The following is a 547,972-nucleotide window of genomic DNA, read 5'->3' on the forward strand; positions in this document are numbered from 1 at the left end:
ATGGGATGGGATGGGATGGGATGGGATGGGATGGGATGGGATGGGATGGGATGGGATGGGATGGGGTAGTTTAGGGTAGGGTAGGGTAGGGTAGGGTAGGGTAGGGTAGGGTAGGGTAGGGTAGGGTAGGGTAGAATGGAATAGAGTAGTTTATGTGTTTTGTGGCTAGATAATATTGGGCTGAGATTTTCAGGAAAGCCAAAGTTCAACTCATTGGGTTTTGCAGAATGTCAGGTATAGGTGCTAAATCCCACTGGGGTTGTTCCCTGGCCAGGCAGGTTCCTCTTAATGGTGACAAAAACATTCCCACAAATGTCCTGCTGCAACTTCTTGCTCACAGGGCTCAGACTCCAGCTGGCTCCTTCCTGCTATAAGTCACATCGCCAATATCATTGGAGAGAAGAGAAAAGACAGGATCAAGGAGTACGTCAAGGAACTGACTCAGGATTACCCGGACATCAGGTAGGAGAAATGGCAGAAGCTGCAGTAATGCACAACAGCTGAGAGCTGGGCTCCATCCCAACAGCACCTTCTCACCCCATACTTCAGCCAAGTTTTTCAGCACCTTTCTCCTCAGATGCCAAGCTGCCAGCATTCAAGAGGAATCCCAGGTCAATTTTCTTTCTGGTGGCTGCATACTTTCCTTTTGCCCTGTCTGATGGATGTCATGATACACACAAGTAACCTCAAACGCCTTTTCATTGTATCGCTCCAAGTCAATTTTGTTGCACTTTAAAGCTCCAGGTTGCTTTCGGCAGCATTTGCACAGCTCATCCATTTGCCGGTGAGGGTTTGTCTCCTGTTCCTTCCCAAGACCAGGCCTCCAGTTGCCAAAGACACTGACACAGTTCATCTGCAGTTTCTGAAAGGGGCTCAACACAACCACTAAGTCTTGGAACAAATTGCAGATTCTTTCTTTTGTACTTTCCATTTGCTGTTCCAAAGCAGCATCTGCAAAATTTAATACTACTGGTAAAGTAAACAAATTAATTTACTAGCTCCGTCCATGGATGGGCAACTGCATAACAGAAGCTATTTATCTCTTCTTCTACAGTTTTTCCAACAATAGTTGACAAGAATCTAGAATCATTAGTAGAAATGCTTGCAGGAAAATCCACTTCAACAATCATTTCTGAAGACCCAAAGTGCTGGTACTGGGTTATGCTGTTCCTGCTGGATAACATTTGTGCAGTCAATTTAAACTATAAGTTTAACAAATTGCTCAAAATACTGAAGTGGATCCTCAAATATTCAGGGGAGAAGGAAAAAAAAGAAAAAAAAAAAAAAAAAAAAAAAAAAAAAAAAACAAAAAAAAACACATATCTTGATCTTACCTGGGTTGGAAAATCCAGGACAGGGATTTGAAAAAGGACATCTGTCCCTAAGTAATTTCCTTGGTGAACACATCTGTTCCACAAAGAAATGCCTTAATGCCAGTATGCTGAAAAGGAGGCAGTGCTCATTCTGGGAAGGATAGGAATGTAAATGAGAGCTGATCAGAATTATCTATTTAAAAACAATTTTCCATGCAGAAAAAACATTTACAAGGCTGAGATTTGTGGCATTTTTTCATCATTATCCTTAGACTCAAGCCAAGTTTAAAGCTTTGTCCTCTTGGTTGACCTATTTCCTGGCATTCCGTTATTGAGTAATATTTTGAACAGTTCACTTTGGAAAACTAGGCGGAACCAGCTAGTCCTGCATGGCTTCCTGCTTCTGCCTTCGTTAATTCTTCCCCTGAGCTCTCAGAGAGGTACAAACTGAGATTACTAGAACAGGGTAGGTTTCCAAGTTCACTTTCCTAGATGTAATCTAATTAATGCCTGCCAGCTTCCTAAATATTAGCACTTCCATTACTTAACTCAAAATAATCATTAAATAAAAGGTCTGCAGCCTCTTGGGAAAACTTGCAAAAGACGTCATGTGTGGGAGGAGACAGAAGGAATTCCCTTAAGCATGAACCCCTAAGCCAATGCTCACTGGTACCTCTGGAGGATGCAGACCCCATCTTGGTCACCCTGTCACACCACATTCAGTTCTCTGACACGGCAAGGGCACACCTCCCTGGCACCTTGACATGACACGTTGGTCACTGACATCTGGGCTATTTGCCCATCTTTGGTATTGCTTGCTTTCTGCAGGAAGGAGCACATCATGGCCATCCTCACAGTCCGGGGCCTGGGCTTCACCAGCAGAAGGATGATTTTTCAGCAAGGCTTTCATCGTGAACTGCAGAGTTCTGACAATGAGGATGGCAACACGCTCTTTGCTGAAATCGATGTGCCGGCAATCGTCAACTGCTTCTAAAACACAACCAGCACAGGAGGCAGCAGCCTTCCTCCTCCTGTGCTGCCTCTACAGCATAATCAAAAAGCTGCTACCTCTCCTCAACAAACACAACATTTAACTGCTGTGGGAAAAGGGACCTGGGGATGCAGAAACTGAAGGCAACAGACACACCAAGCACCTTACCTGCTGTAAGTGCCCCTGGGCACCAGCATCCACCCCATGATCAACATATGGGTTTCACTACTGGGAGGCATATTTGATCCAAGGCTGAGTCTCTTTTCAGTAAAGAGAACCAAAAGGAGTATATGCAGGGCTATATTAAGGCTTGGACTGTGTGGTGTATAATTACACAGCAGAAGAGTAACAACCTCCTTCACAATTAGTGTCCCTGAGCAACCCCAGAGCAGACCTTGGGCAGTGATGTGGAACTGCCCAGACCTTATTTTCTCCCTAGTGAACCAGCTGAGCTGACATGGTGTAAGGTCAGTGACATTGTGCTCTGATACACCTGACTGAGGGAGGTAGCCTGGGAGGGTAACCAAACCCTCTCTTCAGACACACAGTGCACAGACTACTGCCCACCAGGACAAGCCCCACAGCCTTCATCCCTCTGGTGTTTCAGCAGAGTCTGCAAGTCCTCATGACCCAGGGGAGAAGGACCACACTTTTTCATGCTTGGATGTATTTTAACCTAGTATAGTCTGATTGCTATATGAAACTTTATGTGAGGTAGACAGGAATGGGATGAGACCCTCCTCCAGCATCTAGCATCAGCATCACCCCATTGACTGCTTTATCTGTGAAGGACCTGAAGTGTTATGTGCAGCGTCTGTAGGGCAGGCTGAAAGAAACATTCAGTAACCCACAACTGTACTAATCTGATTTTACTTAATCCAATTTATCCTGTAGGTTGTCTCCTGTGGGAATTAATCCAAGACTGTGCAGAGACATGTTTATGGTCTACCAATTAATGTGATAAACGTGGACAAGGCATAGCCCTGTACACCAGTTTGTCTGCAGCTTAGATCAGTGCTGAGCCTCTTCCTTTTCCTGTGCTTCTGTTTTCACCTGAATAATTCAGCCTATGTGACTAGCTGGTGATAAACCAAGGGGGTGCTCTGATGGATAGGAGATTCAGTGTACCCTTAATCTGCAATCAACACATGAAAAAATTCTAAGGCAGATTTACTAACTCAAGGGAGTGTCTGGGCAGAAGGATGCTAGGATGCTATGCTTTCTGAAATAAGCTGCTTCTATTCAGCCCTGCTCTGTGAACCATCCCCTTTTCATTAGGAGCATATTTTGCATTCTAATAAAACAGAAGTCTCCTACAGCTTTTATTGTGAAACACATTTCTCTTGTAGAAAGTGCCAACAAACTCAGTTTAACCCCATTAACTTCCTCTGCCTGTTGCAACCTGTGCTTTCCACCATGAGTCTTCGTCCTACCTCAGAGCACAGCTCTGTATTCAATGCCATGGCAAACACAGTTCACTCCTGCCCTGGCTATGCCCAGTGTGCGTAAGGCTTCCTTGAAAGTATCAAAGTAGACAGAATAGACAAGTTCTGGCCAGGTTTAGCTTTGGGGGGAGATCTGGCACATTTCACAGTGCCGCATGAATGATGAGAGATTTTTGTTTAGGAGCTCTTCACTATTTTGCCATTCTGTTTGCTTCTGGTTTGGGGTAGAAAGCAATGCTTTTAGTCTTCTTGTTTCAGACACCAGAACTGGCAGCCAGAGTGACCCATGGGCTGCAGTTTGTCATCCAAGACAGGCTTTGGGGTGCTCAAGTTGTCCTCCCTGGACAAGGCCCTACACTCAACCAGCCTCAGCCAGGCTCCCAGCAAGTAAGAAGGGGATAAAACAAGACAACACAGCAAAAGCACAGGAGGCTGCCCCAAGCTGGGGGTCTGAACCAATTCCCTGACATATTCCAGATGCCCTTTAGCGCAGCAGCATTCCAGTACTGAACTCCCTACAGAGTGGTGCTTTTCAGCAGAGCTCTCCCTTGGGTTAATGTAACAAGGATATGGATTGAGAGGAGGATTCCAGAATCACATCCATACTATGCGCTGGGAAATGTGACCTAACGCCACCCAGCAAACACAAATGGGAAGAAAACATTATTATCTCAAGGGTGGGTAAAAAGTAAAGCTGTATTTGTTTGTGGTTTAACATTAGAAATCGTTGCACAGTTCTCCACAGTGCTCAGTAAACATGTATTTTGCAAATTTCTCCAGGAAATCTTGTCACAGTGGGATTCACAGCCACAAAGCCGGCCACTTGGGTTCCCTGTGTGCTGGTGTGGTCACACAGCAAGCATGGGCAGGTACAGCTGTGCTCTGCTTGACCCTGCTCTGAGCTTTCATCACTTTGAAACATTTTTATGTAATGCTGCTAAATATGACATAAAAAAAAAAAAAAAAAACAACCCACAGCATATCTAAACTATTTACTTCAGTAATTATAAGACAATATTAGGAAAACATCAATGCTGACGTAAACACCAACTTGTGGCAAAACTGGATTAAGTTTTAAGGGAGAACAGTGAGAAGTTTTGAAGAACTGCCTGTAGTCCTATGACCACAGAAAATGTGACTATTTGCTTGAGGACACCAAACAAAAGTGAATTTTGACTCCTTGCATTAACCTTTGTCAGTCCAGAGCAATTACCCCTGACATGCTTCCAGTGTAGAACTGGATGTTTGTAACTGTAAACTCATGTAAAGCCATTCATAGAATCATGAAGATTGGAAAAGAGCCCTAAGATTACCCAGTCCAACGATTAACCCATCCCCACCATGCCCACTGACCACATCCTTCAGTGCCACATCTCTTGAACACCTCCAGGGACAGTGACTCTTTCACCTCCCTGGGCAGTCTATGCTTTACTTTCAGATGCCTACTTACAACAAATAATGAGATGGGGGAGTTACTCTTACATGCACATATTCAGCAGCTGCTTTCTGATGGCGTTCATTATGGGTAATCCCACAGCTAAAGTTAAGGAAATCAAAGTAGTAATAATGGTCTGGCATTGTGAGCAAGGGACAAAATGCTGGGAAGGTTCTGAAGTAAGAAAGCTCACGACTTGCACAACACTTTTTCCAAACGTGGGAAAACACTTCCTGAAGGAGCTATGCCATGAATAGAATCTGACTGAGTAGATAAGAGGCAGTAACAGAATTAATCATCACTAGGAGAGAAGCAAGGCTAAAAAAAGCCAGTGGTTTATGTCTCCGAAAGCACATCACTTGCACACATGCACCATCATCTTCCCAGGTTACAAGGCACAAGTGCCTTACACGCTTTCAGGTGGAGAGCCCTTCAGGCCAATGGGCCAAGAGCCCTCCAAAGCCCTCAGTGCTGCCTGCCATAGGTGATCTCAAGGCTGAAGCCTTGCAGTGCTCTCTCTTGCTAAGCAGCCATCAGTCACTGCCCAAAACAAAGACTGTCCTTAGGAAGATGTGTCTTCAGTGGGATGCATGGGAATAAAGAACAACCTACTCTTCTGGTCTTACTTCCCCTCCTACTCCAACACTGCTCCTGAGTCCTACAACTAAATATAAAGCTTTGTGGCATTACTTGACAAAAATCATCCCTTCTGGCCTATTTTATCTGGAGAAAAAAAAAATCTCATTTTAACCAAATTACTTTTGCTCACTGATTCAACACCATGGCAAGATTCACCATTCAGTAGCCCATATCACACAGTCCTACCACGTTTCGGGAGGAGGATGCTACTGCTTACCTTCCCCTTTGAACATGAACACACTATGCCCTCAGCTCCTGGCCCTGGACTTTTGTTTGAGTGTTTCTATTTCCATCCAAATGCCTTTTACAAGTGATTACATACAGAAACAGCTTAAGAGTCTGTATGTCCTGAGCAGATTAATGAAGAAAAGATTTGTTTTGCTCACACTAGAGCCAGAATACTTGAATGAGCTCCTAATTTTGCTCTATTAGACTTCTAGAGCAGGAAAAAAATAACAGTTTAACAAAACTGCCTACAGGCAGGCAGCAACACTCACAGAAATATCATTAAACCTCCCAGACTTACTCAGAGTAACTCTGGGAGAAAACAACTGCTGTTTCTCTAGAATCAGCTAACCTTGGGCTGCAGAATACAGCTTCAGCTTCCATTGTCTTAACCACGACATGAAAAAGGAATGGACTTGTTGCTCTTACAGCTTTGTTCCTGGGGAAATGCTTGCTTAGGATGGACTGAGCAGAATCCTCAGGGGAAATGTTCTTTCCCATAGGGAAAATAAATAAATAAATAAAAACAATAATAATAATTTAAAAAAGTGTATTTAATACTATATATAACAGCCCTTTCCACCTCTCATAATTGAAACTGTTTCTTCCTAGCTCAGGCAGACAGCCTGAAGGAGCAAGAAGTGCATACACACACACACACATATTACACTTCAGTACTGCACCCAAAGCATTTGCATGGGCATTGGAATATTATTTTCCAGTTTACCATCACTAAGCCTTCCTGCTTTACTGCACTAAGGAGTATTACAAATGCTAGGATAACCGCAGACGATGCCAAGGCAGTGAGGAAGGTTCCATGTCTGCACTGGGACAACTCCCACAAAAGCAATTATGCTCATAGGCACCCTGCCCTGCCTACAGCTCTGCTGGACAGATGGGAGCAAAGACAAACATTACCGTCCTGAAGAGCTAGCACAGCTTTTCAGATGTTTGCTGAGGAAACAGGAATATTTTTTTAAAGGTCAGTGGGAATTTCAGTCCTCAGGAGATGCTCAGATCTCACTCAGGAATATGCCTGTATTTATGAAGAAATAAAGAGCCTTTCTGCCAGTAAATGCGATAGCAAGAACTGCTGGTTTACACAGTACAGGATGAATTCCTTACTGACTCAGAGGCATTGAAACACAGGCCGATCACAGATACTTGGATTTCCCCTGGAAACTTTCACCAGTGGCCCTTGCCAAACCTGAATTGGCTTGGACATACGAGGAGATCCCAGCAGGAGAGCAACTCAGAGGAGAAATAAGCGAGCCCTGGGGACACAACAGGAACTCAGAACAGAAGAAGCAAGGGGTTCTTCTGTATCCTCAGAAAGAGGTACTGCTGCTGCAGTTTCCCCACTTACTTTCCCTGCATGATTTCCCCTTTGCAGCGATGGGAACTTTCTGCAAAGAGGCCATAGAGGGTCTGGAGGGGAAGACATATGAGAATCTGAGGTCCCTGGTTTGCTCAGCCCAGAGCAAAGGAGCTGAAGGGAAACCTCATGGCAGCTGCAGCTCCTCACAGGGAGTGGAGGTGCTGAGCTCTCCTCTCTGTGACAGTGACAGGGCTCAAGAGAATGGCATGGAACTGTGTCAGGGGAGGGGCTGCTGGGGGTTAGGGACAGGCTCTGCATCAGAGGGCTGTGAGCATGGAACAGCCTGCGCAGAGCACAGCCCCGAGCTGCTGGAATTCAAGGAGTGTTGGGGCAATGCTCTCAGGTATAGAATTTGGATGGTCCTATGTGGAGCCAGGGGTTGGACTCAGGGATCGTTATAGGTTCCTTGTGGGACACTCTGCAGTGACAAAGCACCATGACCAGTCCTACCAAGTCCCAGCACAACACTGACAATATAACAGAGGCCAGGCAGGATCCAGTGCCACACAATGACCTTTGGGATCAGTGTTTCATTCCCTGATCTAAAATTAAGCACAGCCCATACCCTTTGCGGGGGAGTGAGAGGCTGAGCAATAGTGAGCACAGCCATACCCCAGCCTGGCTTTTCAACACATACCAGAACATTTCTCCCACAGTCATGGGCAGCAGGTAGACAAGCAGCTCTGCTGGCACAGCTGAAGCTCTTACTGCTGCTGAGGAGTTTCTGGCACTGCTGGTGAGAAAACAACATGCACCTTGCAAGCACACACTTGTCCATGTCTGCATACAACTGATCGTTGTGTTCATCCCACTCCCAGCGCATGCGTTTAGAAGGTGTCATAAGAGAAGAAGAGTCATGTAAAGGAGCATGCTGGAAAGAAATAATGAACTAGAGTAGAAAGTATTGGGATACATTACAAATGGGGCAATAAAAAACATGGCACTGATCTCTCAGAGGATCTGAAGATTCTCAGCAGCAGCATCTCTCACCCCATCTGTAGCACCAGCAATTGTGACCCTGGGCTTCCCACCCCAGAGCTGCTGCAGAGATGTTACAAGCAGTTGGCTGCAACCCATCCCACACCTGAATCTGCCTACATGACCCCACAACATGCCCACTCATCCACTGACTGATGCCAGGCAGCAGGAAGCACACACTCCCATCCATGCAGAGGTAACTGTGCTGCCACACTGGGGAAAGGCACTTTTAGCTGCTTTCAGAAAGACCACAAGATTGAAGAAACTACACCCTCTCTTATTGTCTGCTGCTCCTCACTAATTCACCATGCCATGCATTAAGGATGCCAACCTATCTTCAAGCAGCTGCAAAGAGGTGCCATTTCACATGGACTTGGGCAATTTGTCCCAGGCTATGGGGCTGCTCTACCAAATGAACAGAGATAGCAGACAAGGAATATCCAGCTGGCAGGGATGTCACAGCAAGCAGACCATACTTCCAGCAAATCTCCTCTGGACTGTGAGCATGTCAGAGACAGCTGGGCCCAGAAACGTCAAGCATGGAACCCTCCTCCAGCCCGTATTGTGGGAGGGTGGCAAGGCAGCCTCATAAATGCATGCCTCCCTCCCACAGATACCAGGCTAGCTTCAGCTATGGATGTCTCCCCCCACCAGAAATATCACAGCAAAGGTGTCATCAACCTCAGCTATGGACCACTCCTTGAGCAGAAATAGAGTGGGGAGACAGACCCACACTTGCATACAAGCCCCTCCTTCAGCAAAGATTTAGGGTATTCCAGGCAGATTTGAATTCCTGGTTCATTACTCTGACATGTAGGATCTTTGATAACAGTAGAAATCAAAATCAGGAAAGCTCTGTATGGTTGATTCAATTCAAATGTAGCTGAAGACAGCAGAACCTTGTGAAGCTCTTGCCACTGGTAATCAAGTTCTCAAAAAGGGCTAACGCTTCTGCAGCTGACAAATCATAACTCTGCCACAGGTCAAACCTCAAGCACCAGCCAGCCTCAAACAGAGCTGGGTGAAAGCATCCTGTACTCTCCATTTAGGGGTGAAGGTACCCTGCAGCAGTGGTTGCTGCTGCACGTATTGGTGGAAGTTACCCTGCCTGGCTCTCATGTCTACATTCAGCTGATTGATCTACCTAGCACATGGGGAAGGTTTTTGCTTATAAGGCATTATCTCTGTAATTAGCCAACCTGATGGTCCCCTTTAATCTCAGGCTGAGCAAAAAATAACCTGCCCAGGGAGTTCTTCAGTGAAGGCCATAAGTAGGTTTCAAAAGATAGCAGAACTCCATCCAATGGTGCATGGAATCCAGGGGTGCCATGCTTAAAACCATATCTGTTAACGATAATCTGCAGCTGCAATGATTGCAGGACACAAATGAAAAAAAAGTTGGGCCAGGGAAGTAGTTAATGAAATAATAGGAACAACAGGGTTACATCTTGCCATCTGAAGGATGATACAAAACCTAGATTTTTCTCTAAACAGTGAGAGAAATTTACCTCTGATTTCTTCTTGTGGTTCAAACCCTATTCCTCTAGCTGCCCTTGTTAATGCACTTCACAGTCTTTTCAACCCACAAGGATTCAGGTGTTCCAGCAGGACTGTCCTCCCCAGGAGGCATCTCCACTCACTCACTGAAGATGGGCCCTAGTTCATCTTTAAGTTATCTGTATAGCTGCAGCCAAGATGCAGTTCAATACAACACAGAGGAAACCCGAGAGGAAGTATAACTTCACCCTAGTGATTTTGGGGAATCTATCTGAGAAAGGAAGTCCTGGATCCACCATCTGTTTTGTTTGCTTATAGGAAACAGTCTCTGAGTACAGCAGGAACTTTTCCCTTAGTGGTTAGCACTGCGTGACACAACCTGCATAGAATCATAGAATCACCAAGGTTGGAAAAGACCTAAAAGATCATCCAGTCCAATCGTTCACCTATTCCCAATAGCTCCCACTAAACCATGTCCCTCAACACAGAACACTGTGCACCTAAACCTCCCTGTCCCCCATCACTTCTCTTCCTGCCCTCAAAACCTCCTTATTGCTGTGCTCTGTGTTCAGTAATTGAGCATATTACTACAGATCTGGGTTTGGTTGCTGATGGAGAAAAAGAATTCTTGCTTCCATTACTTGCAGCCACAAATGCTGGAGAGAAAGATGCTAAGGCACTCCAGTCACTCAGCTCATAATCCAAGCAATCTTTTTATGATCTGGGTGGTTTGAGTTAAAATGTACAGTAGTCTTGAGGGCTAGAGCCATTTTTCCCATCAGTTACCAGCTGCTCTGCCTCAGCTGCTGAGCAAAGGCCATGCCTACTGAGCCAGCAAGCTTCTTCAAAGCATGCTGTTCCTCCACGTCCTTCCACTCAGAGCTGGGCTCCAGACCTGATCAAGGCTTCAGAACCCTCAGCTCTTGTGCTTACCCTAAGCCATATGAACTCCTGGACAGAACTAGATAGATACTACCACTCTGACCTCTCAAACTTTCACTCCACAGTTAAATAAGCATCCAAATCTCTGTTACCTCTGTCTGCACATTCCTTTCTGCTATCAAAATAGCCCAGACTGAGCAGAATAGCAAAGGCATTTCTGGCTCTCCAAAGTGCCTGCCACCTGGGGTAGCTCTATCCAAGCCAACCTCACTGGGTGCCCCAACCAGCCCCATAGACAGTTCCAACATTCCCCGTGGAGGGTGACAAGATGACACCTGCTCTCCTTCAGAGTTACTGCCAGCCACCTGCACTCAGACCTGTTAATGCCCTAATATTGACATGTGCACAGCTGGATTTACTTAGGATGAATTAGCTTAGCTGGCGGAAAATCCCACAGGGCAATTAATAGTTCCCCTTACTGCTAATAAAGGTAATTAAACCAAGCTAAAACAAAATCTTAAATTACATTCAATGGATAATCAAGTTGAATTAGTAGGTTCTAGGAAGGAAACATTGATCATCGCAATGATCTGTATCTCGACACACCTCTAACTGGTGGAGAAGGGTAGCAGCTTCCTCAGGATGCTGAAAGAGGAAATTCAAACTTCCCTTCAAAATAATGTCCTTATCAACACTTTTTGTTTGATTCTTTTCTTTTTCGTGGACAAAACTAATCATTCAATCTCTAGGGCAAGGAGTTAATTTTTTATTATTATTATTTCTTGGCAGAGATGCATCCCTTTTGTAGGCTCTTGCCTATCTAAATTTGGGTTTTAAAACTGCTAGTGAAAAGGGCTTCAATGCTCAACACAGAAAAGCTGAACAGTCCCATGTGAGTTCACTGTTCAAATGTGTGGAGTCATCTTCAAAACTAAGTTATAAGCAGCTGAAGCAGCTCTTGTTTTTAAAAGAAAGGTGCAGCTGAGCAATATATAATTCATATTAGGAAAAGCACAAACTGAAGATAACATCATATACTATAAACCCAGAATATCAAGAATTTCAAGGCCAGGCTGGATGTGGCTCTGGGCAGCCTGGCCTACTGGTTGGCAACCCTGCACACAGCAGGGGCATTGAAACTAGATGATCATTGTGGTCCTTTTCAACCCAGGCCATTCTATGATTCTGTGAACATCAGTGTAGCCCTACGCATTGCATTCTGAGTAGTTATAGAACATGGAAAAATTCCCATGCTGTACTAAAATATTTGTAGCTTGGTTAGCCTCTAAATATCACATAAGTCACCGCAAGATGCCTGTCTGAGAAATCAGACACACAGACAAGCAGTGCAACGATTCTGTGGACCAGTGCAGAGATGGATCTGTTCCGTGTAAATATGGCAGCTGAAGGATGACATTCAGAAGAGCATCCTCTGCCTGCAGACAGCAAATCTTGCTCCGTTTCATCTTCCCAATGATTTTTAGGCTAACATGACACCCTGCATTTTGATCCCATGGCAATGACACTGCCAAGCAGGGGACCCAGCTTGAAGGAGTCCCAGGGGGGAACCCTCTGCCCAGTGCAGCCCTCAGCCTGACCTGAGATGAATCAGTGTTTCCCAGTGACGGGAGATCATGGATTTGTCAACTGGGACAGCCCTTCTATTTCCTCTTTGGCAGACATTGTGGAGGTGGATTATTTTTTTTTTTTTTTTTTCTTTTTCCATTTTCCTATGGTCCTTTTGTGCAGACACTCCCAGAGATGAAAGCAACAGGCACAGGGAGCAAGATACCTAAGTGGCACCGACCAGAAGGAGTTGCTCTCCAACACCATTCCCCACTCAGCCCAGAGCTTCCTTCCAGCACAGAGTTCAGCCCCAGACTACATCTGCCACCAGAGGAACCCCCATGATGGGCTTCCATTGCCCACCACAGCCAGGCCACCACGTAGTGCTATGTATGCATGGCAGCAGCCAGGCACACCAAGGGGAAAACACCAGCAGCACTATACAAGCTCTTGGTTTACAATAAGCTTTAAGTGTCTGTTTCATTTTTGGCATTTTAATTAGACCACAGCTATCAGATAGAAAGCAGAAATCATCTCAGGTACAACAACCAGGTGCTGGTCCTGCTGCCTGCTTCTCAGGAGGAGAGAGAAATTTCTTCAGTAATCCAGCAGTGAGGTCAGGCATTGCAAGACCACCACATTTTGATTTTCCACTCACAGAGCAGCTGCTTCATCCCAGCTCTCCAGGATCATTAAGGCTGGAAAAGACCACTAAGATCACCCAGTCCAACTCCCAGCCTGTCGCCATGCCCACTGACCACGTCCCTCAGTGCCACATCTCCACAGTTCTTGAACACCTCCGGGGATGGTGACTCCACCACCTCCCTGGACAGCCTGTACCAACGCCTCACCACTCTTTCAGAGAAAAGATTTGTCTTAGTATTCCACCTGAACCTTCCTGGCACTACTTAAGCATATTGCCAAGCAGTTATCACGGACACAACCCCTGTGCCCCATTCAGCGCTCCGTCAGGATGCTGGGGCACACGCTACCAACACTTTCCCGAATTAACTGCGTCCTCCCACTGGAACTTCTTCCCCATTCAGGGGATTTCTCGTTTCCCTCTAGGCTGAACCCTCGCGGGCGGAGTTTCCCAAGCAGCGGGCTCCCTGGGAGGTCGGGTCTCCGCCTCCGTGCCCTCCCCTTATAGTAGGGCTGCTCCGGTGCCCCGCAGCCAGTGCCGCTGCCGAGAGCTGCTGCAGGGTAAGTCCGTCTGTCCGACTGTCTGTCTTATTGTCTGTCCGTCCTTTCGCCGCAGCTCGGGGCTCTCACTGCCCGCCCCCCCCCCCCCCTCTCCCACGGGACCCGCACCTCTCCTGCCTGATTGCCGGACTAGCGGGCACACGGCTCTTGGTTGCACTCGAGACAGAGGAGTTAGGTAGAAAGTGCTCGGGGGGCTCCCCGGCCAAGTGGCCCTACTTTGTTAGGGCCAGGATAGAGAAAACAGCTATTCCAGCAGCAGCCAGAAGGGCGATGGCTCCAGATGCATCCTAGGGGACCACAGGGCTGCATGTCTGGCAACAGCATCGTGACAGTTGTGTCTGACTGCTGTTGCTCATTGCGGAGGTGTCAGAGCATAGGTACAGGCAGTAAGCACTGGCTCTTGTTAACACACCCAGACATAGATCTTGGGCACCAAAGTATCCTCAAACTCCACTGTGCACCAGGATCCAGATTCAGTGTGGCACTTCCCACCCCCTCCTGCATTTGTTTCCTTCAAAAGGAAGTGGTTTCCTCACAGATTCCAGGAATATAAGGGATTTATGATTCAGTCAAAACAACTGTGCTGAAATGCCTGATTTCAGTGTCAGGACAGTTTTGTCCCAGGCAGCTGTCATGCCCAGGGTCGTGGTGTTGAGCTGACAAACTTCTGCATTGCCATGCTCACGGCTTTGTAACTGTGCAGGAGACATCACTGTGACCTTCCAGTACTTAAAGAGAGCATATAAACAGGGGAGAGACCAACTTTTTATATGGGCATATACTGATAGGACAAAGCAGAAGGATTTCAAAGTAAAACACAGGAGATTTAGGTTAGATCTCTGGAGGAGATTCTCTATTCAGAAGGTAGTGAGGACCTGGCAGTCCTGCCCAGAAAAGCTATGTGTTCCCCATCCCTGGAGGTGCTCAAGGACAGGTTGGATGGGGCCCTGGGCAAACTGGGCTGATGGATGATGGCCTACCCATGCCAGGGCATTGGGAGTGGATGGTCTTTAACAGCCTATCCAACACAAGCCGTTCAATGATTCTGTGAAGTGTGAGCCAGAAAAGTGCCACTGCTCTTAGCACCCACCTTTCCCCAGCGCACTGAGAAATCTGCCTGAAATTCCCTGGGCAACCACCCTACATGCACTGCATCAGCTTCTCAGCCCCAGGTAAGGGCTGGTTCAGGGTTAGGGTCCTCATGTGTCTCAGTGTAGGACCTCTTCCTGAGACTGCTACAATTTAAAGATATGGCTTTCTGTGGCTGGATCTGATGTAGAAGCCATGGTTACTTGCCATCATGTCCACATTCAGAGCTGAAAATATTCATATTTTGAAGAGCAAATATTTATTCTTCAAAATTTTTCTTCAAAATATTTGTTCTTCAAAATATCCAACTGCCTGCTCCCACTATGGGACGTTGTGGCTTGCCAGTTCTGATGGAGATGATGAAATGGGAAGAGAGAGCTTTGGAGAAATCGTTTGAATTTGCTGAAGCTTCAGTGCCCTTTCTATAAAAAGAAGCCTGGAAAGCCAAAGAGTCTTAAAACAATGGTAAGAGAGATTGCTCCAGGACCTCTGGAATGGCCACTGGAATTCATGTGTCCTATTGGTCTGTTTATCCCTACCAGCAAACCTGGCAAGCTCTAAGCCTGAGAGCAGGAATAGCAATAGAAAAACAAAATCCTGGAAAGCAACATCTAGTTTGCCTTTCAGCAGCAGTTTAAAATGATACTACCTGCATCCAAAGCAAGAAGTGAAAAGAGCTGATTACACTGCATTTTACCTTTTCTATTTACCCAGTGCCAATATATCTGTGTAAATTTTATCTTTTGCTGCTTGAAATTTTTTCACTCCCAACACAGGGTTGCAGGACTGTTTCCAATTGTGCTAGTGTACTTTAGGGAACCCAAACCCTCATTTAAGAATGACAGAGGCATTGTGTGGCTCTCTGTGTGTTGTTCCCTGGACAGGAGGTAGTTTGGAGGCAATTTAAAGCACCTCATGCCAGATGAGATGCCTGGGCCATTTTCCTGCTTCCTAGGGTCCCTCATCACCATTACCCCTGGTGGTACTGTTCTGGTTCATCAATGGATTGCATCTCTCAGGCAGAACCAAGTGCCAGCTCCCAGCTTCACAGTGTATTTATTCAGTACCAATTCAGACAACAAAAATTGGTAGGAAAAAGAGAAACACTTCTTAGGATGGCTTCTCAATTTGCAAAGGTTGGAACTGGTGACTCAGTAGGCTCTTTGCATTGGTTTCTTGGCAGCTTATTTAGGTATTGCTGCATGGTCTGAGTAATGGTCTGATCCACTGCAATATTCTCATGTAGGCTGTCCTCTCTTCCACTTCCACAGGGAAAAGGGACAGAAAGAATGGCTGATGGAAATACAGGAAACAAACTTTGCTGAATAATTTCTGTAGGAGAGGGGGGCTTTCCAGTAAAACCAGACAAGAATGTGATCAGGAGGCTGAAAAGGGCAGCAAGTCCAAACAAATGCCTGTTACACTGGCAGCAGCTCAGGAAAAAGCAGTCAAACAAAAAATTCAGAACAGAGAAATCAGTAGATCTTTGCCACCACTCATCAACGAGCTCATCCTAAACACATGGCTTCTGTAAAGGCTCTGAGCACCTGATGGAGCTGTAGATGTCCCCATTCATTGCGGAGGAGTTGGACTAGATACCTTTCAGGGGCCCTTCCAACCCAAGCAATTCTATGAATCTATGGAGATGGTGGCTCAGCACCCAGCTGGTCCCAGTCCAGCCACGTTGGCAGTCAGCACCATCATCATCCCAGTGGCACGAGCCCTCAGTGTGGGATAGCAGAGGATGCTGTGTGGGTTGTGCAGCTCTTCTGGTTAGAAACTGTAACACTGAATGTGTTGTGCTGGAGACTCATGCCACGTAACAATAATGAGGATGATGATGATAGTAAAAGTTATTAGTAAATAGAAAATTAACAGTAATAATGACTTGGGATCAATGTAGAGACATGATCTTAAATCATTAAATTTCTCAGAACTCAATTATGGATTCTTTTCCTGCTTTGGGAAATGACAGATCACTTGGGAAGTGACTGCTGAAGTGATTAGGAGCCAGCTGCAGTTCTGAGCAGGACGGTGAGCAGAGAGGAGTATGCACAGATAGCCCTTGGCTGAGCCTGCAGTGTGTCTGCTCTGCCATGTCAGCCAAGAGTGGATCATAGAATCACAGAATCATTAAGGTTGGAAAAGATCTCTAAGATGATCCAGTCCAACTGTCCATCTACCATCAGTACTGCCCACTGCCCACGTCCCTCAGTGCCACATCTCTCCACTTCTTGAACACCTCCAGGGACAGTGACTCCACCACCCCCCTGGGCAGCCTGTGCCAGTGCCTTGCCACTCATTCTGAGAAGAAATATTTCCTACTATTCAACCTGAACTTCCCCTGATGCAACTTGAGGCCACTCCCTCTCATCTTATTGCAGTACTGCTGGAGAGGCACAGAGAAATGCAAAACAGAAGTGCCAGACTGATAAAGTCTGGGTGAGTGCTCGATCTGGTCAAGTGTAAGAGCTATTGCATTTACAGCCTTCCTCAGATACTTAGCTACCTTGGTTTTTATTAGTTCAAGCTGAAAAAACACACCCAGACTCCTTCATGCACATTCTTATTTCGGCATTTCTCAAGATAAATTATGTTTATTCCTCTTCCTATTGAAGAAGCAGCAAAACCATTCTGAAATCCTTTTTTTTTCCATTGTTGTTCCTTGAAACAAAAGGCAGAAGTGACTGCTACCTGAAAGTCACCTTTGGCCACATAGAGGGGAGAAGTGGCTTATTTTTTTAGAAACAAACAAACAAACAAAAAATGCTTTGTTTGGGATGATAAGGATCAGTTGACTTCTGTGCTTGCAAAAACAGGAAGGATGGAATTTGGCAGAATTGACTTAAATCATGGAATCATACAGTTGTTTGAGTTGGAAGGGACCTTTAAATCATCTAGTCCAACTCCAACACAGTATTGAGAAATGCGGGCTAGCAACAATGATTAGAAATGTCCCTACTTGTTACCATTAGATTTTTTCCTACTAGAATTTAAAAAAAAAAAAAAGCCATTTTCTGCTTTTTTTTTTCCTTTTTCTAATGGAACACCATGAGCGGAGTAGCCCCAGTGCAGCACAGCAGTTCTTTCTCCCTTCCTCCCACAGGGAAGGAATAGGGACCTGGTGTCCCTAGCTGTAGCAGCAGCTCAGGGTTGCATTGTGCTGCACCCAAGGTCACTGGGCACGCGCTCAGTGCAAAGCCAGCCAGCTGCATGCCTGCATTCCATCCTCTGCCTCCCAAAGGAGCTCTCAGCTTTGTACTGCCTTTGCTTTAGAAGCTTTATGGACTCTGAAGGTGACCAAGCAGCAGAGCAGGGAGAAGAAAAGCATTGCAGCAATGCACGCTTGTTTGCTTCCTCTGATGTGGTGCTTCAAAGTGCTCCAACCTGTGGGGAGACTAAGGAGGAATTGCAATTAAAACAAAAAAAGCCACGTACTTCCAACCGGTTTGCCCAGAAATGAGTACCATTGTTTATATCAGCATGATACATAACAGCAGCATAAACTTGCAAGGGTATTTGAAGATTGCCTTGTTAATGATTTGTAGTGCAGGAGCATTCATGATCTTGGTGGTGGAGTGGGACTGTGACAGGAGAATGTCAGCCACCCCAATCCTGCTGCCATGTTCCTGTGTCCCCTGAGCCAGGAGAGGACCGTGCAGCCACCCTGTTGGCTGCCAGCAGCTTTGTTAAGCCCAGGTTCAATTAGTCCCTAATGATGTGGCGAGAAATCCACTCCACCCATGATTTCTTTCTGCTTTAACCACGGCTCATGCTGCAACTCTGTGTTTCAAGATGTGCAAGTTGCTTTGTGGGTGTTTTCACAAGCTGATAGGCAGCTGGATGAGCAGGGACTGGCAAAAAACAGTTCCCAGGAAAGGCTGGAATCAGTCCAGACTCTATATGAAAGTAAGGGGGATGTAAGTTGCTTTGAACAGCTGCAGGACACTTGTCCCACCCTACCTCATGGCCCAACGCTTTACAAGGACAGGACAAGGGGAAATGGTTTTAAGTTGAAGGAGGGAAGATTTAGGTTGGATATCAGGGAGAAGTTCGTCACAAAGAGAGTGGTGAGGTGCTGGAACAGCTGCCCAGAGAGGCTGTGGATGCTCCGTCCCTGGAGGTGTTCAAGGCCAGGTTGGATGGGGCCCTGGGCAGCCTGCTATAGTGTTAGATATGGAGGCTGGTGGCCCTGCCTGTGGCAGGGGTTTAGAGTTTCATGATCCTTGAGGTCCCTTCCAACCAAAGCCATTCTATGATTCTGTGTAGAGAGGGCTTATTACAGACATGCTTTTCTTTTGATGGTAGTATATCACATTGTGCTGTGGCAGTTTTTACGCAAACTGTTACAACCTGACTATTTGGTTTTTGGTTTTTTTGTTTTTGTTTTTTTCTGAATTTACAGGTTAGAAGGAAAATGATGAAAATGTTACCTTTTTTCCAAAGTGATCCCATTGGAATACGCAATGGAACAGCAGGTTGCAGTGATGTAAATGGGCAGCTGGAAAATCCTTTGGCCTCAGTAGCTGAGCACATCCCTAGCTGTACTTCTGGAGACGAGGTTTGGTCCAAGGACCAGGAAAAAATGAGTGAAAGGCCAGAGGCAGCGTGCAGAACCTCGCGGGCATCTTCCATCACCAGCAACGGGAGCTGTGCCTCTGCTGGGGAGAGCCCAGAGAAGGGAAAGAAAGGAATAAAGGGGATACTTACGACTGCACTTAAGAAAATGAGGAAACCCAGGCCGCCCAGCGGTAAGTGCTCACCTCGCCTCTGCATTGCCCCATTTCCAATGCCCTCTTTTGAAATAAATCAATTATATCTGCAGAAATTACTCCAGCTGAGTTACCACTAATACCTGGAACAATACATTACCATTTTCCTGTTTTACAGGAAATCCCACACCAGATACATCCTGAGATCAAGCCTGGCATTTTTACCGTCATCCCACAGCAGCAATTTATTAATTCTCCAGACATCTCTCTTCCTCCTTTATTTCAGGATGATGCACATCCAGCTTGCAGCAGAAAATCCTATTTGTTGCTAAGCAACTTATGTTCTATTAGATTTGTGCCTTATTCTTCATGCTATTGAGTTTCTGCCCATCAACTGTAGAAGTAATCCCGTTGTTCCTGTATCATGCACCCAGCCCTCAGTTTCGATAATGCCTTTGTGTAATCAGCAGATGTCGATTGGGCACTCCCAGCTTTTGTGTAAAGTCACTAAGCAGAACATTAAGTGAGATGAGATTCATGAATAACATAAGCCTTCTCCACCCAGAGTTTTCAGTAAAATCCTTGTGTGTCTAAGAGAACTTATTTTGGGATATAACTTTTCCAGTTTCATCATTTCCCAGATTACACCATATCGAGCAACTGGTGGCAGTTCAGACAGGATAGCTTAACTGTATTTATCTCACCTGCTAAATGTGTCATCCAGCCTATTTCTGGAAAACCCACATGGTATTTCCTCTAGCACTTCCTATTTAACTACATCTTTCCATCTATACTTTTTCTAAAGCCTCGCTTCCTGCTTGAGGTCACATTAATGGGGATGAATTGGATGGACTTCTCCCTCAGCTCATTCTTTCTGAAGGTTACTTCCTGCTTAAGCAAAATATCCTCTTCACTTTGACAGCTCCGGACTTGAAATAAAAGTGCGATTTCTTTCGTCATTTTGGGAGAACTGTATGTTATCAGACTCCTTCTCTAGCAGTTTCAGATTTTATCAGGTTGTTTTGATAGATTTATTCCTTTCATATCCCTTTAGACTGTTGTGTGCTATTGGGGTAAAGTATTTACTCAGATTTGGGGGCTGCTTTTTATTTAATCCCCAACATTGCTGCCACCCTCAGAAACCTTTGCATCTTTTCTTGTTCTCTGTGCAGTTATGCCATCTTGCTCTTTGCTTTATTACGTTTAGCAAATTTTAAAGTTTTAGGTTTGTTAATTCACATTTTGTTCCAATCCAGTTGTCTTCAAGATGATGCTGAATATTTGCGTTTTTTGCCCTAATTTTTTGCCCTAATATCACAGATATAATACCTAAAAAAAGATAAGGCTGATTTTTAAATTGTGCTCACAACTTCAGCATTGTGCTGCACAGTTTATCAGCCCTAATCAGCTATTTCTTTAATTAGAATATATAACCCCATAAAACGGACTTCTGTGCCAAAATTACTCTTAAAAAACCCATAGGAATTTGACTTTACTTTCAAGATTGGGCATCCACATGGCAGACATTTTAGCTGCTTTGCTCTGACTTCCTTGCTTTGAACCCCAACCCCCAATAGTCCATTGGTCTGCATGGCCAATCCTGGAGCCAAATAACCACATGGTGCAGGAAAACATACCATCTTGAATGGGCCCTTTGACTGAGATGCAGATGGCAGCTCTAGTGCCAGGGCATGTTGCTTTGTGCCTATTCCTCTGCTTCGGCTCCTTTCAGAGGAACAGTTACATACTTATATATACAGTTTTTGCTCCCTGATTCTTTTTGTTTCTTGGGAAACTCACAGCATATCCTCAGGGCTATTAAAAAATTTTAGAGACTCTCAGACCCTTGCTTAGCAACCCAAGCAAACAAGAAACAACAACAAAATCACAATTCTAAATTCAGGAAAAAAATCACAGGTAGCACATGAACATCTGCTGATATGTAACAGAGCAGGGATGAGCATTCAGATTAGCATTATGCCCACTCACCAGGAGACTAGGAATAACCTAATCTTTAAATCAAGAAAGAATTTATGTGTGGTAAAGGAGCCCAAGACTTAGCATTATACAAATGGGAACATTTTAAAAATGGTATTTGAAAGCCACGGTTTTTATACAAAACAGGAATGAAGATTTTTGCTGTTGGGTAAAGAAAGGCTGTTCTTTTCTCCTCAGTCAAACAAGTCATGGATCTCGTGGAAAAGCAGAAGCTCTGTGATGCTGTCCAGCATCTGATTGCCCTGGAGAAGAATGTGTCTGGCAAAAGTGTGGAAGGACTGACCATCACCCAGCAAGACATCGAGTCCATCTGCGATGTCCTGAAACACAGAGTCTTCAGTGTCTTGAAAGACTCTGTGCTTCTAGCAAGAACAAACCCAGAACTGCTGCAGCAGGCTGTAGATGCACTGAAAGAACAGGAGAAAGAAGACCAGAACTGCATGTCAGAAAATCTGCCTGAACAAAACATGCAATTTAGGCCTAGAAAATGGAAAGATCTTTGGATAGCCACAGTAAAGGAGTCAGTAGATACTCGAATGAAAGACACGAGTCATACTCCTAGAACTGAGAACCTCTCTGCAGTTGGCCAAAACCTCCTGCACATGGGGAAGACAATGAAAGAAGATTTGATGGTAGTGGCACAGTACATTAAACAGCTTTATCCCCCTGAGTTTGATGTGTTCCGCACATATGCAGAGCTCTATCACCACCATTTTACCTCTCTGGCAAAGAAAGCTGCTGAGTCTCAGCTGGATGACAAGGATGTTTACCTTCTCCTCTCTTGGGTGCACAACATTTACCCAAAGTAAGTGACTCTTTCACCAACAGGTTCTCTGGCTGCCAAAAAACAGACATTTGCTTGATTCATGGATTGGTGTTGCTTTGATGCAGTCCAACCCATGGTTAGGTTTTGGAGTCAATGACATTGTGCTAGCCTGAATAACCTGAAGGCACATCCTCAGGGCTGCTAGGGTGTAACCAATTGTCAGTAGACCACACAGGCAGTGGATGTCCACACAGATATATAGAGCTTTGCTTGTGGCCCTCATCTCATTCTTGGAAAATCTGGGAACTCTAGCCAGAGTCTAGCCTGGAGCAGAAGGTAGCCAGTAAATAGGAAAACCTGAGCATTCTGGGCATGAAGGATGTTGCCCAGGGATTACCCAACGTAATTCTTTCATTAGATAGCTTGCTGTATGCATGGAGAGAGGCTGTATCCCCAAACTCATTTGTACTGTTGCTCAGGAGACCCTATCCTCAAGACAGTGCAGTGGCCCGTGCTAAGGACAGGATGCATTTACATCTGGTTTCTCACTGGTATCCTCAAGAAGTGTTAGCAATTTGCATCAGCAGCTGTCTTGAATTATGCTGGTCTTGGAAAATGTGATCGTTTGGCTTTTTCATTCCAGAGATATGAGAAAAGATCATGTTTTAGCAGAGGAGCTGGAAAAACTTGAGCTTGGAAGCCTTTTGCCTTTAAGTCTGAGCAAAGAGCTCGAAAAGAAATACCTTGAGAGTGAAGAGGTGAGAATCTGCTCATTTCCTTCTCATTACATGCTGCGTATAGGGAGGAGCTCTGACTTATCCTAAGTACCCACTTCCCACCTCTTCCCATAAACCACACACCCTCCAAAAGAGAAGAAGAAGCAGGAAAGTTTTTTGGTTTTTTTTTCTCCTTGTAGGTGGGCTGCTTCTGGATGGGACTTTAAGAGTAAACTTTCCACTACCTCCTGGCTTGCCCGTCTCTTTGCCCTGGGAGCTGGCCAAAAATTACTGCTCTGTTCTTGTAAAACTGGTGCTAGGGAGGTGGGAAGAAGTTCAATAGCAGGGCTTTGCTGGTAACTTTCCAGTTGTCTGCTAAATCATCCTAAGGAGGAGCTTACAGTCTTGCATGCAGGTGATCCTCCCAGCCCTATTTCTGGCTTCTGCAGCCGTGCCAGAACTTGGGTGAGCACAAAGCACACAGGTCCGGTCTGGGAAAATCTGCCTCCTTGATGGAGAATCACACGGTCTGCAGGAAACAACAGTTGCTCCGATATTTGGATCGCTTGCTCCTTAATGGACATAAAGAGCAACTTTCACATCCCTCGCATAGCTTAATGCTTTTGGCACTTTGGGCTGGAGTTCCTGGAAAATGAGAAGTTACACACTTTTGGCCGGTTTTGCTGCAGTTCACAATGGATTGCAGATGGGCTGTGACATGCACAAATGGGGCAGTGAGCAGAGGTGGGTGCCAGCTATTGCACAGCAGCTGTGCTGCACAGCAAGCACGCAGAAGGGTCCGTTCAGGGGAAGCGTGGGACATCTTGATTCACTCCAGGTTTGGTAAGACATGAGGAGTGCTTATGATAAAGGATTGCAAAATGAGCTCAGTAGGTAGCACTGAGTGTTACAGGTTACATGTAACACATCTCTGGGGAAACTGAAATTTTGGCATGTATACTTGCCTGTGCCCTTCCTACCTAGTGCTGACATATTGGGGTGGTGGGTCATGACCTTCATAGAATCATAGAACAGCTTAGGTTGGAAGGGACCTTAAAGCCCATCCAGCTCCAACCCCCTGCCATGGGCTGCTTGCCCCCCACCAGATCTGGCTGCCCAGGGCCCCATCCAACCTGGCTTTGAGCACCTCTGGGAACGGGGAATCCACAGCTCTCTGGGCAGCAGTGCCAGGGCCTCTCATTCTTCCCCTGAAATATTTCAGTCTTTACTGAGCGGGGGAATGTTGCGAGAGGGTGTCCTTGCTGCTGGGAAGCTGTGGGTAGGGTGTCTCATAACAAAGAGCCTTTATTTCTCAGCCATGGTAGACGAAAACTGCTAAACCAATGGGTAGCTGGGTAAAGAAAACTACCCTTGCAGAGGGCAGCAACTGTGGTATCTATTTTGTGGTAAATGCTGTTGTTCTTTGTTCTCTGAAGGCTACCATCAAAAATGTGCTGAGCAAATGCTTAGAAAAGGAAATCCAAAGATGGAAAGAAGACAAAGAACCAGAGAAACTCAATGGACATTTTCAGAGTGAACTACTAGCAATAATTGTTATCCAGGTTTGTACTTAAGATCTGAGACTAACTGTAGTCAGTGCAGGAAGACAAAAGGCCAAGTTGCATGTATAGGGCCATAGCACAAGTGGGTGGCATGAGAGAGTCCAAACCCATACTACTGGTGTGACAGGTGCTGGGACAGTCCACACCAGAAAAAGGCAAAAAGGAGAGAAAAAAAAACTCCTTCCCCACTTTCTCAGGTGTTTTATGGATTTTCTTTGCCTACAATTCTTCTTTTTTTGCTTTGTTTGCTAGAGTGTCTACAACAGCCAGATGAGAGCCAGGGACATCAATGCTGTACTGGGTGAGGAGCTGTCATGCCGACTGTCGACAGAGTTGGCTGCCTTCCTGAGAAGGTGTGGTAAGGCCCCAGAGGGCAGCAGTGCTTCCCGAGTGTCCTGGTGCCATCACTCATCTGCCTGTCTTCCCATCTCCCCTCTAGCTACAAGGATGCTTTTGAAGACTTCAAGGAGAAGGGCAAGAAGCACAGACACTACAGACCTGTTCTGATTGCAAATATTAACAACTGCTGCAATTTTAGGTAAGAGTTCCTTTCACTGCCAACAGTGGGAAATAGTGAGATAAAGGGAAGATGCCCCAGAGTAGACAGAGGAAAGCTTGGGAACCTCTCTTTGGGGACAGGTTATTCTGACCTTGGCAATATTTCCTTTCAGAGACTACACAGAGAAGAACATAGCAGAAAAGGATGACAACAAAGAGAGGATACTTAGCACCCTTAGGGACATTGAGATCAGCAGTGAGGATGTCCTGCTTCAGCAGCTCTTTGCCCAGCTGAAGGTATGCACGCAGCCCACACTCACTGTTCCATGCACTAGTTCCACCAGGTGGGACAGCAGCGGTGACACGAGGGCACTGCACTATCGGCCACCCAAATCCATGACTCAAACATGGTGACATTCATAGAAATTATCACAGAACCATTAAGGTTGGAAAAGACCTCTGAGATCATCAAGTCCAACCCATCCCCACCATGCCCACTAAGCCATGTCCCTCAGCACCGCATCATCAGTGAGTACCATTAGTTAATTTGGGACTAGAATGAGCATTGAAAAGAATTTGACCTAAAAAATTGGACCACCTTCAATAAAGTCCGGTAGCACTGATACTCCCTGCTAAAAACACCCCTCTTCAGAAGGGATCTTAGCCAGGTTGTTTCTCAGCATCAGCTCTGCCAGAAAACCTGAGCTGATGTCTTCAAACTCCAGGCAAAGTGTGTAGGCACAGCTATGCATGGGAAGTGCAAAGTGCTGATCGCATCCAAGAGAAGTGCTGTAGGGGGAGAGTCTGAACATGCATAGAAACTAAGTAGTTTTTCCTTTATTTTTCAGCCAATTTATAAGAAATTTACAGAAAATAAGTGGGAATGCAGCAATGAAATTATGAATGAGATCATTAAAACGACCAGCAATCATATTTCAGAGTTACGGACGCTGAAGGACCCTTTTTACCATGTAAGTCAAAGAGAAACAGGCACAACCACATGCTCATGCTTCAGTATATGTGAAACTTACCATATAAAAAATCTTTGATTTCCTGCCTTTGTCTTTTTAGTAGTTAAAACAAAATTATGAAGTTTTGTGTATTAGAGAGAGGAACAGGAGGAGGGGGGCGAGTTCCTGTTTCTCTGGAGTACCGCTACCTCTTATCTAACACTTGGAGATGTTTTCTAAGCATTGAAGTCTTCCCAGAAGGAAGCAACTTTCAGAAGTTCCCACACCTCATTAATTAAAGTACAAAGAAATTCTCGGTATCTAGGATGTCATTTTGCAGGTTGCAGGGAGGTTGGCAGTCAGTGTGGCCCCTCATGTTTGAACAGCAGTGGACGCTTGGGGGGACAGGCTTCGTAGCACTTGAGGCGTCTTTGTCCTTCATCCACATACATCATCGAATCATTAAAGTTGTAAAAGACCACTGAGACCTTCCAGTCCAATTATCAGCCCGTTCCCACCTCACCCGCTAACCAGGTCCCTCAATGCCAAGCAAATGACAGATGGATGATCCCGCTCTCCTTCCCAACAGTCTGTCATTGAGAAGATCCATGTCCGTTTGGTGAAAGATTACATCGTGAGGCTGTTGAAGAAGAAGGTCAGCATGAAAAGCCCAACGCAGCAGCAAAACCTGGCCCAAAGCATCTCCAAGAATGCTGCTGACCTGGAAGCCTTCTGCACCAGCAATGTACGTGAACATTCACCTCATCCATGTCAGTGTAGAGCACACTGAGAAACAGGAGAATGCTCTTTTTGTGGTCCCTCATTGACCTTTCCAGCACAGCTTAACTTTCTGGAAAAGCCTTGGGCAGAGAGAGCTTTGCAAGTGCCACCCTGCCCTTCCCAGACAGAGCAATGATTTCAGCCTCCTTTGTCTTGTAATCAGTTGTTTCCTTTGCAGATTTGTATCAGTAGGGGCAGGAGGCTAAGCTAAGCACGGCATTGCTCTCGTTGCAGTACAACTTGCATGGAGCCTGATTTCCCTTTGCTTCTGTGCCTTTGGGGCTAGCAAGGGCAGTCAGGGGGCTTCTGCCAAGGGCTTCTCCCAGGATGCTCTGGCTTTCACTGCTGTGTTTCTGCATGGCCACAACTTCCCTCTCTGTCTTCTGAGATCACCTCCATCCTTCCATATCTCTAGAAAAAAGAAAAGGAAATACAAATCAAGCCCCATCTCTATCACCCCACCCATGTTTGAGAGGAGATAGAGCAAGTCTCAACAGCACTCAGCATGGGCAGGAGACCAAGCACCCTTGGGGTATGCCTTGGGGAACTGAGCAGCTAGAAACCAGAGCACAAGTTCATCTGAGGTGCCAGGAGAAGGGTTTGGTGGCGACTGGAGAAGTGGGAGGAAGGGCTGTGCCAGGGTCTGAACACTTCCTTTTCCACAGGGGTCTAAAGCCACCTGGCTGAATTCAGTACTCCCCAAACTGGCTGAAATAATCCGGCTTCAAGATACAGGCGCTATTAAAATTGAAGTTGCGACACTCGCCACGGCATACCCAGATATCCGGTAAGAGAAGCTGAAAGAGATTTGCAGATACACATGTGGAATTTTAACTGAGCCATGAAGTAGCCACATATTAGCATGGGTGAGGCTCATACACCTTGGGCAGTGCTGACTTCTGTCAGATAAAAAAATCAAGAGGGTAAATGGTGCCCAGTTAGCTGGATATCTCTTTGCACACAGCCTGAGCTGTGTTTTCCCTAGATATTCCATAACCAGAACTTAGAAAAATCTGAACTTGTCCAGGACAGAGCAGGTGAAGGCTGCAGTCAGTTCATGGCCACTCAGTGCCGTTGGACAAAAAAGGAATCTATTAAGAAAGGCAGTAACTCGGAATATATAAATATGCCAGATCTTCTCCTTTGCCTTGGGGACTCCTCACACCTCCCCTGAGGTGCTGTGTCCTGTGTAGAATTGCTCGATGCTGGTACCACCTGGGGACTGCCCAGCTCTACAGGCTGGTGCAGATGAGCTGACATCTGACATTTCTCTTTTGCAGCAAAAGACACTTGGAAGCATTCCTGCACATCAAAGCTAATTTGTCACGTGGAGAACTCAAAAGCATCCTGGGCTACCTGGCAGATGGCACAGCATCCGCACTGCCCAGCACTCCACTCTTCTCCAGCGTTAACGTGTCCTAGGCCAGTGCACCCTGTGTGGTTGAAGCCAAGACTGTCCCCCGCAGCAGTGCACAGCACTGCCACCTTTTCCTACGGAAAATACTCTGTCCCAGTCTGGTACTCAGTGTCCCTGTGGGAATCACCATTCACCATGCGTGGCCATGAGAAAGGGATGCCCATGGAAGGACTGTGCCTGCAAAAGGACCAGAGATGCTCCTTGCACCAGACATGGCTCCCTCCATGGTCTTCTTGATGTCATCACATCACTGCCCTGGTGCTCTGAGCTTTGTCTACCTCACCGGGTGCTGTGAAGTCATGTCACTGATTCCCCAGACCAAGCAGATACCTCTTATGAAGCTTTTTGTCTGCTAAGGAAAAAGAAGAAAAGAAAAATTGAAGCCAGAAAGCAGAGATTTTTGAGAAAGTCTCGTGAGAGTGCTTGCTCTCTATCTGTAGATCTCTGAGCCACTCAGAGACAGCTGTGTTAGACTGGTGGGAGATTTGGGGTCAGGATAAGACATGCTCATGCATTCTGGAACTCCTGCTGTGGAGTCTCCCTTCTGGAGACAGTCAAAAGCCATCTGGATTGTCCTGGACCACTTGCTGTAGGTGTTCCTGCTTGAGCAGAAGATTGGATCAGATGAAGCCATAGGTCCCTTCCAACCTCAACCATCTTGCAACTGATTCCTGCCTCCCACCATGCTGCAGCACCCCCAGTGGTTTGGGGTGGCCCCAACTGCATGCTCTGGCCCTTTGAACAATGTTATCCAGGGGCTTTGGGGTTTCCATATCAGCCCCCAGAGCCATGACTACCCTCACAGTGGTGGTCTAGGCAGTGCTTCCTTCACCTCTGTGAGGTGGGAGCACCTGGCAGTCTTCTTCCCCGCTACAGTTACTCCTTTCAGCACATCCCCACCCCACTAACAGGGCTTAGGTTGAAACAGTGCACTGCAATAAATCTGGTAGTTAAAGCACATTAGTTATTTCTTAAGCCCTCCCTCTGGAGGAAAGGATTCCTGACCCTGTTAACAGCATGGGCTTTGAATGGGTGGTGGAGCTGGTCTCAAATGCCATTAAAATATCTTGAGCTCCCTCTTTGCATCACCATTTCCTCCCTTGCTCTTTCCCCTCGCATTGTAGGGTAGATTAGATGTGAAAACACAAATGGGTCTATTTTGAAACTATGCATTGTTTTTACAACTCATTTTTCTGGGAAATGAATCCCTTGCCAAAACAACACCGCGTTTGCTTGAAAACCTTTCCCTTCAATTTTCTTTTATTTCAACTTCTGTGTCAGCCTGTAGAAAGTCAGTCCGGAAGGAAGACATAATGACTCTGCAGACCATACAATGTATTTATATGCATATGCAACATACTATTGGTGTATTTTTGCATCCAATTTTATTTTTTTCTCAGTTAGAGATATTCATTTTCAGTGTTTATATTTAAACAGTATTCAAACATGCTAGGAAACTGACTCATTTATTCTGTCTCTGGCTGTTGTTTGCTGTGCTGCCACATATAGTCCCACCTACTCCTCCAAAGGACAACACAGCTACTGCTCCCAGCCTTCTCCAGTGGTCATGGCCACTGCTGCCAGGCATGGAGAGTGCTTATTGGTCCCATAGCCCTGCTCTCCATGCTCCCCAGAGCCAGAACTGCCATATGATGTGACAGTTACGAGCACAGTTTGGTGGATGTGGTGGTGATGGTCAACAGTTGGAGTAGATGATCATAGTAGTCTCTCCCAGCCTTAATGATTCTGCATACTGAGTCTGTGGCATCTAATAAAACAATGTCCAAAAGATCAGCTTTGATGTGCTACCAGCCTCAATGTCAAATAATAAAAAGATTTGTATTTGAGATGCATCTTCTCCTGTCTGCTCCTGTTCCTCCATCTCAGTTTTCTGCTCCTGTTAGCAACAGATATGTAGGGAAGGCAGAGTTCGGCCCCAGCTGGCACTGCTGGCCCAGGTCTGCTCTTTTAGCACTTGCTATTTATATTTCGTATGAAAGAGCACTTATGTTTCTATCTGCAGCCAGGGGTAGTGCACGGCTCTCCTTCCATAACTTCACTCACTGACAAACTCTTGTACATGTAAACTCAACACTTGCTTCACATGAGTTGAACTCTTACCCCAAATACAATTTATAGTCAAATGTTAAAATTACTTCTACCAGCACTGAGCACTCGTGACAAATGTCACCTATTGTGCAATGTTTTCTTTCTCAGTTGAGTGAAAGGTCATGTTATTGCTATAAATAATTACATTTTGATTTGGAGATCTGTTAAGGGCCTAGAGAAAAGCATCATATAAGTGATTACATTGGCCTATAAAAAAGAAAAAAAAAAAGATTCCAACTAACTCAATGCTCTAAGAGTGAGTCTATTTATACATCATAATTAGGATGGGTAGGACAAAATGGCTTTCATACACATTTTATAAGCTGTATGGAACCATGTCGTGCAATTCTCTTCATCCTGCTATAAAAGCTTTGGCTTTCAGAGCCCAGGAAGCCAATTTATTTACCTTCCCAAATGACTCAACATTTACAGTGGCATTTATTCATGTGTGGCATATTACACATGGCCAGGTACTTGCAGAAGTTCACACAAATGTCTTCTGATGACAATGGTAGATTAATACTAACAAATAGCACTCCTACAAACTAATTAAATAAAATTGTCCATGGCCAGGGTGTCTGGATTTTATCATGCAGCTTCTGTTGATACTGCTTTTGACCCCACTTTAAAGGGGGAAAAAAAGGCAAGGTGATACAAATAAAACCAGCTTGCATTTAGTTTAGCAAGTATTAACTAGGAATGAGCATGGCTGAGAAAGGACATCAGTCAAGAGTTGGACTCAGTGATCCTATGGGTCCCTTCCAGCTCGGGATATTCCATGAAGCTATGTTTGATTCTATGGTCTGGGGAGCAGGTTGGATGCTGGCAGCCTGGGTGTGACACCAGCAAAACCCCACTTGCACAAAGCACTGTCACACTTTGGGTTGAAATCCACAGGAGTAATTGCTGCCTTCCTGCACAACTTAAAAGAGGATGTGGCTGCATCACCCACACTGGTATCTTAAAAATACAAACTAGATCCTCTGTAGCCACATGAATACAGGGCAGCTTACATCAAGGGATTTAGGAATTACTCAGCACTGCAGCAACCACAGATTTCCTCTTTAGCAAAGCTGCAAATCCACACAGCTAGGAAAGCAGCACACCTCACCTGCAGGAAAATCAGAGTGCATGCACTACAACAGCTGCATATCAGGATGCCCGGGTGCACTTAGTGGAGGAGGGCTGATTGCATTTTCTTAGGCAATACGCTATTGTGACGTGAGTGTTCTTGCTGATGGACACCATTTGTGTTTGCTACACAGGGCTTGCTCCTCTAGAAATCGAATTTAAAAAACCCATTTGAACTGACCAGCTTAAAGCTTTTCCTATAAACCCATTTTTTATCTCTCTTCTGCTCTTGTCCTCTTAGAGATTTCCATTTACTTCTTTCACCTCTTCATGACTCTCTGAAGTTCATGCCAGCTCCCCTCCAAATACCACTCAGTTGTGGCCTTGGGCTGTGATCCCATTACACTTCAACTCCTTGTTCAGCAGATGGGACACAACAGGGCACACTGAGCACCCAGAAAGGCCATCATTGAGGAAGATAAATAGCAGTGCATTCCTCAAAGTCATTTTCACCCAAACAGAACAGAGCTCTTGAATTGCAATAACTCTCCTAGTGGACTAATAGAAGAAAACTTATCATTTAGCAGAAAAGCTGAGCTCTCAAAAGTATTCATTAACATCAGAACAGCTGTGACGGGGAGAGATGAACTCTGAAAGGGAGGAAGCAATAACAACTTCTTGGGTAGAACAATATTGGTCCTGGAGCCTTCAAGAGCTCTCAAGCCCTGCCCCAAAGGCTGGAGGCCAACCCTTAAGCCCAACTGGCAAGAGCAGCACAGCCTCAGTGCTCAACCAAGAGTACAGATTAGATAAACTATTGGGACAAAGGTAATAGTGCTACATCCTACTTAATGAAGTTTCTGGTCTTTGGCTTTACTACCATCCCCTCTATCCTACACCACAGCCACAAGAAGCATGGTAGGTTATATCATCTTCACCTATCTGCACAGCAGATTCCTTGTCCTTGGCACGGTCCAAACCCCAATCATACATGCTGCCCCTTGGTACCCTGCATGAGGCTATCCAGACCCACAAACATTGGTTGTAGTTTACCACTTGCTATGTTGAGCATTTGGGCAGTGACACGAGTGTTTCACTGCATTCAATGCAGAAGGTTCCTGCTTTTCCCCTGCTTGAGACGAGGTCCTGCAGGCACTACTGTACCACACACTGGCCTTGACATCCCTTGGAGAGGAGGCAGATGTGAAGGGAATGTCATCTGGAGATGATGAAAGTGCATGGCTGCCCTACCCAATACAGGCAGTTTTCTGGAAGCATTGCAGGATGCTCTGTAAGGGGCACCCGCTCCACTTCCAAAGGACCACAGGGTTCAGGGTAATTCAAGAGAGGCAGGATCCACAGACTGGCACTGTGATTTCACTCACTGGAGCAAAGAGAGCCATAAGAGTCACAGAAAAAGGGATGGGGGAAGGGGGAAGAGAGGGAAGGAAATCAAACAAGTGTAACTCCTGAATGCTCTGGGTAGGTTAGACCTGCTCCTAGAGGGACCTTAGCAGCTTTTGAAGATCACACAGAATCACAGAACCGTAAAGGTTGGAAATGACCTTGGGATCCTTTAGTACCAACACATCTCAATACATCTACTGATCACATCCCTCAGTGCCACATCTCCATGGTTCTCAAACACCTCCAAAAATGGTGAATCCACCTCCCCAGGCAGCCTGTGCCAAAGCATTGCCACTCTTCTAGAGAAAAGACAACCAAAGTTACTCTTTTGGGTAACTCTGTTAATCCTGCCTGGCACAAACAGTAATCCAGATAACCTTTGCTGTACCGCAGTAAGGAAAACATTGGAGGTGCCCTAGAGAAACAAGGCTGCAGAAATACAGTGAGGATGAGAGAGCAGACTCCAAGTACCTGCAGTGCACATAGCTGCACTCAAAAGTCTTTTGTTGGTCTTTGTTTAACTTTCCAGCTCAGGATCTCCTTCTGATCCATTATAATACCATAAAGACAGAGGTATTACAGGGGAATGCAGGGACTGCCCAAGTTCCAATTTTGTTTGATTTGATTTCTCTCAGAAGCCTCTCTTGAGGAGCTCAGATTGCATTTACTTGGGGAACATTTTGTCAGATCAGCATGTACAGCACAAAATCAATAGGAGCTTTTAAAGACAGACAAGATTCATCTGTCATCCAGAACAATGTCTGAAGCCAACTTTTTTTGGGTAGAAACCACAATTTACAGAAAAAAAAAAAATAGTCTCCACCTTCCACCTCCCTCTGAACTTCAGTCTCCATGTCCCTGTGGGCAAGGGACACAGCCCATCTCCCCATGTAACCCAATCAATTAATTCTGCATGAAATTGCACTGTTTCTGACTGAGTACTTCTTTCCAGTGTAAGTTTCTACTATCTCACATGAGCAACTCACTACCACAAACTTCAGTTCATTATCTAAAATGACATTAATCTCCTATTTTCATACATTTCTATATAGGCTGACTTGAAAAACAAATTTCTGCTTTCAGTAGTATGCAAGCAATGCTTCCATGCTAATAGGCAAATTAGCATTAGGAAAATCAACACATAGCAGATTTCTGCAATCTGTTTACATCCCTTTGCATACAGGGAAAAAAAATCCTTAATGGGGATGCTTTCAAGACAGAAATGGAGGCAATAAAACCTATAGGTTTTAAGTAAGAGAAGTAATACTTGATATTTATGTAATTTCTTAGTCTACCATCCTTGAATTACACTTGTACACAGTACCCCCTCTTACACTCCATATCTAGTCTTTTGTCCAGTTTCAGACCTTCAAAGAACACTTCTCTAGACATTGAACATTTTTTCCTCCATGGAAAGATGCTACAGTGTATTTTGTTTGTCCAAGTCACAGCATCTGGGATTCGATATAGTCAAGTTGAAGTGAGACCTCCTTCCTCTTCCCATGCTCTGCCATGGTGCATGCACTGGCTCCCACTGTGGGTCCTGGTCATTATTTCTCCTGTTTACTTTGCCTTTGATTAATACATCAGGGACTGTGCATGTTCACAGTGCTACAGGAGCTTTGTCACATCATGGAAGAAACAGTGCAGACTCCTTTTTACTCCAGGCTTGTGAGCCTTCAGAAACCTCAGTGTTCCAGTTATATAATTCTCACTTAATGTACAAGTGAATTTAATAACCAGAAAATATGATACAATTTTACAGTCTTACCTCTACTTCCTGTATTCAGGACTGGAATTTAGGACATCCAAAGTCCTGAATTCCTTGACTTCTGAAGCTTTTTGTAAGACAAGAACAAATATATCAGAGTATGCCTGAAAGGCCAAGGCTGAACATCAGCCCCCAGAGGTCAGTGTGGCTGGTCTTGGAGCTAAGCAACGAGCTGCACAGAGCTGTTGGAGTTTGGGGTTTCATTTTTCCAGACAGCTCCACCAGCAAGCCCGTATGTGGGCACAGCCTGAGCAAGGACACCAGGGGTTCCATGGTTGACAACAGGAGCCAGGAGCACACACTTGGGTGCAGAAGGGATGTCACAGCTGTGATAGAAAGCCCAAGAGATGACCCACATGGTCAGACCACAACTGGCTCACTACCACCACCTCTCTATTGGGTAGTGATGCGATGAAATCAAGGCAAATGCTTGTTTTCCATTGATCTGGAGGCAGAGCAGCCATTGCTAAAAGCTCTAGCACCATTGCTGACAAATGATACCTTGCAGAGGTTCAGCTGGCTGAGTGCCACGTTTCCACGTGGTCAGCAGTTCTTAATGCAGTTTCACTTCTCACTCAGAAAAAATTGAGCAGAACGGATCATTCCTCTTCCCCTGGGGAACAGGGAATACAGCACCAACCATGCCAAGGAGCGTTTTAGTATTTCCACAACCTGAGGCAGAGATCACAGGGAGGGGAAAAAAAAGAAAAAAAAGAAAAAAAAAACCCCACATACTTAGCAGCCAGGATTTCTTAATCTGTGAAACTTCTGTGCCATCTGAGGTCAAAATGCCTTCAGAGGTAAAGCAGCATGTGTCAAGCTAAAGCTTAGCTCAGCAGACACACAGCCTGGTTAGGAATACTCTGGCCCCACAAAAGGGACCCAGCTCTGCACAGATGCACCTTGGCTGGTCTGCAAGAGCAGTCCTACACACAAGCATCCTGTCCTAAACTCATCCCTGCAATTACACAGCATCACAGAATGGCCAGGGCTGGAAGGGACCTCAAGGATCATGAATCTCCAACCCCCTGCCACATGCAGGGCCACCAACCTCCCCATTTAATACCAGACCAGGCAGCCCAGGGCCCCATCCAATCTGGCCTAGAACACCTCTAGAGATGGGGCACCCACAACCTCACTGGGCAGCCTGTTCCAGCACTTTTCCACTCTCATAGTAAAAAAAAAATAAAAGTAAAGAATTAGCCACAACTTCCCAAAAAGAGGCCCTTTCCAAGCTGCATGGCCAGACTTCTTGATGTGAGCAGCTGAATTCAGGGTGAGGCATTCTTGCTTTGCAGAGGCTTTGCTGCTCAGTCTGTGTCTGCTCCTCCTTCGTGGTCATTCCTTCATCCATCTGAGTGCAAGAAGTGCTGTGAATGAATGCCATCAAACACAACTTTTTATTTCCTGCAGACAAATACATGCCCATACACAACGTGTGTAAATCAGATCAGTAAAGGGAAGAGCAGGAAGGAGGGGGAGATGACTACAAAACAGCAAATCACTAACAGGCATTGCACAAAGCCAGTGCCATGGGAAAGTAGCGCTGCTGACTTGCACCAGGCAGGATGGCACTGAGCTGTGAGGCCATCAAGCAAGAGGACACTTCCAGAATCATTAAGGTTAGAAGAGATCACTAAGATTATCTGGACCAACCTCAACCCACCCCCACTATACCCACTAACCTCGTCCCTCCATGCCTTGTCTTCACAGTTCTCAAACACCTCCAGGGACAGTGATTCCATCACCTCTCTGGGTAGCCTGTGCCAATATTTGCATCGAACAAGACAGTGACATTTGCACCAAACTGTACTGAAGACAGATACCGGGGAAACATGATGTTGGTCTGAGGGAACGTGGTGCAGCAGCATCCAACCACTGCATGGAGCACTGCTCCATTCTTTCTGACAGAGTGCGGGGTATTTAATGGGAAATCAAGTACCAAAACCAGCTCTTTGTCCCTGAGAGCTGAGGACTGATTGCAGCCACCTCTGCCACGAACTGTATGAAAAGTGCCAGAGCACAGATGCAAGGCAGATGGCAATTTCATCAGCCCAGGAACGCACATAGCCTGCGAGTCCTCCATCTCATATTTCCTCTGTCCTCTTTCTCCCTTGTTGCTCAACACAGGTCTGCAACTTTTTGTGGAAGAGGTGGCCGTGCACAAGGCTGGCTCAGTGCCTGGAGAACCCCACTTTTTAAGTGGATTGAAGCTGACAATTGTGCATCAGCACAGAGTGGCACACAGATTTCCCATGCCACCATCCTGCTGGCATGCAGTGTGCATCCATGGGGTCAGCCGGCAGCTAGCAAAAAATTAGGACATCAGAGCTTATTTTTATTGGCCTGCCTCCACACAGCTGAATTGTGTTTGAATTGCTTTGTGTTTGTTTGCTTTAATTTTTCCCTCATTACAGTAAAGTACTGGCAAGAGAACTTTCAGCCATCTCATGTCCCATTCAGCTATCACCAGCTAAGAAAAAAGAAATCAGCCCTGAACAGTCAAAAACTTACTGAGTTGACACAACGCAGCCCATATTGCTACAGCTATACTTATCTGTAATCACAGCAGTGATTTCAAGTCATGTTCTGCACAGATTTAAGCACGTAGATAAGCTGTGTTTCTACAAAAACTGTCCACTTTACATGTCCAGCACAAGGCACATTAAGATACGCCTCAGTTCATAACGCAAATGGAACTGAGCCAAGCCAAAAAAATTCTTGAAGTGATTTGCAATTTTTATTTTTTTTTTCCCCCCAGGCCAAGCCAGATGCTTAACAATACCACTGCAGACATTGCATTATGCTTCACTGAGGGAAGAGGCATTTAGCCTTGTTCCCTTGGAACAGCTATCTGTTTGGGTGGCCCCTTGCCCCCAGGACCACAGCACAGCAGATCTTCCTCTCTGAGCACCAGGGAAAAAATCTGTGCTGTCCTTTACAGAGCAGGAGGTGAAGCACAGATGTGACCTGTCCTCCCAGCTCCCACCTCCTTCCCACACCACTTCTGCCATGACAGTGAGCAGATGCATACTAGGATCTCTGAGCAAAGTGAAGCGAGCCTGGAAGCACAGCTCCACGCTCCCATGCTGTGGTCAACTATGAAGAAGAATCTAGGTGTGATTCCCTTCTGCACTTGTTGCCCTGCCTGCAGCCCCCCCAGTGAGACATTCTTCACCCTCAGAAGCAGGAATAAGGAATAACAGAAGTGATAGATGCAGACATCAGAGGCCATGTAAAAGCTTTGTAGAATCTTGTTCCTCTAGCAAGGCCACGTCTCTCCCACAATGCCTTACTTCTCTTTTACTCTCCTTGTGTCACTGTCACTGACCACTCAGCAGTTAATTCTGAGTTTCCCTATTTGCTGCACAAACCCATTTCACTTTTTTCTCCCACAGTTATCTATCTGCTGACCTTGAACAAAACCAGTGAGCTGACATCACAGGACCTAGCAGCAAGGTTCCTCTTTCCCTTGACCGCATCTTTTCTCCTCTCTGCTCTTTGCATTGATCTGGGCTGTCTGTGGCACACACGTGCTCCTTGACATTTCAACCCCCTCCCCCTCCCTCCCCCCCCCGTCCCCTGGCCCGGCCCCCCCGATTTCCCTCACATGCTCCAGCTCTCCAGTATCACTGATTTTGCAGTAATTTAGGTTCTTGAGGGCCAGGCTTGCAGATTTTTTTCAGTGCCCCTATGCACCAAAGCGTACCAAATAGTATTTGCGCACTGGTTCTTCTTTGAGAATGAAACCCAGAGGACCATGAAAGACTCCAGTTCTCCCAGTGCTTAAACACCAGCAAAACAATCTGGGCCAGAGTGCTAAATAACTTCATGGAATCACTAAGGTTGGAAAGACCACTCAAGTCATCCAGTCCAACCACCAACCCATGCCTATGACTGCTCTAGTCTGTGTCACTCCATGCAACATCTGGAAGGGAAGACTGACACTCCAGTCCTATGGATTGAGCAGCCTCCAGCCAGCAACATCAAGTAGGAAAGGCCTCAGTCCATGCTCTATGGGTTTCTACCCAGGCTTATCCAGGAAATGCTTCCTTTCTAAGTATGTCTTTATAGACACCACAAGCTTAAACTGCAACACAACTAATGCATTAATTGCCACATGGGCCAGCCATCAGACTATCCTGGAAAAGGACAAGGACGTAGAAGGCCACTAGGTCTTGAAACACTTTTCTTTCTCACAATTCTACCAGAGTTCTCCTCATGGAGTATATTAAGGCATTTCAGTATGGGGTCATTTTGGCTGAGGGTTGGTTAGCATAGAAGGAACAGAGAAGAGTTGCTGTCCCTTTGTCTAAGCAGAGTGCATCAACCAAGCCAGACTGGGTAGCCTGGTGGGAATAGTACAGCCCAAACTGCACCACATACCCCAGAGCAGATGCTAATCTCCACACATACCCCATGAACCTACCCAAAGAAACTCTACCATTTGGTGGCAGTTTTGCTTTGGGAGGCTTCCAGCAATCTGATATTTTAGTGATATTTTAAGTAATTTTCCTAGACTGTAGCAGAGCATATCCTGCTCAATATCCTAACCCTAGCTCTCCCTCCCCTCCCCCTCAAGACCACAAGTTCCATCAGATCTCCAAGATCATCTGCACATGGGGCAGAGGATGACTGCCACATGAGTGATGTCCCCAGCCATGTGCACCACCTCCTACTCACAACTGTATCATTTCCCCATAGCAACCAGAGAAACTGTTTATGCCATTAAGTGACCCCCAAAGAGCAACCTATAGGCCAAGGAGTAATAGCATCAAACTAAAGGAAAGTAGATTTAGATTATGTATAAGGAAGAAACTGAGGTCCTGACACCACTGCCCAGCCCAAGGCCAGGCTGAATGGGGCCCTGGGCAGCCTGGTCTCACAGGAGGCACCCAGCCCACAGCATTGCTCCCCTTCCATAGAAACACTAGAATTTACTAACAGAGGAACAAGAAATTATGAAGATGGAAGTCTGCAAAACAGCTGAGGAAAGAGAAAAACTGTCTTTTCTACCATGGAGGTATCAGATGAAGACAGGAGGCACAAGACCCAGTACCAAACAAACAGCATGCTTTCCCACAGAGCATATCATAAGCTGCAGCAGCCCTCTGGTGTAGGGTACTGCATCTGCCAAAAGGTGAGCTGTGCTCAGAAGGAAAGAGACAAGGATGGAGAAAGAGAAACAGGAACAGAACATCATGAGTTCCTTCATAGCAAAAGCAATAGCAAATAAGTTCTGAATTACCCCCTACAAAAGTGATGGTCAAAAGCCAGTGGAGAAGAGGGGGGGAAAGAGAGAAAGGGGAGAGGAGAAGAAGAAGGAAAAAAAAAAAAAAAAAAAAAAGGAATCTACAGGTAGAGACCCTTCCCTTGTGGCAGGCAACCCTTAAATGAGGCATAGGGAGGGGTGGAACCTGTTCACACAGGTGAATTGCTTTCTCCTGTGCTCCCAGGGCTGGCTGTGTCCCTTCACCAGGTGCTCAATGATTGCTTCAGACCATAACTTAGCAATTCCCATCCACTTTCAAATGCAGACACTGCCCTGGCTCAAGAAACATGTAAGCCATCAACCATAGATGTCTGTGAGAGTATTTGGGGGGTATATCAAGTTTCTTCCCATCGTTTCTCTTTTCCCTGGGCATCTATTTTTGTCACTGGTGTAGAGAGAGCTTTGGGCTGGAGAGATCTTCATCCTAAGCAATGCAGCTGTCTTGTGCCACATCCTGGGCTGCCCAGCTGCTTGGGATCATGGATTGAAGCATCTTGCTCCATGTGGTCTGCATTCTGTGGTTAGTTTAATAGAGCCTATGTAGTGCCAGAGGTTCAGGAGGAGCAATGAATGTCTCTGTGAAGGTCACCCTCGAGCCCTGCTGAACCTCTGCTGCACTCAGCTTCATGCTCCAAGGCAGTCTGGGAAGGTAGGTTGGCAAATCAGTCTCCTCATAGTTCTTTTCAAGAACTATCTTCTGCTCTTCTTACTTTGTCACACAGTGGAAGAAAAAAACTGACATTGTGTTAAATACAGAAAATACAAAGAAATCAACTGCATTTACAAATTCAAGTCAACTATAGCTCACTAAAAACTCCCAAATCTTTTTGCACGGTGCTCCAGTTTACTGTGAGTCTGGAGCCCTGCCTTGTGTCCCTGTTTGCAGCTGGGATGTGTTTATGCTCCAGTATTAACAAGAACAAACATCCTGAGTGAGCATCGCTTCTTGGTGAAACACTACAAGAAAGCGAGGCCTTGCAGGAAATCCCACCCTTACACGGGCTCACTTCCCAAGGAGCAAGACCATGGTGGGTGGTGAACAAAACAAAAGCATGATTCTGAGGAGATACAAGCCATTCTAGCTACCCTTAATTATTTTTTTCCCTCTCTTTGCCCTTTTCCTTAGTACAATAGGTCAGTGTTTAAAGACTACAGAAGAACAGGAGCAGTTTCGATTCCTTGCTCTCGGCAAGGGATGCTGGCACCACTGGAAGGAGGCTCTGCAGCCTCCAGTCCGTTTTCCCATGCAAAGCAGGATCATCTGCAATGCTAGCTCAGGTCAACCTGTGCTTTTGCCTAATGAAGCCTTGAAAACCTCTGAGTGGAGAGTTCACCACATCTCTGGGGCTGCACAACATCCTTGGTCATGGAACTCAGGGAGACATAACCTGTGCCCGTTTCCCTGTGGTGTACCATTGGCTACTACTGAGAAGCACTCAGTTCTGTTATCATTGCAACCACTCTTCACGCAGGTTGCTTTATTCTGTTCTACCAGGCTCAGCAAGCCCAGCTTCTGCAAACTCTGTTCATTAGCCAGGAGCCCTAGGCCCCTCCACTGAACCATCTCACTGGCAGCACATTCATCACAGGGGCAAATCTCTCCTGCACATGTTGTCAGCAAATAAATCATGAAGGATTGGATTCAGGTTGGATATTAGAAAAAAAACTTCTCTGAAGGAGCCTTCTGTCACTGGAACATGTCACTCAGGGAGGTGGTGGAATCACCATCCCTGGTGGTGTTCTAGAAACATGGAGATGTGGCACTGAGAGACATGGCTTAGTGGGCAATGTTGGTGGTAGACTGATGGTTGGACTAGATGATCTTAGGGGTCTTTTCCAATGTCAATGAATCTGTGACTTCAGTGAAGATCCCTATGACCAACAGCTGTGGTTTTCTAAGAAGACAGGCTGCTGCTACTGTCTGCAAGTCCCTTACATCAGCTGAGCATATTGAGGGGAGCCGGAGGCACATGGGGGAGGACAGCCTTTGATGTGGATGTCTTTAGGGAGTTCTGTGCCTTTCCAGAAGCAAAGGGGAGACACACTGTGGTACAGCAGGAGATGTTGTAACACTTGAAGCAGAAAGCTGCTGCCATTGACCTACAGTAATTTTTCACTAATGGGAAAAATTATAAACAGAACTCACAGCTTCAGCTCATTTTCTTCAAGCAACAGCTGCTTTAAAGCAGGCCAAATGTGACCTAAAGTACTTGTACCCCTCAGTTACACCCCAGGGTGGCCAGGAGCTGCTCTGTTAGTCATGCAGATATGCAGCCTTGACCAAGGCAAGAGTCCTGCTGTGAGCTTGCTCCCTGGTTGCCTCCCCTGAAGATGGGTAGATCCTGAATGGTGACCATACCCACATTGATGTCTTGCCCTAGAAAAATAAGAGCCTTCTGGAAGACCTCCAGGGACTGCCAGTGTCACACATGAGGATCCTGATGCCAGTGGTGACTGATGGATGGTTATGGTTTATAGGCTGGCCATCAACTACACATCCACCTCCTGCCCAATGTACTGTAGCTCAGTTATTGCTACCGTCCGCTGCCTTGCAGAAGGGGTAAAGTGTCTTTTGCAATACAGAGAGTTGGGCTACCCCAAAACAGGCAATAGAAAGGGACTGCTCACTGCATGTATTTCAGACCTTCTTTGGTGGAAAATTCCCTTTGCACAGCACGAAGATGTCACTAGATGCAGCAATGCCTGGCAGCCCTGGGGAACCTAGGCCATTGGAGGAGCTTGTCCCCAGCCTCACTTATAGCCAGGAGGGAGGGATCCAGCTGCAGCATTTCTGAGGCAAAAGGAGAATTTCAGCAATGCTGAATCCTCGGGAGTCCAGCCTTGCAAAACATCTGAAGCTAACATGAACGTCTCTGTATTCACAAAAATGAAAATCAGACAGCGTCTGAGTAAGACCAGAGCACTGTTCCCTCATGGCAGCTGCCTGTCATTTCCCCATGGATGGAGGAGCTCCTTTGGGGAAGGGTGTGGCTTGTCCAAACGAATGACTCAGGCCATACTCTGCCTTCTGCAGTAGCTACAGCCTTGCCTTGACGCAGTGCCCTAAAGCATACACAACTGTGAGCTTGTATCATGGCTGGCAGCCTCAAATGTTTCCAAATGCTGGGAGTGCCACGTGATTTCCCAGAATCGCTGCTTTTCCCGCACACATCCAGCCTCACAAGCCCTACAATCCTACCCATTGCTCTGCGTCAGGGTTGAAGAGGGAAATTCCTAAACACAGAGTTTGGCAGCTCAGCCCGCACTGAAGGTCAGAATGCATATGAGCGAAACAACAGTGTGGGGTAAACTGCACATGGGGAAAGGCAGAAACAAAATGTTGATTCCTAATACTTGGATAAACACAGGATGTGGCACTGCATGAGCAGCAGGGCCACGGAGCTCAGCACCCCCTTCCTGCCACTGTTCTGAAGGTGAGATGAATGATGAGAAACTAGGGATGGGGAAAGCAGAGAGATATTGGATCTCAACACAGGAGGAGCTGGGAAAAACACAGTCAGCAGGGGCAGATGAGATGCAGTAGGAGAGACCCGAGGCAGGTCAACCTAAGGAGAACACGGAGTCTGGAGGAGTTGTCAGCAACTCAGGAAAAAATATTGAATGCACAAAGAAGTCTCCCAGTGCGGAAGGGGGGATATGAAGTGTGGTGGGAATTTAGCTTACTCATGAATTCCTTAATCCACTGAATCCACTGAGGGGGAATTACAGACAGAAACAACACTTGCTCAAATTCCAGCGGATTGACGTCAAGCTGTGGCATAGGCATTGGGGAACAAGTAAAAGGCAAAGCCAGTGCCAGTACCAAGGGATGAAAAGCACCACGGGACGTAACTGTAGTGCTCAGAGATGCATCTGCTCCAGCAGTAGCCCTGGCTGTGCAGTCTGTGCCACCCCCATCCCTGCTGTCCCCCTGATTTACTCCCAGCCCTGAGCTCTGCCCCGGGAGAGGTGCCGTGGGGGATGTTTATGCAGCTACACTGCCAAACAAAATGAAATATGAGAATGATAACAAACTGTGCATCCAACTGCAGCCTAAATAAACCAGAGGCTTCTAGAGATGGATTACATCTGCTTGCTTTGTCCCAGACAGGAATTAAAAAGGCTCATTAAGATTTTAGATGCTGGAATGCAAAGGATGCTTGTGGGACCTTCAGGGGCTGCATGCAGGGAGGCAGAGGACAGGATTTGAACTTGCAGCTATCTAGGAAAAAAGATCAATAAGATGCAGAATGAGTATAACACGATGACACAGAAGTAAACAACTGCACAAATATGGGGAGGAAACTGCCCGTCCAGCAGTAACTGTAAAAAGCCAAACACTGCGGAGCAATGAAGGGTCACGAACGGGCTGCGTCAACACATCGCTGTGAAAAAGGAAATCTCTCGCTGAGATTTGCAAAAACGAGCTGACACCTGCCCAGCATGAAAAGCAACTCGGCAGTTCCAGCTGTCAGCATCGAGAGCGGGCTGCTGTCAGCTCTGAGCAACGCGAAGGCAAACGGAGTAGGTGACTGACCGCCAGCGGCGCCCGAGAAAGCGCTGCAAGAAGCAAAGCCCGGCGGGTAGCAGCAGCAGCAGGAGCGGCAGCCAGTCTTCTCGCACCCCGCCCCGCGCTGCCCGGAGCAGCAGAAGGGCCCCTGGCGGCCGTCAGCCCCGCGCTGGGCGCTCCCGAGCGGCGCGTTCCCGCGGCCGTATCCCCACCTGGCGGCGGCACCCGGGGCCGCAGGAGAAGGGACGGGAGGGCGCCCTGCTCTGGGGGACGCCGTTTGTGCGGGGAGCTTTGCTTTACTTTTGTTACGAAACCCTGCGAGGCTCTGTGATGGGTGCTAGAACAAAGCGATACACAGAGCCGCGGCCCCTTGCAAATACTTGCTTGTGAAGCCGAAGGGGATTCGAAAGCCACCAGGTGGCACCAACTGCGTGACCCTTGGCAGCACGGGCTGTCCCCGGGTGGAGGGGGACCCAGCCCAGCCCCTTTGAGCTGAGCAGAGGGCTCAGCAAAGGTTTCTCGTCCGTGTGCACCTTTACGATCACAGAATGGTTGGGTTGGAAGGGGTCTTAAAGCCTACCCAGTCCCAACTCCTGCCATGGGCTGTTTGCCCCCATCAGCTCAGGCTGCCCAGGGCCTGACCCAACCTGGCCTTGGGCACTTCCAGGGATGGGGCATCGCAGCTCTCCAGGCAGCAATGCCAGGGCCTCACTGCCCTCTGAATTCTTCATAACACGGGTGAGCAAGGCAATGGCACAACCAAGTGGTCCCTGTGTAGTAGGAGAAAGCCCTTGCAAAAGGATGCTGAGTTCTGAGCAGCTCTGTGCTTTGGTGGAGCTGCCAGATACCAGGGCAGTGCTCAGTGCAGTTCTGGGGTGGCAGCAGGCCCTGCAAATCAGACAGCAAGGGCAGTGCTCACCTCCGTAGGCTATGGAATAATCTTGCAGGAAGATCCTGAATGCAACCCTGCTTTCCTGCCCTCCATTGAGTGCAGCACAAATCCCACCCAAGCGCCTTAACCCCAGCCTGGGGTGAAGCCTAGAAAGGGCTCATACAGGAATGTCAGGGCTCACAATGAAGTGAGTTAAATCCTCCCAAAACAAGAGAAATCGCTCACCCCCCATGCTCACAGCTTCCCCTTCCCTGCCTGACCACCCCAGACAGCCTCCCCACTGCTCACACCACCTGTGTGACACAGGACCTCACCACCTCCTCTCCTGGGAGCCCCCAGCAGGCCCCCACATACCATCTGCTCCCCCCAGCAGGCTTGCGGGTGGCTGAGGATGTTCCTTCCATGCCATCTGCCTGTCCTCCCGTTCCCTTTCCAGAGAACACCCCAGGTCAAGAAAGCCTCCCACATGCCACCAGCACTCAACCTGGTGGACAAAGCTCCTCACCCAAGGTTGCCTCCTGAAGCCAAGCCTTTATTTGCCCTGTCCACAGTCTGATGCCATGCAGGCCATTAAGAGGCATTACTGAAAGCAGCGCTTATCCTATACAAGTATGCAGAGCAGAAGATGACTGCCAGCCATTCCACCACAGGTCAAATTCATCCCCGAAGGCTCCTCAGCTCTGCCCGTGAGTAGAACATACCCTTGTCTGCCTGTGAATGTCAAGTGGAAGAGATGGATGTGGCAATCAAAATGTCTGTGGCAGGAATCTCTCAAGTGCGGTGGAATTATTTTTAGACCAGACGCGATCAAAATGTCAAAGGGGCTTTTATTTATTTTCTCTGGAAGGTTCGTTGATTGAAATTCCAATAAACAGAGGCTGCCTCTAATCCCGTTGTCACAAAGTTGGGGCTGTAATCACTTCCTGCCCTTGAAAAAATGTGCAATTAGGCAGCACGGGAGGACAAATGACCCGGCGTGCTTGACAGGGCTGTCAGCACTCCCAGCACAGCACTGCACACTGTGACAGGAGTCCACCAACCTGCAGAGCCACCCCAAGATGTGGCTTCATTGCTGGCACATCCAAGGGGCTGTTGGCATGGCATGGTGCTGCAAAGCGTGGTGGCACCCATTCAGACCTGCACTATCCCACAGCCCAGGAGCTGGACGTGGCCCCAGCCTTGCAAGCTTGCAGGTTATGCACAGACTTCCCCTTTTCCTATTAGAGAAGAGCCTGTGTTGGTGCCAACAGCAACAGTAGATCTGAGGTAGCAGAGCTTTTTTCTTGTTTACATGGCCAGAGAGGAACAAGTCTATAATGTCCTAAATTAAAGGAGGGCCTTGAATCAAATTCAGCTTGAGGGTGTGAACAGTCCATAGATAACTAGAAAGTTAGTGCTTTCCTTAGCAGAACTGCTTATCTACATCTGAAAACAGCAGAGACCTTGCCCAGAGGCTGGGACAAACAGCTGCTTTCATTGACTACTTCCCTCAAGGCCTTCCACTCCCTCTCCAAAGGAGCTACTTCACACAGCAAGAAGAAATTTCCAGTAACTGAGGTACAAAAATGAATGCAAAAGTGCTCCAGCACCAGCTGAGAAACTTGTACATGAAGAGCCCCCCATCCCACAAAGAGACTGCCATGAGCCATCCCAGCAAGGGACACGAGGACAGATGCATCTTCTGCTCCCACTCTTGGGGCTTGTGACCTTAGTGTGACAAGGGAAAGGTCACATTTCTATCAGGTGAGGCTTACAAGGGCTGAATCCTGCACCATGCCCACAGCTGCCCCATGCTCCCATGGGCTAGGCTCTACAGAGAGCCCTGGGGCAGGTTATCATACTGTATCGTCTGCTAGGACACTGTATGGTGCAGCAGTCCCTTGTTAAGCATGAGACTGTATAAGAGAAATTTGGCAGAGGGGAACCTCCTCCTCCTCCATACCATGGTAGCGCATCCTGGGAATAACCACCAGGACTCAGCTAAGCAGCATTCTCTAAGCAAGTTTAAAGGAATGTCTTTCAGCCATACCCCAGTCAACTTCTGCCTGGTCATTGCATAGAACATTAGGATCTGGGCTGTGTGGTTTTCCTGCAGAAGTGCAGGAATTCTGGCTTCCATTGCTGCCACACGTCTTCATGCATCCAGCTGCACGAGTCCATGAAGCTTTCCAGGAGCTGTGACTGCAGATACTGCTATGTGGGAGAGAGAACTTCATGTTTCTCACAGTAGGTCTGACTGAAAGCAAGAAAAAAGATGTGTAATAAAATAGCACTTGTCAGAACACGTGCAAGAGGCAAACAGCAGAAACATTGCTTCTATTCACAGACTCCTGAATTAAATTTTATCAGTGTTCACGTGTTGACAGTCATAGAATCACAGAATTCTCTGAGTTGGAAGGGACCCTTAAAGGGTCCCCCCTGCACTGAACAGGGACACCCACAGCTCCATCAGGTGCACACAGCCCCGTCCAACTGACCTTGGCCGTCTCCAGACTTGGGGCATCCACCACCTCTCTGGGCAACCTGTGCCAGTGCCTCACTGCCCTTATTGTAAATCAAGGTCACCTTTACTTAAGCACATCCCACAATCAGTTTCACTGCTACGTATGAGCTGGAATGAGACTACCAATCTGTAGCACAGACGTTTCTGCCACACTGCAGCCCAGCCAGTTCTGGGATTTGGGAGCCTATTTACCCAGGGGATTTCAGCAAATAGGAGATTAAGTGATTTACAGTATCTTAAAAGCGTGTTCCTGAACATCTATTCTAAGGCAAAAGTGGTGCTATGTGTAAGTACTTTAAAGAGTGGTATACAAGTGGGTGACTGGAAGCCCATTCATTATATCTGAATCAATTTTCATTATAAGGGGAAAGTGTGCTTGCTTATTAGTCATTTCTCTCATTGCTTTCTATTCCTTATAACAGGGCAATCTGCTGTCTGCTTGTGCCTGGAGCCCCAGGTCAGAGCTCTGTGTCGCTCATCCTTGCTCTACTAACATGGGGAACTATAAATAAACAGTGACATGGGAGAGCAGAGAAGAAGGTGGTGCAAAGAGACTGTACTCTTCAACCTGAGACACTCGATCTATTCAGCTTAACCAACAGAAGGTGACTGGTGACAATCTGTAAATATTAACTGAGCTTTCTGATAGCAGCGGGCTCTGGCATGGCACAGATAAAACAAAATTCTGTCCAGCTGAAGCTGGACAAATTCAGACTAAAAAGAAGTTAGAGATTATTTCAAGTGAAACAAATAGCTCTATGCTCTCCACTGAAGACTATTTTTAAAGTGGGGATGCACCAGAGCTTGCCTGGTTACCTGTGCATGTATCATAACGGGCTAGGAGGGAGAGGAGCCTTGCTGCAGAGATGCACAGACAGGAGGGAGGAATGGGGAGGAAAAGCCCTGTCTTCTTTATTGCTGCTGAAAGCTGAATCACACTTCTCAGCATTCAGTTCCTTTCACCACTTCCAACGTGATGCTTCATGGTGTGGAAATTTGCAGAGAAGGAAAGCATACATGGAGTGTATAGCAACAAGGAGCTCAGAGAGGTGATGTTACAGCCACAGGCATTCCATGCTCCTGGAAGCAGGCATGCCTATGCATGTGCACATCACTCTCAAGCACACTCACACACACCTACCTTTCCTAACAACAAAAGCAGCAACAGCGTTCATACATTGCAGGTTTTACTTCTATATCTTCAAAAAGCAAGTTGCTTTCTGTTTCAGTTTTCCCACAGTTATCACAAAGTATCTTCAATAAAGCAACTCTATCTCCTTTGTGGAGTGACCCTTTGATGTCCAACAATGTGTTCAGATGTTCTTCCCTTTTCAAAAGGATAAGAGGACATGTCAATGAAAGAGCCAAGGGAAAGGGTTTGCTTTCACACTGGTGGGCCAGGCCAAGGGTTAGAACCTACTGAGCAGTTTTTTACACTCTTTGGCCACCCAGAACGGGGAAGGCCATAACACCACGGCTGTGCATGACATGACTGAACACCAAGGTCCCATGCTCTGTGCACATGAAACTGTGAAATCCTTCACCACAGTTTACGCCTGGAAAAAAAATTGACGTCTTCCATAATGGATTTGGGGTAACTCTACATTGGATCATTTGAAAGCATCTATCATTTCTTTCCTCTCCTCACATGGAATTACCTGGCAGTGCTTTGCTGATCATATATATTGTGCGTGTGTATACATATATATGTATGTAATAAGAGAATAAGAACCTTTATGCTGTACCAGATAAATATCTTTCTATCTCAGTACTGCTTCTTTAAAAGAAGCAAATGCTTTGGAAAAGAATATGGAAACCAGGCCAAGCATAACATGATCTCTTTGTCTTTCTTTTTTGCTTCTGGCAGTCTGCAGTTAAGGGACTTCCTTCGCTAGGGGTTGTATCATGACTGTCATGTTGAATAGGCACTAAGACAATTATCTACCACAAATTGTCTGCTCCTTGTTTGAAGCTATTCACGCTTTTGGCCTTAAGAGCATTCTGTGACAGAGTACTCTACACTGTAATAATGTTAACTTGAAAAAACACAGTCCCTAGCAAAAGACATCAGAACTCAAGATGGATATAATGAAAAACAGGATTTGAAACAAATACAGTTAGCTAAAATCTCACCTTCCTAATAAAAGTTGGGTTTCATTTCTTTTAACAACTTCCTATGAAAAATTGAAGTGTATATTCTCACTGGATTAGGTTGAAATAGTTACTCCTAGAAAACAGCTGGTGAAATGTGAAAGCCAAAAGCCGAGTGCTTGGGAGTTATGAAATTCCTGAGTTGAGGATGCTCCTGAAGCTTACATTTGGCCCACATGTGCTGGTATTGTAAAGTGCACCAGTGCAGCCTGTACATTGTTCATTCAGGCATTATTTTTCCACAGTGTTCCTGTTTTTTTGACAGACATTTCATTCCATCCTTCACTTTTATGGAGGAACACCTCAGCTCAACTGGTCAATGTCAGGCAAAACTAAGAACCAAATTAAGCTACATTTGCAAATAGGAAGAATGGAGTGCATTCAAAATAAGCACTGTGACTGGGCCAGCACACTGCAAAGAGAATATCTCACAGGGCTAATGTCGTTCTGGTGGCAAGTATCTGTGCAGAAACTACATAAACAAATTACCTTAGATCAGGAAATTGTCTGAGCACAGGCAGCAGGGCTATTTTCATCCCCTCAGCATCAGGAGCTTGAATAAGTCCTAAAATTGCTTTGATGGAATCCATGAGAGTACCAGCTACGGGACTCTGGGAAGAGAAGCAAAGGAGTATTCAGGGCAGAGGAAGCAATGTATGTTAGGAGGTGGCCTCATATCACATTCAGGTTCTCATTCCATGGGTTAGGAGCTTTGTGGGACTGTCTGTGCATGCACAAGAAGCATGTGGACCCTCCTGGTTAGGAGAAAGCACAGGCTTTCACGTTTGCAGGATGGCTCAGGGACTACCTGCAGCAGCACAGAATTCCCTTCTGCATTTCCTTTCCCAAAGCAGGCACTCCCTCAAAGGCTATCTCACCCTTTGGAAAAGTTCTGCAGGCCAGCATGTGACAGCAGCCACAGAACCAGCCCAGGGACAGAAGAGTGACCCTGATCAGCAGGTGAGGTAATGCAGATGCTGTAACAGACAAACAAAGAGTTTTGGAAAGGGAAGCAGAGCTGAGCACTGTGAAGGATCTGAGCATGGTGCTGTGCCTGGCCAGCTCCCTCTGAACTGGAGTACATAAAAGAAAAAAGCCTCAAAAATCTAGCAAGACACACACAGCATTTTTAGAAAAGTTGAGGGAAGCAGAATGTGGATGAGCTGCCGAGTGAGGGGTGTTGTTCACATTTTTTCATTGGTACTGTAGTGCAATTAAATTGCCTCTCTGAATTATTGATGCCATCGTGTCAACAGAGACTTTGTGACAAAGCAAACCTGGAGAGCAGGCTGCCAAACCAGGCCAGGAGAAGCCCAGATTCTCCATGGGGCATTAGAAACAGCAGGCCAGATCTTCTGTGCAGTACATCTCTGCACTGAACATAAATCAAAAACAATAGTAATACTTGCAGACAGCCTTCTCTCTCCTCCTCCGCACTGCAGACACACAACATATTCAGCTCAGCACAGTGCACACACTGTACTCAGCTCCTAATGCACCAATACTGTAAGACTTCGTATTTGGCAAGCTCACTATTACAAAATGCTAATTAATTAGAAGGTGTCAGATTTTGTTGAGTGCTATGTGGACAGGAATGGTCGGAAGTAAACAGCCTGCAATCTAAAAAGACAAAGAAGAGGCGGCTTGTCAGCAGTGTTTGAATGCTTGTATTGTTTAGGACATGTATTGCTCTGAGGAAAGAAGCAAGGTATTTTCTAATGTGTTCTGAGACAGAGTGGAAGGGAGAGCAAAGTGGGCAAGGAGCAGGTGCAGCCTGAGCAGAAACTGCACGATAAATTCAGTCTGCAATGGAGCACATAGTTCGCATGCATAACCATGTATCTCATTCAACCGAGTATCAGGCTGCCCCCTGCAAGCTGCTTATGCATTTCCTCCCCCAGGTTTTCAGTGCATCTACATCAAATGAGAAAGAGAATAGAGCAGGGACACGAGGGGAACTGTACTAACTAGATGCAGGCTTTTTTCACCCAAGCAGAGCATAGAGCTTTGGCAGATAATTAGATTTCTCATATCTCCTTTATACTATGAAACCAGCTGTCCTTGCACATTTCAGCCAATGCTGATGCTGAGCACAGCACTACTGGTAAATCTCTGATCACTCTAGGAAAGGCAGATCTTCAGTTAAAAAAGCACAGGCAGCTAGCAGCAGCCATGGAAAGGTCTGCAGGGGGGGAAGAGGCCAAACGGGAGAGCAAAAACAGCTGTATCCCATGGCCAGTGAGGAGCAGCCATATGGGGCAACCCATGGAGAAGGTGAAGATGTGGAGTAGCTGATTCAGTTCTTCATTCCAGAGGCTAGAGGGAAAGCACAAGGCAGGAGCACAGCTCTTCAGACACCCCTTCTTCATCTCATGCGTACACGTGCTATGGCACAAAGGCTTGCCTGGGGGAGCTCACAGCCTTAAGAGCTGTCTTTCCAATTTAGAGGAATGTATTTCATTCTTATTTCAGTGGCAGAAATGTGAATAGTCACATATTTCAAAACTACAAGCTAAAAGCTTCTGGCAGATAGGAAAAACTGTCTTCCAGCCCCTGATTTTCATTTCTATGAAGTAGATACCACTGTGGTTAAGACTTCCTAAGCCTGTCTCTTGCTTTCAGAGCCTCGCTCTCTTCCAGTACCGTTCTTCATGACAGAGCAAAACCATAACCATATCAAAGACTTACTAAGCTCTCCTTAAAGATGGTATGCAGCATCCTATGATCTTCTTCCATCTTGCTGACAATCTGCCTCCTCCTCTGCACAGACGATTTCCTGGAAGTGGTCAGGAGGGCTTGCACGTATTCGTTAGTAATTACGTTGTTCACAGACTTGACAAGGGCCTATTCCACAGCAATGAAGACCAAATTAGCTCCTCTATATTCAGCTGGATAATGAACAAGGAACAGACCGAACCTACAGGATTCTGACCAGTGTAGGCAGGTGATATAAGGCCCATGCAGAAGGATGTCCCATTTCTCTGCTTAAGCATCCCTGGTGTAATACAAGCTGTATGTGGATGACTCCAAGCTGCATGTGGATAACACTGATAAGAAGTGTGGAAACATCCAAGCAAAAGCAAAGGGACTAGCTGGCTGAGCTCCACTCACACTTTGGATCAGCAAGGTAACACTTGGCTTAGCACCAAGCTAGCAATCAGCATAGCTTTGGGAGAGCTTGGACTACAGACAAAGCAAGATCCAGTCTCCCTGGAACATCCCTGCTAGACAAGTCCCCTGGCCATACCCATGGGCACACCATTCTGGTTGGGCACAGAGCTCACATGAATACTTCTGAGCCACCCACAACCTGCTAAGAAACATCAGTGCTAAGACCAAGCAGTGCTTGAAGAGGGAGGGAGAGTGAACATTTCTAAGGGGTGATGGGCTGCTGCAGAGAAAACACATTTTCATTAGCAGTGGAAATCAGTCCAGCTTTAGGCTGCAGTCCAAAGGTACAGGACATCCCTAGCCCTGTCCAAAAGAGACAAAGCAAGAAACAGATGGCTCTGGCCCAGCACTCCACTGCTGAGCCACTGCTTACCCCAGCACTAATGTGACATAACACCCAGTGACAGGCTCTGAACAACAGCAGAATAACTGCTAATTTTTCCATCCCATTACTGTTTTCCACATTTCAAAACGTTAATTAAAATCAGCACCAACAAAAAGCCTGCAGAACTTGGAGGAAAGAGAAGAAAGGGAGTTCAACACTTATCATACCAACAAAGTGGTACTGGGGCAACTGCAGTATGAGAGACCACTCTCTGTTTGGAAGATACATTTGGTTTTCTCATTTCTACTCTTCTTGGTTTCTCTGAGAGATTACAGATAGGTTCTACTGTCATGGGGAAGTAGATGCCCAACTATGAGGGACTGGACTGAGACCACTAGATCTGTAACAGGCCTTCTATTAATAGAAGAAATGGGAGTTCAGTTTATTGTTGGAATACTGCGCATGTAGATATTCATGGACTAGTTTTAGTGACTTCTGAATATCTTGTTCTTACTTTCTTCCTTATTTCTTACCTGATATTTGTCTGCTTTTTTCTTCTTAAACATCAAAAAGCTTTGCTTTAAGAATTCAAGGATGCCTCTGAAACCACTGTCACTCTTTCTGAAATGATCCTTCAGTGTTCCCTGAGGAAAAGAGGCAGAGTCAGAGTGCACATGTGGAGACATCACACAGGCTACAGATGTGGATTGCTGTGCTTTTGCTCTTTCTGCCCTCAGAAAAAAAAAGAAGAAAAAAAAAAAGACACCCCCACAAGCTGCAGCATCCTGTACATTTATTTCAAATAAAAGCAAAACATGAAAGACAGAAACAATTCAAAATCAGGAAGAATATATTAAGTTCTTAAACTCAAACCTAGAAGATATAAAACTATGAAAAATGGGCCTTGAATGCCCTCAGGGATGGAGTATCCAAGCTTCTCTGGGTCTTATTCCTGACTACCCACCACCATCTTGGATTTTGTGAGTTACTGCTGCCAAATGAAGACACCCAACTGCTAAGAATGTATAGCATTCCGCTCAAGTGAAGCTCAATTCTTGGGGTCTAGGTCCCCAGAGGTGGTACAGGATACTTATTTCTAGCACAATACCAAGTATTATTATACCCACTGAAGTGGGTGCCTGCCTGACATCATGAAAATATTCAGTATTAACATGGGTCTCCAATACCTTGACTTCAGAAGTGACTGTCTGCAGAAAATGCTCCGTAATCTCATCTTCCATCCTGTCTATAAATCTTTGTATCTCAGCATCCTGATCAGTGCTGGCACTACAAAGGTACGTTAACTTATACCAGACAGTTCTGCATAAAAACAAAAAAGGACATTAAAAAATTGATCAGACCAAGTCAGGGTATTCTCTCACATCAAAGCTCTTCCCCCTGCAACCAGCATGACATGGACACTTGAATAGACACATGCTCAGGTGCAGGGTTACCACAGGGCCTCGGTCACCCACACTGACGCTCCCATCTTTAGGACAGCTCTTATTAAGATGTTGTCACAAGGACACGTAAGCTCAAACACACACAAATGCTACCTGTACCCAGTGAGCTTAGATGATTGAAGAAGATAGTATTTCCAAAAATGAGAAGGCATTAAGAGGCCTTGACAAATGGAGGCTTGGTGAGCATTCTGTGAGTCTCTGACACTCTACAAATACAAGGTGAACAATTGTATTCCATCAGAACAGTCTTCAAGAGAGCAAAACCCAGCTAAAATGATCACTGGTTTGAAACCAGACATTTTACTTTCTGGAAAAGCTCAATGTGTAACTTAATTTTTAGTATCACTGTAAAGAATTACATAAAACGGTCTCATAAGTATTCAGTTTAGGATCCAGCAGTAGCAATATACACATACAACAAACAAAACAACTACAGGCTCAGTGCAAGTTTCAAGTGTCAAATAAGTGCTGTGCATATGGTGGATTTGGGCATTTTGCTTACTCTGGAGATCCTCAGATACTTTTACACAGAAAGAACAGAAGCAAGCTCATTTTCTCTATTGCTGCAAACACTTCTGAAATTAGTCTGGAGGTGCAAAAAGCCTCCCCCACCCTTCTGTGCTTTATTGCTTCCTTCCTTCCAAACAGCCTCAGGAAAATCCTGGCATGTTCAACAGGGTTTCATTCAGCAAAGCACTTGAGTGTGGGCTTACCTCGAAGTACAGAAGCACATGCATCTCAGTGCAATTTATGGAATTTTCCTAATGAGGGATAATGAGGGATAGGAAGGGAGGGAGATGCCTAGGGTCAAAGGAGGGGTGGCCAGGACAAAGGCCATAGCCAGCTCCTTCCATGCTTAACATTCACCATGTGGTGTGCATGGAGCTCCACATCCAGCTGGAGGCAAAGCCAACTCCTCAACAGAGTTAGAAGAAAATCAGAAAGTAGAAAGTTCATTTCACTTCAGATGCCACCAGGGCCTGGTTCCTTACCTGAGAATGCTGAAGTTCTCAATGATTTGCAAGCTGCTGGAGATCCCATGGAAGCCGTTATGCTGGAGAATGCTTCTTACTTTGTTTTCATAGCTAAATCAAAACAGGGTGACATATTTTTAAGCTGGTGTGTTCTGTAACACATCTGACAGTGTGTCAGATAGCAGCAAAAGGAAGAAATACTCTGTGATTGCTTATATTTTGAGTGTGTATAATTTCACTCTCTGAAAGAGGACCTAGAGCAAGGCAAAGATGGTCTCTGTCCTGCCCAGCTGGTGAGGAGGGAGAGCACAGCAATGGATGGGGACAGCCCTTGAGCTGCCTGGGTGCCACTTCTACGGATTAAGAGGCAGGAGGTTCATTTTATCATTGCTGCTGCCACTGCAACACTTGCTTCTGGCTTTGCTGATGAAGTTGCAGAACACTGAAAGCCTTGGCATGCACAAACAACCCACAGAGTCTATTGATTGCTTCATCGTGGCTTCAGTCTCATAAGTGGCTCCTGAACAATTGTGTATTACAGGAACTTCCTTCCTTTCATAATGTGAGAAGGAAAGGATCTTAAATCATGAGAAGCAAAATGATCTTAAGTCGTGTCTCTTTCTGAATTACTTCATCTTCAACCAGCAGCACTGGCCTTTTCTGCTTTGCAGGATACGAAGGTAGGGAGATGCCTAGGGTCAAAGTGCAGATGAAGGGAGTACGAAGAAATGGTGAGAGGACAAAAGCTGAGGACAGAATAGTCATCATCCACCAAGAAGCACAGCAGAGCAGAGCTCTCACCATACCCTGCCAGGAGGCAGCACCGGGCACGGGAAGCACAGGCAGGGCAGGAAGAGCCAACCCTGACCATCAGCCATGAAGCTGCCCCTCTTTCTGGCTGTGGTTAGGATCTGAAAACAGGATTGCCAGTGGCTTCACCAGGATTTCATTCTGCTGAGCACTGAGGACATGTCAACAGGGAAAATAGCATCCCCCTTACCTGCCCAGGAAGCTCAGGTACTCCTCCAGGCATACAGCTTCCACCTTTTCCTTTAGGCTCTCACTGATGTGCTGGGCTGTTTTTGTCTTCTCTGTTAACATCTGTGGATTTCGAAGTCTTTTTTTTTTTCTTTATGCAATGAACAGAGATACAGCTCAGGTGCCTACAAGCAGGCGGGCTGTGCCAGGCAGCTAAAGCCCAGCCCACCTTGGGCAGACTTGAGCTGGTAGCAACTTAATGCTGCCCATTAGTTGTTCTATGGAAACAAAAGCTTGCAAGGGGGAGGGAGGCAGATGGAAAAAAGGAGACAGACAGACTCATGTGCTGTGCTCTCTCAATGCTCTGGGAAGAGTCAGCAAGACACAAAGGGTGACATCAGTGGGTTTTTCCACTGCTCAGAACAGATGTGTCCCTTCACCAGAAGAGAAAGGATAAAACACACCACACCAAAGTGCCGGGAATCCACAGCTGATGAGTTTCCAAAGCATGGTGCTCATTTTCTATTTCATCTTTAGGAAGTCAGCCTGAGAAAATTGAGGAAGTGACAATTTCATGAGGGTTGAGACCATTTTATCTGGTCCAAATGAGACCATTTTATCTGATCTCTTCATCATCTACCACAGAACACTCAAACCTACCAGCTGTGTACACAACACAGCCAAACCCTCAGGGCTGAGACATGGCCAGATGCTGGAGATAGGACCACCATATCTACAGCATCTTAGTTGATGTTAGAGCCCTATCAGCTGCCATCTATCTAGCTCCTGCCAGGTGTAATCCCCAGGATTTGTTTCAATGCTTTTGCAGATCTTGATCCAAACACTCAAGAGAAAAGCAGGTGTGAGAGCCAAGAGAAGCAGTTAAAATGTGGCAGCTGACTTGCAAGCTTCTAACGCACTGAGCTGAGCACAAAGCACATAAAACCAGATCTCTTCAATTACCTACACAGTTGCGTGCAACAATGCAACTGCCCCAAAAGATGTGAGCTTTTCAACTTCCTCCCCAGTTTACCTGAATGATTGCAGCATCTGTGCAAGGGGTTTCCCCAGTATTAAAGGCTTTGTTCAGGGCTTTCCCTACTTCCTTCTAAAAAAAAAACCATATATATTATTGTTATAATAAAGAAAGAACAGTCGAGATGTGATGGCATTTGTAATGACTTAGGTTTCCCAGCCTTTCATTATGCATTTGGACTAGATGAATTTCAGCTCTGTTTTTTGACCATCTCATTTAACCCAAAGCCTGGCAATTTTCCAGCTGACCCAATAACATTGTCCTGTTTTGTTCTACATTGTTTGCTTGAGTTTAAGAGATTTGCAGCATCCTTTCATCTCTGTGTCAGCTCAGGTTATCTACAGCCTTCCCTAGCTAGCTTAGCTTCAGTGAAGGTGCCCACACAGCAAATCAACACTTAGGCACAAAGCCTGCCAGCAACTGTAGCTGAGATTTTCCACCCTTCCTAGCTCCAACCAGCACCACATAAACCAGCCAGCTCTAATGAAAAGCATTCCCTCGCTCAAGCCAGGGACATGTGAGTACCAATAGAGTCGGGTTTGTGTTTAGAGCTACTGTCACAGCAAGATGAGCCCCATGAGGTGGTGTGATGGGAAATTTCCAAAGGCTTGGCTGGCTTGTGCTATTTTCAATTGACTATAAAAGCAAAACTAACACTGTAGAGAAAGGGCTCATTGCTTAAAACATGATCTGACCTTTATAGAAGCTTTACATTCAAAAGCCTGGCTTAGTTATTCATTCATTTCTGCATCTTTCACCAAAGAAATTGAAAAAATGTAAAGCCTGATCTTCCTCTTTTTTTTTTTTTGTTGTTGTTATTACTGTTGTTTTTCTCTTCTGGCTGATGAATTACAAAATTCATGGCTGTCACTTAAGAATTTCATCAAAAGTGTATCCAAAACTGCTCTGCCACATTCACTTCAAAGTGTTAAACAAAGGCAAACAAGTGCTTATAAACAGTCCAAGAAAAAATTCCTTTCAGAGTGCCATCACCTGACTGCAAGCAACTGTGTGAGCAGAATGTGCTGAGATAACAGATCCAAGCTGAGCTGCACCAACATCTCCGGCCCACCCCAGCTGCAAAGCAACTTTAACCAACACCATGGGACAAAGCACACAGTTACTTGCTGCAGGGCAATAACTTGTTGAGCAGAGCACCTGATTGCTCTGAACCAGGTGATGTGAGCCTGCCCTCTGTAGCCCTTGCAATGACACCAGCACCCCATGCACTGACAGAGCACCAGATTTTCTGATGTAACAAGCAGAGCCATAAATAACTTCCAGCTTCCTCCTGCTCCTCTCTCATCTGTCCAACTCCTGTTTTAAAACATGTGAGAATTTAACAACCTCGAGAACCTGCACCTACTTAATAAATACTCAAAATGGGCTGAGATGTTCAGTGCAGGCAGGAGTGCACAGCACAGGCAAACAAGCTGTTGGGAGCCTTGTTCACTTGGGCAGCAGCAGCAATTTAGCCCAGTTATACAAAACACATTCACCTCTCAGTTTTCCTTTTGTCTACTTGAGAAAATATGGGGAGGAAGAGAAGATACAGAGCCACTGTATAGTCACTTCAGATAGTTATAAACCCTCCTTTTGTCCAGGAATGTCTGTCAGGTCTTGCCTTCTCTAGTTTTGGACAAAGAGTCAGTTTTGAGCTGAGATCACAGAAGCAGGGGGCAGAAAGTTCATTTCCCACCTCTCAGTACCAGAACAAACCCTAATTTCTCACTGCAAGGTTTGCCCTGCACTCATGTCAAATGCCAGTGCAGCAAGGACAGGGATGATCCACCGACAATATCACTGACACCATAATTACCAGCTCACCAACTTCTCAACCTCAAAAGGCACAAAGAAAGGCCTCTTGCCCTGAACATGTCAATGCTGAGGTACCACTGCCCATACCCAGAGCTGACCATGTTCCCCGCAATGCTATTTGGAAGCTGCTTTGAACCCTGTGTGACATTTGAGTTCGCAGTCCCCTCTGATGTGGTCACAGCTCTCATTGTTCACTTCTTTTGAAAATGCTTTGAGTTTGCACAGGTGTGAAGCTGGCACTCCCCATGACAAACCTAGGTGATGGGTGAAGCAGGCTATTGCTCATTCCGTTCTGTTTCTTTAGCCACTCTTCAGCGGATAAAGTCATCCACTGAAGTGGCAAAACCAGAGCTGTGTGACTTACAGTCACAGTTACATATTATGATCACTGAGAGATAACTCACAGTAATAGAGGCATAAAATTGTTTGAATTGGGAGTGTTACAGGACATCTAATCCAAGCCTGCAATGAGCAGGAACACCCACAGCTCCATCAGGTGCTCAGAGCCCCATCCAGCCTGACCGTGGCTGTCTCCAGGGATGGGGCATCCACCACCTCTCTGGGCAGACATGTAAGATCCGCAAAAAATGCAGCCAGCTTGGAGCATCACACAAGTATTTATAGCCACCACCAGATCTAGGTGAGCCTGCTCAGTGGCTGGTTTGCCCAGAAGGCAGAATGCCCATGGTTACAGAGCTTCCCCCAGTCATAATATTAGGGGAAAAAAATAAAAAGTTCAATTCTCCTTTACTGTTAGTAGCTCTGCGAGTTTGTCAGTGTCTCAGTGTCATGCTCTGACATAACTTCACTAGCACTACCCTGACTGTAGTCATTTCCTTCATTGAAATAAGCACTAAAATAAGCCCTTAGGATCACACGGTCTTCCCCAGGGTGATGATTTAGGATGATGAGCCCATGAAGAGGCTCAGACTCAAGCACTGAAATCAGTAGGGTTTAAGGATTCTGTCACCAGCTGGTGCTTCTGCCCCCATGTTTATGACTACCTTAGGGCTTCGGGGGGAATGGCAATTAATGAAAACTGCAATTTAGAGTGCTTTCCCTAGAGTGATACAGCAATCTGCTCACAGGGAGGGGGAGAAGGTAGAGAGGGAAAGTGAGAGGTAAGAGGAGGGCGAGAACTTCTGCTCTTTCATTTAGGCATTAGCTGAATCAAAAAGGCCAGGCTGAGTTTTCTAAACATTGTGGTTTCCTCTGGGACTCCCCGCTGTTATAATACATCTTCCTTGCTTTACTGATATTCCACACGCCTAGCCAGCACTCCTCAAAGGGGGAGAGTTGGGAAGAGAAGAGGTGCTGTAGCCCTTGAGCAGAGGCCACCTGTGGGACTGCAAGGCAGACTGCCCTACTCACGCCTTACAGAAGGGCTTTGCACCAACTGCATGTTTCCTTGTGCTGGGGTCTGGAGGTAATCTTTGTTATAGCCTCAGCAGTGTCAATCCAGAAGGCTGGAGAGGGCTGTGAGGGGGTCCACATATCAAGCAAATCCAGCATCCTCAATAACTGAGTCCTTACCCGGGTGACTGCAAGTAACTTTTCTTCTGTTTTCAGGATAATCCACGTGAGACTCTGCACATCAGGATGCTGGGAGTTCTGCCTGGGTGCCAGCCACGTCCCGCTGCCCCTGCATGCAGAAGGCAAGAGCTCAGCCCTAGCAGCCATCTCCTATCTGGTACCCCCTCCCACCTGGCACCCCCTGCACTATGCTGGGGGTTCACAGGGCATACAGCAAACACTCAGCAGTGCTCACAATACTGGCACAGCCCCAATGTGTCCAATGATCCCTTTCATGTCCTTTTCCTGACTATTATTTTTTTATTTTCTTCCTTCCTGCACTTGCAGCCCAATTACACTTCTTGCTCTTCATTAGTGGGCAGGTGGGGATGGGCTGATGGTTGGACAAGAAAATCTTAGTGATCTTTTCCAACTTTAATGATTCCACGATTCTTTGATCTCTCTCTCTCCTTTTCTCTACTACTTCTGCATTCTTTCTTGGGCTTGGGCACAGTTACACAAACCCACTTCTGTATATGCACAATTGCACCACTGTCATATGCTCCATCTAAATGGAAAAGGGTCTATAAGAGAAAGCACCTGTATACCAGGACAAGTGCATCTCCACATGAGCATTTACTAAGGTTGCAGTTGTGTTCAGAGAGAATTCAAACAGTTATGATTTTTTTCCCCTGAAGTCAGTCTGGCATCTCTCCTATTCTCATTTTCACTTTCTTCATTATATTCTGATAATACAGTCACAGGCTGCTTTTTTTTTTTGAAAGAAGAGAAGCAGAATTTATAATTTCAGCAATCCATTGAGCTTACTGAAGAACAAGAAGCAGCAGGAGGGATACATCCTGACCTCACATCTCCCATATGTGTGAGGACAGCATGCACTGATGTGCATCACACCTCCTCCCTCCTTCAGAAGCCCAGCTGAGTAACTGATTAGCAGCCGATCATTATGAGTGCAATTATACAAAGAGCAGAGAAGCTCTAGACTTGCATGGAAGCAACCAAATAAGACAAAAGTTCTGAAAATGAGTAGGACATAAATAGAATCCGTGGGTGCCCCATCCCTGAAGATGACCAAAGCCAGGTTGGATGGGGCCCCGGGCAGCCTGAGCTGGTGGGGGGCAGCCAGCCCATGGCAGGTGTTTGGAACTGAGTGGGCTTTAAGGACCCTTCCAACCCGATTCATTCTGTGATTATGATTTTAGACTAATGCTATTTAGTATCAAAGTCAAACATGATTACAGAGAACCAAACATCTCATCTACCATCACCATACACAAAGAAATCATAAGAAAGCGAAGTAGGTTCAGGCTTCATTGACAGCCACAAAGCATTCTCAGGGCAAGGCTTTGAATTCTGGGTCCAGGGTATGCTGCTCTTCAGATCATGGGGCAAGCCATACCTGTTCCCCCAAACTTGGGTAGGAATTTAATTATCTGCTATATTTTTTCCCATGGCCCAAAACTAATGAAGGAAATACAGAAACAATTTGTCAATTTGCAAGCCAGATAAGCAGTGAGAGGGAGAAGCAGCAAACAGTAGTCCACAGAATGTCCTCTAGACATACCTTTTATATGCTTTTAGGCACCATTCATAAACTAAGAGCTGTTGGCTGAAGGTACAGTGCTCGCTGTCAGTAAGGGCAGAAAGGTGAGAGAACAAAGAGGCCTGGCAGCACCAGGTATAGGGGATGAGCAGTCCTGCCTCCTTGAAGGCACCACTTCTGTGCTCCAGGCTGGGGAGGAATGTTGTTTCCAGCTGACTCAGATGCTGTTTTAGTGTAGTATCATCTGTGTCACCAGTGGGAATAAAGTGGGGAATCTGGGCTGTCCAGTACTGTGTTAGTTCTTTCTCCAGATCTTTCTCCCAGAAGTTTGGATGCCATGTGGAAGCAGGCTCCATCCCTTGCTCACTGCTAAGCCACTCCTCTTTCTTCTGCTTCTGCCAGTTCAGTGACTCACCCACTGACTGCAATGGCTGCAGGAGCATCCCATCACTCCCATCGAGTGCTTTTCTCACAGCAGTCCACATTCGTTCAGTCAGGAGAGTGTAAAGCGACTCAGAGTTTCCCACACCATCGCTCCCAGGCTGCTCCAGATGAGAAATACAAAGGCAAGCTTGAGAAAACTTTCCTTGCTCAATGAAACCACAGATGATTTCCTCTGCAATAGAGAGAATAACAACTCAGCTTGATGCTTGTTCACGCCTCCATTGCTTTAATACCCCCATATTGAAGTATGGAGTTTATGGCTACCCCAAAAATCCTCAAAAGAACCTCATTTCAGGTTCAGCATAAGCAGCTCTCACTTTCAAGTTCTTTCCTTTTTCTCTCTTTCTTTCTCCTTCAGGCTCACTGAGCTGCTGACTGTCTGCAGCAACTTGTCATGATCATCCCAGCAGACCTGCTCTTGTGGGCAATACAGGTTTATTCATAATAACTCTTCACCTCGAGTACTGTGTCCAGTTTTGGGCCCCTCACTGCAAGAAAGATATTGAGGCCCTGGAACGTGTTCAAAGGAGGGCAACAAAGCTGGTGAGGGGTCTGGAACACAGGCCATATGAGGAGAGGCTGAAGGAGCTGGGAATGTTCAGCCTGGAGAAGAGGAGGCTCAGGGGAGACCTCATTGCTCTCTATAACTTCCTGAAGGGAGGTTGTAGTGAGCTGGGGGTCGGCCTCTTCTCTCGTGTCATTAGTGATAGGACCAGGGGGACTGGTTTCAAGCTACGGCAGGGGAGATTCAGGCTGGACATGAGGAAGTATTACTTTTCAGAAAGGGTGGTCAGGCACTGGAATGGACTGCCCAGGGAGGTGGTGGAGTCACCGAGCCTGGGGGTGTTCAAGGAAAGGCTGGATGTTGTGTTGAGGGACATGGTTTAGTGGGAGCTATTGGGAATAGGTGAACGGTTGGACTGGGTGATCTTTTAGGTCTTTTCCAACCTTGGTGATTCTATGATTCTATGATTCTGTAATTCACAAAGGAAAGTACCTTTTTTTTAGAGCAAAGGAATTACAGAAAGAACATCTGAAAGGGCATAGAGCTCAAAGTCGAGCCTAGTAGGAATCCTCTATCTTCTGCATAGAAAGCCTAACAGGACAAAGCACTGCAATCACTGGAATCAATTCAGGAAGCTGCTTTGGGTGTATGTTGAGTGAAAAATGAAAGACACTTGCTTTGTTTTTTTGCATGTATCCTAATTTTCCTCTATGAAATAACTCCTCTGTGGAGTTAGGATTAAATCAAACAGGACTGAAGGGAAGAACATGACACAGACTGGGGAAAGGTTAATGCAAGGATCTCCAGCAAAGCAATGGGCGAGCTGCACTCCTCCTGCCTCAACACACACAGCAAATAGGAAAGGTTTCCTTCATCCAGTTAATCCGTGCACAACTCTGTGGAAGAGCAGCACAGTCACACCCTACAGGGTATAAGTCAGACGTACATCATCCTTTTTTTACAAGATGTATCAGGAGTCTTTGTAAAGATAAAATAAGAGCAGCAAAAAGAAATGTGTATGAGGCTTAGGGAAAGTGAGTCACAGAACATTCACAGAACGTACAGTTCATAAAGGACAATCAGTTAGGTGAAGGATGGTGAGGAGGAAAACTTAAAGGCCCTGTTCCAGAAAGTAACAAAAACAAGTCTATAGGGCTGGAGGAGGCTGAGAAAATCTGGGACTGGGGAGAGAGAGAGTTTCAAGGTTACCTGCAGGCATTTCTCCCTTTTCTTTTTTCATATTTTTTTCCATCTCCAGCAAATTTTCTGTCTCATTTTTGCTTTTTTCCTCCTTTGCAGCTGCCTTTTTCCTGCCAGGAACAGTCTCCACCAAGTTGTTGACTGAGCTTTTCAGTTTTTCTGCCCACTTTTTTTCCTGCTTTTCTCTCTCCTTGGCCTTGGGAAGCATCTTTGTATTCTCCTCGGCCCCTCTCTCCTGCTTGTGGCCTCTTCCCATGAAGGCTCCACAGGAACTCTTTATCTTCTTCATGACCCAGATGATCTGGATACTGAAAATACTATCAGAAAAAGATGTTAAAACTCTTCTGTGCACGGTGATGCTTCAGGTACAAGTTTAGCGTTGATTCCCCAGGGAAGTCGTTCATCCACTAATGTTTTTCTGGGCGGTAACAACCTCCACTTGATTTCTAAGAAATGTAACCTGTTTCCTGCCTGAGCTGAAGAAATGTTTACAGGCTGCCAGCCCTGTTATGTAATCTCTCTGCTCTGGGTAAATGATGTTAAATACGCCATACGCAATTTAACCACAAACGATGGGGAAAAGCCAGTGGAATTTTCACCATTTTGTGAATGATTAAAATACCCCTGCATGCTGCAACGGTTCCAATGACAACCTTATCAGTTTCATAGAGTTAATTACTAGTAATTTCTTTGAGGCATGCATCACATTTCACACACACCACAGGCACCAGCTGTGCCTGAGTTGTTCTGCAGTGAGGAGATCCCTCCTCACACTGGAGCCAGGATCTTCCCCGCCTCTTAGAAAGCCCACTGTTAGCCAAGAAGGATGCAAACCCATAGAGGAGATGTGATGATATTCTTGTTTTAGCAACACTATTTGGAGGAGATGAGAGAGATCTGAAACTTCTGGATGTAACAATTGTCCAGCAACTATACACACAATTATTTACATTAATATATGCACATATATAACTTTCAGGGTGGATATTAGGAAAAACTTCTTCTCAGAAGGAGTGGCAATGCACTGGCATGGGCTGCCTAGGGAAGCATTCAAGAACTGTGGAGATGTGGTACTGAGGGATGTGGTCAGTGGGCATGGTGGGATGGGTTGGGGTTGGACCGGGTGACCTCAGAAGTCTTTTCCAACCTTAATGACTCTATGATTTAACTTGCATACCATTACAGCAATCTGCACTGAAGACAAAGCACATTTATGCCAACTCACTTCGAGGTTCATATTGCCAGGTCCTGAGCTGATGGAGGTTCTGATCCATAATCCTCAGAACAAATTCCTGCAAGGAAAAGGTCATTTAACTCCAGGAGTTCATGTTCAAAAGAGATTTTTAAAAGCCTCAGCACTGCTGCATGAAAGACAATACACTTAGCTATAAGCTGAAATGCTATCCTTACCACGCTCTGTTTGCTAGATCATTGCAAATTGGTTTTATTTTTCCATTCTCTTATTGTAAAAATGGAATTGAGAACTTGAGGATTTCCATTAACTAAGGACAGAGTCTTGTCTTAGCTGGTACAAGCAGTTTTTAATGAAAATCAAATACTACTCAAGAACGATTTTTGGAGGGTATGAATTTAAAGGCTGTGTTTTTCACAGAGCATCCAGATGAATCAGAACATATGCAACTGTCCTTCTGGGTTTAACATCTGCAGCTTCTTCCAATATATTTTCTACATTTTCATGACTGTAAAGTTCTACTAGTTTTCTACTTGGAAACCAAGTAAATATTATGGCTTTTACTCAGCACTTACTTCCACCACCATGTTATCACAGAGTCATTAGTAACATTAGGAAGGAGGAAGCAAATACATTTCACTTAGAAGAATAAACAGAAAATTCTGTAGCAGTCATATATCTGAAGTGTTGCCAGTAGGAAATACCAAGGTTGCAAAATGCTGTGTTTCCCTGATTGTGGAGCAGTCAAAAACTGGGAGCTTTATCTACATTCCAATTTGACATTTTCCATTTTGATCTCACTTTATTTGTTGATTTAATTTTATTTTTATAAAGTTAAAATGTTTTCTTTGGAATGTTAGGGATGCAATATATACTGATACAAGACAGAATCAGTGCTAGTACAGAAGAGAAGCATTCCAAGCATGCTGAAACCCTTCAGCAATATTTTCCCATGAAAATTCCAACACAATGTTTTTATTTTCAACTTCATTGGCATTTTCCAGCAGGACCAGCTCTAACAGAAACCATTGCCTTTGACTTCTTTATAGAAGGAAATTGAATGTCAAAGTGCCAGTCCTGCAGGCATGATTCTCTGCAGTACACAAGTGTTGAATACAGTACAATTGCAGATCGTGCCATAAACTGGGGCACTGTTTTCCCATTTCTTTCAAGGGGAAGAAAAATGAGCCTGTGGAAAATGGTGAGTTATTGAGCAGAGATGTCTGGACTTAGTGGGGCTGGGAAGACCTCTTACTCCAAGCTTCACAGCTGACAGCCCCAAGATGAGAGTGTTCTTAGGGTATCCTATTTGAGCAAGGGTTGAAGAATGGTGATGCTGAGCAGGAAAGCGCTGTATCAGCAAAGGAGAAGCTACCAAGGAGCTGCCAACAGGCAGCTTGCTTTTCTGGCTCTGTGTGCTTTAGCAGCTTATGCAGGGTGCAGAGATATCTCACCTCTGTCTCTAATGCTATTTTACTGCTCAGGATGAAGTTCTGCAGCCAAAAGATCGGGATGTGATACCCAAACTTTTAGTAATGTCCTCACTGCAGTGCTCCCATGGACTTATGCCTAGACAAGCAGAGCCTTGGGGAAGCTGTATGTCTACAGCAGAGGAGCTGAAACTTGTCAAGGTGACACTGGAATAAGAGGTCTTTCACTAATTCTTAACAAAATGCAAAGAAATTGCTTGCTGTTCAAAACAATCACTTTTGACAAGGGAATCCAGGCACTCTGCATTTCACTTACACCTTCATTCTCTATTTAATGGGCACCTAATCTGCCCAAACAAGGGAAGTCCTTCAAAGCAGAAAGGAGAGGATGAGTAAACCACAAGGACACAGCAGTGTAACTAGCACAGTACCTCCTTTGTCAGGTGCACCAAATGACCTTCTTATTCCTCCAAGTCCAACACTCCCACTCTTTGCAGGTGCTCAGTACCCCCATTTGTCCACAGCATGACATTCTCTAAAGGGATTGTCCTCCTGCCCTTCCCCTTGCATTACTCACTGTTAAAGAGGACACATTTGTCCTCTAGAAACATCCCCAGCATTCTGGATTTCCCCCCTTTACGTGGAGCTTCTGGAAAAGCCCACATTAGTGAGACTGTCTTTCTATCTTGGAAGATCTGTAACTCTTTTGTTTTCAGGAGCCTTCCCTGAACAAGTGAATATCTCAGATAAACTCTTACATAGTTTCTCTGTTGACTTAGCTCCTTATCTTGCTGCTTCCCATTGTTTTTTGCCTGTACAGATACAACTTCCTCATAATAAGTGGACTGTGTGCCTGACTTGAACAATTGGTGTTTGATCTAAATGCTGATCAGATGAAGTCAGGCTATTAGCACTTCAAGTGAAATTGCTTTGTAAGAGTCCAATTACATTCATATCCCACTCCAAGCAATGTAATGATGCTCCTGCTCACTTTGTAAGGATTCCACATGACCATAGTGAGGCATATACAATGGAAACTTTGTGCTCAATAGCATCTTTTATATAAAGTACACTTGAGGCAAGCTGGATCTGCAGATCTCAGAGAGAGAGGGAGAGAGAGAGAGAAAGAGATCCAATTGTTTTCATCCATCCTGAATCAAAGACATTAATGCTGGCAGAAAAGAATATTAATGGCGATGTTAAAACCACGGGACAGAAATGTGGTGGCTCCGTAGAGCATAAATTCATGCAAAAGCACTTTCTGAAGCTGCTGTAGCCTGACAGTGTGCTCCACCCCACCCACACTGCATCTTTGATTTCATCAGCAGCAAAAGAACAGCCAGCCAGATCTGTAAGCAAGGTAGGCTCTGGGGGGAGAGAGAAACAGAGAAAAAGCTCCCCTCTAGTTTGACACTGCAGCTGGCATTGCCATCATAGTCTGAGGCAAGAGCCGGCTTTGTTAATTTTGCAAAATCAGCTGTTGATTAGCCTTTGAAAAGCCTATATTTATTACTTCCTAAGGATAACCCTACTTCCCAAAGAAATGACATTATGCAGCCTTAAGTTGCACACATACCTGTGTTTATTTGATCCCTTACTCTGATGTGCTTCTGTGGGTACACTGAGTTTAACAAACCTGACGAGAGAATGGCTGGCACAGCTAGCACACCTTTACACCCTTCTTGACAATGCATGGCTGAGGAGGTATCCTTACTGCTCCTGCTAAGGAACAAAGCACAGCGTGAACTCGGCCTTTACAAGACATCAGAGACTCCACCCAGCAGCTCTGAAGGTACACAGCCATGGTTTCCTTGACTCAATTGCTCACTACATTCCCTGTTTACTCTCTGGCTAACTTGTATGTATGCTCAAGTAAACAAAGCAACAGAAATATTTAATACAAGCAACCTTCTCCATAGCAACAGATGGAACAAAGCCGCTTTCTGCAGTGCCTCCTTCCCACAGGCTGGACCCCCCCTCTTCCCTGATGTTTGGGGTACCCCAAGGAATCAGAAGAGCTTCCTCCTTTCTCTTACTGAGGGCATCCACCTGCATTTCTCTTCCCAGCTCAGCCAGTGATTTTCATCACGTTTTTCAGAAGTCAGTCTCAGATTCTCTCCAGCTTCAGACTGGACTGAAATTAGATGTATTCATTTTGTTGGGGGTGGGGGATAAGCAAATAGGAAAGCTAGATGGTCCCAGCAGTTTTGTGCTCTTAAGAAAAAACACTAAGGACCTGAAAATAAGTTCAACCCAGAGAACTGAAAACAGCTCTTTCCTCTGCCCATAACGCTGAAACAAAACACTTTTGAGGTACAGTTTGCACTGCCTGTATTTTACTCATCATGGTGAGGACTTGATTCCAAACTGACCTCAATTTTCACTTAATTAGTAACCTCATTTGCAGTGCTTTTGAAACATTTTTACCTAATTCCTGGGGATTTTGCCTCATTCTATTTTTTATTAGAATGAAACAAGCATTATTTTAAGGAAGATGTTTCCCCTTTTGACAAATAGTAATAAATAACATAATCCTCCAAATTTTAAAGATGAACTATAGAAAGCCTAGCAATAGGATAGGACCCAAAAAATCTCTGCATTAATAATACCCAATGCACTCAGCAAAAGAAGAATAAAGTAATACTTCCAGAAGTGCTAGTTTCTTTTTCAGTAAAGAAACTGGTACCAAGCTGGGAATTTTCATACCCTGATCTTTCCCTACAGACCTCCAGCAAAGAGTGAAAACACTGCAGTGATTGCAACTTCCTTCTGCTTCTCTTTAGTGAAAGAAGGAGAAGGATTTATGCATAGCATACAATAAGTGCTGGGTTAAAAACAATTTGTTCCTTCAGACCATGAAATGAGTGTCTAGGTTCAGACAAATGCTGGGATAACAGAACATTTCAAAGCAAACTTGCTGGTTTTCTTACTCTAAGACAGACCTTCGGGCTCTGTTTGCAGTTTGGTTATATTTGGCTGTGCAGAAATAGCAGATACAGGGAGGAGCATGATGCAGTTTCCATGTTCCTTCACACTTCTGTGCAGAGGCCAGTGGCTGGTTTTGCATTACTGGCGTGGAAAGACAGAAGGCTGTCGCCCTTAGAGTGGCACCAACACCTGCAGGGACACACGGAGAGGAGAGGGCCAGCAGATCTGGTCAGAAAAGGCCAGCGCTGGCACCAAGCTGAAGGGCACAAACACACTTCAGTCTGTGCTTGGCCAGCATGCATGGGACTCAGGCAATGAATTTCCTGTAAGTGTTTGAGGACTATTTCCCAGTTTCTCTGAGTTTCTCCGTAGATGACAAGTTAACACAGAACAAGTTATCACCTTGTTCCCAGCAGCCATACACTTGTTCCACCTAAGCTCGAGAAGATCCCTGTTCAGCCCAGCCAACCTTCTGCCTCACCTGTGTTGTTTCAGCATTTAGGAATTGCAGGCTCCTGTCTTCTCAGAAGATGGTACTCAGAAAGCGACCAGCACTAACAGAAATGCCTTCAAAAGCAATTTCCCAGGGGACCTTACTGTTTCCTGAACAGACTAAAATCTGTTCTCTTCATATCCACTGTTGAGGTTTTGGTGTCAGTTTTTCTCCTACCACCAAAGATATTAAATTTGACCACTTTATGGTCACTGTGGCTAAGACAGCCACCAATTGCAGCTTCACACACCAGGTGCTCACAAGCAACAGAGCTAGGAGGGCACCTTTCCTCGTTGGTTCCCTTAGTTCCTTTACCAGGAAGTTGTCATCAAAGTGTTTTAGGAATTTCCTGGACCCGTTTATGTCAGCTGTGTGATGTTCCCAATTAACATCTGGCACGTCCCCCTTAAGGGGTTGAAGTCCCCCATAAGGACAAGGGCAGTAGATCTCGATGTCTCTCTTAGTTCCTTAAAGAATAATTCATTGGTGTCATCATTCTGGCTGGGTGGTCTATAGCAGTCTCCCACCACAACACCTCCTTTATTTGCTACTCCCTCAGTCCTAACCCAGAGGATCTCAGCCATGCCATTGCCTACAGACAGCTCCATACATATGAACAGTAATGCAATATACACCGTGTGCCAAACTGCAGGCTGAGGAGAGGTTTGAAGGACTGGTAACTTGGCCTCTGCCTGAGAAAGCTTCAGGAAACGATGAAGGGGAAATACCCACAGGAGTCATTTCTTTCCTTATCTCCTATTACTCAGAGTCCACCCTTGTTACTCCAGCACTTGGAAAGCCCAAGTCCTGAAAGATCTTGTGATGACACTAAAAAAATACCTCTGCTACAGAAGCCTCTGCACTGCTATGAGCCCGATTATATTCCAGAAGACCAGCCACAGCCACCGAGCCTCAGAAAAGTGTCATCCTAAGAGCCAGCCGAAGAGTTTTCCTATCCAAAAAGGGTTCAGGTTTGGTACAGGAGAACTACCACTTAAATGCTACTTGGAAAGCGCTTTCTTAAAACATAAATTATGGATATTGTTTGCTAGTGTGATAAAGAATGCATCATTGCAGCCACCATGTCTCTTTTCAAGATGTTCCATGATTTTATCCAGAGGTGTTTCTCTTTTTAGAAGTTAGGAGTATGAATATTCCGCCTCCATTTGGACAGAGGCAAGCCTAAAATGATTTTATTTGAATCTTTTATTTGGCTTTGACTGACAGGCTTCCTCTGTGCATTTTTTCATAGATCCACAGATTCACACCAGCAGTGAATAATTTAGGTTCAATTTTGAAGAAAACATCCCGCTCACCCACAGTCCTGTGTGGAGTAGCATGTGCAGAGATTTGGGACTGAAAATTCACTTTCCACACTCCAAACTCATTCGCCTGTTTTTCCTGCTGCCACAAGAGGCCAGTGATTCTATTTCCAGTCTCCAGTGTTTCACCAGCACTACACTGACACAGCTCCACGGGCACATCTGTCAAACACCATCTGGAGGCTAAAAATCATAACTACAGACTGCTTTCCTGAACAAACCTGTCACACAGGAGCTGTGCACAACTTCATCTTAACATCAAATCTCAGCCATCTCTTCCACCATCCTTCACAAATGTATCATTCATCAGGCATCTCTGGTTACAGAGGCAGGAACACCCCACACACCTGCACTGACTGCAGAATATGGAAGCGTCTGTCTTGCCAAAGAAGTTGTTTGATTTTCACATTTTTAGAGATGCTCAGCATCTAGCATTTCTCATTTCCCCTTCTGGGCAGTCTGTATAAGAATTCCATTCCTATCCCACACTGGGCACAGAGCTAGTTTATCTACTAGCTCATCATATCAGACAAGATGACATGTCACATTGCAAAAAGGTCAGTTCTAAAAGATTTCTGCAACCTCTTCTTTCAGCTCTATGCTACTGAACTTAAGCAAGATATAGCAATAGGTTTGCAACAGCAGCAGGAGCCCATGAGGGTCCTAAGAGAGAGCTAATCATCCTCTGAAATCATTTCAGTAAAATACACCGTGGAGGAAGTCTGCATGAGCACAAAGAGAAGCATTAAATTTTCATCAGCATGAGTTCAAGCTGAATAAAGCAGGCCTCCCAAATGCACTGTGATAAAACATTTACACTGCACCACAGTGTTCCTTCCAAAAACAGAAAAGCATTTAGAGACACGGCATTAGAAAATTCAGCATTGCTATGTGAGGGGGGAGCTCTGTGAGTCTTCAACTTTTTCTGACCGCTTCTCCTCCCACAGGAAAGAAAGAAATATGGCCACAACAAGGGGTGGGCAAGACTTTGGGGGCAGGAGGAGGCAGGAGATACAAGCTCAGGAAAGGAAAGAGAAGGGCATTTGTGATGCTGCCAATGCCAGAACATATCCCATCCTTCTGTGCTTCTCAGCAAAGCAGAGAGAGTGCTATATAAAGATCCAGAAACACGAACCCACGTGAGCTGCACTCACTGCAAGAGCACCACCAGCACCCACTGCTTGCTGCAGGGATCCTCAAGGAAGCACAGTTAGATAAGCTGCAAGGATGTTTCTAAATTATCAAGAACATTTCGAAAAGAATCAGAGTTTTTAATCTATCCTGAAGAAACACACAGTCTGTAATGCTGTGACCTGAGATATCCAGCACATGTTATTGGACTTCTGAAATTCAGTGAATAAAACAGAATCGAGGCTGCATTCCAACAAAGGATTTTAAGGACACGACTCTTTCCTTTAGCTTCAAAGAAAAAATTCAGCCCATCTGTTTGGTGAGCAGGAAGTCAAGCTGGAGTGTTGTTTATGTGCTCCATGGCTACATAACAATTAACAATAAATATCTTAGAGCCTTGGACATCTGAAAGTTGCACAAATTGCAAGAAGAATTAATGTATCTGATCTTGATGCAGCACAAAATCATTGCATTTTAAGGCAGCTGTATGGAGCTTGTTTGCTTGAATGAACATTGTTTTAGGGGTATTTTCTGCATAAGTTTTTAATGTTGAGGTTTCAGGCCCAACAGTGGTTACATGCTCACTATGCTCGCTGTTACCACACTGTTCACAGTTAAATGTAACTACAGCGGACAAAACGCTAGCAAAATATAAACCTTCATGCTCAGAAGCTGTTTTACATTGGGAAAAAGAAGATGGCACTGATTTGCTGGTGGGGAGAAGAAGATGAACAGGGCTCTAGACCTGGTTCCTACTAACCTAACCCTCAGCATAACCATTTAGATCTATGCAAAGGGAGAACCAAAGAGCTGTAAGATATCTTCTGGATCAAAAAGCAATGGATCACACTTTGCGCAGAGGCAAGTGGGACATGAATCCTTCACAAATTCAGTTGCATCCCACCTTTGCAGGTATTAGCATGAGTGAGAAAAAGCATATTAACATCTTGTTTCTTCTTGCTTCACTGTTTCAGAGCAGACATAATACACGTGTATCAGAATTCCAACCTGGACTGTATTCATACACAAAATACATAGCATAATAGAGCAGTACAACTTCTTCTGGGAAACAGATGTACCTTGTGATATTTATTCTAACGTATTTGAAGGGAAGAGATGGGGAGGGATATTGGTATGTATAGCAGGCAATGACTGATATTTAAAACCTTTGGCATTCCCATATGAGCCTGGAAATAACCGTCAGATCTATCAGTTGCTGTCACTGACGACAGCATATAAATGACTATCTAATCTGCATATACAATTGAGTAATCAGATACCATATGTAAAAGCAGTTATTTATAGGTGCAGAATCAGATCAAATTTAAGCCCAGTCCTTGTAACGTATTATCTCACAAGTCAGATCCTCTTGGACACAGGTACAGACGTTTATTACTGAGCGCCTCATCTTAGATATTTTTTTGAACATCACAATTAATACTTCATACTATTGATTTTCCACTGTGCACTGAATCAGCCCTGCCTGCATCCAGCCTGCTGACAGGAAGCTAGAGCTGCTGTCCACAGAACGCCTGTCAATGTAAGGGGCTGCTTGTGCACAAAAGCAGCCAGGAAACCAAGCAGGTCCTGCTGAAGGCCCATCGCTCCACTCAGTGAGGGCTTGATCTGTTCTTATGAACAGCTGACCTAGATTCTCTGCCTGAATGAAAGCCTTTTCCGGCACTGAGTCTGTTCAGACTCAGAAACTCATGTATTGCTCATCATGAGAGAGTAGAAAAATAGTGGATATGTTAAGGGAAAGCAGCAGCATCAGGCGGACCATCCTGTCAGCAGCCATCCCCTCCCCCTCTTCCCTGAGACCCCCAGAGGAGCCATAGAGATGAGAATGTAACATCTAATTAAGCACCTCTCCAATCAGATCTGGTTCAACAATTGCAAATATCACAAGGCAGTTTGGTTTCCCTCATCATCTTATTTTTTGCACACAGCTAACATGCAAACTAGGTCAGTATTATTCCTACTGGAGCACTCACTATGGGTGTTATTTTTAGAAAACCATGTGATTGTCTGACTTTTATTTATGAAAGCACCAAAAGATCCACTGTATGTTTTCCCGTCTGTCATATTTGGGGTGGTTTGCTGTTTTAGTTCTTTGGGTTTTGTTGCTGAGATCTCTGGCCTCTTTTTAAAAGGGCAGAGTCAGACTAAATCAGGAGGCCTTGCAGTTCACATGCCTTAGCAGGCTCTGCAACAAAGCACATGCAGCATGAGCAAAGCAAACCAGACAAGTGCACTGAGAAGCTGTGAAAGGCAAGGCAGGGATGCAGGCAGCGAGAGACAAGGAGATGGAGCAGAAATTGGAGGTCTTTTGTGCCAACTTACTGATGGCTTTACCATCCAACCTTGCAATCCCATATTAATTGGCACTGCTTCTATCACATTCTCTCCAATTCTTTATTAAGCAAGTCTGTATCGGCTGTCTAGCTGTACTTGAGATCAATCATCAAATTACCCCAGTGTCCTGTTAATACTTTTAAAAATGATTCTCCAGCTCTGCACAATTTACGAGTGTCTCAAAGTATTTAAAATGCCTGGCTCAACAACTGAGAAATCTGGTTAGTCTTACTAAAATTGCTGATGTAATCTATTATCATTGCTAATTTAAGGCATCTGGCTTTAGCAGGCATTATTTGGCATATCCTGAACTGCTGTTAGATGGAGAGATTTTAGTGCACTGCTATATACCTCTGTTCCCTGGCTTTTTTTTAATGCAGTGGCACAGCTGTGCAGGGAGGTGGGGGCGTCACCGTCCCTGGAGGTGTTCAAGAACCATGGAGATGTGGCACTGAGGGACGCGGTTGGTTTGGTTTGCCTTACTGACCTTTTGCACTTTCGGCAATTGCTTTATATTCATTACTACCATCTTTCTTTTTTTTTTTTTTTTCTTTTTTCCCTATGCTTTATGCTTAAGAATATGCCTTTGTTTTATTTTTTTGTCACTGCTTTCACTCCATGTAGCTTGACTGAATTAAATCAGCACAACCCTCCCTGAGCTTTGTTACTTTTTGATTATAAACTAAAACATTCTGAGTCAGCTCTTGCTTTTGATGCCTATTTACACCTTAAGGTCTTCCTGTCACCTGAATCATCTCAAACATGTTTTCATCATCAGGAAAACAGCTAATTAAAATATCAAAACTATGCAGTCCTGTGCACTGGCCTTTGTTCACATGTAGCTTGTTTACATGCTGTAACCATAATTAGCACCTGCATCTATGTGACCACCATATTTCAGTGCCTCTTCATTAGCCTAAAGTAATACAATACAGAAAAGGTTATGACATGTTTGGAACTAGGAAATTCCTGTGTATACCTCTTTAAACTCTCCAGGTCATTTTAGCACGAGCAGCTGCTGAGATGGGAAGCTTCCACGGCAGGGACACCACAGACATGGCAGTCCAAGGGCTGGCATCTTGCTCTGCAGTGACTTGCAGAGGCAGGTACCAGTCATTCAGCCTTCTTGCGTTATACACTGGATCGTTCATCCACAAGCACTTAAAACTACTTTTTTCCTTGGAAACAGAAGTCATGCTAATTTTCATAGAATCAACAAGGTTGGAAAAGTTCTCAAAGATCATCTAGTCCAGCCATCCGTCCACCACCAATATTGCCCAGAAAATTATATCCCTAATTTTGAACTATCCTCATACCTCCCTATTACCTCCAGTGACATTTACACTGGCATTAAACAAAGTTTCCCACCACAATACAAGAGTGCTGTAATGAACAATTTGAGTTCTTCCTGATCCTTTCCTGTTTGTGAAGCCTGACTCCTCACAAAAGCTTACAGATAACGAAATTATGTTCTCCTCCAGGGTCCTCAGTTCATTTTGTCCTGTTCCCACTGGATTTTGCTCTAAACAAAAGACATCTTTCCACAGACATCTTTCCAATTTCTTTCTTAATTAATAAAAGAGAAGACTAGAGCTTCTGATATTTTTCACTATTAGATTCCAGAAATCAACATCAAAAGTTAATATTTGACCACTTCTTCCCCAAACAGCAGCATCAGCCCTCTCTCTTCACTGTCAAGACAGGAACTTAGAAGAACTACGTGGTGTTTGAAATGAAAGCAAGGGGAATCAAGTAGCTATTTCTATTACCAGGATGTCTCCAATGCCGACTTCAAATTAAAGCTCTGAATTTCCCTAGATTCTCTAAGTGAGGAGTCATCATGCAACAACCAGTCTGCACGTACGCCTACAAAGCAGAAACCACATGATGAACACAGCCAACAGAGTATTGCAAGCCCCACAGTTAGACACTTCCACCAACATGCTGCGTACACTCAAATTTGGAAAAACTGCTTTCATCTGTCCTTTCTAATTCATTCCAAGCTCTGGAGCTTGCATCATAGGCAGACTGCCTTCCTGAGCTAGCTGGCAGTACTGTCTTGGTGACTCCTCCAAAAAGAAACAACTTCAAAAGAAACGATGTAGGATGAAAGACGAATGGGCCAGATCCAATTCAAATTCTAAACTACAAATAACATTTCCTTCTCAAGTAAAGACCAAGCTGTCACGGAGCATTAGGCATTCACTGTAGATAAGGTTGCACAAGCTGTGCCCTCCATGCGATGAATGAGAAAATGCAGACATCTGGCTATGCCATCCTGAGCACAGCACAGCTGTGGTACTCAGATCTGTGTTTCAGGAGTGGTGAGTAAGAATCACGTGCAGGACACTCCGGGATGTTTTAAGAACACTGGACATATCCTGTGAACTTGCTGAAATGGCCTGGCCAGCACAAGCTGCCTGGTTGGCTGTCCATGCATCACACTGCGATGCCACATCATTCTAAAACTAACCACCAAAAAACCGATGGGTTTGGATAAAGCCATAAAGGTGACTTCTTTTACCTCAGGCTTTGCATTTCTTTTCCCTACACTGTCACATAAGACTCACACATGGGTCAGTTCGACTACCTATCACATGTAACATGTTGTATGTGATGCGGAGCCAGGAGTAGGCTGAATGGCTGAGCAGAAGAGGAGTGCCTGCTGGCTGCTGTCTTCTGAATCAGGCATTTCCTAACTCTGGGCAGTGGATTGTGTCTCTTTTCCAGGAGCAGATTTTGACAAAATGTTTCAGAACTTTCATATTTCATATTATTCCATCTGCCAAACCTGTCTGAAACTGGTCAATGCACTGGAGGAAACCAATAAGTTGAAGAGCTCAGATTTTACTTCTTAAAGTCATACGCTTATCTTCCTTAGCCAGAGCAATTGTGTGATTCAGGCAATAACTTTGCAGGATACAAACATAAGTTGCATTGAATTTTCTGTAACCGCACTCTTTTGGGATTAATACATACAAAAATAAAACACACTTTTTCAGCCACCAACACATTTGTTTTATATCTCAGTGTTAAAACCAGTGGACTAATCCTGCTTTGAAAAAGAACTGTAGGCTGCAATTATTCACTGCACTCATTAATAGCAAAACCTGCTTTCCAGTTATTTCAGGCACCCTCCTGAAATTATGCAGCTCGTTATTGGTGCCACATTCCCATTTCTCTCAAGAGCCTTTTGTACCAAGAACAAACAATAGCTTCTTCTTAATCAGGCTTGGCATTAAAAGAAGAACTCATGTTACAGAGGAAGGGCTGTATCATTGTGCCTTACTACCTCAAGTCACACAGGAATTTCACAAGTCCCTTCAAACTTTCAGTAATACACAATACCTGGGGAAGTTATGAGCATCACAAGGAAAACTGCTGATTGAAGTAACAGAAGTATTAATGAGTACAGGACAATAGGCACAGACAGGCAGGTGAACAAAAAGCAGAAGCAGAAGTGTAAGGTGAGCCATGTTACCAGCTGTTCCATAACAAGAGAGCTGGTCCACTTCTGCTCTGTTATCCACCAGCATCACACACTATGCCACTGAAGTTCAAGGAGGTACCTCAGAAGATGAAACTACTGCAGAGGTGAGAAATGCAACTCATTTTTTTCTGCTAATCAGAAAGCATGAGTCCTCTTCTAAGCCAAAGCAATGTTGCCCTTGCTACTACAGTTCCTCATGGGCAATATACGTGGGTCATTCCAGTGCAAAATTATTGTGACAGCAGATTGAGGGTCATGTCAGACTGGAACACACACAACACAGCCCTATATTCCCTTCTTCTCATTCTTTAAATATCCTATCTTTCCATTTTTTTTAAGCACAAAATGAAGACTTCATGTCTTTTTCAGGGAGAGTAATGTTTTATTTAAGATGCCCTGTGAGCACCATGAATTTTACATGACAGAAGCTCCACCCACAACAGCCTTAAACCTCTCCCTTTCAGTCAGCAGGGCTGTGATCCTGCAGCCAACAGATGTGCTATCTCCCACTGGGAGCTCTGCCACGAGGCTGAGTCATGTTGTGGACCAACATACCCCTTGGGTCTACTGTGGGACTCTGATAGTGTCTGTGGAGGTACAACCTGTTAATAAGTATTCAGAAAGGCAAGCTTTTACAGTAAGCCGACCCTATTCAATTCTCAGTTAGCCATGGAAGATTAATTGGGTTTGGGATTAACTGGAAACTTCCTCCCCATAGCAACCACAACTACAGCACAGTGACATATAACACAGGGTGCACAAGCCTCAAGGCCAAGTCCCACCTGGGAGTCCAACAGGCTAAAGCTGTCCTTGCTTTGCACAGAAAGCAACAGGTGAAGGACCTGAATATGCTCTTACCCCCAGTTAAGCTCCAAGCCAGGATCTGGTTTTATGTAGGTTGCCCGTCACACACTGTCTCTGATGGCTGAAAGCTGCCATTATCTAAGTGAACTAGAAGATACCACTACACTAATACAAGAACATGCTGTGTTGCCTGCAAAACTTTCCAAACTGTGAGGCAGCTGGTGTGCTGACACCATTGCCTATGTGCTGAGTAATGATGTCTCACTGTCTCTTTGTGCTCCCTTATCTGTCTCCTTCCATCTGTTGTTCTCTGTCTTCCATTTGGATTGTATGCCATTCAAAGCAGGGTTTTTTTCTAGCAGCCAGCACTAGGAGCTCATCTGTGACAGTGCACCACCAAATCAGTCTGATAACTCACCTAAATCAGTAACTGGTGAGCTGGAGTTGATGTTGTTCAGGAATGTGTATACGAATGGATTAAGAATAGTGTACTTGGGTGAGAAGCATGACTCAGAAGTGTTACTAGCATTATCCTTTTTCACGTTCATAAACCTAAGAAATGAGAGAAATGTGGGAGGGGGTAGAAAAAGACAAAAAGGCAAAGAGACAGCAGGCTGGCAGGCAGGCAGCTCTCAAACATAAACGCACTACACGACTGGTACACAGACCAGATGCCGAGAAGAACTGAGCATTTGTAACTCCTACTCACATTCTCATTTCTTCTTTTACAGTTATCAACTTCGCATGCTTCTCCATTTTGGTTTTGCTTCATCTTTCACATAGATAAACCACGACCTGGATCTTATCTTCATGTATCCAAGCGACTTTACCATCATATCATGTGCGCACACAGCTACACCCACAGGTCAAGGCATCTCCTTTGCTGCCTTCTGTACGTGATGATAGTGCAACTACTCTGGTCACCAGGACAACAGTTCCAGCCCGTCAAATTGATAAGAAGTTGGTTGGCTGGGTTCATGATCTGAAAGAAAACACTGAGGAAATAAATGTAGTGTGCAGCAGTAAGCTGCAAATGGTATTTGCTTTTCCTCTTAGGAAGCTGGAATGAAAAGAAAGAAGAGGATCTAAAGAGAAGAGACTTATTTAACTTTTAAAACTCCACAGTTAGAAGACCACTAAGACCAGGAACTGGAGGTAACACATGGGGCTTATCTCAGCCTTCCCATGCAAAGGGAGTAGTTTTAAGGCCACAGAACCTCAAATTTCCAGAAGTGACCAAAGTTACTGTCATGTCAGCAGGCCCAGAGGTTGTCTTTGATAGACAACAAAGTAAAGGAAATAAACATTACAGTCCAAACAGTCTCTGTTGCTAGAATTGCCTCTCACTATCAGCAGCCAGGACTGCTAAAAGAGTGCAATACCTTATGCCAACACTCAAGCTGTTTCCTGGCTGGACGTGTACTCGCTACAGGACCAGGAAGCAACTTTTTGCTCACAAAACAACCCCACCAAATACAGCTGAATCAATAATCAGGGCCAGTCACTCCAGAAAATTGCTTTGTGAAATGGACATTTGGTAGATACAGAAGTCAAGCTGTAAATTCAGTCTTTCCAATGCTGTCAAAAGAGAAATACAGAACACCAGTACCATCTGTAATGTTCAGTCCTACAGCTTCAAGGAGCACAGTCCAATCACTTTGCCAGTGCAGAAACAGATATGAAAAACAGTCTGAAAAGAAAATTACTTGTAACTGGAAGCTAAGACCATTTGAACAGTTCATTTGTAGCCCACAGAGTGCATTGAGGGGGTATGTGACAGACAGAATATATCAGAATATATCAAAGTGGTAAAACTTTATCAGAACAAGAAACGATTGTGCAAATCCAGCTGAAATTGAAAAATTCTGATAAGACCATTCCCTGTAAGACTGATAAGAAATGATGTCCTGTCCCTGTCAGGGCTACTCGTGGGCACAGCATTCTGCCTGAGCAAGGCTTGCATCAGTGATGTTCAAGGTAGCATCCAGAAATGCAGGTCACATGGCCAAACTCTAATCTAAATGAGAAGAGGCCAGCAAGAAGAAGAGTGTCAGACTGTATGATAAGGAATCAGGCAGCCATCAGCCAGTGCTAAAGGAGTATATGATGGTAAAAGGTCTCCCCTCCCACCTCTGCTTCCCAGTCCTTCCATGAAACAGATGATGAATTTCAGCCTCTTTGTTCTGTTTCCCAGCTGTAATTTGACAGTGAATTCTCTTTTTAGAAAGGTGCTACAGCATTCACTCTCCCTACCCTCTAGCCTACACACTGGGGAGAGGGGAACTGCATAGTCAGCTACACAAACATCTCTGGCTGGAGCAGAAATGTATACATAATCTAACATATTCAAGGCCTTTCTGAGCACAGCAAAGCAATGCCAAGAAACAGAAAAATGTCATCAAGGCCACATAGATGGATTTCTTGCATTTGTTCTGCATCTCAGCCACAACAGGCAGGCACAATACACAGAGACAAAGAAGCCTTTCTCAGTAAGCAGTGTGGCACACACTCCTGGGTCACATAAGGCGGCTGTGCGTCTGCCCAGTCCCCTTTCCCCTGTTTTGATTGTAGCTGCATCCTTTCTGTGTCAAGATGTGGATACTTAATACATTCTCACCTTTGCCCTCAGCTACACACTGTTTCTGCTTAGCTAATGCTTTTCTTGGCAGGCTCAGCTAGACAAGTCAGAGTTCAGCTTGCACCCTGGTCAGCTGAAACACAGATGGCTGGCTCTGGGGAATGCTGCAGAGATATGGCCGAAATGAACTGAAGTCACTTACACATAGCTGCAAATTGCTCTGTGTTGGGACTCAGCCAGTGAGGTTCTGGCCAATGACTGGACATCCAGGGACAGCCAAAAGGCAAATCAAAATAAACAAAGGGGTTTCTTCCAGGAATGTATTATAAAGAGGTTTGGTTTTCAAAGCAGGATTTAAGAACAGAACCCTGTTGTCTGTTCCTAATGCCTTAGCCTGGGCTGTAAGCAGTGACAGAACCACTAAAAAGCTTGAGACAATTAACAGAAGTGAGAAATAAGAAGGATGCAAGACACAGGAAAATAGTTAAGACATGCAGGGCTTTTCACAGTTCTGGCATAGCTCTCTCATACAACTGATGCATGCTAAGCTTTCCAAAGCGGAGAGAGTGAATGGATCATATTTATCTGAGTAAAGGTTCAAGAAATTGACTTCACTTCGTCCAATATTTTTCCTTCGTTCTTGAGAAGCATCCAGCAGTCAACAGTCCATTAAAGAGATTGCTGTGGGAAACCCATGACTAATAGCTCTCCTTTGATTCACTCATTCTTGTTAACAGCTTTCTTGGAAGAATATATTGCACAGCCTGTGGTGCAATAGTCCTGCCCAAAGTCCATGTATGCATGGAGACTGACCTCTCCAGTGCTATGTTTTCCAAAGACCTCTGAGCAGCTATGTGTAGGTTAGTCACTACAGCAAACACAACACTGTGGATCTGGATCACAGCAGGCAAATCTGGCACAACCCAAAGCTACAGAGCTGCCTCTTTACAACCTTTGGTAACGAAACAGAGAATGTCAGAGAGCAGTACACTCTGTAGCAGTGGGCAAGGAGGTTTGGGCTGATTTTCAAGCAATCTAGCTAGCAGATTGTGACTTGGCACCCACTGCTACTTTGCCTGTTTCCCTGCTGCTCCAGGAATTGAGCAAACTGTGAGCGATCTGTCTGCACGCGTCATAGCATATGCCGCACCATGCACCAGAATTAGCACACTGTCAGACCAGCTGCATGGGCCAAACTGCTCACCCCTCCTGTCCACCTGAACATGTCCCAGGGTGCAGAATGCAGCGGGACTCGTTGCTCAGAGCTCTGCAGAGAAAGCGACGGGGCTCTTGGATCCACGAAGGATGGCACTGAAAGCTTCATCTGGATGAATCAGATGCTCACTGCAGGATTCTGCGGGAACAGCACTGCTACTGAGATTCAACAGTAGCTATCTATAAAGGAAAAAGGAGTTTTATCAAGTGTATGCTACTAAACATTATCCAGAGTGCAAATTCTGACTGGAAATTGCCTTCACAGCTGATAGACTGAACTATCAAAACTTCTTGTCACAGCACTTCTTGTCTCAGCACACCAGGAAAACAGGTGGGGAAAATAAAAGCCTTCTTTAGCCACAGCAGGCACTAGTAGCCAAGAGAACTGGCTACTCATGAAGAAAAAATAAGCATTTACAAGTATATATCTTCAGATACAAAAGTTGTATCTTATTAGGATCAGTGAACAAAGAGACTGCCAATAAAGACTCAGTTAAACAGGGAAATCATCCCATGGTATAAACCAGTTCTTCTCTGTGGACCTGAATAAGCTCACATTTATATCTGACCTTACAGATCCCACCTGCATTCACACACCCTCCACAACTTAATCCCGAATGGAGAACCATTCTGAGCTGAGTATTCATCCATCACCGAGTCATCCATTAATCTGTCTGCTGAGCAAACAACCAGCAACGAGGGGAGCTGTGTATTTATTACACATTTCTGAATAAGTCATGCCCAATATCTAGGACAAACAATACAGTAAACCCTAAAGAACCCCTTGAAAGACTTTTGCCTGCTGGAAACAACAATGAAAAAGTAACATGATAGAAAGAGAACAGTAAATCATTCATGAGAATGATTAAAAACAAACTCTGGTTGCGGTGCAGCAAAACAACACTGGAAACAGCCACTGTATTCCACCTGAGCATCTCTGCATGTACAGGAGGTAGAGTGGGTGGCTTTCAGAAATGCCATATTTTATGGCTAGTGCAAGGCAGATGTACCAGTTACAGAAATCTGGGGAGAACAGCACAGCAGCAAATTAAAATTTATTCAGCTATTCCATGGCTACAGCCGGCACCAGTGCAGAAATATTACTGTGCTTAAAATTACTAATGCAAAAAATGCTTAGCTGGCATGCCAAGGGCACTAGGGCGAGAATAAGCCAGACTCCCTAAGGATGAATAATGCCTTAAGCTAGTGAGCTCTCTAACATGTGCACAATCATTTTGGAATCCTAAAATCAAGTCCTGAAAGAATTACAGCACCAAAATGTTCACAATCACCACCTACTCTAACTGAACTGTTGATGCTACAGTTTCCCAGATGTGAATGTGGACAGAGATATGAATCACAAACCATTTAATGAGCATTTATTTTATATCCCTTCAACTCTGTGAGAATGCCCATTTCAGGAAATGTTTTTGAAGATCATTTCCTCTATTTCAGGTAGAAAGCTCCCAAATGATCAACACGAACAAGATTATTTTTTTCCCCTATTTCTTCAGGGCAAAATTCTGCTTCTGTTGTGCATTTGAACATTCATTGACATAACTGTGTTCTAAGAGATTTCCAAACCTGACTGTGAAAAACAGTTGTAGGCAGTATCATTCCTGTAAGAAAGTTCTGCTTTCGGTGTGTCCCCTGGCTTGTTTTCAAAAAGAAAAGTCTACATTATATCAATAAAATCACACTGGGCTCTATAATCAACACCATGTTTGACGGGGGTTCACATTCCAAGGTATTTTCAGCCTGGTTTCTTAAACAAGCAAGATGTATGTCAGCAATTTTGGTTGCATCTATCTGTTCCTGAACCCACTGGGTACTTCCAAATCCAGTGACACTTGGCAATGTGAGACGTGGGTGTCTGCGCACGGTGAGACATGGTTGGTGCTTCAAGTCAGCTTTCATTAGCCACCACAGAATCCACACAGGCCAAAGCCAGGCTTAATTAAATTTCCACTCCTGGAAACAGTGTGTGTTATCAGCTCCTTCAGTACTGCTACTAGTTTATGTAATAGCCCAAGCTATACAAAATACTTGGCATGTGCAAATTGCAGAACAAAGTTTCTGCTTCTGGTTTCCTATTTTAAGTACTGTTCCTTTTTTTTTTTTTTCAGTTTGGCAAATAATGCACATTCATAATATAAATATCTGAGTTGTAAACCACTGGAGCATTGAAGATTTTGGCACCTTATGGCAGTCATGTATTATTTGCTTCCTAACAAAAGCTAATCCCTGTATTTTTATTAAGCAGCTGCACCAGCTGTACTCAAGCTCAAGGCAAAACACACCAAACAGCAAATTCTACATTGCAACCTACAAATTCAGCATTATCCAGCCTGCAGTGTCCTGCAAATACCTTTGATGTTACAATACATGTAAATCTGTAAGGGAAATACAATCAGACACTGGAGACAAAAAAATTTCTGTCATGTCTTTAGCTGTTTGTTCCCAAATATGACTGTCTTCCTTGGCAAACATCCCCTTTGATGGTTTAGTTATATAGAGTAAGATTCTCCCCTGCCTTTAAAGCAGAATTTTCTTTTGCCTTCAGCACAAACATCAGGGACACCTCCTCCTCTGCTAGATCTGCCAGCAAAAGCACAAACACAATCGCCAGCAGGGCCTGGGCACTGCCTCCAAACTCCAGCTCTCCCAGCGATGTCCTCTGTTGTTTTCAAAGACACTCCTCCATGCTTGAACGAGCAGAAGAGATTAGCAAAGCAAGATGCAAGCTGCAGTGCAGACCCCTGAAAAACAGCTCAGCAGCCACATGTTTTTGCACACAAGAGAAAGGAATTAAGAGCCTTAAAATCTCCAAGGAAAGACGTTCTGGAGATAGAACCTGAAAATCAGAAGCAACAACACACTCCTCCAGGGAAAAGAGGAAAACCAGTAGGAAACTCTAAGCACTCAATATTTTCTTTGCTACTTAAGAGTCGACATTTTGGGCCCCTCACTACAAGAAAGATATCAAAGCTCTGGAGCTCATCCAGAGAAGAGCTACAAAGCCGTGATGGGCCTGGAGCACAAATCTTATGGGGAGGGGCTGAGGAAGCTGGGATTGTTCAGTCTGGAGAAAAGGAGGGTTGGGGGAGACCTTATCGCTCTCTACAACTACCTGAAAGGAGGTTGTGATGAGGTGGGGGTCAGCCTCTTCCCCCATGAAATAGCAGTAGGCAGAGAGGTAATGGCCTTAAGTTGAGCCAGGGGAGATTCAGGTTGGATATTAGGAAGAACTTCTCAAAAAGAGGGCTAATGCATTGGCACAGCTGCCCAGGGAGGTGGGGGAGACCTGTCCCTGTGGATGTTCAAGAACCATGGAGATGTGGCACGTGGACGTGATCAGTGGGCATGGTAGGGATGGGTTGTGGTTGGAGTAGATGAATTTAGTGGTCTTTTCCATCCTTAATGATTTTACAATTCTATCTGCTGATCATCACAGTGCTGCTTGTCAGACCTGCACAAGCTAAAAAAACAAAAACAAACAAAACAACAAAACAACAACAACCACAAAAAAAAAAAAAAAAAAAAAAAAAAAAAGGATGAGCTATGATGTATAGGCGGAGATGCTGGCAAAACACACAACAGCTGGAAGCTGGAGAGAACCTGGTCAATTTTTTTATGAAATGGAAATGAAAACGTAAATCACTGAAATGCTACTGGAAGAGAGATTTAACTCACAAACACAGATTTTGATGTCTGCAGGCTGACTGTGACAAGTAGCACAGAAAGATAAACTCAGTGGTTGCTACTGGGCACTGTGAACAGGCAGGCAGCTCTGACAGCATGCTTTCAGTTGGCAGCTCTTTTCCTTGAGGACTCCTTATCTTCCACATCCAATTCTGCCAGCAACCAGATTTGCCAACCACAAGCATGCAACTGCTGGATAACGCTACTGCTTGCCAGTTATGCCTGTAGCACAGCTGCTACCTGGGCAAACCAAGATAACCTGGTTTCTCTGATTCCTACCAGCAACCCTTGTACCTGTTGCTGACACACAAAGAAAGCTCATCAAGTTGGGGGCACCTCTTTATCACAGACCTCCAAACTGTGCTGATTTCACCTCCTAATTGAACTTCCATCCCATGTGCACTTTTCATTCATGTGAGTTTGCCTTTGTTTATACGTCAATTTCAACACAGACTGGTTTTATTTGCTCAAAAGGAAACTTTATTTTGTCCTTCTGTCCAAATAACTACTGACTGTAAAATTCCCAACAGACTCCTCCCACAGACCAGACAAGTGCCATGCCAAAAGTAAAAGTACAGTATTGAGAAATCAAGAAGAGTGAAAATAACAAGCAAATCACACATACTCGAGTTAAGAAATACGGTGAAATTTTCACCATGGTGAAATATCATGTTAATCCAGACAACAAAGGGAGTGAGATCACTTTTCACATGCACTGCTTAAAACCCAGAGGTGTGTGCCTAATGACATGGGGGAGCTGCCAATACCAAAGAACTGTACAATTTCTCAGTGGTTTTGTTAGAATATTCATACTTAAAACAGATTGTCATTGAGGAACATACAGCAGCTAGGAATCTGACAGCACCACATGGTAGCCTTTAGCCCTTCTCTCAGTACACATGAATGAGTATTGCTCATCTGTTTCAGAAGCTTACTAGTTTTTCTGGATGAATCAGTTGGTCACAGAACACTGTAGTCCTGTTGTTTAGGAATGGGCATTGCAGCAAACAAATAACAAGATGGAGTCAGGACATTGCCCTCAGGAGCTGCCCCTACTCTTTAAAACAGCACAGTGAGCTGTTAGATAGTTTTGCATAGGTGGGTAGTGCTCCTCAGCAGGTAACCCAACACATGGCTCTTGTATTGAACAGCGTCCAGCTCCTAGCAATGCCTCCTAGCCTGCATTCTGCTTGTACTCAACCCCTCAGTGCATACTGATAGGAAACTCTGTGACAAATAAAAAACAACAATCTCCCTTAAAATTACAGCTATCAACCACTCGTTTATATTCTGCAGGGAAAGGTGGTTGCTTCTCTTTCCTGAGACACCTCTCTTACAGCCAGACACTGCAAAAGAAAGGAGGGCAGCAGGAGCTTTGTGGTGTCTTCTGAGATGACGGAAACAGATTTGAGGCAGAGCTTGTCTTATGCTGTCAGATGAAAAACATGGAGCCCTTTTAAAACCCAAACCTTTGCTGGGATATTTTAGCACTTCTGCATAGATACAGAAGTGACAAAAATAACTACTAGCAAATAATGGCTAGGTGTGTCTCCTGCTCTGTCTCTCTGTCTCTCTTTCTTTCTGTTTACTAATTCCTGAACTACCAATGAAAATAGCTAACCATAATGCTGCAGAGCGTGGAGAGGAAGGTATTTTACAAAATGAGCTTGTACAAGATGAGCTCCAGGGCAGTAATTAATGTGGAGCTCCTGAAGAGAAAGAACAGACCTATGCCCTTGCTACTGCTTAGTGTCTAAGGCAGCTTGAAAGAATGAGTGCTGAGTAGTAACGCCACAGCTATTCAAATGTATCCACCTTCCCAAATACCAGTCCTGGAACAATTTGGACTTGTGCTACTACAGATGTTGCATATTCAAACCTGACGTGTAAATAAGTAATCTCTTCCTACACGTTTCTGAAGCAGGAAGAAGAAAGGGTTTTACTATTCAGAGCTCAGGGTAACTGCAGAATTTTGGCCCTCCTTCTATCTTTGGAAATTGCTATAGACAGAACTCTAGCATGTCAGAGTTGCATGCACGTTGTAGTCCTTTCCACTGTCAGGAACGAACCCCATTTGAACACAGCTGCATTACTCTCCTCAACAGGCTGCACGTAGCAGTGTGGGGTGCCCAGCAGCACAGGGAAAGACCAGAACCGACAGCAGAGGCATCATGCAGCACAACAGGGTCCTGTGCCCAGCTGCTAAGGGATCCTGCTCAAGCTGAAGAAAACATCATCTCTGAAGCAATGACTGGAAGATAACATAGAGCTTACAGCAGAGAAAAGTTGTTCTTCTTGACAAGGTTACCAAGTTAGTATTGAAAAAAGGCTGCGCTTATAGCCAACCATGTAACAATGACAAAACTTGCAGAAGAATAAAATACAGGCAGAATATACAGTTGTTTATGTGCAAATATAAATACCTGCAATTAGAATGCCCATTTTTGAAGACTTACATTTCAAATAGAGACACATATTAATTCTTGGATACAGTCATGGTTCTGCTGCATTATCACAGGCATTGACTCTCTGCTATTGTTAATAAAACCTAAGGCAGCACAGAACAAACTTGCATAGCTCAAGGCTGAACTGAGCCATAACAAAGCACCCCTGTGATAAGGAAACACACACCCTAACACCCACTGCTGAAAACTTCCTACTCTCAGATATTAAACCACTTCCAAAACCTGACTCAGTCACGCCATCCTAAAGTACCTTAACTTCAGGAGAGGGGCATCCGTAGGAACTCCTTAGCTTAAATCAGTGAAATGCGAAGCAAACACGAGTTCTGTGTTTTGGAAGTCACAAAAGCAATATGAACTATGAACTTCAGGATTTATGAAACCTATGAAACCATGACATTTTAAAGTGGGAGAGAAAATTATTTTCTGTCTTGTCCAAGCCACTGGATGCTAAAGTGAAAAAAAAAAATCAACAACCAAATATTATGATTCAGTAGAAACATTTTGGATCCAGTACTGGATATTAATGAATTTCTCTGGTAAGGAAAAAATGAACAGCTTGGTACCAAGGAGACAATAATCCACAAATTTAGTCTGTTTTGTACAATACAAGAGAGTATATTCTAATTTACCCATATGGATTCTGCCTTTTGCAGAAAGAATACCATCTTAAAAGGGAACTCTTAACTTGATGTCAATTTATATATCATCAAATTTTAAAAATCCTTCTTTATGCTACTAATCACAACTCTTCAGTTATTCATATGTCAAGGAGCACCAAATCCAGAGGTTCGTTTCCCTTCTGCTGTTCCGTAAAGTGGTGTTGGCAGCAGTGTGCTTTAACACTTGCAATTTATTAACCTCAGAGGTGTTGTAGCATGTAAGTAAAGCCACAGAAAGGAGGCATTTAGTAAGTTATACATGCTGCATATTTTTACAGCTAAGGAGTTCCTGCTGTGCTTTTCTTGCCTCCCACATTTTTATGATTATTTTTTCCCCTCGTGATAACTGCCAAGCCTCGTATACTTGGGAGAGATATTTCCTTGTTTTGCACTAACCCTCTTTCTCATGTTTAAAAAAAGCGTTGCTGCGTATTTCTCAAAGAAGCATTTCAAATATCCTGTAAGCTTTTAACTTTTTAAAAGCTTAAAGTCCAAAACAGATTTACAAAATGTTTTACAGGACATCATCCTGGCTACAGAGATGTGCTATTGCATAGGCCGAAAGGAAATGTATAACTAGGGCAGCAGTGATGATGCAGATGATGTAGGAGGGTCTTGTTAGAAAATGTTGAGGAATATCCACATTTATTTCTGGCAGGTTCGTTACTCTGCTGCTGCAGCTGAGGGATCAGGTTTTTTATTGTTGCCTGTCTCTGAAAGTGTCCGTAAACACAGTGCCATATTTCTGTCATGATTCCTAGGGAAATCTAATGCATTGGTCACCTTTGTATTTTAATGCAGTATTTTTGCATATTGGAAGGAAACATTCAAAACAAACTTACAGGTTCTGTACAAGGGGTTCCTCCGATCATACGAACACATTACCAGAGTCAGCTGAGAAACCTGTGTTTCAGAACTGACTTGATGCAGGAAGAAATACAGTGTGTATGACATTATTTAATGTCAGCACTCATTCTTATCCTCATTACTTCTTTCCCCATACACCCACATAGCCATCGAGACACTTCACAGCACTACTCAGTAAGGTGCAGCGACAGGAACTGGAGCCTTCTTGTGCTGCCTGGCAGTACTTCAAGCAGTAAGAGTTGATGAAGAGTTGATTTTAAAGGACACCGTTAGTGCATGTGGGTGATGGGGCGGACGGTTGGTCCAGATGATCTTAGTGGTCTTTTCCAACCTTAATGATTCTATGATTAAGTTTTCAGAAGCTCTTTGCCTCTTGAACTTTATTCGTGTTGTAAACCATCCAAAATACATAATTCCTGTTACATTGGAAAGCAGAAGACTGGGAAATGATAGAGACGGGAAAGAAAAGGCCTCAAGTTCATAGTTTCAAGGCAGAGCTACGGTCCCAGCAGGGCTGAGGGCTGGCAGTGTTTGACACTGAGAACACGAACTGCACACAGGGACTTGGGTCGCCCTCAGCACCCCGAGGTACCAAAGCTGAGTCGTTATGGCAGTGACTACAAATCGGTGCTTTCCTGCTCCCTGAAAGCAGGCTGTACGGGAAGGACACACTGCGTTCAGCGTTTTAATTGTTTAAGTGTTTGTAATACAAATTAGTTGCTGCGATGTCAAGCGTTTGGCCACTGCCCACCTATAAGCTACAGCCCATCTCCATTACCATGCCTGCTGCGTCGGATTCCTGTCAGAAGTCCCGATCAGCACCGAGGCCTTTCCAGAAGTTGCCTCTGTGAGGAAGCCGAGGTGGGAACAGAACCCAAAGGGCAGGGCGGGGGGGGAGGGGGGGAAACCTCAGCAGGCAGCGGGAGGCAAAGAAGACACACAACCCCCAGCCCCTCTCCCCGACTCAGCCCCGCCCCCCCGCTCCCCCTAACGCCGTCCCGCGCTGTCTCGCGAGACTCGGCCGCTGTAGACGCGATGTCCTTTGGGACACTGGGGGGGAAGGACGAGGGAGGGAAGCGAGGCGAGGGGTGGATTGATCGATAGTAGCCTCCACCAGTAAGATTAGGGTACGCAGGGCCCCGAGCCAATAGCTTCGCCCCAGGGCGAGCGGCGAGCCAATGGAGGGGCTGAGGAGGCTGGGCGCGCCGCTGGCTGATTGATCCCAGCTTTGGCGTTGTTCAGTCAGAGCGAGAACATTCTAGAGGTGAGTACGGGGCAGCCATTGCCGGGGTCCCATCAACCGCCCCCTTCTGCCCGAGCTGCGCGCCGGCCGCCGCAGCTCCCTCCCCCCCCCCCCCCCTTCACCCCCCTCCTCCTCCTTCCTCTCCTCACAGGTGCCGGCGCTAACGATGCCCCTGATTGTGTCTCCTCCGCAGGTTGTCCGGCATTGCTGTCCCTGCTGATAACGCCCGTCACAGGACGCCCGGACCCGGAGGCTGCGGCGTCCGCCTCCGCCTCCTCCCCCGCCCGGATATAAGCGCCGCACGGCCTCGTTCTCCTCGCACACTCGGCTTCATCGCAGCCCAGGGCGAGCAGCGTTGGGTTTATGTCTTTATTGGACGAAAACGGTGAGCGTGGGTCTGGAGGTGGAGCGGGCGAGGGCGGCGGGACTGAAAAGGCGGTTGGGCCCTGGGAAGGTGCGAGCGGGCTGGGCTGGGGCTGCCGTTGGAGGGCGGGTGGCTGCGAGGATTTGTGCCTGGAGCCCTCCGGGTAGGGGAAGGTAACAAAGTAGGCATGTTAACGTCTCGCCTTCGTTGGTTTGATGTTTCTGGCGGCTGTTTTTCCTCCGCGTTATTTTCTTACACTCGATCTTTCTTTCCCCCCCCCCACCGCGCCATGCGACAAGACAAGATGGCGGCGGCCGGGCCGCGCCTCCCCGCGCTGTGGGCGGTTGGGGGGGGGGGGGGCGCGGGGGGGGGGGAGCTGTGGCGCAGTTACAGGCGGGGTGGGGGGAGGGGCCCCCCCCCCCGCCAGCGGGGGGCATAGGGGGGGAAGGGGGGGAGGCGCGCGTGAATGATCTCCCCCCTTTAGAGTTGGGGAGCGCATGCGCAGTTGGTGGTTCCCCTCCTCCCCCTGGTCTATTCCAGGGCTGAGTCAGTGCTTAATTGCTGCATTTATGACTCATCACGGGCCCGAGTGGGGCGGGGAGTGGTGTTGCTGAGTGCTCTGCTTTGCCTTCCCGCTTTTTTTTTTTTTTAATTCCCCCCCCCCCCCCTTCTGTGCGCAGTATATTTGGGGAAGGGGGGGGCCGGGGGGTTGCTTGCTTGGGAGGAGGTGTCCCGGGGACCAGGAGAGGGAGCTTCAGCCTGCAGCCCGCAGACAAAAGCTGTGAGCTACAAGGAGGGGAAGCCACACGTTAGCCTAACGCAGAGAGGTACTGCTTCCTCAGCGCTTCTCAGGCACATGGTTGGGTCACGTGGGGGCTCTTTTTTAGCCATTCTGGGGAAGGAAACCTCGTGCTTGAAACAAAATCCTTGGGGCAGCTTCTGCTGAAGAAGGGGCTGCATTGGGACAAATGTGGAATATGTGGTGTGTGCATATCTGTTTGCTTCTCGTGGAAGGATTTGTAAACCTGAGCGGAGGGACTCTACATGGAATTGTGCTCTTACACAGGAATATGAAGGAGTCTATTTTAATGTGTCAACACTTCTGTCATTAACGATAACATGGTGACGTGTCAAAGCAAGCATGCTGCAGGCACGGCTGCCAGTTTAGTCAACCAGTGTGGTTTACGTAACCTTAGATCTGATTACAGGGGCACATGTTAATTTAAATATGTAAATACTGCTTAAGGCAACTTTAATAATAGGATTCATCATCCTTCTCCCAAGAAAAAAATCAACTGGAAAAGCTGTTGCACTGCTCTGTACCTCTCTACACTGTTAGGCTTTCTACAGTGAAGCAACTTATGTCAGACTTTTATCAGGCTTATTGTTAAGTCAAACCTCCACAGAAGCTGCTGTGAGAGTCCGTAAGTGAGAGGGAGGACTACCTAATTTTCCACTCTGAGCCAGAAAACTGGTAAGCCACGTAGAAGTTCTGTTGGACTGCGGATTGCTGCTGCTTCACCTTATGGATATTTCTCAGCGTTCTGATAGAGCATGGTTTATGTAATAGGTTCATGCTATGATGCAGAATTTGAAACTGTATTCCAGATTTTTCTTCCACTTTAGCCTGGAACATACCATGTGGCCTTAGTGTAAGAGCCCTTGGTCTTCATTAATCAGGCAGTGTTCCTTTCCCTTCCTTAATGATCATGGCAGTCTTGGGAGTTAATTGTACAAAAAACACTGTTCAGTTGCCCGTTGTTTTTTGAGGAGTAAGGTAGAAGAGGATTTAAAGGTCTGTAGTGTAGGTGAGGGAAAGTTAGTCAGTTGTGCAGTTCAAGGCTATTATATCAAGCTTCTCAGGTAATGAACTTAGTTCCCTGCCTGTAAATATAGCTCCTCATATAGCAAGGTTTTGTTGGTGTATATTGAGGTAAACTTTACTTTTCTGTCTGTTAATGCTTGCAGAGCTGTTGCGCAGCCACTGGTACCTGTATTGGGGAAACATAGCATACAAGCAAGAACCTTACAGCCTCAGTGGCGAAAATTTTTTCATGTCAGAGACCGAGAACTCTTGCAGTCGTTTATGTCATCCCGTCTTCTCCAGACAGAAGATACCAAAAAACTGCAATCAAAGATCTCTTCATCTTATTGATAAAGCTACTAATAAGGCAAAATGTCTGTCAACGTCAACCGCAGTGTTTCAGATCAGTTCTATCGCTACAAAATGCCCCGTCTGATTGCCAAGGTAACTTAATAACTGTTAGTGGTCAGTAGGGAGGGTTTCACATTGGTTGCTTTCTATATAAAGGAATTGAGGTAATGATGAAATTCTAGCTAATCATAGGGATGGATGTCTGCATCTTTCAGTCTGGGCTAATTGTACATTAATGCCATTTGAGCAGACCCTTCAAGGCAGAACTTAGGTGTAGTAAGATGGGAAATAAACACTGGGTTGGGCTGTTTTGGTCGTTCTAACTTAAAACTTATTTTGTTTTGTTTTGTTTTTTTAAAGGTTGAGGGCAAAGGAAATGGAATAAAGACGGTTATAGTCAACATGGTTGACGTTGCAAAGGCGCTTAATCGGCCTCCAACGTGTAAGTACTCCGTGCAGTGATGCAGCATGGTTGGGAAGGTTTTTTTAATGCTTTCACTTTGATTTGAAGTTGTTAGTGCTAAGTAGTTTTTTCAAGATTTGTTAGGAAGATGGTGAAGGGGAAGTAGGAGAGAGCAGCAGTAGCATATTTGATTTTTCAGTCAGCAGTGAACACTTGAAGGCACTGGTGGTTATTTTACTTTATTTACAGATCCTACCAAATTTTTTGGTTGTGAGCTGGGAGCACAGACCCAGTTTGATGTTAAGAATGACCGTTACATTGTCAATGGATCTCATGAGGCGAATAAGCTGCAAGACATGTTGGATGGATTCATTAAAAAATTTGTTCTCTGTCCTGAGTGTGAGAATCCTGAAACTGATCTGGTGAGTGCTCTCTGTCTGTACGAATGGTAACAGTACAAAAACACTGTGTTTAGGGTTGGTGGAAATGGTGTAGATCTTAAAAGCTGACTGGAGTAACAAATTACAGAAATCTGATTTCTTGCTACTCAACCCAGGCTGTAGTTTTACAGTGGTTCAAAACTTCTTGGCTAAATTGTGTGTTCAAAGTAGAGCTCTGTTAGGGCTGATGAAAGCATGATTTAATCCTAGGAGATTACAAGGTAAATACTGGGTGTAGGCTATAATGTGTATCTGTTTTGTATTTTTACTGGAGTTTCTTCTTTCTTACAGCATGTCAATCCTAAGAAACAAACTATAGGTAACTCTTGCAAAGCCTGTGGCTATCGAGGCATGCTTGACACAAACCATAAACTCTGCACATTCATTCTCAAAAACCCACCTGGTAAGTGTGTTCCCTTATTTGTGAGCAGGTGACTAAAAAGGAGCTTTTTTCCAATGTGGGTGCTGTTAATCTAATTAAAAAGCAGATAGCCTACTTGTGAGTAAACTGTAAAAATGCTCTGGTATACTGCCAGTGTGTGTTTGTGGGTTGGAGTGAACAGCTTTGTTCATAGTTCAAATGTGAAAAGGATGCAAGAGAACTGGCTACTCTAGTACAAGTATCTGATGCATTTTATTTGCCTAGACAGGACAAAACTTTGTAGGATGTTAGTCAGCAGGTGCTCACTGCTGGTTGCTGGTTAAGTCAGCATGAAGCAGAAGGATAGGAAGCAAAAGCTATATAATAAATGTGAACTGCAGTGGTCAACTTAGTCTGTGCAAGCAACACTCTGTAGTAAGCATTTGGTTGCCTGCTGCAATTTAAGCTTGCTAAATTAGAAGAGTCTAACCTATTCCGGGGATCTCTGCTCTGTGAGGTCACTTGTTATATGGACTTGTACAGCCTTACTTTGTGATGAGACTTGGCTAGAGCCATGGGTTTTTCTGAACGGTGATACCCTGGATATGTCTCTGTATGTATTCGGAACAGTAAGCGTGCATAACCTGCTCTATAAAAACACTGTGTCTGTTTCCCTTCAGAGTTCAGCAGCAGTGCAGTAGCACAGGGACTTGATGAAATAGAGGAAGCTAATACACTGAAATTTGTTTTCAGAAAGTGGTGATACTGGTGGTACAGGGAAGAAAGAAAAGGAGAAGAAAAATAGAAAAGGCAAGGACAAAGAAAATGGTTCTGTGTCCAGCAATGAGACACCTCCACCTCCACCACCAGAGGAGATTACTCCTCCACAGGTTGTGGTAAGTAGAAATGGGGAGATGAGGATGTATGGTGTCTTGCTCTGATTTAAAACTGAAGATCACTTCCTTGCTAGTCAGCATTGCATCAAAGCTTTACTATACTTGAGAAATCTGCAACTGGAGTAGAAGTAGCCCTGCACCTCTCCTGTAGTAATTCCTCAGCATGCATGCTCCTTGCTAAGTACATGTTGCATACTCTGTTCCTCAAGAGATCTGGATTGTATCTAAATGGCTGTAATATGTGGTGGTGAGGCAGTTGCTTGAAAGTAACCCTGGAGCTGGCTGTAAATGCATGTTATTTAGCATAACTCCTGCATTGGCTCTCTCCATTTCTGTAACATGCAGTTACAGGATCAGTTGTGTTTCTGTAGGGAAGAGTCAGAAATACTTGACTACAAAATGCTCTCAGATCTGCATCTAAAGATGGCATTCAATATTTCAGTAAGCTTGTAATAGAACTGCATGAATTTCATGAACTTTTTCCTCTTTACTCTTTAAGGAGGAGGAGGATGATGATGACTGGGGTGAAGACACAACAGAAGAAGCCCAGAGGCGTAGAATGGATGAAATCAGTGACCATGCAAAGAACCTCACACTTAGTGAAGACTTGGAAAGAACAGTGGAAGAGAGAGTCAACATACTGTTTGATTTTGTGAAGGTGAGTGTATGTAAGAAATGCTCATAGGAAGATGAAGAGTAAGCTGCTTTTTATCTTTCTTTTCTTCCTAGAAGTTTTTTCAGCCCTAGAGCTGGAGCTGCTACAGATTACTGGTTCCTCTGTTAGTCAGGACTTTCTGGATATAGCATTAATGCTGTTTTCAGTAGCTTTAAATCATTCTGTTTCTGTCTTGTAGAAAAAGAAGGAAGAAGGTGTCATTGATTCTTCTGACAAGGACATTGTAGCAGAAGCAGAGAGACTGGATGTCAAGGCTATGGGCCCTCTAGTTCTGACTGAAGTCCTTTTTGATGAAAAGATTCGCGAACAGATCAGGAAATACAGGCGTCACTTCCTTCGTGTAAGCTGCTGCTTGTTCTGTACCCAGTGTAACAGCTGGTCTGTTCCTGTGATAACTGCTTGAGTTGGTTCTGCACTGCTTGGTACTGTGGGAAGATGACTTGTCATTTTTAGAGCAGTGCTTCCTAACTAGGGAAGACTTGGGAGGGATCATGAAGCTGTTGTAAACTGTCATCTCAGTGAGTTAAGATCAGAAGCAGCAGTTCATCCAGGAAAGAAAATAAGCTAATTTGTCTGCTCTTCTATCCCAACTCTAGTTCTGCCACAATAACAAGAAAGCTCAGAGGTACCTTCTCCACGGCTTTGAGTGTGTGGTGGCCATGCATCAGTCTCAGCTTATTTCTAAAATACCACATATTTTGAAGGAGATGTATGATGCAGATCTTCTAGAAGAAGAGGTCATCCTTGGCTGGGCAGAAAAGGTAAAAGGAAGAATATTTTGTGCTATACCTGCTTTGTACTTGATCTTACTGTTCTGGTAAAATGTTGTACGTGGGTGTCTTCAGTTGTTCTCAGGAGAAACAGATCTCCCACAAACAGCTTGTTTGAAGGTGGCAGGGTGAAGATTGGCTCGTGGTGTTCTTGCATGACCTGATGAACTCCTTCGGTGTTCCTTTAAGCAGAATGTCCTTCTGTTTTTCAGGCCTCAAAGAAATACGTTTCAAAGGAGCTTGCCAAAGAAATCCGTGTCAAAGCAGAACCATTTATTAAATGGCTGAAGGAAGCTGAAGAAGAATCCTCCGGAAATGAAGAAGAGGATGAAGATGAAAACATAGAGGTAAGGCTTGCTTCTTCTCACTGAACAACTTCAGAACCCTGTGTGCTCCAGTCCTGAGGCACTTGGTCTTGGAGCACTACAAAGTAGCTCACTTGATGTACTGCTGTTAATGTTGGAAACCATGAAGCCTTTCAGAAAAGCCTAGAGAAGTTAATGAAAGGAGAAATGGCTGTTTTTCTTCACAGCTTAGGCCTGAGTGAATCTGTTAGCTATATCCAGCTGATTGTGCCTGTGTAAGCGGAGGTTTCAACTTGTGTGTGTTTAGACTTCCATTGCAGTTAATGGTCTCCTGTGGGAAGCTGCTGGGCACTACTTTCAGAAGGTGCAGCAGCATGCTGAGCCTTATTGTTGACAGGCAAAGGGAACTGTAGAGCACGTAGATGCTGTCCATTGGTAGTAACAAAGCAGAATTGCTGCATGATGCCCGCTGCCACTCAGCACTAGTAAAGGTATGTTTTGTGTCTCCACAGGTGGTATACTCTACAACTGCCAGTGTACCTAAAGTTGAAACTGTGAAGCCTGCAAACAATAAAGATGATGATATTGATATTGATGCCATTTAAAGTGATGCAGCGTAGCTTCCAGCATAATCAAACTTCTCTGCGTTTTCTGCCAGAAGTGTGACTTGTATGTGCACAAACTGAAATGGCTTAACATCCTGCTACTCTTTGTACTCTATAATGTATCTTTTTACTGTGACTGGTCTTGTGTAACTAAGCCTAATACCAAGGAGTCAGCACATCAATGAACTGATCTAGTTTGCAAATGGCATGTTCTGTTTTGTTTTTCTAACTTGTGTTGGCCACATACTTGGAGCACATTTATACAGTTACGGAAATAAAGGATTTGGTTTTGGTCAATCTTCACTCGTGCCTCAGCTTTTTTTTTTTTTCCAAGTAAGTATTTACACAACTGGGTGCAACTTCCCAGGTGGAATGAACATGGCAATGTGGGTGGGTGTGATAATGGTCCAAATTACTTTGGACCAAAGACATGCTAAGGTTGAGAGAAAATGTTTTGTCTTAAATTTAGCACAAACTGTCTATGAGCTTTTCAGTAACTCCAATAAATCCGTAGGTGGGTGCTTTGAGCACTGCCCTGCTGGTGGCGTGGGGTTACAAGTCCTGAGAAATCAGTAGTGTGAGCAGGGAGCTGGCTTACAGCAAGGGCAAGATTTTGTTTGCTGTTTAAGAGCTGCAGGTTTGACTCCCCGCAGTAGTTGGGTGTAGAGGTGTGAAGTGAGTACTGCATTGCAGGTGATCTTGGATTCAAGTTGACAGCACTAGTGTGCTGGGCAGGCTGTTAGAGAGGTGGGGTGAAGTTGCCAGGGAGGTGTGTTAACTGCAGTAATACAGGAGCGTGACTCCTGAGTGGGAGGTTAGTGCTGGCATTTTTCCTGTGTTTCAGAAATAATTGTCAGTTGTTAGGCCTGTTGGGAATGTGGAAGGTGAGTTAATAATCCCTGTGTGACCTTTCCAGAAGATAGTTCTCTTTCCTGGTACAGGCACGCACCTCTGTTGTGTGGCAGTTGTGAGCACATCATTACCAGCATTTTTGCCTGCCACTCTGGAGTCGGGTGTGGAAAGCAAAGATCAAATACAGCTGTACATATTAGAGGGTAGCTATTGCAGAGCTAATGATTTTTGCCTGCTACTATGGCAGCAAATTATATGGGCATTTTTTGGTTTACGTAGATAGCAATTAGAAGACTGGAATCTATTACTTCTATAAAGCAAAAGGCTGGGCTGCAGGGGTGGTGACGGAAGCTTGTCTTTTAAGGAAAGAGTTAATAATGCTGTCTAGTTTCCAATGGAGTTTCAGTCTATATCTTCATCCTAGCTTGAATCAGCAGGCTTTGCCTTTCTAAGCAGTTTCAGTTTAGGGAGGGAAGGGGAAAGTCTTGCATGTTCCCAAGATTACATTTCATGTGCAATGCTGTGTTCCATGCAGGATGGGCAGTTCCAACAGAATGAATGGAGCTTGACTCCCAGTGAGCCTAGGTCAGGGGCATTTACCGAAGTAACGGCTTGATCTGTACTGACAGTTTGCAGATACGGCTTAGCAGAACCACATTGCTTCTGTCCTGAGTGTGACCACAAGAGTTTAAAGCAGGGGTTACACAGCGGTGGCTGCTGCCACCTGCCATATGGTGAAGTCCCTGTCAGGGTGCAGCTGTTCTTGCTTCAAAACCGATCTGATTGTAATTGTAGGCAGCCACTAAAAGAGATTTTTCTCTTTCCACTCCAGCCCCAGTGAGCGGCAAGGCAGACCTGTTCCTTCCAGAAGGGAATTTAGGAAATAAACTCTCTGAAAGCAGCTTTCCCTTGGATTAATGAACTGATGAAATCATAGCGAAGCTGTATGATGGTAGACTTGCTGTAAATGTATGGTGGGAGAAAACAGTGAGTGAAAGCGTTCCTTGAGTAGCACGTAGGTGGATCAGACTAAGTGTGTTATAAAGCTGCACCCTAATAGACATCCTAAGAACAGTGAGGCCAGAGTGTGAAATTCCTGGCACTGCGCTACACTTCCAGCCCTATCTTTGTTATGCACTGATGTTCTCATCTCAGATAATCAGGGATTCCACCAGTTAATGAGAATGGGTTTGTTTTGTTAGCATTTCTTTAGAGAAGAAATCTGTCTAAGGAGTTTCCCCAGTCTTTGAATGTATTGCTGCTATCTGGTTAAAAGGAACCAGTAGAAATTCAAAACGGCGGTTGGGTATTTAGATGCAATCTGCTTGGAGCTTCAAAGGAATCCCTGGCACCTGAAAAGGAAAAAATGAGTGTTGGGTGATTTCCCTGACTCTGTAGCATACAGCCTAAAAACCTCAGTGTGAATGCAGTGATTTGGCAGGTGGAAAGTCTAGCATCAGATCCATGACCTCAGCAGTATAAATCTTCATCTTCCTCCCAGAGCTGCGATCCAGAGCTCCTGCAGCTCAGCTCCCCGTCAGTGCCCAGCGCAGTGGGAGCAGCTCTGCTGATGGGCTGCTCGGGGCAGCAGCAAGCAGCACAGCAGTATTGCGGGTGGAAAAAGGTCAGAAGCTTGAACCAGGGTTTGAAATCCTGATGGTTGTTGTGTGTATGAGAAGTAAAATTGTCTGCCTTTATCACCTAGAGCCTAATGCTTTTCATTGGAGGTGAGTGCTTTACTCAGATAGATGTGATAGACATGTGTTATGTCAAAGGATGCTCTTTGCCCCCAAGAGCATATAGCTCAGGCTTGTAGAGAGGCAATGGCTAAAGATAAGGCAAATGGGATCAACTCTTCTTAATTCCCATTGCAGTGGCTGTTCTGGTCAGTACAACCCCAGCGCATGGCTTCCAGAGAGGGCATCTTTGCAAACGGTGGTTCACTCTGCAGGGCCACTTATAGGAGACATCACACAACCAGTCGTCTGCATGTGCTGCGTGGCAGTTCTGTCTCACACTGTTCTCCACACTCCAGTTCCCACCATTCATGGCACTCTCTACAGACAGGCCTGCAGGCAAGGGTATTTTTGTGCTGTCTTCATAGTGAAAACTGAAGTGTTCAAGTGTATGCATGTATGTCTTCATCTTATTTTTATGCACAAGGCTATCGTTCCTCCCTGCTGAGAACTTTCTTCTTATTTGGGCTGCAGTGCTCACTAGGAGATCCCAATCTTCACCCATGTCTCCAGCTCAGCTGATTTTTTGCTGTGCTGATATGCCATAAAGTTCAACAAGCTGATTTGTATCTGATGAAATTGTGCTTAGCACATGGGAGCGCTCCAGTCGTGCAAGTTCTGCACCTTGATGTCTGAAAGAAGAGGTAATGGAGAACTGTAGTAACAAAGCTGTCCTTTCACTCGATGGCTGCTGTGCAGCAATAAAGATCACAGCAATTCTGCATTCCCAGAGGACAGAAGTGTCAGGGACGGAGGGACCAAAAGCTGCTGACCCACCAACTGGTCTTGCAAACCATGGCACTGTTTTCTTCTCAAACTAATTACTCAGAAAGAGCCTCGGAGGGCTGCTGCTGGGAGTTGACTCCTTGGCATTCAGTAACACCATTGAACCATGAAGATGTGGAACAGAGAACCCAGAGGGAAAGACAATAAAAAACAGCTTAAAACATTGCTCTTTAAAGCCTTCTCTGTGAAACACTGTTTGCACGCTTAACTCTCAGCTTCAGTTTTATAAATGTGTTGGAGCCACTGGGATTGATTACTCACGTGCCTGGTGGGCTGATGATGTTGTCACCCTGCTGAAGACAATCATCTTGCTCCTCGGGCTGTACACGTCTGTAGCGGAGCAGCACGGGGTGAAGGCTGGCAGCCCGGGCAGCAGGCATGGCTGGGACCAGCCAGGTGCATGGCAGGGGCAGGCAGGGCCTCTCCCAGCTCTCGCCCTGCTCCTCCCGCACTGCTCAGCTCCAAGGTCACTCGGCTGCACCGTGTTGGAGCTGCCCTTGAACACCAGCAGCCCAGCACCTGTGAGGCGGGGGAAAGGCTGCAGAGCCTGGTCCTGCTCTCCAGGCCTGTTGTTTTCCAAGGTTGCAGGTGGAGAGTGGAGTTTACTGGATTTCTAATGTTATCGCTGTGTCGTTAGATGTATGTTATGCACAGCATTTTCTTGTTAAGAGAGGAACAAATGAAGCAAAGAGGAGGTCTGGTCTGAGTCTGGGGTCCTGGGGACATCAGTGGTGCATTGCAAATAAGGGAAGCAGCAGCACTGGGAGCTTTGTGTGGGTGTTTGCATCACTCCCTCCAAAGTTCTGCTTGATCCTGACTGATTTTTATATTGATCTGCTACTAATAAACCCAGCTAGCAACACTGACGTCAATGGAGTTAGCCTGGATTTGTATCTGTGTCATTAAGGAAGTCATCTGGCACCTTCAAAAGAAATGTGAGGAAACAAGTATATTATCCATTCCTGCACTGCTAATTTAAGAATCGCACTTACAGCCAAAGTTACAGGTATATAAGAGGTCAGCAGCGTAGTTCACATAGAAAAATATTAGATAAAAACACAGAGGCTTTTTCACTTGATCTCTGCTGCTGGGAAAGCTGGACTGAAGGCCTTCTGTCTTCTGCCCAGCCTGTGTCCATATGCGGCACTGTGAGCCAGGTGGGCATGGTGGGCATGGATGGAGGTGCCATGACAGGGTGGCTATGGATGGTGGGCAAGCACATGTAGGGGTGAAATGGATAGCCAGAGCACAGCTGTGATCACAGGAAAATGCCTCAGCCAGATCCCTCTGGGTTCAGACTGAGGCCAGGCATTCATCCACCTGAGCTGCTGACCAGAGTGCAACACTTCCAGAGGAGCCACGTCCCTCTTAGTGGCACAGACAACCAGAATTGAAACCTCCATACAGTGTAAGCAGGCTGCATCATGCTTAACAGAGGTCACAACATCTTCATATGGCAGAGAATGAAGTAGTTAAGGCTTTTATGGAGTAGCAGGGCTTATGACTTGCTGAAGAAATGAAAGAAAACCATCCTTTTTATGTAGTAACGTAAGCAGAACTAATCTCCTGTGCTTCCGTGTTGATTAAAAATAGAGGGAGTGAGGGGTGGTGAGCCCACCTGGCTGCTCTTCGTGCCAGAAAAGAGGAGCAGCCTCAGGAGGGAGACACGAGGGCAGCTCTATGGCCAAGGCCAGCTCCATCCCGGTGCTGCTCAGTGAGCAGGAAGGCAGGAGGGGGAAGTGGCTGTGGTTCACGGTGGGGTGAGGGGATGGTTTTATCTGAATCACCGGGGGGAACGGAGTGTTCCGCTGGGAGGAGAGGTGTGAGAGCTGCTACCTGGCTGTCATTACAGCCTTTTCTGGGGGGCGTCTGGTGATGTTCGCTGGGAAGCTGTGGGACTCCATAAGGGCAAGCTACTAACGACTGCTGGTTCTTTGTTTAACGCAGTCCTTCACGATACCGTCGCCTCCTTTGTTCCCTCATTTCAATGCTGGGAGGTGGGAGTGGAAGGCAGAGAGAAGCAGTGGTATCGTTAATGCCAGAAAACCCGTTCTGCAGGAAAAACCGCAGATGCGTGCCGAGCCGGATGGGGAAGGAGCGGCCGCGCTCATGACACAACCTGCAGCGCGCAGGCTGGCCGGGGGCAATGAGGGACGGCAACCGCCTTCCCCTCTCCTCCCCCTTCCTCAGCGGCGTACATCCGCCCTCACGCTCGGATCAAGGAGGCCAGCTGCTCCTTGGGGCCGTCGCCCAGCGGGGCTGGATCCTCGCGCTCCCGCCTCACGCCCAGACCCTCCCCACGGGAACCGACGCGCAGCCTTCTGGCCGTGGGTTGGGGCTCACGGCGCTGCGCGGCTCCGCGGTCCCGGCGCAGCCGCCAGGGGGCGCCTGTGAACCAGAGCCGCCCGTGTGGCTGCGGCAGGGAGTAAAATAAAATAAAATAAAATGAAGATAAAATAAAATAATGGTTCCCTCTCCAATATTCAGCTCCTTCTGCAGCACCCAGAGTCTATGAATCGGAAGGAATTACCCTCTGGGAGGTGTAAATGAGTTGCTCGCTGAGCAGCATCTTGTGCTGTGCCATGCAGGAATGGATGACCTTAAAGTCCTGCACCCTGTAACGCATGTGGGCATGGCACAGCCTGCCCGGTGTAGCGCACATGGCCCCGAGCTGCTGGAGTTCTGGGAGCGTTTGGACAGTGCTCTCAGACACTGATTTGAGTGGAGCTGTGTGGAGCCAGGGGTTGGACTCTATTTCCCCTTCTACTCTGCTCTTGTGAGGCCCCATCTGCAGTGCTGTGTCCAGGTCTGGAGCCCCCAGTACAAGACAGAGAGCTGTTGGAGAGGATCCAGAGGAGAGCCACAAAGATGATCAGGGGACTGGAGCACCTCCCCTATGAGGACAGGCTGAGGGAGCTGGGCTTGTTCATCCTGGAGAAAAGAAGGCTGTGGGGTGACTTCATTGCAGCCTTTCAATACCTGAAGGGAACCTACAGAGGGGAGGGGAATCAACTCTTTGAAAAGGTTGATAACTGCAGGACAAGGGGAAATGGTGTTAAGTTGAGGGAGGGGAGATTTAGGTTGGATATTAAGGGGAAATTCTTCACAGAGAGAGTTGTGAGGTGCTGGAACAGCTGCCCGGGGAGGTTGTGGATGCCCCGTCCATCCCTGGCAGTGTTCAAAGCCAAGTTGGATGGGGCCCTGGGCAGCCTGGTCTGGTGTTAAATAGGGAGGTTGGTGGCCCTGCCTGAGGCAGGGGGTTGGAGATTCATGATCCTTGAGGTCCCTTCCAACCCTGGCCATTCTGTGATTCTGTGATTCAGCTCCCTTAGGAGCAGAGGCTGATCCCTGCAGCCCACACCGGGCACTGTGAGGGCAGGCAGGCCCAGCAGGGAAGTGGCATCCTGCAAAACAGGCAAAGCCTTCAGGTGGCAGCGGGTGGAGTCTTTGTGAGGCTCTGGGAAATGGGAGGATAATCCTTCTTCATGATAGATGGAGACGGCAGGGTTGTTTGGGTTGTGTTTGGTTTGGTATCTTTATCTAAAAGCTTTTCTTTTTTTTTTAAATTCACATCCTTCTAAGCTCTCTGCAAACAAGCACGGCCTGCATTTCCAGGGAGGGCTCCTGGGTTGTCAGAGCACTGAATTTATGGCCCTGCCGGTGTCGGAGAAGCAAAACCTGATAGTCTAACTCCAATTCAGTGATTTCAACGTATTTCAGCATGGCATGATAGCGGTGGGGCTGCTGTGTGGGCACGGCTGACTCGCCCTCATCTCCCACCCTGGCATCTGCAGGAGCTGGGTGCTCCCTGCACGTGGCACTCCTCAGGGCTGCCATCGTGCAACTTGACAGAGCCCCTGCTCCTCTGCCTCTTGCTAGCCAAGAAACTCAAATATCAAGGAAAAAATCCCTCAAGTGGAGACCAGCTGGATGCCAGAATCGAGGGATGGGTCTCTAGATTCTTATTTTCCTATTTGCCTCTGAAATATTAGACCCACGTGGGGACATCAAACCCCTTTGTCTCAGCTCTCTCTGCTACGTGGGCTTTCTCCTCCCTCTCCCGCTGATGGAGACAGCGTGGTTCCCCCTGCCCACTCTGCCCCACCTCCCCGGCTTTGATCACAGCAGCTGTGGAAGCCAGACTTTGAAAACAGTGATTTCAGAGACGTGTTGATTAGGAAATGAAATTCTGAGAAACAAATGACAACCCAGCCGTACTGCCAGGGTCTGTGAGACTGGAGCTCCCACCAGGCAATGTATTTTCATGTTTTTTGACACATCCAGGGTGTTGTATTATTAATAAAAAATGCAGGCAGAACTTCTTAAGAGAAAATGACTTGCAAAGAAATAGCTTTTTTTTTTAACTCCCTGTGTATCTGCAGTCTTCCTCGAAGGCAGCTCAGACCTTCCTCTTTTCTGCAGAAAAAAATGAAGCATACAAACAGAAGTGAAGCATAAGCTAACCCTGGGGTGGGGAGCATCTCCTGGGCTAGGAGACGGAGAAGGACTGGTGACTTCTCTTCCCCAGCAGGTTGTCTCCAATGTCATAAGCAAATGGATTTAATGGAGGATGGAGGTTGGGCTCAGGACCTTCGTGGTTAACCCCAGAGAAAAATAACCCCAGCAATGGTATGAGGACAGGATCATGCCTAATGTATCCAGCCAAGGTGGGGAAAGGACTATCTAATGTGGCTACCTCTGTAGCAGCATAATGCCACACAGTGACTCCAGTCTGTCTTTCTTATTCAAAAAAAACCCTAATCTAGCCCTGAAAAACATTCTTTTGTTTCCCTTCCCATCAGTATTGATAGCATCTTGCATTTCTGAGGGCTTCTGGCACTGTTTGGAGTTTATCAACCCAAGGGAGGGATGTTCTGTGGCCGATTCTTCTGAGTTTTGTTCTTGTGAATGCAGGGATTGCCCTCAGCAGGGGGTGAGCTTGGGCAACTTTGCACTCCAAACCTTGGACAAGCAAGAGGGGGAACTCTCACTGCCTCACTGTCCACTGCCATAGCACCCTGGGACCAAGCATGGAGCAGGAACCTGTGAGCAGGAGGCTCGCATTTCTGGGAATTGTCACTCCTTGATCCCTTGGCATCTGCCTGAAGGCAGCCACAGAGTATCTCCAGTCCTCTGCCTGCAGCTACAGGTGCTCTGTTCCTTTGGCAGCAAGAGCCTGAATAGACAACAGCCTTCAATCCCCATCAGAAAAGAAAGAGTGAAGCCATTTCTCTCAATCACTTGCTTCCCTGCTCGTGGTACTGCTTAAAATCACTCCAAAACTTAAAGCCAGGAATCGGCCCTTACGTCTATAGCTCATTCTGCACAAGACACTCTGCTGGGAAGAGAGTTTTCATGGAAAGCAACAGAAATCCCCGTTTGCACTCCAAAGAGCCCACGCTCCTGCAGGTGCCTCTGCAATATGAGAAGTCAGCCTCATACTACAAAAAATCCAAAGTGGTAGCGGATGGCAGCAGTCAGGAGCTTCTGTAAGGACAAACTGCAAGCCGTGTTCCCAAGGAACAGCTTGGGAGCAGCAGCAAGGGAAGAGGCTGCATTCATCTATCACAGCATCCTGGGTTGACTGGAGGGCTCGAAGCTCAGTTTTCTATGGGGGGCTGAACTCCTGCCCATAGCAGATGCTCTTACCCATGCACAACTGGGGCTGCCCGAGGACTTCAACCTGCACCAGCCCAGGTATTATGGAGTTCTCCAGTTTTCCTTCCCTGTTCCCATTGCTGCCACCCAATTCACCATCCAGCAAAGAGGCAAAGGCATGTGCAGGTTTCAGTATGTGTGTCATTTTTAATGCATTTATTTTTAGCTTGTTTTTGTGGCCGGTAGAGGATTCCACAGGAAATCCTGCAGCCAGGGGATCATGAAAAGCTCAGGTTCCCGATTGCGTTACATACGTTAACAGAGATGTGAGCTATAGGTTTTTTTATAAAAGGCAGCTATAAATACTTCCTCCAGCTGCACCCATATCCCCTCGTCCTTCTTCTCTTCACAACACCTGTTGACACTCGTGTACCAAATAAAGATTCACTGCTCAGTGGGGAGGAGACACCGTGGCTCCAGCCCTGCAGTAAGGCAAGCTGCATGGCAGCAGCACCTGGACTATGAGAAGAGGGGCTTCTCTTGGTCTCCTATCAGTTCTGCAGGGAAGGTGCTGCTTAGGGTGCACGCCTGGAGGAAGCATCACTGGGAACCTGCCCTGTGGGTTTCAACCTCCATTCTAAAATCCTGCACCCGTGATACAGCTGAGCACGCTGTGAGGACAAGGTGAACATGCTCCAGTCTGGGCACGGTGGGAGCATGCACTGCTCTGGCCCTGGGTTTGTTCCAAAGGGCTGCTGGGTGGGAGCTGAGCTGAACTGGAGCCATTCAGCATTTTGCCTTTCACAAATCAGTATTCACTGGTGAAAATGCACCCAGTGACTGCATCGTGAGACAGAGAGCCTGGTGCAGGAGGGTTATTACAAAGATGTGTTCAGTCTGAAGTTAAAGCCACTGGCAGTTTAGCCCATTGCTTGGAATGACCCTCACCTGTGTTCTGTGGAGCTCTGGGGCAGAGACAGGTTGGAAGCAGAGACATTGGCTCGGAGGTTCATTTATTGTCAGTGAAGGTCTCAGGTTTGGACCTGGCATTGCAGTGAAGTCTCCGTCCCAGAGCAGCTGTGGTTACACACCACAGGGCCTCCAGCCATGTGTGCCTCCTGCACCAGAGGGGTCATACTTAAGGGGGCAAAGGAAAAGCACCCTTTGCTATCTTCCGTCTGCTTCTCCCCGTCCCTGTCAGGACTCCTGGCAGCCCTTTCAGCTGCAGCATGCTTCAAAAACGTATGCAGGGTTATGTAAGACACGCACCCTGGGTGACTCACACGCCGTGCTGCGGCACGCAGCTCCCACATCCCTGGTGCAGGCTCCTCGGAGAGGCACACAGCCATGGGACAGGCAGCCCGCGGGGCTGCACACAGCCACCTCAATGACCCACAGGGATCATCAAGTCCAACTCCTGGCTCCGCACAGGCCGACCCAAAATCCAAACCCTATGTTTGAAAGCATTGTTCCAATGCTCCTTGTGACTCCAGGGACAGATCATCAGTTGGGACAAGTTAGAATAGCTGCACCGAAGGCAGTGAAGATGAGCAGATATTTTCCTGGTGTCTTGCCAGCTCTTGGTTCCTCTCCAGGGCTCCACACCTACCCCAGCCTACCTCCTGGTGCAAAAATGCTCGGTTTGAGTCAGAGGATCCACAGCCTGGCTTATTAGCAGAAAGGAAACACAAAGTTAATGAAACTCTTCTTGTTTGTGCCTGCCAAGGATCCAGCTCCCAGCTTTCAGTTGCTCTGCAGTGGAGGGATTACATATTGGGGCTGACTCTCAGCTTTGGACTCCACTTTTAGACTGGTGTAAAGTCACAGTAACAGAGGCATCAGACTCATTATTTATGATACAGTTATAAATTACACACTTTTGCCCCCTCAGTCCGTAGCTAGAAATCACCACTTCCCACACGCAGCATATGCAGCATTTTATTTTTAAAAAATGATTTCCATCTTTCTAAGGAGAAAAGACAGAGCACCAAAAGATGAATTAATATGACCTGTTAATAAGTTACAAAATCTTACAAGCCCACAAGACCATTCAGTCTCCTAAGGAAAGCTGAATTGCAGGGCCAGAAAGCTGCCAGGTAGAAAGCAGCAGAAGTGCCCACTCCAACACACAGCTCCATCTGCCAGCTGGGAGCCCAGTGCAGCCAACACTGGGACGTGGTGAGGAGGATCCAGCCGGCTGCTTGCTGGGATGAACGAGGCAGAATGACCCACACATGGCGTTCTAGCAGCTATGCTGGCGCAGCCCTGATGAATGGATCCACATGAGCATACCCTGGCTGCCAGCTGCCTCATGGAGTGGGCTGGATCGAGAATGGGAAGGTGGCATAAGGAGCCACGAGAGGAGAGGAGGGACACAGAGGCATGGGACTGAAGGTGGATATCTTCTCCACAATCAGAAGTGTCCCCCACAGTAGTTGGGGTGAAAAAAAAAATACTCCCATCTGCACTTCTCCTCTGCCATCAGCTGAAGTCTGTTGGTCGCATATCTTGTGTTGGTTGAGACGCTGAGGATGCCAACCTTCTGCTGTGACAATCCCCATGCTGGCTCCCATCATGCTTCTGCGTGATGGCCTCAGTGCTTCAGCTGTGCCCCAGTCCCATCATAGAATCATAGAATCATAGAACAGCCTGGGTTGAAAAGGACCACAATGATCATCTAGCTTCAACCCCCTGCTATGCGCAGCTACCAGACCAGGCTGCCCAAAGCCACATCCAGCCTGGCCTTGAATGCCTCCAGGGATGGAGCATCCACAACCTCCTTGGGCAAATCCCTAATGCTGTTTGTTTCCCTGTAGCCCAGCAGTGCCCATGCATGCAAGTGGCCTCAAGAAGACTGAGGTTACCAAGCCAGCCACTCTGAAGTTAGGAAATGCAGGAGGAAGGCTATTTCTGCATGTTTCTCATTTCATTATTTCCCCAAGGCTCCCTATCCTCGCTCCTCACTGAGCACAAAATGGATGGCGCCCACCTGCAGAACAACTGCTAAGCAAAAATCTATCTTGAAGAGAGACCTGAAGTAGCCCTCTGTGAGCCCTAAAGCAGTTTAACTGCTGAGCTTAGGGTAAATTAGCCCACTCCATTGTGCTAATGCGTGCATATTGCTCCTGGTAGAGACACCGGCTTCAGCTCCGCACCACCAGTGCATCCCTGTGAACAGCGCTGGGATTTCCCGTTCTCCTTTCTCCAAGCTGCCCAACATGCCAGCTCTGCCCTGCAGTTACAGCTGGTCACACAAACTTCCCTCAGGCTTCAGTGTCACAGGGCTTCATGGCTGCTGTCGGATTGAGCCCAGCTATGATGGCATGAAGCAGCATAGCTGGAGAACAGAAATACGGCAAGATTTGGGTCCAAAAGAGTCCCTGTGCCCAGGAACAAGTCCCCTGCACCTTCACTCTTCTCAGCCTTGTCAGCTCCAGTAGCTAAACAAAGGGGATTTCTCTGCAAAGGCAATGGGATCTGTAATTAAAGCCTGGATCCTAGTGCACAAGCACAGAAGCCACATGCTGGCTGATTTACTTTGTAGCTTTGAGAGCTTTAATGTAGGAGGGTTGTTGGGTTTTTCTTTTTCTTCTTTCTTTTTCTTTTTTTGCATGCACGAGCAACATAAATAGAGCTTCATCTTTTATGCATTTTCTTGTGCCTTCCAGACTCAGAGCTCCTCTCTATCGTTTGACATCGCTCCTTGTTTTGATAGATGCACTTACTGGAAGAAGATGTAAGGGTATTTTCATTGCAGTACATCATATTCACATGTATAAAATATTAAAAGCAATGGAGCTGAGCCCAAAAACAGTGCAGTACTTTATAAAATAGTATTAGACTTTTCCTTAGGTATTAGAGAAGGTGATAAATCCCCCTCTGTTATACAGTACAGCCCACATGGGCTCCTAAGGGGTATGAGTGTGATACTTGCAGGTAGCAGGAGGGTCTGTAGCAAAGACAGCAAGAAGGTTTTGTATGCACGCAGAGGAATATAAATATATTTATGCGTGTTCTTACGTAGCATTTTTCAGCAGTGCTGCTCTCTGCAGAGTGTGCATTTCCAAAGCCCTGTATGGGGGTCTGTATTGCATCTTCACAGGGGACATGGAGCGTGGAGGACACAGAGCCACTGGCAATTACAGGATGTGGCAGCATATGGCACACATGCAGCCAGTGTATGGCAACAACATGTTTTCACTGCCTTGAAACAAATACTTTAGAAGTTGATTTTAATATCTCTGGCTCTCTTTTGAAAAGCTGGCAGCCCAGGCCCTTGAATGTCCTCCAAAGGTCTGCTCTCCACAGACTGCAGTCGGACTTAGGCCCAGGTGAGCTCAGGCTTGGTCTCAGGTGGTTGCAGCTGATGCCTTGGTCCTTCAGCATCATCCCCTGGGGACCAGAGCTCTGGCAGGTTAGATGAAGGATGCTGAAGGCAGCCAACATTAGAAAATAAGAACTCAGTTAAACCATCGAGGGTCACACCCTGCATAGGTGCTATCGGTTTGTTCCGTCTTATGAGAGGAATGAAGTTACTCAAAAGGAAAATTCTTCAGGGTCAGTGTTTGGGTGTTTTTCCATCAGCTACTTCCCCATTCCTCAGACCCGTGTGTTTTTCCTGTCTGTCAGATCTTCCCTTCTGTCCCGAATGTTTCTTCCTTCCCTGCTGTCCCCAGCCACCCCCGGCCCCACTGCAGCTGTCCCACAAGCACCACGCACTGCAGAGGCTCGCTATTCCTAGCGCTGCCTTGGAGAGGCTGAAACCACTCCAGCAGCCATTGTAGATGAACAAAAGTGCTTCCAACAGAATTGTTTGAAAATAGGAACAAACATCTGCTGAACTTCCAAAAATTTGCAATGTCCCTTTCATTCTGCTGACTTCCAGAGAGAGGAATCTCTCCTTCATTCAAAAACTCTTACAAAAGGTTGATATTCCAACTACTGGTTGCTCTTCTTCATGGGTATTTGATTCTTTCTTCTTTTTTTCCCCACATTGTTACTGAAAAAGAGCAAAATAAACAAACAAAAATATGGAAGGTTTCTAAAGCATTAAAGGTCATACCACCAAATTTCTCAAAGCAACATCACTTTGCTTTTCAAAACCACCTTGAAAAATCTGAAACGATTGTGAATGTTTTTAGAAGCAGTTAAAAGATCATCTCCTCAGAGATCAGGTGGCTCAAGCTGAAGCAGGCACGCAGTAAGACCAGAATGAACAGAAAATAGGAAAACTTGTTTATAGGCGCAAGATGTTAGTGGGAGAAACAGTAAGGGTGTTAATGGCCATATTAATGCCATGAGCAGCAGCTCCTATAAATGGGTAAGGGAATGTTATGGTTGGCAATCCTGGTCAATGAGAGGAAGTATTTATGGGCTCAGAGGGATCCTATGCTTGCAAGGGTAAGTCCTGCTAGCAAGACTTACTGCTGTGCTGCAGAGAGGGGAGGGTGGAAGTGGGTGGAGGTAGGTGGAAGATCTCTCCCGTGGGAGAGGTGTACTTATGGCTGCTGACAGGGGAGGGTGGTCAGCTGTGTCCCAGAAGTAGAAGGCTAAAACAAGGGAGGGTGAGAGTGGAGTGAAGAACAGCAACGAATGGTAATTAAGGTAATATGTTTGTAATCACACTTGCCCATAAATCATGTGAAGTCAAATAACGTGTAAAAAGAAAATTGATATATAAGATACACAGAAAACTCTTCAGTTCTATGCCAGAGGTAGATTTTCTCTACAGAGAATACCTGCAGCACGCACAGACCTCACTGCCAGAAGACATGATTCATGGATTAGGTTTATATAGCACCGAGCACTTCAAGCAAGGCATGCAGAGCCATGTGATTCATGCAGACCACAGAGCTCATCCTGAAATGCTCACTGCCACCAGTGAAGGAGTGCTGTGCTGTGACTGGCACTACATCCCAGGCATACACAGAGCTGCAGCCTGCACTGTTTGGGGCCGAGGATGTCCCACTGCTCCAAACCTGAGGCTGGGAGCACCAGCACCATGCCCTGCTCAGCTGTGCTCACTGCAGCACAGCAGGGGGGGATCCAGCCCTCCCCAGTGCCTTCTAACACCCTTACAGATTAATACACTTGTGAGAGGATACAAGGCTTGTTTGATGCTCGATGTTGTTTTTTGTGCTTGTTTGAGGGACAGTCCTAATTTTCAATTGCCTCTTTTTATTTCAATAACAGTAAAACACTCCTAATTCATTTTGCTCTTTTCTTCTATGCATCTGGAAAAAAGTGCCGTGCTTGGATGATAAAACATTCTCTCTCTCTCTAAAAGTGTTTTTATGTTCTTCTGTGATGTGAATTCTAATCAGTATTGTGGCAACAGCATTAATTTGATATTTTTCCAATTCAATTTGAAGCTGTTGACCTCCTATCAGACATCCTCCAATCAGCAGCTCATCTTTTCCTATGAAACAAGCCCAAGTACGTTATGTATTTGTCATCTCCTCGATGTTCTGAAACTAAAAAAAAAAAAAAGGTGATGATGTTACCACATATCTACTGTAACGGTGGGGATGTTTCTTCATTTCCTGGGTTGCTGTCAGCATTTGAGGAGAATGAGAAGCGAAAGGTGGTTTAGTACTGGAAGAACAAGAGTGCTGTGAAGCCCCATGCTGGGGACAGTGCACCAAACCTGTCTGTCCTGTGCAGCCTGTACCTGGTCTGCCATAAATCCTTTTCTTTACATCACGCACACATTTTTAAAAGACCCTTTGTAGTTATAGCTCTATACTGTAATATAGAAATTCACAGATGAACAGGAAAAGTAAATCTTCCCGTGCATTTGCAAAGGTTGTTTGTGGCTTTAACATCAATTCTTTGTTCAAAAACCCCTAGCTTCAGTAGAATCTAACCCATGCTTGGCTTTGTCAGGTAATTATCAAGGACGTGTTCCCTCACGCATCGAGGCAAGGCAGAAGATGTGTGCGGGCACTGGTGACTTTTTGGGTTCTGGGGAAGCTCCAAAGGAAAGCAAATGTGGAAGTTTATGGAAAAGGGGGAAAGAAAGATATGACTATTTACAGGCTTGTCTCTGACACGAGTCCCAGCAACATAATGAAATGACTCATATGGATCTCGATTAACAAAGAGTTAAGGGAGGGAAATGTAATTAATGCCAATCAACTGGATTTGATGGGAAGAGACCCTTTCCAGCAGACTTGTTATCATTTAGAGGAGCGTGCAAGATTGAGTGATAAAGATAACAAAGCTGATGAAAAACACCGTGCTCCTTTAAGGACCTCAACTTGTTGCAGCAGAGCATGTCAATTGAGAAACCACAGCTATGGAAACCACAGTGACATTCATCAAGCATCAAACTGCTCGCCCTTGCTTCACTGCAGTGTCCTGGAAGGGTCCTGGGACCCCTTGTCTGCTCAGCAGCCCCCAGCCCTGTTTCGACACCTCAGTCATTGCACCCCATGTTTTGCTCAACCCCCAGCTGTTTTTTTCTGAGTTGTTCTCCCTCCAGCCTTTCCCCACCCCAGGCCACATGTTGTGTGAACGCTCAAGGTAGCAACTCCTTTTTATCAGCAGAAAAACATAACGCAGGACCATAGCCCAGCACAACTGGTTCTTGGCTTGCACTGATGCATGTTTGTATCAAGGACCATAAGGGAACGAAAGATTGACCAATAAGCCTTGCAGCTGCCCCCAGGATGGAGAAAGGGTTGAAAATTAAAAGATGGCATTGAGGCAGAACAAAACTTTGCAAAATTTTGGGTAAGTGACACGAATTTTATTATGGCCAAAGTTAAAAATTCCGCTTGTAGGAAAAACAAAGCGTACTTACAAGATGGGGGACTCTGTGTGGAGGGGAAAGTCAGTGATATTGAAAGGGCATGTGAGTCACAGTAATGTGAGTTTTCAGAGTTCAGTTACTTAGCTGAAAGGGCTAAATGGGTTCTTCAACTGTGGCATCAGCAAAATGAGTTATTTCACACCTGTGTTTTGGTTTTGCATTATTACAGCTGGAATACCATGCTCACATCTGGTATCCATGGCAGAAACAGACTGATAAGGTGACAACGAATCATAGAAAAATGTGCATGCTAACAGAGAACTGAATAGGATTTGTTTTAGTGACAGCCTCCAGAATTTAAATCTCTCTGGCAAAACCCAGCCCTTGGGGCTGACTGTGGGCCCTGGGAACTTCAGCCGAGCTGCGTACTTTGCACTAGCCTGTCAACAATTTTAGATGTTCCTTTTTGAACAAGCGTGGGCTTGTTCATTTTTAGATAACCTGTGCCCAAAAAGCCTGGGATTTATCTCCCCGCTACCAAACAATTGCTTCCCACTGACACTCAGGCACACCAATTATTAATTTGCTCTTGAAAATATTACGTGTGCTGGAGTCATCTATTCTTTCCCCATCATTGTGAATGCAGTCTTTGATTCAGTATTAACCACACAGGAAACAGCGTAGGAGGAACAGTAACGTGCCTGACTCAGATGGCAAGGCATCCGAAAGGATTTGTGTTTAAGATGCAGCCCTGCTGGGGTTATGCACTAGCAGGAACAGAAGAGGTTGTTATAGAACACCTAGGCTAGCTTCAAACATAGGGTCAAGTTCAGAGCATGGCTGCCAACCGACTGCTTCTCCTTGTTTCTTCCATAGCCCGCAAGGCATCAGGTTTACGGAAAGCTAAGGAGGTATTTTCGTTTCACTTTTCACAACACTAACCCAGTTGCCACCAGAACGACACTCTCACCCAGCTCCTTGGAGCAGTGTGATTCTGCCTCAGATCCCATGAGCCATGCAGATGGAAACAGTGGTGGAAATAGTGCAGCTCATGCACTGGACAGCAATCCCATCGTGAAGGTTCACATCTCACACATTATGCTATATGGCTCTGCCATGAACTGCTTGTCTGGCCTGACAGGTAAGGAATTACATGAAGCTTGCAATCCAGAAGCCAATACTGATCACTCCTGTTTTCTCACATTCACAGCCCAGTGGCTGAGCTCTCTGATGCCTGAGAAACGACAAGCAGTTGCACTGCCACAGCCATCCTGCTGTCCCCAGAGACCCCAAAGGGAAAGGCAAGATTGGAAGTGAAAACTGCATGGATGAAAAGAGGAAGTTAACACATTAAAATCTCATCCCACCTTTTGGATCTCATTGCATGCTGCCACGACAGCATGGATGTAACATTGAGAAGGAAGATTTTTTCCCCTTCCATTGTTTTCTCTGCTGTCAAAACCACACGCCAGCCTGGCCTTGCAGTGGGTTGCACTTGGGCCTCATTATACGAGCAGGGACTATTGATTCAGCTCACAGACAGTAATCAGTACTTTTCTATCAATAGCTTTGTCATCACCGTTATCGAAGTCGCACATTCCTCCTTCCTACTATAAAACACTGTTAAAAGTTTTCATGTATTCTATGGAATTAAGAATTTGAAACACAAATACAAATAATGATATCAGTTTCAGAGGTAACCCTGATGATGAAATGGCCCTGAAAACCATTCACTGCATGGAATTATTTTAGAATTTCACATAATCATAGAATCAAAATGGCCTGGATTGAAAAGGACCATAATGATCACTTGACAACAACAAGATATTAGAATAAGAAGGAATAATACTAGGTACATTACTGTGGCTTTTAAAATGCATTTTGTAAAGACTTGAAGAAACACAAGTGACGTCAGGGTTAATAATTATCAGCCTAAACTGGTATTTTCGTGTAAATGAAAATGATTTCATATTTCAGCAGATTCCCAGGTGGTGTATTCTGCCATAGCTGCAGTGCAGGATGAGGCAGCTCTAACAATTACATTAGCTGATCCTCTACTTGCCTCTACCAGCTGATGTCTTCCAGTCCCCAGCCTCTAAAGTGAGGTGAGGGGAATATAATTACCTAAGTCAATTCTGCATATGTAATCCTTTTTGCAGAATTCAGACGGAAACCTCACGCATTTGAATAATTTAAAATTAATCCTTGCATTTTGTCCAGCATTTTTAATCAATTCCATCATTTTTGCTCTGATCACAATGTTAAAGTTAGGATTCACTATGTATGTGCAACATTCTGTTCAGAGATTTAATGACTTGACTTTTAGCATTCAGAAGAAAAAAAAAAATCAAAATGCTTCATCATAATGATGTTGTTTTGAATCACATTGCTTTCTTTTGTTTTCTGTGTGTGGCGATAGCCAAAAAAGTGACATAAAAACGGCACCTTAACTAAGCTGCTTCCTGTGTGTCTTTGAGTCATATTCTCCAGATCCGCTGACAAAAACAAGTTTTTACAACTGTTAGCACTGTAGCGGCTGTGCAGCTCGAAGCACAAGTTGCAGCTTATCCTGGATAACGTGCAAACATTGTCATTGGAGTTCCACTGAGGAAAGCACTGTCACTATCGCCTGCGATGGCACGAGAACCAGGAAAATACAGTTGGATTATCAGATTCCCGAGTTCTCAGAACCTATAGATAGGGAAAAAATCACCTTCTGCTTGTGAACGCAGCTTAAGTAAGTACTTATGTGCAACAAAGAAATAAGAAACCCACGCAATTTCTTTTAATTTTTTTAAATATGTCCAAAGTTCTAAGAAAATTTATGTGCTTCACCTGTCTGAACATGAGAAGCAGAATACAGCCAGAATTAAATGAAACAATAAAGCTGTGTCATTTGTTATCCCCTGTGCAGGTTTTGCTGCATGGAACTGCCAACACAAATCAATGGTTCCCATTACTGGTGATAAAACAACAAAATGAGCTGCTGTTATTTTTTGTGGTCTCAAGCCCTTTCTTCAAAAGTTCTTGTTTCAACATCACTTTGCTAGTCAGAAACATCACTCTGAAAGAAACAAGAATTCCTTTCCCCACAACCTCCCCTCCTTTGCCACCCGCTCTCAGCTCTGTTTAATTTGGGCAGTGTTAAATGTGGGCTTTACCCAAAGTAATAGCAGAACTTCTATCGGATAGACAGGCCTAGGACTTTCACCTGACCACACATAATGGGATAGATTGGATTTATCTGTGTATATATAGCAATATATAGCAATACAAGTTTTTATAGCCCCATACTTCAGTGTCACTTGGTGTATGTTTGTACACACTAACAGCACAGGGGATCTCAACACACACTCTGAAAACCACTCCCAGGCTTTGGTGCTGGCAGTTCAGCACTCCTGTGTCAGCTGCAGTCCCCACCAATGCAGGACGAAAGCATTTGGTTAACAACCAAAGTAAATCTCTACCTATTTTTACTTTTTCTGACTCTATCATAAGTCAGTTACCATTCTTTATAAAGAAATTGTAAAGAACACCTTCGTTTGGCAGCCAAAAATGAAGAAGCAGCTGCCCTGTGGCAAAAGCAGCAAGCCGGAGATCTGGATACTTCTCCTGGCTCTGCTGTGACTGACCTTGGCACATCAGATAGACACAACTCCCTCTCTGTTTCCATCACAAAGGGTCTTGCCTGCTATGGAAGGAGAGCAGCTCTTACACGTAAGTTGAGCATATATGCACATGGATATATATATAGATAGATAGATATGTATATATGTGCATACACATGATGGGTTGATGATTGGATTAGTGGTCTATTCCAAGCTTAACAATTCTATGAAACACCAACACAGAGGATAAATATTCTTCAAATTACCCAAAATTCCTGTCACTGACATAAAAGAAGGTGTCAGCTTGGCTTGAGACCAAGGAGGACATGAATCTACTGAGTTTCTCCTTCCACTGGTTATGTGTGTGGAGTTTGGTAGCCTCCATGATAAAGTAACAAGACAAGCAACTTTTTAGTTGGATAGTACTCAGAGGCTACCAATCCTTGCTAGCATCTCTGAAAGTGGGAAAACATCACCTACATTGTAGGATGGATTTCAAGGCTAAGCTGGTAAATATTTATAAGATATAAAGTCTGCCAGATAAATTAGGCTTTAGAAAGACAAAATGTTACTGCTATGCTGTCGGATCTCCAGAGATGACAAACTGCTACAAATCCCATCTAACCCCACATTTATTTCTGTAGAGATTTTCTTCTGCCTTTTCTCCAGAAAAAAAATAACAGAAATATGTCTGTTTCTAAGCTAGCTATATAATCAATAGGTGTACAAAGGTTAGTAAGATTACTGCAACAGAAAGTTAATCAAAACAAATGAAAATGCTCACTGATAGCATAGGCTCACAGTAAACTCCCCAAAGAGCAATCTCCAAAAAGAGAGCCTTCCTCAGTGACAGTCAGCACTTAAATGGGATCTAGGAGAGGTGGAGCCAGGCTCCATCCCTTCTGGTAGCAGAGGTGAATTGTCTTCAGCTGTGCTCCCGTGGTTGACTCATTCCTCGCCTCAGGTGGTCAATCAGAGGTTCAGGCCGTGATCAACAGTTCCCATACACTAGCTATATATTAAATACACAAAGGTTACTTCTTTTTCCCATTCTTATTAGATCCACTCATGACTATATCAAGATCTTAAGCTGTGATAGGACAGGGGAAATGGTTTCAAGCTAACAGAAGGGAGATTTAAACTCAAAACCCAACAAAAAGATGTTTTTTACAATAAGGGTGATGAGGCACTAGCACAAGTTGCCCAGAGAGGTGATGGATGCCCCATCCCTGCAGACAGCCAATGTCAGGCTGGGGGGGCTCTGAGCACCTGATGGAGCTGTGGGTGTCCCTGTTCATTGCAGGGGGGTTGAAGTAAACAGCCTTTAAAGATCCCTTCCAACTGCAATGGTGCTACAGTTCTATGAACTTCCTCGTATTCTTGACAGTGACTGCAGTGATTTCTGGGCAGAAAAAGCACATTCTGAGGGCACAGGCTTCCACTCTCCATCAAGTGAACCTTCAGAGCTGCAGCAACCCCAGGCTTCAAGCACACGTGAGCTGCCCTCATCACACGCGCACACTCCTCTTTGGACCCAGAGACACAGCAGGAAGGCAGCAAGACACTCAAGGCCCAAACCCGCTCTGCACACACAGCAGGGAAGCTCCCTGACCGTGAGCAGCCCTGCTCTGCCTACAAACGGGCAGTGGGCCTGACCCTACATCCCCACAGCCTCTCTGCGGACGAGGGCTCCTATTTAGCGACACGTTTCCACCGATGTTCCTTCACGCTCCCTCTGTTCACACCACTTCCATCCAGCCCCGCCCTCCCAGCCACCCCAACCCCCCTCCAGAGTCCCACTCGAGGCCGCGCCGAGGAGGAGCCCGCTCAGAGCCGCACAGGGAACGGCAGAGCCCGGCTCCTCCCCACCCCGCCCGGCCCGGCCCCTAGCAACACGCCGCCGGCCTCCTCGCCGCGGCCGGGCGCGGGGCGGGCCCTTCCGGTTCATGTCGGAGCTGGGCTCGGCGCGGAGGAAGCCGGGCGGCCATCTTGGCTCGTCAGGGAGCGGCGGAGGGGCGGGGGGCAGCTGGCGGCTGGTAGCGAGCGCGGGAGGGAGGACGGAAAGGAGAAGCGGACGGGCGGGCGGGCAGTTACCGTTCCCAGCCCGCCGGCGGCCCACGGGGTGTCGGCCTTAACCGGGCGCGGGGCGGGATGCGAGGAGCGGTGGCGGCCCGGTGAAGCGGGGGCAAAGAGCGGGGAGCCCACCCGGTGGGCGGCCTGCGCTCAGCCGCCGAGGGGCCGGCGAGACGGGCCGAGCCGCTCCGCTTCCCCGGCAGCCCCTCCGCCGTCCCCTTCCCCCGCCGTCACCGCCCGATGAGGCACCGCCGCTGAGCCCCCCGCCCGGCCCGGCTGAGCGTAGGATGAGCCCGCGGCAGGCGGAGGGCGAGAGGCCGCCCCGCTCCCTCGGGGGGATCTAACGCGGCCGCGGAGGCGGGGGGACACGGAGCGACGCCGCCCCCCGGCACCTCGTCCTTCATGGTGGCTTTCTGCGCCCGACGCCTCCCAGCAGAAGCGCGGCCCGACCCGGCCCGGGGGTGGTGTGCGAGTGCGAGTGCGCGCCGCGGGCAGCGCTGGTGCCCGAGCGAGGGAAAATGTCCACTCGGACTCCATTGCCCACGGTGAACGAGCGCGACACCGAGAACGTGAGTACCGCAGGCGGGGGGACGTCGCCCCGAGCGCCGCCTGCCTCCGTCCCCGGGCCGGCTTATCCTTACGTTTGTTCTCCTTTCTAGCCCGTTGAGCGCCGCGTGCCTCCCGGCAGACCCAGCGGCCTGCTCGGCTCTGCCGCCGCATCGCGGCGTCTCGCAGGAGCGGGGCTGCGCGGGTCCCTAACGCGGCAGGGAGGAGGAGGAATCCCGCCCCGGTGCTGCGCGCTCAGTGCCCGGAGCGGCCGCATCGCCTCGGAGCGAGCAGATGGCGAGCGCTGAGCGTCGGGAGGGGTGGGCGAGGTGACCTACATAATGGGCCTCTTCCCCGCTGGTGTGCGGGGTTCTGCACGGCGGTGACGCTGTCGGGCTCCGTCACCTGTGCCGATGGCACGGAAAGGTCCGTTTTATTGAAATCCGCTTCCGATCCAGAGAGCCTGTTCCTTTTTAATTATGTTTTTCTTAGGTTTTATTGACGAGATCGAGCCGAGCCGCTGTGTTAACAATCGCGCAGGTCATAGGCTAAAGGGGAAAAAATACAGAGGTGGTACCGCATGAGCAGGCAGCCAAAAATGAAGCTGGGTGGGAGCCTCCCTTTTTGCAAATAAGAGCTGTGCTTCTTCTGTATGAAAACTTACTTGATCCCGGGGTAATCCTGTCTGAGCGTTTTTCTCTTTCATTGCTGGGGGAAAATGCAGAGGCTGTGCAGAAGGGAGTTGTCAGTTGCTGTAGCCTGAAATGAGTCGATGGGTGAACTTGGTATTGAGCTTTCTGTAAAGGCTCTCAGGGGCTCTATAGAGATGAGATTCTTAACTTGACAGAGGAGGGTTTTTGTGAGGGCTTGCATATGTGTCTGACATAAAAGGTGGAAACTTTGGTTACAGATCAGGAAAAACTGTTGGATTGTTCAGCCCATAAATAGTCTAAGGAAGGTGATGGTTGCCCCATTGTTCAAAACAAGACCAGACAAAGCACTGGAAAACACGCTGCGTGGAACAATTACTGCATTACGAGGGATTTGGATTTTATTGACATAATAGGCACTTCTAACTTCTGTGATCTTTATTTGTTTTAGCACTAGATGCAACCTGCAGGCTAAGGGCTGCATTGAACAAAAAGCCAACTAAGCATGTTTGGTTGTAAAATCTCAGTGAGCTTCCTGCCTTGTGGAAGAAAATAATTAAAGTGCTATGTGACTCTTCCTATGCCGTGGGGAGAGGTGATGCAGCACACTCCAGAAAATACAGAGTTTATTCAGATAATTATTTTGTCTGTGGATAAACCTTACTGAGACTTTGGAGCTCCAGGTATACGCATGGAGGCCTTCCAGTAAATCCTTTTAGGTGCTGCTTAGATCAGGTTCTCCAGTGTGGTTAACTCCAACCCCGCTATGGATAGCTTAATGGTAGAAAGACTTAGCATGTGCTTGATGAAATGCATTATTCACAAGCAGAGTGTTTTAGCACTTGAAGTTAGGCTTTACATATCTTCCACTTAAGGCACCTTGTTCTCACTTCAAAACGTTGGTCTGACACTTCTCTTTAGTCATCTCCATAATTTAACATACAGGGATTGTCTGGCTTGCAGATGAGTCGCCTTAGGTTTTGATTAAGGCATATCTTTCAACTGCTGTGCTTTGGCTGGCGACCACAGAAATACCTGTAGGTAGTGATAGTGGCAGGAGGCAACCAACATGAGTCGCTTCCAGATCCGTTGCAGTGATCCCACAGTAAGGTGCTGCAGCCCTGGAGTAGCCCTCTCTCATGTTCTGACTGTTGGTGATCCAGGACTTCACCAAAATGGATACTTGCTTTGCCTTTTTAAAATTTCAGTCCAGGTTTAGTCTGGGTGAGTTACCCATAGGCTGGAAATGGATACAAAATTAACTGTTTTATTTTTAAATACAAAATGTAGCATTTTTGATGCATCAACTAATTGTTCTTCCAGCCTGAAGCCCAATGCTGTGTTTTCACAGGTGAACGGAACCCTTGATTTTCTTCCACTTAAGAGAAGTTAGTTAATATTCATAGGACTCTTTGAAGTTCAGATAGCTTAAGAAGTGCCAAGGTGTTCAGCCAGCCTTTGGGGCATGGCGGTGGACCCTCTCAATGCTGTTTGGAAGATTACCACTGCTAAGAAAGCCTTGGCTGGTGCTGAATGTGGTATAAGTGAGCTGATCGTATTTTATCCATGCCTGTACATGCAGTTTTGAATGTGGAGTTAGCCTCCAGAATGATGGTGCATGTAAATTATTGTCTATACTTGCAGTTAACCACGTTCAGCACTTGGCAGTTCCTGTTAAATAGACAAGGTCTAATTGTCAGCACTTGATTTTTTTTCTTTGAAGGTGGTGGATAGCACTGAGGTGCTTCATCATGCACATACTGCTGAAGTGGAAATGCTGTCACAGTGACTTTCCCCCAAAGCCACTGGCAGCCATCAAGCTGTAAGTGCCTCAGATTAAAGAATTTGGCGAGGAGTCACCTGGTGTTGAAAGGAAAGGCATCCCAGATGATCTGTGATCATAGGAACTTCACACTTGGGCAGTTGGGAGCTGGCTGTTTGCCTGCAAATGAGCTGGCTGCTCACCACAAAGGTGGAACAGCTCCTCACTGGTGATGTCTTTCACAGCAGTGACTGCCAGCTGCTCAGGGGACACAAGTGAAGGAGAGGTTCTCAGAATTGTCTCCCCTTCTCTTCTGCCATCTGCAGAATTGTGTCCTGCACATAAGAGAAATGGCATAGACCTTCATCCAAAACTGGAAGTGAAGGGTCAATGTAGAAGAAGGACTTCTAGGGAGAAAAGGATGAGCAATCCTATTTTAATAGTGATGAGGGGAGAGAAGATCCACGGAGGAAGAAAGAGTGTGGAAAGATGGTAGATGATGGAAAAGAGGAGCCACAGAGGGTTGTGCGTATGACAGGATGGAGGACAACCAGGAACAAAGAAATAGGAGCAGGAGGAGTGAGGTCCTGGAGAACAGGACAAATACCCATAAAAATTCCCAAGGAATGGCAAGATGTTAGTGTCGATAGAGAGAAGGAAATACAGGTGGTGTGGAAGGTTAGTTTAGTTTTTTTTTTAAGAGCATGAAATAGCAAAGTTTTAAACTGAAGTATTTAATTTGAACCTCTGTTAGTTGCACAGCTGTGTTTCTGAGGGGAAGAGAAGGTAATGTCAGTGCTGCAGACCATTCTGAATTCCAAATGTAAGTAATTTGAGTAAAAGCGAGACTAAAATATGCTCTTCTCTCCACAACTGTGTCTAATGTGAAAAATTTGCTATTGAACAACGCCAGTGTGATGGCAACTGTGCTTGTACAAGCCTGTACAAAAGGATTCTGTGCAGGAAAAGTGTCCCATTGAATTTTTTATTTAAAGAAGATTTTGTAAAGTTGAGAATAGATTCAAAAATTTACTTTTAAGGTACTGTAAAGCTTAGTGCTGCCTCTTGATTTATTATTACCAGTTAGATATGAAATGCATTAGAGCATTTGCAGACAATAGACAAGCTGGCATTATTCTATATATTATTTATCAGACTTCTCCTATTACGGGTAGATCCGTAATCAGAATGATTTCCTCCATGGTGTGGTTTTTTAAGAAGGGGATGATGAGGGCAGCATTGCCTGTGCTCTACAGTCGTGGATTTTCTTTTACAGGGACAGCTGTGACAGTTCTCTCATATTTTTCTCCAGTATAAAAGTGCTGAGTTAAATTGGGTAAAGGTGGAAGAATATCTAAAAGTAAATATTTTTAATCACTTCATCTGGGGTGTATTTTTATTTTTATTATATTATTTATATAATTTTCAAGAGCAGAAATGTTTTTTGTACATTTCTTAGTGCCTAGGATACCTGATAGCCCAGTACCATGGTGGTTGTACTCAACAACAACAACAAAAACCAATTAGGCTGTGTAGTATTGCCATCAAAAGGGGACAGTTGATGCTTCTGCCCTGCTGAACAACCTGTGCAGTATCATCTCATCACTGTCAGTTCCACCGTTGTAAGGCTGCTGCAGGAATCAGCCTTGGCTGCCCCTTCCCACCCGTGGTTTGTGTTGGCGCTGATAATCACGGAGCTGTACAACAAGTCTGGTCAGCTGTGTGATCTGACTGAAATGAATCCTTTAAAACAGTGGTTTTATTTCTGTTTTGTGTGGCTGTTAATACTGACACAAAGGAGAAAAGAGGACCATCCAGTTCAGATGGGAAAGGCTAGAAACATGTCTTAGAATTTTGGTTCTACTTGGTTTAAGCCAGCCTAAAGGCTAGGACAACTTAAAATAGGGTTGTTTTTTCTCTTTAACAAATGACTGCAGTGGTGCACCATTCAGATTGTGTTCTCGTGCTACTACCAGCTCACATTTTATTTATCTTTTACATTGTTTCAGTAGCTCAGAAAAACAGAATGTGGGAACCATATGCCAGAATTAGTTAGAAAATCAGACTTGGTGTTCCTGTTTTATTTATTAATACCTCTCAGTGTGGCTTATTAGAAGAAGCAGTCTGTAGAACAGAACGCAGCTATGGAAATTACTGAAAGAAAACGGAAAGAGCAGATCTGGTTTTTAATACCCAAAACTTAGTAGACTTCCTCCTAAGATTTCTTACCAATTCACTCACCTGCCAGATTCTCTGTTTTAATTCTAGTTGGGAACATTCCTGTTGATGTGAGCAGACAATCCCCAGTGACCACACATCACAGGTGACTTAAGCCTGAGGAATTCTAAGAGTGGAGGCATTTGTCTCCCTAATCTCCGTTTCATGTGATATTTAAATAGCATGCGTCTGCAACTTCCTCCTCCGCCAAGTAATGCTGCCTTGTTGGTGGCAGCCGGATCAGAAATGGAGGTTGCTTTGGTTTTGGCTTGTGTCGTGTCGAGGTTGGCTCTGCTTAATGTGGAGATCATCAGCCTCTAAAAATCACTGAGTGTGTATGAGGAATAGAGGCCTACTGCTGCTAAGGCATAGGCCTGAAAGGTGCTGAGCACACCTGTGATAACACTGCTGCCAGCCTCCCGGTGAAGCCCTCAGGTTAATAAGAATTCTTGGCCCGTAAAGCAGCAGCTCATTGAGCTCTGTGTGTTTGTGTACATATAAACAGAAATTAACTTTCAAATAAAATTTGTTCCTGCAGGGTTAAAGCCTAAACAAAATTCTCTATCTGCAAGCTCAGTGTGGTCTTTGAAAACTGACTGCGAGGTTTTTTTTTGTTTAGCATGTAATTACTGACAATGATGATTCTGGAAATGACTTAGTTGGCAGTATTGTTGATGAAGGTTAGAATATGGTTGGCTCTTCAGCTACTGTTCCCCAGGCTGATGTCAATAAATATCCGTTTTAATCAGCAGTAAAGAAACTTTGGCTTGAAAGATATGGTAAATGTCAGATCTTGATAATGTGAGGCAACAAAAGAGCTTTTAAAAAGCTTTTCTGACCGGCCCCAGACTTATCTTTTTGATTGTATAAGCAGGATTTCTTCACTGCTGTTGTTCAGCGCTAATCACGGAATTACAAATTCCCTCTTTCATACATTGTATGGAGTATGACCCAAACAGTATCAAATGCATCAGCACAGCCTGTAGTGGTGAGAGGTGAAGAACTCTAGGCTGAAACCTGCACGTCTGAAGGGCAGGCTCTGTCCCTTGCCAAAAGCTGTAGTGTGGGCTGCCAGCTCTATCCCACCCTCATCTCTAGGGTGGTGGTGTCCAGCTCTGTCACATACCTTTAGCACAGGCTGGCTATGGCCAAAATTTGCAAGTGTCTGAGAGCTGAGGGCGAGCCCCTCATTAGCAATGTTTCCTCTGTGCAGTAGGGAGGTCTATCACGCATCAGTCTGTGCCACCTGCCTGTGTGCTGCCCCATGCTGGGAGGAAGTTGCTGTGCTGTGCTGTTGCTGCCTTGGCCTCTCTCACTGCTGGTTTTTGCCCTCCTTTCTTCCTGTCCTCCACTCACACCTGTAGGCAGAACTGGGAATGTATGTCAAGAGGTATACAAAGATTGTATTTGCTCTTAAGGTTCTCTTTAAACCAGACAAATGTGACCTAATTAAACTGGCTATTCATTTTCCCAAAGTGTCATACCAGATAAATAAATGAGTACGACAGCAGGCCAAGAACTGTGCAGCAAGTCCTCCACCTTTTCACAGTGGAAGCATCCAAATTAGCATTTCCACTTCTTCGCCGACTACACTGTATTTACAGAAAGTCTCTTTATTTCTTGCTGAGTCCTGACCCTCTCAGTTGTTCCACTCGATCCCAGCAGCCACAATGGCCATTGCTCAGTGAATAAATCTGCTGTCGTGGGCTGGTAACTGAGTGCCACGTTGGATAGCATTTGCCTTTGTAAGTCAGCATTTAAAATTTCATGAGATGGAAGCCATGGCCGTTGTTCCTTAAGATTGATTATGTAGTGAGCTAATTTAAAAACCACCTTTTAAAGATATGTGATGAAGCACAAGAGTTATGCATACATAAGCACAGCACAGTGGGCCTGACAAGGTCCATCCCCCTCCGTGTCCTGCTTTGTGCACTGGTTAATGGTGCAAGGGAATTAAATACCTTACTGCTATCTTCTATTGTGTAATACAGGAAAATAATGTGATATTTTATAATAAACAATGATTTAAAGATTGAATACTGATTTTTAGATAGATAATTATGGCCAAGTGTTTGCCATGAAACCTCAGTCGTTAGTAGAAACTGAGGTCTTTGTTTTGACTTGCCGGCGGAATTCCTTTGTAAGCAGTCACAGGATACCTTACTCTGCTTTTTCATGGGTATATCTGCACAATAAGACACTCCCTCTGTGAATATTTTTAGGGCTAATCTCTATTCTCTTACCGTGAGTAGTACTCAGCAGTCTGTGCGTTCGAAAATGTATTAACGATAGATGTGAAGTAAAGTGCAACGGATTGTTAGGAAGAGTTGCAGGGAAGTTAGTCTTAAAATATATAACTTAAAATGTTTGGGTGCTTTGAAAGTCTGTGATGTGTGTCCTGATATGTTTTCCTTAAGTTACTGCTGTGAAAGATGTGGAGGGTGACAAATTCCCATGTGTTTATATGCCATGTACACAGGATGCAGTAATGAAGAGATCTACTTAGTGTCTCAAATGTTTATTGTGTCCTGGAATGTTTAGGTGATTAGTTATGTAAAGATGAGGCTGTAACTTTTTTAGCTATAATTAAAAATAGTGAATCTGCTGAGACTATCGCGGTTCTTGCTGGTCTGACAGCTCTCCCGGAAGCTCTGCAACATCTCTGCGTAGTGTTTCATGCAGACATGACAACAGCTAAGGTGGTAAATGTTCCTGGAGATTTTTGTAAGATTAATTTTTCTTTGTTCATTGGGTTGATTGGAAAGTAATTTTTGACACTGTGCGCCGTGACCACTTTAAACAAAAATGTTGATAGCATTTGTCCTCCCTGTTTCAGAAAAAACGCTTCCTATTGACCATCATACGGTATTTTTGCATGTCCTCGCCGTGCTGGATTTTTTCACGTTTTTTCAGCTCTTCCAGTGAATATCAGATTCTGTCTCTTCCTGGTGTTTCCTTAGCTGCTGGCACCTTTGTAATTATTACAACAACTTTGACAGTAGTCATCCCTTGCCATGTGGGTTTCAGTGCTCGGAATGTTAAGATCTCTCTAAGCATACAGATACTGGATAAAGCTTACACCTACCAGAGCAGTTTCAGTTAACCAGCACATTCATACTTTGTTTGCTTTTTACTTTTCTTTTTCTTTCTCTTCATGCTAATCATTGTCTGGCTATGAAAGGATGTCAGCTCATCATTGGGGGAAGGCTGTTGTGAAAAGGTGGGTTTTGTGTTGTGTTCCAGTTCCAGTTAGTGTTGGGCTCAGTCCCTCACAGTGAGGTCACACAAGTGGAGATGTTTTACTGCGTTTCCAAGTCATGGGTTGAGTATTAGCAGAGTGGTGTTGGGACAGGGGTCTAATTGGCTTGGAAACTTACAGGTTTTCTTAGAGGACCTCCCTACCATGTGCAAAACAAACAAAAGCAAGCCTTTGAAGTCTTCAAAAGATTTAGAAATTGAACCTGATGCTTGTTGAAATATAGAGGAAAACATTGTCTTCTCATAAGCGGCATTCAGGCAACCTTGATTTTAAAATAAGCAGGAGCACTGACTAGTCCACAAGCCCACTCATAGCATTTAGTCCCGTTCCTTCAGGTCTCCACTTTGAGGATGGCAGGCTTCCCTGCACCACTGTTTCTTCAGGAGGGGATAGGAGCTGATAGACTGCAATGATGCTTTTTTGCTGCATCAAAGTAGCTGCTGAGGAAGCTGCCTTTAGGAAGCTGAGTAGTCAAATGCTTTACAATCCAATGCCTGACATGAACTGTTCCTGGACCAGCTATATTCGTACTTTTTGCCTACGCCATTTAGCTTTTCTTCTGTGGATTCTTGAAAATGATTTGGGTAGAGTAGAAAAGCTATAACTAATGCAGGAAGAAGTTGAAGGGATAGATAACTGGATGGGGCCCTTTGGGGCTCAAAGAAATGGCTTTTTGACTTTGCACCTTTTAGTACTGTATGCTACCGACTTCTCTTCCTTCATTTCCATCAGTAAAAAAAAAAGAACCCACGTTGAAACTGTAAACCTGTTTCTGGAGTTTTTAGAAAGCTTGTCTTCTGTTCAGTATAATTCTGTATTTGACAGAAGAAGGACTTGCTGATAGATTTACTGATATGAGATGAAATAGAAGTCGAAATTAGGTATTGCTGTAAATGGACAGATTTCTATGGAGCTGAATGCAAGCTCTGAGCGAGTCAGTTGGAGAGAACTGAACTGCTTAGGAACACACAGCTTGATATTCCAAAAACACAACTGAAAAAGGTCATGTTTTTGAAAAGAAATAATCAGAGTTAGGGTGGAAATGCAAACCTCCATACAAGGAGATTATGTTAAATTTATCAACACTCATCCAGATAAGTTCACAGCTGTTAATTCCTGCCTTTAAGTGCGAAGCTAGAAAGCATGAAGAAAATGATAGGACACAAGAAGTCATTCCTCAACAGAGGACAATGAGGCTCTCAAAACATATTAACTGAAGTGTTTTACTACATTAAATAGAATATGTAAGTATCTGTTTTTTTATCTAATAATGCTTATACAGAGTAGGAGAATATGAGGAAGATGAGTTATGAATAGACTGTACGCAAGTTCTCTGCTTTGAGAGTACGGTGTACCTGATGCCCATGTCTGAACTGCACGTAAGGTAGGTCAGGCAGCTCAGGCAGTGTGTGTGCCTGTACCACGTGCCCAGATGTGGAAAGGTTGTCACCTAATTAGTTCTGCTTTACTTCCCTTTCTGAGGTAAATCATCAGCTCAGTGTAGTGCCGCATAAATAGGGCAGCTGTATTCCTGGAGTGCTGTATGTGAATTAAAAGTGAGCCTTCTTCTAACGCATCCAAGAAATATCCTCATAATCCTGTACAGGACATCCCAGCCCCTGGTTGCAAGGGATGGCAGTTTAGGAGGGTGTTAATATCTAGCATCAGCAGTTGCTGCTCTTTTTTTTCTAGCAGTCTGAATGACTGACATTTGAAGGTATTAGGAGCTGACAGAGAAATTCTCTGCATTACCTGTTACAAGGTGTGTTGGAAGTCAAAGTTTAGGGGAGTATAAAGGATTGGCATTGCTGTGCCACTGCATGTGGGGATGAAGAGGGCATCCTGGACATCCAGCATTGGCCTGGCACTAACGGCATGCAGAGCAATGAAATTGTTGGAACAGGATTTCACTGGCTTTAGTAGTTCCTTCAGCTGTTGGAAAGGATGCAGGTAGTCTTGTTGATCCTCTCCTTGAGAATGCTCTATTGGTAAGCACTTAGCAGTTGTTACAGGTCTTGAGATAGAATTGAAAATGTGGAGTTGTTATCAAGCTCTTGAATGTAGATCTTGTTATGGTTCTTATGCTTTTGGTTCTTGTGCCGTTAGTGGTTTGGAAGACATGTATACTGCCATTCCTAAAAACTAGGAGGAGATTGCTAAAATACTAAGTAGGTCAGGATGGGCCAATCATTAGGAGCATGTAATAAGGTACATGTGAGGAAACTGTATTGCACTGCAGCCAAAGGTAAGGTAATATTTGTGAAGAACCAGGAGTGAGAGTTATGCGTGTGAAGGGACTGGGAAGCAGTAATTCACAGAGTTGGGATTACTGTTGGGTGGTCAGATACAAATGCAGTCTCTGTGTTTTGTCCAACTGCAACAGCTGCTGCTATGGTGTGCGCAGCGCAAGCATGAACCCCACTAAAGGTGTTGGAGAAATTGGAATGCTCTGAAAAGAACTACAAGAAACTTTATCATTATCATACAAGAGTCTTTAATCATTCTTACAGCAGCTGCTTAGGGAGGCTATATGTATCTTATTAAAGTAAAGGGATTATGTGACCAGAGTAATTAAGTGCTGCACTGGAAGTAGAAATCTGGTAACAATGGCCAGGCCATAAAGAGAAGCCAAAGCCAGATTGACACTAAAACATTATATGTACTACCATTGATTTTTTTATTTTTAAATAGTAACTATTGCAACAGATTTCTGCGGGTTGATCTAGCCTTCCTATCACTAGTGTTTCATAAATGAAACAAATGGCTTTTTAAAAATAATTTGATCACAGCTGTTGCACTCAAATTAACAAACCGAGGAACGTAAGGTGCCAGAGTATGTGGTCACAGGGTTACATCAGGTTATTAAATAGTGCATGAACTTGCCAAGTGCCATGCAGGCATGTGTTTTGTTTGTTTTTTTTTTTTTTTTTTTTTCATTTCTGCTTGTACCACGGTTGTTAACTTTTCAGTTATCATCTCTCATTCCTTTGCTGTGGTGATTTCACACTGAAACCTGTCTGCCAGGTTTTTGGCTGTCCCTGCTGGGTTTCAGCAAGAGTAGAAAAGCTACAACTAATGCAGAAAGAAGTTGAAGGGATAGATAACTGCATGGGGCCCTTTGGGGCTCAAATAAACAGCATGGCAAGTGTTGGAAAGAGCAGAAGGGAATGCGGGATAAATGGAGATAACTTCTTGCTGCCCTATATGATACAGACTTCAAGGAGGGAGAAAGCAATTGCATTATTTGGAAAATAAACACCATTATATTACAGAAATTGTACTTCAGTCATACAGAAAATGTAATTTTCCCTTAAGAAACAGAACAGTATACTTAGACTACTTGAGAGGAAAACATACTTCTAAATCCTTTATTGAATGTTGTTTTCTTGGAGGCTTGTATATGTGCTGCTTTTTGTATTTATAATATGGTAAGCCTAATCCTTATTCTTGAATTCCCAAAGCAGTATAAAACATATGAAACAAAGCTTATTCCATTCTGCCAATGGATGACAAGATAGATGTCTCCACTAGAAACTGAGTAGATTTACCCATGGGATATACATTTGAAGATCCCTTTCTAAAGGTGGTGCTTTATGGAAAAGACGAAGCTACAAACAATATGTTAAACAGATACCTGAGCACACTGTTGCAAGTCCTTGTTGGCTGTTGGTGTAACAGATATCTAATGGTTATGTTTTTGTAAGTGAAAGGGTATTTGATACTGAGACGCTGAAACAGAGGGAATGATAGCTAAGCGTCTACGTACTTACATATTTGGAGCTAGATGATCTTGAAGGTCCTTTCCAACCCAAACCATTCTGTGGTTGTGCTTTTGAAGGAACCTTGAAATTCTATCCTCCTAAGCTGACCTGCATGCTTGAGTAGTGTTTGAACAGAAAAATGAGCTTCTCTGTGATTGGGTTATAGCAAAGATTTCATTGAGGCTAATGCTTTAACTTCTTGATGAATGCCACTGCTTCTGAAAACTATAATCAGCAAGAAGAATGAGCAAAGAGAGCAGAAAATCTTAACATTTCGAGAGGGGAGAATTAAGAATACCTTCTGCTTTTTGTCCTAAACCTCCTCTGGATGTCTTTAGACAGACAGCACAATGTAGGAATTCTGGGATGGCAGTAAATTTAGCCTGTTGTCTTATGTGGAGCCGAGCACTTGCTCCACATTTGCAGCCTACTGAGTGTATGTGACCAATGCTTTAATTGATGAGAATGGTGTATAGACTGCAGGCGTGAGCTGGGAGCTAAGGGATGTGAGGGGAACCTTCTCTTTCAGAAATAAGCTCTTTGCCAGGAGATGAAGAAGTATTATTAATTACTGTTAATTATACCTATTAATATTTGTGGTTTTTATATATGTTAAGATTTCTTCCATAGTTCTCCAGACTGTCTTGTGTATTTCCAGACATGAAGTTTTGTAGGAACAGGCATCTCAGCACAAGAAGAAAAAAACCCTCTTGGAGAAGAATTTTCATTTTATCAATAGTATTAAACTGTCTCAACATTGATATGATTTTTTTTCTTTATTTCTCAGCCTTATGTGTGTATGTTTTCATTGCAGCACACGTCCCATGGAGATGGACGACAGGAAGTTTCCTCTCGATCTGGGCGCTCTGGAGCTCGTTGCAGGAATTCTATAGCTTCCTGTGCAGATGAGCAACCACATATTGGAAATTACAGACTCCTCAAAACGATTGGAAAGGGGAATTTTGCAAAAGTAAAGCTGGCGAGGCACATCCTCACAGGCAGAGAGGTAAAGTGGTATGGGAATGAGTAACAGTGAATTGCTGTCATTGGGATTATCTCTTAAAATAATGCTGTCCGAGTCTGTGAACTTTTTACTAGAGATATTAACACTGTTTTAGGAAAAAAGCCTGAAAATAAAATCTGCATTTTTAGTTCTAATGATCCTCAAATAGCTTCTTTTGAAAAAGGTCTCTTAAATTTGCATTTTCTACAAATCTCTGTGCATGTGAATTACATTCAGGCTTGGTACCAGAATTCGTGTCTAAATTCTCCGTTCCTGGAAAACAGGCTGAATATACAGTAATCAAATAAGCTTGCTAGGAAGATTGCCTCTTGGTGTTGCTAACCAGCACAGCTCAGGACTATACTGGAAGTGGAGTCAGAAAAGGCAGTGAATCCATGCCCTTGATTATGGTGATCTGCTTGGTCTGGATAGCCCAGTACAGAGCATTTTCTGGTTAGAGTGATGCGTCTCCTAGGAGCTCTGCCAGTGTCTGCAGCTCTGGGAAGACATTCCAGTTTGTTCTGTGAGTCTGCTGCTCTGCTGTGTGGTGCAGACAGGCTTACTCTCCTATCTCTACATAGTGTTTAACTCAGCCCTGCAATTAGTTTCTGCATGCCACTGTAACATAATTAATAACTTCTACCTAATGATGGTTCTGATTTGGAAAGTTATGTTGCTGTTTGCTCATTACAGCAAGGTGTATCTTAGTGCTGATCTTATTAGTAGCAACACTACATACTGAAAGAGAGAGAAACTCCTTGTTGACCTATTCTTGACAAACCTGTGTAATTAGTGAAATGTTGATTAAAGCAAAAATTTTTGAAGAAAACTAAGTAGTTGATTATAGTACTTCAGGAGAATTTATTTTTATGAGTTAATATGGAATCCAATCCAATATCACTGGGAAAAGCTGAGGAGGCATCACTTTGCAAGAGTTGCTGAGAGGGATTATTTGTTTTGGTTTGGTTTTCAAAGCTGTCAGTTCTGGTGGTCAGCAGTTGCCTTCTGGTGTTAAAGTTAGTGCTCTTTCTTAGAAAAAGTTTTCAGTTAATTACTTTCCCATTAAATTTCCTTCCCTCTGTACTGGCTCTTAACACAGGAAATACACGTACTTAGTATTTCTTTGCTATTATTGTAGGTATGAGTGTTGGAGATAAGTATCATAGAGCCTATTTGCAGCCTTTGTGACACACTGCTTTGCAAAAATACAGCTATGGTTTCTTCTAGTTGAACACAGCTGTGTGCTGTTATTGTTTGAGATTTCAGCAAATCATGGGATGCCATCAAATCTTTGGCCAAACTTGGAAAGATTTAGGTACTAAGTTTTTGCAGCTCTCATGGGATAGATGCCATTCAGTCAATTCAAAGCATGAGTGCTTCCAAGGATCTGGCCATTGGTTCAGGGTACCTAAAGGAGTGCATTCCTTTGAAGGAAACAAGCTACTTTTGCAAGAATAACTTGAAGGTATTTTGAACTGTTTCTCCTTTTTTGTAGGAGAGATGTGCAAGACTTTCTTCCTGCTAGATGAACTATAGTGCATTGATAGTGGTTTCCTATGTTAGATGTATATGGCCAGCGTTGTTTGCAACATATTGGATGACGGTTTCCCCGCTGCCAGTAGTCTGCCCTTGCCCTTACAGAAGTTATTGGATCCGTCCTTAGATTACAGTTACCTTGTTCACAGCAGTTATGTTTGGTTTGGTCGTGATCATCATCAGCACTTTGTACTTTGAATCTTGTTTCCATTGCTAATTCTCATCTCCAAGCTTTTTTACACCTGTTTTCCACTGTCTTTGACACTGATTCTTAATTCCTTCAACAAACTTAACATAGGAGGTCAAACCATAGTGATGAAGGCCACTGATACAGGTATTGAACAGGATGGGTCATAGGTCTGATCCTTATAAAACTCTTATTTACTTCCAACCTAGTATCTCTTCACCCAGTTGTTTATCTAATTAATAGACCTGTGCACATTCCAGTTTGTTTAGTACAGTAATTTGTTTGTCCTCCTAAGTGAGGCTTAGCAGTAGCCAAGGTAGGCATGCATGGTGTGTTTCCATCAGGCACAATTAGCAGTGGGAAAGTGTGTTGTATTTAACCCTTCTTTCTGTTTCCCTGCTTTTTCCTTGCAAGTTTTGAGCTCAAGAATTTGGTGGTAAATGGCTCTGCCAGAAGGCTGATAAGGTGCTTTCTTCACTTTTCCCTTGTGGGGAAAAAAAAACCAAAAACAAACAGCTCTCAATTTCTAAATCTATGTTATCATTTTGTATTTGTGTTATAAGTCGCTGTTGCTACCAACAGAAAGGTGATTCTTCAAACCACGCTTAGTCCTGGAATAATTTTCTTGGTCTGGTCTCAGCAGACAGCTCTCATCTTCCTGAATTTGTGACTTCCTGCTTTACACACTCATTCCTGCTGTCTGTCCTGTCTTTGTTCCTGTTCCTTTTTCCACCCTATCTACTGAAACCTAAAATAAAATACTTAGTTTTGGGAGTTGCTCTTAAACGTGTTTTTGTCTCTCCCACATCCTTGCTGTATTTTAACCCTACTTTCATCATCGTTTTACCTGTGTGGCTATGCCAGCTCCATTTCACTTTACAGCTATTCCTTTTTTATGTCTCTGTACTGAGTAACTCCTAAGTCATGCAGCAAATCTGCACTTTTCTGATCGCTTCTTGTGAGGTGGGTGTATTTGCTCAAGCATTCTTCTAGGGTATTTATTCATCTTACATCTGGAGTCCTTCCCTGAAACTTTCTTTTTGGAGGTGAAAGCTTTCATATTTCTAACGGAAGCAAATCTAAGGACTTTTTCCATTTCCATCTTCAGAATGTATCTGTTGAGGTTCAGAATGAGAACCTACCCTCAAATCACAGGAAGGGAAAAATGAGCAGCCCTATGGGGGAGATCAGAACACCAATTCAACTTAGGGGGTTGAATTTGGCCAAGGAGTGAATATCCTGTTCCCTGTGGAGATAAGGAGGGGGGGAGTTGGTTTCCTTGTACTAGAGCTGGTGTTTAGATGTACTCCTTCCAGATCCACTGTCTAGGAGACTATTGTCTGTAGTCTGTCTGCCTATTTGAAATCAAGAATCTCCATTGTAAATCTGCTTTTGTTAATTCTTTGACTTTAAGCCATATATTTGCTGCTGTAAATTATCAGAGATTATTTCCTCTGACAAATTTGCCACATTGCCAAAATTAATTTAAAAGATAAAACTACCTTTTGCTGTTTCCAAGGTGGTTGGAATCACAGCCAAGAACATATGGACCCTTCTGTTCAGTAAAGGCAGTATTCAGCTGATAGCCAGGAAGTTAAAGTTTCCTACTAGGACAGAATTCTTTCAGGATCCAAGTCTGACTCCAAGGAATCCATTGTCTTTTTTGCTCATCATTTGGAAAAAAAGAGTGAAATTGAAGAGGGAGAAAATAACCAGAATGCAGTTTGGTTGCTTTGCTTAGTGTTTCAGCTTTTTTTGACCGCTTTAAGTGCCTCGTTCAAGCCACATAGGAAGGATGTTTTAACTCACGTTATCAGTGTGTATGGCGAAAGCAAAGGCAGTTGTAATCCTGCTAATACTCTCACAGAATATCATGGCTGCTACAACGACATAATGGTGTAGGTAAACTTTCATTCTTCCAGCCTTGGCCGCTGCACACAATGCTTGAAATTGTTCCAGACTTGCTTTGTGTAGAGAGCAAAGTCTCTGCTTTAGGAGGCAATTTGATGCTTCACTAACTGTGCTTAGTAAAACCGGATTTTCTTTTTCAAGCTCATGAAAAATGTTCTTGAGGGCAGCCTTCCTTTGTTTGTGGTTTGGGGACCTTATCAAAGAGCCTGAAATTGTCTTCTGTTCTCTGAGCAGTTCAAGCTCTCGTAGTCCATGTTGGCATACTGTACTGCTAGTGTTCATGTGGATAGTGCTCTCAGTCCTGCCTTGAAGGCTATAATTAGCGTGCTGAACAATCCTGTGAGTCTACCTTTCAGAACATTGGGGTGTGTATCATCCCTGTATCTCCAGGGCTGAATCTGTTTGCCAGTGTCAGACCTCTCAGTTTGGTTGGCAACACCACGCAGAGCGAGAGGTGAGCTGTGTTTTGCTGAAACCCAATGCCTCCAGACTTGAAACAAGTTGAAATCTTTAAGAGATTGATCAGAATAGCAGGGGTCAGAATGCAAATGCAGTTTCTCCTGACTGGAGTGTACTTAAGGAAACAGCTGTGTTCTGTGGCATAGGTGGTCTTGGGGCAGATGGCTTTCAGGTAATGCTTTCTGCTGTTGAAAAAGGTAGTGGTCACTCTACATCCAATCTGAAGTTAAGAGATTCCAGAAAGTAAATTATTGTTACCTGCATGAGAAGAGTTCAACAGGCATGAAGGTAGAGATAAACATCTTTCTTGGTTTTGTGTTCAGCTGCCAATATAAAAATGCCTATTGCTTCATGTGTGTGTCTTTTGTTTGTATTTTTGAAGTGATTTCTCAAGGTTTTGTAATGGAATTTTGCTTCAGGAAACAGTGATCTGTAATTTTGGTAACATACCTTTTGAAGATATTTCTCAAAGCAGAACTATTCTTAAATAGTTACTTGGTGACATCTCACTGTATCTTGCATCTAGAAGGGCTCAAAATAAATCTTGCATCTCAGTTTCAGAAAGCACCACATGGATCATCCAAGTCAGTGACACACCCAGGCATTGAACGCTGTGTTCACCTCTTCCTTCTCCTGCATAATAACTACCCATGTGTTTTTGCACTTGAATGCGGGGAAACAAATTTGCTTTGGTGTAAGATTTTCTATATCCCATATGCTGCCAAGCCCAGGTTGATGAGATTACAAAGATGGCGCAGAGTGATGCAGGGAAATGGGAGCTGTGGCATAGTGTCTACCATTTGAGCCAAAAATTCAAGGGGAACTGAGAGCCCTTTCTTTGTACCAGCAAAGTATTATAATCAGCTGACTTGCAGCATCTTGCCTCTGTGAGAGGCACCATCTCCTTGGCTTCTGCAGAGTTTCTTCTGGTGTGTTTAGCCTATAATTTAGAAGGGAAAAATACCAATTGGCACGTAATTCTAGCAAGATTCCTCCTTCTTGTTTTAACTCAGCCTGTATCCAAATTGCATTGCACTGAGGCTCATCTCTGCCTATTCATTGTCTCAAATCTTCAGGCTCTGACTAGTTACCATGGTACTGAATTTCTTTTGGCTATTTTGTGAAGTTTTCATTCTGTTCTTTTTAACATTTCTGTGTAGTATTTACCCAGAAGGTGAGAAAGGCAAAGGGATGAACTTTCCCAAATTGCTGCAGTACAGCCAATGGGTTTTTGATGACACACAAGTGGTTTTTCATTTTGTATCCATCAGGGAGCAAAGTGATACAAATATGCAGTGAATTTCCAAAGGTGAACCTAGTTTTTGCAGAATTTGTGGTGTTTTCAATTTGCTCTGAAAGCTTTGCTTTTAGAAGCATCTTCATAAATTGCCAATGCACAGTCAGTTCTGCATAATCCATAGTGTAATTATGCTGTGTAAATATCATCTGTAGGCACCATGCTCTCTATCAGGGTACAGTCTGGTATCAGAATTTCCACTGTAATATGTGTAATGATCTTAGTGTAAAGTCAAAGACTAAGTGACTTTCTCTTTCTTAATAGCATTAAAATATCAGATTTTTCCACTCTCCTGTTTATAGTTTGAAGTAGAAATAAATAATAAAGTCGTTAATTTCAAATGCTTTCAGTTTAAAATTATTACATAATTTTCTAACAAAACTCAAGTATTTTTGTGTAATTTTCAATTTGCTACTGGATTTGTCCATTTTGTTGTAACTTGACAGTTGGTCACATGGAAAATACTGATCCTGATCTCTTCCTTCAGGTTGCCATAAAGATAATTGACAAAACACAGCTGAATCCAACTAGTCTACAAAAGGTAGGTTTTTGCATTTGATCTTTCCATTTGTATTGTAATTTGTTTCCTTTTACCACCTCCTACCATAAATCCTGAATGCCTGTGCTGAAGAATGTGAAGCACTGTATACCTTGCACAAGCCTGACTACTGTATTTAATAACTGGTTTTGTAAGAGATGTGTTTTGAGCAGTTGTTCAGAATGCATGTACTGTTTTACACATGAGCTCGTATGGAGCTATGAACTGAGAAAATGGTGCTGTTAGCTGCTTCCTTTCCCACAAGTGAGAACGTCTGTGGTTTGGTGTCACGCCCCTGTGTCTCCTTCATGCTGGTCATTTTGTTGAGCCTACAAATAGAAAGTGTGTTCTGTCCTGTCCTCCTCAGCTGGCCTTGAAAACATTGCCTCTGAACTGAAGGCCAGGCAGTCTCTATGCCTTTCACACAATTTTCAGCTGAAAAGGTGCTACAGTTTTGTGGAATAACTCAGAGCATGACTATTCTGGTTTCTTCCTTTTAGCTTAAAGTGTTTAATGTGCTGTTACAGTTGTATCGCCTTATCTATTTTAGTAAGTAGTGATAAATCCTACTCTTTCATCAGGCGAGCCAATCTGCTTTGGAGTGCCTGCAGGAAGTACATTTAAATGTCACTTTACCTGGGACTTCTGTAACTCTGTCCTTTTGAGCACTGCGCTAAAAGGTTTTTTATTTGAGTAGTTTTTTTTTTTATTAAAAAAAAAAAAAAGAGCTCCTTGGAATATCTCTGTTTGAAGGAGAGAATACGCAGAACTTACCAGCAGATAAAATTCAATTATAGAATAATAGTAAACTGGAGAATATCCGTATTTGGGTTTTATGCCAATACTAAAAAGATTGCGCGATGAAATCGTTCTCATCAAAATTAATGTTGCAAAAGTAAATTGGAAAAATACACAAGTTCTTGCATTCTGTGGTTTGTTTGAGAGAGAAAGAACAGCCCGCAGGAGGAAGGCAGCATCATCTTAGCAAGTAATGATGTCACTGCTCCCCACTGCCCCTGCAGATGGGATGAAAGTAGGTAATGCGGTTACAGTTTTTTCAGAGTTTTTGCAGCATAATTGGTGATGTTATTATTAATTTCTGGCAAAGCAGGAAGGAAATGAAATGCAAATTAGATAATGTGACGATTTAGATGAAGAGGATTTGTGCTGTGGATCTGTGCAAATTGGAATACCTGAAAAAAATCTAACTACTTGGAAGAGAAACAGAAGCTGTAATAAGAACAGGAGGGGGTCAGCAAACACGGAAGAAATGGTCAGAGAAAAGAAGAGAGGCAGCTTTTCTGGAAGGAAAAAGTAAAACCTTACTCCTTCCAGTGGTGTTACCTGGAGATGCTTAGTGCTGGAGCTAAAAGCCAGGTGCAGAGCTTGCCCTTCCCTGCTGGCTGGAGCTCACTCAGCACATGGCTGGCTGGAGGTGTGCATGGCAGCCCTGCAGCTCTTAGCTGCTGCCTGCTCGGCCTGCACTTACTTCTCGGGCTCTGCTGTCATTTCATTTTGATGTAGGCTGTATAACATTAAGGTGTGGTTTGTAAGTCAGTATTTCCTACCAGTAGGTTCCCTAAATGGGAGTCTGGAGGAGCAGTACAAAATAGCAGGATAGAAATCTGATGGGATTTGGAGACTGAGATTGCCAGTGTGTTCGCTTCTCTAACCAAGCTCACTTTTACATGAGCAGAGAAGGTTTAGCAAGGTATGTCCATGCTCTCCATTTAGAAGTGGAAAGTCATTTCCTTAATGTTGAGTGCTTAGTGTTGAGCACAGTAAGCACACAGTGCATTACTTACCGATTTTGCTTTGTCAAAGCTTTTCTGAAAGCTTTTGCCCACTCCGGCATTGTCAGCACCGCTGTAGTCGCAGTGCATTGGAAGCAAACTGTGTGCATGACCCTGGGTTCAGGGTGAGTTGAGATGGAAGCCTCTGGGCTGGCACTTGTGGAGGGAGTGATGAATTACTGAGGTTCAGCGGGGAGGAAAGGGCTTTGCTGAGAAGAGATGGGGTGTGGAGCACGGGCCGCCGCCTGCTTGTCTGCTCATCCTCAGGTGGTGAAACAAGGGAATTAAGGCTGGTTTCCAGCTTTACACTGTCCACACCCATCCTTCAGCTGCAGGAGGGGCTGCCCTTGCTGGAGGTGCCTCACCCCCTCGAGCAGCAGTTCTCACTGCGGCTGCAGCTTTCACCGCTGAGTTTTCAGCAGTGCCGCTCTTCAGGGGAGCGACGGCCTGTGGGAGACACAACAGCTCCTCCAGCTCTTGTTTCAGGAGCTAATTACGGCTCTGCCACTTTTGCTTAGGGAAGAGGAAACTATAGTCAGTACTTCCCTGCTCTAAAAGAAAAGGGAATTCTTAGAGCTTTTTTCCCATGCTACTGCTGTTAGTCATAGTCATTATTCTCCAAAAATGTACTTCTGTACCCAGTCCCAGTGAATATCGGTCTGTCGGTCTCATTGGAAACAAGTGTTGATGCTACAGTAGCTCACTTCCTTCTAGACCAAAAAAGATTGTTTGTTTTGTTTTGAATTAGCAGTGCCATTATATGCAAGATTTTTATTTTTACCAAGCACACGTAATAGCACAAAATCACTTCTCATTTTCCTTTTTTAGAACTTGGCTCCTCAGCCAAATGCTTGTGTTCAGACCTTGGTCCTAAAATCTTTTTAGAGCTTTTAAACTAGAAGTTTTTATGTGCACTGTGTCCTTTCTGACCTTGGGTCTGTCTGTTTTGAAAAGCACAGGGAAAGTATGAGAGCTTAAAATGCACAGAAATTTTGTTTCTTAATGTGTATTGTGTCTGTTTTCATGTTGTTCTTTAGTTGACGCTGATGTGTGCTGCGTAAAGCCTTCCTGACTGAGGCTCCCAATTATATATCGGGTGTATTTCAGTGAGCAGTTACCAGGAGGAGCCTAACACATGGTTAAAGCTTGATGTGGCTCGGGAGAACATCTTGTGCAAAGCCTCCCTGCTTTGAGGGAAGGAGGTCAGGAAATGGGCTCTGCATCTGACTAGCGTACTGACTTGCTTTTTAGCAAACTTTTTTTCAGTGTTTTTGAAGTCCTTTGTTACTGAAACTCTAGCAATAGCTAATGCAGGAACACTTGTAATCTGTCTTTCAGCTTATTCAAAGAGTTGGCTGAAAAGTTGGCTCCCCATTTCCTCGATCTGTGTTGTTTTAGATGTATCAGCACAATAAAGTTCAAGTAAAATTGCTTCAAGATTGTTACTTGGTATGTGTCTGTGTTTTGTTGCTGATTTTCTTCGTGCTGTTTGTCCCCTGGCAGCATTAAATTCTTTCCCTGTATCTAACATAACTTACAGTCAAAGGACCAGACCACAACAAAGCTGAAAGCCATTTGTTTGGCAGACTTAGGATGTTTGTCTTTCCCTGGAAACATTTGTAGAGCTCCTGTTGACGGAAAATGAGCTATTCAATATGCTGGGAGTAGTTTTTAATCTCTGTATTAGAAATTAAACTGATAAGCACTGTTTGCAGCTGATAGTCAGCCTTTATGGTCACGTGGTGACAAGTTCCTGAAACTAAGAAAATGGTTTTTGGAGTGGAGAACCCTAATGTTACCCCTTCTAATGATATAACACCTTCTGTAACAGCCAATTATGGCTGTTAATGAATTGTGCTGTGGGCTTTAGAAAGTCTGGCAGTAATTAATACTGCACTTACCAGAGGTTGATGTACGTTGTATTGTGGGGGAATTAAATCCAGGAAGCCTTCTTTCAGCACAGTATTTGAAAGCCATATCATGTTTTATGTTCTGTTCCTTACAGAAATAGAGTATAATACAATGTCAGTCCCTGTAGAAGTTGCTGCATGTGTCAAAATGCCAAACATAACATTTAAACTGTTTATGGAACACAATCCAAAAGTGCATTTATATAACTAAAATTATAATAAAGCATTTGGTGGAGTTTGTATCCTACTCTTAAGCGTTTCTATTTTCAATTCTCCCTAAGGCAAGAATAACCATTTTTAAAAAGCTCATTTCCAGTCACCCACTTCTACGAATGGCTCATATGTAGAAATCACTTTTTGATAGGCTTCAGTAGTGTGAGTAAAGCAGAGAGTAGTAGTTTTGTAGACAAATGATATATTTAGAACAGCCCAAAATGTAGCCTGGCTTTATCGCATTAGACCATCAAACTGCAACGGAGGAAGTAGCCAGCTCCAGCCATGTCAGCATTCTTTATAAAAAGATTAGATTAATGAGTGCATTTGTTTACATGATGACGCTGTGAATGTTAGCCTCATGCCTTCACTGTATTTTTCTGTGTTGCCTATTGTGACCCAACAGATTTTGCGTTATCATCTAGTGAGGTGTCCGGCACAGACCTGGATAATGATTATATGATAACGAAAACCATTTGAAAGCGGTTTTGTTTTATTTTGGTGCTCAGTTAGCAAACCATTCACAGCTGTGGCTGTAGAATAGAGGGCAGACCTTTTGGGGCAGTTTGATGAAGATTGCTACCCAGATGGCAGCCTTGACAGAAACATCAGAAAGCAGAAAAAGGTTAAGACTGCTCTCCAATCTGTTGTATGAAAAGACACAAAGGTGGAAGGATTTTGGTTGTTTTTTTTTCTTTTTTTCTTTTTTTTTTTTCTTTTTTGTTGTTTTTGTTTCCTTTGTTTTGCCTTTATTTATTTGGTAACTATTGAGTAATTACACAGATTTTTTGAGTCCTTAGTAATAGATGTAGACATATGAAATATCTCCCTTTCACATGAAATGTAACCTGAAGGTGAATCTTAATAGCGGCACTTTTTGCTTTCTTACTGTTAGCAACAACGCTGTTACCTCTTGCTTTAGAAAGTGCTTTCTTTTTTTCCCTTGTCTGCACTCCTGTTGAGTCTGTCTTTTCTGCTTTGGTCTCTTTACATTAGGTTCAGTATGATCTGCTATGTTACTAGTGTTCCTGTAGATGTTGGTGTTAGATTTATAATAAAACCATTCAATTACTCCCTCGTTTTGAAGCATGCTGTTAGAAAATAATCAAGGCTTAAGAATGTCAGCCATCTGGAGTCCTGGGCTGGCAAGGGGGGAGCTATAGAGGAAGAGATGTTACACGCATGGCTACCGTGTAACATGCTGCCTAAAAAGGTCATTCTTTGTGGGTTTTATTTGTTGCTGTTTGTTTTAACAGTGGCTATAGAGAGTTGAAGGAATCTGAATACAACAGTATTTGCACTCGGGGTTTTTTTGTAATATTTTTTATCTTTAGTCTTCTCTGGGAGGAGAAATGGGACTTCTTTATTACTATTATTTCATCTACTATTAACAAGCATCCTAAAAACATTTTATATTGCAGTAACAACACCTGTGGCATTCTTAATATTACACTGTGTTTATTGTGCCTCTTTAAATTGATTTTTACAAAAGAGAATTTTCAAAGGTGAAAATAATTAACGGCTGATCAGGAGCAAGCTTGGCTTTCATTTGTTATGTGTTAAATGCAGTTGCATGTCCCACTGCAGGAGGACAGAGTGTACTCTGTTTGATTAGGCAGAGTTGAACTCTTTGGAAGTAACTATTCAAGCAAGACTCCCTTCCCATGACTGCTGTTGTCAGGGTTTAGGGAAGGAGGCCCTGCAGAGCCAGTAAGAGGTCTGCTCGAAAGAGGTGGTTGTACTCTGGCATCCGTTCTGCCCCCATCCCTTCAGCTAAAATAGATGAGCTGGGGTAGGTAAGGGAGCTGCAGAAGAAGGCTTATGTATTTTTGGAAGGAGTTTTGGTTTTGGCAAGATTTTCCTGTAAAATTCATGCTTTGACCTCGTGCATCAATTCAGATTAACCCCAGAGCTTGAGTGAAGGAAGGCAGCAGGCCCGTGCATGGTGGAGAGGGTGGCAGTAGGCTGATCCCTTTGAGGTTTTACCCTCAGATTGTGGTATCTTCTCTCAACCAGTGATTGTTTAGTCAGGAAAAATCCACTGGAGTTTTGCCCCATGAACTGGCTAGCACAGTCTGTGCGCTGGGTCAGCAGCCTTGAATTCTTGAAGCGATGCTACCAAGGCCTGAACTAGATGTTCTTGTGCCTTAGGCGTCTTGAAGGAGTGCTCTGAAGGCCCAAGGAGGAGACTCACACGTCCATTTATCCGTGCTTAAAACTTGCTCATTGAGCAGCGTAGTTTTTGTGAGATAAGCAGTTGATTTTTCACCTCCGAGCTCCTGTCATGCGCCACAGCATTTCTGTAGCATCCTGTGGAAGGCTGACCTCCAACAAAGTGGTGAAGAGTTCATACCAGTGACCTAATATGTTGGTCTTCAAATGGTGCTCTGCATGGGGTTTGTAGAACTTTGAAACCAAGCTTTTTCTATGAAGATGTGAAAGTGTATGAGATGTGTAGTGGCCTGCGAGGAGCTGTGTGGTCTTAAAGTGGTCTTTGGGGCCCCATGGTGTGAGAACCACAGAGCTAAGATCACTTGTTTCCTGAGCTACCTGCAGCACTTTGCGGGTGTTTTCAGGTTTTTAGGGCAGGCTTAAAACAAGGAGGCACTTAGCTCTTCCCTCCAGTAAGTGGTTAATTTAATGACCTTTGTTGAAATGCTAATAGTAATGTTTGCTCTCTGTGTTTAAAATTAGCCAAGTATATCACATCAGGCTTTAGGAAGAACAGATGTTGCCTATTACTTTCATTAACATTTCATATTTTATATTTATTTCAGCTCTTTAGAGAAGTAAGAATAATGAAGATCTTAAATCATCCAAATATAGGTACCTTGTTTATTTCATGTAATATATTAAGTTTAAAAGAAGGTTCTGCACTAGAGGGTTAATATACTGTTACATAGCAGTAAAAAAAAATACACTGTCATAATTGTTTAACAAGGCAAAAAATGTTGACCCTTTTACATGAAACTGCAATTTCCATAGCTTATTGATAACTCACATCTTTTGAGTAGAATAATGATTTTTACTGAATTTAATTTCTCATTAAAATAATTGTATACCAACACAAGAAATGGTCAAGAAATTGTTCAGGATTGCTTAGTTGAAGCACTGCTGTTACAGTACTGTCAGCAAACTGATTGATAACTTACTTGCCAACATGTGTTCCAGGACAGTGTGCAAAAATGGCTATTGGTGATGCTCAGTGCTGACACTCAAATTCATGGAAGTTCTGCATAAGTTACTTGCTTTTTCCTCGTAGCCAACAGTCTTATTTCATGACAAAATGTTGATCCTTATGAGATGAGCAAATATGTTGGAGTATTTTCCACTTAGAGATATTGGAGAAAAAAAGCTTCTCTAGAGTAATATTCTGATACTGTCAAGCAGCAAGCAAATTATTGTTCTCCAACAGAATTTCCTATGGAATTAAATGAATACTTCTGCAACTAGCTATTTGATTAATAAATTGCTTTCTTTTCCAGTGAAATTATTTGAAGTCATTGAAACTGAAAAAACTCTCTATTTAATAATGGAATATGCAAGTGGGGGTAAGTAAGTTTGTTATTAGAGCCAAGAGGTAAACAAATTGCCAAGTGGCAGAAAGCACTTTTTAGTTTAATGCTTTGGTTTTGTTTTTAGCAAATATTAATGTCGTGGTAGGATACAAATTTAAGCAGTCTTTAGTAGTCCCAAGAACTTGTTCAGTCTTCATATCTTGAAAACCTTCATTCTGAGCTTACTGGAATTTAGTAACTTTTGCTTTGTTTTACAACTTAAATTTTGTCTATAACAAATGTCAGCCTTTTATTGTGTTCAGCTCCCCAGGACTAGTGCCTTCTTTTGCATAAGATACTTGGTAAAAACATGGATGGGATGTGTCAAAAGTAAGAGTTTTGCAACTTCAGTTTTTTTAGATGTTGGTGGTGTTTGACATACCTTCATCACAGACATTCTGCTGTCAAATATTACTATACTACCTATGTCCCTTTCAGATGGGAGGTTTTGGAGGAACTTAATTATTCCTGATTGCAGAGGGGGGAAAAAGTCTGCACCGTGCAGTGTCAGATATTTTCAGCAGAGCTAGATAAAGTATTTGGGCTTAAGTTACTCTTGGCTGGCTAAAACCTGATAGTCCCTTCTTTGTCAATGTGACCCTTTAGCATCAGCATCTGGGAATCTCAAATAGTTGAGCCTTTTCTTCAGCTTTGGGAGGAAAATAGAGTTCCGTCTCAGATAAGTTTCAACATTGAATTCTGGTAGATTATGTGAAGGTTAGATAATTATTATAAAACGTGTAAAGAATCCCCAGATTGCCCATGTTGTTTTCTAGCAATTCCCTGAATGTTCAGCCAAGCTTTGTCTAAACAGAAACAAGCATTGTAAAACACTTTTGTGATATTGGACAGTACGCATTTGTGGAGGCATCTCTGCAGTTCGATGGTGCTACACTTAAAAGCGAAGTCCTGTTGCCATCTAGTGATTGGCTTCCACAAGGTAGAAGGGCCAACTGTTCTCTGAAGTAATGAGATCTTAGAGTAATGGAGAAACGCATATTGCACTGACAGGCTGTGAGCAGTGCCCTGTGCACATGTGCTGTTGTTCAAAGCAGGCATGGCCACTTTTCTGAGTGACAAAGATCAATTTTCTATTTTCAAGAGACCCTGGTTGGAGGATGAGGGGAACTGTATTCCAGTAACTGCAGTATTTTGCGTAAAATGACTATAATTCCTTATCTGGCATCATTTTACCTAAATTCTGAAAGCATTCAGCCTTGCTGCTTCAAATTTTCTGAAGAAATGGCTGTGAAATGTACCCGAGAGAATTTTCTGACTTGGGTGTTAAGTAGTAATGCTATGAGGGAAGCAAGGATTTCTGTAGAAAATCCTCACATTCCCTCAGAATGCTCAGCTGTTGCTTTTTCTGCTGTATGACTCTAGCTTTTTTTATTACTTCAGTTTGCTGAAGTTCCTTCTTTAACTCAGCAATTTCCTTGTGAGCTGGTTACCTGCAAAACAGTGGTATCTTGCTCAATAGAGAATATTTAAGTATTTGATTAAATTCTAAAATTAATATTAATCTTGCATATTGATGAAGAATCTTAAAAACTATGCTAACTTGTGCTGTTGGGTGTTCTTTTTTTTCTTTTTTTTTTTTTTTATATTTGTCAGTTTTTAGTTAAGATTTGTGCTTTCAGCAGCACACCAGTGTTCCATGGGCCTGTTGGCTGTGCCTTGAGCTCAAATGTAGACTGTACTGACATGTTTCAAAATGGCAGGATTGGCTTAAAACCAGTGAAAAACAAAGTTTTAAAAAAGCACAGATTTTTGTGCTACTTTGGTAGTCTCCTTTAGACATCCACTCCATTAGCCATACAACATTGGGCTTGTACATTCAGAGGTAATCCAGCTTGTACATTTCAGCTCGGAAAGCAAATGGTATCCTGAGCACTATCAGAAGAGGGGTGGCCAGCAGGGACAGAAAGGTGATTGTCTCTACTTTGTTCTTGTGAGGCCCCATTGCTGAGTACTGCATCCAGGTTGGAACCCCCAATACAAGAAAGACAGGGAGCTGTTGGAGAGGGTCCAGAGGAGAGCCACAGAGATGATCAGGGAACCGGAGCACCTCCCCTATGAGGACAGGCTGAGGGAGCTGGGCTTGTTCAGCCTGGAGAAAAGAAGGCTGCGAAGTGACCTCATTGCAGCCTTTCTGTACCTAAAGGGAGCCTACAGACAGGAGGGGAATCAACTCTTTGAGAGGGTATCCTGAGATACCTTATCCTGAGATAACTGCAGGACAAGGGGAAATGGATCTAAGTTGAGGGAGGGCAGATTTAGGTTAGATGTCAGGGGGAAATTCTTTACAGAGAGAGTGGTGAGGTGCTGGAACAGCTGCCCAGAGAGGTTGTGGATGCCCCGTCCATCCCTGGAGGTGTTCAGGGTCAGGTTGGATGGGGCCCTGGGCAGCCTGGTCTGGTGTTAAATGGGGAGGTTGGTGGCCCTGCATGTGGCAGGGGGTTGGAGCTTCATGATCCTTGAGGTCCCTTCCAACCCTGGCCATTCTGTGATTCTGTAACATTGCTGTCTTACCTCATGCTTGTGTGATGGGTCATCTCAGTATCCTGCTAGGTTCATTATTACAGCTATCATTGGGAATGTGTCCTTCAAGCCTAGGTTACGCCTAAGATTTCTGTTTTGGTTAAGATACTTCATTTGCCTGTGCAAAGAAGAATTACGATGCTGGTGTAACAGTATTTATAGGTATCATCAGATGCTTTCATATATGAGGCTTATTTTTGCAGTGCAAAAGGTACCCTTGTGACAAAGTCTGTGAAGTACAAGTCACCTCTGTTTACAAAATAGAAGTATTGCCATTGCTTTTCTGTCATGAACAGTTGGAAGGAAATGTTTTTGTCTATATCCAGTCTTTCATTAAGCCTTATTGTTCTCTTCTGTAAGAGACGATGTTGTTTGTGTTCTCTTCTGCCTTGTTCCCTTGGGCTAACCTACAACCTTAACCTCAAGTTCAACTTGTGATACAGTCATTCCAGGGAAGCTGCTGTGGGTAACTGCTAGAGAGGAATCTCTGCATTCTGAGTTGGCTTTAATGCATCTCATTATTAAATTGTAGGGGAGGTGTTTGACTATCTGGTTGCGCATGGAAGAATGAAGGAAAAGGAAGCAAGAGCTAAATTTAGACAGGTATGTATAACGTTCCTATACATCAGCTTTTTCCACCTTGTTTTTAATGCTGAAATGGATGAAACAGCTGTCCTTTGTGTTTGACTCCTAGCAATGTTCACTGGGATGTGTGGACTTGTAGCCCTCGTAACACTCAGTGAGAGGAAACTTGGGTTTCAGCAGTATTTTGGAGGGGTTAGCAGTCCATTCAGCAGTGCTGGCTTCCTTAGTGTTCGTGCCAGGGTGTCTGGGAGTGCCAGAACACAGTGACTGCTTTGGTGGAATCTGTTCCAAAATTCATTTCCTCTGGGTTGATTTCATATGTCCTTACTTCAGCTGGTCTGCAACCTTTTGGAGATTGTTCAAGTATAACACACTGCAAACCAGGTCAGGAGCAAACATGGGCAGTGCCTGGAGTAGGCACCCGTTCACACCCATGCACTTGTATGAAAAGATGCAATTTAACAGCTGCTCTAAAACATCACTGAAGAATAATTTCTAGGCTTGGTAGTTTATAGTTTTCTTTATGATGGATAAACTGAACTTGTGAAAATGCTGGAATTTCATTCATCTTTAGAAAGGCATTTGTGTTCTACAATAAAGCAATGTTGAACATAAATATTTTTGCATAATTAAAGATCCAGATCCTCTTGCAGTAGCTGGTGTTTCATTTGCAGATCTCACTGGCCTAATGTGCTCTCTTTTCTGCTCTTGTGCAGAAACTTGTAAGTGCTTATGTAATTACCATCACATTGGATAACTTAGATGAATTTGTGAGAATTAATAAAGAAGTCTTGTATTTAGTTTTGCAGCAGATTAAAAGAAACGAAGAACAAAAAAGGCAGCTGCAGACTTCAGGAGATGAGATTTGTGTTTACTGGACTGATACGGAGCTTTAGCATAAGGAAAATTTTTCTACCTCTGTAACAAAACCTTATGTCTTTAAATTCAGTATTCCTTCAGGTAGAGCACTTTCCTTTGTGATTAAGTACTTATGTACTTTGCTGTGCATTGGGATATGTGTGATCAACTGTGCTGTGTTGTGGAGCAGTCATTTCCACTTTAGCTGTCTTTAAATCCCAAACCACTTTAAATCCCATCCCTTTGTCTTTGTAATGTCACATGAAGTTCTTCAGAATATCTTCAAAGAATTTGCTGTTCTTTCTCACATGTGAATGCTGAGAACTGGTTCTCTGATCTTCGTGCCACCTTTCTTTTAGCAGGAGTTGTGAGGAAATGAATCTTGCAGTAATTCCATTGCACATTTACCTTTTTTTTTCTCTCAAGGATTCAACTCTCCTTTATGTGAGAACTTGTGAAAAACCATAATATATGTGTTATATTATATAGACATATAATGTGGGATATAGGCATCTTCCAAAAAAAAAAAAAAAAAAAAAAGCCCCACCTTCTTCAAAAACAAAGGAAAAGAATTGAAAAGATAAAACTGCTAAGCTGCATGTTTGACCCATTAAGTGTTTTACTTTGAATTCCCTGCTTTATTTCTGTAATTCAGTAGGATAGATGCTGTTCATAAAGATATATGGGTGGCTGCACTTCAGTCTACTGCAATATGTGTTAATTCTCTTTCTGTAAGTCTTGTTTCCTTTCAGAAACCTGGAATAGGCAGCTGCCTCTATCTTTCCTCAATAGCTGACTTTACTGGTTGCTGAATTCAGCCAATTGTAGAGGATCTCGATCTCAAAGATAGGTTGTTGAGAGCAACAAAAGCTTGAGTGTCTGGGGAAAAAAGAGAACCATAGTAATACCCTAAGGGTAGAAGCTATAGTGTGAGCTCATCACACTTTGCTGGAGAAAAGAGCATGCATGTGGGACAGAAGTCAGAAAACTTTGATCAAAGCTTGACATTTATCCAACACCAGGACTTTGACTGCAGGACAGTGAGAGGAAACTAGATCTTACTGGGTTTGTGGGTCATAAAACCATTCATTTTTACTTTACTGAAGTCTCACAATAGCTTCATATAGCTTTTAGCCATTGCTGGAGGGAGAATGCTCTGTGTAGGACTTTTATCTGATTCAGTGCAGCTGTCCTAATGTTAGATGGATTTAGGACATAATAGGGATTTTTTTTTTAATTCACTAACTAGTTTAACAGAAAGGGGCCTCTTTAAACTGCAGAAACAGTTGTGCCATGGTATTGAGCTTAGTACTTACAATATGTTATATTATATCTTATTTTCAGATCCTATTTCTTCTTTCAATAGACGTAATTTAGGCATAAAACATTTGTGTTTTATCAGAAGCAGCATTTCAGCTTCTCTCTCTACCAGACAGGGAGCAGGATTTGGTAGTTCTCCCATCTTTACTTGTTTAAAGATATATTTATGTACAAATATATCTTTTGTCCATTTTGTTATGCATACTTGGGCCTTTTAACAGGGGGAAAAAAAAACAACAAGACAGTAATCAAGTTATTCCAGTCATGCTTGAAAAGGAACACATGAGAAGGTACAAACACTGAAAATACAGCCATGCTCTGCAGTCCATTTCTCTGTTCAATGCTCTCCATATCGTTTTCCTTTTGTGCAACTGTGTATGAGAAATTCAAATCCAGAATGTTTTGCTTTCTTAATGTCACCTAGTTTTAATTTCGCTATTACAGATTTCCAGACAGTTCTGGTTCAGTCTCACCATCCTTACTCCATACAGAAATCTGCCTGTCTGGTTAGGAATTGATGCAAAAATGGGGAGTCAGGTAAAGAGGAAGGTGAATGAGTGTTCTCCTCCCACCAAAAAAATAGAAAATGAATATGTATTACTTCCCTCTCTTCCTCTACTGTACCAGAGTAGATCTGGCTTCCTTCAGTCTTCCCACTCTTTCCTGTAGAAGCAGTTCATTGAGTTTTGTTAGTGGTATATATTAGGACATCGTCTTAGAAAATAAAAAAAATCCACAAAATCCATATTACTGTTGTATATTCCAGTTAAGAAACAAAATGCTCATTTTAGCACTGTGGAAGAGACCTGGGGAGGTTATTTATCTGTCCTTTTGCTGTTCTATTCAATCAGCCAACCCTTACAAAGAATAGTTCCACATGTGCCATCTTGTTCTTAAAATCCTGTGATTATATGGATTTTAAAATTCCTCCAGAGAAATGCACTGAAGTGCTCCTGTTGTTACAACTAGAAGCCTTCTGTTTCTTGCCCTGTTATCTCCACCTACCAAGTATCAGCAAGTTTCTCACACTAATAGGTGGGAATGAGGGGGCTGCTAATGAACGAGTGACAGAATGTGGAAGGCAAGGAATTTGACTCAGTGAAGCCATACTTTGTGTTCCTTGTTCAGTTATGACTGTTGTTAATCTTTCTTACATGCGTTACATTATTTCCCTTCCTTTTGGATTTGGCTTGCTTCTGCAGTCTGTGCTATCCTGTTGCGGTGCAGAATAGTTCAGAGGTATCCCTGGAGAAAGCAGCTGATTGATAATCTGCTAGACTTCCTGCTCTTAGAGTAAAAGCAGCTCAGAAGCGAGCAGTATCGTGCTGCCTCTCTGCAGTGCTGAATAAAGCAAGAGGGGTTTGTGGTGCTGGCAGGCTGGGAGCATCTGGGGAAGGGGAGCTTGTGACTGGTGCAAGGGAATGGTAGTGGGGAGGAGAGGGAGAACCTCATGGGTGGTGCAGGTGGTGGCATGGGAGAGCTCACCTGCTTTAGTGGCTGGCAGAAGCTGAAGTGGGAGTCTTACCAGTTCACAAAGGGACAGAAGCAGAATGGAAGTGTAGGAAACAGAAGTATTTCAACTTTTCATCAAACACTTGGTTACTAAGGTGGCATTTTGTAGATATGCATGATTCTGTAATGCAGGGGCACAAAGATTAAGACAAGTTACTGAAGCTTGAAATGCAAAATGACTGGTAGGACACTTCTTTGACCTGCCAAGAGCCTTGCTTTCATCTATTCTAAATAGAGTGCACAACATTGCTTCCTACAGATGCAGGAGGATTGTTATGTTAAGCTGGGTTACCTTCTAATGAGTTACTTTTGGGAGCATTAATGTCATCTCATCTTTCTGTACTGGAAATGTTAATCTGCAATACAGAATGGAAATGCATGTATTTAAGTGTAGTTATTACAGTGTATTATTTTTACATGCAATTAACATATTTTAAGTTATAATATCTGCCTCAATTCTGAACACACGTGTGTTACATTAAAATGTATTTTGACAGCATTTGTGATCATGTAACAGTATGACCTTATCCAGCTTTTCTCTATGTGTAAAGTTCTGTGCCTGTAGCTCTAAAGCAGTATACTGGGACAGCTGTGTAAGTAGCTTATATAGTTAGTTACATAAAGCAGGAAAAACCAAGGATATTTGGAAATTATGATGGAAGAAATTACTCTGGATTATTCTGCATATAGTTTTTCCATTGTTTGCTACTCTCACACAGTGTATGAAACAGCATATGCAGCTCTTGTCAGATACATGGTTGTCTCTCAGTGCAGAATTGAAATTTAGCCAGGCAAGCTTTCCACCAGTAATTTCTCCAGTAGCCATGCCATTTCTTAGCCTTTCCTCTCCCTACTATGGCATGAAAAATCACCTTTGGACAGGGGCTGGAAAACTTCAGTCTAAAGGGAAAGTTTTTATAGCTGTATATGGTAGTGGAATGGAAATACTTCAGTAACCTTTCTGTAAGACATTGCTTCTACTGTTCTATAATTAGTCATACAGGAGAAAACAAAATTCTCTTTCAAATGTAGTAGAAACCAAATAGATTAAATAACAAACACCTAAATAACCTAAGTTATTTATCAGCTTTCCTGTAAATATGTTGGAGTAGTTGCATATATAGCTCTGAATTGATAAGTACCTGTCCACATTAGTAATTAATAAATGTTGAACTTTTTGATTAAAACTGTTTCTTTGAGATACCACTTATATAATTGGGCTTGTTTTCTATCCAGATAGTATCTGCAGTGCAGTACTGCCATCAAAAGCATATTGTTCATAGAGATCTCAAGGTGAGTGGGGAGAAGTGTGTGTGTGTCTGCAACAACTGGTTTCTGTATCTGTGGGTGTGATCTTTATGGTGCCTATAAAATGTAGGATATACTTTGGGGTGTAGGGTTTCTTTTTGCTTACATTATAGTAGATTTTGGTAATGTTTAGAGTATATAGAACTATTTCAAATAAAAGGATTTGTTATGCTTCTCAATACTGAAATCTCATGGCTTTTGAAAGATAGCCTTTTACTCTCTGATCAGATTTCAGTCTGTTAGAGGTCAGTGTTAGCTGCAAGGTCTTAAAAACAAAAACAAACAAACAAACAGAAAAGCACTCCACAAACCTAGTTTGGTAGAGCTGTGACAGGTGTTGATTTTGGACAGAATGAATAATCAATTGTGATGACAAAACTAGAAAATGATTTTTTTTTTTGTCACTTGACACAAAATTGTGATTGTAGAAGCACAGCATGACTTAGGTTGGATGGGACTTTGCAGACCGCTCTGCTCCAACCCCTGCAGTGTGCTGGTTGCCCCCCACCTGCTCAGGCTGCCCAGGGCCCCATCCAACTGGCGCAGTTTCTCTGGGCATCCTGTTCCTGTGCCTCACCACCCTCTGAGTAAAAAATCAGTTGTTGTGTCAGTTCTCCTGACATCAGATCTAAATCTCTCCTCTTTAATACCGTACTGCCTCGACCTGTCCCTTCTTGAAACTGTGCCTTTTGTATTAATATATTGCTACATAACATGTTAAATATATCATAGCTTTCTAAATTAAAAGCACAACAAAATGCACCAGTCCAACTTGAAAAATATTTAAGGGTTGTGCGTACTATCAAACTTCTGCAGGAATGCCATGTAAATAAGGAGTAGGGAGAGAATTCTTTTTTTAATCTTCATAGATTAAAAATGTTAGCTACGGTACTTCCATGGAGAAAACAGATGGCAATAGCACAGTTTTCAGTTATCACAACAGCTGCCATAGACCGAAGCCATTGTATAGACTATTTCAAAACAGAATATATGAACAGTCAGAAGTATATCAAAAGACCTTGCAGGAAAGGGGAATGTTAACAGATGTTCCAGCTATTTCCATTTTAAGAATGAGTTAAAACGGGCAGTAGCCTCTTAAATCTAGTATTTTAAGTTTATTTTATGAACCTTTCTTTCTCTTTCAGGCTGAAAATCTATTGCTAGATGCAGATATGAACATTAAAATAGCTGACTTTGGTTTTAGCAATGAGTTTACAGTTGGAAATAAACTGGACACCTTTTGTGGCAGCCCACCGTATGCTGCTCCAGAACTTTTTCAAGGGAAAAAATATGATGGACCTGAAGTAGATGTTTGGAGTTTAGGTGTTATTCTTTATACCCTCGTGAGCGGATCTCTTCCTTTTGATGGACAGAACTTAAAGGTGAGCTTTGTGCAGGAATGTTGGCCTTCAGGGGGCATGTTTCCTAATGTTTTGGTTACGCGCTGCTTATGTCTTACTGTCTCTGCTTCTGTTACCAAGGAACTTAGAGAAAGAGTACTAAGGGGAAAATACAGGATTCCTTTCTACATGTCCACAGACTGTGAAAACCTCCTCAAACGTTTCCTGGTGCTAAACCCAACAAAAAGAGGCACTCTAGAGGTAATGACAAAAACAACTGTTTTAGTAAGCTCGTCGTCATTTTTTGCGAGCTTTATTTTTGAGCTGGTCAGTAACTTGTTGTCATGCTGTTCATGAATAGTTTATTTGGAGTGGGTTCCAGGGGAATTCAGTAGAAGACACAGCTTTTTTTATTTACAGTTTCATTTGCAGGAATTACAAGACAACCAACTCTTCATTACTTCCAAAATGAATGAGACTTTACACTGCACACATCGGACAAATTTTTCCTGATAGCAAGCATTTTGATTCCTGTGCTAATGGATGATCAACCAGAACTTAACGAAAGGGATGTGGGAATATTCACTATTAGCTTATGGTCTGGTTGCCGCCTTCTTGCGTTTTGTGCCACTGTGGAGAAGAAAGACCAAAATAATGCTGGCTTCTGTAGACTTCTGTAGCCAACTATGACTTGTCAGAGGTGGCTGGTGCTCCTTGTCTGTGTACTGGACTTTCACTTTTCAGCTGTGTGCTAGAATAGTGCTGATTGGGCAGTAGTTCACCCTGATGTGCACAGTTGATTCCTGTAACAGGAGCACGGCAAAACTGAGTATGTGCTGGGGCTTGTTCTGAAAAAGAAAAATGTGAGCAAGCATTAGTATTTGTTAGATGGGGGAATCATTCTTTCCACAGCTCACTTTCTTCGCTACTAAGTATGTTGTAGTAACAAAAACCTTTCCTTATAGCAAATTATGAAGGACAGGTGGATCAATGCAGGGCATGAGGAGGATGAACTTAAACCTTTTGTTGAACCAGAACTAGACATCTCGGACCAGAAAAGAATAGGTAATTGAGTATTTTTCAGAATATGTTACTATTTCTCATGATGTATTTTTTCTGCACCACACTGTATTTCTTTCCCATTTGGACGAAGTAACTAATCTTTTAATTTGATGTCTTATTAGGCTTTTTTGTTCTCATAGTTAACAGTTTTGTTTCATTCTTTGAATATTTCTTTCTTTCTCTTCTTTCTCAAGTTGAACATACAAGAAGTGTAAGCATCAAAGTGTTTGTTGCTTACAGCATGTATTTGTTTTTAGATATTATGGTAGGAATGGGATATTCTCAAGAAGAAATTCAAGAATCCCTTAGTAAAATGAAGTATGATGAAATCACAGCTACATACTTATTGCTGGGAAGGAAATCATCAGAGGTGAGGATCACGCTTCCAAATGCAAAGAACCGAATGTATTGGTGTCAGTAGAAAAATCAGAAGCAAATAATAAATCAGTAACTATAGGCACTGCATTCCTGCATGCTAGTCTAGTACATTTTAGATCAATTTTTTCTAATCATCAGTGTCAGCTGAACTCTCTGAATGATGCTGTAAGTGATCTCAACATGGTCTGATTCAGTAAATTAGTTTCTGTAGGATACCAAGAACTATCCTGCTTGATCAGCGGTGACTCCTCGTAAGGGCTCTATGCCAGTTACTATCCTGCCTAGTCTAAGAGCTCAAGTGCAAATGTGCTTGCTGTAAATATTTTAAGAGAATTGAGGAATAGGGCCTGTTAGTCTAAAAATGTTCTCACATTGCAGAGTACTTTCTCATATGATACCAAGTGAGCAAGGCACCAGTGAACTGCTCTCAGTTCCTCTGCTGGAGGAGTTGGCTTCTGCTGAAAAAGTTCAAATCTTCTTGTTCAAATCTTATGGAACTGAGGGGAGGGAGAGGGTTGGAAATATAGAGATGGATTTTCATTTGTCCTTTCAGAGGCTTCAAATTCTGCTGAGATTCACCTAAGGCAGTTGCACAAGAACTTAATCGATGTTGGGCATAGTTAAGCATTGTTGCCTGTCCCTCTAAGCAGGTTCTTGCTGTCACAGAATTTCTTGCAAGCTGGAGGCATTTTGGTGGGCGTTTGTTTTGTCTGCACATGTTGTTTCACATCTTCATTTATGTTGCAGTTGGATGCAAGTGATTCAAGCTCCAGCAGCAATCTTTCCCTTGCTAAAGTTCGGCCAAGTAGTGATCTTAATAATAGCACTGGACAATCTCCCCACCACAAAGTTCAGAGAAGCATATCTTCTAGCCAGAAACAGCGGCGCTACAGCGATCATGGTGAGCAGTTCTCATTTGCAGTGCTGTGGCAAGTAATGACTACTAGCTGTTCAGTTCCTGAATTTGTCTCCATCCCCCAAAGATAAAGAGGACAGTGACCTGACAATGAAATGTAGTTAATTGTACAGTGATAAAATAGTTTATCACTTTAATAGTTTAATAGAGGTTAGTGGCAAACTGAAGCAGTTTCTTGGCTCTTCAGGCTGAACATAGCCTGCAGGCCATTAGTACTGCTGGCAGCGTGGGGTTATGTCTCCAGGTATGTGTCTCAGAAATCCGTTTTTATCAGACACTAGCTTGCACAGTGTACATTGGGTATATGCTAGTGAAGGGTCTCCTCTGATCCAAATGAGTCAGTTAATTGTTCAGTGGCCTTAGATGACTCTTCAGGGTGTGGGGCTTTTTTCTTTGCAAGCTAAACCAGTGTCAGTAGTTAAACCCCAAGACTCTATTAGGTTCTCAATTCTTACATTGAAATCAAGTAGTAACTTCATCTACTAAATTCAAATGATTGCTTGTTATGACCTTCCCTGTCTTTAGCGAGCTGAAATGAAGAGTGTTATGTATCTTTGAATTGTTATACAAGGGAAGACCTTACCAGAGGTGATTTGAGTGTCAAATTTGCCAGATTTATTAAAAAAAAAAAAAGGGGGGGGAGTGTGAAGCTTTCTTCATATTTTCCTCCAAAGAGAAAAAAGCAGATGTGAAGACACAAGTGTTTAAAAAGTAAGAGTTTATTGCTCTCTAAATATATTATTGTCTTCTAAAGTATGCATTAGTTTAATAATTCAAGAATGACCTTTTTGCATCTCTGATTCTCAGTGTTCATTATTTCAATTTTCATGAGTGTGAATGCATTTCTATTGTAGGGAAAAATAGCAACTGTACCTCTGAGAAGAAAAATCATTTTTCTGTTTCTTTTGTTTGCTTTTTAAGCTGGACCATCCATCCCCCCAGTAGTGGCATATCCCAAAAGAAGCCAAACTAGTACTACAGACAGTGACCTAAAAGAGGAAGGAATTCAATCAAGAAAATCTAGCAGTAGTGCTGTTGCAGGAAGAGGAATTGCACCAGCTAGTCCAATGCTTGGAAATGCCAGCAATCCAAATAAGGCTGATATTCCTGAACGTAAGAAAAGTTCGGCTGTCCCTAGTGTAAGTAGAAGCACTTATTTATCAAAACCACAAGATGTTTTTGAGAGAGAGTACTAATCTAGCAATTCATCAGTGATGTTGATTTTACTTTTCACATAGAGTAAATTTAGGTATGTCGTATAATGGCTTTTTCTTCCTTGCATCCATCAGCTGTTCAGTTATTTGTTCCTGAAGTAGTTAGTAGGTATTAGTAATTAGCACGAATAGCTTTAGAGAAAAGGGAAAAAAATAAATTGAAGGCCATCTCCTGAAATGAAATATATGAATATGAAATATATGAATATGAAATTCTTCACCTTTTGTACAGAAGAATGAAATCAGTTTGCACTTCTATACTTTGTATGCTGAAAGAGCCAGATTATCTTTGATCCCAAACAAGCTGTTCCAAGTCATAGTTACAGGTAGTGGGATTTCCAGATTGAGGCAGCTCTAAAAAAAAGTGTTCAGAGGTCAATTTCAATATTAAAAGCCTTAAATGCTTAAAAGCCTTTGTCAATGTGGGCTTTCCTCCAACAGCAAGAAAACAAAAGATGCATGAATTTATGGGGTCTCAAGTAATAGACAGTAAAAAGGAAAAAAAGTTTAGGAAAATTCTTGTTGATTTAAGTTTTGTTTTAGTTTGGTTTTAGTTTTTTAGTTTTGTATAGTCTGGTGCCTCCCTGTGAAGCAAAATTGGAAATCTCATTTCAAGTAGCATTTCCTGAGCTCTGTAACATTCAATGTATATATATTCTATTATTTATGTTTTTCACTTGGCATCTTCAGTATTTTATCTATTCTGCTGCACCACTCCCAAATTTCCACTGCTGCAACGGCAGCAAAATGAGCTCACAGCAATAGGATATTATCTCTTCTGATTTAGTGTGTAATTCCAACTCTGATCTTTTATGAGCAGTGCTACAAAATGAACATGTAACCCGACTTGTGATGTCAGTTTAAAATTGTCCCTGTACTTACAGTGCTTTATGTCAGACTGTGCAAAATCTTATTTTTATTTTCCAGCTAGAGCTCAGTCTTTTGCTTTCTGGCTACTGAGGATAGAGGGGAGCACTAAGTCCTTTTTCACAGTTCCAGGAACTGATTATTTCTTGTAGCATTGATAAGTGTCTAAAAGAAGGGGGGGAGATGAGTGGAAAGGATTTTAGAGCTTCCGTATTGTCTTGAAGTAGGAAAAAGAAAAGAAATTTGAGGCGGAAGGAGTTTATGTTCTTGCAGAGCGTTTAAGTCCTAAAATCAGTAATGTGGTGAGAAAATTACTGAACAGACAGAAAAATACTGTCTTTAAAAATAATTACTGCTTTCACAGATACAGCAGAAGTAGTAGAACTGGTCTTTGCTGGAGACTCATGTTCTGTTTTGAATTAAGATCTTTAGGCAGTTTGTACTTCTCATTTAATAACAAAATTTACAAGTATGCACTTAAGGAGAAGAGTTACTCTCTTATAGCAGGTAACCAAGTCTGGTGTTGAAGTTAGGACTCCAAGCTCTTCTTCTGAAGTTGAAAAAGCATGGAACTCTTGCAAACTAAATAGTTCTGCAAACTGAGGGAGTGTGCATCAGTAAGCTTCAGGCTCATTAGGGAAATACCAAATTAATAACAAAGACCTGCTACAGAGGATGCATAGTTAGCAGCAGCTAATAATTCCTTGATTACTACTCACAGCTTTGGGTTTTTCCTCATAAGGCTGCCCCAGAACCCTTGGTGTAGCTTTTAGAAAAGTGGAAGGAGAATGCATGGCATGTTTGGAAAATTATTTAGAACCAAAAAATAAAAATAAAAAAATAAAAAACAAAAACCCACTGCCAAAACAGATTGGTAAATAGGTTGGTTCATTGTTGATAGTCAGAAGCTGATTCTTGGAAAATTTTTCATCAGTCCTCGCCTTGCTGTCTCCTAATGTGAAAATTACCCATCTAAACAGTGGGCACAAAACTTGCTATGTGAAAAGAGGACGACTCTGTACCACAAATGCATCTTTTATGCTACGTATGGGACCTCGTGTATATGCTCAGAAGCCTCAAAATGCACTTTGCATCACCTGAAAAGAAGGCACCCAGTGCTGTCAGGATGAACTTAGCTCAATTCTGTCTCATCAGTCTATCAGTGTGATGCTGTTGACACTAATTTCAGATGTCCTGTGCCGTGCACCTGTGCTATTTAATTGTGTGCAGAGAACAGCAATATACAGCCTGACTGAACAAAAAAATCGTAGCTGAAGAACTCCCTAGATCAAATCATAAAAGGCTGTATGCCAGAAAGGGTAATGGCACCCATACCAGGACTGCATTCTTGCTGAAACGGAAATGTGGAAGCTCAGAATGTTCCGGTATTCTGTCAGGACCTTTGTAATCTGAGTGCTTTTTTAGATCTCTGTAATTTCAGTTATGAAAACCGAAACTTAAAATGCCCACTCTGAAACTTCAAAATGCATTTCTTTAAGGTTTGATCCAGTACAGATGACTTCTGTGACCTTCCACATGTGCAACGTCATGTAATGTTAAAATGTGCGGTGATGTCTTCTCAAGGGAATCAAGATTTAATGTTCTAAGGCAGCAGGTAGATAGAAGGAAGCTATCCATTATTGTGCACAATTCCCACCTGAAAGCATCAGCTATTCTTGGTGCTTCCTTTAATATCTTCAGGAATGCAGAAACAACAATATGCAAATAATGTGCAGTAATTGAATGTACCATAGCTTGGTGGGGGCCGCACAAAGTGACTTGCGCTCTGTTTCCTTGTGAACATGCAAATGGAACTTCATGGTAGGTGTACAGCCTTCATTGCTGGCTAGTTTAATGAAGAAGGGAGGAGTTTCTTCCCACATCTGTGACTGCACAAAGTTTAAGAATCAATATTTTACAAAGAAAAAGATGAGGGACATGTAAGGAATAATATAAAGGGAAGCACCAGCAATAGGAGGAGGACTTCTAATGATTGGCATGTGCCTATCCCTAAGGAATGCCTGGTGAAGAACACTTCAAAACCCAAAAAACAACTAAATACGTATGATGACTTTTACTAGCTCTTTCTGCTCATCTGAAATAGTCTTTGTCTTCTTACATTTTCATGCCAAGTGATTGCACGGTTCAGCCCTACGTTTTTATTGGTACATTCACACAGATGTCTAACGAGTCACTTGTCTTTTAAGTTGACAAGATGATTTCATTGTTAAATCTGCAACTCAGGAATTGTGCTGTTTGAGACTCACTGACTGTATGAGCCAGTATTTTTTTCCTTAAAGCAGCAAAAGCCATTTGTGTAGAAAGCACTGGAAGAGCATTTGCTTGAGAGTATTTTACTTAACAGTTTTATTTCAGGCTTGGAAACAAAAAAGGTTTGGCTCCTCTCCTTTTGTGCTCAAACTACCTTTCCCTCAGTTTCTTTTTTCACCATTCTTCCTGTGATGCTCTACTGTGACCAGCTCATGACATGTTTTCTTAATGCTATTTTAAAAGTCCGCTGAATTTCCCTTGCCTATCATAGCTGTAATTCTTCAAGAACTCCAAAAGGTTAGTTGAGCATGAAGTCCCCCTGCCTGACTCTTGGTGGCCATCCTTACTCAACACGTGCTTATCCAGGCGCTGACTAGTCATTCCCTTAAGCTAGCCTCCAAGATATTCCCCAGCAGTGACATTTAAAGTCAATAGTGTATTTTGCTTCCTGCTTTACCCTGTGATCCTTTTCTTTAAAGAAAAATTTTGAAAGGTTTATTTCTATTTTCCAATCATATGCAGTTTGTGTTATGTTCTGTTCTTGGGGTGGGGAAAAGCTATAAGGCTTGCCAGCTTGTACTTCCTCTACAACCTGGGGTGCATGTTTTCTGGACCACCATGCTTTTCCTAAAGAAATTGCATCTAACATTTTATAATTCTGTTATCTGTGAATTACCTAGCTTCTCAGTCGTTCCTGGAAAATTGACCGCCAACTTGGGCATATCTCCACCCTCTTTCTCTGTAAAGACAGAGGCAAAGTAATTCTATTTCTTTTCTCCCCTCTAAAATAAGGTCTGTAGCTTAAGTTCCCCTGGTTTTCTTGTCCTCAATGTATTATGCTTGTATTCATATGTGTATTTTTTAATATGTCTTACTAAAATTCTCTACGATTTGTCTCTTTAATTTGACTTGCTCTTCCCTGTTTTTCAAAACTTGTCTAGTGTTCTATACTATTTGAATATTTGGAAGTCCATGTTTACCTTCCCACTGAATTTTTCCATGCCTGTTTCTTAAATCTTTGCTTTTCCAATCTTGTCTAAGGATATTATTTTTAACTTAAAGGGAAATGTACATTATCCAAATGGTAAAGTACCTCAAAAATAGGCTATAATGTAGTACTCTCTCTAGTATGAATTATTATGAATTATTGTTATGAATTATATACATGCTGAAAATTTGGATTTCAGAACACTGGTAATTTAAATGGTATATTAATTTTGAGACATCAACATGAAATACAAGAACTGGTTTTTTAAATTGCATTATTCTTTAAAAATACTTGGATATGTTTGTCTATTAACTAGTTAACTTACTGAATTATTGTGTTAGAAGTGTGTAGAAGTAGCATTACATAAAACAGCCTTCAAGTATATATAGCCTTAATCCCAGAAAAGTCTTTTTGTGGGGAGTAACAAGCCTATGTTTTTTTCAATTGTAGAATAATACTGCCCCTGGAGCAATGACACGGCGCAACACTTATGTTTGTAGCGAAAGAACCACTGCTGATAGGCATTCAGTGATACAAAATGGCAAGGAGAACAGGTATATGAAATGTCTTCCTATGGTGTACGTCCCTTGTCTTCACATTTCCCCCCCAAAAATGTAATGCCTAATTTAAAAATCAGTAATACTGTAGTGTAATTCATAAAGAAAGGTGAGTACAGATCTTTGGTTGTGGAATACCTGTGTGTTTGTTTTTCCTTATGCTTAATACTTATTGTCTTTATGCACAGAATGATCGCAATGTCCAGTTAAATATGTTTCATATTTGTGCAGCTTTCTTCTTGAATTGGTGGTCAACTCCTGTGGTTAAATATCATCAGCTTGCAGAAGACGCTTATTTACTTGCAAACTATAAAAGTATATCTCTCTTGAACCATTCTGTTTTTATATTTCATTCTAAACTGCACTTGCAGGTGTGATTGTTTGGAATATCTTTTTCCTCTGTAAGATTATAGGGATATATTCAATTTTCTCTAAGCAAAGATGAAAACAGTGGCAGGCCATTGTCTTGGACTGATAATATTCAGTGCCAATATCCTTGTAGTCTCATTGCTTCCCAGTATTTACGGAATTCATCTTCAAAAAGGGAAGCACAGACATCTCCATACTTTGAGTGAAAACAGGCTTACCATTACTTTACTGGAAGCCTAACTGGAATATGCAATGTAATTGGAGTCACCTAACTCACGTGTCAGCACCACAGCCACGTCTCGTGCTGTCCTTTCCTGAGTATTGATGACGGTAGAGAGTTGCAGGAAATAAGTATCTGTGAACATAAACTGCAGAGTAACACTTATGAAGAATACTACTAGATTTCCTGGCTGGCAGAAGTGTTTTTAAGTTCCAGCCAACTGTTCTTCACAGAATTTTGCTAGTCTTGAAAGGTGGTAACAATTTAGTAGTTGATTGTTGCCAGGAGAACACTGAGATTGCTAGTAACCAACAAAAATGCTTAAGCTTGGAGGAGCGTATAACATTTCCCCTACTCTTACCAGTTTTTTCCCTATCTCTTTCCGGTTTTAGGATACATTATGAAATATAGGGAGAAAACAGGTTTTTTTTCTTCTAGCTCATGTTAAAGTTGGTGAAAGATTTGCAGTTTTTCGCACAGAATTTCTCCCTTTTCTTTTGAAAGCATATTAGGGAGAGTGGTGAAGTTGTGATGTTGAATGCAGAATCTGTCCGTCTCGTGTTTGACCCATGTAGCCTAGGGTAAAGAACATGACATTGACCCTGTCTCTTCCTCCTAGCTTTCTGCAAACTGAAAGTGAGTAAGGAAAAAGTCAAGTGTAAGTTTCAAGAGAGCCAAAAGTCTAGCTGGCCAGCTGGGCCTACAGTCAACTGTCTTGTGAAGTACAGCCCAGCTATTTGGTACTGTCTCTTAGTGTGTCTGTCTCATCTGTTAGTCCTTGTTAACGTTACCGAGTTCGTTTAGATTGAAGTTCACCATCCTTCATTTCATTTGAAATGTTTTTTTTTTCTTTCCCAACTCACTTTGAAAATAAATCTTGCTGTCCAGGATAGCTTTGATTAGTTTTGATTACTTGATTTCTTGGTTTGTTAATAACATTTTTATTCATCTTTAAACTGATATCTTTACAATATTTTGTCAAAAAATTCTTTATGATTCTTATGAGTAATTATTTACCAGGAATGCTTGAAACTCAGGTATCGCCTTAATTTAAGAGTGACTTTATAATGTTAAGGAGTTGTCTATTGGAGATGCTTTTTTTTCTCTAGCTTTGACTTTCTCAGCAAATTGTCTTTCTAATTTGTCATGTAATGGTTTTAACTTCAGAGTTGACATTGTATATTTGACATCTCTTTTAATTCTGTTTTCTTTCCATACTTGGTCATCCTTATGTAACTTATATACTGTACTGACAGTAAAAAATGGCTTAAAAACATCATTTGCTTCTCCTGCAAACTTCACCTCTGTTTGGATCGCTTGGTGTGTCTGAGCATTTATGTTTTGACTGTTGGGAAAAAGGTCATCACAGGTTTTATCAAGTATTTTTGCTTACTACCTCCTCGACTCTTCATATAGGGTTAAACAAGATAAGAGCGTGAGAGTGAACTGCTAATTGTTTTAGAACCAGAGACTTCTCATTGTCTGAAATGCTTTGGTGTTGAAGCGCACATTAATTTTGACTCAGTTTCTGAGTTTTTGTGGAGATTTACAGAGCTAAGTCTGACATTTGTTGCTTTAACTGGGTAAAGGCTTGGCTGATAGCATGGAATGCAGACCTTTAATGCAGGTTAAACAAGCATGGTTACTGATGAGACTGGCTCTTCAGAATGAATTCTGCCTTTCTTCAGGTGTGTTGTTGTTATATCTCTAATATCATTGTTGTATCAGCTTGGCAAAAAGTAACTTCAGAAACTTGTAATGTTTTTTCTTCCTTCTCAAGTTATATCTGAAGTAGGACCTATGCTTTGTCAAAATCCTTTTGTTAACAAAAAAAAAATATCTGTGCTTTCAAAATGTCTGTTTGTGGAGTAAAGGCAAGAGTAGTTACTTTAAATGATTTGTTTCAGATTGGATTTTGGATTTTCTGTAGCCAGGCAGATATTGACTGTGACCTGGTGAAGACTTGGGAGATTTCCTTTAAAATGCAAGATGCACAGATTTAAATTCTCTCTTCTTTCTGTAGTGAAAATAATAGTGTTAGCTGTTCTGTTTTTATCTTAGATGTTGAATAATCCTTAGGAGGCACTGTTTTGAAAGCATGGTAGCTTTCAAGAATCAATAGTCAGTGGATTTCATGTTCAAGAAAACAGGCTTGAAGACCTCAAGCCAGATTGATAGAAAAGAGTTTTCAAATCTCACATCCCTACTTCCACACACTGTGTGGCTGACACAGGCATTCTGATGGAGATGACTCTGGCTCTGCTCCAAAGCCCTAAGCATTAATTAATGCACTTAGGGACTCGTGAAACACTCTTCATAATGATAGGCAATTTCTTTTACAACAGCCTCAGATTTTAATAAGCCTTGGCACTAATTGATGAACTTTAGCTTGCTGTTTCTATGTTCCCAGGCTGGTAATCCAGGGAAGCTGATTTCCAACATAGCTTCTGATGAAGAATTCTCATGATTTAGTTTGTGCTCTGGTACCTGATTGATACCTTTAGTTACCACTTATTTGGAGGCAGATGACTAAAACTATGAGGCTAAATAAAACTCGAGTCTCATGTTGCAAAGATTCTTTCTCCTTCATTGTTTACAACAGAGCAGGAGGAAAGTAGGTAGAGCGGTGCAGTGCTCGAGTGCTTCGTGACCACATTTGGGGATTACTTCAGTTTTGTGTATTGTTTTGGGATGAATGCTCATTTCCTAAGAATTTCTTAATATTCTGGTGTAATGTAAAAGCTGGACTGTTTTGCAAGGTTGGTTTTAGCAGACTGTAGTTGGCATCTTACAAGATTCAGCAGTGCAAAGAGATGCATACATGACTCAGGTGAAATTCCTCTTCTGTTTTAACTTTTCCAGACTCAACAAAGCAGTAAATTTTGCTGTTTTAGCGAGCTCTGATGTCTGAATTCTACGGCATTTTCCAGTAGAACTTTGAGAGCTAAGCCCAATAAATGGGTTATCTTATACTTGTAGCTGAACTTAACGTTATCTTCTCCAAAGCCAGACATACCAGAATGAGATAACAGGACATGAATTTCAGTATATAAAGCAGTGAAGTCACTTGGAAACGAGCATGCAGTGTCATGAAGCTGTCACTGACAATTACTGATTTCTTAACCTCCAACATAATTTTGGAATTACAATTGACATACTCCAAAAGCAAATGTAAGCTATATGATTTATGGTGCAGTAGCCCTGAAGGTCCAATATATAATGTGCCTCTCAGATTTCTCCCATTCCCATTGTTACTAGATAATACAAAGGCTGAGAAGAATGTTTCAGCCCAAAGGAAGATTAAATCTTTATATTTCAACATACTATATGGCTGATAGATGACTGGTCAGCTCTATAGCCTCCTTCAAATCCTGAATGGTTACTTGAAGAGCTTGATGCTCACAGCCAGGCAATATGAGGCGCTCTCTAGTAGTCACACCTTTTCTTTCAGAGAACACTAAGCATTACTCTTTTCTTCTTATATGTGCCAGCTGATGAATAGTAGCTTTTTTGTTTGGATCTCTGTGGACTTGCTTAATGTCATGATACTGTTTCTTTTTTGCCATGAAGTTTCCTTGGTTATTAGGTAGGTCAAGATTTGAATGTGTGTCCAACTTGCATTGATTTCTGTAAACATGGATAATTTCTGGAAACGGGTATTTCACTGCAGTGTGGGAGGGTGTCATCACTACCTAATGCTACTGGTAAGAACTATTACTTAATAGAGATGTCGAGTGCTCTGTATAATAAGGATGTGATTTAAGAGGAACATAGGACAGTTACTGTTGTTTACATAGAAGAGGGTCATTAGAGTTCATGTTCTTTTCACAGATTGGTTAATAGAAGGAAAAGTTTGCTTTTTTCTATGCAGTAGTTTGTTGTTGGTCCATCACGTTCTTCTTTCTGCCTCTGCCTGAACCCAAACCCCCTCACAGCCTGACAGAAATGTTCGCTTACGCAGCTAGCCCTGCTTCAGTTTGTACTACATCCTTCTCCAGTGTTCGGCTGCGACATCAGAAGTCGATGTCCATGTCAGCCTCTGTGCACACGAAGATGATGTTGCCTCCAATAGACAATGGCGCAGATAACTTCAGGCCTATGTAAGAACCTGAAATCATTGTGAAACTAACTTATACCCACTGCTTCTTAACTTTGTGCTGTGGAATTTTAGTCCTAGAGTGTTCTAGTATATATTGCCCACAAGATGTGTGTTTCCTTATTTTTAGTCTTGTTTACATTTGTCTTGTGGTGTGTCAGGCTGTCTGTGACATAATCCTGCAATAATAAATGCTAATTATTTTAGTGTTAGGCATATTGGACATTCCCTATTGTCAATGTTTGTGGGAGACTGTAATCTGTACTCAGAAGGACTTCACTGCTTGGAGCCGTTCGCTTGTAGAGAATTTCCTGTAGGACATTTTCAAATAAGCGAGTTTTTGGAAGATGTACAGAATATGAAGGGAGCGATACTGCAGTTATCTATTGCTTCTTTTTCCTGGAAGGAAACTTTACTCATCTATTCTTTTATCAGTCCTCTCAGTGAAACACTGAATGCCTAGTTTATCTGGTCTTCTCCAGGATACTTATGTTGTGTTTTTCTGCCTACGTAGGTTTCTGTTTCAGCAGCCTTTTAATCCTAACTTATGAATTTTGATTCCATACAGTGCTGTAATAGTGCTGATATTTCCAACCCTGGCCAATATAGAAGTGTCTGCTTATGCTTTTACCATAGAACGTAGTGTTTTGTGTTTCCTGCAAAAACCGTCGTGCTTCCGTGAAGAAGTCCTAGCGTGGTTTTTTTTGTTTTCTGCTCTAGCACTATTCCCGATCAAAGAACGCCTGTCGCTTCAACTCACAGCATAAGCAGTGCAACCACACCTGACCGTATTCGTTTCCCCAGAGGAACGGCCAGTCGGAGCACCTTCCACGGCCAGCTCCGTGAGCGACGCACCGCTACCTACAACGGGCCCCCGGCCTCCCCCAGCCTGTCCCACGAGGCAACGCCGCTCTCTCAGACTCGAACCAGGGGTTCCACTAACCTGTTCAGCAAACTGACTTCAAAACTCACAAGAAGGTACGTCTTTTAAAATGGTGATGCTACACAGGAACGTTTTCTTATTGTCAGAGAATGGAAACATTTAGAAGTTCATTATGTAGGAGGCTTTGTCTGCAGTTGCTGGTCAATAATATAACTACGTCTGCAACTTAAAATGCATCTGGTGATGGTGTATTTTTTTCATAGTCCTTTTCAGTGCAGAAAGCCATTTGTTTTTAGCAATTGAATCAACTGGGAATAAAAACTGACGCAGGCTCGATCTGTGCTGATTATTCTGGGCTCACTGCTTTCGTGTCTGCGGCACCAGTGCTGCAGAGCTGAAACGTTGCAGCTCAGTTCAAAAGCTGCTCACTGTGCATGATCTCTCAATAGAAGGCACAAACTAGAATATCAGTCCTGATATTTAATGCAGTGTTAGGAGCTCAGGGTCCTTCTCTCTTTGGCTGTTTCCACACAGGTAGAAATATCACAGGTGAAAGGGTAGAGGCAGAAAAGAACAGTTGATTTTGGCAGCAGTGCTAGCACAGGTCATTCTAAAGCAATGGCAGTACTGCAGTTTCTGTCTAGGCAGTAGTCTGCTAGGCCTGAAAGCTTTAATCCTGTCTCACCACTTAGCTCATGCAGATTCTGGTGTTGGTGTGACGATGTGCTACTGCAGCCAAAGCCTGGCGTAAGCAGGTGCTTGTTCCTGTACTGACTGTTTTTGTTCTAATTGGACTCCTAGTTTCAAACAGGTGTAGGATTGAAATTAGCTCCCACAAATGCTAGAACTGGAGTAGGAGGGGAGAAAATATCATGTGTTTTCCTTAAGCATTTAAAACCTGTGGATTCGTATATTACCTACTTCAGACCACTCAGGTACCACGCCACTTGTGTTTGCAGAAGTGAGGATTTCTTTACTTTTGTTTTAAGGTGATCTCAATGCTTCTGTACCCTCCTCATCTCATGAAATTTTGTAGAATATATCATTCTAATCTTCGCACGCTTGCTTTTATTTTAGGTCTATGGCAATGGTGTTGAACCATTTCCCTCCTGTTGTGGGACTGTACGTGTCTGCTCCCCAGTAACTTCTTCATAGTTTTCTATACAAAATAACGTTCAGCCAAACTCCAGTTTTTCACAACTGGCTGATTACAATTTAAGGAATGAATTTTCTTTAAATAAATAAATAAACACGTGGAAAAATCTGAACAGAACAGCCTTGCCTTTTGGTAAATGTTTTACCCTGCCCAGCACTCTTAGCTAATGCTTCTCTGGGAGACTGTGTGCTGTGAAAAGTTCCTTTCTTTTTCTCTTTAGAGATTAAAGATGAACTTGATTTTTACTTTTTTAATATAAAGTCTTCTGCTTTTTGTCAAGTGAGGTTTTAAATCAGACGCATCTTTTTGGCACATTGTTCTGTACTTTTGTTTGTTATACTCTAAATTTTCCATTCTGACATTCCAAATGTGGACACTCAAACTGTGAACATGTAAAGCTTCTTACTTGTGCTGCTGCAACATACTATTTTTCATTCAGTGTGACGCTCACTTGTTCAGACAGCAGTCCAACTTCTATCATTACCTCCATTTTCAACTTTTGCAGTGCAGTTTGCTTTAAGAAGTTCTTCCCCAAGTGCTTTACACAATAGTTGGAATTCCATTTGGACTTGATTAAATAACAAGCATTTTTAACACAATAGCCCTGCTACGGGTGATTACATGCGCACTTGGAGGACCTCTTGCAGTTGGTGTTGCTATGCTAGGTACAAACTACTAGGAAGAAGACAGTGCCATCAAAGAACACAGTTGTTTCTTCTCTTTAAATAGAAATAAATACATTAAAGTGTGCTTTTTCATTCTTGTTTCCTCTGTAGGAGATCAGAATCCTTTTGATAATTAACTGCTTGTGTCCTGATGTAGGCACTAGCTTCAGATTTTGTCATTAAGTTAGCCAAATATTTGAGGCAGTTTTTAGCACAGTATGGGGGCAGCATTATGAAGGGAGGAAGAAACCTAGCTCTGAAGGTCTGCTAATAGTTGGAGTTGCAGTTTTTGCTTACTATTTAAACTCCTTTTAAATAGAAACATCTTTTTATGTGACCTTGCATATTTTTGGTTTTCAAGACTAGTGTATATGCTCATAACTGCTATAGTAACTCATAGTAACTGCTGGCAGTGCATTTCGCAGGAAACAAGTAAGTTTGGAAACATTAATGCTTTAAAAAAAAAAACAAAGTTTTTCAGACCTTAAGTCATGTGCCTAATCTCAGAATGTATTGAAGTGTAATTTCTTTGTGCATTTAAATGAGGTCTGTTGCATGTTTCACTCTAAATGGATTTTTCAGTTTACTTTGTACAAAACTTTGTTAATTATTATTTTGGCTTAATTTCTTTTAGAAACATGTCATTCAGGTTTATCAAAAGGTAGGATTTATTTATATTTAAAAAAGTGGCTCCTGCAATTAACAACAGATTTGGCTTTCTAGCCTCGGTTTTCTGACAACTAAACTTTCTGCTGAGAACTAAATACTGTCTTTCTTGAGAGGAAAGCATAAATCAATGCATTAACTCGTGATGATATCTAAGAGTCTGCAGCACCTGAATAACAAGATGCTAAGCATGCCTTATGAATTCTTCTTTCTTTGATAGAGTTGGTAGCACCAAAGTAATTCTGTTCTATGTACTAATACACTTAGCATGCTTATGTTTGAAAAATGAGGTGTTTGATAACAGTGATAAAAGTTTCAAAACATAAGGTTACAAGCAAATAAAGGTAAGTGAAGGGAAATTGACATTCTCTGCTCTGTGGTATTTAAATTGTCACTGTGATGTGTTGTCTGTAGCGGATACAGGAGAAAGCAAACTGAACGTGGCTGCGAATCCAGCAGCTTGTTTTGTGTGGAAGATTGAAAGAAGGTGAAATGTTTGCATTTTTGTTTTAAGATGGGATGCCTTAGCTGAAGTGAATTGCAGCTGACCTGCAAACAGAGCACTTGAGTTACGAATAAACTGTAACGTCTACGTTAATTTTTTAACTAAGGGAAAAAGCTGAAAAGTGTTACATTTTGAGTCCAAAGGATTGAATTTAGGCTTACAATTTGGGAATTCTGTATGTATTTTAAGTCCATTACGAAGTTGCTAACGTTGGCAATACAAATTTGATCCACGTACAGATTTTTCCAGTAGAATCTTGTGATATTCAGTATTGTGCTTTGGAGTTCCTTAAAGAATATTTCTTCCGTTTTCTGACAGTTGACCAAAAGTGTCATCTGTTTTAACTTCCAAACTACGAGGCTACGCATGTTTCTGCAATTTGAAATTAGTCAGACCATTTCAAGGAGGTGCTTCGAATAAGGAGACCTCAGCTATGTTAACAGCTACTTAAGTTTGGGCTTATTCTATACATCGTCTAAAGGTTTATCCCTGCCTCACCGAGTAAATTCCATTCCGCTTTAATAATTATCAGGGCACTTCCAAACATGACTGTGTTTAGAACTGATGCTATTGGATCGGCTAACACCGTCACAGCTTTCTTGAGAAGAGGAACATGCACAGACTGGTAGCTACGGAAAGGAACCATCCAGTATGGTATACAAATGAGACTAAACAGAGGCAATAGTTCTCGCTCACCGTGCGTAACAAGCGATGGAGCACATACCACTTTATAAAAGGAGCTTTTGTCTCTGTAGTCACATTCATTTTTAAACAAAGGATTGTGGTCTGTGTAACCTCCACAACTGAATGCTTGTAAGCTCGGCATTCAGTTGCTCGGAACTAAAACGAAAAGTGCTAGTGGAAGTTCAGATTGAAGCTAGAAGGCCAGTCGTCATCTTTGAGACTTTAAAAAAGTAACTTTAATTATTTTTTTTAAAAGTTCCTTTGACTGCTGGCCAGGAATTTTAGACTGTAGTGGAAATAATTGCTGCAGATTTTATTGAATATTTCTTTTGGATAAGAGATTTGCAGAGTCTTACACCACCTATGCAGGACCAGACTGTGCTTTTTAAATTGTTTCACACGTGCATCCTATTCCTCAGCACCTGATGTATTAAATTCAAAATGTTATATTTTTGGTAGTTTCTTCTCACTTCATATGCTGTGAGTCTTACCTAAATTCACTTTCTTTGGTACTGGAAGAGCTACTGTAAGCCACGTGCATGCATTACTGCAGTGTCACTGTCGAGGAATCCTAGAATAGATGGGGTTGGAAGGGTTCTTAAAGGTCAGCTAGTTCCACCCTTCTGAACAAAAGCAGATTCTTAGTTACACTTTTTTCAAAATTACTCCTAATATTGTGCCTACTACATGGACCTACTATATATATGTGTGTGTATATATTTGTGTGTATGTGTGTATTTGTCTTACACCATGCACTATGCTTGCACATCTGTATCATGGAAAACTAGCTTTTTTTCTGACAGCAGAAATCACTTTCTGTATTCTGAATTTGAATGTAGCATCTATTCTTTATTTCCATAAATTCCTGTTTTAGTCTTGCCCTCTTTGCTGTTTTTCAGTATCTTTTTAGATAATTTTCTGTTTAGCTGAATTTCTAACAAAGAATGTACAAAGATGTAAAGAACAGAAAGCAGTATGACTTAGGACAGATACATGGAAATAGCCTTACTTTATTAATCAGTTCACAAACTGTGTAAGAGGAAGAAAAAAAAAAAAGGAGGTTGTGTGTAGGCATTGCCCGACAAATGAGAGCCTACTTTTTTTTAATATATTCGTTCCATTCTGAAGACCAAGGATCATCTTGGCCCATAAAACTACCTTCTGTAAAAACACAAGCAAAAGCAGAAGACTTTGAACACAAACCACCAATATGTGGTTCCCACAGAAGTGGCGTTTGTGTCAGCAGTGAGAAGGCCTAAGGGGCTGCATCGGAATTGCAGAGCTACCCAAACAATACTGGCAGTACAGTAAGTTAATGTTCCCAGTGTGCGAGTGCTGTGCTGTAGAACTCAACTGTAACAGTTTCCTTCGTGAAGGAATGGGCGTCTGGAGAGACTGGCACAGCTCTCCCCATCTTGGCTTGGCATTTCATAGTTGAGAGCATAAGTCACTGAGTGCAGTTCTTGGTGCTGAATGGATGGAGACTGGAGCATGGAACAACATAATAACGTAAGGATTTCCAAACAGGTTTCAAGGAAGTAGAGTTTGTCATTTCAAGGTGGTGTGTATTTTGTTATTTTTGATTCTGAAACTACAGAACCTGCACAGTTCAGTCTAGAAAGGTCTGAGAACATAAAAAGACAGGGATTTTTCCTCAAACTTTTCTGGGTGGGTTCCATTAACAGTAAGAGTGTTCACTGTTGGGAATACTGGTTACCCTCCCATTTTCTACAACCTTTGGCAAGTTTAACGTGAAAATTAAAAAATGGAAGTAAAATTATCTCTAAATGCTTGCAGCTCTTAATGAGTTTTTACTTTCTAGGAGCACAGCAGTCTCTTTTAAAGCTCAAATACTCTTTAATTTCTCAGTTGAGCAGTGTATTCACGCTTGTTTGCCTTCCTCAGTAAAAACAAGCCTGTCGCAGATCTCTCCCACATATGAAAGGAGTAGCTGTGTTCTGCTGGTATAGGGGTTCTCTCTTCCAGCCTTTTTCCATTCCAGTCTTAGAGTATTGTTGTAAAGCTTGGGTTTGTGAATTGTATCTACCTTCTCCAATGTTCATCGTAGTAGAGTAGCACTTGATTTTTATCTGCCTAGAAGTTCATCAGCGCTATTGATGTCTTAAACTTAATGTGAGTTTCAGAAATGGAAAATAAGTATGGGCTGCAGTCAGTCTACTCAAGAACATTGGCAGGGCTGTAGCCTTTGGGTCAGCTGCCCTCCTGTGTGACTGAGAGGAACAAGTGGAAATTTTTCCCCTTGAGAAGGTTGAATATAAAATTACGATGAAAATAGCTACCAGTAAAGCACACTTTGAAGTGCTAGAATTGGGTGAGAACTTGCCAGTTGTGCTCTCATCATCTTCGTTATCATCTTTGCTTGTTACAGCTTTTTATTAGTCCATTAGTCTCCTACCAGAGTTCCCATCTTACATTGTGCTGTGCAGGACCTTGTTGTACAGGGCTCTTGCTGGATGTTCTTATGGTGAGCAATGTGATGAGTACCCAGCATCTTCTTACCTATACTTACATTGCAGCATTGATTTTCAGGTCCATGTCCTCCTCGTGCTGCACAATAAGTGCTGTCATTTTGCTCTTCATGGTACTCTTGTAATGTTCCATTGTGACAAGTCTGCACAGACCAAGGATTATCTGTTTCCACTGATCTCAAAGACCCCTGTTTCCTCATCCCAACCCCTCAGAAGAAAAAAATGAGGAAATTAAGCCTTATATCACCTCACACAATCTAACATAAATATAATGTGGAGCCATGGTACTGCAGTAATGGGAAGGTAAAGAAAGATGACTTTCCTCTTAATTCTGCCTGATGTTGGGATATTAGCAATCAGCAATGTAGCCTTAAGCAGTGCAAAAGGATAGGAAGCTTAACTTGCTTTGGCTATGGAAGATGCGTCAGTGTGAGAATTAATAGCACAGCATGGGAAATCTTGGATTTACCTCTAAATTTTGGTTAAAATGTATATGTGTGTTGATCATTTGCTTTAGATGGCTTGGTGTTGTTTAAATATCCAATTTTTCAGATTTGGTGTGTGTGCAAACACAGTTTGTCTGGACTAGTTCCTAAACAATTTGCTTTTCAAATGTACTCTTCCATTCCCAGATGACTTTTTTTAAAACAAAACAAAACAAAAACACCTTGAAATAATTAGGACTTAGTTATTAAATGATAACTTAATTTTAATTTGACATTTTCCACTTCAGACATTCAACTTTAATGAATTCTACAGTGTAAATATGTAAGCACACGATGTCAAAAATAGCTAAGGGTCTTTTAAAAACTATAGCTAATAGACTTTGGTAAGATGCTATATTCTGAACTCGTTCTAATCTAGAAAGTTCATTACATCTTTGTTGCTTTGTATTTTAACACGACTTTGGTATGATTACAGTGTCTTTTAGCAACTGCTCAGATATTGTATATTGTAGTGTAAGATTTGTCTTCTCTTTCCCACTTCCTTTTGCTTCTGCGTTCTTTTCAATGAGGCTCCCGACTGAATATGAGAGGAACGGGAGATTTGAGGGCTCAAGGTGAGGGTAAAATTTTTATTTCAAATGTTATTTAGGTGAGTTTGAACCTTTCTTCCCTTGATTATGTGGCACAGTGGCTTCAGGCAGCAGCTTTTGTTTTGTTCAAGGCTTTGAAACTAAACAAAGAAGCGTTTTTGTCTGCAGAACAGCTATTAAAGCACTGACTGGCTTGTTTCTAAACCTTCATCTTTCCTGTTGCCTTCTCCCTCGTCTGTTTTTTGCATTTTAGTATTTATGATTTGCTGTTGTCTTGTAGATCCGTAGGTAAGTGGTGTCTAGTGAGACTGCACATGTGTGGGATAACCACTGAAGGGTGTTAAGATATATTTTTGTCTCCAAAATCACAAATATTTTCCATATTAAACTCTTCCTCAAATCTTTGTGTTAAAAATACTAGAAATTATTGGATTTGTATTTGTTCTGCCAACCATTTCAAGTAGAAAAGGCTTTCTAAAATCAGCATTGAATAAAAGTTGGTGTTACTCCTCCTGTCCCTTTTGCCAGCTCCTGCAGCTGCATTAAATTAAAACCTGACAGTTAAGACATGATACATCAGCAATCAAAGAGCATGTAGCATCTGAGAAACCATATAGCTGGATTTGACAGCATAATCCTTTTATTCTTGCAGTTACTGGGAGTCTTTATAATAGAATATAATAGAACATAAAATTATGAAACAGGTTATCTTTGCAATAGTTTTTTTTGACCTTGTTTTTTTATGTAACTTTTTCATAATTGCCTGCTTAATGCTCAGAGAGGGAAGCAAGCATTGTGCAAGCAGAAATTCACTGCCAAATATCGTAAAGAAGAGCTTAACTTAACTGTAAACTGAGCTTTGAAGTTCAATGCGAGGCCTGAACTGTGTGGTTTAGGATCAACAAGGTTATGTGTTTTCAGAAAATATGAAAGCATCGTGGTCAGTATGTTAAAGTCACTTGCCCTGGGGACAAGTAAATTTGAAGATACGACTTTCCATGCATGCAGACTTTCCAAACAGAAATCTGTCCCATTTTTTCTTAAATGTTTAAATGTAGCTCCTTATTCTTTAGCTCTGCAACTGCTGATTTTAATGGAAGAAGAGGCATTATTGTGAACCAGAAATTTCTGGATCATTTCTTTTCCATTCTCCTTTATAACCTTATTTCTCCTTACCAAGCGAAAAGCTTTAAAGAAAAAAAAAAAAACAAAAAAAAAACCTTGCAAACTTGGGAAATGAGAAATACAAAGGCATATTTTTGCTGTCTTTTAGAACTGTGGCAGTAATAGCAACCCTCTTGCCCTGGTTGCTTACTAACCATGTTAAGTTGTGTTTGATAGTGACTTCCAGCTCTCCTTCCTGCATTTTGGCTTCCAGGACTCTTGCATGCATAGATTCTATCTGCAAAAGACTCCATCACATTACTTGATTGATACTAAACAAACTACTGACCAGCTTAAAGACAGAATATTTCCTCCCTGTTGAAGGTAGCCCCAGTGTCCTACAGTATGGTGGTTCTGTAGTGAACATCTCATAGCGTGAAAGCTGTCCAGCCCAGAACTGGGTGGCACTTGACTCAAGAGTAGGACTTGGAGCAACACTTGACTTAAAACCGAATCACAGCTGATGTGTGTGATTTTCCTCAGTGAGGTAACTTCCCTCACGCTCCCAATTGCAGTGACCTCCAGTCGTTTCTCCCATCGAGCCTTACCTTTGTTTCAGCACCGAAGGCTGGCGCTTTATCTTTACTGTGTGTTTGCACAGCAGTGAGGGAGATGGGGTGCTGCCCGCTGCCAGGGCCCCCAGGCACTGCTCTCGTAGTGTGTGTTGCCTGTGAGTTTGCTTTGCTGACACCTGTCCTGGAGAAGTGGCTCGCCCTGCTAACTGATGCCTTGCTGTCTTTCAGCCGCAATGTAGCTGTGGATCAGAAGGACGAAAACAAGGAAGCCAAGCCTCGCTCGCTGCGTTTTACGTGGAGCATGAAAACCACCAGCTCCATGGATCCCAATGACATGATGAGGGAAATCCGCAAGGTCCTGGATGCCAATAATTGTGACTATGAACAAAGAGAGCGTTTCTTGCTTTTCTGCGTCCACGGAGACGGGCACGCGGAAAACCTCGTGCAGTGGGAGATGGAGGTGTGTAAACTGCCAAGACTGTCCCTGAACGGAGTTCGCTTTAAGCGGATATCGGGAACATCCATAGCTTTTAAAAACATTGCTTCCAAAATTGCCAATGAGTTAAAGCTGTAACGAGAAAAATAGTTAAGTTGTAAATTAGTTAGCAATTTCAAGTGTTTTGAGAATTCCGATGGAAATGTATAGAATAACATTTAGGCAATAACTTCTGCATCCTTCTGAATAGTGATATTAAAGAAAACAAAGCTGCTGAGCTGGGAGGGAGAGTTGGACTTTTTTATAAGTGCACTACAGCATTAAAGTTGCCTACTATGTAAAATATTACCCCTTCTGCTTTATTTCCATTGCTCCTAAGTCTTTGACAACAAATTGAAACACAGAATATATTCATTTAAATATGCCTCCTGTTTGTGTGGACGTGTGAATGTACAGTATGTGTGTATAATATATAAAGTATTATATGTAAACAATTCATTTACCACATGGAGCTGTACCAGTACCTCTTTTTGGGCTAATTTTGGTGCTAAAAATTGAAATGGCCAAGGAGGAAACACTTGAGTTAATATTTAAAATAACTGAAGAGATAACCAGTAAACGCAGGTTTACAATTCACTGCTGTGTTAAGGAAAAAAAGGGTGTGAAGGGTTTGGATTTACGGTTGTGAACATTATTAGTCCTGTTTTCTAAGTAGAGCTCATGAAATTATTAAAAATTCACTTCTACCGAGTAAGTCTTGCATTATATTTTGCCCACCTATTTATTATTTAAGTCTGAATCAAATTTTAAAAATGTAGTTGATTTGTGCATTAAAATTTGGGTAAATGCTTCCATTCTTCTGCTTCTGCTAAACTACTAAAACTGTATCTTTATCCTTCTGGCTTAAGAGTTTTGATTGCAGCTAAGAGTAATCTTCCGTTGCTCCGCAGTCCCTCTGCAGAACAGTGTGGTGTGCTGAGCGCTAACCAGTGGCTTCTTCTTTCAGACTTCTCCACCTTAGGCTAGGTCAGACTGATAATAGCACAAAAGGACTCTCAAATAGTTCTGATGCGAGTCGCCATACACGAGTCTGTGCTGCTCCGAAGTATTGCTGCGGCCACGGCAGTGCTTTCCTTTGCTTTCTGAGTGCGCACAGTATCGAAACCCAACAGTCAAATTCGGCTGCTGATGTCCCCTGTTGTAACATCCAGCTTGCTTAACTACAGCCATAGGTAGTGGCAGCTGAAAGTTTCCCTGCAGCTCTCTTTCAGCGTGCTCCCGCTTGGCTCTGGGCACGTTGCTGTTGGCTTCATGCCGGCTGTGTCTCCAGATTCTGCTGAGGAGGGAGTCCGCTGTTGCTCTTGTGCCGTGCAGTGTGGAACCTGCCCCGATGGACGCTGGTGGCCAGCTAGCTTTCTGTAGGACACCGAGCTGCTGTCGGATGGTCCCCGCTTCTTAACCACCACTGTGGTGAGCTGGATTTGGGCTGGCAGACCAGAACCAGGAGCTTTCTTCAGGCGTTGTTTCCTGCTGATACTCAGTTCATTTCATCGAGGACTTCTGTAGATAAAACCCTGCGTTATCTACTTGACTTTTTGTATTAATGTTTTATGGTTATATTTTGGTGAAGCACTTAAGCATGTACTTCACGCGTGCTTTAGACTGGAGCCTAAATTTGCATTTTAAATTTGCAGTGAGCTAATAGCTATTCATAGTGCGCAGTTCAGGTCTGACACGAGGTGAAAATCCGTGGTGTTCTGCAAGTCAGTTCTTGTGACCCGCGGTCTGTGAAGGCAGCAGACTTCCCCTCTTTCCCTGAGCATTGATATTGACTATGCTAGTTTAAAGGATGATCGTAGTTGTTAAATGTAGTAAATATTCCTGGATTTGCATTTTATTCTCTGTATATTCTGTGTCATGCCATGGCTTTGGAACTCCCGGTGTTGGGTCGGAGTTCAGTTGGCTTTCAGTGCTCTGCCCGTGCCTGTGCTGCTCAGTATGGTTTTTTCCACAAAAAACTTCATTTTGTAATAGCAATAAAACATTTCAGGGCAGTCGTTGTACTTTCTCAGGTGAAGAGTCACCTATCCTTTCACTTCCTACACTTCAAGCACTCCTCCAAATGTATTTTTTTTCACCTGGCAGTGCACTTTGTTGTCTGAACTGAAACAGTGTTCTGATAAATTATGTAAATCTGTATTCGATGGAAGTTCCAAAAGATTTCATATTAAATGTTTTCTGAAATACTCTGTTCCTACTTCACCTCTGAAGTATGTAGTTATTTCTAAAAAGTGCACCAGTGTCATACTTTGGATATTTAAAATTGGTATTTGAGTATGAAGGTGTTTTCAGAGGGTTCTTACAGAGTTAATCTGTCTTCAAGGTCTCTCTCTCTCAAAAAAGATAATCATAAACAGATTTTCACCAGCTTGCTTCCTGAATGCCCTGCAAAACAGTCAGGCTGCAAGAACATACCCTCATTTCCTTATCCTGCACGCGTACTGTGCGGGCCTCCAGCAGCTGCCTGGAAAGGAAACTCCTTCCTTCAGATCTGCAACCAGAGACCAACCCCTGCCTTTCGTTTCTTCGTCTGCTTTGAGGTCTGTCGGTGCTGCTCCTGATCCAGCTTCGCAGCGCTGCGGCTGTTTTCTCTCTGCATTAAGAGACGAGCGTTACAATTAATCAGAGGCCGGCGCATGGTGAGCATCTCGGCATCCTGAGCTGCGTGTGGCAGCCAAGCAGTGTTCTGTGGTTGTATGGCTGGAGTCCTGGGCCCTGTGGTCTGAGCGTGGTGGTGGAGGGTGTTTGTAATAGGCTCGTGAGTGAAGTTCTGCTGTGCTAAAACCCGTGTCATCCAGTTCTGAAGATGCCTTTGCTTGCTGGTCTGGTTAAGAACAATGTCTTCAGAGTTATGGGAGAGGTTGGCTGCTTTAAATAAAAGGGTTCTGCTTTTTAATAGATGCATTCGAGGAAGGGGTGAGGGGACAGAGCCAACCACGGAACACTCAAAAGGAACAAATGGATTCAGATACAGTTGGTCTCAAATTCTGCCTCTACTTAGGCTTTCTAAAATGCCTACATCTCTTTTATGTCGTGGATCAGATGTGAGGCAAGTTTTAAGGCCTGGGGCTGTGCTGAGAGATGGGGAGAGGCCTGTTAAAGGGCACTGGGTGCTGCGGTCTGACTGCTGTGCTCAGTGCTTTGTTCTTTTTTACAAGCTGTGGCCCCTGGAACGAACTTTGGAGATGTAGAGCCTTACAATATATTTGGGCTCTTTTGTTTTCTCCTGTTGTGGTAAAGCTTTACGATCAAATACAGTAAGAGATTGATTTTCTGATTGCAACGTTTTGCCAAGATGAACTAGGCTTGAAGTAAATTAGGATGAACAATTAGTATTTGCATCTTTATGTTAAAGAAGTCAGAAATTCAGGAGTTCTTCAAGTCATAGGGGAAGACTGTAGCAGATCTGGAGACAGACCTCCCCACTTCAGCGATAAGCTCAAATGCACATAGACCTGTTGGTAGATGGTAATTTCTACTGTGTGAGGGAGCATCCTGTTGTAAAACTTCCATGCTGCGGATGTTCAGGAGCCATTTATTAGTTCTGTAAAGCTGATTGCTAATTTTGAGCATGCAGGGTTACAATTTTTCTTTATTTCCAATGTCAGCGTGAGCTTGTAAGTTTTCATGGGAGAGGCCAGGACTTTTCCTGTAAAGAGATGCTTTGTGTTAGCAGACAGCACTGCCTGAACCTCAGCCTGAAGTTAGGGGTACTTGTATGGCAGTTCCACATCTGACCAGATCTTTTCCGTTCTGCAGTCAATGGCTGCACTGATTTTACCATGGAGCATTTCTTTTGAAGGCTTTGTTGCTTCAAAGAACAAAATAATCTTATTTATTAGTTCTTAATACTGAAGGCACATCAGTGCCCTGCTTCACAGCAGCAGTAGATGCTTAGAGAATAAAGTATTTAAAGGGGGGCTGTAAGAAAGGAGACATTCCTTAGCAGTTCTGTTGTGATAGGACAAGGGGAAATGAATTAAAACTAAAAGAGGAGAGATTTAGACTGGATATAAGGAAGAAGGTTTGTGTTTTTTTTTACAGTAAGGGCAATGAGGCACTGGCACAGGTTGCCCAGAGAGGCGGTGGGTGTCCATCCCTACAGACAGCCAAGGTCAGGCTGGACGGGGCTCTGAGCACCTGGTGGAGCTGTGGGTGTCCCTGCTCAGTGCAGGGGGTTGGAGCAGATGGCCTTGAAGGGTCTTTTCCAACTGAAACGATTCTATGATTGTGATCAGAAGACAGGTAAGCTGTTGCTGTGTATGAGCTCCTTTCTGCTGACAGACTGGAGTGGGGGAACGAGCTCCCCATTGAAGTCACTGGGATAACTGTGGCTTTCATCTTCCTGCTTCTTCTGGTCTGTTCTTACTGTGCCATCAGGCACTGCTGCCCCCAGATGCCATGGCCAGCTAACATGAGCAGAACCTTGGAGAAATCTCTTCTGAAGCTGAACCAGTATTGCATGTGAAGCAAATGAATGGGACAGGCTCACTCCTGCTTTTTCTTTGCCTTCTGATTCTGCTCTAAGCTTTGCCATGAGCCGGGGCTTCTCGTTCCAGCACTACTGCAAGCAGAAGACGCGTCAGTATTCACCGAAGCCCGTGTTGGTGTGTTGGAGCCATTTTCATGCCACTAATTGCCACCTGCGCGTTCATGTTCGCCTGCATGTGCCGTTAACACCTTGCAGGGGCTGTGGCTTAGCAGGTAAGGTACTGATTTAGAAAGGACACCGTTTTTGCACATTGTCTGCTTCTGCAGCTGTGCTCTGAGGCACGGCATCCGCGCGGTGACGGCGGCGTTGCGCGGGGTGGGGGCGCGGCGGCCGTTGCGATACCCGTAGCGGCCACGCGGGGTCGCCCTCGGGCAGCGGCTGATGGTTGCGGCCGTGCCGCTCGGCTCCGCTGAGAGGTGGTGCGGAGCGGTTCTGGCAGCCGAGCTCGGGCTCCGCGCTCTTCCTTTGTGAGGGACGGCTCTGCTCGGCTTCGGGAGAGGCACCACCACAGCACGGAGGCGTCTCCCCCCGTTGTTGCGGTGATTCCTTCCACCTGGAAGACGGAGGTACTCAAAGAAGCGCGAAACGGCAATGAATTGTGTGCGTGGAGCCGTCTGCTGGGCTGTAAAGCTCCCAATGCGCTTCGAGGTGGTGCAAACAGCTCTTAGGGCTGCACCACAGCAGGCTCTTTCCTCTTCCGGGCTCCCTGGGCTCACAGGGCGTGCAGGGATGCGTACTCAGAGCTAATGGCCAGCTTGTAGGTCCTAAGTCACAGGGAGGGCAGAGCCTGCAGCCAGGGACACGTGTGCTTACACCGTGCGTGTTACACAAGCTGGTTTCTCCAAGAAAGTGCTAAAGCTCACAGCAGGACCCGATCCCTGGTGCTGGCAGCTCTCCTTAAAAGGCCGCTTCGCAGCGCAGAGCTGCCCTTGGGTGGATGCTGGTAAAATACAGATGGGTTCTGCAGAGCGCTGGGGCTGAGGGCTCACTTGTGCACCTGCTGACTTGAAATGTTGAAGGCAGAGTTAAAAAAGAAAATGAGAACTAAGCTTAGGGGGAGCACTGTTTAAACCAGCTGCTGCCTACGTTCAGCTCAGCTTATTTCATTGATATATCCCTACCTCTGCCCTCCCCTCCTGTCCAACTGCATGTGAGAATCATGAACCTTCTTTCGTCACTTGGATGATGACTTTTTCCAGTTCTCTGTGTGACTTGGGCAGCATTCAGACTGCAAAGCTGAGTGTCGTTCACTTAGCAGCCCAGTTAGGGGAAGCGAGGGCATGAAAACGAGTCCTAAATTTGGAATGAGCCGAACATAGACATGTTGCTAATGGAAAACCAAAATCCTGAAAGTAAGGCTCTGGATCACCATGCTGCTGCATTGAAATCAGTGGTTATGCTGGCTGTACTGCTGTGCTCATGGCTGTAAGATGTCCTTGTGCCTTTATGTACTGCTCAGACAAATGTCCTGCCTAGGGATGTGTGGGTTATTACCTCTCATGCAATATTGGCTGGGGGTGGAGAAATGGAGGTTTGTGCTGCTGAATTCACTGGTGATATGGCAACCCTGTGGGTAAGGCATTGCAGAAGACGAGGACAAACGAGGCCAACTTCTGACCTCAAAAAGGGGTCTGGTAGGGATCACAGAATGCTTTGAAATGGAAGAAATCCTAAAAGGTCATCTGGTCCAGATCCCCTGCAGTGAGCAGGGACACCTACTGCTCCATCAGGTGCTCAGAGCCCCGTCCAGCCTGACCCTGGCTGTCTCCAGGGATGGGGCATCCACCACCTCTCCAGGCAACCTGTGCCAGTGTTTTACTACCCTCATTCTGAAAAACCCCTTCCATATATCCAGTCTAAATCTCCTCTCTTTTAATTTAAAACCATTTCCTCTTATTCTATCATAGACAACAGGTGGTGCAGGCACTGTGCAGGGACTCTCCTTTCTCCTGCTTAACCTTGGCAGTTCATTAGAGAAAGGACTGTGTGCCTGGAGCCAGAAAATAATAATGTCTTACCCTTGCTTTGCAAGGCTAAGCTGCAACCTGCTCCAGCCAAAGCTCTGGAGAATGATATCCAGTTGTTTGTTGATGGGACTCCTAGGCCTAAAGCTGTGTCCCCTGCCCAGCCTGAGCACCCTGCAGCTGCAGGGGCAAATTCAGTAGCTTCCACTTCTCAGCATCCACTTTGGTGTGTTGGAAGGAACACAGTCTTTTCAAATGAAAAAGCACAGGCAGCTTCTGCAGTAAAAGTGCCCTTTGTGCAGCTCAGGAGAACCTCAGCCCGCTCTCTGGCACCTTGGCAAATCACTTGTGCTGATGCAGAAGCCTTTGGAGTGCTCACCAATAGTGTGGTCACCAGCAGACGGAGCTCCCAAACCAGTTCTTCAGATCTTAATGGGGCGAGTCGTCTGCACTTGCATGTTGTTGTACAATTTGCTACTGAGACTAAAAGGCACGCGGCCTTCTTTACCTGCGTTTCTGGGGCACACAGCAAAGGAGAGTAGGTGTTAAAGGAGGAGCTAAAACACAGCCCTGTGATGCCTTGATGCCATTGGAGATGCACAGACCTGCCAGCAGTCGCACTCAGCAGCTGCATTGCGGAAAATCCCAGAGTGCTGGGATTCAGAAAAGCACTAAAATCTGTCTTTCGGGGTGACAGGGTCTCTGAGCAGGGCATCTCGCTTTGGAGGATGCACACAGACAGTGTGGTCCTGGTATGTGGAGGACAAGCCTGCTTACAGCGTGTAACGAGAGAGCTGACTGGTGATGGAAGTGCCAAAGGATGGAGGATGCTGCCTAACCATTGCTGCTGCCTCTTCCTATCTCAGCTGGTTTCATTTCTCTTTTCTGGCTCGAGGCCAGGCTGGCTTGGGGCCAGCATATTTCCTAGCTGTGGTTTCATGTCTAGCTGCTGGACTGACTTCTCCTTTTGCTGGCTGTATGCTGTTCCAAGGGCTGTTGTGTGGCCATGCCTTGGAAGGGCCTTCTGTGCTGGCCAGGCCGAGGACTGTGCAAAAGAGGAAGGGCAGGTCTTGGCTGCACACGCAGTGATTGGTGATGCTTGTGCAAGTTTGTCACAAGGCAGGAAGAGTCAGACTTTCCTAAGTCTGAAGTTAGAGCTCTTCCTGGCTGCCTAAGTCATCTGGATGAATGTGGGTAGGCTGACGTGGGGGACAACAAGAGCTCTGTGTTGATAGGTGTGAGCAGAGTTGTTTGAGAAAATGCAAAATTTTCTTCTCAGCAAAGTAAAGCAGCAGCTTCTCATGGCGTGGTGTGAACTTTGCTGAAATTGCTTTTATTCTGGAGAAGGGAAGAGAAGGAGGTTCACAGAATCCAAGGATACTATCAGGGGGACTTTCAAGCTCGCATTACTGTCACACAGCTCAGCAAAGAACTGGGAGGAAGCACCATCTCTCTCCTCATCCCTGGGAATGAGTCATGAGTTCCATGCTTATCTGCCCCGTGGGCCAGTTGCAGCTATCTTTTTTGGAGGTTGTAAACCTGCAGCCAATTCGAGCAGATCATTGGCCACTTGTGCCTCCAGGCAGCAAAAAGTCTCTTGCAAACTCACTTTAAGGAGCTGCTGAAAGTAATGCTAAAACGGGCTGTTCTTCTTGGTACCTTGGGCTATGGCCACAGCATGTCCACTTGTGTCTGCAGGACCAGAGATGTGTCTCATGTGCATGCTGGGAAAGAGGGCAAGGAAAAGAAACCGGGGATTATTGTGTTTGAAGCTGGGAGACGTGTCCTGAAGTCTCTCTGGCTGGATAACTGTGACCATCCCACCACCACTGCAGAAGGAAACAGCAAGCTTTTCTGTGAATCTCTTTCCCAGCAGTAAGCCAGGAAAAACAGAGCGTTGGCTCTTGCTTGGACTGTCACACGCTTGAATTCAACCAATGTTTTCTCTTTTGGCAGAGAAGGAGTGAAGCCACCCTCTGCTTTGTAAGCGGTCTCTGCTTCCCTTTCTGCTTGTCCCTGAGGATTCCAGGGGTGCCAGCTGGGTCTCAGGGGGCAGCAAGCAGCTCTGTGGGGCTGGTGCGTCCATGGCCATGTTCCTTTGGGCAGCTTCCCATGTGTGACACAGTGCAGAGGGAGTCCCCAGAATTCAAGAAGCCTCTGGACAACGCTTTCAGACATAGAGTTTGGATTTGGAGTGGTCCCTTGTGCGGCCAGGAGTTGGACTCAGTGATCCTTTCAGCTCGGGATATTTTGTGGTTCTAGGATCTGAGGGAAGGAGCACTTGTTACCAGGAAGCACGGGTCTCAGGGATGCCTTTTGAAGGCACTGGGCAGGGCTGAAGTGCAGAGTTCCTGCAGCAGGGATGCAGCGGAAGTCTGGAGGAAAAGCAGCTATGGAGATAACAGCAGCAGTGACAATCAGAAGAGGTGGGATCAAGCTCAGCTCAGAGACAACCCGTTGACTGAAGCAGACATCTGTTTCCGTGGAAAAAGTCATCTGTTGCTGTGATGAGTCTTTGCCTCTCCTTGCCTTCGGGGAGCTGGGAGGAGGGGAAGGAGGGATGGAGGTGGCCAGCTTGGTGCTGGCCAGGCCCGGCTGTGCCTGAGCCACAGCGAAGCACGTCCAGGCAGTGGGTTGGGGGCTTGAATCCCCAATCTGCTGTGGGCAGCCCTGCTTTGCTTCAGGGCCCCACCCTTCACAAAAGCACGAGCATCTCCAAACGCACCCGAGCTCCTGATGTGCTGCCAAGGGTTTCTGCTTCCATCGTGTGCGAGCACCAGGGCAGCCTGGAGAGTAAACAATATCCTTTAATAGGAACACTGGGCAGCTGCTTAAAGGCAGCTGTGCAGGCAGAAAGGAGCATTCCCCATTCAGAGCTTGCACGGGGGAAGCAGGAAGGCAGAAGGGGAACCGAAATGCCCTGATTTGGAAGTAAGTCTCTAGTAGAAAGGCGACTGTCTTGTGTGCCACAGCCAAGGAAGATATTTTTATTCAGTGGGAAATATTCCGTGTCTGCTCAGTGCAGAGGCTCCAGCCTGTGCTTCCAGCCCTCAGTGAGTGTGACCATGACCTATGGCAGGCGCAGGAGTTGCTGCCAGCTCCTCAGGGCCTCTGTGTGGGGTTGGGGCTGCAGCCCTCTCCCCATTGCCCATCCCCTGTACTGAGGCCTAACCCCTTCTCTGCTGCCCATCCATTTCCTACGGCCTAAATTGCTCCCTGCAGCAGCAGGGCCAGGGAGGGAGGTGCCAAAGTGTGAACAGACATGCAAGCAGCAACAACAGGTGGGCATGGCTCCTGTTTCCATGAGAACAAGGGAAAGAAGAAGATGGGGAGCCTGGCTCCAGCTGTTGGTTTCCTACTGCCCTGTCACCCACTGATGGCTCTCTCCTTGCCTCGTCTCTGCTTCTTCCTCCTTTCCTGCAGGCTGTTCTTAATGGACTCCAGCTGCTTGTCCCACTTGCTTCAAGCAATCCTGCAAGCCCCAGGCTGCCACTGCCTGTACCGAGGCACCAGGGGTCCCACAGCCCAAAGACAACAAAACTTTGAGGTCAAAGCAGCTGGGGCTGGGAGAGAGCCTGCTCCAGGGCTGTAATCATTAAGGTTGGAAAAGCCCACTAAGATCACCCAGTCCAACCCATCAGCTCCATGCCCACTAAATATGTCCCTCAGTGCCACGTCTTCCACTTTGGTGCTGCCTGCCGTCAGTCCTTGGGCCAAAGCAAAGGTCAGTACTGCAGGGTGACATCCACTTCAGTGGGAGGTGACCTTTGGGGGACCAGCTGGGAGGAGAGTGTAGACCACCACAGCAGGCTCTTCACCTCCCGTACTGTGTGTTATACAGAGTTCTCAGTCCCAGGAGATGTTCTGCAGGCAGGTTTGTTTTTTTTTATTTCTGAAGGGCAGGCAGCAGGGAAAGGAAAGGTTGAGCTCCCTTGGGAACTTTCTACTTTATTTTTACTTCTGTTTTTGTTTCTTTAATCTTGAGGAAGGAACAGACTACAAGGGGCTTAAATAAAAAAAAATGCAGCTTGTTGGGACAAAAGTGTGCGGCTGAAACCTTTGCCCAGGGTTGTGAGTGGGTTTGTGCACGAGAGATGCTCTGCAAAGGGGAGAACTTTCCATGCCAAAGCAGGACTTCATTTCATTTTACCTCTGTTTCTTCTGGAGGATCAGAGCGATCCACTCCTCCAGAGGTGAGCGGGGAGGCAGGGGGCCACATCTGAGTGAGCCACCAAGGGCTGCGATGTGCCAAGCTCCCAAGATTACTGCTTTGCTTATTGGGTTTTCTTTTAAGCTCAGTATTAACTGGTGTTGAGCAGCACACACAGAAGTCAGAAATGAGGGTTAACCAAGGCTGAGGGATGGGGACTTTTATTTGGAAGAGTGGTGGGGATGAGGGAGTTGCATGCATCAGTGTTTTCCCTCCCCAGACACCAGCAGGTATTTCCTAGCATCCAGCCAGCAGGCACAAATTGTTTTATCCCACTTCTGGTGTTACGAATGAAGCTTTTTAATAACTATTCCCATGCTCAGCTAAATAGCTCTTGGTTTTATAAATGCATTTCATTGCTTCTCTGTATCTTCTTAACGCAAAATCCCTTTACGTAAATTATTGTGTGTTTTCAGTGATCCCTGCTCAAGGTTAGTGTTAATTTAATGTGAATGATGGGAGCTGAAAGGCCCATCAGCAGGGCATTTTGAACAAATCTAGGTGATGGCTCTCTGGAGGAGCTGTTTGGGGTGGAGACTTCAATCTGGAGCTAAGTGGTAAGGAAACTCTCAACACAGCCATGGCAATGGCAAACAGAACGGAGACGGTGGGGAGAGAGAAGGAGAGTGCACAGGTACAGCAGGAAAGGGTGGCTGAGTGTGATGAGCTAAATGTGAACACGTGTCGTTGCTGTTTTTAACACTGATTATGTAAAAGTATTTGGAAAAGGCACGCAGGCCATCTGCTGCCCCATGCCCCTCCAGCTGACTGCCTGCTCCCTGTCCTCTCTTTGCCACTGCCCCAGGGCCAGGGTCTCGATTCCTCGTCAGAAAAGCAGACTGCCCTTCTGTCTGCTTCTAAAAAATGCAAAGAGCAGTGCACAGGTGAGGAGAGCTTTGCCTGGGGATACTGCCCTGCTGCAGCTTTGTAGTCTGTCATCATCCCCATCTTCCTGGTGTCCAAGCAGCAGTGGTTTTCTCCATGACACTCTGCTCCCCAGTGCTGCCAGCATGGGTATGCTATGCCTGCAGGAGTCACGGGGAACCATTAGAAGTTCCTCCTCTGCAAGTTGCTGCTAGAGCAGCAGAGCCCCTTGCATGGCACTGCCTCCATGCTGCCCCTGGCTCCATGCTCCAACCAGGAGGGCTGCAAGCTGCTGCATTCCATGGCAGGCAGCTCCACTACGCTCAGCTGCACGCTCTCCATCCTGCTGCCCGGTCTCTTTGCAAACCACAGGGCTCATTGCAAAAACAAATAAATAAAGACGTGCACCAAAAAAAGATCAAACCACTGAGTGCTGGAAAACACGTAGCTCGCAGCTCGCTGTTGGTACATCCCAAAGGCAGAGGGATGGAAGCAGGGTGCTCGGAAGAGAGATGCTCAGTGCTGCTTTGCCTTAAAAAGAAGGCTAATAAAAACAAAACAAAAAAAGCCTGCTTTTACTCTTCCAGGGCGAGGAGCAGACTTTCTGGGGCCATGGGTGTTTGTGCCCATTGCAATCCTCTTCCCATGCAGGTTCCCACAGTATCTCTGCAGTCGGCTTTCCCCAGACAAGTCCCAACGTGGAGGCAGTTGCACAGCAGCAATCTGACCCGATGCCGTCCCTCTGTGAAGATGTCCCGTTGGTGTCCTGCTGTCCATCCCGCATCATGGCAGGGCTCAGCTGGCCATGCCAGCAGCCCCAGCATTCATTTGCCATGGCTTGGGGATCTCTGAGCACACAGGCTGCTCAGAACAGGAGGAAAACAAACATGGATTTCTGGGTAGGTTACGTTTGCTCACCTCCCAGGGTCTCACACATTCCTGAGTAATCCAGGCAAGTTTCGTTATGCTGAAACCTTTGACTTCTGATTAAAAAAAAACACTTCAGTGTTTCTATTTGTCTGAGGATTGCCAGGTACTCTTGCTATCCATTTCCCTGCTGTTGAGCACAGGACCTTTTGCCATCTGGAATTCTATATGCATGCATATATATATATATAGTATATTGTATCTGAAGGTCTTTGGCAGTGCTTGCAGAAGAAAGCAAACAGCTTTGTAGGTTTGGATACCTATCTTTACCCTGTCTGCTAAATGCAGATTTTCCATTAATTTCTAATTCCGGCCCAAGTCCTTCCTGCCTATTTACCTATCAGACCTGCTCTGTGGGTGCAACAGATGCATTTTCCTCCTTGATGAGGGTTGATGGACCCTCATTCCCATCAGTCTCACCAAGGCTGGATGAGTGGGGTGCTCTCCTCCACTGTGGGGCTTGGCTTCCCCTTCCCTGGATGAATAACAATGTGCAAAACCCTGGGGAGGCAGACATATCCACATTGAGAGTGGATGGCTGGGCTGGGCTGCGTTCATCAATAGCAACTGGGATTTTTTAGGAAAGGGGAAGGCAGAGCAACCAGAGGAATGCAGAGAAGCCACAGGAGCCTCCCAGCTGCTGCTTGGGCCAAAAGCAAAGTGAGATGAAAAGGCTGTGATGCCATCTCTATTCCCAGCAGTGTGCCCTGCCCACCACACCACCACATTTTTGTGTGGGTGGAGCAAAATCACTCCAACGCTCCCACTCGAGCTATTCCGTGTTGTGTAAAATATGGGAACGCTCATCCAAGTGTTGGATGCAGGCTGAGTGCCGACAGCCCTCCTGCCATATGGGTGTCAAAGCCATTGAGCAACAGCAGCCTCCTTTTCTTTCTAAGCAAAACTGGAAGCTGGAGCTGAGCACTGCCCTGGCCTGGGCTGTAGATAGGGCACAGCTGAGCATTGTAGCCTTGTGCAGCCAGCAGGTGAAGGTACCTGTCCTCAGGCCTTGTTTTTAAGGACAGAGAGGAGCCACCCACTTTGAGCAGCTCGCTGTGGGATGCTGGGGTCTCTTGCAGCTTGTGCCCTATTGCACACTCAGCTGCCGCCCCAGGGAGGCTGTGGCAGGGCTGGGAGCTTCCTGCCCCATGACACCATGCCCGGGATCAATATCCCATCGCTGCCCCCCAAGTGGCTTAGCCCACACGTGAATAAAACACGGTGAATAATTTCTCAGTAAATGGCATAAAAACAATAAAAGGAGCGTTTATGGGCTGCCTGCTGCCAGTAAGTGCAAGGTGAGAAGTAAATGGCATCCCAAAGAGCTCAGTTCCTTGGGCAAGGAGCTGAGAAGGCAGCAGGCAGCTGCAGGGGCTCTTAGGGGGAGGCAGGAGCATCTGGATAAAGAAGGAGATTAAAAGGAAGAAATTTCCCTTGAAAGAGCTGTGCGTGTTGAGACTGGAGAACACGTCAAGTTGTGCAACAGGGCAACACAGCTAGCGCTGTGTTACAGCCTGCAGCCCCCCATCCGCTCTCACATGCACTGGGCTGACAGGTGCCTCTGCCAGCACAGTTAATTGCAGCTCCCTGCACCAAGCACCAACCACTGCTGCCTGTCCCCTGCTCCCCCAGGACGAGGCCATTGCCTCCCTGACACAGGGCACAATGAGTTGCAGCTAGGTTCTTGGCACTGCTCCCTCATGGCATCAGGACAAGGGGGTGGAAGGTTTAATTCTATCTCAAGCATAGATTTTTAGCAAGCACCAACCACAGCAGGACATCTTGTCCAGCCTTCCACCATGCCAAGTTTGGGCCCAGCTGCTTGCTGCAAGCTGAAACAAAAACACGGTCTTGTTCCTCTCAGCAGTGACAGGAGGAAACACAGCTAAGGTGGTGGGTGGGAAAGAAAATCAATTAAAAACACGGTATTTTCTGGTTGGATGCAGGCATTAAGGACTAGTTTGCCATTCCCACAGTTTGTCAGCTAGCTACTGGTCCTGCCTCAGTCTGCTAAAACCAGGTGAACAGGTACAGCTCTGATAGGCAAAGGGCATAAGAGAAACAAGATACAAAGGCAGAGACACAGCCTTATTAGTGCAGCCAACATAAAAAAAAGACAAGTTTTCAGGCACCTCCTTACATTGGATAATTTCTGACTGCTATAACAACATGTCGGAGAGAGGCATCACTAAATTAGTGCTCCTTGATTACAAGATGCAGTACCAGCTGTTTGCATGGTGTCTGGAACAACGACACAAAGTACAGTAAGGAAGATCTGAAGGGTACACAACTCATCAGCTCCTTTCGGCACCATTTTTCCCCCCAGCTCTCACAAGCCTCCTCTCCCCCATCCAGCTAAACCTGAATAATATACGGAGCTGCATTTAAAAAGAAGTCACCTCTGAGATTTCTCACAAGCCTTCAGCTTATCCCAACTGCAGCCATCACTTGAACTCAGTGACAGCATGCAATCACAGCCTTGGAAATATCACAGCTTCTACAAAAGAAAGCTTCAGTTACCTACATGAGGCTATATAAAGCTGCACGCGGCAGAGCTATGCATCAACCTTTTATCACGTTCTCTCCATAAAACCCAGATTTTAGCTGTGGATAAAGCTGCTGAGCAGACGTTAGCTGCTTCTCAGGTTGTATAAGCTGCAAAAGGTGTTGTTACTAAGGGCCCAGTACTGCTTGCTTCTGGAAGAAGGGGGGGCTCTTGCAGATTAATGAGGGGAATCTTCCCCACGGCAAGCATACATGCACAAATTACAGTCATCCTAGAGAACAGATCTACTTGATGCAACACTGTAAGCTCACACCCCAAGAACAGCCTGAGTTTGCAAGCCAGGCCTAGAAAAAAAAATTGGTACATTCTATCTTGCTTCTGCCTCTTTGGTTTATAGGGCAACTGGAGCACAGAGCACCAAGAACAAGCTGAGCAAAGCAGCAATTATGACATTTTCCTGTAACTCACTCGTAGCCCTCATCGCTTCAACAGACAAACCTAAAGAGCTTAGTTGGAAGCACTGTTTTAGTCTAAGCTCTACCCCACTCTGCCCCCAAAAGAACCAGTTAGTTGCTTACTTCAACCCTCTACGCATCCCCATGCATGAGGATACGATCTGATCTTTTCCCAACAAACTAGCAGAGTGTAGGTATCATTATGAGCTGAAGTCTGACCTCAGAGCATTGCCCTACAGCATGACAAGGACATGGCTCTGAACAGCAGCCCTTTGTACCTAGATCCCCTCCCTTGCAGGAGTCAGTCTGGCTTGCCCTACTCTGGATAATGACAGCTTACACTCATCATGAGCAGATGCATAAGCTGAAGCCTTCAAGGTAGGGCAGGTTTAAAGTGACTCATGTTTAGCACCAGTTCTCAGGTTTACAGCAGCTGCAATCTCTTTTGCCACTGCTATGAGCACATTTATAACTCCACAAGTAGACTACACCAGCACAGTTCAGCTAACCAGGAACAGCAAATCACTTGCACCTCAAAAACATTCAGTTAACACATCTAAGACAGGTCAGGCCAAAACAACAGTTTATTTCGTTTTCAACAACATTTCAGCCATCAAAAAATAAACTCTAACACAGATGGATGGAAGACTTCTCTACAGTGTAACTAGGTGGGCTCTGACCCAAGGGGTTTGAAATTGGAGTGACATTTTATTATTCATCCAATAAGTTAGGAAGCATGAGAATAAAGTGCTTTATTTCTGAGCTGGCATGAAGTCATCAATGGACTGGCCTTTTTCAAGGCGTTTTTCCATTTCAATGAGCAGCTTCACACCATCTACCACCATCTGCACAAGCTCTACCTCAGAGAAGCCAAGACGATCAGCATTGGAGACATCAAACACCCCTCCGACTGCAGCTGTGTCCACACCACCTGGAGCAAGAGATTTAATGAGTACACTGACCACTGCCTGAGCCAGTAAGTCTGCCTTTCTGCCCCCACCAGAAAGAGGTGGGAGCACAGAAAGACAATTCTGTACAAGTTACCACCACCTCCTCTTCCCTTCAGGGAGATAAAGCTGAATGTGATGAAACATGAACCACTTTTTAATTTTTAACTCATGAGTAATCTAACTGCACTCAGAAGTACTTGCTGTAGCTATATCCTAGCCCGAAGTTAAAAATCAGAAATCCCATCCTTGATTACAACAGGCCACTAGGTTCACCTTATCAGATGCTCACAACACCACATGGAAAGATATGCCTGAGAGTGCTCAGAAGCTGGATATAATAAGGCTCAAGCAAAGCACCAGCATCTCCGCCTCTTCCAAGCTACACTTTTAATGCTTGGTTGTCCCCTTATGCTTTAGAAAAGTCCCTTCCGGATGGTCTGTCAGGCACTGTCAGCATAAACCAAGATTAGCTTCGGCTGTAGCCAGGCTCTCACTGCTGTCTGGTCAGGGGCAGCCTTCTAGGGGCATCACTTTATCACCACCTCTCACCTGTGCCTCGCTTCTGCAGCCGAAGCCTCTTGAGGACTTCTCCAAACTTCTCATGCTTCCCAAGGTTTGGTAGCTTGATGTGCACACCAGCACGGAGCCCTGTTCCCAGGTTGGATGGGCAGGTCAGGATGTAGCCCAAGTGTGGGTTCCACATGAACTCGTAGTTTTTGGACTTGAAGAGAGTTTCTATCTATAAATAGAGAGAATGGATGTTTAGAGATTGTTCTCTGTCTGAACGATGTAGGTCATCCATTAAGTGCTCATTTACAGCTTCAGTTGCATAGCAACAGCCACAACAGTTTGAGCAGCTATTTCAGTCAGTTACAGAGGCCCCCTCCATCTGTAGAAGAGGGTCACCAGTGAGGGGCTTTTTAAGGCCTTAATCTTGCTCCCAGCAGCGAGACAGCCTAAGTTCAAGCTACACTACAAAGCCTGAAATTGCTATCTACTGTGAAGCTTGATTTACTAAATGTCAAACTGGTGTGCCTGTTAGGATTAGGGAAGGGGCTGGTAAAGCACAAGCTGATATCAAGACCAGAAGCTGAGAAAAGCATGCAGCCTAGAAACTTCTGTCTAATGTCCTCCATCCACATTTAAGCAATTTTTCCTCCCACCCAGGGTCTCTAAATGCTGTGATATGTAGAACCATGTAGAGATCCTTTAACTACAGTTTGATAAAGGTGTCACATTAGGATTTATTCCAGATTTCTTAGCCATAATGCTTTGCCAGTACAGGCATTTCAGAGCCCTCGCAACAGAGGATCTCATCAGGATGTTCCCAGAGACCCAAACTATGAAGCAGCACCCTACAAACCAAAGGAGAAGGATGTCACCTTCTGTGTGGACGCTCCCAGCCTGGAAGAGCTTGTATGGTCAGCTCTAACCATATTAATATTTAGACCCAGAGCTCAAGCAGATTTGATTTACCTGTGTTAGCCCTGTACAGAAGCGGGTAAACACTTCCTTCATGTTGCCACCTTTCTGCATGGAAATAACCCTGAGGTGATCCTCCTCGTTGATCCAAACAAGGAAGGTCTTGTTGTCATTGTGCCTAGGAAACAAGACAAACTTGTTGTCTCCCTTGCCATTTTCAAGACAGATTTAGAAGCACCAAGTTACTGCTGTAGCTTCCAAGAGTCTCATATAATTGCTTCTTCAAAGAAATTCATCTTCCTGTTCTCCATGCAAGCACTAACAAAATTAAGCTTGTACTTTTACCCTATTCTTTTCAAGAGGTATTTGGAAGTGGCCTGTATCTATGTCAGAAAGTAATAGCATGACATTAGCCAATGTTAGAGCATCAAAACGGAGTCATTTCTCACCTCATTTATGTTCAAGTCCACAAATTTAGGAGATTTAATCTGTTCAGAGTTTGCAGGAGGGCAATTAATATAGGCACTGAAGCAGACCCATAGACAGATGTTCACACAGACACCTCGCTGACAGTGAATAAGCAGAACTTAATGAGAATTATCATATTGTTAGGCTGCCCTTTGTACCTTGTAAGAGAGTTGAGGCGAGTTTCCACTACTCATTTAGATCTGGGGCTTTTCAGAGATACCATAAAAACCTCTGAATACCAAAGGTCCCTCTGCACTAGCTTGCAGCTGGTCAACATGTATCACACTGATGATTTCTCAGCTTGATTACAGTAAGAATTAACTAGTATCTGATGAAAGCTATTTACACAGACTGAGACTCTACACTTCAAACCTGTACATTAGCCATGCTCAGATGACAGCAGTATCTAACGCTGGCAATCTGCAGCTACATGATGCAATCTTAAAAGTGATCTACAGAAACAAAGCATGTTTCCTCTGCTGTTTACTGAAGCAGCTACAATAATGAGCTCAAAGCACTCCAGCTAAGAACCAACCCTTGGCTTATAGGGGAGCAAGTTAATTATGCTGCAGAAGCTCCTGAGATGCGGTTTTATGTAGGTGACCTACATGTTACAAGGAAAATCCTTCTGCCCTATACCCCTGCATCAGTCAACTGATGCCATTGAGTCTCTGATGGGGGGGGAAAAATATCACTAATAAGGTAACACCACATTAGTCTGGCATCAGTGAGTTTCTGCACGCAGAAGCAATGAGATTACAAAGGAACAACTATGCATCTGGTATCAAGACTCAGTTAAGTTCACACCATGGTTTGTTACCTTAGTTATTCTAAACTAACGGTACAAGAGCTGAACATAGCAGAACGTTAACTCTTTTAGAAGTTATCTACTTCCCTAAGTTGCTCCAGTTATTGCTTGGTGCTTTGCAAACCTGTGCTGGATGGACAGGCTTTAGAAATAGGCCAGCCAAGCTGGCTTGTTCCTACCCAGCCCAATGCAGTACACACTAACACTTGGGGCAAGTTCTGCTTTCAGCTATCACTTCCCCAGGGGATACCACACAGAAGTTCTTCATTAGATTCAGCAGCATAACTTCACAACATGCTGTTTTGTCCAACTATATCAGCCACAACCAAAATTTCAAGAGTTTTTTTTGTTGCAGGGATTTCATGCAACTCTCCCTTCTGGGCATATACTCACCAGATACCCCTGGCATCAGGCCAATCCCGTGCCATCCCAGATGCCAACAGAAGAGGAGAAACAGGTTTGTCAAACAAGAAGTGATCATCAATCAGCTGCTGCTGCTCTGCATCGGTCATGTTCCTCAGAGCATAGTACTTCCCCTTGAGATCACCTCCCAGGCTGCCCAGAGCTGAAAGACAGGCACTCTTAGGATGGGAGCAGAGATTGCATTCAAACTATCTGCTTTTGTTAGTTCCTCCCTTGTTTCATCTGTAATGGCAATGACTTTGCATGGCACTACTGAACTTAGGGCTGTATCAGTTGATTTGTGTGCACCTTCCAGGCAGAAACAAGCAGTCTTTGTTCCCTTACATAAAGTATGGGATCGTTACTGCTGCTTAACTGTAGTAGTGAAGTGCTTTCTCCCAAGGAGAATCAAGGTCACAAATACAACAAGCAGCATTCTCATCAAGGACTGTTACCCTGCCCTTGAGAAGTTTTGGAACAGTGACAGGATAGCACCTTGAGAAAGTATCCTTTCCCCTGGCTTAAAGTAAGTGGGAGGCAACAGTAAGAACTGCAGCTGAGGAGTTCCACTGAGAACTAGAGCTCACTCAGAGCTGGACTACACCTCTAAGCAAGCTGAATGTTAATGAAAGTCAATTAAAAGAAGCCACAAAATACTGCAACCATGACTCAAGCCCTAGGGTTGCTCCATACCTATTACTTCTCAGATTTGAGCTGTGATGAACCAACCTCTTCCCCCACACACACAGAAAGAAGCTTTCAAGATCAGCAAAGGTCAACTTAATGCAGCCCAACTTCCCTGACGTGCACTCCTGCTCTGAGCTACAAACTGCAACACTGATGCAACCATAATCCAAGCTGCCTTTTTCAGGGAAGGTTCCACATTCAAGTTAAGCCTTGAGGAAAGCAACTTCTGCCAAACACCTCCATTCTCCAACTGCACAGAGCGCCTCTTTGCCTAGACAAGGTCAGTTTCCCTTCATTGCCTGATTCAACACTTTACCTTCAACAGAGAGCTTTTCAATAGCCCGTCTCTCTCCCCTGCTGCAATGAGGGGGAAGGCAGAATCCACGGATGCTCCTGCCAGTTCTCACACGAGAGCTCAGCACATAATTAGGATCCAAGTCATCACCACCCTACAAGATCAGAAAATTAGTCAGTACTGCCTTGTTGCAAAGATGCTTATCCTAAATACACACAGGTTCTGTGCACTTCTATTTGACACTGACTAGTTGTGCTGTAATATGATGCACTTTAGGACCATTTTTTCCAACTTTCCAACAAGCTGGGAGTAACAAACTCCCTGTTTTGAGGTTAAGACTAGGGCTTTTAAGTATGTGCTAGAAGACAAGAATACCATCAGTTTTACACCCATCTCAGACCCAGATCTCAGCTTCTGTTACTCCTCTCACTTGCAATCTAGAGGTATTAACATGACAAATCCTTGTTTAGGTAGGTGCTTACTCCTGAAAATGAGAATTATTATTGTCAAAGCATTTTAATTTTTGAGATGTCCTATGGCTGCCAACCAAGATAGCAGCTGGAATTCCCAGAGACTGTAATAACATTTGAAATCTGCACAATGGTTAGAAGCTTCTACTTCCAGCCATAACGATGGCTGTGCTATAACATGAGACCACTGGCTGATTTTTAGCCTACATCATCATACAGTAGAAAGAGTTGATGTTTCTAACAGCCCTGGGACTGGGTTGTTTCACAACTAGCACATCCCAAAGAAATACATGCTCAACGTGTTTGGCATGACTTACATTGCAGAGCACATGAAGCAAGTCCTGCTTGTCAGCTGCCTGGTTCTACCCAGTTACTAACAACCTACTGCAGCAGGCTCTTGAGTAAGACTGCACTGGGCACAGTGCCTGTCAGCCTGTGCACAGCGAAAGAGAGAGGCCTAAACAGATTGCTCAGGCTCTGTCAATTGCTCACAGCTTTCCCCAGGCCTCAGATCAGTGGGTATCAGTAACTGAACAAAAACATATACCTGCAGGTTATCAGCATTCAGGTCGGTCTTGTGCTCATCAGTTGGTTTGTAGCCACCGTGCCTGTCCTCAATAACTGGATCAAAGAGTTCCTTAAACACTTCATAAGATTCCTCATCGCCAGCTACACATCCTACTGTCATTATGAAGGGGTGGCCTGGAGTGGTAACAAAGGCAGAAGAGCTTAGTTGGGTGACGCTCAGCCATACTCCAGCACAGCATTAACCAGGCAAGTTTCTTCGCAGCAGATCTAGTCACTTAGAAATGCACTCACTTAATAGCAGTGGGAGACTCTACACTTTACATTTCATCCAGTTAGTCAAATGCAGTGCTATGGGAAACCATAGCAGTTGCCATTAAGCCACACTCTTGTCAAGCTTTGGTTTAGGGCAATTTTGCACAGCACATCCAATTTTACTAGCTAATGCAAACCCGTAGATAGAACTACACTTAAAACAACCATGCTTTGCTGTGAGCAAGCATGCATCGCTTTGCTCGCTCTGCTACAGACAGAACTGCATTTTCCTAGTTGGCTCATAAATACCACCTCCACGAGCTTAGCTTAAGTCACCATACTGAAAAGCACCGGTTACTTCAGCCGGCTCCCACAGAATATCTCAGCGCATTTTACCGGGATTATCAACCCCAGTCTGAATGACATCATCCAGGGTGAAGCCACTGGGCGTGACTCTGTCTCTCAGTTTCTTGTACAAATCCAGGGTTAGCACTTTGGCCATGTGGTTGTTGTGGGTGCTCAGGTCCGGGTACTCCTCATCGGGAGGCAGCCTCTGATTATTTAGTTGGGCCATTTTGATATTGCTAGAGTAAAAATAAATACTGTAATGTTAACACATATATGCATCTGTTCCCCCTTGTTTTCATAGAAGTGCTACAGAACATCACAGAACCACTTTGGAATAGGACGAGCTTAGAACAGCCGGGTAAGCCCACACAGCTCAGAGAATTTTTCTCCCCCCTGTTGCATAAAAATTAGAACACATTTGAGCATTTGCTTTTTTTTTTTTTTAGTTCAGATTTGAAGTATTTAGCAGAGCAGTTACATAATAGGAACGCCTGGGAATTGCTGTGTCAGATTGCAGCGAGGAGCAGGGCTTGGCAAATCGTGGCCTCCTCAGCACAGCCGTCCCTGGCTGCGTGCGGGGCTTGCTGTCAAGGAGCACTTCCAGGAAGGAGGGGGAGCAGACCACCCTGCAGTCCTAAGGGTGCAGCCGTTACCTGGGTTGTCAACCCCGGTCTGAATGACATCATCCAGCGTAAATCCACTGGGAGTCTGCCTGTCCCTCAACTTCTTGTACAGGTCCAGGGTCAGCACCTTGGCCATGTGATTGTTGTGCGCGCTCAGGTCAGGGAACTCATCGTCAGCGGAGTGCTTCATCTTCAGGAGGTTGTGGCTGTTTGAGAAGGGCATGGCTGTCCCTACCGCAGTCACTGGGGGAAGAGAGGGAAGTCTATCACCAGGGGAGGCCACCAGGCACCAACAAGGTCACCTTGGCTTTGCTTCCACCCCACGCAATCCACACCTTCGTTGCCACAACACCTTCCTCGAGGCCAAGCGAGGAAGAAAAGGGAAAAAAAAAAAAAAAAAAAAGGGAAACTTCTTCCAGCTCCGCAAGCCTTGCCCCATCCTTCGGCACCCGGTCCGGATGCTCCGGGGCTCGGCCGGGACGCAGGGCGGCGACCAAAGCGGCGGGGCAGCCCCAGCCGGAGCAGCCGTTGGGGAGCGCCGCGCCCGGCGCCGGTACCGACAGCGCTAAGCTGGGGACCGGGGCGAGTGGGCAGTGCTCACCGAGCCGTTACACAACGGACGGCTCCCTCGGGGGACGTGGCTGGGGCGAGCGTATGTAACTACCCTGCTAAATACCGGGGTAAGCTGCTTTCAGAGCGGGGCTCCGGCTCAAGCTGCGGCCGCACCCGGTACGCACCTGTCCCGCACCGCCCCATCCCGCTCCCCCCGACGCTTTCCCGGCCGGACCGGCTCCAACCCGCACCATTAACAATACATTTTTTCTCATAAAAGTTAAACCGCTTCCTCCTTCTTTTCTTTAAGCTGCAGGCGACTCGGCTGCCCCGGGACTTACCGAGGGCTCCGCAGTCAATGCAAGGACCTCAGCGCCCGCTCCGCACCCACCCGCTGCCCAAGCCGGAGTGGAGCCCCGAGTCAACCGCCGCGCCCATTTTATATAGAGCGCGACCCACCGCCCCATTGGCTGCTATTTATAGCCCATTCATTCCATTGGTCGAGCCGCGAAGGGGCGGAGCCAGCGGCTCCTCCTGGCCGGTGAAGGCGTGCCGCCATTTTGCGCGGCGGTTGGGCGGCCGGTGGCGCTGGCCTCGCGGCACGCCTGCCTCGGGCCCGGAGCGGTGAGCGTCGTGACCTCGTGAACGCAGACGTGCGCGTACATCCGTTCCACAGGCAGCCTCAACATGGCGGCGCCGTTGGGCACCGAGGCGGGCGCACACGGCTTTTTGCTTTCACCCTTGCTCAGATTTGAACATAGGCTTATTGTGTAACGCACTGAAGGTCTCTTTTTGTCGTGCGCAAAGAAAGTACCTGAACTTTATGGAAGAAGGGCTGATTTCCTGTGGGGACAGGAGCAGAAGGGCATCTGAGCCATCCTATGCTCACATTCAGGCAGCGGTGACTGTTGCTGCGCAGGGCTCATCCAAAAACCTTATGCAGCCCACAGTTCAGTTTTGGAGAAGTGAATGGCAACCTGGAGCTGCCCTTCACATAACAGTCTCCTTATCTTTCTCTGTAGTGCATTTATCTCATACTTCATCCCCCACACCTGGACTGCGCATTTAATTGCTGTGTTAGAGTTGTGTCAGAGAGATGGAGGAATCGTCCCCACGGTGATTCTTCCAGCACCACAACCAGTGCCCTCAGCACCATGACACCAATGCAGCTTACAGAACTGTCCAGCTTCAGGAAAAAAATAAATGCACAGGAAACCATTACGAACTAAAAAGCTCAGACTGCCTCGAATAAAAATGCACTGTGTTTGGCTGCCATCCAGGCTTCCCAGTTATCCCAGGTACAGTGAGAGCAAACGAGCTTCAGAAGTTGGGCTGAGCGTCTGTGCAAGTCTGGTCTCTTATCTCCGGGATCAAAGAACAAATCCTCTCTAAGTCCCCTCTGCCTTTTTAACCTCACAAAATCTTCCCCTACATCTCACTAGTTCCACGCAATGCTCGTTCTTCAGGACAGTGTCAACTACAGGTAAAGCCCTCCTATGCAAGTATTCAATGAACGTAAGCGTAAAAATCATTCCCAGAGTTGTCAAAATACATGTCGTATTCATGGATGATCTGAGTTACAACACTTTTTCTTCTTTTTGCCAAGTTCTAGTTGTGTGGTTTTGTTTTTTTTCTTAATGTAAAACACTCATCAGAGTTATTTTTAATGTAGAACAATACAAGAACAACACAAGTAATACTAAGAACATATTGTAACCTTACAAGCTTATTTTCTGGTGTTTTTCTTCACCCCAAAAAAAACCATACTAAAGAGGTACTGAAGGCTCCGTCTGTCTCGTTCCATAATCTACTGCCACGCACACAAGAAGCAACTGTTACTTACTTGTGTTATACATTTGTGGAATCAAGGTTACCTCAATAACTCACTTCTTTGCACTGGAGACACTCTCCCTCCCCATCCTGCAGAACAGGGAACACCAGTTGTTACAGTTATTAAGAGTCGGTTGTGTTCTCAATGTGCCATTCATTATCACACTTCCAACACAGACACCTCTCCTTCACACAGCTTTTGTCTGAAAGAAGACACACAGAGCAGAGCCATGGTGGGACACCATCAAAATACACCTAGCAAACATGTTAAATGAACACTGCACCCTCACACCATTTTCCTCACCGTTATTTGACAAATTTATAATACACACTTAGCTTATATTTTCAGATCTGCTGAAAGCTGTGTGCAAACTGGATCCTACCTCTGTTACGGTATCCCATCCCTGCTTCCCTAGTGGCTTAATTATAGATGCAGTACTGTGTGTCAACAGCCTCTGATCAACTGCTTTATCTAGCTCATCTGCTGAGAGAATACTTTCCTTGGATCAGCCTGTATTGCCTGTTAGACTGTGATAAAGGCATCAACATGTCCTTTCCATGGGACGATATTGTAGTGCACACTGACGTGTAAACTATGATGCAGTCTGGCATTTTAGGCTGGAAAGGTGGGGTGATTACTCCAGAGATCTGCGTGCTGAGCTTCAACAATGAAGAATGAAGGGAAGTTAATCATGGGCCGTGCAGTGAACACTTCCTAAGAGGCTTAATTATAAATGCTGTGCAGTGTACAACTGCAAGGAGATGTGTGTTAGCTAGGTAATGTGTCTTCTGAAATTGCTCACGTGATAGCAAGATGAACCTGAAGAATTCAGGGGAAACATGCTGAAAATCTAGAAGGATATTTCCAAATCAGGAAATAGCAAAAGAAAACATTTTACTACGTATAACTGCCTTGTTTCCAATGCCTTACTTACTGAATAAACAGCACTTGAAAATGAAACGTAACACTCGTGCATCAACAGGTGAACTGGTTGTAGCCGCATCTGCTTAAATTCCCAAATATTTTCTTCCCATTTATTGCTTTCTGTATATCTGCCTTGTTATTATCCCTTTTCACATTGGTTCAGCATCCTGTTGAAAATTGCTTCAACTCCTAGTTGAAGACTAGGAGCTGTTTGGTCTTGTATACAGTCAGGCTCACAGTGATCTGAACAGCAGTTTTTTAAGGGAAAGAAAGGACACAAGAATATAAACTACGGCAAATGACGTGGAAAAAATGACACATAAAAAAAAACAAGGTAGGTGCAGATATAAAGGCAGAATAGAGCTGTGATTGCCAGTCAGGAAAACAGCTGAGTAGGAGTCTGCAGTTTAAGAAACCTCTGAAACTGCATACATTATGTTTAGATGAGATGGAGGAGAGTTTCATAACTAAATAACAAAGACTTCTGCAACTATGATACGGGCGGGTCAATAGCATAACATTAAAATGTTCTCACTGAAGATAATGGGCAAATTTTCCCTCACAGTTGATGAAATCACATGGATAAAAAAGACTCACAAACGGTCATCTACACAGCTCTCAGCTAAGCATACGTTGATGGCGTTCTTGATTATGGAGGAATGACTTTTTCTCCACTCCTGTGCATCTCAAGCCACTGGTGAATGCAGCAGCAGAGGATTATCTGATTTAGACAGAACGTTACCTGCGTGTCCGAGGTGACTCAGATCTGCTGTGCCCGCGCCCTCCCATGCCAGGTGGCCTGGGCTTGTTGGAGCAGCAGATGAGGCGATATCCTCCTCCTGGGCATCTCCTGACTCCATCCCCGCGCCACCGGGGCACCTCCGGCTCTCCACATCACTGCAATCCTAAACACGAGACACAAGTAGGAGTTAGAGCCGTGCTATTTGGGGTTTCGATGATTCCGCTCCTTCTGAGCCCACACTCTGCTGTGGGTTTCTCCTCCAGCCTCCAGAAACCGGCACGAGGAGTTCGGTTGGCCTCGAGCTGCCTTTCCCCGGGCTCAGCAGGGGAAGTAGCTGGAACGTTCTGGAAGCCACCTGCACGGAGGCTCGGGTGGCAAAGGCACGGCCGTTCCGTGGGCAAGGGGCAGAAGTCAATTGCCCGCACTTGGCGAACGTGAGATCCTCCCCGGGCTCGTAGCTATCCGCGCCCGCGGAGGTGCTCGGAGGGAAGAAGCCGGGAAGGGCCGTCCAGCCTCCCAGCGCCCGTAGGGACCTCTCGTTGCACCAGGCAGGGACCGGCCGCACGCCCCTCGCCCCCCACGCAGGAACCACCGCTGACGGACGGCGGCTGGAGCGGGCGGCGGAGGGCGAGGGAGCAGCGCCGAGAGCGCGGCCGGCCGAGCCGGGTACGGGCCACGGTGACCGGCCGCTACGGGCAGGGCCGGCGGGGGCGGAGGCGGCGGAGCGTCGTCAGCATCCTGCGACCGGCTCGGGGAGGCGCGGGGCGGGCACCGCGTGTGAGGAGAGCCGTGCCGGGCCTGCTAGCGGTACTCGGCCGCGGGAGGTAACGGCCGTGGGGACGGGCAGAGCCGGCGCTGCTGGGGGACCGCGAGCCCCCCGCCCGCGGGGAGGCCCTGCGGGGCGGCGGCGCTGCGTAGAGCCGAGCGCGGCAGTTACCGCGCTGCGCTGCTGCGGGCCGAGCGGCCACCGCGTGTTATCTTTTGTTCGCAGTCGGCAACGCGCGGCCCTCAGGTGTTTGGCTGGGGACACTGTAGGAGAGGGGACACTGCAGGGCCGGGCGTGGGGGACGGTGAGTGCGGGGCTGGGTTCAAAGGAAGACGTGTAGATGAGGTGGAATCGGAGTTGCTTCCAAATGGTATTATTCTAAATACGAGCTGAAAACAACAACTCGTGAATAGTGTCTATTACAGGAGAGTTAAGAACATCGATATAGTCCGATGTGCAAGCTATAAAACTCATCACTGCCGTCTGACAGTGTCCGGTGTGTGTACATTTCTGAGCTGTGTCGCCCTGTGTCCAGACATTCCTCGTGTGCTTTACTGTACGAGCACCGACACCGCATGCCTTACGCTTTGGAATCATGGCCTACCAGCATGTCTGCTTCTCATTCTCACTGTAGCAGCACATTTATAAATCTAGCTGCTGAACAGCAGATTGAACTCAAATTTTGGTCAAGAAAAATAGACTGCAATTTCAGAACTAAAAGGTTTTCGGTTTTAGTAAAAACAGAGAAGTAGGACAAAACTTGTACACATTCAATATGAAAGCACTGGAATCAAATCATTAACAGGTTGCCCAGGGAGATGGTGGATGCCCCGTCCTTAGAAACAGCCAAGGTCAGGCTGGATGGGGCTCTGAGCACCTGCTGGAGTTGTGGGTGTCCCTGTTCAGTGCAGGGCAGTTGGTCTGGATGCCCTTTAAGGGTCTCTTCTAACTCAAACAATTCCGTGATCCTATTTTTCTGTGAAAAGTAATGCTGCTTTTAATTTTCTTGTCCAGCTACCGGGAATCAAACTCCCAGAGCCTTCTGTCATAGACTTTAATCTCTAACTTTGGGATCACCACATTACACAATTCTTTCCATGAATAGATCAGCCTGCAGCTTAGGTTGTTAGCTGCCTTATCTGAAAAGCAGTGCCAGGTTTTATTGTAAGCTGCCTTCTCATTTCGAGGTTTTCTTCTCCAAGACAACAACATTTAAGACTGTTGCTCTCAGAACATGGGGCTAAAACAATACAGTGTGTTTGCACTAGCTGGCAAGAGATTGTTTACGTTCAGCTGCAGCATGGATCACTTCCCAGACAATCACTTTACACCCCCAATGGCAAATTAAAAGCCACAGTGTTTTTTCTTTGTACTTAGTCAAATTTATACCTAAATTAATGCGGATACTACCTTTATCTTATCTCTAAAGCTTCATTTGGAAAACTTTCAGGTAAACTTTTGCTAGTGGTCCTAATAATTGGTGATTGAGATCCAGGCAAGTCACAGTTGTCACATACTGTAAAATCACCAAGGGATAAGTCACCAGAAGAAAATAAAATCACTGCTTAACAACATGTTCTGAGAGCTTGTGAACTGGAACCAAACAGATTGCTGAAATCAATACTGCCTTGCAAGTTTCCCAGTGGCATTAGGGAGCAGGCTGAGTAAATGCTAACAGATTCGCTAATTTTTGCTTGTAAATGTACCATACAATGATACAAATAGTGGTTATGTTCAAGTCAATGAGATCTTTTTGTTGATTTTAACTGGGTGAGGAGTGCATCGAGGGGAGGTCCCTGAGCTTCATGAGGGGCTCTCTTGCTAACATTTTACTTGCACGGTGTGTCCTTTTTTTTTTTTTTTTCTTTAATATTGGGGAAATAAAATAATTTGTCTGTACTTATAGCTTCATCGTGACACCATAACACTGTCTTGGGATTTGTCCCTTTCTAGGAGACGACCACCAGCCAACCACAAGACTGTTGCAATGAGTTTTGTTGAATATGGCGATACAATCAAGGATGGTGACACAGCTATTGTGTTCTTGGGCCACGAATCCATGTTTCCTGTGAAAGTCCAGCAAGGCAGTGTAACTCAGACTAAATATGGGGTCATCCGGCATTCTACAGATCTCATAGGCAAGAAGTATGGCTCCAAAGTGACCTGCAGTAAAGGAGGATGGGTTTTTATTCTTCATCCAACTCCAGAACTGTGGACTGTGAATCTTCCACACAGGACACAGATCCTGTATTCCACTGACATCTCTGTAATCACCATGATGTTAGAACTGAAGCCAGGCTCCATAGTATGCGAATCAGGTAATAGTCTGAGATCTTTTATTAAGAACTAACACCAACACTTTCCATGGAAAACACACTTAGCTTTACATTTTGCAAAATCTCTTTTTTTTCCGTTGTGATACAATTTTCCCAGCCCACACAAGGAGTCATTCTCTTTCATTTGCACATGCTATCAACTATTGCCTCTCCAACAAGCAACGCTGCTTCAGTATGCCAGCCTTTTGTGCACATACCTTTGAGTACATGATTAATTCATCTTAAATATATTAACAATCTTCTTTCCCTTATCTAAAACTGCTAAGTTATTCAGACGTATTTTTAAGAGAACATGATTTGAATAAAAAGTCAGACATTGGATTAGCAGTCTGCAAGAACATCATTGAGGTGAATTAGTGAAAGATGGCGAGGGACTGAACCGAGTAATATGGGGAATCAAGTGTCAGTGTTTCTATCATGTGATATGGAATTATGTACATTTTATTGTTCTCTTCCCAGCTGTGATCCACTTGTAGCATTTCAACTTCATGCAGAGCTCACTGCAGTGGCACAGTATAACAGATGATGCATTCATCACAGTGCTGTGCATTGTTTCAAAACTTGGTTTGACTTATTACCACTTCCATAGTTTTACATAATTTTTAAGTAAGGAGGAGTTACATTTCATGTAGATATACATTTTCATGGTTAGATACAGTTTATAACAACACTTTCATGATTTTATTACTGCAGGCAGTATGAGGCTTGCTTGATTTCATTTGATCTCTGTAGTTTGCAAAAATGTGAACTGTAGATAGTTTGTCCTCATTTTTTCTGCCTGTTTACTTTGAGTCTCTTTAGGAAGCAGTTTTATGTGCTTCCTTCTGAAGCATAGATATGGCAGAGGATCAGTGTGACAAGGTTGCACTGCACTGTGTTAACTTGCATTTAACATTTCCTGCGCCTACCCAAGCATGATGCTGGGCAACTTTGGGGTATTGTGGCTGCTTTCCAACACAACTGAAGTGCTGCTTATCTGCATCCAGTCGTACCCATAATAAGTCATAAATGGGCATGCTGGAAGCTGGCAAGGCCATGTAGAAGCTCCTGGCCCCTTTCTTGGGGTAGGTGAATGTTAAAGGGCAGAGCTGCACCATTACTGTTGTCAGTAATGATGAAAGATGAAAATCTTTGAAAGCTGAATTACCTGAATAGCTAAGAAATGGAAATGCTTGATGAGCTAACTGATCCACATTCTCAGAAATGTTGTGAGTCAAAAGCCATTGTTTGTAACTACAAACAATCCTTTCTGTTAATGGAAAATTGTTTCCAGGTTTATTTTAATGTCTGTGCTGTCCTAATTAGTGTTTTCACTTCAGCTTTCTAGGGAAAGCAAACAGTTCTATTACTAACATTGTGCTTGTATTGCCTGAAAGATTCACTGTTCACAAAGAAAGAGGGAGTATTGTGGCTTGAGTCACGAGTTAATCTTAAAGCAAGAGTTCTTACTGCATGTCTGCTTACGACTGACCAGAATTGGTGATTTGAATTAAAAACTGTTACATGTATTGACAACTGGAGCCTCCAGTGTGATGATGTAACTTTCTTTGGTGCCATCCAAAATTAGGCCACATTCAGCAATCGAAAATCAGTAGTGCTTGTTTAACCTTGTGTGGCTTAGGAGGAGCTAGCCAATGGTGATTAACAGAAACAAGGCAGGAAATCTGGTCTAGTAATGGCATTTGAGTCTGCTTCCTGTTAGTGCTGTCTTTAGATGTATTTTGAGCATTAATTAGCATGGAAGTCTGTCTTTTTATTATTTGACCATGAACTGATACACATAGTTGCTGTGGGGCTGGAGAGGCAAAACAGGCACAGTAAACAGGCCAGGCTCCCCTTTCTTTGCTGCTGGGCTGTGGCAGGTGTCCTGCACCTAGCTGGGGTGAGCAAGCAGAACTGGGGAGCAATCTGCACAAGTGCACCTAGAAAGAATGGGTGAAGTAAAATGAAATGCCCTCTGCGTCATGTTCTGAAGTTGTGAATACTGGTACGTATTATCTTACATGTGTAGTTAGGAAAAATCAGTTTAAAAAGTAAGGCTTAATTGTATATCACTTGAGTTGTTCAGTTTAAATTGATTCATAATGATCTGTCATAACCAATACAAGCATATTAATACAGATTTTACAATTTTTAATCGTTTTTAATAAATACATAAAGAGCAAGCAGCACATGCATAATTAAAATCATCCCAGCAAACTCTATTGAGGCTGTAAGGAGACTCAGCATCTGCCTGTTGTTTCATGATAGAGGCATAGGAATATGATCCTTTTTCTGTTTCCTGCTAATCTCTAATTTATGAAAGTACGTTGAGATTCAAAAACTGCTGATGGAGCTAAGATCTCTTGAAAGTATTGGTCCCTGGCCTGAGGAATTCACCAGTTTGAAAAGAGTTTTTTCAACCAAAAAGTTTTTTCAGTCGAGTTTTCAGCTCGAAAGGCAAATGGGATCCTGGGCTCCATCAGGAGAGGGGTGGTCAGCAGGGACAGGGAGGTGATTGTCCCTCTCTACTCGGCTCTTGTGAGGCCCCACCTGGAGTACTGTGTCCAGGTGTTCTGGAGTACTGTGTCCAGGTGTGGAGCCCTCAGTACAAGAAAGACATTGAGATTTTGGAAAGGGTCCAGAGGAGGGCAACTAAGATGATCTGGGGGCTGGAGCACCTCCCCTGTGAGGACAGGCTGAGGGAGTTGGGCTTGTTCAGCCTGGAGAAGAGAAGGCTGCGGGGTGACCTCATTGCAGCCTATCAATACCTGAAGGGAACCTACACCCAGGAGGGGAGTAAACTCTTCAAAAGGGCTGACATCAGCAGGACTAGGGGAAATGGATCCAAGTTGAAGGAGGGAAGATTTAGGTTGGATGTTAGGGGGAAGTTCTTTACTAGGAGAGTGGTTAGGCCCTGGAACGGGCTGCCCAGGGAGGTTGTGGATGCCCCGTCCTTGGACGTGTTTAAGGCCAGGCTGGACGGGGTCCTGGGCAACCTGATCTAAATGTGTATGTTTGGTGGCCCTGCTAGGCAGGGGGGTTGGAACTACATGATCCTTGGGGTCCCTTCCAACCCGGGTGATTCTGTGATTCTGTGATTCTGTGAGTTTTTGGCAGCCCGATCTTTCCAGAAGTAAAGGACACCTGAGAGCTGCTGCAATACCTGCAGTGGGTAGTGTGAAACTTTTACTCTCATCAGGTAACTCTGATCTCACCTGTGCTCACTGCATGTGCGGTCACTGTTTAAGTAAAGGAATACATTCAATTTTTTTGTTTCACCACTCTCCAAAGCTCCAAAACTAACTTTATACCATCTTCCAAGCCAAGGCTATCTTCAGTCCTGTGATTGCAGCTGCCTACAGAGTAATGACTCCATTTGACAATTTTTGCTTGTTTTAAAATTTATACTACATTGGAATAAAAATGAAACCTTTCTGATATTGTTGCTAAACATAAGTAAATACCTCTTTTTTTTATTCCAGCACCTGCTTATCTGGGCTTTTTTACTGTCCTTTCTCCCTGGTAAAGCCTAAACAAGTGTCTGTCCTTACTCTCAGAATTGCCCAGGGAATGTAGTGCAGTACTGTGAAACCTCGTTTAATCTGATAAATCTAAGAAATATTTTGCTTTCAGCAGAGCATTGTATTTAGACAAAATGTAATTTAGTCAAAAGTATTCTGACCAGTATCCCACTGATCCTTCAGCCCTCGACAAAATCAGACTCACATGAGCAAAAATGTTAATTGGATTTTTGTTTCCCTTCAGCTAAGTCCCACATTAAAAGCTGCTAAACCCTGTTCATTGCCACACAGCAATGGGGTTCCAAAGCCACAGATGGGATTTGTGAAGACTGAGAACAGTCCTCTGGGTTCCCATGGCTCCTTTGTGGACGGGTAACAAGAGCCTGTGGCCAGCTTGCCTTACACTGCAGCTCCTCCAAAACAGTTATGAAATTTTCAAACTCATGGTCTGAGTGTAGATTTTGTTAGAAGTACGCTCATAAAAAATTAAGGAGGACTTAATGATTAATTGATACTTAATAAATGATTAATAGATTATTGTGGAGTCCCAGCAAGTCAGTTGTAGTGCTGTGACTTTTCTGATTGCTCATGTCTGCACTATCTCTTTGGCATAAGTGTGTGTAAACTCTACAGCTGTATCTTTTGTGTACACACCAAAGCTATGTAACTATTAATTCAATTTTGGGACATATTCATATTAATTAAGTTTTATAATGTCTCCCATATCTGCCTCTTAGCAGGTAAGAAAGAGAAGAACTCGAATATGTGATTCTTTGTAACACCTTCTGAAGTAGAAGAAAAGCCTCATCTGTACTAACATCAGAGAGCACAGTGTTCTCTTGGCATAACCAACAACTGAAGTAGAACTGTGGCCACATGAGGCATCTCTGTGCTGGGTGCAGCCCTGTGGCTGAGGAATGCTGTTCATACCCTGAAGTTCTTGTTTCCAGGCTTTCCGGGCTTCCTTTCATCTTACCATTTTGTTTGACCACAAAGTGCATTTCTCATGCAGCTCTGAACTTCACAGTATCACCTCCATTTTGCAGAAGATCCCTCCCTAAAGAACTCTGCCTCTTGAATCACTTAAGAGCAAATTCTTTTCAGTCTTCACATTCCCATTCCTTTTGTAGGCAGTGCCAGCCTTGAAAACTTCCATGCCATGCTTCCCCAGCTCCTGCATCCAGTGAACAGTGGCCTTCTTTGGGCTCCAGCCTGCTTCCTAAAATGCCCATTTGGGCAGCATGTCCACAGCAGAAATGCAAGAGTAGGAGGTCATCTGTAAGGGGAAGTGCTTTATGCACCATCTCCTCCTGCAGTAGCCAGGCCATTTCCTTTTCCCTCTCCTCCTGCCTCCATCTGTCCCTGATCTTGCAGTTTCTCACCTCTTTCACCATGATTTGTGCCTGACTGCCCTCACAGAATGACTTTTGAGTTACAACTATCAGATGCTTAAGATCTCACCGTATACTCACTAAAACGTTTCTCCCATTACATAAACTTGTCATGTACAGTGAGCAGTGTTCCTCTGCACTGTGTTTCTTTAGATACTGGCTGTGGAGTTCTTAGCTGTGCCTAAAGATTAATTCTCCTTTGGTTTTGAGGCTCCATCCGTTCTCATGGCTGACTCATGACCCGTCTTATTATTTGCTAGGTTTAAGTGCGGTAGCTAGGAGACTAATAGAGCAACACTGATTGTTTTCTCCTATTTGACCGGTTTATAATATCTTGTGTAGCCAAATATTGCAGCAGATACTTCAATTCTATTAAAATGTTACTAGATATTGCATCGATCCAGAAATTAATGACACCACTTTTCCTGTTTTTGTGTTATATAAACCAATGTATGCACTTAAGAGCTTCCTCAGCTTTAGTTGGGATTACAAACCTGCCGTAATAAACCTGGCAAATATTTTGAATAAGCACAGCTGTAAACATCTATGGGTTCGAAATCACAGTTTTACTTCCTTTCTTAAAAAGGGAAAGCCCATGGAAAGGAAACTTTGGGGGCAGGCAAGCATAGAGAAAACATAGTGGAACATAAAATCAGGTCTCTTGTGTTTGCAGCACGGGTGGGATTCCAGGAGGATAAGCAAATTAGAAAACCAGACTAAACAGAAAACAGTGGAAGTGTGTTCCCTATTATTCAACTCTCCCTCAAGTGCTGTATTTGATGCTGTTGGAGTGCTTGTGTTTCTCTCGACTGCTCTCCTGATGTGTATCTACACAGTATTGAAGCAGCAGGTGTTATTTCTGAAGGGGTCAGATGTTGTCTGCTGCAGCCTTGAAATGAGGAATGATCGTAGTGTGGACACTGCCTCATGATGCTGAGGTGCGTGGAGGCTTCTCTGTGGAAAACATGTCTCTTGAATCAGCAGAAGGTGAGAAGAACAAACCTTTTTGAGGTCAGGGCAATTGGTGGGTTGTTCATGCGATCAGTACTTTGCTGTTTGTAAATCAGAAACAGGTATCAATAGGTACTCAGCCTGAATGTTTCATCTAGGTGTCCACTCGTTAGGATATAAATCCTTCTAAATCTGTGCTGGTTTTGTTGTCTTGGGAAAAGGTAGAAGCACTCCTCTGAGCTTAGAGGTGTCAGAGATGGATGGAGAGAAATGAAAAAGGAGTTGAGAAGGTGCTGAGAAAGCTCAGATGTTAAATATTGCAGATTTGCAGGGGAGGAGGTGAATATAAACATTAATTTCCCCTTCTATAATATAAGAGAAATAAAGATTTGAACCTGCCTTCTGTAGACAGCATTAGGAGTTGTGCCAGACCCCAGTGAGGATTGATGAACCACAACAAGTGTGTTAACTGTCAGGCATATGAGAGCTGAGGGTCATCATCATTTCACGGGATTGGGTTCAGATTCTGTGATCACTTCAAGAAAAGAAGAAATTTTGCAATGGTGGATGATTCACCACCTTGTTCTTTGTTTCCTGCAGTTTGGAGAGTGTTGTCATGGAGGAGGCAGGCAGCATCTTCAGAAATACTCTTCTCATTAGTGATGTGTTTGTATTATTCTCATGTTTGCAGTAGCCAGTCAACAACAAATAATTCCTGGCAACCTTGTTTGACAAAAGCTCAGTCTGTAATACACGCCCGCAAGCGATGACTTCCAGCATCCTGTGTTTGGTGCTGGGTTTGGCTTTGGAGTGTTCATGAATTAAAAAAAGTACTGGAAAACAAACCAAACAGTGTAACAGGATTTTGTAGGAAGGAGACAAACTGTATCTTCTCTGGTGTTTTGAAAAGCAGATTAAAAATGTAAAAGATATGAACAAGGAAACTGGATACGTGCACAGGCTGCCTCTCTTCTGTGTCCATCCCAGCTGTGCTGGCAGACCTCCCATTCACTCTTACAGATGAGCTGAGAACAATGCAAAAAGTCAGCAGCACTGCCTGTTAGGAAGGTAAAAAAATTACATTCTGTAGGATTGCAGAAGTTCTCAGTCATGCAGTCCTGCTTTCTGGTGTGAAACACAATGGCAGATTTCAGTCGTTTTAGCATCTTATGGGCATCCCTGCTTTTGTCATTACAAAAAACAGTGAAATGCTGTTTCTTTGCTATGTGTGTACATTATTTAGTTTTTGCAGCCACGTGGCTGCCATGATACCATTAATTGTTTTGACCAGTGAAAAGTTTATGTCAATATTTAGAGCCAGCTGGTACCGCAAGTGGGTAATTTGTCACGTGTGCACAGGTAACTGCCCTCTGTCTTCTGCTTGCTTTATTGTAATACTAGTGTGGATGCATGAATTTTCACTTAAAGTAATTATTTATGTTCCAGTTTTACTCTCCTATTGGACCTTTTTGGGGCCAGTGCTAAAATCTGAGGTCCTCCCTCCACTTAAAGCTGGAGAAAGTGCTGCTGCGCCTGCCAGGGTCAGGGCCTTCCCAGAGGGATGCAGGAAAGTGGTGCCCATTCTGCAGAGTATTTGGTTGATCATGTCAGATGTGGGCCCTGAGCTCTTCATGGTCTGAATGGCTCCCTTCTCAGAGCTGTCAGCTCAAATCCAGTGCCTTAGCAATATTTCACCCCTTATGTGACTAGAGGGCAAGGACCTTAGATCTGTCACTAAACTCTGACTTCCTGTCCGAGTCAGGAAAGCATTGCTCCAATTACGCTGCATACCAATCTCTGAGTCCTCTAATTAATTTCCTTTCTGCTGGTTTCTGAGCTTTCTCCACCACTGCTGTTCTTTAGATTCTGTCCTTCAGCAATAGTTTTTATGATTTGCGGTAGTTAAAAGAACTTGCTTCAGGCTGAAATTTAGCCTGAACAGTCACTGAAGATAGCTAGAAATAGATTTTCTTTCTACAGGAAAAGTGTGTTCCAAGTACAGAATTATAAATCAATAAACACAGGTAATTTGGGGTTGCTGTGGGGCTTTGAGTTTGGTGGGTTATTCTGCTAAATGCCACTTCAGTGAGTAATCTGCAATACGAGTCGGTATATGGCTGTTTTCTTCAGTGAAAACGTTGGTTATTAGTCATTATGTATTTAACATGCCAATGGATCATTAAAAATAAGTTTCCCAAATTACCAAGCTCAAACAGGAAAAAGTCTGTATCCTAATGGTTAGTCTGTGACTGTACATGGTAATCATACTTATGTTCAATTTTGGGTATGTGGCGGATCTCATTAGACTTCGCTAGACAGTGTAGACTTGTACAGGTAAGCCACCTGTGCAGTCAGGTCACTTGGTGTGACTGCAGGGAGCCCAGGGGCCTCTGCTCTGGGCAATGTCAGGGTGTGCTGAGGATGGCCGGTGTGTGACAAGAGGCCTGGGCAAAACAGCTTCCATGTCATGAAGGTTGGCTGTCTGCATAGATCCCAGTAGGGTTTTCAAACATAGGCTCTTGCCAACATCTCTTTCTTGTTTTAATGAAGCGTGAAGTTTTGAAAATATGCTGAACTTTGCCTTCATCTCTTTTTACCCTAGAAGAGTCTTGCACTTGCAAAAAAAAATCTATGTTAATTTCCTTCATATTTTCCCCCTGCATTTAATTCCTGATGTTCTTCTATAGCCCTTGTTAGAGCTGTAGCTATATTGCTGGCCCTTGGCATTGTTTTTTACTCACAGATTTTTAACTAACATTTTGAGGACCCTGAAAACTGTTTCCTGGGTCATCTAGTCCATCTGGCAGTGCCTAGCACTATCAAAAGGCATTTCACAAGCTGCTTTTCTTCTCTAGGTACAGGCAGCGGATCCCTGTCCCACGCTCTCATCAGGACAGTGGCTCCCACGGGGCACCTGTACACAGTGGAGTTCCACCAACAGAGAGCTGAGAAGGCCAAGGAGGAATTTCGGGAGCATGGAGTAGAGCATCTGGTCACAGTGACCAACCAGGATGTCTGTAAGAATGGATTTGGTGTCTCAGACATTGCAGACGCTGTGTTCCTGGATATTCCATCTCCATGGGAAGCCATTGGACATGCAAAGGCAGCGTTAAAAGCTGAAGGTAACTGTACTAGCTCTTTATAGGAAGTACCATCTCTGCCTCTCAGCTATATGTTAGATCTGCTCCTTTCCATTATGTGATCGCTGTTCTCAAATCTCAGAGTCTCTAAGTATTTCAAAGGATGAAAAAGAGGTTTTCAGTTTGCAGGGAAAGATTTGAAAAGAGCAGAACAACTTTTTCCTACAGGTCTGTGCTAGCTGCTACAATTAATGGGCAGTTTATAAAAGAAAACAACGTTTGAACCTTTGTCTGGTGCGTTTTGTAGATCTGAGGGTGTGTGGGAGGCAGCAGCAGCAATAAATGCTGAGAGCAAATTTCTTTGGCACTTCAGTGGAAAGGTGTTTGTATAAAAGGTGTTCAGAATCACTTTACATCAATCATTGCAGATTGGACCATTTTAACAATGCTCCACATCAATAATGTTAAAGAAAATGTGGTTATTCTTAAATATGCATGCTGATTTCTACCTTAAATCTCTGCTGTCAGAGCTAATGGGGAGTATGACATTGGCTGCAGTAGGAATTGAACCTAAAGGGTGTTCCAGCTTGTGCCAGCTGCTCCTGGATGATGACAACAAGTGGAGACTGCTAGTGTGGGATTGGATGGGTTTTGTCTGTTTGTAATAAATCTTTTCCCTATTCAAAAGTAGGGAATAAACCATTCTCCTATCCTGAAATAAGTTTTCCCCTGATTGCTGTTCTGCCAATGTAGCTGCACTGCTGTGAATCTGAGCTAACTTCTGCCAGGCTATGAAGTGACTTTTCTAATCAAGAGAGTATGGAGTGCAGAACAGTGCCCATGCTGGGACACGACTTTAGCAGCGTACTGACTTTAGGTAAATTGCTTGGTCTAAATCACAGGATTTAAGCTTGTTCTTAAAGGTCACTGAGTGTGTTTGAGTCAGGACCAACCCAGGCTGTAGGCTCCCCCCACTACCATGGAAAATTTTCAAGGAAGCTTTCCAATACAACGCATTCTTTAAAAAGTAAATAAATAAAAAGAGACTAATTAGCACTCTGTACCTGCAAGGATAACAGCTGAATTTGTAGCTGCTTTCCAGTGTGTCCTGGGAAAAAAATAATGTTCAGTGCACTGTACAATGCCCTTCCCATGCTCAAATTATCTAATCTAGTGAGCAGAACACTCAGCTGACTTCCCAGCTTAGAAGGCGCTGCATTGCGCAGCCCAATTTGAATTATTTAAGTGGTGCATGTTCAGAATACTGAGCAGGGCTGCTTGAGCAATTCCGAGGTTTGAAGCCCTGTCTCACTCCAGCATTTGAAAAACAGATAAAAGGTCCCATAGTACCAAACTGACTACACTTTTCTGTGCTACAAGGTTAATCTGCTAAGCCAATATTAAAAATATTTAAAACCCTGCTTTTTTTTTTTTTTTTGTCTGTAAAGTGACGTCGTGTGCGTTTCATCAGGCAGAGGGTGAAGCTGCTTACTGCTGTTTTCAAATAGTTAGAGCTCTTCTGCAGTAAGAACAGGTTGTGCATGTACTGCTGCTGCTCACCTCCATTTCGGTGATAAGGCATCACTGGAGGGAATGAGCCCTTGCGCTCTTTTCCCTCTGTATCCTCTCTCATGCATCTGGACAGGATCATGTGGCAGGTTTTATTGTGATGCACAATGTAAACATTGCATCTGTGCTGCCAGGTAGTGGTCATTCATTCGCTGAGGTCGTAAGGTAATTAGGTTGAAGTCAGGGCTGAATGAATTCAATATATAGCATCCAGTTAACCTCCTCTTTAGAACCACAGTATTCCTTATGGAGTTTTCAGCTGAGATTGCATGTAAGAGAGAGTTCTCGACCTTAACAAATGCTTATCAAATCAGTATTTTCTCTCCTACTTATGCTCAAGATCCTGAGTATTGCAGCTCCTAGTAGGCTGAGTGTTAATGATCCTCTTCACAGAGTACATTTATCGCTCACGTTATGCCTACCAGTAGGCTGCAAATATGCTGCTTACGATAGCTTGGCCTCCCGTTTAGTGCACTGCCAACTTGTGAAGAGCTAAAGGGATAAAAATGCACAGAGTGTTTTTGACTCGAAGGTTCTTGTTCTCTGGTGACATGCTCTGCTGATGCTCAGGCTTGCATCTCAGCTGCATCCTTCTGTGCTCATTTCACCAGTCAAGCTTTCAAGCAGAAATGCTGCTTGTAATATCTCTCAGGCACTGCTGCACTGCAGAACTTGCTTTCATTTCCAGACCTGCACTGTTTTCCTTTAGCAGCATCTGCTGATGAATGCTTTTCTGTAGTCATAGCAGTATCTGACCTTGGTGGTTTTTTGCAAAGTTGCTGTTAACCCCTTGAGGCTAGATTTTTAAAAAAAGAATAATTTAACAGAATGAAAAAAATGAGAGGTAACAGAAATATCCTCCACATCCTACAGTGCTTAAATACCCTGAAACTTTTGACTCAGTCATCTCCCAGCTGAATACTGTAGTGCTTTGGTTATAATTCTGTACCCACCTACTCTGCTCTCTAAGTATTGCCTATTTCATACATATATACATACAATTGTTAGAGTTGGAAGGAACCTTTAAAGGCCATCCAGTCCAACCCCCCTGCACTGAGCAGGGACATCCACAGCTCCATCAGGTGCTCAGAGCCCCGTCCAGCCTGACCTTGGCTGTTTCTAAGGATGGGGCATCCACCACGTCTTTGAGCAAGCCTGTGCCAGTGCATCACCACCCTTATTGTAAAGAAGCTTCTTTCTTATGTTCAACCTTCATCTCCTCTCTCCATAAAGCCCCTAAATTATGAGTTTGTCAAATAGTGATCTGTGTGATCTCACCTGGATTGAGTGACATGGTTCAGGTCTCCCCAGAAAGCCCTGCAGCGGGAGTTCCCTCCAAACACTTCCCTGTATGGGCCTCTGTGTTTCTTCCATTGAAGAAACCTTTTAGGAATACTCTGCTCTTCTTAGAGGTAGTTGCTTTTCATTTCCAAAGTCTTTTGTCTGTTCTGTTAGTTCACAGTGGACTTAAAACAGGTCTTGCTTGCATTCTTTCCTCTACCATAGCCATTGATTGTTGTTCTAACTTGCCAGTTTGGGTTCTTACGGTTGCTGTATAAGCAAATAAATAACGCCCCAACCTCCCAGTAGCCTGTGGTGTAGGTAAAGGATTTAATTTTCATTTAGGTTTGCTTCCTTCCTCCCTGGTGCATTCAGGGAATACCAGTTCCATGCAGAAATTCTCACTGGCTATTTTTCCTGAGCCCTAGAGGTTATTCATGGTCCCATTTTCAAACCACCCAGGTATGGCTTTGAGGAGCAGCTGAAATCTTCAGCCACTTCCATGGCAGCTGTGTTGGGAGCCCCCCGGGCTGAACCATGCTGAGAGGGCAGCAACGTGAGGCTGCTGCTGGTTGAACCTCAGCTGCCTCAGCAGCACACAGGGAATGTGTTAGGGCAGGAAGTGGAGCCTGTCAGTCTAGTGTGCTGTCTAGACTTTCTTCCTCCACCCATGCAGGTGGTACACAAGATGGTATCAGTGCTTCTCATGTCCATAGGAGGTTGTTTTGGAATAAAGGAATGAAGCCATATGTGTCTGTAAAACACCATCACCAGCCTTTATTAGTGCCATCTGCTTTGATTTGAAGGAGAATTTGCTCAAGGTGAAGTTAAGGATAATCAAGGTCAGACTGGACAAGTCTTTGAGCACCCTGATCTAACTGTAGGTGACCCTCTTCATTGCAGGGGAGTTGGGCTAGATGACCTTTAAAGGTCTCTTCCACCTCAAACAATTCTATAATTGTATGATAGTTTGAAACAACCTCCCAGTGTTGAGGGACCATCTGGTCTAGCGCAGAGCTGCCCTGCTAGGATCAGAAGTAGGTGCTAACTCTCAAATTCCATCTGGTTCCCAAGCAGTACTTGCTGAGCTAAGCACGGCTGGCGTATCTTGTTGGAAGGCATTAACCTAGCTGAGGTTGCAGGGATTTTTAGCTCAGCTGCACACAATGGGTCTGGCCCAGCAGCCTAAGCAGAAATGATTCCCTCACCTGTCGTGAGCTAAGCAGGTTTCCTGCACTGTAATCCATGCTGTGGAATGCTGTCCAAAATTGTTGGACTTTGCACAGCTTGTAGAAAGAAGCTGGGGATGAAGGGAATCTTAAAGGAAGTTGTTAGATTTTTTTCACGAGTTTGGTGCCAACTTTTTTTTTTTTCTTTTCATTTTTGATACATGCTTTAGCCAGCTCCATAGCAGTCAGTAGGAATGAATTCCTTTGGAAGGGTGCACCTACAAACACAGAGGTTAAGGTCACATTTGCAGAAAATGGCATTGAGCTCCCATTAAAGAGCTGGCAATGGATTTGGAAAAATTTTTCTTTTCTGAATCAAGAAACATCCTTTAATTTTTAACAACAGCCAAATCCTCTAATTTCACTTGTCAAGGAAGCTGCATCAAATCGCCCACGAGCACATTCATTTAAAGGACATTTTGTCCCCTTTTGCAGAGGCAATATTTTTAGTGTCCTACTAGCACAGAGTAAATGCCATAGTGATGCTGCTCTGTGACTTTCCTGCCTCGCCCCTACATAATGGTCATGCTATGGGATCTTTGTAACATAATCTTCCAATTATCACAAGGCTCTGAAATCCCAAAACCCAGAGCTGTGTTCTCTTACCAGAAATAAAAATGCTGTGCTGCATTTTCTGCGTCACAGAACCATTTCCAAAATTATGGGCCCTTTTCTCAGGAACTTAGCAGTGCTGCACTACATATGTTCTTTTCACATCCTCTGAGTAATACTGTGATGATGAGCAAACCTAGCAGAGTACTTGTGACGCATACAGCAACCTGCAAAAGAGAGGGCACGTAACTTGGACACATGTTGTTTTCATATCATGAGGATGCATTGAGTTTGTGTCCATTGGTAGCACTGCCAGATTTTCCATGCTGGATACCTCGTGCAGATTTTAGGTAAGTAGAACTGGTAGAGGTGTTACTCTTTGCTCACACAAACCAGAAACGCAGTTGCTTGGTGGAGTTGCATAGAAGCACACCAAAAGCTGTGCTGGAAGGAGGAGCAATTTCCAAGGCACTGATCTCTAGTAAAGATAGCAAGGTGTGTCTCTTGATTATTAATTAGATACTTTCAATACCATGCTTAAAAAAATGTACAGTGCTTTGTAGATGCAAATGCTCTCTTTTATTTTTTCCCCTTCCCCTAAGCTCTCTCCTCTAATTGTTCCAATTGTACTTTAATTTTCATAGGCTTTTGACCCCACTGCTGGTTAGAGTGGCTGCCAGGACTGTGTGGGCACCTTCCAGCCTACACATTCAGATTTAACCTCTCCATTAAATGTTTCAAATAAACTCACTCTCTGTAAAATTGAAGGTGGAAAAAGAAATGTAAGTCTTTAATACAGACTCATTATTTTCTTTTCAACTTTAGCACTTGTCAGAGGCATTATACATGAATAAACACATTTTTAGACAGCTCTTCAGATCAAAAAGCTCACACGGCTTCCCAATGTGAACAGGATTAATCTCAGATAATTGCTGTATCCATTTATGATGACACGCAGGTCTCATTAAACAAATTTAGGAACAGTAGCTTTCCTAAAAGGAGAGCTCTGAGAGAACATGAACCTGGCTTGCACCTGGAAGTCCTGCTCCTTCAGCAGAAGAGCATGTCCTTCTCAGTGCTGCTTTTCCTTTGCTCAGAGTCCACTATTTTTTTGCAGCTAAAAACACCATGGCAAATGAAGCATCCCAAATCTATTTTAGGCAGTCTCTGTAAGTCTGGAGCTGCAATTTCATTTCTACCTTCAAGCCTTCTGCTAATTGCAGCCTTCCAACCTTTTCTTAACACCTGCTTAATGAAACAAGTTCAGGCCATGAGTCCAACCCAGCCTGTAGGGTGATGTTGAGAGGAGACAGCAAAGAAGACCTCCTCGCCTGTTTGACAGACGCCATCTGGATGTCAGCTATCACAAGCACCTTCTTCTCATGTAGCCCAGCTTCCCTAAGCAGCCTGCTTTGTGAGGAGGCAGCCTGATAAATTAACACCAAGTTTGGTGCTGCCATGCTGTGCTCAGCTGACCATCCTGAGGCAAAATGAAGGTTGCTCTGGCTTTAATTGGAGGCTTGACAAAAGCCGTAGGCGGGTCTGCAGCTTGTGTTGCCGCAGTTGTGTGCAGGCTTCTTACTTTTCCCCTGTGAATCCACAGCTTGTGCCTAAAGATGTCTTGAAATCTTTGCAGTCGGAGTAAATGAGAACAGGTTTGTTGTAAATGTAAATATGTTGCCATCTTTTGTTTCAATATGAATGCAAAAAATGAAAAGCCTGAATGAAATCGTAGTAAGTCTCAGATCTCAGTGCAGATTCTTTCTTCACAGACAAAGGGTTACTGTGAGCTGACATTTAGCTAAGTTAGACGTTTGTTCAGTTCCCTGCGCAATAAGAACATGGCATCGTTCTCTATGGCATATGGTCATTATAGTAACTTTCTAGTTAAGTAACTGAAATTTCTTCTCGAGCTTTTCTCTTTTATGTCTACAACCATGGCAGTGTACTGCCTGGCCAGAAGGGAAGAGCTGCTGGATGCAGTTCTGGTAGTGCTGACCGTGCTGATAAACATAGAAATCTAATTTCATGGGATCTAACAGACCGGGTGCGCAATTAAATTGGCATCCCGAGAGTTGGTTAATAGTGACACAAACCAGCATTAATTTTGCAGGTGGTTATTAGATTTGTTCTTTAATTGTCACTCCAGGGAATTGCTTGTCTGGGGTACTTTGTTCTGAAGATGCATGATAAGAACTGCTGGCTGTGGAGACTTTATCCCAGGACTAAAATTAAATCCTGCTTAGTGTGTGGTGGATTAATGGTCATGGAAAGTGTTCTTCCCCAATCAGTGCCCGGCACATCATTGCTGTGCAGTAACTGGAGTGCTATAGTGACACTCTCAGATCTGATGCTTTCTTTTTTTAGAGATGTGACTTTAGAAATGAGGAAGGGGGGGGGGGAAAAGAGTGAGTTTGAGATAAAGCAGGCCTCATGTAGCCCCTGCATTGCCTCTATTTTTAGCAGGATGCTTTGCTCTCAGCTGCACGGGTTTTTTAACTGCTTAGACAACAGGGTTTGGGAGGCTCAACGGGATGAGCCTGGGAGAGGGCTGGGAAGGAATGCAAATTAGGTCAGCACACATTTTCATCTAATTGTAAGAAGTGAAACACTGGCTAAAGCTGCATTGTCCAGCTCCTTCCCCAGCACAAAAGCTTTTCAGGAAGGGCAGCGTCCCTCGTGGGACACTGTGTCCTGGGTGAAAGCACATGCCCTGGCTTTGTGGCAGACAGTGTCCTTATAATTCTTTGATCTGATTTGGCTGTGGCTTTTCAGGGTAAATCTGAATCGTTCTATTCTCAGCTGTTAAGGTGACATTGTAGCCAGCAGAAAGTTGTAGGGAACCTCTTAGTGTTCTGAATGTGGAATCCAAACTGAGCCATGCGCAGAGGAGGAGGTGAGTGTTAGTTTGTCACTAAGAGCCCTTTCCTAGTGGTTTGGTGCATTTGCTGTGAAACTGCCCGATGTGGTATTCAGTAAATTTTAATGCTCAAGAGACACGCTAGTCAGCTTGACTAAAAGGGTAAAATCTTAACAGCACTCCATCTATGGCCTGGAGAGATTACTTTATTCTGTACACGCATACCATCGTTCCCAAATAAACACAGCCGCTTTTGTCGGAGCGTGTGTGCACGCACACTTAGATTCTAATGAAGGCAGCTCTGAACAGTGTGTGGAGAATGACTTCTGGCTTTGTGTAGTTGCCAGCTTCAGAGCAGTGCCTCGGCCCAGAACAGTGGATAGTGACACCGAAAGAGGCACTGCCCTGAGGGGATTGACTTTAAGAGTTTTATCATGAACGAGTGTGGTGGGCAACGCTGGGTTTGGGAGATGAGTGAGTTTGCCACTGCAGTTTTCAAAGAGTCTGATGCATCTTGTGAAACCATCCCTGCTTGATGCTGACGCTTTGATCCCACAGAGTTGCCTGACGAAGATTTTCTTTCAGAATGTTTTTATTTTTGTATAATTCACAGAATCTTAGAATATCCCATGTTGGAAGTGATGCATAAGAATCATCGAGTCCAGCTCCTAATTGTAATTTTACTTGCAGCTAGCAGAATTTGAAAAAATAGAAAAAGTGCTTCATTTGTGTTCTTGCCCTCTTATCTACTACCTGTCTTCTTTTGCAGGTGGCCGCATCTGCTCTTTCTCCCCCTGCATTGAACAAGTCCAGAGAACTTGCCTAGCAATGGAAGAGTACGGTTTTACAGAGATTAACACCTTGGAAATTCTGCTCCGAGTATACAATGTAAGGACAATTAGCTTGCAAATCCCTGACCTTGGAAAAGCAGCTGAGGATAATTCTAGCGCTGGCTTTGACAGCAGCAACCCATCAAACCAAGGTAGCCCAGGCACTAATCTGCAGCAAGGAGTGGTGCAGTTCAAAAGCGGCGTGCCACTGAGGGAGATGGTGGGTCACACTGGGTACCTGACCTTTGCCACTAAGAGCCTCTTCTAGTACACTTCATTTGGGGAAGTTTGGAGTGTTTTGTGTGTTTGTGTGCATTTGCCGTTTTCGTGGTTCTTTTTTGTAGGGCATCCAAATTTTTCCTTGTCAGGGAATTCCATATATAGTCAGATTTAGTTGGAATATGCTTTGTTTAAATAGCACGCAGGCATTAACCAGAGCAGCATCCAAGGGAATGTTGGAACTGTGGAGCGGTGCTCCGCTTGCCGTCAGAAAGACAAAGTAATAGCAAGTGGCCATTCATTGGAATGTGTGGGATAGAGATTCCTCCTGATAAGAAAGTAAAACAGCACACTGATCACAAATAAGATGGATTTTTTTCCTCCTCTTTTCTGAATGACTTTCCCAATTTTATGTTTTTATCACAGCACCACGAGACAGCTCTCTTTTTAAACTTCTCTGGCGTATGTGTGTTGCTTTTAGGAACGTGGAAGTGCTTCTTTGCTTCCTTTTGGATGTGCAAGTTGCAGAGCTGTACGGTTGCCTGCATGGCAGGTCACAGTATTAGTGTTTCTTTGGAAAATGTAGAGCTGCACAGAGGGTTATTGGCAGCACTCAGGATCACAGCCTCTTACTCCATTCTGGCATCTGCAAATCACTTGGATTACAGAGTTTAAATAAGTGTGCTAATTGTTGGATTTGGTCTAAAATGGTATTGCTGTCAATTGATAGTAGAAAATCAGGCATAGATTTGTATTATAATCTTCTAATAGGTCTGCTGTCAGTGTTATGAACCCACTGTGAAAATGCACATTAACAGATGGGGAATGTTACCTGAACTTCTGTTTGTGAGCAGTGTGGCCGAGGTGCAGTTTGCTTGGTGTTTTATGTGCACGACGGTGAGTTATCGTCCTGCAGCTGAGTGACAGTAAGATTGCTTTTGGCAGGACTTGTCTCCAAATGGCAACGATAATGCAAACGTGGTAAAACCATTAATCAGCCTTATTAATTAAGTTTTTAGACCATTTACTCTTCAGTATTCCATAAAAGCTGGTGGGTGGGATGAACTTTTTGAATGCTGGATTACGTGTTATTATTTACAGAGTAAAATAATTATGAAAAATGTTGAAGTTCCTCTTTTTATTTAATGTGTAGGGTTTTTTTTTTTTTAACAATTTCACAGATATTCCAGCCACCAGTACCATCTCTGGAAACATTTGGCTGTGCCTTGCATTTGGCGCTTTCATTTGTTGATTGTAAGAAAAATAACCATCCATAACCTGCTGCCTGAGCAATTGAACCTGATATCCCTCCCCCATTCTTGACAAAAATAAACAAAGCTAAGCTTTTAACATGTTATGGCAGAATGCTAATCCATAATGGTTTAAAGAAAGCTCAACCGATCACGACAGCAAAGATAAACTGTTGAGCAGATTAAAGGCAGAAAGCAATTCTGTAGCACTAAATCAGTTATGTAAGCAGGCCTACCATTGTAGCTTTTCTCCAGAAATTATGTGAATGTTCTGTTTCTGCTGTTAACTTCCTTTAGACAGATTTGTGCTAAACTGCTAACACTGTTGGTGTGGTTTGGTGGCTGTGTTGTAATGATGTACATATAAGTGCATATGCGCATGTTCTTGTGTGCTTGAACTGCCACCATGGAAGTGGTGCTAAGGGACTCAAATAAACCAGAAGAAGGCACGAGGAATTAGAAAGTTAATGCTATGAGACTGCTTACCTGGAGGTGATTCATACTTTCTAACAAGTGGGATCCCCAGCCTTCACCAGGGATAATCATAGAATCATAGAATCGCAAGGTTGGAAACAACCTGCAAATTGTATATAGATCAAGATCATCTAGTCCAACCATCCTCCCACTACCACTGCTACCACAAGCTACTAACCCATATCTCATAGTTCCTCATCCAGACGCCTCTTGAACACTGCCAGCGACGGTGACTCCACCACTTCCCTGGGCAGCCATTCCAGTGCCTGACCACTCTCTGAGAGAAAAAGTTTTTCCTTATGTCTAACCCAAAACCTCCTCTGGCACAACTCGTGACCATTTCCTTGGGTCCTGTTTGTTGCCTGGGAGAAGTGGCCAAACCCCTCCTCATCACAACCTCCCTTCAGGAAGTTGTAGAGTGCAATGAGGTTTCCTCTGAGCCTCCTCCAAATAACTTCAGGGATTCTTTTCTGACATTCCAACAGGATTAAAGAGGAACAAAGTCACATTTCTGTCCTACAAATAGACATGGAATGGAAATACCAATGTGTCTTCACGGAGTTTGAAACAAGGCTTGATGCTTCTTTGCCTACAAAGCTCAATTCAGAACCCCTTGAAATAAACCATTGACTTTGCATGGCCCATATTGATTTGATCTCTGCTGAGGAAAGGCAAGCATTGCGTAACAGGAGAAGGATTTAATTTCTGTCTTTGCAATATTAAAAAGGCCTCTGTGTCCTTGTTGCCAGTTCTGGCCATGGCTATCACCACACTGCTTCCTGCTGGTGTTTTGCTGGCAGGGTCATGGGGAGAACTCTTTCTGCCCAGCACGGACCACCTCTTAGTTCTGCTTATGATTATCCACTTAAACATTCTGGCAATCTTTGCTGTCAAAAGTAGTAAATCCAAAGTATGGGTTTTTCCCATCACAGTGGCTGAATCTGCTTGGGCCACACTTTCAATGACTCATCTTTCTTTTTAAGACACTTTTAGTCTTCAGTCTAGAATGAGACACCTCTTCTCCCTGCCCTACCACAGCTCAGTCACACATTGCCAGGCCACCTTCTCCTTGCTAGCTGTGCACCTGCATCCCTGGCTTTGGACAAGCACCAATACACGCCTCTGCCTCACAGCTGGGTTCAGCTTGTCCCATGTGCTCCATGCCCTCCAAGCCAGCAGTCATAGACACCTTGCAACCTACAAGGCAAACAATAATGACTCAGGTGAGGCTTGTGAAACACTCGAGAGGCTTGCTGTTGTTCACTGTCTTGCTGTGCTTTAATTAAAGCATTGCAGATCTATATCTCATTGTGGTTGTTTCCTTCTTATTTGCTAGCACAATTTTCCTCTGAAGATGTGAATATAAATTGTGCTTGAGAAACTGAAAGGGATCATGTAGCAAAAGCAGTATGAACTTCCTCTTTTGCCTAATTTCCTGCTCTATTCTCCTTAGGTACTTTGGGCTACGTGATGGTGAGGAGATGGCTCTTGCTTGGAAGTGTTCCAGAGATGAGGGTTCTGGTTCACACACTCCCTCGAGAGTACATCTGTGCTCCATTAGTCCTGGTGAGCGGGATGATTGCGGAAGTCGTAGTGACCCAGAAAGGCAGGGGGCTCAGAGATGCAGCAAGTCTAGATCTGTTTGTAAATACTAGTGCACATCCCAGCCGCCTGCATCATTAGGTGCTCAAGCACACTGGCAGCACATGTTTGTGCCATGTAGGTTCCTTCTGAATAGACTGGAGACAGCTGTGCCCTCCTGGGCTGCAGTTCAGTGATGTCCAGTGCCTAAAACTCACCTCTGATGCAGCTGGGAGCAGGGCACACTCAGAAAAGGAGGGCTGGGGCTCTCAGACACTATTTGCAGGGCTCCATCTCAGCTTCTGCTTGCGCAAGTATGAGAGGCACAAGGAGAGAAAAGTGGGAGAGCTAGTGTTGCATAATGATGTTGCACCAAAGGTACGTGCAGCTGTGAGTAGCTGAAGGGGGTTGCTCTACTACCAGAAAGTTCTGTCAGTGTCACCATGAGGAAAAGCATTTACATGCTACTGGCCTCCTGAGTGCTCCTGAGGAACCGTTGTTCAGATGCCAAGAGAAAGGAGCCAGACTGTTATTTCCCTTTTCCCTGTGTGACAGCTTCTGAACTGGAATGAATCTGCAACGGTATCAATGCAGAGAACAAACAGACCTTGAATCAAATTGTCAAATAAAAATAATTGTCCTCGCTTTTACCTGAATATCTCTCTCATGAGCTCCCTGTCCTTTTGTTGACTGCTCAGGACATGCTGTTCTTCTCTTAGGGAGGGCAACAGCTCTGAACTCCTAGGTGAGCTGGCTGACATGCTGATAGAAATGACTGCAGAAGGCAGCTGGGAGCAGAGGCCTGTGGGAGCGATCACTGTACCTACATGTTTCTCACCTGGTTCCAAGGACAGATGACATACAGCTGCACCTTCCATACAGTGAAGTGATCTGTTCCCCTCATCTCCCACTTGCCTTCAAACCCAAAGGTAGCAGAGCATGCATGCACAAGCCCCTCCTCGTGCTGCAAAGCAACTCAGGTAGCACAGCCAGGTTTTTGGCAAGCGCCAGCATTTTCCTGTTTGCTTTACAACTGCTGTCCCACAGAGTGAGGAGTAAGGCATCATTTGACATCCCAACCTCAGGCACGTGACCACAGAGACTCCACAGACACAGTTGCTGCAAGGTGCTGTGTGTACTGTTGCAAAGCTCCTCACCCCTGAGCATCCCATGGAGATGGTGTGTGGCTATGGCAGTAGCACAGCCTCGCTTAAGCTGTTACAGACCTCAGCCTGAAGTTATTTCAGATGGGGCTGAGTAGATTGATGCTAAATTTTGTATTCCTTTATTGTTCTTGAGAGGGAGATTTGCATGAATGGTTCCACTGAAACTGTGAATGATTCTCAGGGGGTCCAGATAACTGCAGGAGCTGTCAGAGCCCAGGACCAAGGGCTTCCAGAGATGCTGGCTGAGCAGACATGGCTACCCAAGCAGAGAGAGAGCTTTTTGCATCTTTGTCCAGCTAGCACTGACACTGGTTCAGCATGAAATGTGATGAGTCCTTCTGAGCCAAGAGAAACTGCTGTATGAGCAACCTCCCTTTGTCACTGTGCAGGACAGGGAGGTCTGCAACGGAATTCCTCTCTTCAGTTGCTTTGGGAACTGAGAACCCCTTCTTCCTTGAGTCACAAGAAGCTCAGCAGTCATTACCTCTAATGCAGGTGTGTGCACTCAGGCTAGCTGCTTGCTGGTCATGTGGGATGAAAGTTTGTGGTGCCAGAATATTCGGAGCCAGATGTTCTTTCATTCCACTTGAGGGATGAGGAAGATGATGAAGTTATAGGCTGTATCTTGCTTTTTACATTAGTCTTTCATGACCTTAGAAATTGTCCATAAGGCACTATTTCCATATATTAAGTCAGAATCAAGCTATTTGTAGGGATCTGAGAACCAATTCTGCCCAAAGGAAGAAATGAAAGAACAGGTAGCAAGGTAGAAATGATTTATTGGAGAAGGCTTCCTGGACTTGTGCAATGAAGAGGCAATTTTCCAGAAGGTTCCAGATGTTCCCTGTAAAAGTCGTGGATCAGAAATGCTCATTAGTGTGGATGTCTATAATCTGGTGTTTTACTGAGTCAGTTTAATCAGGCTGTTTTAACACGGCACACAAGCAGGGGCATTGCTGAGCTCGAGAACCTGTGGAGTGAAAAGGAGAGAGGGAGAGAGCAGAAGAGGTTTTGAAAGTGTCTGCATTCATGTCAGCCTGCTGAATTACATGTACGTTGTGTCACACTTGTTAGCAAAGCCACACTGCTGTCTAAGTTAACTGGGGGTCTCATACAATAGAATTATATATAGTACAGAAAAGAATCACCCACTTCAGTATACAACCAGGCAAGAGCGTGGCACAAGATATTTGATTAGCTGGGTGAGAAATTGGATTTAGAAACCACTTATAATCCCTGCACGTTCTCTGTGGTTTTGTGTCCTCTGTCAAATACAGTGGAAGCATTTAAGAAAATCAGCAGAAGTTGAGTACGATATATACCCAGAAGTACACTGTGCCTCTTGGGAGATGGACTTCAAGTTTTTATTACCCAGTGCTCACAGGAGGATCATTCATTTTTAACATTTTCTCAAAGGTCTTAGCAGCACTTAAAAAAGAGAGAAAAGTGCCTTTTTTCAGTGGGAGATCAGAAACGCACGTGGTTGCAGCTGATGATCAGCCTGTGGACACGTCAGAGCAAGGATGGCCACAGTGAGCTCCTTAATGTTTCTTTCTTGGAGACCGTAAATAGGACTGTACCCCCAGTGAGTTTTCATTGCATCCACAACAGGGAGAAGGCAAAGGCATTTTGTGCCCCAGCACCAATTGGCTTTCCTTACTCATTTCAGCCTTTGGGAATCACACAGCCCTGCAGTCATCATACTATGAGCCCTCAGTGACTGACGCACGAGAGCATTGTGCAAGTCAGAGGCAAGACGGAGAGCAGAGCCCTGAAGCTCCATGTCCTCCCCACTGCTACGCAGGCTGTGGCTCCTTCCTAAATAGCACTGCTCTGCAAATGCTCAGCAAGAAGCTCCTCTGAAGCAAAGCTGTTCCTGCCCTTGCCTGGCAACACATCATGGCCCACAAGTCCTCACAGCACCTGGATGCAAGTACAGTTAGATAACAGCGTTCACCGAGCGACAACCCACTGCCCAATCAGATCATGCAGCCACATCAATCTTAATGATTTTCTGAAACTTTAATTCATTTTACTCTGTAGCCATTCTCATTTATTAGCTGAATTAATTTTATACGGATTAAAAATTCAAGTCAATCACTTTGAAACAGAAAAGTGGCATTTTAAAATCTATATTCTGTCCCAAGCCTATAAATACGTCTGCCTCGCAGAAATCAGCTGTTTATGGCTGATCTTATAGCAGAGGATGACTCAAAGAGGCTTATGTGCTGCATTGTTTTTATCAGAGCTGAACAAAAAGCACCCCTAAGTCCTCTGTGAATTAGGGGCATCAGTGACTGTGGGTAGCTCCTGCATCGTTTCCCAGCCAGACCAAGTGGCACAGCTTTCTGGTGGCCTGTGCCCAGTGCTGTGCTGCCAGCAGTAGGCAGTCACATTTTGTTATGCTTCCATACAACAACAGGCAGCACTTGATTTCCTCAAGTGAGAATTAACAAAGCAGACATAGCTCATAGACTGCTGATTACTCCAAACATGGTTTCCTCCTCCGTTGCCCCGCTTTGTTACAGAGCACATACCAGTGTTGGATTGAATTATAAACCCCAAAATAATATTAAAAGAACATAAGCAAGGCTGTAGAGCCAGCCCTGCATACATGAGGGGATCTAATAGAATTAAGGTGCTTTTTGGAGCCAGTAGGTGGGAGATGAGTAAGGCTGAATGATGCCCTTGGGGATGAGAGCAGAAGTGCTGGGGGGGAGCAGAAGTTGCATTGGGCGTTGCCACATCCATCCTGGTGTAACTCAAAGTAAATGACACAGAAATAGGAGGGAGCAGCTGGTCAAGGAAGTCTGGTGGTGGGACAGAGCTATTTTTAGGGAAGGACAGGTTGTAAGGAAGTACAGAAAAGCCTTACAGGTGAGACCTTGTTACCACTGACTGGGCAGTGAAGCACTAGGGGTAAATGGAAAGTGCTACTTAGGTGAGGGCAGTACCCCTATCTGCTCATACAGAGATTGATGCCAACACTGTGTGGGGAGGACGAAGATGAGAACTCAGCAGCACTATAGCCTGGGTCAGGGTGAGCCCCTACATCCTGACAGAGGACAGGGTGAGCCCCTTCCTGCTTGGGGAGCTGCTTTGAGCCTCTGAGCTGCTGGGTGCATGTCAGATTCAATTCCACTTGTGTTTTTGACCTCGGTGATTAGATTAATATTGCAAAACTCCAGTTTGCCCACTTGTGAGATGGGAGGTGTTTGTTATGACTTTGTTTCCTAAACATGGGAAAGCCTTTGAAAAGCAAAGGGCTTGCTCAGCTGTGTCCATAAACATTCAGATTGCTCCTGATTTGTTTTCTTCACCCATGTTTACCCTCCTAGTCTGCTTGTTGCTGTTTAGCCAACGCAGCGATGCTGCGATCCCAGGATGGGAGCAGCCTCCTACCTGCAGCGTGGGATCAAACCTCTTGGCTCCCACCCCTGAATCTGTGATGAACCAAAGGGCCAGGCTCTTAAGTTCTGTGTTGCAATTCCTTTCTTCACCCCAAAAAGAGCCCATTCCTAGCAGAGTTCAGCTGACGATGCAGAGCTGGGATAAATGCGGTTGCCATGTACCTTTGGCTCTTGGTTTACCAGCACGGGGCTCAGCTGTGAGCAGGTGTCTGCAGCCCCATTGCTCTGCCAGGCAGCTGGAGCAGCCCGAAGTCCAGCTTTTACACTTGGTTTGGAAGGAAAAAAAAAAAATGCAATAAACACACACTGCAATTTACATGAATTTTTTTTTCCACAGCCGAGACTAAAGCCAGTCTTTATGTGCTTGGAATTTGTTTAAAATAATTGCTATTTATGCATTTTTTTTGGCAATTTACCAATCTAATCAGCATAATTTGTCTGTGCTGGAACAAATCTACAAGACTCCAGAAGTGCTCTGCAGATCATGCAGATTAAACACGAACTAATTAGTAGATTTCTGGATCTCTTAAGTCCACAGCTTTGGAAATAGCCATCAGTGGCCACCAGCATTCCCACATGGAGAGGGAGACAAAGCCCAGACACACCAGCAAAATGGCTACAGATGTAGCTATGTGTGAAAAGTCTTTGCAAAAGAAAAAAGAACAACAACAACAAATAGAGATAATAAACATCAGCAATTCATTTCTGTGTTTTCCTAACACATTTTGAGAATAAAGACCTTTTTTGTGATTTTAATTCACTCTTCTGTGGAAATTTGACATGATTCTCCTAGAACTTGTAGACATAAACCACACCAGAGTAAAAAGGAAAATATAGAAGCTGTGAAGATGAATCTTGAGTTCAGCCATGGCCAGTCCAAGTGCATCTGAAAGCTGTGACGACAGCAAAAAGGAAAGATTATGACAATTGCACTGGGAACAAACCCAAAAACTGCTTTGCCAATATGTGAAGGCTTCTTCGTTCTGAGAGTTTTCTCAGAGTTTCCTCAAGAGACCACAATAACTCTACACCAAATGTTCCAGGAGATGATGAAGAACAATAACAGCTGCTCTGAAGACCATTGCAAACAATGGAAAGTCCCCAGTTGATTTGCTCAGTCTTGAATCAAGTCCAAAATTCACAGAATTTCGGAATAGAAGTAAACCCAGCCTCTGGACTGCAGTAGTAGCATTAGGGCTGGGAGTAAACTCGCATGACCCCATCACTTAAGCTCTGTCCTACAGCTACTACTGAAAGCCAAGTGCCTAACAAATGCTGTGGTTCAGTGCTGGTCCTGGGGGATGCTGCTCCCCATCCCTTTGCTTGAAGGAGTAGCATGAGTGTCCTTGGGAAGATCTCTCCAGAATCACATCTATCATGCATAGTGTGACGTTGTTTGCTGAATCTCAGTGGGACTGCAGCAGCAGTTTGGTGCCAGCCAACACTCACAGGCTGCCCACGTACTCCCACCAGCACCAGGTTTATGTGAAACCTCCAGCTTGGGCTTGCTGGCACTGAGCCTGGCTACTCCTTTCTCTCACCATCCTCCCCAAGAGCCTCAGAGCCTGCCAGGAGGTGAGAGCATTCACCATCGTGTTGGCCAGAGCTTTGGCAGGACACATCCCTCCTTCACCTCTCTGGGACCTGAAGCAAAATCAGGCAGCACAGTTGCGTGTCTATGGGCTGAGCAGAGATTCCTGATCCTCATACTTAAACCCCGTCTGGAATTCATCTCCATTTACCCAAAGAGCCACTTAGCAACATGGCAAAGAGCTCAAAACCCCATCTCACATTATTTGGAAGCACAAGCTCTACCAACTCCAAAGCATTAATTGAAAGCTCACCCACAGCTTTTCATTCAGGGCTCGTTTTCATGTGCCCCTCCACAGGCAGCACAGTGCTTTGGGGCTGCTGCCAGGCACAGGAGGGCCTGTGGGGCTTCTGTGGCCACGGCAACTCAGGGACAGATTCCCCAGTGACCTCATGTCTTTGCGTGTCCTCGAAGAGCAGGGCAGGTCGGTTTGTGCCCCAAGAGGCATGTTGGCACTTTGGCGTACGAAGGCAAAGCAGTCAGCAGCCTCAACTTTATCTCCTTAATCACCTCCCCAGCCCTACCTATGTCACATGCTGCCACTTCAGACATGATTTCAGGGTGGCTTTTGCAGTGAAGGCTTTATTTGGGGAAAACAAAGCGGTCAGAGGTTCGCACAAATAAACGTGTTCCAGTGTGGGTACAGCCATGCAAAGCTAAGGGTGGGAAGCAGGGTGCTGTGCCCTGGCACCTCAGGGGACAGCAGGACGTGGCTTTGTCCTGCTGGAGGAGCCGTGTGCTCACCACTGTTGTTCACATTAAGGCTTCCAAAGTGCTGTTTTATAATATTGCTTTCTGCTCTGCAGAGGCCTCATGGATCTGATGACAGATAACATACATAAGGCAAAGAGAAGGGTAGTTTGTAAAACTGGCCTTTTGGTGCTTTTTTCAGTAAATTAATGTCTTTCAGAATGCCTCTGTACATTGAAACAAGGATTTGCCATACATTACGTCGTTCAGACCTATGATTTATGTTCAAGCTTTTTAAAAGCCAGGGAATGATCCACTATAATTTAACCCCATCTCCATGCAAAATATGCTCTCCATACTCTGTAGTCTTAGCAACATGAAAGCAAAGCACTCGGAGGTCTCTGAAGCAGAGCTGCAGCACCAAAACTCAGCTGTAAAGCACAGCGTGGCAAGCCCCATCCACTGTGTCAGGCCAGGTAAAGAGTTTAAAGTCCAACCTGGATTCTGATGCTCTTGGTTGTGTGATGGGCACAGCCACATGGCATCTCCACTACCCAGGCAGGAGTTCACATGGTTGGCTCACCCATCCAGGTGTCTTGATGTCTGATGCTTCCATGTAAAAAATTGTTTGGTCATTTATCTCCAGATCTTCCTAAGACATAGCTTGTTCTCAATCTACATGTCAAGAACCTCAGGCACTTTTCTTTGCAGCACACAGGTGAATGAAAATGTCCCTTCCTTAGAGCTAGTACTGTTAAAAAATCGTAATGAGCGTCTCTTATTCATAGCAACGCCTTGTTTTTAAAAGCTGGGCACTTCATATTTAAGTAACAGTTTTTAATGCGTTTTTTTTTTTAGTCTCTTCAGAGACGCAGCTTGCTTTCCTTCCACCTCCCTCCTAAGTCCCTGGAGCACAGGAACACAGCCTTTCACCTACCTCACCCCAAGGCAAATCCAACAAACTACCAAACAGCAGCTATGAGGAAATACCTACACAGAAGCAGGGGAAGAGCGTGCAGAAGAAGGTGAAAGCCAGTTTGCACTAGCAATGGAAACCATTTGGGACCCCTGGAAATCATACCCGGGGGACTCAGCTCACACTAAGCCATTGCTGGGCTTTCTCTCTCATCTTCTGCTTTTAAGGCTCAGTCCATCATCATGTAACACAGATAACGTGCTTTGCCTGCATGACAGCTCTCTGCATTTTGCCTGCCTGCAAAAAGATGAGGAATTGGCATTCTCAGTTAGTTTTTTTTCCAAGCAAGAACTGTCATATTATTTGTAGGTTTTAATGTCACTCTTCTGTTCTTGGGCACCCTGCTCAGTGCTTTTGAAGAGCACCAGTAGTATCGTTAACAGTGATAAGATCTTTATATGCCTGTTGTCCTTGAGGACTTTGATATTATAGTTGCATTACATTTGATGAAAACTTTATCTGCAGACAGTCCTTCACCTTCAGCCTACCAGAAAATTCTATCTTTGACCTTCAAAGGCTTTTGAATTCACGTGCAGCAAAGAAATTGCAAAGTGAGCACGTGACGTGCAGTGTTTGCTAGACCTGCCATTACCAGCTCATAACCTTCAGCTGCTGCTTGTTCCCTCCTCCCAAGCTCTCTGAAATGCCTTCCAGCCCTTCCAACAGTGGCAGTACCGTTGATAGAGACTAAAGGTCAGTGTGGGATGACATAGGAACTGTGGTATCTCTCCACTTCTCTGCCAATATTTCAGGAACCAATTTCCTCATATATCAGGATGTGTACAGAAAATCTCTCTGCCTTATGCAAATACTTCCTATCAGCAGATAAATCCACTTGCACCACCAGGCGCATGCGATTACGGTGCCTGAGCTCGAGGTGACACAGTGGCAGTACATGGTACCATGCACCACAGCAGGTGGACTCCTTCTGCCTGAAAGTTACTTGTACTAACTACAAGGAATGACTCACTGAGCAAAAAATAACCCATTCAGCTCACTGCTGTGCAGAGCACCTCTGAGCAGACCCTCCAGCTGAGCTTACATGCTCCAGGCCAGGATCAGGATGGGGAAACGTGGCCTTAATATTACCTTAAGTGCTTGAGATAGGCAATATAATATGAGTATATATAACATAAAACTGGACAGCTGTGATAGAAGGTGCTACTGTGGCAAGTGGCTCATCAGCAGTGCTTCCTTTTTTCTTAGGACAGCGGCTTGGAGACCACTTTCCAAGGCTGAAGTATTTTTCTCAATAAACCCATGCCTGGGATTTAGGAATCCTCCCTCTGGCAACTTCATCATCAGACAGGAGCAGGAGCAGCTGAAAGATCCCTTCTTGCAATGAGTTAATTTTCTCCCCTGCTGTACTTGTCGTCACTCATGTATATTGCCATTTGTTTCCTGCCCTCCTCCTGCTCAGGGAGCTGCTTAATCACTACCTGCCAAGTCCTGCCTTGCCATATTTCAAGCTGCTAATTTCAAAGGGTGTTATTTGCTCCCTGGGCAGCACGTAGTAAACCAGAGGAGCAATCAATACACGTCGTGAACCGGAGCTCGGGCTGCAAGCGGAAGTGTTGTCTCAAGCAACAGGGGGAAGATAAACCCGTGTTTCCTTCCCACAGCACTGTTGATGGCACATGTGTGCTGATTTGCGTCAGCTTCACACCCCACAGCCCCAGATCCCAATTGCCAATATCCTCTCCTCCCATTGCTCTTTAGGCCCTCCCAGGCCTAGAGGAGTCCATGCCAGTGTGCTCCCCAGAGCCATCGGTTTGGAAACTGGAGAGATTATTCTTCTGAGAACCACTTAGCACTTGGGCAATGCTACAAGAATACAGCAAAACAAAAGCAAGAATTGGACCAGAGCATTCCCTGCTGCAGTTAAACATAAAGGCATTGTCCAGGCTGGAAAGTTGCCTTCTGTTGGAGCTCATTGCTTAACTTGAGGTACCAAAAGCCTCTTTACATGGCAGCTGAACTAGGGCTGTCAGTTTTGCTGGTGACACAATCAATAACTTATGAGGAAAAAGGATGGTAATTGGAAAAGTGGTGGAAAACAGCATGAGTTTGTAAAGCTGGCTATGGAGCTCATGTACGTGGTTGCCTTGGGCTGCTGCTCTGCTCCTCCAGCAATCCCACCTGAAGCAGCACATGGGCCGCCACACGTTCTGGGGCCTGGGCTGGTGTTCCTGTGCCACTAACATGGATGAGAAGCAGCATGGGCACAGAACGGTGCTGCCCAGCCCAGCAAAGGGGCGAGGAGCATTGTGCCAACTGCAAGTGCTTCTAGGCTTGGGCCCTGTACTTAGGCAGCTCCAAAAGCTAACTACTGGTGTCTCACAATTAAAAGGCATCAGCTATGTGGAATGGGGTTGTGTGACAGCTGCACTACCCCAGGGGCATCTCAATAATCACTACATTAATTACATCCCAGCTTCTACACTTTAGCCCAGTAAAACTGAAAACAATATCTTATGCACATGAGTTTTAATTTTTAAGCATTCGAGGCCACAAGAAGAGTTTTTCTTTTCTTTGGATTCTGCCTGGGATGCTGTTTCTGTCCACGAGTGTTTCCACTTGCTTTCCTTACCATAACAATTTCTTGCTGCTGGTGATAGCAATTAGATGTAATGGCAGTCTGTAGGAAGGATGGCTTTTAGGAGCCTTTCTGTAAGTTCAAAACTAAGATCCTGAGTTGACCTATATGGAAAAACTAGGAAAATTAAGGTTGTAGAATGATGTTTTGCTTATGGACACACCTTCTAGAAATGATTCAAATTAGAAGTCAACTATTATTAAACAAGCAGGGTGCTTCCCTGGGGGTGTGGGAGGCACTTCAAACTGGAAGGGTTCCGGAATTTGGGATCTGGAAAATACAGCTCATTTTCACTCCAGATCATGATTGTGCTTCATTTTAATAGCCTGAAGTGGCCTGTTGGGTTTTCCTTGTTTTAGGACTCTGTTTTGGCTTGTGTTGAACTCTGGAGTGCAGCTGCCACTTAGTTGTTATTTTATTTTGAATTTGCTACTTGTATTCTGATTGCCACTGTTGGCCCAATCCTGCCATGACCACTCTCCTACAGGCTGCAGGGATAGTTATGTACAAGCCCCTTCCAAAGCTCTCTTAAGGCAGCAGGGGGATTCTCAGGGGCACCAGAGCAGATCCCAAGTAGACATGTGATACGAGAGCTGCAAGTAATGGAAGGAGAAAAGAGTATAGGAAAAAAGTAAAGGAAACAGAAGGTTACACAGATTGCTCAAAATATCCTCTCATTCCTGCCAGATATTAGTCAGCCTCATCTCCAACCATAACATGTCCTCTCTCACAGTAGCACTGCTTTTTGACCTCCCTCTCCCTCTGCAATCCAATATCCTTTGCTGTGACATCGAAGGTTGGGAGCAGGACCTGGGCTGCTTCATTCACAGCTAAGGTGGAAAGAAAACCTTTGGGCAGTCATGACTAATCTACAGATATCTCACAGCCATCAGTGGTGAAATGCTGGCTGGCTGTGTTGTTCTGTCCCACGCACAACCGAAAAACAGGGAGCACATGTGGAGCTAGCATGCAATTTTCATTAATTTTTCCTTCTGCCTCCACCTCCTCTTGCAGTAAACCACCACTGTGGAGCTCCTAGATCCAGCTGAAGTCTGAGAGATGCTACCATGGCCCTGGATGGAAGGAAATACATTTCAGATGACAGTAAGTGTCATATAAAGCATTAAGATCCCAGACAGAGACCACTGTTAGTGTCATGGACAATAATAAAGACAAGGAGTGTAGGAGAGCGCATGCAGTCTGTGCTAATTGCTCCCACAGCTTTGAAAACAGTGAAGTGATGCATGATGTGAATGGACAAAAAAAAGGACAAAGCTGAGGAAGGCAGCCCTTCTTCCATGATGGAAAGGGAGGAAGCCCATATTGGCACAACAAACCGTGAATAACAATAAAAGCAGCTGAGCCTGAAGCTGAGCTGTTCATGATGAGCTCTTCAGTGACTTTGGATGATCTTCCTCTGCAAAGCAAGGAGGCGGCCTTCTTTTCCTTCTTAGCTGGTGTTTTTCAAGGTTCTCCTGCCACATGACCATAGCACACCGTGCTCCCATCTCCAGGCAGGAATAACCTAAATAAACCTAAATAACAATCAGCACCAACTGTGCTACCCGGAATTAAGCATAGAGGCAATGATGAGACTACTAGAGGTACTATTTAGGACCAGGGCATTGCCAAGAGAAGATCAAAAGTGTTGTCTTTAGTGCCCTTCTTCAAAACAGTCATCAGTACTGTTCAAGAACACTCCTCTTTATATTTCTCTATCTTATCTCCACTTTATTATAGAAAAGTTCTGGCTGAGAACTGAAGTGCCCATGCAGTTGTAATCAAGCCACACAATGAGGGTCTCTTCCCAGGGACACTCGCTGCTGCATTCATGCTGCATTCATGCTCTCTGCTCAGGAACAGAAGTGTCAGCTCAGCCCTGACTCAGGCCCTCCATGCCAGGGATGGAAGGGCTGTTTCACAACCTGATTCAGAGTCTCCTGATGGTCTGGAGAAGAGGTTGTTCCAGTCCTGATTCATGCTGCTGTGATCTGATTCCAAGTCTCCTGGCCCAGTGGGGAAGTGGGACTGTGATTCAGACATCTGAATTCAGAGCAGGCTGACTTGGGACTCCTAGCCTGTGCTATCCCGTGGATGACATCTGCTGCCTAGGTGTTCTCAAGAGCCCTTTTGAGCTGCACTCTGGACCAGATCAATGCAAAGGAGCTGTATGTTCAGAGATCTTCAGGCTGAAATTGCCTGCTGGGCGAATAGATGCTAATCCACCTGTGTGGGTCACTGCGCTTTCTACCTGTTGGCACAACCCCTCCTGACATGGTACCACAGCAGATGCTGCTGGATTGATGCCCTTTGTGTCCTGCTCTGAAGAATCTAATGAGCTTTTTCAGTGTCAACAGCACAGGGCTGCTGGGTTTGGGGCCTCGTACATATACTTACAGGACCTGACAGTGGCTCTTGAATTCTTAATCCTTCTGAGAAGCAGACCATGTGTTCTTTCCAACAAGGATCAGTCTGGACTTTGCTCACTTGGACGTGCCAAAAGGAGGTAGCAGGCAGACAGAACCAGGCAAAATTGTAATCCTTCACAGTATCACTGGAAAGAGGGCCCACAAAGTTCACACTACATTAGAAGTGAACACCTTGGTAAAGCTTCTCTGGTTTTCTCCATGTTTCTCATTCTCTTTGGTATATTTCATTTTTGCCTTTATGTTTAAAATGGAGGTGAGAGTGGACCACAGGATGCAAACTGCTGATGCAGGCTGCCCAGTGCCAGTGGGTGTTTAACAGCCCCACAACTTCAGCATGGAGTGGCTGGAAGCTCCATAAGAGCCTTCATTGTATCCATTGATGAACAATGAGAAGAGCAGCCAAAGGCTGCTGGAGAATAGGGATTTGAAGCTCTTGTGATTGCTTCCAGCTTGATGGGCCCTCTATAAGGACTGATACCGATCAACATTAGGTATACACAAAAATGTCACAGCACTCGAGCTGTCCTCACAAGGCCATGGAGTCAAGAACTGAAGGAAGAGAGCAGGACGGCTCCAGGATCAGCCATCCAGCTGTTGGCAGAAGGCAGGAGTGAGGGGCTCAGCTCTCCAGCTCAAGGCTTCATGCTGCAGAGAGCCCAAACTCTGGTGTTAATGGCAGGGCCTGAGATGGCAAATGCTTCTAAGGTGGAATTTTAAATCACAAAATTCACGCTTTCCTTCTTCTTTTCTAATTTTGCTTCTGGAGAGGAGGTTCTGTTTCAGAAAGGGAAAAAATGCCTGGCACGCCTGAGCACTGCTCATCATGGAAAGAGGCAGAGCTTGTCCTGGGCACTGCAGTTGTTTGCCTTGCTAAAAAAGCCACCACTGCTTATCTTAACTCTGAGCTCTCTGGCATTTTCCACACAACAAGCTGGGCACATCCCAGGGCTGAGGGCTGCGGCGTGGCTGCTGCTGGCTGGGTGTGAACAAAGCACCCGCTGTACTCAGGGAAGTACAATCCCTCTGGGCACCCAAAAACAGCCAGGGATGTCCGTAGGGGGACAGCACGGATTGCTTTGTGCTTACCAGACAGACAAGGGTGTCCCTCCTACTGTGGGATTTCAGGGCGCAGCAGAGCCCTTGGGATGGAGCACCAGCCTCCAAACAGTTAACAAAAAGCAGCACGAGTTGCAGCACAGTTAAATAATTTTTTTTTTTTTTTACATACAGCTGCAATTTGTCCTTCCCTGTCACTAGAACCAAGGAAGCTGGAAGTAAATTGCTTTAGTCAAATCAGGACAGAGCTAAGTGACCAACAATCTGCCTCTGTGTCAACCCTGCATATTACTTTTTTTTTTCCCAGATAGCGATGCTGGCTGAGATGTTTGCATTTGCTCTCTCATTCTCATGTGATCAGCAACTGCTTCACCCTCCCAGTTTCCACCAGGAGAGGTATACTAACAGGTAAGTGATCTATGCAGCCATATTACCAATTTCCTCATCCAGGAGAAGCAAGTGCACTGTACAAAATCATTAACAGTACAGAAGTCTCTAACTGCGGGCTGCATCGACTGCAGAGCAGCAGTATGGCTCTGTAATATTTACAACACGTCTGGGCACATCCAGCTACCTTGGGTGACCTTGCTGATGGTTCATGCAATGCACGCCACTTACCTGAGCAACGTGCAAGCTGAACGTACACCTGCATACGTCCAACAGAGCCTCACACAGCTTTAGTGAGAGCTTTGTATATCCATGTTTCACTTTTTTTCTTACAAAAACATTTCCTGGCCCCTTTTCAACAAGAGCAGAACTGGTAGATCAGGTGGGACTGAGGTAAGCGCAGTCCAGCTGTAACCAGCCAAACAATTGGCTGAGCACAGGGTTTGTACTGAGCAAATAGCCCAGGTCTCACTGGTCTCATTGCGCTCTGCCAGCTCACGATGACTTTCTTTTAGGCTTAGGTGCTCCTGGCACTTTGGCAGAAGGATGCAGCACAACTCCTCCCAGTGCCCATCCTTGTTCCCATCTCTGCCCCCATCCCCGCAGCAGCTGCATGCCGCCCTCTTGGCACCCCAGGCCTGAGCTTGGTTGGCTTCGAGGGGCTTTGTAGGGTGCAGAGACCTGCTTGCATTGAAGAACAACTCTGAAATCAACAAATCAAATAGATAATGCTTTTTTTATTATCTGCTGCCCTGGTGAGGACACAAGAAGAGTAGTGTTGTTTGTGAAAGAAATAGCAATGTCACCAGAGTCTTTATCTGAAAGAGGATCAGACTCTTGTTCCTTCACTTCTGATTTGCGTGCACAACTTTCCAGCCCCTTCTCCTGCATGACCTTCATGCATGGGCCCTGCTTGGAGCTGGCTGGGCTGGGCCATGCTAGGCTGTGCTGCCAGGTGCCTCCCTCCCTCCCCAGCTGCCCAGAAGCTGATTTATGTGACCTTTAAAAAAACCTTCCCATGGACATTTCTTCTTCAAATTACCAAACCTTTGTTTCCTTCCCACTGCCTGATAAGTGCTAATTATACGCACAGCTGCTGAAGTATTCTCTTCCCTACAGCAGGTGAAGAAGATTTCTATCACAGCACATGCTCTGAAACTCCTCAACTGTTTTCTTAAAGTCATTTGATGCTACCTGTCTTTAGCCTTGCAGAAACTGCCTGTCTGTATTTTGGTGGCATGCACAGAATTTCAGGAATGTCCCTGGGAGGGGGGTAAAGCAATGAGAATTAAAGGAAAGCACGGGATCATAGAGCTAAACTGACTGCACAGCTGAGATCAGTGGTCCCACTTTCCTCCAGTATCAAAGCACTTCAAACCTAAGGGCAGAGGCTCTGTTAGGAGTGCCAAAGCTACCCACTAGCTGTAAGCCAGGACATACAGCTGCTATGGACAGGTACCATAGGTGCCATGAACACGTGCCATACCTTGTACCACGTAACTCAGTAGGATGAGTCCAAGAGAACCACTGCATGGCTCAACCTTCAAAATCTGTGCAATGTCATGAGCATACTGCAGAGAGAGGTATGGCGGTCAATTTTCAGTCCTTAAAAGTTTTGCATTGTTTCTCATGCTGAGGAAGGACCAACCAACCCGCCGTTCTGTTTGCAGGGAGGTCAGTGAGCTGCCCCCAAGCAAATTGCCAATCTGAGTTTGTCCTCTGCTAGCTTCAGCTTTATTGGTTTCATTCCAGACACTGATGTCCTACAGCAATTAGTTTTGATTCAAGTGCTAGCACCTCATGCTCAAGTTCAGTGTCCTGGCATCTCATGTGAGACTGACAAGATGCATCACAGCTCAGGGAGCTATCTTAGTAACATTCAGCTGCCAAATATTTTACAGGGGTGTTGATGCTGAGGAGGTACTCTGTGTTATTCGCAAGAGAAGCAGCTTAGAGGACCCACGGCTCTATAACACACATGGGTGTAGCCCTAAAAATAATAATGAAAAGTGCAGAATATGTACTGGCATGTCACCCGAGAACAAAAGGACTCATCCGCAGTGTTCCCTGAGGGATGAGCCATAAAGCGAGGCAATAACACCATATAAAATAATACAGCAAGGTTCTCCAAGGACGGCAAAGGGGAGGAAGTCAAACTAGAGCCATACGAAGCAGAGAGGAGTGTTCCAGCAGGAAATTAAGGAAAGCCTTCAATGTGAGAAGAGGGGGCTGATCCCTGGAGGGAAGCTGAAATGGCACAGCAAGAACATCAACTGCAACGTGACTGCAGGTGTGTGGGACTCAGAGGGTAGCAATGCTCACTGCCAGGACATGCCTGTCAAGGTTTGCCCTGCTGTGCCAGGCCAGAAGGCCGGTCCGTGTGCAGCACTGCCTGGTGCCAGTGAGGTGGCTGCCAGGAGATGCTCTCACCTGCGAATGCTGAACGTGGGCAAGTGCTCATGGCTGCATCTGTGATGGTGAAATATCTACTGTAACTTAATGCATTACTGGCAACCCTACTTGCAAAAGCTGTTCTGAGTATTGGGCCTCTCTGTCTTGGAAATCTAGTACACACGAATGTACCCTGAGCTGGTAAAAGGCAGTCCTGGCCCCACTGCCTCCCCACGTACCACATCAAGAGCAGATCATTATTCACAAATGACTGTATGCAGAGCCATGTCAGCTGAAGCACCATCTGGGCTCGGTGTGGGGAGCTGCCCTGGCTACCAACAGTCCTGGCTGCCCTAGCCCTTCCCTCAGTGGATTTGCATATTGGGTCAGGGCAGCCATTCCAGCAGCTTGATTTGCAGTGGGTAATGTTATTCATGGAGCTGTTTGGGACTGCAGTGCCCAAATCCTTGGTTGCTATTTGTCATCTTCTTTCTCCCTCATTCTTCCTTGCTTTTTACTCCCCTTGTCTGTTTTAAAAAAAAAAAAAAAAAAAGTTTCTTTTGGCTGTACTTTCACTAGGACATTGCAAAGTCAGGCTGAGAGCAGAATTAAATGAGGATAGATGCCAGGTTCCTTTTTTGCTACACACACACACACACACACATACACAAAACCTACTAGAATAGCACTGAGAGCTGTAAATTAGGTCATCTTTGCACAAGAGCTTCCCAAGCCCTTCCTCCAAGCAATGCTGCACAAGCATTTGGTGACGACTGCTTTAAAGCTATCTGGTGCAGCTTGTCTTGGGGACTGGTGTGATGCAGTGAGAGGGTTCCCAGGGCTGCCCCATCCCCTGTACAGAGACATGAACTAGGATCTAGATCCACTCTTCTGAGGGTGCACAGTCAGGGAGAGGCACAGGAACCCTAAGGCTAGATGTGACAGCCAGAGGAGAGAGTCAGCATGAGTATGGGGGAAGGAAAGTCTGCATTTAGGGAAGGTGGGCTGCAGAACCTCTTGGATAAGCAGCAAAAGTTTGGTAAAGGTGAGGAAGGAGCTTGCCTGTGGGACATTCCCATCCAGACCTGCATGGCTTCCAGCACACCACCACAGTGGCTCAGAAGTGCCTTTCAACTTAAGCCATTCTGTGATATTCTGATATTCTAAAAGCACATGCAGCATGCTCACCCAGCCTCCAGTGACCCACAGCTCAAGGACTCGGGTGACATCTGTGTTTAATAGCCCGAGGAGTACCTTCCTTGAGTGAGTCTGTCTAATCGCTCCTTGAATCTGTATAACCTTGGGGCAACGTGTTCCATCCTCTAAGTACGTGTTTGGTGAGCGTACAGCCAGCCTCATGATGACTCTCAGCTGGCCTCCTTGCAGCCCTGTCTGCAGCTCTTGTCCTTTGGGAGGCTGTGGACTCACTTTTGGGGTGACTTAGTAGTCCTCTGCATTGTGAAAGACACCGTGCAGGTTTATGAAAGCAGCTTAGAGCAAGGGAATCGAGCCAGGCTACATTTCAGTAGCACAGTTTGGATCTTTCTTTAAGTCTTGCTTCCTTGAATCTCCTTCTGGCACTGCCCCATTACCTGCATCACCTTCAGCCCTAGGACCTCCGCTCCAGCCCCTTCTCTGGCTGTGAGGCCTCCTCCAAAAGGCAGCTGCTGGGCTTACGCCATGCTGGGAGAGCTGAGAGCTGTGAGGGGAAGGCTGATCCTGGGAGCTGGGATTTAGGAGCCCTTCAGCAGCTCTTGTCCCTGCCTCATCCTATGTTATATCTTCAGCACTGGCTTCTCCATGGCAGGAATAGCTCCTGCGTTGGGGACAGGTACACCAGGAACAGAAAATGGAGAAATGGATCCAAGTCTTCAACCATTAATGGATTAATCAGGACTTGAGAAAAGTAATTTGTAACTTGGCATTATGCTTGGGTAAGCTGGAGAAGCACGTCATGTGGGGAGGAGAAATGGATGAGAGGATAAGCTGGAGAGCAAGAGATCAGAACAGGCAAAAAACAGAAAGCCCAGTCCAGAGCCAGGCTGGTGTCCCCTGATGGGCAAAGGTCCCCTGGGCTGCACAGCTCCACTGTGCCTCTCGTGGTGGCTTCAGGCACCTACAGAGCTTTTGGGATCTGGTGGAATCCTTTCTAAACCCAACTGTACCCTGTACTGCAGCAGTCTCCACAGAGGTCTCCTGGATGGGAGGGCAGTGGTCCCAGAGTCCATCCAGGAAGAGAACAGTGAGAGAAATCTTGCTCTGGCATATATTACAAGCATAAGAAAATAAATGTCAAAACCTTATCACTATCTTGGCTCTTAGAGGAGATTTTGGAAGGGCGCTTTTGAGATCTTTGCAAGCTCTGGGCTGGTAAGAGGAGAATGAGCTCTTTGCTAGGGAGATGGAGAGCTCTTTGCTGCCTCCTGCTCACCTTCCTGGAATAAAGGCAACCGAACCTACAACAGGTGAAGCAGAAACTTTTTACCTTAACCAGCAACAGTCTTTGGTTTGCTTGCCTCACAGAGGCCACCTGGAGCTCCTGCAGCGCTGTGGGACAGGGTTGAAACCTACAGTCAACAAGAGCTGACAGCTCGGGCCTCACAGCCCTCTGCTTATTTACACAGTGCTGTCCTGTTTGGATGGACTTGGGGCAGGATGTGGTCTGTAGTAAATACAGGAAAAGTATATTTTCAGTAAAAGGGCTGGCAGTTTTGAGTTTTAACTGAAGCAGCCCCGCATGGAGTCCTCCCCATGTTGGCTGAGGAAGGCACTGAGGGTTCCCTCTGCACAGTGCTATGGTGTTGCTGTGGTAGTTTGAGTCTCCAAACTATAGAGTCAAAGGTATTTCATGCTAAAGGAGACCACAAATCATCTGGGAAAATATATGCATGGACTCAAACCCTAACACATCTCTTGATAATTTTCTTCGACCTCATGATTGAGCACACATCTCAGTTGGAAAGTTTTACAGTGTCAGTTGTGCACCAATCCTCATAGTTCAACTGCTGCTTCTTGGCTAGGGAGCAAGAGGGATATTAAGCAAACTCCAGGTTGCAGCCTCTGGCTCTGTAATTTCAGGATTCCCATGCTCAAAATGTCTGACAGCCTATACAGGGATTTACCATATAGCACTGCCCCCTGCTGTGGCTTCACGATCCCCACACGTTTCATTCACAGTCCCTCCTGGTCGGTGTCATCTGCCAAATAAGGACAATTTCATGAAATTCTGGGCTGCTCGGTGTATTTGTCTCCTTGATGTCCCACGAGTCTCCCATAACATAGAACCTTCCTCAAAACGTCGGGAGGAAGAAGAGACAGCAGAACAAAAGGGATGAAGGAGTGACAAGGAATTTAATTCCTCTTTAACGGAAATCCCTGGGTGATACCTGAGACCTGGGGGCATCTGAGCAGCAGCAGCTGCAGCCCAGCCTTTGTCAGCAGGGTTTACCCCACAGTGCAGCAGGTGGGACTGATGGGGCACAGCTGCCTATGCTAATGGGACAAGCCCAAGTGAAGTGGGTAATTTCAGTCAGTGATGTGAAGTACAGGTCTCTGAAGTACCACCTGGGCACAAGTGAGGTGCACTGGGTTGAATGCTCAAGCACGATGCTGGGGAGCAATGGTCCTGCATGGCAGTGCGAGAGGCACTGTGGGGAATCGCAGAATTACAGAATATCCCCAGTTGGAAGGGGCCCACAAGGGTCACTGGGTCTGTCTCCTGGCACCAGCCAGGGCCTCCCGCAGCTTGGGAGCAGCACTAGGGAGCTGGGGCCATCTAAATGCTACCGTTAACACACTCACAACATTTTCCCAGCCAGTCAGGACACAAAACTGCACTCCAGTATCATTGTATTTGTGGTAACCAAAGCCTCTTACGCAGTCATCTACCTTGCTGGGGCTAAGCAAGTTCTCTTGGCACAGTATAATTTTTAGCATGATTCTCTTTCCAGCATTGCCAGGGCTGATGCTGAAAGTCTCTCCAACCGTTCAGCCGTGCTCAGGGTAGGCCTGGTAACTCATCTAATTTCTGGTAACTTGAGCTGCCTTCGTGTGACTGCTGTGCCTGCAGCTGTGCTGTGGGACCAACAGGGTTTATGGTGGATAATGGATTTCAAAGGTGCCCTCGTCCCATGGAAGTGATTCTGTTCTCATTTCTGGTACGTGACCATAGTAGCTAAAGGCCCAGCCTTTCACCTGCTGAAATCCATCACAGCCTTGCCCTTGCCTTGAAGAGAAGCTGGTATTGACTTTCAGTTAAAGAAGGAAAAGAAAAGATATAAGAATGCAACAAATGCACACAGAGCATACCAGAGCCCTGTCGGCATCCAAGCAGCAGGAGGAAGAGCTGCAATTTTTGTAAACAGAGCACAGGGAGAGGGCAGGAAGTTTTGGGAAGTGCATACATCCTAGATTAAATGAGATTAGCATGCATTTATTCAGAATAAACCACGAACTATCTTGGCAAAAAGTCTACCCTACAGTAGATTGTAAAGTACTGGATGGTAGGTTGTAAAGTGACTTGTCAGATAATTCCTTGATTGGCAGATAAGAGGTGGCTGTTGTAGCGTGATTCACAAAATGGAGCCCTGGGGCACCCTTACCTACAGAACAGCAATTCCACCCACACCACCAAGAAGCGGCTGGAAGCAAGAGGAGAGTTTCTCGCACAACTGTGATTGGCACCCTGGAGAAGCAGAGACTGAGATGGCTCTCAGAGGGGTGTGTTAAACCAGAAAGAATGCTTTTTTTCGTTTACATTCATCCTGGGAAAAAAACTTGGTGTTGTTGAACTGCCAAGGCCACTGGAGTCATCATAGCATTCCCTGTTGGTTTAAGAAACACAAAGCTTGATTGCACATCATGGCTTCTTCTTCGCCTCGTCAGCAGCTCTCAGAAAATGGTGGCATCTTTCTCTTTGTAGTGATGTCTGTGGCTCAGCTAGGAACAGAAATAACAAGTACTGAGGAACATCTCTGCAAGCTTGGAAAAGTCACCAAGGAGATGCAGAGCAAAGCATATCTCTGCATCCTGTGTCCACTTTCCAGAGCTGCTCTTCCTAAGAAAGCAGGAAAGACATGGGAATTCTTCTTTTAACCTCTTCTTCCATTTATTTTATTGATGCTGCCAATAAATTAAATGTATCCAGTTTATAGGAGAGTGAAGTTTTGCAGGGATTAAAATGGGCTGATATTATGTCATTGAAAAATCACTCGGCTTGCCACCAAATCAGCTCAGCATTGCCCTGCACAGATATTTCTGCCTGGGAACAAAAGCAAGTCTAAAAGTCAGAAATGAGAAGACAGCTGGCAGGTTGAAATGAAGAAAGAGAGAAAGCCAGCTGCCCCCTGTGGGGACCAGACATCTTTGAAATGAGCCCTGCCAGACCAAACAGAAGTCCTGATGCTGGGCTCTAGCAAAATATTAGCAAAGGCTGAATCCTGTACTCCTCAAGACTGTGGTATGTATATAAATGTAAGCTGAGAGTGATAAACGAAAGAAGAGCGTGAAAGCTGCCACTCGACACTAATGCTTGTGTCTCACTGATCCCTCAGCACATCCAAGAGAAAGGGGGTGAGTCTGCCCTGGCCCTGAGGCTGGTCCCACCAAGGAAAGGGAATTGCAGCCTCCCCCTGATGCCAAACCCCTGCCAAGGACTGAAATCTCAAAACCAGGAGGGTTTTGACGTGGGGTTCACCTTTTCCCTGCTGAGGGAAGATGCAAACCTGCTTCCTTTCAGCGTGGCTGTTCACACAGGACATGGGCTTATGCTCAGGCTTTGTGCTGCCATCATTATTTTTACCAAGGCGTGGATTTTATTGCCATTTGCAGGAGTCAGAGTGTTAATGTCCATTAACACTTAGTACTGCTATCCATATGGGTCCTACTGTGTCTGCTACATAGGAGAGATTTAACAACAGACCCGAGCTTATTTGCTCACCAATAAGTATTCAACACGGTAGCTGGTAAATTTCTCCTTAACTACTTTATGAAGTTACATTACTACCTCTCCTACTGCATAGATTATACTGGTATAATTGGCATGCATGTCATTCCATGACTGGAAGAGTCACTCCATTTCTGCTCGGGAATAGCTATCCCAATACAGATGTATTTATAACAACACATCTGTGCCCGCTCTAGGGGAATTATACCACTGTAGTAGTAGTGCCTTCCTGTGTGCACAGCTCAGCATGGTGGTATCTTCCAGTCAACAGAAGACATTAAGGATAATGATGTCTGTTACAACATGGGTTTTGCTCCAAGGAAGGCGCACCCTTCCTCCAGCAACACAAGGGTTTTATTAAGATAGAAAAACAGGTGATTCCTAATGTCAAGAGAGATTCTTCAAATTGTATCTTTCCTCCACCGAAGAAAACTGTTGAGTACTTTTTTTTTTTCATCCAACAGTAGCGAGTGCAATTGAAGACAGACAAACCTCTGGCTTGTCTTGATTGCCTCATTGCTGACCCGAATAGCTGCCTTGTGGTTTGGTGGCATGAGCAGCCAGTCTGTTTTTCTGGGTGATGTTGGGTGGGGGTATAATGGATGAACAGCCCTCTTCCTGTGAGCCACGCAGGAGATTGCTCCTCACCGACTTTGTGTCCGTAGTGCTGTGACCATCACTGCCCATGCCCAGGGACTGAGCCTCTCTGTACCCCATGGACCCCCAGGCTCTTTCAGCATCTTACACCTTAGCAAGAGTTTTGTCTACATCAGTTTTCGTTGTTGTAATTTTCCTTCTTGAGATTTCAGAAGTGCAGCGCAGCCTTCGCCTCTTCAGCTTCCCTCTGACTTTAAAAAGCCTCCCTGCATCACTAACCATCTAAACGTTTGCTATTAAATTATCCATCACAGCTTCTTCTGCAGCAGAGGGAGTTGATGATACCGTCTTTATGGAGGATAAAAATAGCCAACGTCACATGCAGCAGCAGTGGGGAAGGCTGAGGCAAGGAGAGCAAAGGCAGCAAAACTTCTGCCTTGGTTGCAGTTGTCCTCCCTCACCTGCAGCCATTGGGAATTGGAAAAAAAAGATTGAGCTCCTATAATTGATTGAAATGTGTCCAACACTGTCTGAATTTACACTGAAGTCCTTCACATGGCAAGTGCTGGATACTGCAGGTTTCTCACAGCAGCCTAAAAACTCCAGCAACTCCAAATTGTGAGCAGTGCCATCAGAGAAACAAGGATTTTGCATCCATCTCCTTTCTGTTTGGTTTCAGAACAAGTGTCAATTGTATGTGTGCTACTAGGACTGGGATGATGATTTCAGAAGAGGTTTGCTGATATTCTAAGATCTTCATAGCAGCTCAGTGAAAAAAAAATCAATGGGAGCACTTTTCCCTGTAGGTATGCAAGTTTCGATATTTCTGGCCCAGAACTCTTCTTGCCTGGGGCTAAAGCTCTGCAGGGCTGCAGAATGGACCCCATTATCAGCTGCTGTTCAGGAGACAGCAGAATACAGTGCAGGAATTTCACATAAGTAAAGACAAAAGCGTAGGCTTTGCGTAGTTGTCATATATCCTCATCCTACAGTGCAATAATTGCTTAGAAATAGAGAAAGAATCCCTTACACTTCCCCAGCACCTTCAGGGCACTATCAGAAGTCACACACCCCACAGACCCCCCAGTGCAGCAGGGACATGCCAGGCTGAACAGGAGTGTATATATTTATCTGAGAGATTTTCTATGTGCAATATTAAGTTTCTGTTAAACAATAAGTGGGTGTCTGCAGCATGCCTATCTCAGAGAAGCTCATGCTCTGCTGTTTCAATGCTGTGCATAGAGCTGATGGCCATCCTTCCCCAACAAACAGACATTTAGAGAAGCTTATCATAGAATGGCTTGGGTTGGAAGGGACCACCAAGATCATCTAGTCCCAGTTCCCTGCCCCCAGAAGAGGCACAAGGGCAGGGAGGAGAAAATGCAAACACCCCGAAACAATCCCACTTTGCTAGAAGTTACATCTGCAACTTATAAAGCAAACGCCATGGTAAATAGCTATTAGTAAGGCTGAATCATCTCCCCATCTCTGCACATTTTCGCTTTGACATTTGTTGTCCTTTTTCTTCTGTTTAATGAGTGAGTGAAATACATTTGAAACTCATGTCTGTGCATTGAAGCAGTTGAAAAGCTATTTTAAAGGGAAAAAAACAACATTTAGAATGGCTTAAAGCTCCTCAGTGCAAAGAGAGCTCATAGAATGATACTTTCAGTATGTGAAATCCTATTCTGCATTTTATTCTGGTTTATAGCAAATAAAAAATAATAAATCTGAAGACCAAAGCTACTGAAGCCTCATTTTCTCTCTGCCTTTTATTCCAATCAGCTATACTAAATGTTAACAAACCAAACTTTACTCAGGTACACTGAGCTTTGATAGAATCATAGAATCATTAAGGCTGAAAAAGGCTGCTAAGATCATCTAGTCCAATCATCAACCCATCACCACCATACCCACTAACCATGCTCCTTTAGCTTTACACACTTTGTCTATGAGATATGCCTCGAGATATTAAACATTTGTCTCAATTTTGAGATACGCTATTCAGGAGAAAACTGAAGTTAAATGACATCTGTGAAAAAAATAGTGAGCACTTCATACCAATGAGTTTTGAAAAGTAGCCATGTGATGGCCAGTTTCAGTATTACTAACATTCCATTCACCCTTTTTCCAGCCCATTACCAGTACCAGGAAAGAACGTGTCTTTCTGCATCACCTCCATTTGGAAGGGATCCACAAGAATCATCAAGTCCAACTCCTGGCTCCACACTGCACGACTCAGAATCTCACCAAAATCTTCACAAAGCAAAATGGCTTCACAACCACAAAGAACTTCAACCATTGGGTAAGGCAAAACAACCCAGTCTGCACTTGTGTATCCTTCACATACTGCAGGTGTGTTGGCAGCAACCAGTTGTTGCAAGTTCAGAGTCAGAGTTGCTGCTTAGAAGGTGATGACTCTTCATGGGCTTGCAGAGTTTGCACCAGAATGTGGCAGGATAAATCAGACCTGAAATCTGCTTGATATTTGGAAACTGGATAAAGTCTTCAATGGAAAAAAGTATGCCCCTGTATGGGAACTGCTGAGTCACGGCCTGAACCTCTGATTGATCACCTGAGGCGAGCCATGAGTCAGCCAGAGGAGCACAGGTGAAGGCAATTCACCTGTGCTGCCGGAAGGGGTGGAGCCAGGCTCCACCCCTCCTGGACCTATTTAAGAGCTGGCTACCACAGGGGAAGGATCTCTTCTGGAGATCCTCCTCTTTTGGTATCTTCTAGTGAGCTCAACCCAAGGGTAAGCTCTTCTACTTATTCTCTTTTGCGATCCTTGTTTGCTTTTGCCTTACTCTTTTGATTATATTGCAATTATAACATCTTGGTTATACAGCCCCTAAAATTATTTCAAAATTAGTTTAATAGGATGCAGAAATACAACATAAATCTGGAAAATCTCAACAGTCAACTCAGCTTTCTACAAACAGACAGTGAAAGCAGAACTAGAAGCCTGTGTGTTTATCAGCACTGGGAGCTGACCCTGGAGTCCTGTAGGGAAGGCACAACCACAGCCCAAGACGGTGGTCTCAGTGATGCTTCATTTTGCACAGGAGCTGTGCTGTGAGACACCGGCTCATGCTCTCAGCTACATAGGAATCCTTGGGAGAGCAGCAGGATGCTTGTCAAAAGCTGCAGGATATGTTGGGAGTATGAAAAATTACTCTTTGTTATCCAGTGACAGGCTTGCCTGTGAGAGCCACTAATGTGCTTTCACAGAGTCTGTGAGGTGATGATCAGAAGTGTCACTGAGTGTTGCATGGATGCTGAATTTGGGGATTAGTGCCAGCTACTGAATTACCTGTTCCAGCAGGTAGAACAAATGCACTGAGCTAATTGCAGCACAGTCTTGGTGCATCCAGCCCAAGAGATCTGCGAGGCACTGGAACACAGACAGCAGCCTGCTGGCAGGGGTGATGGTGGGAGAGAATCACATTCCCTGTGACAACTGTCCTGACAGCTGTAAAATTGGATATGTCCACAGAGGTTAACATGAGCAGGTGGAGGAGGGATGGGCAAGGCATCTGAGCCAGCTTTTGCTGATACATTTCTGTATGAGAAGCAGAAAATGTATGCAGAGAGTTATAGCCTGGGGGGTTCCTTTGAGTCATTCCTGGCCAGCTTGATGTGCTGGGAGGACACATCCATGTCCTCCCCAGAGCTGCTGTGGATGCCACGTTCCATGCTCCTGGTCACATCTCAGGGCCTCCTCTTGCACAGAAGCACCAGCTGGGTAACGAGGGGCAGGATTTGCCAACAGCACCATGTGAAGCAAAGCATTTTCCGTTGGCAATTCTGTTCCTTATGCTCAGGCTGCCCTTTTATTTCCAAGGGAAAGAAGAATATTTACTTCCTGGGGAAATGTGATTATCTGATCTTACATCACCGAGCAGGGGAGGCTGATAATTACTCCCTGAACAGAGATGCTCTTTGCAGAGATGCTCTACGCTGATTTATTTTCTCGGTGCCGGAGGCATCGGAGTTTTTCAGTGATATCAGCGCTGGCAACATGTTTATCCCGGAGCTTTTTGGGCTCTGCGTTCATAACTCACAGGTATCAAACCTTCCTGGTGGCTTCCTGACATTTCCAGCCAGCACAGAATCTACCCAGCTTAAAAAATGAGCCCAGCTGCAAACACTTTCGTAACGGTGACAGTAAAGTGCTACTATTAAACAGCCAGAAGTGCCATTTGTTCTAACCTGGTCCCTTGCTTCGGTCTTCAGGGTATTTCAGAGCGATCCCTTTCCATCATGTCACTTAGGCAGCAAAGGGGAATCTTTTATGAGCTGAGAAAGGGCTGCGGTGGCAGCTGATGTGATTTATGCTTAATAAAGGCCCTTTAGCACCAGGAAGGAGAGGCCCTGCCAAATCTCAGGCGTTTCACAAGCCACTGCTATTGTCCCTGGGTCAGGAGCGCTTTTTAGGTTCCATCTCCATCCCTGTGAACAAAAGGACAGCTGTATGCTTGGCTGGCTCCGGACGTGGCTCTTTGTGTGCGATTAGTGCCCCGCACACATCATTCATAGCTCTTGAATAAAGATGACCTCTCACAGGACAGAATGGGGGGAAAAAGGCCTCTCTATTCAGCAGCGCTCAGATTAGCATAAAGACAACCAAAGCGTTGCTTGGAAGTCACAGGAAGAGATGGATAAATAAATAAGCAAACTACAGGTTTCCTGTAAATGCTCTATGTTCAAGAGTTGGATCTGGAAACTAAAACACACGTGATGCTCATGACCTCCAATACATGTGCTCCTCGCAGCCGAGCCACCCATGTGCAGCTGGGAGCACCATGTCACGCGAGCTGCAGCCCAAAGGAGGGAGAAGTGAAGCATGCAGCATGTCAGAAGGGAACTGATTTTCATCACCTGAATTCCTGAGCTCCTCTCTCAGCGCAGTGCTGTGGGGGCTCTCGCTGCATCCATGCTGGCTGTGGATTTGCTTTTATGTCTGGGTCCTGTGTGCACGCCGGCAGGTCAGGCAGCAAGCTATGTGGGCAGACAATGACATACCGAATTTTTTCACATGCTGGGTTTCTTGGCTGATGAAAGGCAGTTCGGCAGCTTATCACTATGTATGCTGCTGCAATTAGGCGCCTGGGGAGCAAAGTGAAGGCAGCCCTCCTCCTCAGCCCCCTCGCCCTCATCCCTCCCCCATGCCATAGGAACAGCCCATCTCCCACCACCCACCTCACCAGCACAATTGCAACCCTTATTTTCAGCACAGAGCTCCACCAAATGTGCTCTGTCTGAGCTGTCAGGGGCATAGCAGTGTGCACCGGGGTGTCCTCCAGACCCAGCTTTCACATCACATTAGTTTTCAGCTGGAGTCCCGCTGTGACAACAGTAATGGCCCTTACGAACATGAGTTTCTCTCCTGGAAGGCTTAGCAACGGCAGAGTTATCTTGGGAAGAAAATTAGCTAAAGGCAGCAGACATGGAATGAGATGAGTTTTAAAATTAAATTACAAACCCATATTCAATGTAGTGTTGCTGCCTTCTTTGGTTTTATCAGTGCTCACAGTACCTGCTGTTTTTCTGCCCGTCTCAGCTCCTGAAGCCTCCTGAGACTGTGTTCTGGAGAACTGAAGGCTCCTTGGAGACACTTGGAGACATAAGAGTGGCCTTACAGTATGTAAAGGGGGCAATAGGAAGGACAGGAACAGACTCTTTAGAAGGGTCTGTTGTGACAGGAAAGGAGGAAATGGTTTCCAACTAAAAGAGGGGAGATTTAGACTGGATATAAGGAAGAGGTTTTTCAGAATAAGGGTAATAAGACACTGGCACAGGTTGCCCAGAGGGGTGGTGGATGCCCCATCCCTGGAGACAGCTAAGGTCAGGCTAGACAGGGCTCTGAGCACCTGATGGAGCTGTGAGTGTCCCTTTCACTGAAAAGGAAGATGGTCTTTAAGGATCTCTTTCAACTCAAACAATTCTATGATTCTATGATGCTGTGATTCATGAAGAAAGCCGAGAGGCCTGATGTCTTGTCCCAGTGGTGTGGCTTGTCACTGGTAATTGGACGTGACCGTGTACATGGATGTGTGCCCACTGGTAAGAACATGCTGTGTTGAACACTTCTGACAGTGTGTGACCATGGAATGCTGCCTGAGTAAAGACATTTGTGTTGTGCATTAGTCCTTGGGCTTCAAGTGACAGAAAAGGAGCCATTGGAAAGTTATTTCCAGGAGAGCCAGTAGCATGTTCCTCCCACTCTTGCATTTATCTGGCCCCCTTTGCTGTACCTCACAGACATCTTCTTTGTTTCCATTTGTTTCTGATGGGAAAAGAAGAACACACTGAGTTTAATGGAGGGGGCTACATTTAACATTTCCCACTGGTGTTTCACATGTGATAACTAACTGCATAGTTAATAGCCCACTTGGAGGTGCAGCAGATCAATAAATGAGTCCATAAGGGACTGAAATATAATAAAAGTCCATGAATGGGGCTGTAAGAAAGCTCAAGGAGCTCTCTAAAATGAGAAGCAGTAAAATTGAATGAAGAGACTTCTAAGAAGAACAGTTAGTGTGAAAGGATCATCAAAAGTGTTTGTTAAGAATGTTGTTAATAGAGGGGAACTCCTGCCATCCACAGAGGTACTCTGCCTCTCTGCTTCATTATGGAAATGCTTCCCTCAGGCTCCATCTGTCTAGTTTGCTGCGGCAGATGATGCTGACCCAAAGGGAATTCATTACCACACTTCTCCAGTGGCAAGCAAAGCCTGGCTGCAAATCTGACAGCACTGCCTGATGAGTGCTGCTTGGAGAGGTCATGACAGAAGAGGTTGCAGACAGGACTCCACCGTCAAAAGGGCCCTCATAGGACAGTTTCTGCCTCCTTCTCATGCAGCTGAGCATCCTGGCAGACAGCAGGAGCTTTGGGAGGGTACTAGATTGCTCATGCATGGTTTTTGCTGGAAGCATGCTCCAACAGGACAGGAATCCCAGCACATGCTTGGATCACTGTTCTGGGTGCAGGCTGGAGGTGAGAGCTGTGTGCAAGGGAGATGTCTCCACTGGAGAAGTCAGGCAAAATGCTGCAGATCTCAAATAAAGGAATATATGTATGTAATATGTAATATGTAATATATATATATATGTATATATATATATAAATAAAATTCATGTAATCATAGAATTGAGTTGGGAGAGAACCCCCCTGCAATGAATAGAGACACCTACAGCTCCATCAGGTGCCCAGAGTCCTATCCGTCCTGACCTTGTTTGTCTCCAAGGAATGTCTGCAAGGAGGTTTAGGCCCAACCTATGGGTAAAGCCAGGGTCTGCCTGAACATCAGGTTGCGTGGTACCTCTTAAGTACACAAGTGAGATAGATAAAATGAATCATCTCATGTCTCCTATGTGTCATAAACCCAGAAGAATAGAGGCAGCGGGGAGCTGCACGTGAAGCTTAGACTTTATGAGGGAGGATTAGCACAGTGCCATGGGTTATTTGGCAAGCCCCATCTCAGGTTTGGCTGAGTTGGGTCAGGCAAGCAGTTAAAATCCATTTCTTGCCAGAAGACTCAGCTACATAAAAACTGTCAGTAATGTTGCACACCCAGATGAGTCAGACTCGGAGCATCTTAAACCTTATTCCACAATAGAAACGCGATCCTCATCAAGGCCCTCACAACTGTTACAGGAGTGTTTATGAGGGTACATCATGCTGCAGGTTATCCTGGGTACCCAGCAGCCCACCTTGGCACCAGCCCTCAGCTCTTCAGCTGGGATAACTGGGCCTGAGGAAAGGGGATGCTCAACATTTCAACCTAATCAAAGCACTCTGAGCTACAGGAAGTCTGGGAATGCCTGAACACAGGTTTTTTCCAGCTTGCTGTCCTTCAGCATTGCCAAACCTGACCTTCAGCCCTTAAGGAGGTTTGTCAGTACTTGGGTCCCTGGCCAAGGTCCTCCTTGCGCCTTGGCTGCACTGCAGCAGGCACACTCCCTCCGCAGGAGCAATTTTCACATATTTGTGAAGCTGACTTGCTGGACTTGTGATTTTTTCCATCTTTATTAAACCAGGGAGTGACTTTCCACTGCTCTCGAGAAGAAAGTGGCAGGAGATATGGTCTTTAGGTGCACACACAGCCACACATGGTTGGAAGGAACACAACTGCACACAAGGTAATGGGGCACATGGATGGGCAGTTGTGTAGCGATGGAGATTTCAAGCACTGACTGTGGATTATAAACCTCAAGGCAGCAGGAAGCCCGTGGCTCATTGCCCATCTCCTGCTGGTGCCATGTAGGCACTCTTCACTTGAATTTCTAACCTACTTTGTACTTAAAAAGCTTCACCTGTATGTGGGCTGCAGGCTTTGGTTCACAGCACAAGAAGCTACAAAAACTCCAGCATAGGTTTGAAGGCTCTCCCAGCTGCCTCTGTGGTGCTCACAGACCATCCTGAAGATCTGAAGCTTCTGGATGGAGGGTTTAGGACTGGGTGCTGCACAACTTGTTCCTCTGCCTCCAGCTCAGCAGGAATGGTCTGCAGAGTACCTCAGAAGCCAGCAGGGAGGAGGCTGTCCTTTAAGGGAAAGGAAAAAACACAATGTGTTTTTTCATGCAGTTAAAAAATCAACGGATCCCAATTGCTGCTGTAGTAGGGTGAATTCCCACCATGTTTACAAACATTCACAAGCATAGCATGGTAAAACAAATGCCACCAGTCCTCAGGCAAAATGCATCATTCTGTATTTATTATTTTCCCTCACACACAAATATTTGTGCAGCCTTTGTCTTTGCAAACTGCTGAGGGAAGGCAGTGGGACAGCCTCTCCAACAGCACATCCCAAGAGTGCATCCCACCCATGTGGGTCACTGCAGTGCCCGGAGCACTGTGTGAGCACAGAGATAACCAAAGTGGTCAGGCTGGGACCAGCCTGGTACCCAGAGCGGCAAGATGGCCCCTAAAATGTAATTGTGTACAGGTTACTGTGCTTCTGATGGCTATGTTTGTTCCAGATAAAGCCCAAAGGGTCTTCTTGCAAAGAAACAATAAGTTAGAGTTTATAACTTCTCTCTTTGCCTTGATAGATATAGATAACGCCTGCTTATCCTGCCCACAATGTGCCAACCAATTCTGTGGTGTGGGAGCACCCCTTCCAGCAAGGCAGCCTGTCAGGAGCCACCAGCTGCATGCAGAGCAGATAAACACAGTAGTGGCTTCCTGCCAGCCGAGGCATTAGTAAGGGGTTTAGGCCATAGGCAAATGGCATAGGAATATAAATGCTCTTACAGCTCAAAGGAATCTGCTGCATTAGCTCTGCCACCAGCCCCTGTGTTAGGGAGCTCCTTTCTCCCAGGCGCTCGCCAGGGTAGGATTCACATGAGGATGTGGCTGCACAGAGCTTTGGGCATCCTCAGGCAGCTCCACCCGAGGAGGATCAGTTCATGGGGTTACCGGAGCTGGCCCAGGCCAGGGTGCAGTGACTCAGGAGCTCCCTCTCTTCCCAGTGTTTGCACAGACAGAAGCGCTCAGCGCTCCCCTTGGCATGTTGCTTACAGGCCGGATGCTCGCAGCACACAGCCATTCATCCGAGGAGTGCTGCCAATGCATGCACTGAGCCACATGCAGCAATGAGGGGGCTGGTGTCTGGCCCTCAGCAGACCTGACAAAGCAACAGGAACACATGGCACGTGGAGCTCTGATTTACTTCCCCTTGCAGGAGGTGCACGTGTTGGTGATCAAGGGCACAGCACTCTGAGCTCAATGCACAGCCTTTTCAATCCAAGCCCCTGGGACTAATAAAACATTTGACCTAGTCCCTGCAGGGCCTGCCAGGGACCCACAGCCCTGGATGGGGATTCCTTGCTGTAGGGGTTGGGTCATGTTGGTCAGACACATTGGTTTTTATTTCCTATCCGCAGTGAGCTGTGTCAAACTCCCAGCCCATCTGCTGGCTCTCTGGCAGCCCGGAGCGCCGTGTGCCCAGGTCAGATGGCCAATGGCTTCACTCACGCAGAGGCGCAGCTCTGAGCTGTGCCCTCAGCTGCTGGCTCTGCCTCCCCATCTCCCATGTCACCAGCCTGTGCCACAAGCCAGCCCTGCTTATGGCTTCAGGCCATGAAAAGCATCCCCTGTGCAAACAAACCTGAGCATCATTCGCAGGGAGCCTCCACCACGGAAGGATACTGAAATCACAGAACCTGGGCCTGCTTTGTGGCCCTTCCCCAGCTGCAGCCCCAAGAGAGGCGCCCCGCTCGCTTCAGCCGAATAAAGGAGCGAGAACAACCGGCCCTGATTAAAAGCATTTTTCTAAAGCGCTCTCCGCATGCAAAGATTTGGTTCAAGGAGCATTAAAATCACTGCTGTCAGCTCAGAAACAAGGGGCTGAGGCAAATCTGGGCCGCTGGCATTGTGTGAGGGTTGCCATGGCAATCTCCCAGAAAGGCTGCTTAATAGGCTTTCTTCCCAGGAAACCCAAAACTGCCGCTTGCACTCTGCGGAGCAGCACGGAATATTTTCATGAATAGCATCTCTGTGGAACATTCTGTGGGCTGTTTAGGGCCTCCCTTCAGTCATGGGGTGGCAAATAAGGGGTTGGAAGATCACCTAGCGGTGGCTGGGGACACACAGGGGGACAGGAGGGCTTCCTGCCGCAGACCCTGCCCAAGAACACAGTGTGAGCTGCCTACAAACATGTCCTTTGCGCACGAGGAGATGCTTTAGGAAAGAGAGAGGTTGTCCCCAGTCCTGTGACTCTGCACATCCTACCCTCAAGTGCAGCTGAACGAAACGTGCTGCCCTCTCCCTGCTCTTCCCTGCAGCATTTACCGTTGTGAAATAATAATGACATCAGCTGAAATATTCATGGCCGTTAGCTGATGGCGCTCGGCTTTTCTGAAGTGGGAGAATACTGGTGACTTAGGGCTTACCTGAAAAAAAAACACCCAACAATGTCAGTGTTGTGGATTAAGGAAACATTTTATCTTAATGAAAAGAAAAAAGAGACACAGGATTAAAGTATGAGACAAAGGGAAGATACCTCTCAGTTCTGGCAGAGCTTCATTTCGTGGTGTCTGGAAACACATCAATCCCCCAGCCTTCTGTTCCTCCGTGCCACCTGTAAGCTGCTAACATTACAAGAACTTGTTTACTTTCTTGGATACTACATGATTTAATTATTTTGATGCTCTTGAGTGCATGTTAGCAACAGAGTTTGTAATCTACCTTAAAGGACTGACTGTCAGATATGTGCTTGTGAGTGTTATCAAGAAAAGCAGAAGTCTCCCCACAGTCTGGCATGTGGCAGGGATGATTCTCCTTTCTCTTGAGCAGTAGTACTTTATGCTTTGGAGCAAAAAGACATGAGTTTCTCTCTGCTGAAGCCAGGAAATTCCACTTTATCTCAGTGTGTAGCTCAGAGCTCACCCACAAGACTTAAAAGGTCATGAGTGAGGCTTAATCTACTGTACTTTTTGCTGTAGCTCTGTTTTGTGTTTCATCTGCAGTCCTAGTGCTGCTGCCTCTTGGTGCAGTGATAATTAGAGCTCGCTTTAATATAACCTGTGTGCATTATAAAAGACAGCTGTGCAGCTGGGAGAAAAAAATAAAACCAGAATTAAGTTACATCTAACGATGAGAAACCGTACAAAAATGACTTCAGATGAGTCAGTATAGGAAACAATGGATGCGGATCTGAAAGCTTCTCTCCCCACCGAGCTCACTGCCGTCTGGCAGCGTTCTGCCATTTCCCTGTGTTACGTAAAGAGATTGCTGCCCTCACTGCATTAGGAGGAGAAGCTGAGCTACTAATTTTTAGTTTCAAAGCCAGGCTCATTATGAAATTGAAATTAGAAGAGTGTGAAGACCTTTGCATCTGTGGTGTTTTCTGTAGGCTGTTCTCAGGGAAGTTTCAAAGACCAATGTCAAAAAGGGAAAAAATGGCCAGCATGCCTTTTGATTTGCCCAGCTAATGCAGACAAGACCGGTGTAGGAAACCTCAGAGAAGCTACAGCAGCCCTTCCTATGTCATTAGTGGACTGTGGGGTGACTCCTCTGTAAAGAATTCATCAAACCATCATTTGGAATGGCTGAGAAGAATGGAAATATGGTATGTGGAAATGAGCAAACACCCGAGGTCCCACAGCAAACCCATGAAGATGCCTTCCATTTCAGTGCTGAATGTTTTCTTAAGTAGGTTATGTAACTTAACTAGGTTATGCAATGCTCCAAGTCCAGAAGTTGGACTGTTCTTTAATATTTGAGGTAATAGAAAGAAGGAACGGAGGCAGAGACACAGCTGCTTTGTTGCACCGTGGTGTGCAGTGGGAAAACTCATCCTGGCTGCCTACTTCAGCTCCTGGTACCTGGCTACAGCACAGCACCATTACTTTATCTTTCAGGCCCTTGGGGTAGTTAATACCCCAAAGGCATCAGCTGCCTAATTCTCAGAAGCTACAAAGCACCCATCATGTTAGTGAGGTGTTGTTCTTTGCTGCCACAAATGGAGAAAAGACTGCAGAGATGATAGAAACTATAGGAACTCTAGACCCACAGAGACCTCAGACAGGTACCTAAATTGAAAGCTGCAGTGAATCCAATCTAAAAAATGCAATTTACATGTGATTAGAATTCACTTGTCTAAAATGCAGTTGTTACAGCACTATTTTTGGCAGGCTTGGGCTCCAACAAACTCTTTCCTTCACACTGTCAGAATTACTCATTTGCATTTCCCATTTTCTCATCTTTGTTTCCCTCCAGCCCTGAATGTCAGAGGATCAGAGGATTATCTGTGTTACCCGGCCATGTGGGTGCCTGAGCACTACAACCTGAGCCTCTAAGAGATCTTGTATTTGGACAGAAACATGACTGTATTATCTGAATAACCGGGGCTTCCCCATATTCACAAAACCTATTCTTACAGCAGACACGAGAACTTAATCCACTCCTTTTTACTCCCTGAAGATTCAACCAAAGTTTATATAGCGCTGGCTTGGCTGAATGCATTCATAAATTGCCACAAAACCTCCTTTGAAATGGCAGCGAATGCAGTCGGCTGATTACAAAGGATGAGCTCATGCTTTTCCCTGTAACAAGCGCCGCATTGTTAAGGGCTTCAGGGACAGGAGTGGTGAATGGAAGGAATACACGGAGCATCAGAGTCAGGGGATGCAGGGAGGGAACAGGGGCTGAGAGCACTGGGGGTGGCTTCAGTGGTCAGTTGGTTGAAATGGTTAAAAACATGTGCTGGAGAGAAGGCAAAGTTTTATGCTAAAGCCTTTCAGCTGCCTTCTCTTCTGCAGTTGAGTAGTGCTTACCACCGCACTGAAAAGCCTGGTCTCTCTCCCACTGATGCCAGTAAGGAAATTCTGGCTGCAGGAAGCAGAACAGCGATTTTACAGTCTGCAGTGCTGCTCTGCAGTGCTAACCACAAAGCCTTTCGTTTCACCCTTCAATTACCCTAACTGCAATTCTTCCTGGAGAAGCAATAACGTGCAGCCAACACGCTAATAATGTTGGTTGTTACTGGAGTAGAAGGCACTGTAATGCAAAAAAGAAAAAACAAATTAGTAATAATAAGAAAATAAATCAAGGGGACTAACAGGAAAGGTTCTTTAAATATTATATTTTGTCTGGAAGTATAATCCTAAAAAAAGGGTCTCAGGTGAAATCCTTCCCAAGTGAAACCTCATGCGGAACAATGGAGGAGACTGCAAATACAGTTAAATGGCTGAAAAGGTTAAGAAGGGGTTTATGTGAAAAACCTGGAGTCCATTAAATCGGGTTCCTATTCTGAGATCTGCTTGGTGGTGGGAGATGAAAACAAAGACAGAAACAAATTCAGAACAGGTGCCAAGGCATGCCAGTTTGCTACAGAGAACAACTAGTGGAATTAGTCTTCTTCGGCAAAGATATAAAGCCAAGTGATGAATATGATGAAAAATGACAAAAACATGGAGTTGCAGTGCTTCTGTTCCTAGAACTCTTGTGTTTTGAAGCAATGCAACAAATATAGCTGGATGATTAATTTTGCAGAAAGAAACAAAGGGTGTAAACCTGAAATGAATCACAGCTCGTGGCGTTTATGTCATATCATCGAATTGAAGGAATTTCCTCCCTCCCAGGAACATTCTGAATGACATCTCAGCCAAACAGCATGCTCAGAGTGCCACCTCATGGCTAAGCCTTGCTTTTTGCTCACCCAGTTGCCTTCAAAATGTAGTAGCAATGACCTCATCAATGTTTTCCTGAGGAAAAAAAAACCCAAAAATCCTGCTTAAATTACGGGTGCTTATTTGCTCAAAAAGGAATCCCTTTGGTGCTGTACTCCTACCAGCTATTGCCACTTTGATCAAGTAGACTGGCCTACACTGGATCTTCCTTTCAGAGGGAATGTTTGAGAGATATCCTGAGGTGCTCAGGGGGACAGGGAGCGCCCCAAGATGGGAGAACACCATGGCATTGGAGTCTCCCTGGGGTGCTGAGATTTTAGCATAAACCCTCGGTATGCATTTGCCTTCGTACAGGTGCAGTGAGTCGGGGCAGTCAGGCACTTGCTGACCAGTGCTGGAACCCCTGCTCCTTGAACTGTGGCCTGATCCTGGAGGGCAGTGAGGCCCTGGCAGTGCTGCCCAGAGAGCTGTGGGTGCTGGATGGGGCCCTGGGCAGCCTGAGCTGGTGGGGGGCAATCAGCTCATGGTACAAGGTCTGAACTAGGTGGGCTTCAAGGTCCCTTCTAAGCTAAGCCATTCTATGACTGTGACTCTATGATTCTGTGATCTGAGAGGTAACAGGAACACTGGAACCATACGGCTGGGAGAAAGTTTTGGAATTGCTTCATCTGGATTGTGGCCAGAACAGAAAGTTTTCTGACTAAAACCAAGTATCTCAAGGTCCTATAAACAAAAGTCCTAAGCAAAGAGCTGCTGTAGGGACTGCAGTGGGCTGTGGTCCTTTGCTCTTTCCATGAGCTGGAACATCTCTCAGGACAAGCTTTTCATTCAAGATCAATGTTGAAGAAGAAGAGACCATTTTGGGATGGATCCCATTGTCTGCTGAGAGCTGGCGAATTGGCAGCTGAGTCATTCTTTGAGGTGAAGGTCCTTGTACACGTGGCTGAGTTTGGAAACCTCTCCTTGAAATACCCTGAATGAATGTTATGGGTGAACCTTGCCATTCTCAAACTTTCAATTAAGGCAGGACTGGGATGTCAGCCACTTCTTCAGGACATTCCCAGCCCAAAGGGTTGGGTCATTCCGTTTGATGCTGTTTTCATATAGAAGGGCTTCGTTTTGCCCTCTGTGTTGGTATCACCAGTACCTGCTAAGACACCACACAGACAGTGGTTTGCCTCTTCAGCTAGAGCAGAATATTGCAATCCTACCAATATTTGCTGCAGAGGCTGTTCAAGCTGCTCAAGTATAAAATATGAGTGGCTGAAATATTGGTTTTTGAACCTGTATATCTCTGGTTCTCAAGAGAAACTGTGGACAGTGCTCATGTACATCAAGCCATGGTTTTATCTTTCCTGAGAGGCATCAAGAAAGAAGCTGACAATGTTTTTCATAGCTATATTTAGTCTTTAAAACAGTGTCCCTCATTCCTCTACTAGGGCACAAAGCTGACAAGAAACCAATATCAAGTACAATCTCACTTTCTTTAAGGATCCTCAGGGTAAAACACAGATCTCTTTAGAATCTCATGTTCTTTAAAGAAAAATAGAAGAACCAGCATTATTACAAATAAGCCATACAAATAAGGAAGAGAAATATCCGTGCTGATATACATAAGAATAAAATTATTTCACAGTAAAACTGCTGGGACACTGGAGCAGAGACACAGAAAGAGGTGAGCTCGCCATTCTTGGAGATACTGAAAACTCAACTGGAAAATGCCCTGAGAAAATCAACCTAATTTCAAGACCAGTCTTTGTTTGATCAGGAGCTTGGACCGGATGGCCTCCAGGGGTCCCTTCTAACAGAAATTACTCTTTGGCTCTATGATGCAGACAAGGGCTTGTGCCTTTCTTGGGTGGGATAATGTCACCATACTCTGCCTGGCAGACAGTTGATTTAGTATTGCTTCTCTCTCTGTGGGAAGGTTGCACCCACCTGGAGCTGACAAGACGCTGATTCACCCAGCAGCCAGGTCACACCACATCCAGCAGGATCGCCCTGAGAAGCTCCCTAGCTGAAGCTGACCAACACGAGTGTGTGTCATCCTGCATCTCCATGAACTCCCAGAGAACAATACCTCTAAACAAACACAGTATTTCAAATACAGCTGACAAAACAAAGCCTGGCAGCTGAATAGCACACCCTTCCCTACTGAAAACCCCCATTAAAAGCTGGCAATTTTCTTACTCATCACACTAGCTTGCCCACAAAACCTTTCTCTGACCTGTACTTCAGAGCAGATCCTCTTTTCATTGGCCCAGTACAAAGCTTCATTAATAGCAGCTGCCCGTTCAGGAGGCTGGGCGAAGCTGTAGCTCATTCTGAGCTTCTCTGGACCTTTCTTCTGCCTAAATGGCATCTTGTTCCTATTGCTTTCCTAATGACCATTTGAGCTGAAAAAATATATGAATTTCCCTCTTCAGGTTTTTTTCTACAAGTGAATGTTACATTTTTCAAAGCTGTTCGCATTTTTTTTTGTGCATCCAAGGGACAGAAGTCCTACAAGTACAATTAAGGTTGCATAAAGGATCTCTGCTGCATGTTTTGATCATTTTTTATTAGAAAATTCCTGACTCAAAGTCTTTTTCTGCACAGTTTTCACTTTAAATTTGCCTGCTTTTACAGCCCTGCGATGAAGCTGCTGTGCACTGTAAAAAGACTTGTGTCCTTTCACATCTACAAACCTGGAAGTGAGACAAAGGACATTCAGTGATTGGATGAGAGGTAATGTCCTTAAGGAGCACCAGGAGAGGTTCAGGTTGGATATCAGGAAACATTCCTTCTCTGAAAGAGTGGGGATGCAGTGGCACAGCTGCCCAGGGAGGTGGGGGAGTCACCATCCCTGGAGGTGTTCAAGAACCATAGAGATGTGGCACTGAGGGACGTGATCAGTGGGCACCTTAATGATTCTGTGATTCTATGAAAAGCAGAGAGACCGATGCAGTGCCTTTGTGAGACTTCTGCATAGCACAAGCTGGAGTCTCTGCCACCAACTCACGCAGCAAAGGGAATTAGTTTTCCCTTATTATGTGAATGTGCATCTGCTGGGACTCAAGCTCATAACATCCTGCATCATGAAGAGCTTCCAGCAGTGAAAATGGATGCACTGTGTGCCACACTCAGAGCTTAATTACATGGCTACTAAGCAGACCAACTTCCTCAGGTAGGAAAACTCTTCAGGATGCATTTGGACACATCGGCCTCTGGTGATGTGTCATAGTATCGCTGTCGCCATGCTCCCTCATCGAGGTTACTGAAACTTTCAGCAATATACCCATGCTTCCAGACACCTGGTGACCAGCACGGCTGCCAGCTGACACCCAGCGCTTCTTCAAACACCCTGTGGCTTTGGCAGGGCCCTGGAGGCAAAGGCAGGAGGAGGCGAGCCTGTTGCGGTGTGTCAGGTATGCTGGAGGCACTCTGGGTCAGACTCACTGAGCTCATGAGCTGACATGAAAGCAGCTCAGAAAGCAAAGCTGCCAGGCAGAATGCTGTATGACTGACGTCACTCAGCCATCAACACTTGCAAGAGGTCACAGGGCCCTCTGCAAGCCACAGCCTGCAACCCCTCACCTGGCACATGGCAGGGGGAGGCACACAGTTGGAGCCATCAATTACCTTTTTGTTCCTTGCACAGTGTCATTGCTCAGAGCACCTGGAGCAAAAAGACAGGAGGCTGCAGAGAGCACGCACGGAACCAGCAGTTACGCATCAGACCCTGAGAGCCTGCTTTTAGCAATTTGATACCAACACAGGGAACCAATGCCGTGTGGATGCCGTACGTCCTGCATGGTGAGCCACGTCTGTCCCTATTTTTATCACTCTGCTCTGGCCCAGATGCAGCAAACACAACAGCCTGGGACTGCTTTGCTTGTTCTTAGAGTTCTTAGAGCAATATTCATGCAAAAGCACCCGCACCTCACCCACCTCCCAGCTTGTAACCAGCATCTGCTGAGAAGATGGGCAGCTTTCCAGGCTCCTGCAGTACAGCAGGGATGTGGTGGGGGAGCAGGGACAGTCCTGTGAATATTCCAACTGAAGTGCCATGGTTGGCAGAGATAACGCTGCCTGAGTTCATAGGAGATAAAGCAGTTAGGAATTAATTAATGCGGAGACAAAACACTCTTTGAGGACCTTTGGAGAAACAGTGAGGAAGTTATGTATTGAGGAACAAGAAAACACAGGGGTTTTGCAAGGGGATTTTGCAAGGAGAGGCTGCAGAGGAGGCACTGGTGCCATGTGCCCTAGGACAGGCACTCTGCCATGTTTCTCACACAACACAGACCCTGCACAGCTCACAGTGAGCAGGATTGCTTAGGTTGGACATCAGGAAAAAGACTGGCCCAGAGAGCAATGGGCATGGAACAGGCTGCCCAGGGCACTGGGCACGGCCATGAGCTGTCAGAGTTCAAGGAGCATTTGGACACCGCTCTCAGACATAGGGTTTGGATTTGGAGTCAGGATAGAGTTGATTATCCTTGTGGGTCCCTTCAAATCAGGATATCCTATGATTCTCTGAATCTATGATAAACATGGGTGTGCTGATGGGGGGGAATACTTTGCAGGACAAAGCTGGCATGAGGACAAGTAGCACTATATTGTCAACAATGTTAGGCAGGAAACTGAGATGCATCTAGAAAGGAACAGTGAGAGCCCTTCAAGACAAAACTTGCTGTGTGTTTGTGCAGGGGATTTGCAGGAAGTGCTCAGCAGCTCACACTCTTCCAAGAGAAATACTGCCCAGTGTCCACCCCAGTCCCACAGGGCACAAACTGCAGTGGTTCTGGGGCTGTTTGCTGGTGATAGAGTGGCAGAGAAGCTGGCTGCATGCCCTGGGTGTGCCTTGGGTGTTTCCAGGGCGTACTGAACAGCTGGAGAGTGCGGAGTCACATTCGTGTTCTGCACCCACTGCAAAATGAGGTGGAAAAAGAGCCTTGGGAGCACTGCAGGAAGGCAAAACCCTGCATCAGCAACCTGCACTTCCCCAGAGCACATCCAGCAGAAGTGCTGGATGACATTTTTAGCTGAGACTTCCTATCCTTAGTGCATACGTTTGCACGTAAATGGCTTTGCTGGCTGAAGTAACAGACTTCTCATTTCTGCAGCCAGAAACAGCTTAGAAAAAAAAAAAATGGGTAAGCAGTAGTCTTGTGATAATTTCTGAAATGAGTGTTTGTGAAAGGGTTCTAAAAATTGCCTGAAGTACCAGCAGTTGTATTGAGTTGTTTTTAAGAAGTCTACTCAGAAATATGCAGGCACATTCTTCTACTTCCAGTTTCATTTCTGCAAAATCACCCTCCTTTTTTAGCCAGGCAGTAAATGAGCCCAGCTGTTGTGTCCTGTCCAAAGGGCTTAGCAGGCACTGCACAGGCTCACATCAGGAATTCAGCAGCAGCCAGGCTGTGCCGCACAGAGTGAGGAATCATAGAATCATTAAGGCTGGAAAACATCTCTAAGATCACCCAGTCCAACCCCAACTCACTCCACCATGCCCTCTGACCACTTTCTTCAGTACCACATCTCCACTTTTCTTGAATATCTCCAGGGACAGTGACTCTGCCACCTCCCTGGGCAGTCTGTACCACTGCATCACACTCTTGCTAAGAAGAAATTTTCTGTAATATCCAAACTGAACATTCTCCAGCATAACTTAAGGCCATTACCTCTCATTCTATTGCTGTTACCTGGGAGAAGAGATCAACCTCCCCCTCCCACCCCCACTATGACCAAGATGTTGCAGAGAGGAGGGGCTGCAGGTTTGGCAAGGTGGCATCCTTTTGAAGATCCAGCAAAAGCATCACAAGACAAGAGCCAGAGCATAGTTCTCTAACTAAATTACTGACCTGAACAAGCTCCCTTCAAGCTTGCAGACAGTAATCCCTCTGACTTCCATCTCTAAAAGCAGTACTACCAAAATCCATTAAACTACCTTCTCTTTTCACCTGCTTTCTCACATTTATCTTGTGAACAGGTGAAGTCCGTGAAGAAGTAACATCCCTGCTGCTTTCAATTACGAAAGTGAAGGGTCAGGTTGGCTATAAAAGCTTTCCTGAAAGCTGAGGGGCTGCGATTCTAATCTTGTGTTCTATGACAATGCAGCAATCACTGGGCACTGCAGCTTATTTTGGGAAGTGTGTTCTGGTTATATATATAGAAAACAGCAGAGTAGGTGATGTCTGATTCCTTTCAAGGCTCTTGTGTGACTTAGAGGACCAGCTATCAGACTGGGCTCAACTGCAGGGAAAAGTCAATAGAATCTATGAAAAAAAAAAGAGAAGAAATGGAATTCCTCACTATCTACAAGGCAGCAATTGCGTATGGAGGAGACAGAGCTTGAGGGTGCAGTGTATGGAAAGAGAAACCTGAGGCTATCCCTTCCCCTGCCTTCCCAAAAGAAACCTGCTTCCATCCCACTGCAGAAACACCACAGTGAGGGGAACACATGGATCTGTGCTTCAGAGCAGAAACATCCTGGTGATGTGGAGTCACTGCAGGCATCAAATCAGAAAGGAAATCAAGGAGCAGCACAGGGCACTGCCAGGTGTTGCCAGAGGTGACTTTTCCACCCATGTGGATGAGGAGAGATGAGATGATCTCCAGCAATCTGCTGCTTTGAAGGAAAGCGCAGTTCTACATGCAGACAAAATGCTTCCAGTACTCAGCTGCTAAACCATAGCTGGAAAGATCCCAGTGCCTACTGCAAGGAAACAAAATGTTTAACCCCTTGGCATGAGGAGGAGAGTAGCTGTTGTGCTGCTTTCTCTGTGAGCTGCACAGAGGGCTGGGGTTGCCTTGAGCTCGTGCACTAGCTGATTTCTCCAGGTGGGCTGTGGCCTTACGTCCCCATGGGTCTCTGGTGTCACCAGGCAAACTCCTCACTGTGCTGGGTGTTGGACCAAAGCTGAAGTATCACTGCTGACTCAGAAACCAGCAATGCAAGGGGCAGATGTAATAAGAAGGTCTTCCTGAGCCTATAGTAATGATGACCACCCACATCTACCTCACTTAGAAATATTATCACTTTCCAAGCTAGAGAATAAAGCAGAAATAGGGTACATAGAAGAAGTTTCACCTTAAAGCAAGACTGACAATCACTAATGTAGGTGATTGCATGTCTACCTTAATCCAAACTGTGGAAAAAAGTGTTCATTGCTGAGGACCCACAAAAGCCTATAAGGTTCCAAAGAATGCTCTTTATTACAAGAAAAACTGGCATGCCAGAAGGCACTCCTATTTTAAGCAGCTGAACTTGTAAAACTGAGGAAGGGTGTGGGAATCAGAAGGCTCAGCAAGATAAAAAGAACCAAGATTTCCTTAGGTTTTCATCGAATATGGAGATATTTTTAAGTGCCTGTCAGTGGTCTTTGACAAAATGCTTGGGGACTCTATGAATATCTGTCTTCCTTTGGAGGATTCAGATCGAGGAGCTAAAATATGCCTCCTCTTTCAGAAGCGAGCTCCCCTCCATTTGCCAAGGCCAGTAGTTCTGGAAGTCAAATAAGTTTCCATACAAGTAATTTCTGCCCAATAAACTATCTAAAGAGCACAGGACCACTCAGGAATTGGAAAAGATCTGGGCCTTACAGGTTTCAAAGGGACCACATAAGCTACTGGCACTCCAGATTGCTTGTACAACCAGCAACCTCCATTCATGTGGTGGGACAGAGGCATGGCTAAAGCTGCAGTCGTCTTCTAAGTGGGTTTGCTGATACTGGAACAGTCTTGGCCAGCAAACTGTGGACAGTGGCAACTAACCACACAAGTGGAGGCAGAAGCCAGCAGCGTGGATCTTGTGCTTATGTGTGAGACCAGACAGGTCCAGGCTCATGCAGAATCATGCACCAAACATGAATCGACTGTGTGATGTTCTTGCAAGAAAGGTATTCTTGGCTGCATTTATAGGAACATATTAGCTAAAGCATGAGAGGTAATTATACCATGCTACTAATTGCTGATGACTCCTCAGCTGTGCTCCTGTGTCGATGAATAGTTGTCCAAGGAACAGGCCCATGATGAGTATCTACAGGAAAGCCACATAAGCAGGAGAAATGTGATGCTATTCTGTGATGGAAAACTAGAGGTGTTTGGTTGCTTAATCTATAAGAGGAAATGCCAAAAAATGGGAAATGGGGAAACGGCTATTTTCTGTGCATAATAAGGGACGACTTACATCTATTTTATTACTTCATTAATTCTTATCACTCTTCGGACTGAAACTATAGGAACATCTTTATCTTCTTTTCGGCCATACCATATCGATAGCACAGATATATATTAATAGAAATACTCCAGAATGTTCTCAGTGAGGCAGTGCCAAAACTGAAAGCAATTCTGCAGTGATGACGCAAAATTCCATGTAAAGATCTGAGCCGATTCAGCGAGCTTGGATCGGTTGGGCTCAGTAGTAAAAATACTATAATTGCTAGTCTTCAGTCATACAGCATCATCCTATATAACATCATCCCATAGCCGGCTAGTGAGAATGCACTTGCATCACAAACTGGTGAATGTTCTGGTGTGTGATTGTCATGAAACATACCTGACCTTGGAAACTGCACAGTCACTGTATGTCCAGACCTGTTCCATGACACCAGGCCCTTCAGTGAAGCTGACTTTGCTGAATAGTCCTCTGAATTTCTATAAATGCAGCCTTATGACATGAGATCAAGAACAGATTTTCCATGATTTATACTTCTGCTGACTCTATCCCTGATTAATTTATATTACCAACTTCTTAATGATGCTCTAACTGCTTAACAAAACCTGTCTAAAGCATTTTCATTTTTGGTCCTCTCTCTTATAATTACTGGACTCACTGACCCAAGCCCTGATTCCATCCCATTGGCTGAATTCCCAGCTTTACCTTATCACCAGACCCGTCTGGCAATCATGACTCTTGGCTGGATTTGGGCATGATCACCAGACCTGCCCTGCTGTCATGTCAGATCTCAAGTTCCATCCCATTCTCCTTCTTGTACCTCTGATTTCCATCAGCTGAGCATACCAGTATTTTTAAGTTGTTGTTAACTAGTCTTCGACTCCCATGTTTTCCTGTCTGTTATGTCTTCCTAATATCTCTTTCTGTATCATGTATGAACCTCAAAAAGTCCTCTTATGTATCTTGTATCTTCAAGTTTCTCCACAATTACCAGAGACTTCATCTCATTGATCCATGACACAGGAGTTCATGTGGAATGCATGTCTATTTTGGGGTCTCCAATCCTAACCAATTGAGTACATCTGATCTTTTTTGGAGACCACGATTAATAAGTCCATCCTGAACCCAAGCTGAATTCAGCCATCAGTGAAGTTGTGAAAACACTGTGCATAAAAGGATTAGTAGCTTGGGAATCAACTTGTGCCTAGGAAGAACAAGATGAACTGGAAACAAAACTGAGGATGCTTGACACAAAACTGAATTAAAGGGTTATGACAAAAGAAGGAGACACAATATGTCAGTAGCACAACGGCTTTGTAGAAATGAGATGATAAATTGGCTTGTGCTTTGGAAACAGGAGTGCTGAGAAATGTTTCAAAACACTGAATTGAAATGAGGCTGTTCTGATGCTTTCCGAAGCTTTTGATAATCTTTTTTTGAAGAATATTTGCCCTCATTGCTGTAAACTTATTCAAACTTTGCAAGGAGACATCTTACAACTCATGTATTACAGACTCCCAAGGATCACCAGCATACTTCTTAGAAGCTCCTGAAAGGTAACTGTTGTCAGTAGATTTTAATTTGCCATATCTATTTTTTGAGTTTATAATTTGAAGAAGGTTGGAAACCACAAAGCATACATGATATGCGTGTTCCTTTGGGAATTTATGTTCAATAAGATGTTTTGTAGACAATTTAGGATTCCTAATAAATCAGATTTGAAAGCACATATATATATATACATACATTCTGTCAACGTAAATGGTCTCTCTACATTAAGGTCATACTTCATAAGCAGGTTTCTGTTTTAAAGGATGATTTCAAGTCTCATAGTCACGAATTGGGTTAGACTGTCCCTGGAGAGGCTTTTAATCTAGCTTGGACACTACCGGACTTGCCAAAATTAACTCATGCTTCCAGACAAGTGAAATGATCAGTGATAGCTTCTGATCTAAAAATCCATCAGTACACCTCTATGTTGTTTAATCAAACAGTAGTGCTACTTCTGATGTAAACAAACTTAGCAGAGGCTAGAAATATTTATTCACCTTTTCTGCAGGTCACTCAGAGTTATGGTTTGCTAGAATATCTGAATGCCAAAGTTGGCAGGGCATAAAAGCAATGGCATAAAGAAAATACCAAAAAAACATAGTCAGTTTTTTCTATAATTGCACTGCTATGGATGTGCTACTCTTTTTTTTTTTTTTTTTTTCAGACTTCATTTGAAACAATGCATGAACCAATGTACCTGCTGAAAGACACTGACTTTGTGTTGGAAGAGTTTAACTAGATACACTGAAAACTGATAACCTCCTGACAAACTGAAAAGGACTATTTCAGATTTGCTTTGGATTGACAGAGTAGAGATTTTCAATAGAGCTGGGCCTGTCTGGGTGAATCTGCTCCTTAGTCAAACAAAACAGAAGCTGAAAGGCAATTCAACCACAGCCTATAAACAAATTCCAGAATACACACCAGGGGAGAAGAGAAGCTTCTCATGAATATGTTTATACTCAAAATTAGAAGGTTACTTAATCCCCATGGCATGATGCTTTGGAGCAACTCTTTACTACAAGACTGAGGAAACACCATTTTCAGATGAGGCTCGATTAGCTGCAAGGCCTGTCTATGGTTGTAAGAGAGCAAATGATGGGCTGCATGGGCCTGTCAGTGGGCCCCCTTCAAAACACTGCCTTACTTGTCATGGTGGGAACCCTTGGATGCTGAGTGTTCTGGAAAACTCAATTTCCACTAGGTTTCTGAAAGTGACCCGAGGCTGCTCATTAAGATCAATGCAAGGCTGAGCTTTTCAAACCTCCTTTCCCACTGGTATTAACATGAGGCACCTGGAAGGAAAGAAATAGACTATGGGTGATCGATGATGACTGGCTACAGATTGGTCTGAATAAAACAATTTTATGAAGACTTGTCATTAGAAAAAGATCAATATAAAAATAACAGTAGTGATATCTTACTCAGACTTGCTACCAGTCATTATACTATCCCTTCCAATTAGGAGTTTATTGCAGGAGACGCTCCATCTCGTACACTGTCTTCTGCCACTTACACTGACTCCAAGTGCATGCTAAGGGTTGCCATTGCCAGAAATTTCACAGGGAGTGACAGTGATGATGGCATCTGTAGGGATGGGTGGCACCATCTTACCCAAGGCTAAGGCCCATCAGCGAGTGGTTGGACTGTACCCTGGAGGAGCATTTAGGGTGACTGTGGAAAACAAGGATGAGCTGCAGGGTGTAGGCTAGGTCTAATTGCAACAAGGTGAAAGGGAACAGGATGGGATTTTATTCTGCTTTCTTTTCTTATGTCATAAAACTAAAAGATGTTGGGCAAACCACTGCCTGACAACTTCATTAAAATTTTGTTTTGTTTTCCTTCAGTATTTTGTCTCTCTCTGCCCCCTTTTTACAATTTAACTTGGCTTATAAACATCTTGGTTATCATGCTCACAGTCTTGTTTTTGGGTATTCAGAAGCTGATACAGTTTGGGAACTAAAGAAAACAGGATCACGAAGGACGCTGAACTGCATCAGTGTGTTTCTCTCTGGTAAGATGCTTCTGGTTACCTTCCTGAAATACAGGTTTCACAAGGAACTCCTCTGGCGCAGAAGTTTGTCTGGCAAAACTAATTGATGTGAAATGGTCCAATTATGAAACACGCTGCACTTTTCCACTTCTAATGGGGAACTCTGCGATGATTTATGTCCTGTAGGAAGAGTTTACAGACTTGCAATGCGTCTTCCTTATTTTTGCACTGATAAGCAATATGACTTGTTTGTGCTTGGCAGTCCCCAGGACCAAATGCTGGCAAATAGAAAGGGTAAGAATTGTTCAACCAAGAGTTCATCTGCCCTAGCTTCTTCAGCTAATGACCAGCCTACATGTGCATGCCTACTAATAAAACTGAAAGGATTGTGTTCATTATCATTTCATGTAGCAAAACAGAATGGCATCCACACCAAACAACTGGTACATACCCCACCACAGCTCAGACTGACCTAAAACAAAACGCCTGGCATTTTCAGGGACCATCCTCCTCAGAACCACCTTTCTCAATGAAAGTTCACAAGTGATAGGAGAGCAGGCAGAGAGCTCACTCACAGAACTAGCTCTGAGCGTCTGATGTGCCTAGCAGGTTCCTCTAGCAGGAAGATTTTCCAGGATCCTAATGCTTAAATGTCTCCTGCTGGCAGCCAGCTTGAGCCCCCAGGCCTTCTATTCATGAGCTCAGTAATAAAGCACTTTTACTACTTCAGGTTCATAGCTAAGCATTTTCCAAAGCAGAGGGTACACCCATATGGAAATTAAATACTGAGAAGTCAGAGTTTTTCCAGCTAAAACATTTCAGGTGCTTAAATTTGCCTGTCCCAAACATAAAAAATTCCCAGCAAGGCAAATGCTCTCACGAGTAAACAGCTGATCAAGACAAACAGGTCAGCAGCTAGCCCAGTGACTCTGAGGGCCACTGCCCACTGCTTTACTGGACTTTGAACAGCATTTCCTACGGCATATTGTTAAAAGAGAAAGCAAGATAGAGTGATCTTGTCACATACAGGAAAGTTCTGTTTATAAACCTTATTCTTACCTCATGTTTTCTGCACGTGAACTTCACAGATTTGGTACAGTACATCTACACGGCCACTTGATGTTTTTTATTGCATGAATTGTTACTGTGCAACATGAAAAAGCATCTGAAAGCAACTGATTTGTTTTCCATACGATTCATTTGCATTGCCTTCATCATAATCCATTACTAAGGCAGCAGAGTAGGAGTTGATAGTGCCATCTTCTCTCTTTCCCCTGCAGAGATTTAACTATGTAAAAGATTGATCTAATGGCTACAGAAAAAATTTATTCCCTAAGCCCTCGCCCTGTGATCCACCCATTCATTTTGTGGTAGCTCTGACTCATGTTAGGCTATTCTACAATCCAGTTTGTCTCATTGAAGCCACTATATTCTTTCTTCCTCATTTTTGCTTTTTTTTTTTTCCCCCCTCCTGTTTTATTGCATTAAATCAGCTCACAGGAGTTGGCCATGCAGCAGAATCAGCACACACAGCCAGCAGCTCTCTGAGCAGAAATATCAGTACTGATTTCCAGCAGCAGTGAGCTGATAACTTAGCTCACCGCATCTCAGGAACATACTGAGCTATCAGATCATGTGAACATGCCTCATCTATACTGTTTAGAATCTAATTAGCTTAACTCCTACTGGAGGTTCTTTTGGACATGAAGAGACTTCATACGGTTGTTTTTGCATGCTCGCCTCTTAAGAAAGCACCCCTCAACAGAAAGGTGGCAACACCTGTAACTATTGCAAGCATTTTTACAGTGAGCATTGAAGCAAAGCCCAGGAGCGTGCAGCTGTCACTGAAGGAGTAACACAAGCACCAGCCGATGTAATTACTGTAATGCAAGGCTGGATGCGAACTAAAAACAAACACCAGATTTAGCAATTAGAGGTAGGGGTGGTTTCCACACAGAGAACTTTATTTTCCTAAATACAGCAGTGAAAAAACAAACTTTTAGAAGAAGAAAAAAGAAAAAAAAAAAAAAGAGAGAGAGGATTTTATGTCTATATGTTTAATCACTTTTTCTAAGACAAAAATCATTTACATTCTGATAACTCACATTCGTAAATAAATAAAGGCAGCAGGGCATAACATTCAAATGAGTACCCTGTAAAATTAGCAATGTATTTTTATTAATCAGGAATATAACACTGCAATACTTAACCTTGAATTTGTATATACACAAATGCCACACCTTACACAGCAGTAAATCAGGACATACACCATAGGAGCATGTACAATAATTTACGTTAACAAAAGCCTCCTCCAAACTGGTAACAGAGCAAAAACCCTCTGAGAGGTGAGTAACAAAAATAAAGACTGACATAACCAAACAAAACCAATTCAAAGGGAAATACAATTAACAAGTAGAAATTATGAAGTATCATTACCTCCCCAAAATATCCAGCAACCTGTTTAGCTCTAAGGTAGGTTACAAAGAACACAGAAAAGTTACTTTACTTCGATAGAACACTAAAATGCAAGCTTTTAGAACTTGGTCCATTTGCATTTTGCTAATTATTTAGCCTGCCATATTGCGAAGTTGTGTGTTCCTCAATGTTTGGATACAGAAAGGAATCATTACATTCTTCAGAACAAAAGCAAGACTTTGAGAAATCTCTGCTTTTTCCTTTTCTTTTTTGGTTAAGCATATTTAGTTTTCATTCATGCAAAAATTGAACTGATCCCATTCCAGATGAGGATTTTACCATAAAATTTAAATAATCAATTGATTAGATAACAGAACAATGGGAAACAGCTTAATCCACACGGTATTGTGCTACCAAATCCTAGTCAGTTAATGAAAATGGCACTAACCTTACACATTTGCCTCACTAGAGATGCAGGCTTGACTTTTTAATTCAGAGAAGCTGAAAGACAAGCAGAGTTAAAATAGATCTGAAAACTATACTTACTCATTTTTTGCCTAAGTTCAAACACTTATAAAGCTACACATGGCCTCCAAAGAACACCACCATTAAATTGTTAAACAACCTACAAGAAACCACTGCAGACCTGACAGCAATACAAAAGAAAAATGCATACTATTACCACACTACTACATTCTTACATTTCCTAAAAATTTAAGCATAAACCAGAGATTGAAGTTCAAACACAGAGAAATCTTGAAATGAGTAAAATAATTCAGGTGTCAAACATCACTATTCCGTGTCAGCCATAAAATCTATGAATACAGATTGGAATTTCACCCAGAAGAAATGGTTTTATTTATTTATGTATGTATTTTTAGGTAAGGGCAGATACATTGAACCAGGTTGTATCTCTGAAGAGCCAGGGAGAACCCTGCAGCAAATGTTCTGTCGTCGCCAAACTGTACCTTAGGTACTTAACTGGAAAAACAGATTGGTTTTGGCAAGTAAAATGCAGAGAAATCACATGCACGCTCACAAAACAAGATATACTCACACTCTGAAGTTACACAGGCTTTCAGCAGCATCTGAAAGCATGTTGCAGAGGAAGAGTACTCTCTCCTCCTTGTCCCCGATCTCCGTATTTACTTTAAAATAAATAAGTTCATTTTTAAATAGAATATATTTTTCCAAACTTTGATGCTTGTTGTCAGGACGGCATACAGCAGTTCTCACCTACTGTATTACATTAACTTGAGATACAGTGGAATTATATATGCATAATAAATCCAGTTTGCATCAAGCTGCCAGTAAACAGTTTCTGTATCCACACATAATGGTGCATGTTTGTGGTGTCCTAAAGGCACTTGACTCTCATAGACAGCTCTGTCTTATTTAATAGGTTAAAAATATATCTAAAAATACTTTAACATCCGAAATGGTCTTTACTCCTTAAAGAGGTGCAAAACATCACCTATGGAACATTGATTCATTAATTCAACATGAAAGAGCGAAGTGCAAAGTTTCTGTAATTAAATATATCTCTCTCTGTATTCATTCATTTTAATGCCATGCTCAAAAAAAAAAAAAAAAAAAAGCTAAAAACCATGCTATAGTAGAAATGTGATAGGTGCTAGCAGCCACAAATGAAAGGTAGTGCATAAAGTAGTAGTTGAGCTTTTACTTACAAAGCTTATTTATAATTAAGCAGTGAGTTACAAGGAGAGACAAATGGCAAAAGTCTTTTCCAAGACGTGCCTAAAGCCACACCTGACCAGTATGAAAGATCTATATATGTATATATATCACACAAACGTACATCATTAGGGATGCCTTTATATCTAGCTATCTAGTTTTACAAAAATAATTCCAAAATGCTCATCTGCTTTAGCATAACTTCTGTTTTCATCCAATAGGAAAAGTCAAAACCAGACAGAACAGCAGAATTTTAAAAAGACACCTAAGTAGCATTAATAAAGTTCATTGCAGTTTTCAGGTGCTAATGGATGGCAGTGTGAAATCCTCAAAACCCAACTCATCTGGCCAGTACATATCTACAGATTGTCCTCTTCAAGTTTCAGCTTTTTAAAGCAAACATTATCAGAGTTTCTACCAGCAGCAGAACTGTTCTTGCAAATCATAGGTCACAGATACCATTAAAAAAGTGGCTTTGCCTATGTGAATTAGAAGCTGGCATTATACTTCTGCTAAGTAGGAAATCTAGAGATCTAAACAACCAGAAAGTGCGATGGATGGAATAAAACAAGTACAACCCAAAAGGCAGCAGGTTTGCTTTTTTTTTTTTGCATTTAATACTTTTCATCAAAACAGCACATTAAGAGCATCCAGACTGCTATGAAGTTACTGGGAGGAGCCTCATGCTTAAACACTAATTTTCATGTCCAGCTTTCTTGAAATAGTTCTGCCAGTACTGCACCACAAGGAATTTTCTGCATTTTGAAATATCTGCATTCTCTGAACATTACAACAGGTTATTAAAAACAACAACAACAACAATCAGCCAACCAAAAAAAAACAGATTAAAAAAAAGAAGCAATTCAGTCAACTCTTAAGCTGCTCCTTCAGAGAATCACATTCCATTGCTTATAGCATTGACCAGAATTGCTGATGGTGTACTGACAGTTGCCATGGCAAGTGGGTGACTGCGTGGGACAGCACGCATATAGCCAAGGTAACTTTATGCAACCTCCATGATTTAAGCAAGCATAGAACACCTTATGTGCTGCCAATGTAACTATAATCCTACATGACGTGCCGCAGGAAAAAAAAATGTTATTTTATGTCAGGCCATGGCTCCTTCAGTACTCCCATTCATCTGTTTTCATGTCCAGGTAGTAAAGGATATTCTGTGCAAGCTTTACTGCTTGCTTTCTGGCAGCCTTACATCGCTCATCACCTTGTGGGTCAACAGCATCAAGTGCAAGAAGTTGTTTTGTAAGGAGTTCTTCCAATCGCATGTAATTTTTATCTGTTCTATTTCCATCAAAAGAAATCACCTCCTGCTGAATTTGAGACAAGTTTCCAAGAACAGTCCAAACTGCTTTATGAGACTGATGTTCTGCAGCAGTCTGCTCTGCGTACATCTGCCTTTTCCCAAGTGCTTCCTTTAAATCGATGTATGTTATGAGAGTTTGTACTTCTATCACAGCTCTTCTCCTGGCTTCTCTAATACAAGGATTTTTTCCCGGACTCACTTCATCTAACTGAGCAATTAATCCCTGCAGTTCTGCTTTGGATCCCAGATACAAATCAGAAGCGTTCTCTGCTTTCAAAAGTAAAGAATTAACTTCCTTCATTTTCTTGCGGATTTCTTCTATTTTTAGAATGGACTGATTTTGTGCCAAATCGTAAGCGTGAGTAGAATCCGCTTCTTCATCTAAGTCCAGGTATTTCTGCAATTTATTGATCTCTTCCACGACCTCCTTCCTGTAATTCCTTATTTCCGTGCGACCGCAGACATCCAAAGCATCCAAATCAGCGACGAGGCCTGTGAGCACGCAGCCTAAATGCCTGCAGGTATCATTACTGCTCACTCCCATCAGAAGCGCAATAAGAGTTCCTCTCGCTTTGTTCACCTCACACATCACAGAGTTAATCTTGGAGACAGAAGGATGCGCATCATTAGAGAGCGGCAGGGAGAGCTGTCTCTTGGCGCAGCTCTCTATGATCTCCTGCACGGCACACACTTTGGTCAGGGTGCGATACCTCGCTTTGCGCAAAGAAACCTTCCCTCCGGTTTTCACCTGGGTGAGCCTCAGCACGATATCCTGGATGCCTTCTTCAAACTCCTCGTTTACGCAGTTGCCTCCTTGGTAGAAAGGCGTGATCTCGCGCTCCACCAGCGCCTGTGCCTCCTTGAAGATGGCCTCGATCTCCAGCCGGCGCGGGTGGTTTGCGTTCTGCTCCAGCTCCTTCAGCAGCCGCTCCGTCTCCTGGGCAGCTCGCTTTCGGGCCTGCTGGATGTCCCCTTTGCCCTCGGTGTCCACGGAATCTATCTCGAACAGCTGCTTGGTGAGGGACCTCTCCAGCTTCTTGTAGTCCCGGTCCGTGGACAACCCGCTGAAGACGGCCACTTGCTGTTCGATCTCTTTGACTTCTTTCTGTATTTCGTGCAACCGTTTAATGGAAGGGTGTTGGTTCCCCATATCCATGCTCTTCTCTCATCCGGCTTCAGACGAACTGCAAGGAGGGCAAAGAGAACACGGCGGTTAATCGGGTGCCGCGCCATCTCCCAGCGCCGCTGTTTACAACTTTCCCCCGGCGCTGCGGCCGCACCGACAGCCCTGTCCCGTCCGCGGGCTCGCACCGCTCCTTCAGCCCGGGGCTGAACCCGCTGCAGGCGCAGCGCTCCCCCCACCCCGCCCCCGGCCGCCCCTTCCCACCGCTCCGGCGGTGAAGGCGACGCGGCCCCGCAGGCCCCCCCGATCCCCGGCTCACCCGGCAGCCGCCCCCGGGCTGAGGCACGGCGGCCAGGCGCGGCGCTGCGCCACGGCCGAGCGGTAACGAAGGGCGCGGAGCCCGGAGCGCGGCCCCGCCCCGCAGCACCGCCCTCGGCTGCGGGGCCGCCCTGCCCGCGCGACATCGCCGTAAAGCGCGGCCGGCGGCGGGGGATGGCGGCTGGCGGCGCCGTGCGGGTGTTGAGCGCGGGCGGCTGCCGCTACGGCCGCTTCTCCTCTTCCTTCTCCTCCGGCGGGGGGGGAGCGGGCGGTGAGTGCGCGTCGCGGTGCGTTTTAAAGCCGTGCGCGGCTCCGGGATGCTCGTGAAGTCTCGGCGTTGCCCGGGAACGGCGCTAACGCCGGTCATCCCGCGTGTTTCCAGGGGCCGCGCTTCCGTCCCCCTGCCGGCTCCCGCAGGGACTGGATCGGGCCCCCCGACAAGCGCTCCAATCTCCGCCCCGTCATCTTTTACGTGCCGCCCCGCGAATCCCGGCTGGAACGGCGGCTGCGGGAGCTGCGGGAGGAAACTCAGGCGTGGAACCAGCGCTTCTGGGCCCGGCAGAACACCGCCTTCCAGCGGGTGAGTCCGGCGCCGCTGGGGGGCGGCCTCGGGCCGGGCTGGGCGGGATGGCGGCGTTTAAGGGTCCCTTCTAACTCCAGTGACTCCGTGACAGGTCCTGTTGCGCTGGCAGTTGCAGCTTGTATCGAGGCTGAAGGCAAGGACGCATTCAGTTGTGTTCTGCTTTCTTTTGTGATTGCACCGAAAGGTCTGGAGCACCTCTCCAATAAGGGAAGGCTGAAGGAATTGGGCTTGTTTAGCTAGGAGAAGAGAAGGCGCTGGGGAGACCTCATTGCAGCCTTCCAGTGCTTGAAGGGAACATATAAACAGGAACGGGAGTGACTTCTTACACACAGTGATAGGACAAGGGGGAGATGGCTTTAGGCTAAAAGAGGGGCAGTTTAGGTTACATGTTTAAAAAAAATATATATCTTTATTCAGAGGGCAGTGAGGTGCTGGCACTGCTACTCGGAGAAGCTGTGGGTGCCCTGTTTCTGGAGGTGTTCAAGGCTGAGTTGAGTGGGACCCTGGGCAACCTGGTCTGCTGGGGGGCAGCCAGCCATAGCAGGGGTGTTGGAGCTCGCTGACCTTCCACGCTAAACTATTCTATGATGCTATAAGTTAGGAAGAATAGGAGTGATTCAGTAATTCATTATTTCTGAGCTTTGATCACCATATCCTCCCTGACCTTGTGAAGATTTTGGCAAAAATAAAACTTTTTAAAAAAACTTTGTAGAACTGCTTTTTGAGTTTGAGAAAATGGTGAAAAGATAATTATTGTGTATACATCCAAATAATGACAGCTTTTAAGGCTGCATGTTTTTCTGAACACAGAAATTCTCAGTTACATACTTTGTTTTATCTTCACTGTTTGTTTTTGTAAGATTTGGATGTAGAAAAACCAAGTTAGTGGTACTCCACACATGAGTTGTGTGTGTTTCAGTAGGACACGTGTATGAATCGATTGATGCTTGCAGCTAGCAGGTTCATTGAATCATCAAATGGCTGAGGCTGGAAGTGACCTTAAAACTTACCTAGTTCTAGACCCCTGATGTAGGCCCACCAGCTCAGGCTGCCCAGGGCTCCATCCAAGCTGGCCTTAGGCACTTCCAGGGATGGGGCACCCACAGCCCTCTGGGCATTAGTGCCAGGGTCTCACTACTGTCTGAGTAGAGAATTTCTTTCTAACATCCAACCTAAATCTTCCATCTTTCAGTTCATAGTCATTCCCCCTTGTCTTATCACTATCAAACTATGCAAAAAAAGTCTGTCGCCTACCCAGTTATAAGCTCCCTTCAAGTACTGGAAAGCTGTGGTAAGGTCTTCCTGGAGTCTTCTCCAGGCTAAACAAGCCCAACTCCTGTAGTCTTTCTTCATAGGAGAGGTGATCCAGCCCTTTGATCGTCTTCAAGGCCATCCTCTGGACCAAGTCCTAAAGGATCTAAGCAACAGAGCTTTATCAGTTTAACACAAAGTCACTGTGCTTGGGAAAATGTTCTGTTGATGTTTCCAAATTTAATGAGTGTTGTTTGTTATTTCAGAGGGTATTAGGCACTGGGCCGTTACATGATTTAAAAATAAAGGCTTACTTCAAGGACCGAATGCCTCAAATTCTAATGTGGAAAAAAAATCTTTTAGGAAAAAGAAGAATTTATCTACTCAAGACTGAAAGCCAAGGGTCTGGAAACGAGAGATGAAACAGGTTAGTGAGATCTTTGTACAGTTCAGGATACATTATGAATTCTGTTAGACTTCAGATTTTGCTAGTTATGTGCTGTGTGTTCTATGCCAAGTAATTGTTCAGAGCATGCATATGGAAAGTGAGATCTTCTGTTTCAGTGTTTGTCCCCTAATTCCTCCTTGCCCAGCTGGAGGTAACGTGCTGAAATCCTCTTCAAGTAATTTAACCGTTCTGCAGCCTGAGGAGGAAGAGGCTTTCTTCTCTCACATTTCTTAACCCAGTGAGCTAGCTGAGCTGAACGTACTAGAGCACTTGCCTTCAGTGGATATTGTGGGTGGGCAGAAAAATGCATGCTCTTTCTTCAGGTCCACATTAAATTAATACAGTATTTTCTGTGAGAGAGAGTAAGACAACCTCTGAAGAATAATAATGCTTTGGGTTGGAAGGGACCTCAAAGATCACTTCATTCCAGCCCCATTACTGCAGGCAGGGTTGCCAACCAATAATTCAGATGCTGGATCAGGTTGCCTGTGGCCCCATCCACCCTGGCCTTTATCAGCTCCAGGGACAGGGCATCCACAGCTTCTCGGGGCAAAGAGGCAACAGCTGTTCTCTGACCATCTTTGTCTGAGGACAGTTGCTGTAAAATACTTGCCTGAATAATTTATTATGTGAAATAGAAATAAGGATGCTTTCGTAATGTAGAGAATTGGCCATTGTAGTACAAAGCTGAACATTTTGTTTATAGAATAATGATGCGTTTGACTTCAGGAAAGCATCTGTACTGATGTTCTATATATCTGTACTGATGTTCTATATATCTCAGACCTTTATGTTCCTCTTCTGTTTACATCCTAGTGATCGGTGTGTGATTGCAAAACAAATTAAATTCTGTTGTTAAGAAAAACTACTGCTTTGTGTGTTTTTTTGGTTGTTTTTTTTTAAATCTGAGAAGTAGAAGAGAAAATAAGTTTCTACATCCCTTACGTTGACTGCACGTATTGGGTTGGCCCTGCGTTGTTCTCACACAGAGCTGTATATAGATAAGAGTAATAACTGCATGCATGTACAGTTGCAATAAAAGTTATTTCTTATACAAAAGATTAATAGTGCTGTCAGCAGAACTGATTGAAGATTATGACTAAAGCTGTTACGATTTTATCGCATGGTATGTTAGGATATTGTAATACTGATAAATAGCACACAGTTCTATGATCAATCTTGGGTGCTTTAATATGTGTTTTTGGAACAATAGCAAGTTGGATCTCACAGTCTCTTCTCCCTCGTGTCCATATTCTCTGGGAAATTCTAATTTGACCCTTGTTTTAGAATTGCTGTTGATGCTAAAAAGCTTTTGTAGGAAATAACAAAGTTGAGAATATTTGCTGGCTGTCAGGTGCTACTTGTATGCGGTAGAAAAAGATCTTCCTTTCACGTTCTGGGGAGAGAATACGTGTCTCCTTAGCTTCCACATTGAGCAATATGTTCAAATCTGTGCGTTCTCTCTTGTGCTTCTGTACAAAAAGAGTTGCCTACTAAATTAATATATCTGACATACGAAAGAGCACGTGTACTGAGATAAGTCACTTGAAACTTAGTAGCAGCAGTAGAAAAAAATGTATTTTTTGACAGTGTTTTGTCAGTGATGAATTGTGTTCTGCCTGTACTTACAGACCTCCGTTTATGGAGGAAACTCAAGTTCCTAAGTGCTCTTACTGGCAGTGTTTAGACTTCAGCCCTGTGACAAATTAATGTTACTCAAGAAGTAGATGACTTTTTTGGGGGAGCTCATTGGCTTCCTAAGTAAGCTGAGACTTTTATAAACAAACATCACTTTCATGAGTAAGAAGGGTTTAAGAATTACTGTGCTGGTTCCAAGGTGCACTGTGTTTTTAATCTGCTGTGCTCCATTGATAAGTTTTTAATAGGTAAATGTATGTGTTCAAGGTTATACAAGAAGCCTGTGAGAGCAAGCAGTCAGACCTAGCTCCACAATATGAGCCTGGTGTTTTAGTCTGAAGATCTGTCTTCACATTGTCATGCCAAAACTTATTTTCAGGCCAGAAAGTGACATTGAATGCAGAGGAAATGGCTGACTTTTACAAGGACTTCCTACGTAAAAATTTTAGGAAGCATTTGCATTATAACAGGTATGTAGAATGTATTTATGTTGACATCATAGTTTAGCCAAAAGGTGTAGAGGATTGGATCTAACTTTGTTTTTTACCATAACTTTTTAAAACAAGCACCTGAAAGTCTTATTTTGGAAAATGATTTATAAAGTGCTGCTGTTGGTGCTTGACGTGAATTTGCATTAGCATTTGACTTTGCTGTTTATTGTTGATTTTTGTGGTGAAAGAAGTCTGGTGTTAAGGGACAAGATCAATTTTATTTCTCCTGTGGCATTGGACCTTTTGTTCCTGCCAATTGAAAGTGATAAATGTGTGAGTAAAAAGATGGCAACTTTAGAGTAACAGATTCTACTCGACTAAATTGAGTAAGGACTAGTAAACGTGATTTGCCTCAAAGGAAAATCATTTAGTAAGTGTATTATTATTATTTTTGTTATTATTTTGCAAATATGCACTCAAGATAAAGCTGAGTACCTTTGAGATTTATTTGTGTGTGGCAAAGCCTTTTTGAAATGACCCTCTGTGCTCATCCTGAATGGAACTTCTGCTGCAGTTGGGTGCGCCCACATCCACTCACCTTTTCATGTCTACTGTGTTGTTGTTGTCACTGTTTGTACACGACTTGGTAAACTGGACTGGGATTCTGAAACAACTAGAGAATGACTTGCAAATACACATCACCAATCTGCAAATAGCTTAGTGGAGAGAAGGAAATAGGAAGCAGGCAGAGGATGTTACTCAACCCAATTAAAGTAGTGCTGTCCACTGCATGTGAAACCAAAATGTCATTTCTTCTCTGTATTGGAATGAAAGACTATTGGGCTCTAAGGTCACAAGTGTTCTCAGATTCCTGATGATGTAACATGAGTTAGAATTCTACTGTCACTGTAATTGATCTATGAAAAAATGCAGTTTAGGGTTCTTAGTATGTATTGTGCATGTACAATAGAATTGTTCTTACAGTAAAGTAATAGCATTTAAAACAAATGAATGTGTTTTGCCTGGGAGTGGAGGAAGCAAAACCAAAGAGTTCAGGCTGTTTCTGAAGGTGGTGATCCTTGTTGCTGCTTTGTTACAACACGCTGAATGACTGATGCCAAGTGGAATTGCACAGCCTTGAGAACAGTGGAGCTTATAGGCATTCTTTTTTTTTCTTTTCTTTTCTTTTTTTTTTTTTTTTTTTTTTTTTTTTTTGTAAGGGTCACACTTCTGTAAGGGTCACACTTCAAAAGATCAATTTATGTTCTGCAGTGTTGTTGGCTGGCCTGAAAACTGGCTGCTGAAGTGTTAAAGCTTCTAAAATTTAGGTAGAACAAAGACAATGGCTGTGCATAGACAACGACAATATATGGTTCGGGGTACCTAGAGTGGAGATGGTCTTTAAAAAAAAAAAAAAAAAAGAATGGGAAATGAGATGTGAAAGGGGAAAAGAAACAGTTGCAGTGTTAGCATGATATTTTGATTTAACATGACATTTCAGAGGGTAGCTCAGTGCTTCTTGTCAGCATGATTTTCACTGCTGTCCTTACTGAGAGGTTAATGTCTCAGGTCTGTGCTAATCTGTACATGCAAGATTTCTAAAAGGTATGACAGAAGACCTAAATTCAAGGTGTAATGTAATGTTCTCTGCTGTTTCTACAATAAGAGTACCGTATTGCAGCTTGTGTGAAATTTTGCAAAATAGGGGAGGGATCCGTGGTGGAAAAATGAAGGTAATCATTAAATTACTTCAGTTGGTAGAAGGAGCAAGAATTTGAAGCAAATGCCCAAAGATTAAAAAGTGATATATTTACAATATTTAGAAGTCACGTATACCAAAAAGCAAACTTTGGTAATATTAAAGGCACAGTCTTTAAAAGGTGAGGCATTATGAAAGTGTTTCCTGTATTGGATTGCATAATTAAACTTTGAAGTATGATTTTACTTCCTCTTCCTTACCCCTCCCCCCCAAAACAAACAAACAAACAAACAAAGAAGGTGACCAGTTATGCCCATTCCAACACATGCATCTTCACATCTGCACAGATACTACACATAGCACAGCACTGGTGGGAAATCCTTAAAAATGGCTTGATTCTGAAGGAAAGCTGGTCATCATAAGATTAAATCTTACCTGATTTGAAATGCAATTGGTTATGAAGTTACGTATTAAACTTCTTTGCAGTTGAGCTCTGAGTAATTGTAGCCATATATTCCACATGCAATCTGTTCATTATGTGACTATCTACATCTGACATTTTCTTAAGCTATTTAGTCAGATGAGGAAAGTGTTGTCACAAAGAATGGAAAGTGCAAGTCATCACAAAGTTGTCATTTGTCAGTGCCAATGGATGTCTTAATATATTTATGTTCCTTTTTCTCTTCTTGTTCTGTGTGCTGGTTATCTTCCTGGCTTTGGAATCCAAGAGATTGGTATAAACGTAACTTTACTATCACATTCCTCATGGGCCAAGTAGCACTGGTGAAAGCCCTGAGGTGGCTTCGTCGGAGAACAACAAATGCTGGAAATCAGTGATCACAGCTCCATGAAGAATGTAATGCTACCTAGGCTGCCAAGGTGTGCTATTAACTTGCCAATAGTGATGTTCAGAATCTGAATGTCCAGTGTAATGATTGCTTAGGTCTTGTTTGTTAGACTTTGTGTAAATAAAAGTTGCCTTTAGCCTTAATTCACAACCACTGTTTTATTATAAACCACCTTTTATTCCACGTATATCAAAATGTTGCCCAATGAAAACACAACTAGAAAACTCTTGAAAGCTTTTTTCTTTTACATTAACTGAAACAGGTCACACCTGGTTGTTGGTTTTTTTTGTTTTGTTTTTAAAGCCACAGAGGCCTCATAAAACAAATCCCAGTGTGCCATGAACTTAGGTCACAGAATGTTATCACAGACTTCATCTGTGTATAAAGACTAAATGCCTCACTTTGCAGCAGCTGTCTGGGGCAGAAGTAGTAGTATAACATAAATCATACTTGTTCCTTCAGTCATAAGTGTATATGCACAGTTGACTTAGAATAATCCTTTTTTTTTAATACAACTGTTTTCCATTTTTATTGAAAGCTTAAGATACGGTTTCATATAATTTACTAAAGCAGTAGAGCCTGCTGTAATCTTGTTTTCTTTGTAAGAAATGTGCCCCTTGGACAGCGGTTCCTCTAACCTGTGATTGTTGGAGATTTTATCTGCTATAAAAAAGATGCATTGCCAGAAACGTAATCTTTGTAAAGAAGGAAAGTGATGCTTGGCTGTATGAGAAGAACGTCATATTCTCACCCATTTCTTCACTCAAAAGAACTTGCTTGAGGGGGATTTTCTGGCTTCAAGGTATGCAATGTCAATTGGTAGGAAGCTGATCCAAGTGAAGTCTTAAAATGTTATGCTGTGTGTCTGTAATTTAAAGAAAGTTCCTTAACTCTGAATGTTCTCTATGTCTATACAGTGCAATGTAGTGATTGTTTTAATACTTACTAAGAGGATTCTATTATTGAAGCACATCTTCTCCAGAGCCCTGCTGTAGGGAATGCTTTTGTTTTGGAAATGTGAACTCAATAGCCATTGACCTGTTTTTCATATCTAAACATGACATAATTTATTCATGAGGTTTTTCAGTGTGAGTGAAAAGAGATTTGTTGGCGTTAATGAACTAATGATTCCTTTGGAAAATGAAATATTAATGACACTGTAATGGATTGTGCTGCTTCATACAAAGATGATGATATCATTGGGATTAAAATGCTCACTGAATTGTGGTTCTAATAACTGTGTTAATAGCAAATGATGCTGTCATTAATAGTGTTTGCTGAGGTGAAAATCAGTAGTAGGAGAACACTGTGAAAGCTATTTACTACATAGTACTGTAAAAGATAAATGTTTATTAAGAAGTTAGAAAATGATGTGTTTCTTAATGAAAATAAGTTCTTGAAATAGACTTCTTCTGGTGTGTAATGTAGTTCTTCAGGGCTGTACATTAAACTGTATGTTACAACAAGTATGCTTTGATTACAATGTGAATATGCACTTCAATAAATAATTTTAACTTAAAATGTGGAAGAATTATTGGAGAACATATGGTATCATTGCTGAAGAGCAGTGATCAGATCCCTGGTGTACTGGTAGCTGATAGTCCTATATTGTGACATCCTGCATGTGAGGTCCCTAAGGTATTTTCACACATGCTTAAGTGGGTTGGGGTCAATCAAAAGAACCATTTTCGTCTGAGCTGCTCAGTTCTCTTAATGCAGACATTGCCTGCCTGCTGATCCAGCTCAGGAAGTTGACTCACAGCTACTAAAACTAATCCAAGGAGGAAAGTGTTGGATGTCCGTTGAATTTGTGTTGTCTCATTGTGCAGATGTAAGAATTTTACTAGTGGCAGAAGGGAGATGTGGAAATTTAGATGAAGGGTTTGGATTGCTTCTCAGTCAACTCACAGTGGCTGTGAAATTACTTCCAAACTTTATTCTCTTTTATTGACCTACTCCTTAGTATTGCCTGTGGAAATGCAGCGGGGAGCATCTTCAGTAGTAGAACCACAGCTATAAAACTGTTTTCTGAATCTGTATTCTTATGTTGGGCACCCAAAGATAATGTAATTAGCGTAAATGGATTTTGCTCTGAGCTGCTTGTAGGTGAGGTTCATGCCTTTATGGGATTGACATCATTAAGGTTGTGTGTGGGATGCCAGACCCGTTCATCTAAAGCGTGTTGATGAAGTGAGGCATTTATCTGGTAGGTAAGTGGTGAGTTTTGATTTAGAGTATGTAATAAAACACTGTGAAAAGATGTTGTTAAAAATAATCCATCTGAAACTTTGAATCTCGTTACCAAAGCCACCCGCATTTACTAAGATAATTACATTTTCTGAAATGCTAAAGGCCATATCATTTTTTTTACCAGTGTTGCATTAATTTTAATATTTTTGCTTGACACTGAGCAGTTGCAGCAACGCCAGCTGCTTTCAGATAGTATTGATCATAAATCCTTTATACATCAAAGCAAGAAAGAGGAGCTCCCTTAGACTACTGAAAATAAATCTTTTCTGTGTCTAAAGGTCTGCTACAGTAAGTGAAACCGGTCAAATAGATCAAAGAGTGGCTTCTCAGTGCGCATTTCCTGAGTATAGGAAAAATGCAGAGGAGTGTTCTTATCATTTAGGTATTTAGCTAATCCTGTCAGAAGGAACAGCAGTATTTCTTATTTAGTAGCGTCAGCGTGTGCCTTTTTTAATCCATCTCCTCAGTAAGTACATAATAAAGCAAAAATGTTTTGCTAATATTCAGGTAATTCTAGATAGTTTGTATTGGGAATGGCTGTGTTCTGAGAATCTTTGGGTGTTTGCTAATCACTGAATTTCTCTACTGAAGCATTAATTTCTGTGGAATGTGAGAGGAGTAGGAAGAATTGTCAAATGGGAATTGACAGGCAGAACAGCTAAAGGTTGGTTTGAAGTGATCCAGCACCCTTAGGTATGACTGACAGGGATCTGAACAGCTTAGAATTTTTGAGATTAAATACAGTTCTTAATTTTATTGGGAATTTTAAAAATAGTGGAAGGAATTACTGATTAACTGAAAATTGCTAGTGGAAGAAAATTTTGTTCAGAAGTCCAGTTTGTAATATAGAGGCTGACCTGCTCTGGCTCCGTTTCAAGGGGACTGTTTTGTATGCAGTGTTCAGTTTCCACTATTGCTAAGCAATCCTGCTATCTTACAGAGCAATCAGATTTAGCCAAACAAGGACTTACTTTACATCATGCACAGAGCCCAAGGGGCACTTGTTTGCATGAAGGCTGGCAGGTTGAAAAGTTTTCAGGAAAAAATTCTATTTGTGTGGACCTGTAATATACATGAGTTAAGTTTTATATTAGAACGTTACCCTCTGATGGCTGTAATCTGATTAACAGCACATTAAACTCAAGAATATTCAGGTTCAGTTCTTTAAAACAAAAAACAATAAATATGAATTACTACTTCTTGAAAGTTTATTTCTTAATTTTCTTATTTCTTAATATGATTTTTAAGAAGATGGAACGTGATCCTCTTGAAATACTCATTAATATTCATTATTGTAGGAATTACTCCTTTGTGCTCTGACTTTGCATTCATTAACAGATTAAGATTAAGTATTCAGAGATTTAGTTGATTGATCTATTCAAGTGGCAGATGCTGTGGAAATGCAGCAGTACTTTTTGTTAGAAGTACTGAAGAAAAAATGACATTATTTGTTTTGTATGATCTTATTTAAGAGAAACATTTTATAGTACTGCTGCTGTCAAAATCAGAGTTTTACAAACCGTGCAGATGCACTGAAGACAAAGTCTTTGTTTCTTACAGCTGCTCGTGTTGTCTTAGTGGTACAAGCTGGATACACATTGAATCTCTTTTCTTTCGCTCTGAAGGGGAAGGAAGGCACAGTGATTTTTCCCTGCTGATGTACTCTGGTCCTCATCCTTAGGGCTGGTTCAGATGTGTTCTCAGGAGGGCCTGAAATGGCAGGAGACAGCAGGAATGATCGTGAGCATTGCTTGGCTGTTGGGACTGCTGGCGAGCAATATAAGCGTTTAGCATAAAGATGAGCAGTCCTGGAACTACTTTGAATCAGCCGTGAGTGGCAAGAGTTTCCAACAGCCCCCATGCCTGTCAAGAATTGCTGGCGTTCAGCAGTGGTCTGTTCACACAACCGCCTCCAGAGGATCTACGGATATGATTCAGCTGCAGAACTGGCTGTGATAACTTTCATCAGCTGAGCCAGAACACATCAACAGGCAAGATGTGAGTTTCAGAAGCATGAGAAATTCAGGTCGCTATTCGTACCACGTTGTTAAAGAACTTTGTTGACAAATTTTAGCTCCATCTTTGCTTTAAAAACAAACAAACAAAAAACATCTCACCCCAGAAGATATCCATATGATGATTGATGTATGGCATACTTTGGCTGTTTTTAAAGAGGTCCAGAAAAATCACAGATTTTAATGTCTAGAACAACTTGAAAGATTGGAAATCTAGATTCCTTCTGCAACGAATATGTAAGAAAATGTCTTCTGGATGTCTTTTATCTACCAAAATATTACATATTTAATATAATGTCTGGAAATCCTCAGTTTCCCTAGGCCTCATGAAATTTTTACCATGAAAAACAGGACAAAATACTAAGCTGACTATGATATGAGTAAATAGCCACAGGTGCTAATTTATGTTGAAGTAGAATTTGGCTCACTTCAAAGAAAAAAATCAGCTCTGCTGTAGGATATTATAGAGCAATTTTAATTGAAAGACAGTAAAAATTAATGCTTTGCTGCTTCTTCCCCAGTGCTGTTGGGGAAAAAAGGGGTATATTTGGTGTGACACCTGGAGACTTGCCAAGCATGCTTAATAGTAACTACAGCATTGCAGCTATACATCCAATTGAATTAAGTTCCGCAGTCATAGAACTGAGTAAACCAGGCTGATGCTAACAGAATCTGACTGAAAGGTAGCTGTTGAACAGGGCATTTTTCCATCTTGGGAAGATTTTTCTGTCTTTTGAATCATGAGGTTCTCACTTTCTTTAAAAGCAGCAAAGAATCTTATATCTAGGGCCTTGAGTCTATAGGCATTATCCAGCCACCACTCAAAACCCAACATTCAGTTTCATCTGTAATTAATAATGTAATTTCAACCTTTAGTTCTTGCATGTATTTACATGTAAATTAGAAAGGCAATCTCAATTATTTACAGTATGAGCTTTGTTATAAGGCACTGCCCATTAGTTTTCATGAGCAAAAAATCAAAGAGAGAGAAGGGAAATCAAATTAACAGCGTTCCAGCCTCCTTGGCTGCAAAGTGAGTGGGTTGGGAAAAGGCAAATGTGTGAACTATCTTTAAAGATACTTAGAGTGCTTTCTGCATCCAGGCATTATAAACGTGGCAGTAATGTTGTTATGGTCTTAGAGTTAATTGTAGGGATGTGGGGCACGTTAAATTGCTGCTCACAATAGAACAGTTTACTGGGTGGATTTCTGGTCAGTGTTACATGCTGATGACAGAAGATAGTTCTGTATGAGTCACAAGAGTTTTCAAATATACGGTCATGGTATATTGTTGGCCCTTTGGCTGGTGGTAACAAGCATGACTCTGTATAGGCACTAGATTTCACTTTCGTGGCTAATTTGTTTATACCAGCTGTTCCCAAATTTCTCATAGTGTTTATTTAGGCATGTTTCAGTTCCTGTTTACAGTATGTTATTTTCAATAACTAGGGCTTGATAAGCTGTGTAAAACTGCACTTACTACTGAAGCAATTCCAATGTATTTTAAGTTTTCACTAAAACATAGGCTTTTAAGTATCAGGAAAAAATTTTGTTAGAATATTACAGATTCAAAATCTCGAACACTGCAGGTGGCATGTTCCAGCAATTCCCTGGAATTTCCCCACAGGACTTGTCACCTGATATGGCTGAGTGAACCATGTATGTAACCAAAGTGCTCCTAACAGCCCAGCTGTTTCAGATGATGATGTGTTTTAGAGGACCCTTGTGACATAGATATTTTTTTTTTCCCCTTGAAAAAAATTACTAAAAGCTCTACTTTCTGTGAACTGAATTATAAACAGCTGGCCACAAAAGACAGAGGTCAAGGAATCCTGCTTTTAATTTCTGTCTCCAATTATTTCTTCTCTGAAGCACAAGTCTAGCCTCAGAATATCTCTGATGACTGGCATGCTGATGACACAACTACCTTTTCCTTAGCCAGTTTCTGCATGGGTTGCTACTCATCTCAGTTGCATCTAGCCATTGAGACACAAGAAAAACTTTCAGAACACGATCTGATGCAGCAGTATTTGCCAGACTTGATGTTTGTCAATGAATAGCATCCCTTTGCTAGCACTTTTGTATTGGTCTCTTAAACACCAATACACGGATGTATGAGGAATCCCTCTCTTCAGAAAAAGAAATAAACAGCTACGAGGCTAATGTCCTAATGTAAGGAGCATTGAAGTATGGATAGGCTGGGTCAGAGATGGATCCTGTAGAGGTCCTGGGGTGAACTGTGGAAGCCGAGTCCTTGAGATTGTCTGAATCGTGTGGGGAGCTGAGAAGAAGGCACAGAACGGGATTTAAAACCATTCTCCCCCTACCCCTTCTCCTCTGGGGGTACCAAATCCTCCTCTAGACTTTTAGGGGATTGTCCAGATCTGAGTTTTTCAAGAATACTTGCTCTCAGGTAGTTGTGATAGACGAGTCTGTAGAGAAAGAAACAGATGATCCATCGTGTAGGAGTGATTTAGCCCAGTGTTTAAGTCTGAGACTTGACAGCGGTGGTGTTTTTCTATATCATAGTGAACGTACAGAAGTGAAGAGCGTGTCTATGGCATGTCTTTGAACTGAATACGTTTCAGTGGATTTCTCTATGATGTGGAAAGAAAAGGTTACATTAAAGCAGGTTAAAAAAATTTAAAAAAAAGAATTACAACTTCTGAAACTGAAGCAAAAACTCCTTACAGCACACGCTTGCTGCAGTAAGAGGAAGGCTGCAAGGAGAGTATTCATATCGAAACTACTAGGAATATCATCATTTCTCTTCCTGCACCTGCTCTATTTCCCAGGAGAGAGAGGATGAGGAATGAAATGCTTAGCACAGGCTGTTCTGTTTCCTATTGATTTCTAGAGTGGCTGTGCCCTTCTCTGCCCTATATACTGCATACCATCCATCTAGCCAAAGGCAAATTCACAGAAGCCATTTTCTGCAGAGACATAATGGGTCATTGGCCCAGAAGCTACAGAAATAGATGTCACACAGCAGAGACATTTCCATTCCCCCTTCCCTTGGGGCAAACTGTATTACCATAAATTTCTTAGTCCAGTGCAACTCAGTATGCCTTTGGTTTGAATAGCCTCTTAAGCAAAGCAAAGATGTAAAATGGGCTCCTATTCAAAAATAAATAAATAAATAAAATTGCAATCAACTTTGCCCGGATGCCAAATGCATTTTGTGTAGTTCTATATACAGTATTAGTTAAAGAGGAGAGAAGAGCATTTAAAAGAAGAATTGAAAGGTGGATAAGGGTTTGGCAATTACTACAGTATGTGCAGAAAAGGAATACATCAAGTAAAAGGGAGGTTATTAATAAATCAGAATTAGGAGCCATCATTTTCAATAGCGATCATGGCACAAAATTGTAGCACATTATGCTCAGGAAAGATGGAGCAAATGGTAGCAGAGAAGGGCAGCTACGATAATCAGGGAGATGTAGAATCTTACAAGACTTCAAGGGTTCAGTTTGTTTAGCCAAGCAAATTGATGGTCAGGAAGGGGAAAGGAATGCCAGAAATGCCAGATCTTCTAGACAGGTGAGTGGTGGGAGGACCATCCAGGAGGTTTACCCCGGGAGAAACATCCTTTCTCTGCATTGGTTTAAATAAGTGCAAAAGGGAGGTGTTACATTTGAGGACTGAGAAATGCAAACAGAGAAAAGGGGCTAATCGCTAGCAAGGGAAAACAGATAGAAAAACAACTCAATTTGGCACAGTATCTAAGCGCATGAATTACCCTTGAGACAACACTGGCATGAGGTTCTCGGGCACAGAGGGCAAGATACCCAGTTGTTTTGCAATTCAGTTTCACAGTTATATTAAAAAACAAAAACTACTCGGAGGTCACGCACAGGCATACCCTGAGACTGGCATTTCTTGTGCTTAAGTGTACGCATGTAAGCATCAGAAAAGTGTAAGCATCAGAAAAATCACAAGTTCTTTTTTTAAATGTATATAAGAATCTTTGTGAGAGTAAAGAGAATACATCTTCCTTCCTTCCTTATCTTCATGAAGAAGCACTGGCTTACTAGTACTGAGAAAAGTTTATGTCCCAGTCTGTCCCTCTGCTTAATGTTGGCTGGAAAGAAGAATGTCTTTCTTAGAAGACAGAGCAATTGCTGGTTGGATGGAGGGGTAGTAAAGGCCAGTGCAGTCCCCTGTAGAGGCTGAAACCCACTTGCATGCAATGAATGAAGGTTCCAATCTAATTAACATCAAAAACTCTCTACTGCCAATCCTTAACCTGCTGGGAATTCAGATGCTTGAAAGTGCAATCTTGGGATATACTGATTCATACAGCATGGAGCATTGTAATTTGTCGAAGGCTAGGATTCTTAACTCCTTGATCATTTATTACGTTGAAGATCACAGAAGAAATTGGAATACATAAATATAGCTGTGTTGCTGAAGTTGTTTGATATTTTTCTTTATAGCTGCATTCATTGGCAGGAAAATTGTGTATCAGTATCTAGCATTCATCTGATTAACTGTGTTAGCTGAGGTTCTTATGTGCTATTTGTTTTGTTTCTTAAAAAAAAAAAATGTTTTGAAGCTAACTGAATGTCTTTTTAAACCTTCAGTATCTTTTGGATTTAACAATAGCACTCCTCTGTAATAATGATGGGATGAAAAGAATTCTGGGTAGCAAAATGTTAATGTCCACAGCAAGCATCCTGCTCTCTTTAAAAAAAAACTAAAAGAAATTGACTACTGAAATGGCCTGTTAGAGCTGGATTACACTGCATGCTTTATTTTCTTGTTATTTCACTGTGGATAGAGAATGTCAGGGAGAAACATGCTGGCTTTCATTTGTTACACTTTCCAGAAATCCTTGTGACTGAAAAAAGAGAATTCACTTCCATGTAAATGAAGCTTATTGACTTTGGAAGGAGGATTGTGATCAGTGTTTATTTTACTTAGTACTTTAATGCCATGCCCAACAGTGGGTTTCCTATGGCACGTTCAGGCATCTTGACCACGACAGTGAGTCATGTCGAACAAAATAAGGTCCTTTTATTCCCAAGTGCCTGAATTCCATCCTAACAAGGTTGCTCTGCATGCAGTAATTTGCAGATCTGTACAAAGGAGTTAGGCTAATGCTGTCTGCAGCTGAGTACTTGACACTTTTGGTCTTGAGCCTTGATTTTTATGTTTCCTGTTCTTCATAAAGGACATTCTTGTAGGAAATATAAACTAAAAACATATGCAACTGTCAAGTGATAGTGATGAAAAGCCAGACAAGTTGCTGAATCTGGCCTTTCAATATTTATTATTACCAGGATGCTTTTAAACAGCACTTTAGCAGCAACTGAAATTATTCCAGTGAAATGCTTTATGGTAGCCCATATTTATAGAATGAAGTCATAGATATTATAGACTGTAAATTTAGACTTAAAAAACTTTTGTCTCTTTTGGCAGAAGGATCTTCTAAGGCAAGAGGATATAACAGCAGTAGTAAAATAAAGTGACCTACACTTCATAAATGAATCTGAACTTTTTTGCAGAGGCTTGCTCTGATTGTGGATGTCAGTCAAACTGAATCTTGATTTGCTGTGTGAATTTCTCACACTTGCACTTCAAAATATAAGAGCTTTTTCTGCTGCATAAACTGAACTGTTTGATTTGCTCCATCCCAATGCAAATTCCAAACTCTTTTATGGGAGAGGAGGGGAATGGGTATATTGAGAATAAAGAATTCAGAATTATAAATAACATATTTGGGGATTTTACTTTAATACCCACTTGGGTGACTGCAGAAAATAATAGTGACCTCGTTGAGCAAAGAATATTTTAGAGACAGTATGTCTAGGTCACTTCATCCTAAAAACAGGGCACACAGTGTAACTAGTTTCCTGGGACAAGACGGAAATGTGGGCAGCAGACAGCTTTTCTGCTGGAAGAATGCAGGTAGCTTATGGAGAAGGAACAAGAAAAACAAGATCCAGCTGGAGAGAAATGATAATATTTTGGGTCAGGCAGAAGCTTGAGAAGAGACAGTCTCCTGTGTCTATTCCTCTTTGTGTGTCATATCCAGAGGTAAGCAATACTGCACATTAGTTCCTCTGCAATAAGCAGCCTTGCTGCACAATGCAGCTTGTAGTGTGTGCTGCTTATGTGGAAAATTGCAAGCATGCATATACATCATTAGGCAGCATATTATGAATCAGGGTCAAAGCTGGAGTAGGTGCTTTGTTCAAGAGATACTCATTTCCCTGGGGTAAGCAGCTAATTGCAGGATATCTTTGAAAGCAAATGTGTGATAGGAAGAAAGCAATGAATATTGTTTATTCAAAAGACAGGAGGGGTTCCTTTGAATCAGTTCTCTTGCATAATCATGTAATTAGGGCATGTTCTATTTTTAATTAAACCTTTTGCATATTCATGAAAATTCTCTGAACTTGTGGACCAACTGACATAACTCTTCGTTTTAAAAACATGCATATGAAGGAATGGTTTTTCATTTTGACCCCTTTCATATTACTTTCAGACACCTACTTACCACAATTACACATAGTTGGCCAGGCCACTGCCTGGACTTCCCTGTCAATACTACAGTGCCCTTGGCTTTTCAAACCCCATAGGGACTCTCGGCTCATGCATTCTGCAGCCTATCCATTTTTCCCTCACTTTGTTTTGCTGGGCTCCTCTGACTACAGCATGAGTTGTGATTCCTTCTTCCATTTTTCTTTTAGGAATCCTGCCTTCTCACCCCTGCCATTCTGTAGAATTGTTTGATTGTTTCTTTGCAGACAAACAGACGTTAGCATAGCTTCCCTTGTGTATCTCAGAATTCACCGTGCAGGTGAGGCTGCGCATTCTGATTCACCACTACATCTCCATATTTCCATAAGTTTATGATTCATATCTATATGTACTGCAGGAGTTACACAGCGTTCAGATGATAATGCACCTTAATATTGTCTAGACATTAATAACATTTTTATAAAGTTAGGCTGTCACTGTTCCCCAATGATTCCCAACATACGTGGCAGTGCACTGTCATATTTAATGGCATTGTTCATCTCAGAACTCCTGTTTCTTCCACCTTTCTTCATTTCAGTGATTAACATGCACTCAATGGAACATAGATAAAATAGTGACCAGGAGGAGGCTCGGGGAGATCTTATTGCTCTCTGTAACTACCTGAAAGGAGGCCGTAGTGAGCTAGGGGTCGGCCTCTTCTCTTGTGTAACTGGTGATAGAAACTAGAGGGAATGGCTTCAAGCTGCGCCAGGGGAGGTTTAGACTGAACATTAGGAAATACTAGTTTTCTCAAAGAGTGGTCAGGCACTTGGAACATACTGCCCACGGATGTAGTGCAGTCACCGGCTCTGGAGGTGTTCGAGGAACGTTTGGATTTGTGCTGAGGAACATGGTTTTGTAAGTGCTACTGCTGACAGGTGGATGGTTGGACTGGAGGATCTTGAAGGTCTTTTCCAACCTTGGTGATTCTGTGATTCTATGATGAGCAGGAGTGAAGTTAGAAGCTGCAAAGATTTAATTCTTGCAGCAACACCACCGAGTTCCCACGAAACTCTTCCATGTTACACTACACCTGTCAGACAGCAGGGATCTTTGGGGCGGCTCGGCGTGCACGAAGACAGGGATGCTGACAAGTACTAACAGCACAGAGCGGCACCCAGCCCTCACCTCAGCGTTTGCGCTCCAGCTTTAGCCTAAGCCCCTCTCCCCAGGCAGCCCCAGGACCGCCAGAGTCCCTCCTCACGTCCTTCCCCTCCGGTCGGACGCAGGCAGCCATGGCGGCGGCGCTGACAGGAGGCAGCGGACGGCTGCCATGACATCACACGGGCGGGGGGAGCGGCGGGAAAGGAGGGCGCCCCGGGGCTGCTGGGATAGGGAGGGCGGCCGCCATGTCAGGCGGGGCGGGGCGGGCGGAGCGCAGGGCGGGGCTGGGCGGGGCGCGGCGGTAGCGGCCGGGGCGGCGGCCGCCTGCAGCTGTCAGCGCCCGCTCCTCGGGGGCCGGGTCGGGCCCGTCAGCTCCTCGCGGGAAGCATCGAAGGCACGGCGGCGCCCGCTCTCTTTCTCCCCCCCAACAATCCTTTTCCTTCCGCCCGCCCATCGCTGACATCCTCCTCTGGCCGCCTCCTCTCCCCGGGCTGCGCGGCCCCCGCCGCCTCAGCGAGCACTGCGCACATCCGAGCCTGCAGCACCGAGCGGTGAGCGGGGGACGGCGGGCGGGCGGGTCGGGGCTTTCCTCTTCCATCTTCGCCTTTCTCCTCCCTCCCGTTTCTCAGACAACAAAAGGCTGCGCCGGCAGGCTGCGCCCCGCTGACAGCTCCGTCACTGCGCTCAGGCGACCCCGCAGCGCCGCGCGCTTTGTCCCCCCGCGGGGCTGCGGCGCCGCCGGCACCGCCCAGGGGAGAGCGGGCCGGGGCTGAGCGAGGGCGCTGCGTGGGGCCGCCGCACGGCGCGGCGGGGCGGTGTGAAATGGTGGAAGGAAGGAAGGAAGGAAGGAAGGCGGGGACGGCGCTGCTCGGGCTGCGGGTCGCCGTGCCGTGCTCCAAGAAGGTCCTCCGGCATCCTTGTGTAAAGTTAAAGGAGGTAAATCGGTAGGGGCGAGATAACGCTCATGCCTGACTGACCTCGTTAGTGCTGTCTTTTGGGCAGAGGTGAATTAGGAAGGTGTTTTATCCTTCTGGCTTTCTGCTGGTTTAGCTAGCGAGGTGTCAGGTCGGTACAGCTGCACAGCCCTTGTGCGTAAGCGCAGACCGGGGCACCGCGCCTCCTCCCTGCGTGCTGAGCGGGGAGCAGCCCGCTGCCATGGCCGGGGCGGCACCACCCAGATGGACGCCGCTGGGAGCCTCTGCTCCATCCGTCAGGTGCTTCTACGCCTTGCTTTTTTCTCCACGGAAGATTTCCTTCGGTGTATCCGACTTCATTGTACCAGCAGTGTTCGGGTACATGATCAGAAAGCAAAAGGAACTGGGGAAAAAAAAAGTGAAAGTTTGTTCTTACAGTCCGCTTTAAACAACAGAATGCTGAGCGAATGTCACTCGTGTTTTTCTGGTTTTTTTTTTTTTTTTTTTTTTTTTTTTGTAGTCCTGCGTTATAACGCCTTGAACGAGGAATCTTAAAATGTTATTTTTGTGTTGCAAATGGCAGAAGGTTTGGTAACAATTACTCTGGGAAGCAATTGTCTGTTCCACTTCCCTTTTGTGTTTGCACTTCTCTGAAATAGGAAACATGCCCAAAGGGTGTGCATTGGAAAGCTAGAAAGGAACCTTCGAGATTTACAAAAAAAAAGAAAAAGAAAAAAAAAAAAAAAGAAAAAAAAAAGTCAAAACCTTTTTGAATTCAGAATGGATTTCAAACTGCTCTAAAAATGGCTTTACTTTAATTGATTATGAATTCCAAAGCTTCAGCGAAACACGATAGAGGATATTATAACCCTGGGATTATAGAGACAAGTGAAAGGAACACATTCAGCATTTACTGGAAGCAGAGAGAAAACTGATCTCTGTGCTGATTCTGAGCAGAAGGCCTTGTATTTTGTAGGGGGTTGCCATGATTTTTTGCATTTTCTTTGTGAACACATGGTTTAAGATAACCTTTTTGTGACACTTTCAAAAATGTAGAAAACTGCAATTCCAATTAGGTGAGCACTTAATGCAGAACCAGGTAGCAGAGTGCAGAGCACTGAAATGGGCAGTTAGTGAAGTCACACAACAATGCGGTATCACTTCTGCGTCGTGTTGCAGTTGAAGTTTGGCAGCCTTTCTGTTTCTGATGGGTGGAGATCGAAGTGGACACTTGCACTAAAGAGCAATTCTAACAACGGTGTCAGTCTGGTCTCCATTCATTTTCTAATCAAAGAAAAAAGAAAACACAAAATTGTAAGTAATTTTAAAAGAAAATAATGCTATCCCCCAAACGTCTCATAAAGTTGCTTCGTTTGCTGCTCAGTACATTATTGGGATGTGCCAACAATGCATTATTAGTGAAACTAATTTTAAAAAGCCTTTGCTCAACGAAAGAAGAATAGTGCATAGAAATGTGAATGAAATTTGTGAAAGTCTACTGAATGTTTTGACATACAGTAATCAAAATACTGCTTGAAGGATGCATAAGGGTTATGAAAGCAATTGCTGCTTGCTCTGTTTATGAAGAATTTACCATAACGAGGTCAGAAAACCCTCACTTGTGTGCTACCCATAGGCTGTGTACGTTTAAACACAGAGAGAGATCTGTGTATCTACATGTGCATACAGACATACCTACCTATGTCTCTTAATTAGGAGCTTGGGGAGATGCTGAACCCTCCTGCTCTGTGCTGAGTCCACGTAATGCAGCTTCTGTTTCTCTTGAGACGTGTGGGCTCGTGCAGTTACTCTTTCATCTCTTACTCTGCTCAGTATCTCTGGAAGACGTGTAAGTTGGTTTATTCTGGTATTAGCAGCTGCTTTCCAGATGATTATTTTAAAACTCAATTAAGTATACAAATAACTTTTGAAGTACTGTTTTCCTGAAGGGATTAAAAATGAGCGTGGGTACATTCAAAGAAGCAAAAGGTGTTTTTGCACTTAATGTTGAACAGTGTAGTAGCAAAGACAAAGGCAAGCATACCGGGTTTATTTAAAGAAACCTTTTGCTGCCCATGTGCCTCAAGGTATAGCTCAGCATGACACATTTGTCATAAAGGTGGGATCTGACCAATTCCATCATCATTGCAATAGAAGTTACAAGCATTTCTCGTAGCACAATCTGCATAACACTTTATATTTTCCAAGTATTTTCTCCTATGAAAACACTGACCAAAGTTTAGAAAAAAATGTTTCTTTGAGATGTTAACTGTTGTTTTGCTTAAAACAAAATCGTTGGGCATGTAATGTCTAATCTGTACTTCCTGGTAACCAAGTACTAGTGGAAGGCAAAGTGTTTATTTTAAAAAGAAGCATTTTGACCTCAAAATAGAGCCAGTTATATCCTGAGTCATGCTCAGCTTGAGGTAGTGAGGCTCTCCCGGTCGTTTCTTTAGTGGAACGTTTTCCTGTCTAATAGCAAGCTGTAGAAATAAGTGTGGTTCCTTTGAAAAAATACTTACCAGTCCCCACAATCAATAAATGCCAGACCAGAAAGCAGGCGCTTGTGCTGGCTCAGATTTGCTGAGATGCGTTTGCTGCTTTGACTTCGGGGATTTGAACCAGGCACTTTGTTAGAGGGCAAGAGCCAGAATTACAGGTCCTTTCAGTGATGCAGGATTTGTTTCCACAGGGTTGTGTTCGAGGTGCTTTGACAGATAGTGCTGTGCTTGTTTTGGAAGATGTTTTTTGTAGCAGACAGTTAATATAATGCGTAGTGACAGGCCGTGGCTGATAGGCAGGCATGAGTACCTAAAATGTATTTGGGTACATGAACAAAGAAATGGTATTCAAAGGACAAACACTGAAGCACAGTTAATGCTTAGTTTCTTTATACAATATAAAATTAGCATATCTAATCTCTGATACTTGATAGTTTCTACAGATTGAGTCAGCTAAGAAGACAAATGCAAGTAATAGTATCTGTCTGTTGATTTAATCATGGTTTGATTCTCTGAATCCAGCTTATCTCCCTTGGGTTCTGCTGTTCAGCTCTTTTCAGTGCCCTCAGAAACAATCTTTACCCTGAAAGCTGCTTTGACCTGCAGGTGGAATTAAATTGAATTTATTTTTTCAAATAATTACTATTGCTCTTTTTTTCTTCCTGTTTTCTTTTCTCTCTCCTAAATTAGGAAGCATGTAGTCTTCTATTCCGAGTGTGCTTTCCACATTCTACTTAAACACAGATTTTTTTGCATGGTTTCTCAGTATCATGCCTTGATTACACTCAAATATCTTTGTCAGGTTGCCCTAAAACAGAACAGTTTCCTATTTTGATTCTTTGTAAATATCTGCCATAAAACCCATTAATCGCTTTAAGGTGATGTTTCTGTGCTTACATCAGAACCATAGCTGACTTTATTGTATTCCATAGTGAAGAGAGTGAAGGATGTAACCAGTCTGGTCAGTTATACAGCTTCCTTATAGGTGAGCAGGGTGGGGTGGTGGCTCACTGCAGCCTAATCACTCTGTGAGCACAACCCTGTGTTTATTTGCACGCACCCCAGAAAACCATTTTAAAAGTTAATGATGCACTGATTTACATTCAGAAGGTCAAGAAGTGTCAGATGCATTTTTCCGACATATATTATTTTCTGACAGTTAATATCTGCTTTTCTTACAATATGTTTTGTGTATATCCTAGGAATCAGAGTTGTATCTAAAAATCAGTCCATTTAAATGACAATACCTGGCATGTCAGAATGATCAGATAACAGGCTGTATATCAGTATATCATAGTTCTGGGTATTTTGTATACATACGCTCTATTTTGTATACATAGACTGATGAACTGTTTCTTGTATCCTGTGCTGCCATCCCTCTCAGCAATACATTACTGCTAATGTTCATAGAGTTCTAATACTGTGCTTTGTCTAGAAACAGCACCAGTAGGTAAATATTACCAAAAGATGAAGGACAGTGTGCTGGTACGTGTGTGTGCCATTCCCCTGAGAGGGGGAGGTGGCTTTAAGCTCCAGGGGACCGCAGTAATCGTGTTCCTGTGGTGCATCCTGAGTGTGCTTCTTTCCAGCTGAGGTAGCTGGGTGATCTGCAAAGCATGCCGTGTGGGTTTATGGGCTGATGGGAGAGGGAGGTGTGTTCTGTACTGGGGAGAGGAGGGTCCCCTTTTTTCTTTTTTCTTTCCTGCATAGCATATTGTGCTTCAGATGGAGTGTTTCTATGGATGTTCTTTTGTCAAACAGTGTCAGGCTGTATCACGTAGGAAAGCCACAGCTGTATCCTCCAACTTGTGCAGCTTCCATTTCAGAGAGGCAGCTGTTACTCCTTCATCACTCATCTCTGTTGGCTTTAACATGTCATTTGTTCAGTGGTTAAATTAGATGTGTCCCCCAAGTGTTTTGAGGGAGAAGCAGCATTATTTCCTCCCCACCGATCAGTGCTGTGTGTATCTGGATTAGCACGGGTGGTGGGATGGTAAGAAGAGGTTGGAGCAGGAGATGGGGAGGCAGCAGCCTCGTAAACTGTTTCTGCTGACAGAAAAGTAATATACAAGTGTCTAAGGTTATAGCTGAGAGTCTCTTGAGTCTCAGGGCTGGTTTATGTAGAACCACACTCTTGCCACATGTTCTGTATCCTCATTCTGTTAACATGGAAACAGCACAGGGAAATAGATACGTTTTGGCTGGGTTTAAGCCCCAAACCTGTTATTTTTCTCTCTCACCTTTGCCTGCAAGATAACACAGTGAAAGGAGCAGGTCTTTTGTTTGTTATGGACAGGTATGCTTGTGCTGCTGTAGCAGGAGGATGTGAATGAGATGTCTGGCTGTGTGTGGAGCACTGCCAGCTTTTTGTCTCCAGCCATTACCTCAGTGAGTGAATGCCCGTGGTCTGCACCAGATACCTGACAGCCGTTTCTCTCTCTGAAGTCTCTCTCATATAAGTCTGTAATGGATGGGAGATCTAAGAATGCACTATTGTTTATGATTTCTGTGGATGTACTGCTGTACTGAAATATGGAGTGGGGCAGGAGCTGTGATGGTGTTTGTCAGTATGCCAGCATGGGACAGTGACCCAGAAGTCTCACTAGAACGACTCCTTAGGAAGAAGTGTCAATTTTGAGGTATGCCTTGGGAAGATTTAGTGTGTGAAAACGTGGTCACTGTGTCAATGTAAGGCAGAATCATATTTAATAGAGGGGATGTAGTGCAGCTGTATTCTGCTCTTGGAGTGCTTGGAACACAGACCTCCTCCTGTCCTTGGTGGTTGTTCCTGGTGGCTTAAGACATCACCCATAGAAGACAAATAAGGTTTTGTTATGGTAGTGGTAGCTGTATTAGCCAGATGGCCTCATTTCTCAAAATTTGTTTTCTATCAGCCATCTTTTGGAAAGGCAAGAGGCACCAACGGTGACTTTGTCTTCACATCCAGTATTGCTGTTATTGTGATGCCCCATCTCTGGAGGTGCCCAAGGCCAGGCTGAGTGGGGCCCTGGGCAGCCGGAGCTGGGGGGAGCAGCCAGCCCATGGCAGGGGTGGGGGCTGGGTGGGCTTTGAGATCTCTTCCAGCCTAAGCCATTCTACTTGATTACATCTCCTTTCCATTGCTCAGGAAAGAGGTAAGTCTTTCTTACTCAGTAGCAATTTCTCTTACAGTACTTTCTAGTTACAATTATATGCCATATGTTGCTTTTAGAGCAATTTTGCTGTTAGAATAAGACTTAGAAATTAACACAAGTTTTGAGTCTGTGCAGCATGCAGGTAGAGAGTAAAGATGCCCAGCATATTTGTAAAAGCAGCAGTCAGGGAGGTTTGAATTACACTGCCTGCTTGTCATTTGTGCAGCCATTGAATCTGTTTCTTAATTCCCCACCCAGTTGTTGTGCTAACAAATGGCCAGGAAATATGCTGGATGAATTTGTTTCTTCCTTTTTTATTTTTCCATGTCACTCTTCTCTGCTAGTGTGGCTGCGCTTGGTGCAAGGCTAGAAAATGTGTGATAGTTTGTTTCTAGTGGCACAGTTGTTTCAGGATATGATTGTTCTGCCGTCCTAGGTACAGGATTGCTTTCAAATCAGTTTTATCCAAATGCAATGGTTTTAAATATGAGGTTAAAGTCCTGAAGGAGCACTGAGTGCTCTAGCAATCGTGGAGATAAATGATGAAGGTGTGAGATGGCTGGAAATGAAACTATGGTGCAACCCTAAGGTGTGAGAGCACAGGATGGAAAGGTAACTTTGCCAAACACAGGGCTGGAGCCCTGTTGTACCACTCCGTACCTCCTGGCCCTGGAGACTTCAGGACCATCTGACTGTTTTCAGCTCGGAAAGCAAACGGTATCCTTGGCTCCATCAGAAGAGGGGTGGCCAGCAGGGACAGGGAGGTGATTGTCTCTCTCTACTCTGCTCTTGTGAGGCCTCGTCTGGAGCCACCAGTACAAGAAAGACAGGGAGCTGTTGGAGAGGGTCCAGAGGAGAGCCACAAAGATGATCAGGGGACTGGAGCACCTCCCCTACGAAGACAGGCTGAGGGAGCTGGGCTTGTTCAGCCTGGAGAAAAGAAGGCTGTGGGGTGACCTCATTGCAGCCTTTCAATACCTAAAGGGAGCCTACAGAGGGGAGGAGAATCAACACCTTGAAAGGGTAGACAACTGCAGGACAAGGAGAAATGGATCTAAGTTGAGGGAAGGCAGATTTAGGTTGGATGTCAGGGGGAAATTCTTTACAGAGAGAGTGGTGAGGTGCTGGAACAGCTGCCCAGAGAGGTTGTGGATGCCCCATCCATCCCTGGAGGTGTTCAAGGCCTGGTTGGATGGGGCCCTGGGCAGCCTGGTCTGGTGTTAAATGGGGAGGTTGGTGGCCCTGCATGTGGCAGGGGGTTGGAGCTTCATGATCCTTGAGGTCCCTTCCAACCCTGGCCATTCTGTGATTTTGTGAGCAAGCACTGCAGATTGCAGAGTTAACAAGGGCATGATTAACCACTTTAGAGCAGAGTCACACACTGTATCAGAGAGCTAAGATGCACCCAGAATGATACAAAGTTGTTTCTTCTAGGGGGTTGCATCACCTGCTTTGCTTCCTATGAGATTGAATTTGTCAGTTGCAAAGTGCTGTCTGGTACCTGGTGACTGCCCTTGTAAAGGTTTGGTGGAACGTTTGATGATGCACAATTAGTTTATCCTTAATATTAAGGACAATGTTTAGTTAGGGTAGTATGGTTAGATCGTGATTGGACTCGATGAACTCTAAGGTCTTTTGCAACCTGAGTGATTCTGTGATTCTGTGTCTGAATTATTTCATTTTGCATCTCTTCCTGTAGTGATTTTGGAAGAATTAGCTGAGTGTTTGGGGGTTTCATTTTTTTAAATGAAAGCATAAGGGTGAAAGGGGAAGGTTCTTCACCCTAAACTTTGAAGGGAGAATGCACTGCTTGGAAATATTCCTGTACTTTTACCTGAATGCTATGTAGTATTAAGATAAAAAGATGCTGTTGACAGCTTAAATTTCAAGACATTTATTTTTAAAAACACTTTGCTATAGCTGCATTTCCCTGTTCCACCAAAGAGATTTCTCTCATCAGCTAGAATCTGTCTACCAAAAATATATTCTATAGGATGAAGACGTGGCTGCACAGGTTGGTAAGCACATGAGGAGCCAAGTGCTGCTCCCACACAGAAACTAATGTAGACAGTTGGAATACTGAGGGTAAAAAAATGTGGGATTTGATAGTGATGGATTTGTAACTCAAACTGTCTTGTCAGTATTTCTTTACAAATAGTGACAATTTCCTTTCAATCCACTTGAAGTAGGTGTTTATAATGCATGTCTTTGTAACAACAAAATCCTGAACTTCAATACAAATTCTTGAATAATTACCCTTGCTTTTTTTTTCTTGATGTATCTTTCATTCTTGTCACAAGTATTTTTAATAACCGTATGCGAATATGATGACTTCTTAAATCACTCAACTTGTGATGCTTTCAAGAATGCTTATTCTGCCTTTATGTAAGTACTCTTTGTGTTAAAATGTGCCTTAATCTCTGGTTGTCACAGTGAGGTGGGCTTTGTGGTCGTAAGAATGAGGTAAATCCTATGGTATGTTGTGACAGTGCAGTAGTGAACAGGCAAAATGCTCTGCTTTCTTGAGGTCAATGTGTGGCTGCGTGAAGGTGCTTATTAGTGCTCACGAGAAACAAAGTGCAGCTTTGGAGGAGCGCGACAGAGGCTGTTTGGTGTTGACAAAGCAGTACTGCAACAGCAAAGCCTTGCTCCAGGAGGAGGAGACTGAGACTTGCTGTCTGTCTCTCTTCAGAGGCTGTATGGGCGTAACTAAAATTAACAAATGGGTATTAGAGCTTGTCACACACCTGTCAGATTTCTGGTGTGCTTGCTTCAGCTTTGACAGAGAGCCATCTCTGTAGTAACAAATGGATAGGAAGGTTTTATTTTCACCTATCTTCGTTAGGAACCTGAGATGCTAAGGCTTGAGAATGCACAGAGCCTAAGCTTTTCATGCTTGTGATGCAAGTGGACTGGATGTAGGATCCAAGCAGATGCCTCTTTCTGGAGGAAGAATAGCGCACTGTGATCCAAGAGCCCAGGAGGGGCAAGATGGGATTTGGCAGAGTTGTGGAATTCCAGATGTGGCTGAATCTAAAAGACTTTGGAAGTGGTTATGTTGGCAGGTTGTCAGTCTTAGAGGGATTGAGATTTAACTATATCACAATACTGAAATGGTAGCTTGAAGTGTTAGTTTGGTGGAGTACTATCAAAGGATTAATGCCGTAACAGCCTTTAAGAGCAATAATGAACTATTCATTTATTGCACAATTCTATGCCACTCCAGATACTTCTATGCTGCGTAAGGCTTTACTGAATTAACTATTTCAGTGGAAAGTCATAATTCCAATGGAAGTAGTTTACTTGCTACAGTAAGGCTGAAATTACTCTGAAGGGTTTTCTTTTTTGTCTATTATTTATGAGAAACAAAAAAATATTTTGAAATAGTGTTTTATTATTGATAAAACTGCAGATGTCATTGCTAATGAGATGCACATGCTTCACTAGTGTTGCTGTAATGTAGTGCTGTGATACAGAAATCTGAGTAAATGAGCTCTGCAGTAGGAATTCCCATAGCTTTGTCAGAGAGCTGTCAGCATCAGCCATGCTATAGGCTTACTTGGAGTTATGTTTTAATGCTTTTCACTTTAACATTGTTTCAGCTTAACGGCAGCCAATGGGTTTTCCAGGAGTTTGGACCCCTGGGTTGATCCTCACAAGCACTAAGCCTTTGCGTGGTATGTTTGCTTACCCAGAAAAATGTCTTGCAGTGTTATGTTGTAGGCCAAATTACAAATTTTATTCTGAGCTTTTCTTAGAATGTGTGCCCTTGACATTAAAGGATTAGACATGTCCTTTTTATAGTATTCACCTTGCATACCTTTGTTTTAAACCAAGCGGCAGGGCAAGCTTCTGCAATCGGGGTCAGCTGGAAGCTGGCAGAAGAAGCACAAGAATGTGTTTTGTTGTTGCTTTAATTCAGATGCTTGCTAGCAGGAATTTAATAAGAAAAAAAAAGAGTCCAAGGTGTGAATTGTTTTTGTTTTTAAACACATCCTTTTCTAAAGGACTTCTCTCAGCTTAAAGTTGGTTGCTGGTCAGGTGCAGCTCCATCTGCCGATCTGCTTCTGGTCGGTGGTTTGTGGCCTCCAGTACGTGCTGCTAATTGTTCTCACCAAGCTATTTTTAAGGTAGCTTTTGTGCACGTGTGCTGAATAGCAAAGACGTTTTGAGATCGTATATTTGGAAACCCGAGGCAGTACAAGCAGCAGCATTCTGATTATAGAAGTGGGTCAGCAACTGTACCTTCAGCCTGACCTCCCGCTGTACGCTGTTTCCAGATGCAGCTCAAGATTTTCTATTCTCTGGAGGTTCATATTATGCAGTATGATGAGGAGAGTCTCATGTAGCATGGGAATTCAACTGCAGCCCTGTGTACGTCAAACACAGGGAAAAAGCTATGCTGTTTTTTTCTGTGGCATCAGAGATGGCAAGTATTGAAATAAAAGGCTTGAACGTAAAGGACCATTTTGGTTAAAAGGAGGGCAAGCCAAGAAGAGAGGATGTTGTACGTTGTACGTTTCTTAAGTTGTGGGACTTGTGCTGGTAGAAATTGCTGAATAGAGAAAGTAGCATCTTAGATTGAAAGAATAATTCTTGCTTATCTGTTTTGTTAGACTTGGACGTGTCTGACTGTAAAGAATAACAGCAGCGCGTTTGAACTGCGATATTTTTTCAGCACGCCCTGGCAGGCTGTTCTGCATCGCTTTCATTTGTTGGTGATTTTTTCTTTCCATGCTTGGAAAGCCTGTGGTCTTTTTAGGTTTGTTTGAGAAGCGCTGCTCTCCGTTACTAAGCTGAGCAGGGAAAGCAGTTAGAGCAGTGCTTTCCGTGATGTAATGAGACGTGTGCCTGGTTGGAGCAGGGAATTAATGACTTAGAGACTGCAAGTAATGCAGAAGGAGACATGCGCACAGCAGATTTAAGATACTGAGCCTTGTCATTTAATTAAGGAGAAACTGGGAGTGAAATCAGGTTAAAAGCCCTTGAACAGACTCTTTATTATTCAAAACAGAATCACTAAGGTTGGGAAAGACCTTCAAGATCATCCAGTCCAACCATCCACCTATCACCAATAGTACTCACTAAGCCATGTCCCTCAACACAAAATCCAAATGTAACTGGTACCAGTGAACTGGGAGGTATATATTGGAGAAGGAAGAAGGTCGAACTGACAGATAGTAAGTCTGTAGGAGTTGGCAGCACATATAGATGGCAGGAGCAGTAGGGCTGGCCTGAGCAGGTCTTGTAGTTTTTCTGTTAAGGAAATGATTTTTCTTTTGTGCTGACGCATCATTCTGCTGTGCTCAGCAGTCCTGGCTGCTCTGCAGGATTGGGAGAATTTTATTTGTCACAGCGCTTCACAGATAATTTTTTTCAAATTGTCTTTTAAAGCAGTAATGATCAGACGCTAGATGTGATTACAGATTATCTCCCAAGCTTCATAAGCTTCACATGAAAGGAGGACTCATACAGCTAAGAGTACTTTCGTTCAAGAAATCAGAAATTATTTAGATTTCTTCTACCTGAATAAAATTTCACTATCAGGTGAACCTTTTTATTCTTGGAGGGAATCTATAGGAAGATGACACTGTTTTTTCTTTGAAGCAGGTGAGCACAAAATTATTTGTGTTTATGAGATCCTTAAATAGGAGTTCAAGAGCTTAAGTAGTCAGCTCTAGTGTGTGCGTGTGCGTATAAGCAAACTGTATCACTATGTTTGCAAATATGGCCAAATATGCCCTGTTGACCAATGGGCTTTTAAAATATCATAGGTATGGCACTGCACCACCACATTACTCTTAAGAGATATCAAATATTTAATAGCTAATCTGACACTTACAGAGAACCCAGTAACATGATAAACTGAATGTTTGTTACTCTCCCTTTCCTCATTTGTTCTCCAAAGTATAACATACAAAACCCTGAACAACACTGTCAACCACTTTTTCCCCGTGGTGCCAGTTCACACCTGAGATGCAACTGTGCACCCAGATGTGTCTCTTTGCTGGTTTTCTTCTGTTGGATAGATACTTCCCAGGAGCTACTTTACTCATTTTCACACGAAGGGTTGAGTCTTACAAGGCCTGATACAGCTTTTGGTATTACTTCATTTATTCGTTTATTCTTTTAGTACCAGTGAGTGGCTGTTAATTTATCAGTGTTCATTTCATTTTGATGCTGTGGTTTATATGTACAAATTCTTATTTTAAACCTCCATATGCAGCTCACACACAAGCACACACCTCCTTTCCATCTGTGATGTTACAGAATGACTCCAAAGCGCTGCAGCTCACAGAAGGAATTGCTACTCCTGTTCACATGAGACAGAAGCAAATGATTACAAACTCATTTTGGAGTACGGAAAAAATGTTGTAGGGAAGCTCTGGGTAATTATAAATGAGATTTCTCAAACTTCTCTAACACAAAATGAAAGCTTGTTTTCTAGATGTCCTCTGCCTTTTTATTTCCATATGATCAAAGGTTCTGTTCTTGTGTTCAGGATGGAAATTGTTAATTGAAGGCATGTAAGTATCCAGGATGATAATTAAAGTTGATCTGTGAGCTGCAGTTAGCATAACCCGTAACAGTTCCTCATACGAGTGTGCTTGTTAGAATATGTAAATATCTGTATATTTACAGATCTTGCTTTCATTAAATTATATGTAATTCATTTATACGTGATTTTTACAGTATGCATTTTAAAAAATGGTATTTATGCATTTCAGGTAATATTTCTCTGGTTATAAACGGGAAATATATAATTAGTGTTCTGCTCATCAGGATTTGGTGAGTTGATTCCTTAGCCAGCTAAATTTGGTGTTTCATACAGATACAAATGCTCCAGATTGCATCTCTGTATGAATATGAAGTTCATGTGAAGCTAAATGGTGGTAAAACTGAATTAATTGCTTTCTAGATTATCTGTGTTTTCAGACAATAGCTGATAACAAAATAAACCAGTATGTGGCTCTTCTCTGAGAAAGAAAGTCATAACAGAGAGGGTGGTTTGAGTGTGCAGAGAATGAGCAGTGCTCTATTTATGTAATGCTGTAGGGTAAGCACATCTTCCAGCTGTTGTCACAAAGAGGTGCACGTGTGGATGCTTGTTCCTTTGTGTTCTTCCCAGTACACTTGAAGATATTCGTATCCTCCTACGTTCTCTGTTCTCATTATAGGAGATTTTTCTAGTGGTGATGAAATAGGGTCAATTGATTTCCATCATCTGTTTGTAGTTTGGTGTTGCTATACTTGGCTGTCACTTCATTAACAGGACGTGCAATCATAAAAATACAGGACATTCTACACTTTGCATTTGGTAGAGGCATTTATGAACATCCAGAAGTCCTATAGCCGTGATGTAGTATGTGAGCTATTGATAAAATTGCACAGTGAAATGTTTTTCACAAAGTTTGTGCTATACATTTAGCATTCAGCAGCTGTTGCAGCTTCATTAAAACAGTTGTCTGAATCCACAGACAGTCAAACGTCTGTATGTGATTCTATATGAACACCTAGATGTGTAACAACAACGCCTTAGGGGGCAGTTATTAATTTTAAAACAGATTGTCCTTTTCCAAGGACTAGAAAAGCTAAGACTTCAGTTTCTTTCTTAACTGATCTCTCAGCCTTTTCTGAGGGTTGATGCTGTTTTCTTCTAGCATTGTTTTGTGGATATTTGTAATACATAATACATTTGTAATGCATAAATAGTGGCGTCTATCAGATTACAGTGTATTCTTTCAACAGCAGCTCTTATACTTGCTTCTGCACAAACCAGAATCCTATTTGGTGCTCATTAGAAATTCTTCTGCCATGTTGTTGTATGTATAGATTTTTCATTTATTGTTGAATCATGAATTGGTGTTAATCTTAACTCTGGAAATAGAAACTGGAAGCCTTGAAATGTTCAAAGCCAGGACTTAAAACTTTGTGGAAGTTGCACAAAAATACCATTATGAATATGCATTTCAAATTCTTATGTTTTAATGACTGAAAGAAAAGCTCTACCAGTGCATACTTTTAGAGAATCTCTAGTTTTATTTTTACCTTTTGGTTAACTATTGTATTCTTCCTTTTCAGAATGTATGAAAACATGTCCACAATGGTGTATCTAAAGGAAGAGAAGTTGGAGAAGCTCACTCAAGATGAAATCATTGCCAAAACTAAGCAAGTGATTAATGGACTGGAGGCACTGAAGAATGAGCACAACTCAATTTTACAGAGCTTACTTGAAACACTGAAATGTTTGAAGAAAGACGATGAAACTAATCTGGTTGAAGAAAAATCAAACATGATTCGAAAGTCACTGGAGATGCTGGAGCTCGGCCTTAGTGAAGCACAGGTAAAGCTCAAGTAGAAATAAAGCATTTCAGATTTTGACTAAATTTTTAGTGCATTAAAAAAATAACGAAAGACCATTGTTTGACTTCAGATTGGAAATTTAAACATAATCGGTTTTGATGGATGTACGTTTGTCTTACTGAAATTAGCAGTACGCTGAGTCATGGAAGTTATTATTTCATGTTAAGGAAGCAGGCTGCTGTAATTAATAGAGGCTGTCTTACTGTGTTACAGAACTAATTATACATTATGTTTCAAAGCCCTGAAGCCCATAGCTAAGCTCCTCTCTGCTTTGGTGAGGTGGCTGCTATTTTCTATTAGTTTTCCATGGCATTAGTCAGGTAACGAGCTGCTCAAACAAGAACCAAGCATCAGCACTTTAGCTCTGAAGTACAGGTGTGGAGGTCCTGCACAAATGAGTTTCCTTAGGGTTAGGAGACTGACCTTTCAGCTCTGCTGTGATCTTACATTTGTGTTCTTATTCCTTTGATTCTGAGATTCCTTATACAAGCTCACAGCGCTCTTGGGGTTTAAAAGTCTCCAATATTTATTGAATACCTTAACAAATCAAAATTGAATTTTAATGCATTTTGAAGGTTAAGAATTTCGTATGGAATTTGAGCAACTTTCATTTATGCCCTAAAGAAGGGTCTAAGTGCTAACTTCCATAAACTATTGTAGTAAAGGGTGGTATCATCTGCAGAAGGTGAATGAGAAAATGCATGTTAAATTTGAATACATAAACAGCTTGGTGCTGAAGTGTGGAGATTCGAACTGGTGTTTGGGAATTATTCCTCATGTTTTATCTTCCTTTAGAAGGAAAAAGTAGTTTTTGAAGAATTAATATTTGTTTTTGAAACCTGAAATTTTAGTTAAAAGCAGCAGTTATTTCATGTTAAATGCTCAGTTCAAAAACACATTAAAGTAACTTTGCTTCAAAGAAACATGAAATTGAGGAGGTGAAATACTGATAACTTAGATGAGTTTGACACTCCTAAAATAAGGTTTTTATTATCACCCCTGACCCATTCTTTGAAGGTATGCTTTCTATTTGTATTGGTGGTATATTAACATAAACAGTGAAAGCAGAGTGTGCTGTATGTAGAGTTTGGCTTTCACCAGTGTTAAACTCATTTTTCATTTGACGTTGCTTTGCAAAAAAAAAAAAATCCAAGCAGATTGTTTTTATGGCTGCTTTATCATGTTACAGGATAAAAATGATTCAGATATGTAGGATATCTGCACGCTCCAATATCTCATATATATCTACATCTATGTGCTGGTGTAATTGTGTGCACCTTTAGATAGTATAACAGTCACTGAAGTATTATTGTTATTCTGTGTCCAGATCTCACAAATGCAGGTTTTAAGTAATAAAACACTTTAGTGCTGAATACAGGACTGCATTCTGGAGGAGGTATGTCATGTGATATGATACTTTCTGCCTTTTAGGTAATGATGGCCTTGTCAAATCACTTAAATGCAGTGGAATCAGAGAAGCAAAAACTGCGTGCTCAGGTTCGCCGACTGTGTCAGGAAAATCAGTGGCTACGGGATGAACTGGCCAATACACAACAGAAGCTACAGAAAAGTGAGCAATCTGTGGCTCAGCTGGAGGAAGAGAAGAAGCATCTAGAATTCATGAATCAATTAAAAAAATACGATGATGATATTTCACCATCAGTAAGTAGCTGCGTGGGGAAAAACCAGCTCACATTTATGTGTGACAGATGGAAGCTTTTTATTTGTTGCTAACATAAACATGTCATTAAAGTGCTTGCTTTATACTAGTGTCACTTAGTTTAGATTCTTAGGGTAAGAGAGTAAATGTTTTACTGCCTGTAGATATTAAAAAAAAAAAGTGTCATGCTAGCTTAAAAATTATAAACTGAACTTGCCCAAAAATTTCCTTCTATACACTCGGCAGTTATAAATAAGTGAGCAGTGCAAGCTATTTGGATTCTAAGAACAAAGGGGGCTTGAATTATTTTGACTATAGGAAAAATACTTTGTTTGTATCTAATGCAAGCTATGTGTAGTCCCTATCACTTCTATCTTTTGCAAATTTACACTGGTGTAGGATCCCCTTTCTTCACCTTCTGCTGAACATTGTGATCATATGTACATTTTCAGTCATTATTACCTAACCTATTTTGTTAGATATTCTTAGATTCAGAGAGCAAATGGGTACAGTTTTAATTTACAGAAGTGACTTAACCAGTTGAAAGGACTTCTAAGTAATTTACTCTTCATGTTGTCTTTTTATTTCTTCTCCTGGACAGTACTGTAGAAAAGATGTCATTTTGTGTGTTCAGATCTACTTAGTCATATCTTACAGTTATAACCAAATAGCAACATGATGGGTGAAAATGTGTTTTATTCTTGCTTGACTAAATGCTGTTTAACATAGAGTTGACCAGATGCATTCAGAATTTTTCAGAGTTGATTCATGAGTTGGTATTTGTGGTTGAATACTGCCAATGAAGTCTGTTTAATAAACTTTAAAGAGAAGAAAAGGTACAGGAGATGGGAATACTCTGACTTCTATGCCCTAAAGGTTGAACAATAATCTGTAGACGGTCTAAATAACAACACTAATTGAAATCTGATTGGCACGTAGTAACAAAGTAAACAAAGCACCTTTATGATTTCACTAACCGCGCGGACAGTCCCTGTTGTTACCCTTTTATCAATTGCATATATACTCAAAGTAAATTTGGAATCAGCTTGTCTAAAAATGGATATCAGGTGGGAAGGTTATAGTCTCATCAATCTGCCAGTTTTTGCAGAGCACCTGCTTTGCAGCCATTGAGTCTGAGAGCCAGCAGCAGCAGTTACCTTTTCTTCTATAGAAAAAAGTGTCCGACAGAGGGCCAAAAAAAAGGAATATGCAGCTGGGTTTTCTTACTGACTTCAAAATTTCTGAGAACATCAAATCTCTCCATATATATATATATATATATAAATATTTACTGTATATATATATATATATATATATATATATATATATACACACAGTATATATATATATACTGTATATACTATATATATATATATTTACTGTAGGCTTCACATATGTGAAACAAGATGGGAGGATAATCTATTTCTGGTTACTAGTTCAAATTTATTTTCCTTCTGGAGATCAGTCTCCTTATTCTTTTCGCTTGCTTATCTACAACTGCATGTATGACTTCTATGCACAACGGACAAGTGTGTTTTCAGTACTGCTCTTCTGTGGGTACTTTTCTGTAGGCATAACGTTTTGGTAAAAGTAGCAAGTGTGTTTTTAGGAGCTTAATTTGAACTGAAAAAAAAAACGAGATCTAGGAGACCTGATTTCTATTCCTGGATCTCCTGAAGCTGTCCCATATTGTTTTAGGACAGAGGGTGTAAATACACTTGAACATGAGACCTTCATTTAATTTATATGAGAAGCATTATTCTTGGCAATTCCAAGGTTGTGGATGTGGAAAGTTCCTTCAGTGTTGCAGGGTTAAATTAAATTTATGCTTTAGATTTAATTGTATAACAATTTGTTTGGGCTTGGGCTTTTTCTACAGGAGGACAAAGATACAGATTCCACCAAAGAGCCTTTGGATGACTTATTTCCCAATGATGAAGATGACCAAGGACAGGGAAGTAAGTACATTTCTAATTGCAGTTTTACTACATCTCTGTAATACAGAGGCTAAGGATGCTTATCAGAAAAGTGAATCCACATGTATGGTCTTTTGGGGCAGAGTGAAGCAGTGAATACCTCTTGCCCTACTAGAATAATGAAACAGGAAAATCAGTTGTCATAACTGTGGTGTGCAGAACTGGGGCCTAGATTTTCAAAGCTTACTAGCTGTTGCAAAATTCCTGGAACTAACTTCACTACGAAACTGGTCCCACGGTCTTTTTTTTTTTTTTGAGGGCCTCAGAATGGTGAAAATTGTTCAAGGTGACAGGGGCACATTCTCTGAAACACTGAAGTTTTTTGGTCGTCTGCCCAGATGGTAATTCTGTTAATGACCTTTTAAATGATCTGATTTAACATTTTGGGACATGGAGCCTTTCTCATTCAATCTTTTGTCCTTTGCTAAGATTGTTTTCCTTACTTCATTACTCATTCTAGAGGTCTTGTCTTCAAGTCAGAGGGACCAATGAATAGGTATGAAGTTTGAATTAGAGGTTGACAGAAGCCATTGACAGATCAGCCTTACTGAAATTGTTTTTCTTACAGATGTAAAGCTTATATTATACATTATATTGGTAGTGTATACACAGTGTGCTAGTTGTATAATGATTCTTAGTGAATAAATCACAGAAAAAAAAAGTGTCTGAAGGGCACTGCCTTGCTAATCAATTAGCAATTAATCAAAATTCAGAGTTTTGAATTTCCATTTTGAGCACACACAAGGTTACCATGCTATCAAGCATGGAGTATATGAGCAACAGCAATGGGGGGAAGATTTGCAGGGATTATGAAAGTGTTGATCATGGACTTTATCCTGAGCTTATCTGGCCTTACCTAGAGCTTTTGAATTAGGAAAGTTTTGAGTGGCAAAACTGCCTGTATACCTGTGTGGTCCATCTATGTTTTTACTGTTTTGATTTAAACAGTGGGGCTGTTTTGGTAATTTCCTTGATCTCCAGGAAAAAAAAAAAATACTCAAATGTTTCAGTGGCTTGGCAGGCAATGATTGTGGATGTAGGTTTGGAACTGTATGATTCCACTGCCAGAAAAAGGCTCCTGCTTGCTGTGACAGTGTTTCCTTTAATAGAGGGAAGAAAGTCGGTCTCACAGCAGGAACCCTTGTTCTGTGTGTTTATAATTTGATAAAAATGAGTAAGAGATGAAATCTCCTAGGCTAAGAGAAAAGGGATAGTTTGGAGGAGTGGGAGGGGGTTGCAACAACCAACAACCAGTAGCTAAGGAAAACAGATGGCTAAACTTGAAGTTTAGGAAGTAAAATCAAAAAGTTGACACTGGTTTTGACTTGGTGCCTTTTCCCTTATAGCTGCTACTTGTGGCAGCCAAGGTGCTCTAATCTTTTTTGTGCCAACCTTAGGCATTTCTTGGTATGACAAAGGGAAATGAGCCAAAACAGAAGTTTCTGAGAAGTTTAGAGAAAGATAATAATGGAAAAAGGAGGAATAATTTGACCTGTTCTGCCAGTGCTTTGCTTGTCTGCGTTAGTGTTCCTTTCCATAGGGAAATTTTAATATTTCTGATTGTAAAATTGTATTATAGTCTTCAGAACTGTTAATGGTTTGCTGAGGTGAAGTATGACATTTTCTCCATTTGTTTATTAATTAGACCTCCTGAGCTAGTAAAACTGTAAAATAATAATAATGCAGTACCTTTGTTTATGAAGCGTGAACAGAATGTGAAGAATTAAGTGAGGTATGTTTGTTCTAATATTAATGCTTTGTATTGAAGAAATAGAATTCAGCAAGTCTCTTGTGTGTCACTGAGTTTAAAATGTTAAATGTCTTCAAGTTATATCAATCTTTTTAAACAAATTAAAATCCTGTGGGTTTCTTCCAGTCCAACAGCAGCATAGCAGTGCAGCAGCTGCTGCCCAACAAGGTGGCTATGAAATTCCAGCAAGATTAAGGACCCTTCATAATCTTGTTATTCAGTACGCTTCCCAAGGTAGATACGAGGTTGCTGTACCTCTTTGTAAACAAGCTCTTGAAGATCTGGAGAAGACTTCAGGCCATGACCATCCTGACGTTGCCACTATGTTGAACATACTTGCTTTGGTGTACAGGTTTGTATAGTGACATAGATAAATGCCAGCTGAACGAATAGTTGACATTTGGCTGTAGCCTGACAGTGTTCAGGCTAGCATTTTTGCTGTCTTATTATTTTCCATTGCCTATTTTTTAAAACCCTCAAGAGAGTCCATTAAAATGTATGTCTACCCACGCTAAAATTCAAGCGAGTTGCTGCATTTTTGTCTATTCCTTTGTTGCGAGAGCAAAGCATTTTTGAAAACCAGCCCCTTCCTTATTTGGTATGGTGAAGAAGCATGCGTTGGTTATCCACTTTCAGGTAATCACAGAATCACCTGGGTTGGAAGGGACCTCAAGGATCACGTAGTTCCAACCCCCCTGCCTAGCAGGGCCACCAAACATACACATTCAGATCAGGTTGCCCAGGACCCCGTCCAGCCTGGCCTTGAACACGTCCAAGGACGGGGCATCCACAACCTCCCTGGGCAGCCCGTTCCAGGGCCTAACCACTCTCCTAGTAAAGAACTTCCCCCTAACATCCAAACTAAATCTTCCCTCCTTCAACTTGGATCCATTTCCCCTAGTCCTGCTATTGTCAGCCCTTTTGAAGAGTTTACTCCCCTCCTGGGTAATCTTGAGACATAAATTGGACAGCACAGTCAAAATTGAACCTGCTAGCTACTTTAGTTATGAGCTTCATGCTTTTGTCTTGCAGTTCCTAAATGTATTCTTAATTAATCTGCTGTTATGGTAACATCTTTAGTCCAGTACTGAAGCCAGCTTCATTATTATGACATCTCTTCTCAATCCTCAGTATTAATGATCACTTCTTAAATTTCAGAGACCAGAACAAATACAAAGATGCAGCGAATCTCCTGAATGATGCCTTGGCTATCCGTGAGAAGACTTTGGGCAAAGATCATCCAGCGGTTTGTATACAAGCAATACTATATTTTTAGCTTTGTTTTTTGATGAATTTTTTTTTTTTTTCAACTCATTCTAATATTAAACTCAACAGGAAAGTTTTTAAGACCTGGCTTATGTCTATACAGCACAGGTAGGAGGCTACATTGTAAAATTCTTTGTTTTCTTTTGAATACAAGCATTATATTTGATGCTGTTTCACCACAAATGACCTGCACTTACTTGATTTTTGAATCAGATTGCATGGATCTTCTCTGGGAAATGAATTCATAAAGAAAATTGTTAATTTGCTTACTCGAATCACTGTTGATTGAGTGAACTCAGATTGAAGGTGTACTTCTGATTTGTTTTGCTGCTGCTTTTAAATGAGGCATAAATCGAACTTCTGTACCCAGTGTTAAAAATCAGTGGGGTGTCTCTCATCATGCCACTTGTTTGGAAGCGAGGCAGGCCTGAGCATATATAACTTTGGGGGTAACTTTGTGAATGACATTTGGGAATCTCTTCGTTTGCAAAATTCAAGAGGAAAATTTGAAAACAAGTACGTTAATTTAATAGTTATTTGGATCAGCAAATTGACGTAATTAATACTTCTCTCTGTTGGCAGGTGGCAGCAACTCTAAATAATCTTGCAGTTCTCTATGGTAAACGGGGAAAGTACAAAGAAGCTGAACCTCTGTGTAAGCGAGCTCTGGAAATCAGAGAAAAGGTACAATTGCAAAAACAAAAACAAAAACAAAAAAAAACCCAAAAAACTAGCAACCCAACAAAACAATGCAAACAGAACACCTTTGAATAGACTTTTTTGGGGGCAGGATTAAACATCCTTACATTTGTTCTGTGTTTTGATTGGACAGATCTGCCAGGCCAATCACAGTAGTTAGCAACGTCTGAAATATAAAACCATGTTAAATTCTTACAGAACTGTTGCAGCACACTGGGTGTATTCCAAGTTCTGTATTTTGTAATAAACCTTCTCTACCTTTTTTTCCCCCTTTCGTTTGTTGAGAGATCTTTGATTTGGCAAGAGCACTGGAATTAAACAGGGAACTTAAACTTTTTGAACTGATTATTCTAGGACTATGGGGATATTTATCATGGTCCATGTGACTGAATGTCTGCATCTTCAGGATTATTTGTATAGTATGCTGCTTTTAATGTAACTGTGTGGTTTAAAATATGCCTGTTACAAGTTTCTCTACAGCCTTCTGGATTTGTAATATCATTGAGTAATTATCATATCCTTCTCTTTCATCATCTTCATGTTGAAATTTCTGACAAATCAATACCAGTGGGCTATTTATACACTTTTAAACCCTGGTATGATTACTGGAAAATAATTTAATATGAGATATTTCTTTTCCAGGTCCTGGGGAAAGATCACCCCGATGTTGCCAAACAGTTAAATAACTTGGCTCTACTATGCCAGAACCAGGGTAAATATGAGGAGGTAGAATATTACTATCAGAGAGCGCTGGAAATTTACCAAACTAAGCTGGGACCAGATGATCCAAATGTTGCAAAAACAAAAAATAACCTGGTAAGGCTCTTATAAGTAAATCTAAAGTGAGATTTTCTCGTGAATTGAATGTATTCAGTGCGTTATTCAGAATGTATTGTATTTGCTGTACTACTTCTCAAACTAAATTTAAAAAAGTGCTGTTGTCTTTTTGGGGGTGTTTTCTTTCTAGGCATCCTGCTACCTAAAACAGGGCAAATTTAAGCAAGCGGAAACTTTGTACAAAGAGATTCTTACTCGTGCTCATGAACGGGAATTTGGCTCTGTAGATGGTAAGAAACTTCGTCCTTAGACTTCAAAGTATGTTTAATTTTTGTGGTAGTTGGGGAAGAAAATCTGTTGGAGGTTGATCTTATCCTAATTAGAATTGTCTGCTTGAAGCAGATTTGAGAATTGAGATAGCAGATGCATTAAAGTATTGTAAAATTCAGCATAAAAAGGTGTTCAGTGGATACAGCAGTAACATTTAATTCAAAATGAAATTTTCTTCAGTAAGGGAGCCTTGGTTAGGTTTATATCCTTTGCAGCATATTTCTGGCATGATTTATTTTATGTACATCAGAAACTGATTTTGGCATTTTTATAGATGCTGAAAATGTCACTTTCCAGTCATTGGAACAAATTTCTAAGGACACTGAATATATTGATGAGTCATTCTCTAACATACAAAGAATTAGAAAATATCCTTAAATTTACACTGTAAATTTACACAGTAAATTTAAGAATATTTACTCTGTAAATTTAAGGATATTTTACACTGTACAAGTTACATTGTACACTGAAGTTAAATCCATTTCATCAACTGTAAATCACAGTTTTTATTGCATTCTGTGACAGTAGCATATGCACCACTTAGTAGATGTCAAAATAATCATTATGGTAAAAGAAACAAATGCATGTTTGCTAGCACATAATGAGGTACATGATAGATGGATGGCAGTATGTATCGACTTCAGAGCTTCTTAGAAGTAACTTCCCAAGTTCAGATCAGAAAAAAAGAACTGTAAAACAATTAAAAAACGTTACATTCATCTGGTGCTTCTTTCTGTGGTTCTTAGCCTTATTTCAGAAGGGTTAAAATATTGCAGTGAATGCTTTGTGGCTTTGTACTTCTATAAAATATTTTCTTCTGTTTCATTAGATGAAAATAAGCCTATTTGGATGCATGCAGAAGAGAGAGAAGAGTGCAAAGTAAGGCCACTGTCATAAATCTTTTTTGGAGCTTTTATTATTTTAGTTACAAATGAGTTATTTTTCTATAATGCTACTTTGCTTTTTAGGGAAAGCAAAAAGATGGCACATCTTTTGGAGAATATGGTGGCTGGTACAAAGCTTGCAAAGTTGATAGGTGAGTATTTCCTTTATTGGATAGATCACATGGCAATAGACAGTATCTAGAAATGTCAGACTAAAGCATGTTTTGAAATGAAAACAAATGAGCAACTTGCTTACAGCAACAAGAAGTACAGTATTAGATACTCAGGCTGAAGGCTGGCTTTCAGGAGTGCAGATGGCAGCAGTTTGCAATCCTGAGGCTTTTAATGTAGGCTGATGAGATCTAGTGCAGGTCACCTTTCTTTTTATACTTTCAGTTGGCTCGCGTGCTCTCCCAGCCCCAGCAAAACCCGTAGAGAAGGTCAGGAGTGAAAAAGACTGTAAATACCTGGGCCTTGAGTTTCTGTCTGGCATAAGAGAGCAAAGCTAAAACTGCTACGCTTATATGTTATTTCACAGGATCACACAGAATTGTAGGGGTTGGAAGGGACTTCCAGAGATCATCGATTCCAACCCCCGAATTCGAGTTTTTAAAGCCTGAAGAATGTTAATCTGTGTGAATGAGAGCATGCATCTTATCTTGGAAGAAGAGAAACAGGAATTTCAGCTTGCATCATACTTGCTTTTCATGCATGCTTTGTTTTAATTTCATTCTAAGGCATGAGGAATTTTTTACTCTTATTGGAGCAAACTTTCAAGCAACAGTACTATGACTGAGCTAATTCTCTTTGCATCATTGAATCAAAAATGTCTCAGGAGTCAGATTTGCTAGTGGAATGTGTGGAGTTTTTTTCCTTTCTTCCATTGTTCAAGTTCAGCACAGAAGCTGAAAGTAGTTATTAAATAAAAACTGGTGGGATTGTTAATTTAGAGTTGAACTAGGTGATCTCCCTTCCAACTGTACTGTGGTTCTGTTTTGTGACTAATGTGTGCTACAGTGACAGTCAGTGTGCATGAGTAAGCGCATCATCTGGATGCTTCAGAATTACAGTTGGACACATTAGAACTGAGCTAAATTTTTGCCTCTTGAGATGCATCTAAGAAACGTTCCAGTTTTCTCATGGCTGGATTCAGAGGCTGGTTACTAACATTCAGGTTTGGGGGTGCTGACTAATGATAGCATGAGATGTTAATGCAATTTGAGGGGGCATAACAGTTTTTTCATGTATGCGTAATAAGTTATAGTATATTTCAAGACTTAGTAACTACAAAAAGATTATATTGTATTAATTCATTTTTTATTAGTTTGTGAATTGAGAGGAATCTAATCATAGAAACATAGAATCACAAGGTTGGAAAGGATCATCTGTCCAACCGTCCTCCCACTACCATTGCTACCACAAGCATTAAACCATATCTCGCAGCTCCTCATCCAGATGCCTCTTGAACACTGCCAGGGACAGCGACTCCACCACCTCCCTGGGCAGCCATTCCAGTGCCTCACCACTCTCTGAGAGAAGTGTATATAATGTGTATATATGTATTTTTTTATTAGTCCAACAGTAACAACTACATTGAAGAACCTTGGGGCACTTTACAGACGACAAGGCAAATTTGAAGCTGCTGAAACGTTAGAGGAGGCAGCAATGAGATCTCGTAAACAGGCAAGTATATGTTACCTCTGCATTATGGCCATGCAGATTTTCAACTTTGGTGCCTATTCTCTATTCAGAACATATAAACATTTAGCTGTTTGCTGTCTGTCGCCTGGTATCCTCCTTGAATTTCAGCTGCTTGACTCTAACTTTGAGAATGCTGTTACAAATTTATCAGTTGCTGTTTCTGTTAGTTTTGCATGCTGATGGGATGAATATAGAGATTGAGGGATGCTGCTGCATTTCTTTCAATGCTCTCTGCTCTCTAATCTGTTGTTAAACTAACTTTTTTTCCCACAATCTTTTGGGAGAGTGTGTTTTGTTTGTTTTTTTTTCCCTTTCTTTCTGAGGGATGTTGCACAATGTCTGTTACAGAAGTACGTAAGACTGGACAAGCAAAGAAGGCTTGTTGGTCAGTGTTGAAATGGAAAACCAAAAATAAGAAAATCTTAACAAATAAAAAAGTAACTTGTATAGTTCCATTTTAATTTTGTTTTTGTGGAATAGTAAGTAAGACTTGTATTTTTCAGAAGTGTTTTTTTTTATGCTGCCATCTAAAATTCTAAACTCAAATTCTTAGTTCAAGTAAATTAACTTAGATAACGTACTACACCTTATTTGATAATTTATCTTTTATTCAATTGCTTATACACATTTGTGGTTGCATTTTGAATAATATTCTTCAGTGTTTGGTGTATTGCACAAGCTGAATTCTGGAGAAGTGAAATAAAACTCATGCTCTTCCAGTGAGTTTAGCAATAGATCTTTGATACAAGGTGAGATAGGTTTGCTCTTCAACAAAACTAGCTGATGGAAGATTAGCAAGTGCTTGCCTGGTAAGTGCAATGAAACTGATAAGAGGAATGTATGAACAAACGTGGGAGAAAAGTTCTTCAGAGGAAATTCAAAGGTGAAGGGAAATAATAGAGAATTATCCTTAGTAAAAAAAAAAGTTTGCTATATATATTTCATGGTTCATTTTTGGTGTCTTTGTCATTGAAATGTTTTGAAAATAAATGTGCGTTGTATCTTATTACCAATCAAAGCAAATTCATTGTTACTGTTGTCATGCTGTGTGATGTTTTAATGTTAATGGATGCAAAGGCAATTTGGAATAATATAATAGTAGTAAGACTGGAAAAGCAATTTGCTTGTATATAATTGTTAAGCTTCAATTTTTTTTTTATTTTTATTTATTTATTTATTTATTTATTTATTTTGTGGTGAGACCTAGAATTGATTATTTGGGAATTAAGGGTAGACTTCTCTGAGAGAAAAATTCTCCTCTTTTAGTGTCTCTGTTAAATCAGCCCACTTCTGGCTTGTCCAAACCTTTGGAAAAACTGTTCCTGGTCTTAATTTTCCATTTGAGCCTGCTGCTATTTCTTTCCTAAGCTTTTTCAGGTTTTCATTGGTGTATAATGTACTGTCTACAGTGTTATACTCTAAAATATCTCATTATACACAGCACCAGATTTGGACAAGTAGGAAACACAGCTATCATCCTATTAGCATTTAACACTGCTTTTTTTATTTTAGGTCTGTTAAAGGACAGACAGGGTTAATGCATTTCTCCTTCTGAGCTAAAACCAAAGAGATACTTTTTCTCCCATGTGTGGAAATGAATCAGTTCTTCATGGTTTTGTTCTCCCTCATGCATGTTCAATTTGCAGTAACAGTGTAAAAAATAGAATGGATGGGATTTCTGTATGGTTTCAGTGTTCTCACACTGTGCTGGACTTCGTGCCCTAGAAGATGCCCTACTTCATTTGTTGCTAATGCTGCAAAGTGAGAGGTGTAGAATATTTCTTATGTGAAGTGTAACACGTCAGTGTTACAAATAAAACAGTGTTATAGGGATTAGCTGTTCAGACCCCTGCGATGTTCTTTCCAGAGGAAGATGAACGCTACAACATTTGGTAGGAGGAAGACTGAGAAATGTATTGACTGTTGATGATCTGTAAATTCTTAAATATCAATCTGGTGGCCAAAATGTTTCAGGTAAGTGACATTAACACCAGGAGGCTTTGACAAAGATGGAAAGGAGGAGAAGAATGCCAAGTTGCTGAATGCCCAGCCCAGTAGTGTAGCTGTCCGCTCTGTGCTGGTTTGATGCCTGCAGTAAGGGACAGTTAATCTTGATTGTCCTTTGAAAGCAAAAAGATGATGAATTTGTTTCTGTAATTATTGTGCAAGTTGTAGGTGGCTACACTATATCATTAAAACTTATTCTGTTTTATCTAATTGTCAGGGTCTTGACAACGTTCATAAACAGAGAGTTGCTGAAGTGCTCAATGACCCTGAGAGCACAGAAAAAAGGCGAAGCAGAGAAAGTCTCAATGTTGATGTGGTAAAGTACGAGAGTGGTCCTGATGGAGGCGAGGAAGTGAGTATGAGCGTAGAATGGAATGGGGTAAGTACAGTACACAGTTGAAGAAAATAGCCTAGATAAATGACTGCCATAACAAATACAGCTATCCGTTCACCAGCCAATTGAGTTGTCATTGGTTCATGGTTAATTGACTTTATTTTGGTAATTATCCAGAATTGACTAAGAAATAAATAACACCTCGTTTTTCATAAGATAAAGTAAAAAAAGTTTTGAAATTGTAAAGTATCCGTTCCATTGTGGTCTTGAATGCTGAAATTTCTTCAAGAATCCCAAGCAGTTGTATTTAACACTGAGATGTTTTAATGCTGATTGAGTGTCCTGGTTATGGTCTGGTTTTTAATTACTTTTCAGTGGTTTCTTTTCACTGGTAGAACTTTCTGGCAATTAACTTTTGCTTTTATTTTTGTCTTGTTTATGTTGTGTTTTCCTCTATTTTATATGTTTATTTGAAAGTACTGCATTTGTTGGAATCAGAAAACATTTGCTATGGAGATGTATTAAGTATTAGAGGCCTTAAAGTAAATTGATTAGCCTAATATTAAAATAATACCAATCTCCACTTTACACAACTTGTTAGAAGAGATAGCCTAACTGTACAAGCTGTTGCACAATCTGCCTTAATATACAGTGCCATCACAAAAGCCTGACATTAATTTCACATTTCTTAACCAAAATATTAATATTGCATTCCAATACTAAAATTTGATTGGAGTCGGAGTTTGTATTGTATTTGTTTCACTTGTATTGGCCTCACTGTGCAACACACAGTGTCGCAAAGTAAAGCTGCGTGTATGATACATTCTTATGTGCATATTTTTACCATTCTGTTGTTTTCTTCTAAGCCAGTGCAACCTTCCAGTTAATAGATCTGATTTATGAACTTGTTTGTTTCTGTCACCAGACTCCTGTGCTTTATCCCACTGTTAGCAATAGGATATCATTAAATAGTTATCTATTGCAGTGATAACTAACTCCCTACTTTAGCTCTGCTGAAAATACTCTGCTGATTTATAAAGGTGATGTGCTTGTGTGCTTTTGCTTTGTGAGAGGGGAAGTAGCCTACTTTGCAGTACTGAGTCTTATCAGGTTTCATTTCTCTTACAGTAGCAATCTTTGTTTAAAGCCACACGTTAAAAACCTTACAGTTCCAAAGAAACCTTGATGAAACATTCTGGTTTAGTTTCTAAGGAGAACGTACTTTCTGTCTTCTGATTTCTATCTCATTCTTGTTTTCTTGGCATTGGTGTTCTCAGTGCCAAGACAGTCAATCAGCATCTTTTGTGAATAATACTGCATCATTAATAAACTCAAAGTAAGATTGGATAACTCTTTTTTTTCTTTTAACTCTAATTTTGCCCATTCATTGCTAGAACTGTGTACTGTACTCCTCCCTTAATTTCTGCTGTACTTTGCATGACTATAAGATCTAAATGGACAAAACTTTTTTCTGTTATTGACATTAATTAAACAAGCATGCAGGTTTTGGATCGAATGCACCTTCTGGTAAAGCAGCAGACAGTATTTCTAGGTCAATATTTGAATGAAACTCAGTGACAAAATCTTGTATCTGAAAAATTAAATTTTGACCTCTCAAGGCAAAACTTCTCATTTTTTAGCGTGTTGAAGTGGCATTGCTTTATTGTGATCTTCATTTTTTTACAGTTTTTTTCTCTTAAGAAATCTTATATTACGTGTTTTACATAAAGTGGGCAACTCTCTCTCCCTCTACCCTGCTAGCGTTTCTACCTCAGTGCTGTTCTTCCCTGTACATATATGGTGTAGCTTTATTTACCCTCGTGTGTCTCCTCCAGACAAAATATTCTGTTTCACAAGGTATAATTTTATAATATTTTTATCAGGCAGATGAGAGCTTAAAATAAGGCCTGTCTTTTCCATTTAAATTCTTCTGAGGTGCTCAAGCTGACTCATGCTCTTGGCTGTCAGAAAGAATAGATGGAGTCTGTAGAGCATCGAACTTCAATAAAAATTTTCTGTTGGGGGAGCATATTGTATTTAAGTGAGTTCCAGTGTAATGTAGTTCCTAGTAAGCACTGTATGCTTTGCTGTAATGTAACAAATTCATACAGAAAGAACTGAAATGTCTGTTTATATAAATCTGCTATGAATAGCTAAAGCAAACGTGCCAAGTAAGGTTGTGCAGAGCATGTTTACATGTTACTTACGAAGTCCAAGTGAACAGAAGATACTTAAAAATTCAGTTAATTACTTTGTCTTAAATTAGAAAGTAGAATTCTGGAGAGTTCCCCTTAGGATCATTTTAGATCTGCTTTTCTACCTCACAGTTCTTACCGCTGAGTATATTTGCATCTTCTTTTGTCCCTGTCGCTTTCTTAAGAAGAAAATAACATCATGCCCTCTTGCATGACTTTAAAGAAAAAGCAAGTGAGTACATGTGGCTGCAGTGTTTGTCAGCTGATTTGGCAGCCAGTTGGAGGACAACTCAAAGTCTTCATGGTATGAAAGAGATTAAAGTCATGTTTTCAGGGGGGGAAATATCTTTTATTAATCTAACCTATAAGCTTCAAAGACAGGCTTTTGAGAATGCAAGTCTGCTTCAAGGTGTGAAATAAAAGCAGTAAATTTTGCTACCAGGTATTAGCTGAAAGCAATGGTGGCAAAAATTTTATTGCCAATTTTTGCTACAGAAATTGATATCTCTGTTGATTTTTGTTGGTTTTGCTTACGCTAGATTTAGGAATTTTCTAGCCTAAACTCCTGATTTGAAGGTGTTTTGTTAGTCCTACGGAAAATGTTTAACTTCACAGCTTGATGTTTTTATTTCAGATTTGAAGATTTTTGAACCCAAAAGCTTGCTTCTTCTGAATGCGTGAGTTAGTGTATAACCAAGATGTTATAATTGCAATATAATCAAAAGGGTAAGGCAAAAGCAAACAAGGATCGCAAAAGAGAGTAAGTAGAAGAGCTTACCCTTGGGTTGAGCTCACTAGAAGATACCAAAAGAGGAGGATCTCCAGAAGAGATCCTTCCCCTGTGGTAACCAGCTCTTAAATAGGTCCAGGAGGGGTGGAGCCAGGCTCCACCCCTTCCGGCAGCACAGGTGAATTGCCTTCAGCTGTGCTCCTCTGGCTGACTCATGGCTCACCTCAGGTGATTAATCAGAGGTTCAGGCCGTGACTCAGCAGTTCCCATACAGTTAGAATAATAAAAGTTAGGCCCTGTAGCAACCAAATGTGTCTTGCCTTTGTTATCTGGTTCATTACGGCTACTACAAAATCACTAATTGAAGGACATAAGAATAATTACCTCTTCCATTGATCCAATACTTCACCGAAAAAGAAATGCAATTGACTATGAACCACACATACTCTTTGGTTAAATTGGGATCTTCTGATCACTTTGTAGTGAGGTATCTTGCCATTTCCAAGGGTCACTGTAATTACTGTGTTCCAGTTTCCATCTGCGAGACTGAATTGACAGCTCAGGTAGATTCTGATTTCTTAAAAAGTAAACAGAGTTTTGTCTGGAGGTCGGGGAAAAACCTTTCTTCTTTCAGTTCTGTTTGAGGAAAATTCCTGACAGAAGTTAAAGCTGAAATGAATGCACCTTGCTCTGTCACTTTCTGGTTTTATTTCCCCCTTTTTTGTGTGTTTATCAGCTAAAAAGATCCTTTATTTGTTTACAAAGCGTAATGTTTAAAGCTGTCCCTTCTTAAAGATGGTTTGTGCTTTGTACCAATTCTGTTTTAAAGCATGGAGTCATTCATGCTCATTTACATGTTGCATATCAGTGATATAGGCCGAAGTGTAAATGCACATCTACGTTCTGCTAATTGCAAGGGCCTGCACTCTGTACTGCAGTGCAGACTCAGAACTTACTCTAAAAAAAAAAAGTGTTTTGAGTGTGACCTAGAAATACTGCAAGCATAACTGTGCAAAATTGAAAACTGTTGAATTTTTCCCAACAGTTTCATTCAGTTTTTCTCTCTCCGTTTCTGACAGGCCTAGATGCCTTGTGTGATTCTTATACTGTCTCCTGCATGAAGGGCGTGCACCATCTTCAAGCTTTAACTTCTCTCTTCAGTACTGACTGCTGTGTTTTAGCAAACCCCCTAAGATTCTTGTCAGCTACACTTCCCTGTAAACTGGCCATTCCTTCAGTGCTGGTGTCTTTTTGGTTTCTATTTCTGTACACGTGTAGCTTTGCCAAATATGTATCTAGTCATACAAAATGTTATTACAACCATTTGCTGTGTAATACATTAGTAAAGAATTAACAATGAACTTTATAAGTAGCTGTTCACTATGGGAAAAAAGGTAGTTAAAAGTATCACACAAGATATTATTAAAATGGCATGATGGTGATCTTTACAGGAGGAAAAAAAAAAAAACAAACCCAAACCCTTAAAAGTAAGGCATGTTCTCCAAGTGCTTTAAAATGTATTTAGAGACCTATTATGGTTAACATCAATATGGAACTCTGGATGTCTTCACTTATGATTATTCTAAAGTAGCATTGCTGTTTAGTCTTCGTGTGAAATTTTGGCAAATATGCTTTTCTCTACTAATCTTGGTGTTCAGTGATTTGTGTATTTGTCTTTCTAACTTCTAATAAACTCACTCCAACTCAGGTGTCTGTCTTTGTCTGCTTAATAGCACTTTGCTTTCTTCCACATCTCTTCCTCATAACCACATAGGGTATTTCTGAAGTAGGCAGTGGTCACTTCTAATCTCACTAAACTGTTTTGTTTTGTTTTTTTTTAAGAGTAAAATATTAAAAAATAAAATTATGCTCGTCTGAAAGCTTTGGATGAGCACAGCAGTGTAAAACATGAATGCAAGGTATAGAAAACACATTTTTGACGTGTCTTACATTTGCCTTGGTGAGAGTTAAAATGATGCACGTGAATTTAACCATCAATGTCTCTGATCAGTGATGTTAGGATTAATTGAACATGTTTGCAACTAATGGAGGTGTCTAGAAAAAAAAAAATAAAACAGTTTTTTCCTAGACTGGAATGCTTTTGCTTGGGGCTTGTATCCGTTGAACACAATGTGCTGATACGAGATGGTACCATGGTGGCGGTGAAAGGTTTGACATATTGTGGTGGCTTTCTTCTAATTGTTATGAATCATCACTTGAGCATGTCTTCACATTTCAGAAATCTTTGATACGATTTGATGGGAGAAACCAATTTGGATTGGTAAAGTTGTAGCTCTGTAGTATTCTGTACTTGGGTAATTTTACCACGTCAGTATTCATAACAGTAAACGTTTTGGAACCAGGTTTGGGGAGGGCTACGGACTCTCGCAGTTTCACATCTGTTCAATTTCTTTCAGGATGGCACTGGATCTTTAAAACGCAGTGGTTCCTTTAGCAAACTTCGAGCTTCCATTAGACGCAGCAGCGAGAAGCTGGTTAGAAAGCTGAAGGGAGGAAGTTCACGAGACAGTGAACCCAAGAATCCAGGGTAATTATCTCTTCTTAGCTGTGCTGGTGTGCCCTTGTTCTGTGCCCCTGCTGTAGCCTAGTGCAGTACCTAGGTCAGTATTTTCTTCTCTGCTTAGCTAACTGCATGTCACGTAGAATATCATGAAGAAAGATGAAATAGAAAATCTTTTCCTAGGCATATAATTGAAGTTCTTTTACATCTGAGGAACTATATTTGCTTTTGAGAGTTAACTCAGTTCTTAACTGTCTTTTTCCTTTTTGATGCTTTAACCACTTGAACAAAAAAGCCTCTTAGAATTATTGGTCAGTGTTAGCAAACCACTAAGTTCTCCTTTTCACACAGTGATAAAGTTAATAAAGGATGGTAAAGCTAGAATACAATAAGCTATCATTCCTGCACCTTAATATATTTATACATTGCTCTGTGCATAAGTGAATTACTGACTTGAGCCCTTCTCAGTTTGTATTTTTGGGAATACACATCTCAGAGAGCAGAAGAGAATGTTGGAAAAACTTGAACCTATTGGTGCATCCCATGAGCATTTTAACTAAAGTGAAGTCAGTGGCATTAAGACTTTTAAAATGTTCTTTGTCACAGTATGATCAAGGATTTGGATTTGTGTATGTTTCTAGTAAACACATAACAAGTATTCATGATTTTCTGGCTGCTGCAGATATGTTGAAATGTTAAAAATGTAGCACTCTGTTCTCTTAATAAATAAATGCTTTCAGCTTTCCCTTGCTCTGGAAAACTGAAACTTTTTGAATAGATAATTCTAATGAATTAGAATAGAAAAATTCATAGAAAATTATTTGACAAAGTGAATTTTAACTTTCTAAACCAGTTAAATTAGAGAGCTTGGATTCACTTCTGGTAGAGTGACTGCATCTGTGAAAAAAAAAAAATAAATAAATAAAAAAATAAAATAAAAAATAAAGCAGCTGATGATTTGTCCGAGACAGTGATCTGCAGGCAGATTCTCAGCATGTTTTGTTAGTGCCTTCAATGAAGTTCTGCCTTACTGCTTTTATGTGGCTTTAAAACATTGCGTACAGCTGCTGTGTACACATATGCACACAAACAGACTGATTATTCATCAGTCTGTTTAATTCTCTTCCTGACAGACCTGCTTGAACTTCAGCCTGATCTGATTTCCCAAATTTGTAGTTGACATTTACTCTGAGCTGTCACAGACGTACTTTGAAGGCACTGAATCAAATTCCGAGGCCCAAACTCCCTTTGTATTTACTGATGCATAATTGAGAACTGGCTCTGTGATGATTGGTTGGGAATAAACTGTGAAAAACACATAATTAGGAGGGAGAAGTATACAAATGTGAAATGAGTTAGGGGCAATGTGGAGAAGCAAGATGAAAAAGAATAAAAGGAATTTCCTTGATCTAAGTATTAGCATTTCTATACCTTGCTTGGCGTTTCTTATTTCGACCTGAAGTTCAAACATCATAGTGCAGGCATATCCTCTATCAGTATGAATATAAATTCAGACATAATTTCCCATTTTTCTTTTTCTTTGCTGTTTCTTAAAGATAAAGTTTTATTCTTTGTTTGTTGTATTAGAGAGCTAACTGTTGGCAATTGAAGTGACTACCTCTTGATTGGTATAGAAAATTAGAGTTGAGCATAGCTGAAGACATTTGGTTTTGCAGCATCCTGAAAAAAATGTTCTTTTTTTATTGTCTGCACTTCTGTAACATATCTGTCTAGTGATCTACCCACCTTAATGCTAATTTTATACTTTAGGTTCTCTATCACCTTAGATAGAGATAATGATAGGAAATGAATTTGGAAAGATAGCAATACATTCCTTACTTTTTGTTTCTGACAAAATATTCTTGCTTTGAGATGTCAAAGAACAGCGTGTTCTCAAAACTTGTAATCAGTGTGTTGCATGGGCAGACTTTTATGTAGATATGCATGTTGAGTGTGTTGACAAATATTGGAATTTGTGTCCATGTAAGATACAGAACCTTTTAAATCTTAATTTATGCTTGCATATATTGTTAAAATTAGCTGAGGTGCCTGGCATTAAACACCAACATTGTAGATCATTAAGTGTAGATGTACATATTGATAATGTAAGAAGATATTTGAATTTTGTTCTCTGAAAAACCTTGAAGTTGAGTTAAATACACTTTTTCAGAGTTCAGTGAAAGGGGTATTAAGTTTTTGTAATGCCAACCATTTTGACTTCTCATTATACGTTAAATTTTTCAGTACTGGCATTGCATACATAGAAGTCAATTTTGCCAAGTCAACCACTCTAGGTAAAAGATGTAGGTACCTCCCTCCTTATCAGCATTACCCCTGCATTTGCTACTAGTGTCTCTGAAGATTAGAATCATACGGTCTCTGAGGTTGGAAGAGACCTCCAAGGTCATCCAGTCCAACCATCCGCCTATCACTGATACTTCCCACTAAACCATGTCCCTCAACTTCAATCTGAAGTTTATTTATACCTGCTGCGTGTACTGTGCTTCTGTAAACAGTAATTGGTACAGCTAGTCTGATTCTGAAAGAGAAATGCTCACAGCGTAATATGTGAGTATCACACTGCAGAAGAAAGACTTTTCCTCTTGCTGCTTGATACAGAAAGAAAATAAAGTGGAAAATGTACCAGAGAAATTACTATCAGAAAGCCTTCTGCTTTATTTCAAGAGAGAAAACAAAGAACAAATTTCTTAAGAACTGTTCATTGAAAGGTACAGCATCAGAAGCACAGTACCAGTTTTTATCATATTTCAGAATTCAATTCTGCAGTAATTTAACCTTGTTTTTGTGGTGTTAGGTTTGATTTATTTTTTCCCCCACTTACAAGATTTAGGTCATAGAGCAAAACAGTGAAGATTTTGTAAGTTAAAAGAAAAGCTTTTGCTGATGTTAAATGTTCAGCAGAAAGATAACTGCGTCCTTGCTAATCAGACAATCACATTTCTAACATGGAGAGAAAGCATTTGCCAACTGAAGTTCTAATGTATTTCTTAATTAAAGGTTAATTCTTTGTAAAGTGCTTGATTTCTAAAAACAAAACCAAAGTATCTCACGAGAGATCAAAAACAAAGTGGGCTTTTTGTTTTTATTGATATATACTTCAGCAAGGGCCTAAAAATTGTACCAGTGGAACTGTTTCTTTCCCTGGCAAGCTTTCCATAAACCTTTGCCCTCTTTTTCACGAGGACTGTATGTGATGTTTGCGTTTTATTGATTAACTGGCTTTGACTTCCATTGATAACTCTGTTGTACATGTTTCCTTGAGGGAAGGAAAGGCGTCCACCATGCATGAGTCTTTGCTTTGTTGTTGCTAACACTCATGTTGAATATTTTAAACTGTGTGTGCTCTAGCTTTTGAAATGCTAGGAAAAAACCCAGTAGGTCTGTGTTGTGCAGCATCTGTTGCCTGTGTTCGTCAGTGTTTTGATTCATGATTCTGCTTAGCCTTTGCTTTATGAAAGCATTTAAACCACGTGCTTCACTTTGACTGCTGGTAGTCTTCAGTAGAAGGACAATCTGGTGAAGTCTGATGTGAAGTGTATGGATAAACCTCTCCACGTGATTGGAAGGCCTGGGAAGCTTTGCCAGGCCTATAGTAAAGATGTAGGTAATGCTGCAGGACAGCTGCTTCATTCTGTCATCAGGAGTTCACTAGCATGTATTCAAAGCTCTCATTTAGGAGCTTTTAACTCCTTAAAGAGCTGGTCAGAAATCAAGGCAAACCTGGGACATTCGGAGTAGCGCACATCCTCTTTGGGATAGAGGACATCACTTGAAGCTTGAGACTAACCTGGAATTCTGTTACACGCGCTCTAAAATACTTTTGTTAAATGCTGTACATGTTAAGAAATGTGGATACAATCTACATTTGGGTTGGAAAGGACCTTTACGATCATCTAGTTCCAACTCCCTGCTATAGGCACTAGACCAGGTTGCTCAAAACCCCGTCCAGCCTGGCCTTGAACACCTCCAGGGATGGGGCATCCACAACCTCCCTGGGCAAATGATGAGTTGTCAGCTCAAATGGTAGTAGACACTGCTGTCAGTGCAGTGGTATTTTGACTGTACATAGCTTGTGAGTAGGTGATTCCATTTGTTGTTTTTTCCTCCCCTGTTGCTTTCAGTACAGCATTGTAGGGCTGCTACTGCTGCTCAAAGCATTGTTAAAGCATGAGCTGAGGAAGCAGCAGCTGCATCTCATTTCCCTTCACTTTGAAATGCACAAAATAGAATATTTTAAAACATATTTTGAAATAACAGGTTCTGAACATCGATATCGACAAGGCAGAAAGTACTCAACGCGTGTTTGGTTTAGCTTTCCAAGTTAAATGCTGCCTATGTGACAATCTATTAATTTCACCATTTTCTCCTGAACTATCAGAATGTTTTGCTTTTATAACAAGCTGTGTAAATATGAAAATGAGGATTAGGTAATTAAAAATTAGTGCTAAGTGAGTGTATTAATTTGATGTGCTTTAAGAAATTGAGATTTCATTTTGAATTGCCATTACATCCACTGCCTAAAGTGTTTAAGCTCTGAGGGGCTTGTAATTGATTTCATATGTAATTTAGAACTGAATATTAATATATTAATCATATAATTATCTTAAAGGGTGTTCCTCAGATCACTTTGGGGGCTTTGGTAAAACTCCCTTAACTGTGCATTGGTCGTTGTTATACTTGTGTTTTTAGTGCTGTTAGTGTTCAGCTGTTCTGATGGGTTTATCCTTGCATGTTCACTGTCCTGGTTGCAGCATGAAGCGTGCCAGTTCTCTGAATGTTCTTAACATGGGTGGCAAGGCTGCTGAAGATCACTTTCAAGTAAGAAGCCCTACAATATTCTTATTAAAATAGATGATATTAGTAGGGTTTGGGATAAAAAGATTATGTAAATAATGGAACAACAAACTCCTGGTGATTGGCAAGATCCTACTTGAGTAAGACATCGAAAGCACATGCTTAACGCATGATTCAGTAACACTTCTTGTGAACTGTATTTAAGGAAGTGCTCAAGCCTTGAGTAGAAAGCATTGGTTTTCATGATATCAAGCAGTCTCTGGGTTTGTCTAGCTATTACAATGGACATGAAAATTCTGGAATATTGTGTACTTTAAACACTTAAACAAAAAAGAAAAAATAACCCAAGAATTTGTAAAGCTTAGGTTCTAAGTGTTTTTTTCTTCAGCATCTTTATTGAAAGGGGCCCCATTGTCCTAACCTCCGTGCATTTGTAGATGTCCTTAAACGTGACCTCAGTTATTTCTGAGGGTGGAGAGGAGCAGTCTCTAGAAGTTTGTCCAATCTGTGTTATGCTTTGCTAAAACAAAAGCTTAACTCCATATGGTGTGCCCGATTGCTGCTTCCCATTTTCTGTTTTTCCCTTAATAAGCCATTGTTTCCTATATTGTCAACTAAGCTAGCAGTGTTCCACGTCCTAAACAGTGTTGTGCATTTTACTAACGCCGTAACTGTAACTAATTTTAGGGAAGTGGAATTGCTTCTGTACTAATGGAACTGCACATGAGGATCTTCCTCGCTATTTATCTTAAAGTAGCAAGAAAGCCCAAACTGTGACTCTCATTTTACTATGGAGTGGCATAGAGATTTTGTTGTTACCTCCAATGAAAGTACTGCAGAGGTTTCTGTAGTGTGAAATGTGTGCGAGTCTCTGCACAGTGTGAACTTTAGCCAGGGAAATCCATCAGGATAAAGCATGAATCTCATAGCAACAGTGCTAAGGTTTCCAACTGTCGTGTCCTGAGTGCCACTGAGCTGAATTCTCAGTATTTAACTGATGCCACTTCTAAAAGAATTATTTATTTGTGTACATGCTGCAAGATATAAATGAGCTACTGACTTCTTGTGAGCTTTTCTAGTTACCTGTGGTGCTTCCCACAGATGGGTATTCCTGCTTTGGGTAGGACCTGGGTTAGGATCTCAGAGGGTGTGCTGATCTCAGTAGATCTGTGCAGTAGCAGTAGTTGAAAGCTGGGGAAAAAGATTCTCATTAGAGTATGGAAGTCCCTCAACACAACGTTACAAGGTCAGTTCTCTCTAGTTCCTTATGTTTTTTTCTTGTTAGTGATTTTATTTGCTTCAACTATCTGGACACCTGCGTAATTTATTTTTTGTGTGTTTTTCCCCCCTTCACACAGGAACGAAATAATTGTCTGACAGACTCGAGAGCTCTGAGTGTCAGTCAAACTGATTTGGCGCATTGAGATTCTTGGAGAGAAGCTAGCTAATATTCCTTTGTGAATAAAGAAGCACTGAGATCTTCAAAGCTTTGGTTCCTCATCATTATGTATAGGAACACATAGTTCGTAGATTTTTCTTTCAGTTTTGCAACGGACTGCTGTTATTACTTCTCTAAATAGGGATAATTTAAAACGTGGCGTAGGTGGGTATTTTCTTCTGAAAGAAAACTATGTAGGTATATATTGCTCATTGCACTGCTCCCATTCATGTTACTTACATCAATTTCTTTAGGAGGTCTGAGTAAAACAGCAGCCAAACAACTGTAAAAAAAGCAAACATATTTAAAGCATACCAAAAGGCAAAGATGTTCGAAAATGAGGGCAAAATGAAATGTGTAGTAGTAAATACATGAAGTGCTGGAGAAAAGGATTAGTTGTGTGCATTACTGTATCCATTTGAACTGAACATACTGTATTGGTGGGGCTGTCCATCGCTCCACTGATTATTTTAATGTTAAAGACCTTAGCTAGCAAAACTTAAAAACTTAAAGCATGGATTGCTTAACCACTAGATTGAGCTAACATGTTTTGTAAGAGATGGCTGGGGTTACGTTGCATATAGCATAAATAGGAATTCCTTTGGCCGTAACTTAGATACCCACTGATAAAAGTCTTAGGGCACAATAATGGATGGAGATGGGACAGCTCAAGCTGATGAGGACAGATGGAAAATATTTTGGCCTTTGTCTCGTGTGGTGGAAGGATAACTGAAGCTCTGGACTGCGTCTGTCCCAGGGCAGCTGCTGTTGCTCCCGGGGAAATGCCTCAGGTTGACTTTCTCGCTTGTCCATTGGAATTCGGTCCCTATTCTCTGTGTGCTCCGAGTGCTCTGGCTTTTCCCTGTGCTGATCCCAGATGCTGCCTTTCTCCACGATAGCTGATGCCAGCAGAAGTGTGCAGCTGCAGGCCAGGCTGCTGCGCTGGGAGCAGCTGCTGAGTAAAGGACCGCTCCAACCTCGAGGGCCCAGGGGAAGCACGGGATGGCCGTCGGTGGTGAGCAGCCTGTTTGGCCACGCAGCCGTGTTACATCTACTTACAGTCACATGGATGCTGTTTGTACAAAGGACTGCTGCTGGAACCAAGTATGTAAGTTTTAAGTATTCCATAGGCACCAGTGTTTTCTTTTGCTTTTCTGTAAAGCTTGTGATTTTGTTCATATTTTGTAAAAAAAATTTTATTTGTGTGAAGTTGGTTGAAAAGTGTTTTTTTTTTTTTATTTTTTTTTTTTTAAAGAAAAGTAAAAATGTATTCATAGTTGTAGTTGTGAGTTAGAAAATGTGGAACAAACTTAGGGAAAGCTGGAATACCCATTCAGGATCAGCACTGACTGAAGGAGCTGAGAGACAAGTTTTAGTGCAGAGTCTTTAGAGTTAGAACTTGTTAGAAGTATTCCTCTGCTTTGGCATCTGGTTCTGAGCTGTGTTACAGTAACTGATGTGTACTGCTGCGTATGTAATGCACTCTCCTATGTTTACCAGGAGGTACCCTGTCAGCATCTCTCTAAAGAAAGCTGCACGTGGTGCACCTGCTGCAAGGACAGTTTAGAGGTGGTGAGATACGATGCTGCTAATGTGTAGAAGTTAGCACAGAGTAGTGCAATTCATTAATGAACTTGAGCAAGAACGAGTTGTTGCTCGGTTATCTTAACAATATATACTCATATAATGTAGACTCTTGAGTTTTAATCTTTTATTAAAGAGCTTTTTATATTAAAAAATATATATATATCTAATATATACTTATTTTTCCCTAAAGCAAAATGTGCTCTGTGCACCCACCAGTATGTTTAGGTCTCTGCAGAGAGACAGGCTGAGCACTGTGCGCAGAGCCCTGTGCTGGCTGCTCAGCTGAGGTAGCTGTGCTCTGTGCCAGCTCCACTGCAGTGCTGCCGGCCCGTGGGCAGCTCCTGTGGTAAAGCTCTGACTGCAAACACCCCAGAGAGCCCCTCTGTTCCACACCAGTACTGTGCTACTGCCATAGGAGTGGCTCAGTGGGCCTTCCAACAGTGCTTCACTCTGAGGCATTTCTTGAAGCCTAACTTACTTAAAAATAATTTAAAAAAAAAAGGAAAAGCTATTTGGATACAGAACTGAGTTTGGCAATAAGGAGCTATTTGAAAGAAATGGGATATTTTCAAACAGTTTTGTCTTCAACATTGAAAGAAAATTCTTCACAGACTTGAAAGTTTAAATGAAAACACAGAACTGTGTCAGTGATCAAATGTACATGAAGCTCCCAAAATGACCGCAGTGTGAGAGCTTTCTCACTGAGGGTTGCACACAGCTCTTACTGTTGCTAGTTTTCCCAGTACTGTGCTTTTACATGTTTGAAACTCTTACGTTTTGAAGTGTGTTGGAAGATAAGTCTGAATTGTTTGAGCTGCAGCGTACTCAACAATTCTTACGTTTAAATAGTTTTCTAGAAAAGAAACTCACATTTCCTAAATCTGAAAGGATGATGGCCAAGCACTTAGAAAAGGTCTTACAGCTATGAGCCAGTGTGCTGTTTGAAGTGCAAGAGAAACTTTTACCATGCAAAAACAAACTTAGATTCAACTTGAAGTCCTTGTGCTCCCATCAGGAATCGGCTACTGTCACGGCCTGGCTCGCACACACTGCAGCTTCAGGTGGGCTTCTTAGTTTGCTTTTACTTAGGATTTTCTTTATGAATTCCCTGTTCTGGTTGTAGCTAGCAGTCTGCTAAAGTACAAGACTGAAAAACCCAACTGTTTAATTTTCTTGGACATCTTCAGTACCAAATTTTAAATCAACAGGTCTGAAGCCGAAAGCTGAAGAAGGCCTTTGGAATGGACAGGCACCTTGGCAGGAGAACTGCAGCCTTGGCAGTGCTGCTGGTTTTAATCTGGCACGTGTTTCCTTGCTCAGAATCATAAAGCTGAACCTTATTGTAAAGGTTACAAGGAGTTGAGGTTATGCCCGTGCCTCTCCTGTTTGCAGCGGCTCACTGAGGCTGGTGAGCTGCATGTAGAACAGTCGTACGCAAAGGATGGACAGAAAGCTGCCTGTTGCCTTTCTCTCTGGTTGTGCAGAAGTCTTCAGCAACACTGGCAACCTTTATTCTTGAGTTTGTTAGTTCTTAGTGTAAAATGCAACCATTTCATGGTCAGAGGAGTAACTGGGCTGCTCTGATGGCTGTTGCTTGTAGTGCTGCAAGGATGGAGCACAGCGGTAAAGCAATGGGATGCATCTGAGTTTGTATCCTTTCTTAAAACAAAAGTTCCCAAACTTTCCAGAACTGTAGTAAATTAGAATTGGTTTTAAGCTTGAGAAATATTTATCCACTAATTCTGAAAAGTGTGGTTCTGTTACAAGTATGTAGTAAAAGATGTGCAGTGCTTCATCAAAAGCGTGCTTACTGTGAGAGGAGCTCCAGTATTAGTGATGTATTGTCTGACAGCTGCTAAGAGCAGGGCAGTTTGGGTTGTCAGCCTCTACTGAGAGAACAAACGTTAAAAGATGTGATGCTGTGATGTTTTGCTTCCTTATAGCAACTTTACATTGTCGCAGACATAGAAGTGTTTGTATCAGTGTTGGGGTTTTCCTATGTGGTTTGGAGGTAGATTTTGAACATTTACATTTGATGTTTTTCAAACCATTCTGATACTCTCAGTACACTGATTAGTCCAGGTCAGTAGTGAAGAAAAAATATTTGTTAATGTTGATTTGTCATTTTGAGAAAAATAGTTTTGGTTTTATATATATATATATATTTTTGATGTGTGGATTTCGTATCTGATTACAACCTTAAGACTTTCCAAGATTGGCTTTAAGATGCTCATTTTGTTCTGCGTGTCTCATTACTGTTTGTTATAGCAATGGAAGAATCCAGTTTGGAGGTTCCGTTTGTCTCACCCCAGAACAAATGGCATTTGTTGCAAATAGTATTCACTGTCATTTCATCAAGAAACTTGTAATGAGGTCATTTTGTGTTTCACTACATCTGCTTTCTAAATATATCCTCCATGTCTCTTTTTTATCTTTACAAATTAACCTGCTCTTACTTCTCAAGAGCAGTCTGTTCCCAGAACTTGGTATGTTCCTTCTGAAAAAGGTCCCTTGAAACACATCACAGAGCTGAAGACTAATTTGAAACTGTTTAAAAGTTTTTCAAAGTGTAGAAAATATTTAAAATGCTCTCACAGGGTAAAAATGAACATACTCAACACATTCTAGAATGTAAATCTGTGTAAAAATTAGTTCCATTTTTCCTGTATAGAAACAAATTTTGGTTGTGAAATCCAAAGATGAATAAAGCTGTATAAAAGGGAAGGTTCCTAAACTGTATTTATTAAAGCTTGTGTGTTTCAGCAGTGTTAGCATCAGACTGACTGGGGCAGAGCTTTCCCACATCAATGAGGATGTCCAATCTCCATACCCCCAAAGCCGTTCTCATGTGCAGCATGTTGGACCACAGACTAGTGGTGAGTGTGACTGACAGAAGGGGCAGAAACTGCAGCTATTACTGCAGAGCCTTAAGACAGACAGTAGCCTGTATGTCAGTGGCCTGCTCTGAATGCACTGCCCAGAGAACGAGGCTCGGGGGGGGGTTGATTGCTCTTAATCAGCTGCACCCACCTGTGGCTTTAAAAACGTGGTGTGTGTGTGTGTGTGTGTGTGTGTGTGAGATTACAATTCACCAACTATTACAATAGGATGAGCAAAGCACCAGACAAATTTACTAGGAGCTGGGCCAGCAAACGGGAGAATAATTCTAGTGGTAGCTATGCTGCATGAAACATCAGGATTTGAAGACTGAGGTACTTGTGGCTATAAGCTATTGCAATCTGATGTTTGAGAACACAAAGACATAAAAGCTTCATCGTTGGGTTTTATTTAAAAAAAAAACAATTTATAAAATTACTGTGGTCATTTACAAATTACAGATTGGGCAACCTGGGGGGAGAGGGAGAGGGGGTGAGATGGGAGAGGGAAATGCGTGAAAGGTTAACAATATACAGTGATACAAGTGAGCATCACCCACTGCTCACAGCACAAACACAGTAAGTTTCAAGGCCTTTGGAAAGTGTGGACAAATAAGTTCCTCTGGCTGGCACCCAGAGTAGTTAGTCTTGAGGCCAGCAGAAAAAGATATAATAAATAGCATAAAGATGGAAAGAAAAACATGGAAAGCTCTGATAAAAGTCTCTGAGGAGAGCAGGGGCTGTGTGGATGAACAGAGCTGAAGGTGCTGCTCTGCCTTGCAGTAAGGATTATTCTCCAAAACATTTATCTCACAAGGAGAGACTGGTGAACTTTTATCCAGTTACAAAAAGAGCATCTTTGCACAATGTAAAGAAAAGAAAACAACAATGTTGGTGTCATATCACCTTTTATGCATTTCAGCATCCCTTTCTCTGCTCTAGGAAGAATTTCATTTTGCTAATGCTTCCTGAAGCAAAGCAGGTTCAATGCACTTTTGGAACAGGCTACTGCAGAAAGAACTTACTTCGTTCCTTTCACACCTTCCAATCTCACTGTATAGCAGCAGAAGGATGGAGGTAGATGAGGAGCAAACACTACTCTTAAAGTCCTCACGCTTGCAGGGTGGTGTGACGCAGCTCCAGGTGTTGGTTCAGGTTGTGGCACTCTGCTGACCATCAGTCTCATCAGCAGCTGATTTGCCCAGGTTATTCCTAGTGCTGGAAAGACTCTGCTGTCAGCAGTACTGTAAAGAAAGCAGTACAAATTTCTGCATGTATCAATTTCATATGGAATGTCTTGGCTTCTGTTGGAACAAAATTGCATTAGAATTGCTCTACTGAAACACAAATGATGTAGCTCCCAGTTTATCTAATGTATCAAGCTTAGCAGGATTCAAACAATAAATATATGTGCTTGAACCTCATTAGCAGCTTGATGTCAAAAGGTATTTGGACCATTTTCCTTAAGCAGCAAAAACAATCCATAAGGCTTGGCTGCTGTTTTTCTAAGCAGACACAAAATGCGTGCAGTTCTACCAAAGAGGAGAGAGACAAAAACCGTCTTGTGCAGTGACTACAGCAGTGCTGCAGGGAATCTGGCCCTGAATTTGCTGCTGAGGCATTACTACAGAACCACACGTGGTGGTTTCCTCTACTGCACAGCACAACAGCTGTTGCTGCCACCAACAAATTCAGTACTGCTGCATAAATGCACCACTGCTGTTAGTATGCAGTAGTTTGTGCTGGAGCTGCAGGAAGGCAGAGTGGTTAAATGCTGCCCTGTGCAGCTCTGTGACATTTCTGTGGTGGGTGACTCACCTGTAGCCACACTGCACAGCTTCTGACTCACTCACAGCATCGGTCACCTGAAGCAGAACAACAACATTTGTAGCTGAGCTGCTCTGATGCATCTGATTTCACTGAGCAGAAAGGCAGGGAGCAAAGCCAACAAAATTCAGATTATTGGGTCGTGTATTAAACCAAGTTAGAAAAACCTATATTCTTTCAAAGCAAACTAAAAGCAACTTCTGCTAGCTATAGTGTATGTGAATTTAATTTCTACCAGACAGTGAATTAGTTTAAAAACAACCCAAAGGCCATCTGTACCATATTACCTCCTCCATTTGTCAGACTCCTCAAGGACGCTCAGAGTTAGCCTGGGTTCAGAAAACTACACATCTCCATTCCAACTCTCAGACTCCGCACCCATGAAAACACAGCCTTGAAGGACATTCGTTTCGATGCCATACCTGATTGATGCACATTATTGGAGTCCTGAATCTGGTGCTTAAGCCATGGAGCTGTGCTCCAAACGTCTGCAAGTAGCGAGCCTTCAGAACAGAATCCGAAGCTCCAAATTCACATCGAAACAAAGCAGCAATGGAATCGATGACCACCAAGCGCACCACGCCTCTCGTGAGCAGCAGGGAGAGCCTCTTCGTAATGCAGTTGTGGAAGGTGTCCTGTCCCCACAATGCAAACAGACAGCATTAGAGCAGTTCATGTTTGTAAAATCGAGCTGGTAACTACAGCTCTCATCACAGAAATGCAAGCTGGTGGCGTTTCTACTCATAAAACGAGTTTGCAGATTTGAAGTCCCACTATTTTTAGCAGGTATGTTACGATTTTACATCAAAAAACTGGGGACAAGCTGCGCATGTGCAACCGACTGCAGTTATTTGCAGCTGTTTTAAAGTATGTACAGGCATCTTAAAATCTCAAGAATGCAGTAATACAAATCCTGAACAATTCCTGTTTTGCGGGATGGTCTCACGGCAATACTGAGAACTCAAGACCAGCATTAAACATCCCAAACAGAAGTGACTGAACTGCTGTTTCAGTAACTGAATACTGTGAAACCACCAACATGGCAGTTGTAGGGAGTTTAACACAAATGCTTTGCACCATGCGACTTCTTTCATACAAGCATTAGATAAAAGGGTCTTGCAGCCCAGGGGTCTGCAGCAGCTGAATATAAAGGAGAGCAAACACACGGTGACAGTCTCAGCTCTGGCCAGCTTGTTTCAATATGGCCAAAAACGTGATCAAGTGAGTCTCAGTTCTTCTGTTTGCTGCCACTTCAGCTCTTCACAGCTTTTACAACTGAATTGTGATTTTGAGTCTGATCTGCAGTAAGATCCATTCTATTACGCTAACTTGTTTTTTGGTTGTTTTTTTTTTCCCCCCTCAAAATCACTGACGTTATAACATCAAAGACATTTGATTTTTTTAAACGAGGGGTAAAAAGCCCCCTATGTATCCTGATACACACACGTACACAAACAGAATCAATGCACTGCAATATGTGAACTGTAATCATCTACCATGCAGCTGCTTCACTTTCCAGTGAGCAATGCTTTACCTTTTCTCCAACAACTGGAACGTTAACTAACAAGTGCTACTTTTGAGCCTTACAGAAAACAAAACTTTCAGTGTTCCATCAGTAAACAGTGTACTCACAGCCACTGAAGGATGACAACCTGGATGGCAAGGAGGCAGCACTTTTTCCTTCTAAAATACTATGAGTCTACTGGAGAGGCATGGCAAGACAGCTGCACTGCAGCTATGCTGTGCATTACTTATTCTAGGCACTGGTTTTTGCATTCTACCTGTCACATTTTCAATTTACTAACTCTAGTGTTGTACTGCAAGTTACTCTGGACACACAGAGCACGTTCTGCATGTTGACTGGTATTCTGTCTCCAAACTCAGTGAAGGAGCCACAATAAAACTGTGTCTGGATTTTGGCTGAGATTTTCTTCATAGAGGCTCCTACAGAGCTGTGTTTTGGATCTGTGATTAAAATAGCTGGGGATAACAGGCAGCTGCTTTGGTCTCCTGCAACAACCTCCTCTGGTTACTGGATTACAGCACTGCGATCGGGTGCTTGTAAGCTGTGCTGCCACTTACCAGGTCTGCTGCGTGCTCAACAAAGATACTGTTCCCAAACCTGATCTTCTGTATGATTTCAGGTGGCACATCTGCACGCAGCTTATGCTGCTGAGCTATCAGCTGTTGCAAACGCTTACTTGGGAATGCATCTTCTGTACAAATGTAGACAGCTCCTGCAATCGAGAAAGCACCGCCTGTTACTGCAGCATGACTTTTCCACAGACAGCTTTCCTAACGGTACAAAAACAAAATAAGGAATCACGCACTCACAAGCCAGGCACACCTAACTGGAAATTCATTTAACGTTTTTGGCACCCATACTGAATTGATGATGAACATCTCCACCACCACTGTGACTCTCTCGTAGCTGCCAGGCCCTTTTTGTCACCTGCTGAGAGTTTTATGCTGTGCTCCCCAGCAATCCACTAGGTGCCACTCTTCCTGCATGGCTGCTGAACACCTGCCTGCCTGGCTGGGACGATGACAAGCACTGTAATGTAACCCACGGAGAGCAATAACCCTTCTTTAAAACTGCACATCAAATACCGAAAGATTATAGTTAATCAATTACACGTGTGATGTATGGTGTTCAATCACATCACACAATCAGTGTCCATACAGTTTTACTGTGGGTCCTGTTAATGAGTGTGCGTTATTGCTGAGAAAATTAACTGCACACATCAAAGATGTTGGAGAAAAAAATAAATATGTGCAATATTTTCTTAACAAAAAGCCTAATTTTCTTTGGCACTGAACTTCCTAGCTCAGTTCTCCTCAATCCCTCCATAAATTCTTGTAGAAATCACTGCAGTTCACGTACTCCCAGTCAGATTTTCAGTTTCTAAAACATCAGCAAGCCAAGAGAAACCTCTGTAACAAATTTGATGTTACGTGTATTCAGCATCAGTATTTGCTCCAATGGGCTAATTATGGCTTGCAACATTGAATTTCAAACTAATGGAAGCCACACTAACTTGTGCTGAGATATCCTTAGGCTAAAGGAGCCCTTGGAGCAAAGCATTCCAGACTTCCCAACTACCGTTCTTATTATTCACAGCTGATTACTTTTAGCACAGCACTTCCTAATTCAGACAGACAGCCATTTCTTTACCACAGTGACTTACAGAGAGAGCATCTGCTTTTTAAAAATCACTCTGACAAAACGATGTCTGACCAAAACGGCAGAAGCGCGTATGGAACAAAGGAGTGCCACTGAATTGCAGTGCCTGCTGACATTCATTGACCCTTGCTGAACATTTACAGGGAGCAAACAGTGGCTGTGAGCACAGCGAGGCAGTGGGTGCTGCGTTTCAGCAGTGGTCACAGTGGGATCACCACCACTGGTGCTGTCATGAGTGCAGCACACGGCTCTTGTTCATTGCTGGTGAAAATGCATGGCTGAACGCGGTGACTGTGTTGAAAAACAGCATTTTGTAGCTGAGAATCTGTCCTATCAAACAGTGTTACTTTGCTCCTTGTGGCTGCTGTAAGTTCCATAGATACAAATAGGAGGCATTACTTTCGGAGCGAGCTACACGGCCCAAGAGAATTCCTCTTCACTCAGCGCGGCCCAGGCAAACCAAAACAACTAAAACTACTCCACTCAGTATGAAAGGCTGATGCTTTACCATGCCTCCAAAGCACTGAATACTATTCACATATCTGAAAGGATGGATGAATTGCCATAACCTGAATAAAAAGAGGGGATTGGTACACAAACAGAAAATCCCACGGCACCCTCCTGTTTACAGCTCACTAGGAAAGCCTCATCACCACCAGCAACACAAGTATTTTTCACTTCTCAGAGGGAAGGTGGGAGGTAAGAAATCGGTCATCCTCAGTGATCCTACAGACATCTTTCCTTACAGTCCCACAGCTGGGATGTATTTTTCTTCAGTTTCAACCCCAAACCCTCAAGAATTGCAAGAGCTTGTCACACAAAGTAAGAATTTCCAGTCCCGTGAACCCAACCTGCACCAAACCAGCCTGGTTAACGAGAAGCAGGAGCAAACAATTTTTTCTAATTTGGAATTCTAACATGGAAATGCATGTCACATTACATTCATGTATTACTCATGAATATGGGCATGGAAAATAAATTCATAATATGCAACAGACCATAACCGACATTGTTAGAATGGCAGAAGGATAACCTTGAGGCAAAGGATGCCCTCATTTCTTGGTTTATTGCCAGCCTTCTAGAACTTAGAATTGTGAACAGGATTAGCATGAAGTCAAGCGAAGAAGATACATTTCTTTACACAGTATAGATTTATTGTGTAATTCAACATTTCCATCTACAGAGGACGGAGGCCATGGAGCACTTCCATCAGCCTTCTGCACCTTGCCCACCTCTAAAACGTAGCTGATCTCAACAAGCAATACCAAACTTGCCTGTTGTATTGAAAAAAAATAACTGGAAGAACCACAAAGCCTGAAGCTGGCAATTCACACTTTGCTGCTACTGTTTAGCATCTAAAAGCCTGACAAGAGCTTTTACCTTTCACCAAAGCATAACCTTGGAAAATTGGATAAAAACCTGGACTCCCAAAGTAGTAATTAATTTCTGACCACACTGACACAGAGACCAAAAGGTTCCAATTTAACTGAAGTGCCCACATTACAGCACCCCAAATCCCACCACAGAGTGGTGCACAGTGCACTTCAGCACAGGAAGGAACTGCACAGAATATATCTGCTTCTGTTCTGATTAATGACACAACTTAAACTGAAGTAGGGTCAGCTAAAATGTAATTTCTGCCCATTAAATTAAACCCAGTGCAACATGGAAGGAAGAGTAAGACTGCTGCCAAATCACACTGATGGCATCAGGAGTAAATCCTTCCACGTGAGGGCACTGAGGCCCTGGGAGCTGTGGATATCCCATCTCTGGGGGTGCCCAAGGCCAGCCGGAGCTCTGGGCAACCTGAGCTGGTGGGGGGCAGCCCTGTCTATGGCATGGGGTGAAATCATGTGGTCTTTCTGGCTCCTTTCAATTCAAACCATTCTGCGATTCTTTAACATTCTTACAGACAGTAGATTCCTCCAAATGGCAAATCAATCAATATTTACATGTCAATACTTACCCGACTCTAATCCACCATATCTGTAAGGATACTGCACACAAAGACACAGCTGCAAACCAATCTGAGTCTTCCCAGCAGAACTTTCCCCAGCAAGTTCTGTGATTCCCACTAAAGGAATGCCACCTTTCAACAAGTCATCCAGCACCGAACATCCCAGGCTTAGCTTCCGGCACTGGGAGGAGAAACAATCCTTCTCTTGGTAGAGCTGAAGTGCTGTGTGGTTTTTCAAAGGATTAAAAAAAATAGACAGAAAGAAGGAAAAATTCACTTAGTATCTTTCTAACGCACAGTGACACAGTACAGATGTTGATGCTGTAGATTTGTACCTACAAGGGATGCCTCCTTTGTCAATGGGAGAATTCCCCATTCAGCCCAAGCTTCCTCACAGAACCTACTGATTGAATGCCTGTTTAAAACCCAAGAAATTACCCTGAGCTGAAAAAACCTTCTCCTTTCTTCGCCTCTAAGGAGTCTCCGTGGGGAGCTACACCCCGGGAAGATCTTGCTGACTGTGAAACAGCACTGCTGGCATCTGGCCAAGGCCTAAAGCTATATGCAGCCCACAAGGAAATAGATTCTGATAGCAGAGCAGCCACGAAGCATTTTTGCAGGGAGTTCTATCAGATCCAGCTTCATTTGGAATTAAGTGATCACATAAAATCAGTTTACATAGTTTATAATATACCATGCAAACTTTTCAACCAGCCTCGGCCCAAAAGGAAATTATTGAAAGAAGGAGGGCAAGAAAAAAAATCTTGTGTTCCTCCAATCAAGTTTTCCAGACTGGAAAATTATTTTGCTGTTTTAAGCTGGCTTGATCCCAAAGAATGGCTTTCATAAAACTTGATCTACTTTCAAGGTCCCACAGGTGTGCCCTTAAGGTAATTAAATAACTAACTACAGCATAACTCAACTTTTCACTTTCAGAACCACACCACTGTGTCAGTGAGGAACCAAGCTCGTATCTGCTCACCATCACAGTGTTTCCAGGTTTACGTACAATGTTTTTTTTATACACTGACTTTATTACCTGTAAGCATACAGTTTTTCCTCAGAGTGCGAGAGACCGTTTTCAGCAAACATTCCACATCTGCACTGGACAGTTTCATCAACCTTTGCAAGTCTGCTCCAGAAAGATTTAACACCTCTTTTATTGATTTTATGTCAGCTGAAACGGAGAGAAGCTTTATAAATACTTCCCACTGCATTGCAGTCGTGCACAAAAGCTTTCTGACTTTGCACTGCTCATTTCCTTGAAGTTTACCTACAGTACATTCTGTGCAGCTAACCTTTACTTCGAATGGATCAAAATAATGCCACGGCATTTGGAAAATGACCACTGGCACGTGGCGAAAAGCCGTTGCTTCTAATTGCTCAGAACACTTGCTTAGGAAATATTAAATGACCGTTCCAAACATTAGCACAGCCCTGCGTGCCGACAGCCAGAGCATGCAGTCCCACGCAGGCAGGCACTACATGACGGCAGCTCACGTCCCCAGGCCCTTACCTTTCTTAAGGGCAGCAATCACCTTCGGGTTCAGGTCAAACTGGTCCCAGTCCATGTTCTGATACGGCACTGGGGCGAACAGAGCATGAGGCAATTGTTATTTGTTAAGCCAGGTATGCACGCGAGGAAACGTAAGCATGATTGACTGCGAACACTCTGTGGGAACATCGCGGATCCCACACTGCAGCACGCCGCGACCGCCCCGCTCAGCGCCTCGTCCCAACGCACCGGATTAGCGCCGGAACAACCCGGTGCCGTAAGGCGCGGCACTGTCGCGCGCGCCGCCTTTACGACAGCGGCAGTCGCACGAATAAGGCAGGAGGCCGCGCGCGCGCTCACCTGCGGGGCGCGGCAGCTGCCATTGGGCCTGGTGGCAGGCGGAGCGCGGAGGGAAAGAGAAGCGCTATTGCTAGGCGGCAGCTATTCAACGCGGCATTCTGACGAGAGTTTAAGCTCGCTGAAATCATCTGTGGCTACTCCGGCCTCCGCCCGGAAGGTCTCCGAACCGCTTAGCGCGGCGGACGCCGTCCACGGACAGCGGCAGAGATGCCGCGCGGCCCAACCCGAGATCACTTCAGTGCTTCCCCTCACCGGGCCTTACGACCTCCGCGCCGGAGCCGCCGCAGCCAATCGGCGGGCAGCTCGCTCGCGACGTCACAGCTTGCCGGCCTATCAGAGCGCCTCATGGCCCGGGCTCCCTGGCACAGTCAAGGACCGGGCGGGGCGCACTACGGTCCGGCAGGGCGCTGTTCCGGGAGGCTGGGCGGGGAGCCCCTCATTTCCGGGCCGCGAGGCCGGCCGCTTGTTCTGCGCACGCGCAGCGAGCCCCCAGAGGGGCGAGGAAAGAATAACACGCCCGCCTTCAGCCGCGAACGATGCAGGATTGGCTGGAAGTGTGTGAGCGGTCTCTATTGGTCCTCTCGAGTGGGAGGGCGGGGACTGGCGAGACGCCGCTTCCTATTGGCCTAGCGCTGCGCTCGTCCCGAGCGGTCCGCGCGGTCATTGGGTGGCAGCGCTGCCAGTCCCGAGGGGCGAGTAGCGGCGGCGGCGGCGGAGCGTCGGAGGAAGATGTCGGGCTGCGAGGCTCGCGACGCCAAGAAGTTGGTGCGCTCCCTCAGCGGGCTGCGCATGGTGCCCGAGCACCGCTCCGCCCGCAGCCCCTTCGGCCTGGACGAGCCGCCCTGGGTGCCCGACAAAGAGGTACGAGACCGGGCGGGGGTTCTCTCAGCCTGCACGCCCCAGGGTCGTCTGCGGGGCCGCATCGGGCGCAAAGCGCGCGGCTCCGCTTGGCGTGGCTTAGTGGCGCCTTCAGGCCGCTCGCTGGGCGATCGGGCGTTTCGGTCAGCTTTGCTTTTCGATGCTCGTTACGTGCGCTCTGCGATCCCGACGTGCGTCCGGGTTTGGTGTAACGTGCGTCGGTCGTTAACCCGTTCCCGCAGCCCGGTGCTGGCAGGCGCAGCGGCTGTTTATTTAGCGCTAGTTGTTTGCTTATTGCCGCCGCGCTGTGGCGTGGACTCAGGCCAGCACATTTAATTGACGTGCGGCCCCGGCTAAGCAGGAGTTGTGATGAGGCTCCGTGAGTGTAAGCAGGCAGGCGTTAAGCGGGGCCGTTCCTCCCGGCTGGGAACAAGGAAGAAAGTGCTGCCCTGCAGCGGGACGGGGCTGCCCGTGCCTCCTGCAGCCCGGCTGGGCCCGGATCTGCGCTGTGCGTACCTTGGCCTCTGCTGCCTGGACACCTGAGGGCTGCCGGTCATCGGGCTTAACAGGAGTGTGGGTCACGCGATCACGGAATGGTTGGGTTGCGAGGGACTTCAGAGCCCACCCAGCCCCGACCGTGCCGCGGGCTGGCAGCCCTCCAGCAGCTCAGGCTGCCCAGGGCCCCATCCAGCCCGGCGTTGGGCACCTCCATGGATGGTTATCTTATACTAAAAGCAGTTTCCTCCCTGACATTGAACGTGGCTTGATATTTTAGCAAGTCTCAATTATAGCTGAAGAGTTCCATTAAAAAAGAAAAGTGCTTTTAACTCAAATATGTAGTGCCACCTTAATTCGACTGAAAGTTGTTGGGGGTTTGTAGTAGCATTTATTTAAGCTAGTTAGATAATATATTTAAGAATTGATGTATCTAAAATGCGTTAATCACTAGTAGAGCTCAACTGGTGATGTTCCTATAGAGGAAATGCTGCAGTAAGAGTGCTGGTAGGATGCAGAGGTGGCCAAAGCTCCCAAGATCCACCTGTGTCCCAGATCTCACATGGCTGAGGACATACACCTGTGTGAGTGGAGCTACTGGTGGGGCTCTGGGCTCGCAGCAGAGTGGAGCTGTGCTTGATGTGGCCGTGTGACAGAGCTGCTCTCCTGATAGCAAACTCTTGCAGCTCAGGCAGAGGATTGGTCACATGTGGCTGCGGTGTTATCAGAAGGCATCTCCCACTGGCATCGTTCTGGCTGGGCGTGTTATGGCACCTGTTTTGATGAGCTTGCAAACGTTGTCACACAGTCACTGTGTTAATGTGCTTCACCAGGGGTAGGCTTGCATCGCTTCTCATGTCAGCTTGTTATTGTATATGCAAATAAAGTAAGTGAAGTGTAACTAAAGCTTCCTGTCTATCTGCATTGTTCCCACTTCTGTCTGGATCTAAAATGTTGCACTAATTCCTTATCACACTTCAGCAACTGCATCAGAAGTTCCTCTCGGCTCGTAACCAGTTCTTGTTGCTCCTGCATTATTACCAGCACCCAACATCTGGTTGCTGTTCCCTTTTCATCTTGATGTATGAAGTAATCTGATACCATTGACTGTGAAATCAGTATCTTAATAATTTTAATTAATTTTTATTTAATGTCTTGTTTTCTATCTTCTCGGTTCTACGGCAGTAGTTTTGAAAAGCCTGTGCCTTGAAGACATGAAAAGTAACTCAAGTGCCATGCTTTGTTTTCTGTAAATGTGAGCAGACTTAAGCAATCCTGCCTGCCTGCATCATAAGGATGAATGGGAAGGATTTGCCTTTAAAGATGTTCTCCAGTTGCGAGCTGTTACCAGGCCAAGTCATGATGCAAATGGGTTCTCATGGTTGTGGTTACTTAAAACAGAAGTGCCACAAAGGAACAACGTGTTGAGGCTGCTTGGATTGGAACAGTTCAGTACCAAAACCCTGCTGTGAGAGCTGCTAGCACGTGCCATTTCCTTCAGATTTCCAACTGCGCTGTGCATTGGGTTTGGTATTGGAAGGTTATTGGTATATAAGGTATTGGAATTGGTCTGGAGGTTAGGAATGTTCTTCTACAAAGTCAGTATGAAATGTGAGGAAGGATAGTTCTGTTAGTTGCTGAAGAGCAACTTGTGTACTTTAACCTAATGTTGTCTGCGAAACCTATTCAAGATGGGATTGAGAAAAGCATTCTCTCCCTGGTTTGTGGCTTGTGCTTTCTGATTTCTGTCCAGAAATACAGATTTGCTTGAAGAAAATGAATCGGACTCCTGGTAAACTCAGAGTGGTTTGAAATTCTTGCTGTGCCCAGCTCCCAAACTATGGAGCGTGTCAAAACTTAAATCAGTAAACCAAGGTCAGTTTAGACAAAATGTGGTGTTAGCTGTAGAGCACTACAGAGCAAACCTCGGCACTGCAGGTGCCGAATGCTGGCGGATCACAGTCAGTGTCTGTGAGAAGCAGCTTTTATGGAGCCACTGAGAAGGGAGGTGGTTTGGGGTGAGCTCAGTACACAAAACAGTGCAGGAGCACTTCTAGTTCTGTTTTGTACAGGATTGAGAAACAGCTTCCTGTGCCAGAGATTGCAGCGTGGTTATTTCTGCTCCATTACAGCGACTGCTGCTACTGATTTGTTAAGCCTTTTGTTTAGGTGTGTGAATGTTTTGTATAAAACTGGAGTTACATGAAACTGAAATGTTTCTGGAGATTCTTCTCCTTAGCTGCTGTTCTTCTGTAGCTGTACAGCGTGGGATGGTGACTGAGAAAGGGACTTCTGTTTCACACCAGAAATCGACTCCTGAAGCTGCTGTAACTGGAGAGAGTTCTTAGAAGATAAAGAGTTTGGTATTGAACTGTATTAATTAGAAGCAAACGGTGATGACAGTGTGCTAAGCAGATAGCAGTGGCTCAGCCTAGGGGAGGTCACGGAGATGGCATTCAGCTGAACTCTGTAATGGCCTGGCTGCAAGAGTTTAGGTTTCTACAGCTGTAGGAACACGGGAAAGAATGCGGCTATGAATACGTGCCTTTGTGGAGACCCGAACACAAGGAAACGTGTTAAAGATACCTGAAATGCCATTTTGGCAAGATGCAGTACTCCTTAGGGTGAATGATGTTGGCAGATCTTACAGGTTAACATTAATTTGTACTGTTTTCTAGTGCCCGAGATGTATGCAGTGCGATACGAAATTTGACTTCATCACTAGAAAGGTAAGAGACAAAGACAAAATATAAAGCTTGAACTGTTGCAATGCCAGTGGGGACTTCTGATATAAAATGTAGATGATTGAGTAGAATTTCATGCCAAGAGTAACGGATGTTACAATAGTTTTCCTTTGTGTTCTGCCTTTTCTGGGTACAGGATGAGTTTTTCTCACTCAATTCCATTTCTGTGACATTCCTTTAGCTCAGTTTGTACCACACAGTTTGGGTTTTTTCAAAGTGCCAGGTGCTACCAGCTGGGTTTGCATGAAAAGGACACGTTGGAGCTTGTGCTGGAGTGGGCTGCCAGCATCAGCACTGACACTGAAACCAACTTAATGAGCGCAGTTCTGCTTTCAGAGATGAAATTAGTTGTGGCAGTGTGAACTAACCATGTTCTCAGGTGTAACGAATTACAGTCTGACATGAAAGAGCTCAGTTGTTACAATGGGAAGAGCTGAGAGCCAGGTTGTCCCTCAGTTCTACAAGCAGAACAGGATCTGTCTCATGGTCAGAAAACGTTCTGCTGACCGTGGGGGTTGTGCGGCCTCTTGGAAAAGCCAGCACTGATTTTAGCAGAGAGTAACGTTCCTCTGTGTGAGTGCACTGACACTCTGTGAGCCTGTGCAGGTGGAAGTGGGACTTGAAATGCACTGACATAACTGGTGGTTTTCCATCTATTTTTTGGAGAGAGAAGGAAGGAGAAATCTTAAAGCGGACATAGGAATGGATTGGCTGCAAAGCAGTAATTCATTAGGCTGCTGTATTTAACTTCTGTTAACTTTGGGAAGTAAGTGGAGGTAGCCAAGTGTAGCAGGTACTTCAGAGGACTGCGTAACGCTCGGAAGGTTAACAGTGATCAGAACTGCAGTGTATCACTTCCTTGTGTCAAGCATTTGAGGCTTGCTATGAGCCACAAAGCAGGTCCTGCTTGCCTGGGAACACTTGTTCTGACACGAGCTGCTGTCATCTGCTGAAAACTTGCATCAGGAAGAGCTGCCAGGGCTCCACACCCCAGGAGTGATTGGAGCAGAAGCCACTTTTTGAAGTTGTGCTGATTTTGCCAGACCTGATTTGAACTGGCATTACAACTTGGTTGGATTTGCACTGTGCTGCCCGATGTTTCTGATAGAGGGAGGACTTCAGGTTTAAGCTGTGAAGTTCTGTGGCTTTTTTTCATGGGAAACATTTGAGAACAAGTTTAGAGGGAGAAGAACAGAATCTGCAGTTGGAGCTCGGAAGGGACCTAGAAACTGCTCTTCTCCATTTCTATTGCCAGTGAGGCAAGGAAGGGATTTACTGCACTTTGGGTAAAATCCTTTCAGTGTCTCATTGGTCTGCTTCAGAAGTGTGTTGTCAGTGCCAGCAAAAGCTTGCAGTGCTGTTCATACTGCACACCACTCTCAGGGCTCAGTCTTCAGAGTTCTTCCCACCACTACAGCAGCTAATTGCCATTCACCTCTTGGCTGCTGTCCTGCCCCTTCGGTGTGAATATTTCACAGCTGAGAACTTCTGGTTGTTGGGTAGGAGGATGTTTAATGTAAGAACTTCAACACGTTATTCTGTAAACAAATAAAACATTCTCTCACGCTCAGCATCACTGCCGAAGATGTGGAAAGTGCTTCTGTGACAAGTGCTGCAGTAAAAAAGTGCCTCTGCCTCGCATGTGCTTTGTGGACCCTGTGCGCCAGTGTGCTGAATGTGCCCTCATCTCACAGAAAGAAACAGAGTTCTATGACAAACAGCTCAAAGTGCTCATGAATGGCAAGTACTGACTGCGTGTGTGCGTTGTTTTGGTCTCACGTCAATAAAAATGCTGTGTTAAAAAACATCTGATTGGCAGCAAGATTAATTCCTCTCGTCAAGCTGTTGCACTGCCATTTTCTATCCTTAAGACATTTCCTCGTTGTGTTTCTTGTTTGCCGCTGAATTCTGTATCGCCAGCTTATTGAGATTGAAAACAAAAAGCCATTAAAAACAAAGAACATTTGAGTGCCTCTGAGGACTGATACGTGTGCAGTTGGCACTGTATTAAAATAGTCCATCCCTTGGCCGCATTTCTGTTGCACTAAACTAGGATGAAAATGCTTAACAACAGAGATTTTGATTTTCTTTTTGATGAGATACTGCGCTTTTTTTCAAGCTTTATCTGTGAGCTTTGATCTTGTGGCCTGTGGATGTGATTGGCAGCAGGACAATTCTGCACAGCATTAAAGCTACATGCAATAAAGGAATTCACATTTCAATTACATTAAAAAAGCTGAGTTTTCAGTTTTGAAAATACTCTGATGGTTCAGGGCCTTTTGATGGGCTTTTTATTGTTGGCATGTTACAGGTGTGTATAACCAGTATGCTAAATCACAGCCTGATTAGTTCCTAAGGAGATTCTAGGGCCCCAGTACAAGAAAGACAGGGAGCTGTTGGAGAGGGTCCAGAGGAGAGCCACAAAGATGATCAGGGGACTGGAGCACCTCCCCTATGAGGACAGGCTGAGGGAGCTGGGCTTGTTCAGCCTGGAGAAAAGAAGGCTGTGGGGTGACCTCATGGCAGCCTTTCAGTACCTAAAGGGAGCCTAAAGACAGGAGGGGAATCAACTCTTTGAAAGGGTAGATAACAGCAGGACAAGGGGAAATGGATCTAAGTTGAGGGAGGGCAGATTTAGGTTGGATGTCGGGGAAATTCTCTACAGAGAGAGTGGTGAGGTGCTGGAACAGCTGCCCAGAGAGGCTGTGGATGCCCCGTCCTTGGAGGTATTCAGGGGCCCTGGGCAGCCTGATCTGGTGTTAAATGGGGAGGTTGGTGGCCCTGCATGTGGCAGGGGGTTGGAGATTCATGATCCTTGTGGTCACTTCCAACCCTGGCCATTCTGTGAAGGAGGTGTGTTCATCCCTGCAGTGCACAAACCATATATCAGTGTGCTGGGCAGGTAATGGTGATGATAGTTTTTGAAATAATGTACATTTACCTGAATATTTTCCTTGAAAAAGTTTGCCCTGCTTGCATTGATGTTATGCAGCTGAAATGTGGTTACTCGTGGCTTACCACAGACCCGCAGATCTCAGAGCAGTGGTTGTTTTGATCTCCTCGGTGGCTTTGCTGCTGCTGCAGGTTTCGTGTCAGCAGCAACCTGTGTGTCTGCATTGAGGGGTCAGCGAGGTGCAGTGAAGTGGGAAGCTGGCAGTGCGGTGAAGCTCTGAAGGTGCGTGGTATGGATGATGGAGATGGGGCACAGGCCGTTTGGCGGTGCTCTGTGTTAGCATTATTTCCCAGGCCAACGCTAGTGGGATTAGGCAACAGAGGGAGTATGAGGTACGGAGGAAATAAAGTGGTAGGCGTGTTGTCTGCTTTAATTTATGAATCACTTCAATGCTGAGATAACTTTCCTGATGTCAAAAGGGCTGTTTTGAGCAGGTGGGAAACATAAGACAGAGGCAGAAGTTTGCTGACCTCGCAGTAAGGCTGAGCTGGTCTAAAGCGCTGCAAAAGGTGGTGTTTCGTATCTGTTAAGCACGCAGCTGACAGTCACATCCTGCCATTGATCCTTCTTTGTAATTTTGGCATGATAGCATCTTTGTTTTCGTCCTTCTCAAACCCATTCTCATTTTTCAAGGATTTATCTTAGATACAGTCCCTATTTGTACAGCATGCGGGTAAAGCAGCATCTAATTGCGAACGGGCGTGATGCAGAACATAACTAAAGACTTCATGTGTTCAGTGTGGTGGGTGCAGGAAGCAAAAATGAGTTATCCTTTGTGACACTTCCATATTCCTCCCTACATACTGCACTAGAATACTGAAGCTTTTCTTCTCAGGTGCGACGTTCTTTGTAACTCTGGGGACGTCGGACAAATCGGAGCTCATGGTCTGCCGGCTCTCCAACAATCAGAGGTGAGGACAGTTGATCGACACAGCACTTGTGAACACAGCTGTATTATTATACAGTAATCCAAACATTTGATATGGATTTGATATTGTTGACAGGAAAATCAATGATTTTTTTTTTGTTGTTGTTATAAAGATACCTGGTTTTGGATGGAGACAGCCATTACGAGATTGAAATTGTACAAATCTCAACTGTTCAGATACTGACAGAGGGATTTACTCCTGGAGGTAACTTTTTCGTTCAGTACAAATTAACTGTTAAGAATAATGTGGAGCTGTAATTGTTGTTCAAGCCAGACAGTGCATTTCTGGGTTATTGGTAGTTCAGGTGTAAGTGTGTTATTTACAGCAGTTGTTGGAATAGTGTTGTGCCTGGAAAACCTTCCATGTGGCTGCTGGGATTTTGGGGGAAGCCTCAGAATTCAGAAATGATTTTAGATGAGAGAATTTCTTGGTAAACCAAAGTAAAAGTGTTCATCTCGTCTGATCCTTTCTCTTGGCTGAACTTTGAGCTCACAGAAGGGAGCTGTCAGTTTCAGTTTCAGAGTCCAGCCAGGGCTTCTCTTCTGTTTGTACAAACAGTTCAGATGAGAGTAAGAGAGAAGCTGTTTAAAAATATGAAACGGTGCTCTTAATTTTGTTCAAGATGAAGGGGTGGCCAAATTAAACTGGTAACATTTTTATCAGAAGGCAGCTATTACTGCTTCACCTCTTGACACGTTTCATAGTATTTCAGGATGAACATGATTTCATTGAAATGAGAACAAATGGGGACAGGAATTTTAATGATTACTTGTTAGCAACATCTCTGTCACTGCTGGAATCTTTAATTGGAGGGTCTATCAGACAGCATGTTAACTTTAATGAACTTGATATTCAAATCAACCGAATGTGTTGCTGAGTTGCTTAATGCTCCTGTAATTTCTTGTTCATTACTATTCTGATTGCTTTATCTTTTTGCCTGCCCGCCTTCCTTCTTGATGGTAGAAAAAGATATTCACACTTACACCAGCCTTCTGGAGAGCCAGCATATTACTGAAGGTATCACCAGTACCTTTTGTGAGCACAGCTCCCTCCAGCATGCTGTTGTGACCCTCTCCCATCTGCTTTCCTATGCAGTGTCAGCTTATTGCTTGATGTGTGTCTGTTCAACTTAAGACAAGTTATGTTCCAGTACTGATAATTCCTTCCCATCTATTTAATAAACTGAGAATGATTGTTTTGTAACTCTTTGGAGGAGAACCAAAGTACTTGAGTCCTTTCTTTGACCACGTGTGCTACTGTCTGCCCCTGTAGAGGACAGATGAGAAACTATCTTCAGTGGCATGCAGCTTTGCACATCACCCTCTTTCAACAGAGGTTTCCTGAATTGTGCACACCAGAAATGAGTAATGCATTTCCTGTGTTTTGTTGGCTAGTGCCTGGCAGTTAGTAGACAGGGTAGATGCAGTAGACAGGGATAAAGATGGTGAACTGCAGTCTGTCCCACAAGAGGAGGAAGTAACTGTTTATAAACACTGCGTGCTTTTGATCTCATTGCTTTGACCAAGATGGTCTTTGGTGTCTGGAGATGAGGGTCCTGGCTTCCACGACCCTTTCTGCTCACGCAGGCAGTTTTTGTAAAAATGTCCTCCTGTGTACGCGTGCTGTTGCTGTGGCTTTAGTTTCTGCTCTGCTACTTCAGTAAATGAGCTCCCCAACAGAGTGAATGTGAAGCAGCAAAGTGCTGTTCTAAACAAAGCAGTTCAGTTCAATTTCTGTGCATCAGGTTTGGTTTATCTTAATTTCTATGCAGCTAGAGAGACACAAGCACCTTGTTATTGCACTGCTGTCAGAACAATGTCTTTCGTAAGGGATTTCCTTCAGGAAATAAATGACATTGTTGCCCGTTGCCAGGTACTCTTGCCAAATTCCCAAACGCTGCCAGACTTGGATCGACAAGGATCCCTATTTGATACTGGTCTTGCTGGACATTGGGAATTCAGTTTAGAAACCCCAGGCTGTGTTGTGAAACCACGTCATCTATTTGAGACAGGTGGTAATACTGAAACAGGAGGGTTTTCTCAGTGTGTGCACCAGTGGCTTTTACAGGTTCCGCCTCAGTGATTGCAGGAGAGAAGCAAGCAATACCACATCTGCCCATTCCACGTCCCACTGTCCACCTTTTGTCACTGCTTCCTCTGATGCTGCACCTGTTAGTTCACCCGCAGTTGTCAGTGCTTTGATTTCAGTGCTAAGATGCTCTCTCCAAACGTGATTATTACCTAAAAGCGTTGTGCTGATTTAGTTGGTAAAACATTGCTGCTCAGGATTTCTCCTGTTGTTTTCAGGAGGCAATACCCGTGCCATAGGTATGATTCTGCAGTATAAAGTACCAGGAGCAGAGGAGCTCACACAGATGAAATTTACGGCCAGTGAAGACTTCAGCTCTAACAAGAAGCTGTCAGCAAGCTGGCTGGCAGCTATGCACAAGGTAAGCAAGGCAGGCAAAACTTACACAAGGCTGAAGAAAGTAGTAGCAGTAGGGCATGCAGTCCGTGGAGCTTTCGTTCTTTTTTGTTGTTTTTCTTCTTAATGTGCAGACTTTAAGGCCTTGTTCATAAGAAAACAGAAGCTACAGCTGCTTGCTATGCCTTTAGCCTTATGCTGTTTGTGGAGGGAATTAGTTTGACAGTAATTTTTTGCTTTCACATTAGGCAACAAAACTTCTTTATGAGTCTCGGGACCAGTAAGAAATGACCAAACTGCTTGGGAGCAGACACCAGCCTCGGAGGACCTGCATCTCACCTTGTGCTAGTCTGACAACTGGTTAACACTTTCTCTTGACTTTTTCTCATTCCAGTGTGGTTCATTATGTAAGAACTGGCACATACAATGTATTTCTGTTTTGAACCATAAGTATTCACTATAGCGTGCAATATGTATACAATTAATGCTTTAAACAGTCTCACCTTTTAAGACTTTGTATATTTTGTTAAACCTTTATTGCCTTTATTGGCACTTAATATGAAATATGAAAGTGACCTGCACTACAGCTAATGTACAGCACAACTTTTGTAGTAACAATTATATATACTGTTTGCCACAGAAAGCAAACAAAGGTGTATGTCTCTTCTGCAGAGAATAGCTTTTGGGTATAGATCTCAGGTTTTTCCCTCTATCCAAATGTTTAAAATCAGTGTACAATAAAATCTGCCTTAGATGTGGTTTCATAGAATCCACTTGATTTTTTTCTTAACATATTTCACCAAATATCACCAAATTGGAATTACATGACCTTGAAACTTCCCTTCTGTAATAACAAAGCTTCCAGAATAATTTTTAGTTTTGTATTTTCTTTTTGGAAACTAGCTTTTGTTAATCTAACTGTAATGCTGTCTGGAATTGTATACATTTTACTGTACAAATATGAATAAATTAATTCACTTATTTAAACAGGAGGTGCTGCTTACTTTCACAACGTACTGTTGTGCTACCCTCTGAATGCGGGACCCTCATTTCAGTTTTAAGCCTTGCTAATTTGCTCAATCCTCTGACTAAACCTCCTGCAGCCAACGTCTTTCTCCTTCCACTGTCCTAGACTGGTAAAAATTGAGTGAGCAAACACAAGAGGCTCAGCTTTAAGTGTAAAAGACCCTTCAGAGCTTTTGTAGCCAGGTACGAAGTTGTTGCAGTTGGAATACCAGAGCTCAGTGTCAGGTGGTTCAAAATGGACATGGCAGTCGTTCTCTGTACACCGGGTACAACAGTGAGGAAGCCTCAGTCAACAGCCAGCTGGTCTTTGGTCTTTCCTGCTGACTGAGGAAAGGCACCTACAGGTGCCACGTGGATAAAGGTCAGGGAGAATGCAGCCAGCGCCTTAGCAGTACTTTATTGTGCACAGGTACATTTTCTCTGCATTAGTGTATCGGAGGCTCTTGAATCATGACATTCATGTAGCAAATTCTTCAACAATAATACCCTTTCACTTTTCACCACAATATATACAGTTAATGCTGACCTGTGGTAAAAGCAAGTTACAGCACTGCAGAGATGGATATATAAATTATACACAGAACTTGTACATGAGGAATTAATCAAATTGCATACTGTTTAATGGGAGAAAATTACAAGAAATATGGCTACAACTTAACTTATAATGGGAAATTCAAAATATACTTTTGGTATATAAAATCATGTACAATTAAAATTCCAGTGAAGTGCTTTTTTTTTCCTTTTTTTCTTTTTTTTTTTTTGCTTGAAACTACAATGTAGTGGAATAGATTATTGCATAACTTGCCTCGGCAACAGCTGTAGGCTGCCAAGAACCACAGAAACTGTCCTCAAATTAGCTATTGCCTTTCTCAAACCCTTCTTTATAACACCTCATTTCTGTCTTCTCCTTAAGTCAACATCTCTACACACCTCACTTTCTACTTCTATTCAGTCCTTCATTTTTTCTTCTAGACTGACCTGGGCAGACTTAAATTACACAGTATTACCCTTACCAGACTCTTACCTTTCTCAACTATTGCACTTTCATCCATGCAGACATACAAATCCTTTAAGCTGCTGCAAGTTCACTATTAATTGTTCTGTCCAGAACAGTGGTTATCAGGGGAACCTTTACATTAGTAGAGGTAACACTGGTGCTGTAGGCTGAATAATAAGAAAATATAACACCAAGTGAACTATCGTGTAGGGGCTTTGAAAAGTGTACTAATACTGCTGTTTGGTTAGTTTCTCTGGCTTGATTCTAAATGCAGATTTATACTAGATGCTAGACTATGTAAAGCTTTTGGTGGGGTTGCCTGAACTAGGATGTAAGTGCAAAAGCACGTTAACACTTCATCCCAGCCTTCGTAAAGCTTTGGTGAGTACTTACTGATGAATGGAATTGGTGAAGATCTTGTGTCCTAGAACCCAAAGAGTCGATGAGTAATGAGAGAACTCAACATTCACTGGTATTGAACAAAACATCCAAAATCCTGACATGGGACAGTTACTGTGGGGTTGGAGCAAACTGGACAGCTTATCTGCACTTCGCAAATGGCACCTCTGGACATTTAACACAAGAAAGCTCCTACCACACCGAACTTCAACTCAACACATCGCTGTAGACAACAGTTGGCGGAACACTGTAGGTATGGAGATACAGCTCTCCTCATCAGTGGCGGGTCACACAGAACAGGATTCATTTACAAACTGCAGATCTTGAAACTTTTGGATGCTGTCCATTTAACAAGAGAAAGCACCATTAAAACTAAGTATCATAGTTTTATTTCTCCGTGTGAAATGATCAAAAACAATGGCTCCAGTGTATGTTTTAAGTTTCCAGTTACCAGCAAGGTGTTGCACCGTTGTACAACTGAATTCAAGCAAGGGTTCTCTGTCTAGGTTTTATTCGTGGATATAACTGTAAAAACAGAATGAAAGTATTAGGCTTTGCATGGTTGACAGCAAATTAAATATAAAATCAATTAAGTTATAACTAAGGGGTACTGATGAAACCTGAGTGTTAAAAAGAAGAGTTTTAGGGGCATGAGGGCTTTTTTATTTGTTACTGAGCTACAGCAAGTTCTTCTTCTGAAAAATTAAACCAGCAACATCAGGATGCCAAGGGCTGACTTATTTGTGCAAACAGGAGCAGATTGCTTCTCTGCAAATAACTTGGTTCTTTTAGTTGAAGATCCCACCCTAGGTTAGGAGATTCTTTTATGGAAATACAGGAGTTCCCTGTCAAGCCCCCAAAAGAGCTTATTTCACACTCTCTGTCCACTTGGTGGCCTTCCATTCCTGGACTTTTTTGATAGCAGTGTTACATTTGCTGAGAGCTGCATAAATGACTTGCCTGAAGCTGCCACCTTCAAGGCTTTTTCCCATTTTTAAGTATAAATGTATGTTTATCTCGTGCCAGGTATTAAAAGCCTTCCTAAGTATCTTCCTGGGCCAAAACTTAGGCTGCCTAATAAAGCCACCACACTTCAATGGCAGAGCATTGAGACGATGACCACAGATCCTACGTCAGGGACAAGTAGAACAATGAAAGGCAAGTGGTAATTCAGCACTTACCCCAAGAAGATTTTTAGGCACATAGCCTTCTTTATCATTGAGGCGGGCCCACCACCACTCCGTCTCGTTGTCATCCTTGCGTCTCAGAATAGTAATGGCATCGCCCTCGTGGAAGGACAGCTCATCGCTGTTCTGGGCTTCGTAATCCCACAGTGCATACACCACTCCTTTGTTCATCACTCCCAACTTCTCCTGCACTCCTGTGAACAATAAGTTAGCGCAGTAGATGGCAATCTATTTTTCCCCGAGACTTCTGGTGTGGCTCAAACATTAGTCTCATTATTAACATTTCATACACAATTTTCAGCAACAGCAACTTTATAATCTTACTTCTATTCAAAGGAGGACAAAAACAGTTTGACAACTGTTTGAGCAAAGCAACTTTATAGAACTGGTGTGTTTCTCAAAGGCCTCGGTTCCGTACCAGAGCTTGCACACACTGCATACAGCACTGCTTGAAGCTTCTGAAAGTCTGCACAGTGTCAGAGCCTGAATTAAGCTTATCTCCATCTCCATAAATTAAAGTTTTTTCTGCTCCATCAAGGTACTTTCCTTGCAAAATATGTCTTAGTAACTCAGCACATTCTCTAAGCTAATTATTCATAATGCATACATGTTTCTGAAGGTGATCTGCTAAAAATTTGTTGGAATATTTCTGTCAAGATACTTGACAACTCACTGGTACTGTGAAAATCTCCCTGTGGAAGCATTTCCTTGAAATTAAACCCAACTGTAGCGTCAGATGGAGTCTGCAAGTCAAGAAGGAAAGGACTACGAGCAACATAACAACCAAAGACTGCTCTGTTTTTACCATTTTGAAAGAACAGGTGCAGGGCAGCCTGGAGCCCAAGCAGATGTTTCCTTCAGGTCAGTGCCAGAAAAGGGACAAATTTTAGAAGAGAGAAAACAAGTTTGTAAAGAAGTGTCATAGCTCACCGTACAAGAACTGAGAACACTGGATATAACCTTCTTCCATCTCTTCACACTTGTCTGCAGCAGTTTCTATATCACTTATAGTTGAAGCAAAAATAGCTGCCCCAGATTCAACCAATAGCTTACAGAGATGAACACTATTGCAAGAAGCTGCACAATGCAAAGGTGTCCTGAAATAAAGCAAAAATGTAGGAATGAAGAAAAATAAATGCCAGGAATCCTAGCTATTTTGTCTTGCAATACAGATTGTCTGTTATTAAAGGAAGTTGTTCTTTATGGGACACGCATGCACTGTTCAAAACAGGCCAAATGACTCTGAGTGGATTCCAGCATTGGCCTGACTCCAGTAAAGCCAAACATAAAATAGATGTCATTTTATGTCGACTTGCATAGCTTGCAGTGCTGCTGGATATAAAACCAGTATTTTCCAATATTAGGAAATTTGAAAGGCAAGATAAGGTGGGGACAAACTGCTCAGCCGCATGGCAAGGTTCCACATCTCCTCCAAACTCTTGACAGATGCTACATCTACCTGCTAGGCTGCATTCTTCACAAAATCTGTGAATGGGTTATGTGAAAATGAAACTTCAATACATTTTTGTCATTCATTATTTAAAGTTTAATTACTGCAGCCTGTGAACAAGAAATTCACCTGTACTTCTAAGTAAAAACAAAACGCACCATAATTTATAATGTGAACCTGCTTGCCCGTGGGCTCAACGGGCCTGTCAACAACGGAGCTTTGTATTGGAGTTTGTTACCATCTCAAAATTAGCAAGTCCTCATTTGCTGGGGACAAAGGAGAAGGAAATGGATCCCCAAGCAGGTCCCCGCTAAATACTGAATTGGCATCAAAACAGTGTTCCTTCAGATGCTAAGTTAAAAAATCTTGCCACTTACCACCCATCACTATCTGCTGCATTTACATTTACTCCAAAATCAAGCAGGAACTTCACAATGTGGTGATGACCAGCACACACTGCATTATGCAAAGGTGTAATTCCTTCATCATTGGGCTTACTGGGATCGTCAACCTATGGAAAACATGAAATAGTTCAGCACTTTTTTTTTTCTCTAGTATAGAAAGAAGTTCCATTTGTTTGGAAACTCACCTCATATATGATTCTTTGTACAAGATCAAATTCTCCCTCCAAAGAAGCATCTAGGAGAAGGGCCAATGGATTGAACTTCACTCTCAAACCGTGGCCTGTTCTTTCAGAGTTAGGTTTCTTCAGGTTGGTACGTTTGGTCTGAGTGGAAACGAAGGTTTAAAGGCATTATTTCAGGTTGCAGGAGTAGTGCAAACCATCCAGTTACTCCTTCACTAGAGAAGGAATCCCATCCTTCAGTGGTCATAAGAATGAAGCAAATGATTCTATTATAAATCCTTTTAATAACAGAGTTGATATCTTACTATATCTTAGTAAAGATCAGAAAGCATGCCAACATAATCCAGCTACTCCTATTTAAAGCCATTGAGCACAAGGAACAAAGTACTCAAACCAATGGCTTTTGAGCACCACAATCCTAATGTGTATAATGTGAGCTGGATGTGTCTCTGGTGGATGGTCTGAAGCACTGTCAAAGCTTAGATTAGAAAGCATGACACAATTAAGCACGAGGAAGGAAGTTTTCCCTTGAATTAACAGAGGTGTCAGCAGCAGGTCTGTACCAAAAAGCTTTGCTGGGAGAAAAAAGTCTATGAAGCTCTTTTATGTAACATTCAAGATGACATAACCAGAAGAAACATCCTCAAGATTGGAAACACATTTAAATGCGTTTTGAGAATAAACTGTGTACTTTACAAGTGTCTTTGCTGCTTTTTGGGAAAAAAAAAAAACTACTAATGAAAGCTTTGTGGAGCACTTTAAGCCTGCAGAATCACCAGACTTGTTTTCTCCTATTAGTATGGGTATTTTACTTTAAAAAAAAATAAACCTCTCACAGTATGAACAATATGTGAGTATGAACAACATGTGTTGCTAGCATATCCCATTCTTCCAGAAGTGTCTCGGCCCACGCATCCTCATGCAAAATGCACACAAAGCCCTGTGCACACTGCAGTCAAATTATAAAAAGAATGTAAGCTCTTTGCAGAACCTATGAAGCTCTAGGTGAATCGAGAAGCGGAGATGTGCCTTGAAATCAGTGTTGCAGTGAGTCATGTTAACAAGAAAGAATAAATTACAGTTTTTCTCCCTACCTTCAATTCTCCATCTGCTGTAAACTTTGCTAACAACAAAGTCAACTAGTATTTAAAAGATTTTGGTGCAGCTGGAGGAGGAACTTTGAAAGCAATTCAAATAGAGACAATCCATTAGAAAAAGATTCCTGCTAAAACAAGTCATCTGTGTTGCTGTTAGATTTGTTAGATTTTAGAGCCCTAGTCTCTACTGAGAGAGGAAAAGGAACACACTTCTCCCAGAATAGCTGTTTCAGCTTGTATGCTAATTAAGAATTTCCACTGCAGCAGCTTTCCCATTGGTTCATACAGTTATCTTTGCAGCCCTGGGGAGATTAAAAAATATTTTTAATGGTGCTTCATCTACCAGCATTAGCTCTATGACAAGTATATCCCACAATAAGTTATCGCCTAAATTGCACACACAGCCCCACACTGTGCATTTATTTTCCATATTAAACGGGCAGACTCCTAAAGAACCTGTTCTATCAGAATACTATTTGGAGTACCTTTATTTGTTCTTATTTTACTTTCTTTACTAAATCACAAAACTTCAAGTGCAAGTATGCCAGTTAGCATAAGCTTAGCCTCTTCCAGTTATGCTTTAGCACACAGTTAATTCTGCAGTTGACAAATTTGCCCTTTTTTTAGTTACTTACTGGAGGAAGTGGAGGAGGAAGAGCAGGTTGCAAAGGAGCTTCCTCTTCTGCTGGAGAGCTGACCTCAGGCGTGGGACTGGACGACTCTTCGGTAGAAGGAACTATAGCAACGTTGTTGTTGTTATCTTCAGTTGTCTCGGATGTTTGATTTGTAGTTTCAGTGCTTATCAGTTCCTCAGTTGCAGGGGAAGGTAATTCATTATCATTGGCATCTGATGAAGGGGGTGGCTCATCAGGAAGGGGAACTGTAGGTTGCACAGAAATAGGTTCCTCGATATTGCCATTGGTACTAGCGTTACCATTATCAACATCTGCTAAGATACCTATGAAGTCCTGGGGATTGCCTGGCTGGTAAAAAGGGGCGCTTTCTATTCCTCCAGCAAGAGTATTAAAGCGTTGATACAGTAATTTTTGTATATTTGGTCCACTTGGGCCTTCTGGTTCAGTGATAGAACTACGCTTCTTTAACGGCCTAGGAGCGTTGGCCAATTTTCTTCGCAGAGCTTCAAGGTCAGCATCGCTTTGATATCGCAGGGGTGAATGCACAATGGGAGTGAGCTTAGTAGGACTGAGAGGGCGAGGAATGTTTTCCACATTGCTATTTTCACTGGGTGGTGGAGCATTTTCCAGCTCTTGGTCTTTTTCAGAGACGTCAGTCTGAGGCTGAGATTGTGGCTGTGAGGAGGTCTGGGCAGGCAAAGAGCCGTGAAGGAATGGCAGTGGTGAGGGAGAAGTTGAACCAGATTGTAAGACAGGTTTTCCATAAACTGAAAAGAAAAAAAAAGAAAAAAAAAAAAGATGATGGAATACAGTGAAGAACTATTTCCAAATTACATAATGAAATGTTTGCAAATACACTGTATGGTTTTGTTGCTATTTGTTTGACATCAGAACAGAAAAAAAATTACACTGAATCTACCAAAACGAAAACACATAGTCAGCTGCTGGTGATGGCAATCACCAACTCTCTAGACGTGATTTTTTCAACTTATCTATAAAAAACCAGAGTATCCAGACATATTGTTCTAATGGTATTCTGTCTTTAAATAAAAGGTAACTCAATGTATGCTTGTCACCCCGAAAATAAAAGGCATTTTTTTGTTGCCATACTGCATACAAAAATAACTTTTCTTATAAATTTAAGAGGTTTCTCAAACAAGATGCGATTTATACAAGTATGTAAACTAAGCTCAATAAATACATTTCAATTGCTTACTGCAAAGGTAAAAAGCAAAGTGACACATATTGTACCTGCTTTTACTGACTTATTTAAGGTGTTATATACAGCTTGTTGATAATTCTTTGGTGGCGTTGCTTGCTGAAGATACATTGAGTAGATGGAACTGGAGTTCACCGTCTGTGGCCCTTTTCTGGGAGACTGAGGTCTTGATCCTTTATCAGCTAGAAAAGGTCTGATAGCCACAGTTAAAGGGAGTTCTGGCCTGCCGTCTCCTCCTGGAAACAAGGGGGGTCCAGAGGGTTGGTACGTAGGGCTAGGAGGTACAGAAATTCTCTGCTGGATTTGCTGTGAGGAACTGGGTTGATGGACGCTGCTTGGCGGCGGAAGCGGAACAGGTCTTTGTCGATTCGCTATACTAGTTCCAGGTCTGGGCAGACTGCCGTCCTTCCTTCTTTCTAGAGAATTTGTAGAACCTGTTCCTAAGGGAACTGGGCTTGGATAGGTCCCATAGTTTTGAGGCAACTGCTTGCTTACACCGGGAATCGTTGGTGGTACTTTCCCCAAGTCAAGACCCTATATAAAACAATAAAACACTATGTACCACTTAATTACATAAAACACTTGTGAGCAAGAATACTCCTCTTTCAACAGAACAGACTAATAATCTTGCGTGGCAGCATACAAGTACTGTGCTCCTTAATACTAAAAATTCTAGTTGAATTTACCACAAGACCTTACTGTATAAAAGCATCTTCAGTTATAATAAATTAAGCAGAATCCAGAACCATCTGAATACTTTCAAAGCCTAAATGACCAGCTCTAGCTTCTAGATATCAGTACCTATTTGATAATAAGTTTTATAATGTATAGTGTGATAATATTGACAGTTTAACAAAACAATGTAAAGGCAAGGTCTACATTTTTTAAAGAATACAGTGTTAAAAATTCATGAAGTTCATTAAAATTCACATTAAAACTAGAACAACAGTGCAGACAGTCAACATCAGCTGAAGGATGGATTTAATGGCATTTGTTGTAAGAAGTATTTTTACTAGAAAAAGACCATGTTGAAGAAGTGGTAATCTACATCAAGGAATAACAGCAACAAAATATTTGAATTGGAAAAATAGGAATGTGGGGAAGATTAGGACAAGCAAAGCGGGAGAAAAGAGAAGATCGGATATGTGAGAGAACAGGAAGGAACACAAACTGCTAAACTGGAAAAAAAAACAAAACAACCCCAAACCCAAAACAGAACATGAATTGTAAATGTAGTAGAATGGAAAAGTAGAAATAGAAAGGTAATTCATTTGTAATGTTTTAAGTAATTATCAGAAGGGAAATGTGTAGATATGTGAAGCAAGTTCAGCTATAAAAGCCAAAGGTTCATGATTTTCGCAAAACAGATCTATAAATACACCACAGAGGAAACTCACCAGCTTATCAGTACTTCCTAATGCTGAAGCTGGCAAAGGTTGACTGGATATTGTTCCTTGTTTTAAAGCAGTATCCATGCTCGATTCTTTCCAGTCTGTGTTGGAGATCTGAGGGGGTTTTACCACAGGGGCTGAGCTCTGCTTAAGTAGGGGCCAGTTTCCATCATTAGCTTGAAAACAGATGGAAACATTAGATTTACAATACAACCATTGTAAAGAAGCAAAGCAACATCTAAAACAGCAAGTTAGATTACGATAGGATTAATTTGATTCTAGAAATCAGATAGATTGTTATGTTCGATTCCGAAATCAATACTGAAAGCCCAGTTCCTCTACTTAACACGATGTGTGTTACCCTTTGGCACACAAATTGTAACAATTCTACAGAAAAAAAAGACAGTTTAATTTTTTGTGTCAGTATTGCACATTCATTCTACTATTAAAAGGCAAACTCAGCTTAGAAAAAAAAAGTCCTCACAGAAACACTTCAACATATTTCTTTTGATACCAACCAGAAACACTGTTGAATTACTCCACGTGTTAAATCTATGTAAGCTCTGTGTGGATTTATTCCAAATGTAAACTATTGTTACTGGATTCATTGATTCATAACAGGAAACAAAAGCTCATCTCAAGAATGTGGCTGAACAAAGCCATACATTCCTCTGCTGGAAGTGACTGTTAACTTACCTTTTGTTTTTCTCCTCTACACACTCACCTGATCAGCACTGCCTCGGAGACTTAATTTTAAAAGAAATGTTTAAATTAATCTGATTAATCTGATAAGAAGTCACAGTGCCAAGATACAAGTCATGGGCTTTCATCTTCAACGCATGAAAAAAAATCACACTTAGCTGTATGTAAACTGAGGCAACAGATCCTTAATGAATCCTAGATGCTTCGATATGTTACTTCATTAACTGGAGTGGACTGCCTGCTTTCTGTTCCCAAGCAAGTGAGCTTCAATCATCTCACAATTAGATCTGTTTTACAGTAACTACACAGATCCTTGGTTAGATTCCAAGGCTTTGATCTGCCTCTGAAAGATTAAGCTTCGTATTTCTCTGAGGAGATTGAGATCACTTCTCCTTCCCTATTCCCTAATTCCCTGCAATTATCTCAGTAAAGCACTTTGTATAACAATCTGTCACACATAACTAACTTCACCAGCAGATGACAACTAAGGTGAGGGGAGAGTTACTGAGATTTCTGGACCCCACAGTAAGCCAAGGCCAAATAAAAACCTGGTATTTAACGACAACATTTCCTGTTTATTTTCAGTTTTAAGTACTTAGAAAACAGAATCAGCAAGACTATTTCTAGGATTCCGTGCCATTCTTTGTTTAGTATAGATAGCAGTCTAAGCATAAGATGCGAAGAAATATCCTAATTTCACTGAATATAGCTTTGGCACACTATTTTCTACACAGGAGCCTTATCCTCTTTATTGAGCATCGCATTTCTTCCCCCGACTGAAATGACAAGCTGAAGATTTCCGGCCAACTGCTACCCAGTTTTTCACTGTATGAATGTAAATTCATTCTATGAGCTCACACGAGGTGTGTACAGACTGTTCCAACATACAGACTGTGTACAGATGTTCCAATCATATCGTTTACTTTTAAATGAAAAAAAAAAAATTAAAATTATACCTTTGCATATGAGCTACCCTACTGTTTTTTAACCATTCACAATTCCAAGGAATGGTCTGCACATATATAGTAAGGCAATAACCTTTCAAATTAAGATCAATTATGTTTCAGTTACAAGAAAGAATTACTTTGGAGCAACATTATTTTTGTGGTTGGTCATTTAAATAGTAGTAACATTGACAATATAGTACATAATCCACAAATCACCATTCCAAGTTGCAAACTGTCAGGAAGTGATGCAATGCAGTATCCAGGAACACAAACTGTTGGGTTCTTTAGTTTCTTGTTGTTGTTTCTTTGTTTTATACCACCCATCTGGTTATCAAGAGCCAGACCAAAAGATAAGTCTGTCTAAACCCTTTTACCCTGAATAATGGCAATTTTTAAAATTCTATCTTACTATACAAAACACTCCATAATTGTAGTAAGCATCCTTAGCCCTTAACTTAGCACTTAAAGAAACAACAGCAAAAATCCTCATGAATTTAATTATCTTACCCGCATATACAAGCTCATACTCTGCTAGAAAGACAGTTACACAAAATATTTTTGTAATCCTTCTCTTTCCAGATATGATCATCCCTGAATTCTGCAGTAACAGACTGTAAATAAATTCAGACTCACTCTCCTCTGACTTCTCTCTTTTGTTCTTACATATATGAACATCTGAGTGTAACTGTTTCCATCTTTACATCCTTCATATTACAATCTGCCAGACTTGCAATTAGCATGCATTTCCTATGAGTGCTCTTTCAGAAACTCCCACAACTCCAGCTTGATCTCACGCACTTTACCAAGCTGCTGTTGCAATTTCCAGTTGCAGTGCACTGTGCCAGAGGTTGTGATAGGTGCTCAGGAGGCAACCAAACAGCAACTGCCTTCTGGCCTTGGTTTGGCTGAGCTGCTCCCAGACACACTTAGCCACCTGATGGCAACACCCTTTTGCAAGTCCTAACGAGTTCCTGCTCTTAGCTCTCTGGTAGCCATTTCAACCAACAGGTTTCATTTTATCTTCCGAAGGTATCCTGTTGTCTACCTGCTTTTAAGACTACCTAGCACCCAGTGCATTTCAACTCCCACCAAACACTTTTCTATTTACATAAGTAAGTCAGTGGCACACATACACACAACAGTCCTTGTGTACTTTCTCTGACTTCACCTAAAAATTATTGTAGGTCCAGTTCCGTTATACTTACTACAGCAAGTGAAGTGTAAACCAAGTAATAGCATTTTCATCCTATCGAAGACAGCAAGATTCTTGCTACTGACTTGGAGAAGCTGAGCTTTTATCCCATCTCCGGGGCGGGTGCAACACAGAAACTTTGCATAGAATAGGTGAAGTTAAACATGTATGTGTTATATCTATCTAATCTGAGACACAGTAAAACATGCTTTGCTGATTTATTGCCACAATTTTTCTCTCCATTTTTTCCCCAAGTTTTTTTCAGTGAAGAAAACTCATCTCTAGTATACTACTGCAGTACTGTAAGAATGAATTTGCTGCAAATCCCTTTCCTTCAATGGTGAAAAGCAACATCTAAACAATTTTACACTTCAACAGCATCTACTGCATAGCACAACACAGGTTCTTAAGATGCTGGTTAATACGCATCTGTATGCAAGAGCTCAGATGACCATATTAAAAACGGAATTCTTAGCTAGCCAAAGATCTTCTACGGACTCACAGTGCTGGGTGTCAAAGACAGTAGGTGCCAGACGGATGACATTGTGAACGGCAGACTGAAGAGAAGTGGGAGATGACAGAATAGGATCCGCTATTATGTCTAAATCAGAAACCTTCCAGGTGTCTGGAGATTTTTTCACACACCCCCAGTCTGTTTCTACTGGACACACCAAGGCAGATCCAGTTACACAGAAAAAGAAAGAAAAAAAAAAAAGTGGTGGAGAAATTATAACAATGACAATGGAGAAATCAGAACAGGAGCACTGAGACAATGACAAATAAAAGCATGACAGCTGGAAAAAAATATCTCACTTTTCTTCTTCTTGGGAGAGTATATAATTCTCCTTACATGAATCTACCAAAGGACATTCTTCAAGTATACTCAGAATAATAAGGACAAAGTCAGTCCTAAGGTAGAATAATTACTTTTACAAAAATCAAAGAATTCTCATTCACAGATTCTCATAACATTGTGAATTTCGTCTGCAAGTAGGAATATGTATCTTGCAAAGCTAATATTTGTAAAGAGGTGAACTATTTGTTGCTGGTGAACTAAAGTTATGAACTGTTCCTTCTATATATAGGGGAAGAATCCACATGTCCAAACTCCACACAGCTGCAATTCTGCCCTTTTAGTCTCACAATGAAATACTTCCATATTATTAAGATTTTTCCATAAAATTGCGAAGATTAGATTTCTATCAAACTGAGGATATCTTTAGATCACTAACATCAATAGAAAACATGCTTTTGCTGGAGGTTCAGGTCTTCCTCCTTGTTTGGAATCATGCTGCAAACTTTGCTGGAGTGCCCAGTTTTAAGTACTGGAATGCATGTGAGCATTTCAAAAGCTCTGCTGGAGAGGTCATCCCTTACCTTATTTTCAGATCTCTCCTAAGAGATCATGAAAATCAAGTCTTGAGGTTAAGATTGATAGGATCATGAATGTTTATTTGTATTATGCATGTTTATTTTCATACATAAATCAATGAATTGGATAAACCAGTAATTGTATTTATTTGTATTAAGTAAATGAAGCTAGCCACTTCTTAAGAAGTGTGATTTTGTTAAGATGTGACCACAAGCATGCTTTACAAAAATGAAATCTTAAGGCAAAAATGTCACGATCTGCTTTTGTCAGCTTAACATAAAACAAAAAGTGTTCTCTACTTTACAAAATAAATAGGTTATTTATGGGGGACATGGGAAGCAATTTCGGATATCAGTTATGTCTCTGGAGGGACAGCTCTGTTACTAATGAAAACAGATACAAATAAACAGAATCAATACTAACATTATTCCATGTCAGAAATGCCTCAGTAAGCACAAATTCTCCTATCTCAGTTGGAACAAATACCTCACGTAGCCTTATTACATTTTCCTATTTGGTCTCCTTCTGAGAACTAATATTATTTCTACTTGTTCAGTAGCTTTGTTTTACTTGATAAAAAACAACATACCATAAAGAGCTGTTTATAATATTGTTTGCCACAAAGTTATTTCATTACTATAATCAAAGACACAAAAATGTATTAAAGACAGAGCAGTTAATTCACAGAATATGTAAAGGAACATGCGCTCCTTTTATTGGTGTGTGTACCACAAAGTAAAACTGCAAAGAAAATACTCTCCTTCTTCTTAGGAAAATTAATGAACTGAATAAAAATGGCTCATATCAAGTGAGCAGTGCCCAGTCCAGAGAAAAGTACCGACGACATATGATTCTACTTTTACTGCTATAGAGATTGTCCCAAAACAGAATCTTCCTTATTACTCCTTTCCAAACAATGTATATTAATATATTAATACTTAATATATTTATTTACTTTATGTACTTTATTTACTTTATGTATTTTATATTTATCATATTTTTTATATTTTAAAAAATATTTTACATACTTATATCAACACTTACCAGATTTTGATCTTCCATGTGTTGCGCTAGAAGCAATGGTGAGAGTCTGTGGTTTGACTGGATCTACTGGCACAGCATAAGTGCCAGCACTTGGAACTTGGATGTAGGGTCCCACTGCTGCCACCCTTCCTGAAGCACTCAGAGATGACTGGGGTGATGAAGTTCCATTAATACGATTCAACTAAAAGTCAGAGAAATTGAAACGTGAACTTCCATTTAATTTAGGCATTCATCCATCAACTGGAGGTCTACATTTAATTAAATACAACCATGCACTGGAGCTAATTCACTTTAAATAAATTGCTATACTTAATGCTTCTATGCAAAAATGGAACTAGAAAACCAAATTTTATTCCCTAAAACCAACTCCTCAAAAATTAAATTTCTCAGTAGTTGACATGAGGAAAACTGTTACTGTATAATGTTTCTTTACATTCCACCTTTCTTGGGCAAATTGATCTTTTTTTTTTTTAATTATTATTATTTTCTTTTTTAAGTCAACATCTGCAGCTGGGAATACATATGGAAATCCAGAAGTGATCTCTAGAGGAATGGTCTACTTTGCAACTGATTTCTAGTCAAAGTCTCAGACAACTATTAGGACTAATGTCATCAGACCAGTCACATTTTTTATAAGTTTTCTGCTCCATGGCAAACAAATGAAGGACAACCCACCTTTTTATCCTGTTATGCTTTGAAGTACAGCCCAAAATCATGCTTTCTTTTCTACAGATCTAAGCTACTATAAATTTTAATACAGTATGGTCTGTCACATAAGGAAAAATAAAAGAAGGTACATTCTGTCCGACAGTTTTCTCGTATCTGTGGAAAACCTTAAAATAGTTTTAAAATGCTTGCTACTTAGCTGGGAAAAAGTGACATGCTATGTAGTCTATGTAGTTTTAATAGGCTGCTGATAAACTAAAGTGTGGCCCTTTTAATAGTTTATCTTACAGGAATGTTTTCTTTTTGACGTGCCTCAACTTTTTTCTTGTATAGTCGTTCACGCAGCTCGTTGATTCGCTTGTCCATCATTGCCACTTCCATGTTACGTTTGTTTAAGAGTTCTTTCTGCTGCTGGAGCTTGGAGTTCTGCTCCTGATTAAGCCTGTTCCTAATCTAAACAAATAAACAAACAAATAAATACAGACACACTTTTAGGAAAGTTATTTAATTTTGTCTGTTACCTAGTTTGTTTTGCCACAGTGGCAAATTGAATATCACTGAAATGTTAAGTGGGATAAAACTTTTGACAGTAATTATGCTATTGATTCAATTTCCAGTTCCACATGAAATTTGGATGAGTGGATAGGAAGTTAACTGAACTGCAAGGACTAGATGCAGATTTTCCTCTCTATATGGAAATTAAACTGAATCCTCCAAAGCAGGTTTCCAGCAAATTAGGGGATGAATTACCTTTACAGTTTGCCTTACAGTTTAAATCAACTATGACATCAACCATGACATCCTTTATAATAATTTTATTTGCATTCCCACTGGCATTTTTTCATGCCTTCAGTGGCAATCATTCCATATTAAAAAATAAATAAATCCTGAGGCAAGTTTAAGTCTTGAAAAACGTGTATGGGATCATTATGAAGCACAAGTAAGAAATCTTAATCAATTGAGCATCTTTGCATTTAGAAATACATGGAAAGCAGATGCACCTTTTATAAACTGAAGGAGGAAAAAAGGACCTATATTCCTAATTTCTGAAAATGTGAGACAGATTGTCTGGTATGTTATGTTTGCTCATGTAAAGAAATGGTTAGACTTATCTTGAAATTTAAGTTATTTTTTAATGCTAAATATATATTAGATCTGTTTCCATGTCACAGTAGAGTATGTGAATAAATTTTAAATCTCCAGCGCTGATATGTTGTCACATTAATTATTCTGCAAATTTTCTACCAAAAAATGACAAAACTTCAATGTGAATGAATATTTAATTACTGACGTGAAAACTACACTGGAGATGAACCAGTGTTTTTTGAGAAAGATGTATGATAGCAGCACAGTGTATACTGGAATATTGTGCAACTACAGTGCACTACAGTGTAGCAAGTGAACACAGTGCAGCCTGTATTTTTGATGATTTTGTTAAAATGTTAGTTCATGTTAATTTCTGATATAGCCATGACCTTACACATTAATAACATCCCAACACACCAGTTTTATGAGACTGTAGTACCAAATGCCTATCCATAATGGCAGTAACATGACTCTTCTTAATCTACATCTGTCATTTTAATTGTGTCTCTGTGTTACTTACCTGTAGCTCTTGATATAATTTTTTTAATTCCACTGCTGCAGGTCCTGTTACTTGTCCATTGTAAGACTGAAACCCATTCAGTTTCCCTTTCCTTAAGTCTTCCAGTTGCTGGGTAAGCTGATCCACTTTCAATACTGCAGCCTGTAGCTCCTGCTGCTTTTCCTGGAACATGGCACTTATATGCTCAATTTCAGTTGCTAAAATGAATGAGATAATAATAAAAAACAAGTAGAGGGGAGTATTAATTTATAATTCTCTAAGTATTGGCAAGTACAACACACTAGTTTTAAACACAGTATAAACATTTAAAAACTTACAATGTGTTGGAAATTTGTTGATGTTTATAATAGTTACTGATCACTTAGTCTGATCACTTGTTCTGAACAGGAATTTACACCAAGTATACATTTTCTAGAAGCATGGCACCCTCTCTATGACAAATAAACATTCCATCTGAAATCCTGTAGCATACACACCGTTACACCAGTTATACAGTGAACAGACAATGAAATAAATAAAAACACTTAGAAATTCTGCATACACAGATTGCCATTCATGATCTTGCTATAATCCACTTGTCCTCTCATGGCACGGATTTTTTTCAACTTTGTCTCCTGGGTTTCAACGCGTTCTTTCAGTTTTTGAAGCTTTTCACTCTCTGACACAGACTGCTGCTGACGACGCTCCTGCTGCTTCAGATAACGTAAACGTTGTTCCTAACAGAAGAAGATTTTAGACAAAATGTACTTATCACCCATTAAAAAATGGTACATACATTAAAAAAATGGTACATACATTAAAAAAAAATGGTCTTAGTAAAACCCACCACTATGATTGGTGTTTTTTTGTGTGTGTTTGCTTATTGTTATTTGTTCATTCTTGCTTTCCAGAAATCAGAAAAAGTTATATCTAGTGAAAACGTACGGCGGTCTTCCTGAGGAAAAAAATCCTCTCAACTCTTGTTTTAAAGCACAGAAATACACAAGTTTTTAGACCAAATATACATATTTACATATTTACCAAATTTACATATACATGCAAAAGAAGCCCTGGCCTGAACCATCAGACACAACCGTCTGGCCTCTGGCATTTGGTTTTGGCTGCTATTAACCCTTTTCCTGCTGTAGCAAAAGGAACTTTCCATAACTGTTATGAAGCTTCACAAAATGTGAAAGTTATGCTCCGTCTCTGAACGTGTTCAAGGCCAGGTTGGATGGGGCCCTGGGCAGCCTGGACTAGTATTAAATGGGGAGGCTGGTGGCCCTGCATATGGCAGGGGGTTGGAGATTCATGATCCTTGAGGTCCCTTCCAACCCTGGCCATTCTGTGAAAGTACACAAAATACACCCAACAGACGAGTCTAAACAAGCTGATCTACCGAAAGATAATGTTTCAGATCTAAATAACAGTCCTGCCATTGGTCACATAATGGAAATATTTCTGTTTCCTGTATTAGTTTCATTAAAAAAAAGAACAACGGAATTGTTATATTGATTCCTTTTAAAAGATGCTGCATTGTACTCCAAGCATCCAAGGCACGTGGCATTTTGTACTACCTGAACTATGTCAAAAACATTAAACTCACTCCCCACTCCAAAAATCTACTCAGATTCTCACATCTCATAGATTCTGGAAACATAGTAGATGAATATATATGAAATGGTATCTCACACCTGGTACCTAAGGTGAATGAGCTAGTAGAGATGAGCACAGTCAAGTGCAGTCTGCCAGAGATCACAAAACAGAAAGAGGTAGAATCTAGCAATATTTTTACCAAGATACATAACTATTGGCTTGACACATTATCATTTGACATGCTATCATTTACAGTGAAATGTTTTTACATTGCCTAGCTAAAATTAACTTGGCAAAACAACAGATTTCTCAAGCTCCTTTAACTTATGTAAAATGAATTAGTGCATTTTCCATATCCAAGCAGACTTATGTTTGCTTATGTTTAAGTAAATTGCATTTGTTACAAGTCTCCATATTTTGTTTGCTGTTAATTACCTTAGCAACCAACATTTGCTGTTGGTTTTCAATCTGCTGTTGTTGTCGAGCAGCCATATCTTGAAGTTCAGAAAGAGTGAGTTCAACGCGTGGATTCCCGACCTGCAAACCAAAAAATGTTACGTCAATACATGGAATGTTCTGACACTAGAATTTTCCTCAACAGAGGAGGCTAATGCCTCATTCCAAGCTCTCAGAGGACTAAAAATGACAGATATCTATTAGGGAATAAGGAACCTCAGAGCAAAAAAAGCAATAAGTGGAAAAGCAGAGGAAAAGGAACACTAAGAAACAAAGCACAGAAAAATGTCCTCATCTTACATTTAACTTTCCTAAGATGTGTAAAATTGGCATTCGCTGATACTGCACGTACTGTAACAGACATGTGAGGAGGTATACTAAACAGAAATTGGAACCTGAATCTTCTTTCCTACCATTTTCAGTGTAAGTGCCTTGGTTGCTTTAACTGGTGGATAGCATTATTTACCTACAAGTACACATGAAAACATGTAATTAAAGGCTGTCGTGAAGCACACATCAAAATTTCACAGAATCACAGTATGGCTTGAGTTGGAAGGGACTTTAAAGATTACCTACTTCTGACTGCTCTGCCATGGGCAGGGACACCATCCTATAGACCAGGTTGCCCAAAGCCCCAGCCAGCCTGGCCTGTAATGCTTGCAGGGATCTCGCATCCACAGCTTCTCTGGGCAAAGCTGGAGTATTTAAGATAAGAAACTATGAAAAACAGTTTGTGCAAAGTGAACTGAAGTGAAGGTGATCCACTTCCGATGCCTGAGCAGAGCCTGTTTGAAGAGACAAGGCCCCAGCCTCAGATCCCCCAAGAAAGACTCTCTGTATGGCCTTAGTGTAAAGACATCAGGATGCGTTTTGCTGCTAATCTTAGTCTGACAGACCAAGAAGAATGGCTGTCCCAGACAAGAAGTCTTGCTGGGAGCTCAACAGGAAGATTTCAAATAAAGGTTGTCAAATGGCAGGGCATGCTGTTCTGCTCTGGGATCAGTTAAATGTGTGCTAGAGATCTTCATGGTTTAAAAAAGGGAAAGAAATGCTTATAATCAATGACAGCATTTTTGTTACTGAGGCAAGATTTAGAGAAAGCCCAAACTCACAGAGGAAAGAAAAAGTTACACGAAAATTTAACACTGGCAAATCTGAATTCTGGTGACAAAGAGATTATTTAAAAGCTTCATTTTAGGAACAAGAAGGACAGTAGGCAATTACATAAAAATATATGAGGAATCTGTGGTCTTTCTACATTGTAAACATTCAAGGCATTTGATGGAAGGCCATAGATATTAATGGAGCCTTATCACCTTTTTGCATTTCAAAACTAACAATTTGTTTGCAAAAAATCAAAGTAGAGAGGCATTACTGACAATTATTTGAAGTCTACATAATGCAATGCCAGTGTGTGACCCTGTTATATGTTTTTAAAACTGACCACATTGCTTATGTTCACTGTTTTGCTGACAAATATAACTGATTTAAATCCATACATTAAATTATTCCAACCTCTTTTTTCACCAAGCAATCACAAAAATGTATGGTGTAATAATACAAATTACAGAAGGTGGCACTTGCAAATACTTGCTTTGCTACTCAGAATAAAAACAGTAATAAATTAAAAAGCCACAATCTTAAGAAATGAAGATTTTTTTCCTGAAAGAGAATTTCAGCCTTTGAAAAATTACATCCCAAAGTTGCAAAGTTAAAAAAAGCCCAACATTTCTTGAAGATAGTACACAGAATTTGGTCAGGTGATTGGATCATTGCAAAAAAACAGATTAGTGCATTGTAATAAATAATGCAGCACCTTCGCCAAGCTACAAGGCTATGCTATTAGAGAACTAAGTTAAAATTCCATGATTTCCTATCTTCATTACAGTCAATGAATGTTAAAAAAGTAAAAAGAATTAAATGTTTTGGATATATTGAGAAATAAAACTCTTCAGGTGATTGCTTACAAAATGGAACACAGTCTAGAAGTTTTACAGACTGAGAGGAAAAAAAAGGAAACAAAAATAGAACTCCAATTAGTATTTTCTATTTCAACACTGTGAGTGAATACAGCAGTTTAAAAAAAGACTGAACTCAGTAGTGCCTGTTTTTGTTGTTTTCTTCTACCACTAGCATTACTTACGAGAGAAGAATCTTTCACAACATTCTCTAAAGCCAAATAACATGCGTGCACTTGTGTTCACCACCTAATATATCAGAGAAATATTTCACTTTTTAATTACAGACAGAAAAGCTTGAAATGGGTAAGAAAACAAGGAAATTTTTTCAAGTGCGATCCCTCAAACAAAACCACTTGAGAAACTAAAGTAGCATAGGAAAGCCAGACGCTGCTCCTAGGACGTATTCATGCTCTGCTGCATTCCTTTGGCATGGTCTTTCACCAAAAGAACATAAACCTCTGCTGGACTCCATACTTAAGTCTTAAATGGGGCTCAGAATGGACTGAAGTCTACTGGATCACTGATTTTAAAAGAAACAGTGGAGAAAAAAAGGTAGCATTTTTCCATCACAAATATGGTTTCAAAAATAGTCTGATGCAAGTTGTGCCTATCTTTCTATCACTGGGAAAAGTCTTCCCAGTGCTTCTTTCTTTTCTGCTTTGATTATCAGTTTAAGTTTACACTGAGAATTCATTCTATTTCTGCTTGCGTTAGTACTTTTCAGTACTGTCCAAGAAATAGATGCTCCTTCCTGCAAAGAAATCTTGTTTAAAAATATGTCCAGACTGAAGAAGTGGGACACCTGTGTAATGATCAAACATTTTTCAAGGAAAGAAAGCCATTTTACTGAGTAAAAATTACAGATTTCCTAAGTGAGATGTGTAACCCTCAGTGTACAATGACATTAAGGAATGGTTTGTAAAACCACCAGAAACAAAAACTAGCTTGATCTAAAAGCTCAGGATTGTTACTGCTTTAAAGAAGCATATCTGAAAGTCCATTTGACAATGCTTGAAAAAAGTACTGCATCACTTTGTATTATGTAAAATAGAAGAAAAATTACAAGATGAATGTTAATACTAGCTTCTTAAAGAAGCTATGAACTGTAGTAAAATATTCTGTTTAGAAAATGGAATGTCTGAAACTAACTTTTATACAGAGCAAAGCTTGAGAAACACTGCTAATTAACCACTTACATGTAAACGTCCTATGAGAATCTTTTTATGTTTACCTCACTGAATACAACAATACCTGTTCTTTCCATTTTAAATAACTATACTACATCTAGGAAAGATAAGAATAAACATTTGAGGAAACAAAGTTTTAAACCTGTAGCTTCACTCTGAGTTTCTTCTTTTTCATCCACATGATAGTTAACAGATCAAGCAGAATTCCTCTTCAACATCAAGTCAGTTATTTTCAGAAAGACTGGAGCTGATTTCAGGTCTCCAAAAGAGGACAGCATCATTTTTGAAAAAGTATGAAAATGAGTGCATCTTTCTCTTGCAGAGATCTATTTGAATCAATTTGTTTTGAACATCTCATGTTAGTTGAGTCGGCTTCTAACCAGCTGCATGCAAACACTGCCGCTGCAAAGAGTCAGTCCCAGTCCTTTCTTCAGAGCCCCATATAATGCAAGGCAAAGGGATCAGTGTACTTTCTCAGTTCCTTAACAAGGCTGTTGGTTCCTCAGTTTCTTCAGTTTGCAACGTTCATACCAGTCATTAACAATTTCATACATGAAGTGACTCACTTTTCATAACAAACATAAGCCTATTACATTTAAGGTCAGACCTCCTCCTTTTTCCTGCAGCAACAGGAACCTACCTCCCACAGAACTGCCTTCTAAAGGACGTACCAAACAGCCACTGCAAATATCTACTCCTACAGATTCCACAGATTCATTTGCTACGTGGTGATACATCAAAGGAGACAATTTTGCTGATTTGTAAATTTCTTTTCATTGATTCACAGAAGCACTTACACATAGAGATGAACACCTTAATAAAATCCTGTTGAGCAAACACTGCGTTATTAGGCACAGAGGTGTTATTACATATGTTTCACACAAAAATGCAGTACACCTATATTCCATAATTTCTTAGGATCAACAGAAATCTCAAAAAAAATACTGTCTTTATTTTATTTAGCATGTCGCTTTAAAAAGTTACGATGAGAGAGAGAATTTGTAATGAACTGCAGTTTCAGCATCTGGCATTATCCTCCTCTACAAGCCAGTATTTTACCATTTGATGATTAATATTTTCAGGACAGGTGAGATGAATGGAACAGTAGTAATTAAATAGTTTGGAAGCCAGATTATAAGCAGCCTCAAAGCAAGTCATTCCTTAGATATTTAATTAAGAGGAAGAATCTCCTAATAATGAATTCTGCACATTAGCCTTGTCACTCTGAAAGCTCATTTTTTTGATCCTCCTTGCTTTATTTCTGTCCTCACATAATGCTGTTCTGTCTATCACCACAAACTCCTCAGTCTCTCTTTACTCAGTCTACATGCTTCTGAGCAAAGAGGAAAAGGTATACTCCCTGGAAAGCCACAACAGTAAATGAAAAATTGCATCTGAACTCAAATTAATTTCTTGACAATCAGAATGTATTTAGTCAGACATTCAAAGCATAAAGGCAGATCCCAAAAGTTTTTTTGTTTTTATTTCCATCCAAAGTTAATCTTCTAAGGGAAATCAAAAAGCTATGGGAACTGACCTTTCAAAAAATATTTTTTAGAAAGGTGATATGGATGTGGTTTGATTTTGTGCACTTCTCTGCCTTGCTGCCTGAGCCATAAAAATACTTTGATTTTTTAAGTTTGCATTTCTAAAAACAAAACTACTCTGAAAATAACATGAAAAAAAGTCCACCAAACCCACACCTGAGAATGCTGTGTTTTCAGAAAAACACAGAAAAAGCAAAACAACAAATACTCCAAAGCTTTACAGGCACCATACTGACTGGCAATCTCATGGTTAGGTTTGGCAATGCCTAGCTACTCAAATAGCCAGCATAGAACATAATTCAACCAATTAACTGAAAAAGAAAACCCAAACAACACAAGCATTTATCAACCATTTCCTGCACACTGTCTCCACAGATCTTTCCCTAGGTTAGCAAGAACCACCATGTCATTATCTTCCCTTATCTTAAGGAGAGGAAAGGAATAGGTAAGTGTTCACACCCATCTCTCACACATCTCCATTCCCAAAGCTCTGCACTACAGACTGTAGGTTCAAACCTCTCGAAACTGAACACAATCTACCTTCTCCAATGGATATTCTTGCACAATGAATCATGTGCAATGAACTTTATCACCTGCTTTCTAGCCTTCTTCCTGCAATGTATTTATACCACCTCTGTTCTTATTCCGTACTCTACTACTACTGTTTTAGTATTCACGTCCATCTTTCTCCCCATTTTTAATGCTTCTCATGGTCAGAGATGATTCTGAGGTTAAATCAACAGTTGTCAAGATCCAACATAGCCCAGATAAAATGTCATCAGCCTGTATGCAGGGGAGTGAGGAAGTCTGCATCCTGGCTTCTGCCTTGGACCTCAGGATGGTGTGTGAAAGAAAACACTCTTTACCATGGCTGGGACAATATCAGCATATCAAAAGCCAGAGATAGCAGGGGAAAAATAATAAAACAGAAAAAGCACACAATCAGAACTGAATTAGAAGCAGCAAATCCTTTGGGGCCTTGATTTCAAGAATTTATTACCCATATGGGATTCACCACTGAGGCACACAACTTTGCCATGGTGAAAAGAAAGCACTACTCCCTAATAAGGGAAGACAACAAATTCTAAAGGTACTGCAAGTTGCTCCTGAGAAGACTTTAAATGCCTACATAGAAATGAAAATTAAAAACTCTCATTTATAACACAGGAAAGATTCAACTTTCCATAATCTACTTCATTTTCAGGTAGCTATTCCTACGTAGGGCAATACCAATTCTAGTCCTCCAGACTGGAAATTTATCTTTATAGAGCTGCCAAACCAATGCAGTCGTGTGATAAAAACAGAACTGGCAGGTCTGAGACTTAGCAGGAAGTGGAATGTATTACATAAACGACCATTCTTTCAGAACACAGCAGACTGATACCTGTAAAATGAACAAATTGGTGCGCTCCCCAGCCAGTCAATTCCAGACTGGGATGAAGACACTGAGAAATCTCAGCCTTCCCAAAGCAGGGAGCTCTCATCCCAGTAGCCCAGTCACAGTATCCCAGTCCTGCACCTTCCTTTCAGTTCTGCCTTTAAAGGAAAGGAAGAACTCCAGCTCTGTCTGCTCAGATACCAGGCTACCGAAGCCAGAAAGAAAGAAAATAATGGCCTCCTCTACATGCTGAATCTATCAAAATATTTCTTAATTCTTCCATGCTAACTTCAACAAAAACAGCAGAAGCTCATCAGTCACACATAACTTCTTGTCCTAACCTTCATTCAAATTAACATAGCTAATTAGAGGATGCTTTCACTTGCTCAGTTAAATCTTTAGAGATTTCTGATAAGCATAGCCGTTGCATGCTACTGGTACCTGTCCTCAGAAGAACAGCAGGAACAACAGGAAGATATGGCAATTTACGGTAATAGTTCTGTACCCAGTACAGCTTGGATGAAATGAATGTGTGTTTTCCATAAAACTTAATTCTAGTGCAATTCGTAACACAGGCGATTTTAAGAACTTGTGTGAAAATTCATGCATAAATAGACAAGTAAAGCATGCTTTTATTAAAGTAGGCTTTCTGCTGGTCTCAACATGGATGACATTATTTCCAGTTTAACGGCTTCAGCCACAGCTCCGCCTGGCATTTTTCTAATTGGGTCAGAAACATGCCGATAGCAGAAATCCATTTTAAAGAATCCAATGACAAGAGCATATGCCTTTTTAGCCTAATGGAAATGAACAAGCTAATTAAACCCAGGAAAGGCAACCAGAATATTGGGAATTAAAGAAAAATACAACCACCATGTGCTATCTCCTGATAATAAAATCATCTTGAAATTCATATCACAAAAGTCATCTGGTTACTTTACTTAGATTTTGTGACAAAACAGTAATTTTATTTCAGCAAGTGAACAAACTGTTTCTTAGAACTGATAAAAATTCTTCAACTACATCATTATTTGATGGAAAATCTCACATTATCTATATTTGATAAAACCTTAACTTCACACTTTAACCTAAAATACATTGTTAACAATTTCTCCAACTTGCTGATAGAAATAGGTCATTCTATTTAATATGGGTTTAAAGTCTGCTCAGCATGAGCCACAGACTCCAGATTTCTCATGTTTACTACTGTTTGCTCATATTTCTTAGAAATCTCCTAGGTGAGACTGTTCTCTATTCTGGACAGAACAGCTAAGAAAAAGCAGAACAACAAAAAGGCTGAAAACAAAAGTTACCGTAATACTTTGAAGTAAATAGTTTTCATAAGGTCTTGTAACTTAACTATGACACTAAATTCATCTATCAAAATCTGATTTACTCAGACTTTCATTTCAGAGATAAGGAGTTACAAAACACAAATGGTCCATGTTCTGCTCAAGTGCTAATGAAATTCAAAGTCATTTAAACTCAAGCGTGAAAGCAATACAGTATTTAAATAGCATGCTCTAAAACTTTGGAAAAGTAATTAATTACCTGCTTGCTATTTTCCCATGTAATTGTAAGAGAGCACATCTTTATTTTGCAGCATTGCCCGTCAGCAGTAAGCACGTGTGTTGCTTCAGCATGCTCCAACTCCATATTTCTGTTATTTCCTGTCCACACTAATTGTTTAACTGTTCAACGTGAATAAGGCGAGTCAACTACTATACACATCTTAGGGGTTCCAGCATGGCTTTTTGCTTCAATGCAATCAATGGGAGGTAGGATATTTTTTAATCTTATTCCATATGAGATATATGTTTCCCCGATTCTTTATCAATATGAAAAACTGTCTTTCTGCATTCATCAACAGTCAGCTAACGGAAAAGGCTAGTGGATTTAGCCAGCAGTGAAAGACCTAATCAGTGCAAGATCAAGCCAGCTGTCAGCTACGATCAGCTTGATTCATTGCACTTTTCATATTCAATGGAAAATGTTGAGCAATACACATTTCTTTCAGTTCAACAGAAAAATGTAAGAATACAGGCAGCTTTGCTTTAAGAAGACAACAAAATATTTGCTCAATTTCTATTTTCGTAGTACTACTGAGTGCAAAAACTGAACACCAGAAAGATCAGGAAAATCACTACTTCTTGTGTTTAATTTTACTGTGAAAAAGGACAGAAAATCATGCCAGATGAAATTTAACAGCATCTTTATTAACGGAGACTGCCTAGAATAAGAAGGCAAACAATGTAGTCAAAATAGATTTGACAGTCTCACATAAATAACTCTCCTTGTGTTTGCTAAAATGCTCTTCCCTACACACTCTGGCTTTTTCTTAAATCTTGCATGCAGAAAGATAAATACGTGAGCCAGCAATAAAGCTAAAGCATGTGCATAAAAGCATACATCAAGAAGCTGCACATCAGAGAAGTCTGCAGAAAGACAAAATGTAGACTTAAGGATTTTTAAGTACTAAGCATGGAAGGAAATACTACACCCCCATTACCAATTGCTAATGTCTCTAAAAATTATAACGTTCCAAAAAAGGAAAATATAAAAAACTGTAATTTACCTTATAAAAGTCAGGAATGGTATGCAAGTTCACTCTCTCTTCATTCTTTCAAGAAAAGAATTCAAGTATGATTCAGTGCACTTACACAAGAGATCCAGCCAAATGGATCTCCATAAGGACACTGAAGAACTATACGTCAAAGCAAGATGTTGTGAATATTCCAGCTGCACAAAGAGCAAGCTTATTTTTAGAAAGAAAGGAAAGGTATGAGCTATAGAGTAGAATCATCCAGTAAGAATAAGAGAAGAAAAACAAGTTGAACTCCCTTGCTCCTAAATTAGCCACAGGGACTTTCATTTTCTGCACTTTGATGTGAGGAAGACTGCAGGGGGAACAAACCTAACTACAATTGGATCGTGAGGCCGTTGCAGAGACAGAGGAATGGAATAATTCTCTTGCTTGGGAAATCCATATGGGTGGGAAGTAGGTGTATTACGTGTCCAAAAGGCTTGATGGACAGGAAACTAAATGAATGCGTAAATGAACATTTAAAGGTGTGTCAGAGAAAGAAGGCCAGAGTTCCACTGCATACACACAAATTGCACTCGTACACATGCACACAACAAAAAGCCATCACATACAAAGACTGTGGAAAACACTATCTGCAGATAACACGTCTAATGAAAGAGACAAAAGAACTGAAATCTGTTTGGAGATGGAGGGACAAGCTAAACTCTCAAGTTTTAACAGCTAAAGCTCTTAGAGCTCTTTGCTGGCACAGTGACTTTCATAATCTGTCTTCTGTAAGGGACTACAGAAATAAAGGAGAGGACAAGTCCCATTTTCCTTACAATAACTTATTATCAAGTTATTTATTTTAACTAAAAATTACACAAATGTAACTTCAAAAATACAACTGTTTAAAAAGACATTAAAATTTGAATTGTCAGCGTAAAGACTGGGAAAGAACAGCAATATTTGATGAGCAGAACTATCTTTTGGTGCCCAGGAGAGCAGCAGAACTACAAAAGCCAGTGAACACTACTAAGCCCCAATACTCAGAGAAAAGAAGGGGAACAAAGAGTTGAATGGAATTTAGATGGATGAGAAGATAACAGACAAACAAGAAAAGGTAAAATGAATACATTCATACACACAGAAAAAAAAGTAAATAAAAAGTACTTATGAGCATCTCACATATCTGTAGACCTCTAGGTAGACTTCTTGGTATCTAAATCTATAGAGATTAAAAATTATGTACATACATGCAGAAAGCATGGAAGAAACTAGTTCCTTTGCAATGCTTTTTTCCAAGTTGAGTACAAAGAGTGTTTCCTGTTCCCAATAAATTTTCTTTAGACTTGTCAAAACAAATTATGTATTAGCTTATTAGTCATAAACTATTACAATTACAATAGAAAAATGATCACAGAGTAAGTCAAATGTGATCATTCTCATAAAATGAAAGCATCTGGTAATTTTGTCCATTATGAACTGAAATGTATTTGAGAAATTGTAGAACATATCCAAACATTATTCAAGGCATTTAAAATCCCAGAATTATGTGATTTTGCCTAAAATGTTTACAAAAGGACTCCGAGTGAGATAAAAGCTCAGGAACATCTGAATTCCCTATAGTTTCAGAGAAATTCTTTCTATTAGGAAACACAATTACTAATCTTGTAGAGATGTTGCCCTACATAAACTATTCTTTATTGAGGTGTGAAGAGACTGGGATTTCTAGTTCAGCAAGAATTCAAGAGCTAGTTGTTTGCATCAACATTAGCTTTGGACTGTAATTTCTTCCCTACTAATTTATTTTTTTTCCCTCAAGTTCTTTAGTTGGATTAGTTTTTCTATTTTTGAAGAGAAAGATAGAGCAAGCATTTTGGGAAATGCATTAGACGAATTTGGATTCTCCTCAGACAGTTTGTCATTAAATCTATTAAACTAACAGCTTGAATTAGATGTCTGCACAGAAGATGCAGCAAGGCTCCCTTCACCGAGGAGTAAAGAGAACTTGAGGAATGTATGCTTCAGACCTGTGAACTCTCTTAGTGAAAGTGGCAGATATGATAGTCTTGGCTCCTTACAAGATGTAACATACAAAATTGCAGCAAAAACTGGGAAGATACAGATTTTATTTAATTAGTAGATTTTTATATGATCAAAATGTTCCACGAAGCCTGCAAGAAAGTTTCCTCAGGAAAATAAAAATCCCTACAAATTGCTAGAATTCCTTCTGTCGTCTTTTAATGAAATTCCTTGTTTAGACTCACAGCTGAGACCCATGAAAGGATCTAGATTTCTAAGACTGACACTGTAATTTGCTCATTTTAAACAAACGTCATTAAAACTTGTGTTATGTGAATGGCAGTCTCTTCCAAGTACACTGTTAAATGTTACAAACAGAAACTACTTAATACTTACAAGCGTATAGAAGTTGTATTTGTAGCTCAGATTTGAATAGCAGACTAAGCTCTTTATCCTTTAACATTTCAAATGAGGAACTTCAAGTAATTATGTGTAACAAACAGCTTAGTAATCTGATCACCTTTATGTCTGGACAACTGTTATCATTTGGTCAGTCCTCTTTCCAGGACTTCCTTCTAGTAAGGCTACAATTTATTTTTCCCACCGACGACGGGGCAGCTGCACCACATTGGATGGCTCCCAGTCACTCTCCTGTGTACCACTGACCTCCAGTGGCTACAACTATATTTGTTCCTTCCCATTGTGCTCAGACCACTGCCATTCCTATGGAATGATCCTTGGATAACGTGAAGATGTCTGGAAGAAAATAACACCTAGCACTGTATGATCACTATTTCATGGCCACTGATAACAAGTGAGAAATGACTGAACAGTAGAGGCCACTTCCAGCATCAGCATACTGTGCATCATCAAATCAGAAACTAATTTGTGTAGAAAGAAACCTATGGAAGTAACCTGGTTCAACGACCCCTACTGAGAGCTGCTCTGCTTGCTCGCGACCTAATCAGAGTAAGTTCTGAATCTCTAGCAGGATGGAAATTCCACAGACTCTGGGCACTCTGTTCCAAAGACCAACTGCTCACATTAAGAAAACATTTTCACCAATCTTTAATTAGGATTTCCCTTTTTACAACTCATGTCCAAATCACACTGACTCAGTTACATATGCAAAAGAAATGGACAGGGAGCCTTTCTTAGAGAAGTGAATCTCTCTTTGAGACACTGTCCAATCTCCTTGGAAAAGGAAAATGTTTGGTTTTGTAAGTCTTATCTCCACATACATATATCTCCAGGACAGCGGTAGAAAGAGATCAGACCCAAATTACAGAATAATTCCACTTCCAGAAGTTGTCAATGAAAGCAAACTCTGGAAGAAACACTCAAGTTTATACAATCTCACTTTGTTCTGCAAATGCAAAGCTCTCAGACCAACACTTACTGATACATATTCTTTTTACAGTGCGTTTCACAGTCTGAAGAGACCTTACCCATTCTATTTTTAACATTAAATCTTTATTTGGAAGATAATCTGATAAAATTTGTTCATTTAAATAATCTTGTGATTTTAAGCTCCCCATTATTTAAATAATTGCTGATCATGCACATAGTTTCAAAGAACAGTAAAAACACTGCATGACAAAATGCCAATTCATACAATTATCCAAAGTGAATTCCAGACAGATTGCATATCACTTTTTTTCCACGACTACTGATTCAAACACAAAAGCAAACATGTATCTAGAAGTTCTCTATGCACGCCACACTTTCAGCTTTATCTAGATATTAAATAAAAATCAACCATTTCATCATTAAAACAATACATACAGTAACACAAATATACCTCAATGAAGAACACTTGATAATGTTTGAGCTGTCTTCAACGTTCCATTGGTTTGCATTGATTTTAGGGCTAGTCTAACATTCAGCAGTCCAGTAACAATGAATAAGCCTAATGCATTACGTAAGTGTAAGCTGATTAAATCCTTGATCCTGCAGCCACCGCTTTTTCCCCCCTCCCCCTCCAATTTCAAACTTAGCATAATTGAAAAATCTGAGTTTTGTAACTTTCAAATCCTAAATTGTACCACTTTTGGCATAAAACCCACAACTTGTATTAACGTAATCCCTTCAGGTCCTTCTTGTCTTTTAGTAATTTCAGGAACTTGCTAAAAGTCTATTTTAAAGTGATCGGTTCCCCAGTAAATTTTACTTTTATGGCCAAATGTTGTGCTTTTTTAGTATATACTGACTGGCACACAGGTAGCAGCATTTATCACATTGCCAGTACCTATAAAATAAACAGGCGTTTATCACGCTACCAGTACCTATAACATAAACAGCAAATCAAATTAGACAAAGTGATGCTCTCATAACATTCAGTATTGCCAGAAATCAGATTAGAAGGCGTACTGCTCACGGCAGTCCTAATTTCCAGAATGTATTGTATCTCAGTTGAAGTAAATGGGCTATGGGGAATGAGGAGGTCACGAAAGAGTTATGTTCCCCTAGGACACTGTACTCCCATGATCTCACTACACTGGCAGTATGACAATGGAAACAGAATAATCAGATCCATGCAGGAGGGGGGAAAAAGAATTCCTTCCACTAGGCCCAAATGCCATAGAAAACCAGCTGCTAAGAGCTGAAACGTGACTAAACAGCTGAATGGACAAAAAATATCTCACAACTTTTCAGCATATTTAGCTGTATGTGTGAATTTCAGATGCCAATTATCAGAGAGTATACAAACACAGAATCACTTAACTTGCACAACAGTTTTCTGAATTTTAGGGTTTGGGTTTGTTTTTAAGACATCTCAACTTGAAAAACCCAATGTTTTGTTTTTAAACAAAGAGAAAGAGCCCTATGTATATTTATTTTGAAATCAACAGTGTTCCATAATGATAAAAAAGTAGTAATTTGTGAGCTCAACTCCTCTTGAAATTTAAAAATGTTACAGAACAGTCAGCTGTAACTACAGTGCCTCAGAAAAAGGAGCAGCACAGCTCTAAGTGAACAAGGACAGATTACATCGTGTTGAGTTCTTACTAGAATTGAAGGTGAGAAGGGACAGAACAAAGTAAAGGGAATTCCATCCAACTACGGAGCATAAGATTTTTAAGACATGGTAATTTTGAAAGAGATACACTACATGTCTCTTGTAAAAGAGACGATGGTCAAGCCAGGTTTCACTGAAAGCTATAAAAATGATGTATCACGCATAGCGTAGGCTACTTAAAATTAGCAACTTAGTAATACTTTATCTAAACAACAACAAAAACCCAGAACCTAGCACTTAAACGAGTATAAGGAAGTTGCACTGCAGGTTTCTACCTCCTGTAGGCATCTGAAAACATCCCAATCCATGAACACTTTTTCACATTTTAACATAAGCGGCTGAGTCACAAACTCAATATTAGTGATTAAAGAAAGCAGGGAGTGAGGGGCAAGGTACCTGGACAGGGAGTAGTAGTACACAAGTGTAATAGAGCTGACTGTTTCCTCAAACAAATAAGACAGAGAAAGGCAGGTGATAAAAAGCAGCAGTTCATAAGACTCTAAAGACTTCTCATGTTACAGAAGTGAATTCCTTTTTAGACAGAAGTTTGACAGCTATTCATGAAATCAAAATAGAAAAAGATCTATACATTTTCCACTAGTTACCACCATAACAGATCTTGCAAACCAATACTTCTTAAAACATTCAATATGTGAGTGAAACTGAACAAAAACCTGTATGATTTGTTACATACCCCATTCTCTGTACGCTTCTCCACAGGTATACTTATTCCATTTCTTTGGTTCTGGGTTTGTCGTCCACCTAAAAGTGAAGTATCAGACATACTGCAAAGCTGAGTTTTCAACACAAATGGCTTTCATTCTCGAATCCATACTTCTAAAAATTTGTACATACAGCTTTTACCTATCCTGTTAGGTTATTCTTTGCAGGTAGTATCTGAAAAGATAAAACATTTACCTCACGGACTTCCTCTGTTAACAGTACAGACAAGTAGGTCGACTTGTGTTTTGGCAATGATAATATGAAAGAGAATGTATTCAGCATGACTACTGTAGTTTCACTCTTCTATGTTCACAAAAAGAAGGAGCTCCAACTAAATGTACTATATATGACTATGTCAGAGGAAGCTTCTCCAATGCCTTAAAAACAACTTTATTCTGCAAATTGATCAAAAAGTCTATGGTTAATTAAAATGTTTTATTTGCATTGTTCAGAAGGGACATTTTCCTTGTATGTGACAATGTGGCTTCTGATATAATGTTGTTTAAAGCCAAATTATCCAAATAACTGAATGTTTTACAAAAATATCTAACAAATATATGCATACATCTCTTATTGAATTATATTGTTATATATTATATTATATTATTGGACTTGCTACTTTTGGCATTGTAAGCAAACAGTAGCCACATGGATATCAAAAGAAAACTCAGATCAAAGCAATAAGGTCTCAGACAAACTTGAAATTCAGCTGTCAGTAGTCAGGTTAGTTTAGTGAGTAAGGATAATCTGAGCATGCAAATACACATTTCATTTTGAGATTTTATTCCTATCCTCAAGCCGGTCTGAGAGCAATAAATAATATAACATACAGCCTCTAAATTCTTATACCAGCTGGATCAGAAAAATGAGATTTTTTTCTTTTGATTCCAGTCTTTAAATAAAGCCCCTCATCTAACATGGTTTTATACAAAGACTTTTTTTGTACAACAGACTAGAAATATTTCAAGATATCAATTATTACTACCTATATATATATATTGATATATATATATATATATACATGAAGTACAGAGAAAGTAAAGCTTGTGAGACCTCTCTCAATGATGTCTGTAAAACAGATTTTAGTTTCTGAGGGATGCCAAGTAGTTCACTGAATCTTTTCTCTGGGGGCAACTGAAAGGAAGAATCTTTCCATCTTCTCATACAGCAAACGTGTATTAAGCCTCTCATGCACCAAATTTTTACATAACTACTAAGCATAACAGAAACCATTCTTACTACAAAAGAATTGCTCAACAGATTGGCAGCAATTATTCTAGAGAAGGGAATTTGAGAACATGAATAAACATGACACTGAGGAATGTTCAAAATGACTTTGATACAAGGAAGTTGTGTTGCATATATCTACTGAAATTTACTGAAAGAACTGATAATTGAACTCACTTCAGAAGACATTTTAAATGTTTAGGTGACAGCACTGCAAGATAAGTGTACTTACCCTGTTCATTACTTTCAGCTGGTGACTCCTCGTGCCGAAGAAAAAATTTCACCTCTTCCCTCCGGGGACCCCATTTCTGTAGGTGGTCATACATCATGTGATCAAAGGGAATGGGACGTTCTAAAAACAAAATTAAAAAACCTATCACAACTATTTTAAATTAGACAAAGCTTTATAGAACTCTCATTAAAAATAAGAATTTCATTTTTCTAGTAGTTAAATCCATTCAGTGTGCTTACTGATATGCAACGTCCAAGAAACAAGAGTACACCAACAGAAAACAGTTGCACTGAGTTAAAAACTAGCCTTCTTACTGTAACACAGGTCACTGTTTACAGCTGTACACAACCAGTTTGCAAAACCATACCAAATACCAGTGTTTACAAACTCTAGTTTAATCATGTCAGGAATTCCTCATCAAAAGCTTTTTTCACGGAGATGATCTTTGCACCTTTGCTCTCCTTCAGCAGATGGATATTTTTCTCTATTACTAAGATAATTAATTCAGTCATAATCTAAGGGTTTCCACTCAGACTAAAAACCACATCAGTATATTGACATTTTGCCTCATAAGAACCTGAGCAGGTGCCTCCACTCCATTATTCAAGGCTGGACATTAGCTTCTTGTATATATGGAATTTCAGGCAAATATTTGAACAAATAAACATTAAGATTTGTACAGCACTAAGTTTCTTTGTTTTCCACAGAAGAAATGCAAAGTATTTTCATATTATAGCTACTTCTTCCAAATTGATCAAATCTATCATTACTAAGTGGTTATTTAGCATTTCAGAATGAATATATATTTCAAAAGCAAACACTTCATTGTGTTTAAATATACTTTCATTTATTTTTATGTTTTTATTAAGGGTAAGAAAAACCTCCCTTTTAAAGCTTCCTAACATTAAGCAAAATATTAGGAGATCTCTTCCAATCAGAATACAGTGACAGCAGAAAAGATTTAATTCATTTTCTTACGTACAGCTCTAAGCAGTCAAATCAACATTTGCTACAGAAAACCAGACTTGGATGGAAACCAGAAGATGGTTTGCATTCTTCATCATTAAATGCAAAACCTCCTCTGCCTCTAAAACTCAAACCACAGCATTTCCTACCAGTCAAAACGCTGCTAACAATCTATCTGTTCCATATTTAACCTATTTGATACAAGATGACAAATTGATTAAAAAATATATTATCTTCTAGAAAGCTTGGGAGGAAGGAAGGAAGAAAAAAAAAGACAATCAATGTACCTTTTAATAATGAAATTTACCTATATTTATATGTGTTATGAACTATGTAAATATATATACATCTTTGTATAATACAACTAAGTTCCAAGGAGTATCAAGACAACACATTTGGATCACTTGAATTACAATATATTTGTTACAGTAACTGTATTGTCAAAATCTGTCATGTCAAATAGCTTGATCTCATCAATGTCTTCATATTCCTTTATATCCACCTCTCAATATATGAATCAGCACATCCTAAGGAGCGCCTCCTGAATGAAAAAAAATAAAAATAAAAAAGGTTCTCTGTATGCTTTTTTCTCTTTATTTTCAAAGTCTTTTGAGAATAACCAAGGATACAGATAAAGGGATACTGATCACAGCAAGCACTGAAGCATGGGAAGTTATCTCAGTTGAATGACCACTTGCCCATATGGACCTGTATCCTCTTTTCAATTCCAGCAAGCAGTATATGCTTGAGGATGCAGCATAACAAACAGGAAAGTCTGAGGTCGGAAGGGACCGGTTAGGATCAAGTCCATGCAGTTGTCCAAACAGTCCATGAACTCCAGCAGCTCAAGGGCCATAAAAAAAGCTTTGGGCAGGCTTTTCCATGCCCGCCATCCTCTGGGGCAGATCCTTTCCCTAACCCCCACCTCCACAACCCCCCTCCCTGACTCTCCCCTCACACAGCTCCACACTGTTCCCTCAGGTCCTGTCACTGCCACAGAGAGCAGAGCTCGGCCCCTTCACTCCCTGTGAGGAGCTGCAGATGCCATGAGGCCGTGCCTCAGCCCCCTCTGCTCTGGGCTGAGCAAACCCAAGGATCACAGCCAATTCTCTTATGTCTTGCCCTCTAGAACCTTCACAAACTTTGTAGCACTCTATTAGACATCCTCTAATAGTTTTGTACTCTTCTTACACTGTGCTCTGGATTCAGGGATCTGAACCTGACTCCCTTCCTACTGTCTCAGGGCAATGGAGCCCAGCTCCCACCCCTTCGGAACAGAGGTCATCTACCACTTAGGACTCAGCTACTGTTCACAAGGGACCCGGCTATATTTCAGCCTTCAAAGGTCTCCTGAAACGCAACTACCACCAAGATCGGCACCTGTGGCAGCTCCACTCAGACCCTGAAATATAGATTACATCTATTATGAGAACAAAAGTTCAGCAGCAAATACACTTTTAGCGGGGAAGGGTCATTTAAACCACATGCTAACTAAGGTAAGGCTTAGTCCTTACCATCTTGCAAAAAAAAAAAAAAACTAAAAAACAATACAGACCAAAATTAAACAAAAAGTAACACACAGGATTAAAAAACATCGATGCTTTTCTTTTCCTTTTCTTGACCCTTACTCAAGTGGATTCCATGAAACACTGTCAATACAGTCTGTGCACACAGGGATAAGGCCAGTGGCTTACTACAACTACTTCTTGAAAAAGAATTTTAGAAACGCGATTTTCAGGTTTTTCAACTCCTAGAGGGAGGTAAGATTTCAAGTGCTCTGAAGCAGATCCACTAACATTGGAACAAGAAACTGAAGATCACAATGAGCAAAATACCTAAAGTTTAGTTCAGAGGACACAGAAGGTCTGAAGCATTACAATTTTTTTCCAAGTAAAATGATTGTTAGCTAAACCTAGTAAGAACTGAAGCTTGATAACAGGTACCAAGAAACTAGATGTCTGAACAGGGTTGGGCTAATTCTGGAGTGGTGAGGAGTGGCTGCAGCATCACTGCTGGTTAAGCTGGTATCCCATTACAAGGCCCCGATCCTAGGAACTATTCAAAATAAAAGGTTCTATTGACATAATGCATCTTTAAGAATCAATAGTAATTTTCACACATGACCCCGCAGAGAAAAGGGAAATACATTTTCTACTACTTTTTCAGTACTTCCACCAAAACAACTTGGAATGAATATGCAGCCATAAGTTAGAGAAAGCAGCACTGAGAGCATCATCAAAGAAAATGATGTAGTGACAATTCTGGGCAACTTAGGTAGACAAAAGATACTTGGAAAAGAAACAGGAAGAGGAAAGGGTTGTTAATGTTTGACACAAAACATGATTTAATCTGTAAAACTGCAGGAAGAAACATGATCTTATATTTGCTGCAAGTCAGGTTAGCACAATGGAACATTTCTAGGAATACTAGTTAATCAACAATGAAAAAGCACTGCAGTTAAATATTTCCCAATTATCATGGCTTTAAGTATATTCGTCAGTAACTGTAAAAATACAAGAGGAAAAAAAGAAGGTAAAATAGCGGAATGAGTATAGAGTAGCAATAAATAGTAATAGTATACCTTAATAATAAATATTTCTTGATAGGAAAAGATAAGGGAGAAATGATCACCTACACATATATGCATCACGGCAAAACCTGTCTTAAAATGGGAGTTAGGCAAAAATTCTGAAATACTAACTTGAGTATTGAACTTTCTACCTAGCCAGGAGTTCACTGCAAGAACACAAAGCGTCTTTACCATCTCAGGTTTGCAGTTGTTTACTACAAGGGTACTTCTATTTCTTATACAGTCAGTAGCCTCTTACAACTAAGTTCAGGAAGACTAACATTACCAATTGCTGAAGGGCATTCCAGATGTAAATGAAGCAGATAATTGAGCAATGGGTGGATTTAAAAGGTTGAAACCCATTCTCTTTTGAAAGGTACTACAGGTTTCAGGCATGATACCTGTCTTGTGACATCCATACCCATCACAATTTGCAATTGCTGGGGAATGAGGAAGAACATTCTGCATTTTTTTTTCCCCTGTCATAGCATGAGGAATCCAAGAGAGGAAGCTTCAATCTGAAAAAGCACAGGGTGCTATTTAAATTCACTGATACATCAGGCATAAACGCTGTTGTGTTCTTCAACAATTAATCATTTCAAGAAATTGGAAAAGAGGGGGAACAGAGAACAAAATACCGAAACCAAATACATTTTGACCAAACCCTTGAGCCACGCAACTCTGAGGAGAATCAGCTTCTTAACTGTAATACAGACAGTATCAATTTTACAACTCTTGGGAAGATCCTCAACTGTTTCTTTATCAAGCAAAAGAAAACAGAAAAAAGCCTAACATTCAAATAAGGAAATTTAGCAACAACTAAGCGATTGCAACCCTTTTCTAAACTAGCAATCTCAAATCATCGTTGATGCCAAATTTGCAATGATTTAAATAACATCTTACTGGAAGACAAATAATTCCTCTCTTTCTCCCTCTCTAAAACTAAGTAAAATGAAGTGTTTCTGAGTTATTTATTTGGACACGCATATTGAAAAGATTAAGACTGATCATTTTGTTAGATTGACACATTTTAGAAAACAAGCTTCTGGGCACAATATTTTTTTTTAATACCAAAATTAAGGTATTAAAAGTAATTGAGGCTCTACAACCTCAATTGCTTAGAATTCAAGTAGATGTGAGTTATTTAAATAGATAACCTAAGAGATGATCTGTAGAACACAAGAGGTAATCACATTTGCAAAAGGACAGTTGTGACTTCTGCCTTACAAAAGGGACAGAGATGTGATCTGTCACCTGAACAATGTGGGTTATTTATAACGTATCAAAAGTCAGTGTTTTTATCCAAACGCCAACTTTGAGAATTAAATTTTGTTTTTAATATCACTTTTCAAAATGACTTCTGAAATAACATTTGCAAATCTCTCGAGGACAAGGGCTGAGGTGTCTGAGACAGCGTAATTATTACAGAGACAAAAAATACTCATCTACTGGCAGAGCAGTTTCATTGCAAATTATTTCACACTTCCCACTATGAACCATGGTTTGGGTTGTTCGCTGTTGTAACTGTTTTGACTCATGTTTTCTGCAGCAGATCTCTGCTCCAGGCAAAGTTATTTTTAAAAGCTGCAATGGTAAAAGTTTAATTTAGCTCCAAGGAGCAGCTGACAGAAAATTATCATTCCTATGCTCTCTTAAAAAGAGATTTCAATTTGTTTCACTGATAAACTTATATACCCTTAAACTTTGAGGTAAGAAGTTGAGGCCACCAGCTCACAGATTTTATAATATCCTACAACTAAGAAACAGAAACAAAACGCATATCACAAGATTCCTGTCAGACAGACTTCAGAAACAGTGTGCAGAAAATCATTTTAATGATGGTATAGGTCTGCCTGAGAGTTCCAGAAAGGTTTGGAGGTTTTTCAGTTTGTTTTCTTATTTCTGCCCCAATTCTTCTCCTTTTCTAGTCATTTTGTTCCACATTTTCAGTGAAATATAAACCATACACAAATCATCTTGAATAAGACAGATCTGTGATTGCTGAGCCACAAGTACAGTTTGAAGTTTGATATTCCCATTCAACAGGTAGAAGTGTTGGGAAGCATTCTGCTTCTAAGCTTGTTTCAGAGAACTGGGGATGCTACAATGCTCTATCAAGCAGGTAATAACTGGCCAAAAGCAGTTACCTCCATATTCTATTCACTAAATAGTTGACAGAGATCTAGATGTTAACAGGATCCAAGACACATAATTCACAGGCTAGACACCAAAATCTAGTTTTATTTCTTCCACCTTTCCCTGGATATACTTTATTTCTCACTTTATACAAACTTCTAACATCAGTTAGCTGACATTTTGGGAAACAGCGTGTTATTTCCACAAATGAAGTATTTTCTCAATTCTAGAAGGCATTAGAGAAAGTTTGTGCTTTCACTTGCTGGGGTTACAAGGCATAGAAGTCCTAAGATGTGGATCACAGGCTAGAGTTTCTTTTGCTGCTAGCTGAGAACATTCTTCAGATTTTTAAGTACATCCTCAAAGCACTGTAAAAGCAGAAGGACAAATGATACCATATATGTTACACTTTCACAGGCCAGCAATTGCAAAATATTAGGGTTAGGTAAGTGCAGGTTTTTTTTAAAAAGCGTGCAGATCCATTTCATAAATTTATATGATGCACTTGGCATTTATAGATCCCCTCATAACCTAAACTTCTAAACTAGAAAATTTTTAACAACGCCATAAGCTTTATCCTTAAAGAGCTTTCTGTATTAAGTCATTTTGTATTCCTAGAACTGCAGACATGTTCAGCCTCTCCCTTGCTTACTCTGGCCTACACTCTTCAAATTCCCATCCAATTAGGAAAATTGTTGAGCCCCCTTTTCTCCTTATAAAGCCATAGAACAGTTAGGAAATGAAAAGATACCCCAGTAGGAAACTATTCTAGATTGCTAATGCTTAAAAGCTCCACAGGCATCTGAATAATGCAATAAACTTGTCTGCTTTACAAAATGAATAAGCAGCCCCTGAAGAAATACAACCCTTCTATAAAAAAATATGAAGAATCCTATCTCAAGTTATGACCCTAACAGTCTTCATAGAAAACCTGATGACAAATATTAATTCAAATAGGAGTGACCTTAGTAACTGCAGGATGAGAATGTATTATCTTCACTCATCCACTGATCCTACCCATATGTTGGTATACTATAACCTGGAAGCTTGCACTACACTTAACTGCTCAAACTCCTCTAGAAGCAGAGTCCAGAATACACTTGAAGAGGATCATCCCCTCGTTCTGTAAAATAAAAATTGCAGCACAAAAAGATGACAGACTGCTGCTTTCTCCAAGAGAAACTGTGAAGTGTTTGATGGTACATATTCATGAGAAATTCAGAGATCTACATCTTATTCTGGTGCAATTCTATCTGCAGAACTTTTGTTATTTAAGATGCAGGAGGAAAAATCCACAGACTGTATGATTCTAATATTCTGTTACAAGCATTCTTAGATTTCAGGTAGTGTTTGTGTGCAGTGAGGAAGCAGGACTGGGAATAATTTGCACCCACCTATTGTATGAGCAGATCACTAGCATTCCAAATTGTTAACTAAATTCTACTCCATCCCTAAGATGCTGTATGTCTATCTGAAATAAATGACACCTAGAAGTGAAAATACACCCATCTTTATTTATTCATTTTTATTTATACTGAGGCAGATACTGAATACTTTATATAACTTGAAAATCTTAAATACAGAAGACTAACATTTTAGACACACATTTTATCAATTTGTCACGGTTGTTGTCATGCCAATTAGTTCATGCTAAGGGAGGAAACGAAGAAAAAACATCAAAAATAATTGCATTCATCTCCACAGACACTGAACACCATGCTTTACACAAAAGTTTGCTAGAAAAAAAAAAAAGGTAAAGTACAATTAGGAATCACTGACATTCAAAACAGTGTTTTGGTTAAATAATTGTCATATGAATTTAAATCAATTTCCACCATACATTTTGCTTACCATTTCCACGCCATACTTCAGCCAGGTGGCAACTTCCTTCTCCAGGCTCCTTGCAGAACTCCACTACATCACGACAGGTTGTTTCTGGTGTAATTGGAACTTCCGTCAAAATCTGCTCGTTGTTACTCAGAAACACAGTTAATATCATCTGAAAGAAAAAAAAAAAAGAGCAGAATATTCAAAATCATGACTAAAATATGGGTAGAACAAAGCAAAAATCAAACACAGGGACAGAAAGTGACATCTTGTGAAGAGCTGCAGCTGCTTAGTTACCTGCCAGAGCTAAAACCACTGAGAAATCAGAGGTTTTCCCAGTTTTCTTCAGCTCCCACCCCCAGCTTGCTGTGTTGATCAGATATGTGCAACCTCGTCGCAGAAACACTAAGCTTGCTTTCTTCATTCAAATCTATAACAAAGGACAACTTTCCCTCTAGTAACTGCTGTCAGAAATTCCAATTGGAAAGTTGCCACCTTAAGAATATTCCAGATGACTTGACGTCAAAGAAAACAGAAAGAAGAAAAAGTAGAAAGAACTCCGGAAGGCAAAAGCCTAGTTCTAAGAGATAACACTACCCTAAGTTGAAATAAATTTCTATTCAAATTCCTTTCTTCTTAAATAAATGTGCACACAAACACATCCAGAGCTATTCCTATCCTTCTTCATCTCAGTAGATGTGTCCTGCTGCAACATCAAGCATTCAAAAAACTGCACTTATCAGCTTACCCCCTTGCTTCACATGTATTATGACATGATCGTTAATAATACATTCATTTGCTACATGAGATTTTCCCAGGGCAGTGGGCACAGCCCTGAGCTGCTGGAGTTCAAGAATCATTTGGAATACACTCTCAGCCATAGGGACACCGAGCTTTGAGTGGCCCTGTGTGGAGTCAGGATTTGGAATCGGTGATCCTTGTGTGTCCCTTCCCACTCAGAACATTCTGTGATTCTATGTTTCTACAAATTTCCCCTGCTAAAGACCTCTGCCTCATATAATGTTCTTAATGGATTTGGTTTGTAGGCCCTCATGGCATTAACTGCAAAGGGTTGGAAATGTGTTTTCAACAGCTGAGGGGCTTGTAAGAAAATAAAAATCCAAGAAACAGAAGTCCTAATATAGGGATTCTGAAGAGATTCATTTTTTCCCTGAAAGAGAGTGGTCTGAGTACCAGCTAAGGTTGTATTTGGAAGCAGCTATTTCTATGTCAGACTAAATCCTCAAAGAGATACCCAACCTTCAGCTCTTGCTCAAAATTTCACATCAACTCCTCTCCCTCACACCTCAATTTCCAATCAGTAAACAAGTCACAATACTGTTCTGTAAACTTACAGCAATGGAAGACAGATAAAGCAAGATTTCAAAGATGTGACTTTGATAATGGATGTCCCTAAAGAATATGAGCAAATTACTGACTTTGTCTTCAGAAACAGTACTCAGATCTTTCTAATAAATAAAATTTAGCATCATATATTGAACTACAAAGATTAAACCTAATCATTTAGCAGCTCTTCATTAAATGAGCACTTCACTTCACTAGAGTTGTGCTTCAATTTGCACAGATCTTACATATTTGTAAGATCTTTCATTTCTGAGACCTGTACCAAACTGGAGGTCTGCATTACTAACAGCTACACACTGAGCAAAAGCAGTCTATCCCAGCACTCTGACTATTTCAGAAACGCGACAAATTCCAAGGAATTTGGATGTTTCCACTTCTCAGTTTCCCCGTCAGACCTTCAGGCTATTTTAGCCCACATTTCTACACTCTCTCAGCCTGCCAAGCTTGTACTTATCCTCAAGTTTTCAAATTATCTCCATTTCCATGCAAAGAGCAGCCCTCTGGGGCTGTAAATATACTAGCACTCACCCTTGAGTTTCTTCAACAGTAATATTAAAGTGAGCTACAGTAGATAGGATACAACAGCAGATAATGAAGATGTCTGTAACCAACTGTTGTTTACAGCTCACAATGTTATTTTTCCTCATACACAGAGTTGGGGCAGCCAGAACTCAGTGGATGTGGAACCTTTTACAGAATATATATCTGATGCGGAATCCAGTAGTGGAATTTTACCTAGTATTTAAGAGGAAAGAGTCCTATATGAACATAAAACTTACAAGGAACCTTAAGAGGTCATCTGATCCAGTCTCTTGCCTCAGGCAGGATCAGCTACACTGAAATTATCCTGCAGAGATGCTTGTTTAACCTGTTCTGAAGAACCTTTCATGATGGAAATTCCACAGCTTTCTTGAACCATCCACCCCAGAAGTCCAAGACTGTGGTTGTAAGGAAAAACTCCATAAAGCCTGGTCAAAACTTTACACTGCTTAACTTGAATCTTCTCCTAGCCTCAGACATTGTCATCCAAGATTGATTTTAGATGTCAGTACTAGTACTCTGCTTTCTCCAAGGAACGATATCACTCAATATCATCTGCAAGACAACCAGGAAAGGTGGCTTGCTAACAAAGAGGCAAGGTTCTGTAGCCAGCTGTTCTCATGCTGCTCCCAAGCAAAGTTGTTAAAGTAAGGATTTATTTATTTTTAACAGGTTGTCGGAGTAACACCATGGGAACTGAAACACTGTGCTGTGAAACAGATGGCCTGAAACAAAAGGAAGACTCAAAATATTGAGAATTATTAACATCTCACAACATTAATTAGATTTTCAAGTCAGAGTCATAGCTCTCCCTAGTTGTGGTGGAGATGGAATAATAAAAGGTAATTCATAAGGAAAAAATAGAAAGGAGTGCTGATGGAACGAGTGCTGATGGAACCTTGAAATTTGCTGCTGAAGAATATGAGCAAGGCATACTTGTGAAATACACAGTACACCCACTGACGTAAACTCATTTTATGAAAAAATTGTTCTTACCCAAGGATCAGAATGCAGAGAACTGGTAATTCCTTTGATTTCTCATTTTAAATAGATTCCAAATGGCAACAATTGTGAAAACCCATGTTCTTAAAAATGAGTTCATAATCATATCAGCAATCCAGTTCAACCATCAAAAATCTTAACGTGTGGACACAGCAGGATGCAATAGGATCTACCCACGACTTGTGACTATGTCACTGCAGTGCTTCTGTGCTGTATTTTGTTTCTACAGAATATATACTGAGCTTCAAAATCTTGCACTTGCCTTCTCAGTATACAGATGCCACCTGTCTGCTACTCCTCCTTCCAAACCAATGGCTTTATTCCAATTTCCAATTCCTGCTTCTATTTACTCTTCCCCACTTCTAGTATAACCCTTCATGGTTCAGTTCTATTCCATGGCAGGTAAACTCTACCAACATCACAATCTGCCCTGTTATCTCACTCATTTCTCAGCTTACCAAGAACTTTCCACTCAGCTGAAATCTTTACCCAGCAGAGAGACATATTTACACATATGCTCTTCATCAGCTGTCTCCATTTCTCCAGTTTCAGTTTTCATCTCCCATACCACTCTGTAGCTACATTTAATCACTCCTGCCATTTCTCAAGGAGCAGGAGAGAGGGATAAATTCATAAGATCTTTATCCTTGCTTCCTACCTCCTCTCTTTCCACAGCTGGATAATGTTGCCCACAAGCTTCACCAAGCATTTTCCATAGAGACTGCAATTTTATCTTTCTAGACCTCATTTCTTACTGATGACTCCAAAATCATAACCATCCCCAGTTAATTCTTGTGAATGCCTGACTACCAGTTTGAGTTCTATATGGCTGGCACACAGCCTTTAGATTTCATACTCATTATAACAGAGACCCAACATTAGAAGTTGTAATACAGGTATCTTTGACACCAATCATTTTCTCAGTTTTGTGTCCCAGACCCATCTCTAGTTCATCTGTGCACCACATAAGGTATAGACAGCATTTTCTATCAGCTGATCCAGCTCATGCTCTCAGAACTTGGAAACACACCTATCAGTTTCCCAAAATTTCACTGGTGTGTTTGTTGTTTGTTTTTTTTTTTTCTTAAACTGAGTAAAATCTGTTTCTCAAACCTATGGTTTCAACCACACCATCTTTCTGTATCTGTCCTGTTAAGCACAATTTATTGCACTTCCCTTTTCCACTGTGACATGGAGTCTCCTTCCCTATTGTTTTTCACTCAATATTAAGTAATTGATGCTGAAGTGGTCCTTTACACCAGCTTCTGCTCTGCACGTGGTGAAAGATGTCCCTAGGCTATCTTCTGTACTGTTTATTGTGCTTATATACACCTAAAATTTACCCTTTTCCACAAACAACTTCCTTTGTCATTCTGGTTACAAAATAGACAAGCTACAATGAGCTGAAAAAAAGCTACTAAACAGGCAGATGCAACTCGTTTTGCCTATTTAGACTCCTCCAGCTGATCAGTTCAACTCTCACTAATGCTATTATTTATCATTGGGAAAAAAACATATAAGAACTACACAAAACTAAAAAGTTACAGCTGATACGTAGTTTTGGAATTGCTTAGAGAGTTAAGAACTTCCAACTTCATTCAAAGCCTTTCCTCACCCTTTTCCTGCAGTCTTACAAATAAAGAAAGAAATAACATCCAGCCACAGCCAAAAAGCCAAAACCCAATGCTTTTGATCTTCAGCTACTATCTCAAATTATGAAGGACAGGTATATATTTGGATTCTCTTTGACAAGTATTTTCATAGAGATAACACATACATCTTGCTCAAACAATCCCTATATTACCCCAAGATAGAAAACACTGATGCTTGAATAGAATTAAACCCCATCGCCTAAACTAGGACATAAAATCCCTCAATTGCCTTATGTCCAGGTTAATTTACTAACTCAGATAATGCAGTACACTGTGGCATTCCAGGCTAATATAATTCAGTATAAGCACACATCTCCTGATACCCTGCTCTCTGAAAATTGATTTAAGCTATCAGAAAAGTGCTAAGGGGTGAAAAACCGTCCCTTTGGTGACAAGCTAGTAATCCACAACCCTGCACAAAAAACGTTCAGAGAAAAAAAGTTACAAGGTTACAAGTTATCAATTACTTCATGCAAGTTTGCTTGCTTGCATGGAATTCATGCCGCTACATAAATCTTGCATTGGTTAAAGCTGTAGTAATTCTAGTTGCACATTTCAAGCTCCAAGACTGAATTGAATTTTCCTTGCAATACATACACCGTCCCTTTTTCAGAATGTAGGCTTGATTAGGGGAAGCTTTAAGTGATTATAGTTTGAAAGAAACCAAACTACAAAGTTAAAAACACAAAACTGTTTTAATTAAGACTATGTAAAGATGTATTCTTGAGTAATTTTTTCTTACTGTGACAATTTGGAACAAATCCCCAGTAAATCTCTAACGTTGGTTAGCATATGTAAGTCTCAGAAAAGCAGTAAGATTCAACCATCCCACTTTCATGTACTCAGGAGGAATCTTTGAAGCAAGGCTAACAAACAAGTTATTCACCAGCATGCTTAGAATGAAACTACGCTTTTTAACTGTAGATTTCCTGCATTGTATTTGTGATATTTCATATAAAAGTATCAAGCACATTTCTATTCCTCATGCATTTATCATTTCTTCTTTTCAACATTTTTCCCCCCATTCTTGTGTACGGGGTGAGAAATAAACAAGTACAATTTCATATTTCTGAATACATTTCCTCACAACTACCTGCACCAAACAGTCCAGGCCAAAGTTTAGCACTCAGTCATGGTTGTTGACTGCATTGGTACAATGCACAGAAGCAGTGTAACCAGTACAGACTTGTAGAATACAAGAAGGAGTAAAGCTTTCCACCAGACTGCATACTTTGCAAAACCAATACCATGATTCTTCATGCATTCTTTTTAAATCTGAAGACAACTGCTTCCCAATGACCTGCAAGAGTCACAACACTGGTAGCAGGTCTCTGATGCTAAAAACATCAGATCGTTCTTCTTCAGGCTGTTAAGAAGCATTAAATGCACACATTTCATTGTTGATAAACGTAAGCATTCATAAGAATACTCAAAAACAAAAACCTAATATTTCCCTTGGAATACATTTTTTACTTTGATCAAATCTGAAAATTTATGCTTTATAAACATATTTATTTGAACTAACTTCACAAAAGCCCTTTTTACACAGGCTCACAACCTGCTTGTTTTTCTTCCAGTGATGACAAAACATTTGCTTTGACATCCACCTCTGGAGGCATTTGCACAAGACAATCTGACTACAGAAAACGTAGCAAGAAGGTAACAACTGTTTTGTCAGCCAAGACTCGTAGCCAGAAACTAAGCAACGGAGGATAAAATCCCTTCTTTTGGGATTCTTCTGTGATTCTGTGTGATTCTGTGATTTTGGTAGAGCACAGCAATCGCTTTTTAAAAAATGACTTAATTTCTATTATAGAAACGCAGTCATTATACATTAAAAGAATTAAAAGAGATCTTCCCTCAGTTCTGTCATGCCCACACACATGCAATGGCTTAAAGAAGGGAGGAAAAAACACACAGATGTTTTCTCTCAGGACTTTCACAACTGTTACTTTTGTCCTCTTCAGAAAATAAGCTCTGACAGCCAGCATTCCACAGGATTTAGACCATTTCAAAAACCTACACCTGCTTGCTCTTTATTTGCTCTTTGTTACTGAAAGAGAAGACGCTACGGAACCAAGGGCAGATTCAGAATGTAAAGCCCGTTATTCCAAATAAGGCAGGCTTCTGGGACAGCAGAGAAACAAGCCAGCAGTTTGGCTAGAGGAAGGAAAGAGCAACATCATCAAGTATTTAAATACATCCAACTAAGCAAGGCAGGTCTGTGGATTATAACGAAAGGTACAGTAGTAGCTGGCTGGAAGGCTTCCAGAGCTCCAGGAAAACAAAACCTGGTGAAACAACAGCAATTTAGAAGTTCACTTGTGTAAACACACGAACAGCCCATGGACTCCAAAGGACATTCAGAACCCACTTGGTTCTATCAGAAGCCACGGCACTATGCCTCGCCAGCTCTGCAGGCTTTATCTTTGCAGAAGCTGTTTGCTGTTTGTCACAACATTGGAATGCTGCCTTTTAGATTCAGAATGTTCCTTTGAAAGCCAGCAGCAGTTGGGATTTTGATAAATTAGTTAAAAAGAGGGGCAATAAGCATGTGGCTACAGAAGAGAAAATGGCTATAGCTGGAAAGGGGCAAGTTAAAGGGCTAAGAGTTTGCACTACAAACAAAACTATTTAATTTAAAAGGAAATCTGTCCAAGTGCAATATTTAACATTGGAAGCTAAAAGGAACACAGCCTGAAGTTAGAGAAATATATAAAACATGCCTCTTGTGATGTTTTATAGTGGAAAATGTAATTTGGCACTCGCTACAGAATGAGTTCAACATCCCTGCATCATTATCTGTTGGCTTGATTCCTAAATTGCTACATCTGGAGGAACAGCAAGAGATCTTGTTGCTCTTTGATGCAAATAATTCCACAAAAGGACTGCCAAGGCACAAGTTACAGCATAAGAGACTTCAGAGCACAGTGATAACTTAAGGTATGCCAACAAGTTCTTGCCAAGCACATTCTGTCATTAGCTAACTGAGTTCAAATGAAGAGATTTTTATTTTTTCCAGAGCAAGGCTTTGAAATTTCACACTATCCCACTCCAGGCCACGTGCTATCTTTCAGTGCGTAAAACCACCACTATTAAAAGCAGAAGGCAGAAACCTGGAAGGCTCTGTGTGCTCATCAGTTGATACTGGACTTCTTAAGCCCCTCACAGAAGTCATGACAGTTCAAAGAAAGTACTCTCACCTTGCTAAATTATTATGCTCTGATTTGTAATAGGACTACTGAACATGAGTCCTTGCCGTCTATCAATGGTGAACAGAAGCAAACTCCAAGACTTCTTCAGAACATTCTAGGATACCTGCTGGCCTTGCTGAAGATACTCAATTTCTGTTCTACAATACTTTTTGTCTGTATGTCTTTGTATGACAAAGCTCATTTGTTACTGCCTGCCTAATTTCAATGAAATTTATCTACAGCTCCAGGAGGTAAACAAATAAATAAATAAATCAGCAGGCACATCAATTTTGTTCTGATTAGAAAGAAAAATAAATTGCTCATCTATTTAGGAAACCAGCAAATGCCTGCTACATCTAAGCACATTTACAATCGTTTGGGCTTCTTAATGGGAACTCCTCGAAAATGCACGATGCTCATGTTTCCACTGTACTTCACATCTCCAGCTCAGCTACCTCCAAATCAAATGGTTCAAAGTTAAGTGGGGAACGCGGGACAAACTGAGGCCCTAAAACTCCTATGGAAAAGAAGGGAGGAATCCCTGCAGCACAGCAGCCACATCTCATTCAACTCCACGCTCATGTTGAGAGCTGTAAGTCTTTCCAATCTGTCATGATAACCCGTACATCATACATTAGAAGCACGAACAGCTTGAATCAACAGTCCTACAACATTAACTGCCTATTTCATTTACTCAGCTGGAGAGAGAAACAATGCATTTAAAAACACTGTTAAATATTTTGCTTTCCAAACCATGTTACTAAAGAACAATACAACTCCAGATCCTGTAAGATTTGCAGTAAACTCTGGTGAACTTACAATAAATTAGGAACAAAACCAAATTAATCCACGGTGACTCACATTCAGAGATCATTTTATTTAATAAAGAATCTCAGCTTTCCATTTGAACCAGAAGAAAGCTAAAAAATGTTAAAGAAAAAGGAGCCTTTAACTTTCTTGGGAGGTAGGAGGTATGGGGAGAAGCCTTATTTAAGATTTCTGCATTTTGAGATTAGCAGCACTTGAGTTTCCTTTAAAAGACAACTCAGGACAACACAAGGCAAAGCTGAAGAAGAACAAAGTTAAGCACATTGAGGGAACACTTGCACCTTAAAAACCAGCTTGTAACAGAAGAGTCCCACAGAATTTATATCACGGAATGGAGCGTTCTCAAATTATTAAAAACATTTTGGCCAAGGCGAGGGAAAGGGAGGTGCTGATGTTTCTACAATCTTGTGTTTGACCTTGTCAAAAGCTACTGCAAAGTCATCCAAAAAGCACTGAATTCCAGAAAAGCTTGTCTCCTATGCAGCTGTCCCATCAATCTCATCAGATAATTACAAAATAACAGCTATATATTTGTGCTTTTTCATTTAATAAGTTTGCTAATAAGTAAATCCATACCAGAAGACAAAGCTGACCGAGTGGAGGAAAAAACAAAAAGAAAGGATCTTTAGGGGAGACATTTGTCTTCTGTCAGTTAATAAAGGCAGCTCGTGGCCAACCCAACAACACTTTCCATTTTAAAAACATCTATGAAACCTACAGACTCACACCCATTCATAAAGTTACAATCAGAAGCAGCACTCCTCTCTTCTTTTCCATATTGCACAGTGAGAACAAACCGTCACGGCTTTCTTCCATTAACAAAATACTGATTGTTTCACAGATCGCTCGCAGGAATACCAGCCATTCAATCTGTGATGTAACGTTATCTGGCTTGGCAAAAACGTAAGAAGTGAAAGAAGAACATACCCCTTGGGATTCAACAGGCAGTCTGCAGAATTCTCCTTCCATCATCAGAGTAGAAATTGCACAGAATAGAAATGAACTCTTTTAAATTCTCAACTTCAGTATTTGCGTGGAAGGTTTAAAAATTAAGAGCTGCTCTATTTTGCTGTCAGACACCCACTTTGGCTGAATCAAACAAATAAAAACAAGCACGCAAGGGTTCCCTTCCTCCCCCTGCCCACAAACTCCAACTGAGCTTATTACTAGGTAAAGTTTTATAAACTTAGATATTTGTTACACAAAAGAAAGCCATCAAGGAAAGATTGCACTTACAAACACCCTAATCCATGAGAAGAAATCAGTGCTCAGCTCTTTGTGATTTCTTCTAAAACCCAATTTCACAGCAAATAACAAAAAGCAAAGTAATCCCACCTTCTTTTTTATAACTCTGTCCCTTGTCCAGTTTTTAGAGTTACATCCAGTCTTTTCCGGTAGCCAGGATTTCTCTTTTGATGTTTTTATAATATTCTGAAGAACCATTCTTAAAATATTCTTCATGTCAAAGTTACAGCAGTGATTAAATATATTGTGCAGAGCTAAAACCTAGAACAGTTCCTGTGCAACAGCTACAGTGAAAACTACTTAAATGGAGTATTTTTGGTCTGCTGGCATACGAATTCAAGCAGCAATGACGAGCAGTGATAAGATGTTCCAAAGAAACAAGACAGGCCACAGTTGTGACAGGAACAAGATAGGCGAGATCAAGTTTCCCCTAATTAGGCAAGGTTGCAGTAAGGGAGTTCTGCTATCCTCTCATTGTGCAATAGTCATCTTTGTTTAATATCATAATGACAAACATTAAATATTCATCTTAAATAAATTTACATATAAGGCTCTGTCTGTCTCAGAAGAGACAAGTGATTTCTCTGCTGCAGAGGGCAATGAGATGAGCAAAAGTTCCAAGAGCAAATGATTCCAACTCTCAAACTCTCCAAGTCTCCCAGAGACGTTTCCACAGTACATTTCCTTAAATCAGCAAAATGATTTTAGAAGACCAATCAGCTTAAAGAAAACAACAGAACCCACCACACACTTAAACTATAGTATTTTTAGGCATAAGTACTGCGCCATTCTTGGCAAACTCTTTCTTCTTGCTGGACGTAATTCAAGCAGCAGAGAATACAAAATGGTAAACTGTGGTTCTGACTGCCTCTTCATGTCAAGGGACACGGAGTGTTTATCATCATTCCTGTCAACACTGCTCAGGATCCAGAGTGGGGGACAGCAAGATGGCACCAACTTAGCTCTTACTGTGCAATTGCACGAGCAAAGCATATTCCTCGGCCCAATCCATTCCCTTAATAGAGAAAATGAATAGAAGGAGTAAGCAAGTGATCCGGGGGGGGGACCAAAACAAACAAAAAAAAACACACAAGCAAGAGAACTTAAACAACCCATCTCTCTTCCAGCAGATATGTTACATTTTCTGAGCAGCACCTCAGACATTAACTGCAGCAAGGGAAGAGCAATGGATTCTCAGCTCAATTTGCAATCTGCAGAAACGTGGCATTACCCTTCTCTAGAGCAGCAGCAGAAGGAAGAAAAAACAAGTAAGATGCCATATTTAGCTTGCTTCAACATTCAGAAACAGCACTGTCCTTCCTTAATGCATTTTGTTAGAAATGCAAACATTCTGATCCTGTGCAGCCTTCCTTCCTCCTCAGCAAACAAGTGTCATGTAAATAGCTTTATAATTAATATAGTAGGAATATAATTAGTAGAAGTATTTCAGACATTCAGAATGCAACAAAACATTAACCTATGAGGGACTGAGAACATTTTAAATAAATGAGAATCTAGAGGATATTCATTAAAAGGAAAGGGTTGTTTTGCTTTTGAAAGGGTGAAAAAAATCTAAACTGGTTGCTCTCCAAAAACAGATCATATCTTTATCTGCCAGAAAAACAAACTATCATATGAGTAAACATTTGAGAGACAAAGCTGGGCCCATATTTACACATTGTGCCCCTCTTCCAACTATTGCTACGCACTGGATGTTTGTGAATGGCAACAGAAAAACCCCAAAAACTTATGACCGCTGTAATTGCAATAGAAAGGCTTAATACTTCTGAAATACATCATGCATATATGGGGAGGTCCAAATCTAAAACCTGCCATCACTGTGAGCAATTGGGACCTTTCCAAGAAGACTATGAACTAGAAAACGAGCATCACTGAACTTCCCTCTTCTTTTGTGCTGTCACTCACAACTTCTGAAATAATTGAGAACACCTGTGGTCACTTGCTAAATCAGAACAGTGACAAGAGCAATACAAGCACGGTGTAGCTCCTTCCTTTTTCTCCTACAGTTCTTAAGTGTCTCCAAGTTCAGGATCTGACCCAACACAGTTTCCTGGCTGACTGATTCGTCACTGCTACTTCTACACAGGTAATGATGAATCTAGGAGAGACAGTGATAAGGACACCACAACCATATCGGGTTACCTCATGTCATCAGCATCAAAATCCTAAATTAAACAAAGGAGGAGACTTTCTTTTGCCCAAAAAGCATGAAGAGATTTTGAGTGTTTTAAATGAAGACAAAGTCTTCAACAACATTCATATTCAGAAAACTGTGCACCCACTCAATTCCTGCTCAACAGGAAAGTGAAAGATGGGCTGTAACCCTACTAAAGCATTTTAACAAAAAGACACTCCTGGCCTCTGAACAACACATGGGATGATGTAGCAAATAGAATGAAAGTGACATTCCAGAAAACATACACAATTTTTACAGCAAACAGAATGGAAAACTACTTAACATAAAGCAATAGATTACAATCCATGGATGTGAGCATCTAAGAATACACTGAAGTAAGGGACAAACACCTTTGTATTTATATATAACAGCAGGAGTTCAAAAGGAATAAAGCATAACATTGCATTTGTGATCTCACTAACAATTTAAAGCCTACTTGTTTTAATAACTTTGATTCCACTTTGCCTGTCTCAACACTCACATCATGGTGTTCACTCCTATGTTTGAAGACACCTTTTCTCACAAAAAAAAAATCTACAGTGTTTAACAAAGCAGGATGACCTGGGTTTCCAGCTAAGGTGGGGAAAGGAAGACAGAAGGGCTATAAAGCAATCCAGACACAATCAGGACATTCTCATCCTCAAGCACTGGAAGCAAAGAGGCTGCTGAGACCTCAGTGCTTGAAAATATTTGTGCAGTTTGAGCACAGTAAGAAAAAGCTGATCAAAAGCTTTCCCCTACTTCTGAAAGGGTACAGATGAGTACCTGCACACTCCAGATCAAGCTTACTTGTAATTTTCTGCTATCAGTTCTTCAGAGCTCTGAGAGCACAAACCAAACAGCACTTGGTGGCTTCAAGAGGACCTTCCTTCCCAGTGTGCTACAACTGCACCTAAGAGGCTGCAGTAAATGGGGACAGCACTTGTTAGGCGAGATGTCAGAAAAGACCAAGATACAGTGTTTCCAACACAGTATTTGTGTGTCTGATAAATTACTCGAGTTGTAATGGGTGTAGCCTACACATCCATCGCTTAAAATGCTTTCTCTGACTGACTTCGTAGCTTAAAAACATCAACAACAAAGATATAAAATAGGCTATTAGAAATCTAACGGTTGTTAAACATGAAAAGAGGACCAAAATTCCAGAGCATTTATCTTTTGCTAAAAACGAGAAAAGCACGTTAGCTGATATAAATTAACCCAAATATAAGTATTTAAGTTGACCCCAGCAAACTTCAGGGGTCCAAAAGAGCAGTTCATAATTCCGAGATTAAACTGACTTAAACCTAGCTCACAACTTTACCTCCTGCCAGTGTGACAGAAGTACATGCTACTGCTACCCATTATCCAAAAAAGAAAGCTAACACAAGTGCTACAGCACAGAATTGAGAAGGGCTGCAAGTAACAGACCTTCGGTTCTTTCCACGTGAAGCTTTGATTCTTCATCACATTCCTCATCAAATCAGTCTTAGTGATGTGGTGGTAAGCGATGATAAAACAGTAACAGCATCAGTACTCCAAGAAGCCAGCCAGAGAAAGAACTGAAAATATTTCTAAGTGACATGGGATAGTAGACACCAATCCATGCAATATGGTTTTGAAATGACTGCATTGATGCTGACATGATTAAGTGTAAAGGAGGTCAATCATTACAGACCTTTTTCTGCTAGAAGAAAACCATGCTCCTTACAGTTAATTTTTTCCAAAATTTAGATAACTTGGGACAACCAAGCAGTAAGTGAGGAGATGAAGCATCAGACATGATGAGACATTCAGAGCTTCATGCAGAGATGAAACAGCACACAGAGACGTTATACAGTTTATTTTTATAAGACACTGTTTCAAAACCTCCATATCTCCCATACAGACTCCAAGCAGTTGGATGAATAGTAACAAACCCACTTGCAAGCCCATTTGTTAGCCTGTTGAATCATGCCAAACTGTTACACTTCCAAAAGTTTATTGTCTTTAGATACATGGCAGGAAAATCTCGCCTCTTTCTCTATCAAAATATCTGAACAGCAACCTGAATGATAAGGATGCTGCTTGGCTGTTTCTAATAAAGCTAAGCATCTAACAGGGTTAGTAGTTCTGATGCTGACCACCACATCCATCACACAGCACGTGCTCTGGCTAAGATGTTACCTCTATAAAACCCTAGCAGTCTGAGAAGAATTTCACAGACATTAATCATACCACAGAAATGTACAAATACCATCTTCTTACACAGTTCCCCAAAGGAAGGAACCAAGATATTTGAAAACAGCTCTCCACAGCTAAATGAGATAGACTGAGGTCAGGCTTAGATCAATGCATTTGTAGAGATTGTGCAAGATATCCAGATATGCCTTCTGAAGCTTCCCCTCCCACCCCCAACCCAAGTGGAAAACTTCCAGAAAAAGAAGAAAAGTAACACCAACAGGTGCAGCAATTGCCTTGAACCACATTAGACAAGTTGTATTAGGGGAGAGGATTACAAACAGGTTTTCTTAAACATACATTTGAGGTATATCACCTCAATCTAAACCATACCTGTTACCTTAAACTAAGACTTAATCCTGCTTGAAAAATTCAAGAAAATATTTTTATTTAGGTAAGACTGTACTTGATGGCTATGGTCTGCTGGTCTCAGACTGCCCTCTTTCTCTCCTTTAAACACCAGAGAGCAGTGCAAGCATTACTTTTTTTGTCATACCAGTAATGCAGCTCTTCTCTCACATAACACTAACTCTCAACAATTGCTAGTTACTCACCCTCAGAAATCAGGACAGATATACACTGTTTTTTTTTTTTGTTTGTTTGTTTGTTTTGAGAGAGAGAGAGAGAGAAAGGTCTGCCAGCCTCAAAGAGACAAAAAATGGGCTTCCAAGAGAGAAGTAGAACAGAATTAATTCAGATGCTACTTAATGCATTGTGCCAATGTGCATGGGGACAGCCCATAGGAATTGGGACCGGTGAAGTTCTCCCACATGAACCTGTCAGAGACCTCAAGCACTGCACAGTTTTCTTGCTTTGATTTCAAAGATGTGGGAAGTTCCTCCTCTCTGCCACCTGGGCCACAAATTACATACCAAAGCCTTTAGACATATCTCCCCACATTCATTCACTGCCCTACAGTTCTTTCAGGCTGAAAACCTCAACAACATAAACCAACAGAACTGATGACACCCTTCCGGTAATCTCTGCATTTCTGCCCTTCCCTGTGACAGCTCCAGCACCTCTCTGACCCCGCAGTGAGGCAGTTTCCGTGTGCTAAGCTGTCAGAAAAGAACCTCGACAAAAAAAAAGCAAACAACTTCCTGCTGAGTTAGCAAACTGAAGTGGCTCAGCATGGGATGAGACAAGCACAGAGCAGTGCAGGAGAGGGGCAGCAGGGAGGACAGGAGCACAGTAGCCCCTGCAGTGGTTACTTCCAACCGGTGAAGGCTGAGGCTCAAATATGCTATGAGTCTTTGAGAATAAGGAAAGAGCAGGCAGAAACCAGAAGAGACACAATACTGCAAAGAAAAAGACAAGTGACAGCAAACCAGTGACCTCTACCTAAACATTACATTGGTTGATTAGCTATGGTTACAACTTCTTTTGCATTTGATTCTCAAGAATTCCCCCAGTACCATGTTTCACCAAAAATCCTAAGTCCCTCACTTGCTCCTGTTCCAAAGCACTACCAGATTCCCAGAAAAGCAGCAGAACTTACCTCTACAGTCACAGTGTTACTGCAGTGCAGCGATCTTAAGGTTCATTTCACTGTCCTACTGAACTGGTGAACAGCCAGAGAAGAAAATTTAATAGATGATGTTTGGGTACAGCTTCCCAACACAAGTGGAGAAGAGAATCAAGCAGTACTGAAATGGGGAGAGGCCATTTCCCTACCACCTCCTCTGCTGGCCCTCTCACCCCTGCAGCCTGCTCCTTTCTGAACCAGCACAGACAACGAGAGCAAATCAGCACAATAAGCTGATTTAATGGACTAGCCTAGCAGGATATTCATGTATACGCACACCTATACCTTCCGCATCCCTTGAGTGCAATTATTTTTTCCATTTATAGCACCCTGGATGCAGTTACTAAGGAAGGCAGTACAGTGTGCTCAAAGCACACGGTGGGAAGGAGCAGCAAGGAGCAAGGAAGGAGGAAGCGGCCACAGCCAGTGGTCAGAGGAAAAGGTCAGTGCAGCTCATCTCCATTGTGAAACCTCAGCCCTGAAAGGAATGCAGCATCCCCAACATCCTACTGCCCCGTCACGATAAACGCCTGCTCTGTACCACAAGCAAGGTTACACACACCTCTGAGCTACATTCAAGTCAAAGAATAGAGCCACTTGAAATCCAGGCAACGCGGTTGAAAATTCAGATTCAAAGCAACTGTCTTGAATAAACAGATCATATACTCGCTTGTCCTTTGATTTGTCATAGAATTTATGCACTGGTATTATTAGTTCTGACACACAAATCTACCTCTGAAGGCCCTGGAACGGGCTGCCCAGGGAGGTTGTGGATGCCCCGTCCTTGGACGTGTTCAAGGCCAGGCTGGACGGGGTCCTGGGCAACCTGATCTGAATGTGTATGTTTGGTGGCCCTACCAGGCAGGGGGGTTGGAACTACATGATCCTTGAGGTCTCTTCCAACCCGGGTGATTCTGTGATTCTGTATGACAGTGTCTGTTATTGCACAATAAAGTTTTATTACTGCCCCTCATTAAAAATTTGAAACTTACAACACTGAGAGCTCTCCGAGGATATATTCCTGAATACACTGCAGATTCTTACATGCTTCTGAGTTTAACTGATTCTAATGGCAGCCTTCCAAGCAACTAGAAAAATGTACAACCTGAAGGATTAAAATGTTATGGTATTTATTTACTTAGAAGTGTTCTAAGTTAAGAATCAATGAGACACAAGATCCAAAACTGATGGAAAGGATGCTCAGAGAAGTAGCAGAAAGATCTTTTAACGGTATTTTAAATCACTTCATAACATTTCCCAATTTAAGGAAAAAACCCTCACTTTGCAGGGGTTGGACAAACCCAAGGTTAACCAGGGCTTGCACATTCCAGGCTGGCACATTCAGTTAGAGGCGAGATATTCTGAGCTATGCTGTGCTAGGAATTACTGCATGGTAGCACTAAGCTTTTAATTCAGATAATATTTAAGAATGGTAAATTGTAAAAGCAAATTATGATACAGAGGCACTCCCAGCGACTCCCCTATTTATGCAATACTCAGTTTGCTTCTTCAAATCTCTATTCTTGATAATAATTATTTTAGTCTTTGAATCTGCTTCCTTGAAAACAAGATCTAAAGTGCTCTGAATGTTTAAGATAGAATAAAGATCTTTGAATTCAGCAGCAAGCAAACTGTTCCCAAAAGGCACCATCTTTATTCTGTGTATGGACAACCTTTGGCATGACGTGGTCAGCCCCTGCTAGGCAACACTGATAGGAAGAATCAAAAGAGCACGGCATGGATTTCATAACACAGTGAGAAGGCCTGCATTTCACACCAAACTTCATTTCTTACATTAACAGAACTTCATCTGGTAGAGCAGCATTTTATTTTCTAATAAGTCTTCTCCAATGCCTGCAATGGACAACCTCATCTACGTTAATTTTGAAGAGAGAGTAATAGACATGAAAATTTCCTCAAGATTTTCTCATATACTTGTGGATTTTAATGAAGCATCTGTCAAATATTTCTAAACATTCTATTATCAATGCAGTCTATTAAAAGTCACTTTTCATGGACATGGTGGAGCCCACGAGCTTATTTTTAAACCACAGAATAGGCCATATTTTATTACCCTAATAAAACAGCGACACAATCCAAAAAACGTGAACTAGCCTTTAAGCATCACCGCAATAAATAACTCCATTAATAATGGCTGATAAACTTGCAAATTACTCTCTCCAGTCAGTTCAGATTTATTCAGCATGGTATCAGTACTGCTGGTATTTATACCACTCTGAATTCATTACAATATATTTTATCTCAGCATCACTGAAGATTGCTAATACTAAGTTTGTTAAAGCTACACATCTTCCTTTAGACTTAGACGAGATAGTGACCATTAGCAGTGACCTTTCTAAGGCAGACAACCACAGATGCTGATTTGAAAGTGCTTCAAATGTTTTAAATGAAGAATAAGCATCACCTTTTGTGGGCTTGCTGGAAAAGGTTTCAGACTCAATGTATTATCACAGAATCATTCAGGTTGGAAAAGACCTCAAAGATTGAGTCCAACCATGACCTAACCATACTACCCTAACAACCCTCTGCTAAATCATGTCCCTGAGCACCACATTCAAATAGCTTTTAAACACATCCAGGGATGGTGGCTAAAAAAAAAAAAAAAAAAAAAAAACAAACACCAAAAAACAAAACGAAAACCTGACACACACACACACACACACACACACACACAAAAGACAAACAAACAACCTTTTCCTAATTCACCTGGAAGATGGCTCAATTTAAACCTCATTCGAGTAGATCCATCTTTGGTTTGTGCTCTTTCTATCGTGTTATCTGTCTTCATAGACAAATAACATATGTGGCAATTAGAAGGATATTAATGCACGCTGTAATATTAAGATCCACTTGTGTATTCTCTAGTCTAACATAAAATACACACCAGGGATTATCTTTCAGTAAGAGCTGCAGTTTCACACAAAATTAACCAAAGCGCAGCCCGCATCTCATTACTTCTTGGAAGCCCAACTGTGTTCAGAACCAACAATAAACCTGATCTCCTATCTCATAAAAACAAAGTAGAGTAAGCAATACAGACCAGCACAGAAAGGATGCTAAGGAAGAGATATCCTGATAGCAGGAGAAATCATAGCTGATAAAGCCTCTCATAAGTAACCCCGTTCCCTTGTGAAAAACTCCCCACTAACAACAAAATACAGGAAAAGAGGAAAAAGTTATCATTCCATTTTCTGTTCTTCAGACATTACTTCATTCTTAAGAGCCAATGTACAGAACACTAAAGAACTACCGATTCCAAAATGGCCCCAATGAAGTACTTCAAATGCAAGTCACAAAAAAATAGAAGTTTATTATTTCCCAAACACTTTGTTTCAACTTGTTGACAAAGCTGTAGCAATGCCCACTTGCTACAGTTCAATTCCTGCAGTACTGTAGTCTGTCCTCTTCCCATTATTATACACTACTGCTAATTATGGAGAAACACAACAGGATCAAGGAGAAAACAGTTCCTCTGTATTTGAAGTCAAGGAATCCCAGCACAGCTTTTCTCTTTTCAGAATAGGAAAACTCAAGTTTAAAAAAAAAAAAAAAAAAGCCAACCACATTTGGTCCAGTTCTACAGCCATATGTTCACATCATACTGACATTATGCACTGATTATTCCAGTAAATGGTTTATTTCCCATCCTTGCAGCCCACAAATCAAATAGCTGGGATAAGAAACTGGAAGACTAATGGCACTATCAAAGTGTCCATTTAAATATGTATATTCCTGAGTACTTTATGACAGACAGCCCATAAGAGCATCTAAAAGCTCTTCAGAAAAGCAAAATATTTATTATTTCAGGATTCAGACTCAGCAAGCTCTAATCTGCAACATTACTACCACTGCAGCAAGGTAATTTGTTTTTATTAAAACTCAGCTGTCGGTGTGAAAGCACTTTGAAGTAGATTTCAAAAACATAATAAAAGTCAGAATCTTATAACACTTTCAAATAACCACAAGCAGCTGCTATATTTCTACAAGTACGAAGGCAACAGCACGGCAGAGAGACGCTCACCAAGCTGTAAAGAAAGAAAAAGAAAACAGCAAGCCAGTACCATAGACTTCTACAGAAAGCCAATCACTGGAGCACGGAAGTTATGACATCTGCCTCAGACTCACACACGAGTCAGTAACGGGAAGCAAATCCACGCGTTATGACCCAGCCTACCGTTGGCATAGGTTTTCAGTAAGAATTTTATGAATGTAAAGCACGGTCAGAGTAGCAATGGAAGCCGAGCACGCTGACAGTCACAGAACCATAACACAGAATGGCCTGGCTCGGAAAGGGCCGCGCAGTTCACGCAGTTCCGAGCCCCTGCCGCGAGCCGGGCTGTCACCGCCGTCTCAGTTGGGCTTTTACTCGCCGACAGCCACCCGCACGCCCGCAGCTCAATGAACTCCGACGCCGTTTTCCACCGCACGCAGCTCAAAGAAATCCTCCTCCGGCACCAGCAGAGCGTTCCGGTAGCCGAGCAAGGCAGTCGGAAGGCACACGGCACTAACCCGCCCGCCGCGACGCCTGCCGACAAGCGCTACCCGCCGCCCTTCTACCCGCAATCCCAATCCGACCGAGCCGCGCACTTCCTGCCGGCACCCGCGGAGCAAAGTTGGAGCGGTGACATTTCCTGAAAGACGTCCCCACTGCTCTCCCCGAGCGGCGTCCTGCTGCAGCGCCTCGAGCACTGCGGAGGAGCCGTAAATAAAAGCTCTTTTCCCAGGGAAGACGCGGCGGCCCTCTCCCGAGCTCCTCCCGGACGCGCAGCCGAGCTCGCCCGGAGCTGGACGCCGTCTCCCGGCCGCGGGATCGGCCCGCGAGGGGAGAAAATGCCAACGCAACCAAACTGCTGCTTTGAAGGAGAGCGGCTCGGCGGCACCCCCACTCCAGGCCCGGCCCGGCGCAGGACGGCAGCCGTCGGGCCCCGGGGCCGGAGAGAATCAGGCGGCCGCGCCTCACCGCGCTCCGTCCGGAGGTATCCCGGCGCCAGGCCGGCGCGGCGGGCCCGGCCGCTCCCTACTCACCGGCATCATCTCCGCCGCCGTCCCCCCGCCGAGGCTCCGCCGTGCCGCGCCGGGCCTCTCACGCCGCCGCCTCTCAGCGCGGAGGACGCCGCTCACCCTAGCGGCGGTGACAGGTGCTCCCGCGCGGCTCGCTCCCCGCAGCGGGCGGAAGGAAGAGGTGAAGGCGGCGGCCGGGCTCGCGGCCCCCTCCTTCTCTTTCCCCTCCTCCTCCTCCTCCTTCCTTCTCCTCAGCACGGCGACGGCGGCCTCCTGCCCGCCCGCCTGCCTCCTTCCCCCGACGCTTCCTGCTCTGCTCCGCTCCGCCCGCGCCGCGCCGCCCCGCCAGGGGTTAACCTCCTCCGCCGCCCCATTGGCCGGGCCGGGAGCGCGTGGGGCGGGGCGAAGAGGGGCGCGCTCACGGCGAAGGACGGGGGTGGGCGGGGTGCGTGCGCGCGGTGCACGTGAGGGCTGCGCGCGTGCCCGCGACCGCTTCCCCTTGCGGGGTTCGCCTCGGCCTCCCCCAGCCCCCCGTGCTGCGGTTCTCCCCGCTGTTCCCCCGGGTGTTGCCGCCTCGCTCCCGGGCCGAAGGAAGGGGCATTGGCCCTGTGGGCGGCGCCTGCCCCTGCGTCTCGTTGTATAGAGGTGTAGCAGCGAGATGAAAGCTAACAGCTTGGGAGAAGTCGGGCTCAGCGCTAAGTCAACGCGGCACCATATGTCGGCACTGCAACACATGCGATGTAGATAAAATTCATATTGCTGCGAGTCTGAAATCCTAATCTGAAATCGCCGTGCCCGGTGATGCTTCCCCTGTTTCTGTAGATGGCTGCTTTCCAGTCTTTGTGACATTATTTGTCACCTATCTCGGCTAGGACTGACAAAGATGTTCACCAGGCACGTTCTTGAGAGGACCTCAGGTACTCTTTGTATAACCTTTAAGCTTAAGCACAATACTAATAATAGCTGCGTATTGGTCTCAAACATGAGTTTGTTCATTAGGTTTAACCTATTAATGTGAGTTCCTGTCACAGATGGCTGTAAATTACCTTAATACATACCCGCCTAAGGTTTCAGTGTGCATCCTTGGCAGTGCAGCTGCAGGGATGATCTTTGTGACAGTCAAAGCTGCTGTTCCTCTTAAGAAATTGGTCCTACCAAAAAATCCTTCTGACATCACCAGATAATACTCTATCAATTTAAAATTGTTTTCCAAGTATTATTTAGAGTGCTTCCAGCTGACAATACCATCATTATCTGCAAATTATGATTCTACCTCTTATAAGTCTTTAGAAATATGTAAGACTATGATACTTCTGACATCGTAACTTTCTGAGCTACTCAGAATGATCCTGCAACAAAGCTGACATGAAATAAAACAGGCTGTAAGGTGCTCATAATCTAGGCACTCATAATCTCAGAATAATAATAATAATAATAATAATAAAAAACTCACAAGATACAGGTGAAAACATCGTATTACCATTACCAGTATTACCATTTCATTCCTTTATGAAGAGCGATGACAAAATGAAAAACTGGAAGAGTATGGCAGAGACAGTTGCCACTGGCAAGGCAGGCACTCCTCCATGCAATGTCTCCATTGGAATAATGCCCTCTGGTATAACGCCTGTGTCAGCTTTTAAGACGCATTGCTTTTGGCAGGTGCAGGTTCAACCAATGCTGCAACCAGACAGACTGGATCATGTGGACTAGGAGGAAATGGCTTCAAAAGGTATAGGCCATACTTTATATAAAGGCTTTTCATACTCCTGATTTCTACTTCACTTGGAAAAAAAACCAAACAAACAACTACCAATCCAGCCGTCCCCATCTCCATTTTCACATAGAAATGACAAGAAAAATTAACCAGTCTTCACAAATCGTAAGACTTAAAACTGGGCCTGTACCATGGTAAATTAATGACCATCTCTCTTACAGAATGACCTTTCTGAGAACCACTGTCAGCTGAATCTTCTGATTCCAACTTAAAATGTCTTTTATGTTTGCTTTCTGCAAACAGGAAAAAGTTTACTTGTAATCATGCACCATTGTTTTTCTTTCCACGCTTGGCCAAGGGGCCAATGATACCTACAAGTAACTTGCCTGTTTTAGATAAGTGAGGTTATATGAAAGCAGCCATGTTTTGGGGAATGCCTTGGAAGATAAGGTTAAAAGAATGTGGAGTAGCTGTGGAAGCAGATAAGTCCAGAGATACAGAATCCAAGTTACTTGCTTCACAATACGCAGCCTTTGTGAGAGGCACTTTAATTCTGTGGGCCTTTTTCTGAAGGAAAAGGTTTGCTCATTTGTTGTTATAAATATTAAAACATGTTATGCAAATAATTTTTACAGTCTGCTTGGTATCAAAAAAATAAAAAATAAATAAAAACCAACCAACTGACCAACCACAACAAAACCACCAGAGCAACACAACTGCATATTGAAGCCACTGTAGCTCAAGAGACATTTATTTTACTTGTAATCATTAAAAATGAAGAATTACTTACAGTGTGATTTGTTTTTGAGATTTACGCTGAGATCTTGTTTAGCTAGAATTTGAAATTTGCTGAAATGTATCACCTATCGTCTTATTATTTTGTGAATACACTTGAAATTAAAGGGTACACATAGAAAAATGATCAAAGTATGTTTTGTAGTTAATGCAGATTTATCTTTTAAAAAAGGTAAATTAACTGTAGTTAATAAACTGGCTGGTCTTTTATGCGATCATGTGCAACATTCTCCCTAGGAGAAGCAGATTCCTAACAATACAGATGTACAGATGGGAGTCTGAACAACTAATGAGCTTTTTCACAACCACTCCTGACAAAACTTCTGTGTTGTTTTTTTAAGTATCTAATGGCCAGGTTTGCAAATGAAGGTATTTTCAAGTTTTTAAAGCTGCCATGTCTGAACTTCCCCCACTTGTTTTTTATGCATAGACAAGAGGAGGAAAATGAGCTTCCCGGCCTTGTTGGATCCAAGCTTTCCTCAGTTTTGCATTTGTTTGGTTGAGATGCTTTTCTGGAACATAGGAAAATGTTTTCAGGCTTTGGAGGTGTCACAGGAATTTTAATTAATTTTAATTAATTTAAGATGACTTCTTCTCATGTGGTATTATTTTAAATAACAGGTACTCCTATTTATAGCCAGAAATAAATGTTCTCAGAGGTCAAATGTTTAGGGTGGGATACATCTCATCCAACTGAAACAATCTGGAAGTTAAGCATGTGGTCTAAATCCATCATCTAGGCTCCTTCTGTAAATAAACTGAGATGGAAGGGAAGGGAGACAGGCAGTTCTGCAGGCAATTAATTCCTTGCTGAGATATTCATCCCACTATCTGAATGTCTTTGAAGGTGCCTATCTCTCTATTGATTAAAGATGGAGCCTGGATGACTAACAGAGATTAGAGAGGTTTCTAGATGGCTGCAATTAGGGTGGGTTTCCTCACAAGTGGCAGAAGAAAATCTCAAGAAGCAAGTACCAAGAGATTGCTAGGGGTTGTTGTGTATGCGTATTACAAAAATTTTAATCTGTCCTTTCTAAATAGCTTAGTGGATTGCTTTATTACGTAACACAACACTCCTTTCCAAAAGCAGATTTTGGATTCGCTGTAAAGCAGGAGGAAGTGGCAGTGAGTAGGCAAGCAAGTTTAGAAGCTGGGTTTTGGAGGTACTTCTAAGTTCTTAAGCAGCTACTCGCAGGTGCAGTGTGCTGTACCAGACAACATGGGTAGATTAAAATCTTCACAGAAATACTGCATATAGTGTGTATATTTAAAGAAAATCAATTTTATCTTGTTACTGTGGCTTCTAGTACCCTTTCATTCCAGAACAGAGCTGACTTCCTAAGGATGCAACAATGAGGAATTCACACTGAACAATTGTCATAGGCTGCCATGTTTGAATTCATACACAGCCAGTGCTTTCCAACCCCACCAAACCTGTTCAGAGATAAACTATAAATAATAACCTAAAGGAAACACTTTGATGTTTGTTTTGTATACAGTCTCTGAAACACGTGAATAGGAGAAAGATACTTTTTCATCCCTACCTTATAATATTCTAGTAATGCATGCTGGACCAGATGACTAATGTCCTAAAGTTTCATGGCACGGTGCACACAGTGCATCATTCTGAAAAGGAGTACAATAATTAAAGCAGAAGTGAAGCCATATAAACTATTTGTATCAGAGCTGTGTGTACTCTGTGGGGATTTGAGTGCCTGATACATCATGTGTTTCAGCCCTGTATTTGGTGGATTAGAAATGTAATTTCTTTGAACAATAACATAAATTGTATGCTTAATCCAACACACATGATGCAAGAAGGTGTACTTAGTAGAGAATGCTGTGGCCTCACTGGAAATGTGTTCCTATATATTCTCATAAAATTCTTATACTAATAGGTATTGCTATTTTTTTATATTGTAGCTACAAAAGTTACAGCTGTATAAAACGAATGATGCACCATCCTTTTTACAGATAGAAAATCCTCTGCTCCCCTGTAACTTATGATGAAGAAACCATTAAGAATATTAGAAGGAGAAAGCAAAAAGATATCCTGGAAGAGGATTTTATGGTGATGTATATTCACAAAAATCTTTGTATTTTCCTCAGTATGACCATGGTGACTGGAAGCTTCCATGACTAAATGATGGGATACTAGTTGAAGTAATAATTGAAGATAGTTAACAAATCAGTCCTTCAGTTGATGTGCTACTTTGTTTTCCATGTATCACTTTCTAAAGTTTGAGAGGGAAAAAGGATAGTTCATGTCTTAAGAGAATCCATCTCATTTCTTCACCCTTTCTAACTGCGTAGGTTTTGTTTTTCCAGGTAAGGTATTGCTATTCTAGTCCTGTGAACTTCAATGACACAGCTTGCTTTTATTTTATTTCTAAGTGCCTGAATAATTCTGTTACTGCTCTAATCCTCTGGTAAAGTTTACTACAGTTCTTAGCTGGATAAACAGAACACCAACTGAAAAGGGTAATGAACTGTACTGAAATCCTGTTGATGAAGTGTAAAGCCCTAGAAATTGAGATAGTAGAAAACGTGTCACCTGTACATGTTTACAATATATTTGATTTATTCAAAGATGTAAAAATATGCAGTTGAACCCCAGAAGATTTGAGAAAATGGACTTTCAAGGTTTATCTATTGCTTATGTCTCCAATTCAAAAGCCGTATTTCTGTTCTGTAAAAATACAAGCTGTAGGACAAGGTAAAGCAACTTGAATCTTTTCATCTTTTCTTCCCATTGCTGTGTGAAAGTTCTGCACAATTTTTTCTTGCGTTCTGCTTCTGTCTTCCTAGACACACCTGATTATGTTCAAATTAGTAACCTTCATTTAAAAAGAGGTATGACAGCATTAATAAGAACGCACAGTCTGAAGCAAAGAAAATTCACTTTTGGCAGGACTCTTCTAGCTACAGAAATTAATTAAATCTAAGTATGCTAAAAGGTATTTGTTTCACTGTTTTCTGGAACAGACTCAGATCCATGACTGAAATTAGTACGCCTGCAACACTTAGTTTACTAAAAGAAAGGCAACATTTTAACTGTAGCTAAGAAGTCTTGAGGCTCTAATTTGGACAAGAAGTATTTGGTGAGTGCTGTTGTACACACCAGGGGGGTGGAACGATGATCTTTAAGATCCCTTCCAATCTAAGCCATCCTATGATTGCTTTTTTCAAGCTATATGTGATACGCTTTATGGAATATAATGACTTGCAAAGGATTCTAAGGTAAGAACTATAATTTCAGATATAGAAGAATTCAAAGAAAGCTATTTTTGTATACAAGTACATTTAATTCAAAGCTAACACTGGAATATATATACTGAAGGTAAGTATGGTGTTAATTAAAAAAAGGGAAATGCTTTTGGTTAGTAAAAAAAGAAAGTCTATACTTGTTACCATATCAGATGTCTGCTAACATTCTAAATCATTTCATTAATTTCTTCCTCCCCTCCCCCAGTAATATTCTGTTGTAATGACAGTTCAGTTGTTGCAATTTTGCTTGTTTATAAAGCATTCCATATGAAATATCTCACAACAGTTCTACTGCATACCTAAATAATTCCCCCTTAATTGCAGCAATTCTTTAATATTTTCAAAAGTATGCTAAACACAACAGGTTAAAACAAGAAATGAGGACTACAACTGATACTGCAGGAGAAATCTGTGTAGGCAGTAGTAGTCATCACAGATGGGATTCATTCAGTATACTGCTGTTAGTTCTACCACCCACAGAATCTCTCATTATCATTTTCTACCAAACACAGCTCTGTAGAAATCTCTCATCTGAAGCTGAAATAACAGTGATGATATATGGATACATATTAAGTAGTTAAAGGTCAAGTCAATTAAAAAAAAAAGTTGCCGAAGCCGTAATTAATTTTTTTTTCATGGCTGTAATTCCTGATTTGAAGAAATAATACCAATCCTGTTCTCTAATATGGAAAGCATTCCTTCTGAATGTACTGAGCATCAAGATGTTGTACAACTGTTTGTTCTTTTGTCCCAACTCATAGTAGACATCTGAGAAGGCAACATGCTCCAAAAGAAGAATGCAAAGTTCTGCCCCTTTGCTGAAGGACAAGCTGACATTCCTGATTTGTACACAGGGCGGAGTTCTGTATTTTTTTTATTGCTACTCCTCTTATTGTGAGTGTTGACAGTGCTGACAGCTCTTACAGGAGGCAGTACCTCGATCATGTGCATTGCTGGATGTGAGGAGGAAACGGCATTAAATTATGGTAAGGCACATGGCTTAAGAGAGCTGGCAGAGTGAATGCACAGATATAATTTTTGAGCCTGCTGTGCTATAATACAAGTTATAAAGTAGCCATGCTGTAAACACCTGGAGATGGATCCAAATTAAAACAGAAAAAAAACCCTAAGTTTGCTTTATTTTAGTGTAAATGCCTATAAAATTATTAAAGTTTGTCCAATCTGACTCACAAACAGTTGTATCAGCACAACGAAGAGAAACATGTCACTGTGGTATAAGGATGGAAACTCCACAAGCTGCCTCAGCACTTATACTGTTAAACCACAGCCAAAGTCATTACACTTCCTAGCAAAATTTAATTAAAATTTCTAAAGATTCCATTCTTGTGGTGGTCAGTTCATTTTGAGATAGAGGAGAGTAAATGTTTCCAAGTAGTTTGCCTGAAGCAGTGGAGTAGAATACAGGAATTTCTTGTTTATGAGTTCTTTATAAATTACCAAATCTGACTCACGTGTCATCATAAAGTATTAGCTGCTAGATGTTAGTTGCTAAAGGTCATGGAATTAATAGCACAAAGAGCTTGCTGTTGAAGATCTGTCTTTTAATTTCTTCTGTTATTCACATTCACCAAATTGTTCACCACAAGAGAATGCTGAAGAGAATCTCCTATCTCACTATTCTTTCCTTCCTAGTAACTTCACAGATTTCCGTGAGTGAAACAATAGATTTCAAATGCTGATTTCCTCATTTAGTTTCACTGCAGCCATCTGGTGGTGATGTCACATACAATCACCTGTGTCTAACAAGCACCTGATAGTTCTTCCTTAGGGACTGAAAGTACAATGAGCACACACCAGCTCAGTATCAGGGTGTATCTATACTTCAGAGATTTGCTATCATGATTCAGATACATAGGAGACCATTTCAGCTGTTTTACTTGGTTTAGATCATTTCCTACAACTTTACTCATCCTCCCCATTAACATGAATACACATCTGGGGCTTTTTCCAAGTTAACTATTAAAGAGGTTAAGTAGGCTGGGCCCCATGACTAATATTTCGTTGGCATGACTGTATTTTGCTACTCTTCTAGAGTATTCCACAATTCTTTATTAGCATGTAGGGGATACTCTGACATTCTCAATTATAAGTCAGGACTTTGGAATGTTCTAGCTCCACAGAATCTCAGAGCTCCACAATGAGAAAATGTGGCTTGTAAAATTTGGCTTGGAGGCATGAATACAGTATTTTCATGATACAAAGACCATATCTTGCATTATCGCCATTAATTTAGCAGCCTAGTCCTGAGTTCTGATATTCTACACATAATTAAAAACAAAACAAAAACCAAACAAACAGCAAAACTTTATGAAGGTGATGCTGCAGCAACTGAATGTGGTTTATCAACCTCTGCGAGAGTTGCTTCCACTAACACTGTAAAGGTAATAAATAATTTTTGTCATTGCCAACACCTCATCAGAGGCAAATGAAATGTGAAATGAAATGAAATTGCTGAACTACTTCAAAAAGTGTAAACATAATCCTTTCCTTTTAGAAATGTTAGTAATATAAAGATGAACAGCCACATAGACACAGCACCATCTGTCAAGGAGCAGAAATAATCATTTGCATAGAAAAATGAGCAAGTTCAACAGCTGGGACTTGTCTGGATAGACCTTTGCCTGGAACCTTCCTACTTTGGATTAGCTTTAAGTTACCTACACACCCTAAAATAAGAACACTCACTGCAGCAGTAGTCCTTTACAGTGGTTCTCTACATAGGGCTGCATTTCAGATGCCAGTGCTCCAACAAAATGGATTGCTCCTTTCACACCTCACAGTACATAAACAACACACTGTGCTACAGCACTGAGGTGCAGACAGCTTACCAATAGTAGGACATTGTGTTATGGGTGTGTTGGTTTCTGTTTTTGAGTCAAGTATCTGACTGTCAACTTCTTACTGTATTCTACTCACATAAATAAAATCTATTGAGGAACACAACCGTTTTACTTCCATGCCTTTTGCAGAGCAGGAACGTTCTGAAACAGTCAGAGAAACTTACAACAGAAACGTAATGGAAGTACCAACTGCAGACAGTATTATTTCAACACAATGCGTAGTTTCTACAATCCAGACAGTGAGTCCCACATGTAGCTCCTTTCCCTATTAGGGAATCAAGTTACACATCAAGTTTTAGAGTTGAAGTGGATAAAATTTACCTACAAGTGCAATTAACTGCACTCCAGGGGCAGTTTTGCAGAAGCTCTTTTTGCTTTTCCATTAATGTTTAAGAGATCAAACATCACACCAATGTAGCTCATTCCCAGTATGCTAGGTTCTATAGCTAAGGTAAATCTTGAAATGATTCATGTTTTTTCCCTACCTTGTTTGCCTCAGCTCCCTAATTGAAAATTGCTAAAGCAGGTTATTTGAAGTATGTGTAATATCTTAGGAACTAAGTCAATGATCATAAATTTGCATCACAAATGCACATACAGCTCCTTACCTGGCATAAATTTTCAATCTGAACCAGTTATTTACTATACCACAATTCTGACCCACCCTGTAATCACCACTGGCTAATATCTGTTTGTTTGAAGCTCCCTTTCTTTTCCTACTTTTTATTTTCTGTTCCCCACTTCTGGAGGCTTTTGTATGTAAAGACACAAACACTAAGATCTCTCTACTCCTCCATTCTTCTGGAGTTAGAAAACAAAACAAGGGTGGAAAGAGTGAAAACTCCCAGAAAAAAAAAAAAAAAAAAAAAGCAACAAAAAAGGATCTGATGAGAATCAGTTTAAAAAGTACATCAAAGGAAGATATAAAACAAAGAACACTACGGAAGGTAGAAGAAAGGCTAAGAATGAATGAAAAAGTAACTATCAGCTTTTCAAATCAAGTGAGCTATACCTGCTTTAAAACAAACAAAACCAAACAGGCCCAATATAGCCCATGTCAGTATTAGTACTGAACAGAGCTTTCAGAGGAATACAATACACCAAACTACAGCAGAAATATGAATTCTGAAGGAATTAAAAGGAACACAGGATTTGGAAAGTTTACCATGTCATTATCAGTAAGGTTATCATGATCATCCAAATGCAAAGTATTTAAGCTACTGTCAGGTATTACTATCAGTGAAATTGAAGCACACAACCTTAAGCTGAAAGATTTGAGATGTTTTGGTGATGTAGTTAAAAGATGTACGTAAGCATTTACTCATTAAAATGACCTAAGCCTCTTAATCTTCTCAAAAGCAGATTAACCAAAACATGACATACAGCAAAATTTTGGTTTTATGCACTACGTGTCCTTGCTGTGGACATCCACTATGCACAGTTTGAAAAGCGATTTTCATGTGGTTTTTAGAGTCCCCAAAATACTGCACTGAAAGTTGACAAAAAGCTGGCAGCAATGTCCTCACTTGTGATGTAGCCTTAAATGATGTTTCTAAAGGAAACGGGGTACTTAAAGGTTACAGTTGAAAAGGATGCTCTTAAAAATGGCATGATGCTTTTGTCAGAAATATCAGCTAATTCTAATAAAATGATTAATCACAGAGATGTGGTTATTTTCAAAGTACTACTGAAAAAGCTTTTACATAGAAGAACTGTAGGAAGCAAGACGGCGTTATTCCAGAAATTACATTTACAACAGACTCCAGCACACTTTATCCAACATGTTTAATTCCTTCTTGCTCAACATATTTATACGTACAGCAGAGGGATCAGGTACAGTTTTAGAATTAACGTCTCTATGGTTGTAACTTGCTTCATTTACAGCAAAGATGAGCAAACCCCAAATTCATTCTCCAAGAGATCTTTAATGATGGCCAGAAGACTCTGAAACAAAGACATGATTTAGACTGTTCAAACTGTATAGTAAATCAATTCAAGAACACAGGTCAGAACCTAAAATACACAAGTCTGTCTAGATCTGAATCTAAGAATTGGCAAGTTCAGCTGCTCTAGCAAATAAAACAACCCCCCCAAATTAAACATATAAACTATGCTAAGAATAAGAATCTTCTTCACATATTTTGAAGTGCTGTTACAGCAAACATCCACTCTTCCTCCGATTTGGATGGTTGCTGCTATTGGCTATTTCTACATTCAAGTTCACTTATGTTATTATCCTGAAGTCTACTGGACTGGAATTATCGTCACTAATTATACATGTAAAAATGTGACAAATGGTTGCATACATCCAACTGGGAGCAAACAAACAGCCGCAGAACAGAAAATCATAGCAGCTCATGAAAAATTAAATTGTCAAATCAGAAGAAACTGACCTTAAAAATTTAAATGCTATTTTGTAGAAGGTATAAAAAACACCAGTTGAAAATACAAGTTCAAAACTGCAGTTCTTATGGCAGTTAAAATTTTTAAAAGGTACTCAGGAAATTCAGACCACTTAAAATTCCTATGAAATGGCCATCATTATCACAATTTAAAATAATATCCCTTACTCTTACCTCCCTATTGAGACATACAACTCCCACTTTGCTCCTAAAAGCTATGCAAAGTAAAACTGAAAATGGAGGCAGCATCTGGGCAGATTCACAAATGCTTTTAGGTTACAAAGACATCAAACAACTACATGTTCTGAGGCAGTCCTTAGACACCCACTAAATTGATTGAACAAAACCCAAACTTATGTAAAATTTTATGCATTACTGCATTAATTTAAAATAATACAAGTATTTGTTAATACTTACTATCCGCCACTGCTTTTTTGCCTAGAGAAAAAGAAAAACAAGCTGAACAATGAGTTGTTTTTTTTTAAACTTTCTTGTTTCTATTTTGCAGATAATCTTCAATCAGGTTATACTACTCACTATTTGCTGACTGAGCTTGAACAAAATTTAACAAATGTACATCATGCACTTTTCATGGTACATTTCTATAAACATTATATTGATTTTTAACTGTTTCCATCAACCGAGACTCCATGCATTTAGAATTTGTAGCATTCAGGATTCCTACTATAGGTCAGGAGAAATGTACAGAAATGTAGCTTTACATACGTGGACATTGTGTAAGTAGTACTACAAAATGAAGATGTGAACTGACTAATTTGTCTAAAAATCTCTTATAATTAAAGTAGCTTATTTTGTGTTCCAATTTTAATTGTTCTCCTGTAAGACTGATTTACAGTGAACAGACAAAAATACATGGAGAAAAATAATACTGATTTGAATTCTGAATAAGGCTATGACCAACCTGATCTACTGACCCTCAGAGATATATGACAATTATATATACAAATGTATTAAATACAAAACTGTACCCCAAATTACAAGAAGGTATGCAGGTATTAAAAGCTGTTCTCACTTGAAAATAATGCTTGTGCACAGTTCTACTATATGAAGGTTTTGGCCCTCATACCCTACACCACTGCATCTCTAAAGCAGCATGACCTGAACATGACCTGAGAAGAAGAGGCTCAAGGGGGATCTTACTGCTCTCTGTAACTACCTGAAAGGAGGCTGTAGTGAGCTGGGGGTCGGCCTCTTCTCTTGTGTAACTGGTGATAGAAACTAGAGGGAATGGCTTCAAGCTGCGCCAGGGGAGGTTTAGACTGAACATTAGGAAATACTAGTTTTCTCAAAGAGCGGTCAGGCACTGGAGCCTGCTGCCCACGGATGTAGTGCAGTCACAGACCCTGGAGGTGTTCAAGGAACGTTTGAATTTTGTATTGAGGAAAATGGTTTTGTGAGTGCTACTGGTGACAGGAGGATGGTTGGATTGGATGATGTTGAAGGTCCTTTCCAACCTTGGTGATCCTGTGATTCTGCGAACCCAAACTAGAAACAGTTTTGCTTTAACTTCTTTCATTTCAAGCAGAATTCAAAAATTAAATTATTGCTTTCTCTCCAGCTGTTCAGCTTCTTCCATTTACTTATGCTTTTAAGTTTAGTGTTACAGGTTTGGACATACCACAAGTTTTTTGGACAGAGAAATATTAAGGTAAGGTCACTCAGCTGTTCCAACAATGAAGGACTCCTTATCCCTATCAAGTTTGTCTACATTTTATAACATGAAATTCTTTAAGACAGCTAGTAGAGAGTTGGACTTGGCAATTTTTCAGTATAACCCGAGTTGAATAATAGGGCCTTTAAGATACCATAATCTGTTGCCAACCTGCCCGACTCAAATTCACTAGCTTTACATTAGATGTTTTTTTCCTCTCAGAAAGTGATCCAGTATCATCAAATAAAATACAACTCAATGTTCAGAGACACACCTCACATTTTGAGGCACATCAGCCCCAACTTACATTACTTTAATATAGTTCATACAGGAACAGCTTCTCAAAATTGTAATTTTTTCAGGTATTAAGCAAAAACTCCATGAAAACAAAAGAACGAAAAAAAGACTCTTAAAGAAAACTTAATCAGAGAATCATAGAATGGCCTGGGTTGAAAAGGACCACAATGATCATCTACTTTCAACCCCCTGCTATGTGCAGAGTCGCCAACCACCAGACCAGGCTGCCCAGAGCCACATCCAGCCTGGCCTTGAACACCTCCAGGGATGGGGCATCTAGTTCAAAACAGCCTTGCACTCATTCAGAAAAAAGCTGAAGGAGAAATCTCTGGCTACACATTGCAAGTTAGATGTGTTTTTAAAATGAGTATGAACATTATTTAATCTTCATAAAGCACATACACCAGTGCATGGGTGATTTTGTTAGTGCACCCTTCTACACTGAAGATGCCAAACTTTTACATTTTTACAGTGAAAAATTGGCTTTGAGAAGCGTTAATTTCTTATTTGCTAGATATTTTTCAGGGGGCAGAGTTTGAACTGTGAAAGACATTCTTATCTATATACCAGGGTTTTAACAGCTAACAGAGATTATAATGTTTAACTTACCACCGTATGAAATTCTGTAATAGGCATAAGCTGTTAATGCTAGACCAACCCATATTTCTTGGTAAACAGTAGTGAAGTAGAACTTCATGGCTCTCCATGACTTTGGAATCATATTTTGCATCATCTGAAAGTTACAAGAGGTACTCCAATGGTGAGTTGTGCAATTATATATTTACTTACATATGCATATGTGCACTGCATGCTGTATACGTAACTTTCATATGCATGTTAAACACACACTGTCACATACACACATAGAGATGCATGTATATATACACACACACCCATACCTCAGCAGCAGCACTCTATGAGTTCCATTAAAAAAAAAAAAAAAGCAAACGTGAAAAAGTATTTATTCCAAAGCAAAGCACTACAGATTCAGAATTCAGGTTACACCTTATGGACTAACACACAGATACATGCCTGCTGATAAAAGGATTCAAAGATGAATTAACAGGATTTGCAGTGTAGCAATTGCTGAGCTCCTCTCTACCAGTGATTTGTTTCTGAGTCTCTCAGGAGTAAAATCTTGTTCCAGGCAAACTAGAGACGCTCCTATCTTGCACCATACCAAATTAGTTTCTCTCCCTCACATAACTTATACCTCTCAACATCATAATTTCTACTCAAAATAGCAAAACATGTGATAAGCTACTCAACTCATGATTTATTATGAAAATGTTACTTTTTAAATGTGCTCCAGCAGCAGGAAGCCTATTGATGTGTTTTCCTCCTCTTGTACCCAGCTTTGTTCATAAAACCATAGAATGGCCTGGGTTGAAAAGGGCCTCAAAGATCACCTAGATTTAACCCCCCCGCCACATGAGGTTATCCAAACAATGGTTGTTATTCAAACCAAACCAGAAAAGTATGTAAGATATGTGTTAAAATAAAACTTACTGCAATTCAACATCTTAGCACACATTTGCACCACACTACATAGCAATACTGCACAATCTATTGTTTTCTACCTGAAACACTTTGAGCACATCCCCCAAATAATACAACCCATCAAACTCACCTGTACACTGACATGGACATTATATATTAACTCAGAGCCCCAGAATAGAAATCTTGGTACTTCTCCAAGGATAAAAGCATCTCTATGGAATTTAATGTCTTAATACAAATCCGTATTTCTCTTCACCAGTATACCAGTTTACAGCAGCAATTACGGAGGCATTTCCTGAAAGGCTGTGCTTTCACCAGTGCTGTTGAGAACACCGAGACCCCCCCTGCTTCCCAGTGAGTTAATCCATGCTGAACGTGCCTTCTAATCCACGTTCCTCGCCCTCCTCCCAGAACCGCGGCCCGCTCACCCCTCGCAGCGGGTACCTGCCGCCCTCCCGCGGTCCCTTCTACACAGGGAACAACGGCCACCAACTCACAAGGGTTGCTACCCAGCCTCCTCCCCGAGCGACAGCACTACCGACCCAGGCCTGATCCGCAACCCACCGTTAGGCCGGGAGAGCGCGGCTGCCACCGAAGGTCACGGAACGGGGACGGCCTCCGCTACCGCCACGGGGGATGCCGGGAAGGCACGCACCAACGAGGGAAGATCGCGAGCCAGAGAGGCGGCGGCGGCGCACAGCGCCCCCTGCAGCTGTGGAAGACCAGAGTACCAGCGCGGCCCGCTCTCGGTCAGCCTCAGCCGTTCGAGGGCCGTGCTGCAACGTTCAAAGAACTGATTGCACTGAAAAAAATCCATGCTTAGGCCCGTTCGCACTCTGTACTGCCTAGGCATAGGAGCGCGCACCGAGACAATACTGGGAAGGGCGGTCAAGGCTCCTGACGCCCGGGGGCAGCCTGTCGCCAGGAGGCAGCCCCCAGGGTGGCTTCTCATGGTGGGCTGAGGCTATACGCCTGCGGGCTGTTTTCTTAGCTAAGAGGAACGACAGATTGATCGCGATCCCAGAAGGCCTTTCGGCCATTGTTCTAGGGCTGTAATACACAAGCTGACCGCGCTTCACTACGCCACAAACATGGCGCCGCACTCCCTTCAATGGGTCACGTGCTGTGGGCGGGGCTTTCCCTAGCGCGGGAAGAGAGCGTGGTGAGGGGACGCGAGCGCGCGCGCGCGTGCTGCGCGGTGCGAGGCGCTTGCCTGTTGTCGGCATCATGCTGCGGAATCTCACTATCGAGCAGGTGAACGAGTGGTTCACCATTGGCAAAGATGTGACCGCCGTTGAGTTCTTAGGTGGTCGTGCGCAGGCTACAGCCTCGCGTGATTCATCCTGTCTCCCCAGTCCGTTTGCTGTGCAGGAGTCATTGAGGTGAGTGTGGTTGCTGCCCCTCAGCCTGATAGCGGGGTGTGGGGTTGTGTGTGGAGTGCCTCTCCTCTGTTTGTGCGTTTTTATATGTGTTTAGTGATGTATGTGTGCTGCTACAGAACAAACAGGGCCTCTGTAGGAAGGCCTCTTTTGGTAGGTGGGTTTTGTTTCCACGTGCGTTTCTATTTTACACTTCTGGGATTGTGCTTAGGGAGCTTGGGCATCGTTTGAGAAATTCTGATGAGTTGTATGTTCAAGTGGAAGCGCTTGGATTTGTATTTGTTGGCCTCTTGAAGTTTTTGGAGGGCTGAAAGCAAAAAACTTTCTCTTACCTTGCTGATGTTGCTTGTACTGTAATTATTTCAATATTTTCTTCAAGGCATGTTAAAATTAAAGGCAAAATGATTGACGTTAAAGATGCTTGTTATATATATAGTTTTAAGCCTCTTATATAACTGATGGTTGTTAAAATTATTTCCAAGTTCTTATCTAAATTGACATGCAAGAGCACGTAGGATTTATACCCAATCAATCATGGAAATAAGAAGCGTGTCATAATAATTACAGTGCTCTGTAATAAGAAATAATACTTAACAAAAGCTTTATGAAATACTTTTGCTAATTGAATGTAAAGGCTTTGTGCCTTAAGAAGATATGTAAGATGTTCTTTTTGGTTACCAATGATGCTTCATCTTCTGAGGCTAAGTTTATCATGTTGTCTGGACTGTCTCTAGAGTAACAATATTAGCAGTTGAGCTTAAGAAGAAATAATATTTCTCTGAGATTATGGTTAGGTTTTATCCTTAAATGGCTTGTTAATTTACTTCTTAATTCCTCTGATTGCATTTAACTGAATGAAATGAAATGACCCTTAAATCTTTCTTCTTACCAAAACAATTGTGGTTCAGATTAAAACACTTAAAAAGCACAAACATGGAAAAAGATCATTATTCTCTCTTTGATTTCTTGCATGTTGTAGGTGTAGCATTTGCTGAGTTAGGTTTTTTTTTTTTAAATAGCTACTTTATTTGGCTAAAAACATAGCAAGCTGTTCTGCCTGACACCTGTGCAGGTGGGAGGCTTGCTGCCCTTTGAAGTTGCTGTCACTCACCTTTCTGCCAGTGGAATGATGTGTGCCAGCTGCATGTGGTACCAAAATTACCAGTTCTTACCCTGTCTTTACTCTTTCTATGCTTTTCTTTTTTTCTAAGTAAAGAATACATTGCACTTTGAAAATATTCTGTAAGGTTACCTCCCATGTTGGTGTTCGAAGGAAAAAGAAATGAAGGAAGGTCTCAGAGGATGGCATTTTCTCAGCCTTTGTATAATATTTTTTCTACCTATTCTCTCTCTACGTCCCAGTTTAGTTTTTTCCTTCTAGTTTCCACTCCAACTGTTGATGTTAGAACTGATTACATAGCCTAGTATCAGTAAAGTGTAAGAAGTATGTAAGCCTTTTTGTGCTTTTCCTATTAATTGTACATGGAATTACTGATTTAGTAGTGATGCCTACATATTTTAATTATTGGTTACAGACTCAGACTGCCTTTTAGCATATGTTTCAGTTGATGGTCCTTATTTCTGAAATGGAAAGACTTCATCTGAATTATGGAATCATTCAGATGATTCTGTAATCCAACTCAAAAGGCCATCCAGTCCATTCCCCTGCAGTGAACAGGGATGCCCACAGCTCCATCAGGCGCTCAGAGCCCTGTCCAGCCTGACTTTGGCTGTCTCCAGGGATATTCCCCCACCTCTCCGAGCAGTCTGTGCCAGTGCCTCACCGCACTTACTGGGAAAAAACTTCTTCCTTATCTGCTCCCATTTAGTTTGAAATCTTTCCCTCTTATTCTGTCACAACAAAGCCTGCTAAAGAGGCTTCTTTACTGAAGCTTCTTTAAAAAATATTGATTTATAACCTCTTGTAGTTTTATACCTTTTATAAAAAAATACATGCAATCTGTTTTACCCAACTGACATTACATTATAAGTAAATTCTGTGTTGGGTGAAAGATTCAAGTGGGGAAGAAGGGAAATATCTTTGAGTTGCATGTTACCAGATTGAGGAGCTCTGAATGAACATGGTCTTCAGTATGCTTGAAAACAATATCATATGTGACATTTTTTCTCTTGAGATTGCAAAATAGTTCTTTTTGTGAATTGAGAAATAGGAGACTTGCCTGTTTCTATGATGTGACAGACTGATGGAGAGGAAATCTGGAGATGGAGAGTTTAAATAAAAGGTGTGTAAATGTTTGGAGCCCGATGCGAAATGCAGCACATGGCTACGGTGTATGTTGTCTCTGATTTTTTTTGCTTTAATTGTCTGCTCTGACCATAACTGCTGTGTGTCCAATCAGTGTTTTAAAACTTTGTTATGAACTCAGTCACAGATAATAGCAACTGAGAAATGGCAAGTTTCCAAAAATTTGAAATGCTCACTTGCTTTTAAAGTGATTTGTTGACCCTCTTGCTACTCCAGAAAATACTGTGACTTACCAAAATGCTGAAGTTTAGCATCTGGTTTTCAGGGTAGCTTCAAACAACGGAAGAAGTGCAACCTTTTGAAATGAAATTATGTGAGAATTTCTTAGGGGATAGAGAGCTAATTGTTAAAAGTACTTAAATATCCAAAGGTTACATTTAGTTGTCAGATTTCACAGTATTTCCTCATGTGCAGTGCACAGTTCAGACAAATGAAGAAACTGTTCATGCAGTGAAATGTTATTTTACGTTGCTTTTGCTTTAGGACTTACTCTTGAAATTGAGAAATAAATATTCAGCTCCAGAAGGTACTTATCCATTTAATATAACATCAAATATACTTAAGAAATCTCACATTGTATAAATTCCCTATAAAGCTTAGAAGCTATGTAATAAATACAGCAGTTGTTGTCTAACAGTTTGTGGACTGATGCTACTTCAAAATACAGAAAGCAGTCTTTTCTTGTTTATGATTCTATACCTACAGATATGCCAAAGATAAAATGCTTGTTTTATTAGCAGCATCTACGTTTTTTGTTAAAAGGTTCCTTCAAACACAGTAGCTTCAAGGAATGTGGAAGGTAAGAAAAGAGAGTTCATGCTACAAGTTCATATAATGCGTACTAGCTGTAATCAAGGATTTTAGTTTCTGAGCTCTTAAGGTGAAAAAGGGAACATGTCACATTTCTTATTGCTATGTTTCTGGATGGCAATCACAGTGAAGGAAGGCAGACAGCTACAGAGCTTTTTGAAAGCAACACAAAGCAACTTAACTTGATGGGTAGTAGTATGGTAGATTCCAGATCCTATCAGAGAAAGTGGGAAACATGCTTTGTGTGTTTTTGTCGACATAACTTGAGACTGTAGGGATTTCCTCTTTCTCCGATCTGTTAGAACTGTCTCCACGCAGGTTGAAATGTTCAGAGCAATTTGTATTCCACACGTTTACCAGTTGCTCTTGTTGGTTTTCTCTCTCCATGGTAGTAAGAAAATCTTTTAAAACTTGCTTGAATATGTAGACTATTTCCCAAGGCAAAACATCATTTTCTGCTAAAACTTCACGAAATCTAGAAACAAACAAGCATTGAAATCTAATCACTGATGCTGACAATGCTCCTGTTTCCTTGCTAATCTGATGAGGAGAGGGAAAGGGGGAGGAAATGACTGTGCTCTTATGTCAGTTATTCCTTGCTGCCACATTTCCCCACACACCTCCCCCAGAAGATTGTAGAGGAAAAGAGCTCTAACAATACATTGGAGGCAATCCAGCTATTTTGAGGATTGTTGTTATTCAGTATTCTTTCCTTTGCCATCTGGGTAACTTGATTTAAACTGACTTTGCCCTTAGGTGTATTCTGGGCTTTAAAAGGCACATAGGATTCTTCTGTCATTTGTGTGCCCCTAGAAAGTGTATTTAAATAGGAGCATAGGAGAATTTTTGATGGTAATCCATTTTTTTTCCCTTTTGCCCCAGAATGGAATTCTGTTTAACACTGTTTTTTTTTCTAGGGTTACAGGCTTCAAATATTTTGTACAGCGAGGCTTAACGGTACACTGCATTAATTTGAGTTTTTGATTCTTGGATGCAATTTAATAAATACTGGGGATGAGTAGTGGGGAATTTAAAGTATTGAGAAGTCATATTATAAGCGTGCAAAATTTCATTTAAGATTAGGCTGGGAGAATCCTGATGTTTAAAAAAAAAATAACGAACAAAACCAACCTTCATGTACAATATAATAAAGCATAGGTGTAATCTCTAACACACATATAAAGATACACTCAGATTGCTGCTCATTCCTAAATTGCAAAGAAGATCACAGCCATATATAAGCTTGGAATAGGCAAAAGAAATAACTTAAAACTTACTGCAAATCAACTACTCCAAGTAAGAGGAATAGGAAATGGTTACCTGCTGAGAACAGTTCCAGTCTGGCAGGGTTGGATTTGGGAGCACAGAACTTCGAGCTGCCGCTGCTCAGTAGCTGGAATTGTGGCTTGAGGATTTTGGTAGTTCTTCAACCAGTTGTAATCCATGCCGGTTTTCTGGACTTTTTGCTCGTTTTCAATCTCTTGCACTAACCTTTCACGCTCCTTCAGGTGCCATTTCAATTCCCTCAGCAAGGTTTTTGTAACTAGTTCTGATCCAGGATACCTTGAGGGTTTGTAGGAACCATTTTTTGGCCATTTCATCCAGCCAAAAAGCGGCATCTTTAAGCTTGTGAGGGGGAAAGAAAAAGAAACTTCGCTTATTTCTGTTAGGCAGGTAGCATTGATGCCAGGGACTTCTTTTTAAGCAGGTGAGTGTTTAAAGGAAACTTTGTTCCTCGTGCTAAAATACCTTGCTGCAGAATAGGAAAAAAAACGTAATCACCAAACTGGTATCAAATGTGACAAGGCTCACATTTTACAGCATTTCTCATGTTTTCTGGATTAACACTTACGAATCTAAAGCTCATTTGAAACTGCATATTTATCATCTTGAAATCACTTAACTTTCTTTTTATGGATAATATAGGTGATGTTTATAAAAAAAAAAAAATTAAAAATTTGAGGTAATGCTTACATGTTAAGTGAAATAAAATAAACAGTTCAGTGCTGCAACTCGGTGCCTATCCTGTTCTTTAAAACTTCTGCATCACTTTTTATTTTAAGCAAATTCTTGTTTATATAACTTCTGGAAGCAGATCTAGTGGAATAGATTTATAAACTGCAGCTTGTTACAAACCATGCGGACAGAAGAACACAAATTTGAATAAAAATAAAATGAATTACCTTTGCAGTTGTCTGAACAGTGCTGTTTCAGGTGAGTTTGCTCGAAGGTCTCCTACTGTAGCATTTCCTGTTCCCGGGCTGTTACTACTGGTGGAAGAAAACAAGGTTTTTTCTTTTTTTATTCACTCAGACTGTGCTTAAAACGTCTTTCTGCAGTGCATATGAATGCTTAAGTTTTTTTGCTTTTAAGGTTCTTTTTCATCCTCTGTACCCAAGAGCAGCAGTAATCCATTTAACCTAACGTGGTCTTCCTAATACTTCTACAAAGTCCATTAAGGTTTCCTACCTTTGATTTGTGTTCTGCCGATGGCAGCAATTCAAAGAAAGATGGTCGCAACTTCAGATGCTTGTTGCTAAAGCCATCCAAAGGTATTGTTGGCAGGGAGATGAATAATGATTGTCTGAAGCAATCGCAGACGTGCTTCTAGCTAAAGTTAAGGCTGTCGTATGATGTGATGCTTGGCTGTGCATAGCTGTAGGTCACAGTTTAGAGCTGTATTTTTATGCCTGTAGAGTGCTAAAAATAACTATGTTGCTTTTATCATCAAACTAAACTTCCAGGCCCTTGAGATGCTGGAAGACTTTTCTCCCATTGGAGAGGGGGGTCAGACTGTTCTACTGTCACTTTTAAACAGCTAAGAATAGTCTTTCTCTGGTAGAGATCATCTAAAGCCTTTGCTAACAGTGTTGATGAAAGAGCTATTTGACAGTTGCTTGGGATTTTGTTGCTACATTAAATACTTTCTCCAGCTGAATTTCATCCACTTATGCTACTACACTTCTTGATTACTGTGCATAGCATAGCTGTTAGCGTTTTTAATTAACATCTCAAATGTGTTCGAAGAAGCCAGTCTGTAACACCTACAGTGTGCCACGAAAGACGCATTAATCTAATTAAAGGAATAAAATGATAAAGAAATGCAAATTGAAGTCAAACTGCTGTAAAAAGCCCAGAATTTTGAGTCTTACCATAGACTTTGCTTCAGTCTCAACTGGCTGTCAGTTGCCTTTTCTCTCTTTCCTTGATGAGTTTTTTGAGCATATCCATTTTTAAGGTTCATTTTCAGGGATGGCATCGCGCACGCTAAAGGTCGCTGAAGCAGCCATTTTCCATTCCAGTTATCTGGTCTCTTCCTATTAATTTTAAAAGGTGGACACACTAAGTGCCTTCTCTTCTGCTCTTTCTCGTTACAGTGACTGTCTTTGCTCCTGTGAGTATTTTTTTGTTCCTACTTTTTTTGCCTCCCCTGGTGTGTTGAGCTGTTGAAGGAACAGGGCTTCTGTAAATTTGTTCTAGATGTCATGCAACATAAAAGATGACGTGTAGGGCTGTTATTAAAACTGATACCACTTATACATTGAAAAAATTCAAATGTCAGTATTAATCCTCTTCAACTGGAAGGTTTTCACATTGCATTGTGTGTGGTACTATGAAGAAGGAAGGAAGCTAGGTTTATGATGACAGAACTGTCCTGACAGATTTTCAGACGAAATAAAAACGTTCTTTGCCACCTCCTTTACAGCACAGTTGCCGTGTCACTGCTTACTTTCCAATTGGATACAGCGGGGCGGGGGGAAGGGAACTGCTGCATGGCATAAAACCTCTAAAAATTAAGGACACGTACTGAAAGGTGTGGAAGTGAATTAAATGAGAAAACTGCAACAGTGGCTTTTTTGGGTTTTGGTTGTGTCATAAAGCATTGAGTGCCAGGACGCTAACGATGATGCTTTCCTTTCCACTGGAAGGGGAGCAATTAATTGTATTGCTTCTAGTTCTGTGCATGTTTGAGGTCTGCCTTCAGGAAGAGATGACTGCTTGTGTGAGTTTGACATTGGGAACTGGGAGGTGAAGGAGAGCAATAGATTCGCAGTGCTGTATTGGGATGGGAGTTTTGACTTTCACAGATAGCAGGGCTTTGATGAGGATGATGGTTAGTACTTGCAGTTGTTATGACTTAGCCTGGGGGAAGAAGCCTGTATTTTGATTCCTCTCATTAATTGCTAGGCAGTTTTATAATAAAATTACAAATGGTATGAAGTTGTTACTGCATACTTGTGGCAGTCTTGAGTGAACTCAGGGATGCTGTGTTTTTTGAAAGCAATTTAGGAATGTAAGGTTCTGAATCTCTTCTCCTTGTTTTCATTTCCCTTTTCTGAATCTTCCTCTACTGGTGTTAGTGTCTAAAACCAAATATAGTACTAATATACTAATATAGTACTCGAATGAGACCGTAATGTTATTTATATAATGATGAGTAACTTTTCATCTTTAAAGAACCTTAAGTTACTCTGCCACTGTAGCAGAACAGTTCTTTATAAAAGTATCAATTAGTAAATTAATCCTAATGACTTGTGTGTATAATATAAAATGTCAATTAAAGAGTATTTTCTGTTTTATTTTCATTTAATATCCTGAGTATACTTTGTTTTCTGAACTTTCTAGGCAAGGGATGTAATGAATTTTGAAAGCGTATTTCTGCTTTTTATCCTATGGGCTTCCTGGTATCAAATACATCTGTTCCAAAACCTTAATACATCTCTTTCCTGCTGTATTTATTCTACCCCCAACCTCAGTTAATTAAGAGGTATGCGAAGAGTTGATACTTCTTGAACCATCTGGGCAATCCACCAGTTTACAGAAATGTTTTTATATAGGCAGTGGATGAGGAGTTTGTGTAACCTGGTTTGGGGAGAAAAGAGGGACATCTGATTTTCCTCTGTCTTGAGAGAGCAAAATACTTCTTTCCTGTGTTCCACAAGCAATATCTGTGTATGCAGCTTCCAGAGCAGATTACTCTGGCTGTGTATGTTAAGAACTTGCATGCTTCCCGAAGCCCTTCTCAGACTTAGTTAGAAATGGAGGCTTGGAATAAAGCTCTGATTGCATGGCCTTGTGGCGGGGTTCACTTTTCTCCTTTGCATTCGGACCATATGAAGAAAAAATGCTTCATCTGAGACTGGCTGAACAGAGCTAGGAAGTCTAGAACAGAAGTTTCTATGGAAGAGCCTTTCCTGCATAAGGAGTCTAAGCTTCAGCACCCAGCAGAACAGCTGAAACCAGTCTCTGCAGTCCTGGCTTCTGTGCAGAGGTGGATTTGTTCCTCAGGGATGTGGTGGGTGCCTTTGATTTACTCATGGCTTTTAGCTGTGCTAATTTCATAACATTTGGGTTACAAATACAGAAGGAAGGAATCATTGAGGCAGCTTAACTTGTGGTTCCATACTTCTGTGCACAAAATCAGTACAACTTGCATGAAAATTCTCTAGAAAATATTCATGTTTTTTTTTCCTTCAGCAGACAGATGCAGCCTCTATTTAGAGGGTGGTATTTGTAATGGTGGGTTGTGGATCACCAGTCAGAAAAATGAGCGTGCCTTCATGCATAACCGGGGCCTTTGTTCAATGTATTCTAGTATTTTATTTACCCTTTTAGAATGAAATATGATGCATTCTAATCAATCTGATTAGGAGGAGGCTTACTTAGGGGTTGCGCTACTAGTTCTTACTTGATTGAGAGGGAGAAAGGAGGGTCATTTTAGTGCAGTATCAGCATAGGGCATCTTTGAAGAATTCCTGCAAAGACAGCACCACACCTACGATGATGGTTATGTTCTCTGGGTATCATTTGCAATGAAGAGGTGCAGATGAACCCAGTGCTTGCTGTCAGAAGTCTCACAGTTGCTAAGTGGCTTTGTTCTGCTACATGTGGCTTCATGGATGTCTAGTTCATTGGTCTCATTTGCAGCCTGAAAACATCCAGTACTCAGCGTGTTGTCTACTCTGGGAATTCTTCTGTCTCTTTCTGCTTGCCCCCAGGCTGTGAGGGGAGCCTTGACAGTGAAATAACAGGTGTGTGACTGTGAAGACTTAGCGCCTGGGTAGAAGCGTTGTTTGCTTTTGAAGGTCTACAGGTTGGAGACCTAGATCTCCTTGCCAATACTCTTTCAGCTTATGTTATCAACGAGGAGCCCTCTGCCCCGTGTTAAAGGCACAGCGCAGCTGCAGAGGAAGGGTAGTTCCATACACTTCTGGTGCGAGTGCAATAGGCAGAACATGGAATTTAGATAATTGATACTTATTGCAGGCAAGCAGCATGAATCAGTGAGATGTGTGTTCTGAGGGTGTGGAGTATACTTGGTTTTCAGCTTTGTTGGTGCAACAGCAAAACAATTCTGAAGAAGTACTTGTAGGGTAGTAGTAAAGCGCTTTCATGGAAGTTTACAGCAATTTCCTTTGAGGGTAGGTAGTGGGGTAAGGGAAATGAGGTGGATTCTTACTTGAGAAGAATGGAATACGGCACCATGAGTTAATCATGACTTACTTAGATGTCATCTACTGCAGGAGATGAAATAGTTTGTGGCAAGATAATATTTTGTAGCTAAGAAGAAGTGACTGCAGATGTTCTTTTTATTCTATCCTGTGCTTTCCAGAATCTTCAGAATCTAAATAAACTCACCTCTTTAGCATGGCAGACTTGGATATTTACATGGTGTGTGGCTAATTAAGTTCTAAGTTCTTATTATGAGCTTTCATTGCTCCTGCAGTGAGTGATTTGCTCTAATGCAGAAGACGTAGTCTTACTGCAAACTAACACTCTGCCCGAGGCTCCATCCAGCCTGCCCTTGAGCACCTCAGGGATGGGGCACCCGCAGCTCTGGGGCAGCCTGTTGCATTCTGTGACAGGTTGCAGTTTCATATTATATAGGAAGGTCACCAATGCTAACGGTCACCTGAGGAAAGTGATCTATAGTCAGCAGATAGGATGGCGTGCTTCTATTTGTAAGCACTGTCCCACTGCTTGGACTTCATAATAAACTTTGCAGCGTGTTTTTCTTTTGATATAACAGAACAACTCATTGGAGCCATTTCAGGCTGCAGACCAACAGTGTGTCTGCCTCCTCAGGTGGCACTGGAATGCTTACATTTATTAACAGCTGTGAACAAAACTTGCCACAAGCCTACATAAGAGGCCTATTGTTAATGTTCCTTGTTTGGTCCTTTGCTGTGACAGCTAACAACAGTAATAACTGACTTTTTAGAGTGTTAACTAAGTTGTTTGCCATTGCTGCATTCCCATTCATGTGATGAATAAGACCAGGATGTGCTTAAAGCTGCTGTCTTCCAGTTGTAGTTTGTGTAACAGTGGTGTCCTTGGTGCTGCTGTTGCATCACCAATAGGCAGGGGAGTTACAGGTGTCATTTGGTAATTGAGGCGATCCTGCATTTGATGCTGATCTTAGTGGGGCAGCAAAGATGGTGAGCAGTCCAGAGGGCAAAGGGCATGAGAAGCAGGGGAGGCCACTGAGTTGCTCAGAGCAGAGGAGCTGAGGGGAGGCGTTATGGCTGCAGCTCCTCACAGGGAGCAGAGGGGCAGTGCTGAGCTCTGCTCTCTGTGACAGCGACAGGGCCCGAGGGAATGGTGTGGAGCTGTGTGAGGGGAGGGGCAGCTGGGGGTTAGGGAAAGGCCCCAGGAGATGGAGGGCATGAACAGCCTGCCCAGGGCACTGGGTACAGCCCTGAGCTGCTGGATTTTAGAGTGTCTGGACAGTGCTCTCAGACATAGGGTTTGGATTTCGGGTAGTACAGTGTTTTAGATTTGATGATCCTTGTGGCTCATCTTAACTTGTAATCCATAGCTACCACAACATTAATTTACAAAACTATCACACCCTGAGCAGTCAGGGCAGTATTGCTGTGTAGCTTGTCACCATGTGCTCTGGGTACAAGTTGGCCCCTTCTGAACAGCCCTACTTGAGCTTTCTGTGTGGAGAGGAGCTTGTAGAACTCATCTATGGGAGAGTCCAACTCTCTGAAGCCTGACAGTTTGTCCCTGTCTTCTGACTGGCAGAAGATCTTAGTCCCATAGTGACAATAAATTTCAGGACTGAGGTGTTTTTTTCCTGTAATTTGTGGTTGTTACTCTTCTTGGATTTTGACTGTGTATGAAGTGGGAGACAGAAGTTCTCACTGAGCTTTTGGCTTAATATAGTGCAAATATTTCTTGAAATATGAAGGTCACAGTCAATACAAATCTGCATGGTTTTTTTTTTTTTGCAATTTTTTGGATTTGCTGAGCAGTTCAATTGTGCTTCCTCTCTCTTTAGTTCAAATTTTAACACAGGTGTCTGCTGTGATGAAGAGCTGTTGTGTTTGAGATACCTTTGTATGAAGACTTGATCACTGAGTAGCTAACCAAGTATTTAGAACAGCCCTCTTCAGTGGGTGAAAAAGCAAGTATTGCATCGATTCTTAACAGGTCAATGTTTTTAAATATGTATTTTAGTATTCTGTGGTTAAGCTTCACTTTGAATTCAAGTAATCCTATTTTTTTTTTTTATGAGTGAAAAATAAATACTTTTTTTGAGTGACTGTACATTTTCATTTTAAGTTAGTGTATTTCTGCAGGTAAGGCCAGGCTTCTGAAAGTCCGGAATGCCCACTGTCAGTTAAAAGGAGTCATTTTTAGGATGTCCTTCAGTAAAAGCAGAGGAAGGTTATTTACTGTCATGGCAAATGTTCAGTTATGTAAAGTGTCACATTATTTTAGTTTCAGAGGAGAGACTTTGAAGTGGTCTACAGTATATATTGTACTAAAATAGTACAGCAAAATATTGCTCTGTGTGCTCAGTGTTCTTTAAGTGATCTTTCCCCCATGTTCTCTCAGTAGGTGGTCAGCTCATGTGGTAGGAGCCCTGACTTAGGGCACTCCTCTCATCAGCTGTGAAATGAGTGACACAAGTTTTACATTCAGCTCCACTCTTGTGTGAAGAGAGATTTTCATGGCAAATGAGGTGGAATATAAATGAGCAAAAGTGCATATGTAAGAATCTTTAAAAACTTCCGTCTTAGAACATTCTTTTACCTTCCCTTTTATTTGTCTTCCTGATAGGAGCTTCTACCCTGAAATTAAACAGCCAATAGAATTACCTGATTTTTTTTTTTCTTATTTGATAAACATCCATTTGAATCTTTCAAGCATCATTTACGTATTTGAGTATTTTCATACTGCCCAGTTTGCATCCAGTGGTGTTCTCTTTTACAGAGAGCAACTCTAGATGTTTCTCCTCATTTTTTTCCTTTCCAATCATCACTTGTAGAGATGTTAGTTGTTCAGTGCATACATTGGTTGGGTTGGGTGGGTTGTTTGTTTTTTAGTACATGTTGCTGGGAAGAACCAAGTAAATCAGCTGTCACCTGTGACTGAGATTGGGCAGCTGTCTCTGGTTTTGAGAAATGAGTAAATGCAAGAGTGCTGTTTAATATTCCAAATTATGTTCAGATAGAAAACTTACTGAGTGTTATTCAGTTATGATAGCCTTGTTGACTTATTAGAGGTCATTCTGTCTTGGAGAAAAGGAAGACCTTTCTCTATCTGAAATTACTTAAAGAAAGCACCCTTAGTATATTTGAGAGCCCTTAAAATTGGGTATGCCAACAATTTCTGGTGTTGAACTGTTTCGCTTCTATTAATTCTGCCTGAAGTGGCAGCCACATTTAATGTTACATTCATTACACTGATTGAACCTTTTGAAGTATTTTCATTATTGGCTTTAAATATTTTCTCGCAATCAAATCCTGTAAGCAGTCAGATGTGCAAAGATCAGTCACACGTCAGAAAAAGGTTATGGCGGTTAAACTGTGTGGGAAACAGTATAGAAAGTATCCCATCATTTTGTAACAAACAAAACCAATTGTCTTTCATAAAAGGCTTGGTAAGCACTGCCTCTTTACTGTGTTGGAAGGCCTTTTACTGGCCACTGCTGCTCAGGCTCCATGTTCCTGCATCTGCTACTTCTGGGTATGTGTAGGAAAAGCGAGATGTCTTGAGTTGGGTACAGCTTTAGAGGTAGCTGATGTGTTTTGCACAGCTGTTAGAACGTCTCAACAGCAAGTAACTCTTGATAGTGACATTACTGGTTGATTATGTTCTCAGTGGTTTGTAATCTTGCCAGCTTTCATCCATTCAGGATGATGATTTTTCATGTCATCTGTTTGCTGCAGACTCTGTTGTAGCAATCTGTTCACATCTGAGGATGAAGTGTGCAGATGTGGTCTGAATTTGAATAAGGTCAAACTCACTTTTTTTGTGAGGGGAAAGGAAGGAAAAAACAGAGCATCTCAAGTCTTCTGATTTTTCTTTAAATCGAAATAATGATTTGATTTTTTTTGTCTATAATTGTGTTACAATGAAGAGAGTCTGGAAGGCCTGAGGAATATATGCTGTTTTAGGGCAGGTATCCTGAAAGGCAGGCATTCACTGCATCAGGGGGAATAGAAGTGGGAACAAGAGATCTGATGCAGTGGACAGGCATGTGCTTCATAAGGAGTATCTGGCAAAGCTCCTTCGTTAGTGGTGTCCTCTCTTACCATAGAATGGATTTGAATTGTCTGCATCTCGACTTTCTTCTGCTGTCAGCAAATGCTTGTAGAAACTCCTCAGAAAAATACTCCATTCCTTTCTGTCTGTGTAACAGATGATGGCTTACAAATGATTTTGTGAGTGACGTTGTTCTGATGACTTAGAAGGCTGCCAGAGGGCTCTGGAAGGATTTTTTCTCAATTTACTTAAACCGTATATGTGTATGTGCTGTAAGCTTTTTGCTTTATTAAAGTTGCAAAGTTCAACATTAAGATACTGTGAAATGATGTAATTAAGGTTGTTTGTTCATTTCATATGCCCAGATGCAATTTCCCAATTACATATGATTTTCTCCAAGACTGTAGCCTGAATGAGTGCACAGACTGAGCAATGTTCATTACTAATGAGTGGCTATTAAGCATTTTCTTTATTCATTGCATAGCCTGAGGTTTATTTACTGCATGCTGCTTTCTGAAGACAAAAGTCTTAATGTCTGAAAGAAAATAGCCAGTTACCCAAATAAAATCTCATGTAACCTCACCGAGGTCACACTGTCCTCGTTTTCCTGGAGTTACATAGGCAGTGATCAGGAGCTTGTTCTCTGAGCCCAGAATCTGAGTGTATGCAGTATTATTTAAAACAGGGTTTATTGAGTCATTTCAGCTGCAGTTTAAGTACCCATGCTCAATTTTAATTGCTTTATCATATTTTTGGTTTTATTTGTTTAATTGTTATTCAGTAGAAGAACCTAACAGGTGGGCTGACTGTATTCTATGAACTCTTCCAAATAGTGCCTGAGGGGCTGTAGCAGAGTATTCCCTCTTCCAGGTATTTGAAAAGTTGGTGTGGTCAGCCTGCTGCAGCCTGCTTTCTGTAAGCTGGCAGCTGCTCCTCACGTGGCAATTGTGTGAATGTGTGCAATCCTGGTGAGCTCTGTGCTAAGAGAGATTCAAGAGCTCGAGAAGCACTGCCTTAGCTCTATCAACAAAATATCATTAGGACAGGATATGAAGTCATTGTTTAGGCTTTTGTGTCCTTCCTCTCATGTTTTGTTGACAGCAGTATGGTGATAAATGCTTGTTGTTTCCTGTGGGAGGAATAGTGACTGATTTTAGTGAATCTAAGTGTCTGTAGCACAACCAGGCTAGCAGAGTTTATCTTTCTAGAGAAGATGGGCACTTGTGGCATCAAGACAGGGAGCTGTTGGAGAGGGTCCAGAGGAGAGCAACAAAGATGATCAGGGGACTGGAGCACCTCCCCTATGAGGACAGGCTGAGGGAGCTGGGCTTGTTCTTCCTGGAGAAAAGAAGGCTGTGGGGTGACCTCATTGCAGCCTTTCAGTACCTAAAGGAAGCCTACAGACAGGAGGGGAATCAACTCTTTGAAAGGGTTGATATGTATAGGATGAGGGGAAATGGTTTTAAGTTGAGGGAGGGGAGATTTAGGTTGGACATCAGGGGGAAATTCTTTACAGAGAGAGTGGTGAGGTGCTGGAACAGCTGCCCAGAGTGGCTGTGGATGCCCCGTCCCTGGAGGTGTTCAGAGCCAGATTGGATGGGGCCCTGGGCAGCCTGGGCTGGTGTTAAATGGGGAGGTTGGTGGCCCTGCCTGTGGCAGGGGGTTGGAGATTCATGATCCTTGAGGTCCTTTCCAACCCTGGCCATTCTGTGATTTTGTGTGACTTAGGTTCATTTATGATTTGTTATTAAATACAATTCTTGTATGTCTACTTCTTTATGTGTATTTCTTCATGCTATGCATGTAGAACAGGACTTTTTTTTACCCCCTATTATTCTATTATGTTATGTATAGACTTTGTCTTATGTGTAATGGCATAACTCTGAATTTACATAATGTTTTCCTTTTGGTACCTCATTCCTGCCCAACCATCATCTCTTGGCTCAAAGACAAAAGTTCTTTCCTTAAAGCAGTCAGGAGATTGTATTTATTCCTTTCCACCTCTGCTGTCTAGGGAATCATGCCAGAATTGTGTGTATTCTCTGACAAGGACTTGTGAAACTGAACGAGTTAATATTTGTTCAAAAGTAATCTTTGGCTTTCATCAGGAGAGAAATTCCTGGGTATTTAAGAACTTACAGGAGGATGCTTTGGGAACTTAGTTTTTTAAATCCAGACAAGATTTAATGTGGCACTTTCCTCAGGCTGGTATCTTAATGCAAGGACAAAATGAATCTCTGAAACTCGTTCATTAAGGTAGGTACTACTTGACGTAGTGTGTCCGAATGTACTGTGTAATGCTGTTATTTCTAGAGAGATCTGCGACTACTGAATTAGGAATTACACATTAAATTGGCATTTCTTTTCTGCTTAGGCTGCCTGTCCCTGAGAGAAGGGAAACTAAATGTGCTGAAAAATACAGACAAGTGGGGGCCCAAAAGCGAGATGCGCCTGGAAATGATCAGTTTGTCTGTGAACAAGGTAAAAGCAAAGCAGGAAAAATAAACTGCTTCCTACTATGTTTTCATTTGCACCTGTCCTTCTTCCATCATCTTCTTCTGTCTTCCCTCAAACAAAACTGAACCTCATATACTTATTTCCTGCTTATCTGATGCTTTGTTTGTACATTTGTGCAAGAAGTGGTTAAAAAGAAAATAGCCACCTTATCAGGCACTGCTGTTCTCAGACAATGTTATTGCATAAATCTGTGTGTGTAAATGTGCTTTATTGCACTGATAAATGCAGCTGTGTTAGATAAATATCTGCAAGAAAAACCACTCTGCATTCAGTGTGCCTTTTTCTTCTCCCATTTTTCTCTTTCTGTTATTTCTGTGTGTACTTAATGGTTGTTTTGTTTGTCTTTAGAGAGAAATTTGATTGCACCTCTTTCCTAGGAGCTTCGGTAAAAGCAGAATGAGGCTGGCTCAGTTGTCAGGGCAGCTTAGCTTCAAACTCTTAACTGTGCTTCTTAATTTCCAAATTTGTTAATATAGTTGATTTCCCAAGGAAAGGACATCTTTGTGGTTGGTTTGTTCTGTGCCATTGTCTGATTATTTGCTTTTTTTTTTTTTTTTTTAAATCCCTTTGCTGATTTCCCAGAATTTGGAACATGGAGAATTTTATTTTATTTTTTATAAAAGTGTCCTCTCATGCCTTTGCAAATTGCACGACCTCTGGAATTTTGGTAGATCCCGGAGCTAGCTGACTAATTACCAGCTGATAGGAAGCAGGTGTGGCTGGCCTGTCCTGCATGTGCAGTGCCCCTGTCCGAAGCACAAAATATTGTCTCTTGTTCACTTGACGTATCATCAAATTTGTGGGAGACTCTGAGGCAATGAAAACATTGAGTAATGGGATTGAAAAAAGCCTAGGGTGTTGTGGTTCAGAAATGTGTTGATCTGTTTTCTTTTGTGTACTTTGCTAGGGAAGCAACAAATTCCATGCATTCCCTTATTGTTTAATTTCTGAAAGTACTTTGGTTTTGATTAATTTAGGGAAATGCCATAAATCTGGCTACTAAATGAGACTTATAGGATAGGAGCTTGATTTTGCAGTACTGGTGGCCTGCTTAATTATGAATGGAATTGATATTTGCAGTGTTTTTGTAAAAGAAAAGGAGTTATTGTTAGGAAATACTGCTTGAATATGAAGTTGATGTGGCTTTAAAGTAATTAAATAAACAACAAAACCAGAAGAAAAAGTTTTATATTTATTAGCTGAAGAAGAGAACATCCAGCAGTAATTCTTCTTTGGCCCGTTAGTTGGTGCAGGCCATCTGAGTCCAAGAACTGTTAGTGCACCTTTGATGTAACGAGGTCCCAGAGTGCTGTATGCTATAAATACCTTATGGGCCTATGAATTGGTTTTCAATGCATGGAATCACAGAATGGTTTGGGTTGGAAGGGACCTTCAAGATCATCTGGTCCCAACCCTCTGCTATAGGCAGGGACACCTCCCTCTAGACCAGCTTGCTCACAGCCCATCCAGCCTGGCCTTGAATGCTTCCATAGAGGGGGCATCCACAACATCACTGGGCAACCTGTTCCAGTGTCTCACCATCCTCACAGTAAAGAATTTCTTTCTGATTTGAATCTGCCCTCTTCTAGTTTAAAGCCATTTCCTTGCCTCCCCTTGCCTGTCACTATCTGCCCTTATAAAAAGTCTCTCCTCAGCTTTGCTGTAAGCCCCTTTAGGTGCTGGTAGGTCACTGTTATGCCCTCCCCTTCCCCTCAGAGTGTTTTCTTCTCCAGGCTGAAGAGCCCCATCTCTCTCAGCCTGTCCTTACAGGGGAGGTGCTCCTGCCTTCTCATAATCTTCATGGCCCTCGTCTGGACCTCCTCCAACAGCATGAGACGTGTTCTTGCATTAAAGCATGCTTTTCTAAACCATATGCACTAAAACTTTAGTGCACTAAATGTAATTGTTACCTGGAAAACATGATAAAGCAACACAGCCTTCCTACCTCTACAAGATTATGCCGACACCGAGATCTTTTCTTTAACAGCTTGAGATTTCTTCCAGCATTGGTCAAATCCTGCAGTTACTGATGTCTCAGCACTGACATGTTTGTGCCAGAGGGAAGCCCAGTCAGCCTTCGACAGTGTTCCTGTGACAGAATGCTATATATGAGTTTTGCTGGAGCATATATTTAGAATCTTTACCAAAAACCTTTTTAAAAAGACACTTTCCATACTTTCCAGGGATGGTGATGTTAAGTTCTTTCATATATTTTGTAGTGCTTAGTAAATAACTGCATAAACAGTTGGTTTTTTTTCTAATTACCCAGATTCTAAGTAAACAATTGTTCTTGTTGGAGAGGTTTTTTTTTATGCTTTATCAGAGTGCCTGAATGAACTGTCCAGCATTGGGCATTTTATATTTGGGTTATGACCTTTATTTTACAATAAATATTTCCCTTTAAAAAGATGTAGCAAATTTCATAGCCAGTACTGTGTGTATTGTTAAAAACAAAACAACAGCAACAAAAAAATCTCAACGTAAAGTGAAGTTTTTAGCTTCTATTTATGCAAAAATGTAAGTAAATTTCACTGCTACACCTGGAGAAAGCTGTTGAAATACGTAACGGTTCTAGAAATTCTGGTCTTAATTTCAGTATCACTTAAGCCTAACTTTTTCATTACACGAAATTACTGGGTGCCAAACCTTTCCCTTTGTTTTCTGTTTCTCTCTCCCCACCTACTGAAGTTGTTTTCTTTCTCACAGGCAGTCTGACGATGACCTTCTGGTCTTCATGGTAGCACTGTAAAATCTGGTGCTGTATTTCCCAATGTTAACTGTGACTGAGCACATGCTGCAGTCTTTTGGCAACAATGTCACATCAAAAGGTCGTACTGTTACTGAACAGTATTGTCTTGATTGTGAAGAGGTAGAAGAATAATGATCTGCACTACAAAGTATGGCTTACTTTTTCACTGTGGGTCCAGTGGACGCTATGGGAAATGCAGACAAAGTTGAAAGTATAAATAAGGCATGGGTTTTTTTCAGTACATTTTTAAAAAAAAGAAGTTTGAGGGAACAGGGGTAGATTTTGTACTTGTAAGGTAAACTATACACAAACACTGTTCTTTTAAATTAAGAGGAAAGCACAGAAAACTACAGCATTGCAGATATCCTTGGCTGGGCACTGACCTGCTGGAAAGGAATTCAGCAGAGAAGGACCTGGGAGCCCTGGTGGACATGGCTAACTATTGGCCAGCAGTGTACCCTTGTGGGCAAGAAGGCCAATGGTAAACTGGGGTGCATTTAAAAGAGTGTGGCCAGCAGGGTGAGGGAGGTGGTCTGTCCCTCTACTCTCTTCTGGTGAGGTCACATCTGGAGTATTGTGGCACTTCTGGGCTCCTCAGGTCCAGAAAAATAGGGAAATTGTAAGTCCAGCAGAGGGCCTTAAAGATGGAGCCTGGAGCATCTCTCTTGTGAGGGCAGGCTGAGGGCTGGGGCTGTTCAGCCTAGAAGAAGACTGAGATCTCGTGTATAAATAAGGGAGGGTATCGACACGATGAGACCGGGCTGTTTTCTGTGATTCCTGGCAACAGGACAAGAGCTCAGACTGAAACACAGGAAGTTCCATATGAACATAAGAAAAAGCTTCTTTGCTGTGAGTCTGACAGAACACTAGAACAGGCTGCCCAGAGAGGAGGTGGACTCTCCTTCTCTAGAGATACTCAAAACCTGCCTGGATGTGGTCCTGAGCAATGTGCTCTCGGTGACTCTGGCTGAAGTGGGAGATGGGACTGGATGATCCCAAGTATTCCATTCCCCCCTCAATCTTCTGTGGTTGTGACACTGATGGTGGTTTATACACCAAAGCAACATCCTCCCAGAGCAGCTACTAATTAAGCAACAGTTACTTAGACACAGAAAATCACTTTAATTCTAAAGATGATTAATTCTGTTATTTTTTTGTGCGATTTAAACTTTGTGAAAGTTAGGCTTTCAAATACCGTAATTATGTTCCCACACTCATCCTTCTCATTATGTATTGTTGTAACTTACTTTTGATTATTTTTTACTAGATGCTTCAATGTCTAATTGTGAGCCACGTGTTTGGAATTCTATACCAATGACAACTAACCATAAATATGCTTGTATGCCTGTAGCCAGACACAGGGAAGAGGTAATCATGTTGTACTTTTATTGTGGAATAAACCTGAGACTCATGGTGTGTTTGTCTTTTGTTGTCTCTTGGTTGTCTGTTGTTTTTTTTTTCTTTAGGGTGGGGGTTTTGTGTCTGTTTGTTTTTTATTTTCTCAGAAGGGAACTGCTTTTCCTGTTTTAAGCATTGTAAAAGAGGCTTTGTTTAGTGTGCAAAAGCTTTGTGCACTGTACAAACCCATTGCACAGAAATCCTTTCAGGAAGAAACATTGCTATTATGTTTTGTTCATAGAAATATATGTGAGGTACACAAATGTGAATGTGAGCCTGTGATCTTTTCTGTGACCTAATGCCTTAGACACTATAGAAATATGCCATAATAATCTACGAAGGTTTGTTAAGCTTCCTGAAAGCTATTGATAATTCATGTCTGTTTGAAATCTGTTGTGAGTTCTTTTGTAGGCTTACAAGCTTTTTGAAAAATTGTTTCAGCTCTTGTCTCTGATAAAAAGCAATTCAGTTGTGATTATACAAGGAGCAACGGGAAGTGGTAAGAGCACACAGGTTCCACAATATGTTCTGGATTATTGCACTGAGCAATCTGTCTACTGCAACATTGCTGTGACCCAGCCTCGGAAAATTGGTGCCAGCAGCATTGCCAGGTGGATTAGCAAGGAGCGATCATGGACACTAGGTGGATTTGTAGGCTACCAGGTATTAAAAAAAAATAATAATAATAATTCAAATTGTATTTAAAAATAACAAGGAAAAAGCAAAAAGCACCCTATCTTGTTTCTTGGTTGCATCTTTTTTTCTTAGTTACTTATTAATCATATCTAATGTGCTGAAGAAATTTTAAGAAATCTGCTTTTAAAATGGAATTGCAGCTTTTTAGCTACATGCTGCTAAACATTCATAAGCAAATGTGTAAGCTTTTGAAGTTAAACAAATAGAAGTACTAGTTGGATGCCAGCAGAAATTTGTCTGTGTTCCACTAATTGGATGCATTTATATCATCAATTACTGAAACAGAACATAATTCTGAAACAATTTATGTTTCTCTTTAGAGGCTTTTCCAAGCTTGAATGAGCCTTTATATTTTATTTCAGTTTGAATTTCTTTCAGATGCAGACTCCTGGAATACATGTAATATTTGTTCATGTCTGTTTTATTCTTTTCATCACGTTAGGTAGGTTTAGAGAACATATCCACAAAGGAGACAAGGTTGCTGTACATGACAACTGGAGTCCTTCTTCAGAAAGTGGTTACTGCCAAAAGCCTAACTGAATTCACACACATCTTCATTGATGAAGTAAGTCAGTGGAAATACATTCCAGTTTCAGATTAAGAAAACCTTATCTTTTGTATCTCTTACTATGCTAAAGAAATCAAAATGCAGGCACCTACTTTTACAAATAAGTAAATATTCTTTGTATAACTTGTCCAAACTAACAGTTCTTGAAATGGCCTTGTCTCTGAGTTCTTTGAGCACTGAAATTTAGAACTGAGGGTTTGTATACCACTAGGCTGTTAAAGTCTGAGATAAGGAAATGTGCATTAGATAGAAGATTCAACAATTGAACAATTAAATCTGCTTGGATGAGTGAAGTTCTGTGGCACTTCATACGAAAGAACAGATTGAGACTTATTTATTTTTTTTTAACTTAGTTTATTTGAGTGCTCTAACCTGAACTGATTGTATCAGCATGTACTGCTTTCAGCAGCTTTCAAGTCTTAGCTTTCAGGTTTTTGCTTTTTGCCTCCACATCCATAACTCTAGTTCCTAATCCTTTCCTTACTCTTACCCCATAGATCTTGACTCAGTAGTCGCTATTTCAGTAACCCTCAACTTCATACTTAATTAAAGGTCCCAAACCAATCAGGGTACTGAAGGCACATTGGAATGTACTTAAGCAAGACTTAGATCCAAAAATTCTAACCCCACAGCAAGTCCTAGCAGTCAGTCTAGGAAGTGTCTCAGCTGACTGTTTTTCATAGTGAATATGAGCATATGTATTACACTGAAGTCTGCTAACTACTTGAAAAGAATGAATGTTCAGCTTTTGAAGGTTGAGATCTAAAAAAACCCTGCTGTTCTTAATTGTACATAAACTAATAAGTATAGAAAAGGATATGTTAATCGTTGATAATGTTGAGTAAAAGCCATCATTGACCTGTACAAGAAGTAACCAAAATAGGTCAGGATATAAGAATTCATAAAGAATTGGAGAAAAAGTAATCTAAAGAGGTGTTGTGTATTTTGATCCTGACTAGAAGCCATCGGGATCAAGAGGAATCTGATTTGATTTGCTTAGTTTCTAGACAAGCAGAAGATCTATTTCCTGCTGGGATAAGTTTGTATCCTGCCAATACAATTTGCTTAGCCATCCTCAGAATCCTCACCATCACTTCAACTGCTGTTAAATCTAGAGCTCCTACAAAGGAGGTTATTCTTGTCTGAACAGCTGTGTTGAGATGTAAAATGAGACTAAATTGCTTAGTCCTAAAGGTGTATTTTCTGCTATGGTAATGTACTGTTCAAGTTACAAAAGTGTATAAAATGTGAAAACAAGCAGCATGGGGAGAGACATCCAAGAGAAGAACGTGAGCTGATGAAAACTGAGCTGTGGATGATGTCTTTCAGGTGCATGAGCGTACTGAAGAAATGGATTTTTTGCTCTTGGTAATCCGTAAACTGTTGCATACAAATTCACAATCAGTAAAGGTAGGTTAAAGCATATTCTACTTCTTTCTTGCAAAAATAAACTCAGTTTTTTATCTACAGAGAGCATAGTTTTAAAAAACTTACTTTAATATTAGTCATTATTTTTAAGTATTATTTGGTTTGCTGCTTTTCTTAAGCAAGTAAGCTAAAGGGCATTCTTTTCCTGGCCAATATGTGTTCTAAGAACTTTTTATTTTCCTCTTGTTAAAATGAATTAGCTTCTAAACTTTGCTTAAGGCTAAAAATGCAAGATGGAGATTTTACTAGAGTTATGTATGGGGTATTGAGGGCAGTGCTTATCCTTGGCTAAACATGGTAGCATTAACTTCTGGAAGTGTTAAGAAAAGGTAGAAATGTTGGATTGCGTTTTCCAGACAGAACTGTTAGTATAATCTGACAGGGATCTTTCTCTGCATGCTAGGAAACCACAACAGTTTGCTGAGATTTAGCGTGACATATTTAGTCTTTGTGGTCTCACAGTAACAAACTCATGAATTGTAAGAAATTAAATACAGGAAATAGGCTGATGCAGAGCATCTCTGTGCAGCTCTTTGGGACTGCAGAAATTCTGCAAGGCTGATGGGTCTCTCAAGAGCTTCAGATAACGTTATCCTAATGCTAACTATTCTCTTCTAAACAAAGGTAATTTGAACCTGTATTGACTTTCTTGTTGTAAAGGAATCTCTGTCTGATTAAATCTCCCAAAGTAGTCATTGGATGGCACTGTTTTATATCTTGCTCTGCAGCTGATTCTTCAGAAGACATCTTCATATTATATAAATACAAGACAATTTTAAATTTGTGGGTGCTTTCCATTCTCTGACAGTTTTCATTTTCTCAAAATTTTTTATGCTGGGGAGAGGGGAACTTGTGCATGTAGTTGTTGTTTTAGCAGTATGGAATGGGTCATTCATTTTAAAAATACTTGTACAGTATGCTAAGCACAGTATTTCCTGCCTCATTCCCTTTTGAGAAAACGAAGGGGCTTTCATAGTACAACTAATTCATTCAGAGAATGAAAGATTCTCTTCTTTTGTGTCTGGATTCATGGAATGAAGGAGGCCTGTTTCAGGGGGAAAAAGTGCACCAATTCTTCATAAGACAGCAAGATCTCCTGTTGTGATTCACCTATCAGCAATTCTGATTTTTCTGGCAGATTGTTGGTATTATATCGTAGGGCAGATATTAGATTGGCTTTCAGATTTCTTTTTCTGGAGTGGGATTGTTGTAAGAAAGCCTGAGAGTTTTGGAATGGTGTTGGTGTCTAGTAATGGCTGCTTAGGTAAAAAAAATATAATAATAATAATAATAGTAACAACAGGATAAACGTGGTAGTTTCACAGAACACAATTCAGGGTTCTAATAGTCCATTTGAGGGCATCTGAATCATAGGATCACGGAATGGCCTGGGTTGAAAAGGATCACAATGATTGTCTACTTTAAACCCTTCTGAGATGTGCAGGGTCACCAGCCACCAGACCAGGCTGCCCGTGAGAAGTGGCCTCACGGTGCATATTTTAGTATGAAATTGATGGGACTGTAGGCATATCTCTGCTGCACAAGTGTTTCCAAACTGCTTGATCTCGAAGAACTGCCTGCTTCAATAATTCTTTCCTTCCTATCTATGTGTTGCTTTGTGCTGGTGATGGTAGATGCTTCTTGCTGAGCTTCCACTTGGAGAGTAAATGGGTTGTTTGGGTTTTTTTTATAGTAATGGGGGATCATTCAAGTGTGCTGTTAGGAATTTGATATTTTCCTTCCAGTTAGTGATCTATATGGAATACTTCCTATTAGGAAAAATTAACAATATGGTATGAAGAAGAGTTAATTTAATACTCCTTGCCTGTAGCTGAGGTTAGAATAATTTAGATTGGATTTAGCTTTAATAGCCTTCAGGCAGGGTTGTATTTAGCCTGTTGTTCCAGCGAAGGTAGTCTCAGCTATGAGGCAGATAATACTGTAGAGAGACAGATTTCAGATACTGCTTGCGCAGTTGCATGTTTTCAGATTTAATCTGCTTTTTATATTTTCCTTATTCCTTTAAGAGGATATGCTTTGGAGCTTTCTGAGCTCTGGGGTATGATGCTCACCTCAGTAGCTACATAGCTCTTTGTAGGAGGAATGCTCTTTCATTGCATTTTTGTTTAGAGTGTTGATTTGTACATTTTGTTGTTTTGTTTTTGAATTTATGGGAGGTGTCAGGGAAGAAAAATAAAAAAAAAACAAGGCTGGCAGTGTCCAAGTTTACAAGTAGTGTTTACATGTGGCTCAGAAGACCTGAGAATAACTATATACCAGGTTATCTAATAGCTCCTTGCTTATGTTATTTTCCTAGTTTAAGTGGTCTGATCTACTCCAGCTGGCTGTGCTGAGCATTGGGTTTGCATTTGATATAGAGAAGCTGTATGGTAAATAACCATAGCTACTGTTTCACTGTTCTTCCCTCTCATCCTGCACAGGTTACAAGTTTTATATTGCGGTTTTTAAAGAAAGGCTTTTGTCAGGTAGCACGTGTTCTTCTGTTTGGGTGTGAATAGAGATTAAGAATTTTAGCAGTCATCTACTAGCAAGCAGCTGAATGTGATGCTTGAGCTTTAAGTCGAATAAACTTACTGAAAGTCAGGGAAAATTTGACATATTAAAAAAATGAGTCGCATTTTTAAAGCCCAGGTATCAGTACAGCTATCGGAATCTTACGCAGTCTGACAGGACTAAGCTTATCTTTTGATTTATCTTTTGATTGAAGTGAAGATACTAACTTCTCAGTGAAACTAGATTTGGAAATAGTGAGTGCTTTCTTGTTTTGAGGTCCATGAAGTGATCTTAAATTAAGAGAAAGCACTAACTGGTTTTGGGTTTGAACTTTAACAGGAAAAAATCTTCACATTTTCAGACCCAGATGTCTGGCCTGAGCCATTCTTTTTAAAGGTGCTTGCCTTTTTCTGTATCTCATCTCTATGGTTTTAAAGTATTCAGTTTTGATTGTCTTAAATTTTCCTAGAACACATGACAGCAGAAACCAAATTAAGACCATTGTAACATAAAGAAGTAAAGATTCTAAGATTCCAATGTAGTTTGTTTTACATTTGCTCTGCCATTTTTTAACAGATCATATTGATGTCTGCTACCATCAACTGTGAAGAAATTGCTGATTACTTTGCAATTCCAACTCAAAACGGTCTGAATCCAGCCTGCATTTTTAAGGTGGAAGGCAAACCTTACGCTGTTAAAGAATATTATCTTGATGATTTGAAGCATATTGTTCATTTCCAGGTATGGGAAATAAGATTTTACATCATTGGGCATAGTAAGAAATTAGAATAGTCAGCTAAAAGCTATGTAGCAAAATTATGAATAAGTGATTTTGCCTTGCAGTTTTAGACAGAAATTAATATATGTTGACACAACAATTTATTTAACTTCCAGTATCATTATCTGAGGTAAAGTTTAACAGTTAGGGTAAATAAATACAGTTAGGCCTTAGTCACTGAGATATGAGAGTAATTATTTGGTCTTGATAATTCAGAACATTTTAAAAACACTGATACAATGAAAAGAACAAGCGATGAACCTGAACAGTAGCAGTTTGTGAACATAATGTTATCTTTTAGACTTCAGAAACTGCGACACATCTCTCAGTTCTACAGAAACTATTTAAAAACAGAAAAAAAAATCAGAGAAAGTAATTCCTTATGCTGTGCACAGGGAAGGCATTTGTTACGCTTGAGCACAGGCAAGTCAAGCTAGAAGGCTGTCAACTGTTGAAGTTTTAATGTAGCCAAAAAAAAATACAATAAATTTATGTAGCAGTTGGCTTGTCAGTGTTTGTACATTTGGCAACTCAGACAACATGGGGGAGATTACATAACATGAGTTTTTTCTAAGTAATTTTTGATGATAGATGACAACAAAAACATAACCAAGAAATTTAGTAAGAAATCTACTTCAGTCCAGTTGTATGTCAAAGCTTTCAGCTGGAGATCAGCTGCCACATCTTTCAGCTCAGAGGTCACAAACAAAAGGAACTGCTTTTAGTCCTTATTCTTTTTTATGTTTTCTTTATTTTTTTCTGTGTATAGGAGCATTTAACTTTGATTTTTAAGTTTACATTTGTTTTTATGTTGTGTTCTCCTGGCCATAGCTGTTTTCCTCTTTAGTAAGAGGGAAGAAATATGATTGCCCAAGAATTTATTTGTGCCCTAATGCAACTGAGAAGCAGAGAAACACTATAGAATGATTTTTAATATTTAAATAAAAAAAGCAATTGAGTGGGAAAGCACTAATATGTGCTTTTGCATCACTCTTCTTATGGTGCTCTGTGTGGGGAGATTCTGAACATCAGACTTATTAGAAGAAAAACGGAAAGTCTAAGAAGATTTATGTAACAGGAAATTGCCTTGACTCTCAGGCTCTAATAATTTGAGCATTACCATATGAAGTAGGAAGTCATCTTTCAGCATGTTAAGATTCAGAATCTGATAGCTGCCTGAGGTATAGGCTTCAGGCTTTAGTTCTGAGTATTTCTGTTTCAGGGAAGTCACACAGAAGAATACAGCATAGTTGAGAGAAAAAATTCTGTTAAAGGTGAACAGATTTTCTTTTCCCAAGCTTCTTCTTGATTTTGAAATTAATACTAAAAGATCGGGTATCACAAATCAACACTTGTTGCTTATAAAGCATCTTGACTTGAATCAATTCAATAATTCTGTTGTCTTGTATGCCATGAGGTCTGAACCTTTGTCCCTTCTCCAGAAAATCTCAGAATCATTTGATGTTACTGGATAAACGTAGAATTGTTTTATTCTGCAGACCTCTTAGCTACAATATTGTTGCTCAGTTTTGCAGGTGATAATATTTTAAAACTACCCTTGAAAATAGTTTGTTTTCTTTGAGCAGTTCTGACTCGAGGTAATTTGGAAATTCACTGATACTAATTGTGACCTGGACGATAAGCAGAAATGCCAGTCATTGTTTTGTATTCTTCTCTCTGCTTGTTTACAGTAATCACTTTTCTATGGTAAGATAGATGTTGCTGGATGAAAGATAAAGCTTTTCCCTTGAACAGCACCACATTTAGAAAATCAGAAGAGGAAGGGGAAAACGTTTTTCATTGTAGCCTTGTTGAATGGATATTGGGTCATTTATAGGTTTCAAATATATATAGGTCATTTATACTGACAAATTTTGAGTATAAGTCTGTAAATGCAGTTTCTTTCCTTTTTGCATAATGACCTCTGAGCACATTCTTCTGGATGCTTAAATAAATCCTACTTTGTCATACCTGCACAGGTTTTGATTTAAAAATGCACAAAGGCTGTATCTGTAGGCAAACTTAAAGCTATCTGTGTTCTGTAAATGCATACCTGTTGCAGCAGTATGGCACTGGTGATATCAAACGCAAATTAGAAATTAGTTAACAATTAGTTAACTATTAACTTAGTTAATTGTGAGGTCAGACTTTTAAAAGTTAAGCAAGTAGGATGTCTTGGTTTTAGTCTTCGGTATCTGTGAAATTCTGTGTGTATAGTTAGACCAAAGAAAGAGAGTTCCATTTTTTGTTTTGCAAATGTAAAAACTCCTTCCTATCCAGACAACTGAAGTCAGAGTCCAGATGAGAGATAGTAAACTGCTGTCAAAAGCAATTCTGTTGATTCTGTATTACTTCAGTCAGTTCTGGCTGGGTTTTTGGACTTAAGGTTTCACACATTGTTACCTTTTATTAAGAGTGATGTGGCAGCCTTGTCATGTTAAGGAATACTAAAGGTACAGTAGGTAACAAAACCAATAAGACAAACCAGGGACAATTATTTAAGCATGGATAATCTCTAAAGTTTTGGTTTTAGTAATAGAAAATAGAAAACTTCTTAGATTATTGCGTGTTTTGTATTATGAAACAAAATTAGCAGGCTTCAGTGAGAAGGTGTGAGCACGGTGAGTGTGAAAGGCAGTTGAGAAGCTCAGGGACTGCCAGTGGTACGCCTGAAAAGTTTACCTGGACTGATGGCTGATTGAAGGAGGGATGGGAGGTGGAGAAAGTACTGTTGAGCCATCTTATAACTCTCTTGTGGTCAGGCACTGGCAAGCCCTGCCCAGGGAGGTGGTGGAGTCGCCGTCCCTGGCAGTATTCAAGAAGTGTCTGGATGAGGATCTCTGAGATATGGTTGAGTAGCTTGTGGTAGCAATGGTAGTGGGAGGACGGTTGGACTAGATGATCTTGTAGGTCCTTTCCAACCTTGTGGTTCTTTGATTTTGATCTTCCAGTCGGGCCTCTGTCAGAACAAAGATATTTTCAGGGCTTTTATGCAGCAGCTTTTACGCAGATACCGAGGTTACCTAGAGTTAACAGAATATAGTGTTACAAGGAGGTTGTTCTGCTGAGGGTTGGAAAGCTGAAGACGGGTTTCAGTACTGAAAATTAAAGATGAATTATTCTCAAAAGCCTTTTTCTCTGAGGGCGAATTGCATGATGTTGTAGACCATTCTCAGTACATGTTATATTCATTAATCAGTTTTTTAAAAACTGATACATCATTAAGTCATTGAATTTTCTCTGAGAACTTGGTGGTTTGTGTTCTTAAATATTAAAGCTTTGAATATGTGACAGAATGCTAGAAAATGTTGTGGATGAACTTAGTTGCAGTTATATTGTGTACAGTACAACTGTGGTTCCTTGGCAGAATACAAAATAAAATACAAGGTCTACTGAAAGTAAAGATAATTTAAATGAGAAGAGGTGCATGAATTATTAACAGTAAGATTGAGGTGCAAGTTATAGGACCGTGGCTAGAACTCATCGAAGGTAATTAGTTATCAGAAGTAATTTTATAGCATTAGAATAGCAGAACACTGGAAGGAAAATGTGTTTAGAACATAACTAATGTTCCTTGTGCATCTGCTGTTCTGCATGGGTTTTAGTTGAAGAGCATTTGGCAGATTGACTTGTGTGATCTAGCTTATTTTACTGTGTTAACCTTAATACTTCCTTCTCCGCACAGCTTCCTTCTCAAAGAATTGATAAGCCAATGATAGGAAAGGAAATATACGAGGTAGCAGTGTCTTTGATTCAGTCATTTGATGAGTTGGAGATGCAATGCAATGGGTAAGATACAGTCCAAATTCTGTTATCAGTGGTTCTTTGGGGAAATGAGACACTAATTAAGGAACAAGACCTAAAGCAACCTGCATGGTGTAATTTTTAGTGGTCCCTCGCTTTTCCACATACCACTGCTTTTATTCTATGAATCAGTGTGATTTCTTCTCTGTACTGAGATTCCTTGTACGTCTTACTGAATGGTCTGTGTTTCTGAAATAAAATTTGTGCCCTACAGCATGGCTGTCCAAACAAGCCATTTCATACAGAAACTACTTTCTTTGCTGCCAATCACAGCTGAGTTTTTTATATGAAGAATAATAAAAAAAATACATTAAGCCATGAAAAAACATAAGCAAGACTATAATTTCCACAGATTGTTTATCTAGTGCTTTATTTTACTTTCTTTTGAAAGAAGTGATTTTTTTTTTTTTTTTTTTTTTTACATACTGCATAGATTTTGTAAATTGATGGTTAGTTTCTGAAAAAATGCAGTAAAGTAGCTTGTATAAATTTAGTCTAACACAGATTGGTTATTTGCTAAGGATCTTTTTTGGTTCCGTGTATTGTAGTTGACTGTAAATATATACTGAAGAAATGATTTTGTTTTTGAAGCTTCACCTTTTTTTTGTTGGAGTGGGAGAAGGGAAGAGAGCAAGCTGGCTTTGTTTTCAGAGCTGTAGATACATTGGTGAACACTTTGTTGGTAGTATTTCTCAACTTTTTGTCTTGATTATTGCTTTTGATCTTTTCAGTGAAGCTGCTTTATTCTAAAATAGAACAGCCAAACGTAGCATTATTAATAGGCTAACTTCTACAAGCAAACATGAAAGTATTAGCTCTCAAGTACTGACAGGGCTATTGTGAACATCCATTGCCACCTTCCTCTGAAAATTCTACAGCTCATTATCTAGTTTGATTGTAGGGTCTGTCAAAATGCATGAGGCATTTTACATCAAGTATGCTGTTAAAATAAAAGTTCTGTATGTTAAGGCAGTTTTATCCTTGTGGCTTGCTGTAGAAACTTAAAGAAAGGCATCTCTTGATTAATACCATGGCCTGTAGTGTAATTCTTTTTCTAGTTTTTAAATAACCTAATTTTGATGAATTTAACTGGTAAATAAGAATGTTTCTAAGACAAAAGTAAACCTAATAATCTAGACAAAATTTTTATATTTTTATATATAGTTTTAAGCTCTGGTTCATGAGGGAGTTTGAATAATGCATGTTATAGAAGATGTACAATTTTGCTTGCTCTTTCAAGATATATATTGGGATAATAAAGCAGCTTGAAGAACTGCCTGTTCTTTTTAGGGGGAGTTTTACACCAGACCGTGGAAGTGTACTTGTGTTTTTACCAGGTGAGGATAGATATTCATAACTTTCTGTCTCCTTACTTGTCATCTAACAAGATTTTTCTTGTTATTTCTTTCAACTGTATCTTAAACACATTTAACTCAGGCTGCTTTGTTTGTTTGGATGTTTTTCTTTGAACTTAGTTTAATAAAATTAATTTCACAGTTAATCTAGAGAAATTGATTTGAAATAACTATTTAATATTTTGTGAAGTATAAGTTTGTAAGAACATTAAAAAAAAAAAAAAAAGAAAGAACACCAAAAACAACCACATGGAACAACATAGTAACTAATTATAATGTTACATGTGGGTTTAAATCCTGTTCATACAGTGAGCTGAAGTTATCTTATGCTACTTCTGAAATCTAGCTAAGGGCTTCAATAATGACAGCCAAAACGAAAGCATGTGGTAATCAGTACTTTTTTTGTTGTTGTTACTCAGCTGCAGCCTAGAATTTCTAGCATCACAAACTTAACTGCCTGTTGGTTTCAAATTTTCTTTTATTTAATCTAACAAAATTTCACATCTCTGAAAATTTCAGAAGCCCCTGGATGCATTCTATTGGAGAGTCACATTGAAGCTGGGGTAGCTCTGTTCTTTGGGTGCAGAGATGTTTGTCCCTACCAGAACTTCATATCTACCTGTAAATCTTTCTGAATCTCACTGCTGTGTTAAGCTCAGTAGTAGGCATGGAAGCTCTAGGGCTGGAAGCACAGCGCACCAACACAGCAGTACAGCACTGATATTGTAGCTCCAAGTGGAGATTTCTCCCTGCCAGCTAAATGGCATTGCAGCTTTCTTTCTCAGTTGCTTTTTCTGTAAAAGCCCTCTAGGTAGAAGGAACTGCTTCATTGTGTCAGTGTAGGACTTACTCCATTTTCTCATAAGGCAACAGTTTGTTGCTTCTGGCTTTCTGTTTTAGTGTTTATATGGTGTGCTTTCAGACTTTCTAAGGTAATTGTGAGTATGCTTTAGTCTGAACTTATTCCAGCAGTTTCAGTTCCCATATTTTTACAGCAGGTGGTACAAAGAGCCAGATTAAACAATGCAGTTGTTTTTTCTAACATAGGCATTTAAAAGTTCCCAGTAGGGCTACGTTGAATTTGCACAACCAATCATAATTCCGGTACTTTTTCATCTGAATGCTGGATGTAGCAACCTTGATCGTTTCTTGTTTATGTACTTTGATATATGTTATTTTGATCCTTCACAGAACAAAAAAAATTAAAAAATAATAATAAAAAAATTGTTGAAGAGCTTAGGCTGTGTTGGTTGAATCATCGCTGAGCAAGGCATTCCAGTGTGTAATGTGTCCCTGCAAGAATAGCTGATGGGCTAAATGAAAGCTACAGTAATTTATCATCCTCTCAAGAGCTTGAACAGGATAAGAATGGCTTTGCTTCTGTTCTTCATATTTACTTGCTGGTGACAGGAGTTGCGTGACTTCAAGTTTATGGTGTCCTATCAAAGGGATTATGCTGATACTGTCCTATCTGTTGTAATATCAACCTCTCTTTTTGTTTGTTTGTTTGTTTTTTGTTTTCCCGCTTCTTCATACCCCACTCCCATTATTGTAGTTGTTTGGGTTTTTTTTGCCAGGCTTTGTTACTAGAAACTTTCACATTCAAAGATCTGCCTCTCCTCTTGACATCCCTTTTTTCTGCTGGAGTCTTGCTTTTTCCAGAATTGGTCATCAAGTTCTACCTACTTTGTCTAGTAGGTAATTGCTAGATTTGATTGATTAATTGATTAATAACTACTGTTAATATTGTTTGTACAGTCTAGTTCTATTGATCATGGAAGAAGTCTCTGTAATCACTAATGAGCGTAAGTTGAACTCGAGTGGTGATTTCAGTATTCAGTTTTGGAATCAAGGGGTATGGCAGATAGGAAGCATTAGGCAGCAGGATGGTCAGGCAGTGCGGAGTGGGGCCGAGTAGGTGTGGTAGGAGGTGTCCAAACAGGTCCATGGCCTGATTTTTCTTGTCTGTACCTTTCCATGCCTTAGTTCCATTCATGAACAGATAATTTTAAAGTTATATAGTATAATGTTTGTGTGTGTATGCAAATAGAATTCATGCTTGTTACTGTCTCCAGCGCTAAAGGTATTTTGCTCAGTGCTTTGTTAATCTCTTAGACTACAGGTTCTTTGTGCTAGTCAAGAAGGGCACTGGAACACCCGAAGAAAAGATGGGAGTTAAGTGGGAATTGATATTAAAGTTGTTAGTGATGACTGAAAACTCTGATTATTCTTTTCTTAGGTTTCAGTGAAATAAGATACATGCACTCGCGTCTCACACGTATGTTTAACAAAAAGTAAGTTAAACCACATTTATTTATTAAACTTGAATGTAAATCTTTTAACTATGAGTGTCCTACATAGAACAGGTGATTTAGTGCAGAAATATAGTTGTTTCTTATATGCTTGTATCAGTAAATATTCACGAATACATTTTCTTTAGGTGGCAAGTGTACCCTCTCCACTCACGAGTCTCCTTAGAAGAACAAAATAATGTATTTTTGAATCCAGTTCCTGGCTACAGAAAAGTAAATATTCTTGAATCTTTTTTTTTTTTTTTTTTTTTTTTTGTTAAGCCTGTAAAACTTTTTTCTGTGAAGAATATTATCTCTTCCAAGTAAAACTGCTGCATGAAAGCAAAGGATGCTTTTCTGTTTATTTTCCCCTCAAAATGTAAACTCTTATTCTTACTAAGCTGTTGACTTTACTGGTATTTAGACCTGAAAGAGATGCGCAGATTGAGGCAGTTACCCTTAGTGTATCATGTGACACTGTTTTTATCCTTCAGGATAGTTTGTGCATGTTGATTCTTCCACTTGCATGACAGCACACTGCAGAGCAGAGTGGCCCTCCTGTATCTGTGCATTTTTGTGCCCCACTTTTTGGTTGGGGTCTTGGTTTGCTTTGTCACTGCTAATACTGTGATACTTTGTTATGACAGATGTGTAAAGAAATATTTGTGTACTTTATGTTATATACTGTACTACTTTACAGTGCATTTTTACTAATAGGACAAGAAAATGCAGGTTTTCTGGTGTTACACTGTTTGTATTTTGCATGTAGAGCAGAAATAATAATATTTCTTCTCCTTATATTAGATATTTCATGCAGATGTTAATGTAAGTAGTTCCTATCTTTATACAGTTCTTGTTCCTTTCTTGAAAGGTTATTCTGTCTACAAACATAGCTGAGAGCTCTGTAACAGTTCCTGATGTGAAGTATGGTAAGTCTTCTATATTTTCAAGCTGTGCATACATTGTATTTGTAACATTTTCTTCATTACTACTTGCCTAAATCTTTGCAGCATGTCACCCCTTTACAAAGCTTTCCTGATGGTGTTTAATTCTGGCAGTTGATGAATTCTTTCTTTCACAGCAGGAAAGTTTTACTTCTGGGTATACATACAGATAAAGCTATTGATGTGAGTTTTAATCCTGCACTAGAGGAAAAGCTTAAGTTTTTTATTTCCGTTACGAATATATTTTAAGATACTTGTGTCAGATTAACAAATTCTGTTTTAGATTATCTGTGTGCAGAATGATTATCTTTTAATGCATTTGCATTGTTTTTGTCTGTGTAAAAATCTCTTTGCAGTTGTTAGTATTCTCAGTAGCTTAAGTCTAGTTGTTAGAAAATCAACAAAGAAAATATTGTTTATGAAAAATAAAAATTTTCCCTTTCTGGTTATATAAAATCAAGCTGTGTATCACCGTAAACATAAATGACTACTTAATGTTAGTAAGATGATATTGTTTTTCATTGCAGTGATAGATTTCTGCTTAACTAGAACTGTGGTCTGCGATGAGGAAACTAATTATCAAAGTTTGAGACTTTGCTGGGCATCTAAAACAAACTGTTACCAAAGAAGAGGTAAGGTGGCAGTAGGGAATGGAAAGGAATTTGATGAAGAATTCCAGATGAAAAGTACTGATAATTTTTGTCGTGAATGATTTATGCAAAAATGTATTTCCTTATCAAGTCAGGTATTAAAAAGTGATTAAGCTACTAGGCCTGAATGTTGCATTTTGTTGAAGTATTTCTTTTGGAGGAAAGTTTTTTTTATTTTATTGGAAAATATTAAAATTAATGGGCCATAGAACTTTAAATGATTCCTTGTTATTTAGTAGTATTTTTTTTAACCATACCTTATTTTTTGAAAACAGGGAAAGCAGTGGTTAGTTGTTTATTGACTGCAGGAAGAGAATCGTGTCTATTCATCACTGTTAAATTATTGAAAGATCCACAGAAGTATCTTCACAGTGTTTGTTGTAGCATGAGGATAAACAGAAACTCAGATCACCTTTTCTTATTAGTACTCTTTGATATCAAAGTCTTTATTTCCAGTGGAAAGGAGTACTTAATTTAATAAGTGAAATCTTAGGTATAAAAATATCTTCATTGTTTTCATACTGTGAGAGCTTCACAGGTACAGCTTTGATTCCATTTGGTTCTGGGTCGGTGTTGGTTATGGCAGCTGACCAATATACAGCTAATAGCAGCAGCATCTTGTATAGCAGGAAGCTTTGCCTTGCTGAGTGTGTGACTTAAAAATATGGCTTTACTTTCCAGTGGAGTTATCTCACACCAAATAGAGTCCGCTTGAGTTTGCTGCTGTTTCTCAGCTGTTCTTGATGCTTGTAGATGTTTTTACAGTGTGGCTTGGGCAGTTCATAAACTGCTAAGTTTGTTTTCCTGTTTGAAGGTCGTGCTGGACGTGTTTCCAATGGATATTGTTACAGGCTTGTACATAAGGACTTCTGGACAGACTGTATCCCAGAGAAATCACTACCTGAGATGCTGGTAAGAACTTTTGGGGTTACTGATTTTTTTTTTTTTTTTTTACATGTGTCGTTGTAGCACAGACTTTACCTGAAGTGAATGCATTATTTGAATAGTTATTAATAGCTGTACAACTAAATGGAATTAAGTTGGTAAATAATTGAGAAAGACCATTCATTATTGTGTTACTCATAGGAGATGAATTGCAGCAGTAAAATAGATGTGACTTTGAAAATCAACGTTCTGTTCAAAGGAAAAGTATCCTTAGTTATGCAAAGTTATTTTTAGCTGTTACTGAATTATAAACTTGAACTGATTTTAAGGATCAGTATCTTCAATTAATTCATAAATTAAACACCTCCCTTGGGGAAAAGTAAGAATAACGTTGTCTTCCCTTCAGACTTGTCCACTGGGAACTACAGTATTAAAAATAAAAAAGCTTGATATGGGAGAACCAAAAGCTTTGTTGGCAACAGCTCTTTCTCCACCCAACATAAGTGACATTGAACGTACCATTCTTCATCTGAAAGAGGTAGGCATTTTTTCTAATGCTGCTGAAATCCAAGTAATGAAAATTATGACATTCCTTGTTAGTTAAGATGCTAGTAACCTTAATTGGAACCTGAAATTGAGAACAATGTTAGGCTGTTACTTGGTTGCCATACTCTTCAGCATAGTTTCTGCTGCTACTGCATTTCAAAGGGATTGTGATTTCAGCAGAGAGTAAAAGCAGAATCCTGAAGAAATTGTAATACTTGTGAACTAGCATTTGTGATGAGAAAGAATAAGAAAAATGTTAGAGAACTTGAGATCTGTAAGTGAAATTGTTTATTAAACAAGTAGCACCTTACAGTCTGAACATCTCCCTTTCTACCTGGAAATTAGCAATTTTGCTTTCCAATTATAAATCAGGTATGTGGTAGAACACCAGTTATATTAAAGTACTAAGGCTTTTCTTTTTGAATTATAGAAGAAATTATATTTGTATGCAGTAGCTTGGTTTTATATTCAGGTAGTAGATTTTTCAAATTGATTCAACTTAATTACAGTTATGGCTCAAATTGATATTGCTTTGCAACTGTTTATTTCTTGTATTGTTTTCTTACAAACCAATCTTAGACTTACTTGATCAGATCTTACATGCAGATAATTTAAATTTCTGTAGCTAGGGGCACTTACATCTTGTGTGCAAGCAGAAGAAAATCCGCATGATGGTGAGCTGACTTTCTTAGGAAACGTGTTAGTACATTTGCCAGTGGATCTGCATCTTGGAAAATTGATCGTCCTTGGTCATGTCTTTGGATGCTTAGAAGAATGCCTTATTATAGGTAAAAGAACAACATGAGAACTTCTATATTTCCATAAAAACAAGTAACAAGGTTTTCATTTTGATTTCTTTTTATTGTAGCTGCAGCACTCTCTTTGCAGAACTTCTTTGTAGAGCCTTTCAAGCAGCCTATTGATGGATACAGGTATTATAATCTTGATGTTTTATATCTTCCTGGCTATTGTTGGAAGCACAGAGCAAAGCTGATCACAAAATGCTATTTTTAATGTCTTGAGTTTAAATTACTTCCAAAATGCAGCTGACACACTGAAATATGTGAACTGTATGAGCTATATTAGCTATATGAACTAATCAGTATCACAAATTAAAGTCATCCTTTTCTGCGTGGAAGACCTGATTCTTCAGCTTTGCCTTCCTGATGTGAACATTGATGTGAACAGTGTCTATTAAAAATCAGTTAGCGTGCTCACACAGCTTACCATCAGAGAGGAAGTGTGGAAAAAAACAATTACCATAAATGTATTAAACTTGTTTATTAATGTATTGGAAGATGCTGATAGTGTAGCTGGAGTAATACTGCATATTGTATATAATATGTATACAGTTTTTATTACTGTATTTATTATAATAATTATAGTTCAGCTATATGAATGTTATTGAAAATCCTTTTTTTTTTTTTTTTTTTTTTGCCAGGAGCAAACTGTTCTTTTCTGGGAATAGTAAGAGTGACTGCATTGCAATTGTGAATGCATTTAAGGTAAGTGTTTCTTCTGTCTGATTTTTCCAGTGAAGTCATGGACCAAGGTGAAACCTTCTCACTTCTGTGTGATCAGTGCAGTATTTTTGTTTTGAAGTTGTTAAAAACTTCATGTTATACTTAGCTATTTTGTATAATTTTAAGGCTATCTTGCACTATGTCACACAACTGCTAGTACTGACTGAGTCAATTTTTAGTGCTGTAAAGGAAGTGTGCAGTTTTTCTCCAGGGTAAGGCAGCAGGAAATGGGTAAAAATGAATTGCACTGCTCATTTTCTGAGTGTTTTTTACTGTTCACCTGAGCAAGTGAAAAACAGTGTGAAGAGTGGAGAAGGAAAGAAAACACACCATTTCATTTCTGCTTGCCAGAAATAGAAGCAGATTTTGAGCAAGGCGTGGGCATGAGACTTAGGTTTTCTTGATGCCCTCTAATCATGAAGAAGCTGTTTTATTCGGGATGCAGATTCTTTCCAACTGATGAAGGTGTCTTTAAAGTTGACGTCTGATTGCATCCAGCAGAACAAATGGTAGTTAAGCAGTAAGAAGTTACTAGTATTAATCATATGAAACACAAAATGATTTATGTTCTTTTTCTTCAGAGCGATGTAACATTTTTGTAACCCAGCCAGTTTTTTAGACCCTCAGCAGTGCATTGTTAAAATTACGTTTTACAGCTGCACCACTTTGTGTCCTTGCATAAGCCAGAGACCCAGAGTTCATGCCAGTGCTCAATAAAATCAGTGTAAGAGTGTTCTTAAGAGTGAGAGGTGTTTTTTTATCTGCTTAGGAGGAACCATCTTAAGACTTAAAATCACAATCATATCTTAAGAATGAAATCATAAAAACACCTCAGGATGTCTGAAGTCCAGTCTTCTGTTGATGACATCAGTCAAGGTTTTTCAGGGCTTTGTTCAGCTTAGTACTTGAAGTCTTGGAGGAAGGAGACTGCAGAAAATGTATGGGTAACCTGATTTACTGCCAAAGCATCTTTTTTGTGAACAAATTTCTTAATACCCAATTGAGTGTTGCAGGTAATGCTTTAGTAGAACTAAGATTCCTGTCACTGGCTCACTTTTGAGTACAGTGTCAGCTTCTGAACTCTGTAGTGCTAAAGAGACTTTGAATTACTGGAAGACATGGAAATACTGATAGTCTCACAGAAGACCCTGTGATACTTAGGGTGCTGAAACATATGTGGGAAGGCCTTAGAGGTGAGTTAGTTCAGCCCTAAGTTGAGAACTTCTACTACACCTCATGGCAGAGTGTAGGATTAGAGGTTGGGAGCCAGGCCTCCTTTTGGAAGTGTGCAGCCGCAGGGCAAGATGTTGTGGACACAAGTTGCATCAAGAGTGGCTCTGCTGATACACTGCAGTGGAGAGGGCTGGAAGTTGTCTGTGAGATGTAGTCAAACAACAGAATAGTTTGTCTGCAGTGGTTATGGAATCTCTGTCCTTGGAAGTATTGAGAACTTCTTAAAACATCAAGAATGTCATCCAAGTTGGCCCTGCTGTGTATAATAGCGTTAGCTGAAGGACATCTCTGATTTCTAAATTAGTATTTGAAAATTATCCTAAGCATAGGATAGCATGTGGAAAATTTTCATAGTTTTCAGTATGGCATGGTTTTTTTTGTTATTATTATTGGCAGTTCGTACTTGAATACTAAACCACTTCTTTCTTAGGCATGGCAGATGTGCAGACAGAATGGGGACCTGAGACATCCCAAGGTTAGTTTAACTTTTTTATCACTTCTGTCCAATACTGAACCTGGTGACTTGAGTACTGGAGTGTTCTGCCAGGAATTTAGACTGCCATTTTTTCTTTACTATGATTGTCATTGTCGTAAGTAAATAGAAGCACAGGCTTTGAGGTGTCATAGTGAGTCTTTGGATCTAGTACTCGAAGAGAACCTCTTACGTAGTCCCTATGTTAGATGGATTGACAGTGGCCATAATGTTTGAAATTAAGCTGAGAGAGGAACTTGAGCTGTAGTTGAAAGACATTTCTCAAATCATGGGTGTATTTTGGGGCAAGCATCTGGAAGGATGGAAGATCTTGGTGTATCAGTCTCAAAAGTCCAGTAGTATGCACACATTAACTGTCTGTAGTCTTTTTTTTCTGTGTGTAAGACAAAATGCCGTTGATTTCTCACTTGCCAGACCATAGTGTGCTTTATGAATATCAGTGCGCAACGTGCACCGATTTACAGTGAGTATGTGAAGTTCTAGATCTTAAGAAGTTCTAGATTGTCTTCTGTTTTGAGGGAATCGTCCTCTTAGAGGAGATTCTGTACTAGCAGCACAGAGGAGTTGAACATCTGGGTCTATATGAGAAGTCTTAATGCTCCACAGCTGCACTGCTGATAATCCAGGTACAGTTGTAGTCAGATATATTGTCATACATTATCAAAACGCACAGTCAGAATTAAAGAGAGCTGTGAAATGAGGTAAAATTTTTTTTCATTGTCTGTAGCTATTATTTGTGTCTACACTAAAGAATGTGAGAGAGCATGCTAGTTATTAGGAACTTCTTTTCTATATTACTTTTCATTTGCACTTCTCACTTTCTTCTCCAGGATGAGCTTGAGTGGGGTCAATTAAATTATGTTCATATCAAGAAAGTCAGAGAGGTGAGCTAAAATAGTCATTTTTATGAATGTTTTTAAAGATGGTAATATCGTGGATAAGCCTACTTCATGTACAACTGTGTGTATACATCTAGTTATGTATCTTCTTTAAACTGTGAATATGTGAGATCATCTTCTCGCTCCCAGAGGAATAAACACTGTTGAAAGCAGCGTTAACTTGAACACTGACAGGCACTTGGCTAGGTGTCACATGAGAACTTAGAGGTGTGCAAAATAAAATCTACTACTACATGTATTTTAAAAGTACTAGTGAAGATGCTAAGCAGTATATTAGATGAAATGCATGTTAACGTCTCTTAAGAAGTAAGAGGGCTTACCTTCTTGCTTAGGCTTTTACTAAGCTTTTTTTCCATTTGGGTTGGATTTGATCTGTTGAATGTGTAACTAGAGCTGGAATTTCAGGTGGCAGAGTTAATTGAGCTTCTGAAAGAAAGAGTCAAACAGTTTAACATGCACGTTAATACTCAGCTATCTGCGATGGATCAGGAGTATGCATATAAACAGCATTTCATTTTGCAGGTAATTATTTAATAATTCTTTGGGTAGAGATATTGCTTCCAGAGTTTGTAATTGGGGTTTTTACATACCATTGACAAACTAGTACTTTGAGATACCCTGTGTTTCAAATTTCTTGTCAACTTTTAAGATTGCAGTTGGAACTTCTTTTTTTTTTTTTTTTGGATAATTTAAAAGCACAAATAATGTTATGATTGGAGTATTGGACCTTTGCCAATCCCTTTGTTTCTGACAGTTCATTAAATTAAAATGAAGTGATACTGAGATTAACTAAACTTGTATCTCAGTTAATCTTTGTGTAGGTCATAAATAATACTCTGAAGACAGATGGTTTGAGTTGAAATGATAAAAACTAACATGTATGAAAAAGGTGTTTTCACTTGTTTTGAATTCTCTGTTGAAATTGCCACTGGCTTGAGTAGTTACTGGAGGGAAAAGTAAGATATTGCTCAGCTACTGTAACTTGCTTCACGTTTCTAGTGACATTTCTTCTCTTATTTGGACTGATTAGTAGTGATTTTGTTTTCACAGACTTATTTCAATAGCAGTTGGTTTAACTGTGTAAATAGTGAACTTTTCAGAGCTGAATTGTTAAATACTGTGTGATGTAATGTGAAAATTGAACAGCTGTCATACAGTATTGTATACAGATTTCTTTAAAATTGACATTCTTTTTGAAAGAGAAGTTATCCATTGAAGTTTTGACTTAGTCTGCATGCAGAAATATTAAAATGCTGTTCCACAAGCTGAAGTCATGGAGGGTATGTTTTAAGTGGGTAAGATTTGCATGAGTTAAACTTCAGTTGGAACAACATTAATTTCTGATGAAAGACAGGAAAAAAAAATCATATTAAGATGTGCTAGTATCACTTCATGTTGCAACTGTATTTCATCTTGAGAAACTGAATATTATAATAAGCTGTAATTAAAAGAAGAAAATATTTTCTTGATTTCAGGTTGTAATGGCTGGTGCCTTCTATCCGAACTACTTCTCTTTTCAAAAATGTAATGAACAAGGTGCAGTGAGGGAGCTTGGTGGCAAAGATCCAAAAACCACTGTGTTGGTATGTTATGAAGTTGAATGATGTAATCAAGCATCAAATAATAGGAATATGTAGTGTTAGTGGTATTTTTCAAGGTTTTTTTCTGTCTTGGGACGAGATAGAATAAGTATGTAAGTATTTCTCACTTGGTATGTTGTCATCCTTTTTTCTGTTACAGCGCACATTGTGTGGGTAGGCAGTTTGAAAAGGATTCCGACTTCAGCCTCTACACATTTGATTGCTGGTCTTTCAGAACACTGATAAAAGGTTTTGAGAGAGCATTTTTGAGTTGAAAGACTTGTTACAACTGCAGTGTTACTGTTTTGCAATCTTGTACTTAGTAGTATGTGACAAACATGCCAATTATTTTAAGGTTACTTGGATGTTGCATTCTCTTTCTTCTTTTTACTCTGTAGACATTTTTATCTGATTGAATAAGTACAAGTTTGAAATTGTCTTCGCTTCTGCAGAATGGCTCAGATTAGCCAAGGAAAGTGTTTGGGTGTCTGATCAGTGCTTAGTGTGGAGGCTGTAGTGAGGCTGACCTGCCTGTAGTTCCCCAGGTCATTGTTAAGATTTTAAAATCTGGATGGAACGTTTCCTATTCTTTTGTCAGGGTCTTGTCCCAACCTCTGTGACCTTCCATGGTGATACAGAGCAGTTTTGTGATCAGGCAGCTGTGTTGCAGTACCATTGAGTGCAGTGCAGCCCCTGGGGTCTCATTAGGTTTTATGGATTGGTTTCTTTTTTCTTCATGAAATCTTCACGTCTATCCTTTCCCACTATTGAGAACTTTTCTTGAATCTTGGCTCCAGGAGGAAGGAGGTAGGACAGTAATTAGCAGCAGAAATTTTTTTCAGATTTTTTTAATTTAATGCAGTATGTTTTTTTTTCTTAATTTGGCTCTTAGATCATTGCTATTGCAGCTCAAGTGAAGGAGGAAGATAAGAGCTAACTAATTATTGAGATGAAGTTAATAGTGTATTAAAGTGGTTGAATGTGTCCAAACTTAACTTGACTTTTCTCAACAGCTGAAAAATATTCCTCCCTATGGCTATCTATACCATAATCAGTTGCAGTCACAGTTTAGACAGTGTGGACAAGTAAAATCTGTTACGTATGATGGATCAAGGTAAGCACAAAATATTTTAAGCATCATGCTTGTCTGTTGGTCTCAGTTGTGAGCCTGCTCATGATTTCTTTTTATGTGGTGTAATGACAAAATGAACATTTCTAATTTAATCTGTCAGAAATCAAATTGTTTTTGATTTATTGACTAGAATAAAAAGGGGAGCTTTGAAATTGAGTATGTATTGATTGGAATAACATTTGATAAGCTAGTGCCCTAGAGACCAATTTCTCCCGTGTTTCTTTTGTTTTGTAACAGAGAATCTTAACTGCAGCTGATCTGTCTGTATTTGTTTCTCATTCATATAGTGAACTCAGTTCATTGGTACCATCAGATGGCTTCCTACATCATGCATGTGACTTGGCAACATTAGCTGGTCTGCAGGCTGACTGTGGACTTGAACTGCCCAAACATCATTCCATGTAGACCTTTTTTATGCCTTTTCCCTTAAAAAAAAAAAACAAAAAACAAACAAAAAAAACCCAACAGCAACAAACAAAAAAAACCCACACGTATCTTCACATTCTTTCTATTTGTATTAAATGTAGTGAATATGGTACGTTCTTGTGAGACTGCTAGAAAATGTTTCTTTTACAAGAACAATTGTAAGAAAAGTTTTCAGGCACATAATCGAGACCTGTGAGGGAAATACGTTTTGTAGTTCTCTGACTCCCCATGATAAAAATGATTGATGATGATGATGAAAAAAATGATAGCTTTTCTGTTTTTATAATTGTTTTGGTTTAGTTTTGATTTTCCCGTCATGTATTTATTATAAAATTCTCTTGTGTGTTTTGGTTGGTTGGATTTGTTTTGGATTTTTATTTTTTTTTTAAAGGGCTTTGATAGAGTTTTCCCATAATCCTGTGGAGGGTTTAAAGGTTCTACCTGCAGTGTACATGTCAATCAAAATGTCACAGCTGAAAATTCCTCTTCAACTGGATGTTCATTATCCAGATGATATCAAAAAGGAGTTGCAACATGTGACAGTTAAAAGCATGGACTCTTTAAGGTAACCATGTTCTGTAGGGAATCGGGGAGGGAGGATATGCTGAATTTACAATTGTGCTGTAATATATTCAAATTGTTTTTAAAAATAAATGTATAAGTCATACCACAGAGGAAAAAAATCCAACAACCTCCACTGTTTAACCTTCATTCTTTGGATTTCTAGTAAGCTGATGACACAGTTGATTATTGGTATGTAGCTTCCTGGATCTTTCTGTTTGGTCATAATTGCATCTTAGTTTCTCCTGTGGAATGTCGGCTCTGTGTAGTAATTTTATGGTCTAATCAAGTAAATGCATCTTCAGGTAAAGGTGAAATACATAAGTGAGTCTCAGGGCTTACCTTTACTTTACAAAGTGTGATTGTCATGACTTTTGTCACTGGACTTGTTTTTTAATTCCACTAATTCCACTCCCCCCATTTTCTACGTGCATAACTGTGCGCCTCATCATTGTAAGAAGCAGTGAAAGCAAGCAAACAAAAAAACCCTTAAATTTTCACTTCCGAGTGAAGTATTTAATGTTTTAATTCTATGAACTTCAGAGTGAATGTGGACTATCTGAAGCAAACAGTGGAGCCCATAGAAGTCTCATTTGGTACTTCACAGCTGTTAAAGATGATTCCAAGTCATCTTCTGTCCATCAGCGTAACAGAGGTAGGAGTGTTCTGTATCTGAAGAAGGTCGTAACAGTAATCAGACATTAGGGATGTATTGAACAAGCTGTAGTGAAAAGAATGGATGCTAATACCAGTTGATAGCTGAAAGATAGATTAAATGTAGAGAAGATGAATGGTAGAGGTGTAATATTTGTGTACTCTACAAAAATGAGTATCAGTAGATATTTGTGCATTTATTAGGTCTGGTTATTATTACCTGATAGTTTTGTTCAGAAGTTGCAGATGTGAGAAATGACTTATAATGGGACTGTGTGATCATTTCAAGAAGGCACTGCATGCATGAAACACGTTAAAGGAAGATGATATGTATATTCCAATATTCATGAAATCTGAAGCTGAAAATGTTTAGATCTTGTGTTAACTATTGTCTCTTGAGCAGTCTGAGCAATATAAAGCAATATATATGTTGCTGAAATAAAAAATCCTAACAATTGATGGAAACTAGAGGCTGAAGTATTAAACTGACTCTTGGTAGAACTGAAATGTTGTGCAAAGGCAGAAAGGAATAATTTCTGTAGTTTATTCAGCTAAGACTCTTAGTTCAAAAATGCTCATGGATTTGATGATCAAACATGTTCCAATCTCCAGCGTCCCTTTTTTATGCTATGTCAGCAATGTGGTCATTTATTTTGATCCACAGTAAACATTCTTCTTCAAACACATGCAATATAAAATCAGAAGTAGTAGATGAGTACAGAAAGCAATTGGAAAGAGGGTTGTTCAGCTTGATTGAAATAGTGGTGTTATTGGTTTCCTGAAGAATGGTTAATTGTAATGTCCCAATGCTGATTTGCTTACATATGTAGCTAACTCTGGTGTTCTTTCACTAACAGGAACATTGTGCTGTAGCTGTATGCATCTGTTTAATCAGTCATATACTTAAAATCTTTAATGTGTTGATTTTATTTGTAAGTGTTCTGCTTTTCTGTATTTTAGAAATACTTTTATCAGCCTACTTAGGTGAAGAGTGTATTGTAATTACGCAGCAGAGAGACATTTAAAAACATGATGTTATGAAGAATAACCTCTTATGAGTGATGAATGCTTCATCACAGCATTGCAGTGTGAGAAAACTTCTGTGTGTGTCAGGAGTAGGAGTGCCCTCACATACTTTGCTCAAAGCTGTTTTGTACTTGATGTGAATGAGTGTGATGATGTGATCTGATATTGTCTAATTTTCCTACTCTCAGATAGTAGAAGTTGGACACTTCTGGGGGTACAGGATAGATGAAAAAAACAGGTCTGTACTCCAGACTCTGACTGCTGAGTTGAACTACCAGAACTTGACAGATCTGTCAGTGTCTCCACATCCGGAGTTGGTTTGTCTAGCACCATTCACTCGTCTTGAAAACACAGGGTACTACAGAGCTCGTATTCTGTATGTTTCTGGAGATTTTGCAGAGGTACAGTAGTGCATTATATTCTATCAAATTGCTAAAACCACGTTAACTGGGTTTAACTGTAACTATCTTGGAGGTTTTTTTAGTAAGAATTTTGACTGAGGATTATTTTCATGACAGTTATATTCCACTAAAGAGAACAAATTTAGAAAACTAGAACTAAAATGAAATGAGCATATTGTATGGCCAGAATAGGGTGAACTAGCAAATTGGTGTATTTTTTTGTTTGTTTGTAGGGGCTGAAAGGTACCTCTGGAGATCACCCAGTCCAACCCTTTGTTAAGGCAGTTCCCGACATTAGGTTGGGCAGGAAAGCATCCAGATGGATTTTTAGTATCTCCAAAAGAGACTCCAATACCTCTTGGGTGTATGCCAAGAAATCTAATAATACATGTTATAAATATTGGACCTGTTATTTTCAGGTTGTCTTGATTAGCGTATTTTCCAGACTCTGAAAATGATTCACTTGATAAGATGAAGCTCAAGTTGTCACTTTACTTTACACAGAAGTATGATTTCTAATGCTGTTGAGACTCCACTGATGCTCCTGGTTCTTTTTTTCCCCGTCAGGTTTTTTTTGTAGATTATGGTGATAGATCGAAAGTGCCTTTAAAAAAACTGAAAGAGATTCCAAGCAGTCTTCGAGAGCTTCCTTTCCAGGTAGGGATTTTTTCATGTCTCATTTCGGAAACAGAATTGTACATGAAGTCATAATGCTTTTCATAATAATAACAAATTAATGCATGTGTTAGTGATGTCCTACATCTTACAAATCATCTTTCCTAATACTACAACTGGTTTGACAAATGTTTTCCCAAGTATGTATACACAGAGCAAGCAATTCTTGTAAGTGAATTGCATTGTATATGATTGCAGAGAAATGTTATCCACTCTTTGTCTTTAGGAGCAGTGGGGGGGAAGGGGGAGCATGTGAAACATAAAAAGCAAAATGAAAACACATGGACTTGGTGCCTGCCTTAGGCATTAAAAAAAAACGACATAGAAACAACAACAACAGCAATAAATAAAAAAAAATCTCAACAGCATTGTGTTATTTTTGTAACAGTGTTTGAATTAAGTTTCCTTCTTTGTTGGCAATGTATTGGGTTTTTCTCTCACACCTGTAATCACAAGAGCAGTAGAAGATGAGAGGGAATTGCTCAGACAGCTGACTTCTGCTCCTTCTTGCTTCATCATGATAAGTTTATTTGTCCTTCAGTTCTGTGAAAAGAAAGACAATGTTGTTCTGGTTCCTCTGTAGCTTGTTTGAAGCTCAGGACTAATGGGTTGAGCAGTAGATTATAGCAGCGCTTTGGTTTAAGAATCTCTGAGCAAATGACAGCTTCATTTATAGAGCCCAGAGAACAGCCCAGAGAGGAGAAACAGTTAGTTATTAGTTTAATTACTTACCCTCTGCAGAATCTTTGTTATCCCCATCACAAATAAGATATCTTCTTATTGTGTGATGGAAGTCTGCACTGTCTTCTGTATTGTTACTGTAAAGGGTATTTTTGTTTCTCTTCCTGTGCTATTCTGTTAGTCACAGGACAAATATGTATGAGAGAGCTTTGCTGATTTAAACTAGAGAGAAGTGTCTGTTTTTACTTTGTGTTCTTTTAACTACTGTCTTCACTTGCATTTTTTCAGGCGGAATTGTTTTGAGAATTGAATGGGGACCTGTAAAGCAAGTCTGAAGGACTTTATTCAGTACCTAGCTTTACATAAAAATAATTATTTAAAACTATATTTACATAGACATTAACTACTTTAACTAAAATTCATTTTTCCAGTCCTCATTCAGGTGTTTTAAATTCATTGAAACAAGCGTGTCATACATTGTTGTTGTCTGGAGTGTTTGAATAAACCATCAGAACTGTAGTTTTATTTATTTCTGTTCTTAGCATGCTAAGTAATTTCAATACCTCTTTTTCAAAATGGCTAGGAAACAAGGGCTTCTGTTTTAAATTCATTCAAGACTATCATTACAGGTAGCTATTCTGGAAAAGGGTTAAATGAGAACTGACTTTTCTGCTGTTATGTATGATCTTAGTTAAAAAGAGCTGCAGATAATAAAATTTTTCCAGAGAAGACATTTCTAGACTAGTAAGATTTTGATATGAATGGTAAATTAATACCGATTTGTCTTTTATTTATGCTCAGTTGGCAACTTCTTACAGCATTGAGTTGTGATAGAAGATTTAATGTGTAGCTCTGTTAGCAATGACAGAATAGGAATTGGGACAATAATTTTGCAGCAGTCTTATGAATTAACATAAGCCTTTGGAATAATTATGAGGTCGTTTTGTAACGCAGTCAAACTGTTGAGAAAATGAAGGATTATCGTGCTCATCCTTTACTTGGGCAAACGTTGCTCTTGATGTTTTTGCTTTAGGCTTTGGAATTCAAGATATGCAAGATGCGGCCATCTGCAGAATCCCTTGTATGTGGGGAACGGTGGAGTTACAGTGCTAGCAGGAGGTTTGCCTCGCTAGTAAATGGTTATACTCTTCTAGTGGAGGTGTATTCACTTGTGCACAGTGCTCTGCACGTTGATGCTTTCCACTACACAAGACACAGGGACCTTGTGAATATTCGAGATGTGCTTATTGAAGAGCGTTATGCTGAACTAGCAGAAGAGTCGTATGAATCACAAGTATGTATTCATTAAGCTTCTTTGACTCTGCTTAGACTGTTCTATTCAGCTCAAACTATCTGCAGTTGTTAGAAGTTGAGCTGAAGCCTTGGGACTGTGCCAGATAATGCAAAGTTAATGCTTAGTGCAATGATGTATAGTTTTTTACTTCTGTGCGTAATTCATACTGTACTGTTAGCCAAAGGCATTGGTGCTTTGAGACACCCTTTGAAAGAGATACTTACCCAAAGATAATGGAATCATTTGAGCTGCTTCACTACTCATTGAAACTCAGTCTGAACTGCATTGTTGTGTTCTGTGTAAACAGAAAGGTGAAAACATCATTGATGGTTTGATTTTTTTTTTTTTGTCCTTTTAGTGGATGATTCTGTGTAAAATTTAGAGAAACATAATATTTCATGTTGTAATTCTATTCCATTTTTATGTAGCAAAGCCATGATTTGCTGAAAGGATTTTTTTTTAACGGAATAGTGGAAGAAGAGAAAACATCTTCAAGAGAGGAGGAAAAGGATCTCATTGAAAGGTTATTAAAGTGGTTTTCTGACAACAAATCTGATGTACCAACCCATAAGGTAATGCAAGTAGTGGTGGTTTCAGTATGGCATTACATGCCCTTATTCTCATATTATTCAAACTATAGACTGAAATTACCTTAAATAACCATACCGTGTTGGTGCTGTTCGTGGTACGTTCTGTGAGTAGAGAGCTGTAATGGCAGCACTGCTGTGAACTAATCTGCTGCAGCTTTTAATGAAGTTTTGAATTATAGCTTAAGAGCTAACTGAACCAGCTGTACCATCATGTTCCAAGGTGGTATATCCAGCCTCTGCAAAATGAGGGTAAAATTGAGAAGCTGAACACTGCACACAGTCATCTTCGTAATACATGTGGCAGCAAAAAGCAAAATTGTGGCTCAGTTTTTCAGGAAATTACTGGGGAGAAAAAAAAAAACGAAAGCAAAAAAAGTGTTTGGTTCTTCCTTAGCTAGGTGATAGAAAAGTAGTTCAGAGAACACCACAGGGCATGATAATAGTGAAACAGTGAGTGTTCCTTCAGCTGCCAACTGCAAACTCAGAATTCTCTCCTGCTTAAGTAGTTTGAGACTTCTACTCACTGCTGCGCTGGAATAGGTAACAAAAGATTTGTGTCCCTTTCCATATTCTGATTCCAAGTTATGCCTGGTTTACATTATAATTCTCCCCATTTGTCACCTGACAAAATTTAGGCTTTTGGGCTCCTCATCATGCTCATGTTAACCAGAGAAGCAATCCTGCTGAATTGCTTTCTTTTCTGAAGCGTAGTGTTTTCTAATTTAAAGACCTCTTGTAAACAGCAATGGCTTGGTTTTGCTAGATGCTCTACTAATGGTTAAACTCTATGCTTTTTAAGCCTGTGGAAGTCATGGATTCCCAGCAGCCATGGAAAATAACATTATGTTCGTTAAGATGTCTCAGTGTGATAAGTTTGCATGAGATGGATGGTGATGAAAGTGTTGCCTGTTTATCAATTCAGTGTTGCTCAGTGCGTGCACAAGATCTTTAAACCTTTTGCTTTTTTACTTATAAGTATTTTTAGGAGAGAAGCATATGCTGGCTAACTAGTGACATTCCTTGTCTTTCCAAAGGTGACAGTTAGTGGCCCGTTCAGTCCTTATGAGGTGAAATGCCACGGTATGACTCGGGTATCCCAGTTCAGGTATGATAACACTTTTATTGTGAAGCATGGACTTCTTAACTGTTACTTTTCATAAACTGATAAAACTTAACCTAGTTAATCTTAGAGAATTTCACAAGGCTTTTGACCATTGACAATAGAGGAATGGTAATGGGTGAATTGCATTTAAATGCATGCTATTGCTGTGTAAAAAAAAAAAAAAATATATATATATATATATATATTTAGGAAGAATAGTTCTATTTAAGGATGCTTTAATGTCTTACAGAGAAATTATTATTTAATTCATATACGTCTGCTAATTGAGATTTTACTCTCTGCTCAGGTTGTGCTCTGAAATGAAAAGGATTCTATTTTTCTTGTTTGTATGCTTTTTCTGATGTTTTCTGTTGTTGTTTCTATGTTGAAAATACTTATTTCCTCTCCAGAAATACTGTCGTGCAAAAGGGAAGCATAAACTCCATTGTTGTCCAAGATGCTCCAGAACATTCCTCTGAGCAATTTCTGGTTGCTGCGTTTTTATCGTTAAATGAAAATGGTAATGCTTAGTACAAATGTTTTGGCAGCTTTTTCAGGACTTGTTTTTATGTGAATAGCTGTGAGTAAACATGTTGCTGCGGTTGTGTATTACATCATCTTGAGGTTAGCAACTTCTTTATGTACTCTTCACGTTTTTTTTGTGTGTGCTTATAGGATCTACCATGTTTTTAGAGGAAACATCTTTGATGCCTCCAATTCCTGGCCTACTTGCTCTTCTTAGTATGCTGTTTGCTCCTGCCATAGAACTTAGGTATTCACGTGTTTTTGCAGTCTCTTTATTTACTTTAAGACCCTCACAAATTTGTGTCAGTCTTCTTTGCTTTCTTTCCAGCAGTTAGTATGCTATTATACAGCTCTTGTATCATCTTTTATTAGCTTTAGTGAAGTATTTGCTAAGATAATTTATTTTGTTCAATTACATACTGGCACTGCAGGCTTTTTCTTATATTGAAGTAATACAGTTGACAATCATGTTGTAAGTCTAGGAAGGTGAACTGTAGAACTGGGTAGGTTTTTAACTCTGTGTGAGGAGAGAAACATGCATGAGTTTTGTAAAATCTGAATTCTGGCAGCTGGATTACTTTCAAGTTCTCATATCTGTAAGCTATCACTTCAACACAGGGATATTGGGTTCCCTTGATTTAAGTTCCTTTTTGCACACGTATGATTTTTTTTCTCCCAAATTTTAATTGTTTACATAACTTGAAATCCAGCTTTGTTTCATTGCCATATTTAAAAAAACAAAACATTTTGACAAAGTATGAACATGGAACAATTGCTTTTACTTCTTAAGACTGCTGTATATTGCTTGGCATGGCTTAGTCAAATTCATTTATATTCATATGAGTTTAGTTTCCTAATCTGTAGGTGACACTGTTTTCTTTGTTTGTGCAGGGTTGATAAAGCTTGCAAGTATTTTACTGGTGCTCTGTGCGGTTTGGGTTGGAGTCAGACTTGTAGGGCTCCACTGCTTCCAGAAAATGACATGGAACTGACATTTGATGTGCATTTTGATGTAGATGATGTATTGGAGGTAAAAATTCGTACCTTACTATTGTAAATTATTACATAACTAGAATTTAGTGCATCCCAACTTGTTAAATGTTGTACTAGCTGGCGTCCTAGCAGCCTTTGCAGCAACTGAAACTTTATTATTACTATCATTTTTTATTTTCAATGTGCACTACCTGTTTAGAACCTTGGACTTCTATCAGGCAGAGTTACTGCCGGTACGTTTTGATGAGTAAAATCAAATATTTTAGTATAATACTCTATAAACTTCTCAAAAGCACTGATTTTTTCACTAATAAGTTATCAGTATTTGATTATGATTTTTTTGTTTTGTTTTTTTTGTGTGGGTGTTTTTTTTTTTTGTTTTTTAGAATTACTGTTTGGTTGTTATTTTACAGATCAGTGTAATATTTTCGCTTTGCAGTCTTCAGTTTAATTTTACAGTTCTTAGAGATCAACTGTATCAAGCTCCTTCTACCAGAAACAAATTCTAGAGGTTTCTTAAGGAGGTAGTAGGTCATGTTGGTGTGCAGATACAGTAAACTTTTCTATTTCGAAAGCATTTATCTGTGTAATATCTGTTTGTATTACACCTTAGCTATAATGGTACCACCAGGCCCTTGTGTGTGTAAAAACTATGGACAGATAGAGAAAATCCTTGAAATGTTTTAGAAGGAATTCTGTGTTGGTACCCTTTATCTTCTGAAGTGTATCTGATTAATCTTGAAGAGTGTCATTTCAATGTGTCTGGAGCATTAACCTCTTGTACCAGCAGTGGTGCATCTGGAGGAAGAATCACAGAATGGCCAGGGTTGGAAGGGACCTCAAGGATCATGAATCTCCAACCCCCTGCCACATGCAGGGCCACCAACCTCCCCATTTAACACCAGCCCAGGCTGCCCAGCACCCCATCCAACCTGGCCTTGAACACTGCTATGGACAGGGCATCCACAACCTCTCTGGGCAGCCTGTTCAGTACCTCACCACTCTCTGTAAAGAATTTCCCCCTGACATCCAACCTAAATCTCCCCTCCCTCAACTTAAAACCATTTCCTTTTCATGATATGTTTCAAAGCTTCAGGTGTTTTGCATATATTAATATTTCAATTGCAGTTCAATTTTATGAGTGCCACAACCACCTTTCATACATGTGGATGTGGAGCAACACAGAACTAGGACTGGTTTAGATGCTTGGTTGGCAACTCTGACACCCATGGGGGGTTGGAACTAGATGATCTTTGAGGTTCCTTTTAAACCCAAGCCGGTCTGCAGTTCTAGAGTTGTATTTTTTTAATATATTTTATTTCTATATTCTGTCACTGTTATTTTTACAGATAAACATCCTAAGGGCAGCCATTAATAAGCTGCTCTGTGAATGTGCAGTGTGCTCAGGAAAAGAGAACATGCCACAGCTGCAGGAAAGTGTTCGTCAGTTACTTCTACGGTAATCATTTGGTAGAAATGAGAACATGCGTTCTGCTGTCTCGAGGGGGGGAAAAAAAAAGTAAATGATTGCTTGAAGCATAACTTGAAAGCATAGCTCAGATTAGGCTTTGGGGAAATGATAATATAGGATGTTTTCATTCAGTAATATTAAATTTGCTTGTTTTAAAAAGCAGTGTGCTCAGCAACTTTAGACTGCTTGTGGATGCACTGGTTCTTCAAGGAAGCTTAAAACCTGTTCTACAGAATACCAGTTCTGTGGCATCTTTACTTTTCTGTATTCAGACCTGTGGCATGAAAGCACAGAAAGACTTAGAATTTTCTGCCTCTAAATTAATTTTGAGTTTTCTGTTGCTTTTCCTCTCTACACAGGTATCAATAGGAGAGGTGCTGACCACCTTAATTGCTGGAAGTCCTAAGTTACTGAACTTAAGACCACCTGTCTTTCTCAGCAGATCTCCCAGCTTCTATAACTGGGACATTGGCTCTGAAAGAGTGTCATGAGTCAGTGCAGCCAGTCTTGAGAATTCTTTCAGCATGTGGCATGTGTTCAGGCTAGCCTGCCCAATTAGGTGTCCCTGTAGCAGTTCCTTCTGTATGTTACAGAATGGCCTGGGTTGGAGAGGACCTCAAGGATCATGAATCTCCAACCCCTCTGCCACATGCAGGGCTGCCAACTTTCCCATTTAATACCAGACCAGGCTGCCCAGGGCCCCATCCAACCTGGCCTTGATCACCTCTAGGGACGGGGCATCCACAACCTCTCTGGGCAGCTTGTTCCAGCACCTCACCACTCTCTCTGTAAAGAATTTCCCCCTGACATCCAACCTAAATCTGCCCTCCCTCAACTTAAAACCATTTCCTCTTGTCCTGCAGTTGTCAACCCTTTCAAAGAGTTGATTCTCCTCCCCTCTGTAGGCTCCCTTTAGGTACTGAAAGGCTGCCATGAGATCACCCCACAGCCTTCTTTTCTCCAGGCAGAACAAGCCCAGCTCCCTCAGCCTGTCCTCATAGGGGAGGTGCTCCAGTCCCCTGATCATCTTTGTGGCTCTCCTCTGGACCCTCTCCAACAGCTCCCTGTCTTTCTTGTTCTGGGGGCTCCAGACCTGGACACAGTACTCCAGATGGGGCCTCACAAGAGCAGAGTAGAGAGAGACAATCACCTCCCTGTCCCTGCTGGCCACCCCTCTTCTGATGGACCCCAGGATACAGTTTGCTTTCCAAGCTGCAGGAGCACACTGCTGGTTCATGTTAAGTTTTTCATCCATGTGTTATTATGCTGTCTAGTGGTAAATGGGACATTTTTCTACAATAAGCTTTTCTAAAGTGACAGCCAAAATGAGGCAATTTCTCATGCTGTTGTGGATCAGAAGCTTTTAAGCTTAACTGCTAATATTTTAGGTTATGAAAATGATTATCAGAAAAGCTGTTCATGTTGAGTTTTCAGGTGTTTCTTGGTTTTGAATACAAGTGTTCAGTTTTTCTTCCATCTGTGACAAGAACGCAATGTACTTTAATTTTCCAGTACTTGAAAGGAAGTTAAATATCTGTCATTGTATAATAAATGTGCAAATGTGGGGGCAGTCAGCCTTAACTTTTGAGGCAGTGGAAATGAAATGCAATTAAAAAGCCATAGAAAATTCCCAGATGATGTGGGGATACCTAACAAATGTCAGCTGACCAGCAGGTGTTGGATCAGGCAAGGTGTCAAGGTAATTATTTTGGATGCTATGCCATGCATGCTGCTGTCTTGAAGATGTGCAGCAAGAGCAACTGGCACAGAGACATGGCAGCTTCAAGCCAGCTGTTGGTGTTTGGTTTGTACATCCATAAAGGGGTGGTACAGCATCATAAAGGCTGTACCTTAGATGCACTTAGAAGCACTGGTGCAAATTGCCAGCAATGTGTTGGCATTTCGCATCGGCAGAATTCCTGGTAAAGTACCAGCTGTTGAGTGCCCTGCTGATGCAATATTTCATTTCTTGTTTGTTTCCAAGTACCTTAGGCCAGTTGGTGTCTATGTTGCCTTTGGACACCCATCTAGTACCATGTTTAGTCTTCAAATCTGAGTGAAGCTTGCTCATGTGATTCATGTAATAATAACTGTAGGGAAGTAAGGGGCAGAAGGAAGTGGAAACACAAAGCCTCTCTGAAGGTGCCTGTTTGTTTGTTTGTGGCAGTAGGAGAAGGTTATGCTTGGATAAAAACTCTTAGATGTTAAGTTCAGGGCATTAAAATGTCACTGCGATTTTTTATCTCCTGAAGTCCTTGTGCTGCTACTAATGCTGTCCCATGATCCTACTATTAATTTTTCTACTTTTCTTACCTGTCTGCAAGTTTTTCACCACTCTTTCTTGGCTGAGCCAAGGTTATGTAGCCATCCTGTGACCTTGGGACACAGGCAGCTGAAGTAGGGGTGGGGAAGCTTACGGCAGGATTCTGCAGGATGGGGAGGTGTCAAACTATCAGGAAAACCAATAATTGTTGAGTTTATTCTGGATTATTTTTTTCAAACTTTCTAATGCAACACATCTTTCTGTCTTTTAGAAGGAAGAAACAGTCTGGTTGTTGTCATGTCTCTTTCCTGTGTTAAAAATCTGTCCTAATTATGAATACTTTTTAATCTCACTTTGATGCCTCGGGGGAAAAAAACTTTTATTAGTAAGAGTAAATACGTAAAAAATACAGGTTCAGTAATCTTTCATTATCTTTTCCTTTTTTTTGAAAGCTAATTATGTATACAATGTGTCACCACTGCTTAAGACTAAAATGTGTGTTTGAAAAATACATCTAGACAGAATTAATTAAAGTCTGCTACTGTTGTAGGTTGCAAGGCTTGAGGAAATAACTGGAGCAGGAAGACGATCTATAGTAATTGAGTTGTCATGCAAAACAAAATGCTCTAAAAATAGCTTTATTATATGTTCTAGTGAATAAGAATGCATAAAATTTACAGATTAAATGACAGTTGCAAACTGTAGTTCTGTGTCAGTTTAAAAAATAACTTCCTTCAAAAAAAAAAGAAAAGAAAAAGCAACCAACAGAGCAAACAAACAACTGTGGTTACTGTCCCTGTGAGTTTATCTTTTGACTTCAACTAAAGGGGCAAAGTCCAGGTAAGTGAATTAATTAGACCATATGCATATTAACATGTGAAATTAAGATTCCTTTCAGCATGGACATCTTACAGATACCCAGTAGTACCTGCTATAAACGTTTCTTTATATTTAATTAGTCAAATGCAAATATATTATGGTTATTTTTATGTAATTTCAGTTTGATCTGCAAACCGAGATCTGGAGTTGTTCCTAAGTGGTATGAGAAGCCATATGCATGGAATCAAGTGAGTGTAGAAATATGACTTGAAAAAAAATAATTAAAAATATGAAAAGGAACACGGTACCCCAGCATGTTCAGTTGAGGGATCAAAAGTAGAATTTTCTTTGGAAAGATGTCTCTTGATGCTGAGGGGAAAAAAATGCATTGAACTTAAAGATTTGCAGAATCAAATTTCAGGCATCCACAACTGTTGTGTTTGTTAGCATAGTTTTGTAAAATCAGTTTTTAAAAAAAAGTAGCTTTATGTATATAAAGATTCAGATGTTTCAGACAGAACACTTCATGTTTGTATCTCAGTTGAGATTGTAGGGGCAGCTTTACCTCTGAATGTTTGAATTTTGTATTCTTCCTATTGAGTAGCATTACATTTTTTTTCTTCATTTTTCTTGTTTAAGGCTTACTGGATACAGTGCATTTTAGTTTTGTTTTGGATTCCAGGTGATTTTCCCTCTTAAGCTGACAAAAATGCTGTTTGTTTTGGAATTGGTGTGATGGGATCAGAAGATAGTTTCCTCAAAATCTGGGAGGGTTCCAACTGGAAAGTGTATCTTCCTAATCTATTAGGAGTCTTACTTACCTTTCTAAAAAGACATCTGCAGGTCGCTAGATTCCTGATGTGGGTGCCATAATAAACAACTGCATTTTCTTACCTAGAAGGAAGTGATGTACTGCTGAGTGCAGCAGTAAGGCTTCCATATGCACCCTCCCAATCCCTCTTACAGCCCAACACTTATAAATGAGAGATTTAGGTTTCTTTGAAAAGAATGGGCCCAACAGCAGTGAGTGCTTGTCCACTGTTGTCGAGTTTCTAGTATGCATCCAGTGAGGGGGTGGAGTGTCTTGATATTGTCTTGTGCCAAACTATTTTTGGTTTTGTATCTCAACCTTGTTTTTCCTTGTTGTATTGCCAAGACCATCTCCTACTCTCAGGTATGTTAGAGTTTAGCTTTTTATAACTGGGTAATGTATAAACCTTACATCAGGATTTTCCCCATTGCATCTCAAGTGTGAGGGGTCTCAGGACATTGTCATTACATAAAATGCTACATATAAAGCCTTGGAATTGGTTATGGAATGGTTTTCTCATTTCAGAGTAATAGCTCTTATGCTGAAATGTGTAGCATATTGAAATGCCTGTATGGTTTGAAATAGTCAAAACTTTTCAGAAGCGAAACAAGAATATATTTTATTTAACTGTGTTTCATAGGAGAGTACTTACAAGACTGAATTCTAACTTACGTATTTCTTTTGATTAGGTGGACTCACATTATATTATTGACCAATCTGAAAAGAAGCATAAAAGAGGAGATGGTCTTTATCAGCTGCATCGGCTTGTCATGTTGAATGTTTAAGTATTGCTGAAGTCTTTCAGAGGAAGAAATAACACAGCCAGTTTAAAAATGTTCTGTCTTCTATATATAACTGTTAAACATTTGTTTCACAAGATTGTTCTTTAAGATTAGTGGATCAAAACATAGTTTGGCATATTTGTATTTTAAAAGCAGAGGTACAATGACCTCAAGCAGATACACTTATTTCATAGAGCAGGATGTAGTTTTCTGTTTAATAACAGTTCTGAGCTGGTTTGTCACAATGCATGTGAAAGAAGTTAGCTTTAACTGTTCATTTTGTCTGAAAGCTCATGAGCCATGGTTTATGATTCAGTCTTGCAATTGAAAGTTGCATTTTCTTACTCTTTTTGTCATTGCTTTTTGATTGATTTATTTTTTTTAAACCTAAAAGCTTGGAATCAAAGGAAGCTGAATATTTAGGTTGTATTCCAATCAAAAGTATAGCTTCATGTCAATTGCAATCTTTCATTAATTTTTCTTACAACAAAATATAATGCATGGTTCCTTTTCCTTTGTGGCAGAAGAATGCCTTTGAATTACTGATTATTATTATTATTATTATTATTATTATTTTTCTGATTCGTGAGATCTTTAGCTCTAAAAATGAGGTCAGTGGTTTCAGAATAAAATGTTGAAGTGAAATAAAATGGGTTTATCTGTTCTGTTGTGCAGTCATGCTTAATAGAAACTAAATTTAGTTACTAATGCTGTGTGATTGCATTCATGAAATACATTAATACAAAAGCAGTATTGGAGAGAATATTCATCTTTTCAGTCTTAACTCAGCGATCTGAGGACCATTTAAATCCAGCTGTCTTCTGAAGAACGGACATCATCAGTGGTCACTGTTCTAAATAAAAGGCAAGCAGATCTGGGGAATGGGGATTTTATGGGGATTTATTTATTATATCTGGGGATAAAATCATAGAATGGCCTGGGTTGAAAAGGACCTTGAAGATCATCTAGTTTCAACCCCCAATGCTTAAACTAAGTAATTATTTTAAGCTGCACATGGAGTCAAGAGGGGCAGCTGTGTATTGAACGATTTCAGTAGCTGCTTATGAGCATTACTTCCTCATCCATTGTAGTGATACTTGTGAATTATAAAACATCACACTTTGTATTGTGATGGGTTTAATATGAAGACATTTATTAAGTGCCTTAGATGGTATTTCTCAACAGTGTTGTATCCAAAATCAGTGTGTTGCAACTGAGCACCCTGAGGGCAAATGAAATTGAGCCATGTCCAATCTTTGCTCTGCCTGGTTAATGGTAGGAAGCTCTGTAGGAAAATGCAACGTTGCAATACCAAAATGGATGGTGTAGTTAGTGTGATTTCTTAGGATTCTTCATAAGTAACACTGAATTCAAAAGTTGGCAGAGGAACAGTGTGTATCAGTTATATTCTGACTTTGTTTTTAATACATTGGTCGTCTGTCTTGCTGTCGTGGTGAGTTTGTGTGCACGTGCTGCCATCTGCTGGTGTTATTCGTGTGCTTATTGTTGCCCTTTGAACTTCCACTTGTGTGATGTAATGCCTACACAAAGAGGTAATGGCTCGGGTCCTAAAGAAAAAAAGCTGAGAGGTTTCTGCTCTTGTTCTTATGAGTAATGGAGTAGCTAACTCCCCTTCTGCCCAGTCCAGTAACCCATAATCTGCCTGAGTAACTGAACTGGCTTTGTTTGGTTGGGGTTTTTTTGCTTTTTTTTTTTTTTTTTTTAACTCCTATAACAATTGTTCTGAACTATAGCAGCTGTTATTCCAAGTACACAAGAATTGCTGAAAGGCCAGAGAAACATAATCTGTGATTCCTAAATTGGTTCATTATAGTACTTGTAAGCATTTGTTTTATGGTTATTTCAAGATAGGAATGTTTTACAAAGTGAAGGAGAAAACTATGTAAGTATTAAAAATAAGCAACAAATCTGGACATTCACATGGCCCCCAGTGAATTATCTTCCTTTTTGTTAACTGTTCACACAGCCATGGAGATGATTTTTTCACGGAAAAGAATTGTGGAGAGACAGCACAGATGTTGCTGCTTATAACTGAGGGTCAAACTTCTGAGGTTTGTGGATAATCTATTTGATCTTGAGGAAAAGAAACACAGTCATGCACAACCAGTGCATGTGAGACTGTTCAGGCCTTTTCAGTTGTAATTTTACTGCAGAAGAAATAGCATTCACTCAAATGAAGATAAATTTAGAACTGTAGCTCTGATCCTTCAGACTGCTGGAATGTTTGCACTGTAAACAAGGCAGTCTGTTCTTCGGGCTGCATTATCCTGTGTATCTTTAAAACAGAAGGAACTCGCCGTGCTGAGGGCTGTGTACACTTGCCATACTCCTTAAAACAGATTCGGATGAAACTCCACTCTACGTACAGATGTCAGGAAAAAAAAGCCATGTAAATTGGGATTCGTGTTAGAATTACAGTTTGAGCCAAGATGTAAGCATTAACATAGGCTTGAGTGAGTTATAATCATTTCCAAAATGAGTAACAGCACCATTTCAAGGTGTAATAGGTACAATGTTTTTTTTTCCATCTACCTTAGTGCTTAGAAAGGATCAGAACTCAGGACAGCATTGCCTTCAAAGCATAGTTGGAGTTTTCTTTCTGTAAGGAAAGAGGGCCAATGTGCTTCAAACACTGATAGCTGCTTGCTCATACCCTCCCAAAAGAACAATGACTGCTTTTTCCTCCAAAGCACTCTTTCATGCAGTGCTTATGAAACTTGTCTCGAGTCTCCTTGCCCTGAGTGCTGCATAATAATTGTGATGGGTTTCTTTTTCTCTGCTGTGTTTGCTCTTTCCACAAAGGATTTTTAAGTCTTACCTCACCTTTTTTTTTTCCCCTCCCCAAAGACAGAATAAAAGACCTAGGAGTGACTTTCTCCTTGAACACCTGTGCTTAAAAAAGGAAAGATGCCCCCGTCAGCAATGTTTAAGCATTAAGACAGGCGCGCGCGCACACACACACACACACACACACACACACAAAACTGTGGAGAGTTGCTTTGCTTTCTCTAGTTAAAACCATAGATCTCTGTGAGTGAGTTTAACTTTGCCAATGTTTGCTGTTCAGACCAAGTTTTCCTGCCCACTCACCAGTTAAGATTGAAGAGACCTACTTTAAATCTATTTCACCTGTTCTTTAAGAAATAGGTATTTCTTGGATTTTATTTATGCCATAGAAGTTAAGAAGGCTGAGAGTATACTAGGAAAAAAATGTGATTGCTTCCAATAGTTTTAATAATGACTAAGAATTAATACTAATTAATACTTAATAACTAGAATATTTACTGAAGGTAATGTATTCATACAGTAGCTGATAGTGGCACTCATGCAATTCAGTGGCAGTGCTACAGGATGGAGAAGTGTACAGAGGAAAGCCTGGTACATGCGAGCTTCTATAGAACACAGCAGTGCTCCTGTAGGTAACAGATTTTTACTCTCTTACTAAGTGGACACTTTCAACAAAAGTATTCGAACGATCCTAAAATGATTTTAGAAATGAATGTTCTGCTGTACTGTGTTATAAATGTTTGTATCAGACAAACTGGAACAGAAAGGGCTTCTTCAACAATTACTGATGCATGTATTCAAGATGGTAAGTAATACACAAAACTGTGTTTCTGGAGCTGACCACGCAATGATGATGTGATGATTATTTTAATATTAAAATGCAAGCTTTTGTCTTTATTGCTGCCCAACTTGAAACTGTGGCTTTTCAGTTTGTTTGAACTGAGATTTTTTTTTTTTTCTGCTACGTCAATATGGACTATTATGATTGCTTGAAAACTATAAATCCAGGTATTCAGACTCTCTAGCTTTTTTTTTTTTAGTTTACCTCATGCCTTACAAGTATTGATATGCTGTCAAATTTAGCTGGCTGTCATTAGTAAGTTTTTGCAGTTTTGAATCATTTCAACCTTTAGTTTTAAAATCTGCAGTAGCTTTTGTCTGAAGGAAATAAAAAGCTGCTGCAAACTGTTCTGAAACATACAGAGACTGGCATGGAGTTACAATCAAAAGGAACCTTGAGTCTGAAGGAGGCATTTGCAGAAGAACTACTATTGACATCATTCTGTTCTTCAGTTGTTATAAAGCAAGTTAGAAGCTAAGGGAAAAGTGTGGAGTCTGTTACAAAGGAGCAGGTGCAGAGTGGCTTTCTGTCTTTCTGTGTCAGGAAAACAGGTGTGAATTCCCTTGATTCAAGCAGAGGTGGGATGTTGCACAGGAATCCGTGTCTTGTGGTGCAGTGCCCCAGGTTATCAGGTGGAAGGAAGGACATGGGTGGCCACTGGCAAGCAGTCCGGTTCATTATGCAGTTCTGAATTGTCAGTGGTTGATGGTTAAACGCCAACTAATGGTTTAAACAAACAACCCCTACTACCTCCAGCTTAGGAGTGCAGTAAACACCCTAACAGCTGCAATTAAACATTATGCTGCTTTTAAGAGCTCCAGCCACCTTAGAGCCCTGCTAGTTGTTAAAGAACAAACTGCCAGCAAAGCGGTCTATTGGTTACAGGATGCTCCACACCCTCAGTGGGCTGATCGCATTCATGTGCCTTATGAACTCACTCTGGCACTTGTTCACTTCTACTGGTTGTATGCCTGAATGATTTTTTAATATTACTCTGTTGTTCTAAAGCCTTGAAAAAAAACAAGTCAGTAGTTTATCCTGCCAGCAGCCTCTGGGGTTCTGTTATCAGGAGGCCTCTGACTCATGCCACATGGTACTTGTGTATCTTGTTTGCTTTATTCTAGTTGTGTTTTAGCCCTTAAGTCAAACCATGTATGTTACGTTGACTGCATCTATATACAGCCTTGCCAGCACGTGCAGCCTGCTGTTAGGTGATGGTGTTGAGTTCTAGGATATGTTGGAAACTCAAGCCTAGAAACTTCTTTCTGAGTCATTTGAGCACTGCTTTAGACTGTCTATGGCTGGTTGTTATGCTTTGTATCACTGGTGGTCATTGCAGCCATATTCCAGCAATACCCTGTATTCCATCATGTGACCATTTCTTTCTTGTTGAGGAATGAGGATGTACGCTTCAGGCTTGTAGGTGTCCTCTTGAACTGATGTGGTTACAAGGCTCATGGCTGAGGAGGGATGAGAGTACCAATGGAAGGGGAAAAGGGAGTATTTATAGCATAGCGAGTCAACCATTCACAAACAAGATTTCCATAAGGTCCAAGCCCTCCTATGTACTTAAATCATAGAAAAGAATAATCTTGTCTGCGGTCCAAAAAAGAGTAGTAGAATCGTAGAATAGTTTGGTCTGGAAGGGACCTTTTAAGATCATCTAGTTCCAAGCCCCTGCTGCAGGTAGGGACACCTCCCTCTAGACCAGATTGCTCAAAGCCCCATGTGTGGAGATGAAGACTTTTCCAAAGCAGTCTGTGTGTATGTATCACACTGCTTCAATCCAGTGATTGCTGAAGAATCAAAAAAGATCACCAAATTCCTCCTTAAGAGCTAGTAGCCATAGAGATGATTGCAATAATGTTTAAAATTTTGGTTGCTCAGCTGGTCTAAGAACCAGTATTTTTCTTCCCAGACTTCAGCCAACTACCATTTTGCCATTGATGTTGGGTAAATGGGAGCAGCCAGTGTTGTGTTGTTGTTTATATGTAGTAGGGGTACAAGAAGGTAATTGTTTTGGAAGGTATGTATTTCACTTTCATATGTCTGAACTAAAGGCTGAATCCTAGATCTGCTGAGGAATGCCTTTCTTTTTTTTGCCTCATTTGAATATCCAGAGTATAGTCTTATATTAAATGCTGTTTCATATATAGTGAATGGTACAAAACGCACTTGAATACTTCTTTCATTGATGAAGGCTGTGTGACCTTTGTGTTACTACTACGTTTGTTGAATATCCGGTGGTTGCAGATCAGAAGTGTCACGGCCAAGTGCAACAGTTTACATCACGCTGATACGGTGCTACTCCACTGAGGAATGCAGTCCAGTTAAACTGTAAAAAGGAGAATGAGGGTTTGTTTGTTTTTTCCTTTATGAGACTGCAGTACAAAGAACTGATTTACAGGATATGGGATCCAGTTTCAGCTTGTCACAGGTCAACCTCATTTCTAAAAAACAATAAGGTGTTGAGCCCTGGTGTTACCCACTGCAGGTACAGTAGTTTCAAATAAGATGTGTGGGTTCTAGGGCAGTTGAAAATATTCTCTAACAAAAGTAGCCTTTTTGGGTGAGTCACATTTTAATCATCTGACATAACAGAAGCCTACCATCAAGTAAAAAAAAAAAAAAAAAAAAAATCATTAAACTCAGTTGAAAGAAAATTTTGTTTTAGTTTCATATCCAGAAATAATCTGAATTATTTTTTTTTCTGCTTTGCATGTATTGTCCTATGAATGGAGTTGTTGTTGGGTGAAGGACTGCCCACCCAGTCCAAGTGCTGAGAGCTTAACTCCAGAGTATTTACCCAGGTAAGTTCCTCAGTTTCTTCAGCTTAGAATGGTGATAACACCGACATATCTCGCAGGGCATTATAACGTGTGCATGCATAGATGTTTTAGCAGTGGGTAGCAATATGTGAGAATATTCAAGTGATTTTACTGTAAGGCAATACAGTAAAGATGATTTGAGCAGTAGATATTTTGCATTATCTTCCTTAGTGAACTGTAATGAATATTTTTTGTAGAGTTTGAAATGGGGTTCAGGGGTAAAAGCCCGTATGGTTTGTGCAGTGAATTGTTGTACTGTTACTTATCAGAAAGAAGTGACTGAAATATGTGAGAAGTCTTCACTTAAAATTATGTTTTAGAAAGGAAAACTGTCCTGAAAGCCTGCTAAGTACTACCTTATAGCAGCGTTCTTTGCTGTCTGTTCACGATTTGAAGTTTTTTGGTGTGTGTTGGTTTTTGTTGTATTTTTCCTCGGCTCCCACTTAGACTCACTTGGCAGACTTCCTAATCCTGTTTGATTCACAATGTTCGGAACAACTGTGACAATGCTAACTAGCAGGACATTGCGTCACTGGGCTGATTTTTATTATTTTTCTCTTCCCAACCTCAGAGCTAAAGGTCATGTTGACAGATTGCAGGGCTGGTACACGACTGCTGGAGCAAACCGGCTGCGATGGCAGGAGCTCCTTCCAGCTAGTGAGTGTCACTGTGCTCCTTCTGATCTATTGGATGCTATTAGCTGTATAATATTAAATTAACTCTTTAATGCCCCCTACACTGCATGATGTTTTGATGTGGAATACTGAAACCCGAAAAAACAAACAATGTAAAACCTTTTCTGATTCCAAAACTCCCTGCTTCACATTCCTTGCAGCTTTGGATCTTATGTCTGTAAGTCACTCAAGGCCATTGTTCCTCTCTGCTTACAAGAATATTATTTGAAGTGTAGTCTTGCCAATTAAGTTTCCGGGGAGACTTTCTGATCCTTCCAGGTTTACACTCTTAAGACATCTGGGAGCTTTTGTTGAGCTATTGGAAGAGTTAGAATAAACTCATCTTGGAATGGACAGCTTAAGGTTGTATTGCCTCCCCTGTGATGTTCTGTTACTTGTGACATCATTTCAGGGAAATACATGTTGCAACTCTTTGTGCTCCGTGATTGTTTTTCTATTGTCAACATCTTTTATTTAAGTTGAGGTGTTATTCTTGTGTTTTCTTTAGACTGTTTCTATGGAGCTGGTACCCATCCACCCATCCATCCATCCGTTTATGCAATGAGTCATTCTTATGCTAGTTTTCAATTTACTTTAGATCCATGAATATCATTCTTAACAGCGCAGTACAAAGTAAAAAATGATTATCAGGTGCATGCAGCTAACAGTATACAGTTGTTGTTTTATATATCTATAATGTGTAGATACAGGCTTTTTCATGGTGAGAAGGGAGATGAGGGCTGTGCCTGGCTCATTGTTCTGTGCAAAGGGCTGACTTGATTGCACAGCAAGGATCTGTCTCAAGGCTTTTTGAGAGCTTTCCAGTCTGTATCACTGACTGTTGGGTGACATCATCCCCATGATCGGTAGCAGTAGGCACTAAAGGCCACAGGAGGGAGGAGAGGGTGAAGCTGCCTTCACAAAGTGAGAAGTTTTCATCATAGACCTGGTTCTCCTGAGGGACTTCAACAACCCCAACAGCTGTGGGGAGGACAGTGCGGGTGAGGGACAAGCAACCCAAAAGATTTCGTGGATGCCAGGGACAGTTTTTCGAAGGGAAAGCAAAGTTACATACTGAATATGTTTATTTTATTCTACCTGCAGCACAAGCATGGCACTGTGCCTGTACTTGCCTCTAATGTAATAATGTACTACTGCAACTGCATTTTAGGTGAATCGTTTCATACTAAGTCAACTTTGAACAACAGAAGTAATTCAAAGAGCATTTAAGCTCCTTCTCCACCCACTTCTGTAAAGTGAAGATGTCAATCCAATAGATTGCTCTTCCGATTGCTCTGTTTGGTTTTTAAAAACAAAAATCTCAAATGCAGGGAATGGCACTGAGAGACGTGGTTAGTGGGCACGGTGGGGATGGGTTGATGGTTGGACTGTTTGATCTTGGTGGTCTCCTTCAACCTTAGTAATTCTATGAATGCTTATACTATAGGAGACAGAACTATACAGTGAAATTTTCAACCATATTACTGATTTCTAAGGATAAAGACTGAGTATCTGAAAGAGGCATCTTACCTGTACCAGTGGGTGTGCAGACAAGGATGCCAGATCTGTGGAACTGCAGATCACATAAATCATACCTCTCTAGCTCCTTTACCTGTACAATTGCTTTCTAGTGCAGATGTCAACTAGACACTAGACCTAGACACTAAAAAAAATTGGCCTCAATTTGTATTTAGCTTTGAAGCATAATGCTTCTACTTCAGAGATGAAGAGGGGCTTGTATGTCTGGAAGCTTAAGAGGACTATTACAGGAAATTGTAGGAGAACTTGAGAAACACCTAGCCTGTTGGTCACAGGTGATGTGTAAGCTGAAACTCAAGTCTATAATTGAACCAACCAGAATAGGTTGGAAACCATTTTTTTATGATCCCTATATTGGCAGTTCACCAATATTTCACTGTTAGGATATTTATTACAAATACAACACTTGGTTGCATGTATGGAAACAACCATGCTATGCGCTTCAATAAGAGAAAAGCAGGAGTATATTTATTGATATAATATAATGTAGTGATTTAACTGTGACGTAATCAGGTTTGACCAACCAGATGGCTGGATACACCCAGTTATTTACTGCATAGCAGGTCGGGTTAAACACACACATAGAAAACTGTCCCACTGAGTCATGAGGGTTAGAGTGGACCCCATTGCTTTCAAAGCCCCTGCAACCACAGGGGTGAAGAGTCTAGGTGTGGCTGGATCCACTCCTAGCCCCAGACTTGATCAGCAGTTTGTGTCTAAGGGATCATATGTGCACAAAGATGCAATATTAGTAAAGCTAACAAAATCTAAAACAGTCACTTGCTGTGGATCTGTATCGGCAAGGTGTCTTGACATCAAGGTGTCCGGGATCTCTGTGCAGGTGTAACCTCAGAAGGTGTCCATACTTGAGGGGAGATCCCATCGTGCAGCCGTGGCCATGCAAGAGAGCTCAAGGGGACCGACTGTTGGGCTGCTCACTATTTTGGGGGTAAGACGATTGACTCCTAGTCATACTTTTAGGTGCCTGCTCAGATGGCCCTCAGCTCTTGAACCGGATGTCTGCTATCACTGCTATCAGCCCTCCAGTTTGAGACAGATCTGTGTTTGTTAATTTGTTTTAGAAAGTGTGTTATCAGTGCTGTCCATCATCATCTTCCTGTGCAAGGTGAAGGATGCAGTTGGGGAACAAGGAGGGGCAGCACTGTCACACCAACCATCTGTGCTGACCGTGAGCCTGGTTTTCCCCCTGTACTTTGGGAGGGGCTGAGCAACAGGCGCTGTAACTGGTGTTCCGGGATAACCGTGTGGTGATGGATTGGCAGGAGATAGCAGTCCCTTAGGGTGAATGTCCTCAAAGGAACACGAGCTCAGATGCACGAGTTTGCAGGCAGAGGTACAGAGGGATGCTTGATTTAACTGAGAGACCTATCTGGCTTTGCATTCTTCTGCTGTGCTGCTTGTTTCGCAGCTCTTACTGCAGGGCGAGAATTCCATCCCAACCCTGCCCGCTGTCAGCAGGCAGTACTGCCCCAGGTCTCCTATTTGTCCTGCGGCTTGATGCGCTGCTTAAAGATGGATCTTCATTCCTTTCTTGCGAGAAAACTTGCATGAAAGCGATGGGTCCACGTTAGGAAGCGGAAACGGAGGGCGTAAGCAGACACTGGGAACGAGCCAGGTAAGCACAGAGCTTCCCGTCCTCGCTTTCCGGACGGACAAGGGGAAGATCCAGCCCTCCCCGCCCGTACCCCGCACCAAAGGGGCCGTGCCGCGCCTCGCCCCCCGCAGCCAGGCGCGCTCCGGAGGCGGTGCAGCTCTCCCCGCCTCTCTGGGCCCCACCCCGCTGCCTGCCCGGCCGGCGGGGGGCGGGACGGAGGCGTCCCCCGGGCCGCCCTCTATCTAACTCCCCTTTTCGCCGGAGGTAGCGGTTCCTCGGGGTCGGGATGGAGGCGGCGGTGGCGCGGGGCTCGCTGGGCAGAGCGCTGTCCGGCACCCACCGCCAGGATCTGCCCGGCTGTAAGGCCGTCAGCGAGGCGCGGGTGCTGGTCATCAATACGGGCGGCACCATCGGCATGGTGCAGGACGACAAGGGTGAGCGGGGCGAGCCGGGCTGCAGCCGTGGGGAGCAGCGTTCTGCGGGCGGAGAGCAGGGGAAGGGAAGGAGGCCGCTCCTTGCGCCAGCTAAAAGCCCGGCTTCTAGCGGGCGAGCGGCACCAAAACGGGATCCTTTCTCTTCAAATCCCGCGTGTGTACCGGTGGGAGCGCATCCTTGTGAGCAGCGGCCCCTGGGCTGGGAGCGGCAGGGCACAGAACAACGTGTTTCCTGCAGCGCCAGTCCTTTCTCTCCACGCTCGCGCGCTGAAAATGAAACCAGCTTCATTCCACAGCTCACGTTGCGTATTTTTTAGCCCCAAAAGAATCGTCCCGGGCTCCGTGTCACGTAGGGTGATGCCGGGTTGGGGGTGTGGAGAGAATGGTAGTAGTTTGGTTAGGATGAACATAAGTTCTCTTTTCTTTTTTCATTACTTGGTAGGCAGCGCAGCGTCCCAGGGTGGCTGTAAGCTTCCAGCAATAGAACTAGGGTGCTCCTGTTACCTACTGCAGAGTTTCACGGTTGAAATAACATCTCCGGTATGCATCTGTAGGTTTCAAGCACTTAGGGTTTCACCTCTTGAGTTTTCTACACTATATTTGTTTCCTTCCTTCTTAGGCAATTGCTGTTTCTTGTTACTGTAGGGCACATGCTTCCCAGCATTGTTGTGCTTTGTTTTTTATGGCTGTTGTCACTGTGTTTAACCCATGAAATGAGCCTGAGGAATGACAGCTGCAAGAGGAATCCGTGTTTCGAGTGACACGTGGTCACTTTCCTCTATTTGCACTGCTGCTAACATCATTTCCTATTTCTGCTGGCTCAGTTTCCCAAACACCTTAAAAAAAAAGTCTCCATTCTTTTATGAATGAACTCCATAGCCTCTTTGGATCGTGTGCTTTATTTCTGTTGCCCAACATGTGTCAATCATTACAGCACATGCAAACAATCTGACAGTTCTGATCCGATGCTGCCGATGTGCTGCATCCCGCTGAGGGTTCCTCCTGCTTCTTCTGCACAGATCCAGCAGCAGAGCAGCTGGAGTGCCTCTTTAAGAATATTTGCCAGTCCATCGTGTTTAAACTGAAGCTGGTGAAAGGGCATGAGAAAAGCAGCATGCTTAAAAGGTTGGGAAAAAAAAAAATCCTCCACAATATGCTTGTTTCTTTTATTAATCAATACCTAGAAAACACCTGCTTAGAACCATAGCTCAAGCTGTGTTTTATTTCAAGCAAAGTAAACAGCAGTGAGTTCCTTGAGCAGCATGAAACTTTACAGCAGCAATTGAAGGGTTCAAGCAAGGCTCCCACCTAATTCCCATATAGGCTGCTCTTTTATGGCCTTTCCTCTTACTAGAAAAGATGGTATCATTTGTAAATGCTGACAGGAGGAGCTTACTCTCTGCAAAACACATCAGGCCAATGTAGAGCTGCCTCCATGTGCAGTGCAGGTTACAGTCACGTTCCCTGGGCTCGTTGTGCATGTATGGATGATTGTTGATTGCTGCCTGGTCTGCTGGTAAGATGGTAAGCCCACTGCAGGTGCTTTGCAGTTGATCTGTGCGCATGTGGCAACCTCAGCACCTCTCAGACCTCTTGAACTCCCTGTGGCCCTGGAGCTTAGCCCTGAGGGAGGCCTTTTCAGAGGATGGGTGCTCTCTGTTCACACAGTGAAGTGACAACCAAAGTCACTTGCAGCCTCTCCCAGCATTCCTGCTTTACATTCAAATAAGCCATCTCAATGCATGTTTTAGATTTCTTCCTTTTGCTTCCTCCTACTTCATTCCTCCCACCTCTTTTGGCTTATCAGGAACTCAGTTCAGAAGGATAATCCTGCTGCTCTGTGCAGTGAGGTTATTGTAACACTGATCCCCACGTCAAGCCCTGTTCCTCCTGGATTGTGCTTTCAGGAAGATCTTTTCCTCAGCCTTGAGTACTGCTCTCTTTCATAGCTTTTACCTCAAAAAATGAGAAAAGAAATCCTACCTAACAAACACAAGTGGGGCTAAGCTAAATCCCCTTAGAAGGATTACTTGGAATAGTCTTTCTGGGTAACATGGTTAATTTTCTGTCTTTTCTAGTTGTAGTAGACTGCTGAAGGTCTGACTGCTGTGGTCCAAATAGGACTCAACTCCTATGGTGGGTTCTTTGGGTGTCAGAAGCCTCCAAGACACAGCTGAATTGGAGTCTTTCAGCTCCCCCTTCTCTCCAACACAGGCTATAGGTTAACGAGACTGATAAGTAGCTGTTGCTATATTAGCTTTAGTACTGGAGCGAAACAGAGACCTCGGCTCCAGGTGAGACAGAATCATCCTTGTTCTTCTCACCATGGGGTTGCCCAGCTGCAGAGGAACAGGTCAGCAGCTGATGAGAGGCGTTTGGAGGAGTTGCATGACTTGCCTCTTCTCTGCAGGGGTGGAAGCTGCTACAAATGCTCGGTTAATGAGTTTGGCTCACAGAAGATATTTTCCGTGCATAATAAAGTAGAAGTGTTCTTAAAACTGTCGTGTTTGAGTTCCCCTGCGTGGCTCCTTGAAGCAGTGGAGCAGACAGTACTGCCAAATGTGGGTGCGTGCAGGGGATGGCGTTGGTTGTGAGCCAGATGTCTTTGGTGTGTCTGCAGAATCTCTGAAGGTTTGATCACAGTCAAGCAGGCACAGGAAATCCCATCGGATTTGTAAGCCAGAGATGAGGAACATTCATTGGGAAGAGATGTAACAATATTATCGTTCGTCAGCTCTCCCGCTCTTAGAACAAATAGGAGAAATAAGCTCTCTAATCCATTGCCAGTATTTAGAGTAAGGTGAACAAGGGAAAACAAAAAAACGCTGTGCTGCTGTGTGGAGCTTCAGAGCCAGGATGACTCTATATCCAAGTGCAGTGGCCATTTGTGAGTAAGCTAGGGACAGCTTTAATAGGAATAAGCAGGGGTTGTAACTGAAGCAACAAAACATCCAAAGCTGGAAGCACGTTGAGTATATTTTGTAAAACAAAATGTTCCAGTAGGAATCCAAGCAAAGCCATTCAAATGCTGTTGCCATCCTGCAAGAAAGCTGGCTATGAAAAGGCCTCGTACTTCATTTAGGGCAAGCCAGCAAAGAGATTAGGGCATTCTTAAGGGTTTTCCATCAGTTTGGAAAGTAAAGCAGGCTGCATGCACTTCAGCTAATGCTATTACTGTTTCTCTGTACTTTGGAATATTTTAAACTTGTTTGAAGATGAAATAATAAAAAAGATGTGAACTTGTGTGCAAATGGTGTTCAGGCAAACTGAAGAGCTGGGAAGTGGGAGAGTATTCTAGCTGTAGATGTCCTCGTTCCTTGGAGGGAAGTTGAACCAGGTGGGATGATTCTCTGATCATTTAGCCTCAAACTGTGACTGGCTGGAACTGGCAGAAGTTGAATTATGAGGTTTGAGAATTTCTTCGCTGTCAGAGCAGGTGAGACTGCGCAGATCTGGACAGCAGTACCAGTAGAATCTTGGAGTTCAGAAAGAAGTGCCTCTGCTTGAATACTGCAGTATAATTTTATAACTGGAATTGTTGTAATCTAATTGGAATACTGCTGATCCAGAAACTCCTAATGTGCTGCTGGCACTTAAAGATATAGGAGTTAATAAAATATATAATGTTCCACCTTGCTAAATTCAGACCATCTTCCTCAGCTTGTTTCAGCAGCCAAATGCAGACAACCTTCATCCTACCACTATCAGAGCAGCTGCAGGCTGAGTTTACAGTGGAACTCAGCTCTGTCAAACCAAATGTAGCATTAAACATTGAAGGCGCCTTTTTATCTAGTAGAGAGTAGCATTTGGATTCCTTTTGAAATACCTGGTTGCCCTCAGAATGCCTGCAGGTGCAGCACACCATTCATAGGCTTGGGCTGGTGTGGGCCTCAGCTATCTTCAAGATCGCTTCCACAGAAAGGAGGATGTCCAGGGCAAGGAGAGGGTGAACAGAGCTTAGGATGCATCCACACTTCCGTAGAATCATTAAAGTTGGAAAAGGCCTCAAAGGTCATCTAGTCCTCACGTACCTCCACTGTGTTAAGGTGTTCAGTCCTCAACCTGCTGGTGGAAAGCTCATGTTTCAGGGAGATGGGGAACTCAGTATTTAGGACTCACCTGGCAAGCTGCTATTTCTGTCTTTATAAACAGAGATCTTTTTCCGTGTCTGCCTATGCTCAATACCTAGTGTGGGATTTGTTCAGGCTTTCCCTTTTTTTCCCCTTTGTGCAAATGCTGTTGCTGCTGACAGTGAGACCTAACGCACCGCTTTTCTATACAGCCATACTGGCACCTTGCTGTCTGTGCCAGTACATCTGTAGGATGTCAGCTAAGGAGCTTAGGCAGAAATATCACAGCTCTGTAGTGCAAAACAACATCCATGTTCGGTAAATATCCTGCCACTGGCTAGAGGGTAGCTGTGGAAAATGCTGAAGAGAATGGTAGCTTTTTGCTATCCGTATTAGCACACAGACAACAATTTAGGTAAAACATAAACACTTGATACGCAGGGGATTTATAACCTTATTTCTGCCAAATAAAGGATTTATTTATTTATTTAAAGCCTGGAAAAGAGTAGCTGCACAGAGAGTTATTGATTACGTTGTTTTCACGTTCTGAGCTGGCAGCAGACTGTTAATGTTTCACGTAGGACAGGCCACAAGCTGGATAAACTGATTTCTTCCCCCCTTTTGGTGCTACTCACTACCTTCCATCCTTTATTTACTTCATTTATTCTTTTTTTTTTTCTTTTTTTTTTCCAGGACTTGCTCCTGAGGCCAATAAATTAGTAAGCAGCTTGAAGACGATGCCAATGCTGCATGATGATGCATATGCCCAGGAAACAAAACTGTGCAACCTCCATGAATTTCCGGATGCTACATTGGTGCTCCCGTAAGTATTTCTTCCCTGGGGAGAGGGAATTGTGTAGATTTTAAAATAATTGTCCCTGCAAACAATTAATATGGGGATTCTGCTATGAAATCAGCAAAAATGTTTATATTGACTTAAAAGTGGGTGGTGGGAGCGGGTTGATGGTTGGACTAGGTGGTCTTAGGGGACTCTTCCAACCTTGATGATTCTGTGATTCCATGATTGTAAAAGGAAAAAGCCCAGGGTGCCTGGTACTATGCGAAATATGAAGTGTCATAAAACTGCTTGAGAAATTACCCATAAATTTGTCAACGAGCAGACATTCCGGACAGCTTAAGTCCTACATTTTTTCTGGGTTTTTATATTAATGGGCTACTATGTAAGCATACAAATATTCCCAAATAGCTGGGAAAGCTGCAGATACAGCTCTGTGTGTATTATCTTTGGCATGCCTGATAAAGTAGCATCTAATTAATGCATCCATGAATAGGCCTCATGCTTTAATTCTGCAGGCCTTCTGTTGTATTTTTTTAAAACCCAAAAGCTGATTGTCTTTCCCAGATTTATGCAACATTATGATAATAGCTGATGGGCTTACAATTAATCTGCATTACTTCTTAACTCTTGGGCAATGATTAGTAAGCTTTTAGGTTTTATTTGGGGGGCAGTATGCTAATTTGAGATATTCCACAGCTGTGATGAATGACTGCTTCTGTAAACACGTTAACTTGGCACAAAGGGTGATTTTACAATCACTCAAGAATAAATGGGACTGTTGCTGTTTTGTTATAAGAGTGCAAATGGATATTCCTTAAACTTTATGGAAAAAATCAGAGCATAATAACAAATTGTAAGGTTTATTAATTTCTTTCTATTTTGTACTAAGGTCTCTGTGTTAAAAGTAACTTCTTAGAAGGCAGACAGCAGGAAGATGAATGAAGGGAAAATAATGAACTCCCAGCTGATTAATATGGTTGTGAACATACAATTTATGTTAAATCCAATGACTATAACAGGAAAATTTGAGATTTGTTCTGGTACTGTTATAACTGAATAGCTTTTAAATACTTCAGGGGATTTAAAATGTAACTGCACTGATATGCACATTGGACTCCCAAATATACTTCTTTTGGTGTATGTTTTCCACGAAGTGCAGAAAACCTTGAAACAGCCAATTCAGATCAAGAACTGAAGTTTAAAAAACAGTCCTGTCCTCTTTTTTCTGGCACTGCTGTGTGCCATTTGTGGAGGTCAGTCGTGGCAATCTGCCACTTTCTCTTTTGTGCTGGCTGAGTGATATTTTAACTAGGCAGCTGAGAAATAATGCAGCTTTCTGAAGGAAGAAAATGGGAGTATTTTGTGAACTTTGTGAAACCGTGTTGTAACTGTGACGTAACAACAAAGATACCAACCAATGATCATCCTTCTTGGAGAGAGGAGTCAAAAGCAGTAGAGTAGGCTGCTCTTGGTTGTGATATGCTGTGTGTTATTTAAGCAGCACTTCCTTGAGAAGCTCTTTTCACAAATTTTCCGCTGTCTTACAAAGTTGCTCTTAGGCAGCACGTCAATAAAGCAATTTTTCGTATGAGAACTTAATTACAGTAAGTCAGTTGTTTTTGAGTGATAACCCCATGTTGATTAAGTACTTTCTCTATTGTAAGCAGCGCTCACACAGGCTTCGTATGGGGAGTGGTTGCTCAGATTTTGTTAGGTGATTTATTTTTTATTGCATATTTTATGTTGTTATAAGCAAGAATAGCAAGTAGGGAAAAAACAGCACTTGCAGATGCTGAGGGAAGGCAATGAACTCTGTGCTCTAAGCACATCCATATGTTGTGGAGTATCATGGCCTTTGACTGTCTTACACTCATAGGAAATAAACGTAGAAGCATCAGTCACAGTTAAACAAAACTTTGCATCGTCATCAGGCAGTGGAGTAACATTGAGAATGCTCTGAAGGTGATGCTGTTGGCCGTGCTCCTGGATGGCTTCGCTTGGAAGGGAAAGTAGAAAGGGCTGAGCTGGCCTGCTAGTAGTCCTGATATGTTAGCTGCTTGTTTGTCATCACATTTCTAAAGACAAACATATTCTGACTGTTAAGTATATATCTGTTTCTCAGGGTTTTTTAAATGCTTTTTTTCTTGTCATTTTAACCCTGTAGCAGACAGTATGTCTGTGTGTTTTAGTGACATGAGTTGTGGTCTTTCTCATTCCTAGCTTGAAAATTTCCTTTAAAATGCTAACATAAGAACGTGTGAAAATGGTGGATATTCTATTATTTTCCAAGCTTCAAGAAGGTAGCAGAAAATAGTTGCAGTGGTGTTCTTTTTTTTACCCCGAACCTTGTAAGTAGAAAAGCTCAATTTATATGCACTTGGCTATATTGATGGGTTAAAGAAGGTGGAGAAAAGGGAAGTTTCATGGGGGTAGAACACCTGCTCTGTTTGTAGCCTGTGTAGCTGGCAATTCAGAGCTCTTGGAAGAGTCAGATTTCAGATGAAGAAAGGGAGATGGATGGTCTTTGGAGGCAGGGAGAGCAGACAGCTATAACAATCCCACTGGGATTACACAGTCATTTTCTCCTTAGACACTGAAAATTCACAGAATCACAGAAAAAAATTCCCCTCTAAATTTGGAATTTTGCACTTCTAGATAGCTCTTTTTTCTGGTCGTCTTCTGCTGGGCTTCATGCTATGTGAAGTTTGAAAGCATTGCATTCCTCAGCCCCACAAGTACTTGACTTTTTTTTATACTTGCACAGTTGCTTTGTCTCATCTGCCTTGCACTGCGAGAAGACTCTTCTCAGTTATCGAGGCTGCACTTGTGCAGTAGCCAATGACTGATTACCGGTGGGGCCACTGTTTCCAACTATGCCAGTATTTTAAGATCTTTGATATTATTTCGTGCTTAAAAGTCCACATCATTCACAAGAGATGTCCGGTACCAACGGTGTCAGATGTTAACAGGCCCGGTAGGCCAGGACTTGAGGAAGGTAACCTAACACTAGGAAACTGTGGGTCATTTGGCAACAGTTTACTTGATGGTATTAGATAAAAAAAAGGAAACATTTTCTGAAATCTGAAGTCAGAGAAACCAAGGGAAGTAAGCTTTGTAAAAGGTATAGAAATAAAGGGCAGTCCTAAGACTCTGAAGAGAAGACTCCCTTCGTTGCAAGGAATTTGTAGCTATCACAGCATTAAGCAGTTGTTGAAACTCATCTGTGAATCCTCTGTGTATCTTGGGAGCTTTATTGAGATTCCTCTCAATAGCTTAGGAAGCATTTTTGAAACCATAAGGCTAGATATGAACTTACGTTAGAACTCAATTCCAAACTTAAACAAAGTGACTCTGCATTATTCTTACCTGCCTTTGTTTCTGCCAACTTCTCCCCACCTCCCAAATTCTAAGTTTAGTAAGTTGAAGTGTTTGTACTTCAAACCACATCAAGTCATGAGTTTCTACACTTGGAACTTAATGTTTCAAATGTAAGACCATTTCCTTGGCTACAGACTTGCAGATACAGGGAGAAGTTACTGCTTTAGTGAAAAAAATGAGAGGCTATGAGCTGCTGTTAGTTCTAGTAGTGATTTTTTCCCCTGAATTATCTTTCTTTTTAGTGTCTCTAAGCAAAACAAAAGAATTTTCTACACAATCCTGGAGCTGTCACCACTACTTGATTCTTCAAACATGACACCGGAGGACTGGGCCAAAATTGCAAAGAAACTTGAGGTATGGTGGTGTGGGATAAAACTTCATTTGCTGCTAAAACAAAACTAGCACTGTGTTTAGTACACTTAGCAAGGTATAACAATGTGGAACTCCTATAATTAAAGTTTTAATGTCATCCCTGTTTCTTAGTTAACTGTAAAGCAAGAAGTACTGTGCTTGCAAAGCGTGCATTTTGAAAAGGCTGCAGACTCATTTGTTACGTAGCTCTTCCTGTGACAAGCCATAATTCTGTAAAATGAAAAGAAAAATTGCAGCTGTGATTGAATAAGATATGTAATATATAGATTAATATGTTATAAAATGTTGGCTTCGATTCACTGTGTCAAGTGTCAAGTAAAAAGAAAAGTGTCAAGTAAAATCCTTAGGTGCAGGTAACTTAGCAGAAGGTTGTATAGTTATACAGCATTTGAATGTTCTGCTAGATGAATGGTTAGCTCTCAGTGTAGGAAATAATTTCATATGCCTTTCTTACTCAGACACTGTCCTGACTAGCTTTGGTTTTGCAACCAGGAGAAAAAGCATTACCAAGGTTGGCTTTCACACACTGGGAAATGATCAAAGCCCTAAATATTTTTGTATAGACAGATAAACTCATTATATACTTCTCTAGATTAAGAGCATTTCTCTGCTTCTGTTCCCATTTCTTAACTAGGTGCTTTAAAGAAAGCAGAAATATGAAACATTTCAAATACTTCATACCAGGAATTCATATGTAGCTGTTAGCAGTAAGTAACCTAAGTGGGCCTACAAAGACTCTGCTCTTCCACTCCTCCTCATTCTGCAGTGGTGTCTTTGTGTTGTAGGTCTCCTTCCACCAGGCTGTACCTGTTTTCACTAAGGGTATAATAATACTGGGAATGCTACTGAAGGTTATGTAACAGTCTTTGGCCTTTAGATCCTCTAATCCTGAAACCATCAAAGTAAGGGAGATGCTTCACTTATGGAATGCATCTTGACGGTTCAGAGAAGAGATGGAGAGGGTATGGAACAGGGATGCAGCTGGGAAAAGCCCAGGGCTGAGAGTAGGGTATCTTAAAGAAGGCAATGCCATGTTGAACAGGAGAGAATTTACCTTTCTTCCTTAATGGGACATCAGTTTTTTTACAGCTTCTCAAAAAATGTGTGCAGAATACGGCTTCTTTAAATCCAGTACATGCAATCCAAGTGAAAAGTGCTGAGAAGGAAAAAAAATTCCTCAGCTATCCAGCTTGTGGCTAGACACTGCCACGTTGTGTTCATCCTCAGTGCTTCCTTGGTGCAGCTGTAACACGTTGGAGACTTCTCAGAATGGAACACTCTAAGTCATTTCTTTGGGATTTTTCCTTAGTGAACAGGCTGATCTTTTGTATGGTGAAGGTTAAGACAAGCTGTGTTCTTTATCATTTAATAAGATTCACAAGGCTGACAGTATTAGAGAAGTGTACAGACTGAATTAGATAGGACAGGCAGCTATTTCTGTGATTTTAGCCCTTGGAATTCACTTATGTTGATTCAGCATTAATGAACACAGCAGCACGCTTTATGCATCCCAGTTCCTGGCCTGCAGAAAAATCTTGCAGAGTTGGTTGTTCTGTGGGCTAACCATTGAGAAATAAACAGAACTCCACTGAAACTTTCAGTAGATAGCAACATGAAGGGATGAGTATTGGTGAGGAAATAGTAAAGGACAAACAGAAATGTATGGGTGGATTAGGAGCTGACCATAATAACAGGAGATGCCAAGTGTGTGTACCCATTGTAGTATAAGAAATCTACTTCATAAGGAATCTGATTTAATTCTATGCAAAATAAAAAAAATTCCCACTGGAACTTTTTGTATTTGCTCAGACTGCTGTATAATCATGTCCATGTAAACCAAATTACATTAGAGACATCAGTTCCTTTGACTAAAGTGTTTACCACGTGCATTGCTCTTAAAATAGAGGAACCAATTCCTTTCTCCTCTGAAAGCCAGCTGATGATTTTATTCCATCAGGACGAAGAGTAATTAATGGCTTTGCATTAAAAACTTCCTGTGTAGAACTGTATGTAGATTGCATCACAGAATCACAGAATTGTAGAGGCTGGAAGGGACCTCTGGAGATCATCCAGTCCAACCCTCTGCTAAAGGAGTTCCCTACAGTTGGGCAGGAAAGCATCCAGGTGGATTTTGAGTATCTCCAGAGAAGTAGACACCACCACTCTCTGGGCAGTCTGTTCCAGTGCTTCGTCACCTACACAGTAAAGAAGTTTTTCTCATGTTCATATGGAACTTCCTGTGTTTTTCAGTTTGAGTCCGTTGCTCCTTGTCCTGTCACTGAGCATCACCCAGAAGAGCCTGGCCCCATCCACTTGACTGCCATTCGTTATTTATAAGCATTGATAAGATCCCCTCTGAGCCTTCTCTCCTCCAGGCTGAACAGTCCCAGGGCTCTCAGCCTGCCCTCACACAGGAGATGCTCCAGGCCCCAGCCATCCTTATGGCCCCTGCTGGACTCACTACAAGTTCCCTGTCTTTCTGGAACTGAGGAGCCCAGCAGTGCCACAATACTCCAGATGTGACCTCGCCAGGACAGAGCAGAGGGGCAGATCACCTCCCTCACCGTGCTGGCCACACTCTTTTTAATGCACTCCGACTTCATAAAGTCATTATAAAATGACTTATTTTTTTGCATCTGTTCGTGCCTGGTTCTAAGGCAAGCACGTGTACCTTACCGTCAAACAGAAACGCCCTCTTCAGCTCGGGAGCTGCAGGAGTGGAGTACTGCTTGAGAAGTGATGACGTTGAAACAGAAGAGGGCACTCTTACACTGGCAATCTGCCTGGCTGCCAACCGGATTACACGGGCTGTTTTTTTCTATATGTACATCATGGTAGCCTCGATTTGCCTCTTCTGTTCCTGTAAATGATGTAATCCCCTCAGTGAAAGCAGCAACAAGAAATCAGACCATGCGACCGATTTGCATATGTTAACATTCCTGTTTCGAGCCATTGCTAAGCTTTTCTTAATTAGCAGTCTTCTGGTTTAAAAATGCTGCATTAATATGTATACATAGAAAAATCTCTTTGACTGTTCCTTAATTAGAATTACAGCTGTAGTGTTTATTGTCCTATTAACCCTTAATTATGTTTAAACTCAAAATGTGGATATTTGAGGAGGAATTACCCATGTGGTACCCTTTAAAGTATCACACTGTTGCTTGCATCAGTGAAAGTCGTGCAGTCCATCCGTCGCTTTGATGCCAGTGCATTGTTCTAACAGCATGAAAAATGTCTCTCCGTCTCCAGGAGCACTATGAAAAGTATGATGGCTTTGTGATCCTCCATGGCACTGACACAATGGCATACACAGCTTCAGCCTTATCCTTCATGTGTGAGAACCTGGGTAAAACTGTTGTTCTGACAGGATCGCAGGTAATGGGCTTTATTTGAAATAAAACTTCATTTTCTGTTTTTGTATGCAAAGCTACATCGAATCTTGACTGTCATTATGACTTTTAGTAGTGCAGGACAGGCCTCTCGCCAGGGTGATGCTCACAGTGCTGTTAGAAATCATTGAGAATTGACAGGCTTACCAGCTGAGGATCTGCCCCATAATTTTATCATTAGTGACTTTACAACTCCATACCACATCAGACCAGTAGTTCATTATGGTCGGAGCCAGATGCTTCAGAGAAAGATATAAGAGCCTGTCATTGGCCATTGTGTAATAATCTGTTTATATGAGAGGCATTCTTCCAGCCTCAGGTGGCTGCTGGTTGTTAGCTGTCTTTTTTTTTGTTGTTTGTTTTAAAGCCCTGAAGCTTATTACTTTTTACTTCATCGTTTCTTAGCCCATCTTATGTTACTCATTGTTGCGTTATTTCTCATTTTTTACAGTCTCTCAGCATTGTATGCATTTTTTATCATTTTGTTCCACGAAGCATCTCACACAGTCTGTCTTTTCCTCTAAAGACAAGATTTATTAATTTTCATTCTCTTAGCTGGAGATCAGACCTTTGCATATTGTCAGAGGAGGAGGGGTTGTCTTACTAGAATAGCTTGCTTGAGTGTAAAATACAGCTCTAATCTAGTCACAGAAGAGAGATGAAACATAGCACTGTAAAACCCTTCTCCAGCATCTTGTAACTTCCCTTTTACTTGTGGTCTATTTGAAGTCAAAATACAAAAGTCTAGGAAGGAGTAGGCTGCCACTTAGTGACTTGACGTGGAACAGTCCAGTTGTGGTACATCATATTCAAGGTTTTACTATTTTTTTTGCTTAATTATTTGGGGAGCTGCCTGGCATGATCTAGCAATAGAGCATGTGACTTTTTTTTTTTTTTTTTGCTGAAAGAAGCTCTGACTCTTTGTTAATAAAGACACAATCTGCAAAGGCATGGAGGTCATCCCTGTCATTCAGCAGACCAGATTTCTGCTTTTAATCTTGTTCATTTCCGTCAGTCACAACCTGCTGGCTCAGGTCTTGTATACTACTATGAGGAAAGATGGTGCAAGAGAGCTGTTCTGAAGCCATAGAGGCAGTTCTGTATGAACTGAGACTTGTTTCTGTACTAGCACTTCTCCCATGTTCAGTCACGTAAACTGAGCTTGCTTGCTTTATATTCTTGATATTTTTCCTTCTAAAAACAATTGCTTAATCATACTAGAATCATCTCTACATTATCTTTAAGCACTTGCATTATAGAAGCAGGATAAGCAGAGGGGAAACCCCACCTTCTGCTGTAGTTTAAAATAGTTTGGATGAAGAAGTAAACTTGTCATAAATCATTGTTGTATGAATTATTCTTGTATCTCTATTACATAAGTTGGATTCTTTTTTTTTCCTGCTGTCTAGGCTTTATGAAAGGGATGGGGTTTAATTTCATTCTCTACTCTTCAGGTGCCTATATACGAGTTGCAGAATGACGGCCGAGCCAACCTTCTGGGGGCACTGCTTTTTGCTGGGCAGTTCGTGATTCCCGAGGTCTGTTTGCCTGTGAAGACCATCTTGACAGCTGCTCTTCTCCCTCTAGTTAGGAACTCATACTTAAATACTCAAAATATCTGGTAGGATTTGCACTTGAAAGGGGAAGGAAAAAAAAAAGATTCTGCTGAGGTAACAGCCCCTTGCATGGCAAAGCACACACTGTTTTCTCAGGATTAATGCCTCATTTTGCCTGTGTGCAATCTATAAACACTATCTAGTCTGAATTTTAGCTTGCAGCAGACTTGAAATCAGAGATTCCCTTACAAATGCGTGGGATCTGAAGCATTTCTAAGTCAGTTTTTGAACTGAAAGTTACTTTGAAGTTCTTGAGTTGCGCTAGAACTGATAGCAATATCTTCTAACTCTAGTACCTGAAGACTGAAGTGTCAAGGATGATACACATAATAAACATGGGAGCATCTCCATGGTCTCAGCACCCTGCTTTTAAAGACAATGATGCTATGCAAGCCAAAAATCTGAGAGAAATCTGATCAGGCTATTCCTTATTTAACTTCTGCCATGCTTACCAGTCTTTACAGGATATTACAGCAAGGCCAAGATCTTCATAACTAACAGCAACTTTGAGGTATCTGTTTTTGTTCAAATTCCAATTGACTTACTTTTAGGGGCTTGAAAAGAAACCAATATTATTTATATTTTTGAAAGTTATCCTTCATTTCTACTAGGCCTTTTGTTAAGATTTGGGACTCTGAATTTAGATGTAAGTGTGCACAAATTGTCTACACTGTTCCTTTCCTCTACCTCTGGACTCAGGCAAATTTGCTGTCTCCTAGACTCTACTTCATAAGAGGATTATGAAACTAGTTAGCTCTTAACCTATTTTCTTCTTCTTAAATTCTTAAACCAACGTGCAACAGATGTGCCAACTCTTTTTTAAAGGGTAGGAGTTGTAAACATCTACTGGCCTCTGAGTAGTTTTAAAGATTTAGAAAACACTTTATAAAGGACAGACTATAGTATTTATCTACTGAATCTTTTAATTACTGGCTTATTCATAGACCTGTTTCTTTACTTGTTTTGCAGGTGTGCCTGTATTTTTATAATAAACTGTACAGGGGAAATAGGGTGACTAAGGTGGATGCTGGGAGTTTCAATGCCTTTTCCTCACCTAACCTGCCTCCACTTGCAAATGCTGAGGTTGATATTACAAGTAAGCAACATCCTCTCTTAAGCCTTGTAATTTATGCCACATGTAATAGAGCTGTAGCTGAAAAGAATCTGTGCCTATGTAGTTGAAATGCTGTTTTAAAACTCAAATATGTTTGAAAGCACTGTGTTTTGACTCCACTTTATATGCTCTGAAACTTCAAATATTAGTAGGACTGAGAATTTGTGAACTCAACTGTATTTATCTCTTGAATATAGATGTGAGCTGGACAGACTTTGACTCAAGATGTAGACTAACCAAAGGGAATTTTTCCCTTGTGTCATGAAAATGCTTGCTCTGAAGATAAAAATGAGTGAGTGAGGATTGAAAGAACAAAGAGTTTACTCTCATTAATGACTGTGCTGGGCTCTGAGATCAGGCAAAAGAGTCATTATTGAGTACATGCCATTTCAACAGATCGTCTGTTTGATGCATGACATTTTGTAAGATGTTTTACTGGATATTTAGAACCTGTCTAAACTGCAGGCAAACTGAAAATTATGCTTTGTGTGAAGTTTTTTTTTTTTTTTTCCCTGACTTATGAAGACTCCTTGTAATTTGTATGTCTCTGCTTGAAAAGGAGGAGAAAAACTACAGAAAGATTTCATTACCTGTTTGTAAAGGTGTTAGCATTCTGGTGTTGGTTCTTGAACATTGGTTCTGTTTCTTTGGAAAGGAGAGAAAAGAAACCCATTTAGAGTCTTGCCAAATGAGGGGCTGTCAAAAAAACAAACTAAAGGACATTTTTCAAAAATACGTTGTGCTAGCTGCTTTTGGATATATTTTAGAAGGTAGAGTCCTTGGTGACAGTCTCCATTATTCCCACAAATAAGAAGTAGATGGAGGTTCACAAATTCTTTTGCTAGGAGCTCTAGATTTTGCAGCATGGTGTTCTGAATGGTGTCTGCTACTAGAGAGGGGCATTCTGTAATTTGGAAAAATAAATGTACCCCTTCAACCAAATGCATGGCAGTCACTTTAAAACATTCTAGGGTCAAAAGGGCTATGTTTATAGCAGGGCCAGATAAACTAAGGAAACCTGTAAAATACTGTAGTGATCTGTAAGACATCTCTCTGGTAGAGAGTTTGCCACTGTAGTTTTACTGTGCTGCGTCAAACACTGAAATGCTGTCAGCTGATTGTTTTAGGAAATTGAGGAAAGTCTTCTTTCTTGGGTTTTTATGGAGTGCATCAGATAGGTTATAAATAAAGTCAGTTTACTGGCTGATCGATAATGAAATCAGGCTGCAAATCACATGCCATCTTTCTTTTGGATTTAAATGACCTGTTTTGTGATTCCTTATCTAGGGGAGAAAAATGAAAGTTCCTAAGTACTTTGCTTGGCCCATGTTTTGTCCCATTATCTTTTCGGTAGAATGCCCCATTGAGGTCGGTGAGGATTTCTGAGTTAAAAACTGATGGTGTGATAGGCTCTATTTTTATTTGTTTCAGTTGATTACCCAGTGAGGGTAGCATCATTTATCCAGGATGACGGTGTCAGAATTGAAGGATTGTTTCATTCTGGAAAACATAGTGTATAGTATGGGCAATCTACCAGTGCTGCTTTATTTTGTCCAAAGTGATTGTTTGAAACATAGCTGTCTCCCTTGTGTTTGCTCATACAGTCCTAGTATGAATATTTCACAGAGACAAGGAACCACTCAGGGCTTTTAGAAACAAACCAAACAAATCTAGTGTCTTTTAATTCTTTTTTTTTTTCTAGATCACTTTGTGTAATACCTCTTAATCTTCCTGTAGACTGGGTTGACTCTTGCTGCTTCAGCATTATGTAGAGCAGCCTGACAACGCCAGAAGGAATAGGCCATGTGCTCTTCCTGGGGCTTCCTAGTTTGTAACAAAGCTGGGAATGAAAATTCTGGAGAAGCAGAGAGGGAATGGGTGGCAAGATGTAGGGAATGAGGAGCATGATGGGATAAGAGCTTGAGATCATGGGCTGGTACACAGGAACAAGGAGAGGAGATGTGTTTTAAGATTAGACATACCATGTAAAGACAACAGAGTCAGAGAGGAGAGGGAGAAGCTTAGTTCGTTTCCCCTCCCTGCTCTAACTACTGCTCTCTTCATTTTTTTAATCTCCATTTTTCCCCATCTTCCCCCTCAGGTGAAACTCCCAGATTTCTGTTCCCATCACCTGACAGATTCTTGACCTAAGAGTTCTGTTACCGAATTTTAGACTGACAAGTGTGGCAGCCTCCTCAAGATGTGGCAGCCTCCTTTCAAACCAGCACACAAAACTCTTGACAGAAGTGAAAAATTTGAGCAAACTCCTGAGATGAATAGGAAGCCTCATGTTGGTGGGAAATGCTTTTGCAAGAAAACTGTTGGAAATGAACAATAGAGAATCAAAACCCAATATTTCTAAATGTGTGCAACTTATGAAATGAAATACCTTGTCATATTTCTCTCATGCTTTGAAAACAAAAAGAGATGAGGAGGTCTGTTTCTTATGAAATGTATGAGGAGTCTCAATATATTTCATAACCGAATACTGTCCTCTGTTCTCTCTTGTCTTAATGAGGCAAATATGAAACCTGCTTTGTTACCATGACTGGACTTTCTTCATCATGCATGCATGTAACTTCTGGGAGTGGTGCATATGTGCAGGACCGTATGATTAGAAACATAACTTGTGTAGGGGATGAAAAGAGTCTGTGCCTGTGTGTGCAGGTGTGGTACAGCAGCAGCAGGTTGGAAGGCCTGTAGTCTCGTCTACCCACCAGTCTCATTAGAGAGAAGCTATTTGCCACTGGCCAAGTCTGTCTTGGTTGGCAGTTCTGGTTATTTATAGTAAAAAGCCCAAGTCATTTATGCATTAAGGCAAACGCCAGCTCTGCTCACTGAAGTACTTTTGGTGTTTTTCCCCCTTGTAAGTAGGCATGTTAATGCTTGCAGTTATACCTTTCCATTTAAATATTCATTTCAAAAGGTGTGTGTCAATTGTTTTATAATAAACTGCCAAAAAAGGGGGTCTAAGCTTGCTTGCCTCCATCAGGAATTTCCACCCATAGGTTGGCCTGTGTTCCCCACCCCTTGGCTGTGGCCATGAATTCTAATGAACACTGGCGTAGCTTATATAATGGCATGGCTCACTGGTAGCCTTACAGAGAGGGATGAGAAGAAAGCGTTGCTGTTTGTCTGGAGCTCTGCAATCAAGAAAAGCTGCATTTCTTGTTTGATTTCATAACTTGGAGTTCAGTCACCACTCATAAGGGAAGAGTCCCTCTGAGTTACTGCTCCCCCATTATAAGTTGAAACCTGCACTGTAGAACAGGCACTATTAAAAGAAGGGGTTTTCTGCTTTCTTCACTGTTTGGAGCTGCTGCTTCTTTTTTATTTTGTTTTTCAGATAGGTTATTGTTGCTGGTTTTTTTCCACACTAGACCTATCTCATGTGTGGGTACGTGTAATGCTGAATAAGATAAGGACTCTAAAGTTGTGGGTTTTTTTTTTTCTTGAAGGAAAAATGGTTTTGGTTGTTTCCTTCTGCATCACTGTTCAACCATAGGATGTGAAGGAAGCCTGAGATTTTTCTTAGCAGTCCTCTGACAGAAGTTGCCTCTTCATGGACTGCTGGGTACCTTCTGTTCCCATCCTTGCACTAGTGAGCTCAGAAGAGGAACAAAAGCTAGTCAGGTTTCAAACCCCTATTAGTTCACTTTGTGACTTAAGTGTATGCTTCTCTTTCAAATCTGTTTTTTGGCCTGTAATTTGAAAAGCTGTAGTGTTTGGGAAGGAGAGAGGGATTGCGAGCAGCGGAGTATTGTTTGTGTTTGCTTTGTTTGGAAAAACAAACAGAAGGCCTTTAATACTTTGAATATAGCATCCTTGAATAATGCAACCTTTTCTGTCCAAAGCCATTCTCAGTGCAGGATAGAAATAGCCGCTACCTTTCTGTTTTATGCTTTAAAAATGTTCTCTCTGTTGTGCGAGACCAGTAGCTAACTTAGGTTTGTTCCCCAGCATTGCATCCATATTTACATAATACAGCAGACTATACCAGTTAAACTTTTTACACGCACAGCCCATCCAAGTCAGGACAGGTTACTTTCTTCTGTTGTGCCTATTGTCTGTATCCCTACTTAGTCAGTCTTACGCACCTATCCGGGATAAAAACTGTTATGAACACCAACACATAGAGCTTTTTGTACTTCGCCTGTAAGAGGTTTTTTATTTAAGAACTGTTAGTGACTGCTAAGATTGTTATTACTTTTATTTAATCACTACAGTGCTGCCACTGGCTGCAGGATGGCTACTTTATTCGGTACAATGAAGATGCTTAACTTAATTATGTTGTCTAAATATTCTTCCTTTTGGGGGATATAATCTTTGATGTGGAGAATGCAAAAGATGTGTTCTAAATGTGTCTTTTTTTCCTCCCCTGTGTAGCTTCACTTAGAACAGTCCTGAATAAATCTGAGGTGAAGTTGAGCTTTTATGAAATCTGGGTGGTTTTGTGGCTCTTGCATCACTGTTGCCTTTTGTTCCGCTTTTTAAGCTCATTTGTCTAATGGAAATCTGACATCTGTAGAGTCTGCAGTACTGAGCACATTATGTAAACTGAGGAGATTCACGACTAAGAGAATGTTAACTCAGAGACAATCTCTATTCCTTTTTTAATATAGTTTAGAATTGCATCACTCTACTGCATCTGACTGCATTATATTAATCTTAAAGGCTACGTGTTATTTGGTAGAATGTACTCCCATGAGTACAGGTATAGGCCTGGTGTAGTCTGGCTTTTGAACCTATCCTCTGATCTCTCTCCTTGGTCTTCTACTTTGGGCAGCGTGTTATGAAGTTAGGAAACTTGCCATGCTGGTTTCCTCCATTCATTCCTCAAGTTTGTTGAAGACATCAGGGATGCTAGCTATTGCCAAATGTAGCAGCATGCATTTGTGAAGTTTTGGCAGGGAGTCCCAGCTTATGGGGGATAATGAAACCATTAGGAGTTTTACTGCTGTCCCTTCTTACAGAGAAAGCTGCTTTTAAATAATCAATCTGATTGTTAGAAAGTTGAAACAACTGAGTTTATTGCTAACGGCTGCTTCTTAAAGCACAGTGCTCAGGAGTGAATGTGATTAGCCTATTCTATGAACCTCAGGCAGAATTCTATGATTCTATGCACTTGCCCGTTTATCTCCTCCACGTGTCTTAACTTATTCCAGAAAGTTACTGGGCCAACTACTAGCTCCAGCCAAGCAATTCCAGAACCGTACTGTCCAGCTTCTCAAAAACGAGCTGTGGAAACTGTCTATATTTCTATTCTCCCTTCCCGGAGCACTAGTGATACATATACTGAAGTACAGAAGGCAGGGTAAACATGATGCCAAGCCAGCTGCTTTGTATGATTGCTTTTTTGTGTGGGTTTTTTTGTTTGTTTGTTTGTTTTTAGAAAGAGGCTGTAGTTGTTAATGGGCACCTCGAGGAGGGCTCATAAAGTCTTACAGGTGACTGCTGTTTTTCTGTCCTGGCTGAAAGGACAGTGTTCTTTTCAGTATCTCTGGTGATGGGGCAATAGAGTAGGCTTCAGTGCAGGCTTCTAAATGTGCTTTGAATTCTCTTGCAAACGGCTGTCTGCTGATTGCAAGAGATGTTAACAGTAATTAGTCTGAGTAACCCTTATCGTGGCTCAGTGCGCATTCAGGCCTTTTATCTATATTGCTGCTCAGGGATTTTGCCAAAATCTAAAAAGCTTAGATCACAGTAAGGAAACAGGTATTCAGCAGGGTCTGCTTCCACTGAAGCATGATGCACTGAGCTGCTGGCTGTTTGTTAAACTTCCTTTGCAGGCTTGTAGCAGCCGTCTGCACTACTGAAGTTGTAAAATTTTGAAATCAATAATGCATGACTTGGCTTCTAATAATACAGCACAAACAAACTATTAGTTAAACAGCTGGCTTCTAGCTCTAAATGTGTAATCGGAGTTAATTGAATCCTTGCTATTTTATTTAATCATTAGTAACTACATAATAAACTCAGGAGGTGATTAGCAGGAACACTAAATGCATTTCTCATATCTCTTGTCTGAGAAAATGAAGGTCTATTTTCTAAGCTTTAATCCAGGCTGATATCAGTCCAGCTATATAACAGTAGGTTCTGATCAACGTGTGATAAGTCAGTATATATCAGTGAGTTAGTTGAGACTTCCTGACCACTCTGAAATTGGGGAGCTGATGCCAACAGGACTTGTACTCAAATGGCTTTTGCAGCTAGCAGACTTTTCTTCTGAAGGCATTGTAGTCGGATGAGTGGTCATTGAACTAAAATGTCTATTTTGGAAGCCTTAGCTGTAAAATGCTATTAAATTTAAACAAGTGTACTTAAATATCTCCTTGAAGGGCACTAACTTAGAAATATTGACAAGTGATACTGATTTATCTCAGAGTCTACACTACTTTGGAGTTAAAGCTAAAATATAACACAGTTGAGTTTGACCTGGAAATGGCCTTAAAGACACATCTTGTGGCATGTAATAGGTAAAGCGTGTTAGATCAGCTGCTAGGGCTGCTGTCTTAAATGACTCTTCATTTCCTCTTTTAAAAAATATATTGTCTTTCATGAGTCCCCTATATAAGAAATAGTTTTGAAGATACCACTGTAAGTATGAGGTGCTACAAATGTACTTTAATGTTATGTCTTCAGTATTATACTGAAAAGGCCACTTCTCTTTTGCAGTAAACTGGGAAACAGTATGGAGAGCCAATACCAAAAAGAAATTTCGAGTTCATACCAATATGAACAGGAACGTGGCGCTTCTGCGAATATTCCCAGGAATAACTGCTGCTGCTGTGAGTGCCACCACGGAGGTTTGGAAGTGGATGAAATGATGCTCAAATACTTGATTAGTAAGCTAAGTGGGGATGCTACGCTGTTGTAGCAGTGGTTGGGTTCTAGAAGGAAGGGAAATAATCTGCTTTCTGATAAACATTTTCTGTAACATCAGAGCATTCAAAGACTATTTTCATGGGCTACAGTCTATTAGTAAAACCTTTCAGAGTATCTTTTATCTAAACTTTCTGGGCTCTGAAACTTAAAATTAATTTCTTATAAGGGCTTATAAATAAATAGATGAAGTGTGCTTTTCTGGAGAAGCATAAGCTTCAGTGATGGTGGAAATGTTTCTTGCTGCATATTAGGGCACACTAATACATACCTTGCCAAAGAATACATGATTGTGGAGGTGAGTGTGATTTCTTCCACAGCTCATGCTTGCTTCAAGGTTCATTTCATCTCATACTGGTGGTTAGCATGATTCTCAGCACTCATACAGAGCTCAAGATGAGGAGTAGGATTTTCCTGCTCTGAGCATTTAAAAATTGTTTTACAGAACTATGGGTTTAGGTGAATTTGTCTTTAAATTTTTGTTTAGTACCACTTCCATTAAATTGATGGGTCTTTCACGAGTGTTGCCAATTTAAATTGAATCCAGTAGTTTAAGAAGCACTCCTCAGTTATATTACCATTCTTTTTAGGTGAATATGAACAGATGGAAAGGCAGAGAGGTGGTATATTTGCAATAAAACTCCAACAGAATAGCTAGTCTCACGGGGACTTAGTGTATTGTGTTTAGCATATGTGATCAGCGAGGAAACGTTTAGATTGTATAAAATTTATTTTTCTAGGAACAAAAATTAGCAAGGCATTCTCTTAGAAGGAGGCACAATAGCTATCACGTTAACAGCAGTCCCAGAAAGATTTTGAACCTGCATTAAATCAATTGCTTTTTGAGTTAAAAACAAAACAAAACCTCCATGCCTCAGTAGAGTATTCTTTCCTGAAAGGTGAGACACTCCTTCTCTTAGTTAGGCATATATTCGTTTGCAGAACTTTGCTAAAATGAAAAATCTGGGCAGTGGTGGGAGTTCTAGATTGGAATAATTCTGTATTTATTTTGTAAGTGCAAATCTACCCTTTTGTTCCACCGTGGTGCAACATTATAGCCCGTTAATGGCCCTTAAACAATAGCATCCTTTCTCACACTGAGGTCACAATCGTGGAAAATAGTTTATTTTAAAATCTATCCCTGTAGGAATTTGAAAGGAAAATAAGAATTTGGAATGCACATTTTTTTAACGTTTTTCTTCAGTCCTTGTTATTGCAGACGAGGAGTACAGAAGGGCATGGGAAGACTTAGGCATGAGAGCCTATAAGACTGTACCAGGAAAAGCCTACTTTTTATAACAGCCATATAAGAAAATCTTAATGTGATGTAAACACAGCCTTCATCTCTCTTTGCTGTCTTGTTTTTAAACAGGTGAAAGCATTTCTCCAGCCTCCAATCGAAGGCATTGTACTTGAAACTTATGGAAGTGGCAATGCCCCAAATAGCAGAGAAGACTTGCTAGAAGAACTTAAGAGAGCAACTGAACGAAAAGTAGTGATTCTAAACTGCACCCAGTGCTTGCGAGGGTCTGTTAAAACAGTCTATGCAACAGGGCAGGTGAGGGTTGTGCAATGATTTCAGATTCTACTTCTGTGTAAAAGACATTTTGCTGATATAAACGTGATTTATGCGTCTAGTAATGCCGATGTATGAAGCCAGATTTGTTACACTGTGAAGATACTGCTCGTAATATAACCATATTAGAAAAATATTAAGCTGTAAGCGTGTAAATATGTATCTAAGAACACAGTCCTGTTACTCTTAGCCTGAATGGTCTACGTATTCACCTCAAATCCCAAATCACTGACTACTTTCTCCTGTCATGAGCAGCACTCCAGGATACCTTACATTAGATTATTAGTGTCTGTCCCCAGGGCATTCCCTGAGCTAGAATCTAGCTTGTGGATCAGATGATCAAATAGAGTAATACTTGATAGGCTTGTGATTACTTAGTCACAATGTAAGAACAGCAGGAAAGCATGCAAATCCAAGCAGTATTCTAAATAATCTGTGTTTATTTGACTGGAAGTGCAACTGAATTCAGCGGGAAGGGGAACAATGTGTAAGGAAGCATATGCCTTGCAGAGTGGAAATCAGTTGTATTTAAGCTGTCAATGCTCTTACTATTCAGGATATTTTCTAGTGAGTTTCTTAATTGTGTGTTAAGATATGACATCACTGAGATTAATAAGAGCTCAAAGTTCTATGAGAGTATGTGATACATATGGTGGTGTGAAGGAAGCTGGTTTAGCTGGCCTTTATAACAGCCAGCCATTATGTATCCAGGAGGCACTGCTGTAGGGTGATGCACAGCCCTGTTTTAGGCACCTGTTTTAGTTGGTAGTAGTCACCTGTCCAGCAGAGCGTATCCACTGACTACTCTCATCATTGGTCGCTCTTGACATGACTGTAAGGCAAACCTAGGTCCTCTGAACTGATGTTGAAACCTGCCTATTTTAACATTGGTTTTGGCACAGCTCTAGGTTATATTTGCTTTAAGAATAAAGTCTGTTTTGACCAGAAAGAAAAGCAATTGTCAGGGGTTTTTATTTTCACCTTTTTGGTATTCTAACTTCATATACTGTGATATGAGCAGTTCTTTGGGTGTTAGTAGAATTTTAGCTAAGTTAAGGGGGAATGTTTTGAAAGTATAAACTTTAGGGGAGATCTCATGCTTTGTAGCAACTATGATAGAATCATTAAGGTTGGAAAAGACCACAGAGATCATATAGTCCCACCATGCCCGCTAACCATGTCCCTCTGTGCCAGGCTTTTTACATTCTAATCCTGACTGTTGAAAGGTTCTACTCATGTCACTAGCATTTGTCTTAACAAACATGTAGGGCCATGCAGAAATGTGTTCACTTCTGGTATCCATCTTTTACACTGAACATTTAATACGTTGCTTCAGCACCCATTGATGGAGGCTGTCCTGTTTTCTTGTCATCTTTCGAAATGCTGCTGAGCAAGCCAAATCCTACAGAATTACTTAATGCTTGCTTTTTTCATTGCCTTTTCTTTTTCATGAGAAACTGTTTACTGGAGGAAGTATCGTGGGTGAATGCTGGAAACGAACAATAATACATATATTTTTTTCTTTAAATATAGCCTTTCACAGGTCTTTGCATGTGGCTAGGCTGTTTTTTACTCATCTAGTGTGTAAGCTGAGTCGTTGGTTTTATTTAATGAACTGAATGCCTGGCTTCTGAACCATCTGCAAAGCAGAAACTTATAACTGAGGAGACTTAAGGTATAGGAAGGAAGCTGGGAAATCCCTTCATCCTCCTTCCTAAGCCTACTGAAGAAGCACTAACTGTTATTCGGTTAGCTCTCCAGAACAGAGAGTATTTCTCATCTTCTTTATATTTGGTTTTTTCCATATGACTTTCATGTTGGTCTGGGGCTCTCAGAGATGTTAATATGCTGATCAAGTCTCTGAAATATTAGTTAAGTCACAAGTTCCAAAGATGAAGTTTATACACAAGGCACTTAAAAGTAGATCAGTGTAAAGAAGCTACTGCAAGATGTTTAGCTGTGAGGCATCATGTAATGGCAAAGCTAATGGCCTATAGTTTATAGAAACCTGAATGTTTGCCCATGTACAATTTACTGATGGGATCAGAAATCTTCTTTATCTCTTATATACTTACGAAGCTTGCTAACCACAGTAAAGATGCTTGAGCTTCTTACTCTGGTTCAGTCGCTGGTGTGCTTTTATTAACTACCAGCAAGATAAGTTTAAAATGTTAGGCCATCTTTTTCAGTTGTTCTCATCACAACTGCGTAGATTACACATTTTAGTTGCATGTTCTAAATCACACAATGCTCCTGCAGCCTGAAAGGATATGAAAGCACTCCTGCTGTGAGCACACTGTAATGCTGGAACTCATCCAAAGATATGCCCCATAAAAGAACGGTAAATATGTCGGAGTAAGAGCAGCCTACTTGGCAGTGTTCACAACGCCACTGGGTTAAAATGGAGTAACTGCAGCTTTTTAGTAAAAGTAATCTGACAACTCTGCGGATAGCTGATGCAAAGCAGTGACCTTTCCATCTGAGCACAGTCAGTGACCGTGGCAAGGCTGAATTCTTCAGTGTTGCTGTGTGAAAAGGAACGTAAAGTATAAGCCAGCTTTATTCAGCTGGCTCTAGTATTTGCCCAGTATTTGATAGCTAAGATTACAGAAATCATAGTGGCAGTAGGAGTAAAAGTGCGGAGGCACGGCTGCATGCTGTATTCTGTAGTGCTGCACATTCATGTCCGTCTTCTGTACACACAGATATTTCTGTATGCTATGCTAATTGGAGCCATTATTTCTTTTCCTTCAGACTCTCGCTGATGTTGGAGTAATTCCTGGGTGTGATATGACACCAGAGGCAGCCTTAACTAAACTGTCATACGCGCTCAGCAAGAGTGAGCTTAGCTGGGAGGAGAAGAGACAGGTAAATATTTCAGTGTGACCTTGAAAGGCTTTAACTTTCTCATCTACTGTGCTAACTTCTGCTCAGCTGTATGCTTTGAGATTCTCCCTTCCATTTAAAAACAATTGGTTCCAGAGCCATAATGTGAACGTCATGTTGGTTTTTTTTCTTATAGAAAATACTCTTAGGCAAAGAAATGTATGTAGATTGGGGAAGAAAAGAATTATCTGCATAAATCAGTTGAAGGCTATGACCAAGCCATAAAAATGCAGTAGTCTGCGTTAGAGATTTCCATACAAAAGAATATATGTGGAAATTAATAAGGGAGGCAGAATCCTAACTCTCCTGATGTCAGCAAAGATCGTGTCGTTGATATTAGTGGTAAAGCTAATTTTAAAAATGAATGGTATGTACAGCCTCGTCCTTTACAGTACTACTTCTGTGAGCTTTAGGGATTCATTTTATAAATACATCAAAAGTAGAGATCATTTTAAGAACCAATCATAATGTATTTAAAAATCTTAGCCCCTTTAACATAGCTCTTTCTGTCCATCGTTGTTTAGTTATGGCCTTTTCCCCTAAATGATAAAGTTCCTGTATACAAGGAACACAGAGCTGTGAATTAGGTGGGGGGAGCAGCAGACTACAGGAATGCATGTGTTTCTGTGCCTGCATGCAGTGAAACCAAAATCATGACACTTTGGGAGATGACATCACAATGAGTCACTCTCTTGTCTTCAGCACTGAGTGCACGTGTATATCTAATGATATTGGTGGTTTGGTTTTTTTTTTTTAACTAAAATTGAAAGAAATTTGACCTTGATTTCATGCTCAGTAGGAGCTCTGAGACAAGCATGTTAGGGTACCTGTGACCATAAGTGGGTGACTGGAAGTACCACGAACTGTACTTGGAAATACTTTCAGTTTCAGAGCTTTGTGTTGTTTGCTGAAGTCCTTACTCTGAAAAACAAGAGGAGAGGCTGTGGTTTTTTTTCAGTGAGGATGGCAAGAACATACTCTGTGCAACAACATGCTAAACAGGCAGCATGACGTTGCAAGTTGTGGTACTGCATGTGTTTGTGTATATACACTTCAGAAACCCAGGCTCTTTACTGATGCCCCCCTGGTAGACTCACTGACCCCTGGAATACACGTATACTAGCCTCTTTCTTAATGTAGACTTTAATCTTCTTGCACAGACCTGGAACCGGAGAAACTTTCCGGCTGACATCCTGCCTAGGTGTATGGGTTAAAACTTAATTTGAGATCCAGTTTGCCAAGGCGAGATAGCTGAATTATTCAGGTGAGGACTTGGGGATACTACGTTTTAGGTACCACTGGCGCATGGTATTCCTGCATCATCTGTGATGTGTTACATGGTGTTATGAGGTAGTGCTGCCAGCTCCCTTACATGACTTGAAAAATAAATAACTTTTGCAGTTTCTCTGAGTTAAGCAGGACCGGTTTCCTCATTTGTCTCACTGTACAGACTCACAAACAGTTGTGTTGGCACAACTAAGGGAGCAACATGCTACGTTGCCTGGGCAGGAATGAGTGGTAGAGATCAGGAGAAGAAGAAAGCCTGGAAATATGTTGTCTGTGGCAATATCCTCAGCTAAGCATATCCCCAAACAATGGTCTCCCAAGAGACAGAAGCTCTCCTGAAGCTGGAGTGGTTATTTTAGGATTCTCTTTCAACATGAAGAAACAAGGAATGTGCCCCTAGATACATGCAAATGGCTGCACAGCTGGTAGGTCTGAGTAAGGCACACAGGATTTTTGCATTGGATGCTTTTAGCATTGGTGCCAATTGCTAGGGTTACTTGTGCAAAGTAATGATCTCAACCTGTCAAACTCTAAAAGTGTGCCAAAGCAATTGGTATCATCCGAGCGAGTTACATGTACATGGGACTCTTCCAGCAGACAGCTATAGTGTTGTCAGCGCTTGGGAGCTTTTTTTGTAATAAAGGGCATGCCTAGACATAAGTGAACCTGGGGCATTCCTCCTTCCAACATCACATCTGTTTTTGCAAACTTTCACAATCCTGCTTTTTAAAATTCTAATTGAAGCGACTACGTGCTTTGTAGCTGCATCAGCAGCCCGGAGTGAAAGGGTGCCAATATGTAAAATTGTGAATGGCTTCTCTCCTTGTTCTCCAGATTTCATAGAGCCTGCTTTTCACAGCATTTTTGTTTCTTTATTGTCATGTTCCAGCAATTTCTACACGTGATTTGGCTGTCCATTTTTGTTGTCTCTTGTTTTTTTCCTGCTTGCATCAGATGCTCTCACACTGCATACTATTCACACCTGCTTTGTGATTAAGTAATGAGCACTATGACAGAAGCTCTGCATTCAAAACTGGTTCTATGGCCAAAAATGTTAACAAAATCGGGGCTACTGGAGCTGTTTGAAAATCAGTTGGAATAGATGACTTCCACAGGCAGCACTGGGCTTTGTTTTGAGGCCTAAGCACAGTCTGTGTAGGAGTACCAGGTGTTGGGAATGCTGGCAAAAGGCAATATTTCAAAATATTCTGGTCTTCCGCCTTGCTCTGCTAATTACTCAATATCTTTGTGTTTTTAAGTAGGCTGCAGCATACTCCATTAGGGAACTTCTGTCTGCATATTCTAAAAATGGAGGTGTTTTGCTATGTGCTTAGTTTGTTTTTTTGCTTTGGAAGAAAGTTTTATTTGCCTGTCTCTTCCCTTCCCTTCCCTTCCCTTCCCTTCCCTTCCCTTCCCTTCCCTTCCCTTCCCTTCCCTTCCCTTCCCTTCCCTTCCC

The 547,972-nt window shown here is 42.2% G+C and overlaps 16 protein-coding genes and 1 non-coding gene across 65 annotated transcripts in view; 11 read left to right on the forward strand and 6 right to left on the reverse strand.

Annotated features, from left to right (window-relative positions):
- The window catches only part of EXOC3L4 (exocyst complex component 3 like 4), a 23,414-nt gene extending 19,792 nt beyond the window's left edge, over positions 1 to 3,622 (forward strand). Inside the window, exons 11-12 of the mRNA XM_042868616.1 lie at positions 341 to 462; positions 2,142 to 3,622. Of these exons, the coding sequence (XP_042724550.1) occupies positions 341 to 462; positions 2,142 to 2,307 (288 nt within the window). The 3' untranslated portion in view covers positions 2,308 to 3,622. The remainder of the gene's footprint in view (positions 1 to 340; positions 463 to 2,141) is intronic.
- Positions 3,623 to 13,503: 9,881 nt separating this feature from the next.
- On the forward strand, positions 13,504 to 29,887 carry TNFAIP2 (TNF alpha induced protein 2). The gene is made up of 12 exons (XM_042863232.1): positions 13,504 to 13,552; positions 19,047 to 19,392; positions 21,529 to 22,156; positions 22,761 to 22,875; positions 24,270 to 24,395; positions 24,648 to 24,748; positions 24,835 to 24,933; positions 25,067 to 25,190; positions 25,742 to 25,864; positions 26,433 to 26,588; positions 27,289 to 27,410; positions 27,904 to 29,887. The coding sequence occupies exons 2-12, from the start codon at positions 19,059 to 19,061 to the stop codon at positions 28,043 to 28,045; spliced, it is 2,070 nt and encodes a 689-aa protein (XP_042719166.1). The 5' UTR covers positions 13,504 to 13,552; positions 19,047 to 19,058; the 3' UTR covers positions 28,046 to 29,887.
- Positions 25,777 to 81,662, reverse strand: LOC122175562 (exocyst complex component 3-like protein). Of its 8 annotated transcripts, none has more exons than XR_006177499.1 (16): positions 81,471 to 81,653; positions 80,571 to 80,856; positions 65,942 to 66,008; positions 64,726 to 65,033; positions 62,589 to 63,183; positions 61,025 to 61,133; positions 57,671 to 57,745; positions 56,660 to 56,760; positions 55,678 to 55,770; positions 54,410 to 54,542; positions 53,756 to 53,866; positions 52,415 to 52,570; positions 50,216 to 50,337; positions 48,717 to 48,902; positions 47,102 to 47,308; positions 25,777 to 27,034 (listed from the first exon to the last, which is right to left on the reverse strand). XR_006177499.1 is itself a non-coding variant. In XM_042863516.1 (16 exons), exons 5-15 carry the CDS (start codon positions 65,003 to 65,005, stop codon positions 48,722 to 48,724), a joined length of 1,956 nt encoding a protein of 651 aa, XP_042719450.1. In that variant the 5' UTR covers positions 65,006 to 65,033; positions 65,942 to 66,008; positions 68,915 to 69,060; positions 80,571 to 80,856; positions 81,471 to 81,653; the 3' UTR covers positions 45,882 to 47,308; positions 48,717 to 48,721. The 8 variants fall into 8 exon arrangements, 7 of the variants coding, with proteins under 7 accessions (XP_042719450.1, XP_042719647.1, XP_042719354.1 ...); XM_042863516.1 differs by lacking the exon at positions 25,777 to 27,034 and adding an exon at positions 68,915 to 69,060 and having other exon boundaries at positions 45,882 to 47,308; XM_042863713.1 differs by lacking the exon at positions 25,777 to 27,034 and having other exon boundaries at positions 45,882 to 47,304; positions 81,471 to 81,655.
- Positions 81,663 to 92,513: 10,851 nt separating this feature from the next.
- Positions 92,514 to 99,868, forward strand: EIF5 (eukaryotic translation initiation factor 5). 2 transcript variants are annotated; one of them, XM_042869428.1, is made up of 12 exons: positions 92,514 to 92,611; positions 92,784 to 92,975; positions 94,923 to 95,202; positions 95,470 to 95,551; positions 95,762 to 95,934; positions 96,244 to 96,355; positions 97,067 to 97,209; positions 97,709 to 97,867; positions 98,064 to 98,225; positions 98,482 to 98,646; positions 98,868 to 99,002; positions 99,473 to 99,868. In XM_042869428.1, exons 3-12 carry the CDS (start codon positions 95,131 to 95,133, stop codon positions 99,563 to 99,565), a joined length of 1,296 nt encoding a protein of 431 aa, XP_042725362.1. In that variant the 5' UTR covers positions 92,514 to 92,611; positions 92,784 to 92,975; positions 94,923 to 95,130; the 3' UTR covers positions 99,566 to 99,868. The 2 variants fall into 2 exon arrangements, with proteins under 2 accessions (XP_042725362.1, XP_042725372.1); XM_042869438.1 differs by lacking the exons at positions 92,514 to 92,611; positions 92,784 to 92,975 and adding an exon at positions 93,693 to 93,781.
- Positions 96,734 to 96,857, forward strand: LOC122181199. The gene has a single exon (XR_006179378.1). It is a non-coding gene; the product is annotated as a small nucleolar RNA SNORA28 (small nucleolar RNA).
- A 22,429-nt stretch (positions 99,869 to 122,297) lies between the features above and the next one.
- MARK3 (microtubule affinity regulating kinase 3) lies at positions 122,298 to 181,925 on the forward strand. 7 transcript variants are annotated; one of them, XM_042873170.1, is made up of 19 exons: positions 122,298 to 122,540; positions 134,981 to 135,172; positions 141,047 to 141,100; positions 147,791 to 147,839; positions 148,499 to 148,564; positions 151,644 to 151,714; positions 156,623 to 156,679; positions 157,840 to 158,076; positions 158,176 to 158,295; positions 159,000 to 159,099; positions 159,354 to 159,466; positions 160,222 to 160,375; positions 161,312 to 161,529; positions 166,181 to 166,284; positions 170,812 to 170,976; positions 171,693 to 171,950; positions 174,311 to 174,337; positions 179,036 to 179,080; positions 180,964 to 181,925. In XM_042873170.1, exons 1-19 carry the CDS (start codon positions 122,490 to 122,492, stop codon positions 181,307 to 181,309), a joined length of 2,427 nt encoding a protein of 808 aa, XP_042729104.1. In that variant the 5' UTR covers positions 122,298 to 122,489; the 3' UTR covers positions 181,310 to 181,925. The 7 variants fall into 7 exon arrangements, with proteins under 7 accessions (XP_042729104.1, XP_042729115.1, XP_042729125.1 ...); XM_042873181.1 differs by lacking the exon at positions 179,036 to 179,080 and having other exon boundaries at positions 122,299 to 122,540; XM_042873228.1 differs by lacking the exon at positions 170,812 to 170,976 and having other exon boundaries at positions 122,303 to 122,540; positions 171,777 to 171,950.
- Positions 181,926 to 197,215: 15,290 nt separating this feature from the next.
- CKB (creatine kinase B) lies at positions 197,216 to 204,894 on the reverse strand. Of its 3 annotated transcripts, none has more exons than XM_042864075.1 (8): positions 204,796 to 204,894; positions 203,328 to 203,515; positions 202,699 to 202,853; positions 201,703 to 201,835; positions 200,691 to 200,862; positions 199,076 to 199,199; positions 198,149 to 198,338; positions 197,216 to 197,580 (listed from the first exon to the last, which is right to left on the reverse strand). In XM_042864075.1, the coding sequence occupies exons 2-8, from the start codon at positions 203,503 to 203,505 to the stop codon at positions 197,402 to 197,404; spliced, it is 1,131 nt and encodes a 376-aa protein (XP_042720009.1). In that variant the 5' UTR covers positions 203,506 to 203,515; positions 204,796 to 204,894; the 3' UTR covers positions 197,216 to 197,401. The 3 variants fall into 3 exon arrangements, with proteins under 3 accessions (XP_042720009.1, XP_042720000.1, XP_042720018.1); XM_042864066.1 differs by lacking the exon at positions 203,328 to 203,515 and adding an exon at positions 203,933 to 204,145 and having other exon boundaries at positions 204,796 to 204,883; XM_042864084.1 differs by lacking the exon at positions 204,796 to 204,894 and adding an exon at positions 203,933 to 203,950.
- A 3,806-nt stretch (positions 204,895 to 208,700) lies between these two features.
- On the forward strand, positions 208,701 to 285,758 carry TRMT61A (tRNA methyltransferase 61A). Of its 12 annotated transcripts, none has more exons than XR_006178076.1 (7): positions 208,701 to 208,775; positions 210,671 to 211,035; positions 219,754 to 220,020; positions 228,239 to 228,357; positions 231,696 to 231,808; positions 243,267 to 243,356; positions 246,045 to 246,129. XR_006178076.1 is itself a non-coding variant. In XM_042866773.1 (7 exons), the coding sequence occupies exons 2-7, from the start codon at positions 210,705 to 210,707 to the stop codon at positions 279,608 to 279,610; spliced, it is 1,029 nt and encodes a 342-aa protein (XP_042722707.1). In that variant the 5' UTR covers positions 208,701 to 208,775; positions 210,671 to 210,704; the 3' UTR covers positions 279,611 to 285,758. The 12 variants fall into 12 exon arrangements, 10 of the variants coding, with proteins under 10 accessions (XP_042722707.1, XP_042722681.1, XP_042722714.1 ...); XR_006178079.1 differs by lacking the exon at positions 246,045 to 246,129 and adding an exon at positions 243,993 to 244,135; XM_042866773.1 differs by lacking the exons at positions 231,696 to 231,808; positions 243,267 to 243,356 and adding exons at positions 257,191 to 257,361; positions 279,571 to 285,758 and having other exon boundaries at positions 246,045 to 246,145.
- BAG5 (BAG cochaperone 5) lies at positions 283,056 to 287,843 on the reverse strand. Its single transcript, XM_042866732.1, has 2 exons — positions 287,773 to 287,843; positions 283,056 to 287,514 (listed from the first exon to the last, which is right to left on the reverse strand). The coding sequence occupies exon 2, from the start codon at positions 287,484 to 287,486 to the stop codon at positions 286,134 to 286,136; it is 1,353 nt and encodes a 450-aa protein (XP_042722666.1). The 5' UTR covers positions 287,487 to 287,514; positions 287,773 to 287,843; the 3' UTR covers positions 283,056 to 286,133.
- Positions 287,844 to 287,945: 102 nt separating this feature from the next.
- On the forward strand, positions 287,946 to 296,190 carry LOC122177557 (cytochrome c oxidase assembly factor 8). Its single transcript, XM_042867092.1, has 5 exons — positions 287,946 to 288,062; positions 288,154 to 288,351; positions 289,969 to 290,032; positions 292,071 to 292,161; positions 294,550 to 296,190. The coding sequence occupies exons 1-5, from the start codon at positions 287,946 to 287,948 to the stop codon at positions 294,656 to 294,658; spliced, it is 579 nt and encodes a 192-aa protein (XP_042723026.1). The 3' UTR covers positions 294,659 to 296,190.
- KLC1 (kinesin light chain 1) lies at positions 289,970 to 350,870 on the forward strand. Of its 7 annotated transcripts, none has more exons than XM_042866936.1 (16): positions 289,970 to 290,032; positions 321,195 to 321,456; positions 322,908 to 323,138; positions 325,016 to 325,094; positions 326,989 to 327,214; positions 328,021 to 328,108; positions 328,711 to 328,812; positions 329,470 to 329,643; positions 329,795 to 329,894; positions 330,764 to 330,813; positions 330,903 to 330,970; positions 332,393 to 332,501; positions 334,744 to 334,905; positions 340,203 to 340,333; positions 345,079 to 345,145; positions 346,480 to 350,870. In XM_042866936.1, the coding sequence occupies exons 2-16, from the start codon at positions 321,196 to 321,198 to the stop codon at positions 346,543 to 346,545; spliced, it is 1,914 nt and encodes a 637-aa protein (XP_042722870.1). In that variant the 5' UTR covers positions 289,970 to 290,032; position 321,195; the 3' UTR covers positions 346,546 to 350,870. The 7 variants fall into 7 exon arrangements, with proteins under 7 accessions (XP_042722870.1, XP_042722861.1, XP_042722889.1 ...); XM_042866927.1 differs by lacking the exon at positions 289,970 to 290,032 and adding an exon at positions 306,909 to 307,114; XM_042866955.1 differs by lacking the exon at positions 289,970 to 290,032 and adding an exon at positions 306,910 to 307,114 and having other exon boundaries at positions 334,744 to 334,878.
- XRCC3 (X-ray repair cross complementing 3) lies at positions 346,212 to 360,228 on the reverse strand. Of its 7 annotated transcripts, XM_042867015.1 has the most exons (10): positions 359,846 to 360,225; positions 359,507 to 359,575; positions 359,030 to 359,167; positions 358,000 to 358,212; positions 354,932 to 355,086; positions 353,272 to 353,484; positions 352,841 to 352,887; positions 352,048 to 352,266; positions 346,800 to 346,842; positions 346,213 to 346,312 (listed from the first exon to the last, which is right to left on the reverse strand). In XM_042867015.1, exons 2-10 carry the CDS (start codon positions 359,559 to 359,561, stop codon positions 346,280 to 346,282), a joined length of 1,116 nt encoding a protein of 371 aa, XP_042722949.1. In that variant the 5' UTR covers positions 359,562 to 359,575; positions 359,846 to 360,225; the 3' UTR covers positions 346,213 to 346,279. The 7 variants fall into 7 exon arrangements, with proteins under 7 accessions (XP_042722979.1, XP_042722960.1, XP_042722989.1 ...); XM_042867045.1 differs by lacking the exon at positions 359,030 to 359,167 and having other exon boundaries at positions 346,212 to 346,312; positions 359,846 to 360,228; XM_042867026.1 differs by lacking the exon at positions 359,846 to 360,225 and having other exon boundaries at positions 346,212 to 346,312; positions 359,507 to 359,724.
- Positions 360,229 to 360,538: 310 nt separating this feature from the next.
- ZFYVE21 (zinc finger FYVE-type containing 21) lies at positions 360,539 to 371,235 on the forward strand. Of its 2 annotated transcripts, XM_042867069.1 has the most exons (8): positions 360,539 to 360,706; positions 363,877 to 363,927; positions 365,514 to 365,682; positions 367,731 to 367,806; positions 367,937 to 368,028; positions 368,788 to 368,841; positions 370,131 to 370,273; positions 370,497 to 371,235. In XM_042867069.1, exons 1-8 carry the CDS (start codon positions 360,575 to 360,577, stop codon positions 370,530 to 370,532), a joined length of 753 nt encoding a protein of 250 aa, XP_042723003.1. In that variant the 5' UTR covers positions 360,539 to 360,574; the 3' UTR covers positions 370,533 to 371,235. The 2 variants fall into 2 exon arrangements, with proteins under 2 accessions (XP_042723003.1, XP_042723012.1); XM_042867078.1 differs by lacking the exon at positions 368,788 to 368,841 and having other exon boundaries at positions 360,541 to 360,706.
- A 417-nt stretch (positions 371,236 to 371,652) lies between these two features.
- Positions 371,653 to 434,139, reverse strand: PPP1R13B (protein phosphatase 1 regulatory subunit 13B). Of its 6 annotated transcripts, none has more exons than XM_042866917.1 (18): positions 433,910 to 434,139; positions 413,141 to 413,288; positions 405,619 to 405,738; positions 404,131 to 404,198; positions 389,775 to 389,876; positions 388,306 to 388,480; positions 387,765 to 387,961; positions 386,447 to 386,611; positions 385,493 to 385,673; positions 383,579 to 383,737; positions 380,242 to 380,411; positions 378,877 to 379,378; positions 377,626 to 378,392; positions 375,897 to 376,034; positions 375,685 to 375,818; positions 374,788 to 374,954; positions 373,852 to 374,051; positions 371,653 to 373,195 (listed from the first exon to the last, which is right to left on the reverse strand). In XM_042866917.1, exons 1-18 carry the CDS (start codon positions 433,916 to 433,918, stop codon positions 373,154 to 373,156), a joined length of 3,444 nt encoding a protein of 1,147 aa, XP_042722851.1. In that variant the 5' UTR covers positions 433,919 to 434,139; the 3' UTR covers positions 371,653 to 373,153. The 6 variants fall into 6 exon arrangements, with proteins under 6 accessions (XP_042722851.1, XP_042722826.1, XP_042722818.1 ...); XM_042866892.1 differs by lacking the exon at positions 433,910 to 434,139 and adding an exon at positions 423,033 to 423,259 and having other exon boundaries at positions 386,471 to 386,611; XM_042866884.1 differs by lacking the exon at positions 433,910 to 434,139 and adding an exon at positions 423,033 to 423,259 and having other exon boundaries at positions 383,579 to 383,734.
- Positions 434,140 to 449,623: 15,484 nt separating this feature from the next.
- On the forward strand, positions 449,624 to 508,660 carry TDRD9 (tudor domain containing 9). Of its 3 annotated transcripts, none has more exons than XM_042872593.1 (36): positions 449,624 to 449,778; positions 465,726 to 465,832; positions 469,885 to 469,985; positions 470,457 to 470,678; positions 471,154 to 471,276; positions 472,609 to 472,689; positions 475,798 to 475,962; positions 479,685 to 479,788; positions 481,094 to 481,140; positions 483,398 to 483,452; positions 483,599 to 483,683; positions 484,321 to 484,378; positions 484,921 to 485,025; positions 485,858 to 485,955; positions 486,335 to 486,466; positions 487,100 to 487,262; positions 487,343 to 487,406; positions 487,916 to 487,979; positions 489,661 to 489,705; positions 490,554 to 490,607; positions 491,028 to 491,144; positions 492,098 to 492,205; positions 493,216 to 493,316; positions 494,152 to 494,325; positions 494,865 to 494,976; positions 496,190 to 496,402; positions 496,970 to 497,059; positions 498,792 to 499,052; positions 499,481 to 499,624; positions 500,677 to 500,747; positions 501,155 to 501,264; positions 501,420 to 501,516; positions 502,161 to 502,299; positions 503,612 to 503,721; positions 506,997 to 507,063; positions 508,316 to 508,660. In XM_042872593.1, the coding sequence occupies exons 1-36, from the start codon at positions 449,624 to 449,626 to the stop codon at positions 508,409 to 508,411; spliced, it is 4,038 nt and encodes a 1,345-aa protein (XP_042728527.1). In that variant the 3' UTR covers positions 508,412 to 508,660. The 3 variants fall into 3 exon arrangements, with proteins under 3 accessions (XP_042728527.1, XP_042728510.1, XP_042728519.1); XM_042872576.1 differs by lacking the exon at positions 449,624 to 449,778 and adding an exon at positions 465,522 to 465,607; XM_042872585.1 differs by lacking the exons at positions 449,624 to 449,778; positions 501,155 to 501,264; positions 503,612 to 503,721; positions 506,997 to 507,063; positions 508,316 to 508,660 and adding an exon at positions 465,522 to 465,607 and having other exon boundaries at positions 502,161 to 502,244.
- RD3L (RD3 like) lies at positions 452,303 to 455,089 on the reverse strand. 2 transcript variants are annotated; one of them, XM_042872603.1, is made up of 3 exons: positions 455,035 to 455,089; positions 454,172 to 454,604; positions 452,303 to 453,326 (listed from the first exon to the last, which is right to left on the reverse strand). In XM_042872603.1, the coding sequence occupies exons 2-3, from the start codon at positions 454,468 to 454,470 to the stop codon at positions 453,029 to 453,031; spliced, it is 597 nt and encodes a 198-aa protein (XP_042728537.1). In that variant the 5' UTR covers positions 454,471 to 454,604; positions 455,035 to 455,089; the 3' UTR covers positions 452,303 to 453,028. The 2 variants fall into 2 exon arrangements, with proteins under 2 accessions (XP_042728537.1, XP_042728545.1); XM_042872611.1 differs by having other exon boundaries at positions 454,172 to 454,477; positions 455,035 to 455,082.
- A 10,297-nt stretch (positions 508,661 to 518,957) lies between the features above and the next one.
- Positions 518,958 to 547,972, forward strand: part of ASPG (asparaginase) — a 72,294-nt gene continuing 43,279 nt past the window's right edge. The window contains exons 1-9 of the mRNA XM_042869541.1: positions 518,958 to 519,147; positions 523,911 to 524,040; positions 527,637 to 527,748; positions 531,016 to 531,141; positions 532,610 to 532,693; positions 533,741 to 533,867; positions 540,561 to 540,673; positions 542,140 to 542,325; positions 545,098 to 545,211. Coding sequence (XP_042725475.1) covers positions 519,000 to 519,147; positions 523,911 to 524,040; positions 527,637 to 527,748; positions 531,016 to 531,141; positions 532,610 to 532,693; positions 533,741 to 533,867; positions 540,561 to 540,673; positions 542,140 to 542,325; positions 545,098 to 545,211 — 1,140 coding nt within the window. The 5' untranslated portion in view covers positions 518,958 to 518,999. The remainder of the gene's footprint in view (positions 519,148 to 523,910; positions 524,041 to 527,636; positions 527,749 to 531,015; positions 531,142 to 532,609; positions 532,694 to 533,740; positions 533,868 to 540,560; positions 540,674 to 542,139; positions 542,326 to 545,097; positions 545,212 to 547,972) is intronic.

The sequence above is a fragment of the Lagopus leucura genome, unplaced genomic scaffold, assembly GCF_019238085.1.
Source record: "Lagopus leucura isolate 7727_CA_CO unplaced genomic scaffold, USGS_WTPT01 Super-Scaffold_1, whole genome shotgun sequence".
NCBI lineage: Eukaryota > Metazoa > Chordata > Aves > Galliformes > Phasianidae > Lagopus > Lagopus leucura.

Coding starts and splice junctions, on each gene's coding strand:
- TNFAIP2 (XM_042863232.1), top strand. CDS start 19,059: ATGATGAAAATGTTACCTTTTTTCCAAAGTGATCCCATTGGAATACGC. Junction 24,396..24,647: donor TAGCAATAATTGTTATCCAG/GTTTGTACTTAA, acceptor TTTGTTTGCTAG/AGTGTCTACAACAGCCAGAT. Junction 25,191..25,741: donor AGCTCTTTGCCCAGCTGAAG/GTATGCACGCAG, acceptor TTTATTTTTCAG/CCAATTTATAAGAAATTTAC.
- LOC122175562 (XM_042863713.1), bottom strand. CDS start 65,005: ATGAAGAAGATAAAGAGTTCCTGTGGAGCCTTCATGGGAAGAGGCCAC. Junction 52,571..53,755: donor AAAAAGCAGACAAATATCAG/GTAAGAAATAAG, acceptor GCTGTGGAATAG/GCCCTTGTCAAGTCTGTGAA. Junction 50,338..52,414: donor CCATCTTTAAGGAGAGCTTA/GTAAGTCTTTGA, acceptor TTCTCTTCCCAG/AGTCCCGTAGCTGGTACTCT.
- EIF5 (XM_042869428.1), top strand. CDS start 95,131: ATGTCTGTCAACGTCAACCGCAGTGTTTCAGATCAGTTCTATCGCTAC. Junction 96,356..97,066: donor CATTCTCAAAAACCCACCTG/GTAAGTGTGTTC, acceptor ATTTGTTTTCAG/AAAGTGGTGATACTGGTGGT. Junction 97,210..97,708: donor TTACTCCTCCACAGGTTGTG/GTAAGTAGAAAT, acceptor TTACTCTTTAAG/GAGGAGGAGGATGATGATGA.
- MARK3 (XM_042873170.1), top strand. CDS start 122,490: ATGTCCACTCGGACTCCATTGCCCACGGTGAACGAGCGCGACACCGAG. Junction 160,376..161,311: donor GCGGCGCTACAGCGATCATG/GTGAGCAGTTCT, acceptor TTGCTTTTTAAG/CTGGACCATCCATCCCCCCA. Junction 166,285..170,811: donor CAAAATGGCAAGGAGAACAG/GTATATGAAATG, acceptor ACCCCCTCACAG/CCTGACAGAAATGTTCGCTT.
- CKB (XM_042864066.1), bottom strand. CDS start 204,125: ATGCCCTTCTCAAACAGCCACAACCTCCTGAAGATGAAGCACTCCGCT. Junction 198,339..199,075: donor TCTGTACAGGGCTAACACAG/GTAAATCAAATC, acceptor CTCTATTTATAG/ATAGAAACTCTCTTCAAGTC. Junction 197,581..198,148: donor GCTGCAGAAGCGAGGCACAG/GTGAGAGGTGGT, acceptor CTCTTGCTCCAG/GTGGTGTGGACACAGCTGCA.
- TRMT61A (XM_042866747.1), top strand. CDS start 210,705: ATGAGTTTTGTTGAATATGGCGATACAATCAAGGATGGTGACACAGCT. Junction 246,146..257,190: donor CAGGAGAGGTATACTAACAG/GTAAGTGATCTA, acceptor CCCTTTTTCCAG/CCCATTACCAGTACCAGGAA. Junction 257,362..271,822: donor CAAAGAACTTCAACCATTGG/GTAAGGCAAAAC, acceptor CTGCTTTTACAG/CCCTGCGATGAAGCTGCTGT.
- BAG5 (XM_042866732.1), bottom strand. CDS start 287,486: ATGGATATGGGGAACCAACACCCTTCCATTAAACGGTTGCACGAAATA.
- LOC122177557 (XM_042867092.1), top strand. CDS start 287,946: ATGGCGGCTGGCGGCGCCGTGCGGGTGTTGAGCGCGGGCGGCTGCCGC. Junction 290,033..292,070: donor GGAAACGAGAGATGAAACAG/GTTAGTGAGATC, acceptor ACTTATTTTCAG/GCCAGAAAGTGACATTGAAT. Junction 292,162..294,549: donor AAGCATTTGCATTATAACAG/GTATGTAGAATG, acceptor TTGGAATCCAAG/AGATTGGTATAAACGTAACT.
- KLC1 (XM_042866936.1), top strand. CDS start 321,196: ATGTATGAAAACATGTCCACAATGGTGTATCTAAAGGAAGAGAAGTTG. Junction 328,109..328,710: donor TGGGCAAAGATCATCCAGCG/GTTTGTATACAA, acceptor CTCTGTTGGCAG/GTGGCAGCAACTCTAAATAA. Junction 332,502..334,743: donor CAATGAGATCTCGTAAACAG/GCAAGTATATGT, acceptor TCTAATTGTCAG/GGTCTTGACAACGTTCATAA.
- XRCC3 (XM_042866997.1), bottom strand. CDS start 359,324: ATGCCGTGGCATTATTTTGATCCATTCGAAGTAAAGGTTAGCTGCACA. Junction 353,485..354,931: donor TTGAGCACGCAGCAGACCTG/GTAAGTGGCAGC, acceptor TTGTGGGGACAG/GACACCTTCCACAACTGCAT. Junction 352,888..353,271: donor CAATAATGTGCATCAATCAG/GTATGGCATCGA, acceptor GTTCTGCTTCAG/GTGACCGATGCTGTGAGTGA.
- ZFYVE21 (XM_042867069.1), top strand. CDS start 360,575: ATGTCGGGCTGCGAGGCTCGCGACGCCAAGAAGTTGGTGCGCTCCCTC. Junction 365,683..367,730: donor GCTCAAAGTGCTCATGAATG/GCAAGTACTGAC, acceptor TTTTCTTCTCAG/GTGCGACGTTCTTTGTAACT. Junction 368,029..368,787: donor AGAGGGATTTACTCCTGGAG/GTAACTTTTTCG, acceptor TCTTGATGGTAG/AAAAAGATATTCACACTTAC.
- PPP1R13B (XM_042866874.1), bottom strand. CDS start 423,158: ATGAAGAATATTTTAAGAATGGTTCTTCAGAATATTATAAAAACATCA. Junction 374,955..375,684: donor GCAGCAGATAGTGATGGGTG/GTAAGTGGCAAG, acceptor GCTTTATTTCAG/GACACCTTTGCATTGTGCAG. Junction 373,196..373,851: donor TGCCTAAAAATCTTCTTGGG/GTAAGTGCTGAA, acceptor CTGTTTTTACAG/TTATATCCACGAATAAAACC.
- TDRD9 (XM_042872593.1), top strand. CDS start 449,624: ATGCTGCGGAATCTCACTATCGAGCAGGTGAACGAGTGGTTCACCATT. Junction 484,379..484,920: donor AGTTCCTGATGTGAAGTATG/GTAAGTCTTCTA, acceptor TTTTCATTGCAG/TGATAGATTTCTGCTTAACT. Junction 494,326..494,864: donor AAAAGCATGGACTCTTTAAG/GTAACCATGTTC, acceptor TATGAACTTCAG/AGTGAATGTGGACTATCTGA.
- RD3L (XM_042872603.1), bottom strand. CDS start 454,470: ATGCCGCTTTTTGGCTGGATGAAATGGCCAAAAAATGGTTCCTACAAA. Junction 453,327..454,171: donor ACTGGAACTGTTCTCAGCAG/GTAACCATTTCC, acceptor GTTTGTTTCTAG/ATTTCGTGAAGTTTTAGCAG.